Source organism: Gopherus evgoodei, chromosome 10 (assembly GCF_007399415.2).
Source record: "Gopherus evgoodei ecotype Sinaloan lineage chromosome 10, rGopEvg1_v1.p, whole genome shotgun sequence".
In the NCBI taxonomy this organism is placed as follows: Eukaryota; Metazoa; Chordata; order Testudines; family Testudinidae; genus Gopherus; species Gopherus evgoodei.
Window position 1 is genome coordinate 13,852,445 of NC_044331.1, and position 576,716 is coordinate 14,429,160.

At 44.6% G+C, this 576,716-nt stretch overlaps 1 protein-coding gene across 1 annotated transcript; it reads left to right on the top strand.

Moving 5' to 3' along the window:
• Window positions 1-38,494: 38,494 nt before the first annotated feature.
• Window positions 38,495-425,421, top strand: AGBL1 (ATP/GTP binding protein like 1). The gene is made up of 23 exons (XM_030579006.1): window positions 38,495-38,643; window positions 61,972-62,035; window positions 63,851-63,997; window positions 67,995-68,126; window positions 70,945-71,038; window positions 99,754-99,791; window positions 111,599-111,807; window positions 118,123-118,288; window positions 119,674-119,747; window positions 124,404-124,520; window positions 125,596-126,194; window positions 128,585-128,668; window positions 130,353-130,439; window positions 130,829-130,977; window positions 134,734-134,821; window positions 142,749-142,893; window positions 145,743-145,896; window positions 177,531-177,711; window positions 238,044-238,173; window positions 249,629-249,760; window positions 257,634-257,810; window positions 310,584-310,747; window positions 424,178-425,421. Exons 1-23 carry the CDS (start codon window positions 38,593-38,595, stop codon window positions 424,482-424,484), a joined length of 3,489 nt encoding a protein of 1,162 aa, XP_030434866.1. The 5' UTR covers window positions 38,495-38,592; the 3' UTR covers window positions 424,485-425,421.
• The last annotated feature ends 151,295 nt before the right edge of the window (window positions 425,422-576,716 follow it).

A 576,716-nucleotide genomic window follows, 5' to 3' on the forward strand; every position in this document is an offset into this window, starting at 1 on the left:
ATGCCACCAGGGGGATCCAGTGGATATTGTGAATTTAGATTTTCAGAAAGTCTTTGACACGGTCCCTCACCAAAAGCTCTTAAGCAAAGTAAGCTGCCACAGGATAAGAGAGAAGATTCTCTCATGGACTGGTAACTTGTAAAAAGATAGGAAACAGAGGATAGGAATAAATGGTCAGTTTTCAGAATAGAGAAAGATGAATAGTGGTGTCCCCCAAGGGTCTGTACTGGGCCCAGTCCTATTCAACATATTCATTAAGATCTGGAAAAAGGGGTAAACAGTGAGGTGGCAAAATTTGCAGATGATACAAAACTACTCAAGATAGTTAAGTCCCAGGCAGACTGCGAAGAATTACAAAAGGAGCTCTCAAAACTGGGTGACTGGGCAACAAAATGGCAGATGAAATTCAGTGTTGATAAATGCAAAGTAATGCACAGTGGAAAACATAATCCCAACTCTACATATAAAATGACGGAGTCTAAATTAGCTGTTACAACTCAAGAAAGAGACCTTGGAGTTCTCTGCAAATATCCACTCAATGTGTAGCAACAGTCAAAAAAGCAAACAGAATGTTGGGAATCATTAAGAAAGGGATAGATAATAAGGCAGAAAATATCATATTGCCTCTATATAAATCCATGGTATGCCCACATCTTGAATACTGTGTGCAGATGTGGTCACTCCATCTCAAAAAAGATATATTGCAATTGGAAAAAGTCCAGAAAAGGGCAACAAAAACGATTAGGGGTATGGAATGGCTTCTGTATGAGGAGACATTAATAAGACTGGGACTTTTCAGCTTCAAAAGAGATGACTAAGGGGGGATATGAAATCATGACTGGTGTGGAGAAAGTAAATAAAGAAGTGTTATTTACTTCCTCTCATAACACAAGAACTAGGGGTCACCAAATGAAATTAATAAGCAGCAGGTATAAAACAAACAAAAGGAAGTATTTTTTTACACAACACACAGTCAACCTGTGGAACTCCTTGCCAGAGGATGTTGTGAAGGCCAAGACTATAACAGGGTTCAAAAAAGAACTAGATAAATTCATGGAGGATAGGTCCATTAATGACTATTAGCCAGGATGGGCAGGGATGGTGTTCCTAGCCTCTATCTGCCAGAAGCTGGGAATGGGCAACAAGTAATGGATCACTTGATGATTACCTGTTCTGTTCATTCCCTCTGGGGCACTTGACCTTGATCACTGTCAGAAGACAGGATACTGGGCTAGATGGACCTTTGGTCTGACCCAGTATGACCATTCTTATGTTCTCATGTTCACTGGCTGTGATATTTGTCAGTCCTTATGAGATAAGCAGGGCACCAAATCTGAATGTGGCTATTTACTTTCTGTCTACTTAAATTTCCCTCTGTGATTTCAATTCACTTTTGCTTCACTTTCTGCCCTAAAACTTGTTTTGTAGTGTTTCTCTGCAGTAAGTACTTCTGTGCTCCACTTCAAAGGCAGCTGCATTTCAGCAGTGTGTGAACCATTCCTATACAAACAACTATAAAGTGCATTGGCATTCTTGAGTATAAAAAGCATTGCATAGAAACACAGAGATCATTCTAGGAGAGAGAGTTCATTTCCCCACAGCACCCTCACCCCTCCATGCATATAACTTTCTCTTTCATTCCCTCCTCCTATACATATTAAAAAACATTGCTCAATAATCTAAAGGTGGGTCTGTTTTGGAGAAAGAGCAAGAAGTGCAATAGTCAGGTGGTCAGATACCAAGCTGAGAGGTATCTTAAAATTAAGATAGATAGATCAATAGATCCATCCCATCTAGGTTATAACTTCTCCACAATGCCCGTTGTTCACTAACTGCCCTGCCCCCAGATGAAATGAAACAAAACAGGCCTCCCTTCAAAGACTCTGGTCTACGCGTTTGGAGAAATCCACCGAGCTGCGCTGCCGTCACACACAACGAGTGCCGGCTCCAGGCCCCAGCACGCCGAGTGCGTGCTTGGGGCGGCATGCTGCAGGGGGCACTCTGCCGGTTGCCAGGAGGACTCCTGTGTCATAACTTTCCTACTCAGATCTGAACCTTAGAGTTCAGAACATGAGAAGCTAGCATGAAACCTCCAAACTTAATTACCAGCTTGGATCTGATATTGCCGCCACCAGCCAGAAAATTCCAGTGTCTGGCTCACTCTGGTCTCCCCAAAACCTTCCCTGGGGGTCCCTCAGACTCAGATGCCCTGAGTCTCACTACCAAGGGAAATAACCCACTTCCCTTCCCCCTCTTTACCTCCTCCCAGATTTCCCCGCCCTGGGTACTCTAGGATACTCCCTGCTTCAAGTTCTTGAAACACAAGTACCGAGAGATCAAATCTCTCCCTCCCCTCACCCAGAGAGTATGCCAAGTCAGTCTTAGTAAATCTAACACAGAGATTTTTCCCCTCCCTTCGTTTCTTAGTCTTAACCAGTGAAAAAACTCAAACAGGTCTTAAAAAGAAAGCTTTATATAAAAAGAAAGAAAAAGACATAAAGATGGTCTCTGTATCAAGGTGACAATATACAGGGTCAATTGCTTAAAAAAAAAAAGAATAAACAGCCTTATCCAAAAAGAATACAATTTAACACATTCCAGCAACTACACACATGTAAATACAAAAAAACAATATAAACCTATTGTCTTACTATCCTTGTACTTACAACTTGGAAACAGAAGATTAGAAAACTTGGAGATAGAGAGAGCACTCTCAAAGCCGAGAGGGTCACCGAACCAAGACAAAGAACTCACCCCCAAACTTCCCTCCACCCAGTTTTGAAAGTATTTTGTCTCCTGATTGGTCCTCTGGTCAGGTGTTTCAGGTCACTGTTTGTTAACCCTTTTATAGGTGAAAGAGACATTAACCCTTAGCTATCTGTTTATGACAGCCTGCGGGAGATCCACTGGAACCGCGGGCCCGGCGAGCTGCAGAGTGCCCCCCAGCGGCGTGCCGCCGTGCTTGGGGTGGCAAAATGGCTAGAGCCGGTGCTGCACACAACAATAAACAGAGGCTTTATCTGCCTTTGAGAAGTAATGGGGGAGGCTTGGCACAGCAGCTCACCACAGTGGGTGGCTATCTGCAGCTTGGAAGTCTGACAGCTCTCCGGGGACAAAGGAGGCAAGGCAGCAATTAGTCTTGCAGCTGGAGTATCACTGCAAGATTGTTGGCTCTCAGGTCACTTCCCCGAGTGCTAGTCGCTAGTCTGCTGGACATGAGGAAAGCAGAGGCAAAGAAGTTTTCTGCAGCTTGGATCTTCCTCCATGAATGAGCTGTCAGGGGATGTTTGCAGCAGTTTGCTCACTCATGCTGTGATGGGTATATGTGATATTTTCTTTGCTCAGATCAGAGTCTTCCCTTTGTTTTCTGATTATAGCTGATAAATGATTTTTAACTGCTGACATAAACACAGATACTGCAGCTAGACAATGGGTAATGGATACTTTTTATTGTAGCCACATTCCTCAGTAATATATAATTATATTTGCACTTACAAGGCCCCTTTCATCCTAGGAGTACAAAGTGGCCAAGTTTCATAACTCCCTTGTGATGTAAGTCAGCGTTCCGGATGGGAAACAAAGGCACAGGGAGCTGATATTGCTAATCCAAGGCCACAGAGTGAGTGAGAGGAACAGAATGCAGGAGTCTTTATTTCCTTTACAAGAAGGATATGCTGTAGCATAAGCACAGAGCATCTGATTTTAAAATGGCTGAAGTCAGTGGGTGCTCTGAAACTCAGGCCACTGCCAATCTAAAATATCCAAATTAAAAGGTGATGGCCAAGTCACTCACTAAAAGGTCAACATGCAGGTTCTCCTACACACACATACACACAGATCTGTGCTGTATAAAGTGTATACAGCGTGCCTGAAAATTAAAGATTCCAGATGGAACTGCAGAGGTGTAACTGACTTTGAACATGGCATGCCCTTTCTCCAGCCCTGCACTCCGCATCCACCTACCTTTTGGTGTCAGTGGATGGAACTGGAAGGATGACAGGTCAGTGTAGGTGTTCACATCAAGGTCTGTAGAGTCACTCTCTCATCTGAAAGTCTGCTTCACTTCACTTTCTCTGGACTGCGGTGTTAGAGCTGTAATCTGAAGATCACAGAACCCCATAGAGATGGTTGTCTAGGGTCTGATTGCAAATAAAGGAGATAGCATAAATTCACCTGGAATTACTAGATTAAAAAATATTTGCTCCTCTTTCAGTCCTCAAAACCCCTCCTGCTTCCTGTGGCAGCTTTGCTTTGTGTTCTACAGCTCATAGGTTTTGAACCCCTGGCATAAGCTCTCTATCTAGCTATCTAGGGACTGTATTTCTGAGGTACACCTCTACCTCGATATAATGCGACCCAATATAACACAAATTTGGATATAACGCGGTAAAGCAGTGCTCCGGGGGGGGGGGAGGGCTGCGCACTCCGGTGGATCAACGCAAGTTTGATATAATGCGGTTTCACCTATAATGAGGTACAGTTTTTTGGCTCCTGATGACAGCGTTATATTGGGGTGAAGGTGTACCTATCGTTGTAGTATCTAGGTGTCAACATCACGAAAGGGCCATAGAGTGCACTTACTTCTCCCAAGGAGAAGGGGCTCTCATGGGCCAATGGTGGGGATCCCAGAGGTGTTGATCATCTAATGGATTGTGTGGACCACATTGGTGAATACAACCAGCATCTCCAAAGTGCTGGACATTGGCACTTTCCCCTTTTATTGTTTCACTGGCACAAAGAGGAAAGTGGATGATACAGAAAGATCCATGACTGACTGGTTCGAGGATTGCAAGAGACTACAGAACTTCACACCTCACACCCCGGTCAAATCCAGTCTGGCTCAAGGCCTATATACCATTCCCATCTAATAGCTATGGTTCCCATGTGAAATGAGCTGAGGTGTCTGTGTCTCAGCCTGATTTCCTACAGGTGCGGGTGTTTCCATCACCAAAACCACTTCCACCTGTGACAGTAATTTCCCCCATGGTGGCAGCCTCAATAGGGAAGCCAGACATGGAACAGGCATTGGAGACTAGACTGTTTCCACAACCCTAGAGGAGGTGCAGTCAGGTTAGAACATAGGCGTATTGGAAGGACAGTGTGGGGGAAGTTTTCACAGTCGCTACCTTTCCCTGAGCATAGCAGAGCAATCGTCAGCCTCCGGGGCTGTCAGCTTAATGCCTTTAACCAGGACTAACTTCACTTTGCAATGTAAATAGAATAAAGCAAAACAAAACAACAAAAAAGGCTGGCTAAGGATTAATTAATCATTCAGAGAGTCCTGTCAGCACTCAGACCCCTTCCACAGGGCACCCAGTGCATCTGCTCTATGTCCTTAAAGGCAGCCAATGAGCAGGATCTGATTCACTGCTTGAATTAATTTGTATGAATGGCTCTGGGATCCATTTCAAAGCCTTCCCGAGAATTGGTCTATAAAAAAGGCAGCCCAATTTGTCTCAGAAACTACAATGTGAAATGAATGAGGACTTTACAATCTCCTTCAGCCATAAAAAAATGTACACATCTCAGACGGCTGCGCTCCCATTTTAATTAAACCAATAATTAAATTTTAATGAAATGAAAGCTTTCTTTATAAAGAACCAGCAGAGGCATTTTTTTCTAATGGAGGTGGGAGGGGGAGTAGGTACTGGACCATGCCACCTCCTTCTCCAACCACCCCCAGCACAAGTGAATAGATGAGTGGGCCCTTGTGCCTCAAGGCAAAGAGTAGAGCAGAAAAACAGACACTGACAATGGGGGAGCTGGGGTGAGAGGAGAGCCTCATTTCAGACTTTTCTCTCTGCCAGTGTATTCCTATCCCTAGTCCTTCATTGCAGAGCCATTGGTCATTCACATTCCTTGACTTGCACCCACGACTCAGCGAGGCTGTAGTTAAGCCACAGGTACCTACATAATGTTATATGGCCGTTAAAAAAGCTAATGCGGTTTTAGGATGCATCAGGCGAGGTATTTCATCCACTTTCCTCTTTGAGATGTGTACAAGATAAGGAGGTGTTAGTACCGTTATATAAGGTGCTGGTGAGACCCCACCTGGAATACTGTGTGCAGTTCTGGTCTCCCATGTTTAAGAAGGATGAATTCAAACTGGAACAGATTCAGAGACGGGCTACTAGGATGATCCGAGGAATGGAAAAACCTGCCTTATGAAAGGAGACTCAAAGAGCTTGGCTTGTTTAGCCTATCCAAAAGAAGGTCTGAGGGGGGATATGCTTGCTCTTTATAAATATATCAGAGGGATTAATATTAGAGATGGAGAGGAATTATTTAAGCTTAGTACCAATGTAGATACAAGAACAAATGGGTATAAACCGGACACTTGGAAGTTTAGACTTGAAATTAGACAAAGGTTTCTAACCATTAGAGGAGTGAAGTTCTGGAACAGCCTTCCAAGGGGAGTAGTGGGGGCAAAAGACATATCTGGCTTTAAGATTAAGCTTGGTAAGTTTATGGAAGGGATGGTATGACAGGAGAGCCAAATTTTGGCAAATTGATTATCGCCAGATAAGTATGCCCAGTGGTTGGTGATGGGATGTTGGATGGGATGGGATCTGAGTTACTGCAGAGAATTCTTTTCTGAGTGCTGGCTGGTGAGTCTTGCCCATATGCTCAGGGTTTATCTGATTACCATATTTGGGGTCGGGAGGGAATTTTCCTCCGGGGCAGATTGGCAGAGGCCCTGGAGGTTTTTCGCCTTCCTCTACAGCGTGGGGCATGGGTCACTTGCTGGTGGATTCTCTGCAGCTTGAGGTCTTCAAACCACAATTTGAAGACTTCAATAACTCAGGCATAGGTTAGGAGTTTGTTATAGAAGTGGATGGGTAGGGTTCTGTGGCCTGCTTTGTGCAGGGGATCGGACTAGATGATCACATTGGTCTCTTCTGACCCTAGAATCTATGAATCTATGAATCTATTAATCGATAAAGTCATCGACTGTGCTCCATGAAGCCTCTGGATAGAATTCAGTATAGTCAGAAACACAGACCTCTCCATTTCCTTTATCACTCAACACAAACAGAGATTCCATCTCTATCACCCCGAGGAGGCAGCTTTGCACAGCTTGAGTTTAGCATTGCAAGGGCCAGGAGTTTCTGACAGACCTGCCGCACACACTTCCCAAGTTTCTTGCCACATGAATTCAGATATGAGATGGTGATCTCCATGCTCTTCCCTAATGGAAGAAGACAGCATGCCTTAAGAGATATTCTTGACCTCAGCTTCTCTAGGAGCAGTTAGGGTACATCTACACTACAGGATAAATTCGAATTAGCTTAAACCGATTTTATAAAACAGATATTATAAAGTCGATTGTGCACGTCCACACTAGGCACATTAATTCGGTGGTGTGTGTCCGTGGTCCAAGGCTAGCGTCCATTTCTGGAGTGGTGCACTGTCGGTAGCTACTGTAAAAGAATGAGGCCAATAACGTCGATTTGCGTCCACACTAACCCTAAATCGATATAGTAATATCAATTTTAGCGTTACTCCTCTCGTTTTGTAGGAGTACAGAAATCGATTTAAAGAGCCCTTTAAATCGATATAAAGAGCAGTGTAGTGTGGACGGGTGCAGCGTTAAATCTATTTAACGCTGTTAAAATCAGTTTAACAACGTAGTGTGGACCAGGCCTTAGATCTTCCTCTCCTTGGACCATTCTCTATTTAGGCACTTCATTTTATGGTAAATCTCAATAAAATACTTTCAGGGGGGTCACATTTCCACTAGAAATGGGTCCAAAGCACTGGGTCTAGCTAACCTGCCCTCATAACTTCATATTCAGAAGGTGTGTTCAAATATGATGGCTGGCTACAAATCTGTCCCTAAAGGACAAAAGGATGTGAAAATTCATCACAAATTAAGACAGGTTCACCAAAAATTGGACAAATACATAATCAGCAACAGTCTCTTTAATTCTAGTGAGGAAAGCCCAGAAGTGAAATGAAGGAACTGATTTCTTATGTCTTCTAACTGCAACTACCATTGAGAGCTCTCCTGAGATTTCAGAATTTGTGGGACAGCATGAAATAGAGTCATGAGAATGAGGAACTGCTGAATTCTATTCCTGGTTCTTTCATTGACTTTCTGTGTGTTCTTCAACAAGTCACTTAATATCTCTGACTCAGTCTCCCCAAGTGTAAGCTGGGGATAATAATACTTACCTAACCCATGGAGAGCAGTTGTGTGGATCATTTGATTAAGGTTTACACAGTGTTTTGCAAATGTCAAGTGCTATGCAAATGCTAAACATTATTCGTTTTCTTTGATGGATTTTTTAAATGAAAATGGAATTAAATCATCACTCTTCTAAGAGCAGTTTTCTTGCATACAGAATTTTCCAAAGGGCTGCACTTTGACACAAGAATTTATATTAAATTGTGTTAGATCAGTTTTCTTCTGCAGACTCTGAGAGAAGCCTCAATCCATTCAGAAAGGGGGCCCAGAGATCAAATTAATGAAGTCAAGAGAAGTGGATTCTTGGAGGTCAAAGTAGGAGGTCCTATTATTTAGTGTGACTCTAGTTACTGTATTTAATGTGTTAGCATAAGCGGAAGAACAGGCTAAAACCACTTTTCTGCACAATAGCTGGATCAAGATTGTGGCAAACTGGGAATGTTCTTAATGTTTTCTCTGAATACTGTGTTGGCGCCTCAGTGTCCCCTAGGCAGTTCTTAAGTGTCTGGCAGAGCAAAGGGTCAGTGCACCTAAATGCCTGACACTCTGTCTCCTAGCAACTGATGGCCTGGCCTCTCCCCTGCAAAGGTGCCAGCTGAAGGTGTTAGAGACAAAGAGGTCAGGTGACCTCCTGGCCCAGGAAAGGAGCTGAGCAGAGAGGAGGGGCTGGGAGGGGTTGTTAGTCTGGAGCTGGCTGAGGGCAGATGTGGGGGTCTGGCTCACTGCCCCCCAGAATGGACCCGGCTGAGGAGTCCGGTTTGCTGTATCTACAACCTCTGTTTTAGACCCTGTTCCTGTCATCGAATAAACCTCTGTTCTTCTTCAAGTGATTGCTCATATCCATACCAGGTAGGTGTGCGCGCCGCGCGTGCACGTTTGCTGGAAACTTTTTACCCTAGCAACTCCAGTGGGCCGGCAGGTCGCCCCCTAGAGTGGCGCCACTATGGCACTAGATATATACCCCTGCCGGCCCGCCCGCTCCTCAGTTCCTTCTTACCGCCGTGTCGGTTGCTGGAACTGTGGACTGCGGCTTGCTCTCCTCCACGTACCTAGGAAGCCGATGCCAACTAGCGATCCCGATGCGTGCCTCAAGTGCCTGGGGGAATTGCACATCAGTGAGAAGTGTCGTATATGCAAGGCCTTTAAGCCTCGCACAAAGAAGGAGAGGGATCAAAGACTCCGCGCTCTCCTAATGGAAGCTGCACTGACTCCGGCACCGGCGGCGCAACCGGCCACTTCTACTTCGGCACCGGACCGCGCCGGCACTGGCAAGACTCCCCGGCACCGTCCATCCCCGGCACCGGGAGCAGATCCAAGACCCTCGACGTCTGCAACACCATCGAGGCAGGCTTGAGTGGAACACCCGGCATCTACCTTGGCCGCGGCACCGCCTGCAGGGCTGCTGTCGACTCCAGGTCTGGAAGGTCTGTCAAGTCCAGCCCCTCCTAGCTCCCCCTTGAGATCAGGGGTAGAGTTGTTAGTCCCATTTATGCCGGAGACCTTTGCCTCGGCATGGGACTTGATAGCGCTCACGGAGCCATCGCAGCCTCAGACCACGGCACCCCCGGGACGGGTAACCTCCAGAGGCAAACCGATGCTGAGAGCGCTGTCTCCAGAGTCCCGGCACCGATCGCCCCGGAGACATGAACGCTCACGCTCGGGGCGCCGCTCGCAGTCCTGGCACCGTTCTCCCCGGCGGTACTGGTCACACTCACGGCGCCGATCAGCATCTGCATGGTCCCAGTCTGGCTCCTCTTACCACCGGCACCGAGACTCTAGGAGCCGTTCACCTCGGCGTTCAGCTCCTCGGTCGACCTCCCGGCACCGAGCCAGTGGTAGGTCCCGATCCCGGTCGACCTCCCGGCACCGCGTCGGTGGCAGGTCCCGGTCCCCACTGCCATCCCGGCACCACGCTGATCGAAGGTCGCGGTCTCGCTCTCGGCACCGGCCTCGAGGCAGATCCTGATCCAGATCCCGGCACCGACTACCACGCCGTTCCCGGTCCCAGCACTGATACGGATCGCGGCACCGATCCTTGGCACCGAGGAGAGCATCGGAGTCGGCATATAGAGAGGCCTATCAAACTGGCTCAGCGCCTCCGTGGCCTTCAAGGGAACCATCCGTGTCCTCTCAGGCAGAGAGCACCTATGCGTTGGGCCAGGACAGACACTCGGCCCTGTTTCAGGACCCTCCTCCTCAGGAACGAGGGCCTCAACAGTGGGGGTTTTGGACCCCATGGGCGTACCGCCAATCCCAGGGTCCACAACATATTACTCCCTGCCCTGCGGTGGAACGCAGGCCACCAGAGGCAACGGTGTCTAGGCCCCCTCCCTCCCCGGAAGCAGAAGACAGGTCCAGCCACCAGGACCCGGAGCTCCCTCCAGTGACGGAGGTGCAGCCCCAGACAGAACCCCCTGTGGACGCTTTGTTGCTGGGGGTTTCCTCGTCGTCTTCCCCGGATGAGGCAGTGGCGCGTACCTCGTCCTCCAGCCCTCCCCCTCTAGATCTTAGGGCACACCAGGACCTCCTCCGACGTGTGGCACAAAACCTGGACATTCAAGCAGAGGAGGTCTCTGAAATCAAGGACCCGGTGGTGAGCATCCTCTCCGCCGATGCGCCCACCAGAGTGGCCCTGCCTTTTATCAAGACTGTTCTACTATCTGGCAGTCACCGGCCTCCATCCCTCCGACCACTCGAGGAGTGGAAAGGAAGTACATGGCCCCCTCGAAGGGCTATGAATACCTGCACGTTCACCCGACACCCTGCTCCCTTGTGGTCCAGTCGGTGAACGACAGGGAGTGCCACGGTCAAGAAGCCCCGGAGCCCAAGTCGAAGGAGGTGAGACGGATGGACCTCCTGGGCCGCAAGGTCTATTCAGCGGGGGCGCTACAGCTTAGGGTCTCGAACCAGAAGGCCCTCCTTAGCCGCTACTCCTTTAACTCTTGGGTAGCGGCGGGAAAATTTGCAGAGCTGTTACCACAGGATGCCCGTCAGGAGTTTACCACCATCCTGGATGAGGGCAAAAAGGTAGCGAGGACCTCGCTACAGGCCTCCTTAGATGCTGCGGACTCAGCCGCTTGGACCCTTGCCTCGAGGCTTACGATGCGCCGAATTTCCTGGCTTCAGGTCTCTGGCCTTCCGCCAGAGCTCCAGCATACGATCCAGGACCTCCCCTTCGAAGGCCAGGGCCTGTTTTCTGCTAAAACAGACCCCAGACTAAAGGACCTTAAAGACAATAGGGTCATAATACGGTCTTTGGGGATGCATACGCCTGCGACACAGCGCAGGCCATTCCGACAGCAGGACCAACAACAACAACAGCGTCGACCGTATCCTCAGTTCCGTCAGCGGCAGGACCTCACTAGGCGCCGCGGCAGGAACAACCGATGCAGACAGTTGGGTGGCCAAACGGGGCAAAACCAAGGCTCCGCCAAGGCCCCTCCTGGACCCAAGCCTTCATTTTGAAGGTGCGCCCGAGGGCGCAGTACCAGTTTCCCCTCCGGATCCTTCCCCGCAGTTTTCCAACCGTCTTTCATTTTTCCTCCCGGCGTGGACCCAAATAACATCGGACCGTTGGGTCTTGCGTACTGTGCAGGCCGGTTATCGCCTGCAGTTTTCATCGCCCCCCCCCCCCCCCCCACCATCCTCGTCCCTCTTCAGGGACTCCTCTCACGAGCAATTCCTCCATCAGGAGGTGCACACGCTCCTCGTCAAGGGAGCCATAGAGGAGGTTCCAGAGAGCGAGAAGGGCAAGAGGTTTTATTCTCACTACTTTCTAATCCTCAAGTCCAAGGGGGGCCTCAGGCCTATCCTCGACCTGCGGGGACTCAACAAGTATATGGTGAAGTTGAAGTTCCGTATGGTATCCCTTGGAACCATCATCCCATCCCTGGATCCCGGAGACTGGTACGCCGCCCTCGACATGCAGGACGCTTACTTCCATGTCGCCATATTCCCCCAGCACAGGCGTTTCCTCCGCTTTGTGGTCGACCGCCAGCATTACCAATTTGCGGTCCTCCCGTTTGGCCTCTCTACGGCCCCGAGGGTGTTCACGAAATGCATGGCAGTCTTCGTCGCACACCTTCGGCGCTGCCGCATTCACGTGTTCCCCTACCTTGACGACTGGCTGATCCGGGGCACATCGGAGCTGCAGATCCGTGACCACGTCCACAGGATCAGCAGCCTCTTTGCTGCCCTCGGCTTCGTGATCAACGTGGACAAGTCTACTCTGCTCCCCACGCAGAGGATAGAGTTCATTGGGGCCATTCTGGACTCTACCCTAGCCAGGGCCTTGCTACCCTTGCCCAGGTTCCAGTCACTGTCGGCCATCATTCTGCGCTTGCAGGCGGCCCCGCTGACTCTCTAAGAACATGTCTGGCCCTCCTGGGCCATATGGCGGCCTGTACGTTCGTGACAGCGTATGCCCGACTCCGCATGAGGCCTCTTCAATCTTGGCTCATCGCGCAGTACCGGCCGGCCAGACATTCGTTGGACACAGTTGTCACCATTCCCCAAAGGGTACTGGACTCCCTTCGGTGGTGGCTAGACCAGTCTGTAGTCTGTGCCGGGCTCCCGTTTCATCCGCCCCAGCCCTCGGCATCCCTGACTATGGACACCTCAGATCTGGGTTGGGGGGCGCACTGCGGCGCCCAAAGAACTCAGGGCTTGTGGACCCCTCAGGAGTTGGACCTCCACATCAATATACGGGAGTTGAGAGCGGTCCGTCTTGCTTGTCAAGCGTTCGTCCATCACCTTCAAGGTCGTTGTGTCGCGGTGTTCACCGACAACACGACGACCATGTTCTACATCAACAAGCAGGGCGGCACCAGGTCCTCTCCCCTATGTCTCGAGGCGATGCGTCTCTGGGAGTTTTGCATAGCCCATGCCGTTCATCTTTCCGCATCCTATCTCCAGGGAGTACGAAACACTCTAGCGGATCGACTGAGCAGGTCCTTCCGCTCGCACGAGTAGTCCCTCCGTCCAGACGTCGCCCTCTCACTCTTCCAGAGGTGGAGTCTTCCCCGGATGGACCTCTTCGCGTCCAGGGAGAACAGGAAATGTCGAGCATTCTGCTCCTTTCAGGGTCGGGAGCCTGGGTCTATAGCGCATGCCTTTCTGATCCCATGGGCGACCCACCTGTTTTACGCGTTCCCTCCCGTTCCACTGATGCACAGGGTTCTCCTCAAGGTGCGCAGAGACAGAGCTCGGGTGATTCTCATAGCCCCAGCGTGGGCCAGACAACATTGGTACCCCATGTTGCTGGACCTCTCAGTAGCCAACCAAGTTGCCCTGCCCCTGCATCCGGACCTGATCACCCAGGACCACGGCAGGCTCTGTCACCCGGACCTTCCGTCTCTGCACATTACGGCATGGCTCCTGCATGGTTGACAGGCTCTGAGTTATGCTGCTCTACCCCGGTTCGAGAGGTTCTCCTGGGCAGTAGAAAGCCTTCCACCAGGGCTACTTACTCGGCTAAGTGGAAGCGTTTCTCCTGTTGGTGTTCGGAGAAAGGTCTTCTCCCTATGGAGATTCCCATCACCACTATTCTAGACTACATCTGGTCCCTCAAGGCCCAGGGTCTGGCGTTGTCGTCCCTCTGGGTCCACCTAGCGGCTATCTCCGCGTTTCATCCTGGAGTGGACGGGTGTTCCGTCTTCCCCCAGCCCATGGTGGTGAGATTCCTGAAGGGACTGGAGCGTCTCTATCCACAGATCCGCCCTCCTGCCCCTTCATGGGATCTCAACCTGGTCCTAACTCGGCTCATGGGTCCTCCATTCGAGCCGTTAGCTACTTGCTCCCTGCTCTATCTCTCATGGAAGACCGCCTTCCAAGTGGCCATCACCTCAGCTAGACGGGTGTCAGGACTACGGGCCCTCACAGTAGATCCCCCGTATACGGTCTTCCATAAAGACAAGGTGCAGCTGAGACCACACCCGGCCTTCCTTCCCAAAGTGGTCTCAGCTTTCCACATTAACCAGGAGATCTTCCTCCCTGTCTTTTTCCCAAAGCCCCATTCGTCCCACAGGGAGCAACAGCTCCACTCGCTAGATGTCCGTAGGGCGCTAGCATTTTATGTGGACAGAACCAAACCGTTCCGCAAGTCCCCCTAGTTATTCATGGCGGTAGCGGACCAGGTCAAGGGGCTACCGATTTCCTCGCAGAGGATATCTTCTTGGGTTACCTCCTGTATCAGGACCTGTTATGACCTGGCCCACGTTCCAACGGGCCGTGTGACTGCTCACTCCACCAGAGCACAGGCATCATCGCTGGCTATCCTTGCCCGCATGCCAATCCAAGAGATTTGTAGGGTGGCGACCTGGTCATCGGTCCACACCTTCGCTTCCCATTACGCCCTTGTTCAGCAGTCCAGAGATGATGCGGCTTTTGGCTCTGCAGTGGTCCAGGCTGCGACTTCTCACTCCGATCCCACTGCCTAGGTAAGGCTTGGGATTCACCTACCTGGAATGGATATGAGCAATCACTCAAAGAAGAAAAGACGGTTACTCACCGTTGTAACTGTTGTTCTTCAAGATGTGTTGCTCATATCCATTCCACACCCGCCCTCCTTCCCCACTGTCGGAGTAGCCGGCAAGAAGGAACTGAGGAGCGGGCGGGCCGGCAGGGGTATATATCTAGTGCCATAGTGGCGCCACTCTAGGGGGTGACCTGCTGGCCCACTGGAGTTGCTAAGGTAAAAAGTTTCCGGCAAACGTGCATGCACGGAGCGCACACCTACCTGGAATGGATATGAGCAACACATCTCGAAGAACAACAGTTACAATGGTGAGTAACCGTCTTTTTTACTGGCTGGCTAAGAGTCACATCTGACTGCAAAGTGGGGGTGCAGGACCCTGTGGCTTCCCCAGGACCCCGCCTGCTGGGCTCGCTGTGGGAAGCGCACGGAGGGGCAGGGGATGCTGAATGCTCCAAGGAGAGACCCAGGAGGTGAAGACGGGTGAGCTTCTTGCCCTGAACAAGTCTGCTCCAAGGGAGAGGAGGCTCCCCAAAGTCCTGACTGGCTTTGTGGGGAGCTGTTCCAGAGCATTGCCTGGTGACTCCGTGACAACTGGTGGCAGCGCTGGGATGTACTGCACCCCGTGAATGGCACTCTTGCAGTAAGTGACTGGGGAGCAGTAAAACAAAGGAGGGATAATGAGGACCGGGCGTGCTGAAGGCTCAGAGAGGGATGGTTTCAGGAGGCAGTTAATCTCTGGGAGTGTGTGACCTGCGAGAATGACTGTTGGAGTAACGGGGTCCCCCTGAGCACTGCAGCGAGCATCTCAGGGCGGAGGAGCTTACTGCTCGACCCTGGGAAAGAGAAGGATTTTTGCAGTAGCAGGATTCCCCTGGGGACTGCAGGAGCAGTCCCAGGGGTGGAGAAATCTGCAGCTCGACCCTGGCAAAGAGGTGGTGATCACGAGAAGGGCTGGCACACCAGAGGTTCTTCCTGGAAACCATGGAGAAGCCAAGAGCACACAGGCCTGTGAGTCCAGAGCCACTTGGGAACGGTGAAGTGATGGCCTATCACCATCTCCTTAAGAAGGACTTTGTGATCCTGTGCACAAAGAGAGGGTTACGCATGGGGAAGTTCACCAAGGCACAGTTAATCGTGCAGTTGGAGGAGGAGGACCGCTCTGAGGAGCAGATTCCTGACCCAGATGGGGCTACAAGAGGATCTGGGAGCAGCTGGAGCATCAGCTAGGCATCCCCGGGAGTCTGGTCCCCAATCAGACTAGGGTCTTCACGATTGGATTCCCCATCAGGAGATTGGAGATGGATGGGATGGGAGCAGAGCCTGAGAGAGCGAGAGGACCGTGAGAGAGAGCAAGAGCCTGAGGAAAAGCTGCAGGAGAAGCAGCAGCAGCGTGGACTGGTGATGGTGGAGTGGAGAGACATAGGGGGCTGCCCAGGGGTCAGTGGGGAAACACGCCTGCGGGGGCGAGACCCTGGGACAGAGAGAACTGTGGTGGTGCAGTCCCAGATGCTGAGGGACTGCGGGACCTGGGTGAAGTTCCCTGGGGTGAAGCCCCTTGCCCTGCCTATGGCCCAGATCCCTGTGCAGACCCAGGAGGGGTCCTGGCTGGTAGTTGGGGTTCTCAAGGATATCGGCTCGGAGGCCCTGTTGGGGGGTGACTGTCTCCCCTTGGGTCAGGATCCAGACCCCACTGCTGTAACGGCCAAGGGTTTTCAAATCCAGGGAACCAATTGGCTAGGATGGAAATGGTCAGTGAAAATGCAAATAACCTGGCTGACAAGGGGGAGGGGCTACTGGGCTCAGGATACCTGCCTACCTGTAACCAGCCCCCTGGGGCTGAGTGGGAGAGAGAGATGCTCCCCGCCCCCCTGCACACCGGAGAGGGGGCTCACACTAGCTCTGATGCTGTGACCAGAGCAGAGAGCTTGCTGCCTGCCCCCACTGGGACAGCAAGGGCAGCGCTGAGCACGGGGCGAGCTGAGACCCCAGCTGAGTGGGGGGACACCCAGGCAGGGCAGGTCAGCTGCCAAACAGGTTTGCCTGGTCCAGATGTGCTGCTGGGAAGTGATTACACAGCAGGGAAGGAGCTATCAGGGACAAGGCTCAGGGGGGCTGTGACCCCAGGCCCAGCCAGTGAGAGGGAGCAGGTCCCACTCCCTGCCCCAGCAGCTGAATCCCAGACCGAGCTGCAGAGTGATCCCTCCTTGGAGAAGCTGAGGGAACTTGCTGGCCACAGCGCTGCAAACCCCCTTGGGGAAGGCTGCAGGGACAGAGTCCTGCAGGAGAAGTGTTGGGTCTAAACTTTTGGTGAACTTTGAAGCCAAAAAACACCCAGACTGGCCGTCTCTGCATAATCCTTTCTGAACCTTTTTTGAACAAAGCACTGACCTGCAAACTACTCATGACACCCCCTTCCTCAAGTAGCCATTAGCCTTTTATCTCTATGCATTTACTTCTTAAACTTGCTCTTCCTGTAAAATCTTGATTGATTATGCATGACCATTATCTTTTGTTAATCACTTTGTTTACTTCTGTGTATAAATATTGATGCCCACCCCTAATAAAGGGGCCACACTTATTCTAAAGCTTTTGGGGTAGTGTGTGCCCGTTGATCAACGCATTTGTGTCTGGTCTCTGACAGAATTGGGGGCCCATATTCCAACTCCGCACAACCTCGGGTGTTGGAGAGGTGAGTGAGGACTTGCTTTATTACCTAACAATTTGGGGGCTCGTCCGGGATTCCTTCTGGTGCGGTACCTCTGTCCAGTGGTCAGACCACTCATATATGAATTGGCAAGGCGCCACAGGAGATTTCTCCTAGCCAATTCAATATTGAGGGGTCGTGTATTGGACAGCAGGGTAAACGCCAGTTGGAGGGCTCCTGTCAGACACCATGGGTCAAGGGACTAGCGTGCCTCTTGAGAGTCCGTTGGGGATTGTAAATAAGTTATGGAATGAAGGGAAACTCCCAGTACAGACAGGAATGTCTAGGAAGAAGTTGTACACACTATGTGTAAGGAATTGGACTGGGTATACCGCGGTATTGGCCGACTCGGAGATGAGGTGGCCTTCGTATGGCTCTTTCGAGCAGGCTGCCTTAAGAGGAGTAAAGAGCCAGATCGAAAAAGACCATCCGGGACAGTTATGTTACTGGTTTTGTTGGGACACAGCAGCAGAGCTGTGGAAATCTTTAAAAATTATGGCAGTCAGGTACTCTCCCGAGAGTGAACCCCCTCCAGGTTATTTCGATGAAGGGTGTAGACCACGGCGTGTTTTGACTCGTCAGCTGGTCCCCTCTGCACCTGCCCCTATTCCTCCGCAGGGGAACTCTCTCCTTGTAGCAGAGGGGAATCTGCAGGATCCCAGATTGGAATTTGTGCAGAAGGATGAGGAGGAATTGGAGGGGCCAACCTTGGGAGGAGTAGTTACTAGGCTTAGGTCCAAGCAGGTACAGCAGGGTGCATGCCCCCCCCCTGAGGATAGCCTAGAGGATGTCTCTGTCAAATCTCTTGCGAATAATAAAAGTATGGTTATAGAGATGCCTTTACAGGTGCACGATCAACCTTATATGAGCAATGATGGACGATTGCAACATGCTAGTATTGTGGAATATAAAGGATGGCTAGAATGGGATTTGAAAGAGTGGGGACAGTTGTCAGGGTCTTTTGGGGAAAATCCCCGAAAGATCATAGAACTTCTAGAAAGATTGTTTTTAAGTTATAATCCTACTTATACGGATGTGGATCAGTTGTTAAGTAGAGTTTTGACTGGAGAAGAACGTAGTAGATTGTGGATGGCAGAAAGGACATGGGGAGATAGCAATGCAGCTAATGTTACTTGGATGGATAGGCGGGATCTGGCCGCTGGCTGGAATCCCCTAGACTGGACTCAGCTAAGGCTGACTCAGCTGCGAACAGATAGAGAGCGATTGTTAGAGAGACTCAAGGAAATGGCTCGCCGCTCGCCTAATCAGGCTAAGTTCATGCAGATTCGGCAGGAATCTGATGAGCCGCCCAGAAAGTTCTGGTCGAGGCTATTGGAGGGGGCCCGAATGTTCACTCAGATGGATCCTGAGAGAGAAGCAGACCACCCTACTCTTATTTCATTTTTTGTGAATCAGTCGGTGCCCCCTGTAAGGGATTACTTCTTAAAGTTTCGCCCTGGTTGGGGAGGTGAGTCAGTCACTTCAGTGTTGGAAGTAGCTGATTTTGCCTGGGAGAAAGAAAGGGAAAGTAGTAAAAAGAAAGAGAAAAAGGAAGAATATAAGCTGATGGCTTTAGCTTTTCACGGTGGTGTTCGAGGCAAAGGCCGTGGCCGTGGCAGGGGATTCCAGGGTGCCCGGGGAAGAGGGTCCTGGCGACCCCAGCCATCAGGAAATTGTTTTCAGTGCGGACAGCCTGGTCACTTTAAACGTGAATGCCCCTGGGGACGCCCAGAAGGTCTGGCTGCATCCGCAGATGCTTACACAAGTGAGGAATACACCCCTGCACCACCAGCTCAGCCCATCCCCCAGGCCTGGATCAACTATGGAAAACAGCAGCAGCCGCAGCAAACTCAGCCTCCTCAATGACGGTACCCCGGGAGCGAAGGCAAACAATGTGATGGTCTTATTTCCTTAATGTCTTTAGCCGGCTCCTTTCTCACTTTCTCTCCTCCCAGCGAAGAGCCTCGTTTAACCCTTTCAGTCCAGGGACTGCCTGTCTCTTTCCTCATTGATACTGGGGCTACTTTCTCTCTTTTAAATCATGCCCCCTCTCCCTGGCTATCCTCTGAGGTTAAAACTGCGACTGGGGTGGAGGGCAACCCACAGTCTCTGGGACTCACTTTGCCTTTGAATGTTATTTATGCTGATAAATGTTTTTCTCACCGTTTTCTTTTTTCCCCAGCTTGTCCGATCCCTTTGATGGGCCGGGATTTACTCTGTAAGCTTGAGGCTACTTTAACCTGCACTCCTGAAGGGGTAGGATTATTGATGACAGTGTTAGGAGATTCGGCCCCTACTCAGGGTAATTGGGAAACACCCCCCTCTCTCTCCCCTGACCTCACTGACTTGCCTTCAACCCTCTGGGGAATTTCTGACACTGATGTTGGCCTGCTCCTTTCGGCAGAGCCCGTAAGGATTCAGGTAAAGCCTTCCTTAACCCCCCCGTCAGTCCCTCAATACCCCCTGTCGCTGGAAGCCCGGGAGGGCATCCGCCCCATTATTGAGGGATTCATTGCACAAAAGCTAGTCCGCCCTCAGCGCACTCCCTGTAACACCCCTATACTGCCTGTCAAAAAGCCTCCTAAAAAGGACGGAGACCCTGTTCGTTGGCGCTTTGTACAGGATCTACGAGTTGTTAATCAGTATGTGGTCCCTCTTCATGCAGTAGTTCCTGACCCAGCTACTATCATCAGCCAAATCCCCTGGGATGCTGAGTGGTTCACTGTTATTGACTTAAAATCAGCTTTTTTCAGCATTCCTGTGCACCCAGACTCTCAGTATCTCTTTGGTTTCACCTGGGAGGGACAAAGTTATGTCTGGCAACGACTTCCTCAAGGCTACAGAGACAGCCCCACGATTTTCAGCCAGTGCCTCCGCCACGACTTGGAAGGTTTCACCAGTCCGCAGGGATCCACATTGGTCCTATACGTAGATGACATCCTATTAGGTAATCGCGAAGAAGCTGCCCTCCGCATCGATGGTAAGGCACTTTTATTATACCTACACACCAGAGGCCACAAGGTAGACCCTAAAAAGATTCAGTGGGTCTCACAGAAGGTCCGATATCTGGGCTTCCTGTTAACCCCAGAAGGAAGACAGATGGACCCAGCCCGCATAAAGACTATTCAAAACTGCCCTCTACCGAACACCAAGAAACAACTTCGAGGTTTCTTAGGATTAATTGGCTTCTGTCGCCCCTGGTTGCCGTCCTGCGGGGAGTTAAGCAAACCGCTCCACCGACTCACTGCTAACCTTGCTCCTGACCCTTTGCAGTGGTCCCCGGACACTATTCAAGCCTTTCAGTTACTCAAGGACAGTGTGGCCTCCTCCATGTCTCTCCGCCCCCCCAATTACAGCAAACCCTTTCACCTTTTTGTCCACGAGAGGGGCGGAATTGCTAGTGGTGTCCTTACCCAGCTGAGCGGGCCCCACCATTTCCCGCTTGCTTTTTACTCTCAGCAAATCGACCCTGTCGCTCAGGGAACCCCATCCTGCACCCGGACTCTGGCAGCAGCTGCCCTGCTGATCACAAAGGCAAAGAGCCTAACCCTGGGTCATTTTACCACGGTTTGGACCTCTCATGCCTTGTCAGCCCTTCTGCATAGGGGCACAACCCAAGTCTTTTCGGCCCATCGTCAGCAACAGCTAGAGGCCGAACTCTTAGAAGACACTAACCTAATTTTTGAAAGGTGTGGACCCCTTAATCCAGCTACCTTGCTTCCTGACCTGCCAGTCCCCCAGGACCAGCACGACTGTGTGGAAGTAGTTTACAGCATCTTACAGATAAGAGACAACCTGTTTGACGTGCCACTGGACAACCCCGATTGCATCCTCTTCTCGGACGGAAGCTCCTTCTATGTTGATGGCAAGCGTTTCACTGGTTATGCTGTCACCTCTGAATGGGACATTCAAGAGGCCGCCTCACTGCCAGGCAACTGGGGAGCCCAAGCCGCTGAACTCTATGCCCTGGCCCGAGCTTGCCAGTTGGCCGCTGGTAAGACCGTTACCATTTTTACTGATAGCAAATATGCTTTTGGAGTTGTGCATTGTCATATCCACCTCTGGAAGTTTCGAGGTTTCCAGACAGCTGCCGGTAAACCCATTCAGCACCTCCCCCTCATCCACAAGCTTTTGGACGCCCTCCAAAAACCCTCCGTCCTGGCTGTAGTTCACTGCCGGGCCCATACTAAAGATAGCAGCCCCGTTACCCGTGGGAATGCCCTGGCTGACGCCTCCGCCAAGAAGGCTGCCACCTTACCTTTAGCCATGCCCACATTGGCTATTGCAACCTCCTCCTTTACTCCACCGCACCCCGTACCAGTACCCGCTGCTGAACTAAAATCATGGGAAAGCCTCGGGGCCACTCTGGTCAAAGTGACCTGGCTTATGCCAGATGGCCGAGCCTGCCTCCCTCGCTCCACATACCCTGTGGCAGTTCGCTGGCACCATGATAAAGGGGGTCACTACGGCACGCACGCCCTCGTGGACACTATCGCTCGCTTTTGGTATGCTCCAGGCATTCAACCCTATTGCCTATCAATAGTGAAAGCATGCAGCACATGTCAGCGTAATGGACCTGCTCCACCTCTTAACAAAATTAAGGGTGGAAGACCTCCGCCTGCTGCTCCATTTCAACATCTTCAAATTGATTTTGCAGATATGCCAAAGGCTTTTGGAAAAAAGCACCTCCTTGTTTTGGTTTGCCCTCTGACTTCCTGGGTCGAAGCTTTTCCTACTGCTAATTGTACTGCTGCCACAGTGGCGAAGATTCTCCTTAGAGATATTGTACCCCGTTTTGGCATCCCTCTTGTGCTCGACTCAGATCGCGGACCTCACTTTACTGGTCATGTCCTTGGCCATTTAGAACAAGGACTGGGCATTTCACACTCCTTTCATACACCCTACCACCCCCAGTCTAGCGGGAAAGTTGAGCGTATGAATAGGGAACTTAAGTTTACATTGGCTAAATACTGTCAGGAAACAGAATTAAAGTGGCCTCAGGTACTTCCCTTGGTCCTGTTTCACCTTCGTACTCGCCCAACCCGCGCATTGGGATTATCCCCCTTTGAATTGCTCTATGGACACCCCCCTTTCAAAGGCGGGGCGCTACCACGTGCTGATGTTTCACTATTGGGAGGGGATCATATGACTGCGTGTCAGTTTCTCTCCCTACAGGCTCGCCTCCGTACCCTTTGGAAAGCCTCGCAGTTTTCCCAGACCGTGCCGCTGGAGGAACAAATCCACCCGTTCCAACCAGGGGACTTCGTCTGGGCCAAAAAGTTCGTTCGTGACGACACCCTCCAGCCAAGGTTTACTGGACCCCACCAGGTTCTTTTGACAACCCAGACTGCAGTGTTCCTGGAAGGACGCAAATCTTGGATCCACCACTCCCACGTCAAGCCAGCCGTAGTGGACCACAGTGACGGACCAGCAGCTCTTGTCACCACTGAGGACACTGCCTTCGACCAGTGGACCAGCTTACCTCTCTCAGACATTAGACTTAAATTAACTCGAAAAAAATGAGAGGACCCTTTATTCTGACAACTGTATGTTTTTTATGCTTTTTCAGTTTATTTTCTGCTTATGAAGATAATGCTTTTATTAGATATTCCCATGAGGTTAAAACTCGTATTTTAGGAAATAGAAGTGATTGCTGGGTATGTACTCAATTTCCAGTAAATGCAGCACAGGGACTCCCCTTCACACCCATTCCCCTAACCACTGCTAATATGACTTGGATGCCACCGACTAGAATAAAAGATCCAGTCCAACCCAATCTTACATGGGACAAAACAGAAGTGCCAATTAACAAATATCTCAGGGTAACCAATCAAACAGGATCACTGTGTTTTGTTAAAGAAAAAGGGTCAACTTTTGTGGGAACAAGTAAATGCAACATATATTTTAATGGCACCGCCTTTAGTAAAAATCTTGGCTTCAAGCCTTGCGCATCCCACTTATCCCATATGTGGATCCCTCACCCCGATCCAACCTTTTCAACTTTTTCATGGAGGGGCAGGTTTTCAGAGTCAGTTTTTAAAAAGCCCTGCTCAGAGCTCGAGGGTGTCCAACTAATTGTTAAAGGATACACAATTGCCTTCTACAACTGCTCAAGCAGTACTACACTGCCCTTTGAGGACAACACTACCAAATTGTGCCTCTGCAGTTCACACAACGACCCCTCTGCGTTACCAGGGGAACAGTGGTACAACGGGCGGTGGGTTACCTCCTACTTTGAGAAATGGAATACCCAAAACGCATTATATGGAACATACTGGGTGTGCGGGCCCAAGGCTTATTATTTCCTCTCCCCTGATTGGGCAGGGTCATGTTATTTGGCATGGCTAGCACCGCCTTCTCGGATCTCCCTCACCCCCCCTCATTTTCCCCACGTTCGTAACATCCGTGAAACTGACAGAGATATTAATCTCCGTGATGGTTTGTCCTGGCAGCGGTGGGCTGGTCACACTAGCTTGAAGGGTGCTATCATCCGTCTACAGGGACTATTAGAATCTTTGACCAATGAAACTGCAACCCTATTTGAGAACCAGGCCGGGGAAATGTCCCAGCTGCGCCAGTTGGCTTTGCAAAACAGAATGGCTTTAGATATGATGTTAGCAGCCCAGGGAGGAACTTGCGCCCTCATAAATGAAGAATGCTGTGTTTTTGTAAATGACACCTACTCTGACACTTTTCAACGTACCAAACACCTAAGGGAAATGGCTAAAAACTACTCCTCTGGCCAGCCACCTTATGATTGGTGGGGAGCCTTATGGAATTGGCTGCCCGGATTTGGGTGGGTTAAAAACCTCTTGGTGGGTGTTGTTGGGGCCATGGTAGTCCTTATAATACTGTGTTGCTGTATTCAGTGTGTCCCCTCCCTCATAAACTCATGTAAGTCAGTTTATTCTTTTCCCACTTCAGCTAAAAGCCTTACTCTCTTCGAATTGGCCCAGGCTGAAATTGCCAAGCGGCCCTTGAGATCTTGAAATAGGGTGTAGCTTTTTGATTAATAGTTATCTCAAAGCTACAAATGGAGGAATGTTGGGTCTAAACTTTTGGTGAACTTTGAAGCCAAAAAACACCCAGACTGGCCGTCTCTGCATAATCCTTTCTGAACCTTTTTTGAACAAAGCACTGACCTGCAAACTACTCATGACACCCCCTTCCTCAAGTAGCCATTAGCCTTTTATCTCTATGCATTTACTTCTTAAACTTGCTCTTCCTGTAAAATCTTGATTGATTATGCATGACCATTATCTTTTGTTAATCACTTTGTTTACTTCTGTGTATAAATATTGATGCCCACCCCTAATAAAGGGGCCACACTTATTCTAAAGCTTTTGGGGTAGTGTGTGCCCGTTGATCAATGCATTTGTGTCTGGTCTCTGACAGAATTGGGGGCCCATATTCCAACTCCGCACAACCTCGGGTGTTGGAGAGGTGAGTGAGGACTTGCTTTATTACCTAACAGAAGGGATTCCTGTACCGGGAATGGGCTCCCCAAGGGGAAGTAGAACTGGGGGGAATCGAGAGGCAGCTGGTGGTGCCCCAGGAATCCACAGGGTTCTTCCCATTTGAGCTGCTGGATGGGAGGAGAGTGAGGGGACCCCTGGACCTGAAGGGGGAGGATTGGATGGAGACGGGGGAAGACCCCCGGGGGGATCTCTTCCCTGAGGTGGAAGCCAATCTCCCCATCAGGTGTTCCCCGTTCAGAATCACTGAGAAAGCAACCCAGATCGTGGAGAGAGAGGTCAGGAACATGCTGGCTTTAGATGGGATCCAGCTGTTTTACAGCCCATGGGCCTCACCCATGGGGCTGATCCCCAAGGGAGACAGGATGATCTGGTTTTATGGGGGCTATCAGAAGCTTAAAGCCATCACAGTGTCCGATGCAGACCCCATGCCTAGGCCTGGGGAGATTCTAGACAAGCAGAGGGCAATGGAGAACTTGGCCCTAGCAGACACTGATAACATGTACATCTTTAGCCAGACCTGGGAGGAACTGGTGTCCCAGGTGAAGAGGGGGCTGGGCTGCCTCAAGGAGGTGGGACTGACATTAAAAGCTGGAAAGTGTAAGCTGGAGATGGCAGAGGTGTTGTATCTGGGCCACAAAGTGGGAAGCAGCTGCCCAAGCCCAGAGCTGGCCAAGGCCAAGATGGGGGCTCTTAACCAAGGGAGCCTGAATTGCAGTCCAGAGTGCTGGGAGAAGACCCCATCCCTGTTTGAACCCAGGGGTACTGGGGATAGCAAAAGGGTTCAAGCCGCAAAAACCTTCCCACATGCGGCCTGCAAGTGCCATCAAGCACACCCAGCCTAAGGGAGGGCGTGAGACTGGACTGTCCTGGTGTAATTCACACCGAGGAATGGGAGAGATGCTGGGGCATCCATGGGAACGTTGGTGGGTTCAAACTTCCCCAGGTCACTGGCTGGAGTGACCTCGCTCAGTTTGGTCTCAAAGGGGGGAGAGATATGATGAACTGGGAATGTTCTTAATGTTTTCTCTGAATACTGTGTTGGTGCCTCAGTGTCCCCTAGGCAGTTCTTAAGTGTCTGGCAGAGCAAAGGGCCAGTGCACCTAAATGCCTGACACTCTGTCTCCTAGCAACTGATGGCCTGGGCCTCTCCCCTGCAAAGGTGCCAGCTGAAGGTGTTAGAGACAAAGGGATCAGGTGACCTTCTGGCCCGGGAAAGGAGCTGAGCAGAGAGGAGGGGCTGGGAGGGGTTGTTAGTCTGGAGCTGGCTGAGGGCAGATGTGGGGGTCTGGCTCACTGTCCCCCAGAATGGACCCAGCCGAGGGGTCCAGTTCGCTGTATCTACAAGCTCTGTTTTAGACCCTGTTCCTGTCATCGAATAAACCTCTGTTTTACTGGCTGGCTAAGAGTCACGTCTGACTGCGAAGTGGGGGTGCAGGACCCTGTGGCTTCCCCAGGACCCCGCCTGGCTGGGCTCGCTGTGGGAAGTGCACGGAGGGGCAGAGGATGCTGAATGCTCCAAGGAGAGACCCAGGAGGTGAAGACAGGTGAGCTTCTTGCCCTGAACAAGTCTGCTCCAAGGGAGAGGAGGCTCCCCAAAGTCCTGACTGGCTTTGTGGGGAGCTGTTCCAGAGCATCGCCCGGTGACTCCATGACAAAGATGGGGAATGTAATTCCCTGAAATGAAGAGCAGATGAAAGTCAGGACACATCATTCTAAGAGATCCTCTTGTATTGTTTCCAAAGCCAAAGCTTTGGGAACGCTCTAAGCTTCCACTCAGTCAAGCCAGAATGTGGGCAAGTACAATCCTTCAACCTAAAATTTTTCCCCTGGTCCTGGAGAAGAGCTCATTACCTGCAATGTGAATTCCACTGGATGAGACTGAGTTCCTGTTTGCAAAAGAACACTTCCTCCATTCAGGATGGGTGGAATTTTAAGGGTTCATTATGATTAATACCTGGCCACCCACTGCATTTCCTACACCGTCCTCAGAGAAGCCGTCCCCTTCCTTAACATCTCTAGAACTGCTGAATTTAGTAGGTCATAAACTGACGTTCAGGTTCAGCCTTAGCCAGTTCTGAACTTGCAACCTGAATTTCCACCAGACCTGAAGAATACATTGTAGGTTTCAGGATGTCTTTATAGAAACCCAGGCAGATGGGACCCAGCAGCAGATATGAGGAGATTTATCTGCTTGAAAGGAATGCTTTGTTGTCCTTGGAAGGGCTACAGAGATATGGGGCAGAGTAAGAGCTCATGGAGAGTGCATCAAAAGCATCATCATCATCCCCACTTGCTGCCTCACACCACATGGCGAAGGAGGAAGATCCTCTAATCCTCTTGGATTTCATTGGAAACATCCCATTACATCAGGGCAGGGAGCAGGCACTTCCATGGCTTGTGATACACCAAGTAGATAGGCAAGGGCACTCAGGATTGACTTGTGGGAGGTGCACCCAGCTAGCCAAGGCAAATGCTATAAAAAAGAGACACAATTTTTAAACTCCAATGGCCTTGCGCTGGTGGAGTGTTAAACTGGATTGGTTAAAGTGCTTGAGAACAGTGAGCAGGCTTTGTTACCAGTGATGGCCAAGATTAAGTATCTAGTGACCTAAAATAGTTCCCTATTTCCCTATAGGTTCCTTATCTCTAATTTTCAAAGGGTCCCTTCAGTCACTTTCTCTGATAAGCTACTTTGCCTAATACTAAACATGAATACATGAAAAGGACTAACGTCATCAGCCTCAATGATAAATCTAAGCCACTCCCCCTCGCACTAACCCATATCCTTGCTCACTGATAGAGAGACAGAGAGAGCATGCATGTGTTTGTACCCTTGTAATTCAAGAACATCCGAGGGTTACAGTTTTACCTTCTGTAGTAAACAGGAACAAAACCAGCATAATTCATTCATTTTCTTTCCTGTTGCAATCACAGAAGAATAATAGGAAGGAAAACAGACTGCTAACCTGAATGTTCCTGGGTCAAAATATTCACAACAGGCTGGCATTCCATGATCTAGTCACTATTTGGTCTCTGATGCTGATTAATACCATATCCATCAGAGAAAGCTGTGAACACCCGTAATGCACCTTAATGTCTTGCCTGTTCAGCTTGAGTTCTTGCTCTCCTTTTCCCACATTTCTCACCTTTCAGACCTAGTTTTTATATTCCTTCTATGCATAATGTATGTGCATCTAGCCGAGTGGTTAAAAAAAAACCTGATAGTACTGAAAAGCAGACGCAAAGCAATCTCTTCCTGTTAATGGGCAAGTCAGAGTAACATGCATGATGTTTGTCTGGCCAGAATGTTGTCCATTTCCTAAAACACTCAATTAACCTGATTCCTCAGTGTCTTGCATTTTATGTTGACATTTACACCTATGCAAAACACAGCTCAATTGGAATGGTAGCATTTTGCACTTTGCACAGATGCAATTGATGACACGAGTTGCAAGGGATTGAAGATTAAGGGCAGAAGAATTCTGATAGTTGTCTAAGCATATGAAAAATATTGCTATGATTTACTGAAAGAAAAGGGGATGGCTGACATTTGTGTTAGAAACATTCAGAGAGCCATAAAAGGAGGAACAAGGAATCCCTTTGTTTTGTAACTATTTCATTGCTGCTCCACCATTGCACTTACTGTTGAGATCATGGAATATTAGGATATAAATGCAATGTTCATCCCCACGGAATGTGGGTTCTACCCACAGATATCCAGAGAATTCAGCAGCACAGCAAGTGCCTCCCACCTGGATGCACCTAGAGTATGCAGCAGTGCAACAGATGATTGTACTGGGATGAACAGCATTCAGCAACATTATAGGTCAGTGGTGGGCAACCTGTGGGCCATGGGCCATATGCCGCCCATCAGGGTAATCTGATTGTGGGCCACAAGACTATTTGCTGACATTGACCATCCACAAGCACTGGCCCCAGCAGCTCTCAGGCCATGTCTACATCTAAAATTTTGCAGCGCTGGTTGTTACAGCTGTATTAGTACAGCTGTATAGGGCCAGCGCTGCAGAGTGGCCACACTTACAGCAACCAGCGCTGCAAGTGGTGTTAGATGTGGCCACACTGCAGCGCTGTTGGGCGGCTTCAAGGGGGGTTCCGGGACGAGAGAGCAAACCGGGAAAGGAAACCAGCTTCCCCGCGGTTTGCTCTCTCGGTCCCGGAGCCAGCCAGCAAACCGCAGGGAAGGAGACCTGCTTGCTCGGGGTTCCGGGACCGAGAGAGCAAACCGGGAACGCCGCGGTTTGCTCTCTCGGTCCCGGAGCCAGCCAGCAAACCGCAGGGAAGGAGACCTGCTTGCTCGGGATTCCGGGACCGAGAGAGCAAACCGCGGCGAAGCTGGTTTCCTTTCCCGGTTTGCTCTCTCGGTCCCGGAACCCCGAGCAAGCAGGTCTCCTTCCCTGCGGTTTGCTGGCTGGCTCCGGGACCGAGAGAGCAAACCGGGAAAGGAAACCAGCTTGATTACCAGAGGCTTCCTCCTTCCACGGAGGTCAAGAAAAGCGCTGGTAACTGTCTACATTGGATTACCAGCGCTGGATCACCAGCGCTGGATCCTCTACACCCGAGACAAAACGGGAGTACGGCCAGCGCTGCAAACAGGGAGTTGCAGCGCTGGTGGTGCCCTGCAAATGTGTACACCTTCAAAGTTGCAGCGCTGTAACTCCCTCACCAGCGCTGCAACTTTCTGATGTAGACAAGCCCTCAGTCACCACGGTTTGCCATTCCCAGCCAATGGGAGCTGCAGGGACGTGCTGGCTGCTGCTTCCCGCAGATCCTGTTGGCCAGGAACAGTCAACAGCAGCTACTGGGAGCTGCGGGAGGAGGGAGGAGGCTGTGCCTGCGGGTGGTCAACATCAGCAAAATGTCTCGCGGCCCACAATCATATTACCCTGATTGGCCTCATGCGGCCCATGGGCTGCAGGTTGCCCACCACTGCTGTAGGTGCACATTACATGCATCCAAAGAAATGGGTATTCACCCATGAAAGCTCATGCTTTGTTAGTCTATAAGGTGCCACAGAACTCTTTGCCTACCTGAATGTATCTGACGCATTCATTGAACATACCTGGACCAGTCAGTACAGGATTGGTGTGTCTGACTTTCATGTAGGATGACCAGATGAGAGGAAGAAAATAACGGGACACGTGGGGGAGTGCCACGAAATATCAGGACAAATTGCATCCTGACCAAACATCGGTTGGAATGTAGGACAAACGCCTAAATATTGAGACAGTACCGATTTTATTTTATCAGGATTTCTGGTCACTCTACTTACATGCACAGGCAGGATTAAACAGAGCAGGTATTATCTCCCTACATGTATCTGAGGCATTCTGGGAACATCTGATAGTAGTCAAGTGGTTAAATAAATCGATTTCAGTCCAAGATATGTGTTTTTATAAGGCCAGGCGTATCATAAACCAGAGGGGAACATGATCATAACAAAACATATTGCAGAAGCATTTGACAAACTGTCAAGGTAGAGGAAGCATACCTTATTCTTGACAAAAATGTTTATTTTAAATAAACACTATGGAGTGCAATCTAACCAGTGCTTTTCTCCTCAGTGTCTGGTAGGGGTGAACCAACATGCCTCTTTCAGTGGGAAAGCAAAGTTTCTGAGTGATTTCATAAGCAGCTCAAACTGTCATTTTCCAACATATTGACATATATCTATTCCAAAAGAGATTCAGAAACTGGAAGGACCATGTGAAAGTTTTGAGAGTCTAGGCAGGTACCATATGCAAAATCAGTTATTATCATCCTACTTGCTGTCCTGGGATCTCTGGGTTAGTAAGTCTCTTAATGGGAGGCAAAACGAGGTCTCTTTTTTCAAGTCGCTTAACATTTGTTTTTAAAAAGTGTGAATTTGATGATCAGGAAAATAAGGGACTGATAGCATCAATGGGGAAAAATGATCAGAGCCAGGCATATGAAACAGAAGTTCTGTACAAAAATACCCCTGATCTCCCAGTCCTGTGTCCCTACACAGCCTTGCTAATGCATTGCAGTCCTGACCTGCTGTGCCAGTCCTGCGCTCTCACAGAGCTTTGCCAGCCATTATGAAGACCTCATAAAGATGAACCATATAATATATCCCCCCAGTGACTGCTCCACAGAGCATAATAATACAGCAACAACACACTGCAAGGCAGATGTTATCGTGACCTCTGATGGGAAACATCTCTAGACTAAGCCAGATTTCTCCAGCCTAGACTGATACTTGATACAGTAACAGCTTATTATTAAATAGTAGTAACATCAGAAACTCAGAGTGTGTCTGTTTCAAAGCCAGAAGATGTTAATTTTCCCTTCTGGTGGCAGCAGAATCCACTTCCATCAACATCTCATTTTCACCTGGGAGTGATTTCATTTTCATTTGAATCCTTTCACTACTCCAGTGTGGTAGTAGTTTCCAGCAGGAGATCCAGGCAAAGGAATAGGGCCCGAGCTGGGTGAACGGATTTTCTTTTCATTTTACTTTACATATTACCCACAACACTTGTTAGGAAGACAATGAAAACAAAGTGTATGTCACTGAAAAAGTTTGGAGGAAAAAGAAATAATATCCCCATTCTTATCTTGGATACACATAACTCTGACATGGGAAGTGGGTGCATCTACTTAATACACATGAAACTTGGACAGATAATCAGGTGTTTTAAAAATGGATCTTTTCCAAATCATTTATCCCAGCTCAGGCAGAACTTTGGAGGAAATAATTTATTAAACTCCATGTACTTCTCCTTTACTCGTTGTGTCTCCTGATTCTTCTCTTATTCTGGGGTAAATCAGGAATAACTCCACTGAAATCAAATGTGACACACTAGATAGATCCTTGTTCTGTTTCTGCATTTCATGGAGATCAGATTGACACTGGACTATTTAGACCATTCATCAATCTGTTTTTATGTCCCTGGATCAGCAAACACTTAAGGGTGTGCTACAGTCTAAGCACTTACTTAAGTTCCATTGACATGAAAGCTAAATGTGTGCTTAAGTGTTTTTCTGAACTGCGCCGCCGGTGGATGATGGGATTACTGGACAATAAATATCATTGGTCTTTTCTAAGAACAGATTAAAAAAAATTATTAAAGTTAATGTTTAAAATCAAATTTACACAAGTCAAGAGAGAAGTAGTACATCAGGAAGCAGGAAATCAGCTACTGTGCCATTTTTTTTATGTGGTGCAGTAGGAGATGGGACCCGCCAGGCTACCTGGGCCATTGATCGGCTCTTATACATCACTTCTCATTTTCTTTTGAAAATTCATGCAGCAGTTTCACACAGCTCAGCTGACAGGTATCATTGTCACTAGGAACAAAACGAGAGACAATGCAAAACAGCTTCTTTAAGCTGCCTTTAATTAGCCCTTAAGTCATTTTCCGTTGATGGATTAATCATTCTAAGGCACGATGTGCTAGCAGTGCTCATAAAAATGTTTTTGAATTTCTTTCCAACTCATCTGAGGACGCTGCTTCTCCCTCATTTCTTACACAAAATTCTGTTATTAAATTTTATTGGGCCCCACTGATATGAGACAAAGCTCCAAAGTCTGGCCCTGGGAGTCAATTTACAGATATGTTAATTCTCGGAGACTGATTCCTTTAGGATCTGCAATGTCTAAGTACATTTTTTTAGGATGGCGTGTGTAAATCTTTCTGCTTGGGGAAGTGAGGGATCAATAGAAATGAAAGGAGTGGAATACAGTGCAGGCTGGTAGAGCACAGTTACCACACGAGTAGAACTCTGCCATTTCACCTTTCCAATACCAGTGGCAGCACCCCTGCCTTTCCAGTCTTAGGTCTTCATAGGGCCAATGTGCTTCAGTCTTGCTACACAGGATCCCTGCTTTTCCTGCCATGAGCACCTGCGTGGCTCTATCAATGCACCTTCCAGCTAACTGCAAGACCCACACCCATTCCAGGCTTGGTGCTCTCACAGCTTAGCCGATCCATCACACAGTAACCCATGGTAGGATTAAATCAGGTCTGCACAACATGCAGCTGTGGTCCGTGTGGGCTCACTGTGAGGCCTATGGGCAAGCAGCGGGGTGGGGTGGCTGGGTTCGCCCACTGCCGGGGGGGGGTCCCCGCCTCACAGCCCCACGCGTGCACCGTGCTCCGCTTTAGCAGCCAGAACCGCAGGTCTCCATCTCCTGGTGTACAGCGGGCACGTCACTTCCTCAGCGCTGGGCACGAGGCAGAGCCCATCAGTGGGGAGCAAGGGGAGTGATGCCCTGCCTGGGCTTAAGCCGCAGCTCTGGGTGGGGGGGGGGAACGGGCCAAGACTCCCTCAAGCTTCCCTCCCCCTTTGGTTGGGGACGGGGCAGCTACTGTGCTGATTGGCCCCAGGGCAGCTTCCGTAGTGATAGGCGGGTGGGGGGGGGGGGTTGAACTGTCTGTGGGCAGCCAGGAAACCCCTGTGTGTGTCTGTGTGTGTGTGTGTGTTGCACCTGCCCTGCCCCAACTGCTGCCCCCTTCCCTGGTTCAGGGACCTTCCCCCTCCCTGGCCCCTATCACACTGCCTCCCTCCCCGGGATCCCTGTGGCCCCTGTGTTTCTGTGTTGGACAGTCACATCCAATCCCTTCACACTGCCCCCCTTTCCCCTCCCCTTAGTTCATAGCTGCAGAAAATCTCTTCAAACTGTCCCCCTTTCCCTCTCCCCTTATTTCATGGGGGGATGATTCATAAAAAAAAAAATTAAAATAATTTAAAAAAATATTGTTTGCTTTAATTGAAAAATTCTTAATAAAGTATCACCCCACCTCTCACACCTTCTTTTTTGGCCCACAGCTGTTTCGGCCGGGCGGCGTTGGGGAAGGAGGATTTGTTTCCATGGTGTGGGCGGCGTTGTGGGGGGGGTTGTTTCTAGGGGCTGGGCGGTGCTGGGGTGGGGGATGTGTTTCGGGGGGGCTGGATGGCGCTGAGGGGGGGTGTTTCGGTGCGGCCAGGGGGTTTCAGCCCTCAGCTGTTTTCTTTGGAGTAATATGGCCCTCGCCGCTTTATGAGTTGTGCAGGCCTGGATTAAATCCACCTCCCCAGCCCTGTTGCCCACTGCCCACATAAAAGAAAGAGATGCTTGTGTACTTTGAGAGATCCAGTATGTTTTTCTTCGGTGCCGAGTTCTGTAGGTTGTGTCATTAGCCGTGTGGAGGGGTCTTTTTGCCCTGGGAATTGTCAGCAACGAGGAGGGATGTGAGGGTAGTATGTGAACTTAATGATGGGTAAGTGAATGCATAGTATTAGATGGGTTCCTGTGTGTAAGTATGAAGGGGTTGCAAAAGGGGTGGGGGTGGGGATTGTAAACTTTAGCAAATGCATTATTGTTTTTGTGGAACAGGCTAAGTGTTTGTACGTAGGGTCAGTGTAGGTAGCTCCTGGTTCAGTGCAGCTCACCGAGACCCAAGTTTTGCCTTAGCAAAAGAGATGGCCTCAGACTGTCATTGGGCGGTCACATGTTCTATTCTCTGAATGTTCTGTGCTATTTGCAAAGGCAGACTTCGAGTATGTCTGTCGTTGGCATATTAGGCTGTCTCTGAAGAGGGCAGTTAAGCTTGCATCAATGTGTACTTAACTCTGTATTTTCTGGTTTTCAGAGGTTTGAGTTTTGCTGAACTTGATGTTTTGGAGGACTTGAGATACCACCAGGCAGCCTTAACTCTTCGGTAACTAAGTTTTTTGTCAGTGAATGTCCTAAGTTTTCGAAAAAATGTTTTTTGTAGACGTCTCTACTAAGAAGCTGCCATCCTTATTTTTTTAATAAAATAATATAAAAATAAAATGGACCATTTTATTATGTCATCCTCTGACATGTTATATTATGCACTCCTACTACTACTGACATGTCATGAAATAAAAATAATATCACAATGCCCATAAAATCAAATACATTTTGAAAGGCACTTCCATTTTGAAACAAAATTTCAGTTTTCTTCCACATGAAATTTTCCAAAATGACATCTGTTTTGTTTCAGGAAAATTTGTTTTTGTGACAAATTTCACCAAAATCAAGATAATTTCACCAAAATTGTTCATTTGTTGGGATGGCATTTTCTGATGGAAAGCTGTTTTGACGAAAAATTTCCAACCCACTTCTAATATACAGATCATTAACAACATAAGGAAATCAAGTATCAGGGGGTAGCCGTGTTAGTCTGGATCTGTAAAAGCAGCAAAGAATCCTGTGGCACCTTATAGACATGCATCTGACGAAGTGAGTATTCACCCACAAAAGCTCATGCTCCAAAATGTCTGTTAGTCTATAAGGTGCCACAGGATTCTTTTCTGCTTTAACATAAGGAAATGTTTCCTAAACATTTAAATTGGGGGAAGGGTTTGCAGTTCCCCTAGAATCTCTCCCCATTTTACTGTTCTTCCCCATGTACACCTCTGCCTAGATATAACGTGACCCGATATAACAGGAATTCGGATATAACGTAGTAAAGCAGTGCTCAGAGGGTGGGAGGAGGCTGCGCGCTCTGGTGGATCAAAGCAAGTTTGATATAATGCAGTTTCACCTATAACGCAGTAAGATTTTTTGGCTCCCGAGGACAGTGTTATATCGAGATAGAGGTGTATCATACTGGCTCACAGTATATGTATCATTTCTGCCCTCTGCTGGATGGCACATCAGAACCAATGAGGCATTGAACCATGGGGAAGGACTTCTAGGTGAAGGAAGCCCACAAAGGAGAAGAACCCTAATATGATAGTAACTAATAGATATTTCCCTTTAGTATCAATGGCAGAGGACTCGGGTTGGGGGGCAGAAAGTCCAGAATTCTTTCTCACTAAGTAGTATGGCATTAAATTAATTAATATAATTCCAATTAAGCTACAATTCACAATTTGCACCCTCAGATTGCACTTCAGTAGAGTTTGCACACCAGAAAGTGAATCAGACCCAAAGTTACAAAAGTTACATAAATAAAGAGGACCATGAATCAATACAGTGAAAATATAAATAGTGCATTAATGTTTCAGTATTTGAGATGAAGCAAATCTGGCTAAATAAATACCAGGAGGCATGTCAAGTATTTGAACTGAAATTTGCAAACTTCAGCATTTGAAGTTTTTGATTACATTGCACATTTGCAAAAAAAAAATTCCCATTTTGGAGTGAAAACCGAGAAAGTTTGTAGTTTTGCACCCCCAGGAATTGGCCCAGTTTTTTAGTGAGAACCTCCAAACGTTAAAGGAAGCAAAATTTTGCATTTTGTGATGACAAAGACTAATTTTTGCAGTTAAACATAAGAGAACAAGAATGCTTGCATTTTCTGATGCAAAACTTGGGCATATAAAGAAAATGTCACAGGGAGTAACATTTCTGGGTTGCAAAATAGCCCAGGATGCATTTTCACAAATTGACAAAGTGCCTGTTGTGCTTGCTTAATAAATAGTAACAATATCTGTTATTGCTATCAGTCATCGAGGTAATACACATACTCCTCTCCCCTTGAACAATTCTAAATTAATTAAAGAGCAGAATCTCCTGCAGACCAAACTTATCTAAGTGGAATGCCAGGAACTTGTATAAATACCAGGGATCAAACGAGCACACACAAGGCAATACATTAGCAGTGGGTACATCTTGAAATGTGTGAGTTTCAGTTAGCAAGCAGAACCCTGAAGTCTAGACACTTCTCTAAATATATCCAAAGGAAAGCCTAGATCTGACTGGCAATCTTGTGACAGCTTTTTTGATCCTTTGCACTTATGGTTGGAGCCTGGACAGTCAGAATCCATATAAAACCTAATGAGGGAGAGGGGACATGTTAACCAAAACTCTTCTTTCATATCAAGAAAAGTATGGTTTGCGTTCTGGCAAGTGTAGGGTGTTGAGGATCTTCCCATCCTTTATATTGATCAAAGAGTTTATATGGAACACACACACATACACACATGGTGACACTGGTAGCACTGCATATTATTAAAATTGTCTGACTCTTTTCATATTAAGAACCTGTTTTCAGTAATTTATAACTTTGACAGATTTGACTGTTTGGGATGAAATTTTCCATTCAGCCTGTCTGCTTCATTCTGAATTATTCTGGAAAATTTTAGCCAAAAGTGTTGAGCTGTTTCCGAGAATGAGGTTAGGAGAAAATATGTGGTTTTGCCCATGCTAAAAATTTCTGGTGTCCTTCTCTTTAAGAAGTTCTAGTGTCCCCATGCTTTGGAGAAGGGATTTGAAATTCAGAAGGATAGTTGCCTTTGCATCAGGGATGTGCCAAAGTCATCCACATGAAAAAGTGCCCAAATTTGGCCAAATTATAAGCTTTTGAAAAATCAAAGTTTGCACTTGCTCAGTAGAAACTTGCTGGACTTGATTAGGTCCATCTTGTGCACTAAATGAGGGAGGGATCGGGGTGGGGGAAGAGAAATGTGCTCATGTAATTAAAGGCTATCATCATACATGTGGTGCACAAGGGTGCTATATTAAAGTTGCAAAGGCAACTTTAATTCCGGCATTTCCTAACGTTTGACTGCTTGATTTTGCGACCTTAATGTTTTCTCAACATTGTTGCTGTGTGTGCAGGGCTGCCCAGAGGAGGGGGCAAGTGGGGAAATTTGCCCCAGGCCCCAGGCCCTGCAGAGGCCCTGAGAGCCTTGGCAGAGAATCGCTTCCCTTGCTACTCACCCGATGGTGATCTGGGTCTTTGGCAGAACTTTTGCGGTAGACCCTTCACTCGCTCCGGGTCTTTGGCAGCACTTCAGCGGCAGGTTCTTCAGTGCTGCCGAAGACGTGGAGCGAGTGAAGGACCCACTGCCGCTGAAGACTTGGACCGAATGAAGGACCCGCCGCCACCAACTAGGACCACCGCCCGGTGAGTACAAGCCCTGCAGCGGGTGGCGCCTTTTTTATTTCCACTCCCCTGCTTTGCCCCAGGCCCCCTTAATCCTCTGGGTGTCCCTGTGTGTATGTGTGTGTAATATATGAAGAAGAGTTTGACCATTTAAAGAACCAACCAGTCCTCATAGTGATTCCATCAGTTTCATCTAGATGCTCAGGGTTCACTTGTTCCACTGAATTTTTGAGGCTTATCGTGTTCTATGCCCTCAGCTGTTGGATGTACTGGATAAGTGATCAGGTGAGCGAGCCTAGAACATTAGGGAGGATCCCCTGATTCCATTCTCCCTTTTCCTTCTGCCATCCTTACATTTCAGTTCATTGTCAGCACTAGCTAATGTTGAGTGTATCTCTGTGTATGTGTGTCTCCAATTTCATTAGGACAGAGACAGACAAGTGTCCACTTAGGGCCTTCTGGAACTGATCAGCGGGTCAGCTGGGAACGTCTGTCAGGAAGCCAGGGCTATAGCTCTCCCTCGCTTCTCCCCAGGCTCCTGTGAGGTTTGTGGCTCTCCTCCTTTCTCTTGTTGTCATTGCCACCCTCCTGACTCCCCCCTGCCACACACCGAACACCCAGACCTTTTCTGAGCCCTTTGCTTAATCCCCGGGATTCTTTATTTAGGAATTAATCTCCCCGTCACAGTGTGTGTCTGGAGGTGGGTGGGGGCAGGGTGGGGGGTACATTTATCTCTCCCGCTGAGGTCTAGAGTTGCATTGCTGTGATTATTAATGGTAGCAGCATGCCTGTCTCTGGGATCTGTGTTTAGTGTCTTCATTTCTTAAACAGGACGGGGGCCACGGCAAGGCAATTTGGCAGCTCTCTGTTCCAGCTGCATTGTGTCTGCCGCTGAGAGGCAGAGAGTGTGAGTGGCGATCAGCATGGCAGAACAAGAAGCCAGTGGCTTGCAGCTCCTTCTCTCCAGCCTCCAGGTAAGAGGAGCTTGGGCTAAGGGGACAGACACTTGGGCTGGTTTCCTTTGTAATCGACAAGCAATGACTTGCAGAGCTGAGGTTGCTGATGAGCTCCCTGCTGGTTTGTCTCAAAGGCATCAGAGAACAGGAGTCCTGCACTGCATCTCCCTCCCCCCGAAAGCTTTTACAAACTGAAGTTTCATTCTTCAGAGATTAACTCTGGTGATTAATCACTGAGCCCAGTTTGAGGGCAGTGTCTCAGACCCTGGATCTGTCAGTGTGCAGCAGGGATAGAAAGAGCCTGGTTTGCAGTAAATGGGACTGGTCAGTGCTGTCGGCTTATGAGTCAGGCTGGGAAGGCAACAGCAGATCTTTCTGAGATGGGCAAGTCCATACTGTTCTCTTCCGTACTTAGAGACGTGGCTGTGCAAATTCCTAAGGACAGGATAGCAGAGGCTCTTCAGACAGGCTTTGGTGTCATGTGCATGTACCTAATAGATGAGAGCTCAAAAGAGCAGAGGGGGGGAGTTCTTGTGAGATCCTCACCCAGGATCATCATCAGCTAGCTGCGTGTGTCCCACACAAACAGCTCCCTGCATTTGTAAGGAGCCGCAGACCTTGGAGCTTCCTTTTCTAGCATTTGTGGTCAGGCTCCAAGGTTCAGTTCCCAACAGAAGCTAATGCAGAGGAAGAGGGGCACACACATCTTCGACCTCACAGTCCCGTGCTCTCATATTTGTGTGATGATGTGCCATTTGCATGATAAAAGCTCCCACACAAGTGGACAGAGTGCTCCATGGCCATTCCTGTTGCGTGCTCTGGCCAGGGGAGCCTGTATTATTTACAAACACAGTATAGGTGCAGTGATTGAACCTAAAACATCCATATTTTGGCATTAGGGGCAGATTGGAGCTTGTGCTTCATTTAGACAAAATTCTGCCAAAAATTGTTTTTCAGAGTTTTTAAAATTCCAAGGCATCCAAATCTTTTTGTGATTCCCTGACTTCCAAAGTCTATAGCTGAATAGAAGCAAGTCACGGCCTAACAAGAGACATAAGCATGAATGAGATGCAGGTAAAGAGTCTGTTTCACTCACATCCCAACAACTTTGAAGGCAATAGCAGCCTGTGAAGTAGACTGCCATTGTTAATTGTGTGTGTCAGAAACCCGCACGAAGACAAGTCCCAGAACAAGAATAGCGGGGGTGCTATATTAAGAACATGGGAATTTCCTTATGGGATCAGACCAATGGTTTATTTATTCCAGCATCATTTCTCTGACAGTGAGCAGAGTCACATGTTTAGAGGAGAGTATAAAACCCTACCATCTAATGACTGCCATTTACACTGTAGCGTGGGGGTTGACATTTGTTATCCAAGATGATATAACTATGAATATTTTGATAAATCGCATTGATGTCTCATCTTGCTATCTTGTGGCAAAGAGTTCCACTGGTTAATCATGTATTGTATTTAAAAAATCTTGTCTCATTTTTCTGCCTTTTAATTCCATTAGATGTCCCATCATTCTTTTATTATGAAGAAGTGTAAATAGAAGCACCCAATTTACTTTCTGTATCACATTCACTCATTTGTGTACTGCTCTTATGTCCCTTCTGATTGGTATTCTTTCTAAAGCAGTGTTTCCCAAACTTGGGACACCTCTTATGTAGAGAAAGACCCTGGTGGGCCAGGCTGGTTTGTTTACCTGCCGCGTCTGCAGTTTCGGCTGATCACAGCTCCCACTGGCCGCGGTTCGCTGCTCCAGGCCAATGGGAGCTGTGGGAAGCAGCGCGGGCCGAAGGACATACTTCAGTCTTCATTAAAAAGGTAAACTGGGACCAGATATTTAACACAATCAATATTAACAAGGGGGAAGGAGCACAAGCCATAATGGAGAAGAAACAGTTAAAAGAATATTTAGATAAGCTATATGTTTTTAATTTTGCAAGGCCAGATAAAATTCACCTTAGGAACCCACTGAAGCAATATTGGAACCCTTAGCAATTGTCTTTGAGACTTCATGAAGGACAGATGAGGACGAGAGGAGGACAGAAGGGTAAACTTTGTACCTATCTTTAAAAGTGGGAAAAAGAGGACCTGGAAAATTATAACCTACTCAGCCTAACTTCAGTACCTGGGCAGATATTGGAACAAATTATTCAGGAATTAATCTGTAAGCATTTAGAGGATAATAGGGTTATATAAGTAATAGCCAACATGGATTTGTCAAGACAGGTTTACTGGCCTAGGGGATGGGGGAAGCTGAAAACATGATGTATCTTGATTTTTAGTAAGGCTTTTCATGCAGTCCTACATGCCATTCTCATAAGCAAAAAAGCGATATGTGCTCTAGATGAAATTACTATAAGATGGATGCACAATTGGTTGAAAGACTGTACTCAGAGAGTAGTCATCCAGGGTTCCCTGTCAAAATGGGAGGGTATATCTAATGGGATCCGACAGGAGTCTGTCTTGGTTGGTTAGTATTCAATATTTTCATTAATGACTTGGGTAATGGAGTGGAGATTATGTTTATAAAACTTGTGGATGACCCCAAACTGGGAGGGGTTGCAAGTACTTTGGACGACAGGATTAGAATGCAAAGAGATCTTGATAAACTGGAGAATTGGTCTGAAATGAACAAGATGAAACTCAATAAAGACAAGTGCAAAGTACTTCATTTAGGAAGGAAAAATTAAAGTCAGAGTTACAAAATGGGAAATAACTGGCTATGCAGTAATATTGCTGAAAAGGATCTTGGGCTGATAGTGGACCATAAATGGAATATGAGTCAACAATGTGATGCTTTTGCTAAAAAGGCTTCTATCATTCTGGGGTGTATTAACAAGAGTATTGTATGTAAGGGACATGAGGTAATTGTCCTGCTGTGCTTGGCACTGGTGAGGCCTCAGCTGCAGCATTGTGTCCAGTTCTGGATACCACACTATAAGAAAGATATGGACAAACTGGATAGTCCACAGAAGAGTAACAAAAATGATAAAAGGTGTAGAACACCTGACCTATGAGGAAAGGTTAAAAAAACGGGGCATGTTTAGCGTTGAGAAAAGAAGACTGAGAGGGAAACTGATAAGTGTTTAAATATGTTAAGGGCTGTTATAAAGAGGATAGTGATCAACTGTTCTTCATGTCCACTGAAGATTGGACAAGACTTTCTAACTATAAGGACATGTTAGCACTTGAATAGGCTTCCAAATGAAGTTGTGGAATCCCCATCATTAGAAGTTTTTAAGAATAGGTTAGAACAGGGATCAGCAACCTTTGGCACACGGCCCGCCAGGGAAAGCCCCTGGCAGGCTGGGCTGGTTTGTTTACCTGCTGTGTCCTCAAGTTTGGCCGATTGCGGTTCCTACGGGCCGCGGTTCACCGCTCCAGGCCAATGGGGGCTGCTGGAAGTGGCGCAGGCCGAGGGAAGTGCTGGCCGCCGCTTCCCGCAGTCCCCATTGGCCTGGGACAGTGAACCACAGTCCGTGGGAGCTGTGATCGGCCAAACTTGTGGACGCGGCAGGTAAACAAACTGGCCCAGCCCTCCAGGGTCTTTCCCTGATGGGCTGCGTGCCAAAGGTTGCTGATCCCAGGCAGGGACAGCTCCAGGCATCAGCATCCCAAGCAGGTGCTTTGGGCGGCAATCTACAAGGGGCGGCAGTTCCTGTGTTTTTGCCCCAAGCAGTGCACCGAATTGCAGCCGGGGCACAGCTTCTGTCTTTCGGCTGAAGACAGAAGCTGCCTCTGAATTGCTACTGCTGCGGAAACATACGTGCTGCCCTAATGGCATACGGACTGCCCCTGCCTTCTGGCGGCAATTTGGTGCGCTGCTTGGGGCGGCAAAAACCGTAGAACCGGCCCTGATTCCGGGTTAGACAAACACCTCTCAGGGATGGTCTAGCTACACTTGTTCCTGGCTCAATGCAGGGAGCAAGAGCAAGACAAGATGGCCTCTCAAGGTCCCTTGCAGCCCTACATTTCCATGATTCTGTGATTTCATGTTGTACGACAACCCTAAAAAGCTGATGAAAAGCATTGCAATACCTGCGCATTCTGATTTTCTCCCAGGGACGACCTCCAGTGTAACTCAATGATGCCATCACCGAGCACTGTTCCAAGAATCCAGTGATAAAAAGACCATTGCTGGAACTTAAAATAGCTGTAAATATTTGCTCTGCTTTGGCAGCACTCAGCTGAGAAATGATGTCTTATGTTGATGTTTGCATTTCTTCATGGTATCTCTCTGCACTTAGTTATTTTCTACAACAGCTCCCACACAGCAGTCTCTTTGTTTTTGTATCTTGCTGAATTGTCAATATCTGTTTCTGTTCTTTTAGTGAGCACTAAAAACATTGCTCGTTAGGTCCAGCAAGCAGTTCTGCAGGAGGTTTTAGTCACTGCGTATTGTTCTGGTTGTTTTATACCATAAAACTGCCTTTTTCACAAATATGGTTATTCCAAGAATTTGGGCGCTTTCCACTGTCTAGCACTAGGGCAGACTTCATTAATTGCAGACCCAGGGAGCCTTTTCCCCTTCCAACACCAGCTCCTGACTTTATTAATCTCAGATGGAATGAACTCTCCCCTTCCCACACTGACACAGGCTCTATTTGCTTCAGCTTAAATGAGGAAGCCCTACTGCTCTCTTTCCCCAGTGAAGGGAGTTCTTTCTGCATCTGGTACCGGCCACAGACATCCTTACCTCCAGCCTGAGGGAAGCCTGTCTTCATTTGACGCTGCCCCAGACTCCATTACCCCCAGCCTGAGAGAACCTTCTCTTCATCTAACACTGCCCAGACTCCTGAGGGAACCCTCTCTTCATCTGACACTGCCCTAGACACCATTGCCCCCAGCCTGAGGGAACCCTCTCTTCATCTGACACTGCCCCAGACACCATTGCCCCCAGCCTGAGGGAACCCTCTCTTCATCTGACACTGCCCCAGACTCCACTGCCCCCAGTCTGAGGGAACCCTCTCTTCATCTGACACTGCCCCAGACTCCACTGCCCCCAGTCTGAGGGAACCCTCTCTTCATCTGACACTGCCCCAGACTCCATTGCCCTTTGTGGCAAGCTGGGCTCAGCCTTGCCCATGACTTGGCAGCAATCCTTCCGCCTCACTGATGAGCTGGCAACAGAAGGGCTAAATAGTTAACCCAGTGGGGTATAATGAGGCTTAATTAGAAAGACTGACTCCAACTGCAGTGGTGAAGCAGGGAAGCGCTACTTGAATAGAACTGGAGAGAAGAAGGGGGTGGTGGTGTTTCTCTTTAGAAAGAGCCTGAGGAAGTCAGGCTGAGGCACCCGCAGGGAGCAGAGTAGGCTCTTGTCGGGGAGCCTTGTCTTAAGGCCTACAAGAAGCTGGGAGATTCCTCAGAGAGAAACTGCTGGAGTGCTATGTGAAGGGAAGCAGTGGGGGAATCCTGCTGGGGAAGAAGTGGTTCAAGAGAATGTCTGCAGGGGCCAGGAAGCAGAGGATTTCAGTCAAGCCTGAGGGGCTGAAGAACTATATGTTTGGACGTGGCTTGCAAACTTTAAGCTGGACCTTTAGATACCCTAAAAAGGGAGAGAACTGTTATGTGACTTGTCTGGAGGGTGGTGATACAGAAGAACCAGAGAAGGAGTTGGGAGAAGACATTGACTGGGACTGGCTATTGTGGAGCCAAGGAAGTGGCCACCCGTGAGGATGTGAGAGGCTAAGTCCTCTGCAGTGCTGCATCTGGACACAACGGGGTGTGTTAGAGGTGAGGATGTGTGCTTACACTGGGCTCTTCAAAAAGTCACCTCAGTGCAATTAGGAAAGTATCTCAGTGTCTCTAACCATTGAACCTCATGGGTTTTATAGAGGTCTTAGGACTGGGGAGTTGCTACAGAGAACTGACTGGGGCAGCAAATGGTTCTGCTACCATCTTCAAGGCTGTGACAGTCCCGTGCCATGCCCCTTCTCCTCTCCCTTTCTGATAGTCCAGTTATCCAAGAACGGAAGTGATGCCTCCTTTCTAGTCTCTTCCCTCCTTGTTAGGCCCAGCAGTGAGACTCTGCTTATGTTACAGTTCAGGATGTCACATGAGGTGTACCAGATTGCCTGCCCACTCTCAGACCAGAGGGGAACTGTGCTCACATGCCTCCCAAGGCTGCAGCCCCTGTGCACAGTTTCTGCTTAGCTGGCAATTGCTGGGGCTGTTGGCAGATCTCTGGGCTTGAATGCTCTCCCACTGTGCTGGACCACAAGGTTCACGACTCCCACACTTAAAAAGGAAAGGAGTGAAAATTTTACATATCAGTGGGACACATGTCCAGGTGGATGGATTCCTGTCTAAATGACACTGATGCCCAGCAGGAAACAGATACAGGATCCACTAACTGCACACTTGGGCCTCCCTACTCCTTTGGGCCAGGCTTTTTAGAGATGCTTTGCTGGTAGGCTGACCAGCCAATTCTATTGTTTTCCTTAAGTCAAGTGGGAAGATATTTGCTGCTTTAGTGACAAAGAATATCAATGTATTTTGCAGAATACTTTTGCCTCTGTTGCATCCTCCTTGCACTTATCCAGTTGGAAAAGCATGGGGGTTGCTGGGGTTTGTACAAAAAGGGGTTGCTAGGGTTTGTACAAAATATGGGCTAAGTCCTGAGCAACAGCAACTCCTACTATCTTCAGTGGAAACTGCAGGAGCTCAGGGTTTGGGTCTATGTTAGTGGTGGGAATTCTGAGTCCCATGAGCTGCATGCGGCTCATCAGGGTAATCTGATTGTGGGCCGTGACACATTTTGCTGACATTGGCCATCTGCAGGCACGGCCCCCCACAGCTCCCAGTGTCCGGGAACGGCGAACCACGGGCACTGAGAGCTGCGAAGGGCCATGCCTGCCGTCGATCAACATCAACAAAAAGTCTTGCAGCCCGCAATCAGATTACCCTGCTGGACTGTGGGTTGCCCACCACTGATCTATGTGTTTGGGAAGAGAGCCAGGCCTCTCAGGCAGGATGCATTGAGCATCTCAGAGGAAAGGAAAAGCAGAGCTCAAAAGCAGATGCCATTTATTGTGCAGATTTGCAAGCTTGGGCCCTGAATATTTTCCAGCTTGTTGCACCTAAAGTGGGGCGCAGCTTTCAATTCCCCCAAAGCAGTCCCCCAGCATCAGAGCATTTAATGTTAGACCGGATGGAGCATATGAGAATAGGCTCACAGGAACTGGAAAAGGATGGGTGCTCCAATAAGTGTTTTCATTCGCTAATTTCTGTGCTTCTCTAATCACAGACATTCACTTCATATTTTAATTGAGGAGGAAAAAGAAATTATTTCCCCCAGACTGGTCGGAGGACATTCCCCATTTTAATCACCCATCTCAGCCTTCAAGGGCACAAGTCCTGGTCTCAGTTGCCATCTCCTCCGCTATCAAAGGAGGACTGGGTCGGACTTTATGGAGCCTGTAATTCAATACAGCTCCTTATTCAATTATAGTGGCTGCTAACAGAGACTCTCCATCTCCTGCTGGGGCACAGAGTGCTGGCAGCAGCCCCACATTCCTGACAGTCTGCAGAACAAGGCCCTGAGGACAAGTACTCAGACCTGCAGCTCCTGCTACCCAGTATGGAACACTAGACTCTGCAGGAGAAAGATTTGGTCTATTAACTCCCATTGACTTCAGTAGGGCCAGAACTTCAGTCCATACACCCAGCTGGCTTCACTTGCAGTCCTATGTTAATGCCAGATCCTTCCCAGATCCTCTGGAAATGTCTGATATTGGATTGATGGAGGATTCTCTCTGAACCCAGTGCCTAGGTTGCAGGACCTTAGGGGTGTGAAGTCTACCTGGAGTGGGGTCATAGCAGCAGAAACTAAAACTGGGCTGAGCAACTGATTCTATGCCACCTCAGGGCTGAGAAGGACTTTTCCTGCAATTGTTTCTCTCAGCTGCTGCCGGCAGCTCTGGCATCAGCTACTAGAACTGAAGAACAGGAAGATTCTCTCCTGTGCTGTCAATACTCAATACTGGCAGGAAACCCAGGGTATGGGAGAGACTCCAATGTCGAGTGGTGAGGAATGGCGTGTGTGTGTGTGTGGGAAACCTGCCGAGTGGAGGGACTGGACAGGAGCTCTGAGGGAAGGAGGGAGGATAGGTGTCTAAGGGGGAAGGAATGGTGGTGATAGACAGGAGCAGAGGAGGCAGAAGATCAAGGGAGGAGGGGGCAGGATGAGAGGGACAGTGGAGATGAGTAGCAGCTGGGTTGGGGGAGCAGGAGACAGGGTTGCAGAAGCTGGTGGGCTGGGGCAGGAGTCAGGCAGTTGTGGGGCAGAGGGATGAACAGGAGCCTGGGGTGGGGAGAAGCAGAAGAGAATTGGATAGAGGCAGGAACTGTGCAGGAGGAGACAGGGACAAGAAGAAGTTGGATGAGGGAGGAGGTGGCAACAGACAGAAGGGTTTGTAACTGCTGGAGAATAGTTCTGTAAGACCCCAGAATTAAACTATTTAATCCTGAGTTTTAATGTTATTTTACTGTATAGGAAATAGGTGTGAAACCCACTGGCAAACTATATAGCTCCATCCCCTTTATAGTGGCAGGGCCATGTAGGAGGAGATAATCTTTACTGCTACCAGTAACTCCATTAGCTTTGTGTTGTGGGTTTAAAGATTCCCAATCCTGCTGATGATGGGTATATGTGGTGTGGGATGACATAAGGTCAATATTGCTCCATGTGATTACATTTTTGTTTGTTCAATTTCTGCATTTTTTAAACACGTATTTAAGAAATTTATGTTTAAAAACCCAACTACCTTAAAAGAATGTCAAACTTGAAAAGTCAAGCACTCAAAAGTTACAGAGTGCTATAATTAAGGTTGCCCGTACAACCTTAATTCAGCCCCCCTTGTGCATAAGTGTTATGATACAGTCTTCAATTGTGTGATCAAATACTTTTTTTTTCCACAGGACCCCTTCCTCATTCAGTGCACAGGATGGACTGTGCTTTGGGAATGAATTAGGACTGTATGGTTAAAAGGCTGTTGTCTGTCAGACCCCCTGTCTCATTTGCTGCAGAAGAGGGAAAGGTGTGTTGTCAAGGGGGCAGTGGATTGCAAGAAGAGAGAAGACGATCTTGTGGTTAAGGTAGATGAATGCTGCCCTGTAGAATTAGTCTGTCCTTTCTTCTGCCATGGAATTCCTATGGGATTCAGGGCAAGTCAATTATATCAGACTTTTCACTGGTGGTCACTAATGGTGCATTCTACATCTTCTGGTTGGGTAACCTGAGCCGCCTGCAGCTTGATTTACAGACCTCCTGAGAGTTAACAACTGCAGCTGACATCAGTGGTAGCTGTGCTCTTCACATGCTAAATTCTCTGAAAAATTAGGCCCTACGCTTCTTGAGTTGTTCACCTCAAATTATCTGATACTTTTGGCTCTAGTCTCTGTGTCTTAATTCCCCACATGTAAAATGGGGATAATGACAGCATCTTAACTCACACGGGTGTTGTGAGATCAGTTCATTATTGTTTGTAAAGATGTAAGATATTACCGGGAAAGCACCATTGAGAAACTCAGGACTAAATTAATAATTCCTGTACTGACTGCCAGGTTTGGCTGTTGTACAATGAATACTGCATGGGGCACGCAGTGAACAATGAGGAAAAAATGGAATATTGAAGAGCTTACTCATTCGGTGAGCACCATCCATCCTGTGCATGGAATGAGGCAGGAGTCCTGTGGAAAAGAATGTATCATAATGTAGATACATAAGGGGGCTGAATTAAAGTTGCATGGACAGTCTTAATTCTAGCACTGCAGAACTTTTCACTGCTTGACTTTTCAACCAGTATATAGTATAAAAAATGCACATGAAATCTGCCCGGAAGCATATAACAGTGATGCATATTTATATGCAGGTGCCCTGTATAAATATATATATTTATCCATCACATCAGCTCCATCAGCTCCATTGTCATATGTCATCTGAAAACATCTAATTTATCCCTTCCCTCAGCTTCGTATTTTCTCTTCCCCTCTATCTTAGGATAGATAAAACACCAAACAAAACAATACGTGACTGTGTAGACCTATCTTGCCTCCATTTATACATAATGTGATCATATTTGGTTTGTTTGGCAATATTTTGTTGGCATTTTTTCTGACTCTTTAGCCAGACTCCCCTGTCATTTACACTGGTCCAGCCCCATTGGCTTTGTCTGCACTAGGGATATGGGCTGTGTTAGAAAATGTTAACAGACAAGTTTTAATTGTTAAACATCACTTAGTACCTAGTGCAAACAAAGGCAGCCATGTTCTAAAACTGTTAGCAGGTCATAGCTAACTCTGGGGGGAACCTGCTGACTTGAGCAGACTTTCACTGGTGTAACCTAGAGCGGTAGTTATCAAACTAGGGCCGCCGCTTGTGTAGGGCCTACTCTGCAGGAAGGGCGGCCAGCACATCCCTCAGCCCGTGCCACTTCCCGAAGCCCCCACTGGCCTGGAGCAACGAACCGCAGTCAGTAGGAGCCGCGATTGGCTGGACCTGCAGATGCGGCAGGTAAACAAACCAGCCTGGCCTGCCAGGAGCTTTCCCTGAGCAAGCGGCGGCCCTAGCTTGAGAACCACTGACCTAGAGTGTAGGTGTCCTCTGGGTGTAGGTCTTGGCATGTGGAGTTAAGGGACCTCACAGTCTTTAGGCTCCTTTTTAAGATCCCAGCCTAAAATCCTGTGCTCTGTTCACTTGCCTAGGAGTTGCCTTAGGACCTGGGCAGTGTGCCAGACTCTATCCTCCTGACTGCATTCTCCTCACCAGGGCAGGAGACAAAAAAATTCCCTGCTGCCTATCCCTCTTCTCCTAATAAGTGTGTGTCTCATGGATAGTCTATGTGCACCTGTTACACAAAGAGCCAGATGGGCTGTGGAGCAAAGCATGACAGACACATCGCTCTCTCCCATGGAGAGGGACGAATGGGGGGTGTGAATTTCAAGCAGAGAAGATTGAGTTATATCTCCTTCTTGCCATGAAAACCAAGTCTATCCCAGAGGGTGTGAATGCGGATGGCAAGGGGGAGGTATGTGCCACACAACTGCTCAGGCAATTACATACTAATTTGCCCACATAATCAACGCAATTGTGTATACATGGTTTAACTGTGCCTGCAGTCCTGGTAAATGTGTGTGTGTAAATTAGGTGCAAAACTGTGCTCTTATGCTGTGGGAGAGTATAGTTACTAGAGATGAGCTTGAATCAAGACCATGAACCCAAACACTCAACATTTGGGAAATTTGGCTCCATATTTTTTTTATGATCTTTGAGGCTGAACCCATCTTTACAAGGGGCTGAACCAGAATATCAAATGAACCAGAACTTTGGGGAAGTCTGGATCCAGGTTTGAATTTTGCAGAATGGGCTTATTTCCCATCTCTACGTGAGCAGGGTGTGCATGGGGGGGAATCCTTGTTCGTCCAACTATAGCTTTGATGTTAAAGGTCTAGTGCAATGAAGGATGCCCCTTAAGATATGGGAAAACTAGTCACCCTAGTTGTCTGCAGCTCCACATTCCTCTACTCTGGACTACTTTTAGAGAGTCACCATCTTTTATGGCAATTAAGGTGTCCTTGGAAGCCAGGAATTTGTTCTTGGGTTTTATAATAAGGTGCATTTAACTCCTCCTTCATGTTTTCCAAAGAGGACAGAGAATGAATGACATAATGGAGAATCTCCTGCACAAGGTCACTGCCAAATAATGGGTTTGTTCATTTCCAGAACTGCTATTGATTCATAGAATTGCATCTGCCTGAGAAGAAATTCAGAGGGCAAAGCTAACCCTTCATCCTTAAGGGGGTTTGAAGAGCAATGCGGCTGCTTTTAATCATCACAGACTATTCTCTAGGAAGAATGCAGCTTGTTTTTTCAAGAGGTGCTGTAAGTTGAAGTGGAATTAATGAGAGTTTCAAAACTTTTATGATGAATATCATTTAAAAATTGGGCAATCCTGACACGAGAGGGTCCTGCAGGGAAATAATTGCTCTTGGTATGTTCCCCTCTTCCAACAGAGGGATACTTTGACAAGAAAATGTGTGTGTGGTTTGTTTTTTTTCTAAAACACCAACCCTCTGGATGCTGCTTTAGTGCTGTGTTTTCCTGCAATCAGTTACTGTGAGAGGTCTTTCATAGCCATTAATTGTCAATGCAGTTTTCAGAACTGATGCTGGTTCTCAACTGAGCCCAATGCAAATTTGACCGTAAGTGGAGGTAAATCTCACCCCACCTTTTTTTACTGGACCCAGGCTTGCAGTTATTTTCTCATCCTTGGAACAATGAGGGCCAGACTGTTTTCGTGGCTTAAGCCCAGGACTGAGAGGCAGATCATATGACCTGGGATTTGTTCTCAGATCTGTCAGAGACAGAAGTTGGTCCAATAAAAGATATTACCTCACCTGCCTTGTCTCTCTATTCATCCTGCTGTAACTTGTTTAACCTGTGTGCCTCCACTTCCCCCTCTGGACAACGAATGGGGATGGTATTCATCTACCTTGTTGGGAGCTTGGAATCTTTAGTTCATAAAAAGGATCTAGACTGTCACCCTAAATCATATTGATAAGTAACTTTTATCAGCCCCACTCCCAGCATGTGTGAGATTGGCTCAATGTCGAAAAAATGCGTTGAAATCTTTGCATAGAATTCACTCTAGAAGAATAAAGCAGCAGTAGTAATATAATGAAGATAAAGCTATATCCTTTCCTCTCCTTCACAATTAACCTGGGAAATATGAGAGAGAGATTTCCATTAAGCAGCTTGTTTGGCATACTGAATGCCCCCACTCCCCACACTGCAGATGGAGGAGAGAAGGGGCAATGGTCTGTCTACCTGACCTTTTCTTGTGATTAAAATTCTGAGCTGCTGAAGTCACAGGAACAAACTGACCCTGCTCCTCCAGGCAGAAGCTAGCATCGTATATCCAAACTGGGATAGTTGCTGGAGCAGGTTGGGGAGAGGAGAGCTATCCTCTCAAAATTTATCCTTGGATAGAGTTCCCCTTTATGGGAGTTCTCATGTTTTGAGGGTGCCCTTGCCTCAAGCTAAGTTCCAAGAGTGAGCATCAGTGCTTCAGATGGACAATAAGAAATGTATGTGCCCTGATCTATGTTTGTCTGGGACAATCTCTCCTCAAATGGGTTTTGGATGCTTGTCTCCTCAATAATGGAAAGGCTTTCTGAGGACAGCTGGTGGAAGAGAGGCATTAACATGATGCATGCTTTAAAAAGGAAAAATTTGCCTAGCAGGTTGTTCTGAAGGTATCCACTGTGGAAAGCAAATTTAAGTGTAAGCTCTGGAGAGTGGTTATCTGAATAGGAGGCTGTCAGTGCTTGACTGAACAAAAGGGATGGCCATGTTCCTAGCTGAAACTGGCAAGACTGTCCCTAGTCTTGTCAAGATAAAGTGTTCAGGACAGTGACCCCCACTGGGCATGCCCATTTATAATTCTAGATGGGAACAGACAAAATGGGAGAGAATAATACTTTGAATTTGTGGTGGTCTCTCCATATAAATGGTAAGTTCTGCCCAGGCAGGGACCAGTTTTTAGCATTAGCCAAAAACCACTACCAATTTTTCACTAGAATATGGACCTGCCTCTCTGAGACCAGACCAGACTGCATTTGCCTAGAGCTAGGGCAGAGAGAAGTTGGTTGTCCCTGCCTTGCTGTTTGACCTGATTGGCTGAAAAATAGATGGCTTCTGGAATCTGCAAATAGTTCCCTCTCTTCACAAGGATCACATTTTCCTTCTCACTGCTGAAACTGCATTACTTTGTGGACCACTGTGGCCTGCAACACTGTGGCTAGGAAGAAACTATCAATAGCAGCCATAGACTGGGCCAAGACCAGCACACACTCAACATCTCTTTTTGCAATGATTCCTCAGAAGTTGATGGATGCACAGTTCAGCTTCTGTTCCTTTGTCAGGTACTGTGAATGCTGGGCCTGCTCTGACCTATGGCCTTATATGTGCCCACACATGTTATAGGAGCAAGTGTAAATCCTCAGCCCAGTGAACTTTGAATTCAATCAGAGCATGTAAATTGATGTTGTGCTTATTGCCTTTTTAGGTCTGTACATATTGGGCCAATGCTGCCCCTCAATTTCCTGTGGGCACAGAAGGCCTTAAATGCAGAAGCAGTGCAGTGCTGCTGCAGAGGGTGAGGCTAGCAGGCTAGGATGTGTGGCTTCTTCGCCTGGCTTCTGGCTTCCATTTCTTACTTTGCGGTTCCTCTGGAACCACACGACCCAGAGGTCTCATCCTGGAGGCATGTCAACTAGGACAGCAAGCTGGCATTTCTAAGTTTAACTCCTGTCACATTTGCCCACAGCTTAAGCTCAGTGATGACCTCATTCACTTACACGGGGCTAATAAAATGTCAGCTGACCAGACATGCTCGGATTGAGGTCAAATGTGCTTATTGTGAGCAGCCAACCTGGCATATCCATGGCTGGGGAAAAAAAAAATCCTTCTTCCTTTTACATGGAGGAATCCGCTTTCTGTTGCTGTATATTTTGTGCATGAGTCACAGATTTTTTTTAAAGGCATTGTTATAGGGTGGTCTCAAAGCTAAGTGTCCAGATCAGACCCTTCAACAACTTGGCTTCCTTTTAAGGGAGACAGGTTTTGATTTTCAAAGGGACATTGCCAAAATCTAGATGAAACAAACAGTAGATATTGTCCTTTCCTGTATTACTAGTCCTAACAAGTTAGATCATTAACAATTTCAAAATAGAATTTATTCTTCATTATGATGTGGAAAGGTTAGGGGCCTAGTTCAGGAGTACATGAGGGTCCATGGCCTATAATGTACAGAAGATCAGACTGGATCAGGAGTAGGCAACCTATGGCACGGGTGCTGAAGGTGGCACGCGAGCTGATTTTCAGTGGCACTCAGACTGCCCGGGTTCTGGCCACCAGTCCGGAGAGCTCTGCATTTTAATTTAATTTTAAATGAAGCTTCTTAAACATTTTAAAAACCTTATTTACTTTACTAATAGTTTAGTTATATATTATAGACTTATAGAAAGAGACCTTCTAAAAACGTTAAAATGCATTACTAGCACACAAAACCTTAAATTAGAGTGAATAAATGAAGATTTGGCACACCACTTCTGAAAGGTTGCCGACCACTGGACTAGACGATCATAATAGTCCTTCTGACCTTAAAGTCAATGAGACTTAGTTTTCAGGCCATGGGATGGTAATGCCTTTCATGTATTGATGATGTTTGGTTTTGGTAGATTTTTTTCCTCACTCAGGTTGGACAGGAAAATTAGACTAGTCATTCTCAGGGTCTCTCTACACTAGGAAAATGACAAGTTGCTAACAGTTGGCAGCAATTTGTCTCCACTACTTCTGCCTTTTGAAGTGTTAAACAGTTTAGCAGCTAGTGTTGACTGAGTCAAAGCATTGCCATTGTTGTCCCACAAAGAAACAATGATACTGGGCTAGATAAGTGCAGAGGATGGGGCACCACAGCAATTGAAAAGAATGGGTGTGAAACTGTATTAGGATATTCCTTACTCACTGCTCTAGCATGCAAAGGATAGCAAGGGAGTATTACCCTACTGGCATAGTTTTCTGCTGCTCCATCAACCACAAACTAAGCCAGCACCATTATAATATTGATTGAGAAAAGGTGTAGTTGTGCCTTTACCTTGCCTCATCTGAGCAGGAGCACAGAGAAGTAGGCCTTGCAGTGACTTCATCATCTCTATTTATTATGGATAGCTTATTTCCACTAGCACATGCCTGCACTTGCTGTGGGGCATTTCCCACAGCAAATGCCCCATCCTAGAGACTGTTGTTATCTCAGAGGCTATGGTTTTATTAACAAGTACACCTGGAAATCTTAATGGATCCCGGAGATCATTTGGACTCTGACAAATGCTATATCTGGCAAAGACTTCTTTAATTCACAAATCTACTTTTTTTGGAAGGCTGCATATTCCCTGGAGTGACCGCTATAAAGTCTTCTGAACGCAGATTGTAGCATTTGTCCTGCTGCTTTTTCATCATCACCATAAAAATCAACAGTCATATTGCTGGTTTTCCTATGTCATTATTAAACTTAGTTCCCAGCTGTGTCATGTGAAGGCTTAATGTTTGATTCCAATAGTTATTTTTTAAATTCCTGTAGTTATTTTATAATTAAAAATACAGTAACAGCACAAGTATAAATCAAATAAATACAAATAAACAGTAGGAGTTAACATACATAGAGGAATCATTATGCAAGAATCTCTAAAGCCATATAAAAAGCTTATTATGAAAGAGTGATGACAGAATAATGGCACTAAACAAAGCTAATTCTGCATAAATGTAGAAAATAGATTTAAAAAAGGAAGACGTGAATGATGATAACATTCAATCCGGCCATAGTCCCTAAATATCACAAGCAATTTATTGTGAAATAAGAGATTAACCCTGAGGGGAAATTATCTGTGGTACTAATTACAGAGGGAACATTAAATAAAAGTCTAAAAGCCTCTTGCAAAATATCAGGTGTTTTGATTTATCTCAAAGTTTCTTGATTTTTTTTTTTAAAAAACATTTCCAATTTGATAGAAGCAATTTAAGGTTATATACTAATGTGTTTTACCACTAGTTCTGCATAATACAATAATTGCTCTATTAGATATGCATTAGTAATAGAAGGAGGAAGTGACACAAAGGAACCTAGTGTCAGGAGGAACTTTTACAAAAGGACATATCTGTTTATAAAAAGGAGAAAATAAACAGGAACCAGGAAATTGCAGGCCATCAGTCCTAACTGCTGCAGCTATCTATATTTGAATAAATGCGTCTCTTCCCTGACAGCCTGCAGAATTACCCTAGTATGCAGCCTTGCAATGAAGTTATGTAAAATACTTGTACACCTTTTCAAGCAGTGTAGGTGAAATTCATCCCTATGCAGAGAGCCAGGTCAAGGTCTGTGCACCACTTACATTCTATGTTGATGGATTCAGCGGTGAATAGTACTTGTATGCAGGGATGAATGTCATTCTCCATAAACAAGGGCTGGATTCTGCTATCCTTACTCATGCTGAGTAGTGCTTTTACTTTCCGAGAAGTTCCACTGAAGCCACTGAGCCTCTTGGAGGATAAGGTACTACGCAACATGAGTGAGGGTGACAGAATCAGGCCCGTAATGAATCATACTAATAAATGAATGATACGTCTTTGCTCATGTCACAGGGCACTGTCACATGGATTCTTTTAGGATATGACATTCCTCTCCATGACTTCCTAGCTAGGTGGGAGGAGAAGATGGGTTCAAAGGAGGAAGGCCTTGCTCAAACACAATAAACACTTTGTGTTTTATTAGTACTTAAAGAGCAATAGGAAAATGCAGTGATCCATAATCCTGCTAATGAGACAGATGCATGGGTTTGACTAAGTTAGTAATTCCTTCACCATACGAAGGTCTTCCACCAGATCTTATTGCAACTGATATCTGGGCCCTCTTCCTGGCTTTGCCACTAATTCACTGTGGGGCTTTTGCTTCACCTTCCTTTTCCTATCTGTAAAATGGGGGTAATGTCTCAAAGTGACCTACTTCATGATGTTGTGAGGCAACTGTGTGTGAAGGGCTTTGTGATTTTCAGGTGAAAGGTGATATATTAGTGAAATCAATTGTATTTTATACTGTAAGTTTCCTTGGGCACATAGCATATTCCTAGACACACGTGATTTCCACCAGCCCCATATTGTTCGCTTTTGTAAAAGTAATTTTGGTTAGAGATGAGTCCAGACTAAAATGCTACATCTGAACACCCCCAGATTTTGAGGATATTCAGATCTGGGTTTGGACTTTGCAACTGAGTTTGGATCAGTTCTATCTTACAGTGTGCTGCATTCATTACTTCCAATGAGCAGAAGTAAAGCAATAGCAGATGCCACAGAGAAAATCACTTTGATGTAATGGCTTCTGTCCAATTGTCGGGACAGCCCACCTCCCATTGATCTTGAATGGAGTCTAGTCACCGTATTCAGTGGTGATCTGGTGTGTTTTTGGGAGACTCCTGCAAGTTATCACATTCAGTGGCAAACAATTGAGAGGAAACCAGAGCTTCAGGTTCCTGGATGTTGTGAACCAAACACACCGTGTTTCAGTTAGACACAGAGATGAGACCTTTTCACCACCATATGCTATATACATGGTATAAATTCTACAGCTGCTTCTTTTGGGATGATGAATAGCACCTGGCTTGGTAGTTAGTTCTAGTGGGAATGGAGACTGATGGGGCATACTTAAGCAGAATGCTGGTCTAAGTGGTGCCTAAGAGAAGCATTCGGAAGCGAGAGGGTATTAGTTCCAAGATTTGGGAACTGGAGCAAGAACTTGTCAGACGCTTTTCCTGTTTGAGGAAGGCCCCCTTAGACACAATGTATAATTTGAGGACTATGTGATTCTCCACAGGTGTGGCCACGTTTCTTGGAGGTTTAAAGATATTCAAGCAGCCAGCGCCTCCCCGAGCATCTTTAAATAGGCCTGTCACCAGGTTCACTCACTGTTGGTGGTGTCTTCTCCTGGCTGTCTTGCAGATTAGTTGTGTATGCCCCCACTCCCCCATCAATTATGTCTCTTCTGTCATCTCGCCCTGCAGTCCTTCTTGCTCAGGAACCAAAGTCTCCTCTGGAGACTCAGCCCTTTGACCAGGTCACTGCGTGGTTTCCCTTCTGGAAAGTCCTCCTGCACAGTCTCAGACAGTCTTCTTCAGCACTGCAAGTTCAGTAGGGGAACCCAGGGCTGTCCACTACTCCGGGTTCCAGTCCAGGACTCTCAACCAGCAATTCTGGGCTTTAATGTCTCAGCCCTCACTACTCCTTCCCTGAACTTCTTCCTACAATTTCTGGTTCCCTCCCTTTCTATGGGTAAACCAGCTCCAAACCCTCCTCCCTCTTCCCAGCAAGTTACTGCTGCCCCATCTAGTTCCAGCTTCCTGGCTTTATAGGTCCTGCCTCTTCCTCCTCAGCTGGGTGCCATCAGCAGTTAGGTCCCAGCCCTCCCTGGCTTCTTCTCCAGGTGCAGCTTGGAGTACCAAACTCACAGGATTTGCCCTATGAAGCTGATGTCACTAGCTGATCTTTTATCATTGTTCCTATATCAATGGCTGTATGATTGGGCATTTTTGATGCCCTCCTGAATCCTGGTCAAGTGGCGTACCTCTGCCAACCTAACCAAAGCCAGAGGGTTTCAGAGGTTGATTCCCAAACTGATGTCAGATGAAGCTCGGGGTGGGGGGCACTACCAACTGGGAGCTGATTAAGCACAGCTGAATTTAACTGTGTTCTATTAGCAGTTCAGAGGGACAGATGGGGCTGTGTTGAACAGAAACCAAGATGAGGAACTCTGGGCGACATAAGAATATTGCTGGGTAGTTTGGATTGTATATGTTTTGTATTTTTTAAGTTTAGTCCTCATACTACTGCATGCCATGAAGCACAGCTAGATACTGTTGTCAGTGGGTGACAATTTGGCTTAAACCCAAAATTCTGTCAGTAAAACCCTTCATGGAGAGGGTTATTTTGTGTATATGTTATAGCAGATATCTATAAATGCTGCAGGAGGAATGGCAAAAATTTAACAAGAGGAATTGTCCTTTTATCCTTTTTCTGTATCTGAATCCTTCCTGTGCCATCAAATATTGCTTTAAAAAATAAATCTTTATTTTACCCAAACCTGGGCAAGTAATTAGCACTGAATAATTTATTCTATGTATCTTTTATAGTCCTGGCACAGATTATGTTTTTCTCAACTGTATTTGTTATTTAAAATTATTTGCTAAGTATTTTTCTTTGAATGAATTCTTTGTGGGTACTTCATTCGCAAACAGCTTGTGGCAAGTACTAATTAAACTTAACTTATTTTAATGGGAATTAAATCTTTGACAGCTTTGAAAATCTCAGCCTAAATATACAAAATTTTTGCAGCCTCCATTGGACACAGAAATCACATGACACTTTGTTTTCTTATTGCATAAACATAACTTTTTGACATCAGTTTCTTACACTGACGATTATGAATTCAAAATGTGCTTTTCACAAATATTCTCCAATACTCACTTGTTGCAATCCTGGCACCAGTGAAGTCAAGGGGTGTTTTGCTATGGTTTTGGATTTGGTTAACCATTGTTGTTATGGCCTAGTTGGCTGACGCCTTGCATTCAGGGTAAATGTGAAGAAGTCATTGTAAAGTGGCTGAAAGGATAGCAGTAGCATCCAAAACACCGGTGCATGAAAAAGCTTGACTAGACGCTGAATCATGTTGCCCATATGGTTTCAAATGCAGGGCCTAGGGCTTGGATTGGTGGAACTGTTTTATGTGTGTGACTGAAGGAATAGAGAGAGAGACATAGTCAAGGAGACATAGCCCAGAAGTGCACTGTATGGCCCTGAGAAAAGCTTCGAGGTGGGTGGCTTTGGGTTGGGATGCCAGCTGAAGGAGTCTTGGACCTGAGAGCAAGGCCACTGTCTTCTGCTGTTTGATTCCTCCTGCGTTCCAGCAAACAGGACATTCTTTGTAAATAAGCAAAATTGAATCAAAGAAATACCTGACTCCCAGCAATTTCTCCTCCTAATTGCAATGACCTTTAAGATTCTGAATTTTTGGCTAACAGCTCAGGTCAATAGGTGACTTTGTTGGGACCAGTTTGTCATCCATTTGTTACACAAACACACCTGCCAGCAAACTCCATCACTAGTGCGTTGATGTCAAGCAAATACAAGGATCATAGACATAGTCCGAGTAAATGTGTTTAAATATTCAGGATAAATGTTCAGAGAATGTGTGGCAGTTTCTGCTGGCTCAAATTTTAACATTTTTAAGTTCGCTCCCTCATGCCCCTTGCATTCCTTGTCCATTTGAGTCCCTCAATAAAGCACAGAGCAACTCAGAAGATACCTTGTGTCATCACTATTTGTGTTAATGGCTTAGGAAACCCGCAATCCAATCAGCTAAAATAAACAATCTAGTGTAATAGGAGCATTAATCAATGAAGACTTCACTGCTGAAACCTAAATGTGAAATCCATTCACCTACAAGATAAAGGGATACTGAGAGACAGCAAGAAAAAAAAAAAAGAGGACAATGATTTTTTTTTAAAGGTGCTGAGACTCACATCACTAGTTGGAGCCCATGAGTTTATGGGTGTTCATCACCTCTGAAAGTCAAGACAAAAAGGGCCAATTCTGCAAGGTCGTGAGCACCTGCTGTGAATTGGGTACTGGCCTCTTTTCTTTCCTTTTAAGATCAGTGAGTGTTGAAGGGATATAGTGTCTCACATGATTGAGCCCTAGTGAAAAAAAGAAATTAGCAAGAGAAGCATATGATCTAAGCATATGTCACCTAGAAAGAACAATTTGCAGAATTGTGCTGGGATTCTGCAGACGTTTTTCTGAGTGGCTCATGGAGCCAATACTGTGAATTTGGACCCAACCTCAAAAACAAACCCAGGGGGGACTTCAAGAAAAACTGTTGTACCTTGGGTTGTTCAGAGGACCCAGCCACACCAGCCATACCATCAGGGGCTCATTCACCTGCACATTTACCAATGTGATATACGCCATCATGTGCCAGCAATGCCCCTCTACCATGTACATTGGCCAAACTGGACAGTCTCTACATCAGTGTTTTTCAAACTGGGGTTGCCGCTTGTGTAGGGAAAGCCCCTGGTGGGCCAGGCTGGTTTGTTTACCTGCCCCGTCCACAGATCAGGCCAATTGTGGATCCCCTGTTCTCTGACTGCCCCGACCCCTATCCACACCCTGCCTCCTGTCAGCGCCCCCCCAAGGACTCCCAACCCCTATCCAACTGCCCTCTGCTCCCTTTCCCCTGACCACCCCCTCCCTAACTGCCCCCCAGGATTCCACCCCCTTATCTAACCCCCCTCCCTCTCCCTGTCCCTTGACTGCCCTCCGGACCCCTATCCACATCCCTGCTCCCTGATAGGCCCCCCGGTACTCCTATTCCCAACCTTCCTTGTTCCCCATCCCCTGACCACCCCCCAGAACCTCCACCCCATCCAACCACCCCCTCCTCCCTGACTGCCCCCAGGATTCCCCACTCCCTTACCCCCTTACCAGCAGTAGAAGCTCGCAGCCGCAATACCTGGCCAGAACCAGCTGCACTCCCCATGCTGCCCAGTGGGAGCGGTGGTCCAGAGCGCGGCCCCCATGGCGACATGGCTGTGGGGGAGGGGCTGGGGACTAGGCTCCCTGTCCGGGAGCTCAGGTGCCGGGCAGGATGGTTTGCCCCGCGGGATGTAGTTTGCCCACATCTGGCCTAAACACTGGTTTCCCTCTCCCCAAGTACAGCTTAATTTATCTGATTCCCTTAAGTACAAGATTTGATTTGGGTCCACTATACATTTGGAATCTGCATAATCTACACCGGATAACGTTAATTTAGTCTTCATTAAAAATATGCCTAGAGAATCTCTCGTCTTGTGAAAATTCCTGTCTGCTCTGTTGCTGTGGTTGCCAGGCTTTGGAAATTCCATTATAGGGTACAAAACAACATTTAAAAGAGATGAGATTGGGACACCGAGTGATTTTAAGAGGTGCCCTTGCTGCAGAGTACCCCAAACCCCTATTTTTTGTGTTTGTGTAGTACGTCTCCTTTGCCACTTTCAGAATGGTAGGTGCGGATTTAAAAAGGAAGAGCTGGCCAGACCAAGCTGAAAAGAAGAAAAGAAGTTTAGAAAAACAACATACAACCTCAACTCCATCTTCAGCAAATGATGGAATCTCTGGGGCTGGCTAATCCCAAAACACTTGGATACAAGGCGTTAGACAGCGATCAGAGTTGTTCCATATTTCACCTCTTCCTGCATTTTTTCTCCTTTGTTAAAGCTGTTGTTAATCCACTGCAGACTCCGGTTCAATGTTTGTGCTAAATTAAGTTGTGTGTTGGGGATGATGTCAGCCTAGGCAATGCAGTGGAAGGGTGTATAAACTGAATAACATTAAAGCAGTAAGGAAATATGTAAAGTAGCATTGGTCAGGCTGGCTCAAATGAAGAGATTTCTCCATGGTTTCTTCTTTCCCATTGCCAACCCCCATGTCTTAAACACTACTTTTTATGTGGTATGAGTAATATGACACCAGATGGCCATTAAAATCCATGAATCACCTTGGACCACCCACACTCATTGCCCATATGGGTCTAGGAGGACCCATTATCCAAGTGGGACAGCAATGCCTCTGGTCCCCGGAGACCTCTGCTCTCTAATCTAACCCTGCACAGCATTGAATGCCTTGGAAAGTAGACTGCTTGCTTCACTATATTGAGTTCATCCATCAAGATGGGCATTTGTGTTCCTCTTGCAGAGCTCCCATGACAAGGATGTGATCCTCAACATTCTCAGCATTCTCACAGACCTACTGTCTATCGGTAAGTACTGATGCCTTAATGTCTCATTTTAGGTACTTATATGGTCGTCTTGGTTTTAGATTCTGAGAACCTCACGACATTTGAAATGTCTTTACAATCCTAACACGCCAGGAGACATGGCAGTGCTATTATCCCCATTTTACAGATGGGGAAGTGAGACACAGAGACTAAGTGACTTGCCTTGTCATTCAGGAAATATGGGGTGGAGCTGGGAATTGAATCTGGGTCTCTTGAGTCCCAGTTAACACCCTTGTCACTGAACCATCCTTCCTGTCTTGCAGAGTGAAGATGGGTGGACTAAAACAGGGCATAGAACATACATCCACATATCTCTGTCAGTGTTTGCTAGATCAATTCTGCCTAGTTTGTGTGAATAGTCCTTCAGCTTTTCCTCCTATTTATATGGAAGATGAGGGAGGGGGGTTCCCTTGCTCAACTCCTCTCTCCCCCACTATATAATTTTATCACATGGTGAAAGAGGGGCAAAATGTTTCCATGGTTTTCAAAGGTGACCATTAATTTAACTGCTTCTCAAGATGTTTCAACCTTCCCAGGGTGCTGAATGCTGGAAACGTTCAGTCACCAGGCCCATTGGAAAGAGAGAACCATGAGCTATGATCAGGAGACAGCCTCCTGGGTTGCAGCAATTTGATTCTGTAGCGGATTTCCCCTCAGAAAGAAAAAGTACTTGGAACTGTCAGGGGAATGAACAGCTTCTACCCAGCTTCACTTCAGTGGTATGAAATCTTCTCCATGGGTGTAGTAATCCAATCCTCTCCCCCCCCCCCGCCCCCGAGACTACATTATTTTCAAAGTCTCCTCTATCTGCAAGTTCACAGTGAAGATGATTCTTCAAGGTGTCCAGGCCACATGAAGGGAAAATAAGTTGCCAGCAGAGCATTTAACCTCAGTTTTTCATCAACATTTCCTTTAATTGAAATTTTTCCAACTAACTCTAGTTGCCAAAATGCAGGGCTTTCTCTCTCTGTGTAGTTTTTACATCCCTAGTGCAAGCCTCATGTGCTTCTACTTTACACTCTTCCCCTCCTCCCAACTCCCTCAGAGACATCATAACCGCAGCTGTGACACTGTGTTGGAGTCTATATCATTCTTCAATCAGCTAGACGGATTCACTGTGGATGATATGAGCCCCTCAGGGATTGAATGTACTGCTTCTACAATATTCCCAGCCTGTGTTTGCAGTAGAAAACTTCACAGCTGGCCAAAGATGCCTCTGGATTATGAGCTGTTGACACAGTAGGGCCCAGAGGATTAGCACTTGGTTTCTCTGGAGACCTTATTTGTTTGGAGGCTGACAACTAAGTTTTCCTAGGATTCATTCCCCTATGTTAGGCATTGCTGAAACTCTTTTCCTTCACTTATTTAACTTACAATATCAAGGGAAAGATCATAGAGCAGTGCACTCCTTTGAAATCTGTCAGTGTCTCTGTTGATTCTTTTCCAGCCCATTTCAATGCACACTGGAAGCTTCAGCAGGTGGTGGCTTATATAGATAATGGCAGCTGGCGAAAGAAGCAGTATCACACATGGTTTTGATATAGAGCAGAGATGGGCCTGAACCACAGCTCCAAACTCTGGAGGGTGTTTGCAATCCAAGTCCAGATGTACGTTTTGCAAATGCCCTTATACTTATAATGGTCTGAGCAAGAAAACACCAGAGAAGGGTCATGCAGCAAGCTTCTTTAGGTTTGCTAAGCATTCTCTGAATCATATAATGTTCACTTATTGCTATGTTTAAAGCTCTGCGACAGGAAAGTTATTGACTATGCCTCCTTTTTAATTTTCTGCCCTTAGGAACAGACCGACGAATTCACTACATAATCAGCAAAGGGGGGAGTGAAGCTTTGTTGCAGGCTCTGATGAATGCTGCACAGACAGCCCAGCCAGACTACAGCATCCTTTTACCTCTGCTTCGCTTGCTGGCTAAAGTAGGCCAAAGAGGTATTGCTATGCCATTATTGCTTAAAGGATGGGGAGGGAGGAGCAGAAGGCTCCAAAGGTCACAGTAAAGGTTAGTACTGGAATCTGCAAGTCTTTAACAAGTCAGGACACTTTGCACTGAATGCTGGCTTGGTGGGACAGAGTGTTGTAAGACCTCATAATGGTTTCACCCTCTAGTGGCTAGAAGTTTGTACTAAGCCTATAAACACAGCTGATGGAGATCCAGGTCAGAGAGATTCTATAATGGAGTTTATTCTGAGCTCCTGAACAGCATTTTGTGTCACTGATAATGCCCAGCTGGGCAGCAAGTGATTCCCATACAAATCATGGTCACTTACAAAGGCTCTTTCTCTTGTGACTTGCTTCCTGTAGCCCAATAACACATTCAAAACCATATTTCACTTGCTGCTGTGTCGCTATCATCAGAGAGATTGTTGTTCAGTGTTTGCAGCACAGCTAGGCTGGCTAACCTAGTAAGGAGGGCTTTAAACTAGGTTCGACAGGGACAGGTGAGCAAACCCCACAGGTAAGTGGGGAACAAGACTGGGGAGATGGGTTGGAAACAGGAGGGAGCACGGGCTATAATGGCAGAGAGGAAGGAGGGTCAGGGCAAAGCTGGGAGGCAAGATCAAACCAGTATCTTAGATGCCTATATACAAATGCAAGAAGTATGGGTAATAAGCAGGAAGAACTGGAAGTGCTAATAAATAAATACAACTATGACATTGTTGGCATTACTGAAACTTGGTGGGATAATACACACGACTGGAATGTTGGTGTGGATGGGTATAGTTTGCTCAGGAAGGATAGACAGGGGAAAAAGGGAGGAGGTGTTGCCTTATATATTAAAAATGTACACACTTGGACTGAGGTGGAGATGGACATAGGAGACGGAAGTGTTGAGAGTCTCTGGGTTAGGTTAAAAGGGGTAAAAAACACAGGTGATGTCGTGCTGGGAGTCTACTACAGGCCACCTAATCAGGTGGAAGAGGTGGATGAGGCTTTTTTCAAACAACTAACAAAATCATCCAAAGCCCAAGATTTGGTGGTGATGGGGGACTTCAACTATCCAGATATATGTTGGGAAAATAACATCGCAGGGCACAGACTATCCAATAAGTTCCTGGACTGCATTGCAGACAACTTTTTATTTCAGAAAGTTGAAAAAGCTACTGGGGGGAAGCTGTTCTAGACTTGATTTTAACAAATAGGGAGGAACTTGTTGAGAATTTGAAAGTAGAAGGAAGCTTAGGTGAAAGTGATCATGAAATCATAGAATTTGCAATTCTAAGGAAGGGTAGAAGGGAGTACAGCAGAATAGAGACAATGGATTTCAGGAAGGCGGATTTTGGTAAGCTCGGAGAGCTGATAGGTAAGGTCCCATGGGAATCAAGACTGAGGGGAAAAACAACTGAGGAAAGTTGGCAGTTTTTCAAAGGGACACTATTAAGGGCCCAAAAGCAAGTTATTCCGATGGTTAGGAAAGATAGAAAATGTGGCAAAAGACCACCTTGGTTTAACCACGAGATCTTGCGTGACCTACAAAATAAAAAGGCGTCATATAAAAAATGGAAACTAGGTCAGATTACAAAGGATGAATATAGGCAAATAACACAGGAATGCAGAGGCAAGATTAGAAAGGCAAAGGCACAAAATGAACTCAAACTAGCTATGGGAATAAAGGGAAACAAGAAGACTTTTTATCAATACATTAGAAGCAAGAGGAAGACCAAGGACAGGGTAGGCCCACTGCTCAGTGAGGAGGGGGAAACAGTAACAGGAGACTTGGAAATGGCAGAGATGCTTAATGACTTCTTTGTCTCGGTCTTCACTGAGAAGTCTGAAGGAATGTCTAGTATAGTGAATGCTTACGGGAAGAGGGTAGGTTTAGAAGAGAAAATAAAAAAAGAGCAAGTAAAAAATCACTTAGAAAAGTTAGATGCCTGCAAGTCACCAGGGCCTGATGAAATGCATCCTAGAATACTCAAGGAGTTAATAGAAGAGGTATCTGAGCCTCTAGCTATTCTCTTTGGGAAATCATGGGAGACGGGGGAGATTCCAGAAGACTGGAAGGGGGCAAATCTAGTGCCCATCTATAAAAAGGGAAATAAAAACAACCCAGGAAACTACAGACCAGTTAGTTTAACTTCTGTGCCAGGGAAGATAATGGAACAGGTAATCAAAGAAATCATCTGCAAACACTTGGAAGGTGGTAAGGTGATAGGGAATAGCCAGCATGGATTTGTAAAGAACAAATCGTGTCAAACTAATCTGATAACGTTCTTTGATAGGATAACGAGCCTTGTGGATAAGGGAGAAGCGGTGGATGTGATATACCTAGACTTTAGTAAGGCATTTGATACAGTCTCGCATGATATTCTTATAGATAAACTAGGAAAGTACAATTTAGATGGGGCTACTATAAGGTGGGTGCATAACTGGCTGGATAACCGTACTCAGAGAGTAGTTGTTAATGGCTCCCAATCCTGCTAGAAAGGTATAACAAGTGGGGTTCCGCAGGGGTCTGTTTTGGGACCGGTTCTGTTCAATATCTTCATCAACGATTTAGATGTTGGCATAGAAAGTACGCTTATTAAGTTTGCGGACGATACCAAACTGGGAGGGATTGCAACTGCTTTGGAGGACAGGGTCAAAATTCAAAATGATTTGGACAAATGGAGAAATGGTCTGAGGTAAACAGGATGAAGTTCAATAAAGATAAATGCAAAGTGCTCCACCTAGGAAGGAACAATCAGTTTCACACATACAGAATGGGAAGAGACTGTCTAGGAAGGAGTATGGCAGAAAGAGATCTAGGGGTCATAGAAGACCACAAGCTTAATATGAGTCAACAGTGTGATACTGTTGCAAAAAAAGCAAACATGATTCTGGGATGCATTAACAGGTGTGTTGTAAACAAGACATGAGAAGTCACTCTTCCGCTTTACTCTGCACTGGTCAGGCCTCAGCTGGAGTATTGTGTCCAGTTCTGGGCACCGCATTTCAAGAAAGATGTGGAGAAATTGGAGAGGGTCCAGAGAAGAGCAGCAAGAATGATTAAAGGTCTTGAGAACATGACCTATGAAGGAAGGCTGAAGGAATTGGGTTTGTTTAGTTTGGAAAAGAGAAGACTGAGAGGGGACATGATAGCAGCTTTCAGGTATCTAAAAGGGTGTCATCAGGAGGAGGGAGAAAACTTGTTCACCTTAGCCTCCAATGATAGAACAAGAAGCAATGGGCTTAAACTGCAGCAAGGGAGATTTAGGTTGGACATTAGGAAAAAGTTCCTAACTGTCAGGGTAGTTAAACACTGGAATAGATTGCCTAGGGAAGTTGTGGAATCTCCCTCTCTGGAGATATTTAAGAGTAGGTTAGATAAATGTCTATTAGGGATGGTCTAGACAATATTTGATCCTGCCATGAGGGCAGGGGACTGGACTCGATGACCTCTCGAGGTCCCTTCCAGTCCTGGAGTCTATGAGTCTATGAATTATCTGGGAAGCTCTACCATTTTTATGATGTTGTTTTCTATGTCCGGCATCTCTACGTTTCTGGCAATTGGCCATCTGCAAAAACAGCTGCCATTTTGTGAGACAGAGCTTTGAGACAGCATATTATAGAGGAAATGCACCCACATAGCTCTTTCTTGTGGAGACTTTACTTTAGTTCTGTCTTGTTTCCCTTAGCTTAAAATAGGTCATTGAAACTGAAATTACATGGTTGTTCTTTGCATGTGAAAAATGTGACACCAGGCAAGTCACCAGCCTCCTCTATGCCTCATCTTACCTATTTGTAAAAGTGAGGGGGAGAATACTGATTTTCCTCACTGGGGTATTGTGAGGCCTTAGTAATAAATGCTGTTTGTAAATGCTTTGAGATTTTCCTCTAAAACTCCTGTAGAAGGATTTGGTGTGATTACGCCACAGCATGCAGCATTTGTGTCACTGTGAAAACCACTCTTTATTTACCATCCTTTCATTCCTGTTTGCTTTCACAGATAGGAAGTTTGGGTTGAAAGTGCAGAAACTGGAGGCAATTGATGTGACACTGAGCTTGGCAAGGAAAAATCTGACTCACCACCTGAATCTCATCCACTGTCTCTGGGTCCTGCGGGTTTACGCCTCTAGTGGTAAGTGCTCCTGTCCATTTATCATGCCAGTGAGAGTCTGAGCTCCTTCTGCAATTGCTACAATGCAAGCTAATGGTCCCTCTGGTACAGAGATGTGCACCTATAAGCAAGCCTATTGATAACAGATAGGACCATATGCAACAGCTAACATAGTTCTAGGTATGCTCTCATAGAAAGGTAACTCTTAGAGGGATCTTTCACTGTAAGATTCAGTGAACTTACTCACCCAAAGACTATAGAAGATAGAAAACAGCCATGTAAAAAAAACCCCAAAACAAATATTTAGTCCAGATGATGCAGGATCCTTCCCTTCAATCTATTCTAGATGTCTTAGGCGCTCACATGGCCCCAATACTATCCTCCTCAGAATTATTAATGCATTTATGCTCACAACACCCCTGTGAGTTAGGGAAGTACTATTATCCCCATTGTGCAGAGTAGTAACTAAGGCACCCAGAGACAAATGAGTGATTCAAGGTCACACAGGAAGTCTGTGATGGACTGAACCCTGATCTTCTGAGTCCCTGACTAGAGCCATACCCACCGAGCCATCCTCCCTCTTATATTCTCTAGTGTTCAGTGATTCAAGAATTGGGATTCCTAGCTCATCCCTCAAAAGACCACTGTGCATTCAGATATTTCCCCAGGTGGAAACATTTTCTGAGAGGCAGTACAAATTTTCCTTTGCTCACTTTCATCCTGTTGCATCCCTTTGCATTTCCTAACCGCTTCCTCTCCCTCCTGGCTACTTTCCCCCTGCAGATAACTCTAGATGGTTGTCATATTCTCCTCTCCTCTGCTATATACTCACCTCACTGGCTGGCCAAGCTGTACACATCCAGCTTTCCAAATCTTTCCTCCTAAGATTTAACATTACTGGCTGGCAGCCCTTTAGGTCTTGTATTTACACAAGAGCTGGCCTTACGCTATGGGCCCTCTCAGGCAGGCAGCCAGCTCCCAGCGTTCTATCCCTCTGCCTGAGATAAGCAGCATTTGAAAGGGTGAGTGTAATAGAGACAGCAGTTGAAATGTGTCTTAATTTGGGTTACAGAGCTGCAGGTTTACCCAGAGCTGCCTCCCACACTGAGCTGCTTTCCACACTCCCTCTGCTCTCATTAAGTGCGCTTGCATCCCAATTCAGAGACATTAGCCCATTGCACCGTGGCCTTTAAACCTTTCCATTAATGTCAGGACGTTAAGCCCTGCAAACACACTCTCTAGTTCATTAAAGTGACCCTAAGCTCCCACTGCAATATATCTAAGCATCTCCATAAGAAGCTGGTGCAAAAATGCAAAAGTTTTGTTCCCGGTCGCCACTGCCCCTCAATTTCATAGTCAAAATCTCTCCTGTCAGTGAGTTCCTATGTCCCACCAAGGGCCTGAGGGGAAATTCATTACTGTGCTGTGCCGTGTAGGCCTAATCCTTAGGATCTGCACAACGTCCCCTGGTGAACCCCACCCCAGTGCCTCAGAACGTCCTACCTCCTTCACCCCGTGCAGCACTGGATCTGTTAGTTCAGTGCCACATCTGCACACAGCCGGGACATAGGCGTTGTTCTGAGATAGGCCTAGGCTTTTACTGATGGAGGGAGGGAAATTTTCCAGTTCTTCACCACAAGTCATCTAATTGACTGGAGCAGTAGAGAACCCAGGAGCATATAACACCCTGAAGGCTCCTTGGGGGTAGGAGTCTAAGCAGCCAGCCTGGCCTCGTTAAGATCTCACTGTAGCTGCTTATTGTCCTGGGTTGCTCCTTTCCCAGCATGGGCTGCCAGCCCTGTGTGCAGCATGCCCCCCAATCTGCAGGGAGCGGCATTTAAGCAGCCTTGTACGCTGCACTGTCACAATGAATAGTTTGCTATTGTGAAAGTAGCCAGTGAGCCTTCCAAGACTCTTCATCAGCAGGATGACTTGGCTGAGACCCGCATAAGCTGATGGGCCCTTTGGCAGCTTTCTGGTCAGTGGAGGACAGTTAGTTACAAAGCAGCCAAAAAACCCAGCCTCGGATAGGCATCCAAGACTCCCGCTGGCTGCTGATGGGGATGTTGATTTCTCATTCTTTCCCCGTTAGGACAATAAACTGTCCTTTTTCAAAGCACTTAACTATTTTGGGCTGTATGCCCTCCCTGCTCACCTAGAGAGCCCCCATTATTAGCTTCATGCCCTCGAGCCCCTGCTCTCCCCTCTCCATGTGAGGCTGGAGGTTTGATGATGGACTGTTAGCTTTAAAGCCAAGCAGCCAATTTCTGTGCAGCCCTTTCCCACTTCTTCCTGCAAAAGTTAACAGCATTGCCAAGGGAAGAATTAAAGATAGCAGTGGCTGAGGTGGGGCTCCATCTGCACTCTGGAATACCTATCCCAAGAGCAGAAAAAAAACCCCGGGGTTAGTGCAGAAAGGAAAGAAATCCTTCTCTCCTATTTCACTCCAAGCCCCTAGGAGATATTCCATGTGCATGGAATTGCCCCTGGAAATTGTGAGTGGATTGGTTGGCCCCATTTAACCCTAACCTGTCTTTAGAGTGTGCAACATCTTCTGCAAATGATGAGGCAACTGTGAGCTACCTGACTAAGCACAGGGCTAAGAGTTAGGAGAATGGGGTTCTAGTCTTGAATCTGCCTGTGAGTCATTCTGTGACCTTTGATCTTTATGTGCCTCAGTTCCTGCATCTGTAAAATGGTCAAAGAGACCCATTTGGAAGCCCAGAGAATCTGCTAATAATCCCAGCAGCTCCTCCTCTCTTCACTGCTCCACCTGTAACTCCAGCAACCCAACCTTACTGCTCCGGATCTAAACTCCCTGTCTCTTTTGTTGTCACAGTCTCTGCAGGAACCAAACTGGGCATTAATGGCACCATGGAGCTGCTTTTCAAAGTCATCACTCCTTACACCAAGAAACACTCCAGGACAGTCAGGTAGGCAGCAGCTACAAAGCTCTGTCAGAGTGTAGTTAATATTTCAAATATACAGATGGATGAACAGGTTTAGATCAGAGCTAGAACAAGCTGCACTAGTCAGAGCCAGACCTGGAGCCAAATGATTCTAAAGTTCTAGGGCTGTCTGGAACTGAGAGGTTGGTGCTACTTGTAAAGAAAATGAAATCAGAACTGACACAACTTCACTGCAAACGGGAAATGAACATGTTTAGAGGTACAAAAACATTCAGCGAATTGCCACTGGGCCCTGGGGATTCCCGGTGCATCACAGTGCCATGCTGGGGAATGGAGTTCAGGTCCCAGCATCAGTCCCTAGCTCCCCAATGTGGTGAGGCATTAGGCGAAAGGTGGAGACAGCCCCTCTCAGCAACTGATGGTAACAAGCCCTTTGTATCACTCTGCAGCAGGGTTCTGCTCCACTTGACGTGAAAGATGCAGTGATTGTCTTAAAGCAGAGCTTTGCCCAGCCGTTCTCAGATGGAGAGTAGTGATTGGCCCAATGTGGGACTTTTAATGGGCTGGGACCCCTGCCACCTCCAATAAAATCCTAATGTCTGGGTCTATTTTTAAGCACATGGCAAATGTTGTTTCAAAGTGACTTTTTTCTATAGAGACTAAACCTGCTCTGCTTCTCCAGCTTGCCACTAAAATTAGCCATGCAGCTGTCTGCTCGGGCCCTGTCCCCAGCCAGTTCTCAGGGTAAGATTTATGAGGCCTGCACGCCTGTAATGGGAAAGGAGTACATGGTTGAGGATAACAAACACCAACGGCTTTGCACCAGCCCAGCCTGCTACAAACAATAGAGAAAGAATGCAGGCTGCTACTATGCATGTCTGTGCAGTGCCCTGCACTCACAGCTCACACAGCCAGGCACACAGTCACGAGCTTGCTCGTGTAATATTCAGTATGCAAGTCTGTGCAGTGCCCAGTGTGCACAGTTCACACGGCCATGTGCTTGCTCACATAGTACCTGGTGTACACAACTCGCACACAAAGACACATGCTCAAATACTTGCTTGTTGAACACATGGTGTTCACTCACTCTCACAGGTGCTCAGCCTCCTAACGACTTCAGGCCCTGCCTCCATTCCAGCCCTCCCCCAACGCCCCACCTCGCCCTGCCTCTTCCCACTCCACCCTTTCCTCCAGGCGTGCCCCACCCTTGCTCCATCCCCTCACTGCAGCACCTCCTGCATGCCATTGAAAGCAGGAGGCGGGTGGCACTAGGAGGGAGGGGAAGGAGCTGATTGGCAGGACTGCCGGTGGGTGCTGAACACCCACTGTTTTTTTCCTGTGGGTGCTCCAGCCTCGGAGCACCCATGGAGTCGGAGCCTATGCTCACTCTCACTTGTCTCAGCAAGGGTCATGGATGATAGAGAGGCAGTCAGGAGAGTCTGTGGTGTTTGAGGGAGGGGGTGGCCCTTGTGTGGGTGCTGTTAGTGGCCCTGTAGTTGGCAGGCAGGGTGGGTACATGCTGGCTACTAGTTATAGGCCGAAAGGTCTAGAAGGGAGGAAGAGCAGATGGACATGCGTGGTCTTGGAACTCTGATACTTGCCGAACCAACTGGGTCATCAGTTTACCATGCTGAATGAGACCATTGGTCAGTCAGGCCCAGCATACTGTCCCTGTCAAGGGCCAATACCTGGTATTCTAGGAGAAGGTGACAGAACAACCAGCCCAAATCTCACAATAATGCACCTGGCCAATTATACCCTTTTCATGGGGAAGTGATTTGAAGGTGATCAGCTTACACCTTGACTCGTGATGCTGTCATTCTTTAAATACAGTGTAACAATGGCACACATTGCTCCTCGTCCTACATCTGTCAGGTTTTCTGGAATCTGGCTGAATTGCTGGCTTTGCCAGCTGCTTGGTTCTTAAGACCAAGCGGGCCCGACAGATGTACAGCTTCCTCCAGCTGCCTTGTTAGTGAGACTCCATTAACTTCTGCTGTGGCTGCATTTCCAGCCTTCCAACAGTGTGCTAAATACCTGGAGCTGCTTTGCAGCTTCTGTAATCTCCATGGAGCCTGCCTTTGAGCCTGGGAGGAGTGCAGGACATTCTTTGTGGAGTGGTTCTGATACAACTCACTCTGAGAATACTGTCTCCTACTTTCCTAGGCTGTCCGAGCCCCCTCCAAGATTCCTCTCAGGCCTTGCATTGTCTTCAAGACTCAGGTTCACTGGGGAATTGGTTAACATGAAGCTGTGGGACCCAGAATATGTTCACTCCAGAGCACCTGGGCTCAGATACTGTAGCAATTGGAAGTGATTGATGTGTCAATGCCTATACTTAACTGAGTAGGCAAATTCTCCTCCCTTCCCGTCCCCCGTCCTTCCTATGGAATTGCTGTCTCTGATTAGAATATTGTTAGTTATAGTAGCACAATTGTCTAACTCTGCACTTTCTAGCTCAGAATGTGAGTGTAAGAGCACTTGAACTCATATCAGTTCAGTATGATAGAGCATGTCTGGTGAATTTTGTACCAGTGAAAGCTGCCCTGTACTTACTTGGGCTTCATGGGGAGTTCAGTCTCAATGGCCTTGTTTAGTTACTAGCTCTCTGCTGACAGCTGCTCACAATAATACATATGGGTGGTTTTTGTGAGGAGCATTATGAAGTGGGCTGAGACTTCACTTTAGGAGAAGAAGGGCAAGCTGAGGACCTGCCAATAAACAGTGCATTTCTTCCTGACAGCAATGATTTGAGTTCGTCATCAGCAATACTTTCATCTTGTTTTCCTTTATCCTGCTCACTAATGCTGATTGGGAACTTTTCCGTCTGTGTTTTTTGATGGAAAACACAGTTTTGATTTTGGCTGAAATTTTGTCATTTTTTCTGTTGGAAAAATCAAACCCAAGCATTTGAGTTTGGTTTGGATTGAGCCTAATCAAAATGTTTCATTCTGAGTCAGTTCCACGTTAATCTGCATCTGCCTGAGCTGCCGTGGTGCCTTGTGGGAATTGTAGTCATCCTATGATGACAGGTGAATGTGGCATCTGGGTCCTGGAAGGAGCAATCCCCATGCTCCAGCCCTCAGCCCTTGTGGTGATACACAGGTTAACCAGCAGGACCTGAATCAGCAGAAGCCTTTTAGCCTCCCAGGGAGCCAGCCCGGAGCACAGACTTTGAATTACATTTTAAGAGCAGGGAGATAGGAGTGGCTGAGCATCTCCATGGCTGGACTGGAGACAGATTGCTCTTCACTAGAGGAAATGCTACTAACTTTGGCATAATCCTGTTTTGGTTTAAATAGTGTGTTTATTCACAGCTTGTTGAAAGGCTTTATTTTCCTTTTGTTCAGAAGAGAGAGAGGCTGCACCTGTTTCCAGCCCATTTGAAGGTTTTGCTCACTTCTGTTCCATAGAGAAGCAGAGACTTGGTTTACTGGGCCGTGGGCAGTGCTCCCAGAGACTACTGGCATGGATTTAGAGTCCAACATTGGAACTCCAAAGTGCAAGGAGGGTTGGAGATTCCCTCTTCCCTCAGCTCTAAGGGACTCCCGGGACAATGATGGTCTGAAAATCTCCAGCATCTTTAAATTTAATCAGAAATTGGGGTATGGGCGGATGTGGGGAAAGAGTGTGAAAATGTTCTGTTTTCTGGTCAGCTGTGGCTAGAAATCTCTGGAGAGGCAGAGGGAGAGTAGCTTGCTATGGTAGAGCTAGCTCAGCAAGATAGCATAGGTTTGTTTTTGGGTTTCTTTCCAGCTTCTGTTTGGAACCTGAAGAGGGACAAAGGGGGTGGCCTGGGCTATTTGGAGAGGTTTTGCTCACTCTCATATTCCAAACAAGCCTCTGATCCTCCCCTTTTCCCTGCCCTTGACATTTTCATTCAGTTTTATAGCTACATGCCACCAGGATTTGCCCTGCTGCTGGGAGGAAGGAACAGCTGGCATCCCCCGGGGGCTGATGTTACCTTTACTTTTTGATCAGCTGCCAGGAATGCATAATGGAAAATACACCCACTCCAGTTACTATGTTCTCTCTCATGGATGTACTCTGATTCTACTAGCTCAGGCAGTAGAAGCACCAAGGTCATTTTAAGAGTCCGGCCTGTAGAGCCCTAGGATCAGAGCTATTTATTAAGCCAACAAAGATGTGGAAACAAGATACATAGTGCTATTTATTTTTCACAGTGGCAAAGCTATGAATTATTTAGACACAGGCTCTTTCATGCCCCAACTGACCTCTACCAGGGTATATACCAAGTGGCTTTAATTCCCCCTTAGACTGTAACTCATGGACATTGTTGGTCTCAGTTGGGTGTGTAAGGTACTTACATTGTTATGCCATGATTGTGTGGGTCTACCCAAAAGTAACCATATTTGGAAGAAAAGGCAAAACTTTATGAAAAAGTCTTATAGAATTCAACAAACATCTACAGGGTTCTATAAAACTTTGATAAGGCTCCACTGAATTTAAGTGAAACTGAAGCCCTTTCAACAGACTTTCTTATCCATCTTGTAGTGTTCTATGACAGAGAGAATTCTCTGTTAAATTTTATAGGATTTTTTAAACCCTGAAGAGTGGTTCTCATTTTCTGTAAAAATTATGTGGGCTTCTTCCATGGTGGAAGGACTAGTGTCCTAGCAAACGGTAAAAGATGATGCCAAATGTACCTAAGTAGCCCAGTCTCTTAGGAAGACATGAGACTGAAAGAGACAGGGTGGAGTTTATTGAAGGGGAAAACAGCACCGCAGAGGTATCTTAGGCCTGAGGGGGCACTTGCATAGTGGTCGGCCCTGCCAAAGCTAATTCAGTTGAACATTTGATTTATACAAATTCTTTGAGTAGTATTTGCCCATTGCTATTTTTGCCAGCTCTTGTGATTTTTAGCTCCTGTAAACATGGTTCTGAGAATTTCACCTTCCGTTTGTTTTTTTGGTCTTTTTTTTTAAATGAAAGCGTCCAACCCTCATGATTGCTGAGGAAGGCTTGAAAATGTGATGCCTCCCCCCAAGACAGCTCAAAAATCAGAAGACAAATTTAAAAAAGAAACTAAACTTAAGACTCTTTGGGGGTTGACACCTGGTTTTTGAAAGCTTGGGGTTGGCAATACTGTGGTGCCAGAAAGTAACTCATGTCAGAATGTGAGAGAAGTGGAAAACCTTCACTGGAGCTTTGTAGCCAGAACTTCTTAAAAGTATGATGAGTTGGATCACTGAACGCCCCCCTGGGAGCTGCCACCTGATGTGCCAAAACTACTACTACCTCTGCCTTCCCTGCCAGCTCCAGCACCCTGTGTTGCTGAGCCAGACACTCCTGTCTGCTCCAACAAAGACCCAGGGTCAGAATTACTTGCCCCAAAGCCGCAGGTTTACCTGAAAGCAGCTCACAGAAGTGTTTGTGTCTTAGCCTACGTCCACAATGCAGCTTTAAATCGATATTAGTAAAATCGATTTTATAAAACAGGTTTTATAAAATCGATTTTATGCGTCCACACTAGGGCACATTATTTCGGTGGTGTGCGTCCATGGTCCCAGGGTACCGTCGATTTCCGGAGCGGTGCACTCTGGGTAGCTCAGTAAAAGAATAGGACCAATAACTTCGATATCCGTCCACACTAACCCTAAATCGATTTAGTAATATCGATTTTAGGGTTACTCCTTTCGTTTAGCTGGAGTACAGAAATCAATTTTAAAACCCCTTAAAATCGATTTTAAGTGCCTTGTAGTGTGGACGGTTACAGCGTTAAATCGATTTAATGCTGTTTAAATCGATTTAACGCTGTAGTGTGGACCTGGCCCTAAACACTCAGATACCCAACTCCCAATGGAGTCTAAACCCAAATAAATCCGTTTTACCCTGTATAAAGCTTATGCAGGGTAAACTCAAAAATTGATCATCCTCTATAACACTGATAGAGAGATATGCACAGCTATTTGCTCCCCCAGGTATTAATACATACTCTGAGTTAATTAATAAATAAAAAGTGATTTGATTAAATACAGAAAGTAGGATTTAAGTGGTTCCAAGTAGTAACAGATAGAACAAAGTAAGTCACCAAGCAAAATAAAATAAAATGTGCAAATCTATGTCTAATCAAACTGAATACAGATAAGATTGTCACCAGTTCCAGAATGCTCCCTTTTACAGACTGATCTTTTAGCCTGGATCCAGCAATCAATCACTCACACCCCTTGCACACAGTCCTTTGTTCCAGTTTCTTTCAAGTATCCTGGGGGGTGGAGAGGCTCTCTTTAGCCAGCTGAAGACCAAATGGAGGGGTCTCCCATGGGCTTAAATAGACTTTTTTTTTGTGGATGGAGACCCCCTCCCCTCTCCTATGCAAAGTCCAGCTCCAAGATGGAGTTCTGAAGTCACATGTTCATGCATGACTGAGTTCCTTACCAGCCAAGCCACATTCCTGGGAAAGCCCGGATGTGTATTGGTGTCTCCAAGTTCATTGTTGGCTTAAGTGTTTCTGGGTTGGGCACTTACTGAGAATAATCTTTTCTCAGGAACCTGGCCAACTGCTTCACTACAGCCTACTTAGAATCAAACAAGTATGCAGCCAATATTAATAACTTCGAATATAAAAATGATAAATGCATACAAATAGGATTAATAGATCCAATAGATCATAACCTTTACAGAGATATGTTACATAGCATATGTAGTATAAAACACATTCTAGTTATGTTATATATATACACATTCATATGCATATTTCCATAAAGCCTTATGGGAAGTACCATCACAAAGAGAACTGATTCAGTCACTTCTCGAGTCATGGAAATCAGATTCTCAGGTGATTTGAATAGTTTGGTAAACTGGTTGCAAGTAAACAATATGCTTTTTAATAGGCTAAATGTAAATGTATGCATCAATGAAAAAAGAATGAAGGCCATAGTTACAGGATGGGGATCTCTGCTGGGAAGCAGTAACTGAAAAAGATTTGGGGGTCATGAAAAAGATTTGGGGGTCATGATGGATAATCAACTGAAGCATGAACTCCCAATGTGATGCTGTGGCCAAAAGAGTGAATGTGAACCTGGGATGCATAAACAGGGAATTCTCTCTACTCCTACTTGAGGTTATTTTACCTCTATGTTGTGCATAGATGTGACTGCTGCTGGAATACTGTGTCCAACTGTGGTGCCCACAATTCAAAAAGGATGTTGATAAATTGGAGAGGGTTCAGAGAAGAGTCATGAGAATGACTGAAGGATTAGAAAACATGCCTGATAGCAATAGACTCAAAGAGCTCAACCTATTTATGTTAATAAAGGGCAGATTAAGGGGTAACTTGATTACAGTCTATAAGTATCCAACTGAGTAACAAATAATTAATAATTGGCTTCTCAGTCTAGCAGAGGAATGCATAAGATGATCCAATAGCAGGAAGCTGAAGCTACACAAATTCAGGCTGTAAATAAGATGTAAATTTTTAACAGTGAGGGTAATTAATCATTGGAACAACTTATGAAGGGTTATGATGGTTTCTTGATCACTGACAACAGTTAAATGGAGATTGAAAGTTTTTCTAAAAGTTACGCTCTAGGACTTATTCTGGGAAAGTTCTATGGCCTGTGTTATACAGGATGTCAGACTAGATCATCACAAACGTCCTTGCTGGTCTTGGAATCTATGAAATATCAAGCTGAACAGAAATTAATGCCTGCAAGTCAGTCTATTGTGTTTATGTTCAGTGATCCCGCATGTGTGACTGGCCATCCAAGAATGTCACAGTGGGATTAAAACACATGAAGTGCTGAGACATAGAAGTGCAAGCAATGATGGTGGCTTCACAATAGTCTTGAAATAGACACAGAACAGTACTTTTCTATAAGAGAGATTTTGCTTGGACACATCACAGTGACTTTGGTTTTCCCTTCTGCTCCAAGCAGCCTCCCACATGCCTTCTCAAAGCACGTTTCTTAAGACAAGATAAAGGGGTGATGTTGCATTCTCCTGAAGGATGACCTGGTTAAAAAGTGATAGGGTGCCTACTGTAATAAGTAAAGGAGACATCACAGTGGCTTCAGATCAATGTCCACTTTGGATATAAGGAGAAAAGATATGGGTCATTCAGGTAGAGCAGAGAGGGTTGACTACAGTATTGGAATTATTCCCGAGCTCTTGGGCAAAGCTTTTGTTACAACTAGCGAAATGATACATGAAAGGCACCCAACCATTGGAGGAGACACTTTGGCCACTGTAATAGGGCTGGCTGCCACGCAAGTGCCCCCTCTATTTGCCTTGGCACTTGACCTAGTGAAGGCAGTTTGAGCTCCCCATCCTTTAACTCTGCTAATCATAGGAGCTATGTTCTACCACTGGTTGATGCCTGTGTACATTTGTAGCACACTCTATTTCCCAGTTGTTCTGAAATTCCAGTGCTCTGGTTGAACAGAAGTGGGAAGCACATGTCTGCCCCACCTCTCTCTGGCCACCACCAGCCAATATTTTGACCATGAGAAATGAACTCAGCACGCCGACATACCGATTAGTTCCTCGGCAACCTGACACAGCTGCTGCCATGACTGATGTGTTGTGAGGAATAGCCAGCTGACAGCTTTATGCATGTGTTTTATCTGGCAATGGGTTTTGATAGGAGTTTGGAGGCGAATCATCCTTAATTCCTCTTGTTGGTCTGTGGTTTCTTGTTAATCATGTTGAGCTGTTTGGGTATTTAATTGGAGGATAACACATAATTCTGCTGGAATGTGATCAGAATTAATCATTGGTTTTGTCCCACTTATTTGAAAGTTGCTATTTGGCTACTTGGCCCCTGTTGAAAACTCAGAGGAAGGGCTGAAATATGTCTCCTGGACTATGTCACTGGCAGAATTACATGCTTATTTCCAGGTCTGATTGAAATGGGATTTAGTCTAGAACATCCTACTAAATAAACTGGTAGATATTGTGTGGATGGATACGGATGGGGGATGTCAACAGAAGAGGGAAAAATGGTCCATTCAAGATTCTCCTTTATACCAAGTGGCTATTCATTTTGGTTAATATCTTAGATGACATGGAACAGAGATGAGTACATCATTGGGATAAGTAAATAAAATGCAGCATTTGAATGTAATGTAATGAGTCCTTGTAATAGGACAAATGAGGTCTGAGCCAGAGGAGACTTTGTTTATGCAGTTCCTCATCCCAGGTTCTCCTTGTACAGTCTACATTGCTTCCCTGAATAACCTGCTTTAATAATAAGTAGTAACATTTTATTTAATATCAGTGCTAGCTCAGAAATAGAAATGCTTTGCAAATATAGTTACACAGAAAAATTATCTGTTATTGGCCATGTACTGTTAATAACAGAAGGAGAGAGAAATTGAAAAATTAAGAGGCAGAGTCAAGGGAGAAAAGAAATTCTTTCTGATGAGATTTGAAAATAGATGGAGAGTCAATGAGGCTGAGAAAAATAGTGCACAGGAAAGTTGTTCCAGATGGCAGGAGCAAATGAATTCGTACAGAAAGCCTGGTGCCATCTATTGGTAGCCACAAGTGTTTTGCAATTACCACAGTTAAAAAGCTCTGAAAAAAACATTGTGTACAATATTTGACAAATAGATAGAAATCCATTTCCACATTTAACTTAATTTCTATAAAAAAGGATGGGAAAGAACAAGTTGACTCGCTTCATTAATAGTATTATTCCAGAGGAGATAAGCTCATTGTTGATTTAGCTCACAGAGATCAATGGCCATTTCATTTCTATTCCAGAAATGGAATGGTTGGGGTTAGAAAGACCTGATGCTTCCTAGTCAAGTGATTTCTTTGCTTTCCCATTATATCGTCCCCTTCGCTGGCCTATTGGGTTATGTTTGAAAAAATGGCATCAGGACAAGGTCTTGCTATTCCCCATGTCTTGACTTTCACACCAAATGGTTATAGCTGTTGTAATTCCCAGTTGACCTTGCATGATGTCTTTTGAGGCATGTCTTCCATCCAACCCAGACATTATTTGCCTAGTCTAATGAGATATTCAACTCTATTTCATATAGTATCTTTCATGCAAGCTGAATACCAGGGTGCTTCCCAGAGTTAGATAATACGTAAGCAATAGGTGATGTACTAATTATCAGAAGGATGAGGGATCAGGAGGTACTTCATAGTAAAAGGAGAAAAGAGCCTCCGAATAATTTCTGAAAATAGATGGATTGTGGATGAGGTGAAGCGGTGGAAGAGATGGCTCTCCCATTGTAAGAAGTGGACGTCAAGAATCTGGTGTCAGTTGAGAAAGGATAGTTGTATGGTTACAGCACTGGTTTGGGATGTGGAAGGGGTAGGCTCAGTTCCTGATTGTACCACAAATTTGCTGTGTGACCTTGGACAAATCGCATGGAGCCAGGGGCTCAGCACACACAAAATGGGGCCTGGTTTCCAAAATATCTTAGAGCCCATTTTGGAACCAAAATAAGGGCATGATTTTCAAAAGAGCCCCCAGCAATCTGATGTGTTGAGTTCTTTTGAAAATTTGACCCTTAGTCCCTCTGAGTATCAGTCTTCCTTTTTACACTTGAGGTAATGATGCTTCCTACCCCACAGGGGTGCAGTGAGGAAAAATCCTTTAACATTTGAGGCTCTCAGATACTATGGTGTGGGGAGAGGAGGCATCTGAGCAGGTAGAGACAGGGATGATCCATGTGGCAGTCAGTAGAAATCTATGAACGGCTGCTGCTTTATGCACAGGAAGGGCATCTTTTCAAGTGGATTGTGGAAGGAGCAAGTGAGGGTGGGGTGATGTGCTCACACTACCTTGTATGTGTATGAGAAGGGGGTCAACAGCAAAGCTCCAGGAAAGAAGAAATATTGATTAGCAAGAATTGTATGGAAAGCCAGACTGTCGACTAGCTATAGCTGCTGCGGCACTTACACCAAAGGAAACCATAGGCTGTTAGACCTTTGTTTTGTTTATGACCTAACTGAGCAAACCCCCCTCCACACCGCCCCATCCCCAGGGGGTTGTGATGGATGGAGGAAGTTTCTATGTGAACCCTATCTGAATTCTCGCCACTGAGAAGATAAGCAAGCATTCTCCCTGCCTGTTTGCTTGGTTCCATTCCCATGTGTCAACGAGAGAAAGGAAGAATCCCCCTCGGAGAGTGCTGAGCTATATGATGACATGTGTTTCCTGATAAGGGGCGGGAAAAGCGTGAGCAGATAAAACTCAGACCACACACTTGGATGTCAGCACATCCATGTTGGTCCAGTAATCTGCTCCCAGGGTAGAGATATTGATTGTATGTATTTTGGATTTTTATTGGTATGACACCAAAGTGTGTCAGGTGCTTCACAGAGCAAAGGAAAGCATAGTACCTGCCACAAAGAGCTTACAATCCGAATACAGATAAGGGTATCAACACATGATAGGGTGAGGAGGATCAGAGGGAATAGTTATAGCAGTAAGATCCCACAGTTATTCAATTAAGGCGGATCCTTTTTACACTAGGAAATGTTCCTAAAGAACCTCCCAGTGCTGCTATGTCTGTTCAGCCCTGCCTGGCAGAGCAAGTGTGACTAGGACTTCAGCTGGCACTACCAGTTTCAAACACTGTATTGTTTTGCACACAAACAGTAATGTGACACTGTGTCAAAGTCCTCAGCAGCAGCCCATTTACACTAGGAATCCTCATGCTGTTGGCGTTGGTGGAGCTGAACAAGGGTTAGCAACGGTGGGTACTTATGAGAGCATTTCTCTGGTGCAGATATGCTCTTTGGTTTCGTGTATACAGTGGACTAATAAGTATGACTGGCTCACTTCTGGAAGCCATGACTAAAGAATAGTCCCCAGCACTCAGTGGTTGACCTGAGGCCCGGCTCCCAACATTGTTTGCATAGTTAGTCTGTTGACTGGAGATGGGAAGGGAGTGTTGAATAAAAAAGCAGCTTAAACATAGTAATGTTCTGCCCAAGTCTACGTGAAATGTGGTAAGGTGTGTGAAGAAGAGGGTTTTCTGATGGGTGCTGCTGCAGACACAGCACAAGTCCATAGCTTGATAATGCTGTCAGTGCTCTTCTTAGCAACATTATCTGCAGGGCAACACTCAGGATGGCAGCTACGAGAACAAAACCTGTAAATAACCCCGGAGCTGTGTGGCCCTAGGCTGTGTTCAGAGAAGTGGACTGGAACACATGGAGGAGAACCTGAAAACTTTGAGGAAGTGGCTGGTGAGGAAGACCAGTTCTTCACTGACTCCAAATATGGCAGAGGCAGCAACTTTGGCAATGAAGCCTCCCTCTATTCTTGAAGTGTAAACCTTGAAACTGTCATGGCTCAGAGATTGGGCTTTACAGCAGGCTGCAGCAATAGCTGGACCATTTAGGAAGTCAGATAAAATCATCAGATGATTTTGGCTTATGCACGGAGCTTTCCCCTCCTGTTAAATGGAACAATGTTGTTTGGACTTTGCGCAGGCCATATGACATACACTTCAATAACATGACAATGCCAGCTGGGTTCAACTCCCACTATCTTGTTGGGAGTGGTGGTCTGTTGATTTTGTGTGTGTGGGAAGTTGTTTAAAATCATGCTTTCAAGTCTGCAGTCATGCCAACTTTCGCTGCTTTCCAAATCGTTCTGTGCAGAAAAACAAGAGCACATGGTTGAACCAGCCTGATAACATTTAGATTTTGACTGAGCTCCTATTAGCTCGATCGATTTATTTTTATATCTGCAGCTAGACCCTGCCACCATGGGCTGTTATCTAGTTTGTTCTTACATACTGACCAGAGTTTGAGTGGGGTGGTTAGGAGCTCTCCAAGAAAAAAAATATATATATACACACAATTCATAAGTTATTACTTACTTAGGTTTCTGCAAATATTGGTCAAAAATGTCCCCTCAGTTATGCCACTGTGACCCCACTAATCTCAAGTGGCAACTGTGCAGTGTAACCAAGATGAGAGCTTGGCTTGATATTTGCTGAGTTCTGAATTAATAATTTTCCTTCTAAATCTACCATCCAAATACAGTACTGATCAGGCCTGGTGCTACGTAGCTGTTGAGATCTGACCCGACAGCTGATTCCCAGAGAGTTGTACTGGCATACCTGAGAAGAATTGGACTCATTTTGATTAATTCAGGAAGTGGCTTTGGTGAGTTAATAGGAAGCACTCTTCTCTCTGATTGCAGGACTAACTGTCCCATTGTGGTGCTAGAGAAATACCAGATTTGTTTGTGCAGGACACCTGCCTGCATCATCCCGACTGGCGTCTTCACTGACCCAGTCTTCATTCTCCCAAGTGATGATGAATTTCTTAGGGCATCTGCTCCACTGCCTCTGCGCTTACTATTAAAACCTCTTTCCCAGACTTCAAGTCCAATAGATCCCAAACTGTGGTCTCTGCATCCCTCGACAGTGGTCTGCAGAGAACAGAGAGGTGGCATCTAATTTTTTTACACCTGCTAAATTGAATTAAAAGGAGCTTAAAACGGTTTCCTAACATTCCTTTTCCCATGTAAGCATCTGCTGTTGATGCCAAAAGGACTTTATATGTTTCAAATGGGAGGAGAGGGGTCAGGATGAAAGGCGAGGTGCCCGTGGGGCCAACTATCTGTTCTGATTTGGCTCATGCTCTGAAGAAGTATGAACTACCCCACCCCACTCCCGATCTAGAGTGATAATATTTCTTTCTTGTTCATACTTTGCACTAACACTTTGAAGAGCCAACTTTCAGCAAGGTGCATGGAGAAATGAGCAGGTAGATTCAATTGCCAAGAAAAATAGACTCTGATTTATGTTGGAGATGTGTTTCCATCCATGCCTGTGATGGGGCTGTCTCCCCACTTCTCTGCCCTGCAGCTAAAAGTGATTTCCTGCCTGGTGGCCAAAATAGCTGTTAGCGCATCCTGCATGATGTTGTCTGAGACCCTCCTATACAACATAGGCATCATTTTACCTTGGGGGCCAAAAGGGAGTCTTCCTCTTGCTGGGACACTATAGACCAGATGTTTAAAGGCAATTAGGCCCCTCAGGGGCATAGGAGTTTTTGAAAATCCCACTAGGCACTCATCTGCATTTTTTGGTACCTAAATAACTTTGGTGCCCAAAATGCATCTGTAAAATAGAAATATTTAGCATTTCTCTACCACCTTCATCCACTGATCTCAATCTGTGATTTATCAACACTAATTAAGTTTATAGCATCACCCTAGTGGGGCAGGCACGTACACATAGAGAAGTACAATAGAAATTCTTGATCTGCCTAAGGCTACACATTAAGGCAGTGGCAAAGTCAGGGGTGGAGGGGTTGGGACTGACAATTTCCACAAATTTTCCTCCCCATTTTTGTTGAAATTTAATTTAGATGAAAACTTTCCAACCAGCTTTAATATCAACCCACATTCAATATCAGTGTATATAACATGTATGAATTGCATAATCCTCATCTAAAATGGGGATAATATTACTTACCTCCTTTTGTGCAGGGTTTTGATATATACAGATGAAAAGCACTGTACTGTTACTAATCTTTCCAATTACTCCCTAATGCAAATGTGTGTGCACTGGTCATAATGATGCTTCCTGCATTGTTACCAGCTGCAGCCAGTGCATGTGTCCCACTTGCAGTTAAACAGTGATTTGGAGGCTTTTACGGAGTCACACTGCGGCCCTAATGCCCCAGTCGGACCTGCACAGTTGGACCCCAGTGCCTGCAAATTCAGGGTTGAGGTGTGTAAACTGGAGGATTGACTCACGTGGAATTACTACTTGTTTGCACACATTTCTTCATGCAGTACAGGGAAAGTTATTCCGAGTATGTCTATAATGCAATTAAAAACTTGTGGCCAGTTGGCTTGGGTTGTGGGGCTGTTTTTGTCAGGTAGATGTTTGGGCTCAGGCTGGAGCCTGGGCTCTAGGATCCTGAGCAGTGGAAGGGTCCCAGAGCTCAGGCTGCAGCCTGAGCATGAAGGTGTACTATACTGCAATTAAACAGCCCATTAGCCCAAGTCACCTGGCACTGGTCAGCTGTGGGCTTTTAAATGCAGTACAGTAGAACCTCAGGGTTATGAATATCAGAATTACAAACTGAGCAGTCAACCACACACCTCATTTGGAACCGATGTACATAATCAGGCAGCAGCAGAGACTAAAAAAAAAAAAAAAAGCAGATATGGTACAGTACAGTACTGTCTTAAACATAAACTACTACTAAAAATAAAGGGAAAGCAGCATTTTTCTTCTGCATAGTAAAGTTTTTAAGCTGTATTAAGTCAATATTCAGCTGTAAACTTCTGAAAGAACAATCATAATGTTTTTAGAGTTACGAATATTTCAGAGTGAGGAACATTCCTGAGACATACCCTCTATCAGCCATGTTTGCATGTGACCACCAGCTGCAGTGGTGTGTTCTAGAAAGGCCTGCAAGCTAGCTCTCCTCTTTAAATCATTATCTTGAACACTTTCCTTTGGCTGGACTTTATAGATGGGCTTCATCTGAACAGAACCAGAGGGGAAAGTGAAGTGCTATATAAAGCTATTAAACTAATGTATCTGAGACTAGTAAAATGGCAACATTTTTTTCACGATTCCATTAGATTAAAAAGAACAAACATTTTTGCCTTCCAGTTCCAGTATCAATCAGTCGTCTTTTTCTTTCTTTTGAGACAACCAGAGTGTCATCAGAGAAAGGCTTACACAAATTAACTCCATTTCCAGGAGCAAGTGCCCTGTACCGTATTCACCCCACCCTCATCTCAGTGTTGCATCTTCACATATCTAATTCTTTCCATATCTATTAATTTTTAAAGATTTTTTTTAAAAATAGTTCTTTTAAAATTTCTTTTTAAGCATACATTGCAGGTATGACTGCAATCAAAGCCATATCTCCCATCCGTTACTGCAGCCTTGTCACATCCAGTAAAGGATACTTTTTAGTGAATAATATTTTACAACTTTAGAGCATCCCAAAGTACTTTATCAACATACAGTGCCTTGGAAATGCTGCCATCTCTGGGATGGAAGGTACTAGTCAGTGAGTTATGCTGTAGGAAGAGAAGGAGAGCTTTGGCTATGGACCTTGATTACGTTGAAACCTGCCTCCCATTTTGTACTCATAAATGACTATGGGCGTAAATAAGGTGGGCGAGGTAATATTTTTATTGGACTAACTTCTGTTGGGGAGAAAGACAAGCTTTCAAGCTTACACAGAGCTCTTCTTTGGGTCTGGGAAATGTATTCAGAATGTCACAGCTAAATACAAGGTAGAACAGATTTGTTTAGCATAAGTAGTTAACACACATTTCAAGGGAGCATCCAAGGTAAAGTAACCCGTTAACACCCCTCCTGTCATGGCGAGGGAGGCAGTTGGAGGGGGTTGTTCATTGCTTATAGATTGGATTTATGGCTTAATACAACAGTGTCTCTACTCAGTCCATAACTTTTGGTGTCTAGAAAAGTTATGAATTTACGTTCTCAAACTCATCTTTTGAAAGTGCTATTCAGGTTTCGTTTGAAGATGAGGACTGATAGGTCAGATATAGAGTGATCACTTTGTGACAAGTGTTCACCCACAGGTGATGTGGTGTTTTTGTCTTTTATCATTTTCCTGTGTGAGTTCATTTGAGACTGTAGTCATTGTCTAGTTTCACCCATTTAGTTGTTATTGGAGCATTAATGCCTGGGAGCTTAAATTCATTACTTTGCTAGACACTAAAAATCATGGACTGAACAGAGACACTGGATTTATGGCTTCTTACAACAATCTGTAACCCACTAACTTCCCTTTCCCCGCTGCTTCCCCACCTTTTCCTTTCCCCCCTATTACTGGAGCAGTGTTAATGGGCCACTTCACTTTGAATGGTCCGTTGAAATATGTATTAACTACTTATGCTAAACAATCTGTTCCACCTTGTATTTAGCTGTGACATTCTGAGTACCTTTCCCAGACCTGAAGCAGAGCTCTGTGTAGCTCAAAAGCTTGTCTCTCTCACCAGCAGCAGTTGGTCCAATAAAAGATATTATCTCACCCACCTTGTCTCTCTAATATCCTGTGACCTACATGCATACAACAACATGGCATAAATAATGACATTTAGAAGCCCTGTTACCTGGTTTGCTGGCACAGCTAGATATAGCTGGACATCTAGTTGCTATCATTTTGCCCACAATTAACTGCACCCCCAAAACTATGCATTTGCAATTACTTGTGGGCAAAACTTTGTGAGTACAGTTTGGGTGGCTGGTTTTAAGTGCCAGGCTCTAGGTATCCTCAGAGAGCACTTTGTCTTTTAAGGGCAAGTCTGAAAGGTTCCCATGTTGCAAAGTTCCTGGAAATCAATTTATCCTCCTCAGAAGGCTGAGTCTGTCTTTGCCAAGATTTGAACTTGTGCTTACAGGGATTTGGCATAGGTCTCTAAGGTCTTGTCTACATTACCCGCTGGATCGACAGGCAGTGTTCAATCTAGCAGGGAGTTGATTTATCGTGTTTAGTCTAGACGTGATCAGTCGACCGCCTAGCACTCTCCCGTTGACGCTGGTACTCCACCAGGGTGAGAGGCTCAGGCAGTGTTGACGGGAGAGCATTATTCACGTAGCTGAAGCTGCTTAACTTAGATCAACCCCTACACCCTCCACCAGTGTAGACCAGGCCTCAGACATGCTCTTCAGCTGAGTCAGTGACACAATATACCGGTTTTACTTGGCAAATGAATTGTCTGCTTTTCTTGTATTGCATTGAGTGGGTTTAGTCCTCATAAAAGTGTGAATCAGAGAACTGGCTAGAAGTAAGCATAATGCAGGCACAAATGGGGCTGGATCTCTTCCCCCATATCACTTTGCTGATTCACCTCGGTCTTGATGTGCAGCACAACGTTTTTGATGTGTCTGCTAGTCCGGGGTGGCGAGTCCTCCTGAGCATAGGCTGCCGGTCCTAGTAATCTGATGTGATGTGAATAAGTATCAGCTAAGGACTTGGCTGAGAGACCACCAGACTCATTTCCACTGGTGACTTAAATGAGATTGAAAGGGGGAAAGGGACAGATCAAACCCCCTTGATTGACACATTTTAATTACATATTGGATGATTTGGGCCCACATTATGCCAGCATGCTGTACTGGCTTTGTTTGCATATGGTTGTATGATAATATGTTAACACACCAACCTAAGAAGAGCATTCCTATTCCCTGCCTTTATAGGTCTATTAGGGATAACATCAATGCCTCTCTCTCAGCCTCTCCATGCATGCCATTTGAGTGGGGAAATTGGGTTCTCATACAGTCAGACTGAAGCTGCTGTGGGTAATTAATCTGTTAAGAATTCTATTGGATTGTAATCCTTCCAGCCCTTCCATCTTGATGTGAGTGACAAGGTGTCACAGCCTGCCTCAGCCATACTGGTGACACCTGACCCTGGAAAAGGAGTTGATAAGAATGGAAATTATCTTTCTGGGATGTGATTTCAGCCTTCAGAGGTGGTGCTACCTCTGCGCTGCCCTGAAAAAGAGCCACTAGTGCTTTGTTTGCACATGAATTAAAATGTATGTCCTTGGCAATGAGTAAAATCAGTCTCTGATGAGAACTGTATCCTGGGGGCTAAGGGGTTGGATGGCTCAGAGACCACCTGATTCCCTCGGGCTTTGTACCACACGCACAGGTGTAGTCGGATTATGTGGATATGAAAGAGACAGAGAGAGAAGCTTAAGCTGGGACTCTTTGCAGCAGCCCTTTTTAAAGCCCAGTGATTCTTCTTTTCTGCCAAAAACAAGAACTCATTGTGGCACCATAAAATGCCCCAGTGAGGGGTGGGTGAGAGGCAGGATTTGTATTGGGAGGCATGGGGGATGAGACAGAATGAGCATCAGTTTAATCACTGCTTTCTGGCTCTCATTCTTCTCTGGCATTGGTTTTATATGGGTGTAGTTCATAGGTTTATGGCCAGAAGGAACCATTTTGATTATCTAGTCTGACCTCCTGCATAGCACAGGACAGAGATCCTCTCTTAGTGACATCTGTATCATACCCATAACTGCAGCTTGAGCCAGGGAATATCTTTTAGAAAACACTTAGTGACTTTAGTTCACCATGGTGTAAGTGAGAGAAGAATTGGGCTTGATGTCCAATGAAGGCATTTAAAGAGCAGGGGCCCAGTATATTTTCGGCAGCAATGGGTGCTCTGTGCTGTTACAGTGACTTGGCCTCCATCTATCTTCTGACTTCATCCTTTTCTCTCTGATTGTTAAAACCCATAAAGCTGCAGAGAAATATTATTCTTTAAACAGGCGTAATTTCTGTATCACTTATTTGTATGTGGGATCTTTTGCTTGCTAATTACATCCAGCAGAACGGCTAGAGTCACAGAAAAGATGTGATTTTTTTGGATGAAATATAGGGCTCCCTTTAAAAAAAAAAATCCTGGTAGCTGGAACTAAAGCAAACATTAGCAAATAACTTGCTGGTAGAATGAGAAGAGAGATTAATGTTCAGGGCATCTTTGCTATCCTTCAGCATTCCACCAAACCCACTTCTGTGCAGAACAGCTGGAGTGCCACCTGTTGATGTCAAGGGGGTTATTGCAAACTGTAAGCAGGCTGGAATTAAAGAGATCATGATGATGGTGTTTGTGTGTCAGTCTTGGACTAGCATTGGCATGAAAATGCCAACAGCAGCTGCGGCCTTCCTCAACCACATTTTCAGGATCCATAAATCAGTGTTTAAATATTTAAACCAAATCTTTATGCAAGTGCCTGCACGTTTCTGCTTGGTATTGTTGGGCCACCAAGGAAATGATTATTCAAGGCATTTATCTTGGATGAGATCTACCTCTTGTACAACACACCTGTTCTTACCCGGGGTTTTTTCAACCCAAAGCTCTTGATAACTTACTCTGTGCTAGGAGGTGTCAGGAAATAAATCAGAGGAGACATGGCTGTCCGACTGATAGATGGCTGCACAAACAGGACAACACAAGAGTGCTTTCACTTAAAGCTAAACTTTACTAGACTCAAGCACTTACACACATCCGCAACAAGATTAGTAAAACATCCCCAACCTTTGATAATTACCAAAGCTGAGTGTGGCTTTCGAGTGACACAGCGGCAGGCTTCCAGTGGCCAAATTTTCCATCTGCCGGTGGGGACCGCAAGATGTATCCAGAGGGAGAATCCAAAGAGAATCCAAAAGAGTCCCCAAATAAGTCCAACTATCAAGCTTTTTCCCCTTATTTATACATTAGTAACAGAATGACATGTCCCTTAAAGAAACCTTATTAAGAAAGCAATTTCAATGATCCAGCAAGAGGTTCCTTCTGATTATTGATTAACCAGGTGTGGGTCTTTCCAGGGTTTGCAGCCTTGTGACCCCAATAGACATTCCTGAGGGTACATCCTGTTCTTTTAAAATGCATGTATCAGCAACTTCAACACAATTCTTATCAGGAAGGACGTGGGGTCAAGCTGCCCTTGCTGTGGCACCCAAACCCCTCTCCCCTCCTGCCTTGGTCAAGCTGAGATTGCTGAATGGCCAATTTACAGCCTGCTGACTAGGCCGCCTTTAACAATGAGCCATAGCAGTTTTAGGCACTTTACTGGTTTGCCAAAGTCTCCTCGTATGCTGTTACCATGGTGTCTAAGTGACCCTTGTAGCTAAGCGCTATGTATCTAAATGACCCTTAGTTGTCAACTGTGAAACTGTATTTTTAGCAGGATTCTCTGCTGACTATATAAACCCCGAGAGTGAAGCATGAGTCCCTAGGGTTGAAGATAAAATACAGCCTGACAATATGTATAGCTTGAGTGTAGTTTATTCCCTTTGCTGCTCTGTGAAATGTGCTTCGAGTCAGAAAATTGTTTGTGGCAGCACCCAAAGGGCAAGTGAGTGTAATGAGCAATAGGAATGTTGGGGGGAGAACAGGAGGGGGGCCATGATAAGATCATGCCTTATGCTAGCTATGTGCAGAACCTCATGGTTGCCAATCACCTTTACTTTCCTTCAATAAATCCTAGGAATCTCCTACTTAGCCATTGTCAGTGTGCAGTCTTCTCTAGGCATCATGGCAGAAGGGACTCTGGAAGAGGCATTTGACCAACCAAAGGGTAGAGGCTTTATGCACTAGTTTGAGGTGGGTGTCCCATGTGCAAGCATGGAAAAAGCGCAAAGACGTCCATGGGAGAGGTGGTCAAGTGCGTGATTAAAGCTGTAGGAGTTGGATTTGCAGAAATCTCTTGGGTAGTTCCCTGCGTATCCAATCTTTGGCATCCCTGCTGTCTCAGGCCAGTTGTAAGGTGGTTCTGAGATGTGGACACCTACCCGGTAGAACTGGACTATGACCTTTCAACTCATTTCACCCAAGCCATCAAATAGGCTTCACGTAGTTTCACTTTTCGTTTTCAAAGTGCTGTACAAACATCAGTTTAATCCTTCTGTGTTTGGTTGTGATGGGTTACTTGCTATGGAGTTAGTTCAAAAGGGGATATTAAGGGAACCAAACAGGAATGATAAAACAATGACACAGATAACTAAGAGTCCTTGAGAAAACAGTGGGGGTTTCACTCAGCCTCAGAATGGTTTCTTATCAAGGCTTAAGCTAGGATCAAAAGGAGGATGTCAGACATTAGAGGAACCCCAGGCCTAAAAAAAGGATGGAAGTTGAGAGAGAGGTCAGAGTGTCAGCAAAAGCAAAAGCTGACGGACTGGCAAGGAGACAGAGAAAGGCAGAAACAGCAGCAGAGGACTGTGCTTCTCACAACCCAGAGATGGAGGTAACTGAAACATACCAAAGTTTGCAAGGAAAGTTTAAGGATTGGGTAGAGGGAAATATGCATTAGATCTTTATTATTATTATTATTATTTTTACTCTTCACTCTGTGTGCTTCCCACATATGAATACATAACACTTTGTTTTGAAGAAGCTGTTGTTGTGTCATTTTAACCACCTCGCTGGTCTAGGGTTGCCAGCCCTCCAGAACTGGAATATTAATCTTTAATTTAAGATTATATCATGTGATGGTATCTCCAGGAATTAGTCCAACCTAAGCTGGCAACCCTACTTTGGTCACAGGTTGCCAGACTGAAAGTCCTTAAAGATGCCAAACTGAGCTGGTCCTGTGGCATTAACACAGTTGATAAACTAGGGAGCTGCGGCCCAGAAAGTCAGTTTACGAGAGGGTGGACCATGTGGTTCCACCCAGAGAGGTGCAGGTAGTCAAGGTTGTGCTCAAGAGGCACTGAAAGTGATTTGTTTCATTTTCCCCTGTACCTATGACACTGGTATGAAGCACAGATGAATTATCTCTACTTTAAAGATAGAGGGACTGAGGCACAGAATTAATCAACAGCTTGCCCAAAGTCACACAGTCAGTTAGTGATGGATGCAGGCAGTTCGAGCTCTAGGTACTTGGCTCCTTCCCCTAGACCAGGCTGCATCTTCGCAGAAACTTCCAGCCAATGCCAATGTAGTGGCTTGGATCTACATGGGTGACCTAGAAATAAGACTTCTTTTCTTATAATTCATCTTCTGGGGTGTCCAGTTGCGCTGGATAATCCAATTTTTATTTGGCGCAGAAAATAGGGGAATTTTTCTTGTTTGTTGTTTATGGTTCCTACACACTGAATTTGCAAGAAGCATTTGTCTATCTGTTTTAGTTGTGCTCATGCCCTGTTATCAAACCTGCTCATTTGGAAGCATTTCAAAGCCCTTTATTCTTCAGAGTGGCTGTCTCTGAAGCCATTGAGGGGATTTTTTTTTTTTTTTTTTTACATTTTCTGATTACAGTACAGCATTTATTATTATGCCTTTTAAGACAGGGTAACTTACTTTATATGTTTTCTACTGAAAGGTATAAATGATTCCCCTTTGGCAGGGTTGTTTTTTAAATTCCAGTGTATGATCTTAGTGATTTATTACTGCAAAGAGCAGAGAATTAGTCAACAACATCTGGACAGGTCTGTAAGGCTCTTTTTTAAAAATCTGTTCTTTCCTGAGACAAATGTAAAGTTTTGCACTGGGCATGCTATCAAGTTCTCTGGTGTAGCATATGCTCACAGCTCCATCTTTCTTGAGCTTTGCAGCCTTTCCCTCCTGTTTCTGTCTTTTTTGTTCTCTTGCACATGCGCGGTTTATTTTTCATTATCCCTTCATTTCCCTTGTCTGAGGTTTTTCATCTCATTATTTCTTCTGATGCCAGAAAAGGGGCTGTTGGTTTACCATATGGTGTTACTAGGTGACTGTGTGGTACCAGCACCGGTTGTCTTGCTTGCTAAAGTTCTCTCGGTGCATCAGTCAGCTTGCCCTCTCCCTCACTCAATGTCTTTCTCTCCCTCCTCTATACAACTTTAGGTTGTGTTTATTTCTTTCCCTTTAGAAAGTTTTGGGTGTTTGAATTTGTTCAGAGCCCAGATATTGATTATATTCTGTGGAGGCTTCACCAGCCATCAGCTCAAAAACTCTGTCTCTTTTACTGGTTTACAGCCTCATGGGAAATACTGCATCTGAGCCCCCACTAGCATAAATCAATGTAGCTCCATTGACTTCAATTTATCTGAGCTGAAATAACACCAGCTGAGGATCTGGCCCAATATCTTTATTTTCCAAATGTCTTTTCTTCCCTTTGCTTGTGTTGTACCTAAATTTAAAATGTGTGATCTTATATGGAATACCTGTAAAGTAGATGCTATATGACACACAACAGACTATATATTTCGTTTTCTAAAATCCTTTTGATAGATTGTGGTATTTTCAGAATGGAAATTGAGATGTTTCATTCTACTCAAGTATAATTACAGTCACACACCTCCAGGTACCAGCTGAATTTGGGCCTGCTTAGGGTGTCAGCCTGGAACTCAGGAGACCTAGGATCAAAACCCTGCTCTGCCACAGACTTCTTCTGTGACTTTGGGTAAGTCACTTAGTTTCTCTACACCAGTGGTTCTCAATCCAGGGCTGCCGCTTGTTCAGAGAAAGCCCCTGGTGGGCCAGGTCGGTTTGTTTATCTGCCACATCTGCAGGTTTGGCGGATCGCAGCTCCCACTGGCCGCGGTATGCCGCTCCAGGCCAATGAGAGCTGCAGGAAGCGGCGCGGACTGAGGGATGTACTGGCCGCTGCTTCCCGCAGCCCCCATTTGTTACAACCTAGTCCCAGATTTGGACCTTAGCGTCCAAAATATGGGGGTTAGCATGAAAACCTCCAAGCTTAGTTACCAGCTTGGACCTGGTACTGCTGCCACCACCCAAAAAATTAGAGTGTTTTGGGGCACTCTGGTCCCCCCAAAAACCTTCCCTGGGGACCCCCAGACCCAAATCCCTTGAGTCTCACAACAAAGGGAAATAAACCTTTTACCTTCTCCCTCCCCCTCCAGGTGTTCCTGGAGAGATACACAGAAGCAAACTCCGTGAGTCTAAACAGAGGGACTCCATCCTCCCCGTTCCCCAGTCCTGGAAAACAGAATTACTTCCCTCTTCACCCAGAGGGTATGCAAAGTCAGGCTAGTACATCTAACCCACACAGATGTCCCCCTGACTTCTTCCTCCCACCAATTCCGTGGTGAGTACAGACTCACTTTCCCTGGAGTTCCTCACTAAAGAAAAACTCCAACAGGTCTCAAAAGAAAGCTTTATATAAAAAAGAAAGAAAAGTACATACAAATGGTCTCTCTGTATTAAGGTGACAAATACAGGGTCAATTGCTTAACAGAAATATGAATAAACAGCCTTATTCAAAAAGAATACAAATCAAAGCACTCCAGCAACTATAAACATGTAAATACAAAAGAAAAACAATAACCCTTATTGTTTTTATGATCTCTGTACTCACAACTTGGAAACAGAAGATTAAAAAGCAGGAAACAGAAATTACTTTTCAAAGCTGAGAGAGAGGCAGGCAGACAGACAAAGAACTTAGACACAAACTTTCCTCCACCCAGAGTTGAAAAAATCCGGTTTCCTGATTGGTCCTCTGGTCAGGTGCTTTAGGTTACTTTTTTTTCAGGTGAAAGAGACATTAACCCTTAGCTATCTGTTTATGACACCATTGGCCTGGAGCAGTGAATCACGGCCAGTGGGAGCTGCGATCGGCCGAACCTGTGGACATGACAGGTAAACAACTGGCCCGGCCTGCTGAGGATTTCCTTGAACAAGCGGCAGCCCTAGTCTGAGAACCATTGCTGTATACCTCAGTTGCCTATGTATAAAACAGGGAAAGTAGAACTCCCCTGCCGTGAAAGGGTATTGGGAGGATAAATGCATAAAATAATGTGAGGAACCGGACACTACTGTGATGGCAGCCATACAAGCATCTTAGCTAAAAGGAGCGTGGAGCGGCATGTGGGGCCGTCCTGTGCCCCCCTTTAGCTGGTGTCCCTCTGACATGGCAGTGGCATATGTCTGTGGAGGTTCCTTGTGAATGTTCAATATTTCATTTTAGATAAGGCCTCAAAAGTGCATAAGTGAATCCAATGCCCATCGGAACTACTCCAACCTCTTGGATCCGCCGGATGGAGCCAGAAACACTGCAGGCACAGCCTTTCTTATGATATTCGGGGCTTTGGTGTCTGGTTCAGGAATCACCCAGGAAATGCAGAGGCCAATGCCCAAAATATGTATACACGTAACGTCAAACCCCATTCATGACTCATATTTGGATCTGAGTTCTGGATGACAGTTTGAGCTGGGTTGAGATTTGCTTGGAAGTTGTTTTCCGAGTCTCTAATTGAAAACTTGGGGGAAAGGCTAAGTAATCGTTGTGTGCAGTATAGCCCATTCCAGCAGGCGGCAGTCTAACACACTGAATGGTTGCATGTCACACTGAACACAGGGCCAGTGCAACCATTTAGGCGACCTAGGTGGTTGCTTAGGGCTCTGGGATTTGAGGGGCGACATTTTCTTCGGCAGCGAGTGTGGCGGCCGGATCTTCGGCCACCCTGGTCACCACTGGCATTTAGGTGGAGGGAGCTGGGGCAGGGGAGCACGGGGAGAGCCGCCTGCAGCAAGTAAGGGGGGGGCAGCATGCAGGGGAACTCCCCGCCCCAGCTCACCCATGCCCCACCTCCTCCCCGAGCATGCCATGGCTGCTTCACTTCTCCTGCCTCCCAGGCTTGCGGTGCCTAAGCTGATTGGTGCTGCAAGCCTGGGAGGTGGGAGAAGTGAAGCAGCCACAGTGTGCTCAGGGTGCTCATGCTCATGCACAGAGCAGGGGTGAGCTGGGGTGGCGGGGGTGCCTCAGGGCGGAGGGTGGGGAGGTGCCGCAAGGGGGGTGCCAGGTGGAAGTTTCGCCTAGGGCGCGAAACATCATTGCACCGGCCTTGACTAAACCCCTTCCATCAGCTGACCGGCTGTTGTCTAATTCCTGCAGAAATGATTATGACTTTCCTGCTTTTTAATTGGTGAGACCTTAGTTGCTGAAATGCTGCCACATTGACTTTTTTTGCCCTGTTTGCTGTTTGTGTGTCTGACAGATTAATTCTGAGAGGGGTAGGTTTGTGAGGGAAATTGGCCTGGAATGTCAGGAGCTGGCAGGAGTCGGTTCTGGAAGCTTTCCTCTTCTCAGCTGTTGAGTGGACACACAAGTAGTAGTAGTTTGGAGAAGATAAAATATTTATTTCCTGCTGCAGGATGATAATTGGCTCAGTGTGGAAGTTAATATGATTTATTTGGGGATTTGTTTATAAAGAGATTATATTGTAATGAATCTGTGGGCATGAAGGGCTTTATAGATGTAGTTATCCGACATGCAGTCAGCGTGTAGAACTTCGCAGCAACAGTGGGGCTGGAACTCTAGTCCTCCTGCTCCAAAAAGCACAGGCTGATATAGGAGAATCTCTTCTGCTGCTAGCTGTATGGGGCCTATGCCACCCAGAGAAGTTGCTCTGATTCCATCCATTTGAGAGCAGAGGTGCATATACCCACCAGCTATGTCATTGCGATATGAAATGAGTGACACACTGAAGCATTTGATTGTCCTTAGCGTGGATTTCAGAGTGGGCACAAATTGATCCAGCTCCTGTTTAAATCCAGACCCAATGACCTGCTTGGACTTGGCAGCCGCTGGGTCAGCGAATTGTTTAGTCTCCTCACACAGCTCACCTGAGCACTAAAGAGCATCTGGTTCTGAACCCTTATGAGACTCCCTAGCTATTCACTTTCTCCCTTCTCCTAAAGCACCGTTAGCCCAGCAAGAGCCGGTGGAATGCACTAGATGGTATTTCCCTGTGAAGAGGACCCAGTGCATGTTGGTAAGGGTATGTTTTAGCGAAGGCAAGCCAAAGTCATTGCTAGGAAGAAGACACAGCAATCAGGGGAGGGTAAGGAGTGGGTGAGATTTGGGTTTCTCAGTGGAAAGTAAACTCAAATAGAAGTTTAGTCCATTGTGGCTTCTCTGCATTGTGAATCTAGCATGTGATTGCTCTCCTATCAGTGACACTCTTAGGTAAAATGACCCGTTCTTTCTTTTGAATTATTGAGCTGTCAAAGGCTAGCAGCTGGGAGCTTCGGCAGTGATGGAAGGTCAGAGACAGGGCAGTGATGTGGGGACATGAGAGGACTGATGGATGTTTTCATGCACTCCCCATGTGGGTTTGGGACAGTTGCAGGGAGCTTGGCTTGACTGCATTGGCTTGACCCAACATGCACTGGGTCCTCAAATATGCACTGTATGTATGCATATTTCATTGTTTTCCTAAGGAGAGGGAAACAGTTAAAGGGAAAGATCAGGAGCATCTGACTCCATCTCTCCCTTCCACCTGTATTTATTTAGCTGAGCAAGAACACACATCTAAGCATGCAGTTTCACTGCTGGCACCTAGTGAGGCATAAAGGTCAGTGTCAAGATCCCTCAACCACTGTCAGAGTGTAAAAGGCCCTTTGTCAAAGTTCTTGGTTTTACAAGTATATTTTATTACAATTTTGTATCTGTTGCCTATAGAATCCTGAGCAGCATGGGATTGCTCACCCTCTGAAATACAGCTGTCTCTGAGTAAGATGCAGCAGCTGTTCTGCCTCAGCAAAGTTACAGCAATTTCTAGCAGGGAAAGAATCAAGAGGCAGTGTTGTCTAGTGGATAGGGCACTCATCTGGGACATGAGAGGCCTGGGTTTTAGTCTCAGCTCTGCCACAGATTGAGCTGTGTGACCTTGTGCAAGTCACTTTATATCCACCTACCTTGTTTATCTAGATTGTAAACACTTTGGGGCAGGGATTGTCTCTTATGTTTTTTTCAGTGCCTACCAGGATGGGGCCCTGATCTCAGCTGTGGCTATGGTAATACTAGTGATTGATAATGATAAAGGGAGAGGCTGCTTTTCTTTTTAAATTGATGCTAGAGGAGGGAATGTTTAGTTTGGCAAAATGAAATGTCTTGAGTTGAAATTTGGCCAGAACCCTGGAGCTGACACGTCTTATGATATATATGTGTCTGATAACCCAGGCGGCAGAAATATATCCCTGTGTCTGGTCTGGATTTGTTCTGAGTCTGTGATGCAGACGGAGGGCTGAAGGGAAACAGTTCAAAGGCCGAAGACTTGTCTCATTTCTTTTGATATGTGGATGTTTGTTTATTTTTAATGGTCAGTATAGATCAACGTAATGTTAAGGCTAGAGGGCTAACGCTGGTCTTGTTGGATAACTGAATCAAACATGAAGGGCCTGATCCTCAGCTGCTGTTATTAAGTGTAGCTCCATCAATGTGAGTGATATCCTGCCAAATTATACCAACTGGGGATCTGACCCAGAGACTGGGAAGACCAAGGTTAAAAACAATTATTGAAGAAATTGATGATATTTCTCCATTGTTTTTCTCCCTCCAGGGCTGCCATTGAGGTTCTAGCAGCTTTGCTGAAATCAAGTAAGCGCCTTCTTTTTATATTCTTACTGTCATACCTGTCTGTGCTGTGCACCTGGATAGACGTCCCATTAGGAATTGATACGTTCTCCAACTCAATGTGCCCCTCCCCCCACACCTCTGAAATGCAATAGACCAGGGATCAGCAGCCTTTGGCACACAGCCCATCAGGGAAAGCCACTTGCGGACTGGGATGGTTTGTTTACCTGCAGCATCCACATTTTCGGCCGATCGCAGCTTTCACTGGCCACGGTTTGCTGTCCCCGGTCAATGGGGGCTGCCGGAAACTGTGACCAGCACATCCCTTGGCTTGCGCCACTTCCTGCAGAACCCAATGGCCGGGAACGGCGAACCGTGGCCAGTGGGAGCTGCGATCGTCCGAACCTGCGGACACTGCAGGTATACAAATGGTCCCGGCCCGCCAGTGGCTTTCCCTGATGAGCCGTGTGCCAGAGATTGCCGATCCCTGCAATAGACCAAAGCAATCTGTGTTGAGAAATTGGAGGGGATAGTATGTAGTATTTATTGTATGTCTTGCCATGTTTCTTCCTGTGTTTGTGATGATGCAGGTGGGAAATCATAACCTACACATAAAGGTGCAACCTCCTTAAGAGAAATGACCAGGGTGGTCACTTGTTCTGATTTTTTGGGAAGGGCTTAGAAGAATTCTGCAGACTGTCATAATGACACCACTTTTACTTTATTCTTCCCTGGCTAGCATCTCAGGTCTCCACTTGTGCTTGAAGCCTTGTAGATCTTAAAGTTAGCCCCGGTACTTAGAGATTGCCACGTTCTGGCAGGGAGTAGCTAACACTGGCAGTGTCTGGTTCGTGGGGGTTAGGGTTCTTTTAGCGCGGGTCCCCTTGTATGTACTCCTGGCCTGAATGTTCCTGAAGTGAACGTGTTACCCTTTTCTGCCTTTATCTCATCCAAAAACACTTAGCTTTTTATTACCAGGATTTAATAAAGCTTTGATTAAGAAAGAGTGCTCTACTATTGCAGACAATCTTCTCTCCAATAAATCACAATGGCGTATTGTCCTCTCTCTCTTCCCCCTCCTCCCTACCCCCTTTACTCTTTCTCTTCTCTGTCCTTTTCGTGAGCATTAGGAATAAATGCATTTGTGAAAAATTATAGGCCTGGAAGCAGTACTTAAATGAGCACGCTGCAATGGGATCATGTCTGAGCCGCACCAGCTCAAGTGATGAATTCTCAAATAATGCTCTGGTATTAACCTTGCTGCCTAGATTTAAAGGTCACGTTATTGCAACAAGGAAACACCTTCTGGTTCAGATACTAAATCTTAATAAGCAGGTGATGGGGCCACTCCAGAGCTGCCTTCAACTTAAAAGCAAAATTAGCATTTAGAGAGGGAGGAATTCACAGAGAGGAGGGGAGCTGCAGGGAGAGTAGAAAACTCAGTTGGCAGCACAAGGCTTTCTACAGCACTCCTGCTTTCTGGTCAGCACCTGGGACTGTGAAGGGAGATTCTGCTGTCTCAGTGGTGTTGGTGGAACCAGGCTTTCTGTTCCAGGACAATCACCCACCCTATCTGCAATTGCACAGTGTTGACGTGGTAACTACAGCAACCACTTAGTGGAAAAGTGACATGAGGAAAATAAGGGGTGGAGTTTTAGATGTTGTTTTTAAAAAATGTGATATGACTGGAACCAAGGAGGCTGAGCCAGCATCATGTGATCAGCTAGCTCTGCCCAAGGCACCAGCAGCGGCTCTGTGGTTCATCAGTGGTCCACAGTTAGAGAGTCACTGGTCCAGAACATGATTTGGGTTTCTTCTCACTCTTACTTTCTTCTAGTAGCCTCCAAAGACAGTAAATGTTTACAAGCATTAGGCATTGTTGTGTGGGAGAATTGCTTATGGAGACACAGGCTAAAATCAAATGTGATGGACCTCACAGATGTTGAAAGCTGTGGACTTTGAGCTGAATGGGAAATGGAAACCCTGGTGCTAGCTGCAACAATTAAATTGGAGTGTGCATCAGCACATGAGCTATTCTGAGCCTCATCAGGGCCTTGAAAAGTGACCTGCTTGTGCTACTGCAGTGAGACTTGATCTTGTTAGGAACGAGGATGAGATCACCCAGAAAACAGAGAGGTCAAGAATGCATCCATTCTTGGAAGTCCACCTTCAGGGTTGCACTCAGTGTCTCCAGCTGGGATGTTGCTCTGCCTCTGGCTACACAGATCATATTTGCAAGGATCTCTTAGGCCAGGAGCCCCTCTTCTGTTTTGGCAGGAAGTCAGAAGGAGAAAGAATCCCTTATAGTTTTAATAGGAGCAGGCAGATGGCAATGCCTCTCCCTAATGTTTTCATGGTGATAATCTCCCTGCCCCTCAAGATTCCTCTAGTCTTCACTGATACTTTGGCCAGCTGCTGAGGAAAGGGCTACCTGTAAGCTTTGATCTGTGGCTGAAATCTCGCCTCTCTCTGTCCAAACAGACACTGATGGGAACTGCTCACCTGCAGCTGCTTAATACTGGGGAGCTATTGAGGAAGTAGGTGAGGGAACAAAATCTGTCTGGGAGCCACTGAAGGCAGCAGATTATGAGGAAATTACCAGTCTGTCTGGAGCTGGGAAACTGTCTTGACTGCTAGCTGTCTTAGAAGTGAAAGTACCAGGTTTGCCAGTGAAATGGCTGCTGGGATATCTCATGGGGAACATCTGCTCACAGGTCTGGAGATCACTGATTATTACCACCTCTCCTGCAGCACATGGTCCCCTTCACATGCCTCATGAACATGACCATGTTTCTCCAAGGTATTTGCAATGGGACACCCTCAGCCTGAGGGATTTTGGAGGTGAGGCCATTCTGCTTACTGTTTTCATAACCCTGCTCAAACCTGCCTAGGGCTCCCATAAAGGACGCTGCTCAGGCAGCCAATGTGTGTTTCTTGAAATTGGTGCTTCAAGACATGCAGCCCCAGAACATGGCCAGAGGGAGCCTGATGCTTTTCTTCTTGAAAATGTGAATAGAAAGGAATTATAGACATTTGGGTGACTATTAATGTAGGCTCAGAAGCGTGTGTCATTTCTAATGCTGCAATAACGACTATATCCTTTTATAATTAGGATTGTAGATTACGTATACAAAATAGATTTTCCTTCCCTGACAATCAGACCATCTCACTCTGCTCTTGGAATCTCAGTATTGCCAATGTCAAACATTCAAAAATCATGAATCAGGCCCCAGAAAATCATGAGATTGGCTTAAAAATCAGAAAGTTAAACATACCAAAAAGTGGGTACTTTTAATTTGCCTTCTGGTTTTTAAGCCTTTAGGTGGCACTCACGGCACATTTTCATATTTTATTCTGCAATCCTGAGGGTTACACATTTACTTTTTTTTAATATGAAAGCTGAGATTCTTCTATAATCACCTGACTCCAGGAGCTGGGACTTTAAGGGGAATACCAAATACTGCAAGACTCATGGAAAAATCATGAGAGTTGGCAACACTGGCAACTCTCCACTAGATTCCCTTGCTCACTGCATTGACTTTAAATATCTTGCCTTTACCCCTAGCCGCTGCACTGCTCCACACTGGCCTATATCTTGAACAGTGTTCTCAAACAGGGGTCTCTGCTTCCGTAGGGAAAGCCCCTGGCAGGCTGGTGTGTTTACTTGCCCCGTCCTCAGGTCCGGCCAATCGCAGCTCCCACTGGCCTCTGATTGCTGCTCCGGGCCAATGGGAGCTGCTGGAAGTGGCGGCCAGTAAGTCCTTCAGCCTGCGCGCTTTCAGCAGCTCCCATTGGCCTGGAGCAGCAATCCGCAGCCAGTGGAAGCCGCAATTGGCCGGACCTGTGGATGGGGCAGGTAAACACACCGGCCCGACCCGCCAGGGGCTTTCCCTACAAAAGCAGAGACCCCTGTTTGAGAAACCCTGATCTTGGATCTCATTTCTTAGCATGTCATTCTCTCTACCCATGACTCCCGTCTTGACATCCCCTTCATTTCCTTCCCCCACACTTGCCTTCATACTTTCTTCTGAGCAGCTCCCTTGTGCACAGAATGATCTTCTAACTGCTGTGTGCCAGGCTTTTACTGTCTTCTCATTCTGATGCCTTCATATGATTCATTACCTCTGCAGTGTCCACAGACAGAATAAGCAAACATAAATCCCATATTGGCTCCTTCCTCTGTTTTTTTCCCATGCATCTCCTCTGTCTGCCTTCTAGACTGTAAGTTCTGTGGGGCACTGCCCTTCTTTTATTTGGATCTGCTATGGGCTCAGCCATATTGTTGGATGTTAGCAATTAACAGTAGTTGGGAGGCTGAGTGATACAGGAGCATCAATAATTCTTCTGTAAGGACTTGGGTCTGAGTATGTCAATGCCCTTCACTAAATTAATGAACTAAACCTCCCAACCCCTGGTGAGGTGAGTATCGCCCCTCTTGTACAGATGGAGAAACTGAGGCACAATACTGCAAAGTATCTTGCCCATAATCATGCAGCAAGCCAGTGGGAGAAATGGAGACAGAACTCTGACCTCCTGGCTCCTGAGTGCATAGGCAGAGTGGCAAGTGTGTGGAGGGAGGAGGGACGGGGGAAGGGAAGCTGTGCTGTATGTGACTCCATCCCATGGGATCTTTTGCTTTTGTCAGTGCTGAATTCATGCTAAAAATAAAATAACACAATGCAATTTTTTGAGGGTAGGGGAAACAGTCAAGCTGAAGAAACAGGCTTAGGCAGCTGCCTGTTTGGGTCTGTAAAGTTTAAATTGGGTAATTCTGAACATTCCTCTTGTCCCGCACCACCATGACACAAGCCAACTGCGTCACCCCAGCACCACATGATGGCACTGTTATTATAGCTATCCCAGGTCCCATCTGTGCTTAATCCAATATTTATTTTTGGTGAGTAATTTGTTTATCAGCAGGTTATTTTAATCTAATTTTGGTCATATTTGTTATACCCGACTATCTGTACTTCCCAGTGTTAGCAGTTTGCGTGTCTTTAAGGAAATTAGCTGGAGCCAATCTCGGAGGCATTTGCTCAGCAGTTATTGAGGGGAAAGGGCTAGGGAAACAGACAGAGACCTTGTTGCATTGCTTGCCTGGTGAAATTGTAATGAGCAATTTAAAGAGACAGGCTGCGGTGACCTCCTGAATATGTCTCTTTTATCAAGAGGATTCTATGGTGCAGGCAGCAGTTATTGCAAATGACCTTTTCACCCCTCCCCCTTTTCTCTCTTCTTATCCTCTTGCCTTACCTATTTTCCTATTTCCTCCCAGCCATACTTCTCCTTCCCTGGTCCTCCCCCCACCCCCTCCTCCTTTATTTAACCACTCACATTCTTCCTTTCATGAAGGCATGAGGATTGTGTGCCCAGTGGGATAAAATATCCAGTGTGATTCCCTCCCATACAGACTGGTTCCTCAAGGGGACACGTAGGCTCCCCAAGGAAGAGAAGAGGGGAGTTCTATCAAGCAAACATTTCATAGCCTGCCCATCAGGGATGGGTGTGCAGCAGAACTGCCCATATTTTGTGGAAGGGTCAAAATTAGAAACTGGATCTCAGTTTAGCAAGTGATGGCCCCACCTTTATAACACTGTGAAGCAAAACCACTGATCCTCCCCTTTCCCCTCTGAACTTCAGGATGTTTATAATTCCAGTTCCAGTTTTGAGGCTGTATCTTGTCTCTTCTTCAGAGCATAGTCATTCAGTGTAACTGGGTAGGGTGCAGGGGGAAAGGAAGGGTGGGAATGGATGTCCCTTTCATTTCTACTCCACAAGATTGTTCTTCTCTCAGAGGGTTCTGAATGCAGATGTACCTACTGTCCCAGAGTGGAAGGATGGTTTCACCTCCCACATGGACAGCTCAGTGCCCCTCTCTATTTTGTCCTGAAGGATGAAATAATGGAGTTGAGATGTTGCATCATTTTGTCTGTCTCTCTCTATTAGTGATGCATTGGCAAATGAGGCATGCTTATCCTGATGGAAGGACAGTGTTTGTGTCCTCAGTGACGGGTGGACTTCTGAAAGTTCAGAGATGGAGTTTGGAGAAGTCCTTCAAATTTCTGGATCCTTATCTGAATTCTCCAGAGCACTTTAGTCTGAAAAACTGGATTGGAAATTTTGTGCAAACAGTATTTTTCATGGAATTTCAACACTTTGGCTTCCATCCAAGAACACAAAGTACTAAGAAAATGAAACATATGGGAGAAAAATTAAACCTTTTCAAATTTTAAGATTTGCTTCCCATTGGGGATAGTTCTGTAGTTTAGTGTGGCATTGGTTTGCCCTTTCTTAATCTTCACATGTTGATGATGCAACAATGGCCAGTTAGTGGAAGGTTCTCATGTCATGCTATATCTTTATGTGAGATACCATCTTGGCTAACATCGGGGGACTTTCAGAGCTGAAGGACTGAGTCACTATAGCTGGAACTAAGGCTGATAGCTGAAACAGATTAATCTCCTCTGTGGACTGGGCACAGAGGGAGACGTGTACCACATCCTGACCAGTGAGATACACTTGTGTCCTCTGTCTTCTCGCCCTGGTGTTGATACCTCAGTGACATTAATTGGATGCAGTTGTCCCAAGGGACGAAATAAACATTGGGTGTCTTTAAATGTCATCCTGCAGGCTGGATGCACAGGATGTGGGGCAGAATCATGGCTGCCCCCTGAATTCTGAGATGGGTGGAGAGTCACCCAGGGGCAGCAGGTTTGTATAATTTTTGGTGGTGCCCAGAACAGGTCCAAGTCCCAACTCACCACACCTACCTTGTAAGCTGATATATATTTTTAAACATAATGTAAAAATATGAGAGGTCTGGGGTGGGGCTGGTGATGAGGAGGTTGGGGTGTGGGAGGGGCTCAGGCAGAGGGTTAGGGTGCAGTGGTGAGGGCTCTGGGGTGGGGCTGGGGATGAGGGGTTCACAATGCAGGAGGGGGCTCAGGGCTGGGGCAGAGGGTTAGGGTGTGGGGAATGAGGGCTCTGGCTGGGGCTGGTGATGAGGGCTTTGAGGTGTGGGAGCGGCTCAGGGCTAGGGCAGAGGGTTGGGGTGTGGGGGGGTGAGGGATCTGGCTGGAGTGCAGGCTCTGGGGTGGGGCAGGGCTTGGGATGAAGAGTTTCAGGTGCAGGCAGGCTGCCCTGGGGCTGGGACCAGAGAGGAGGACTCTCCCCAGGCCTCTTCCCGATAGTAGCAGTGAGCTCTGAGGGATTGCTCCCTTCTTCCCCCCAGCAGCACACACTCACCTTGCACCACTGTCACTACACGTGCTTCTAGGGCCCCTTTCAGGAAGCTCCCTCGCCTTCCCTGTGGTGGGTGTCGGGGAGGGGGGGCTGCCATCACATGTGTGCCTCCTCCCCTGCTGCTGCCCCTCACTGGGGGTGCAGGGTAGGGCTGCCCCGTGCCCAGCATGAGGCAGGAGTGGTGACTGTGGGTGAGGGGTGAGGGGGGCTGTGCTGGTGGAGGGTCCCATCAGAAAAGGGAAAAGTCCAAGGTGGAAGGTTAGGGTCAGGGCACCCTGCCCTGCCACTAGTGGATGGGGGAACTAGGACCCAGCAGCAGCGGTTGATGCCGGGAGTTAGCAGAGCAGAATGCACTGTGGAGCTGCAGGAGGCAGCCACGGGCTTGAGGCAGGGGCTCCTGGGGCCCGGCGGAAGGTGCGCGGGGGCAGCAAGTGGGGGAGGCATGCGGAGGTGGCAGGTGGAACCGGGGGAGAGACCTGACCCCAAACATTGGTGGAGCCGGGCCCTGGAGTCACCTTAACAGGAAACCCACATCAGTTTCTTGCTGAAACCACTGAGACCACTAGATGTAGGCTCATCCTATTGTTCACTGGAGGACTAGGCTCGTCTTTCGGGAGAATTGATCCAGTTCCCATAGGGAAACCTGATGTATCTCTGGAGCAGGAATGGGCTCCCAGTGGCTCTTCCCTTTAGAGGTTGCCTTATACTCAGTATTTCTCAGGAGTAATCACTAGTACGTAGCAGGGAACAGGAGGTCTTCTTACTGCTTCCAAGCTCTTGGAGACTGCAGGGTTAATTTAGCAGAGCATCTTCACTTCAAACCATGTCCTTGGCAAAATGAATTGGCTGACTCAGATCAACAAAGAGACTACCAAAGAGATTTAAACAGCTAGACACAAACATCTCTTTGTTCCCCCTGGTAAGCAGTGGCTTGCTCCTCATATTTCAGGTTGACTGTAATCCAGTTATGTGATTGTATAAGCCAGGTGATCTTCAGTAGTCCCATGTGTGCAGCTTCAGAGGGGGCAGGGGTGAAAAGGAGAGGCTTCGTGAGCATCCCCAGAAACAGCAACAGCCCTGAGGCCATAATGACAGCTAACTGATGACGTTTATCTGCTATCCTCACACCCTGTTTTGGAGTCCCCCACCTGCCACGCAGTGAACAAGCCAGAGTTCCCTTGAAACTGGAGACTTTTCTTTTGTGCGAGCTCCTGGCTTTAGATGCATCTTTAACCATGGTTGACCCTCCAGGATGAATGTACCAGATATGCTGGGGACATCCAGGCAAAGCATGCCTGTTGAGCAATCAAGCTCACTCGGTGTGTCCAGGCAGAGAAGCGTGGCCCAAATATGTCCTCATTATCCATTGACTGCAATGGACTATTAGTGGAAACCTGTAGCACAGTGCAGGACCAACAGCAAAAAGGTTGAGAGGCAAAGGGTATCTACCACCTACCACACAGAATACGCAAATCCACTCCAGGAGGATCTGACTTCTTGCTGCCTACAAGTGTGTACAGGGCTGCTTGTATCTCTGTGACTCATACCCACCATCTGTATTTTAGCCAAAATACAGACATGCACAGACAGGTGCATCACGTAGATGGAGAGACCAACAGATAAGAGACAGGTGGGTAGGTTTCTGTTTTCCTTCCTGCCTTCTGGAGATTTTGGCATTCCTCCTTTTTTGCTCTTTCTCTGCTTTGCTGACTATAAAACTGAAAAAGGAATGGAAGAATAGAATGAGAGAGACCTGCCAGTGGGAGGAGAACAGGAGAGGTTGATGGGATGGTCCAGGAGAACCAACCAAACTGAATATCTCAATGAGACAACAGCATTTTGGTTCCTCACCAGTAATTCTCATCTCTTGTAATCAAAGTGCTGCAGGTATGGACACAGAATGATTTCCTCCTGTCCTGTCCTAGTAACCTTCCTTTCCTCTAGAACAGACTTCCCTACTTTAATTCATAATGCCAATGTTTAGATGCTACATTGATAAGTGCTACAGGAAACCTAAGAGAAATAAATAATAAATATCCTCAGCATTTAGACGGTGTCATGCTTTCTATTCATAATGCACAATGGGAGGATTGGAAACTGAGGCACTGAGCGATCAAGCGACTTGCACAAGGCCATATGTATGAGTCACTGCCAGAGTCAGGAATAGAATCCAGGTGTCCTGACTCCCAGCTAGAGCTGGTTGAAAAATGGGGGAAAAATCTCCAAAAAATTTTTACAGGAATTTTACTTTGGTTGAAATTTCTAACTAGCTCCACTCCCAGCCCTTTCCACTGCCACTATGCCCCATGGGTCCTGACAAATGGGTTGAAGTGCTACATGGTGTGGCTCTGGCTCCATTCCTATTTCATTAGCCTCTGTACAAGGCAGGAGGCCACCCTGAGTCCGATTCAGACTGCCCCCAGCCTGAGCTCCCCAACTCTGCTCTGCCTCTTGTCATGTGCATATACTTGGCAGAATTCCCTAAGCAATTCTTCACAGAAGATTGACTGATTTGAGGGGTTAGTCATCCTGTAGGTTAGCGAACATGACATCTGGTGGCGGATTAACAGGAAATCGTGAATCAAACCATTGGGACTCATAAGGGATTCTCAAGCAATTGAAGTTTTCTAGCATGCGTGTGCACACCAATAATGAGTGAAGGTCAGGCTACGTCAGGACTACCCGCCGTATCGGCGGGTTAAAATCGATTGCTCGGGGATCGATATATCGCGTCTCATCTAGACGCGATATATCGATCCCCGAGGGCGCTTATATTGATTCCGGAACTCCATCAACCCCAACGGAGTTCCGGAATCGACACGGAGAGCCGCGAACATCGATCCCGCGCGATGAGGACGGGTGAGTAATCCGATCTTAGATATTCGACTTCAGCTAGCCGAAGTTGCGTATCTAAGATCGATTTCCCCCCGTAGTGTGGACCAACCCTCAGAGAAGTAACATGTCTGTGGTCTCATATACACAGTTGCCAGAACTGAAAACATGAGATATATTGTCAGAGCTGTGTGGAGGCCAAGAAGTAAGACAGCAGAGGCTGCTGCAGGCCTGGATTGAGGTGCAGTGGCCGAGCTGCATGACTGACCTAGGAAGGGAATAACAGAGACGGCAGATCAAGCTTGAGGTGCTTCTGCAGTTTAATGTGGTAGCCGTGGACTGGTATAGCAATGGAGTTGCAGGCCAGGATTGATTTGCAGTGGCAGACCTCCGGGGGGCTTCCCAGAAATGGAATGACAGGAGATGCTGCAGATCAGGACTGAAATATATTGGCAGACCTTTGTGCAGAGCTCTTTGCTCCCATCAATCCTCCCTGTTTGTGCAAGATCTCTGTGTGATGTTTCCAAAGAACAGATAGAGAAGACTTGCCACAGCAAGAGCTTTCTGTTGCAAATTGCATACAGTAATTGGGATTCAGGGGACCCAGCACATGGTTCCTGGCCCTGTGGGTTGATGAGCATGCTCCTGGAAGCTTCTGAAGCAGGTCAGAATGAGGCATGTGGTGGACCAGCCAGGAAAAATACATTCATTCAAGGACTGGCTTAAGGGGGAAAGAACAGCTTGTAGCTTGCCTGTACTCGCACATGCTGGGGCAGGGCAAGGAATGCAGAGAAAAAACGCTTCAGAAATGTTAAATGGCAGTGTTACTAGCTTTTGTGATTTTATTGCGAGTCTTGCAATTTTATAAAGAACTTTTAAACCTTTATGGTTTTGGAGTAAAGCTTGAAAATGTGACCTGAGCACACACAAAAGGCTCAGAAACCAGAGGGCAAAGAAAAAGAAACCAAACGTGGTGGGTTTTTTTTTTAAAAGTCACTTGTGATTTTTAAGTTAAATCATGATCTTTTGAGCCTGATTTATGATTAATGATTGGATTGGTGGTCCTGAAATGGCAGAAGGAAGGGGCTGTGATTTTATAATCTCTGTTGTGCAATGGCTTTCATTACAAAGGGATGTGTGAGCATGCATCACATCTTCCAGTAGCCAAACACAACCTCATTGTCTGGGGCAGGGTCCTGTGACTGAAAGGTAATTGGTTGTGTTGCCCGCTGTCTGTCAGTCTCCTTTGGATCCATACTACTGTATGAGGATCACAAGACCCTCTCCCAACCAATCATATTGCGTCTCTCTTTTTTTCCCTCAATGGCTCCGCCCTCTTCCATATTCATTTTGAGGAGCATAATGGGTGTCCTGGGTCAGACAGAGGCAGCCACAACTGCTGCTGCCCTGTGCTCCACTCATAGGGCTGTCAATCCAGTCTCCAGGGCTGTCAATCCAGCATCTCCTGCTTGTGCCAAGCATCTCATTGCAGGAATTGTCTTTAGTTTTTGCTTTGCTTAGTGCTATGCCAAGCACATGCCCTATGCTTAACAAATAACAATGAAGGTCACACATGCAAATTATTAAAATCAAGTTAATAAACATGTCTGTGATTGTGTGCACAAGACCAAATGGATGTGCAAGTGTGTGCATGTGAGTGTATAAGCATTGTGCATATGTGTGACAATGATCAGTCAGTGCTTGTGTGTGTGTGTGGAGGGGAAGTTTGCAACTCAGCCATTCTCCTTTGGTTTCAGAGTCTAACAGCCGACGAGCAATCAACAGAGGCTACTTGTGTGAACTGCTCAGGCTGTACCAGGACTGGCACCGCTGCGATGCCTCCAATAGGTACATCCACGTCCGCAGGGGTCTCCTGCTCTGCCTCAAACACATCACCAACATCCAGTCTGCCAGGGAGACTTTCCTCAGTGCCCGTGGCATGGAGATCCTCTTCACCACTGCACAGGTAAACGCAAGCTGGGGCCAGCTCAGCAGCTGCTTCTGGATTGTTCTACCCTTGCAATGTAGAATTCTTCTTATGTTTTAAACGGAGCTGATTGAAAAATGGAATTTCCGTCCTGTAGAAAATTGCGATACTTTGACTATTTATTTTTTTTTTGTCCTGAATCAGGACAGAAATTCAAAACATTAAAATTTCTCAAATAAATAAATTCAGTTCAGAAATGTTGAAACATTTCATCTTATGGATAATCTCCATCTGTCTGTGCCTCTGCAGGGCCTCATGGGAATTGTAGGTCCAGGTCCCACATGCCGCTATTCTTCCCATGTACCCTACTCCCTGGCTAGCTTGCATTTCCCAAGATGCTTCACAGTCTCTCCCTGTGGCTGAGCTGTTGCAGCATCTCACGGGTGCATGGGACATGCATCCTAATGGGACGGCCTTCCTCTGGTGCCTGAGGAATTGGCCACTGCTTCAGGTGGGGCTAGGGCAGGGATCAGCAACTTTTGGCACATGGCCCATCAGGGAAAGCCCCTGGCGGGCCGGGATGGTTTGTTTACATGTAGCGTCTGCAGGTTCGGCCGATCGCAGTTCCCACTGGCCGCAGTTCGCTGTTCCAGGCCAATGGGGGCTGCGGGAAGCAGCAGGCAGCATATCTCTTGGCCCGCGCTGCTTCTCGCAGCCCCCATTGGCTTGGAATGGCGAACTACGGCCAGTGGGAGCTGCGATTGGCCAAACCTGCAGACTGCAGGTAAACAAACTGGCCCAGGCCACCAGCAGATTTTCCTGATGGGCCGCGTGCCAAAGGTTGCCGATCCCTGGACTAGGGGATCAGATGTAGCAAGATTTCGATCAGATATGGCTCTTGTGAACAATAAGTCCCCAAATGCATGTGGTGAATGGTGGAAGCTGTGTGAGGGCAATGTCTGTGACAGCCGATCATGGCTTGTTGCCTTTATAAGCCTTTACCAGTCCATGGTGCCTTCTGAGCTAATGTCTCCTGATAGCTCAGACTGGGAGCAGCACCCTGAAAAGTGCAAACACTGGGTCACCTTGGGTGAATAAACAAGATACGACACACCAAGGATCCCGTGAAGAGTGAGGATGCTAATCCTTCCAAAGGTCGGAAGTGGAGCAGAAATGACAGCTTCAGGGGGTTCCAGTTTGTTTTCTCTATCACTTGCCATGGGAGATCTGTTGGCAGGGAAATCACCAAAATATCACATACCCTGACCCCTAAAAGTACATTTTTGGTCTTACGTTGTCTCCCTGAGACATCAAATGATGTTCTGCCAACAGCCTGCAGGAAAGGTACAACTCTGTGAGGATCCCGCCCAATTCCCCACTCACGACTAGAAACCACAGATGAGTGTGTGCACATCACACTGCTGCCTCTGCTGGGACTCTTCAGCATCCTCATGATAAACAGATCCAGGGAGAGTGTGCTGGCTGCAGTGAGAGACCTCTCTGCTCTGCGAGACAGAATCTACTGAGAGTCCCTGTCTAGATGGTGTTTTAACCCCTTTACAAATATATTAGTTGGTGGTGATTCGTCCTATGACCAGCTAACTTGGTTTTAAAGATGTTAAATTGATCTGATTGGAAAAATTCTGACAAAATGTTCTTTCATTGGAATTAGCTGCATTTGCTTATGTGTTACTTGAAACTGAAACATTTTGAGACAATTTGATTTTGACGGTGTTCTAACAGAACCCAGGAAAGACTCATATGGAATCTTGCCTGTCAGGTAGTTTTCTGTCAGAAACCTGCCTGCTTCCCTCGATCACCTTGAATCCTCAGCAGCTCATCTGGCATGCTGACAAGAAGCTGAGAACCTGGAAGCCTTGGGAATCCTGATGCATGGCGCTTCAGCAGCCTGGGCTTCTCGGGTCCCCTGCTCTGTGGCAACCCATCAGATAGCCTGCCCCAGAAATGAGGCTCCAGTCTCTTTTGTGATGAATTAAAAAAAAAAGTGGAGTTTTGTTTTGAATCAGAATGGAAACAAATGTTGAAATATTACAAGTCTCCACAAAACCGAAATTCTTTTCTCCACCCAGCTCTAGAGTTAAACTCTCTCTATGCTCATGTTTAAATGTGCTGGTTTAAACATGCTAGCAAACACATCTTTAAACATGACCTATTGGCCTAATCTAACTGAGGTCTCAGGCAGAGCTCGCAGGCCTGGGAGGCATGCAGGTTGCAGTGAGACGAGAGAATGTTCTCTGCCCCGCAAGAGTGTGCAGGGGACGGTTCCATGCAGCACCCTCTCTGCTTCTTTATTATTTGCACATCTGATTTTTTTGTTTAGGCTCAACTGGTATCTCCTCAGTCCCTGTGCCTTAGCCTCTCCTCTCAGTTAATATTGTTATAGTCTCAACCTTTCCTGCACTGGCATCAAATAACTCTCAAATACACGGAGTGCAGAGACTAAAGCACAGATGAGTTGAGTTCAGGTGAACTCTACTTTGGATTTCTGAACTAAGAATTTGTTCCTTTATCTGCAGCAGTCCACCACAAAGCACGCGTGCACACACACACACACACACACACACACCACACACAGCTACAGCAATTTTACTCTCACACCACTGTTTGCGCATACGTGAGAACGCACCCTGCAGACAGATGCCACCCTATTAAGTTGCATGCCTTCAGCAACTTTAATTTCACCGTACTCCTTTGCTAGCATTAGCTCCATATGCTATGTGGTTTAATCTCCACCTGTGGACTGGATCCAGAGGACTCATGCTTTATGTTGCACTGTGCTTCACAAACAGTTCTTTGCACACTTACAGACCACATCATGTGAGGATCTCAAAGCATTTACAAACATTAGTGAACGTAGGCTCACAAAAATAGCTGTGAGGTAGTTAAGTGTCTCTTACTGATAAGGAAATTGAGACAAAAAGAAACTGAGTGACTTGCCCAGTATTAGACAGTGAGTCAGAGGCAAAGCTGTGAATAGAAAACAGTTCTTCTAGGCCTTTGCTCTTCCCTTCCTCAGAGCTGATTTCAGAATTGTCTTTTCTCCCACTCTTATTCCTAACAGCCAGAGATCTAGAAACACATACTTAGATTCTTGTAGCTGAATCTTGTAAGCAGGTAAGCTTAGATAATGTTTCTAGCCTCCCGGTAGGAATCCTGACTAATTCCGCAGACTCTTATAATGCCCTTAATTCATACAGGCGGAAGTGGAACACGAGCCGGGATAAAATACAGCCATTTTCCTTTTATTGCGTATTACAAAGCACTTCAGTTTGTTCACCAATCACTCTGCTGGACTAGCTGAATAGCCCCAGCCCTCCATATTTTCCACTGTGGGATGCTCAGCCCGTGGCACTAACCATTTATTCTGTCTTCTGGTTTGTTCAATTTTCAGTGTCTACTGAGAGGGTGTAAACATTCTGAATGGTAATAAAAGATCATTTTGATGTTGCTCTTTCATGTATTGGTGCCTTTATGGTGCTTTCTGTGGCTTCTGCTGATATTCTGGTGTGTAAGGGCTCAGTCCCAATTCACCAAGGATACAGACACTCAGCTACTATGCTAGCAGGCATGGTACAGCATAAGAAGCTAGCTAGACAGATGATAGCTGGATTAGCTTTGCAGTCCTCTTCTCCGCTGAGGAGGCTGTGGTGTGTATATGCTCTGTAGCTATGAAACGACAATTCCTTTGTTTTCTCTGTATTGCACATATAAATTTCTAAGAACTCCACCTTTGTGCAGAGGCAGCAACCATTTTGTTCTCAGAGCTGCTGCCCTTATTACAGAAGAGGTACTCAGATTTGCATCCTCCCAAGGAGACCTCCCTTTTTATTCTTGCTTGTCTTGTTTTCCTTAATTTAAAAGAAGTCCTTCAGGCTGGAAATCTGTGGTTCCACTGTGCGTGTGTGTGTGCACGCGCATGGGAAAAAACTAATGGAGATCTAGGAAGCTGCCCCTGCACAGGATATGTCAGAACCACTGCGTGCCAGGCTGAGGCAGAAGCAGATGCAGGCTGGAACAGGGGCAGGCTAGCATGGAAACAGGCACAAGTAGGCTGGAGCTGGAGCAAAAGCAGTCTGATGAAACTGTTGGCAAGGGGAGTGTTCCTGGCCAGATAGTGACGCTGAGCAGAATGGAGAGATTGTTTCCCTTAGGAGCCTATGTGCCTGAGGTGGGATCACCTGGGTGTGGTTTCTTGCCTGTGGATTGACTATAACCTTGCTAAATGGCGCAGGGCCTGTTACTAGACCTGCAGGTAGTTGCTTCTGATGGCTTGTCACTAAGACTACATTTTTGTCACAGATATTTTTAGTAAAAGTCATGGACAGGTCATGGGAAATAAACAAAAATTCACAGCAGCCCGTGACCTGTCCCTGATTGTCACTAAAAATATCCCTGGCAAAAGGAGTAGGTGGGTTCAGCACCCACTGCTGCCGGGGCTCTCGGGTCCCCCACCAGTGTGGTGTATGGGAGCTCTGGGGTCCCCCGGGGACTGGGCTGCTGCGGGGTCCCCTTGCCCTGGACAGCTGGTAGCTGCAGGGTCCTCCAGCCTCTGGCTGTGGCAGCAGCTGTGGGGAGTCCCCATTGTGGCTGGACAGATGCAAAGGGTCCACTGGCCACCTGCTGCAGCTGGGCAGATGCAGGGGGTCTGCCAGCTGCCATGGCTGGACAGCTGCAGGGTGCCCCCATCAGGTCGGGGGCTGGGAGCTGTGAGGACAGGGCTGGCTGGAACAGGGCCGCCCAGAGGATTCCGGGGGCCTGGGGCCGTCGGCGGCAGGCGGCTCCGGTGGACCTCCCGCTGTCGTGCCTGCGGACGGTCTGCTGGTCCCGCGGCTCCGGTAGAGCATCCGCAGCCATGCCTGCGGGAGGTCCACCTGGAGTCACGGGACTGGCAAGCGGCAGGGCGCCCCTCACATGGCGAAATGTCTAGAGCCGGCCCTGTTCAGTGGCGGGGGGCCCTTCCTTTCCGGGACCCGTGGCGGGGGCGCCCTGCTGACGAATGACTGCCGAAGCAGGACCCGCCGCCGAAGTGCAGCCCTCTCTTCGGTGGTAATTTGGTGGCAGGGGGCCCCCACGGCGGGTCCCGGAACAGAAGGGCCCCCCGCAGCCGAATTACCGCCTAAGACCGGGTTGCACTTTGGCGGCAGGTCCCTCTTCGGCGGTAATTCGCTGGCGGGGGGGGGTCCTTCCGCCCTGGAGCGGAAGGACCCCCCCCCCGCCAGCAAAGACCGGGAGCGGAAGAAGCTCCAGGGCCCGGTCCCTCAAGAGTTTTCTGGGGCCCCCGAGGGAGTGAAGGACCCCGCTCCAGGGACTCCGAAACACTCGCGTGGGGGCCCCTGCAGAGCATGGGGCCTGGGGCAAATTGCCCCTCTTGCCCCCCCCCGGACGGTTCTGGGCTGGAACCTCCAGTCCCAGGGCAGAAAATGTCAATGGAAGTCACGGATTCTGCGACCTCCGTGACATAATTGTGCCTTACTCATCACACTCTGGCTCAGGAATGCTGTGGGTGGCTAAGTAGGAAGTGCTGTCCCTTCTGAATCAGTATTGAGCCACAGTGCAGTGCTGAAGGGGACTGTGTTTTATGTAGCCTTCCAGCTTGCTGGCAAATCTTAAAAAAAAAAAAAAAAAAAAAAAAAAAAGGTGAACTGACAATAAAATGTATGGCAATTTTGAGAAAGTGGAAAAGTGAAGAAAAATTCATTTCTGATTAAATGAACTATTTAATTTGGATTTAGACTTTTTTTTTAAAACATGTTTTTAAATTTGAAGGAAATTTCTGAATGAAAAGTTCGTCTCGAAACATTTAGACTTTTTTTTTGGCATTTGTTTTAAATGATCACTTCGGTGAAACTGACAAGAATTCACAAAATGTTTTGGTCGCTGAATCAGCATTTTGTGCCCCCCCCCAAAGCGCTAGCTGAAGAATTTCGCCCCACGCTAGCTGTAGGGAGGTGTATGGATAACCCAGTAGCAGGTGCTCTTTTTTCTCTGAGACAGTACTGACCCCAGTTCCTTTGAGTGGTGCTAGGGGACCCTGTGCCCTTTAGATGGGTGTATCAGCAGATAGTGAATGAGCTGTAGAAGCAGATAAACTATTGAAAAACCAAGATGCTGTGCTCCAATGTAGACTTCTCTAATGTGATAAGGAAGGGAAAGGATGAAAGAGAAACACAGGAAATATAAGGGGTTGATGCAGAACTGGCTGACTATTATTCAAATGCTGCTTTTTAAGGCTTTCAGGGAAGCATCTATTTTAATGTCTGGTGGATCTGTGCAAGAGGAAGGATGCTTCTGAATGGCAAACATCACTGAATATTCACCTTCATTACTGCTTAGGATTGCCTGGATAGCAAGTCCCTGGATCCTATAGTAACTATAATGGCCCAGATCCTGAGGAAGTGCTACCCTAAGGGGCCTCTGCCTTTGGCTACAGTACACAGCTCCTATTCCTTCTCTCTTCCTGGGAGTGTCAGCTCCGAACCTCCCCGTGCAGAGCCTGAAGGTAAATTGCTGACTGAAGGGAGAATGTGTGTGTGTGAGGGGCAGGGACTGATGGGGAGAATGGAAGGTGGGGGCCCAGGTAGAAAGGAATCCAGTCCTGAGCTTTGCATTTAAAACTTGCATGGTGGCCCAGACTGTCATGCTATAGAACTGGGTCTGAATCCCTCACTCCAGATGTTTCTGTCAAGGCCAGCAGGTGCTGTGTGGGGAATGGAGATGTGAGATAGTGAAGGGGAGGGGTAGTGAAATAATCCTTATGGCTTTAAAGTGACCAGAAGGAATGGCCTTGGCAAAGGCTGGAACTACTGTTGCTTCATGACAACTGGGAAGGGAGGGTGTGTGTGTGTGTGTGTGTGTGTGTGTGTACACATGTCCTTGCTTGCAACTTTTTCAGTAAATTGATGCTGTTAACTAGCAGCCTTTTTTCCTTCTGAAATAATCTGTCTGTGGCTATGCTACATGAGTGGAAGTTGTGAGCACTTGCAGGCCAGTAGGCTGTATGCCCAGGCAGGTGAGCAGCATACATGTAAGAAGCATGCCCAAGAATGAAACACATATGACCTTGTGCACAGCAGCCTCCTGCTGCCAGCCTTCACACTCCAAACCAGCATCATTATGGTACACCCCAAACAGAATTCTGACTACCATTTCATCTGTGCAAACATTTTCAGCAAAGATTGTGGAGCTTCTACTCTATACCTCCAAATTTCTGGCTCACCTCTTTAGAAGGTATTGATCTTCAGGACTTTTCTTGATTTTCATGGGACATTTCTCATGTCCTCTGGATGCTCCTGCTTCTTGTAGTCTAGGCATGCAGGACATACCATAGCAAGAATAAAACTCACCACCCTTCTTGCCTACCCCACCTCCAGCAAAGCTAAATCAAGCAATACAATCTATGCCCAAGAGAATTTTTATCCCCAAAAGGGAGAAGAGCCAGAGATGCCATAAAGTCCACTAGGGACTTCATTATTGCTATTGACTTTTACATGGAAAGTGCTCAGATACACCAGTAATGGGGATCAGACTAAAACCCTCAGGTAGATATATAGATTAACAGCATCCTATAATATCTTTGCAGTGAAGCATACCGTCATCACATTGCTTTGTAACAGAACATAGTGCCGCATCGTGATGATGAGTGTCAAAGTGCTGAGATTTCATCCAGGAGAACAAAGGTGGAAGCCCTAGGTCCCATATGCAGCTGTATCTGATGGAACACATGGGATCTGATCTTTATTCTAAGTCTTACATTCAGCTTTGTGGTGGTTATTAGGGACAAAGCATGTGTGCTGCACACAATAGTGGCCTGCCTTTTTGGGGAGGGTTAGGGAGAAGGATGTTATGATGGAGGCCACCTGCTCCACCTCTTTTCTACTTTTGCAGATGACTGTGAAGATGATGGTGAGGAAGAGGTGGAAAAAGACCTAGATAATGAGGATCTGGAGCACAAAGAGGAAGTAGGTATATGAGCGACAGCTTCCTTTAAAACCCTCCATGTTCTGTGAAGGGAAGGTTGTTTTGGTTTTTTTTCTTTCTTCCTGATTTGGAGCTCTGATAGACAGGGTCGCCATTTCAGATTGGGGACAATTTTAACTGTGATTCCAGAGGCTACTTGGGCACCTGAAAACTCTTTGTTTTTCAGATAGTAACTTAGATAGAGTGCTCCTGTCAGATAGCAATTTCTAATTCCTATATAAAGAAAGAAAGAAAATTAAATAAATATTAGACCTACTTAGCTCTAATACTAACATAGAATATCAGACTTTGAAGGGACCTCAGAAGGTCATCTAGTCCAACCCCCTGCTCAAAGCAGGACCAATCCCCAGACAGATTTTTGCCCCAGATCCCTAAATGGCCCCCTCAAGGATTGAACTCACAATCCTGGGCTTAGCAGGCCAATGCTCAAACCATTGAGCTATCCCTCCCCCTCAAGTTCTAAAAAAAACATGTTCTGACATCTTGTGACAATTCACTTAATGGACACTGGTTAGGTTGAAAAATGTAATGTGTATTCTTGCTTTGTTACTAATTCTTGAAGACAACAATAGCAGGATATTTTGGCTATGTACCTGGGCCCCAGTCTTTAAAACAGCTTGGCTTCTTTAAGCTACAGCTGGAGCACCCACTCTTAGCCACTTTCTTTTACCTGTTCCTGGTCATGAACAAATAATTTAGCTAATTATTCAGAACATTGTTTGCTCTCTCTCCTCACTCTCTCTCCCTGCCACACCCTGCTGCAAAAGGCACAAATCAAGGATGCATTTGTAACCCTTCTGCCAGGTGGAGCCGCCAGCAACCAGGGCCAGGCTCAATAACTAGAGGATCCTTTTCAACAATACAGCACAGAACCGGCTCAAGCTTCCACCCAGTAACCTGGGAAAATTACACAATACCCCTGGGTGCCTCTGAGAGGCAACATTTCCCCACTCGCAAGCACAGAGTCTGAGTGGAGAAAAGAAACTTTTAATGAAAGGAGGGAAGTCACCTGACATTAATTAGGGAAAATGCCACAAGCAGGATTCATAATCATAATATTGTGAGCAGGACACCCAACCCAGAGTGCTCCCTCACCATACCCCACTCACAGTGGTTGTCCTTGGTCAGTGAGGACCCAGAGTTCAGAGGTGCATCTGTGTGAGTTCACCTGCAACCTGGGGAAGAAGGTACCTTGCTTGCACCACCATCAGAGCAGTTTCTCTGGCTGGCCGCCCCGCCAGCCATGGTTCCTCTCTGCTGGTTGGCCCTCCAGCCATGGCTTCTCTCTGCCGTCCAGCCCATGAGCCACGGTTCCTCACTGCCTGGCTGCCTCACCAGCTGCTTACCAGCCATTCGTTTGCCGGCCGACTGTCAGTCACCTTCTACTGCTACCTGCCTCTCTGCTTTGACCTCTGTAGTTCAGTCTCTTAATGATTTTCAGCTCTTGGCAGGCTGGGCAGAAACATTTCCCCACCACAAGCAATTTCAGCTCTCATTTGAGCACTTTAACATAACAAAAATCTCCTTTGAACAGTGAGGAGAAACAGGTTAAACTAGATCAGGGACCCTTAGGGAGAGTCCACACCTCCTCACTGGGACACCTGTCCCCACCCCTCTTACTTTAACAGGGGTCTGGCATTAGAGCCCCTGGCTTAGCGTGTTCCTTTCAGCTGAGGGTGACCCCTCAAATGGGACAAGCTCAGCACAGTTCTACTCCCCTTTAGTCGTACAATGAAGATAACATTAATAATAACATTTCACTACCCCGCATTCAATATTAAAAAAATATATAATAGGTTAAGAGAAGAGTGTCTGTACATCTGGGTATAGTGCTTAGATTATCCACAAATACAAAGTTTGTTTTAAGTCATAAGATACATATCGTGCATAATCAGCAAAGCTAAATTTAGGTGAATACTTGTAAGAACACAGTTTAGGTATTAGCATCCAAGTGTTCGGGTGCATCACTCATGAAACGTTATACAGAGTTGCTTATGGAAAGCAAATATAGCAATGAGTGAAGATTGTCCCTCAATAACTGAGCATTTAGGGTAGGTTGTCCATTTAGAAAAATACAATCCATCAGGGAAGTATTTCAGTTACTTTCCCGACAGTGCTTCTCATTGGCACTCCAGCTCATCCCTCCTGGTATTGCTGATGTCCTGTGATGTGTTCTATGTAGATGTCCCTCGACCACCTGATGGCTTGATTTGTAACCCAACACCAGCCAAAGCTGATCACTTGGAGCAACACAACTCCTGTCTGCTAGATACCTACGCAGAGTAGTGTATTCATGTATATTCAGTTTGCTCCTGAAGTCTCTCCCCCTCCCAAACTAGCTGTCAGGGGAGAGTTCATTCAGACCCTGCTTACACATGCATATGTTTCTGCTGTGAAAATGCATCTTTGTACAAACACATTCTAGCATGAATGAGTTTTCACCCTCTCAGACATCTTTGCAAACAAAACCTTGTTCCTACAAATGTTTATGGTAATCAAATTCAAAAAGGCACAAATGCCATGTGATCTGATGCAATTTAGATGTGAGTTGAGTGTTCTTTTTGCTGTTTGCCTGCTCTGCCTACCTGAACATTAATATGTCACCCAAATGACAAAAAGAAAAGAAAACAAATGGGCTCAGTGTGCTAGCCTGCCCCTTAGTGACTATTTATTTTCATCTGAAAACTGGCCAAACTGTTCATTAGAAATAATGTTCTTTGCTAACTTAACCCCTTTGTTGTTTAGTGTTCATTCCCAAACACATCCTAAAATCTGTAATTATGTTCATTATTCATGAGGATTCACTGACTAGTTGTGAACAGTTTTTAGTTTATTTGGTATTTGCCAACACTTTGCTTTGAATATAAGTTTTATTTATTGGTCTCGTATGATTGGTCTCATAAGTCTCATGCTACCCCGCCTTCTGGCTGAACTTTTACACAGATTGATAATGGAGGATGAATAGTGCACTTTCAGTCTAAATTTTTGTGCAAAGAATAATTTGTGCTCAAATTCCTGATACTTTTGTGATTGAAAACCTTTTTCACAGCTACCTGGAAGGTGTCCAAATATTCGTGAATAATATCTAATACTAATCATAGTGAACTTAGCACACCACTTTTACTGGTGAAAATATTTGTGAATCCTCTCTTTAACTATTTGATCAGCTCTACCAAAACTGGAGTCCCCATACCAATCGATCATCAAATCATTAAAACCCACCCCTACAGCTCCCACATAATTCTTCAAACAGTCAATCCCTCCAAACCAGTCTTCAAGAGGCTAGCAAATCTCCAACACTCACTGCTGACTCTCGTGTTGACCAGTCCCAACCACCGGCCTCAAATCAACACTAGTAATACTTTGTAGAAACAGCCAAGCCTTTCACTACTGCTGTGGCTCAGGGTTTGAACTACTGTTGATACCCTGGTGTTCATGGGAGTTTGTTGATAAATAGAATCATTTCTGAAGTTATTATCAAGAGCAAATTGCTTCTTTGCTGTGGTTTGGTGGTGAATGCTTGCTAATTGCATGCTGAATTATTTGAATTATGCTGTCATGTCACAGCCATTCATCAATGCCGTTTAGCCACTCAACCCCCCCTTCCCATTCTTTTATGCGGTGACTAAACACTTGACACTGCATGTCTTTGACTCTTGTATCTGATATGGATGGAATGCATGTCAATGCACAGTTGCCTTTGGATGGGAAAGTTTCAGGAATGCTCCTTGTCCTTGCTTTATAGATAACTGCAAACACAAAAGATTTTTTTTAAAATGAACAGATGATGGATTGGTCAAGAGACTAAAAGCTATTCATCAACAGAGTAGAAAGATATAAATAAAGTAACAGATGAGAAATCGGTGCTTGAGAGTTCAGTGATGTGTGTAGTAGAGGGATGGGGATTTGGGTTTCGAAGGCAGAGAGAGGGGGCCCTGGTGAGCAGCAGTGGGGACCAAGGCAATCTTGGTGTGAAGAGGCAGGACACTAGAAGATGCTAATTTTGCTGGTAATCAACAACACTCATTTTTCCTGTGATGTGCTGTGGGATTTTCTTGTTAAATCTAATTTGTTTGATTGTTGAGTCTCTGAATCAAAAGTATTTTCTCACTCCTTCATTCAACACCTGAGGCAGTATATCTCCTGGTCACCTCAGCACATCCTGGATACTCAGAAGACTGGCTAGTGGCTTTGAGTGACACAATTTTTGGGTGGCCAAGTTGAGACACCTTTAAATGGGCGTGATTTTCAGAGGGTGAGTCTCAGCACTTTCTGAAAATCAGGCCCCTATAAGGTTTCTCAGCTTGGGCACTTGAATAGTGAGGCACCCAAACCCACTGCTCACTTATGAAAATCTTGTCCTGGACTTCTGAGTTACTTGCCAGTGGATCATTCTATGGCTGTGGGCAGGTGACCTAACCTTTTGTGCCTCAGTTTACCCTTCCATAAAAATGAATGTAATTGCTCTCATCTAGTGTCAGGGGTGGCTAGTTTACTTTACGTGTGTCAGGTGCTTAGAGATTCCCAGATGAAAGGCAGGATGTAATGTATCATTTTATAACTATCAACTCAGGCACAGTCCCAAACGGGTTGATAGCACCTTTAATTTATTTCTTTTCCTACTTTGACTTTTGAAGGATGATGATTTGGAGACAGATGTGAACAAACTGAGCTCAAAGTCAGGTCTTGACAGGCCAGAGGAGGAGCTTGAGCAGTATGAGGCAATGTGTCCTGAAATTTCCCTTACTTTCCAGGTAGGATATCATTGTGGCTTTCTTTATCTGTGAACGCATGTAGAGATGTGCAGTACTGGAGGTGCTGATTGAGAGAAGGTGGGTAGAAAGACATACTGCAAAGGGGAGCACTGGATGACTTAAGGTATCAGAGGATCCAAAATGTAGATGCATCTGGAGCTCATTGGATTGACTGCAGCCCCAGATGATAGTGGGTGAAAGGTGTTAATATCTGAGAGTTGTTTGGTGGCATTTAACGAAAAGGCTGGGTCTGAGTTGACTAGGGCAAGTGGCTAAATAATTAAATATCCACTTGAGAAAAAATCCACTACAAATGGACATTAAGTTGTATCCTTGTTGGCAGTTTCAACGGAGATGCAAAGAACCAAATGGAACATGGAGATTAAACTGGTTTATCTACCGTAGTGCTGGTTAGTCAAGATCAGGGTTGAAGCACAGTGATGGGGAAGCTTACATTGCCACTGCTTAAAATGCAGACAGTTCTGGGATAGATCAACCCAGCTGTTTAACAGTTTGGGACAGGAAGTGAAGAAGAATATTGTACTGAGTACTAGATGCAGAGGAATTTAGGGAGGCAGAATATAATTTTTCAAATTTAAACAAGCCACCAGGGTTTATGCTTCTCCTACCATACAAAATGCAGTGGTATTTGTAATGACTGCAAGTGGCCAGGAACTCGGATTAACATTGCAGTCCTGTACTTAGGAATGGTGGAACGTTGCCTGGCAGACTCGCCCCATTGCATCATGCTGGAGCATCAGTTCAAAGAGAAGCGTATCACTTTGTCTCATGCAATTTCCTGTAACACTTCAGGTTTTGCTTGGAGGTTACCCAGCCAGCAGCTGATCCAGCCTGACCTTGTTTAGCTTCTTGGAACTGATGAGAGATCAGCTTGCGGGAATAGGAATGCTGGCAAGTGGGTTGTGGGTTTCTATCTCTTTGGGTCACTGAGGCAAGCAGATTTTTAAGAGGCCTGTAAATTAAATGTTTTTCCTTTTCTTTCTTCTATTTCCTTCTGGAAGGAGACACCATCTGTCTTTATTTCTTTTCTTTCTTTTATTCTTTAAATCTAAAGGAGCTGGAAACAGGATCTGAAGATGAGAAGGGCTCTGAGGATATGCCTGGGAGCCTGCCAGGCACTCACCTCCTAGTCATTCCAAATGCTGCTTTCATGAAGCAGCAGCATTGCAGACACAGGGACCAAAGTGCCATGGGGCCAGAACCAGAGGAAACAGCATTCAAGACTCCAGTGCAGAGCTGGGCAAAGAAGGATAAATGCACTGGGGCTCCAGCCCTTGAAAAGCAAGTGATGGGAGAATCAGTCCAAGATGCAGATGCTCTTGGTGAAAGAGAAGATCTATGTAGGAGCCATACACCCACTCTGCATCCTCCCCTAAAAGAAGCCTCTTGGCGCACAAGAACATTTCATACTCACTGTGCGAGCTGCTTCGGTCCCAGCCCCGTGTGTGGTGTGGGAGCCTCCAATACAGTGACAAAGCTTCTGGAGAGACACCAAGGGGATATCCCATTCCACAGACCCCACTTCTACATGGCCAGGGCTGGAAGCACCAAGTCCATTCCGGATTATAGGGTCTTGGCGTTCCCTGATTTTTGGGGCCACCAGCCCCCTCCTTATTACCAGTCCCTGCTGGAGCGGAAATATGGAGTTCAAAGGTGATTCTGCTTTATTATCATCCTAGAGATAACTGTCCGCAGCTGGGCAAATAGGGACTCACTTCTTGTCGTACTGGGGACTCTCATGTCTTACTGCCTTGCTTTTGATGGGTGTTGATCATCACTTCTTGTCAAGTTTCATAGGTCTCTGCAGTCCTCACAGAGACCTACACAATGAATTATTACAAGAAGGGAAACTGAGCTATAGGCTTATACTATTCAGATTTTTCTCTTGAGGTTGAAGACACTGGCATCTAAGATTTTCTTGGCACAGATGGGGAATTAGGAGGCCTAATTCCTGCCTCTGCCAGTGGCCAAGTCATGTCACCTCTCCACTTTCCTTATCTGGAAGGTAAAAGTGAATAAATACTTCTCTGCCTCCCCTGCTAAAGCAATTAAATAATTGTGAAGTGTGTTGGGATCCTCCCATGGAAGGCATTGTGCACCTGGCAATTAACATTAATGCTCTTACCTCATTTACATTGTAAGAAAGTAGTGTAACTTTAACGCCCTCATGGCCAAGATTGAGTCTGCTCTGCAGGCAGCTCTGACCAAGAGAAGGCACGCGCAGGAATGCAGCAGGAAAAATTCCTTCCATCCCAGGGGCACCTGTTCCAACCCCCCAGAGTGAACACACTCACCCACAGGAAAAGTACAATGGATATAATAAAGGGAGATATTTATTTACGGAGGGATGAGAGGAGAAAAACAACAAGGGGAGCAGTAGAACAGGGCTGCATTCAAACCAAGATCCCACAGGCCCAGTGGTAGCACAGTCTGGAAGGGCAGATATTGAGCCAGCTCCTCCTGGCTTCTGTCCTTGGGGGTCCCCGATCTGCCACCTTGTTCTTCCCAGGCTTCAGGCAGGTTCTTTGCTGCTTCACTTTGTGAGGACCTGTGGGCTGCAGCCCTTCTCTCCCCCAAAGCACCGGAGCCACACCCCCAAGCTTCCCTCCTTTTTTTACTGCTCCCTTTCCCCCCCTAGGAAAAAGATTTAAAGGGGCCGTGCTTTTTAAACTCCAAAGGGTTGCAGTAGATAAGGAAGTGTTTATTACTTCTCATAACACAAGAACTAAGGGTCACCAAATGAAATTAATAGAAAGCAGGTTTCAAACAAATAAAAGGAAATATTTCTTCACACAACATAGTCAACCTGTGGAACTCTTTGCCAGAGGATGTTGTGAAGGCCAAGACCATAACAGGGTTAAAAAAGAACTAGATAAATTCATGGAGGATAGATCCATCAATGGCTATTATCCAGGATGGGTAAGGAATGGTGTCCCTAGCCTCTGTTTGCCAGAAACTGGGAATAAGCGACAGGGGATGGATCACTTGATGATTACCTGTTCTGTTCATTCCCTTTGTGGCACCTGGCACTGCCCACTGTCGGAAGACAGGATATTGGGCTAGATGGACCTTTGGTCTGACCCAGTAGGGCTATTCTTATGTTCTTGGTTCAACTGAGGAGGATACATTGTGTGTTGGAGTGTGGGGGGTACTGTGTTGGCAAAGAGGATTCTTCTCAGGACTACCCTCCCCTGTCCTGCCCCATGCATGTCCCTCTGCAATTCCTTTAGAGGGCATTTGTTCTTAGTAGCACAAGCAATGCCTACCAGACCACAAACAGGCTGGGTGATTCTGATGTCTCTTGAACTAAGCTCTAGGACTGAATGATACTAATAATATGGCATTTACCAAGGCCACAAGTTTCTGAGCTATTTTGAACCTCTATGCTCTATAGGGATGGGAACTCTTCCTGTTGCAGCTAAATGCCTGGAATCTTATTCACAGAGGCCATCATTTTCTCACCTCTTCCCTGCACTAATGTTCTAAAAGCCCTGCTTTTATGACCATATTAACATATGTAACTATACAGCGAAGACAGGGATAATCATGTCATGCTTCAGTGTTTACGTTGATTGCTGCAAAGGTCAGGAAGGAAATCTTGAGAACACATATGGCATCATATAACTGGTCATTACTGGGGGGATTGGATGGGCTCATTCACCACTGTTGGTGCCAGGAGTCTGTAATAGATAGACCAATAGTCTGATTCCTTCTGACAAATTCTCCATTGCTAGGTGTACATGACTCATTCATTGAGACTGAATGAGAAGAAATGGAGATAAATCCTACAGAATGTGAATGACAAGTTATTTAGCTCTAAAGGTATCTTCCAGTCATGAGAGTCATGCAAAAGCCAAACTGGTGAACGGCAAAAAATGCTAAGGGATATTTTTGTTTAGTTAGAACAGGTGTATAATTCTTCCCAACCCCCTGGAAAGAATATCATAAGCCTCAGTTCACTTCCTCAGCAAGGATCCTCCAAGACAGAGGTATGTGTTTGCCTATGGCTGCAGACAGACTCACAATTTGTTTTTCTTTTCCAGGGCCAAAATATTTGAGGATGTTCGTCGTCTAATCCAGCCAGGTGATGTGATAGACAGAGTTGTCTTTGATTTAGATGGGCGCAGGTAAGTCTTCCTTCTAGTGTACGTGACTGAGGGCACTACTGTTACTATCAGTAATAGATTAGGTGACTAGGCCAACAGATGGTGCATTTGATTCAACTTTGACAAATGTACAAAACATAAGACTGGTAGATAGGATCCAGTGTGAGGAACAAGGTTTTGTGACAAGGTGCACCACTCACGGCCAGGATGGCGCCTCCTCATGGCCATTCTGGGGATTAGCATTGCGAGGTCGATGCCCCTTCTTGCAGTTGCATGCTGTTTCTCTGCCTCTCTTACTAGGTCTGCAGCAGTTCTTCCCTTGCTGAGTGAACTGCTGCTGCCTCTTCGTGACTCAGCCCTCTGGCCACTTTACAATACGCATTTTCCCCTTCCAGAGTACCAAAGTCTTCCTTCGGCCATCCTAGGCATCCTGACCTTCCCATTCACTCCCTCAGTGGCTGGCAGGGAAACCTGGGCCTGCCCTCTACTCTGGGTTCTGGCTCAGGGGCCCTCTAGCCAGAAGTCAAGGTCTGCTCCTTCTTGGACCTTGCTGTCTTTCCCTGAGTCCTTTCCTTACCATCTGGCATTCCACCTCCCCCGAGGTTTGTCACCATTCCCTCCTACCAGGGAGCAAATACAAGCTACATTTTTTTTCAACCTTCAAACACTCCTCCCAGGGAATGACAGTAACTTATTTCTCAGCAGCCACCTCAGCTTCCAATTTCCTGTGTTTATAAATCCCAGCCCAGCTTGTTCCCTTTCGGCTTGGCTCCCTCCTTCCCTCAGGGGATTAGTTAGCCACCTGATTCCCCTCAGCTGTTACTTGTTGGGTTAATTAGCCCCCTATTCTATCCACAGTAACTTTTTTGGGGGCAAGTGTGAGGTAAACACCCCTTCCCAGTGTCTCTCAGCACATAGTGGAGGGAAAGGATCTGCAAGCTATTGTGGAAGGGTCCCTGAAACCACCAGCCCAGTGCACAGCAGCAGTAGGAAAAGAAAACCAGATACTGGGTAGTTTTAGCAGAACAATGGAACCTAAAACTAAAAGGGGTGGTACCATGATGCTGTGCAGTAATGCAGCTGTGAGACCCATCTTGGGTACTCTGACCCAGGCTGGGCACCATTTCCTGGCAAATCATTATTGTCCTTGAGAAGAGACAGCACAGGGCAATGGAGAGGATCTCAAATCTGAAGCAAGTACATTCTGAGGAAAGGGTTAATGGGTCTGAGATTGTCCTCTTAGGAACACAGGACACAGGAGAGTTTGAGGTGACCTGGTGGGGGTTTGAAGGAGGAGGAGAGAAAATTTTAAAATTGCTCAAGGTGAATTTAAAGGCTCCAAAATTTAGGGGGGCAAAAGGTAAAAATGGGAGGAGTAAATGGAGAACTTGGCCAGAGTCACTTCACACAAAGGATAATAAACCCGTGGAATAAATAAATGGGGAAGGTGATTGGAACAAAGAACCTAACTGAGATTGAAGAGTGTATGAATCTGTTCCTGGAGACAGGAAAATCGAGAGGGGGGAGAAAGTGGGATTTAGAATTACCCCATAAAGGCTGCTGCTTTGAGCTGGATGGCTGGGCCATAGCTGCTCTTAAATGCCTTCTGTTTGTAAGTCTAAATCACTATATAAATTATATTGGAGCGGTTACTCTTCCTTAAGGTAATTTTTGGTAGTAGACATATTTCTGTGTTTTGCTCCAGCCCCTCAAGCACAGATGCTCCAGACTGCCTGAGATTCTTCTCCAAGTTTGAATCAGGAAACCTCCGCAAAGCCATCCAAGTGCGCAAGTAAGTAGCTTAGGTCTCAGCAGTGGCTGTGTCCTATCCGGCCACACTTGTAATGTCTACTGTGTGAAAAGGTGAAGCACCGTGGACTTTAGAACGGTCAGCAAGGGGAGCAGAGCTTATGAATCACAGGTGTTAGGTGGTGTGAAGTTAAAGGAAGGGAGAAACCAAGGCATGAAAAAACATGACACTGTGCTAGGGTAGGACACGAGTGTGATGGCACGCTCGGCTAGTATTGGCTTTGATGGCATCCTGTGGCTCCCCCTGCCATTGTCGCCAGTGGCTGACAGCTGTAGTGTTTGTATGGAGCAGCTGCAGCCGTGGGTTTGTTATATCCCACCCTGTCAATCTGCCTGGCCCAAGGTGACACCATCTCATGCCTTGCTCTCCAGATTTGAGTATGATTTGATTATGAACACCGATGTGAACACCGTCCAGCACCACCAGTGGTTTTACTTTGAGGTCAGCGCCATGAAGCCAGCCATTCCCTACCGCTTTAACATCATCAACTGCGAGAAGGTCAACAGCCAGTTTAATTACGGTATGAGCCTTCGGGTGGGCTGGGGTTCACTGGGCCATGCACAGGGCTACACTATTGATTCCATGGGGGCTTCAACCTTCTTGTGTCTGTTAGAGTCCCATAGGTCATGGCTTGCTTACTTAGTCATAAGGTGCCTTCTGAACCATGAAGCAGGGGTGTGAACCTGGGGGCTTTCAGGGTGCAATACCTTCTTGCTCCTCTTACTTTCTCTCCTTCCCATCCGCATAATTAATATGGGTTCCATTCCCACCCTCCACTCATACTACCAATTTCCTAGCAGCTAAGGTATCCTGTCATCTCATCCTCTACTGTTAGGTCTACCTTCTGAATTAGTAGAGCTGGGTGGGGTCCCTCTTTGGTGCACAGCAGCTGCTTTGAAAACAGCCAGAAGGGGTCACTACAAGGCCTCAAAAGGAGTTCTCTCTGTCTCCTCAAGGGCACACAGGGATGGGAGGAGGGATTTGGAATTGAAGAGTAGGAGTTTGGAGACTGGGATATTTAAAAATGGGACTGTGGGGGAAAGGAGGAGGATCAATTTGGACTGAACGAGTGGTGCAGAAGTGGAGAAATCTCATAAGGTTTGAATACATTTGGCTAATCTTCAAATAAACATCCACAGTTTAGGAGGCTTACTGAGAAATTAAAATCCACATCCAGACCTTCTGAGGTTTCTGCCAACATTAATAATAAAAGATTCTGTCTCTATTTTTGAGCTTCAGTTGCAGTCTGTGGTTCAGGAAGGATGTGATGCCATAAAACAGGCAGGCAAATCAGAATTTTCAATGCCCATTTTAGAAGAGAAATTGTTTATTTTACATTCAGACTGTGTGTCGAATCCTCAGCTGGCATAGTTTGGCATTAGCACCAACCATTGCTTTCCATGAAGCTATGTTAATTTACACCAGCTGAGGATCTGGCCCTGAATGTTTAATAAGTGCACAATGTCAAACACTACTTCCCCTTATAGCTGTGTGGTTACATCTGCACAAATCAACAAGGGAACTACTTCAGGAGCAGTGTACTCACAACAAATAGCAAAGGGACTTAGGGCAGGTCTACACTACAGCATTACTTTGGTATAGCTACGTTGCTCAGAGGTGTGAAAAATGCACACCCTTGAGGGACATAGTTTTACCGACCTATAATGACCATAGCTACTGCCTCTTGTGGAGGTGGATTAACTATGCCGACAGGAGAGGTTTCCTGTTGGCATAGAGCGTCTTTATTAACGTGCTACAGCAGCACCGATGCAGCCTTTTAGGTGTAGACCTGCCCTGAGAATGGCTTGCTGTTACAGCTGCTTGCTGAGTGGTGCAGTTCATTATAAATCATTTGCCCTAAGGACCAGAGTTCAAGTACTGAAATAACTCACAAATGAAAATGAATTTGTGTTGTGCTATTCTACTTTCCTGAATCACCAAACAGTTTGGCATGACTGGGTAATTCTCTCAATGGCCTGAGAGTGAAGTACACTGAGGAGGAGGGGCAAAGGGGATGTCAGAGGCTGATATGGTACCTCTTGAAACCTATAGAGTATCTCTTAATGATATACTCTGTGCAGTAGCTTCAGTAGGGTAGACTCGGGCCCTTACTGGTGGAAGGTTCTCCAGCATCTGCTTCTCTGATCATAGCCAGCACTTATTAGCCCCTCACTTTTGTGAGCTTTCAGTGGACAGGAATCAAATTTTAAAATGTGCAGTTAAAATATGTTTGAAAGAAAAATGTGAAAATAATATCCTGTGTTAGGCGGCTAGCCCCAGGGCCAGCTATTGTGTGGTCTCTGTGTGACTACATGTTGGGGAAATTCTTGTTGGTTGCTTCTGATGCATTGAAAATGCATTGAAACTCTAGCTATCTGAATGGAGTGAGGCCCATAGCGCTGTTAGCAGCGCGCATGACATTGACTTCCACATATGAGACAATATGCTACTTGCTGCTCCATGCACTTACCAGTGCTACTGTTCACCTCACTAAGCTGGAAGTTTCAAGTCTTGCTCCTGTGCAAAATTGGCGTGGGTGACAATGTGCTATAACATGGGTTGGCTGTGTACTGTGGCTGTCCTTCCGATCTCCCTGTCAGGTAGATGGTGCAGTGTAATTTTCAAATCAGTGAAAGAACATCTTAAGGAGCAGTTGTAGTCAGCAGCAGAGCGGTCAGAACATGGATTTCTTTCCCCATAGAAAATGTTGAATTTTTGTCAAAAAACTGAACAGTGTTGCCAAAAACTAGACTTTTCCATTGAGGAAACGGAAACAAAATATTTTGGTTTGTCTAAGTGAATTGTAAAGTTTTGTTTGGAGATAGTTTAATATTAAACTGTCCTGCTGTGGTGCCTCATGGGAGTTGTAGTTCTGATGCCTCACGTCCTCATTGTCTCTGAAAGGCCAGTCTTCGGGATAGGTATATATCTCTCATGATTCACCATGGTGTCCCCTCTGTTAGCTGGTCTGTGCAGAAGCACTGCATGGATACATATAGATGCTGGAACTAGGGGTGCTGAGGGTGCTGCAGCACCCCCTGGCTTGAAGTGGTTTCCATTATATGCAGGATTTACAGTTTAGTTCAATGGCTCTCAGTGTAAAAATTGTTCCAGCTCCCACGTGGATACATGAAGCAAAAATTGAAAGGTTAATCCGTGATGTGACTGAGTTTGTATTTGAAGTTCTTTCCATGTTACCTTCCTGTTGAGGTATAGGACAATCCTGTGTCTGCTCAGAGATGTACTCCACAGCTGTTTAAGTGCTGATGAGTTACACCAAAGAAATCCAAAGGGAGGAGGCAAAATGCTGTGATTTTATAACCCTTTTTTTAGTGTGACGCAACTAATCCCCCTGCATTAATGACACCAAGGAGTATCCTGTATATCTTAGATATTAACACACATTGGAATCATGGACTAGATGTAACGAGCAGCCTAGAGAAAGGCACTAAATTGGACTGGATGAAGGAGACAAAGGCAGCAGAAAGAGGAAGGGAAAGAAATAGATGGGGAAGGTGCTATGGAGATTGTCAAAGATGAGGACAAGAAGCTTGCCCTAAATGTAGAACGAAAGCAAATAAATTGTATACCCATGTCTCAGTGGATAAAAATTCCTGCAAAGGAGCTGGACTCATGCAACTGTGGATAATGTTTGCTTAGTTTCTCTTCAGGGCATAAGGTGATAACATAGTGCAGGTCAAGAAGTTCCCCCCCTGATATCATACAGTCCAATGAGGGATATTATTGTTACAAGCATTTTTAGGGCATCCAGCTCTGTATGTTCTTATGGGAGGTTTAATACCTTCTTATGAAGCATCCAATAGTAGCTGAGATTAGCAAAAAGTATTAAGCTAGATGCAGCATCCATTGGTTGCTTCCGTTATGGCAGGAGGTAGGTTTCCAAACTACTAGACTGACTATTGATGTATTACAGTGGGACAGGGGACAGGATAGTTGTCTAACCAGACCATTGATCTGTCCAGTGTACTGATTCTTATGTTCTTCTTTTTCTCCTCTTTCCTTTCCTCAGTCCCTGCATAAGCAGAGTTGCTTAGAATCTCTCACCTTGGAAAAGCCAGTAGGGCTGGTCTGTTTACTACTCATTTCCCTGTAGCTGGCTTCCCCTTTCCATAACTTTCTATAGAGAGTTGGCTGCTTTGAAATCAAGTGTAGGATGGGGAATAAGTGTATCTGCTTTTGGTAAAAGAGCTGCAAAGAGCATGCATGTTCATGCAAAGGAAGTCATATCACCTGAAACTACCTTTGTTTTATGTAGGCATGCAGCCGGTCATGTATTCAGTGAAGGAAACTCTCCAAGGCAGGCCTCACTGGATTCGGGTGGGCTCTGATATCTGTTACTACAAGTAAGTGTTTCATTGGTGCATTCCTTTTGGCTTCCCTTCCACTCCTGCTAACCGTATTCATGTCATTAACCTTCAGCTGCCAGTGCCCCATTTCTCTCACACAATAAATTTATGCCAGCCTGCTGCATTCTGCACTCCGACAGCAGGGATTGGATGTGAGCGAGACCCTGTTAGTTGGTATGCAGGGGAGAGAGAGGATGCATGCAGAATTCTCTCTTCTGGAGTAAAGTGGTAGTAGAGAAGGGAGAAGGGGGGAACCCCATGGTGACAACATGAAGCCCTCTTCATGTGTACACAGAAGCACAAAGGAGTGGTACCCAAATAGTTTTAAGGCCCTACTCCAGTGATTGGCAGAGAGGTGGACTGGGCAGCCTACCTGTTTTTTGTTTCCATCCCCAACTTGTATCATTGGTGAGCCAAATTGAATGCAGCACGCACAGGGTTAACAGAGTTTTAGTCTCCCATTCTCCTTACCAAAGGGTGAGCTGTGATTTCAGATGGATTCATCTGGATGTTTCAGGGTGGTGGTCAGCACAGAGGACAGAGCTCCCTGCTCTACTTCTCCCATCACTGCCACATTTTCTCCAGAAATTAATGTACTATATGGGTGAAACTCAGTCCTGTCTTGAGCAAGTACAGACCTGCATGAGTTGTACCTGCTAACCTTGGCCCCAGTGACCACCTGGTGCTGTGTTGGCATGAGAGGGAAATTAGTTTTCCCAGAGTAGGATGGCATATGAAAATGATCCCAAGGCAGACAGTGAAGGCCTGAGCAAGGAGTGGCTTCGCTCACTTCACCTGTGAATTTGGAGTTCTACCTGAAGGTGGCAGACACGTCTGCACCCTCAGCCATGCTCACTGGGTCTGTGGCATTGCCTTCACACTCTGCTTCATCGGTAATAAAAACAGGGCCAACAATCAGAGAAAGTAGCAAAGAATCCTGTGGCACTTTGTAGACTAACAGATGTTAGTCATGCATCTGACGAAGTGGGTATTCACCCACGAAAGCTCTTGCTCCAAAACATCTGTTAGTCTATAAAGTGCCAGAGGATTCTTTGCTGCTTTTACAGACCCAGACTAACACCGCTACCCCTCTGAATCAGAGAAAACAGGCCCTAGATTACAACAAGTCAACCAAGGACATATCTGCCTTGAAGACAGGTAATCCTGTGGGGATCCAGCCTTTAGAGAGTCTCCAGAAGGAGTAGACTAAAGGTGCAGTGAGGGTTGCACTGGCACCCAACTCATATGAGTTGATTATGCAAGAAAGAAGTGATCTGAAGGGCCAGGGGACACTTAACGAGCGAGCAGACACAAAATCTAGATAGAACCTACAGAGAGTCACCGAAGAGAGAGACAGAGAACCATCCAGAGGCCACCCCTACACGAAGGAAGGAGACTCCACAGAGAGATGGTTTTCTAGATAGGGAGACAGGGATAAGTCACTCCCATTGTGGTCATCCGTTGAGGAGACCAGGCGATCTTAAAGACTGTGTAACCAGTTGAGTCTATGGTAAAGATAAGACTCCAACTCTGCTATGGGCTAGCAACCTAGAGTTGTCAACCCTCCAGGATTGTCCCGGGGACTCCAGGAATTAAAGATTAAATTTTAATTAAATATCATATCATGTGATGAAACCACCAGGAGTACGTCCAATTGAAATTGGCAACCCTATAGCAACCTCTGGACAAAGGGACATGGGGTGGTGGTCTGGGCATCAATTATTGCTTTTTAATGTTTATATTAAAATGTTTGTATAATAGGGAAGATGTATCATGGGGAAGATGTATCATGATCAGTAGAACTGGAGGAAGAGGGCCCATGTTCCCTAGAGGGACTGTTATTGATGGGAAACCAGGAATGCAGGGAGTTAGGCTGGAAGGAATTCAGTCACATGGACAGAGCAGTGCACGGGGTTTAATGAAGTTCCACTTGTTCAAATGAACCTGTGTTCCATTTCACTCTCTGTTGATGGACCACATGTGTCACAGCAAAGGGCAATCTAATCCACACATGGCCAAGTTGTTTTAGGGGCTTGTAGAACCCCAGGTAGAATTAATGCATTTCTCCTTGCAAAATAAACTGGGTTTTGTTTGGCTTTTTGCTGTTGTTTGTACATTTGGCCTAGAGGATTAAACATCATTGTTCTCACTCGCATGCACGACATCACAATCAATCCAAACACTGCCGGATGCATTTACTGTGATGTTATCACCTTGCAGGAGAAACACAGAGCCCCAAACTTATGTCATGACAGCAGTAAAAAAAACCTTCCAGTTCTCGTGAAAACAAACCCCAACTCCCTAAATAAAGCTCACTTGGGGATCAAGGGTCATGGTTCTCTTACCTCTAATGGGTGCCTTGTCAGTAAAAACTCAAATAACCATTTACCTTGCCCAAATAATGTCCCCACACTCATCTTTGTCCAGCTAACCTCTACTCCTCCTGACACTGTCTCCTCAGAAGCTTATGTGCTACTGTTGGACAGCTGGCCCCCAAATACCTTCATTTTTATTAGTAATCGTGTTTTCTATGGTAGTGACTAAGGGCCAACCAAGAGTGGGGGCCCCATTGTGTTAGATGCTGCACTAATCCTGTAGCCTTTGGCTTCTGTGCGTGTGCTCATGGGTGCAGGCAGAATAGGCACCAGCAGATGCAGGACATGCAATGCTTATATGCTGATACTGATAGTAATGGCTCCTAATGTCATGAACAAGGCAGTTATTGTGTGGAGATTCAATAAAAGCTGACTGGTAAAGTTAGGCCATGAATGTGCAATTAAATTCTTACTCGTATCCTGGACTGGGATACGGTGGAGACATTAGCATAGGATTGTTTTGTTTTGGCGTATGCAGTGTCTTTCAATTGTACATTCAGTTATACGTCAATATATTTTTATATAGCCATCAATTGTACATTCAGTTATACGTCAATATATTTTTATATAGCCATCTATCAATCTATTGTTCTTTCTGGGTTAACACACACCTCTTGTTCTTTCACCAATGACAGAGCAACTCCCCAATCATTGGAGCTTGTAGTATTCCAATCTGTAGGCAGCAAATAGTTATATCTAGGAGTATTCAGAGTCTGTGGTTCCCCAAGCCGGTTGAAGATGGGAGCACTGTGAAGGCAGCATGCTCAGTGTGTTTTGGTGGAAGAACCTTATATCCTCCCCCAGCGCTTTGCTTATGCTGGTGATGGGTTCTGGAGGAAGCCTCAACCAACTCTCTTTGCCTGGAGGAAGGTTAACTGTGACCCCAGACCTTGAATGCACAAGTAAGGGGAAACTCAGTGTGGTTAACATGCCCACTCACCCACAAATTCTCATCATTTCTCATCTTCCACAGCTCAGATCTAAAGCAGCCTCTTAGCTGAAGGACAGCGGGAGGAGAGGCGCATACATAGGTTGTCTGTGTAATACATGACAGCCGATCTCTCCTGACATTCGTCTTCACTGGTGAGGGGAGATGGGAGAGCTCACTCCTGAAGATGGATGTTGTAGCACCGCTCTGACATTATATACCTTTCCCATACATCTCTTGAGAGAGATTTTATGTTATGGAGAATATTAGCAACTCGGCTGTCAAAAGGAATCTCCGTGACACGGCTGCTCTGTTTTATTGCTTCCTTGGGTGAAGTGCCAGGATACGCCCATGATAAATAGTCACAGTTATTATAAGATTGTCTAATTCACCTGTCGTCTTGGCAGCTGTTTATGTTAACACACAAAATAATATTCCTTTCCAGCAAATTATTTAAAGAAAATGTCAGCATATTGAATTGGTAAGAATGCACTTGGGCATTCAGTTCCAGAGTTTGTTTTCAGCCCATTGTTTAAACTGCAACTTTTCTGGGCGTCAGATGCCTCAGAGGGTTGGTAATGGGGTATGAAGCAGTTTGTCTCTAGCCCACCAGTTGGAGTCCTGCCTGGGTCACTAATCACTTATTCATTCCCATCTGGTAGGTGTTTTGGGGGCCTTTGTGATGTCAGAGAAATAGTTTCACCTCTCTTTCCAGGGACCCTGTGTTCGCACTATAAAAATTACCATCACAGTCAGTGCTACCTGGTCTTGTTAGTTTCCAGGAGAGAAGTCAATGCTTAAGTATGGTATGGAATGGCATCTCCCCTTTCAGTCCTAAGGGTGGTCTTGGCTAGCCAAAGTTAAGACATTGATGCGGTGGTAGGTGGGCATGGGCCCTACTAGCCATTTGACCACAAGAATGGTTCCTTTCAGTCACTAGGGGGCACTGCTGCTTTCAACAGATTCGAAGTAGAGACTCAAAAATTAGAACACCCACACAGGGTCTGGTCCTTGGAAAGGGAACCCCACTGCATTGTGTTCCGTCCAGCCACCATTTACCAGACCCAATAATACCAGCCATCTCCTGTTGTCTAGTTTTTGTTAGTTTTTTCCACCATACCCTACCATATAGACTCAGGCATCCTCTGTTTCCTGCGTTTGCTAAAAGTGTGTGTGTGACATACACCTGCCACACTGGAATCCTAAGAATACGTTCATGTGGGGAGAAAAACATGGTTAGATCCCAATGGGGTTAAAAGGTAGCAGGACAAAGGGGGTCCTTTGGGGAGGGACAGAATAGAGAAAGGGTAAATATTTCATCTTTATATTAGGCCCCATTTCCAGTGGGTCTAAAGTTACGGTATATATGAATTTTCCTCTACTACTTTAGTCTAAGCTGATACCCCACCGTATTCCATTTGTCACTTTTCCCCTTGCCAGCAATGCTATTGGTCAAATGCTGCAGGTGGTTAAGGGCATCAAAAGCCCATTTGAGTGAGTCACAGGCTGCTGCCTGGCTTGGAGCCTTTGAACTCCTAAGTTCTTATCTCAGCTCTGCTGCTGACTCACTCCATGGCTTTGGATAAGTCTCTTCACCTCTCTTGTAATATGAGGAAATTATTCTGATTTCTTTACCTTGTAGGTTCCCAAAGAATGCTAGCAGATAAGGAGTTTGTGAGGTTTTATTAGCTAATGTTGGCAAAGGGCTTTGAACATGACAAGTGCTTTACACAGTAAGTGATAAGTATTATTATAATTGTTAATTAACTTGCAGTAGCTGCTGTTAGAGGTAAACTGCTTGGTACACAGTAGATTTGAAGGACAGCAGCAAGCTTTATGATTTGACTATTATAAAGTGACTCAAAGGGACAGCAGATGTAGCTTTCATGCTGATAAAGCCATCACTGGGTCTTGCGTATCCTTTCTAAGAACCAGTTGCTTAGCTTCTGGAAAGAGTGCAGAGCTTTGGGCACATTTTGGGAAGAGAGGATAAATGAGGCTGCGGGGACCAGAGGTTGCTGTAGGTGAATGAGTGATCTTTTCCACCTCGGGGGATTGCACAGATCAAATGTGAAAATATATTTAGTGGACTTGTCACGTGACTCATCCTAATATCACATCACATTTTGGCATAATTTAGTAAGATTATTATTTATTGTTTGTATTCTAGCAGTGTTCAGGGACCCCAACCAGGATTGTCCTGGGTTCTGTACAATTATGCAGAGAAAGACCGTTCTAACCCCAAAGTATTTACAAGCTAAGTAAGGCCAGGACATAACAGGTGGATGTGCAGGAAGCCATGACTATCAGCTATAGGAACACAGGGATGTGTCAGCAAGCTACATGCCTAGGTTACTTTTTTTTATGAATCAGTAATGATGAATAAAACCCCCGGGGGTCACTAGCCATGTAGACTTGCCATTGTCACTAGGTTGTTTGCTGTGGACATTGGAGTAGAGATGAGTTTTGAGAAGTGATTTGAAAGAGGACGGATTAGAAATCCCTGTTCAGGGGATGCCCTTTGCTGATATAGGAGCGGGTGCTGCTGATCAGCCCCGAGTGTAGTCAGAACTGGAATAGCTGAATGCCAGGATTCCACTAGTGTCAGAGCTGTGTGGTGGTGATGGACTAATAGGATACTAATAGGTCAAGACTGACCTGCATTGGTAGAGCTATGGGAGTTGGTGCAGGGGAAACTCAGGACTGCAGTGTTAGCTTCAGACTGGAAATGCATTGGCAGAACTATATGGCAGAATACTGGATAGCACCCAACATGCCACACCCATCTCACCTCTCACCAGTGACCTACAGGGGATGTCTCAGGACTGTCTCAGAAAATCTCAGGGCTTGTGACAGCATCTTGATTCTGAGGTTATTGTGACCGTAAAAGTAAAAATGAATAGAATAGAGATCTGGAGGATACATCCTATCCATGTAAATCACACAAGAGATGGCTCCTGACCCCGCCCCCCCATTATCCAGATTCACTGGAAGAGAAGGTGATATGTTGTCTTGATTTTTAAGAAAATGGGGGTGAAGTCTTGGCCTCACTGAAATCAAATCCATTGACTTGGAACTGAGTCAAGATTTCACTCTAACGTTTAAAATGATTTATTTCCTGTTTTTTGTTTGCAAATAACAGAGAAAAATGTATGGGTGTGGGCATCAGCTGAGCATTAAATCATTGCCTTTTCACTGTGCCAGGAAGGCAGGAATGCTGCCTGTGTGTTTCCTTGCTCCAGCCAGTGCCATTCACCTCACGTGTTCGTAACTACTAAATTCACATGCTTTGAAAAGAAACGTGCGCTTGTGCTGTGTGTTTCTTGTGACGAAGAGCTGATTGTTCTGGAGGATTTGAGAAGAATAATTATCTCCTCTCTTCACATCTTTGAATAAAAACAACAGAAAACTAAACTGGTATTGTAAATTTCAGGAGCTGAATTTGCATCTTTTGCTCTCCTCCACTATTTTGCATTTTAATGCAACATTGATGATAACATTTGTCAAAAAGCCTCACAGTCTTTCTGAATCAGAAGGTTTGGCAACAGCATAATTGGTGCAATGTGGGAAAAATATTGTTTGAAATATACTTCTGGGTGCAATTTGCCATGATATTTCTCTCTAAAGTGCATGAATTGGCTCTTCGTCTGTACTGCAGGAAAATGTTCCTTCTCATCCAGAAGCCACATCTTTATTAGAGTTAATCCCCTGCAAGGGAGGTTGTGCTGAAAATGTGAAGGGAAATTTGTGGAGTCTTGAAGACTCAGGTGCTCTAGTTACTAAAAGGGAGGGATCTGGTGGGGGTGATTGGGCTGACCGATGAGTTGCAAGTCTGCATGAGGTCATCTCTGCTTCCTCAGGAAACTCCTCTCAATCCCAGCTCCCTTCTCTGCTCAATCTGAAGTTAAGCCTTTGATGGCATATGGAGTATTTTGCCCATGTCCCTTCACCTCACTTTCCCCCTATCCTTTTATGTGCTGTTCCAGTTCCACCTTTCTTACAGTGCACTGACTGGACCCTAACATCTACAATTTCTACTCGTCCAAAATCTTCAAGTACTCTTAGACAGCCTCTTCCCATCCCCCCATCCGCTGCTGGCTCCACCTCCCCACACTACATGAACTGTTATTTTCCCACAAGGCAGCCCTGCCCTGAAGGCACAGGACTGGTAGGGTCAAACTATGCCCAGTGCTGCCACCAGCTGCTCTGCCTCTAACTCACTGCTCCCTGCTGGCCCGCTCTGACTGTTGGATTCCAAGTAACTTGCTTGAATCCAGCTGTGCATGCTGGCACTAACCGTCACTGTGTTCCCTGTGTCTCCATATCTGCTGCTTCCCTCCACTCTCTCACCTACCTGCTGTAACATGGCCCTTAGCTGTATGGTGGAGACTGTTCAGTGGCACTGTGTTGCATACTGCATTCAGTCTGTCATGGAACTGGGTCAGCTGCATCTGAATTTGGCCCACTTAGAGTTTGCACCATGCACAGTTGAGGTTGGAGCTCCGCCACAGCTCATTCAGGTTGGATGAGATCTCTCAGATGGTTCAGTTCTTGCATGAGCACACAAGATGAGGACCCAAAAGCTGACTACAATCTATTCCCCCTCTTTCTCTTCCTCTAGAAACCATTACCGCCGTAGTGCAGCCGCAGCAGGAGGCGCACGAAGGAAATCCTACTATACGCTCACCTTCACCGTCATGTTCCCTCATGGGGAAGATGTCTGCTACCTGGCCTACCATTACCCCTACACTTACTCTGCACTGATGGTAATGTTGGCCTGTCCCAGGAGGAGACTGATGGGAACAAGGGAGGGGAGCGGTCTTGATTACGAGTAGTATTTTATATGGCACATGTGCTACCCTTTGTAGCACTGCTCACAGGATGCTAGCTATTTTTCATAATGCTTTCATTGCCTTGTCCACAACAGTCCCTGACCACTCTGGAGATCAGGAAGGAGTTGAAGGATACCCATAAATGTTAACTGCATGGAGCAGGCTGCATTAAGGGCCAAATTTTTTTTAGTATTTACCAGCCAACCCAAACATATCCAGCATCCCATCCTTAGAGTGTGGGCTGCTCTGGGCTAATGGCAAGCTGGGAAGAAAAGGCTGACTGCTTCTCCTATGTGGCTAATCCTTTTCAGCCATCATGTAATGACTCGCTATTGGCAGAGCTGCACTGTACAATACTGAGGTGCAGGGCCTGTTTCAGATTTACTCTGTTGGCTGTGCACTCTGCCAACAGTTGTGCTCCCAGTGCATGCGTGGAAAAACAATCCAACCCAAAGCATAAGGCTTTACTGTCCCAAAACTGGATTGAAATAGATGTTAATGTTTGCCCTCTGGGGCGGGAGGGATTACATGGCGTCCTAGAGCCTTTCATTGGCAAGTTGGTGAATAGTGTTGAGAGGTCTGGGGAAAGCTGTATCCAGTTCACCTTCTGAACCATACTGGTGGGACAGCCCCGAGTGAGGCTTCTGAAGAAGAGAAGAATAAAGAGAGAAAATGGAGGATCTCAGGCAGCACTGCACTTCACCATTAAGCGTGAGAGAGAAACCTTTCCAAAAGTGAAGATACTGGACATTCAGGCTGCCTCTTCCCCCTTTAATTCTCTTTCCATTAATGCCTTCTACCCAATCCCTGTATCTATGGGCAATTGATGGATGGATGGAGCTATTTTGTGCCCCCTGTTGACTGTTTCTAAAGTTCAAACCTTATTAAATGTGCCATTTTGCCCTTGCACAAGAATGGAGAAGCAAATCATCAATGAAAACAAAACCTCCTTTCTTATGTAACACAAGCCATGTATCTGTGTGTGAATAGCATGATAATGTAGTCCATGTTAGGTTCATTCTCATTCCAAACCACAACACGCAGTTGACTGGTTCGCATCCCGCTACAGATGTTCAGAAAAGCTGGATTCAGTACCTGCGATCTCTCAGGTCAAGCCCTGGCTGTCCAAAACATGAGTGCAAGCCTATCTGCACCAGGCCCCTGGGACCCAATTACTTCCATGAGCTAATGTGGAACGCGGAGAGAGTTCCAGAAGTTGAACGTGGCATATACTTAAGCAGTTAATACAAAGGCAGGTGTGTGCTGCAGCCAGCAGGAGAGCAGGGGACTGGGAGACTGAGGGCTGGGATGCCTACTGAATTCTTTATTACTGAAGTACAGTACCTAGTCATGATTTCAGTATGTATTGATTCCTTTTGTTGGTATGCGGGCATGCAAGGCTTTGAGAGTTTGCACCCTGTGGGAATCCCTGAGTATCTCGCCTGAATGAATAGAAGCGAGATGAAAGGATATTGTTATTCTTAGATTCACAGGGCTAAATCCTGAAGTGTTTACTCATTCCTTACTCACTGCTTACTCAGGTAAAATGCTCCTTGAAGTCGATGAGAATTTTGCCTCAGCAAGGATTGAAAGAATTAAAACTGAGTGAAGGACTTCAGGGTTTGGAGATTGAGTGTTAGAGGTGGAAAAGAGCTGATAATTATGTCCAGCTGGTGGTCGGAGTAGGATTGCTGCCTACAGTATATTCTCCAGAGAAACTTTGACCAAGCTAATTTAAAATGACGTGAGTGATGGGACTTGCACATTTCCCTTTGGAAGATTATCATACTACTGTAATTTGCATGATGAACAAATTCTAGCTCAGGTCTGTGCACCAGTAGGTTTTATTTTAGAGTATGTGTCTGTGGGTGAAATATGTCTTTTCCTACAGACGAGTAATAAAGTAAATGTGATTAGTAATCCAAGGGCATTTGGGAAGATGATAGACTTCTAGGTGGAGTTAGTGATTGGAGAACATTTCTAATAATACCATATATTTTTAATAATTTGCAGACACATTTACAGCATATATACAGAGGAACTTCATTTTTAGTGGACGCACTCACAAGTGTGTTGCTTTTCAACCAGGAATAATCAAGTGTACTTGATGAGGAGTAATTCATTTTTAAAAAATTCATATGTTAAATGTTTGCATGTGAAGCTATAATTCAACAGTCTGTTGTATGGAGTCTATGGTAGCAATTGTTCCACTAAGTTGCATTGGTTACCATAGCATATAAGAAATTGATTGTAACAAATCCTCTATATCTGTGCAAGATAATTTAAATAGGTATAATAATTGCACTTACTCTATACAGTAAATTTGTTTATGAAGTAGATCATCATAGGTATCCAGCTGCATTTGTTCAACTAGACACTGGATGATTGGGGTGCAATCAACAGATGGATCAAAGGCCTGGAGATAAGATTTGGAGTCTTTTGTCTTTAGGTCACTGGCTGAAATTTAGCCTGGGTTGGTAGATACCAAAAACTGTAACCATCTGGTGGCTGCTGGGTGTCCTGTGTGAACTGAGTTGATGGGTTTTAGCCACGTTCCCTGTGGGGCAAGTGTCCATATTGTAATGAACTTATTAGGGCATTCACAGCAAACATCTTGAGGGAGACAGTTCTGACTGACAGAAGAAAGGAGTGAGTAATAACAGAGGAAATGACCACCCAGATTCTAAGGTGAGGGCATAGTTTAGATGCCTGAGACCGAAAAATTATGAGTTTTCAACCGGTATGAGCTCATTTGTAAAGTTGGTTCCTTGCTTCTTTCTCAGTCCCACCTTGACATCCTGGAAGAAACCAGGAACCCCAAGAAGGTCTACTACAGGCAGCAGACACTGTGCCAGACTCTGGGAGGAAACCCATGCCCACTGCTCACCATCACTGCTATGCCAGAGTCTAAAAATAGTGATGACCTGGAGCAGTTCCGTAAGTACCGACCTAAGATCTATAACTAAGGTATTGGCTACTTGTGGGCTTCAAGAGATCCTATGTCACTTTTCATAAGAAAGAGGGGTATAAACTGCACTTCTCTCAGCCAAATTCCAACTCCTGTAATTCTACTCTGTCTCCACAGATGCTTACCTTAGATTCAGTTGGACACAGCATTCGTCCTCACTGTCAGTGCTAACCCATGGAGTAATGTTTTCATGCTACATATTATTAAATATTTAAGCTGCTATGTTGCACCCCAGAGGTGGCTGCAGTGGGTGAAAGAATTCCGGTGTAAGATTTGTGAACTTCATAAATTGCTTTGGGATCTTTTGGGGAGGAAATGTGTAACAGACATGTAGATCTTTACATCACTGAGATATCCAGCAATACAATTCTATGGAGGTTTTGGTTTCTGAATTTGAACCCTATCAGCTATGTGCAGTAATATATGTGTGGGAATCCCACTGACATCAACATTAGATCCATACATAATGGGACCACAAAAATATTAGCTTTGAGTACTACTATGTGGACTGGAGAAGAGAAATTTGCCTTTCTGCTTTCTTCCCTTTCTAGGGCCGGTGAAAGTTATGGATTCCACTTTGGTTCCAGTTTCTAACAGAGTGACTGTAGTTACATTGACATTACAGCGTAATTACGTTTTCCTGTCATAAAGTGCCCATCAGTTTTCATGTAGCGAGTATTTGCTGTAGAATTATCCCCATTTCTGATCATAAATGAGCATTTCAGGGTGAAATTTTCAAGCAAAACCACAGTCTTGCCAAGTTCAACCTTGCAATTAAACAGCTTTATAAACTGGAGGCATTGGTGAAGAGGGAGAGAACTTGTTTGTTGGCATGGATGTTATTTTTATTGCTGCCACTGTGGTTCAAGCAATTGGCTGCTACTCCATATGAGTCAGGTATTTATTTGGTGCAATCCTATTTATTTACAAGGAGGGAACGTGAAATCCTGTTTCCGAACATGGTAGAAACACACAGCAGTCAGTTTCCTTGATCACAATTTCCAAGCCTGCCTTTCTAGCCAGTCCTGTGCCCCAAGAAACTCTGTCCCTCAGCTCCCTCTCAGGGCCATGCTCACGACTTCTCCTCTTGCTTTCTGCCACTCTCACACACACATGTCCCCAGCTTGTCAATCTCATTATCCCTGCATTTAAAATCAGTCCCAGGGAAACCCCTCCAACCATACAGCTTACTTCTGCTCAGGCTTTCCCATGTGGCCTAGTGCATTGGGTGGTGGCTTCCTGTTGTGTCCAGTTATCGCTACATAGAGGAGTATTTAATTGTGGCTTCCAATTAGCCTAAATGAAGGGTGATCTAGCACAGGCATCAGCTTTCATGAGATGTGTGATTGTCTACAGCTGAAAGACATGCATGATGGCGGCCATTAACACCTTCCAACAACATTGCAAAAATGTCAAACTAAACAGTTCTGATTTTGTTCTGAATTTTTGTTTTGTTTTCTTTTCAAAACGAATAATCTGATGAAATTAACATACATTCACAAAGCATTTCAATATCACACTGAAAAATATTTTGTTGAAAAATCTCACTCAACTCAAGTAATGGACTAATTGAACTATCGAAATAGTATCCTCTGAACTCATTTGGAAGTTGTTTGGGGCAGGGATGGTGGGGGCAAGACTGTCTCATTTTTTTGTACGTCATGGGAACCTACAGCATCCTGTATGAATGGCAATAATGACAATTTTATGTGATAGAAAATATTTATTTTATCTAATGAAAGAGCAGAAAAACACCATACTGTGTTTTGTGCCATATTCTCCCTACAGACAACCCTAAATTATCATTTATGTGTTTATTTCATTTAAGCAGCTTGGTTAACAATGGCTTTTGGGGGGTGCTCTGAGCGTAATTTTTGTTGCTTTGCGTTGCTTTGATCAGCAGTTGATTCTCAGTCTACTTGGCTTGTGAGAGAAGCCCTCCCTACTCTGAGGTAGTTTGGCTGATGCTAAAAATCCAATATTTTTCACTGTTCTGCCATGCCAGCAACCCAGCCCAACAAAAGCAAATGTACAAAGAGCTGAATCCGGCAAGACCCAGGGCAGAAGACTTCATGGGAATAACTTCCATTACTAGGTGCAGACCTGGCAAACATACATTCCAGCTCAGGAGGTGATGTGGAGCCGCATCCTGGGAGGAGTCAACCCAGGGAGGAATGACTAGAAGTTGTTGATGGACTTTTTCCTTTCTAGGGCTCTGGGCTCTTCATGTCTCCGAGAACCCTTAGTGGTTTTGTTTGCCTTTCAAATTTGTTTTCTCCTTATATATTTTTTTCTTGAGAGATTTTTCAATAACATAGATAACTCACAGTTTTTCAGAGCTGAGCAATTGTTGGGCTTGATCTTGTTTTAATCCCTATAAGCCTTTTCTGTTTTCTTTATTGGAGACACAGGGGGTGGGGAAGAAAGAGATTGCTTCACAAGGGTGCACTGGGCAAGCATAGCAGGGTGCTGGGAGGGATAGGGGCATCTGTATGGAAGGATAGATTTGGTGGGGAGGAGTTACTCTGAACACAAGGATACTGGTATATGGGCGGGGGGCAGGGAGATATGGAAAATCAGTGCACGATGCCCTCTGTGTTGGCTATGCTTTATTTTCCTCGCTCAGCTCTTTAGATCGGTCTTGTCAGGCTTCTGATTAATGTGGTCCAAGGATAGTTACATTTGTCTGAGTTACATTTATTAATGTGCAACTTGTTAATGAGAAGCACAAGTCGTGCATGTTCCCAGAAGTTGCACATTCGCAGCATGTTGAAGGAAAAGGGAGTTGTGGGGTGGGTTTTAGACCAGGTCTTCCACCTCCTGCTCAGATTATGAGGGCCCCAAGGTTGAATTTCAGCAGTTACCTTTGCCCCCTCCCCTCCACCTCCCTGTTGCTTGCTTTTGCTGTCATGCTGGTTTTCCCTTGTGTTATTATTATTACTGACATATTAGAGTAGAAAGACCGCAGAGGCTGGACAAGTTTGATTTTAAGGAAACCATAGGATGCTGGGTGGCAGGGGCAAAGCGCTGTGCTTTGGATCTCTTTTGCTTTGCCATTCGTAACCTTTCCTCTGTCTGGAGTCCGAGCATCCCCTGGGATATGGCGTCTTTGCCCCTTACCCCAATGGCAGGAGCGGTGCCAGGGTTTTTGGCGCCCTAGGCGAGGGTCCTTCCGCGCTCCTGGTCGTTGGCGGCAATTCTGCAGCGGGGGGGTCCTTCTGCGGCTCCCGATCTTTGGGGCACTTTGGCAGCAGGTCCTGGAGCGAGTGAAGGACCCGCCGCAGAACTGCTGCCGAAGACCCGGAGCACAGACCCCCTGCTGCCGAATTGCCAGTAAGGGTGGCAAAATGCCGCCCCCCCAAATCCTAGTGCCCTACAGTCGCCTAAATGGAAGTGCCAGCCCTGCCCAACGGTAAGGCCCCTGCTTGTCTTCTGACAAAAAGAAAACCACTTGTCCCCCATGCTGCCAGCATGTGGGATGCTCATTCAAAGAGCAGGAGGATTCTTTGTCTCGGTCCTCTCCTCCTTCTACTGCTTCCGCCTTCCACCCCCCTTTTTTGCCTCTCACAGAGAGTTGTTCTGTGCAGATTCAGCCTGCCAAATTATGCTAAAAGCTTTTCCTTGGAAGAGACTAGCAGTTCTTAGAATACTATAAAAAAGCAGGTTTCTGCAAGCTCCCATGGGTGTGATGAGCCACTGCACTGCAACGGCCGAGGGTTTGATATTGTCACTTCTGAGTGGTTTTAAAATTAACGGCATGGAGGGGAAGAAATATAATGGTTGTGAGAGAATCTCCCCTTTGGAGTCTTTTCTCCCAGCTCTTCCGACCCTAGTCTTTCACCTTACTGGGTGGAGGGAAGAAGAGGGTCTCTTGTGGGGTGGGAGGGTGGTGGTGGGAAATTCTCAAATTAATGAAGCAGCAGCAAGAACAGCAAAGGGCCAAATCCTGAGAGGTGCTGAGCTGCTGCATCTCCCAGTGAAGTTTCAGATGCTCTGCTCTTCTCAGGTTTGGCCCTATGTTACTACCCCAAATGAAGAAAACGGTCCTCTACCCAATAGTGGGAGCACAGCATGCAGCCATGTTCCATTCCACTTTGCATATTCTGAGCCCATAGCATTGCACATTTGATCTGCCTAGCAACCTGTCAGGCATGGAGCTCATCAGGCATGTGAAAGCTGTTGGAGATGCCCTGTGCCAGGCTGAAGTGGGGGCAGACAATGGGCCTGCTGATGCATTGCTATCAGGTGTCCAGGATTTTCAACAAGGATGGTGCATCTGTCTGTCTAGTTACTTGTGTGACCCTCATCCCCATGAGCACCTGGCAGGCATTTATGCATTTATCACAACATCCCTGTGAGGCAAGGAAATATCATTATTCCCAATTTTCAGATGAGAAAATGAGATTCAGAAAGACCCAGGGTATGTCTGCAATGCAGCTGGGAGCATGCCTCCCAGCCCCATAGACAGACTTGTGCTAGTGGGGCTCAAAGTAGCCTGCTCAAAATTGCAGGGTGGACATTCTGCCCCAGGTTGGAGCATATAATATACACATCAGAGATGTTCATACACAGGAGATATGCTGGAGTGAATTTTTTTCCCACTATTTCTTTCTCTGCTGTTCACTTGGTGATAAGTAATGCTAGGAAGGAAACTAATAATCTCAGAGTCCCTTTACAGAAAACATGTATCTGAAGAAACCTTGGGAAAGGGACATACACACAGTAACTACCATAATCTACCAGTGAGAGCTTCTGGTTCAAATTAGTTGTTTTTCCAAGCAAAGCTGAAATTGTATTTGTCAGGCATGTTACTGTAAGTAAGATCCAGTGACTTCATGAAGGAATGCCTGATTAGCCCCTACAGGCCACTGGAAGCTATGGTAAATAGCAGAATGAATGGATGGATTAGCCATCCGAAAATCTATAATTAAAAGATCCATTCAGTTACACCCAGGTAATGATGAAACTTTCCTCTCTAAACTAGAGCAAACACATCAGTGCCTTGTCACCATAACAGATGACTAAATTAAAACCTAGTAACTTAAGGAGGCTGATGAATTCATGGCATCTTAGGTTGTGTTATGTGGAGGGAGCTGAGCCTTTCTTCCAGTGGATTTAATTGGCTTATTGTCAGAGTGGGACAGGAGCAAGATTTTGTGCATTTTGGGTTTTTTTCCTTTCCAGAAAAAAAATTCCCTTGAAACAAAATTTGTTTTGGGTCAATTGAAATGCTTTGATTCAATAAAATCAAAACATTTTCCTGGAGGATAGGTCCACTAATGGCTGTTAGCCAAGTTGGTCATGGATGCAAACTCATGCTCTGGGTATCCCTAAGCCTCTGATGGTATGCCTATACAGCAAAGAAAAACCTGTGGCTGGCCCCTGCCAGTTGACTTGGGCTTCCAGGGCTTGGGATGTGGGGCTGTTTAATTGCTGTGTAGACTTCTGGGCTTGCTCTGGCACCCAGGTTCTAGGACCCTGCAAAGGTACCAGAGATCGGGCTCCAGGTTGGAAGTCTACATAACAACGAAACAGCCCTGCAGCCTGAGACCCTTGACCCTAAGTCAGTTGGCAGGGCCCAGCCATGGATGTTTCTTTGCTGTGTAGACATACCTTGACTGCCAGATGTTGGGACTAGATGTCAGGGGATGGATCACTTGAGAATTGTCCTGGCATTGGCCACTGTCAGAAGACAAGAGATTGGGCTAGATCAATGTTTTCCAAACTTAGGATGCCACTTGTGTAGGGAAAGCCCCTGGTGGGCTGGGCCAGTTTATTTAGCTGCCACTTTCGCAGGTCTGGCTGATTGCGGCTCCAACTGGCCATGGTTCACTGCTCCAGGCCAATGGGAGCTGCTGGAAGTGGCAGCCAGTACGTCCCTCAGCCCATGCCTCTTCCCTGGTAAGATGTGCTTACTTGATTTCTTCTTAGAATACAGCCTCATTGTGATATCTACACATCTTTGTGATCAACATCTGTGCACTTCCTTATGTGCGAACACAAGCTAGTTAGATGGCATATTATCTAGTTTGATTTTTTTTTTAATAAGAAAACAAGACACTTTACCTTTAAGCACTGATGTTCAACTAATTTTCAAGAACAATTTCTGAGTGAAGAATAGCAAAGACACCACTTGTACAGGATACTGGGAAATAATGATTGTGTAGAAAATGTACACAGTTTAATTAAGCACATTGATTAAATCAATATGATTCAAACAGCTTAGCGCTCCAATCAGTTTAATCTCGTTAAATGTAATTCAGGCCTCGATAATTGATTAATAATGCATTATAGTTTATGAATTATTGACTCCAAGTTATTATAACTGTGCCCGCTCTCTGCGCGGAAACCGGCGCTGCATGTTAATTATGAAAGGCTGGTGCACATTTCTTTTTCAAAGCTGGAGATGACGTGTCTCCTAAGAAAACAGGGATCAAATCAGATCACAGCTTTTCTGGGGTTAGCCCACCCCAAAGGGAAATGTGCTCCTCAAATAGGGTCTAATCCAGCAGCATTAATAGAGAGAGGCAGAACACCTGCTTGTGTTAGCGAAGATCTTTCCAGTGGCTGGAGGAGTTGGCTGTAGAAGTCCTGCTGGAGCTCAAACTCGAGGGCATGGTGCTATGCTACTCTGAAATAGTAACAATTCCCAGAACATCTGTCATTCTGATAATGACATCTGTGCACTAGACCTCATCTTCCACAAATACGTTCAGTACTGCCAGTGCCACTGCATTCTTCCATTCCATATGCCTAATGTTTACTCTGAAAACAGTCCCGTTTCCAGAAATTCCTTCAGGAAGTTCAGTGGCCAGTGGTGGAATGTGCTGATGGTCTCATAATCCAGTGCCTAGTGGACATGAGTCCATGTCACTGAAACCACTACAATTACCGACACTCTATGTTGCAGTTCAGGAGAGAGACCACAGACTGAGTAGAGAGTGAATGCTTCCCTCAGCCCCAGAGGTGGTCCCTCCTAAGTCAGGGGTGGGGCCCACTGGCAAGGCGTTTTGTCCATGTTGCACTAGTTCTGTAGGGAAACAAAGAATTTCTGTTTCCAGGACTAATTGTCAGTCTAGCTGTCGAGGTATTTATATGGGGTCCTTATCATTATAGTTTTTCGGAACCTTTCACCAGCACTAAATTTCTTTAGAAATGTATTTTTAGTGAATGTGTTCTGCTTCCACCCTTCATCTCTTTCCTCTCTTTCTTCATTCTTTATTTCTGAAGATATTTACCTGGAAAAAGAAAAGTTGTTTGTCTTCCTACTTTTCCATTCAAATTTTGGGCCTGATTCTGCCTTCCCTTATACTGGATTTTGAACAGCTATAATTCCATTGTTCATTGGAGTTACTCCTAACGACACTGGAGCCAGTGGCAGGAAACTGTAGTCCTTACTTTGGACACTACAGAGTCCCCTGGCTTTGGATGACAGGAAGAGACAAGCTGTTGAGAAAACCGCAGTCCAGAGCCCGTTTCTGCATAAAACTGGGGGCTCATCCCAAGTTGTTACAGAATTCAGAGCCTGAAGTTTCTTTGCACAAATAGCTAGTTCATCAAACACGTAAAGCTGAGGGCAGGGGCGCAAAGAGGACCCTAAATGGAAGTTGGCAAAATTTGTTCAAAATGTCCCAGGAAATTCCTCATTATGCACATCTCCAGTCCCAGTCCTTTGCGAGTGACATCTCAGTCATCTCCACAGCAGCCCATTGCAATGCTCCAAAGCATGGTTTGTTGCTTTCCAAAGAAGCAGGCAAATTCTTAAAAAGCTATACTCCTGCTTGAATGCAAACGTCCTCGGCAATAGAGGAGGAGGCTGGTGGAGTAGAACAGAAATTTGAGAGAGAGAAGCAGGGCTGCTTGCAAACCAGTGCTCACTGAAGTTTTCCATAATGCATCGGCTGCTCTTTGAATCCCAGTGCCTTGTGGGGGTGGGGAGCTGACTCAGCCTGTAGAGCCGTGAGACTGCAGCCAGCCTGCAGTCTGGCGAAATGCATATTAAAAGACCGAATCCAATTAGTCAAGACAACCAGCAATGCAGGGAGGAAAGTGAACTAGGATCTGGAACTGCCTGACAAATAGGCCCTGGAATAGGTGGAACCAGTGGAATTTCTTTGCTGATTGAAAAGGTGCATATGTTGTATTAGAGGACACTTTAGCAGACACAACTGCCAACATGAGGTAAGATGTTTGTGTATTATAGTGGCTGTCCTTCTGCAGTCTGCCTCTACTTTCCCGTTGAAGCTTGTGGTCCTGAGGGACTTCTACCTTTTGCATATTGTGCAAAAGCCTTTCTGTTTCCTTTTTGGAGACTCTGCATTTTATTTTCAAGGTTTTGGATATTGGTGGTTCTCTCTGGCACTGTGTACTGGTGGTGCCTTCTTAGGTCAGGATATTGGTGGTACCTCCTTAATACTGTGCAGGCTCTGGGGTTTCCAAAAATCTCGGAGCCTTTTCCATCAGGTTAATTAATTGTCTTGAAGATGTAAAACACCATATAACTTATTATTATTGGTTTTTTGCTTTCTTTCCACAATGTAAGCTCTCATCCTAAGTGCCTCAGAGGCTCCAGGGCGCTACTTATAAGTGTGTTATAAATCATTAAAAATTATGAATGAAACTAAAATAGGTCCAGTGGAGTTCAATGTGCATTACTCACACTGCTGGGGAAATTTACAGCCTGCTCTCTGCAACACACCTGTCTTGAAAAGCACTGCCCTGGACACACTGCAGACCTGGATGGCACTGATTGGTTACCTAAACTCTTCCCTTCCTTCAGAGGAGCGGGGAGGGATGAGAGAAAACCCATCTCCCCTCTCTCAGAGAGGCTTCAGAATAAGCTATGCATGCTGCACTTCCAATCACCTATCTGTTTGGTAGAGCTATGAAAGATAGCCCAGGAGAGCCTCCAAGCTGACTTTCCTTTCTCAAATGGTAAATGAGCATTGAGCTGCTACTAGGTTTCTGGTATTAAGCTCAAATCACAGCCTGAAAAAGCCTTATTTCACCCAGCAACACATTTCTGATGTCTAGCAGTAAATTTCAGTCCCTCGTGATGCTGTGGGGCACACTCTAAAAGGTCAGTGTGGTTCTGTATAAATTAGCCATAGAGGCATTCAGATTGAGCTAAATCTACTCTTCCTGTGACAAAAGCAGGTTTAACAAGGGAGGGCATCCATTAGGGCCGGCTTGATTGCAGAGGCTGAATTATTTGATGAGCAATAATAACCTGCTTGCTAATATTGGAATAATCAAAGGCCATGCCCTAGAGTGTAAACTGACAAAACAGAATCAGGGAAGAATTCCTTCCACCTGTTACAGCATTGATCAATTGGCCAGGTGCATTATTAGGGAGGTTTATGCTTCCTCTGAAATACAAGGTGTTGGCTGCTTCTGGAGGCGGAATACCAAACTGTCAGAGGGTGAGCTGGCACTTTAAGGGAGTTGGACATAGCCCTCAGCTGTGACTAGTTAGCTGCCTCCCAGGTGATAGCCCTGAGGCTGGGGATCAGATGATAGCCTGCAGGCCACCTGGGCCTGAGATAAAAGGCCAACAAACAGCTCAATGGAGAAAGAGACCCGCAGGGAGCAGACAGGCTACTGTAGACAACCCTGAGTCAGAGCAAGGGAGCTGGTTTGTCTGTTTGGCTTATCATAGAATCATAAGCCTGCTGCTTGGAGGAATAGCTGATGTACTGACTAGTTTTCCTGACTGCCTCTCTGTCTTTGTTTCTACCTCCTCCATCTTTGTCTACCATCTCAAAGGCAAGTGAAGAAAGATTTCTCCCCCCATGGCTAAAATGGAATTGAATGCTGTGCTGTCACAGGAACCAATCCTCTTCAGTTCCTGGTGGGTTCTAAGCCCTTTTGGGCACCTGCTAGTGGAGGAAAGGCGGTCAGGGAAGAATAGTCACAGCAGGACAGCTGGCAGGGTAAGCTTTCTTCATAAAATGATGCACACTGTGGCTGGCAAGTTTCCGTTGTGGAGTGAATCAATCTATGCTGGCTGTTGCTGAAACCCACTGAAGGTCTTTTCTGCCATTGAAAGCAGTTTCTGTCTCTGGTTCAGTAGTTACTCCCCTCTCTGTTCTAGTCATAGCACCACCTTTCCACTGCAAATCTTACCCATTGGGCGTTTGTCAGGATGTTATTATCCCACTCAAGTAAATTATCCTTGAGCATGTGGAGGGGAATGGAAGGGCAGAGCAGGCAAAAAGTGGAGTGATGACTCAAGCTTATGTTCTAATAAATTGTCAGGTTTGTTGTGGGAGGGGTGTTCCTCCAGAATGTTAATCAACTTTTCCTCCATTTTATTTCCCACTCCCACTGCCCCCAAAAGTTCCTTTCCCTTATTATTATTTGTATTATGGTCATGAGAATGTGAGTTAAAGATGTTTGCTGTTTTCATCAACTTCATAAAGCCATTTCATTCAGTTTGGAGGGAAGCATTCTGGAAAGTAACAAAATCATATAGCATTCCAGAGAACATAATTGCAACTATAAAAGCGATATACGAAGACTCCTGCAGTGCCATAAGCACTGGTGGAAAATTAAGCAACTGGTTCAAGTCAAAGACTGGTCTAAGGCCAGGGGCTTAGAGTTACTGTCCCTTTTCATTGTGTTCTTCAACAAGTTGTCGGGTGTGACATTGGATGATCTAGAGTTAAGCTCCGTATCTTATGCAGATGACATTGTACAACTGGCACACACATTTGAATTAAAGATGATGCTCTTCACTGCCTTGGTAAATTGATATAGTCAATCCGGGCTTACAATAAATGCCAAGAAGACAAAGCGGTTGCATCTTGGAAAATGGACAATAGATAAAGTGTTGAAATGTAACAGAAATGAAGTCGCAGAACAAGTCAAATCTTATCTGAACCTAGGAAGTTTTATCAGTGCCATCAAGGGTGAAGTTAAAAGGAGATGTGCCAACTGACAAAATTATGAACGGATAAAAACATTGTTTGGTACCAAAGTAAAAATGTGTCAAACCAGTGGACTAAGAGTATCACTCTGTGATCTGGAAGCAGCTGCATTAAATGCAGCAGACATCAGAAGGCTGGAGGCGGTGGGTGGAATGATTTTAAGACAAACAAAGTTAAAGGAGAGTAGGATGTGAAATCAGGGTTCAGGCCTTGCTGCAATAGAATTACAACAGTGGAGACACTGCTGAAGATGAACAGATACTAGGATGCTAATCATGCAAGTACCACCTAGGTCAGTCCAACCTAGGGGCTGACCACTGACTAGGTGGTGGGATGTCATGCACAAGGATGTGGTCATAATGGAGGAGCAAGCCATGGACAGGAATGAATGGCTACACTGTGCTGTTCCCTATGTCTGCAAAGACGATCTGGCATGAGAGAGAGATTATGGTAAGCACCAGGAGCCACAGTCAGGGATCAGAAACCCATTGTATAAGTGCCATACAAATATCCTAGAGATTACAATGACATAGTCTTGTGTTTAAGATGACTAGGGATACGTGATACCTGGGTTCAGCTTCTTTCTCTGCCACAGACTCCCTGTGTGACTTTGGGCAAGTTTCTTTGGTTTTGTCTACTCTTGGAGCTTGAGTAGACATACTTGTGCTAGCTCTCATCAGGCTAACGTGCTAAAAATAGTAGAGTAGCCATGGCAGCATAGGCAGCGGCACAGGCTGGCTGCTCCCAGTGCAACCCCTGCCCCCGCCCCAACCCTATGGGTATGTATTCAGGGCAGGTAGCCATGCCACTGCTTACTGCAGCCCATGCTATCACGGCTACACTACTATTTTTAGCATGCTAGCTCGATGCGAACTGGCATGAGTGTTGTGACAGATATGGCAATTTCCTGCAATGACCTTGCAGTATTAAGTTTATGTATTATTGTAGTCCAGGATTGTATGTAACCTCTCTAGCGGGGAGGATATAACAGATGTAAGACTTGGGAGTTTCAAAGACTATATTGAAAAGGTGTCAGGCAAATCTGGACTTTTGGGACAATAAGCGTTAAGAGGATTTCCTGGGGAATCCCTAGGAAGAAGTTAATGCAAATTCTCTAGCTCCAGTTATGCAAAACCCCAGCTTTTTGAAGCTATACCCTGAGGAGAGGATCATTGTCTGCTGATTACCTGTAACAGAAGGCCAGAGGAAAAGCCTGATGCTGTATAGAGGACAGCTGATCTGTCCAGCCTATGTTCTGGTATTGGGAAGATCAATTCTTTAATGACTGGGAAGTGCTCAGATTTTACAGTGATGGGAGCTGTAATAGTACCTGCGTAGACAGGCAGACAGGCCCTCTATAAATAGTATTGCTGGGAGTTTGTGAGATAGACAGGAAGCTGTTAAAGACTAAGAGCAATACAAAATGTTCCGCACTCTCTCTGAGAGCTTGATGTGTTGACTCTTCATCCTTTTCTGGATTAGGGAGTTTCTTGGTGCTTCCCCATCTTTGAAAAATCGCCTTCTATAGCCTCATTTAGGTAATCTGGACTCCGCTTGGAGTTTGGTAACAGAGGACCCAATGGCTGGTTGGGAAAGGCAGTCCTCAGTTTTTGGATTTGATGTTACAACTTATGCATTACTGTCTTATCCAGGCTGAGCTAGTCAGCCCAGGATCACTAATGAGAGGAGCTGGTTGAGTGGTGCAGAACCATGTTGTTGCACATTTGTTGGAATTACGAACTGCTGTTTGGTTCAACTATGTTCATACCTCGTACTAGTTATTTAGGACTTTGTTCAGGTGTAGCTTTGGAGGATGGCCTTTCCTTTTGAATGCTCCATGTGCACAATATTAAGGGTGATCACGGGAGAACAAGTGTATTTGGTATTCAGTATTTGCATTTATTATTCTCCTGTTTCTGAGCTGGGCCTGAAGTGCTGAGCCCTTGGGGCTAGATCCACAAAGGGGACTGAGACTCAGTGTTGCAACAACTAATGTTTAGTCACCCTTACACCGAATAGAATCCACAGCCCCGAGTTGGGTGCCAGGGCTCCCTGTCCAATGCATGGGGAGAGTTGGGTGCCTAAGAATGGGATCCACAAAACCCAGCAAACTGAACAGGAAATCATCTAAGATAGCCAATAGGAAACACCACGAAGAGGAGTATAGCCTAAATGGCACCTTTCCAAATGGACTTAGGTGACTAACTCCAGGTCGGAGGAAGGCTTCTCCTTCCCCTCAGGATTCACAGGCATAAGTCCTGGCCTGGAGTTAGGCACTTCTAAGCCTTTTCTTGGGGCAGGGGGGAGGGAAGGACTTCCCCTTCCCCTTCCACTTATAACTTTTAGTCCAGTGGTTAGAGCACCATCCCAGAAAGTGGGAGACCTGGGATAAGTTCCCCTCTCTGCCTTATGCGGAACAAGAATTTGAACCCACATTTCACCCTAACCATTGGTGAGTGTCCTAATCAATGGGCTACTCTGGAGCAGGTCTTTCTCAATAGAAGTTGTTCCCCTTTGTATAAATAAATAGTCATTAGGCCAGAGTGAAATTACTCTCTAGCTCAGTGGTTAGGGAACTCACCTCAGATGTGGGAGACTCAAGTCCTTGTTCCAATGGCTATTTATACAAAGGGAAACAGCTTCAGAAGGAGAGATTGAGAGAGACCCCCGTCTCCCAGAATATCACGTAGCTGGGTTAAAAATTGTAAAAGAGGTGTCTCTTCTTTGTTTCGTACAGGGACCAAGCCGAGAATTGATTAAGCCCTACAGGTGAATTAGGCAAGGAGGATACTGCTGGGGCATGAGCTAGGCACCTGGATGGTTGCATCCAGGCCCAGCAGCAGTCTTTTAGGCACCTAAGAGATTTTACTGACAGAAACGTAGGCATGTAGAGACTTCTAAATTTGGACTGTAGGTGCCTAAAGTGGCAGTTTGACCCCTAAATCCTCTTGTGGCCTGGTGTGTCTATCTCCAAACTGCAACTCTGTTTCAATAGGAGTTGCAGGAGCTATGCAGAATCAGACCCTTTCTGTTTCATTTAAAAGTTTCAGTTATCTAATTAGAGAGCAGGACTTCTACCATGTGACTTAGCTGACTAATCGCATACCACGAATAAAATATAACAGATAGTTGAGGTGAACATTTTGCAAACACCCCACAGACTGACATTTGCTCATAAACCACTGAGGTTTCTGGTGAGTAAGGGATGCAGTCTCAGAAACCAGAATTAGTTAGCAACTAAACAGTAGCAGTTATACAGCAGTTAGGAGAACTTATAAACAAAAATAGGACTAAAACCGTTGGATAAATTAACTGAAACGGAGCTTTGCTAAGGAGGCAGGTTTGTCCTCATCTACATCAAAATGAGACACTTGGAAGTTCTCTGAGCTCACCTCTTTGTCTCTGATGCAGGAACAGTGATCTCTGTAGGTGAGAGAGGTGTTAATATCCATGTCCAGGTCTTGGTCTTTCTACTGAGATTATCAGCATGGAAACCAGATGCTGTGCTGGATGTTGTGATGTGCATATGTATCTAATAGGAACTGGATTCAGATTCCCAAGTCACTCCAAAAGATCTACCATGCAGCTCTTTGCTGCTCACAGGAATCCATTTCTGTTGGCTGGGACTTGATTCAAGGTCTCATGTACCAGCTGAAAGGCTCTGTATCCTATTTCTCAGCTCCCAGACTAGAGTGACCTCCAGAGTTAAGAGTAGTAGCAAAAAGACTAACATCTGTCATTTCAGGTTACCATTCCATTCCTCCCCTTCGCACAAGGGAACAATTATATATAAGTGTTTCCTTTCAGGCTATCAGCTACCTGCTCCCCTCACCCCCACGTGCAACACTCTTAAGCATTTGCTTTTCCTATGGCTAGCCTTGTATTTTTTTAAAGGAACACTGTACCTCTGAATAATTGTGTTCTCCCTTCCTCTCCTTAACTTTGTGAATAAACTCCACATAATTGAATCAGGTCCCAGAACTGGCAGGCCTTGTTCTGAATCTTAACTCTGCTTCCCAAAGAAGACATTTTCTCAGTAACACTTAGTAACATGATATCTATCAAATCACCAGTGCATTTAGAATTTAATTTGCTCTATCAGTTGCAATTGTCATGCTACTTAGCTATGGGGAAAAAATGTAAGTTCCCTGCCTCTTTGTAATTCTTTTTACAAGCCTTTCTCTTCTGTTTTCACTGAACTCATTGAACGAGCTGTTGTGAGGGGTTGCCAGGTTAGTCCTGGAGCTGCTCAAGCTCCTTGAACCAGGCATTGAGTTAGCCAGAGCAAAGATGTCCTACCTTTTGCTAAAGATCAGTGGGTGTATGGACAGGTGAGTGTGTGAAGGGGTATGAGTTTGTGAGACTGGGTGGAGGGAAGGTTGTGCGTGACAAATGTATGTATGTCTTGGAGTGACAGCATGAGAAGGTGTGATGATGAGGTTGCCTCTCTTCCATCTTCAGTTCCCTTCCCCGGTCTATGATCTTGTCAGGTTTTCTTTTACAAGAAGCCTGAAAAGATCTGCTGCAACCTTTCTTCTCTCCCTCTGGCCTCCCACCTTCTCCTCTAGCTCTTATCTTCAAGCTTCTCTCCTACTCTCCAAGTTTTGGTGCCCAAAACAATTGTAATGGGCAAGGGTGGGTGCAGATCTTAGGATTGTGGCACCTTGTGGAGGTGCATGTGATAAACTGGGTGTGTGGGTTTCAGTGCACAAACGAGTAACGGGGTGTGATTTTGTCTCTGTGCAAGTAGTAAGCTTTCCAAGTCTGCCCCTGTAAAAAAGACAAAACAAAACCAAAACTGACACTGCTCCAGTCTATAGCAATGGTCTAGCACGGTTAAGTTATGTTAGAAATACTGCAGCGCTGTTTGATGGTTGCTGAAGGATACTGAGGTACAGTATTCTTTTAAAATAAGGATGGAGCCCCTCAGCCATGTCTACATTGCCCTACAGTTTGGCGTATGGGGGTGTGAATAGCTGTGCACACCAAAGTGGTGTGCTATTGCTCCCCCATGTGGGCATTGTGGGTGTGCACTAAAAGGTTCTTAGTTCACATTAATGTAGTCCTGTTGGAAGAAGATTACATTAATGCTAGGACACTTTTAGTTGGCTCCCTGGCATCTCACAGGGGAGGCACAGTGCAGCACTTTGGCGCATGTCCCTGTAGTCTGTGGAGCAGTGTAGACAAGCATTAAGTCATTGGCCAGGTAGAAATTCAAACCCCAGCTTATAAGCAGTGGAAAAAGGATGATCTTGTGGATAAGACACTGTACCTGGCACTCAGGAGATTGATGCTCAGTTCTCAGCTCACCCCTGACTCCCTGTATCTATTCAATTTCTCTGTGTCTCAGTGTTTCCTTATGTTACAGGTGCTTTGAGGGTACATTCATAAATGTCTGTGAGGTGCTCAGATGTTGCAGCAATGGGGTGGATAGATGGAGTTAGTCACCAACTGCATCATAACACTGACAGGACTCCAGAAATGACATCTAGGCCAGAGGTTCTCAAATTATGGTCTGTGGATGACCAGTGGTCTGTGAGCTCCATTCAGGTGGTCCGCGGATAGTTCCCTGTAAGGTGAGCACCTGGGTAGCCACCCATGACAGAATGAAGGGCCACCCACCTAATTAGGTGCCTGGACCCTGGAGAAGACACATGCAAGGTGAGGTGGTGGCCTTGAGATAATAGGGGGTATGTGGGAAGGGGCAGTGGGATGAGAAGAGTGGCTGGGGGGAATTTGGAATGTGAAGGGCTGTGGCGGCCAGAGAAGGAGGCGTCTTTTCCCAGCTCCAGGGCTGCGGCTGCCGGGGAGAGATGGCCCTCCTTCCCAGCCTCAGCTCTGTGGCTGCTGTGGCGGGGGAGATATCCCCCTCCTTCCCAGCCCCAGCTTGGGGGCTGCCACAGCGGGGGAGAGAGGGAGAGATCCCCCTCCTTCCCAGCCCCAGCTCGGGGGCTGCCATGGCGGGGGAGAGAGGGCACATCTATCACATTAGAAAGGTAAGGCTACTGATATTAAAATATGAATTGTGTGCTTTTATCTGTAGAACAAAAAAAGTTAATAGTTAAGTTTTTTTTTATATAGTGCTTTATCCAAAGCTCTTTACAATAGATAGCTAACGGTACAGAAAACATTTGGAAAGACCATTAAGTGGTCCACTGAGACCCTAAGCAATTTTCAAGTGGTCCGTGGGAAAAAAAAGTTTGAGAACCACTGATCTAGGCCATTTGCTAGGCACCCAGATACTATGGTGTTGAGCACAGTATAAATGTCTAGATAAATAGGTGGATGCTAATAGGCACCAGGAATCTGTGTGGGCGAGAAGAGAAAAAGCAGCAGAAGTCAGAGGCTGAATTGGGAAGGAGGTGACAGAGAAAGGAGGGGTGTATGGATTGGAGAAGGGGTTCTTCATCCAAGGGAGGATAGAAAATTATAGAAGTACCTTGGTGGTCCTGCAGATACCAGGTAGATGTGAAGGAACAGGTAGAAAGAAGGGTAAAAGTTTCCTTCCATAGGAGAGCAAAAATGGAAATGCCTGAGTGAAGCATTTGGAATATTGCAAAGATAATGATGTGGATAATACTCAGGGTGTCAAAAACTTCTAGGACTTGATCCTTCCCTGCTTTTCCTCTTGTGTTGTCACTTATGTCTGTGCAAAGTGGGGGAAAACACTACCCTCTCAGTGTGGTAACCTTCTGTGCCCACTTTGCACAAGTGCAAAGGCTACCAAGGTCTAGGTTTGCGGAGAATCATGCTCTTTGCCATTCCTTTCCCTGTGGCTAGCAGGAGGCAGGCTGCTATTTTCACAACACTGGCACGAAGTCTGCCCTGATAAATCAGTGTCTCAGGCTACTGCAGGTTGCTCCATAACTCAATAGGGAATTTGTATTGCAGCAGGGTAGGAGAGTTGGAATTGAAGGCCACTCTAGGAACACAGTTGTGTAAATCCTGGCCTTTGGCAGCCCTAGCTGTTTAGCTATGTTTCATAAATCAGGTCATGTCGTGTCTGTCACAGCTTCCAGATGCCAAACTCTTTCTATGGCACCTTTTGTCAAACATTTTAAAAGGGCAAGAAAGTCAACAGCCAGGAGGTCACGATGAAGCACAATCTGACTCAGGAATTGAGCTTCAGACTGAGGAAATAAATGAGAGCAGCCGGTGAATAAATGAGCAAGAGAGTGTCTATGGAATTCTGGGATCTCATAAACTGCATTCTTTGGGTGCATGTTGTCTCCAGTGTTCGGGCTGCATGATACATCTGACTGCTTCTCTATTTTCACTGTGCCTCATGTTTGCTACTCCCAGACCATCAAAGATGCAACGTACCCGCATCCACCCTTATGTGCACATGCAGCACAGTATGCTGTGCCATGAGCTGGCATGTACACACATTTGTAGAGATGTGCTTAATAAAGCAAAAACTCTCATTCAGATGGATTGAATTATTGACCAGATTGCTTTGCTAAAGAACACAAGCTCTGGTGGATGTGTCTCTTCCCTAGTCCAAGACCCACTTTCTCGATCCTCAACCAGTTTTCTCCCCAGTTTGAATATCCCTTGCCATGCAGATCCCACTAACTTATTTACTAGCTTTTAATTTCATCTGCCTAGGCACAACTTGCAATTAAAAATTGTGCCCAGCGAGGGGAAACAGCCTATTTACCACCAAACAACTCATATTTTCTGCATTCATGGAAACTGAAGTTCTATAGGCACAGGGAAGCACTAGCACAAACTTCCTAAAATGAACCCTGCCAATATGCCCCAAAAGTTATTCCAATAGCTAATGCATGAGAACCTGAAGATGAAAGTGGACTATGAACTGAGAAACTGACTAGCTTGCTTTCATCATCCAAGCTGAAGGTGTTAGAATAGTAGGCAAGGAGTTTTTTGTTTAACGGTATATGGTTTTTATCATTACTCTAAACAGAGATACTGGTTTTATGGCTCATTACAACAAATTGTCACACACCATACTGCCTCCTAACTCTTAATTGCTCACTTCATTTTAATTGGTCTTCTACAGAATGTTTGAACCCCTTATGCTTAACAGTCTGACCCAACTTGTATTTAGCTCAGACACTCTGATTAGCTCTGTGAAGCTTCAAAGTTTTATCTGAACCCCAACAGAAGTTGGTCTGATAAAAGATATTAGCTCACCCCCCTTGTCAATCTAACTCTTTAAACAGTTAAAAAATGGATGTCACCTTAAACCTTGCAAACAAGGTACTGGCATAAAAAGCTTTCTGGGGAAATAAGTCACAGCATGCAGTGCTAGTCATCAGCCTGTCATGACACTGATTGACAAAGATCATCTTATTTAAATGCATGTTTTATATTTTAAAAGCATTTTGATAGTTTACGGATCTGAAGATGAAGTGGCTGCAAATGCAATGCAATAATGACTTAAGGGCCAGTGAACCTCCAAGGGAAATAGGTGGGTACCAGTGCTAGCTCTTCTTAGGCCATGCAGAGCGACAGGCCTTTTGGCAGCATTTGTTGGAAATCTTTAAAGCTCTGCCAGTGAAATGTGGGTTAAAGATGCAGGAAGGCACTGGGATCTCATCAGCGAAGCGTGGCACCGTAGTCAGCTGCACTGAGCCGATGGATGCACTAAATATGCCAGAAATTCAAGCTGAACAGCAGCCATTGCTCACAATGCCACATTATTTGACAAATAGAATCTTCCAGCCAGGACTGATTTGAAAATAATTTGGGAAACTATAGTCAATGAATGCTGGAAATGTTGCTAGAGTGGTCAAAAGCTATAAATCCAGGAAAACCCTTGAATAAGCAAAGTTAAAGAACCTGCCTTTTTGGGTAGCATCTGCACTCACTCATCAATTCTGAAGCTCATCCCAGAAACTACCTCCCTTCCTACACCACTCTCATCCCAAAGAAAGTACCCTGGGACTCCAGCCACAAACATAAGACATCAGTGCATAGATGTGCTCCTCTTCTTTCATATGACAACTTGAAAAGCAAAATAAAAGTTGAAGTCCAAGTTTGTCATCCACCCTCTGGCATCCAGTGACATGGAATGACTCAAGGCTGTCCCTCTGGAGAAAAGTTTTTTAGAGAAGTGCAGTTCACTAGGTGTTCTATGGTTTGGATGTCTTCTCCACATTAGCATATAGGGCTTCATTTTCCATTCATGTACTAGGTAATTACAATGCCCACATGAGGTTCTGATATGCTCACACTGATGCATATCTTATATGGCATAGTGAAGCAAGGGGTTTGGTTTGTAGGATCCATAATCAGGTCTTGATTGTTGACCCTGTTATTTTCACAGTCTTTGCTACTTGTCTTTTGGTTGCAGTCCTGGAGTTTTAAGAGCTTTGGCCACTAACTGGAAAGGGTTCCTTGAGTTAAGTTGACATCTGGGAGACCTTGATAGATGGGCAAGTCTGGGTTCATTATTACATGGTTATATTCTTGTATTATTATGCTTTTCGAAGGGATGGTGGTAAGATATGTCTGAGGTCAGAAAACTAGACTTGCCGTTTTCTTCAGCACCCCTGTGACAATTCTCATAATAGTGTTCAGTTGCACAGTGACAAATTTTGTATGTATGCTATGTGATACAGCATGGCCAGAGGGCAGCAGGAGAGTATTAGCAGGGAGCCTTATTCCCTGCAAGGGGAGGAAGGTTTGCTATAGATTAACTAGAGCACCTGAAGCCAATTAGAGCACCAGCAGTCAGTCATGATAAAACCCCCTGCTTCAGTCAGACAGTAGGCGAGTTGGAGCAGGAAGGTTTGGTTGGAGCAGAGAACAGTTTGAAGGGATTGGAGAAGAGAGCAGTTTTGAAGAGAGACAAAAGAAAAGTTTTGGAGGAGTGCTGCGGTGGGCTGAGAAATCCAAAAGAAACCCTAGGTAAGGGGCACCTGGCTTGTGTAGAAGGAGGGCAAGAAGCCCCTTCACAAGCTGAAAGGCAGGAGAGGGAAGTAGCCCAGGGGAAGGAACCGCTAGTTCAAGTGGTTCACCACAAACCTCGGGGCCTCTGGGTTGGGACCTGGAGAAGAAGGCGGGCCCAGGTCCCTCTCTCTCCACTCCCTTCCTCAAGGACACTAGTGGGGTAATTAAAATACCGGTTCAGAGGCAAGCAATGGCGCCCTGAACCTTCCCCAAAGAAGAGAAAGCGCCAGACCCAGCATAACAGTACCGGCAATTTGCCACAGCTACAAACCCGTACTGGCACACAGTATTCAGCTGCTGAGAAGACGAGAATGTGGCTGTGTGATAACAAACCCAGAGTTTCCCATATACGAAGATCTCCAACATCCCCCCTCCCCCCCCGCCTCAAGATACCATCTTAAGTTTAGGCACATTGATAGTAGGTGAGGCTACAATCCAGAACCACTCTAATCTATACCTGGAAGTCCATGCGCCTTAGTTTGGTGCCACAGAAAGCAACATTCAGGCACTTCTTTGCATGTTGGTTGCTCAGATGGAACTTGGAGAGAGCTGTTCTTTGAAGAGACGTGTTCAGATTTCTACATAAAAAATGAATTCAAATGGATAACAATCACTAACAACACAGATCACCCACTGATGTAACTAGTCCTAAGCATCACAGAAAAATGTAGCCACCCTTTACAGTCTGATTCTATACCTCACTGTTCTTATCTGCATCAACTCAAAACCATGTACAGAACAATGTCGTTTGTGGGTGAGGTTGTCCCTTGCTGGAGCAGAAGCTTAGGATATTGTGGCTGCCCCATTAGGGTGCTGGAATTTCACCTTCTATTCAGAGTCTCCTCCTAATCCCCTTCCCTGCTCCTTGCAGCATAGTCCACTAGAGGATGAAGTACTTTATGGCAGAAGTTCCCCTCCTTCCCTGGGCCAACAACAGCTTCTTTCCCATGAAGCAACCCAGCCCTCTGCCCAAGGACAGAAGACCCCATTGGTTGCTCCCTTACCTTGCTCAGTGGTATCTGGAGCTCTCTACTGAGCCATCAAGGCAAGCTTCATTACTGAAAGGTGGAAACGGTTCTACCTTGCCAAACTCTTTTAATATGGAATATGAGGAATGTTTAGTCAGGGCTCACCTATCGGGGAGACTCTTTTAAAAACTAGAATCAGACTGGGACAGCAATGTGCCAGGAGTGAGCGCAATCATAACGCCAAGGAAATGAACCTACAAAAGGCCTTTGCTGCGATGGCTTTGCTGCTGTGAGGTGTTAGTAGCTGCTGTTCAAAGATTTTTTTCCCCCTCTCTTTTTTACTTTGTGCCCTTTCTTCCCTCTCTTTCTCTTTTTCTGTATCTTGCACGTCCATGTACGGATACAGTCAGAAACCCTTCCAGTTTGGTTAGTGTGGGATGAATGAACATTTGTTTTAAACATGCCCATACAGAACATTTCTGGGGCAAAAGAGTGATAAAAATCAATTCAAGTGGAGACCAGGAATTTAATTTTTCCTATCAGAGCCAATCTGTGATGCTTTGTCTCTTGATAAAAATTGATATTTTATCTCTCTGATAATGGGAGACCGATTGCACTGCTGCCTCATAATTTTTTGTTTGTTAAAACTCATCACTTCAGGATGATCTCAAATCAGAGGCAGAGATGTTGCTGTGCCTCTTTTAAAGATGTAGCATATGTTTAAGAATGAGCATTTCCTTATTGTAGGTGGGATTCAGCAGGAAATGGATCTCCATTCCATAGAGACAATATCTGAGACCAGAGTGCACTCTCGACTTCAGAGCCATCCCTTCAGATAACAAATTGAATTCTTCTCTGCTACAAATGGTTGGTCGTTCCCCTGGGTATCGTGTCTTCCTGCTGCATCTGATGCTTCTTATTCCCAGCTCTGATTGGAACACTACCCCATGCTCCATTCTTCATGTCACCCCTGGAAAGTAGAAGCTAGAGATCTAATCTGGTGGGATCCAACTTGATTTTAACCTGCTGTTACAGAATGATTGGGCCAAATCCTGAGGTCTTTATTCATGTTTTTCCTCATTCTTCACTTGTCCAGACTCTCTGGGAGTTTTGCCTGAGTAAGGACTTCAGGAATAGGTCCATATAAATTAGTGAAGGAAACACCTGTTAAGACATCTCCTCTCGCCACTAGGCAGCTTAGGAGTGTTCTGTACAAAATAGCTTTTAGTGTTTGGGCAATCTAGATGTACCTGAGCTTCTACCACTCCCTAGCGGAGTCTCTTCCTCAGCCTCACAGATCTCACTGATATTCAGCCTAAATATTCCTTTGCTAAGTTTCATCCCATTAACCCCGATTTCACCCCTGTGTAGCACTCTAAGCAATTCTTCTTCCTTCTTACTGTTATGCTCAGAGAGCAAGCAGTGTCAACACAGGAGACTGGGGAGGAACTGTGTTTTTCAGAGGCAAAAAAGCCCCAGGCGCCAGTCAGAGCATTGCACACAGTATGAACAGCAATTTGCAATTCCCGGTGAATACCCTGGGGGACCCTATCTGCCTTGACCTCGTCTGCATTCCCTCCCATTGGGCCACATGTTACTTTTTATACATGGAAAGAAACCACGACTAAGTCAGTGGGGTTGGTAGCTGTAGACTGAGGGGAGTATATGGCCCTGAGTTCAGAGTAAGTCCTTGGGGCAAATTCACTGCTGGCATAAGCAGGCACAACTCCGTGGAAGTCAATGGAAGTACATTGTAATAGGCCAATGGTGCATTTGGTCCCTTGCATGTGTGACTTGCCAGAGAAGTCACTGGAGGGTTGCCAAGCCTTTGCCCTTTGCTGGTTGAAGTCTGCACTGCAAATTAGGTAACTACAGGTACCTCTGTGTATGAACAGTGAATAAGCAGCATGAAATGTTGGTGCAATAGGTTGCAATATTACTGTTGTGGAGTTGGAGACTTATTAAAGTTCTATCCCTCTCAGGTTCACCTTTTATAAAGTATCATATGTCACCCAGAACCCATTACACCGTCACATAAATTATCAGGGTTTCCTTTCCCCATCATTGTAGATTGCCATGGGAGAATGTTTTATGACAAAGGAAACTTTCTCAGCCTTTTTCTCCTGCCTGATTCATTTCAGGTGAAATCCTTTTCTTGGGGAAATCTGCCCAAGGATTTAGCAATTCTCTTTGGACCTCTGCTCTGGACTTAAAGCACTAGATACCCAGGCCTGGGAGACATGTGAGACAGCTCAGGGGAGTTGTGGTCCCACAGCCCAAGGTCAGCATTCAGACTAGTCCCATCTGTGGGATACACTTTGATTGTGCTCTTGCATAAATGCCCCCTGCTTTTCCTGGCTCCCACTAACTGCAATTCTTAGTTGCTCTTACACCTGAGTGTCCGGTACCATCACAGCAGGACTCATTCACAAATCTGTCCCTCCAGGAACTAGGGTTGCCACTTGCCCAGGTTTTTGCAGGATCGTCCGTGTATTGAGGTAGCTGTCCTGGGAAATCTGTAAAGATACTCCATACACAATGCCAGCTGTCCAGTTTATGGTATCAGGATCATCCCAGACGTCTTGTTTTTATTGTACCTAAGAGGTGGCAATGCTACAAAGCAATAGCACCTTCATTCCCCTTCTACCTGCCATGCCTCAGATTGGCTCAATACAACAAGGCAACCTGTGTTGCTCTCACCCCAAGGCCTGACTTTCAGAACGCACAGAATGAAAATTGGTGATTTGCAGTACAAAATACTTGAACATCTCAAATTTCCTACTGTCTTTAGAACAAATTCAGGCCATGGTGTGTGTCGAAAGTGAGCTATGAATGATAGATACGCATATTCCTTTAACCCTAACCCAGTGCCAGCTACATCAGCCAACTAGATAATCTGTTGAAAGGACAATCTGTGCGGTCAGTGTTAGTGCTAACAGCAGCATAGAGACTGAGGGAAGGAGGAAAAGGGGATGCTGTGGCAAGCCATCCTCCATGCTCTGCAGGCAAAGTGCCATGTCCATGGAGAAATAATGCATGGCAACTTCTTCCCACGGCTTTGAAATGCCTCAGAATAGATCTAAAACCATATTTGACAGCTCCTAGAGTGTAAAGACCAGCAGTGGCACCGTGTCAAGCTGCACCCAGCCTGAGCAGCGTGTGCCTATGTTCTGACTGGCCAATCATCTCTGAACATCTCGGATTCAAAGGTGAATGAATTCAAATGACACAGGCACAAAAGGAGGTTGCCAAGCAACCTGGAGCCTGTAACACCCCCACCAGGGTATGAAAGTAGAGAACAGGCGGTTCACAGCCGAGACAATTACACTTGTAATGTTCCCTTATTGCCATTTGGAACAATAATAATACATGTATTATGTACTTTAAAAAACACATGTTCTGAATAATGCAGGGATGGAACAGATGGAATGGGAAGGAGATTACTAGGTCTTGCGGCAACTGAAAGAGACTGACAACTCTGTATCAGCGTCTCATGTCTCCTGTGATATCTGTAATCAGTGGCCTCACGGCCAGCTGCTTTTATATATTCATCCCATACCGTGTTCTTGGAGCCTTGTTGTGTCTGCCTCACACAATATAATGTCTGCTCTCTGGCTTAGTGTAGCTGTCAGGCTTTGGGTTGCTGAATGTGTGTGTATTAAGTGTTGCACAAAATAAAGCCGTATCATGCTTTGGGGCAGGCATGAAAGAAAAACTTGGGTTGTCCAGCCCTGAATTTCCAGAGAGAGAGAGAGTGTGTGTTAGTAGATGGGGAGACTCCAAACCCACATAGTCTGAACTCAGCGGGCTTTGGATATGTAACATCTATAAAAAGAGCAAAGAATCCTGTGGCACCTTATAGACTAACAGACGTTTTGGAGCATGAGCTTTCGTGGGTGAATACCCACTTCTTCAGATGCATGTGGTGGAAATTTCCAGGGGCAGGTATATATATGCTAGCAAGCAAGCTAGAGATAACGAGGTCAGTTCAATCAGGGAGGATGAGGCCCTGTTCTAGCAGTTGAGGTGTGAAAACCAAGAGAGGAGAAACTGGTTCTGTAACTGGCAAGCCATTCACAGTCTTTGTTCAATCCTGAGCTGATGGTGTCAAATTTGCCGATGAACTGAAGCTCAGCAGTTTCTCTTTGAAGTCTGGTCCTGAAGTTTTTTTGCTGCAGGATGGCCACCTTAAGGTCTGCTATAGTGTGGCCAGGGAGGTTGAAGTGCTCTCCTACAGGTTTTTGTATATTGCCATTCCTAATGTCTGATTTGTGTCCATTTATCCTTTTCCGTAGAGACTGTCCAGTTTGGCCGATGTACATAGCAGAGGGGCATTGCTGGCATATGATGGCGTATATTACATTGGTGGATGTGCAGGTGAATGAACCAGTGATGGTGTGGCTGATCTGGTTAGGTCCTGTGATGGTGTCGCTGGTGTAGATATGTGGGCAGAGTTGGCATCGAGGTTTGTTGCATGGATTGGTTCCTGAGCAAGAGTTATTATGGTGGTGTGCAGTTACTGGTGAGAATATGTTTCAGGTTGGCAGGTTGTCTGTGGGCAAGGATTGGCCTGCCACCCAAGGCCTGTGAAAGTGTGGGATCATTGTCCAGGATGGGTTGTAGATCCTTGATGATGTGTTGGAGGGGTTTTAGCTGGGGGCTGTATGTGATGGCCAGTGGAGTCCTGTTGGTTTCTCTCTTGGGTTTGTCTTGCAGTAGGAGGCTTCTGGGTACACGTCTGGCTCTGTTGATCTGTTTCCTTATTTCCTCGTGCGGGTATTGTAGTTTTGAGAATGCTTGGTGGAGATTTTGTAGGTAAACCATCACAGGACCTAACCAGATCAGCCACACCATCACTGGTTCATTCACCTGCACATCCACCAATGTAATATACGCCATCATATGCCAGCAATGCCCCTCTGCTATGTACATCGGCCAAACTGGACAGTCTCTACGGAAAAGGATAAATGGACACAAATCAGACATTAGGAATGGCAATATACAAAAACCTGTAGGAGAGCACTTCAACCTCCCTAGCCACACTATAGCAGACCTTAAGGTGGCCATCCTGCAGCAAAAAAACTTCAGGACCAGACTTCAAAGAGAAACTGCTGAGCTTCAGTTCATCTGCAAATTTGACACCATCAGCTCAGGATTGAACAAAGACTGTGAATGGCTTGCCAATTACAGAACCAATTTCTCCTCTCTTGGTTTTCACACCTCAACTGCTAGAACAGGGCCTCATCCTCCCTGATTGAACTGACCTCGTTATCTCTAGCTTGCTTGCTAGCACACATATATATACCTGCCCCTGGATATTTCCATTACATGCATCTGAGGAAGTGGGTATTCACCCATGAAAGCTCATGCTCCAAAAGGTCTGTTAGTCTATAAGGTGCCACAGGATTCTTTGCTGCTCCTCTGATACGTAACATCTATAGGCTCCCTTGAAAATTCCAGTCCTTTATTGGGTCAATACCGCTTATCTTTACAGTGGAAAGAGTGAGACCAAAGAACCCTGGAATTTGAGGAGCTCAAAATCTCCACCTTCATCAGCCCCATCTGGAACTGTGCTTAACTCCCTCTCACGTGTTCTTTATTCTTAGGGACAATGGGATTTTGTTGATCTCTCACGTTTCTCTCTGCCTCTGTTGCTAGCTCCCCCATTTGCTGTCATAATCTTCAGCAACATCAGAATTGCCTTTGCATCAAGCCTTGATGATATCCTAGCCAGAGGAGCCTGACAACAGGTATAAGATTAAGCAGCAGGTGCAGGCAAGCTGTACTGAAGAGACACAGCCCCTGTTTTCATGCAAATACCCAGAGTTATAATGAATGAAGGGAAGAGAAAGAGAGATGGGGAATGTGTGATATGTTAGCAGAATTCTTACTTCAAAGACCATTTTTCAAAGTTTCCCAGGAGGTGTTGGTGTCTCTTTAATCCTTCACCTCAGGATTCTTGGTGTCTGTTGGCACCGCGTTATATTCTGGGCATGTTGAAATGTAACACAGTGTAACAAGACATGATCAGTTGGAGGAGGTTTTATGTAGCATGAAAAGGTTCCTGTGCTTTCTCTTTTTATTATTTACATTCCCAGAGAAGGTTATATGCCATGTGGGCTTTGCAAAGATAAATGGCTAACCCGAGCCTGCTGGCAGCTTCCCCAGAATTCAGCAAGGATTCTATCTAAGAGCTAGTCTAATACTTTTTATATCTGTTCTCAAATTTTAGCCTTGAAGGACCCATGTGAGAAAGAGATCTCGAGTGACTGTGCATGTCATGAAACCATGTGCAATTGGGCACCACTAACAATTAGGAGACACTCCAGACTGGAACAGCAGAAAGAGAGGCTGAACAGGTGTCAAGTGCACTGGTCTTGCTGTGTGTGTAGCCCAGTCATGGCATAGCAAGGGGTGAATCGAGTCAGGAATGTGGTGCTTCTGCAGAACTCTCTATGGAGCCAGCACTGCAATAGCAGGGGGAGTTGGAGGTCAGGACTGAGCTGCATTTGTTGATTTGTGTCCAAAAAACTCTCACTGGGCCTGTCTGTGCTTAGCATGATTGGCCAGAGTCGCTGTCCAGCACTTTCATGTGCAATAACATTTGTCACCTTTACTGAAGCAACATTAATGCAGATAAGTGACTGAGTGGTTTAAAGTACAAAATCAGCTCACTCCTAGGCTCCTGCTTACCACAGAACTAAATCTGTTTCTGGAATATTTCAGTGGAAGGGAGTTTTATGGCTGTGTCATCAGCTCTTTGTTCTATTTACTGCGTGTCATTAGTCTTCCTGCAGAGTGCGATCCAGGGAAGCACAGCAATCCTGCATGGGATTTATCAGTGACTGCTCGTAGGGAGAAAGCGTGTGCTAACAAGGTCTCCAGTAGCATACAACACACTGGCTGGCATGCACTTGTATTGCAACTCTCCTGTGGATTGAATGTCAGAGCTGCTCATGTGTAAGGAACTCCTTTTGTAGGGTCTGCGTGTTTTGAAAGGAGGCTTCAGTTGATGTACCGGAGGCCTCTCTATTTGGAGCCAGAGGTCATGTGTTCCACCCCAGCCATACCATATATCAACTGTTAGCTGATAAACTTCAATAGCATCCATGTGTGAAGCCAGGAGAAGAACCCCCCATGAATTTACTGGAACCCATTGACCCAATCTTGCAAGGTGCTGAATGCCCTCAACAACCCATTGTCTTCAGTGAGGGATGCGGTCACTCAGCACCTTGCAGGAGTCCTCAGAGAGTCCAGAACCCAGGCAAGTGAAAAAAATCAAATAACCTCCACTGGGTCTCTGGAAATAAGTTCTGGACATGCTCCAGCCTCTTTTGTAGCATATGGTCCCGCTGAGACCAGGGGGTTCTCGGGTCATCCTGTGAGGTGAGCAGGATTCAGGCCTATTACGTCACTGACAAAATTATGGCAAAGCCGTCCTGGGCTTTTGTGGATAGCACGCTGACCCTGCTCTTGGTTTTCCTTTTGGCTGATGGCAGAAATACATATGCTGGAACGAGGCCTCTCAATTAACATGCTGCACTTGCTCCCACGCAGAGAAGAGATAAGAGTTGTTAAAGCTGTAGTCATCAATTGCAAAAGAGAACACATTTTATTTTGCTTTGTGCTATTTACAGCTGTTGTCCATTCAGAGTTCTCAGGAGCCCCATTCCCCAGTACAGCTGCACAGTCCCATAAGTTTAACTGAGCAGTGAGACTGAAAAACAGCACTAAATCATGGTGATGGGGGAGAGAAGAAAATGTCTGGAAATGGGAAAATGCAGTTGATGTCTTTGCAAAGGCTAACGTTTTTGCTTGTTGCTACTTTAAAGTGCTACAGACAGATGGCGTAGAGGCTGGAACGGAATAGAAGCCTCACCCTCTGAGACTTGCAAAATGCTGCTAGTGGCTTTGCAAAGGCCAGGGTGATCCTTTCTAGCAGTTTTTAAATGCTCAAGGCATTTTCTGTATTTTGATCAGTGTAACACACAGCAAGTTATAGTATGCGAACAACGTAGGACTAATATAAGGCTATTGGGAAATTGAGTTCTAGTTCACGTTGCTTTACTGGACTCATGATACGGCAGCTCTGTGTGAGTTCTCAGATCATAGGTATAGCTTAGTCGTAGGCAGGAGGAGAGGGGGCTGGGGAGGAAAAAGGGAGAAAGAAAGAAAGAGAAATTAACTCTAGATCTGAGTCTGTAGCCCAGACACTTACAATGAGGAATAACTAAAGAACTGCATATGCAGTTGTCAAGAAGAAGCATGGTCTATGGGTTGATACAAATGAGTAGGAAATGAGAAATCAGAATTCTGTTCCCATCTCTGCCACACTCTCTTTACTATACCTATTTTTTTTTTAACATGGACATTATGAGGATTAATCCATTAATGTCTGTAAAGTGGTTAGAAATCCATGGGTGATATTGGGATCCTCAGGAGGCGCTATAGGAGAGCAAAGTATTATCATTTAAGTCAGGATTTATTTACAATATTATTGCTTACACAGTAAAGTGCAGCTGATTCCTTTGGCAGGGGCCACAGTTTCTACTTGGTACTGCCTCAAAGGCTTGTCAATCAGGGTCCCCTTGAGCAATATAGGTATTGCAAAATAATGTTACATATGTTAGAAATGATCTGATAGAGCTGGACAAAATCATCTTGGTATTGGTGTGACACTAACAAAGGCTGGTTTGCACAAAACCAAAATACCCAAAGTCATGCTCAACATTGTGAATGCTCAAAACAATATTATTTTTAAGCAAAATAATTCTTCTTCTTTAACATTTGTCCCCAGTTCTTGCCCACATCCCCGGTCCTGTACTCTTCTCCTCCGTCCCAATATCGATCATCCCCATTCCCAGATCCTGTCCCTCCCTCCCTGGAGCATGCTTAGTGAAGATGGAATGTGCAAACTGAGATTTTTCAGAGGCTTATAACTTGGCCAAGTTTAGACATTTTTCACAGGAACGGCAAAAGACACATACCGGATATAATCATGACTCTCTCTAACTGCTGTCGCGTTTCAACTCCCTTCACTAAAGCATGAAGGTGCCAGAGTTTCTCAATGTAATAGTTGTAAGATTCTTTTTTTAACATAGGCAAAACCACATTTTTAGCTGAATTTTCCCAAAATATTTCAGCTTTAGGCACTGGCACTGAAAATTTGAGTATGTAGTGATGGTTGACCTCAGAGACTGTCCTCTTTGCAGCCTGCCTAGATAAAAGCTATATCTCTATTATTCCTTTATTTTGTGCAAAGTCACTTGCACAGTTGTAACACCAATGGGTTTGATTCCCCTAGCAGTGCTAATATTTTGCATCTCAGCCCCAAACACTAAGGGCAGGGAGATGCTTAGGGGCTTGGAATGTTACCAGCTGCTCAAGGAGAAACACAAGGTGAAGTTGGCCCTTAGCAAATGAAATCCCGTTCTGTCACCTTTAAGCATCAGTGCAATTTGTCATTAACTTACAGGGTCAAACTTTCATAAATGGCCTTGAAATCTGAAGCTGTAGTTTCATGCAGAAAACCCTATTGCTGTGCATGCATTTATCTGTGCAGGCAAATTCAGGGATGGTGGGGTTCTATCTGCAAAATCATGTGTGCAAATTTGAAAGCCAGTATGAAAATATGACCTTTAGAGTTAGGAAAATGTCAAACAAGGGAACGCTGCCTCTCTGTTGGCTTATTGTCAAATTATTCTCTCTAGGGATTAAAAAGCAAAATGCCACCCACAAAGATAAAATACAAAACAACGGCCTATCTATGTTTTACTTTCTGTTTTATAGGCAATCGTCCCTATGTGGTGCTCATGGCACGTGTTCACCCTGGGGAGAGCAATGCCAGCTGGGTAATGAAGGGGACCGTGGAGTTCCTCGTGAGTGGTGACCCCATTGCTGACCTCCTGAGGAAATGTTTCATTTTCAAAATCATCCCCATGCTCAATCCAGATGGAGTCATCAATGGCAAGTAAGTTGTGACAACCGTTGTTTACCCTGGGGCTGTCTGAGGCCTGGTCTACACTACACTGTTAAACTGATTTTAACAGCGTTAAATCGATTTAACGCTGCACCCGTCCACACTACACTGCTGTTTATATCGATTTAAAGGGCTCTTTAAATCAATTTCTGTACTCCTACAAAACGAGAGGAGTAACGCTAAAATCGATATTACTATATTGGATTAGGGTTAGTGTGGACGCAAATTGACATTATTGGCCTCATTATTTTACAGTAGCTACCCACAGTGCACCGCTCCAGAAATCGACGCTAGCCTCGGACCATGGATGCACACCACCGAATTAATGTGCCTAATGTGGACGCGCACAATTGACTTTATAATATCTGTTTTATAAAATCGGTTTAAGCTAATTCGAATTTATCCTGTAGTGTAGATGTAGCCTGAGAAGCCTTCCCTGGGCCTATATGGGAAACTTTACCTCAAACTGGGCAGCAAGCCTTATCTTTGGGAGCTGTTGGTCAGGAGAACATCCTTCATATGGATCCTGGCATACCTGTGTTAGTCACATATAGCCACACAATTGTCACTTGTTTGGTGTCTGATTTCACAACTGTGAAGAGCAATAACAGCCCTCAGCTGTCAGGGCAGAGCTCTGCCACAACCACATGGCTTAACTTGTCTCTAGCTGACTAAACAGAAATCCATCTGTCCCTGCTAAATCATTCTGTGCAGACGTCACCTACAAGACAACAGTGCTTGGGAATAACTTGGTTTAATTGATGTTTTGCATAGCCTGAGTCAGGGGAAGAGGATTACAGATCTATTTTACCTTTGTGTTTTCATTTAAATACTTCCACCCAGTGGCGCTCCCTTCCTCTCCCCACTCACATTTTTTGATGAATTTTGAGTCCTTCTGGGCCTAGGGAATGCTGATCTGCTCTGGATTCCCTTGGGGGATGTCTGTGTAGAAAAAGTTGTCCGTGGGCTCGCCTACCTGAGCTAGCCTGGGTAACAATAGAGGTGAAGACAGTGCCGGGAGGACTGCAGATTGGATAGTGAGCTGAGTACGTACCCTGGGTGTCTGCTGGGCTTGTATTACCTGTGCTGCGGTGCCCATGCTGCATTGTCTTCGCTGTTATTACCCTTGCTAGCTGGATTCAAGGGAGCTCAGGTAGGCTAGTTGTACATGGCTTTTACTGGGCAGACATACTCTTGGAGTCTTCTTTGCATGCCCCCTCCTTTTCCACCCCAACATATGCACACATGGTCACTCCCTCGCTCTCTTGACTGAATTGAAGAAAGCACTATCCTGCTTCTGACATAGAAACTTGAAATACAAGGTAGCCAGTGAGTTGGAGAGAGACCTTATTTTAGAACTGGGCTAGATGAGATGGGCTTGTGTGATATTTGGGGAAACCCCAAATGCTTCCAAACATGGAGTTTGCCCACTTGCAATGGGTATTTGGTAGCGGAACTATAATAGATTCACTGTCTTTTTTTTAGGGTGATCATGTCTCCCCCTGGTGACAGGCCTCAGCAATTATAACTACCTGCTGATTACAGCTAGAGGAGTTATTCCTTTTGGTCAGGTGCAAGGGCTTCCATTTTTGGTGCTGAAGGTGTTAAGTTTTTGATCCTCACTGGTGATGATGGTTCATGTGTGTGCATGGCCACAGTTTGTTATAATAGGCTAATCTCAAAAGTCTGGGAAATCGGTTTAGACAAGCACTCAGAAGTCTGGCTGCTCCTTCAGACATCTTGAGTGTAAAACTGTGTTGGGATCTTCTGGGAGCACACTTCCTTGTGGCCTGTGGACTCTTCTGATTTTGGTACAGGCTGGATGAAACCCACGGGTGCAGAGACAGTAGCAGAAAATGAAAAACAATGAGAGAAACTGAACAGAACTTTTTCAAACTTCCCAAATTAATTCATTCTGAGTTGGTGCAAAAGCTTCAGTGGGCAGATATTCCCCAGCCTGTCACAATGCTATGAACCATCATGTCATTCATGATATATTACCTCCAAGGAAGCTGGTGCAACAGCAGCTTGGCAGCTCCATGTGATGTAAAAAGACATAACCCCCTGAGTGTTCTAGGTCTCTGCAGGCATTGAATGCCCTAATCCTTTCAGGCAGCAAAGGCAAATGGAAGGTGAATGGGTTTTTGTTTCTCCTGCCTCCCTTTCACTGTACTTAAAATCTCCAGCAGATGGAGGACTGGAGGGAAAGACTGACCTTTCTTTCTCAAGCATTCAAGAGGTAACTCTTTAAGGGTGGGACCTCAAGTGGGGAGGACAGAATTCTGCATGGCACTTTGATGAAGTGCCACTTCTGTGCTCATGTCACCAAGGAGGAACTCTGCCTCACCAGGCGCACAGGAGCTCAACCCTGACTCGGGTGACAGGAGTACCTCTTGCTTGAGAGATGAACCAGGAGATCTTGGTTTTATTCCTGGCTCTGCCATTGACTGCATGGCCTTGGGCAAGTCAAGGCTTGTCTAGATGACCTGTTAGCGCATGGCAAGTTGAGGTGTAAATCTATGGCATCCTAGCCTGCCATGCACTAGAGGTTCCCTGCTGTGCTTTGATCTCCTCTGCCTTGGAATGGGGGTAGATAAGTGTGCATGCACAGTAGGGAACTTCTAGTGTGCAGTAGAAGGGTCCGCATGTCTGGTTAGTGCATGGCAGGCTAGTGTGCTTTAGATCTACACTCAGCTTGCTGAGCACTAATCGTTCATCTAGTCAAGCCCTCAGTTTGCCTTTTTGTGCCTCTGTTTTCCCAGCTGTAAAATGGGGATTATCATAGATGTTAGAGACGGAAAAGACCTATCTAGTCCATCTCCCTGCAAATGCAGGATTGCTGCCCATGGTATATTTGAGTGTTTTACCTGGTCTAGTTCCAAATGTTACATTGACTATTCCACAACCTAACACATAGTATAGCACACACAGGAAGGGTTTCTGATACTCAGTGTATATTTTTCCCATCTCTTAATTTCATCCCCCAGTTCCTGGTGACACCCTTTATAATTATGTTGTGAGGCTTAATTAAAGTGTGTAACATACTTTGAGATCTTGAGGTGGAAGGCGATAGATAAGTGCCTAACTCTGTCCATCCACCTGCTTTTGTAGCTTCCAATTTATTACACAGTGAGAGAATGGAGATGCCAGTGTTAGGGGGCAGGAAGATATCTCTCTTGTGTCGTAATGTGGCTTCACCCTTCTGAGCCCCCTCTGTTCTGGTGAGATATCCCCGCTCCCCAGGCTCGCTTCTTTCTCATAATTCCATCAGAAATAATAGCTGGAGAGGCAAATGATCTCAAAACCTCCAGTTTTCATACCATTGAGATACTTCTGTGTCGACCTCCACTTGGGAGCCATAAATGAGTCAAGGGAGCCATGTACTGGACTGTTATTAATTTGTATTAAAGTCGTGCACAGAGGCTCTGACTGAATTCAGAGTCCGATGGTGTTAAGCCTTGCACATGTACATACTCAGAAGTGGTATCTGCCCCAAACTGCTCACAGTTTAAATAGACAAGGCAGGCAAAGTGTAAGAGGAGAAACAAAGGTACAGCGATAAAGTGACTTGCCCAGAGTCACACAGGTTAATGGCAGAGGTGGGACTAGATCCCTGACTCCCAGTCCAGTGACCACTCCCTGGAAGCAGCACGGGCCAAGGGATTTGCTGGCTGCCCTTCCTGCAGCCCCTGTTGGCCTGGAGCAGCGAACAGCAGCCAGTGGGAGCTGCAATCAGCCAAACCTGGGGATGTGGCAGGTAAACAAACTGTCCTGGCCTGCCAGGCGCTTTCCTTGATGGGCTGCGTGCCAAAGGCTACTGATCCTTGCCCTACTCCCTGCCTCTTCTGGGCCAGGATCCCCTCCCCCATCTCATTGCCTCCCCTCCCAGCCCCATGCCAAATGGGTCAGGAGGAAATAATGCCCTCGTCTTCTCTTTGGGAGGCTCTTAGAGGAGCCAGCCAGGGCAGTTTGATTGAGATGATTACCTTGAGCATCCCTGCCTGGCTGTGGCTTTTTAATGAGCAGAGTGATTGCAAATCTCTCCCCTTTGGAAGCACAAACTTCTATCAATCTCTCCCTCCCCCCGCCACACTTTGTGCCGTGGATTAATGCTGCTCTAGTCCCCCTATCTCAGCATCTTTCCTTATTTAAGAGAGGATTAATTTTTCTTTGTTGGCAGTGCTTTGAAGCTCCTCCTCCCCCCATCTTCCCTTGGTGCCAGAGCATGCATAATACTTCATCGCCAGTCATGGAGATGGAAGCCAGTGTGTGGCATTTACAAAGGGCTCCTGCTAGCAGCCCTGTCACCCCCGTGGCTCCCCGCCATACCCAACCCAACGGAAGAGCACTCTCATCCCAGCAAGGCACTGCACGATCACACTCCAGAAGCCTCGTGCAGTAACAAGACAAGCAGGGCCTCGCTGTTTGCTTTGGCTAATGTGAGCTGAAAGTTACACGTGGCAAATATTTCTCTAATGCAGACATGAGTGCAGTAATGTGATTACACTCCAGCAGCACACGGCTGAGATGGGAAACATCTCTCCTCCCGCCCCGACCTCCCCAGCTCTTCATTTCTTTCAGTGCTTTTACAATCTATCCCCATCCTTCAGCAACAGAAGGAATCAGAGCTCTGGAACTGACTATAAATGAAGTGTGTGTGGGGGGGTGCTTTTCATGTAAAAACGTAGCTCATCACCAGTCATCACAGCTGAACTTGGCTTTGTTCAAACCCAAAAGAAATTGTGAACATCACAGTGTGATTGTTGTGTTTGACTGAATGCACTGGTCCTATACCCTTTCCCAGAGAACAGCAGCCAGACACGTAGCCAATCAAATGACAGATCTGATTAATTTTGTTATATATGTTAAGTAAAGTATTAGACATTCCTTATCAGTGCCTCTCCCAGCTCTAGTCAAGAGGTGGGGATTGTATATTTCTAAGGGCAGGGAGCAGTCTGAATGGCTTTAAAAATAATTAGCTAAAAATGAAACAAAGAAATAAAGAACTAATATAAAGACTCTTATTTGACAGAGAGCGAGAGCACAGTGTGTGAGACTCATTCTACAATAGCAGCCATCTTGAACTGGTTAGCAGAGTGTGATCTTGCAGGCAGGCAGCATACTCCTTTTATTGTAAAATCTGGGTCTGGAGACCTGGGTTTTATTCATGGCTCTCCCACTGACTTGCTGCGTGACCTCTCTGTGCTTTAGCTTCCTCCCGCCTAAAATAGGGATAATTATGCTCTCTCACCTCTGGAAAGCATTTCAGATCTCTGGGTGAAAAATGTGTAGATGCGCTTAGAGACTTGGTATATTCTCTCTTCAAAACTGCCAGCTTCCATGTTTTAAATAGTTTGCTGTGGTGTGACTTGTTTAAAGGCAACAAGCAACACTCCCACAGAAAACCAGGCAAGAACCATGCTAGATTTAGGGTTATGTAACTTAAAATAGGCTGGCTGGAACTTTTCAAAATTGCTTAAAAAAACACTTCCATCTGTCACTCGAGCTGAAATCTGTGCTGTAGCCTCAAACTAGATTTTTTACAGTCGGAGTTATGCAATACTCCCTGAATCAGAGTCTGCAAGGGAAATTGGAATAGACTTAATTATGACAGCACAAATGGAGCCTTTCTGACCAAGACATGCAGACAGTGGGCTGGTACCTAGAATTCCATTTACCCAGACATTCACACATGCGTTTATGTGCAGTGGCAAAGCCACTCACAAGCTCCCTCCCACGGACACACATCCTGACATACAGTTGCACACTATGTTGACATCTTTGTATGACCGTATGCAATCTTGCATCCATGCTTGTGATACTCCGGTAAATAGCCCCCGCACACAACTCATGTACACTCGCACACACCTGCTTCCCTTACACACACACTCACTTTCTCACTCACTCACAATCTTCACACACTCACTCACACTCACAAAGAAGTAGTCAGCATTTTGTGTTCTTGTTGGTCTTCTCCAGACACTGCAGTTCTGGATAAATATTGCTATTTACTATACCTACATTTAGGGTTATTAATTATATCAGTATAAACCTAATTTATATCACCATAAACAGCTATAATAAATGCTGCCAAATGCTAATACCCAGTGCTTGCGAACTGTGCCTATGCTTGATGGGTTTTTTCCTCCCCACTTCCCAGAAGCATTAAATTAAAAATGATTCAGAGTTGCAGGATCATAGCTCAAGCTATGGGTGGGAGCTCTCAGGGAAATGCACTTGTTTTAAAAAAATACTCCACACCAAACAGCCTGTGGATTCTTTGTGCATGTTTTATCTCCTTGTTTCCCCTTCCATCTCTGCCACTCACAGAGCCCTGCTTGGGTGGTGTGGCTAGTATTACCAATGTGTGGCCAGTCCTCGCCAATCTCCAACGTTGCCACCCTCTTCTTTCTTTTCCTTTCCTCCTTTTGTACTGCCTGTCTCTGTTCTCTTCCACCTGCCCCTCTCTTTCCCAGTGTTCTCCTCTCCAGGGCTTGAATCGAAGAAGTACGCGAGCACTTGGTTTTTCTGTGACATTGTCCGTTTTAGGAACACAAAGCATTATACAGATGAGTTAGCCTTCCCAGCTGTATGAGCCAGGAAGTATCATCTCCCATTTCAATGGTAGCAAAACTGAGACATGGAGAAGTTAAGTGATTTCTTCCCAGGTCACAGAGTAAGTCAGTGGCAGAGGTAGGAATAGGGCCCAGGAGTCCTGATTTGCTCTTTTAGGTTTTAGCCACAGATCGTCCTTTCTCTGTTTTAAAAAACCCAGACAAACCGAACCATAAATGCTGATCTAGCATTTCACAGCCTATAGTTATAGGTTCAGTTGAGGTCTGCTTTAACTGAGAGTGTCATTATTGGTTGGGTCCTATTTTATTCAGGCAGCTTTCTCCATCCCAGCTGAGTTATGACTCCTCTTCTCTGAATGTTTCACTGAAGCTAAACTGGCAGGGTTTAAAATCCTTGATAATCATAGGGCTTTTCCCTCTCTACCTTTCTGTTGGGTCACATCCCAGGGGCAGTGCAGGACTGTTCCCAACTGCACATTTTCTGGGTCTCTAAATATCCCAAATGATGGAGTTTCTACCCTTCCTTTCAGAGCCTGCCCCTTGATTTAATAGCAGGGTGCTCAGAAAAGGATAACAGAAGCACATCTCCCCTCTTCCCCCAACACTGCCTCCTCTTCTGGCAGGGGAATTGAAGAGGAATTTATTTCCCTTAATAAAATATTGTGTGAGCAAATGGGTGACATGTGCTTTGCAAATATACTCTGAAGGCTCCCAGCAGTTGGTCCATCTATGTTACATGTGCATGAGTGTCAGTGGGTGTGTGATGGCATATGGGTTGGGGGAGCAGCTAGGTTTCTGTAATGCTGGATCGCAAGGGGCTGTTTAGAGCCAAGTCATTAATTAGTACAGTGAGAGGGTTTCTCTTGTATCATGAAGAAGATCCCCAGGTAGGGGAAGAAGGAAGGAGCATACAACAGGATTATTTTCCCCCTGCACTTTGCCATTTACCATATGACACCATCCCCCAAACCATCCCAGGGAGCCAAGTTTTGAAATTGGCACAGCCAAGGTTTTTATGCCGTCCAAGCCAGCAAAAGTTGTGCTAAACGCCTTTGCAAGCCAAGGTGTATCAGATCCAAGAGAGAATTTTGCCACAGAGGAACTTGTATAGATGATACAGATATGCTGGTATAGCAGGAGGCTATCTTAAATATTTGAGAGTATGGATTAATGTGCTCACTTGCTGGAGAACTAAGTCATGTGTTAGGTTGTGTGCATATTCACCATTGTCCTCTGCTAGAAGGAAAGTGTCCAACATGGAAAATATCTATGATACAGTGACTTGGTTGGAGGCATAAAAAGCAGATATAAACTCTATAGGCTAGAGTCACCCTGCAGAGGGAAGATTTGTCATGGGTAATGATATCCCTGCTGCCGTTCCCCAGGGGTTCTACCAAGAGAGGACAGCTTTAAAGACCATCTAGAGCTTCATGGGCTCTCCTCCAGTGGAGGCTGCCCAGGAGAGGCACTGAATCAATGTATTTCCTAGGCAGACTGGTCCTGCCCCCTTTCATCCTGTTCCCCCCCATTCTGGGTGACTGTATCAGCCAGCACCAGCTCCCCTGGTGGAGTAGGGATTTGAGGGCAGTTTGCTGATCTCCTGTGGAGTGAAATGGACCCTGTTACTGCTATTGACAGCTAAGAGGGATTCCCCGTTAGATCACCGGTAGAGGCCTGTTTGTTTGGAGCGATAGCCAGCAAGCCATGGGAAGCAGCTCTGCTTAAACCTTTCCCTTTGCACTGTGCTGAGGTCACAGTCCACCCACAGGACCTCACAAGTAATTCTCCCTTTGCAGCCAATGGCTTTGGGCCGAAGATACTACAGCCACGATACTGCCTTCTACCTGTACTTCCAGCAACATGTTATTTATTCTGTTGTTTATCTGCTGGCACTGTCTTGCCTCTTGAGTTATTAGCTTTATTTGCTTATTACCAGTGTTTCCTCCTCCGTCAGTGTGTTCCCATACATCTTTGCTTCTCAAAAATATGCTTTCCTCTCTATTTACTGCTTTTCCTGATGCCTCCCTCCCCCAAGCACCCTTCTCCCCTTTCCTGGCAACCCAGTAACGGCCAAGGAGATAAATAAGGAACATAACTCTTCCTGGCTATTATTTTTGTTGTGGTTGCTGGGAACAGTAATATATATAATAACAAGGAAACAAATCTTATTACTAAAGTAATTACAATAAATAAAAAGCCAAGAAGGGAGATGAAGGAAGGGGCTGTCAGGGGAGTGATTGCAGCATGGTTTTTAAAAAATTTAATTTCCGTGAGATGTTCTCTGCCACTCTGGTGATACTCTATCGAGGGGGGTTGTGACTAATTAGCAGCCAGTTGTTGTTGCTGTTGTAATATACCCTTACCTAATGTATATGTGTGCCTGTGTCTGTAAACAGTAGCTTATCTATGTATCTGCACTTGTCACACATCAGCAGTTGGTTTTATTGCCTGGTGCTTTTGTTTCCTTTAAGGTATGTCTACACTACCCGCCAGATCGGTAGGTAGTGATCAGTCTATTGGGGATTGATTTATCGTGTCTAGTGTAGACGCTATAAAATTGATCCCCGATCACTCTGCCATCGACTCCGGAACTCCACCGTGGTGAGAGGCAGAAGCGGAGTCGACGGGGGAGTGGTACCAGTCAACTCGCCGCCGTCCTCACGGCCAGGTAAATCAACCTAAGATACGCCGACTTTAGCTATGCTATTTGCGTAGCTGAAGTTGCGTATCTTAGGTCGACCCCCCGCCCCCAAATGTAGACACAGCCTAAGTCACTGAGGTTTTGGGGACTTGGCCATTCTTCCTTTTCTTTTCTAATGTTGTGAACTTCCAGGATTTGAGGAATTTTTTTCCAGGAGCTCATGGAACTGAGAGCCAGGAACAATTGTGTTCTAATGCCTCTTCTGAAACTGAACTTCTTTCTCTGCTCTTGGACAGATCACTAAACCTCTCTGCCTCAGTTTCCCCTTCTGTACAGTGGTGCTAACGAAACTTACTGTAACATAATGAGGACTAATGAGTTAATGGGCCAAATTAAGACCACATATGAGCAAGTGCCTCTCCCCTTGTTTCAATAGACTTGTACTGGCTTACAGCCAAGGCTGTCACAATGTTTGTAAAACTCTCTGAAACTGTGAAGTACTTGGTAAACAGTGTGGCCATTGACTCCTGTGAGCTCAGTAATAACAGTATTTGGGACCACTAAATGCTTGGAGTTTGTTCAGCCTAAGGTATAGTTTTAACTTGTAAAATGGGAAGTACCTTCAGGTTACCATCAGTATGATGAGTTGAAGAACGAAGATTGGGCTGTATTCCATGATCTCAGAAGGAGAATATTTTGCTGTATTTAAGTGCCCATACTTCTGACTGAGAGTAATTTACAATCTGGTTTCCATGCTTCTTGGAAGACAGTTCTGGGAGCTACGAGACTGGTGCATACAGTTGTAACTTCTTAGCTCTAAAGAGTAAATTGAAAAATATCATTACTGTCATTATTTATCTATTATTACAGTGTAAAGAGGTTATTTTGCTTCTATATTTGGCACTGCTGTGACCGCTGCTGGAATCTTGTCTGGTTCTCAGGCTCACAATTGAAGAAGGATATTGACAAATTGGTGAAGGTTCAGAGAAGAGCCATGAGAATGATTAAAGGATTAGAAAACATGCCTTAAAACAGTGTTTCCCAAACTTGGGACGCCGCTTGTCTAGGGAAAGCCCCTGGTGGGCTGGGCCAGTTTGTTTACCTGCTGCGTCCACAAGTCCAGCCGATCGCGGCCAGTACGTCCTCGGCCTGCACCACTTCCAGCAGCTCCCATTGGCCTGGAGCAGCGAACCGCAGCCAGTGAGAACTGTGATTGGCTGAACCTGCAGACGCAGCAGGTAAACACACCGGCCCAGCCTGCCAGGGGCTTTCCCTACACAAGTGGCATCTGAAGTTTGGGAAACACTGCCTTAGAGTGATACACTCAAAGAGTTCAGTCTATTTAGCTTAACAAAGAAGGCGATTAAGGGGTGACAGTCTGTAAGTATCTACATGGGGAACAAATATTTGATAATGGGCTCTTCAATGTAGCAAAGAAAGGTATAACACAATCCAATGGCTGGAAGTTGAAGCTAGACAAATTCAGACAGGAAATAGGGTGTACATTTTTGACAGTGAAGGTAATTAACCATTGGATCAATTTACCAAGGATTGTGGTGGCTTCTCCATTGCTGATCATTTAAAATCAGGATTGGATGTTTTTCTAAAAGATCTGCTCTAGGAATTATTTGGGGGAAGTTCTATGGCCGGTGCTATACTGAAGGTCAGCCTAGATCAGGGGTCTGCAACTTTTCAGAAGTGGTATGCTAAGTCTTCATTTATTCACTCCAATTTAAGGTTTCAAGTGCTGGTAATACATTTTAACATTTTTAGCAGGTCTCTTTCAATAAGTGTATAATATATAAGTAAACTATTGTTGTATGTAAAGTAAGGTTTTAAAAATGTTTAAGAAACTTCATTTAAAATTAAATTAAAATGCAAAGTCTCCTGGACCGGTGGCCAGGACCTGGGCATTGTGAGTGCCACTGAAAATCAGCTCGCTTGCCGCCTTCAGCATGCATGCCATAGGCTGCCTACCCCTGGCCTAGATCATGGTCCCTTCTGGCCTCGGACTCTGGAATTATGTTATTTTCAGTTTGATTGGGTTTGATTATATCTCATGTTTGTTACAGTTATTGAAATCTCATGGTGTGTATTATTTATTATTCAGGTAGCACTCAGTATGCTTGGCAAAGAGGCAAGAAACAGAAGTCTCTCATTGCGAATCTACACATTAGTCTATGACACTATAGTTGATCACACTAAGGTTTTCTGAGGGTTGGCTGGTATATCTTATTATTGAGCTAGAGCCATCATGTTGAAACTCTCCACCCTCATCCTTTAAATCTTCACCTCCAGTCCTACCTCTCAGCTCTGGCTGCGTCATGGATCCTTACTCAGACCCTGCCCATTCATCCCTCCTCACAGCTCCTTGCGTTCACTTCTCCCCTTCCAACTTTGAACCTTTTGTCATGCTGTCCTCTCTCAAAGCACCTCATTACTATCCTGCTTCTTTCTTCGGGCCTCCTATCAACGATCAGCTATGACCGTCTGCTGCCCTTTTCCTGATTGTGTCTTGAACTGTTTGCTTTGTATCCCCCTAGGTTAGACTGTTCACTACTTGGGGCAGGAAGTAAGACCATAGTTAGCTGTGTGTATCTGTAAAGCACTATGCACATCGATGCTGCTGTATCAGTAACAAACAGCAACAATAACTGGCACAAGTGAATTGGAGCTCAGCGAATCTAGGGCATTATAGGCCAGTAGAAACCACCACAGCTGGTCGCTCAGGCCAGATAACCCCTTTTAGATTTTCATGTAGGCCTCTGTAGGTCACAGTTTGTATATCCAGTTCATTGTATCTCAGCCATGTTTTGTATGTTGCTGTTGTGGTCCAAATCATTACACAGTAGAGTAGCTTAATCAGTTATTTGTCTGCTAGGCTTCCATGCAGCAGCACAAGTCACTGGACATACCAGTTGATCTTGGAAGCCAGAATTTCTTCACTAGTAGTTCTAATTTTACTCCATCCAGTTCTAGTCGACAATGCTAACGCAGCCATATTTGCATATCGCTGTGTCCCATCAGTCATGATGGATCAGTGTATTTGTTCCCCTGATCTGACATTTAAATATTGCCCACTCCATCTAAGGATGAGAAAAAACTTCCCTGACTCCTATATCTTCATTCAACTGATCAAACAACCACTCAGATGGCCACAATGAATGATCCATCGGAGGCAAATGACACTGAAAATCGAAGCATTGTATAAAAAAATCATGTTTCCTTTCTCACTCTCTTGCGACTGCTGGGTCTGTCCATGGGCCTCAACCCATCTGCCCCGAGATGAATCACTCATCGTAGTCTTTGACTGCTCATCATAGTCATTGACACTGGCCTGTGCATTGTAGTTCATTTAACGGAGCATGACACATCTTCTCAGACACTGGGGCAAATAGCTGGCATCCTTCAGAGCCTAGCCTGTTAGGGTCTCTTGAAGAATAGTCAATGACATAGTAGCTCATGAGATGACTGGCAGTTATTGGTCATCCCTCGCCATTCCAAGTCACATGTCAAAGTCCATGCCAGTGCCTGTCCACAGTTCTGGAGCTGGAATCATTTATTCATTGGACAGGAGAAAGAAAATCCACAACTTAACTTTAATAGATGTGATGAGGAACTGCCATGACTTGACTACAATGTCCACGCTACCCAGAAAGCTGAAATTGCAAGGGACTGAAAGGTTTTTGTCTTTCATAATACATCTTACTATATTACATTGTGTCATAAATTAAGCAATATTTCTATCACTTCAAAACTTGGGCATCCCTAGAGTTCACTGTGACATTTCCAGTTTTATAGGACTATTCAGTTCCTTTTAAGTATTAAAACATATCATTTCTTGTAATATATGCACTGGGATTTACATGTACACTGTGGGGGGGGAAAAAAAAAAAAAAAGAGAGAGAAGAGTTACTGGCCTATAGTTATCCCAGTCCAGAGCTGGACGAACTCTTTGTTTGATTTCAGCAGTAGTGAATTCTGCAAAGGGCTGGCTTTGTTGTGGGTTTGTTTTTTTTACTTATGTGTTCTTTAGATATTATGTCTGTCTCTTCCCTCCTCCTTTCTCTTTGGGGATCTATCAGATTGGAGGCTGGCAAAATGCTGTGATGGAGAAGAGTAAAGAGCCCTATGTAAGGTAGAACAAAAAAGGGGAGAAAATAGAGATTTACAAACTAAAACACTGTCTGTGGTGAGGAAGACTTTTCTGCAAAGTATGTTACAGTCATAGGCTGAAAATTGCTCTGCAAAAATGCGCATGCAAGTGATCACCTAGAGATCAAAGTACATACCATGAGCATGATTGCATATGCAATTGTTATAAATATACAGGCAAATTTTGCTACCACTATTTTAGCAAATAGTCTAATTTAAAGAAATAGATAAGTGTTCCAAACAAACAGCAAGAATTCAAACATGAAATAAAGCGAATCAGTGTGGGAATAACTGAGGTGAGGTGAAATCAGCAAACAGCAGCGTTTTTTAACTGGCAGTGCTCCAAGAAGGAAGATACATGGAGGTGCAGTTGTAATGCTGCAGAGCAAGTCTGAGCCTTGGTGGGGGGAAGTGGAGGAATTCCTGTAAAGATAGGGCGCAAGGCTGAGCTGGGAAGCAGAACGGAGTTGGAAAAGGAAAGACGGGGAGCTGCTGTAATGGTGCAGCATAGATAGGCCCTTATAGCAAAGTTCTATGGAATAGGGACCATGTCCCTCTCTGTTTGTGCAGCATCTAGCATGGTGAGATCCCAACCCTGACTGGGACCTTTGACAGTTACGGTAACATAAATAATAAAATAGGAATAATAGGGAGGAAACCAAGAGCATTCTGTAGAAATTACTCTAAAACCCTGTAGAATTAAATATAAACAACTTTTCTATAGGCTTTTGGAACCAGTCCGAGGAACTGCCTAGGGAATACAATGAAATTTTATAAAATGGGTAAGCATTCTACTACAATGTATAGGATTTTCCCACCTGCATTACCTAGGGAAACAGAGTACAATGGAAGAAGTGTAAATAGTACAGTCTGGATTGTACACATCTCAGATCACAAGGCAGGGATTTGGACTGATGGCTTTTAGCTGTCTGAAGGCCACTGTACACACCTGAAGCATCTAAGAATAATAAATGATTATCAAATAACATCTTACTGTGCTAAATAATATATTTAAATATATCAACAAATATAATAAATACAATAGATTGCCATAATCCAGTCACACCTTTCACATAATAGTTTTCTTCTTCCTTTTAACATTTTGTTTCCTTTAACTTTTTATTTATCTATTTCTTTTCCAATCTTTTCATCTTTTTCTTCCTTATATGCCATTAATAAGCCACCATGGGGCTCCATATGGGTGCAAAGATACACCTGTGTAGATCCAGGTGCAGGATTTGCAATAGATATTTTGTTTAGCTTTACTTCCCATGATTGGAAGTTCAGTAGCTCAACTCCTGCTGGAGAAGAAAGTGCCAGAGCTTCCAGGGAACCCTTGTTCCCTTTGGACAGTACTTATAAGCAAGGTGAGAAGTAGCAACTGACTCTTAAGGCAATATTGCCTTCTGCGGCTAGTGAAAATGTCCTTGTTAAAAAATAACAGTTCCATATTCATTTTTTTGTCTTCTAATAATTAATAGACATTGTTAAAATCAGAAGACCAAGGTAAAGAAAGCAGTGTGGATTTTTCTGTGTCCCCGTAGTGGTTCTGGTACATAAGAGAATGCAAGACACTCCGTAGCTGAATAATCATAAACTATTTAAATACAGATAAGATATATGAAGGAGAAAAAGAAGCTGAGGTGGTGAGGTGTTTTGCTGCACTAATCAGTCACCTCCGCGGAGAACTATCAGAGGACATTTAAATCCTGTCTGCAGTGACACGTGAAAAGGAAAATGGTGGTCTCACTCATCAAAGTCTCTAATAGACATTGCTCTACATCACAGGACCGCTAAGCAACATGTCCTAGTTAGCAATGAATCCTCCGCTTAGGTGGATATAACATTGGATAATGCAGATCGGGACTGAGTTATGATGGCTGAGCTGTGTAGAGGCCTTCAGTTCCGGAATAGTAGGAGAATTGCAGGTGAGGACTGAGATGCGTTTTGCTTTGTGTACGCTGCCCCACACCCCAAGATTGGATTAGCAATTGTAGCCAGTGGTGCTGCAGGTCAGGGGAGGGGCAGTGGCTGAGGTGTCTGGGGAGCACAGGACTGGAATAGCAGAAGGTGCTGCATTGGGAGAATTGTACATAGACATCAGGGCTGGAATAGATGGGACTTGCTGTTGGTCAAGATTGAGGTATACTGACAGAGTTGTGCATGGGGACCAGAACTGGTGCTACATTCCATCAGGATCCTGCACTATTCCTTTTTCCATCTATTGCCATCTCTCCTACGGTTTCATGCACATAAAATTCACACACCCAATTTTTAAAGAACATTTTAAAGAGCAGCATCACTATTATTACTCTAGTGGTTATTTTAGTGCCAACAGTATGCTCTGTGCTTCACATGAACAATGCATGAAAATAGAGACTGCCTCCTGCCCCCAAGAGTCTATGCTCTAAAGATGTACATAGCAGATAGGTCGAACTGGGAAATCTAGGAGTTCGGATAACTTTGAGATTGATTTTGTTTTCTCCCCATAAAACTCACTTATTATTAAAAGAGGTTTTGCTCTGAAATGCCATCATGTTTGGGGAAGATCATGCCAAACACTTTTTTACATACATTAATTCTAGATCATCATGAGATGAGTGTTGAAGAGCAGATTCTTTTAAGTCCCATTAATACTTGCCTCTTTCCCTAAATGGCACGTGAGGGCACTCTTGAACAGCGTGATTTCTCCATCTCCTGTCCTACAGATTTGAGCAGCATGTAATCTCATCGAGCATATGTTCTTTACAAAACCAAATAGAGTCTTTATCAAGGTCTGTGAGCTTTCATGCTCACAATGCTGTATGTACATAAAAAGGAGAATATTAAGAAAAAGCACATGTTGCTGTAAGTAGCAGAAATTATCTGAACTAAGTACATCCCTCCATCACACAATCTCTTAGTAAGACAGAAGTCCGGCTGATGGCTAGTATTTGCAAAGAAGTAGCTTTGTCTGTGTGCATACATTCCCCTCTACTGGAAGGAACGTGTCAGACCTGATCTTATATACTCATTAATAATAGCTCTTTTTATATATGGCACCTGTCAATTCAAAGGATCACAGAGTGCTGTGCAAGCATTATTTATTCTATATATACAGGTTTCAATTAGCAAAGTGCTGAAATGCATCCACCTCTGAGGTGCAATATGGCAACTTTTTTGCAGCTCACATGAATACTTACCAGTTGCCTCTCTAGGCTGAGCTAGTGCAACTGCTGGTTTTAAGCTGAAACAAGATAGGTAGAAAGCAGATTTTGTGAGGTGGATAGTGAAACGTGCACCAGAAAGTCTGGAAAATCATCTGAATCCAATCAAAGGCCCTATGTCTCCATATCCTTCTCTAATCATTTTGACCATCTCTGAAAAATCCATGCAATGGGTTTGAAAATGTACTCAGATTTCATATTACAAAGTAATGTTGTGGAGAATATATTTTCAGTGGTAACTTCTGATTCTGTCCCACAAAAACTGTGCATATGTTAGCACGCACCAGATTGTATGCACATCTGGTATGCACCTGATTTGCATGAGCTAACTGAGGTATATGTGCAATTCTTTAATCGCTAACCCTTCCTGAGCTTTATTGTGATCAAAAATACCAGGAGTTTGTTTTGGGGCTAGCCATAAATATGGTCCAATTGAGACAATGCTCTGTGTGCATATACACCTAAAATATAATTGCTATAGTATCATACATTTTGGTCCATATTTTCATATCTGAAGGGATGTGCTTGAAAAAAGTGTGTACATTTGCAAGCACAATTACCCTAGTTGCATGTTAAACATCCAGGTGGCCATTTTTGCGTTCATTTCCTGTGGTTGTGCTCACAAAGGAGGGAATTGCTTGTGCAGATTCTGCACACAAATGTGATTGCGTTTGTTGTGGACTCTTCTGACAACGTGTTGCCTTCATGTATTTATGAAATTGGATTGATTTGTTCTGAATTTTCTATTTGACAGGCACACCCAAGGTATCTGGTTTAGCAATCCAAGAAATATGAGCTGTTCTATCTCACTGCATGTATTTTCTTTTTTTCCCTCATGCTTGTTTCTTTAATGTAAGCTAATGTCTCTGGCAAATAATTATTTAGGTCACTGGCCTTGCCAGTCACATGTCAACCCAGTGGCCTAGGAGTCTGAGTGAAGACCGTGATATGTCTCTAGCTGAGTTGTCATTCTAAACTGCCCTCTTTGCCTGCATGCATAGGGACAAGCTTCATTTCAATGCCAAGCTTGGAACAACTACAAAGGAAAGCGGAAATGATATTGCTGTCTCAGAGCTCCAGTTTGACAGCCTCAGAGAAAGAGTTATAAATGGGGGCTACTCAAGCCAATGAAGGGCTTGTTAGTGACTTGGCCTGCAGGCTTTCTGGAGACTAGCCAGCTAATGTCACTTGTATCTTTCTTCAGTGTCTCTGCGTAAAGCACCCTTTGCAAATCCTCAGCAGAAGCTACAAAGAGAACCGATCTGATCTATAGTTGACAGACCATTCTTACTGATGCTAAACTGCTGCACTGTGGCACAGAGTATGCTCAAGCTTGCAGTAGAAATGAACATTTTAGGCCCAACCCTGGAGATACACCATCCTGTTTGAATCCCCATGGACAGGAAGGTCCAACTATGAAGATGACTAGTATGAGCCAACACCACAAAGCTGTGGAGTTTTGTTAGTAAATCTTTGTCTAGGAAGAAATTAATTTTAAGGTCTTCCACATTAATTAACCTGTGGAACTCATTGCCATGGTATGCTGTGATGGCCAAAAGTATAATTGGGTTAAAAAAATAACTAGGTAAGTTCATGGAGGATAGGTCCATCAATGGTTATTAGCCAAGATGGTCAGGGATGTAACCCCATGCTTGTGTGACCTTAAACCTCTGATTGCTGGGAGGGGCAGATGGAGGTGGATCCCTGTTCTATACACTTCCCTTGATGCTCTGATCCTGGCAACTATCGGAGAGAGGATACTGGGCTAGATGAGCCATTGGTCTGACCCAGTGTGGCAGTTCTTATGTTCTTCATAATAGTGTAAAGGAGTAGTATAATAAAGGTTTATTGACTAATTTTCCAGCTGTAATTTTCCTGTGATTCCTTAGCAGCTATTTTATATTTTTATGAAATGGAAATGCTGTGTACGTACTTTCATGATAATGACATAATAAAGTAGCAAATCATACTTTAAATATCACTTGTGATCCAAAAGGCATTTCAGTTCTTGGAAATTAACACAGTTCTACCTTGAGTGATTTAAAGTAATATGGAAATCTGTCCAACTTTGGAAATGCTAACAAGTAAGAAATGAGTCCATGAAATGGCTCATATAAGTTTGGGTCTGTAGTACTGCTGGGAATCCATGTAAAATGCTGTGAAAACGTCAACAGAGGCTATAAACTTGGCTCTTCTAGGGATAACTCATGGGCACAGAGCAATGGGCAATGTGGCAGCTTCACCTGGTTGACGGTAGATGCTGCACTTTATTTGTTCTGTGATTGTTCAAGGCCACAGAGGTCTAAAGTGTGGGCTGTCAGAAGTAGGAGGAATGCTCTGCAGAGGGGTGCAGGCGCTGGGGGCTCCATGCATACTGGGCAGACCTTGGGGCTCTGAACGAGTCATACAAAGGGGGGATTCCGAATGCAGTGTCAGGGGAAAGGTCCAAGAGCAAGCGCTGTGGGAGTTAGGGCACATCCTTTTCCTCACTTGGAAGAGGAAGAGGCTGTGTGGTGTATGTGATGCTGCTCGGGGCACTCAGGGGTGAGAGTCATCTTGTTAACATTGCTTCCAGCACAAGGGAGTCTTACCTGTACTAGCTGGGTGTTAGCTCCTTAACACAGCCAGCCTGTCAGCCACTCAAGCATTCTTCTTTGAGCTACACCAACCCTGCCTTTGCCTTGCAGGTCAACAATAGATGCACCCCAGCTCTGAGTCACTTCAAAGTATCCCATTGTGGTATCCAGCCCCTGGTTGCTGGATACCCACAGAAATTCCAGATCCTCTGTTCCCAGAGGAAGTATACTCCAGTTTTACCTTAGACCACGCTTTCTCTATTATGCACAGCACTTGAGTTCAGTTGTAAAACAAAAAGAAATGTATTTAAGAAGGGATAGAGATACAAATGAAAACCAGTGTGAGAGATGGAAACATATGATTACATACAAAACAAAATCATCACACCCGTTCTAGAGCTTCAACTTAACTAACAGGTTATCCTCCTGTCTAAAGAAGTTTCTCATCCAAAGTTCTTCCCAGTATTTTCAACCAAGCCTGGCTATGAGATCCCTCGTTCATGAAGCAAACCTGCTGTCAGTTTACTTTCTAGATGAAGGATGCCTGGATGTCTCTTTGCACCCACAACTATACCAGAACAGACCTTTGATAGAAGTTTGTCTCAAGATGCTACTTTTGAATGCCCTGCTTTTAACTACTGACCTAGAGAACATAATTTTGAGTGTGTGCATGTATATAAATATAAAAAGCTCTCCACGTATTTTCTGTGCATACATCTCACAAAGATTAAGATGACCAATGTGACATTGGCTTTCATTAGAGACCTTATGTGACATTCTTTTGGTGAATCCAAGGGATCACTGTACACTTAAATGCCCCAGTACTCTCTGTCAGTTTGCATCCAGTTGGGTCACAGTGTAGCAAGGAGCAAATCAGTGCATGTGCAATGAGCAAATTCTTGACATTCTTGTGACTCTGGGTAGGTCTACATGCAAAAAAATGGTGTATTCTTAACTCAGGGTAGCTCACTTGTATTGAAAACAACAGTGAAGACATAGTAACTTGGCTTTCAACTTGGGTTGCCTCTTGCATTAAAGCCTATAGGGGAGTCTGGGGGTGAAGCTGAGGTTCTAACCTGAGTTAAAAGCTGAGCTGCCATGTCTTTGCTGCCATTTTAACTAAAGTTAGTTAACCTGACTTAAGAACACACCTTTTGTTGCACCAGGGTGAACTGATTTAAATCAAAGTGATTTAAATCACTCATTTTAATCATGATGTAAATCAGCAAGCAAGAACCCTTGTTTTAAATCATCAATTTGAATCATGTTTTGCATTTGCACCTTTTAGTTGATTTCCTAAGAAAAGATTGATTCTTATTAGTTGGTAACCATTAAAACACATTGATTTGCAACTAAATGTAGCCTCTACACTAAATTTGGTGTATCATTTTGCTACACTATATCTATATACATTTATTTAAGCAATTATGTAGCTTAACTTCCATTTATTCAGATTCTTAATTTTTACATTTTGTATTATGTTAGAAGATAGTGAATGATGCATTTATTTACTAAATGATTAATATTTTACTCATGAGTCGCTTCAAGTCTCTTTGAATAGAAATTAAAATTCAAATAAAATGCATAGAAACAGCATTTTAATTTTTTTGTATTAAATACAAAAATACCACAAAAATCTTGAATACATAAAAAAGTTTCTCAAAACATTTTACATTTAAAACCAAGTGATTTGTTTCACAAAAGAAAAGTCATCTGTAGCTAATGCCTTAAACTGATGGTTTCTAGTCACCATGTATTTCATGATTTTAAACCGAGTAGATCTCACGCCTAGTATCCCTGATAACCAGAAATTTCTATGCTTAAACTCTGTACCATTCACTTTTTTTTAAACATCATCTTAATAAAATTTTTAAATTCATTCCAAGGTTGGAAGAGGAAAACAAGCTGTATGGCTTTTTCAATGCCCAATTGATTTTTTAACTGTGAATAAACTAGTCATTGAACTGAACTAGCTGAATAAACTGAAATGAAGAAAATATTCTCTTGGCACTTCCTGAGGAGGCTACTGCTGTCAGAAGCTGGTTTAACACTTTAGCATACTCCAGTTCCAGGGGCTTATCTGGTGACTTCCACCAGTTCAGTGGTTTGACTTCCTTTAAGACTTGGCCGCAAACATGTGCTGCTTAGTATGTTTTCTATTTAATTTAAATGATTTTCATAGCTTATAATAAGTTTAGGCCTTAATGTAAGTTGTCAATTTTAACCTTAATTTTTAATAGGTTTATTTTTAAATAAACCTGTATTTAATTCAAATAAAAAAACAAAGTAAAACAACCTAATTTTTGATTAAAAATAATCAGTTGTTATCCATCCTGTTTGGCAGGATAGACACACCCTCAGACAGTCCAAGTGTAGTAAGTGCAGTACTGCAGACAGAGACTCCTAACCAACACCAGCTTGTTGAAGTCAGGCTCTACACCGGCTCACTGATTAGGGCTGTCGTGTGTAGATCCCAAACAGGCCACTTTGATTCTCATCTGTGCTAACCTGAAGGACACACAACATAGTGACTTTGGTGAAGTACCATTGGTGTAACTGAAAGCAGAACTAGGCTCGAGCAGTCCTCTCTTGGTTGCATTTTTAAGTTACAGCTGGGAGCAGAATTGCCAAAATACTGCAATTAAGCCAGCTTCCTGGTAATTCTTGTCCAACCAGAAGCTGGAAAGAGAATCTTGTCTCTCATATGATTCTCAGCCTGGTTTTGCAGATTTCAGAGGTTTGGATAGTTGAAATAAACTTTCAGTACTTCAGGAAGCTTATCTGCACAGTCTCCAAGCTGTTCCACCATCAGCCCATAATAGAACCCTCTCTATGTCAGGCTGGCACAGAGGTGTGATGTGGTGAATCTGCCTGTAATTAGTCCATGGCTAGTGATGTTTGTGGGCTGCGTTCTCTGGCTTCCTTCTGAGATGCCCCATTTGATTCTCAGAGGAATTAGTTCAGTAATTTTTATCTCTCTCTTCTCCAGCCCTTGTGACTTTTCACTGATTTCTTTCTGTCCTGACCTCGTTGACAAGTTCATTCAATGTGAGTATAAGACAAGGTGAAAATTAAATAAGTGCGTAGATGGAAGAGAACTTGATAGCTGCAAACCTATGACGAGCTGTGACTTAGGAATTACAGCACTTCATATTCAAGCATTTCTTTTTGATGCATTGGGGCAGTGCAGGAGCCGACAGTGACATATGGAGAAGGCCCTGTTAGTGAGATTGAGGCTGTTGTGTGATAAATGACACAATATGTCAAAGGACTTCTGTTATCCATCATGTTGGCTTCCTTCGAACTCAGAGAAGGCAGGGGCGAGAGAATAACTAAGAAGGGGAGCAGCCACACAAACAGCCGCCACAGGATATAAATAAGATCAGCCCTATCCACAGTAGAGTAAGAGAACTGAAAAGTTCATATGCATGTGGGATTTGATGTCCCTTGAGTTTTGTACCTAAAAGCGCTGAGTGAAACCTGGTTGAATCCTCTGTGTTATGCCTGGATTACATCAACTCTATAAACTAGTCCCAGGTTCTCTTGAAGTTGGCTCTGGGGTCATTTGAAAGTTTGTTGAACTCCTCAATATTGAGTTTCTTACTCAAAATTTTGAGTAAGAAATGAGTAAGAATTTTGCCTGGCTTGAAGTTCTGGAATGAAAGGCACGGTTCTACCCACTTACTGTCCCCATCCTCTTCTTCCTTCATCCTCCCCAGACTTTCATTGAACTGGGTACATCTGTGTAGTCCAAGGGGAAAGTGCTTGGATTTATGCTATTAAATGTTTCCATTCTTTTCCCATTGTTATGGAGCCTTGATGCAGATGGAGCATGCAGGAAATGGGCAAACGCGGTGCAGGGATGGGACTTATTTTGTCAAGAAAAGAATGATAGATGTTGGTGATGAAAAATAGCTATTAAGTCAGTCAGCTCTCCAGGGCAGAGCATGTACTTTTAACCTAGCCTAGTCTCCCAGGACCCAACACAGGCTGCTCCCTACAGGTAATTTTCTAGCATTTTGTCCAATCTAGCTATGAGAGTATAAAAAAAATGCTGGGAGAATATTCCATAGTCTAACACAGTGTTTCACAAACTTGGGACGCTGCTTATGTACGGAAAACCCCTGGTGGGCCGGGCCGGTTTGTTTACCTGCTGCATCTGCAGGTCAGGCCGATCGCGGCTCGCATTCGCCGCGGTTTGCTGCTCCAGGCCAATGGGAGCTGCTGGAAGCGGCATGGGCCGAGGGACGTACTGGCCACCGCTACCAGCAGCTCCCATTGGCCTGGAGCAGTGAACCACGGCCAATGGGAGCCGCGATCGGCCGGACCTGAGGATGCGGCAAGTAAACAAACCGGCCCAGCCCACCAGGGGCTTTTCCTACACAAGCAGCATTCCAAGTGTGGGAAACACTGGCCTAACACATCTCCTTGTCAGGACACTTTTCCTGACACACTCTCCCTCCCTTCCTCATCCTCTCCTATGTCATCTTTTAGTCAAACAACCTCTACTTATAGCTTTCTAATCTTTACTCATAAGTATTCACACCCCCATGGTTGTTTGGAGGGGAGACAAGAGGAGGCCTCAGTGCAACACAAAATGGAGATGTGTTCCCGTGAATCTGGTTTAATCTGCCTTTCTTCCCAGCACCACAATGGGCAATCCTTTTGCTGCCTTCCTGCACTGAATTATTGGATTCTCAGCAGCTGTGTAGCCTGGATAGTGAATAGAGATCTGACTCCAGTAATCTCAGGACTCATCCAGCCTGGTTCTGATTCTCCTTAAGAAATGTGCATATGTGCGTGCACTAATAGCCAGCATGGAACAGCAAATGTCACCTTCTGGTTACTGATTCTGATCAGTAGTGCTGAAAGTCAAGGCCAGTTGGTGAGCGTTTGGCCCATGTGAAATGGATTCGGGGTCCATTTTACAGTGTGCAAGACTCAGTCAGCAAAACCACCATCACAATGGGCACAAATTGCTTCTCTTGTTGGTAATTTAATCAGAGTTCAGAACTGAATAGGCCCATGAGGTCTAAAATTCTAGAACTGAGGCCCTCCAGATCGACACTAAGGCACATTGGTGTGGCTGGAAGGTTGCATTGCAGCTGCCTGAGCTTCACCTGTTCTGTGGTTAAATAGAAAACTTCAGGCTCTAAGGCTGTCAATCTGGCAGCTTCCACCAGCATGAAATTCATTAAACACAAACCAACAAAGATATATATATAGACAACTCAGCCCTTTCCTTCCACCCTCTTCACTCTGTTCCACTATATTAGGCAGCGTGGCTTTTTCTTCACAAATTCCTCATATGATGAGACACTTATATCAGCAGTTGACCCCATCAATGACCTCTTGTTGAGGGATCAGGTGTGGAGAGCCAGACTATTATCTGCCTTCCAGTCACATATTTCTGATCAAAGCAGCCAGTTTTGCGAACACCTTCAGTTGAGCTCATGGAGAAGGAGACCCTTCAGAGTTCAGAGAGGAGAGGTGCTAGGAACAGCAGAACCATGGGGCGAGGAAATCTAGGGGTGAAACAAAAAAACCAAAATGTGTCAATCTGGGAGGGAAAATGAGCGGGTAAATCAATGGGAAACAAAATTCCAGGTGCACAACGAATAGTAGAGGCAGCAAGAATGAACAAACATCCCCTAACCTGTCAGAACATTAGCTTCTGATGGACTTCAATCTAGTTTCAGTCCTCCACTACCTCAGTGTATGTCTCCCTTTTCTCCTCTTACCATCTCTTCTTCTACTAAATATGCTTCTGTCACCCTTCCACTCAGCTGACTGTTTGAACTCAGTAAAGCTCTGGTTTTGTACTCCAACTGCAGTGTCTGAGCTAGGGCCTGGACAAGGCAAGACATGCCCAAAAGGCTTTGGACTCAAGACATCTCATCAGACCCGATGTAACAAAGGTGAATGTTTTGTCCAAATATGAGCTCTGTTGATCCTCTCTGCCCTGCATGCGTACCCACCCAGCACTCACTAAACTCCCAAAGTCATGAGCCAACGTGAACTGGGCTCAGTACAAAACCTGGGATGGATCATCACAAGGCAATTTCTGCTTTGGTTGCTCAAAAGCCCAGTTCGGTGTATGGACGGAGTGTTCCCATGATATTATAGTTTACAGGCATCAAATATTTCCCATAAGACATGCAAATCGCTAACATCCTTTTATGCTGGTGGTGTGAAGACAGGTGAAAGGAACAGCAGGAAAGTGTATCAGTTTTCTCAAAAAATACATTGTAAAGCATGTTCTTTGATATTATTTTATTTATGATTTGCTGATTTCCTTGTTTAAATGCAAACAGCAATGGCTCCCCCCCGCCCCGCCCCGACACATCCATGGGACCCAGTCTGCTTTGGATCAGTGTGGTACCCAGGTTAGTGCTAGGGAAAGGCCTGTACTGCTGGAGGTGCAGTCATTTGGCTGAGACATAGAAGGTAGGCCATGACCATCTATGCCCATTAAAAGTCCAGAGGTTTATGTGTATTTTTTTGCACAAGTGGGTGGTTAACCTTGATGATGTGGTCAAATTCCAGTTTCATTCCCTGAATTAGAGCTTTAGTTTCAATTGGATGCAACACCCTTCACTTCCTGTCCTAAACTATGGAGTTATGTTGCTGTGCATCATGTTCTAACCCAGAAATAGCTACACTTCATTAGTGGGCAAAGCAAATCAGTATCATACAACATTGCAGGGCTGGAATTGAATGCCGTATATCACCACTGAAAGGCTGGTAACCTCAGCTTGCCACTGGGACCCAGCATTTTTTGTAGTTTTAGTTGTTCTTGAGCTTTCTGGTCATTAAGTGCCTTAAACTCAAATTGCTCTTAGGACGGGTGGTTCATAAAATGCTTTTGGATCCTTGGGAGTGAGGAGTATTCTATAAATAAAGGATACTCTTATCACTCCTTGTGTCTCTTTGCTGAAGACAGAGAGAGGCAGGTGAGCAGTGCAGAGTGGCAGTAAGAGGATGCTTCTTTTCTCATCTTTTTCATTTTTTAAGTGAGTGTGATTGTGGCATTTTCTCCAATACTGCAGACAGACACTTAACCAGTGCTGTCTGGATTTACTGCAGGGACTATCAGCTAAAGCCATCATGTTTGAGGTTTCTCATGCATGAGAAACTGGTCAATTTATTTTATTAACATCTTTTCCAGTGTCTGGCCCTAAAATAACTAATTCCTCTGTTTACTGTCTCAGCAGGGGAGCTAATGAAGACGCTTTAGGCAAATTTCTCGATATTTATGCCTAAATTAACAGCAGCAAAAACAACCCTGGGAAACCCTCCAAGGGCCTTTTTTGACTTTTTTCTCCTTGTACATCTTATCAGTTATGTGACTAAAAAATGTAAATAGTTTCCTTGTTAGTCTGGGTGTTTAGTCTTTGCTTCTGAGAAACACAGGCTTCCTCCCCATGCAGCCAAATTGAGAGTTAGATCCTCACCTTTGTTCAGTTCAGAATCTCTGTGTCTTTCACTTTAATACTCCCTCTCTCTCTGTCTCTTTCTCTGCATTTCTGTCTTTTTTCTTTCTCTGTCATTCTTATTTTGCTACAGAAGCTTGCTGCTCTTTCGTTTTTTCTTTCGTTCTTTCTCAATCCTTTGGTGGGAAAACCTCACAAAGTTCTTGTGCAGTGAAGTATGGATCAAGGACTATGGCGACTTCAAAGTCCTATGTTAGAAATTGTGGAGATCACTCAGCCCTGTACCTAATGATGCTCCCCATTAAAAAAGAACCGGTATGAAGATGGTTGATTTCACCAGATAAGGTTTGTGGCGGTTATAACAAAATGTTGCAGTGTAGAGAGTCTGGCTCCTACTGAACAGATGGAACAATTTTCAAGTTTCTGCAGTGTTCTCTGTAGACAGACCTAGAAATCCCAGTGTATAGCTTTGCTTCCCAAGGCTTAGTAGTCATTCTGGGACTCATGAATGTTAGGGAACTGGAGCACTGGGTAGAGACAGGTGTAGGCAGATTAGGTGCCTTGACTCCAGCTCTTAATGTGCTCAGCTCAGTCTCAAACTACAAAAGATCTGCCATTTTCGTTCTACCCCAGTCCCCCATACTCTATCTCTGCCAGTGAATTTCAGTCCTGACCTGCAGCATCTTTTGCTATTCCATTCTTTGCCCAACCACAGTGTGCTCTGCCAATACATCTCAGCCTTCGCCTGCAGATACCTCCTCTGTCTGCAGAAATTAAAAGTTAGTGCAATTAACCACCAACCCTGCCCTGAGATCCTGCCTGGATACAGGGCCGCCTGGGGTTGGGGGGGAGCAAGTGTGGCAATTTGCCCCAGGACCTGCAGAGGCCCTCACAAGAGTTTTTCGGGGCCCCTGGAGCGGGGTCCTTCACTTGCTCCGAGGGCTCTGGAAAACTCTCGCAGGGCCAGGGCTCCTGGAGCTTCTTCCACTCCAGGTCTTCAGCGATGGCGAGTCCTTCCGCTCTGAGGTGGAAGGACCCCCCACCACCGAATTACGGCCAAAGACTCGGCTGCACTTCGGCGGCGGGTCCTGCTTCGGCGGTAATTCAGCAGCAGGGGCCCCCGCCATGGGTCTTCAGGGCACTTCGGCGACGGGTCCCGGAGCGGAAGGACCCACCGCCGCCAAATTACTGCTGAAGCGGGGGCCCCCACTGCTGAAGACCCCAGGTCCCCTGAATACTCTGGGCGGCCCTGCCTGGATATGTCTTCCATTAGTTGGTAAAGTGTTCCATCCATTCATATTCCATAGGACCAGCCAAACAACATTATATTGGCCCCTGTTGATCTATGCTCTCACCTTTTTCTTTTTTTTCCTGTGGGTTATTTGGAACCAGTTGCTTCATACTGAATAATAAAGAACGTTAAATGATCTCATTACCAGCATTGAAAGTATCTTTAGTGTAGCTTAGACTCTGCTCAGCTCTGAAAAAAGCAAAAATCCCATTAATAATGTTTCTGAGTTTATATCTTCCAAGCTGTAGCTTTTATTTCCATGGCAGTTTCCCTTCGTCACCAAAAAATAATGAGCAGAGTTTGTAAATTCTTTAGCTAATAATTCAGTGATTACGATATTAACGGCATATTGTTCAAAACAGATGGGGGAAAAGGAACCAGAAGAGAAGAATTATCAATCTTGAAAATGGGAGCAGATTTCTTTGTTTCTCCTTCTTGAAACTCATTTGGCTAAGTGAAGTGGGGAAGACAGATTGGGTTCATTTTAGTCATTTAAAAAATCATGTTACTAATGCTCCATTTGTCTGCGGGATACAAGGAGGGGATCCTGGATTCCACAACTCACTGTAAACATCTCTGCGGTTCCACTCACAGCATCTGCATTTGTTGCCATCATCCCGACAAGGAAAAAGGTGCCTCAGCATGATAGGAAAATAACTTGAAATCATTTAAAAGCCACTCTGTGCATTTTGTTTAGATAAAAATATCATGTGCAGGAGGCTTCTTTTTTTCCCCAAAGTGGTATTATATGAATAAAACATTGTGTCTGTATGCAGCTGTTTGTCATGCTTCCTGTTGCTTCTATTTGGGATCCAGGAAGAAGGATGCTGTTATGGGTGGTCAGGTCTGGAGGTTAAAGAAGGAAAGGTTAAGGTGGGATATCAGAATAGCTTTCTTTCCCAGAGGGTTATTGAACACTGGAAATATTCAGCCAAAGGCATGGTAATGCATATACTTTAAAGGAAAAGACTGATGTTTACCTGGATGATCTAATAGGACTTTCTCATTTCTAGTTTCTGTGATAGGTAATAATTCATTTCATGTTATGTCCAGGAGTATGTAGCTGGTAGATAAGTTAACCAGTCACGCGCAGTATAGATTTGGTGGAGCAATGGTTTTCTCCATCTTTAACATATCGTGTTTCTATATTTTTCAGTTTTACTGGCTTATTATCTCTCTTTCCTGCAAACTTCACAGTCAAGTTGACGGTTTTGTGTAGTCTGATTAATAGGTTTATACATTTTCAAGCCAGAAGGGATCATTATGATCAGCTAGAGTGAGCTTCTGAAACAGAGGACCTCACCAAATAATTCCTTCATGAAGCCCATAACTTCTGTATGAACCACAGCATGTCTTTTAGAAAGATATCCAGTCTTGTTTTAAAAGACTTCAAATGATGGAGGATCCACCACACGCATAGATAAGTTATTCCAATGGTTAACTACCCTCATTGTTAAAAATGTGCCTTTCATTTCTAGTCTGAGGGTTAGTCTACACTGGAAGTCCTGCAGAGGCACAGCTTCACCAGTGCAGCTACACCACTATAACGCATCTGGTGAAAATGCTCTATGTTGATTGGAGAGAGCTCTCCCGCCAGCATCATAAATCTACTTCCATGAGAGGTGGCAGCTATGTCAGCAGGAAAAGCTCTCTCTCTGGCATAGTGCTGTCCACACTGTTGCATAAGTCTATGTAACTTATGTTGCTCAGGAGGGTGGCTTATTCCCACCCCTCAGTGACATGTGTTATACCAACATAAGTGGTAGCATAGACCAAACCTGAATTAGTCTAGCTTCAGGTTCCAACCACTGGATCTCATAATGCCTTTTTCTGCTAATTTAAAGACTCATTCACTGTCAGAAATCTCTTTCCCATATAGGTACTTGAAGACCACGATGAAGTCACCTTTTAATGTTCTCTTGGATAAACTAAATACGTTGACCATTTTTAGTCTCTCACTATAAGACATGTTTTTCAGATCTCACTAATTCTCACAGCTCTTTTTGTGTGTGAACCCTTTCCCATTTCTCAACATCTTTTTTGATGTGTGGACAATAAGAGCTATATGATTAAATTAGCATTGTTTGGTCATGTGACATGTTTGAGTGATGTGGTTTGTGTATTTTCCCTGTGACTTTCTGCAGTTGTAGAATGCAAATAAATTTTAACTGAGATGTGTGCATATAGTTAATGGTGAAAACAGGGATTGGTGACCTTTGGCACATGGCCCACCAGAATAAGCACCCTTGGCCTGCGCCACTTCTCCAGCCCCCATTGGCCTGGAGTGATGAACTGCAGCTAGTGGGAGCTGCGATTGGCCGAATCTGTGGATGCGACAGGTAAACAAATCCACCTGGCCCTGGCGGGCTGTGTTGCTGATCCCTGAGTCAAAACAAAGGTGAAAAAATATAGTTGACTAACTCTAGATAAATATCACATTATAACTGTCCTCCCCAAGAAAGCCAAAGATCCATCTCTATCAGCCTCAGAGGCTGACATGACACCAGTTTTCCCCTCAATCCTGCACTTCATGGACAACACTATTCCATTTTGACTGGGGTTGGTGATAAGGAAGAAAGAATTTTTTTATTTATCTATTGAAATCATTTTTTGCCCTGAGATGTGAGAATTGAGAATCCTTGTAATTTTTGTCATAGATAACTTAATTATATTGGCTACTCTTATTAATACAAATAGTTTTTTTTAAACTTGCACTAAATAATATAATAATAACATCAGTGTTTTCTGGCCTTAAAATCTCTGACTATGAATGTCCTGAAGCTGCAAATTCTGTAGGTTAATGATGCTATCCATCAAAAACAATATTTCCTTGTGTCTTTTAAATTAGATGCATTTTCATTTCATTGTGTATTCTCTTGTTCCTGTGTTATGGGAATCAATAAATAGGATCCCAGCTGGCCTTCTGAGTAATACTCTGTGAAACATCTCTACACTTTTCAGCTTGAAGGTCAATTTGGTTAGAGGCCACCCTCATTTAGAGCCGGATTCTGCTTTCAGTTTCACTGCTGCAAATCCAAAGTCATTGGAGTTATTCTGCATTTACACTGGTGTAACTGAGAACAGAATCTGATCTTTAATGTATGTCTTACTTTACTCCTTCTTCCTAAGAAGAAGCATTCAGCTTCATCTATCAGCCAATCAGAACCTGCCAGTATAACATCTGGTTTAAGCAGCTGCCAAAAGAGGAAACACACTTTGCATTCCCTCAAGCAAGCAAACCTGTGTAATTGACAGACTGTAATTGCAGGGAAGCACTAGGAACTGCAGGAACTGTAAGAGAAAGAGACAGAGAAAGACACACTTACATACAAAGCAGATAGATAAATAGCTAAAACCTGAGAACAGCTGGACAGCCAAGAAGCAAACAAAACAGGAGCAGTTCCAAAAAATCTCTGAGGAGATACTTTCAAGTACAATGGAAAAATAAAACAAAATCAAAAACCAAAATAAGATCAAACCATTCACTTTTCTAAATACGATTAAGGAGGTATGTCCAATCAGTCATTACAGGAATTTTGCATTCAATGAAATCCTGAGCAGTGAACGTAAATATTATTCTGAGGGTAAAGTTGACATGAAGGTCTCTAGGCAAGGATGAGAAACATGTTTTCAAGTCAACTTCAACTCAATTCACTGAATCAGGATTCCCAGGGAAGTGGTTCCTTCTTTTACAGCTCTGGAAAGGAAAAGAAATAAAAATATGTTCAACCTATCTGTCCTGAGCTTTATTGCTGTTGTTTCTCAGTTTGGGAAGATTTACTGACCTCCAGGACAGATGCTTTAGTTGAATCAGCTCCTAGTATTTCAGCATTCCAAGAGCTTCTCCCAAATTGCTGCTGGGCCCACATTGCCTTTCTCAAGGACAGTCTCCTCAACTATCAATACTAGGATCTCAGTAAAGAGCCCACTGTCTTCAATGGGCAGGTGGCCTGGCTTCCCTGGAGATGGTATCTGTGAGAAGAATATAAAATTATTAGCAGAATTTGTAAAAGATGCCAATTAATTTACCCTGGAACCTGCTCTGGAGTCATCATTTCTCCAAATAACATTTCAGCTGAGAGGGCAGCTGGTTCCAGATAACTCAGTGGTTTGAGCGTTGGCCTGCTAAGCCAGGATTGTGAGTTCAATCCTTGAGAGAGGGATTTGGGGATTTAGTTGGGGATTGGACTAGATGACCTCCTGAGTTCTCTTCCAACCCTGATATTCTATGATAACGCACTAGGCAAATTGTGGAAGTGGAAGTTGGCAAAGAGAATTTACAAGAAAGAAAGACCCCCTGAGGCATTGTAATTGAAGCAGTGATGTAACCTGTCACTGAGCTGTGTGAGGGACTGTTAGACAACCTGCTCTGCACCCTGACAGATAGTCCTTGGAGGGCCGGGTAGGAAGAACAGAAGGAGTTGGGAAGAAATCCTGCAAAGATCAGATTCAGTGGGCTGGTGTTGTGCATAGTGTGTGTGGATTTGTGCACGTATCCTGATGATGCTGTTTAAATAAGCTGGACACAGTTAGATCCTTCTCATGAGTAGGGCAATAAAAGGGCATCTCTTTAGACTAAGTGGGGGCATTAGGCATGTATTCTAACCCTAGTAAGTAGTGCCTGACCCTCATTCCTCCTTGCTTACTCTGCCCTTTATACACCATCAGCAAGGTTCAGTATCCAGGCTAAGTCCCCTTTGCCCTGCCCCAGCAGCAAAGGGAAGAGTTAAAGTTGCCTAAAAGGGGCAGCTGAAAATTACCTGGGCATAGGGGAATTCACCAACTCCCCTCTAATATCCACATTGTGTTGTTGGCAGAGGCCAGCAATGGTGAGGAGGGCTGGAGTGTGGTATCCTCCAGCAGTCCTGAACGGACAGAATGGTCACAAGGGGTCCCAAATGTGCCATGTGATAGTTTCAAAGCACTAAGCAGTTAATTAAACTTCTTCTGCAATGTGACTGCAGACCAGGTCACATGCAAACTCCTAGCAAATGACAGTGCACCAAACAAACAATCCAGCTAGGGCTTAAGGGGCAAGAAGACCAGGAGACGCACTAACTTGCCTTGTGGAATTACTAGAACACAGTAAGTATCCTAGGGTGCAGTTTAGAGGAGAGGTTCTCAAACTAGGGGCGCATCCCCCTAGGGGGCATGGAGTGTATTCTGGGGAGGCATGAGAAGCTTTAGGGAAAAAAAACCCTCACTGCGCACATTCAGAGTTGGGTGGCTGGAGAGCAGTGGCTGCTGTCTGGGTGCTGAGCCCTGAAGGCAGCACTGCTGCAAGCAGCAGTGCAGAAGTAAGGGTGGCAATACCATACCATGCTACCCTTACTTCTCTGCTGCTACTGACACCGGTGCTACCTTCAGAGTTGGGTACCTGGCCAGCAGCCACTGCTCTCCACTCTGCCTTCAGAACTGTGCGGCCAGAAAGCGGTAGCTGCTGGCCGGGTGCCTGGATGCAGGGCATAAACCTCTACAGGCACAAAGAATGGGGGGAGGGACACACAATCAAATACATTTGAGAACCAGTGGTTTAGAGTCTGAAGGTTAAAGATTTTTTGTATTTGGTGGCTAGATACAATGGTTATTTTTGCCCCAAAATTGCCAGACTGATTTCACTGTGAGGCCAAGGAAGATGAAGAGGGGATAGGGCCAGAAAACAGATAGTCCTTAACATTCAAATACCATGAATAACTAGAAAAACTGAGAAAGAAACATATAATGGGGCACATTCTGCTGAGTGTAGGGTTGTTCAAATAACTGAATATTGAGTTCGGGTGCAGGTCTGAATTTTTTTTTATACTTTGCTTCAGGTTGACCCAAACTAAAAATGTTTCAAGTCTTTTGGTGAAATGAAATGTCGAAAAACTTTTATTTTGTGTTGATAAAACATTTTGATTGAAACAAAATATGTTGTTTCTAGTTTGAGGTTTTTAAAACGCTACATTTAAAAAATATAAAATTGAGGGATATTTTGAAAGAAAACATACTTCTGAAATAAGTCAAAATGTTTTGGTTGGGGAAATACTGAAATGAACTATTTCAACATTTCAGGGGGAGGGGAAGAGGGTGTTTGTCTGTATTTTCCAACCAAAACAGTCTGCTGATTGATCCGAATTAGCAAATTGTTTAGGCTAGTGTTTCCCAAACTTGGGATGCCGCTTGTGTAGGGAAAGCCCCTGGCGGGCCAGGCTGGTGTGTTTACTGGCCTCGTCCGCAGGTCCAGCCGATCGCGGCCAGGAGTGGTGCCAGGGTTTCTGGCGCCCCAGGCAGAATTCAGGGGCGGCATTTTGCGCGCTCCTCACAGGGCGTGCGGGAGCTTCCAGTTCTGCTCCCCTCGCGCTGCCAAAGAAGGACCCTCCGCGAAATGCCGCAGACTACCGTGGCAGTCATTGAGCTGCTCAATTGCCTGCCACTGTTTTCCATGGCACGTTGGTGGAGGGTCCTTCTTCGGCAGCGCAACGGAAGTGGAACCCGAAGCTCCCATGAGCCCCGTGGGGAGCGCGCAAAATGCCGCCCCCCTGAATCCTGGCACCCTTAGGCGATCGCCTAGGGTTGCCAATGGAAGCACTAGCCCTGATCACGGCTCCCACTGACCGCGGTTCGCTGCTCCGGGCCAATGGGAGCTACTGGAAGGGACGACCAGTACATCCCTCAGCCTGCGCCACTTCCTGCAGGTCCCCTTGGCTGCAAGCGCCGTCCCGTTTGGGAAACACTGGTTTAGGTCAATGAATCTGCATTTGTCAGCAGAAAAAGGTTTAGCATGTAAAATATCGTCCAGCTTTATTTCAGTTACTCTGGAGCAAATCCACTTTAATTGCACTGTACATTTAAGGGTGTTGCCCCAGATTTACTCCACTGTGATTGAGATCAGAGTTTGTCTCTTTTCATTTGGAAGCTTGATGTGCTTGAAAGTATCCACCGGTGTGAAACTCTCACTTTAAGGAGAGCATGAGTTGTGTTGGAACATAAGGATGTAAGAATTGCCATACTGGATCAGATTTTGGGCCACATAGTGCAGTATTCTGTCTCTGGGTATTTCTATACAGCAATTACCAGTTGAGTTTACAACTCAAATAGACATATTTGAGTTAGCTTTAATCAACCTAGCTCAGGGCTTGGAACAGCGATGCTGTGGCAGCACACGCTTCTGTGCTGGCTACTCCTTGAGTAATTACCCAGAGTTCTGAGCGGGCTTGTACAGCTCATACTGCTGCAGCTTGACTACTCCAGGATCAGAGCTAACTAGATTGAAGCTGGCTCAGATATGTCTGCTTGAGCTGTGATCACACCCTGTGATCACAGTATATATATATATATATATATATATAATCTCTAACAGTGATCAACACCAGATGCTTCAGGGGAAGATGCAAGAAACCCCATAGTTAACAGATGTGAGATAACCTGCTCTTCATGGAGGTATCAGCCTAATTCTTAATTGTGAGAGATTAGTTTAAACCTCAAATCATGAGATTTTATTTCCCTTCCAAATGTTCTTGTTTTCTATCCAGTTGACTCAGGGGCTGTCTCAAAACTTAGTGTTTAGGAGGTTAATAATCGCACATCATGTGATTATATAAAAATTCTGTTTGTTGTTTTTATCTGAGCAAGTCCTGTTCACCTGGCTGAACTGAGCAATGATAGAGCAAACCCTCGCTAAGAGGGAGAAAATATCAGGACACATGGGGCGGGGGGAGCAAAAAAAAAAAAGCCAAGTGCTGCCGGTGGAGCGAAATATTGGGACAAATTGCATCTTGACCAAAGATTGGTCGGGATGCGGGACAAACACCTAAATATCAGGGAGGGTCTCGATTTTATTGGGACATCTGGTCACCCTAGCTAAGCAACAGCTGGGTGCTGATGGGGGACTAGCTGCAGTCTGCCATAGCCAGCACTAGAATTGCCTATATATACAAAAAAAGATAAAATGTCCAGCCCTAGGTTCCTAATTGCAGCTCAGATTTTGCTCAACTAAGAAATATATTCAGTGCCACAATTCAATGAAAAAGCATTTCACACCAACAAAACTGCTCCCTGAGCTGGAGAAATAAATATATAAACAAAACCAAAGCAGCCTTACAGACTCCATATCAGCTTCCATTGGAACCCTGGCAACAACTATCATGAGAAGTGGGTTGATTTTGCCATATCTAGCTTGTGGCCTGCATGCTAAGGAATAGATGAAAACATGCATCATGGCATAAGTCTCTGATGGTCAGGAACTAAACCTTTCCCTCCCTGTTTATGACATTGCAAAGTTGACTTCATGAATTACTCTGAGAGCTTTACACCTTCCTCTGTAGCATTTGGTGTTGGTCATTGTAGGAATTTGGCCTTGATATATCTGTGGCTTGAAAACTCATTGGAAAACCCTGAGATCATTGGAATTGGCTTCCTTAGCCACATTCCTCTTCATTTTAGATAGAATGGTCTTATTGTTAAGGCATGAATCTGAGAGTCTATTCATGCTTCTGCCACATACTCAGACAAGTCATTAAACCCTCTGTCTTACTTTCCCCATCTATAAAATGAGGATAATAATCCTTGTTTACATTGCAGGAATATTGTGGGACTTAAAGCTCATCAAAATGTTTCATATCAAATATTTTTTAGACAAAAGATAGTTTTTCATCAGAATTGAGATTTCCTTGGGAAATGACAATTTTCAATATTTTTTTTGAGGATTTTAGTTGAAAAAAATGAACCTCAGAAATATTTATGCCAGTTTTTTGGCAATCAAAAAGTAAAATTTTGGCCTTTGGGGCAAAAAAATTCAGTTAAACCAAAAAGTTTGCCAGACTGGTACATTGTTTTTGGTTTTTGGTTGCCAAAAACAAAAGAAAAAAATGGAAAACATTCTGTTTTCTAGGAAAATATTAATTTGTCTAAAATTTATGTTCAGTTTTTTGGCAGGTGGAGGGGGAAACACTGTTTTCCAGCCCAATCAAATTTATACTCAGGGCTACAGGCAAAATGTTATAACTGAGTTGAAGTTGTTGGTTATGTAGGTGTCCACTGGGTAACAAGTGACTTCTAACTTCTTTATATTTATTTCTAATACAGAAGAGAAGGTATTAAGCTAAGCAAGAAGATGCACTAATGAACTAAATGGAAAATGTGACCATGAATTTATGCTGCTTATATTGGGGAGGAAGAGAAGTGGGGAGCACTTAGAACCCAGATTTATCCCTTATGAAAGCTGGACAAAATTATTCAAATGAATACTTTGTTCAACAAAAAAATACAGTTTCAGTCAACCTGACAAAGGGGAGGAAGTGGTAATGGCTCTACCATCTACTTTTATTGTAGCCTTTAACCCAGTGGTTGAGGCACTCACTTGTGATGTGGGAAATTCAGGTTTGAATCTCCACTTTGGAACAGATCTAAAATGACTTTTTTTTGATTCACCAAAAATTCAAAAAAACTTCAGATTCGGTTCGACCCAATTTTTTTTGGATTTTTCAGAACTGCCACCAAACCGAATAGGCAGGTGAGATAATATCTTTTATTGGATCAACTTCTGTTGTTGAGAGAGATGAGTTTTCAAGTTACGCTGTGTCTACACTTCGCTTTCCTTGGTAAAACTTTTGTCGGTGGAGGATCTGAAAAAAACAGACCCCCTGACTGACAGAAGTTTTACCGACAAAAAGCACTGGTGTGAACAATGCTTTGTTGCTGGGAGACGCTCTCCTGCTGGCAAAGTGACCGCCCCTCGTTGAGGGTGGTTTTATTTTGTCAGCAAGAGAGCTCGCTCTAGCTGTTGTTCTGGCAGGGTAAAAAAAAATCAGTCCCTTACCTCTTTCTCACTCCTTTATGTCTCCCCCACATTTAGGGAAAGCAGTGAGTGTGTAAGCAGGAAACTGGTGAAGAAGATGGAAAAGGGTGAGTCAGACAGGAAGGCTGGCTTAAAACGTACTGCTTTAAAAAACTACCAAAGCCTTTTAAAGACATTTGATGTGCATGCACATGCACACAGAGCAGTTCCATTCAGGGATACCTCACTTCTCATGAAACATTTATAAAATAGCCAATTATCCATTGAATTGCGTGAAAATTAGAACTTACTCATGTTTTGATGTGACTATTGATTTTTGTTCAACCAAAGTTTAGAATTCCTTAGCTCAGAATATTGATAATTTGTGTGGCTTTTGCTTGAAAATAGGACCACTGTAAGTGAGATAAGACCTAGTTCAACTACAACATCGTATTAATTTCAAGAGAATGTGGCTTTATTTTTTTATTCTGCAGGAAATTAGGTCATTTCCAGGAATTTGCAATGAAATGAAATATTCTTCAGCTGTGAGGGCTTCAAAAGTATTGGAATATTCTGGAAAAGGCTGGTTTAAATCCTTTGGTCTTTATTGTGCCACCTTTATTCACATAGCTGAGAATTACTTACTTGAATTGTCATATTGATTTTATTCTGACTACTTTAATGAACCCACCTATCTGAATAAAAGTTGTACAATTATATTTTTAATAGAGCTAAGCAAAATTTTTTTGATAAATAGATGTTTTTTGGTTGAAAAACACATTTTGGGGTTCTCTGAAACTATTTGTGATTTTGCATATTTATGCATAGCTTCAGACAAAAAAAACTGAGGAAGCTGAAACATTTATTTTTTACCCATTTGAAAACATTTTATTTTGACTTGTTTGTTTCAACTTTCATTTTGAAAGAATGTTTTGAGTTCAAATTTGGTTAATTAAAACACACACCTACACACACCAATGGGGAAAAATACAAGAATATGGATGAGTCAAAACAAAAATCTCTCTAAAAAAAGAAAAAAGAATTCCTTTGAGTCTACTTGAAACATTTTGGCCAATTCAAACATTTTTGAGTGTTTGAGCAATAATTTTTTTTAATGATTTTGGTTCAAATCTAACCAAATTTTTTTTTGGGGGTGGGGTTTCAATTCAGTCCCAGATCTGAAAAATCTATTATTTGCTCAGCTCTAGTCTTTAATGTCTTTGAAGTCTTTAGGGAACAAGGTATGTGGAAGGGCACAGAATCCTAAAGATATACAAAAGGAGAAAGCCTTCTGTGTTATATGGTAGGCGATGTCCCCAGGGTCAAACCTACCTCCCTTTTTAAGCATTGTTGTAATTCCAGTCAGGCAACAGAGTCGTTTCTGGGGAGCAGTTGTTTCATATGGCAACAGGGGTATTTCTCTGAGCCATGAGAGCTTCACTCTTCCATATCTCCCCCTGCATGCCATTTTTTTTACATTTCTGGAGACAATATGGATACAGCTCTGTTGAAAGTAACACAAATAGGTAGCAACCGTTGCCTCTTTTCATCACCAGCAGAGTGTGTGAAGACTGCCTTCTCTGTGGATGCTTTACTTTCTGAAAGTATCCTTGCTGCAGTGTCTGCAGAGGTTTACACAACATCTCCTCTGAGCCATGTGGCACAAGACCCCGTGCCCGTGTCTGTTTGCAGCATTACCATTCTTTGTTCCTGTATTTTAAGTGTTACAATGTGTCTGGCTCTCTAAGAGACACAGATAAGTGCATCCCCTGCCCAAGGAGTTTACAGACTAGAAAGAGTGTTCTAGAGGGGACCAATTGTGGCCTTTAGTCGCTGATCTGAGTAAAGGCAGATAGTGCCACACAGCTCCATTGGGATTCAGCACTGTGAGCCAGATCCTCAGCTGGTGTACATTGAATTCAATGGAGCCATACCAAATTACACCCACTGAAGAGCTGGCTCTGTAAGTGATGAGACTACAACCATGGCTAGTCCTTGTATAGGGCTTTCAGGTTGTGGTGGAGATGAAAACCCGTGCATAAAGGAGCATGACAATTTGGACCTGGGACAGAGTGCTGAGAGCTAGCACTTACTGAAGTCCTGGGGCCTAACGGGAAGAGCAACTGAACTCAGGGCTCAAGCAATTACTGGGGACAACCAATGAGAAAAACAGGGACAGGAGTGAGGGTCACAGGTTCAAAATCATCGATCCAGAAGGGGACACTGAGCAGAGAACCCGGAGAGTGCCTGCTGCTCCTTGAAGGTGTGTAGGGAGCCAGCAGATGTGGCCCAGATGAACTCTGCCAGGATACATGAACCAAGGGAGGAACAGAAATAGGCCCCACAGTTGCAGTGCACCTCCCATCCAGTATCCTCCTCCTGGTTTTATAGATGGCCACTTTGGCAAGTGCCAGGAGAGGTTGATGAGGAGGTCTCATGACTGCATGGGGCCATGGACAGGGTGTGTATAAATCAGGAGTTGCAGGGAAAAGTGCAGCCAGAACCTGAGGAGAAGATTCTGGAGGAGCCAGAAAAGGGGCTGAAAACTGGTGCACTCTAGGTAGACGTGCTCCAGGGTTCTCCCTGACACTGCAGAAGGGGCAGGTGTTGGGGAAAGGGGGTGAACCGTGCCAGGTACACACCTGTGCTCCCGGCCCCATGAAGGAGCTGCCAGCTGATATCCCTGGCAGGCCGTGGGACCAAGGTGGAATACAGGCCGGCCCATGGGGGCCAGGGGTGGGAGGTCCTCACTCTCCACAGGTGCCAGCACTCTGATTACTCTGGCACTAATTAGTTTCTCCAGAAGACTGATTGAGGAATGGAAAGTAATTAGTTCATCAGGCTGGGTAAAGGATTAATTAGCCCATCAGCTGAGGACTGATAAAAAGGTACAGGCAAGAAATGCAAGGGGGAGAAGCAGAGCTCCGTGTGAGTGTGATCGTGATCTCAAGGAAGGGCATATCTTCTCCTCTTGGGCCCTGCGAAAAGGGATGGTAATACAAGGGGTTCTGGAAATAGTATTGCTTCGTGAAACTGTAGAGGTGTTGGTGGAGGGAACTTAAATACCCTGCATAGTGTGGGTACCTAACTGGTAGAGTCTGAGTGTCCTGGGTGATGCTTGAGGGCGGGAAAGGATCATGCCCTGTTGTAGGCCCTTATCTTTTTTCTGAGTTGTACCAAATGGTTCTTCTGATTTTGCAATTTTTTCAGAGGTGTAAGCTAGAGGTCTTGTAGAAGTGGCTGGAAAAGTTTGTGAAAATGTTCGTTAACTTTATTTTCCATACAGCTTTGGAGTTTTGTTTTGATGAAAAAATTCCTGCAAGATAGAGGGGTCCTAGACCCCTCTAGCGGGTGGCATTTATCAGGCTCTGTTTGGTAAGACAGTCCCATGAAGCTCTTCAAGACTAGCCCTGCACCTAAACTTTTTAAATGAGCAGAGTGGGAAAGTGATTTTTATCTGCAGGATTTTCAGACTCCTTGTTCTTGTGACTCTATGCAGATCACCAGTCTTTTTTCAAAATCTCCTTGAACCTGTCACCATTGATCACAACACACACACCATCCTTTCTCTTCTGATATACGTCTCCTGAATTATATACCTTTCAAATCTCATAGACTCATAGACTCATAGACTCTAGGACTGGAAGGGACCTCGAGAGGTCATCGAGTCCAGTCCCCTGCCCTCATGGCAGGACCAAATACCGTCTAGACCATCCCTGATAGACATTTATCTAACCTACTCTTAAATATCTCCAGCGATGGAGATTCCACAACTTCCCTAGGCAATCTATTCCAGTGTTTAACTACCCTGACAGTTAGGAACTTTTTCCTAACGTCCAACCTAAATCTCCCTTGCTGCAGTTTAAGCCCATTGCTTCTTGTTCTACCATTGGAGGCCAAGGTGAACAAGTTTTCTCCCTCCTCCTGATGACACCCTTTTAGATACCTGAAAACTGCTATCAGGTCCCCTCTCAGTCTTCTCTTTTCCAAACTAAACAAACCCAATTCCTTCAGCCTTCCTTCATAGGTCATGTTCTCAAGACCTTTAATCATTCTTGTTGCTCTTCTCTGGACCCTCTCCAATTTCTCCACATCTTTCTTGAAATGCGGTGCCCAGAACTGGACACAATACTCCAGTTGAGGCCTAACCAGCGCAGAGTAAAGCGGAAGAATGACTTCTCGTGTCTTGTTTACAACACACCTGTTAATGCATCCCAGAATCATGTTTGCTTTTTTTGCAACAGTATCACACTGTTCACTCATATTAAGCTTGTGGTCCACTATGACCCCTAGATCTCTTTCTGCCTTACTCCTTCCTAGACAGTCTCTTCCCATTCTGTATGTTTGAAACTGATTGTTTCTTCCTAAGTGGAGCACTTTGCATTTATCTTTATTGAACTTCATCCTGTTTACCTCAGACCATTTCTCCAATTTGTCCAGATCATTTTGAATTTTGACCCTGTCCTCCAGAGCAGTTGCAATACCTCCCAGTTTGGTATCGTCCGCAAACTTAATAAGCGTACTTTCTATGCCAACATCTAAATCGTTGATGAAGATATTGAACAGAACCGGTCCCAAAACAGACCCCTGCGGAACCCCACTTGTTATACCTTTCCAGCAGGATTGGGAGCCGTTAACAACTACTCTCTGAGTACGGTTATCCAGCCAGTTATGCACCCACCTTATAGTAGCCCCATCTAAATTGTACTTTCCTAGCTTATCTATAAGAATATCATGCGAAACTGTATCAAATGCCTTACTAAAGTCTAGGTATATCACATCCACCGCTTCTCCCTTATCCACAAGGCTCGTTATCCTATCAAAGAATGCTATCAGATTAGTTTGACACGATTTGTTCTTTACAAATCCATGCTGGCTATTCCCTATCACCTTACCACCTTCCAAGTGTTTGCAGATGATTTCTTTGATTACCTGCTCCATTATCTTCCCTGGCACAGAAGTTAAACTAACTGGTCTGTAGTTTCCCGGGTTGTTTTTATTTCCCTTTTTATAGATGGGCACTATATTTGCCCCCTTCCAGTCTTCTGGAATCTCCCCCGTCTCCCATGATTTCCCAAAGATAATAGCTAGAGGCTCAGATACCTCCTCTATTAACTCCTTGAGTATTCTAGGATGCATTTCATCAGGCCCTGGTGACTTGCAGGCATCTAACTTTTCTAAGTGATTTTTTACTTGCTCTTTCCTTATTTTCTCTTCTAAACCTACCCTCTTCCCGTAAGCATTCACTATACTAGACATTCCTTCAGACTTCTCAGTGAAGACCGAAACAAAGAAGTCATTAAGCATCTCTGCCATTTCCAAGTCTCCCGTTACTGTTACCCCCTCCTCATTGAGCAGTGGGCCTACCCTGTCCTTAGTCTTCCTCTTGCTTCTAATGTATTGATAAAAAGTCTTCTTGTTTCCCTTTATTCCCATAGCTAGTTTGAGTTCATTTTGTGCCTTTGCTTTTCTAATCTTGCCTCTGCATTCCTGTGTTATTTGCCTATATTCATCCTTCGTGATCTGACCTAGTTTCCATTTTTTATATGCCGCCTTTTTATTTTGTAGGTCACGCAAGATCTCAAGGGTAAGCCAAGGTGGTCTTTTGCCACATTTTCTATCTTTCCTAACCATCGGAATAACTTGCTTTTGGGCCCTTAATAGCGTCCCTTTGAAAAACTGCCAACTTTCCTCAGTTGTTTTTCCCCTCAGTCTTAATTCCCATGGGACCTTGCCTATCAGCTCTCTGAGCTTACCAAAATCCGCCTTCCTGAAATCCATTGTCTCTATTCTGCTGTACTCCTTTCTACCCTTCCTTAGAATTGCAAATTCTATGATTTCATGATCACTTTCGCCCATAGGCTGTGCTCCTGGCCTTGGAACTCTGCCACAATTCTCTTCACAATTCAGGTAATGGTTCCCTGGTTCACTTTAAGACAGTGTAAAGATGAAAGCCAAAATGTTCACACCTTGGTGCATAAGGTTAGGGTCCAAAGTCCATTTTTAAGTAGCTAGATAAGAGTGGTCTGATTTTCAAAGGTTCTGACCACCTGTAGCATTCACTGAACTTTAGTGGCAGCTGCTGGATAACTCAGTACTTTGAAAAATCAGGCCACTGATTTAAGTATTTAAATAACTTTAGGTACCTGGTTTGAAAATTTGTGCCAATAATTGTGCAAAACCAGCTGAGTTTTGCTCAGACAGGCCTCTGTGAACCATTTTCTTATTTTTGCTTCCATTTGCATGAGATCACATTGCCGTAGTTCTGTTTTGCTTTGGATTTTGGGTTTGCAAAATTCAAGACTGCCAAAATTACCAAGTTTGGCCTGGTTTCCGGGAGAAGCCATTCAGTGCCACTGAGTTTCAAGTGGTTCCTATCAGGAACCATAAATATCTCCCTGGCCTGTGAATCTCAGCCCTGGCTTCACTCAGCACTTTGACACAAGCTTTCTCAAACCTCAGCTGAGGTTTGTGCTATGGCTGGGAGCCCTTTGGGGGACTCAAGTTTCAGGTTTGCAATGATTTTGCCTGTTCATGAAATTTTATTTATTACAAATGTTTTGCAGAGCTCTACAAACCCATCAGGTTTCTCTAGCGGATACTTTGTTCTAATAAATGTGTATTGAATGCTTCGTTTAACTTTACTGTTGTGAAGTGCTCAGAGATGCTGTGCTTGGATGAGCAGTTATGTAAGTGCAATTTGTTGTCATTTTTTAGTATCAGAATTAGCATTCAGTCGAGGTCGGGAGCCTCCCAGTGCGTGTGTGTGTGTGTGGGGAGGGGGGAAAAGCAAACAAATGAAAGAAAGCTTAGTCCAGTGGTCGGCAGCCTTTCAGAAGCGGTGTGCCGGGTCTTCATTTATTCACTCTAATTTCAGGTTTTGTGTACCAGTTATACATTTTAAAGTTTTAGAAGGTCTCTTTCTATAAGTCTATAATATATAACTAAAGTATTGTGGTATGTAAAGTAAACAAGGTTTTTTAAATGTTTAAGAAGCTTCATTTAAAATTAAATTAAAATGCAGAGCCCCTGGAGCAGTGGCCAGGACCCGGGCAGTGTGAGTGCCACTGAAAATCAGCTCGCGTGCCGTCTTTGGCACACCTGCTATAGGTTGCCTACACCTGGCTTAGTGCATCCTCAAGCATTACCCAAACCTTTTGGTTTATCCCCAGCTGTTGGTTCTACTCACTTGCAGATCAATCTCCTGAATGTCCTTTTAGCAGCTCCCAGCCAACTCCTGGTGTCTCAGCTCTGACAACACACTGAAAGCTTTGGGCCATGTGAGTGAATGGCCTATTAATTCAATTTGCTTGAAGTTACAAAATGTAGAACTGCTCTCTCTTTTCTTCTATGGTGAGGGTTAACATTTGTTTTAATTAAGTATCATTTGAAATGAATGTACTGGTGAGAGGTGCCCTATTGACAGCCCTGGAAACTGAGGTCCTCCAGTTATCCACAGGATGGGCACAGCCCTGCAGTGTGGTAGCGTCACATTCACAGACATGAATCTATTACAGCTAGCATGGCTCTCCTTGAACATGGGGCTCTGCACCCAGGGTTGTGAGGAAAGTGTAGTTTCCTTGGCCCACTCAGTCCTTAACCTCTCAGCTACAGTTGTCCATCAAGGAGTGATGATGAGGTTTATGTATGTAATATTAGTATCCTATTTGTTAGCAACTGGACTGGCACTGTCTCCGTAGAAGTTATCCTGTACTAACAAGGGGTTCACATGGAAAGAAGTATTTAACTGAATGGAAAATACATGCATCCCAAATTTGCTTTCCGTTATGCATCTGTAACATCTCTTCATGTCACACAGTACAGAATTGCCCAATAGCCTTTTCTGTTTTCTGGTTCATAGGCTCTGTTACACACAGGCCTGATTCTTTGATATTGCTTTTCTCCCACAAAAAAAAGTCTGTTGGGAAAAAAAGAAAAGAAAAACATGCTTTTTCTGGAACTCATGATTATTCAGTGGAATTCACCCTGCAGAGGTGGAAATCCCCTGCTCGACTGGAGCAATATTAACAAACCAGGATTGCTATGTAGAATTACTAGTTTGGTTTTACCCAGTAAACTGCAGGAAAGTATTATTTCTCTGTAGTGAGAGAGTATTTGCCACTCAAAGAGCCTGTGTATGCTATATGAGGTTAGCAAACGAGGTTTGCTTCAGTAAAGCACACACCAGTCTGGGAACGAGAAATTCCAGTGACACTATAGATATTAGCAAAAAGCTAACCACCATTATAATACTGATTTCACATAATGGCAGATGGAAAACCCCACTCTCAGCCTGGAGCAAAACTTGGTTTTTCTGCTTTCTTTATGCAGTCTCCCTGCCTTCCTTGCAGAGGAAGAGTGTGGGCAAATGATGCACTTCATTGATTCATTTTATTTTGTAAGACACCACTCAGCATATTTCAGTTAATGCTGCCTTGTCAGAGCTATAATTTACTTACAGGGGTAGTGTACTGTGTCTTTCTATATGTCAGCCAGTGGCTAATTCTGCTATAAATCACATCACAGCCCCAAATACATCTCTCTGGGAAAAACGGAGACCCTTTTTTCACTCCAATACTAAGTTGGATAACTGACCAGCAAAAATACAACAACAGAATCAAACCACCGCATGCCTATTCCTGCTTTGAGAAGGTAGAAGGCATCTGATTTGACTTATGGGCATTGATATCTCATTACCCTCAATATTAGATAACCTATTAGAGCTTAAAAGGTCAGGCCTCTCCAGGAGTTCAATAAAAGTTTACCTATCCGCCATCACAGCCTTTCAGTCCAAGGTGATCAACATTCTATCTTTGCTCACCCGCTAACCAAACGTTTCCTCAAAGGACTCAGCAACATTTACCCAGAACTATGTGAGTCTACTACACCATGGGACCTCAGCCTGGTCCTTTGGGCCCTCAACCATTCCCCATTTGAACCTATGGTAACATGCTCACTACTACAGCTTTCCGTGAAAGTGACATTCCTTGTGGCAATTACATCTGCCAGATGTGTAGGAGAGCTGGGGGCTCTCATGGCAGATCCCCCCTACACAGCCTTTTTTAAAGACCTCACCTCAAGTTTTTAGTGAAAGTCATCTCAGTTTTCCACCTTAACCAACCCAATTACCTACCAACATTCTACCCCAAACCTCTCACACATAGAATGCAGTTCACGCTTCATACTCTTGATGTACGGAGGGCATTGGCCTTTTACATAGACAGAACAAGGCCATTTTGTAAATCACCCAGGCTGTTCCAAAGGGAGTGCCATATCTAAACAAGGATTCTCCAAGTGGACCTCTGATTGCCTAAAACTATGCTCTCATCAGTGTGACTGCCAGCCCCCCAAGGGGATTCACATGCATTCCACCAGAGCCCCATTAGCCTCCACTGCTTTCCTGAACAATGTACCCATCATGGACATTTGTAGAGCTGCTACCTGGGCATCAGCCCATACCTTCACACAGCATGATGCATTAGAGCAACAGGCAACACCTGATACCTTGTTCGGACTCTCTGTACTATCATTTGTCATGACTTCAACTCCAAAGCACTCTCTTTCCACTGGAGGGCACTGCTCTGAAGTCACTTAAAGGGAAGCATCCACAGGGCCAGCACTCAAGTAAGAAGAGAAAGTTACTCACCTTGTGCAGTAATGTAGGTTCTTCGAGATGTGTGTCCATGTGGGTGCTCGTCTACTCTCCCTCCTCCCCTCTACTTTGGAGTTTCTTACTCAGTCTCTGCAGTAGAGAAAGAACAGAGGGGGCATTGGTCACACAGCGTCAGTTAACTGCCTGAAGCAGCATGAGATGGGGACCATGCATGTGTGACCCAACCTGGCACTGCTACCGAAAGTCTCTGAGTGCAGGGGCGCACGAACACCTGAAGTGGAGCACCCTCAGGAACACACATCTTTAAGAACCTACATTACTGCACAAGGTGAGTAACTTTCTCATCCCATGTTCCAGAGCTGCTTCTGGCCTGCAATTTGACAATGTACCCCTGGGCTGGACAAAGGTTGGCTCTCCCTCCGTTAGGTCATTTCTACTCTGCTACCTAATCCAGAGTAGTTGCCAACAAAAGTTTTGAGAAGGGGGATGAACTTGATGGCTTGGAGTGATACTACTGATAAAGTTATCACAGTGCATGACTGGGCTTACCCAGTTGACAAGTGGTGACTTTAGCTTCTTCCACTTCTGTCTCCTCCTCCTTCCTGGTCTCTCTCTGCTCTGTTGACTGTTTTCAGTCCCAGTTCACTGCCCTGCTCTGTTGTGGGATGGCATCTCTCATAACCCACTGAAACTTTCAGTCAGGTTGCAGTGCAAACCCTTGGGGCACCTATTGAGAACTGCAGGTTTCCAATCTGTGCTCTTCTATTGGATGATGATCGGGATGAGAGTGGGCTGGTACGGCATATTGGTAAGAAGTGGCCTCCAGTACTGGCCCATACGCAGCTGACGTTAAAGTGTTGCCATGACAGCACTTTAATGTCGCTGCCCCTTTTGCCCTCCCCTCCCCCTCCTGTCATCGACCCCGTTAGTGGTGTGTGTGTAAGGGGCAGCTGCTCCAGGACCTTTTAAATAACCACTGAAGCCCTGGGTGGTGTGGGCCAGGCAGTATGGCTGGGGGAGGCTGACCTCCCAGACCCGCCCCTTCTGCCCGAGGCCCATCCTATTCTGGGGGCCTACAGTCAGGCTCCCTGTACCAGTAAGTTCTTTGTGCTACTTTCACCCCTGGTGGTGATAGGCTTAGCCTTTGCTGGATCATGGAAATTAGAGATAGGACAAAAACATGCTAGGTCACACCTAGCGCATCCCAGCAGAGGCCCATGAAGGAGTTGGTTCTTGCATATTTCTCATTGTTGTGTTCTGTGCAGTGTCTTACCCTTCGCTGTTGAACCAAGGACAGGTTCTGACTGGTGTTGACCCATGTATATGTTGAGATATTCTGGCCCTGTGGTTTAGTGGTGGCACATCTTTAGAGGTCTGAGATTGAGCTTTGTGGTTCCCAGGAACTGCTGAGAGAGCTTTGTTTCCTTTCCAGTGACCTGTGAAACTCCCCAAAGAGGATTAATGATTAGGTACTCCAGAGGGAGTCATGCCTCTGGGGCTTCTTGGCTGGTTTGAAATTTTTGATCGAGTGAAACGAGATCTCAGCAGAGCTGTCATCAAATCCTTTTTTTTTTTACATGACTTTAGAGTGTAGCCCTTTTCCTTTGATCTCCTGTATACCTTTGCTTGTTCACCTTTGATAGACTGCTTTTCTTTTCTTTATTATTTAGTGTGGACTAGGATTTAAATTAGGGGTCTAGGTCTCACAATTCTTAGGAATTATCTACACACACAAATTAAACTGATTTAACCAATAGGTTTTAAAATTAACTCAGTTAAATTGGTACAACCCAATGTATGGACAATTTAGCTTAAGCCTATTAGGAATCATGTAAAGGTAAATGGATATAAACCAGCTATAAATCAGTTTAAGAGTATTCACACAGGAGTTTGCCAGATTTAAGTAAATCTGTTTAAAAACACAATCCAGGTTGAACCTGTACAACTCTGTGCTCCCTGGTCTTAGGTTCTGTTCCTAGTTTTATGACTGGCTGACTTCTGAACCCTGTGTGTGTCATTTGATCTCTCACTACAGCCATCTGTAAAACTGGGTTTTGCTTGCCTGTCTTCCATGAGGGTTAGAAAGACAAGTTGGGTGAAGTAATATCTTTTACTGGACCAATTTCTCTTGGTAAGAGAGACAAGCTTTCGAGCTCAAGAGGAAGAGCTTTGTGTGGCTTGAAAGCTTGTCTCTCTCACCAAGAGAAGTTGGTCCAATAAAAGATATTACCTCACCCACCTTGTCTCTCTAATATCCTGGGACCAACACGGCTACAGCTACACTACATATTCCAAGAGGGTTATAAGTAGAGCTGGTTGGAACATGTTTTTGGGTTTTTTTCATGGAAAACTTTAACTTCTCAGTGAAAAACTGAAAACTTTCAGCTGAAAACATTTGGTTTAAATCCAAACATATCTATTCAGAAATGCGACCATAATGCCTCATGGGAGTTGTAGTTTGGATGCCTCCTGCCCCCCATTCTCGTCTGTGGGCCGGGCTCCTGAACCAGGCTACATCTGTGATGGTGCACCACAATATTCTCTCCTGCTGAGCCATGATCATAGGAGTCCCTGACTGTGTGATGTATCATGGGAGATGTAACCCAGTCAGGAACTCAGTTCAGAGAAAATTGGAGCATGAAGCACCTTAACTACAACTCCCATAATGTACCATGGCAGCATTTCCAAATCAATTGTTTTGTGTTTGTTTGTTTTTTCAACTGAAATTGTTTGGGATGGGGTGTTGAAGGGGTTGGCCAAAAAACAAAAATTATTTTGGTTACAGGTGTTTAACTGTTTCTCAGTTAAAAGTCAGAAATTCCTGCAGAAAGCAGACACTTTTTATGAAAAAAATTTGTTTTCTCGCAAATCTAGTTTTCTGTCAAAAAGCAGTTTTCATCAAACACTTTGTTGTAAGGCTTTTTCAGTTATGATGCAATAAGCACTTTGTGACCCTGAGAGGAGAGGCAGTAGAGAAGTGCAATGTCCAGTTATTATCAGTGGGGTTTTTTGTGTAGCAGTTCAGCTGCATGGGAAGTACAAGAGATGCATGTATGGAACTTGTTTCACCATTACCCTACATCTTGTATTCTCATTTTCACCCCTGGAAAGTGAGTGCTCAGTGGATGTAACACCTTGCCACTTGGATTTGGTAATGATTTGCAAATTCTTTGTCCAGGGTGCTGAACCCAATGCATGAATCAGCCCCACAGTGTTTAATGCTCAAGACTGTTGTCCATCATTCAGTGAAATAAATGTGAGTTTGATGGACAAATCTTGTGAGAACATTTGCGTGGGCCTATGATGTAACATTACCAGTCTGTATTAATACTGTCAACTCACCTTTTTAGCCAATCAAATCATCTGTACTGTTGCCTCATTTGATTATGACCTTGCTAATGTTAGCTGGGGGTGAAGCAGATCTCATTCTGTATCCCTAACTGGTTTGTAACAAAATCCGACTTAATAAAATGTGTCCATCAAGTCCAAAGGAGGGTTCATAATAGAGGAAGCTGAACAAGGACAGTGACACTGTTACATGCACCAAGCTGAAAGAGCACAGATTCTGTATCATTTATCTTAAGAAGAAAGGATTGTCCATTGTGACAAAATTAGTCAGATGTAGAAGATGAAACACTGAAGGCTCATTAAGCTAATTAGTGGCAGTGCTTAGTTGTAAGGAGGCAAGTGGAAGCTGGCAGAGTGCTGCTTTAGAAAAGCATTTGCCCAAGAGGAAGCATTATGCATAGTGAATTCATTAGTGTGTGCCGAAAGGGTAAAATCGTGCTGCTGCTGCCACCCCAACTGGGAAGGAGACCTTCAATGGCATCATTAAACGGTTGGCAGCCAGATGGCACAATTGCCATTCAGGAAGATAAGTACAGATTTGTTCACGTGTCATGTAATATTATTGAGAAGGGAGCACAGAAAATCTTCATCCTAAAGGCCTAGCAGTAAACCAGCATGTCAACAGGAGGTCAATCTCATAACCGGCCTAGAAGAAACAGCCACTCTGCACTCTGTGTGAATCCCTTAACTGTCCATTGTAACTAAGATAAACTGGGTTGCCTCTTAGACTATTGATGGTTGCCAACAGAGGAACTAGAGATTACTGAGGACTATTGAGAAGTTACATTCACTTTCCAGCCTTTGGTTTCATCACCTATTTCCTTAGTATTAATCCTAGTCCCTAAACAAGTATGAAAGTGAGTGTGATTGTTGATCATTATAAAAGCAGGCCTGACAGTAGGGTATGCTGCAAGCTGGTATAAGGGACATTGCAGAGCTGTAGGTGGTGCTCCCAGAAGTGGAATAACAGGGTGACTGCAAGTGAGGATTGAGATACATTAGTGCACTTGTAGGGAGAGCTGCAGTTTAGAATAACAGGGGATCCCGCAGGTAAGGACTGAAGTGCATTGGTTAGAACTGTGAAGGATCTAAGCCATAACATAGAAAAGGGTGCTGAGGGCCAGGTTGGAGGTTTGTTTGTTTAGCTGTGTGTAGGAATCTGGTACAGTGGCTGCCTAAACTAGGAGTGCTGAAATCTGCCACCTTTTTCAGCACTGGAATTCACTGATTTCCCCAGGAAAATGTAATGCTGAAAACAGAAAGGAAGAAGAAAATGCCCGACGTTCCTACGGTTCCTGCTGTATTCCATAAGTAAAGGTTATCCAATTTTCTGAGTCCTCCTCTCAGTTGACACTAATTTGACATCACACTATGTCAGGAATCGGCAGCCTTTGGCACATGGCCCATCAGGGTAAGCCCTGGCGGGCTGGGATGGTTCGTTTACCTGCAGAGTCCGCAGGTTCAGCAGATTGCAGCTCCCACTGGCCATGCTTTACCGTCCCAGGCCAATGGGGGCGGCGGGAAGTGGCAAGGGCCAAGGGATGTGCTGGTCGCCCTTCCCACAGCCCCCATTGGCCTCGAGTGGTGAACAGTGAGAGTTGCAATTGGCCAAACCTGCAGATGCTACAGGTAAACAAACTGTCCCGGTCCACCAACAGAGTTCCCTGATGGGCTGTGTGCCAAAGGTTGCCGATCCCTGCACTATGTGTTGCCATGCTAGCCCTATTAAAGCCAATGCAAACTGAAGATGTAATGGGAGGCATACTCTGAAGGTCCAGCTTGCCCCCAGAATAACCTGGGCACTTTCTCAAGCTAGGATAACAATGAGAAGGGCTATCAGTCCTGGAGCTTCATGGTACAACTGAACACCAGACAAGGTCAGGAACAGGTCCTCTTTCCATCTGCATAGGTCTATCAGGTGTAATGTAGGGTGTGAGAAAGAGGGGTTTTGCCTTTCCCTGAAATATCTTTCATTGGCCACTGTAAGAAACAAAATTCTGGACTTGTTGCAGTATGGTGACTCCTGTATTCCACTTCTTATGTCTTTTGAGCACAATGTCTATTTTGCCAGCCATGTTTCCAGTCAGTACTCTGAGCCCACACTGTGTTGGTTGTTTGTCCTGAGTGAGAAATGAGTCATCCTTGCAGAATCATTGTTAGCTGCCTCTCTATTATCTGCTGTGACACCCCACAACACACCTCTGTCTGTCTCTGCAGTGCATTTCCCTGCTGCTTTAGCAGTGCTGAAATGACTAGCCAACTGGCTTCTTTTTGCCATGATTATGTAAGGACATTTTATTACTCTCATTTCTTTGAGTTAGAAGGAAAGTGAATGGTTACTGGTGAATTGCTAGCTGCAATAATGATGAATGGAAGGGATTCATTCAGCGGTGTCTCTATTCATGCCCTGAGGCTTTTCATCTGTGTTTTTATTTCATTCAATCTAATGCACATTGATATCTCTTGGCAAACTGAGAGCATCACCTTCTGTATTCCTTGGACTAGCGGGAGGGGCGTCACCCCATGGCTCACTCCAGTGAAGCTCCCTAGCTAGCCCAGGTGCAGCACTGATGGGTTCCATAAGGAGCTGTAATCAGCCCTCCTACTTGGCTGGAAGGATGATTTTCCCAATGGAAAGAAATAATGCAGTATTATACAGCGATGGCCCAGAGCACAGCAGGAACACCCAGATCAAACTGTCAAGTCTTTGATCAGAAAGGTTCCCCTCCTCACGTTCATGGGACACAGGAGCCTCAAAGCACATTCAATCAATTGTCACCCCATATTGGACCTACCAAAACACACCCAAATACCTGATAACCACATACTCTGCTGCGCGTCATTTAATATAGCTCTGCACTGAATTACTTTCAATATAAACATTCATTTTTTTCCTCGCTATTCTGTGAATTCAAGGCACAAAGATCAAGGTGAATTGTATAATTAATCACCTCCCCTGCTCTATGTGATTGCTCAGATGCACATACAACAGCCCTCTGAGGGTATGTCTACACTGCAATTGGACACCCGTGGATGGCCCACACCGGAGACTCAGACTCAGGGGGCTTGGGTTGCAGGGCTGTTTAATTGCAATGTAGACATTCCAGCTCGAGCTGCAGCCCAAGCTCTGGGACCCTCCCACTTTGCAGGGTCCTTGAGCTAGGGGTTGCAGCCTGAGCCAGGATGTTTACACTGCAATTAAACAGCTCCACAGCTGGACCCCTGTGAGCCTGAGTCAGCTGGTGTGGGCCAGCCTCTGTTTTTTAATTGTGGTGTAGACATAATCCTAGAGACTAGAAGGGTGTGCCAATCCTACCCTGCTTCTAACTCAGCATAAACACATGCGATCTGGTCCAAACTCAGTTCCTGGCTTTATTTGTTATTTGGCTTTATTGTTAACTTACCAGCAAATACAAAACTCCATGTAATCTTCTTCCTGAGCATGGGTGTTCCTAGTGTTTTTCTTCCATCCCCAATTCCTTCTGCTTCAGAGAGACCCTTTTGTATTCTTAGGTTGGAGTTAATAGGATCCATCCCTTGGGCTTTCTGGGTGTCAACAGAATAGCTCTCCATCTCTGTGCGGGGTCATAGCGCCTGACCACCCGTCATAGTCAGGTCAAACAATGCAGGCTGACCTTTGGGTGCCAGCCATCCTAAAATATGAGGATTTGTCCTGGTTTCCTCAGCCCAGTCCCACTTCCAGTCTTGCAGGATAATGAAAGAGCCCTGAAGTTAATTGGGGCTGTTGCATGGTGCTAAGTGACATCTCATTGCACCACCAAGACACAGCATCATTGCAGTGACACAGCCTCACAATGCAGATGCACAAATGTTGAAGACAGTTGTGCTCTTCCTTGTGTGGAGACTTAAAGAGAGAACTGGGAATTAGAGCGAAAGAAAATCCATGACCTATCATATTCCTCAAGATCACGAGCAACAGTCTTACTGGAGATGTCCCTTTCCTCCGATTTCTTGGGATCTGTCTCACTGGAAACACAACATGGAAATCTGTCAAGCAGAATTATGGATTCCTGCATTCACAGCAACAACACCAAACCACCGTAATGCAGATTCTGTTTTTGTTCTTCCTTCTTGGCAGTAGTTATTTATAAAGCCCAAGATGCTGTGCCTGGTTGAGGCTGTCCCATGCTGCTCAAAGGCATCCTGCTCTTTATGTGCATCTACTTCCCTTTATAGAGATTCTTACCCTATATCAGCACTGCCTTCTGTTATTAGGATGTGCAATGAATGGTGTTGCTGCTTTCTAAATATCAAACACAATGCGTCCCTTTATATTTTATAGCTCACTGTGCCCCAGGTGTTGTTCTTATCGGTCCTGACATCATTCACACAATATACTGGGCCCTGTCTTTCCAGTTATCTGTAATGGACAGGAGATTTTGAGTCATTTTATCTTGAAATTGCAGCAACGTTTTCTCTTTAAAAAGTGACTTGTTTCTTTCCATCTCCATTTCTTCCTCTCTCACCCATTTAATCTCTTTCACTTTATTCCCATGTGTCTCTTTCCTTCGTGTCTCTATATCTCACTCTCTCTGTATTTTTTTCTTTTCCTTTCTTCCTTTCTCTTTACCTCTCTCCTTCTCCATTTCTTTCTCTGTCTCTCCCTTTCTACCTATAGGCCTGATCCAAAGGCCTATTAGTGTCAGTGGAAGGACTTCAGTGAGTTTTGGAGTGGAGCCTGTGTATTTCACTGTCTTTCATAAGAGCATAAGAACGGCCATACTGGGTCAGACCAAAGGTCCGTCTAGCCCAGTATCCTGTCTTCCAACAGTGGCCAATGCCAGGTGCCCCAGGGAATGAACAGAACAGGTAATCATCAAGTGAATCTCCCCATCCTTCCTCTCCATACAGCCAGAATGCACTGCAGTTAGAAGCCAAGGTGCTTAATGGCTTTCTTAAAGAGAAAGATGGTTTAAACCAGTACAGTAGACATTAAGTACCTCTGCTTATGGGGTGTGTAGAAGAAGGTTTGATCATACTTTAGTTTCTGTGATTGACCATCAACATACATGTCCAGCCATGGTAGGGCCATGTTGATTTCTAAACGTATTACCAAGAAGGTAGGGTCTTTATGGCCCCCAGGTAGGACCTCGTTCCTCAAAACTTGCTGCTCTTGAGGTCAGCATGAGTAGGTTTTGCACCTATGGCCATGTCACTTCCTATTCCCTGGTTTCATTTTTCTGTCTGCTCATCTGCTTGAAAATTTCTGGGATGCCTAAAGAAGAAAATCTGGAACCGCTGCCCAAGAGCAGACCCAGTGATTGGTGTGTTGTGAGGATGGAGAATGAACTTGTTCAGATCTACCTTTTCCCATGGCACCTGCCCTTTTGTTATTTATCAAGGAAACAAGAGCTAACTCAGCACTATGTCGAGGCAAAGCATATCTGAGAGAGCAGACGTGATTGTCTTCATAGGAAGTTGTGGCTACTGGAAGCTTTCTCATGTTATGTGTCATTGCGCAAACACCTTTGCATTATGTCTTATATCCATTCGCAGGCACCTCCATAGTAGGAACCAGAGGATCTCTTGTCTTCAAATGCCTCTATATACTCTGTTGTATAAATTTTCACCTGTGCTTTCTCATGAGTCACATAGATACGCCTACTCCTCTTACAGCCCTCCTTACAGACGATGAGGAGTGGGTTTTGTCCTTCACCAGTGGCATGAGCACACACTTATCACAAGGGGGAGGAAAGGAGAAATGGTGCCTCTGAGACTGTCTTCTTTCCCACAGCGCCTTCTGGTAGCTATGCACTGCCCCTTATTCAATGGCTCTCTCTAGACCAGTGCTTCTCAAAGCTGGTCCACCACTTGCTTGGGTTTGGTTTGTTTACCTGCCCGGTCCGCAGGTTTGGCCGATCGCGGCTCCCACTGGCCGCGGTTCGCCACTTCAGGCCAGTGGGGGCTGCGGGAAGTGGTGCAGCAGGCTGAGAAGCACTGCTCTCTACCATAGAGATTCCCTAGTGTTTAAACATAGAAGAGCTAAAAGAACCCGGATCTAAAGCCAACGCATCACATAGCATCAGGTTTGTGAAGAACAAAAGTGTGTTTACCAAGGATTTAATGTATGGATAACACATCTGATTGAAACTCTAACAAATAGCTGAATTACAGCTAACCTGTACAAAGACACAGAGAGCAGACTTTTCTTTTTCATGTTGGAAATCTTTCAGCGGCAAATGCTTTCGCTGTTTCCATTAAGTTCCAGCTAGTCCTAGCCAAGGTGGCAAGGACTCTTGCTAAGGGAAGAAGACACAAAGCATTTACAGCAAATCTAGTAGCTTGGAGAGGCAAGGTAACGAACACCTTTGATCTGAGAAGCGAATTTCATTGAATCCTGGCAAACACTCAAAAGCCAATCTTGACTTCCTACTCCTTTTATTTGTTATCAGTACTTGAGATCAGCTTAATATTTTACCTTCACCCTTGGCTGCTGAGCGTAAGGGACAAATGTCATTGGTAGTAGGAGAGGGAGAGAAGAAAGGAAGAAAATAGGGAAGAGAGATGGCATGAAGCAGTCACTGAAGTAAACATGCTTTAATTTAATTAAAGCTTTGCAGCAACCCAAAGGCAGTGACTATGGACTGACAGGCAATAATGCTAATATTTAAAGACGGTTTAAAAGAGCAAAGATAGTAATGATTGAAAAGAGGAGACTGAATTCCACTGTCCCACTCCTGTCCCCATGCGCAGGCCCTTATTGGTTGGCAATGTTTTGTTTTACATAGTCATGGCATAACTATCGCTTTGTAACTAACTACCATGGAGATGCATGCTATCCATTGAGAACAGTTGTACTGAGCAAGGGCTTCTGGATTCACCAGGAGGGTTGTAAATTTGCTGAGCTCAGATAATCTTGAACTCAGATCTAAGAAAAGCCCTGACTTGTATCAGTGCAAGACAATTTGTGAGTTGCACTCTTGGTGAGAGTGAAACCTTCGCAAGGATGTAAGAATATTCTGAACTAAAAGGACTTCACTGCAGGACGGTTAGCTCAGAGCTGTATATTTGAACTGAAATATACAAAGTCTGCTCCACACAATCAAATAGCTTAAGCGATAAATTACAAACAAGGCCCTGTGTACTCTGAGTCACAGTGGGACCAGATTCCATGGCAAGAGCTACTAAATTCTGTGGTTTTGTGTTACATTCTCTCCTTGGATTTGGCGAGCTGCTCCCACTGATAGAAGGGATTGGGAGTTTTTCATAGAAATGTTTTTTTTCTTTCAATAGAAAATGTTATTTCCATTCAACTGAAATGTTCTGTAAGAAACATGTCCATTTTGCAGAATGTTTTCTGACAGAAAAATTGAAACAAAATATTAGTGTAGAGGTGGTTTGACATTAATCTCTGCAACTGCTTGATCAGCTTCTTTCCCTCTTGGGAGTAGTAGTTCAATCGTATCATGATCCCCTTGTTCCTTATGAGCTGAGCTCTGCTTGTTGGACTTCATCATCCATGATACGCTATGCTCATGGGATTCCCTTCATGCACCATGGTGGCTCAGCTAGAGGAAGAGACTATGGCAGCTCAGGCAAACACAGATTATTGTTGACCCAACCTGAAATGAAAGGTTTTTCTTTGGGAACTTTGAAACATTTTGTTTAGACTGAAAAATTTGAAACTATATATTTCAATATTTCTAAATTCAATTTCTTTTGGCATTCTGTGAAAATTGATTTTCATGCGGATTCGAAATAAAAATAAATGTCCAAAATATTGCTGTTTCCTATAGGATGGAAATTCTATTTTTTTTTATCAGTTCTACTCATTGACTTAAGTGGTCCATGGGAGGACACGCCACTCAAGGAAGAATCTGGATCTTATTTTTCCACAGTCACCTGCAAATTGAGTGAATGCCATGCCGTGCAACCGGTGACTTTTTGCGTGGTGATATCACTCTTCAGAGGTAGCCTGCTAGCAATGCATTAAGCACCCAGGGGGAAAGTGTGGTTGTTCCTCTTAGCAGAACTGCCACTGTAGAGAAAATGAGGAAAGGTGAGGCTTGGGTTAACTTTGTGTAAGGCCACAAATAAACATTACACTAGATTGCCAAGTTTTGAGCTAGAAGTTTTTCAGCAGCCATTATCACACCAGCAAATTCTCGCTTCCAGGGTGTTAGCTATTGCAAATGTTTTGCAAATTGCAGAATGAGTAGCAAGGGAACTGTGAATTCAAGGGAAAGGGGAAGTTAGGTGACAACAACAGCAAAACTGGAATGGATGTTGTGATGTCACCAGAAACCCCAAGGTGGCATCAGAGCCTTGTTTTTCTACATTGTATGTGTGTGTAAATATAACATTCTCTGTGGATTCTACTATTTCTATACTCTCTTTCCTGCTGTCAGACTTCCATTGCTTCTGCTCCTCTCCAAAGGCTCTGAACAGACTTTGGAGCCTCTTCCCTCCAAACATGTTCTATCAAGCACTGATGATGCTGAAGGTGTGTGCAACGCAACTTAACCGGTGAACTTTAACAGTGTAAAGTCTTGCCTGTGAATTATGAAATCTCACTCATACACACATGATGGTAGTGTGTTTCTACATACTGTGTTGTTAGAGGGCTGGAACATTCAGTGTAGTGGGAGAAATGGCGGAACATAGTATCTCCTGTTAAAGTCAGACGGAGTTGTGTGGCTGAAATTCCATGTGATGTTTAGAATATATACCTTCGAGCACACTCCAGTTCTAGTTTACTAAGCTAACAGTAAGTCTTCTACAGTAGATGTGGTTGATTTGAATGTGGTAGATCTTATCATGAATGCAGATCTAATGGAGGGCATAAACTTTATCAATGCATCACAATTTGCGAATTGCAATCCCAGTTAGAATGAAGCCTTTGTGTAGAGTGAGGTTGCTTGGAACTTAAACAAAGTCACTATAAAGGAGATCACTCAGATATGCATAATTGCACTAAAATATGCAAATTCCCTTCCATGCAATAAACATCTAGCACAGTATATTAGCCAGTGAAACAGAACCAGAGAGGAAATTCGACTGAGGTAAGGTAAAAGTCTCTTTAGTCTAAACCCGAAGTCCTTACTTAGGTTTTACTCAGCACTTACAGTGAAGTCAAATTCCCACTAAAGCCAATTGTTTTTTATAACAGTGCTGCATAGCATAAAGATCTTATTGGTTCTTGATATGTGTTTGAGATGGCTGCATTTCTCATGACTGGAGAAACCAGGCATGAGATATTCTGCTCATCTTATGCAGGTGCCTATAGATTTTCAACAGGGCCTGACTAATTTTCCAGTTCCAATCATAATGACTGATGTTTGGGCATTCCTATGCCCCATGTTGGCTTTGGAAAATCCACCATTTATACCTACACAAACCATGATGGATTCTATATGTGACATCAGACTTTAGCAATTTTTTAGAGAGTTTAAAATAAGAGTCTTAGTCCTGTTTAATATGAGTGCGTGTGTAAATCAAAACTGCATTGGTTACCTAGAATCTAACTGAGCAGGCCCTGTAGGGAAATGAAATTGATAATTAATACTTTGCAGAACCCTCTAAAATAAGCTTCTGTGGAGTTTTAGTTCATTCAGGCCCATCTCTGAAATCTAGATATATATCTGTGAATTAGTCTCACAAGCCAAGCCTGTGCTAGTACAGGGACTATCCAGAAACAGCAGACATTTTGAAACCACGGAGTTGTTTTGTTAGTTTAATTGGGGTGTGTTTTTGTTCTGTAATTCCAGCCACCGGTGCTCCTTGAGTGGGGATGACCTGAATAGACAGTGGCTGGCTCCCAGCTGCCAGCTCCATCCAACCATTTACCACACAAAAGGCCTCCTCTACTACCTGTGCAATGTTGGACGGGCTCCACTGGTGAGTCATTTCTGTCTTCCTTTGTATTAATACCCCTGCACTCCTCATTTGTTGAGACTTCCCAAAAGACTCCTGTGCTACACAGTTCAGGAGAGAGAAGGGGTCTGGGAAGATCTGAAAACATTCCAGTGCTGCATTACTCGGGAAGTGGGGAAGAGCTTGGAGACCATCACTTCAGTGGGATATTTTACTGCTTATCAGCCCTTCTAACCAACAATCCTATGTTCTGATGCCCTTGCCCAGTCTGGAGAGCAGACTGGCTTGGGGGCGGGAGGGGGAATTAAGGTTAGGAGAGCTGAAGTTGGGATGTAGTTTCTGGAAGTTCTGTCCCCAAAATCCATGCTATCTGGGATAGCAGAGCACTGAAGTAACAAATTTCCTGATGACAGGATGCCACTTTGTACCAGCTTGGGATCCCCTAAGTATTTTAGAGGGTTCCTGCAGTGTTTGCTGTGGAGACAGGCATCTTAGTGCAGTATTTAAAGCAGGGGACTGCAAGTCAGGAGATCTTGATCTGATTTCTGAGCATGCAACTGGTTCTCTGAGTGATGTTGGGCAAATAACCTCGCTCCTCTGGGCAAAGTGTTCTCTTTTGTAAAATGGGGATTATAATGCCCACTTTTCATAAAGCTCTTTGAGTCTTCAGATAAAAGTGCTAGATCGGTGCAAAGTATTATCTGCAGACCATTTCTGGTGGAGTGAGGAGAGAGTTTGCAAAGATCTCATGGCAGCACAGTAACCAGCTCCAAAAGGGAATGAACTTCTGTGCTTCTCTGTCTTGGGAAGGAAGTCTCCTCTTCTCCCCGTTGGCTGAAAGCCCTCAGCATGAAACACAGCAAGGAGTGGAGAAGAAACCTCCACCAGACTGGCATTCAGATTGGGCTTGTGATGAGTAAACCAAGGATTTCGGCTTGTGCTCCAACAGCCCCTAGTGGAAAAGGAAAAGATTTATGTGAACATATGACAAGTGGAAGGCTTGTTTAAAAATATAAATAAACACTAATTAGCCATAAGTATGGCAGCATGCTCTGGTTTCCAGCTGGGACCATCTGAAAGGCAGCTGAGAAACAGCTGAATACTAAATGTTGCTCACAGAGTAAGAAAGTCGTGGAATGGGCCACTACGTCATCTTCCACCTGCCTAGTGTGATACTGGATATTCAGCCCAGTCAGTGTCGTCAGCCACGCTGTCATCTTTTACATACCTCATCTGATTTAGTCCCTGTTTCAACACATCATTTTTTCATGTGTATAATTTTATGCACAAGTTTAAGTCCCATTGGTTTCCGTGCTTTTCTGACTCCAGGGCTAGCTCCAGACACCAGCATTCCAAGCTGGTGCTTGGGGCGGTATTCTGCAAGGGGCGGCAGACCCTGTTGTTTTGCCCCTAAGCAGCGCACAGAATTGCCGCCACAGGCGGCGGGGCCAGTCCGTATGCCCTTAGGGCGGCAGGCGCGTTTCTGCGGTGAGAGCAATTTGGCAGCAGCTTCTATGTTTAGCTGTCCGGGGCGGCTTCAGCTAAACATAGAAGCAGCCACCGAATTGCCGCCGATTCGGAAACACACCTGCCACCCTAAGGGCACACAGACTGTCCCCGCAGCCCGCGGCAGCAATTCAGTACGCTGCTTGGGGCGGCGAAAACTGTAGAGCCGGCCCTGGCTAAATCAGGGCCAAATGGCTCATCCTGCTCCCACTGAAGTCAAGGATCATTTTTGCCATTCACTTCAATGGGAGCAGGATGTTTCATAGTTAACAACCAGCCAGTAGCTTTGGGACTCTGGAAGGGTATCGTTAGCTCAAAACTCATCTGTTAACCAGAGACTTAAGCAGCTCTTCCCAAGCCTTATCTCTACAAAGAGCTCTGTAGATGAGTGGAGAAACTCCCTTGTGATGACTTTATGGAGGAGTATAGTTCATGACTTTGCAAGCTGAAAACACACAATCCCCACAATTGCACTGCACATGTGTGTCTCTGGTTAATCATCTAACTGGGTATTTGAATATGCAATCATGGTAACTACAGGTGCATTTTGGCATGACAGTGAATAGGATGCCCTAGTGTAGTGTTTCCCAAACTTGGGACACTACTTGTGTAGGGAAAGCCCCTGGCAGGCAGGGCTGGTTTGTTTGCCTGCCGTGTCCACAGGTCCGGCTGATCGCGGATCCCACTGGCCGCAGTTTGTTGCTCCAGGCCAATGGGAGCTGCTGGAAGTGGTGTGGGCTGAGGGACATACTGGCTGCTGCTTCCAGCAGCTCCCATTGGCCTGGAGCAGCGAACCGCGACCAGTGGGAGTCGCAATCGGCCAGGCCTGCGAACTCAGCAGGTAAACAAACTGGCCCGGTCCACCAGGGCTTTTCCCTACACAAGCAGAGTCCCAAGCTTGGGAAACACTTCCCTAGTGTAAGTGCTTGATTTTCTAAAGTCCCTGGTAGAGATGTGCTAATGATTGATTTTTCAGATCAGTAGCTGAACTTAACTTTTTTATCGTGGGTCAAACAAAATGTTTCAGTTTTTTAACCTATTTAAAAAAAACTGCAGTAAAATTTGAAACAAAAAGGTGTTTCAAACTGAAAAATCTAAACATTTTGCTTAGAAAATGTCAACACATTTGTATTATTTCAGATTTAGTTTAAAAAGGTTAGTCCAAAAAATTTTGCCCAGCTCGTCCCTGGTTCCTCCTCTCCTGTGGTTGAGGTACTCAAGCTAGTTCATACGTAAGGATTTTGCATTGATTTTTTTAAAGCTTAATACTCCAATCACCAGAGCCTCAAATCCGATTGATGGATCCCTTGTCCTCTGGGAATAGTCTAATTATTTTGCACTGTGGAATTCCTTTTCTGCTCATTTGTCAGTCAAGCTATTTTGGTGAAAAATTGTGTTTTTGCTTTTGAGAAGAAAAGAATTCCTTTTCTGCAGGTGGCAAAAAACTCAAAAGGATTCTGGTCCTCTGTGTATCTGGGAGTTTTCACTCTGCCCAGGGTCACTGACCAGAAAAATGTGAAGATGGGTCCAAGACCTGGAGGAAAAAGTGCAAAATGGTTCAAATATTACCAAACAGATCTAATGCAAATTCCAGAATGATCTTCAGGCTGCAAGAGCCTGATGGATAGGCACAAACAACCTGATGGGCAGGGAGAGTTGCAGGATGGAAGATTTCCCTTGTGCTTCATGAATGGTGTCCAACGGAGGAGACTCACAGTCTAACAGCAGGTAGAGATGAAAAAGTCTGCAGTCATCCTGACAATGAAACTCCCTGGCTTTCCAATATAGGCCAGAGTGCTGGAGCTCAGCAGCTGGAGACATTGAAACCTGGGAGACTTGAAGGACACCCAGGCCCTAGAAGCTCACTTTTGAGTTAGCTCGTAATCATTTTCGGTGGTGTGGCGTTGCATGAGCTATCCTAATCTAATCTAATCTACTTTTCGTTATCATTCCCAATCTTATTCAAATATATTTTTATCTATCTATCCTTTCTTCTTCTCTTTAATCTGTGTTTTTATCCCTTGCCCATCAATGTGGTATCTGGATCCTGAGGTTGTGCCCATATGCACTGCAAGCTGTTAGTATTCTTGAGTTAGGAGAGGCTATTGATTTCATCTTCTCTCTTGCTCTCGGCCTGAAGTATGACAGGCTGTTGATAAACTGATTTTTCTCTGTCTTTGAAGAGCACATTGATTTTAGTTTACATACATTCAAAAATACCTTTCCTTGCTCTGAAAGTAAGCTATGGATTCAAGTTAGCTGATAGCCAAATGATTTCTATGGAGCGATTTGGTCTCATTTATGCTGGTGATCTGTGAGCAGTTTCTTCAAAGCAGGGCATGACATCTTGAAGGAGAAAGGGACAAAGCTTTAAAGCTAATAGCCTTTCAGACCAGGCCAGTTTAATTGGCAACTGCTTTTCCAGTAGAAAACAGTATGCAACTGCGTCTTTCTTTTCCTTCTTCAGCTAGGAGAATCGCATTAGAATAAAGAACAGCCAGATGTGTGTCTTCTCTGCCCTCTACTGTGTGGAATTAGAATAACTCAGCTGTGTGTCAAAAGCCATCTATTGCTAACAGCAATGGGAGATTTAACGTTAGCTCGGTGGCATGGTCCTGTGGTTTTGAAGCAACAGGATCTGCACTGTATCCATTCTGTCACTGTGAAGTTCGAGTAGCCCCTTGTATTCGGACAGCTGTTGCATCCAAGCTGGGCATGAATTTACTACAGTATTTTATATTTTAAGTGATTAGAACCTTCAGTCACAAAGAATCTCAAAGCACTTCAGAACCTATAAACACACAAGTCCCATTGGAATGCAACCTCTTCTCAAGAGGAGATTGGCAAACAGATGGAAGGACAAATGTGTAACAAGGAAGCCAAGGCAAACGCCATCTCTAAGGAAAAGTCCCTCTGGATTTTAATGTCCATGCAGTGGGGATAGGATGTTGGCATTTAAGTCTCATGTGAAAGACCTCTTACTAATTTGATTTAGGATTGAGTCAACTCCAGAGGGGGTTCAACCAAAAACCTGGGACTCACACTACTAAACCAGCCCCTTCATCTATACTGTTGTGACAAGGTCGGATGGGCTCCTTCTAGGGCAGGCCCTGACTCCTCACGTTAGCCTCCAAGAGCCCACAGGCTCAACACTCACCATGTGTCGTTTCAGAGGAAGGATGCTTTTATGGCTCAAGTAGAAGAGTAGCACTCGAGTTCAGTTCCTATCTCTGCTACAAAAACAGTGTGTGACCTTGACAAGTCATACAGGGCCAGATTTTTAAAATATATCGGCACCTAACTCCTAGTGTTTTCAATGGGAGTTAGGGCTTAAAGACCTTTAAAAATCTGGCCCGTAATCTCTCTGGAGATAATAGTACTTCCTTTCTCCTGCTCTGTGCCTGTCTTGGCTCTTTAGATGGTAAGCATCTCAGGGCAGGGATTGTCTCTTACTGTGTGTTGGTCTGATGTGGTTCTGGTCTCAGCTGGGGCTTAGAAATAATAACAAATGGCACTGGAGTCTGAGCAGTAAACACCACTCTGGCATCACAGCATCATTGTCTCAGCGTACCCTGTGCAAGACCTCACACTGCCCTGGACAAGCTCTGCTATAGAGCTACTCAACATTATTCAAATATATAAATGAAAAATGATCTTTTTGTGAAAATGTTTTTGATTTTCTCTTGTTGTTTGCAGTGTCAGCGTAGCCATGTTGGTCCCAGGATAGAGGAGAGAGAAGGTAGGCTAGTTAATATATTTTATTGGACCAACTTCTGTCGGTGGAAGGGACAAGCTTCACAGAGCTCCTCTTCAGGTCTGGGGAAGGAAACCAGAGCGTCAGAGCTAAATACAAGTTGGGACAGATTGGATGAACACTTTTTACAAAGCAATTGCTCTATATCTGACTGCTCAGTTCTTCTCTTCTAAGGAATCTGCACACCTTCAAAAGATGAATTTGGGAACTTAATAATGCTAGACACTAAAAACCATAGACTAAAGAGAAACACTGGTTTTATGGCTCATTACAACAATTTGTGATACACTCTGCTGCTGGTAAACCCTCAGTAGCCCACTTTATTTTAAGTGTTTTCCTACAGCATATCTGAACCCCTTTTGCCTAACAATCTGTCCCAACTTGTATTTAGCTCGCACACTCTGGTTACCTTCCCCAGACCTGAAGAAATGCTCCATGGTGTTCAAAAGCTTGTCCCTTCCCCCAGCAGAAATCGATCCAATAAAAGCTATTACCTCACCCACCTTGTATCTTTTTGATTTTCTCGATATTTTTCATTTTTTGACAAAATTGCTTATTTAACATTTTTGGTTTTAATTTTCCTCTAAAAAAATTGACAATTTTCATTGGTCTTTTAATCACAGGGCAGGGGGGTTTCAACATCAAAACCAAAACTTGGGAGATAGAAAAAAAATACTTTGAAAATTCCAACCTTTGAAAATGTTTACCAAAAAATTGGATAAGTTTTCCCTGTGGAAAAGTTTTGAAGAACAACAAAGAATTGGCCCTTTTTGAAAAAAGCCATCTGTGAAACTTGGTTTCTGTATTCTGCCCAGCTGTACTGTGCTGTCACCTGACTCTCCCTATGAGCCTACTGCCAGAGACCTGAATGGGAGAGTGCCCAGGGTGGGCGGGCTGGATGAAGGTAGGGCTGTGAGAAAGGGTTGGCAGGAGGCAGAGATACTGCAGTGCTTTGGCTCCTTTCTGAGCCTCAGAAGGAATTATGGAGGAGTAAGACATAATTCTTCCCTCTCCTTCTAGCTCTGCTGCTTCATGGCTCCTACCACCAAATGTCTTAAAGCCACAATCTGAGCCTTTATCATTCTTTGAAGCCACTGGGCTCTGCCTGAAATTGATTGAGTATTGCCAACCCAAGTGCGATGAGTCAGGCTCCCCCAGCCATGATAATATTTAGGAGTTGCCTTTTTATTTGCCTCAGGTGTCACATTTTCAAGATTTTCTGTGGGGCCACGAGGGCTAGAAACTTTTCTTTTTCTCTCTCTTTTTTTAATGAAAGCTGAGAGTTGCAGGGAATAGCTTGACTCTGGCAGCCAGTGTCATAATAAAAATATAGTGAGACTTGTGATAAAAGTGTGAGAGTTGGCAAAAGTGAGTGTGCTGCCAATTCTTACCTTGGATTTGAATAATTCCTTGGGGGGTGAGAAGGATGACACGTTTTGGAGTCTGATTGTGTAGCATGAGTTACACTGTTCTAGCTAGAGCAGAGGCTGGTTGCCTCATAATTCCAGGTTCATTCTCTGTCCACTCTTAGATGCCTCAGTGAGAGCTCTGCTATCAGGCTACAGAGTCCAGCACCTGGCTTCTATGTTGGCTGAACCAAGAAGGACACCCCTGTGCTAGAAAAGGTGGAACCATCAGGGGCTGATAGGAAAATGTTGTAAAGTCACAGGAACATAGGCGGGAAAAAAACCCGTTGAAATCACAGGACGAAGTGAGTTTAATCAAAATGAAAATAAGTTTTCAGTGCCTTCTGTACAACTTTCAAATGGAACTGCCCATAAATAGCTACAGTGATACTGACCCTGCTGCCATTGGAAGCTAATGGCAACAGAAGGGGATAAGGCTCCGTGGGCAGATACTGCAGACAGTCCCACAGCAATCAGTGTAGATGATAATCTTGCACTGATGCAGGTGGGTGGGAGTGGATCACCTAGCAGGCCCATTTCAGCCCTACCAATTAGGATTCATCTGTGGGATTCTCTAGAAGCAAAATTATAGGGCTAGCACCACTCAGGCAATGTTTTTGTCTGACTAGCTCCATATCCCTCAGTGCTTTCTAATATGTAAAATAATATTTTAAGCAGATAATGTACGTACCTTTTGCACGTTAGTAATATGCAGGTAATTGATATCCAATTGAGCTTGGAGTTCTGCCTCAAAATAGGATGGAAACTATAAAATCCTCTTTAATATTCATAGGAATAAATTCCACATAGTACCTGTGGTTAACCTAAGCTATGACTGAATGTCGCTGATAGCTTAGATGAAAAACTAGCTGGAAAAGTGTCTCTGTTATTAAAGGAAGTAGTAAATGCAGCCATTTGGATAGGGCCATTTTAGGGTAATTGAAAACATTGCAGATGGAGTTACTTCACAGTGCATGGGTTACATATAGCTCTGCAAAACATGTGAGCAATCTGAGCGGGCTGTGTGTCCAGGGTCTGTGCAAAACTGGGTTTGTTTAATTGGAAATGCTGCTGTTTGTGGATCTGCATCTGATTTCACAGTGCCCACAGTCCTCCCCTTGCCTTCATCATCTAGTGAGAATGGTGTAAATAATGCAGTGGACTCACTACTGGGAAACAAGCTGATCTCCATGTGTCAGGAATGAGGGCACAACACTCTGAGGACAGGCGAGCGTAGGTGCAAGCAATGAAATTCTGTAGGCAGCAGAATCAGGGAATGGACAGGACATGAGCAAGCTTTGGCTAACAGACCACCCATGTAAGTTGTTACCCGGGACATTACATTTAATAAGCCAGATAATTAGGGGCTGGTTGAGGGCAGCTGGGTGTGGTTCATGCATATTTACATATTAACCCACCACCCCCAATGTGTGCAAGGCTGGGCTATTTTAAGGGGCTGTCAGAGGATAGCTGGCCCTTTGACAGGGCCAGGGGCCTACCTCTGACAGGCTTCACAAGGGAGAATAAGGCAATTCCAGGTTCACCTGGGATTGGTCAACTCATTGGGTTACTGAGAGGCAGTTAATTAGGCAGGGAAGCACCTGGCCAAGATAAAAGGAAGCTGATCCTGGGGTGTCTTCTAGGGGAAAAGAGACTGCTAGGGGAGAGAATAATTCCCAAGATGTAGGAAAAGAAGGTTCCTATGGTAAAGGCTTCTCAGGGGGAAGGTGGTGAAGGGTTCACCAGCAAAAGAAACCAAGGAAGAATGCTCCCGGGTAGGAGCATTTCCAGAAGGCAGGGACTATGAATGCTGAGTCTCAGAGAATCCAGGCTCCCAGGAAAGAATTCACCAGGCAACAGCAGAAGCCTTAGGAATAACAGGAATGATATGCTGTCCTGAGGAAGGATTGTCATGATTTGGTCTCTGTGGGGACTTTGGCCCAAGAGGAGAGAACCTTCTCCAGCTAGTCACAAGAAGTCCCTGGCTCCAGAAGAGCATCCTGGCTCATGAAGGCCTCGCTGGTAAGGGACCTTGGGCATAACTGGGGTTGACACACTAAGGCTGACTCAGCCACTTCTCCGTCCAGTTACAGAGAGATACGGACTCTTTGTGTGACGTTCTGCCTTTGGAGTAGAGTAGACTAGACCCCTGAAGGGATGCTGTTCAATATACAAGCCTCACTGGACTTATTAAAATCCCCTCTCTCAGAAACTGAGGCAGAGATGCAATAGCAAGTGCTGCACCAGACTGCTAGGGGGAGGGCCCCCATTCAGGGGCCTATGAGAATTAGGTCCCCAACTCCTACTGAACTAGGCTCCTTTGAAAATCCCAGTCATACTGTGTGTAAATACTGCATGCTTTATTTGTATCCTCATTGCCTGCTCTTTGTAGGCTGCATGGTGCTGAATACTCTGGCCCTGATGCAGCAAAGCCCTTAAACATATGAGTAGTTCCATGTCTCCCTATAGTTTAGTACAATGGAATTTAGTAATGACTCGGTCCCCTGGACACCACTTTATGAGAAATAGTAACAAAGTTGTCTAGTGCTGGATGCTGGAAGAAGGAAGTATTGGAGGTCTGGTTGAGGGTGATGGGATCAGCAGCACTACTGGGTGGTGTGAGTTTGGTTGACATAGCAGGGAAAGCTGCATAAAACTCTAATGGGGGGTAGGTATTAACATTTTGTCTTTGCCATATTGTTAAATCCTGGCTCCTCACTGGCTGAAAACATACCTGTGTTGAGACATAACAGTAGGCACACAACTACTTCCACCCTGATAGTAGTGAGCTCGGTTGTTCCATGCATTATCCGCATTATAAACTGGGGGAATGATCCTTTTACTTAATTCCCTGCTATTGTACCTGTGTGCACCAGGTGTCAGCACTATTGCTATTTCATTATGGATCTGAGAATATGCTTCTAGATTCACATGTCCAGGTAGGGTGACCAGATGTCCCAATTTTATTCGGACAGTACCGATTTTGGGGTCTTTTTCTTATATAGGCTCCTGTTACCCTCCACCCCTTGTCCTGATTTTTCACACTTGCTGTCTGGTCACCCTTTGTCCAGGACATGCCTACTTTTTTAGGGCTTGTCCACACTGGGAACTTGCACTGGAAAAATCTACCCCCTTGCCCCTCAGACAGACATGTTATGAAACAGAACCAACCAATAATAATAATAGTAATAATCCATTCCAGTAGAGCCAAGCAATCCTAATCAAGGATGGCGGCCCTATTAAGATAGGTGCTGTACAGACATGTAACAAAGACAGTCTGCCCCAGAGAGCTTACAATCTAGGTGTTAAACAGGAGGCAGCAATTGGATGAAACAACGATGTTGGTGAGAGTTAGGTAAATAGTTTACCTGGAAATCAGAAGTTGCAGCTTGCTGCTTAACTAATCAGTGCCGGAGGTAGCAACCTATAAGCTTTATGGCAGAATTTGGTGTTAAGTAGAGATTGAAAGAGGATGAGGTGGTGAGTTTAAGAAGTTTGATGTGGAGTTTTTAATCATGCATGGGAGGAAGTACGGAGGTGCTCATGAGAGAAGCAGATGTGGGAAATTGAAGCTGAACTGGCTAGCATAGCTGACAGAACCTCATGTGCAAATAATTGCATTCTGAATGGCTGCAGTTAAATTCAGTAAAATTTAATTGTCTCTAAAGGGCCAAAGGTAAATAAATGATCAGGTAGATAAATATACTGGGTGAAATTTTGGCCCCTTGAAGTCAATGGCAAAACATCACTCACTGTGATTGCATCCACTGCTTATTTCTTCCTCCATCTTCCTGCTTCTGTCTGTCTGCCTGTCTATTCTAAAGTTTCTCTTCTAGTGGTATCTGGATGCTCCTCTTTGCCTTCCAGTTGGCTTATCAAAAGTGAATAAAACTTTGCTGGACCGCTATCTTCTTCTGACAATTTAGAATGTTGGCTTAAAAAGAACAATTGCTCTTCTTTTGAAATTCCTTTCCTCACTGGATTTTCCAGTATTTCTGATGAAGACATGGAGAATATGTATAACAGTAATGCATATCTCGCCAAGCATCAAGATTGATTATTCTGCAAGGCCTGGGTCAATATTTACTTCGTAGGTCAATAAACCCTGATTTTCATTTGTAGAGGACTTGATATGTGCTTATAAAGGCAATCTAAAATTCCACTGAAAGTGGGAATATGCTTAACGCCTAGCTACCCGAAGACTGATGCTAAAGAGATGGATTAGATTGATTGATTAGACTATGTAAAATAGGTCACGTATTGTGCTTTGCTTTAGGGGGATATATACAATGTCATAACAATATGCAATAACTACTAGTTTAATAGCATGGATATGTTTTTCTGCAAATTATATAGTACAGATTTCAAACTTAAAGAGATGAAGATTGATTGCCTGGTAGGGTGCAGGTTTTAGATCTCAAGAAGATAATACTGAAGTTTAGAAGTAAAAGGAATTTGACAAACTTCCCTTCGATTGAATCATAAGATGCATATAGGATCCTGAACTGCCATGGATGGCAGTGGGTGGGACACAGTTCTTTGTGTTTCAAACAGAGCAACAAAACCTCCCTCTCTTCTCTGAATCCTCCAGGATCAGGTGGACTGGTAAAGCCTGGGAGGTCTGATCACAATTGATTAACAGGGTTTGGCGTTCATTATAGGCAGGCCCCATAGCCTGAGAGCCTCTGAGAAGTTCTGAAAAATGGGTGTTTTTTTAGCAATTGGTCAACCCACTACTGTTGCACATTGCCATTTAAAGGGCTAGAATCCTTCCTGTTTTATGGTCAATGTTGTTCCTTTTTCTGATCTCCAGGTATTCTGCGACTATCATGGCCACTCCCAGAAGAAGAACGTGTTCCTCTATGGCTGCAGCATCAAGGAAACATTGTGGCAGGCAGGCTGCACCGTCAACACAGCAGTTGTCACAGAAGATGTTGGCTACAGGGTGAGACTTCACATTACAGTACACACATACTGTGCACATGTGCACACACGCAATTCATTCTTAAGACCGTACTCAGAGTTGTTATAGTTTGACAGCAAACCACTGATATCTAGTGGGATCCCACAAGAGTCTGGCCGACGTCTGGTATGATTTAGTATTTTCATGAATGACTTGAATCATGGAGTGGAGAGTATGCTTATATAATTTGAAGATGACATCAAACTGGGAATGGTTGCTAGAAATTTGGGGGACAGGATTTTGAATTCAAAATGATGTTGGAAAATGATCTGAAATCAACAAGGTGAAATGTAGTAAAGACAGGTGCAAAGTAAGAAATAAAAATCAAATGCATAGCTACAGAATGGGAAAAAACTGGCTGCATAACTGAGGAGTAGTACTGCCCAAAAAGATCTGAAGGTTATAGTGATCACAAATTGAATAGGAGTCAACTATGTGCTGCAGTTGCAAAAAAGGCCAATATCATTCTGGGGTGTATTAACAGGAGTGTTGTATGTAAGACACAAGAGGGAATTGCTCTCTTCAGCACTGATGAGGTCTCGGGTGGAGTACTGTGTCCAGTTGTGGGTATGACAGATTGGAGAGTCCAGAGGAAAGCAACAAAAATGATAAAACTGATTTCTGAGGAAAGGTTAAAAAACCTGGGCATATTTAGTCTTGGAAAAAAGACCAAGGAGAAACCTAATAACAGTCTTCAAATATGTTAAGGGCTGTTATAAAGAGGATGGTGCTAGATTGCTCTCCATGTCTACTGAAAGTAGAGCAAGAAATCATGTTTAATCTGCAGCAAGAAAGATTTTAGATTAGATATTAGGAAAATCTTTCTAACTATAAGGGTAGTTAAGGTCTGGAATAGGCTTCCGAGGGAGGTTGTGGAATCTCCATCATTACAGGTTTTTCAAAACAGGTTGGATAAACACCTGTCAGGGCTGGTCTAGGTGTCCCTGGTCCCATCACAGTGCAGGGGGCTGCAAGAGGTGATCACTTGAGGTCCCTTCCAGTCTTATATTTCTATGATTAGGAATGGGCTCAATCTACAAAGTTTGGAGCTGAGTCTGAACTTCCCCAGAGTCCAGAGCCTGGAATGCAGTCCTGGGAGGCTGGACCCATCTCTAAAATCTAGATGAACTGAATATTAGCAGAAGTATCATCTGAATGAACATGCCCCCTAATCAATGGCCACAAATAGTTTCCTACCTGGGCAGCTACCTTTTTTTGTGTGAGTAAACCACACGCATGCGTAACATCATTCATATAACCTTTATGTACCATATAATAATGGTAAAAGGCCACAGGTCATGTTGCCATGTTGAATTCAATTGCCTTATTGTTAAAAGCACCATGTCAAAATAAAAATCAAGAGCCTAATTCACCACTATGCTACTTCAGTTTTACCCCAGCATGACTTCATTGAAACCATGGAGTTACACAAGTGTCAAACTGGAGTAATGTAGCATTGAACTTATTTGACCCTGTATTTTTAAATAATATGTTTATGTAGAGAGCACCTCCATGAATAGATGGTGCTATAGCTTTATCATGTATTAAATTGTTGTCTTGTATGTTGTTTTTTTGTTGTTGTGACCTGGGGTTTTAGCAGGATGTTCATTCCTGCCTGTGTGTGCTGGACTTGGTACTTGCGGTGTCCCAATAAATCTGATTCGATAATATTACAGTTTTCTTCAGTGTTTTTCCTGTGACAGGATTCTTAAAATAGAACCAATTGGAAACTCCTACTCTCTTTAACAGACCATTTGTTTCCCATTTCTACTTCATTCCTGTTAGAAAGTGAAACTAGATTAAATTATTTTTGCTCTGTGTTTAGTTAGCCTCGCTGTCTGGCTCTCAGGCACCAGCATCTGGCTGCTGGTTTGTAGTTTCTGACAGTTAAAGGGAATGAGTAATAGTTAAAAATCTCCCATTTTCAATGAAACTTTTTAAGTGTCTTGAAAATAATTCTGTTTGTATTAGGGAAGGAGAATTGTTTAGTGGTTAAAATAGGAGACTGGTATACAGGTCTAATAGGTTCTATTCCCAACGCTGCTGGATTTGTGTGACTTTAGGCAAGTCACTTCACCACCCTGTATCTGTTTCCCCATCTGAGATGAAATTATCTCTAATTATAGTTTTAAAAATTAATTTTTACGAAACCTAAGAAGTATTCCTAAACTGGTTTAAGAGGCACAGATTAGTGAGATCTGGCACAGAAGAGGTTAAAATATTCTTGTATAGTTCTTCACTGTTGTATGACTTGCACCTCTCCAAGACAATCTGCAACTCCCTCCCTTCCTTTAGATTACCACATCTTCCTCATTCATCTTCAGGCATCGTCCCAGGAGCATACTTTCCCAGGAGGAAAGTGCTCCATCCAGGAGTGAAAGTAACTTAAGGGACTTACCGGTAAGCAGGGACGGGGTCCTGAGCAAGGTATGGGGGTACTCAGGGGATGGACTCTTGAAATTCCCAAGCCCTTTAAATCACCGCCGGAGCCCAAGGGCTCCTGGCCACTGCCACTAGCCTGGGGGCCAGCTTCCCTGGGTTCTTTTAATTGCTGCAGGAGCCCTGGGATAGCAGCAGCGGCCGGGAGCCCCAGGGATCTGACAGTGATTTAAAGGGCCAGGGCTCCCTCTTGTTGCTACTGCAGCTGGACCCCCAGGCCCTTTAAATTGGCACCGGAGCCCACGGTAATGGTAGCAGCAGCCAGGAGCCCTGAGGCTTTGGCAGTGATTTAAAGGGCAAGGGGCTCTGGCCGCTGCCGGGAGCCCTGGGCTATTTAAATTGTTGCCAGAGCCCCAGGGCTCTTGGCTGCCACTACCCCATGGCTCCCGCAGCGGGGCTCTGGCAGCCCGGGGCCCTTTTAAATTGTTGGCCTGGGGAAGCTGCCCCCTGCTGGTATGGTCGGCTGTGTATCAGCTGTGTACGCTGTAGTGGACTGTACCGGCTTACTTTCACCTCTGGCTCCAGCACTCCTTGCGAGACTGACCTTAGCCAAATCTCCCTGTTTCACAAGCGGAGGAGAGAGAGTGCTCATAGTCAGCACAACTTTTGAAGTTGGGTTCCATTTGGATTTCAGAAGCTGGAGAAGGCTGGGGAGAATCAATAGATATACAAGCAGAATTCAAACCTCACCTTCAGGCATCCAGAGAGTGTCCGGAATCTGCAATTAATCAATCCTAAGCAAGCCTCTGCTGCCATCCAAGAACGTGCTGCAGAGGCATTCTTCAGTCCACAGCCTGCATGTCTATGCCCCAGATGATAGGTGTTCATAAGTCCCTTAGATGGTATCATACGGGAAGTTATTCTGCTAAATCAGAGAGATTGGCATGTGGCTGCAGGATAAGACAGTGAGGTTTGGCTTTTCAAAGCAGAATAAGAGAGTTAGGTGCCCAAATCCCATTAAAAGCCAGTGGAATTTGGATGCCTAATTCACTCAAAGCTTCACGGAAAAGTAAATCTAAATGTTCTCCAACACTGGATTCCCCTTCTAGAATTCTAGAAAGCTAGGCTTATATCCACAATAGGATCAGGTATGTGGACCCGAGCAAATCCTTGATTTTTTGGTTCTGTAACCGAATCAATAAATTCTGTGTACTTCAAACGGAAACTACAGTTTTTTAATTTCTCAACAAAACAAGAAAATGAAAAGTTCATTTGGGTCAAATGAACGGTGTTGAATGGCAATTCAAAATGAAATGTCGAAATGGTTCAATTACAAATAACATGAATTGTTTTGACATTTCCAACATTTTTTTCAGGTTTTTTTCACCTGAAACTATTAGATGATAGGTTGGATGCCCTGAAAAAGGTGTTTTTTGGCAAATTTACTGTTGGCTGAAAAAATCTTGCCCAGCTCTCGTGTAGAGAAGCTAGTGGGTAGTGGGACTGAGCATTGATTTGATGGCTGACTTAGAGCAAAGCTTCCTCTGCTCTCGTCCCCAACGCCCCTACTCTACTTGCGCTACACTGATGACATCTTCATCATCTGGACCCATGGGAAGGAGGACCTTGAAGAATTCCACCAGGATTTCAACAATTTTCACCCCACCATCAACCTCAGCCTGGATCAGTCCACACAAGAGAGTCACTTCCTAGACACTACAGTGCTAATAAGCGATGGTTACATAAACAACACTCTATACCGGAAACCTACTGACCGCTGTAATTACCTACATGCCTCCAACTTTCATCCAGAACACATCACAAGCTCTAAGATGCAACCACATTTGCTCCAATCCCTCAGAGAAAAGAAACACACAGAGAATCTCTATCAAGCATTCTTAAAACTACAATACTCACCTGGTGAAGTGAAGAAACAGATTGACAGAGCTAGAAGGGTACCCAGAAGTCACCTACTACAGGACAGGCCCAACAAAGAAAGTGACAGAATCACCTACAGCCCCCAACTAAAACTTCTCCAGCGCATCAAGGATCTACAACCTATCTTGAAGGACGATCACTCACTCTCACAGATCTTGGGAGATAGGCTAGTCCTCGCTTACAGACAGCCCTCCAACCTGAAGCAAATACCCACCAGCAACTACACCCCACACAAACAAAATCACTAACGCAGGAACCAAACCCTGCAACAAACCCCGGTGCCAACTCTGTCCGCATATCTATTCAGGGGACATCATAATAAGACCTAACCATATGAGCCACACCACTAGGGGCTCGTTCACCTGCACATCTACCAATGTGATATATGCCATCATGTGCCAGCAATGCCCCTCTGCCATGTACATTGGCCAAACTGGACAGTCTCTATGCAAAAGAATAAATGGACACAAATCTGACATCAAGAATTATAACATTCAAAACCCAGTAGGGGAACACTTCAGTCTCACTGGACACTCAATAACAGGCTTAAAAATGGCAATTCTTCAAAAAAAACTTCCAAAACACACTCCAATAAGAAACTGCAGAACTGGAATTAATTTGCAACCTGGACACCATCAAATTAGGCCTGAATAAAGACTGGGAGTGGATAGGTCACTACAACAACTAATTTCCCCCTGCTGATACTCACACCTTCTTGTCAAGTGTTTGAAATGGACCACCTTGATTACACTGAACTCATTAGCACTACAAAAGTGATTTTTCCTCCCTTCTTGTCAACTGTTGAGAGTAGCCCACTTCCACCTTAATTGAATTGGCTCTTTAGCACTGCCCGCCTCCCCCTGCGACTTGGTAAGGCAACACCCATCTTTCCATATGCTGTGTATTTATATCTCCCTACTGTATTTTCCTCTCTGTGCATCTAATGTGGTGTGGTTTAGCCCACAAAAGCTTATGCCCAAATAAATTTGTTAGTCTCTAAGGTGCCACAAGGACTCCTGGTTGTTTTTGCTGATACAGATTAACACAGCTACCCTTCTGAAACCCGGATTTCTTGTGACATTGCTGCAAGGCAAACAGCACTCATGGGTGTGTCTACGCAGCAAGCAGAATCCCATGGCAGCGAGTCTCAGAGCCTGGGTCTGTGAGCCTGGGTCTGGATCTGTGGTTGTTGGTTGGTGATGGTGATGGTTGTATGTACAGATGTAATGTTAATGAAGATATAATCCAAATAGTTAGGCCAAAAGTTTATAGTTTCTCTAAACATATTTTAGAAAACCTAATAAGTCTTTTTTTTTTTCAGTTCCAGTTAAGCCAAATATTCCCCTACTCAGTGTTGTGAACCCAAACCCAATAAGACTGAGCTATAATAGTTCAGAATTGGACAGTAAAACTGACTTCTAAACAGAAAGTGAAAGGGACTGATAAGATTTCACCACCCAAACTGAACACAATGGAAAGTAAATGGCATCAGTGTAGGAACCTGTTCAATTCAACGGTTTAAGGTGGTGACAGCTATACAGGCAAAGAAGATGTGCCCTTTATTTTTATATTGTATGGGCCAAATACACTGCTGGTGTAAATGGTGCTCATTTACATTAGCATAGAATTTGGCCCATAATTTCTAATTTGATGGTCCAACGCTCTTTACTTTGGGCAGGGGGAGGAAATGTATACATATCCAAAGGTCCAATTCTAGCCAAGTGCAACTCTCATTGAACTCAATGAACCCATTACATGTATGTTTTTATGGCACATTACCTCATGGGATCTGTAGTTCAGGCCTCCATTTTCTCCATGGGCTGGAATCCCTGAAGAATTATATTTCTCATGATGAAACACACTCTCCTGTAGCCGACCTGCATGGTGCATCATGGGAGATGTAGCCATTCAGGGAATGTGACTCAGAGGGGACCCTGGCACATCAAGCTATCAGATGAAGTATTTCAGGTCAGTTCAAGAAACAGAGACTCAGCCTTTTGATCCATGAATGTCAAAATGTTTCATTTCAATCGAAAATCTTCAGATTCAGTATTTCAACTTTTGTTCCCCATTTGAGACAAAAACAAACAATTAAATTTTGGAATTTCCCAAGGGATGGAAATTCTGAATTTTGCTCAGATCTACTGGTGCTCTGTAAATAATAACTATGTAGCTCTCTGTGATGGATTGGATCACAGAAACCCGCTTGGGGCAGCCAGCTGATGTGTCAAGACTACTTCTGCCTCAGCTTTCCTTACCTTCCCAGCTTGGGACTTCAGTGCCCTGCCTGATTTGAGCCTGACCCGCTAGCCTGCTGAAACCCAGACCCAGGTCTGAACCATGTCTCCTAACAGCTGTAGGGTTAATTGAAAGCAGGTTAAGAAGTGTTCCTGTCTTTAACACTGAGATGTCCAAACCCCAATTAAATCCGTTCATAAATTGTTCACCCTCTGTAACACTGATAGAGAGATATGCACAGCTGTTTGCTCCCCTCCCAGATAGTAATACATACTCTGGGTTAATTAATAAGTAAAAAGTGATTTTATTAAATACAGAAAGTAGGATTTAAGTGGTTCCAAGTAATAGCAGACAGAACAAAGTGAACTACCAAGCAAAATAAAATAAAACGCACAAGTCTATGCCTAGTGCAGTAATAAAACCTAAATACAGATAAAATCTCACCCTCAGAGAGATATATACATATATGTACCTGACCCTGGAAATTTCCACTACATGCATCTGATGAAGTGGGTATTCACCCACGAAAGCTCATGCTCCAAAATGTCTGTTAGTCTATAAGGTGCCACAGGATTCTTTGCTGCTTTTACAGATCCAGACTAACACGGCTACCCCTCTGATACCCTCAGAGATGTTTCAGTAGGTTTCTTTCACAGACTGGACACCTTCCAAGTCTAGGCACAATCCTTTCCCCGGTACAGTCCTTGTTCCAGCTGAGGTGGTAGCTAGGGGATTTCTCATAATTGCCACCCCCTTTTTTCTGTTTCACAAACTTTTATATATCTTTTGCATAAGACGGGAATCCTTTGTCCCTCTCTGGTTTCCCACCCTCTTCTTCTCAGTGGAAAAGCACCAGGTTAAAGATGGATTCCAGTTCAGGTGACATGATCACATGTCACTGTAAGACTTCATTACCCACTTGCCAGCATACACATATACAGGAAGACTTACAAGTAAAACAGAGCCATCTACAATCAATTGTCCTGGTTGATGGGAGCCATCAAGATTTCAAACCACCATTAATGGCCCCCACTTTGCATAATTACTGTAGGCCCTCAGAGTTATATTTCATATTTCTAGTTTCTGATACAAGAGTGCTACATTTATATAAATAGGATGACCACACTCGGTAGATTATAAGCTTTGTAATGATACCTTACAAGAGACCTTCTGCATGAAGCATATTTTAGTTACATTATGTTCACACTCATCAGCATACTTTCATAAAATCAAAGAGAGTGCAATGTCATTCTCTTTATCTAATTCATGTTCTTATTCTTGTTTGATTCTTTTTTTGCAGACCCTCCCAAAAATCCTGGATAAAGTGGCACCTGCATTTGTCATGAGCAGCTGTAGCTTCCTGGTGGAGAAGTCACGTGAATCGACAGCACGGGTAGTAGTGTGGCGGGAGATTGGTGTGTTGAGGAGCTACACGATGGAGAACACCTACTGTGGCTGCAGCCATGGGCTCTACAAGGTGAGTACCTATGTCTGGGAGCCTATTCTTATCCTCTCTTCTCTTACAGAGCTCGCTTAGACCTGCAGTGCAGGGATGAGCAGTTGTGTAATGGTGGGGTACTGTTTTACTGCTCAAGAGCCTTTGCTTTCCTGAGCCCTTCAGTGGAATGAACTCTGAAACATTTTGCTATAATTTGTTGCCACTGCTCCTGAGAGTAGAATTGCCTCCAAGTTTGTACTATAATAGTCCCATCAGACCTCAGTCTGCTGTCTACAGTGATACAATAGTCATAGTGTATCTCCTATTTTGCAGCCTCATTCAACAGTGGACCGAGGCCTGATTCTTCTAATTTACCCTAGTGTAAATCAGGACTTGTTCTGTGAAGGCTGTGGAGTTATGGTGGTGTAAAACTGCTGTAAGTAGGCCTGGTTCTCCTTTCACACAATAAACGTTTCCTTGGTTCTAATTTAACTAAACCAAATCTACTCTGTCCTACAGAAGCTATATTAAGAGCAATCAGGTGTTCTAGAGAGATGTATGCTGCCTCTCCTTATTAAACTTTGTGACCTGATACGAAGCTCCATTTCCAGCAGTTGTAAGCCTGCATAACTCCATTCGCTGCATGAGACTGGTGTAATGGAGTTCTGAATCCGGCACTGTGGCGCCAGTGGTTAGCATGATGTGATTGAAATGATTTGACATCTCTGTGCTCTGTATTATAATCTTACTGTTGGCAAGGGATTTCTAACAAACCAGTGGGAAATAAAGCCATCATATAAATCACGAGACATTCTCAACTATATTATTAATGACACCCACAGCTAGAGAGAGAAATGTATACTCTGCTGCTTGCTCTGTGCTTACACCCTGCAGGTGTCGATGAAATAAAAGACCCTGAGACAGTGGGCTCTGTCAAGGGAAGCTGATGGGCTGATTGTTTTAGTTTACTGTGAGCCTCCCTAACTCAGGGAGCACCAACTGTTTTCCCTGCCACAGTCTGTAATGACTCTTTGTACTTGCTGAAGAAACTCTCTGCCTCCAAAGCAAAAAGTGCAACCTTTGAGTTTGTTCCTAGAGCACAGACATCCAGCATCCAGTATTAAATAGCTGTAAGATGAAAGAGCATTCTGGGTAATGCAATGCAAATGAGAACACCTGACATGTTCTTGACACACATGGAGACTTTTGTTTAGCATTAGACACGCTGTAGTGAACTCCTCCTGATCATGTCAGGCCCATGCGAATACCCAGGGCTTGGTCTTATAAAGATATTTCCTCTGGGATACCTCAAGAAAACTGCAGCTTGCTGAAGGTCTGGCAGGAAGTGGTGGGGTTGGGTCAGTCAGGGGTGCTCTTCTCTCTGAACCTGTTTTGCTCTAATCTCGCAGCATGGGGCTCAAAGGGGTGCTATACCAGAGGAAGTAGTGTTACTGATTCAGTAGGGAGACTTTTCTTTCTAAGTCAATACTGACTAGTCCCAAACAGCATGAAGGGGGTACTCGTGTTGGAGGTGCTTTGTGATCTGAATGAGACACACATGCTCTGACTACTTGTGGCTGTTAAAAATATTGTGGCATTTTTAACAGGACTAAGGTTATTAACCCCAGTAATTGTACTCTGCTGATCTGAGCTCTCTGTTCAGTGTCAAATGGTGAATTCTTCCTCTCCCAAAACAATTAGGGAGTGTTGCTAGGGCAGAAAGGCTGCCATGTTTCAACCCATTTCTGTCGGAGGGGGGGTCAGTGCCCCTATACGCAGAGTGTTAATAAAGCAATTAGGGGTCCTAAAGGTCCTTCAAGATAATTGCAATGTGTTACTATAAATGAATTAATTAGTAAATTACTCTCTGAGCAAAGAATCTCAAGGATTTTGCAAACCTTATACACTAATCACTTTGCCCTTCAGTTAAGTGTAGTCAGAGGAACTCAGCAGCTGCTTTACCAGTCCGTAAACATATAAAAGTCCAGGGCAGGAAGTGAAGAAATAATTGCAGAGAGAATTTTAGGAAAGAGAATATGATTACCCAGATTGGCCAGAGCCGCACAAATGATACCCCCTTCTCCTGAGAAAAGAGCTAATGGATTTTTAATAAGCACCAGAGAGCAGAATTTTCATCCTACATTTTATCCAGAAAGACAGTGGTTGGAACCCTGACTCCAGGATGCCAAATCTCCTATTGATTTCAGTGGGGCCAGGATTTCACCCAAATACCTCTAGCAATACAGTGCGCCCTAGCACCGTGCTGGAGTATCAGACTCAGGATCATTATCCACTCAATCACTATGCACGTCAGCTGTATCACCTAGGTGGTCCTTGACGCAACACTGCTTAGTTTGTGAGGTCCGATATGATCACAGCTTGAGGTGGTAGAACAGTAATGTGAAAAGTCCTGTATAAATGCTTTATTCAGGGAATAGCTTCAGTGCATTTCTTTTGTTTTCTCAATGCCTCTTCTCTATTTTGGAGATCTTAAGGGATACACAGAAATATCCCATGTGGCAGGACCTGGGCTTTCTTTTACCATCCTTTGAAGTATATGAAATGCATCTCTATTTTTCCCTCTGTTTTCTTTTCCCGTCGTCCTCACATTCATCACGAGCAACTAAGCAGAACTGTAGGCAGCCAGCAGGGGAATCGGAGTAATTTTACATGTGGGCGCCTGTTGCAGGAGAGAGAATCAAATCCACGTTTTTTGTGACCCAGAAGGAAGTCTATGAGCTATAAAGCAGGATAGAAATTTCCGTTCTGAACATATTGCAAATGATTTCTGTATGTTGGAAAGCTCAGTCCCAGTTGGATCATGAGGTTATTATTCTAAGGTCATCTTTCCATTTTTTGTTTATCATTACCATTTATCCCAAAGACAGAAGACTCTTAAATAGGCCCGCGGGGGCATTTCTTCCTTCCATCATACGAATATAAATATTTTTGCAGTTTCTCAGGTTAAGGCAGCTTTAAAGTAGTTCCAATAATTTATCCTGCAGTACACTAAGTACCTGATTGGTTAGAATTGAAATGATGTATCATTTCTTACACTGACATTTATTTTGGAGCTGCATAAAAGATCATAAGCTATTACCTTCAAATAACTGATATCAATAGGAGATTTCCCCTTCTATTTAGGAATTTTTAACTAGGGTACTACTTGTTTTTGTTCTTTTGGATTTGGGTTCCTAGGAGAATATTCTCAACATAGTAAGGCAAAGATTCCATTGCATAGTTCCATGTAATACCCAAGTCCCACCCACCAAAGACTCTCTCATTAGAATCTGATAGTCCTGAAGCTCTTGGGTATAAATCATTTTTATAGGGCCACATTTTTCAAGAGGCCACAATTTAGATACTGGTTCTGGGGCTACAGTTTTGGACCCTCCAGCTCCCATGTATGAAAATGACATAATTTAGAGAGGTACCTGATTTGCGGATGTAATCTGTCAGTTAGATCTCTTCATCCTGTGACCTCTGCTCTGAGTTAACAGTATCTGCAGTTTTGCACTCACGTTTGATTATAATTAGAATCTGTTTTTTAAACCATACGACAGCAACCCCCTACAATTATATCCATAAACTCACCTGGACAAACAGGCCCTTTGATTTTTTTTTAAATGCTTTTACTTATATAGCTTCTTAATGCACTTTACAAACAGCAACTAAGTCTTCCCCCACCGCATTTTACCAAGATGGAAACTGAGGCTCCGATGACTGAAGACATTTGCCTGTGGCCATATCAGTAACTTTTCGGCTACCAGTCTCCCCATCTAACAAATAACTCATACTTCCTTCCCTGTTGCAAACATTAGGGCAACACATTCTGCTCTCCTTGTTCATGCAACTAGTCCCTTTGCCCACTGTGCCTGCTAACTTAGTTTATGTAGTTACATAGAGAGTTACTAGGGAGATGATAAAGGATTGGGCAAAAACAAAAAAGCCCTGCTAGATGCCATTAAAAAAAGCTGCCCTAAGCTGCATGTCAGTGGTAGGTGTGTCCTATGACATCAATGTGGAGGAGGGCTGAATTAAAATAAAACCCAGTACTTCCTGGTACTGCTGAATCCAGCCAGAAAGAGTTTTCAGGGAATGTTGCCTGGCTTGCATTGAAATTTACATTTTAGAAATGGTTCATTGTGTCAAAAATAAGAGAGATGTTTGGCACTTGTGATATTCTAATAAGAATCAAGAGTGACCCCAACCTCATTTAAAAGTCATTTGACTTCAAAAGGCTGGGAATATAAAAGATGGTTTATCTCTGTTGAATCTCTCTGTCTCTGTGATCAATGGAAATACAATAAGCCAGTCGCCCTTAAGGAAGAGAAACATAAAACCAAAGAAACTATCTGAGATTTTATTCAACCTAAGGAAGATGAAGAAAAAGCCAAACCCCAACTCATTCTCATTTCATCTAGATTGCCTGATGGAGTCTTACAGGAACTGTGTCTCTGTTGTAAAGTGTTGCTAAAAAAAGGAGTAATGGATTTCATTGGGGAATTCTCCCTCCCACTCCTACCTCTTTAGAAACCCTATGGTCGAAAGAGAAAAACAATCAGAAAATTGAAGAAGCTCACAAGTTTGTTGCCTCTGTGAAGGCTGAGTGTTTGGTGAGCTGGTGGACTAAATCAAACACTCTTCCAGCCCACAACATGGGTTTTATTGCAACAACGTCTCTGATATTCAGTTTGTTGAGACCATCTTTTGTTGGTGTGAAAATGAATTCTGTGTGGCACCTTTTAAAGAAGTTTTACCCATTCTGACTAATTTAGTCTCCAGTGAGCTCTCTCTTGATACTTAAGCAAGTTTCTCCCGGGTTTCATTTCCTGCCCTTATATATAATATAACTTTGCCATGACCATCCAGTACCAGGCTATTCAATACCATGCTATATAGTATCATATCACAATTTATTATACCATACTATTCTGTTCCATTCCATACCATACTGGAGAATATTTAGTACTGTACTGTACCATACTGGGTTAGTCCATTCCATACCATGCTGTACATAGGACTGGAAGGGACTTCCTGGTTCACTGTGTCCAGTCCTCTGCGATTGCAGCCAGTGCTCTTAGATAATCATGTTAATAAATTTATTAAGCTCCATGTTAAAATTAATAAGGTTGTTTGCCCCACTTCTATTGTAAAGTGGTCATAGAATCACACTTTTCTGATGTTTGGAAACTTTCTTCTTATTTCCAGCCTAAATTTACTCATAGTCAGTTTATACTCATTCATTCTTGAGCCAGCATTGTTCTTTAGCTTAAATAATTCTTCTCCATCTCTAGTTTTCAGCCCTGTGGTGTATTTATAGAGAGCTACCATATCCCTGCTAACCCTTCATTTTGCTAGGCTAAACAACCCAAGCTTTTAAAGTAAGTCTATACTGCATGCTCCTTTTGACAGCATGTAGAATATACTGCGTATACCTCTAAGCATGGGTATAAATAGCAGTGAGGCACTGTTTAGACAAGTAAAGAAACTCCTGAACCCTGTGGATATGTACCCTACAGGGCTCTCTACATGCCCAAGCAGTGCCTCCTCTTCTGCACTGCTATTTTTATCAGCACAATGTCCCACTGCCTTCCTGCTGCCGGAGACTTTCCTTGCTCCAGGGAGCTGCTGGAGCCTCTCCCCTCCCCTCGCTGGAGTCTTTTCCTGAGGCAGGGAAAGCTCTGGTAACTCCACATAGCTCTCAGCTGCAATGGGGAAAGGTTCCAGCAGCTGACCACTGTTGAGCCTTTCTCCTCTGCCTCTCCCCTGCCAGAGCTTCCACTAACATGTGTAGCTGCACACCATAATGAGGACACAGTGTCTACATGTCACCACAAGACACATCCTCATATGCTACATGTCTCCACAAGAGGTGTGCAACATAGATGTAGCCTTAGGGCTAGTCTATGCTAGAAACACCGCAGTGGCACAGCTGTAGCATGTCTGGTGAAGATGCTCTGCCAGCAGGAGAGAGTTCTCCCATCGGCATAATAAAACCACCTCAGCAAGAGGCAATAGCTATGTAGGCGGGAGAAGCTCTCCCACTAACATAGCGCTGTCCACACTGGCGCTTAGGTCTGTGTAACTTACATTGCTCATACCCCTGAACGACATAAATTGTACTGACATACAATTGTAGTGTTTACAGACCCTTTAGTCTCCTCTCATCAGATATGTTCTCCATTCCTCTGATCATGCTAGTAGCCCTTTTCTGCACCTGTCCTGCATTATATTATTCAGTACCCTACTGTATCATACCACTGTTCAATTCATATACTGCCCTGTATTTTTCAGCTCCATCCCATGCTACACCTTGGCTTACCATTCTGTACCGCACCATGCTTTCAGTATCATGGTACAGAATTTTGTCCGGCATGTGTGCATGATGGAGGAAATAAATCAGTAAGGAAATTGATTTTAGCCTCATGCTACAAAGGGCTTATTATAAACAACAAGGAGTAACACAAATGAGTTGTAAAATGATTACAGATACCTTGACAGTGCCCTTTGAAGTGGATTTTACTGGTGATATAGATCGTTCTTTGAAGAGAGCCTTTGGGAGTGGAGAGGGAAACAGTTTTTTGTTGCCCAATCTAATGCTTCTAACTTGAAGAAATTGAACAGTCCTGATTTTCTCATCAGACTTGAGTGGAAGAGGGAATAACCACCACTTCCCAGATGACTTTGGGTACAAGGATAGCAGTATCAGGCAGAGTGCTAACAGACAAGTGCTCGAGACTTTGTCGACAATCCTTCAAAAGCTCTCTGTCAAAACTAAGATCCATCAAAGACCCAACATTTCCATCACAGTCTCCCACTATAATAATGTTAGTCGCTCAGCTCACTGGGTGAAGTCATGAAGCCAAGTATGGTGGGTGAACTACGAGGAACATTTTAGGGTAAAAAGGGGTTTAAAAGACTCCAATCCTGATTCTCCACTTCTCTGCACTGGGTGGAGTCATTTACACTGGTGCAAAGTGAGTGTAAAATGCCACTGAATCAGAATAGCAGTGGTTTTCCCTCACTTTGCACTGTTGTAAATAAAAACCTAGAGTGCTGGCCAATATAGAATCAGGCTACAGTAATTTGCAAAAAGTAAAAGCAACTGGGAAGCTCAGCATACCTCAATTAAATCCCGGGAGTCTTCAATAGTTACAAATGGCAACCATCCCCCCTCACGGTGACACCAGGAGCCACACATAGTGTGTACCATTGGCAGGGCTGAATTAAGGCATAGGCAACCATGGCATGTGCCTAGGGCCCAGTTCATGGGGAGGAGGGGCAACCTGAGCTTTCGCTGGTCTGCTTCAGGAGCTGGCCTTGTGGCTGTGGCAAAGAAGAGCAGCACTGGCCACCCCCTGAACACTCGGGTTTGGACCTGCTCCTCTTTGCCACTGCTGTGCAGCTGGCACTGGCACCAGGGCTTCCTGATCAGAGGCCTGGCCAGCCTTCTCTGTGACTTGTGTCAGCTGAAATGTTTTAAGAAAGTATCATGCTGGTGAATGTGGCAGAGTTATGGGAAGAGAATCATGATGAGTAGGTCTGCCCTTCCCTCAGACAGGGACTTCTTTCATGATGATTCTCCTTTTTTCTGCTTTTTTTTACGACCAGAACTAGCCAAATTATTCATAATGAATAATTTGTTCAGTGAATGTTGCCTTTTTTTCTTTGTGGGTCACCTGTGGGCAGCTCCCAAAGCGTACCCGTTATTTCAAATTACTCACTGCATAATTTCTGTGAGCAATTCTTGGTCTGATTGTTACAGGTATTTGATAGTCATAATTTGGGTTGCTTCAATAGGTCACATGGTTTTGTTTTTGTTCCCTGATAAGATGGACATTACTTTAGGCTTCTGGGTGCAGAAACTGGATTTATTCATTTGAAATCCTCTTTTTGCCAGTATCCTGCAATATTTGCCAAAAAATGTTGTTTCAGCAATGTTCATGCAACTACATGCCTTTGCTCAGTATCTGTGGGAATGGAGGCAAAGAGGATGGGCTTGAAATCTAAAAATTCAAATGCACGTTTTGTAGAAAATGTTGGCAATGTTCACACAGCTCTGTGACAACCACAGTTCATATCACAGTTTACTTTTGTCTCCCAAAGCCTGTATTTATAGCAAGTAGGGCTGTCAAGCGATTAAAAAATGTAATCGTGATTAGTGGCATGATTAATCGCACAGTTAAACAGTAATAGAATACCATGACTTGAAATATTTTTTGACATTTTCTACATTTTCAAATAGATTGATTTTAATTACAACACAGAATATAAAGTGTACAACGATACTTTATATTAATTTTTATTACAAATATTTGTGCTGTAAAAAACAAAAAATAGTATTTTTCAATTCACCTCAGACAAGTATTTTAGTGCAATCTCTTTATCATGAAAGTTGAACTTAGAAATGTAGAATTACGTATAAAAAGACCCCTGCACTCCAAAACAAAACAATGTAAAACTTTAGAGCTTACAAGTACACTCAGTCCTAGTTCTTGTTCAGCCAGTCATTCAGACAAACAAGTTTGGTTACATTTGCACGAGATAATGCTTCCCGCTTCTTGGTTACAGTGTCACCTGAAAGTGAAAATAGAGGTTCGCATGGCACTGTTATAACAGGCTTTGCAAGATATTTGTGTGCCAGATGCGCTAAAGATTCATATGTCCTGTCATGCATCAACCACCATGCCAGAGAACATGCGTCCATGCTGATGACAGACCGAGGCATGTTTACTTTCATCATCTGAGTCAGATACCACCAGCAGAAGGTTGATTTTATCTTTTGGTGGTTCAGATTCTGTAGTTACCCCATCGGAGTGTTGCTTTTTTAAGACTTCTGAAATCTGCTCCAAACCTCCTTCCTATCAGATTTTGGAAGGCAATTCAGATTCTTAAACTTTGGGCTGAGTGCTATAGCTATCTTTAGAAATCTCACATTGGTACCTTCTTTGCATCTTGTCAAATCTGCAGTGGAAGTCGAACAACATATGCTGGGTCAGCACCCGAGGCTGCTATAATATGAAATACATGGCAGAATGAGAGTAAAACAGAGCAGGAGACATACTATTCTCCCCCAAGGAGTTCAGTCAAAATATAATTAACGCATTATTTTTTAATGAGCATCATTAGCATGGAAGCATGTCTTCTGAAATGGGAGCCAAAGCATGATGGGGCATACAAATGTTTAGCATATCTGGCATGTAAATACCTTGCAATGCCGACTACAAAAATAAGAAGCCAGCAACATTATCTCCTGTAAATGTAAATAAACTTGTTTGTCTTAGTGATTGGCTGAATAAGAAGTAGGACTGAGTGGACTTGTAAACTCTAAAGTTTTACATTGTTTTGTGTTTGAGTGCAGTTATGTAACAAGAAATCTACATTTGTAAATTGCACTTTCACAATAAAGAGATTACATTCTAGTACTTGTATGAAGTGATTTGAAAAATACTATTTCTTTTGTTTATAATTTTTACAGTACAGATATTTGAAATAAAAATAGTAACATAAAGTGAGCATTGTACACTTTGTGTTCTGTCTTGTAATTTAAATCAATATATTTGAAAATGTAGAAAAACATCCAAAAATAGTTGATAAATTTCAGTTGGTATACAGTGCAATTAAAACTGTAATTAACCATGATTAATTTTGTTGAGTTAATCCTATGAGTTAACTACAATTAATCAACACCCCTAATAGTAAGTGTGGGGGACTCAGAGGCATCTTTGAAACTTAAACTGCCAAAATGTCAACTAAAAAATTACACCCTCTACAGGGAAAAGCCTTAGTAAGCAGCTAGACCTTGAAGGTCTGCTAACTATGCTTACCAATAGGAGAAGCAAATCCCAGAGTTGTGGGATTCCACAGAGAGAGTCATGATCCTAACAACCTCAGGAGATATGGAAATAGCCAGTGGGTGTATTCTGAAAGGTCTCAACTCCCATATTGGTGAAAAAGGAGAGATATCACTATGAGTCATGACCCAAACCACATAGGGCTTAAATGGTTTCTTCATAGTCCACAATTCAGTGATATTTACTAGATGTATTTCTAAGATGCTCACCACTGTTATAGACTCATAGGTCAGAAGGGACCAATATGATCATCTAGTCTGACCTCCTGCACAAGGCAGGCCACAGAACCCTACCCATCCACTTTTATACAACCCCTAATCCAGGACTGAGTTATTGAAATCCTCAAAACTGGTTTGAAGACCTCAAACTGCAGAGAATCCACCAGCAAGCGACCCATGCCCCACGCTGCAGAGGAAGGTGAAAAACCTCCAGGGCCCCTGCCAATCCCCCCTGGAGGAAAATTCCTTCCCAACCCCAAATATGGCGATCAGCTAAACCCTGAGCATGTGGGCGAGACTCACCAGCCAGCACCCAAGAAGGAATTCTCTGCAGTAACTCAGTTCCCATCCCGTCCAACATCTCCCCGCAGACCATTGAGCAGACTTATCTGGTGATAATCCAAGATCAATTGCCCAAATTAAACTATCCTATCATAACATCCCCTCCATATACTTATCAAGCTTAGTCTTGAAGCCAGATAAGTCTTTTGCCCCCACTACTTCCCTCGGAAGGCTGTTCCAAAACTTCACTCCCCTAATGGTTAGAAACCTTCGTCTAATTTCAAGTCTAAACTTCCTAATATCCAGTTTGTACCCATTCGTCCTCGTGCCTACATTAGTACTAAACTTAAATAATTCCTCTCCCTCCCTAACGTTAACCCCCCTGATATATTTATATAGAGCAAGCATATCCCCCTGCAGCCTTCTTTTGGCCAGGCTAAACAAGCCAAGCTCTTTGAGTCTCCTTTCATAAGGCAGGTTTTCCATTCCTCGGATCATCCTAGTAGCCCGTCTCTGGACCTGTTCCAGTTAGTATTCATCCTTCTTGAATATGGGACACCAGAACTGCACACAATATTCCAGATGGGGTCTCACCAGCGCCTTATATAACGGTACTAACACCTCCTTATCCTTGCTGGAAATACCTCGCCTAATGCATCCTAAAATCGCATTTGCTTTTTTAACAGCCGTATCACATTGTCTGAGCACCATTAATTTAAAAGTCTGTATATCTCAAGACAAAGAAATAAGACTCTCCATATTCCTCCCCCCACCCCCTACTACCAACCTCTCTGCAGATAACAACCTCTTATTTAGGAGAGATCATAATTGGGTGGTGTATTTCTTCCAGGTTTCCCCTGGATCTATTTTAGGAGAAGGCTCATAGAAAAAAGATGTCTTGTATTACATTGCACCCTCCGTGCACAATAGTCATCTCTGGCATTAGTGTATTCTACCATCCCAGGCCTTGTGCTGAGAACACTCTGCCCCATCCCCTGTGATTTTGAACCTGCACCGCCAACCTTAAATGCCCCCTCCAAGCCTAACCATTCTGTGAATGAACCCGAAAACAGCAGTGCTCTTCTTGTAAGTTTGCCGCTGTGAGAACAAATGGTCATTTCCCCAGGGGTGCCAAATATTTCTGATTTCTTCCGGGAAGTTAGTACAGGGGGTAGTTGCTTGTCAACTGCCAAGCAGTGGCCCATCTGTTGAAGTGTCCCAGGGATGCCTCCTTGAAATGCATTTTGGAGAAAGTCCTCCCTTGGCACCTGCTGTGGTGGAATTCAGCTGTCACTCGATCCATCTGCTTCCTGTTGCTGTGTTGAAAGATTCAAGCGCTGGGGGACTGGGGGATGTACCATTGTGTGTGAGCTCAGTGCTACTGTGTTTGGAATAGAATGATACCTAAAAGAGAAGGATGGCATTTTAGTCTTCCTTTCCCTCCCTCCCCCAACATGCTCAAGAAACAAATAGAACCAAAAATTAGAAGTGTCAGAAAACACAGGGCAAAAGTATTTGAATCTCTCTCCATGGCAGTGTCCCAAAAACATGACATGCTTAAAAGTTCTAGACATTTATGTAAACAAAAGGAAACTGTTGATTCAAATTTGAATCAAGACTGTGTATTTATTTTAAACTACATTTGAGTTGTTGAAAACCTGTCCTGTTTTGTTTTATTTAGTTTATTTCCTCTGAGACATTGAGTGGAATTCACTCCTGATTTCATTTGTTGACTTCAGTGGAGCTACAGCCAGGATGAATATGGACCTATAGTTTTAGGAAGATTCTCCAGAGACATTCCTGTGCTCCAAGATCTGTGCATGAGGAAGATCAGAGCAAGGGCTTCAAGCAATCAGTGCACAGGGACTAGATATGTCTCTGGATAGAGCTTGTATGGAAGGGAATGGGAACCCCAATGCTAGGTCCCTGACTGAAGACCAGATATCTAGGAGAGACACTAGGTTTTATCCCTAGTCATGTACTACCATAAATGGTTCCAGTAATCCATATTCAGTTAAATAGCGTGGGAAAAACTGTGTGAAGAGGAGGTTCCAGTGGGTGGATTTAGTGGTCATCAAACTGAGAGGTAGATGGCTCTGGTTAGATCCAAGTACAGTGCAGGCAGGCTCTGGGTGTGCTTCTCATACACCGCACTACCACTCTGCTTAAATATAACCTGCAACATACTCCTGTCCTGGGCTACCCACAACGATTAACCAGTGTACTTCACTCCTGATGTCTATCAACCTCTGGTGTTCCAGTTCCACATTCCCCTCCACCAGTGCAGCTGAGTCCTGAGATGCTGCATCTCTGTATGAAGTGATCAGGCTTTACAGAGCAGAGCTGTGCAGTCATCATCAAATGATGGCCAAACTGTACGGTTTCTGATATGGACAAGTAGCATAATGATTAGGCTGAAACCACTGCATTCAATTCTTGTTGGCTTGTTGCTATGTAACTATGTGCTGTGACCCTCTTAGATTCCACAAAGCAAGATGAGGATCAGGGTATGGCTTCAAGTGGTGCTGATCCTACGATGGAATTCTTTCCTCTGAGTCAGTACTAACATTGGCTTCCTGCTAAGGTCAGGAGTTAGAGTTAGTGAAGATGCTGAGGAGAGGATGGGATATAAAACTGCTGAACATTTGTGGTTCTAAATACCACATGGCCGTTGTTGTAACAGTGGACTAGTCCTGTGTAGTCCTGTATGTAGTCCTGGCCAAATTCCAGTTTGGATAATTATAGTCTACCTACAACATTCCTTCCTCACTTTCAGTTAGATATGAGAGTGCTCCTCATAACCTACCCTGTACTCTGTTGTAGTGTTGCTACAGTTGGTGTAAGAACTCATGTATTTTACTGCAGGAGTGACTGTATTTTACTGGTAAAGGAAGTGAATTCCTATTTACTCTGGACCTGCATCAAAGAAGTATTGTGGGGCTTCATAAATGAAGTGCTTGCCAAGTGCTCTCTTCCCATAAACTGAACAGGTGAACTCAGATCCCCAAGGAAGCAGCAAAGGTCACCGCAGGTTTTGGAACACAAATAACAGGGAACAGATACAATATCAGATGCTTCTTTGTTGAGCGTTGTGCAGCAGTAGCCATAGCATTTTTTTGGCTGTCTTTGAAATGATGTCTCTTCACTGGAATGTCAGCACCTGAACAGATGCAGCAGGCACGCAGGACAGAAGTGTGTGTGGGTTTTGCAGATGGCCGGTGGCTGCCATTCCAACCCACAAGATGCAATAACAGCTGAGGAGAGGCTGCATTCACCCCCACAGCCTGTCTCTGGGTTTTCATGGGGCTGAATTCCACTGGGCCCCTGGTAGTTCAGCTACTCAGGCTATGTGCTAGGATGGAATGAATTTCATCCAAAGAGGGCAATTGGTAAGTAAGAGGACAGGGGTTTCTGCTCACATTGTGACATAGCAGTGGGAAAAGAAGGTCAGGGTCAAGGATGTTGATCAGTAGCACTTGAGGTCTAGACATCACTGGGTTTGCAGAACCCTCCCTCTCTGTTCCAAACTAAATGTTTTTAAAGGGTGGTACCTCTAAAAACTGATGTAGGTTGTAAGCTTCTTTGGACAGAGTCTGTCTCTTCCCCTTTATGCAGTTGTAACGCTGACAGACCCCGGTCGTCAGTGGGCAGGATCGAACCTGGGACCTCTGGAGCTTACTGCATGAGCCTCTACAGCAGAAGCTAAAAGCCAAGTGGTTCTTAGCTAAGGCTGTTGAACAGACTCATTTAACTCTCTCGGTGCCACTAAATGGGACAGAACACCACACCCAGGAGGTGTGTGGGTTACATGGTGCAATGTGTGTAAGGTTGGCATTCAGCATGAATGAAGATGCTCTGTTGTGAGGATTGACAATGAATTTTTAAACTCCATTAATACCTAAGATGGGGGGAAGTGAATTACCCTCTCCTTGATTGCTGCACAACCCTGGGGTAATACAAAGTAAAATCAGGGTACCAAATGGATCCAAGTTCAGAGTATGCATCTGCAATGGCAAAGCACAGTCTAAAGTCAGGGAGAGTATAAAGCAATCCTAGAAACTAACCTAGATGTAAAGCCCAAGGAAGTGGGGTGAGAGGGAAGAGGTTCTCATGTCATTTTATGCAATGCACCCCAGCCTTCCAGTTTCCTGCTCCTTTAGAATAAAGATGCACATCATAAATGTGGGTGGAGTGGGAAGGATAGTGTCTGAAGTACAGAGTCAGACAAAAGCCTAGAAGGCAGCAGCCTGCTGGATCCTAACCAGGACGCATTGCGGGACCTCAGGTCAGCCACTTGTCCTTTCTGTGCCTCTGCTACTTAATCAGTTAAGCTGGTAAATAGGATACAAATCAGGCCTTGGCTGAGAAGTGTGTGCTGCATCTCAGCCTGGCTTTCCTGGGTAGAAATATGTTACGAAAAGAGAAAACAATGGTCCTGAACCACAAAGAGATACAAACTCCGCTGGCTCTGCCTTTTGGAGCCAACTTCAAAGCTCTCATTAAGTGTAATCTCAGGACCTCTGCTCCCCTTGCTTGCTAAGCAAAAGGCCTGACCCAGCAAAGACCCCTTCAGTGGGAGCGGCACATCTTAAATCAGTTCCTTCGGCTCCTCTGCTGATGGGTTCTTGGGTCTCGACCGGCCTCAAACTAGAGAATGAATCTCCCACCATATGGTTAAATTACAGCACAATAAACAACGACTATAGGGATGAGATCATGATAGATGTGAATCTGCAGAGCTGGGAAGCCTCCAGTGCTGCTGGGGTTCCAGCATGCTTGGCTGTATTCAGAATAATGAAGCAGCACTCTCCCCCACGCTGATTGGAATAGCTTTCTCAGCATTGCCGTCAGCCCCTCCTCTTTTGGAATCAATCTCTGGGCTCTCATTCCAGCAAATCCCTTCAACCTTCTGCTCCCCTTTTGTCCAGTAAATGCTGTTACTGTTTGCTAGTGGACATTAGGCTGCAGGACACAGTAAGCCTCTTGTGGGCAGAGAGGTGAGAGAGGGGCATTGCCTCCGCTCCTTCCTGCCCCTGAATCCTGGAGGATTTTCTTCTGAACTGAATTTTTTTGTGATTTTTTTGGGCTAATTTTCACATCGAAACAAACAATAAAAAATACTAAAAGCTAAACGACTTACGACTTGTATATCTTACCAACTATTGCCCGTTTCCCACGGATTGCAAATACAGATATGCAATTATGCATCCTTACACCTTGTCAAAGCTGCAAGACTAGACAATACAAAAGCTCGCACTATTATGCAGACAATACATATTAAAATGGGGATAACAAAACAAAAAGACACGTACAAATAGGCAGAAAAGAGTGAAGGCCGGTACTGGAAGAGGGAGGGAAAAGGTGGAGAGGACAGGAGGAATGGAAGTTTGGCATTATCTGAGGTATCTCAGCATTCTTTATCCAAATGTATGAATAAACAGGGCCCAAATTTCTTCAAATTCATATAATTGCTCTTTATGCTGATAAGCTGTTATTTCTGGCGCTGCTAACTCAGACAGGTCTGAATGCTGTTGCTCTGCTCTGGGCATAGGCCTGCTCCTCCATTTTCATAAAATCATACACTTGGTCATCATAGTGGCCCTCACAAACCAAAGTCCTTGTGGTGAAGTTAAACCCAGCACAGTAGGTACATAATCTAGGATATAATTTTTACCTGAGGTTTGGTTACTGAAGGGAAGCACTGACTCCCTTTCCCACACTTTCACAAAGAACTCCAGGCCAATAGAGTTCCTCTTTATTACCAAAGCATCCATAAAGGACAGGGGCCTGGGGAGTTTATGAAGCATTTCCAAGATTCCCAGTAGCTCTCTGGTAGTCTAAGAGCATCTGGACCAAACTGATACATTAGCAAATGTCACTTGTAAATACTGCCACTCCAATGAGGGTGTGTTGCTTTAGTGTTAGAAAAGAGACAAAGCTCACATCCTAGACTCATTGGGAAATCATGTGATGCCCTGGCTCTGCCAGTTCTTCCAAATTATAGGTTCTCCCTCCCCAATTTGCAAGTCTGGGTTACCCCAGATAGATGATTTTGTATGACAGTGAGGATGAAATTGGTACCTCCTAGGATAGCTCAGACCTTTCATGCAGCCACCACTGAGTTCACCTTATTTTTCTTCAATAGACAAAAAGAGGCACAGAGTAGACCCGCAGAGGGAATTGGATGCATTAACATCTGTTCCATTTCTGCCCATGTGGGCATACGGTTTGTAACATGCTGGAACCAGTTTGACATCAGTGACATGGTAAAAGGGATAATAGTAATTCTATAGGTTTGGGAGCCCACACACTGCCTGGGCTGTATGGAGGTGGAGGTTTTTAAGTGATAGTCATGAACATTGACCATGGTCGCACAGAAAGACACTAACACAGGTAGATCACTTAGAATATAGAGAAGCGTAGGCAGAATATTCTTTTTTATTTTATTAACCCTTCTGCACAGGCTCAGGGAGAGAGGATGCCACCTATTTGTATCACTAGTTATTTGAGAGAGTACCAGATCTATATTTATCTTTACTAGTTTGTTAATGTTTCTTGGTACTTTTATACCTAGGTAGTTCATTGCATCATTTGCCTATGAAAATTCTGTTAAGAGAAAGCCCCACTACATGACAACCAGGAGATTTCCAATAGTTCCAGTTTTTCCCAATTTATTTTGTATAAGACGTTGCTCTGAATTTTTGAATTAGTGATCGGAGGGCTGGAATAGTGGTTTCTGATTTGGAGATAGACGAAGGGGCATCGTCAGTATATAATAACATCAATTAATACTCCATGGAACCAAGTTGTGTGCCTCAGATATCTGGATAGTTGTTGCCAGGGGCTCAAGAGCCAAATCAAAGGGTGGTGGAGACAGCAAGCACCCTTGCCTAATGCTCCAGAATAAGCTGAACATATCCGAGGTCATATTGGTTTTTCAGAGAGGTTTGGTGAGAATATCACAGTTGGATCTAAGAACTAAGTATGGGTCCAAATCCAAATTTTTGTAGGGTATCAAATTTATATGGCCCGCCCTCTCTATCGAAAGGCTTTGGGCATGTAAGGCTAATATGCATTGTGGATCAGGGTTATCATATTTCATTCCTGTAACATGAACAAGTTGTCAAGGGCTGTCAGAGCCATGATGGGCTCTGACAAACGGGACTTGATTTGGGTGTAGCATAGTACCCCAAACTTTCATCAGTCTCGTTGCCAGAAATTTTGCTATCATTTGCCATCACTATTAAAAGTGAAATTGGCCTGTAATTGGACCATAGTGTGACCTCTCTTCTGGTTTAGGAATAACTGATGTTAGGGCTTCTCTCCTTTTGAAATGTATGTTAAACAATAATGTCTTTGCATCACTCTAAGGCAGTGTTTCCCAGACTAGGACCGCCGCTTGTGTAGGGAAAGCCCCTGGCAGGCTGGGGTGGTTTGTTTACCTGCTTTGTCCACAGGTTTGGCTGATCGCGGCTACCATTGGCCTGCACCGCTTCCAGCAGCTTTCATGGGCTGTGGTTCGCCACTCCAGGCCAATGGGAGCTGCTGGAAATGGTGGCCAGTATGTCCCTTGGCCTGCACTGCTTCCAGCAGCTCCCATTGGCCTGGAGCAGCGAATCACAGCCAGCGGGAGCTGTGATCAGCCGATCCTGCAGACGCGGGAGGTAAACAAACTGGCCTGGCCACCAGAGGCTTTCCCTACACAAACAGCATCTCAAGTTTGGGAAACACTGCTCTAAGGGCCTCCTCCCTCAGGCTCCTCCTTTCTGCCCTAGCTGGTCATTTACTGCAAGGGCTATTCTACCTTTTGACATGACAAGCCGGGCTCTGGGAAGAATGCATCAGGGATTGTCTTAGAGCAGAGCATGGAGCTGGATCCCTAGAAGCAGGGCTGGCTTTACGAAGTGTGTGGCCTGATTCGAACAGTTTTGACGGGGCCCCGGCACGGATGACTCATCCAATGGTGCTCTGGGTCTTTGCTCCCGGTCTTCTGCAGCACTGAAGGACCCGCTGCCGAAATGCCGCCAAAGACCCGGAATGAGTGAAGGACCTGCCACCAAAGTGCCGCCGAAGACCCGAAGTGCCACTAGGTGAGTAAAAATTAAAAAGGCACCTAAGTTAAGCAATCTTTTTTAGGGTGAGGGGCCCTCTTAGACACAGGGCCTGATTTGGGGGAATTGACCTAAAGCTGGCCTGCCTAGAAGGTAGTAGAAAGAGAGAGGTGAACGTGGAGAGAGGCTGAAGGGAGTCAGCGGTGTTGATGTTTAATAGATTCTACTGATATGGAACAAGAAGGGCCACAGTTTATTAATCAAAACAAAAGGTTCCTTTCCATCTAGGGACTTAGCACCCAATCTCCCAACCTTGCAAGTATGAGAGACCAGGAGTTAAAGAGCAAATCCAGGTACCTTCTGCAGCACTGTAGAGCACTAAGCATTAGGATGCTACATCCCCAGAAGAGTAAGTGTGTGTGCATTGAATCCTGGTTCCTTGCATAAATGGGGTCACTTAAAGCAGATCCAGGAGGAAATGCATTCATAGCTCTGTGGAAGAGTAAATCTGTGAATTAGGAGAACAGAGGTTGTGTTTTGCTGGGGAATAGGACAGGAGTTCAGGGCGGATTATTAATTACTCATAACCAACATTTGCATGTGCAGTCATACAAAATCAATAAATGGTCACACTGACATGATTGAGGAGAAGAAACTTAGCATGCACATGAAGAAAGAACATTATCCTCTGCTCTTAGATTTAAAAATGTTTCCTTGCAGTGCTACGAGACCAGACTCATCAGAATTGTGCTAGCACCTAAAAAACAGAAAGTGAAACTGACTACCATTGACTCATTGGGCTTGTCTGAGTGTAACTGAGGGCAGAATTTGGTCCCAAATGAGAAACTGACTATAATTCAATCTAATTTCACTGTCCAGACTGTTAGAACAAATGTGAAACCAACAGCATAAATGAAGCAATTTAGATTTTAAATATTACTTCAGTTTTACTAACGCAATGTGTTAGTAGTAACACAAGAAACATGTGTCTGTGTGTGCATGCATATATATTATTTATGTGTATGAAATTGTTTTCAAGCCTACTAGACTGGTTTGAATGGCATGACCTTGAATGTTATTGGGTTTGCATTCTACTTAGGAGAGACTATTGGGAAGGTGTAAGGCACAGAGAGGGGACAAATTAATTCTAATGGAAAAATTAACTGCTTTATTTTGATAGTGTCCCTTTAAATGTCCAAATATCATTTCACATCATCCTTTCAGGTTTCCTGTGGAATTACCACAGCTAGCTTTTTGATTTCTGACGTCTCTCTTGCTCATTAATCTGGCCCCGTGTGGATTTATTGTACAAATCTATTTGGCAGCTGAAAATTGCCCTTTGATGAAGCTCATAGTCTAATCATGAACTCCTCAGGCATGAGAAATAAGAATGGTGAGGTGGCAAAAGCAGAGACTAAAGGAACAGCATTCGTGTTTCACTCTGCCTGGATTTTAGAGGCATCTAAATTTCAAATATCAGAGGGGTAGCCGTGTTAGTCTGGATCTGTAAAAAGCGTCAAAGAATCCTGTGGCACCTTATAGACTAACAGATGTATTGGAGCATAAGCTTTTGTGGGTCAATACCCACTTCATCAGACGCATATACCCACTTCGTCAGATGCATGCGTCTGATGAAGTGGGTATTCACCCACGAAAGCTTATGCTCCAATACTTCTGTTAGTCTATAAAGTGCCACAGGACTCTTTGTCGCTAAATTTCAAAGCATTTCCTACATATAATTTTCTGAGAGGATCGATTCCCCTCCTCTTAGGGATCTTAGAATTTGCCAGGCTGTATCACACCACTAGTCCATCCATCCAAGTATCCTGCTTCCTCCAGGGGCCAAATACCTGATAGTTCAGAAGAATCAATACTGTCCATAACACAACTTATTAATTATGACAAGACATGGGAGGGGAATAATCCTTCCTGTCCTTCCTATCCACTTTGTGTCCTTTGGTGTGAGACTTGATCATCACTATCACAATTGTTGACTAATAAATTACAGGCATTATTAGTGGCTGTGCAATGATCCTGCCCTTTTATAATCCTTTCAGTGGGTTGACCTTGTGGCCCCCTGCAGCTGTGAATTCCACAGGTTGGCGTACACTATGCAGTTAACTTTTATTTTCGCTCCTAGCTTGTACAGCCAGGCCTGGGTACTAAATTGCCAACATTTTCTCTGTGTGAGTAAACCTTGAGTTCTCAAGGATGTTTATGGATTAGATCCGGGGTTGAAAGGTCATTGTTTCTGCTGATGGATGTTTCTCTTGTCAGCAAAAACACCTCAAAATTCTCCATCATGATTCTGCTGCGTGAACAGTCACCATTTTAGCGAAATCGCCATTTCTTCCCTTCTGTAGAACTGGTTCCTTTGCTTAAAAGAAAAATGTGAGAATCAGAAATAGTTTTCCTTCCCCCTGAACGTTCGCATGGATGATACAGGCTGCACTGACAGTGGTGGAGATGAAAATGCTCTAGCTGAAGAGCAGATGGGCAAGGGCACTAGCAATGTAGGTCCCTCCTCAATTCTCTCCTGCATGGATACTGCGCTCCTCTCTGTCTCCTCATGAAAGCAGGTCTACCCAGAACATAACTGAGGCACAGTGGAATTTGTGATAACTTTCACTGATGTCAGTCTTAACAGCTTTCTCCAGCTCCAGCTTTCTCCCAGTTTAAGCAGAAGGGGAGGAAATGCGAGAGAGAGAGAGAGATCCTATTTCACATGACTTCTGATCAGAAAGTTGTGGGGAGCTGGTGCCTGATTCATGTGCATTTATGGGGCACAATTTCTCCTTTGGGTTAAATCGCCAGCCGTTCTTTCCATGTAGGCACTGTCGAGTCTGTCGAAGAAACTTTTCCTGACTATCTTATATTTTTGAGCTGGGTCTTCTGACAGATGCGTCCTTCCTGTCTGTTTCTTTTTAAATGACACTCAAGGAAGTATATTAAAAGAACTTTATGAAGGTGGCAAAGTCAATGACTTAAAAGTTGGGAAATGCCAAAATTAAGGTTGCCCATGTAATCTTAATTTAGCCCCCTTGTGCTTATGCGTTATTGTGAGGTCTTTAGTTACATGCTCACATCCTATATTTTCCTGCCTCATTCAGTGCACAGAATGGATGGTTCTCACTGAATGAACAGCTATTCAATATTTTGTTTTCTTCTCATTATTCATTGTGTAAGCCCATTTTTTATTTACCGCACCCTGCTCTGAAGACAGAATTATTAATTTTCTTGTGGGTTTTTCTGTGGTCCTCATCACTATAGTGTTTCAAAAACATTAAGTAATTTAATGTTAACAACATTTCAGTGAGATGAGAGGTATTATTCCTGTTTTACAAATGAGGGTCTGAGGCACAGAATGATTCAAGTAAAAAATATCCACTAATTTGGGGTGCTTAATTTGAAACACTTAGGACTTGATTTTTCAGAGTAGTTAGCATTATGTACAACTTTATGTAGTTTCAAAGCACTGCTCCCATTGATTTTAGTTGAAGCTATGTGTGTTCCGTCCTTCTGCAAGGAACTCTGGGGCAGAGGCAATAGATTCTTACCCTCAAAGGCAGCATTGAGCTGCATTAGCTATGAGACTATCTTTTCTCCTACTCCAGTTCCCTGCCTCTTTCGCCACACACCTTCTAACTTCTGCAACAATAGAGGCAGGGATCCTATAGACACTGCACAACCCCGATTCATCTCCCACGCACCATCCATCCTGGGCACTGAATAACACAGTGGTCCCGTGGAAAAAATATGTGATCATGTCATGAAAGATTATCACAACATGAACACAAGGAGGCTGAGTGGAGGAGATTCCACAGGCAGCTTTAATTCTGGCATTTCCTAACTTTGGAGTGCCTCATTTCCCCAGCACCTCCCCCTTTCATAGCTCTTCCTGGCTGCTGTGGAGAGATGCCCCACACACTTGGGGTTCCCTGAGCTTGGCTCTCTCCTCTCTGCTGTGCCTGCCCCAGAGGCTGGAACCCTTGTGCTTGGGTTCCTGGAGCTCACAGATTTGCTGCTAGTCATGTGCTCTGTGACTGTAGCTGCCAATTTTCATGGGCCCATGGCCAGAACTGACACACTGTGGATCACGCATGCCCCCAAGGCCCAATCCCCATTACAATTTTCTGTTGGAGTAGTAATAATAATAATCATTAGCACTTATAGAGCACCTTCCATATGAAGAATTCAAAGCACTGCCAAGCCCTCGACCTTTCTTCACATGTCGGCTAAGGCAGAAATTTCCCTTTGGGGGCTGGGATTAAAGACTGACCTTGAAAGGAAAATTACACCAATGATTTAAGAAAATAAACAAGAAAAAATGAAAGTGGAGCTCCGTGGGGTGAAGAAGATGATGACAGTGACTCTGAGAAAGCTTCTGCCATGTGCAGCCAGGGATGGGAGCCCAAGGAACTTTGTCTGATTTGCAGTAGCCTTTTCTGCTGGGTTTTTTGAAAGCAATCTAATCAGAAAGCCAATTTACATTTAAGTGGAGGATTTTATTTTAAAGGCTGACATTCAGCAGGCTGCAGCCGACGAGGTTTGTTCTCATTTGGAGGGGAAGCCAGTGGTTTGTAAAATCATTTCATCTTATAGGATAAATGAAAGCTGAGCAAGGAGAGCATTTGGTTTGAAATGCTAGCTCAACAGAAAGACAAACTTAGAAGAGACAATCTGGAACTTCCTAGTGTATTTACTTTCTCATTCCTTTTTTCCATTCGATTGTCTCTTTGAGCTCATCCTATGTTTCCTTCCTTGGCTGTTTCTTCTTGGGCTTTACAGACAACATGGCACATCATATGTGATCTTTGCACCCTAGCAAAATGGCCTGGTGGCCAGGTGAACAGCAACCTAGAGTGGATTTCCTAGCTTGAATTGTTAAAATGATCCCTGAGATTGGGAAGCTGCAAAGGGGCAATTTGATGGAACTGATGTTCCTTCTTGCAATCTGACAACCATATGAATTTCAGAGCCAACAGCTGGACACTGATTTCATGGTGACCTTTAAAAGCAGCCATTTCTTCTTGCTTGGAGTGGGGAGTGAAGTATACAGGAGCTGAGAGCGAACCCAAGTCTGCTGTGACAGACTGACAGAAAGGTCATTTCTCTGACCAAGCCAGGATGTCTGGTGATTGGAACGCCGTCCAAGAGTGAAAGTGCTGGAGTTTTTTATCAGCAAAGTTCACACTCGTAATGCACACACACCACTTTCTTTCCCCATGCCCTTCTCGCATAGCTGATGAGCTTTATGCAGGCGTGTAGACCAAATTTCTAGCCAGTCTACAAAACTGCATGTGCACATGCAAATCTCACATATACACAGGAAGGTGTGCAATTTATGTACATGAGGGGAGGGTTTGTGCTGGGGATTGATAGTAAAAGTCAGCTTTAAAAATGTGTCCCCTCATGATTAATGCAAAATTTGCTCCTTTGGCAAAATAAACTAGCTAGATAGAAAGACAATCAATACATATATTGAGCAAACAATGTTATTTATATTATTGTTAGTCTCTACCCAGGACAGGTTCATGCTTGAAATAACTGGATGTGTTGGCAGCCCATTATTGAAGTTCATGGGCAAAGCTCTGTGTGGTGGGCCCAAGATTGAAAGAATGAGGCATGTTGCATGTCAAGATTGAGCTGCACTGGCAAAATTGGATGGAGGAGGGTGCGAGACTGGAATAGCAGGTGGCGCTGTGGGCTGGGATCTGAGGTGCATCATCAGAGCTGGGGAGGGGGCAGCCTGGGAATAGCAGGGCGGGGTGCTGCAGGTCAGAACTGAGGTGCATTGGCAGAGATCTGGGTTGACCCCAGAGTTGAAATACCAGGAGGTGCAAGGCAGATTTGAGGTGCATTGGCAGGGACAATGAGCACTACATTTTCATTACTAGTTACAGTGGCAATAAAGCACACTGATGACTTTAAAAACCAGCCCAATGAGAATGGAGAGGTGTCTAAAGTATATATGGTTTCTTGCCACATAGTCTTCGTGATATGAAATCAGGTCACTTTTATGCAGAACTGAACGAATCACATGTCTACAACCTACATGTGCAAGATCTTTGCACAGATGTAGGGAAACTGTCTGCTTGTCCCCTCCATCCCAGGCCCAGTTCTGCTGGCTGAGGGGAACGACCTGTGTAATTGCCCTTCCTTGTTCGGTGCAGTGGCGTTGGTGTTCTGTGAATAAACCAGAGGGGGCTCTGCTCACTTGATCGCAGGACTGCAGCGCCAGACTCTGCTGGACTCCGTGGCATCTGTCTGTTTTTTATGCTAACACAGTGTCCACCTCACCTCTCCTGCATACTGATGCCCCCCATCTGTAGTCAGCTTATCTGTCACCATAAAGAGGGAAGAATGAAGTGGACAGTGTTGGATTGAAGGGCTGTAAGTGGTTATTGATCTTAGGCTCCTTGTTTTCTGGAAGGCGGGGGTGAGTAAGGGTGTGGCGGTGGCTGTCTGATTACTTTTAAGAATAGGGCTCCACATGAGTGTGTGTGTGTAGAAGGCAGCGGGTGTACATGTCAGTGTCTGTGTATAAGGGGATGTGTATGCATTTAAGTGTCCATTTGTACAACTGTGCAGGCGAGAGTACTTGTGTGAGTGCATGAAAGTGAGCCAGTAGGAAGGGGTGTGTGTGTGTGTGTGTGTGTGTGTGTGTGTGTACAAGGGTGTGTGTAAGGCTGTTGTGTTTGTGCAGCATTAAAGGTAGGTGGTTTGTATATATAGTTATATAGACATCTATACACATAAGGTGCACACATGTGAGTGTGTGTAACGGGGCATATGGGTGTGGGTGTATGCAGTCTGCACATGCATGTGTGTGGAGTCTGCATAAATGTGTGCTGGGGAAGAAAGAGAATTTCTAAATGGAAATAGGAAAGGAAGGGCACTGGGTAATGATAAAGTTCAGATTTGATTAGCTGTGGATATCTCCGTTCACTGAAAATAAAATCACACTTTCTTGGTGACCTTTTAGCTAATGCAGAGCTGGGGAGAATACGACCATCAGTCTCTTTTCCATTTGCAGCTAATTAGAGTGGAAGGTACTGTACAATACCGTCGTCTGCCGGAGTGCACTGCACCACACAGCACGTCACCAACTGGGATGTGGGCGTTCAGGCCTAGTGGTTGGAGCGGGAATCAGATCTAGTATTTGGAGTCCTGAAGCCAGTAACCAAAGCCCAGGGGTCAGAGTCAGGAATTCAGTGAGGAAGCAGGTCTGGAGCAGACAGGGACAGGACAGGAGCATGGCTGGGAACAAGGCAGAAGCAGAACTGGAGCAAGGTAGGCACAGGAGCTATCACAGCTGCGAGCATAATTATTGAGCAGCCAGAGATCAATTGTTGCTGCTGGGTTAAGAGCAGGCTTGCTGACTTCCTAGGCCAATCAGGCTGAGTGGTTAATCAGGTGGCCATGCTGTGGCTCAGCTGTGCTCATGAGGTACCCAGTAAATGGGGAGGTGCAGCTGCAAGTCCTCATTACTGACACTGCACTGTCAAGTGCTTGCATGCATGTGTGTGTGTGTGCGCACATATGTGCAGGGGGTGGGGAGGAGATGGATGACTAGGTTTTGCATGCTGAGGCCACTTCTTGCCTCCTCTCCTGTCTCTGCTCAGACAGGCAGGGGAAGGCAGTCTCCTCACCCATCCAGTTCAATTCAACAAGACATTATTGGTGTTACAATCTATACAAGTGTAGCCAAAATGAAACCAAAAGGCAGACTCATCACTTCTCTTTCAGGGGCAGGCATGGCCCTCCAAGGACAGAGTTCTGTGTCCCATCTGGGGTTTGATCCCCTGTATCCAGGGGCGGCTCTAGACATATCGCTGCCCCAAGCACGGCGTCATGCTGCGGTGGACCTCTGAGCCGCGGGACCAGCAGACCCTCTGCAGGCATGCCGCCGAAGGCACCCTGCCTGCCGCCCTCCCGGCAGCCGGCAGAGCGCCCCTCGTGGCTTGCCACCCCAAGCACACGCTTGGCTTGCTGGGGCCTGGCCCCGCCCCTGCCTGTATCCTTTTGGCATTATTGTCCATTCCTGATTCGGTGGCAGGTTACTACATAGCATGATGCAATTTCTTCTCTTCTTTCTGCTAGGGTTCGCACATTTGTTTTTGAAATATCTGATTGTTGCATTGGGCTCAGGCCAGGATCTCCCAGAGGATTCAGGGGATCTGGGGTCTTCGGCAACAGGGGGCCCTCGTCGCCGAATTGCCGCCAAAGACTCTGCACTTTGGTGGCAGATCCCGGGGCGGAAGGACCCCCCGCCGCGGGTCTTCGGGCACTTCGGCAGTGGGTCCCAGAGCGGAAGGACCCCCCGCTGCTGAATTGCCGCCGAAGACCCAGAGCGGAAGAATCTCCGGGGGTCTGGTCCCCACTAGAGTTTTCTGGGGCCCCTGGAGCGAGTGAAGGACCCTGCTCCAGGGGCCCCGAAAAACTCTCGTGGGGGCCTGGGGTAAATTGCCCCACTTGCCCCCTCCTCTGGGTGGCCCTGGCTCAGGCTGCCTAGTGAGATCTTGAGGGTCATTTCAGGCCTGGGTGACTTTTGATCTAAGGCAGTGTTTCTCAAACTGGGGTCGCCACTTGTGTAGGGAAAGCCCCTGGCAGGCCAGGCCGGTTTGTTTACTTGCCACGTCCGCACATCCGGCCGATCGCGGCTCCCACTGGCTGCAGTTCACTGCTCCAGGCCAATGGGAGCTGCTGGAAGTGGCGTCCAGTACATCCCTCTGCCCGCGCCACTTCCTGCAGCTCCCATTGGCCTGGAGCAGCGAACTGTGGCCAGTGGGAGCCGCGATCGGCCGGACCTGCAGATGTGGCAGGTAAACAAATGAGCCCGGCCCACCGAATATTGACTGACGCAGCTTGGGGTGCTCTCGATTGGTGGGACAAGATTGCCATCTTCTGTGGGTTCTGCCATGGTCGCTGGGCTCAGCATTTAGAAGGGGGAAAACCTAAAAGACATTTCCTTGTCCACTTGGAGCCTATGGGAGGAAAGAGCCCAAAGTGGATTTTTGAATCTGCCTGGAACAGGCTTTGGAAGAGCTGCCCTGGAAGGAGAATAACCTGATTGCTGTGCACTTGGCATGGCCTTTCTGATGACCGGAAATGGGTTTTCGCTATCGCCCAGATGAAATCTAAGGGCAGGGTGACTGCTATATTGGATCCCTAGTGCGTAGCATGAATTGGGTAGGGCTTGGAAAGGGGATTTATTTCACAAGAGGTGTCTAGTGGGCATTTCAGTCCTGGAAGAACTTTATCCAATACACGCCCCCACTCCCTCCCTCCCCACAGACCTGGGGAATTCATTGGAGAACACACAGAGGGAATAAACCGAACTGACCACAGGGTATCACAGCTGCTCTGGAGACTTCACCATGGCACACGTCATCCAGGAGAACTTGAGCCTTAAACACAGAGTTTCCAAGAACCCAAATCTGGAATTCAGGTTCTTCTCTCTGAGGTGGTCTGATTTCTCCACACATCCTCCACAATCATTTAAAATAGAATATTACTGTGTGACAGCCTCAAAGATGTGGCACAACCCAACAAATTCTCTCTCTCTCTCTCTTATTTGAAAAGAAAACAATATTGACGGTTTTCAGTCTTCTGTGGTGCTTGAGCACCACATTTTCACTTCCTCACTGGGCCCACAGTAAGACAGTTTATCTATCAATGGCAGTGTTTCCCAAACGTGGGGCGCCGCTTGTGTAGAAAAAGCCCCTGATGGGCTGGGCCGGTTTGTTTACCTGCCACGTCCACAGGTTTGGCCGATCGAGGCTCCCACTAGCTGCGGTTCACTGCTCCAGGCGGTTCCAGCAGCTCCCATTGCCCTGGAGCAGCGAACCGCGGCCAGTGGGAGCCTCGATCGGCCAAACCTGTGGACACGGCAGGTAAACAAACTCAGTCCATCAGGGACTTTTCCTACACAAGCGGAGTCCCAACTTTGGGAAATACTGATCTATGGTATTTACTGGGCACCAATCTACATAGGATTTGGCATCAATATTGGTGGGAAAAGAAACCTTCTGTGAAGGCCAAGCCCCAGCATTAGTGGGCACTAAATGGATAATTCCACATGCAAGTAGTGTAACTGCCTGTGCAAACACATTATTTGTTTCCACCATCACCTGTTTCGAACATACAGATGAACTTGCCCACAGATATCATAGACCCAGTTAGGAAGCCTGTTAGAATTTGGTTCTGAAAGTCCAAAGTGAAAGAATGTCTTTGCGGACTGTACATAATACCTTGTACCTTCGAGGGGCTGGATTGTTCTAGGCTAAAGAGTGTGGAAGTGAAGAATGTGCAAGCAGAACTGTATTCAAATGTTTGCAGATGCTAAATGTTTCTGTTCTTTGGTTTAGCACCAGTTCAGGACTGGGGTGCTTTGGCATGACTTTGGGTGCAGGGGGAAAGGAAACGGAGGAATGGAACAGTAAGGAGTGCTGCAGGTTGGAATGGAGGGTCACTGGCAGAGCCGTGTGTAGCAGTCCGGGTCTGGAATAACAGTGGGTGATATAGATCAGGACAGTGGTATGTTGTCAGACCTTTGAACTCCATGACAAATTATGGATTGGATTACCTGGGTGCTGCAAGAGACGACTGAGGCACATTGACAGAGCTTTGGGGTGGAGCCCATCATTTGGACAGCAGGGGCTGCTGTAGGTTAGGATTCATTCAGAGGCTTTGGCAGAGCTGGGGAAGGAGGGGCTAGGTCTAGAATAGCAGGGTGCTGCGGAGCAGGATTGAGGGATATTGCTTGAGCTGTGTGCGTGTAATGGAGTAGCAGGAGGTGCTGCAGAGCTTTGTGCAATGCATGACTGTAGCCTGTGCTATTAATCCCTCACTGTCTTGAGCTCCACATTCACATGCACACAAGCAAAGGGGAAAAGAATGAGGTATCTATTTTCCAAATCATTTGCAAATCACTGTTTGTTTTCATTAGAAATCTGGAAGGGGCTGGCGGGTAGAGCTGCTGCAGCCTGGCTCTGTGTAAAAGTCTTTAATTTTTATGTTTCCATTTAGTCATTTTTATTGTTCTCTTCCCATCTCCTTGCTGAATAAATCCATGTTATACTGAAGCAAATGCTCAGGAAATAGAAAAACAGTCCTTTGCTATCTCCTCAGTATTTATTGGGGGCTGACAAATATGGCATTTCTTAGTTACTGGGCATAACGAATTCACTTCCAAAAGGAGAGATTTGCTTTGGGCTCCTGGATAGTACCCTCCTGTTATAACTCTAATTACCCACACTAATTATGATTGTGTTAATGTAAGAACACCACGTGCATGGGTTATAAGAGACACAGATATCTGGTCTATCTATAACTCCGTTTGCTGTAAATCTGTGGCCTCCTGAACCCCTCCTCCCATTCTTCAGTGAATCACATGTTTTGTGAGTGTTAGCGTGGATGTGCTGTTGGGATGCATTAAGGCACTGAGGTGTTTGTGCGTGTGAAGCACTGCAGTTGTTGGTGCAAGTGCACCATATGAACCATCTGTTGGTGTATGGGTCTGTTCACGTCTCTCTGTGTGAAACAGACAGATGCACACACCTCTTTAAGTGGGCCTCTATACTGCTGAAAGATGAGGTGCATATGGACGTGAATCAGAGCACTTAAGTCTGACACATGCATACGCTGAGATGCATGTGGGTTTGGATGTGTGTGTTAGAAGTGTGTGTGTGTGTGTGTGTGTGTGTGTTGGGGTGTTTATATATTTAGAAATGTGTCTAAGTGGATTTGGTGTGATGGTGTGTGTATGTGTCTGTGTGTGGTGTGTGTACTTAGCTATGTGTCTGTGTCAGTGTACTTCATGTGTTGGCATGTGTGTTTGTGTGGGGTGGGTGTACACGGCAGGCATTCCAAATGAGAGAGCATCTAACGTGAGAAGCTGGAAACTGCCGCGAAATCCCACCTTGCCCTGTCTCTTTAAGGCTCACAGTTATTTTGCCACTAAGGAGCAGGAGCTTTTCTGCTGGGCAATGAGAGAGGCATACATTGGCCGAGCATGTGGGCGTGACAATGGTGCAGAGACGGTGAGGGCAGTTGTTACTTTGAGACTGGGAACTTTCCACCTCCTCCTCATGCTCCCCTTGATCCTCCCAGACGTGAGTCCTGCTAATAGCAGCCAATGGAGCCTTTTGTCTTTTCAGAGTGTTCATTTTCAGAACGCGCAGAAGACCTTGGCAGGAAATGATATTTCTTGAACCACGTCGCTAACATTTTCTCCCTTGGGGGCCATTCACTCTTCCAATATAGGAGCTACTCATAAAAGCCCAGAAATAGCATCTGTCACTAGAGTCACCCTTTGTCGCTTATAACTGAGGAAAGGGCGGGGAAACCACTTAGTGAGCCAGATTCTGATGTGAAGTAACTCCATTGACCTCCAAGGAGGTATTACGTCAGGGATGGATTTGGTCCCTGGAGTCTGAAATGTTAGGGCTGGGAAACATCTTTGGGCCAAATTCAGATGTGATGTGTAAGGAGGGGACTGTGATAATTATCTGTTGGCAAATGAGTGTGAGTCTAAATGAGTGTAAGTAAGCGGGTCTAAGGGAGTCTGGAGGGAATTCTGAGCTAGTGTAACTGACACAAGAGTGGGGCTGAAGGAAGGTGTGATTTTTGCCAGTTTAGTCTCTCTCAAGATCTCTTAGATTCACGTCTGAATTTGACCTCTTGTGTCTGAGGCTGCCCATGAAAATCATGCTGTTGCTTTGAGTACTGTCAACAGCTGCAGAGAAGCATATTGGGCTTAATGAGCATCTGGCTCCACTGCACATCTGGGGCTATGACAGCATTTAGGAATGTCTGTTCTGATGTTAGGACAAAGGATAGTGGTGGAGGACGAGAATGGAGATCTTAACAAGTGACCTGTCCTCGTACCTCCGGAGACCTTGTCAATCCTGATTAGGTCTCTAGTGTCACCAACACCTGCCCTGATTTTTGTGGGAAATCACCAATCTTCATACTGTCTACCCTCCGTCCCATGTGAATATCCTAATGTGATCATCCAGCTGTGATAGCATCTTGATACCACCATGCAAGCTCCAGGAACCTGTGACAACAGCCAGGGAGCCAAGCATGAGTGTTGATAAACTGTCATCCACACACTAGACAATGTTATAAGCTGCATCCCTATGGTCCAAGTCTGTACTGGCAGTAGGCTAAGACTCACCAAACTCATTTCATATCATGTCCAAAGATAAGCTCTCTCTCTGTTGCACAGCAGGATTTTGGAACAACTGAAGAAGAGTCATCCCTGAAGAATCTAGCCCAGACTTCACACAGGATTCCATTCATGCTTGGGATGGGATATTTGGGAATGCTACTCAATTCTGTACAGACCTCTATCCCAGCTGGATATGCTCAATAAAGTTGCCAGTTGTTTACCTTAATATTGCATCTAAATTGGAAAAGATGGGGATCAATATGAAAATTGAAAGGTGGATAGGGAACTGGTTAAAGGGAAGACTACAACAGGTCATACTGAAAGGTGAACTGTCAGGCTGGAGGGAGGTTACTAGTGGAGTTCCTCAGGGATCAGTTTGGGGGCAAATCTTATTTAATCTTTTTATCACTGACCTTGGCACAAAAAATGATAATGTGCTAATAAAGTTTGCGGATGACACAAAGATGGGAGGTATTGAAAATACAGAGAAGGACCGGGATGTCATACAGGAAGATCTGGATGACCTTGTAAACTGGAGTAATAGTAATAGGATGAAATTTAATAGTGAAAAATGCAAGGTCATGCATTTAGCGATTAATAACAAGAATTATTGTTATAAGCTGGGGACATATCAGTTGAAAGTAACAGAGGAGGATAAGGGCCTTGGAGTATTGGTTGATCACAGGATGACTATGAGCCGCCAAAGTGATATGTCCATGAAAAAAGCTAATGCAGTCTTGGGATGCATCAGGCGAGGTATTTCCTGTAGACATAAGGAGGTGTTAGTACCATTATACAAGGCACTGGTGAGACCTCATCTGGAATGCTGTGTGCAGTTCTGGTCTCCCTTGTTTAAAAAGGATGAATTCAAACTGGAACAGATATAGAGAAGGGCTACTAGGATGATCCAAGGAATGGAAAACCTGTCTTATGAAAGGAGACTCAAAGAGCTTGGCTTGTTTAGCCTAACCTAAAGATGGCTGAGGAGAGATATGATTGCTCTCTATAAATATGTCAGAGGGATAAATACCAGGGAGGGAGAGGAATTATTTAAGTTCAGTACCTGTGTGGACACAAGAACAAATGGGTATAAACTGGCTATCAGAAAGTTTAGACTTGTAATTAGATGAAGGTGTGAAGTTCTGGGGAGCAGTGAGGGAAAAAGACATATCTGGCTTCAAGACTAAGCTTGATAAGTTTATGGAGGGGATGGTATAATCCAGTGTTTCCCAAATTTGGGATGCCACTTGTATAGGGAAAGCCCATGGCGGGCCGGGCCAGTTTGTTTATCTGCCCCATCAGAAGGTCCAGCTGATCGTGGCTCCCACTGGCCGCGGTTCGCTGCTCCAGGCCAAGGGGAACTGCTGGAAGTGGTTCGGGCTGAGGGACGTACTGGCCGCTGTTTCCAGCAGCTTCCATTGGCCTGGAGTGGCGAACCGTGGCCAGTGGTAGCTGCGATTGGGCGGACCCGTGGATGCAGCAGGTAAACAAACCGGCCCGGTCTACCAGGGGCTTTTGATAAACAAGCAGCATCCCAAGTTTAGGAAACACTGTATAATGGGATAGCCTAATTTTGGCAGTTAATTGGTGTTTGACTCTTAGCAGTAAATATGTCCAATGGTCTGTGATGGGATGTTAGATGGGGGTGGGATCTGAGTTACTACAGAGAATTCTTTGCTGGGTGTCTGGCTGGTGAGTCTTGCTCACCTGCTCAGGGTTTAGCTGATCGCCATATTTGGTGTCAGGCAGGAATTTTCCTCTAGGGCAGATTGGCAGAAGCCCTTGGGGTTTTTCACCTTCCTCTGCAGAATGGGGCAAGGGTCACTTGCTGGAAGATTCTCTGCACCTTGAAGTCTTTAAACCATGATTTGAGGACTTCAATGGCACAGACATAGGTTAGGGGTTTGATACAGGAGTGGGTGGGTGAGACTCTGCAGCCTGTGTTGTGCAGGAGGTCAGACTAGATGATCACAATGGCCCCTTCTGTCCTTAAAGTCTATGATTCAATGATAATGCATTAATTTAAAACTCCTGGCACACTGTAAGTTGTTAAATTCTTCTAACCCAGCATCCCTGCAGCTAGAAGCTAGTGCTCTAATCAAAGCCACTGCCCCACGTTCTCTTCCAGGCCTTCTCAGGAAAAGGCCTTAACCTCCTCTTTCCAGAGAGGAAAAAAAAAGGTCCAGGTGCTCAGTTGCTGTAATAACAACTGTCCTGTCAGAGGTTACCACCTTCCGACACTTCCACTGCTCTCTGCCCCATCGTTATCCCTTGAGCTGCTAAATGTATTTGTATTCTACCAACTACCTGCCCTACTGCTGTACCCAGGGCTACTGAGCCTGCTCAAATTCTATCAATTGTCTACCTGCCTCACCGTTTGCATTCTGCCTGTCAGCAGCACCCCAGAAGGCTTTGATTCTCTCACTCACAGTGGAAGTGGTGCATAAAGCCCTCTGGGGCTGGCAGTCCCATGGAAGGCAGGTGAGCAGCTGGAAATAACTGTGGTGCAGGAGTATATAGGAACGCAGAGGGACTCCGGGCTCAGAGGGGAGTGGGGATGGAATGTAGTTCTGTGTGGGAGGAGGACTCTGTCTCAGGGTAGGCGTAAAGGGAGAGGGAGGGTGGCAGCTTTGGGGCTAGAAGCAATCTTGCTCTCCTAAGCTGCCTATCATTTTCTCTGAGTCTCCTAGTGGTGTTCTTGGAGGGGTAGGGGGAGTTCTAGAGAAGACAGTTCTGGGTCTCACTGGAGCAAGCCTTGGGATTATTACAATAGTATACCCTCCTTTTTTTATGAGGTACCCCTTGAATTTTTCTTGAAACTCAGCTGTTACTTCCAGCGACTCCTATGATATAAGAAAAGCGCCCCAGCACTCCAGAGGAATGGCCCCTAATGCTACAACTTCCAACAGTATTATTGGGGTGGTTGAAAAAGAGAGGACTCCAGAGTCCTAGTCCCAGCTCTCCTACTGACCAGTTGTGTGACCTTACCTTGGTCACTCCCCCTTTGTGTGACCTCATTTGCAGTAATGCTCCCCTACCTCCCAGGAGCTAGCTGTGTGCTTCCTCTAAGGTGTTTGTAAAAGATGTTATGTTGTGGGATGAAAGACATAGGGGAAGGTGCTGTTATTAGGATAGGAATAAAGGTCAAGAGCTGGCTGATGTGGTTCTCCTGATTAATTACAACACTAAGTTTTCCAGCTCCACCTCAGCAAATATTATCTGCCCGGTTTCTTGTTTCATTCATTGTTCAGTGACTGGGCACAGAGAGAAGAGGAGGAGAAGAGCTATGAGGAAAGCACCACTCTCCTCTGCATCCCTCCTCCTGAGCCGGCACCAAGCATATAGGAAGTGTCCTTTGCTTTCTATCCTTACCCTTGTTTATGTCAGGTCCTTCCAGAAAAGAGCCCAGCTCTTGTCCTCCAATAGCCAGCTAAGAAACACATCATCTGACACCAAGAGCAGGCTCCTCTCTTGGTTAGGTATTTCAGAAGATGTGGCTGGTTTTTTGGCTGCATGGAAATCAATAGTGATATGAGTTGGTTTGGGGGCTTGGAGTTTTCCATTTGTTGTAGAGCAGATTTACCCTATCGAGGAAGTGATCCTTTATGTCCCATGGTGCTTTCAATGCTGCAGGACCTGAGCTCCCTATCCCATAGGCCAACTTTTTAAAGGGTGGAATCCTCCTACCTTCATTTTGGTTTTGTCTTGCAAATTGAAAAGCAAACAGGTGTTAGAAAGAGAGAGAGTGCATGTGTGGGTTAAATCAAATGGGGCCAGGAATCATCCCATTTTCACCTGTTTTCCTAAATATGCCCCTCTAGATGGACTCTTTTACTGCTGCCCACACCCTTGATCATTGGTAGGTGTATCTTGGTAGCACTTTCCTGTGGCTTCCTATCTGGAAAGGTGCAAGGCCAAATGGCTTGAAAATGCTACTGTCTTCATGCTCCCTATACCTGCTCTTAGGCTGGGGGAGATGAGCACCAACCTATGATTAAGGCAAAGAGAAAGACCTGTTATGTGAGCTGGTTCGCCTACTCTGAGGCTGATGGGTCCTTGGAACCCCATGTTTCATGCTCCCAGATACTGGATGACGTCTTCTGAAGAATGGGGCTGGATTCTAGTGCTCCAGAGATCATGTCTAAATCCACCAGTGTGAGAGAAGGAGGTGAGTGAATTTGTGGGTGTTGAAGCCTGGTGAACCATCCATGAAAAAGTGAACAGATTCCCTCTAGGTCAGTGCACAGTGGGAAATCAAATAAAAGGGGGAAAACTTACCTTGTTTCCTCTCTGGCTTTTGGTTCTGCTTTGTTGTGTTTTCAGTCTTCATGTGATTGTGTCTGCACATCAGTCAGGAATTGTTTTCTGCTTGAATTGGGAACATTCCCTTAAACTCCTCTGAGCTTACACTCTCCTTATTCTCTTTCCCCAGACCAATTTCAGAATGCATTTTGGCAGATTACAAAAGTGTGAATGTTTATCGTCTTGTCTTACATCATCATTTTGCTGTATCATTTATTTTTCCTTTGACAGGTTTTTACCACTGTCAGTCTAATATGCATGAGGGATTGAAGTGTATTACCATAATGCAGTGTATTATGGGTAATCCCATGCAAATTGTTCTGTGGAGAGTCATGCTGAATTATGTTCTTGGAGGGAAAAAAAGAGGCAAAACAAAGGTCTCTTTTTTTTTTAACTCTTTGTTCTATGGATTTCAGAGCTGCCGCCACAGGCGAAGGTTGAAACCAGTTTGACATTCAGAAACATGTGCAACTCTTTTCAGTGGTGTTCCCCCTCATTGAATCCTGTGCCAGAAGGATGGAGTTATGCATGAGGAGCTTTTTTATTTGTCTGTGATATTTCATTTTGAAAATGTTGCTAGTTTGTCAAAGAAGAAAAAACAGGGTGGGAGGCACCACCTGTTGCTAGTTTTCCCTACACTCTGCTGTAAATCTCTCTGGGAAACATCAGTTGTTATGAACTTAAAGAGCATCTGATGCCTCTTGGAAGCAGCAGATCTGATCATATGTCATGTAGTTCTGCATTTCTCTCTCTCCTTGTTTTCTGTTACCAAAGACATTTGCACAAAAGCTGGTTCTTTGTTCCTCCTGAGTCCATTCAGCTTCCCAACCTGAAACAGTAATCCTCTTTGCAGCACATAACACTCAATTGCTGTGGGAATGATTGCGATGTCACTAACAGAGGATTAGAGCTTTAGGGGAAAAGAATAAGCAGCAGGTTGAAATGGACTTGTAAGGAAGAAGTAGCTTGTGCTCATGCAAATGTCCTTGCTAGTATAGTAATTGCACTGGATACGAAATCCAGGAAGTGTGTCATCTGGAGTCAGCGATGGCTCTACTTCCATTTGTTTTACCTAGTTTATTAGGAATAGTCAGTTGGTCTTCAAAGACACATTGGCTTGTGGTTTATTGTTGCAAGACATGTGTCTTTCTCACCTGTTGCTCCAGGAGGCACTGAAGTAATCAGCTAGCATGTGTTTGTCTCCTGCTGGCCTCTATCTCTGAAAAAGCCAAAGTGGAAATATCTACTGCGGAACAAGGGAATTGTTGGCTGCTTTAGCCTTCCTCTCCCCCTGACCCTGTCTCTCTGACCTCATCTTTTACTGTTCCTTGGTCTGTTCCTTATGTAACTCTTCTGCCCATCAGAGTTGGCAGCAACAAGGGCCGGGTTCTAGGGGTTCTGTTTCAATAATGCAATGCAATACTGGCTTGAACCCTCACCAAGTGACCTGGGACAATTACATACCACCCCATGGGGGCCTTTAAGAGGCAATACTTCCCCTCTCACAAACACAGAGTCTGAGTGTAGCAAAAACCTTTTAATAAAGGAGGGAAACAATGCGGCATTATGTTGGGGAAACACCACAAACAGGATTCATAACACGAACCATGAGCAAAAGACCCACTCCCAAGTAAGTTTTGCAGTGTCCTTTTCGCCTGAGGGTCTTAAGTCCAGCAACCCAACAGTCACCACACCCAGAGTTTCTGACCTTGGTCAGTGCAGTCCCAGATTGGTTCTTGAGTCTTGATTTTTGCTGGTAGTAGGGGGGGCCTCAGAGCTGGTGCAGCACTAGCCCAAAGTAGGTCAAATGTTTAGACCCAGGTATCAGCGATTTCAGCTCTGTAGCATGTAGCAAGACTCCTAATGAAGTCAAAATTAGCTCTGTTGTTGAACAGTGGGGGGAGAGAGAGAGAGAGAAGAGTGATGTTTAGGACCCTCAGAAGGCAGCCCATGCTACCGGGTACACATATCTGTCCCCAGCCTCTCTCAATTCACTGGGTTTTGATGCCTGGCGTCTGGGTTACTGTGGCCTGGCACATTGGCTAGCCATTTACACCAGAGCTAAGGGAGGTATGTGTGGTTGTTAAAGGCTGCCAAATCAGAACAGCAGCATTTTGTACCCACTTTGCATTACACGAGGTGCAGGGCAGTGGTGAATTGGGCCCCAAGAGCTACAAAATTCCATTTCATAAACCCTAGAGAGCAGCAGATTCTATTCAGCTCTATTCTTCTCATCTGCAACACTGGCTCCTTGACTCTACTAATCCCATCTAGAAGTATGCCTTCTACCTAAGCTCCCCAATGAAATGGTCAGAATCCCACTGTGATGGATTGGATCACAGAAATCCCCTTGGGACTGCCAACTGATGCGCCAAGACTACTTCTGCACCTGCTTTCCCTGCCAGCTTGGGACTCCAGCACCCTGCCTTTCTGAGCCAGACATGCCAGTCTACTCCAACACAGACCCAGGGTCTGAACCACATGCCTCAAAGCTGCAGACTTAACTGAAAGCAACTTACAAAGTGTTCCTGTCTTTAACACTCAGGTGCCCAACTCCCAATGAGGTCTAAACTCCAAATAAATCCATTTTACCTTGTATAAAGCGTATACAGGGTAAACTCATAAATTGTTCGCCCTCTATAATGCTGATAGAGAGAGATGCAAAGGGCTGGTGCTTCCATTAGGCGACCCTAGGCGGTCGCCTAGGGTGCCAGGATTCAGGGGGCCGCACTTTGTGTGCTCCCCACAGGGTGCACGGGAGCTTCCGGTTCCACTCCCATCGCACCGCCGAAGGAGGACCTTCTGCCAACGTGCCGCGGAAAACAGCGGCAGGCAATTGAGCAGCTCAATGACTGCTGCTGTCGCTTGCAGCATTTCGGCAGAAGGTCCTTCTTCGGTGGCACGATGGGAGCAGAATCAGAAGCTTCTGTGTGCCCTGTGAGGAGCACACAAAATGCCGCCCCCCAAATTCTGCTGAGGGCGCCAGAAACCCTGGCACCGATCCTGGATATGCACAGCTGTCCCCCTCCCCCGGTATTAATACATATTCTGGGTTAATTAATAAATAAAAAGTGATTTTTATTAAATACAGAAAGTAGGATTTAAGTGGTTCCAAGTAGTATCAGACAGAACAAAGTGAATTACCAAGCAAAATAAAACAAAACACACAAGTCTGAGTCTAATACAGTAAGAAAATTGAATACAGACAAAATCTCACCCTTGGTGTTCCAGTAAGCTTCCTTTTGCAGATTAGTCTCCTTCTTGTCTGGGTCCAGCAATCACTCACATCCCCTGTAGTTACTGTCCTTTGTTCCAGTTTCTTTCAGGTATCCTTGGGGGTGGAGGGGCTATCTCTTGAGCCAGCTGAAGACAAAATAGAGGGGTCTCCCAGGGGTTTAAATAGACTTTCTCTTGTAGAAGGAGACCCCCTCCTCTCTCCTATGCAAAGTCCAGCTCCAAGATGGAGTTTTGGAGTCACATGGGCAAGTCACATGTCCACGCATGCCTCAATTTTTACAGGCAGCAGCCATTGTTTACATGTTACCCTGAACGTCCTCAGGTGGACTTCTTATGTGGATTGGAGCATTCCAAGATTCATTGTCCTTTAAGTGTTTCTTGATTGGGCACTTAATTTGCACATTCCTTTCTCAAGAAGCTGACCAAATGCTTTACTAAAGCTACTTAGAAATCAAGCAAGTACATAGTCAATATTCATAACTTCAAATACAAAAATGATACATGTATATAAATAGGATGAATATATTCAGTAGATCATAACCTTTGCAGAGATAGGTTACATGGCATATACAGCATAAAACGTATTCCAGTTACGTCAGATATACATTCATAAGCATTTCTCCATAAAGCCTTATGGGGTGCACCGTCACACCCACTTCCTGAGTCTCTCAGTTAGCACCATCTTCAAAAATTCCTCCCTATAATCTGGTAACTGCCCTAGCTTTATCATACATACCCTAACATCATCTGCGAACAAGGTCTTTAGAGTGCATGACTATAACTCACAGAGGTCACCTGTATTTAGGTGTATGGATCGCTCTCCATCAGCGGGTCTGTAGGATGCTTTTGGTATGAATTACCTTCTACAGAAGTGAATTTTCATCCAGTGTGAGAGCCCTGCCGAACCCTGCTCTAGTTTGCAAGCACAATTGTATTTGGCATGAGGAAGAAATGGAAAGGGAAAAAAGATCTCCACTGTTATTCTTGTTTTTTCTGTTAAACATGACAAGCAGCAAGAAGGATGAATGGGAGTCTGCATAACAACTCCGAAACCTGTAAGAAAACAAGACAACACACTCCTTGCTTGTGATTCTATCCAGCTTCTAGAAAGGTTGGGAGAAGCCCATTCTGCTGTAGGTGTCTTTTCTTTCTGATCTGAACTGGGGTGTTGATGATTTTGGTTTTGCCACCTGCATTTTGCTTGGAAAATAAATGTGTCCATTGTTGTTTCAGACGCACTAGTACAATAGATTGCAGAGTCTTAGTAGCTTCTTGATACTGAACCTTAGTCTGTTGTGAGCAATAGATGGAGAAGTTAGCTTTGATAGTGTAAGCTGAAGAAGACCAAGCAATATTAGCGTTTCTGCTACAGACTGAGCAGTCATACATAATTCAGGAGGAAAGGACGAGGTGGCTCTTTGGGTATTGCATCAGGGTAGGAGACAGACTTGTGATGCATGAACATTTAAAGTAATGAAGGATGTAATCAGTGGCCGAGAATTAGAGCTTTAGGTGGCTCTGCACACTTGGAGAACTGTGTTCAGATTATATTTTAAATTAATTTGTGAAATTGTGTTGAGAAAGTCTCTCTAATCTTCTCTGAGCGGTTGTGCACTTTTCAAAATCATCACAGAGTTTGGCATGATTGCCAGTAGCTGCCAGCAGGATGGGGAACTCTGGATTGAGGTACATTAGCAGAATATATTGGAGGCTCAGGAATGGACTATGGGAAACATGTACACGTCCAAATTGATTTTATACTGGTATAGCTCTGGGTAGAGGGTGCAGGATTGGAATAGAAAGGGAATTTACATGTCAGGGTTGAGATGCTATGGCAGAGCAGGTGGCAGACTGGAATGGCATGGGATGTTTAGGGCTAAAATTTAGTTACAGCTGAAGAAACAGCTCAGGACTCAAGTATGTTGGCAGAGCTGGTAGGGAAGCAGGACTGGAATAGCAGGGACTGCTGTGAATCAGGACACACTGGCAAAATTATATGGCAGGAGCAAAGGTTTGTGTGCTGCCTGCATATGTTATTTTACACTCAAGCCATCACTGTTAACGATCAGGACCAGATGACATACCTCTCGGAATTCTGAGGGAAATAGTGAACAAAGGAGCAGAGCTACTAACAAAAATATGCAATTTATCATTACAAACAGCCAGAGGACTAGGTGGCAGTCAGTGTCATAACCTTTTTTAACAAGGTGCTAAGTGTGATTCTTGGCATTTATAGACTTACTTCAGGGGCTGAGAAAACCATTGAAGACAGAGTTTCAGGTGAGTATAATAACATAGGGACAAGGCAACATAGTGTGTGAGGTGAATTTTGATTCCTTGAAAGAGGCAAGGAACTCAGTGGCTGAAAGAGAAGTGGTGACTGAAATGTAATTAGACTTTCATAAGGCTTTTGATATAGCCCCTTGCAAAAGACTATTAAGGAAATTTGGAAACCCTGAGGTGAGAGGTAAAGGAACTTTCATGTATTCAAACCTAGTTAAAAGAGAGGAATAAAAAGTAGGAATAAATGGGCAATTCTTAGCATGGTAAGAGGTTAAAAGTGAGATGACCCCAAGTATTAGTGCTAGGACTGGTGCTGGTCAATATACTAATTAATGACCCAGATTATGGGGAGGAGAATTAGGTAGCAAAATTTGCTGCTGTTGCTGCAACTGAATTATAAAATAGTGGGGAAGATTGTAAGGCCCTAAAGAAATGATGAAATTGAATAATATGATGGCTGATGAAATGTAGACAAAGGCACATTAGAAGGGCCAATTTAAAGCACTCGAACATGTGGATGGCTTTTGAATTAGTTGTAGTCAGTGAGGAAAAATAAGTCGCCATCACCTAGAAAGCTAGATGAAGATGTCTGCTCAGTGTGTAGCAGCAGCAGCAATAAAAAAAAAAAGTGAATTAGATACCAGACGATATGAAGCGAGGGATAGGAATAACACAGCAAATATTATAATGCCGTTATGGACATTAATGTTACTGCCTCTCCTAGAATACTAGGTTTGGACTGGATTAGTTCATCTGGAAAAAGACAAAGCAGAGCTAAAGAAGGTCCAAAGAAGGCAAATGAAAATGTTTAGTGGCCTGGAAGGAGCTTCTGTATGAGGAGAGATTAGGAAAATTAGGACTGTGCAGTTTGAAAATGGAAAGTGTAAAGGACAATTTGAAAAGGGGCTTTACAGTGTGTGGAAGTAACCCTGAGCCCTGCCTGGGGGGATTCATCACTATGCTGTGCATGCTTTGCACTAATGTAGTTGGCACAGGGGGGCTCCCCAGAATTCCCTGACACAAGACACCCCCACCCAGTGCTGAGCCAATTCCACCTGTTCTGTCCCATCTCTGCAGAAGCACCGGGGACAAGCAAGGGATGTGCTGAGGGAAGCTGGAGGGAGACTGTTGCCAGGTCGGAGCAAGTAGGAGGAAGTGTGTGTCCTGGGATGGACCTGTACCATGCTGATTCCTCACTGCCGAGGACCTATGGTAGCATGAATGCAGTTTACGGCAGTCATGAGCCTCCCTGGCTTGTGCCAGATCGTGAACCAGCTCCTGCAGGCCACAAATAGGGGTGGCACAAGTCCTCCCCTCAGTCCCTGGGTTAGTAGAATAATGACTTTTACAACCCTCTGGTGTAGTTCTAGGGTTTAGAACAGGAGTCATGACTCTTGGGTTTTATTCCCAGGAGCACCATACTTGCTGTGTAACCTTGGGCAAGCAGCTTCCCTTCTCCATGTCTCATATACATGACACATAAAATGGAGATAATAGTAAACACCTGGGAAGAGGGTTGTGAGACGTCACCCGTCACCAGTTACTGTTTGTAAAGTCCTTTGAGACCCTGTGCTGAAGGGTGTTGTGGACTGTTATTGCAGTGAGATTAAGTGGCATGTAGAAGGCCCTGCAGGTGCTATGCTTTACCTTGTGATATAATAGCAGGATAAGAGGGCACTCCATAGAATAATTAATCTGTAGAACCCAGCAGTGGATGGCATTATAAAGACAACTAGTTTATTATGATTAACAAAAAGAATTAGAGACTTATAAATAAAAGCAGCATCTGCACTTACATTAGCTGGACTAAAATTACAAGGGCCTTATGTTTCAAGGTATGTGGTGATCCTCATCTGGGATCAACATGATATTTCACTCCCATGGTGTAATATTGCGGAGTTAGGTACATTTTACATCTTCCTCAGAAGCTCTAGACAGGACATTGGACTACATGGACTATTGGTCTGGTTATTCTGATGTACGCTAAAGTTATTGACACATGGATAATAGCTCTGTCCTACCACAGCGGGGTGCTTTGAAGATAAATATATTAAAGATTGTGTGAAGTGCTCAGATAATATGGTAACGGGGCCCATATGAATACCTGTGAATTTGCCAGTCTCCACATACAGGGGTGATACTAGTTTGCCTAGTACTTATATGGGATCCATGGGGAGGAAAGATAGTCTTTTGGATAAGGCACTGGGCTGGAATATACGAGACCTGAATTCAGTGCCAGGCTCTGTCATAGACTTCCCTTGCTGCGTCTCAGTTCCCATCTGTAAAATGAGAATTCTTCTCTGCCTCAGCATGAGGATAAATTCATTAGTGTTTGTGAGGCGTTCACTGACTACAGTGACGGGGGCTGCAGAAGTAACTAGATCAGGTGTCAGCAACCTCTGGCATGCGGCTTGCCAGGGTAAGCACCTTGGTGGGCTGGGCCAGTTTTTTATTGGACTGGGACGGTGAACTGCGGCCAGTGGGAGCCGCAATCGTCCGAACCTGCCAACACGGCAGATAAACCTGGCCCAAACAGGTGCTTACCCTAGCGAGCTGCATGCCAGAGGTTGCTGACCCCTGACCTAGATAGGCCGATGTATATGAACCTGAGAAGCACAGGGGTCCTGATTTGGCAGGATTTTTTCTTTAAGAACACACTGGAAATGTCCAACTATTTGTTCACATTTATTTTTGAAGACTTTCCCTCCAAGTCTCACTACAAAGGGTAGAAGCACTGTCGCTTCACCTCCCCTCTTTCTGAGCACACGGAGAAACAGACTGCTCAGTAATAGGAGGCCTTCATGTGCAAATAGTACCACAAAGTTAACCAGCCAATATGTACAGAGGAAACTTCCTTCTGCTGGAAATGTCTATGGCAATCAGAATCAAATAGGAGCTTGATGCCGCTCCAGGCACTGTCAGATTGAAACAATGCAAGCTCCTACAGAGTACTCAGTTTTGGGCTGGCAAAACACCCATTCAATCCGTTCCACTACTTAGGAAACAGGGCGCTGCTTACGGGAGAGACAAAATGAGACGGGGTGAAGGACTGTTCAGGGTGTGTGTGGACTAACACTAACATAATATGTTTGCGTTAGTACAGGTGCCATCCAAAGCAGTTGATTGACCAAAACACACATCCTAAAAACAGTTCATTGGCATTATACCTGGTATTTAAATGAATGGAAAAGTGAACCAATGCATTGCTTACCTTTGTTGGAAGGTGAGAGCATCCCAACTCTAAAGACTGTTCCCTGCAAGGGGAGTATTTCCTCCTCTCTATTCTTTTCTGTCTTTCCTCTCCTTAGTGAGCATTTGAAAAGATCTACATTTTGAGAATCTTCCCCATATAGAAACCTACTTCTTCCTGGCCCTTATCAGGAATGGCCCTTGTAGAGCCTGGTTTTCCATTGCCCTGCACCAGGTGCAGTCATTTACAGTAGTGACAAGTGGGTGTATAATGCTACTAGCTCAGAATAGTAGCATTTTATACCCATTGCAAGGAGATGCAAATGATGGCACAAGATGTAGGGCCATGGTGAATCAGGACCTACATCCCTGTCCTGAAGAGTTTACAGCCTAAGGACAAGGAACAGACAGAGGAAGAGAGAGTGAACCATCGCAGCAACATTGTCAGTTACAGTTGGAGAAGGTAATATTGGTTCTGTGCCGTTCACTGGTTTGATCTCATGTATCAGGGCAGTGAGGGCAGGGTGCTACCTGGGAGTAGGTGAAGGAAGGAAAGGTGAAGGATATTGAGGGAGGAGAAGAGAAAGGGGAATAAGGAGAGGAAAATTTGGGGAAGATGGGAAGGTTGGAGAGGAGCATGGAGGGCTCCGGGAGCAAGTCTGCTGTGGAGAGATTGTGGGGATGAGAAAACGGGACAAATAGCCAGTGGATGTAGAGGAATGGAGGAGGAAGTGATGCCAGGCAAACTTAGTTTAGCATTTTCCCCACAGTAAGTCTGGAGAATTCAAAATTCAACTTGCTTGAATGTTTGACTAAAATATTTTCCCCCACTGAATTCCCAGTGTGCCGCTGAACAGATTTAGAAGACAGCTCCCCATGTGGATCCAAGGGGAAGGGGTTGTCCCTCCTTGTTTGCCTTCCTCTCTCCACTTCCTGAGCAATCCTGGCTGTAAAGTACATGTGTTTAACTAGGGAAGCACTCATTTCATCACAGAAAAATGACTCCAAACAAAAGCACCCCCCGATGCCCTTCATGTCTGTCTCTGTCTCTTTATGTATCCATAGTGTGACAAAGTTCCCCCTCTACCTTGGTGGGTCCTGCGCTTATTGGCGGATTTTGCTAGCCTCAGATATCTTCCTGTGTTGGATCAGGAGTTGGGAGGTTTTGTGGGGAACCCGAGCTTGCCCTCTACCCCAGGTTCCAGCCCAGGGCCCTATGGACTGCAGCTGTCTAGAGTGCCTTCTGGAACAGCTACACGACAGCTACAATTCCCTGGGCTACTTCCCCATGGCCTCCTCCCAACACCTACTTTGTCCTCACTACAGAACCTTTCTCCTGGTGTCTGATAATGCTTGTACTCCTCAGTCCTCCAGCAGCATGTCCTCTCACTCCTAGATCCTGATGCACATCTCACTAACGGGAGTGAAAGCCTTTTTATACCAAGTGTCCTGATTAGCCTTAATTAATCCTAGTAACTTATCAATAGGCTTCAGGTGCCCTAATTAACCTGCCTGGCTTAATTAGTTCTAGAAAGTTCTTGAGTGTTCTGGAATAGTCCCTGTTATCTTACCCAAGGAAAAGGGACCTACTTAGCCTGGAGCTAATGTATCTACCTTCGACCACTCTCTTGTAGCCATTCCTGTCACAATAGCTACTGGCCAAATCCTGATGTCCTTGCTCAGTCGTGATGCACGCAGTACTCCCATTGACTTTGTAGGACCTTTGCCTGAGTAACGACCATAAGGTTCAATCCTAGAGAGACAGGCAGTGATGTTACTTCACTTCGTGGCCAATGTCCAAGATAACAGTGGCAAACTCCTATAACAATAGGCTAGGCAGATAGGTTCCATGAGTTTTCTCCTTGCTTCCATTCCTCTGTATTGACCACCACTGGCCCCAGCAGCCTCCAGTCCTCTCTTCCATATCTCCCATCCTCCTCTCTTCTGTCTGCCCCCCATCCTCCTCTCATCTTTCATTTTAGAAGTTACTTTGATCCTCTCTTGCACACCTTTTCCCTGCGTCATTGCCCCTTCCTGCTCACTTAATCTACATTTTTATCCTTGAAGTCTTTTGGCCCAAACTCATTGCTTTGTCTGTAATTTCTTCCATAATGCATGATGTCCCTTCTATTAAATACACTATTGTAGCTATGTCAGGGACTGTGGCACATGAGAAAACGTAGCTTTCTCCTCACTACCACCCAGTTTATAAGCACCAGGTTCCTACAGATGTGTGCCTCTGTGTTTTCATTTGGGCTGGGGCTATGTGTGTGAGTGTGGAGAGACAGCAATGTTCAGGCATAGTCTAGGCTAACATTAAGGCAGGAAACATCAGACACTGAATGTTTCATTCAGCTCTCTAGCTTATCCCCTGCAGCTTTCAGATGGTTTCTATTAGTATTCTGACTGAGAATTCACTGATGGAATTAGTGGGAAACCAGACTGTCAATTTATTTATACCCAGCCTTAGGGCATAACCACTGTGCATGTGTAAAGCCATAGAGATGCAGAGAATACTCTGTGTGTGTGTGTGTATGTGTGTGTGTGTGTATATATATATATAGAGAGAGAGAGAGAGACTGCAGGTGAGTTTATAGCTGAAAGCTGTTGCCCCAAGGATTGAAGAAGTGGCGGATAGTAGGAGAGAACACCTTCATGGCATTATTGCCCACCGAAGGTCCCTTTTTTCAATTCAGGGAGCAGTCATTTTCCCTAAAATCTCCAGTCTACCTGTGGGTATGCATGTCTTTTGGCTTTTAATTTTGCTGCACCTTTAGTTTTCCTATGCTAAGTCATCTCCAGTTTAACTCACAAGGTCCTGCAATCCCCTGTGTCGTCAGGTGAACATAGCGAAGCCATGTTGCTTGCGGCTGTGGGAGTGTTTAATGCTGCCTTTTTGCCTCCAGCACCATAGCTATATCATTAATCCTGCGAAGCATTGTGAGGGCAGTTTGTCTAATGACGGAAACATCTATCTGTGGATACAGCAATGCTGAATATGAACAACAATTATTTACCATGAATTACTCGACCAGCTCTGGTTTGGAGATACCTGTTATCATAGTTGTGTCCTGGCCAGATTGTGGGTCAAGTAATTACTGTCCTCCTGCCCCAAATTCCCCTCTGATTGTGAGACAGTACGTGTTGCTGGTTCCCAGTCCAGTTCCTACTGGACACGTGTCTGCCTCAGAAAGCCCACCCTGACTTCAAGCACTAACTGACACCCCAGCTCACAGTTTCAGCAGGGGCTGAACTGGTCCACAGAGACATGACAAAGCTTTTCAGCCTCTCGTGATAGCTATGATCTCCTCTACCTCTGGTCAACTGCATAGATTTCTAGATTTTGTGTGTTCTTATATAAGAAAAGTGGCCCAAAAGCTTGAAATGGAATCTCAGGTGGGGCCTCAGTGCAGCTTTCTGCAATGATATGAGAATTTGGAAGAGAGTGTCAAGGAATCTGTGGTTGGCAAAACATGTGCAGCTCCCCTCTGCCCCACAGTGGCCAAGAAACAGCTCCCCTGTCATCCCATAACAGGATATCTGTAGAAGGCAGCACCCTGACAAGGGACCGTGTGAACCTAGAATATCTGAGGAGGCTCAGTGCTGTGTACTAGAAAGGTAAGGTCTTGGAAGACCCAGCCTGAAGGACACCTTGAACAAAAATGCTGCGAGACGCGGTTGCCTAGTTCACTAACCTGTAATGCTGTGGTAACCAGACCACATTCTGTCACTGGGTCCTCAGCCAGTGCACTTCAGTGCAGTATGGCCAGTGTCTCCTACCAGCCACTTACCAGACCCAGGCACAGATTGGCACTTCTATTGCATTCTTCCTCTGCCTTCTGCATTTCATACAGCACGTATGTGTATGGATGCAGAGATCTACATCAGCAGTTCCTGACACTGCTGTCAGGCACCATCAAGGACATTAGTTTTGTATCTCAGTTCTGTCAACACCTCTACTTCCTGCTGTAGTCATGGCACACCCTTTCAGCAGTGGGTGAAGTTGGAAGGGGAAGGAGGGGAGAGTGAGAGAGAGAGAGAGAATTATGTGATCTAGCTGAGTTAAAAAATATAAGTCTCTCTGTGTTTGAAGTGAATAAAGTGTGTTAACAAGTAATCCTCTAGCTGAGATTTCCAGCTGTTACTCCTGAGCTGTCTGATATCAAAGCAATATGGGACTATGGTACGGCAGCTAACTTCAGTGCACGAGCAATTACAGCCTGATGTTTCTCAGGTATATTACAGTTTTATTATTATTATTTCTCCGCTCATAGTTTCTTAAGGCCTCTTCATATCCTGAATAAAACTCTGGGGAATCGTAAAGCCACAGGCAGAGCTTTAGCACAGTCTCTGCTTGGCATCTCTGGGATTGATAAGTATGTAGTGTGTTGCCTTGATCTCGGAAGCAGGGCCTTGCGATTCACCCCAGAGGAAGCCTCAAGGTGTTCTCTGTGTGTTCTGCACCTGAGACAAGCCCTTGTCACTGTATAAATGTCAGACTGGTGCTTCTGCTCTCTCTGCTTGAGCCAGGCACCTCCATCCTTTTTACTTGGACATAATCAAAAACTGTCAAAAATTATTTTAGAATAAAATAAATAATACATTTAAAAACTTGTTCAGAGGCACCAAGCACTATTACTGCCTTGTGTTTATAACCCTTGTTTCCTGTGCCTTATCTCTCTGGTTTCTAACTATTATTAATGATTTGTATTGGCACTGAATGCAAAGCTCTATTGCAGGGATTGGCAACCTTTGGCACATGGTCTGTCAGGGAACTCCACTGGTAGGCTGGGATGATTTGTTTACCTGCAGCATCCACCGTTCCAGGCCAATGGGGGCTGTGGGAAGCGGCGCGGGCTGAGGCATGTGCTGGCTGCCCTTCCCGCAGCCCCCATTGGCCTGGAATGGCGAACCGTGGCCAGTGGGAGCTGTGATTGGCCAAACCTGCAGATGCTGCAGGTAAACAAACCGTCCTGACCTTCCAGCAGATTTCCCTGATGGGCTGCATGCCAAAGGTTGCCAATTCCTGCCATAGCTCATTATATCTACACATTTAGTCCCTACCCTGAAGAGTTTACTGTCTAAGAGATTTGCCCAAGGTTTTATAGCAGGTTACTGGGAGAATGGGGAGTGGAACCCAGCTTATCAGACTCTCAGTGCACGGCCTGCTTTGTCTTTGCATTTTACATTACCGCTTTATTTTAGTCAGGCAGGTATTTTTTCTTTTTCTTTGTCTCTTGTGCCTGGTGTATTTTTGGTTGCTGTATTATTTTATTTTATTATTGACTATGATAATAATTGCAAATTTGTAGTTTTGTCTCAGAAGGAAGGAGCAAGAATTTCAATGTATTTACCGTGAAAAGCTGCATTTGCCAGGACAGCTTTAATCCCAAGTGACATTTGCACATACTGTACCTGCCAAACCATAAGTGGTGGTTTTCTCGTAGTCCTGACTGGCCTTGTGGGCCTGACAAACTTGGCAAAAGTGTTTGCAAGAAGTGCAGTAGTTTATGTGAGAAATCTCTCCTTACTTCCATCTAGCAGGCACTCTTAGCTCAGAAATAATCACAGCTCGCACTTACAGAGGGCTGCTCGGTCCCCCAGGGTCCTGAAGCGCTTTACAAATCTGACAGAGTCTATACAGGGAGAAAGCCCATGAGATCAGAGCTCTGCCTCCTCTAATGGATTAATGGAACTTTCGTGGCTCTGTTACCCCTAAGACGTTCAGTAATAATACATAGTAAACATCCAAGCCCAGAAATAAAGGCCGTATTGGAACGGAGCTCACACCATTCACACAGCTGTTCTCGGGAAAGTAAGTGAGGGCTTTTGACCGTTATTAAGGAAACAATCTTTGGTAGCTCATATCAGAGGGGGGGCTACAAAGAGGTTTTGTGCTAAGGAGGTTTTGTGCAAGAGTACAGAGTAGGGTTGATACTGGCAGAAACAGCAAATGTTCAATGATTGATTGTGCTTCCCCTCCCCCCGGGTGGGGTCAATGAATGCCAAAGTTGAGGGGAGTTTACAGACACTTTCTCACTCTTGTATATGTGGACTTCATTCTGTCCTGCTCTTACACAGCATATATGGAACTCCCATTGGTTTCATTAAGAATTACGTGCAGCAGGAGAATCAGGCCCCTGATTTGTTTCATTTTAGTTGCACATTTTTTGAGGGAAACAAACAAACATACAAAATATCTAGAAATGGTTCCGAATTTGGTTTCTTCTGGGATCAGGACCTAAAAGTTGTCATACTGTATTCAAGCATTACAGTCCGTTTAGACCCATAAAGCTGCAATGAAAATGTCACCGGAACTGGCTTTCTTGTGAGGCTTCTGGCCTTTTCTGCTTCTGGTTGGATTGGGAAACTCGTGACAGCCTCCCTGAGAGCTGTAAGCACAAAGATGCCATTTAAAATAAAAAATACAAGGTGTGGGGAAGGGGAGAGTCATCTGAATGGTTCAGTTCAGGGTTAATATGAGTCAATTCTAGTTCTATCTGGATCATTGGCTTTCCAAGGGAAGTAGTGGGGACAAAAAAGTCTAACTTGTTTTAAGACTGAGCTTGATAAGTTTACGGAGGGATGGTATGATGTCATTGCTGACAATGGCACATGGCAGGGATCGGCAACCTTTGACACGTGACTTCAGGGAAAGCCCCTAGTGGGCTGTGCCAGTTTGTTTACCTGCTGCGTGCACAGATTTGGCCGATTGCAGGTCCCACTGCATGCGGTTTGCCATCCCAGGCCAGTGGGGGCTGTGGGAAGCAGCGCAGGCCGAGGCACGTGCTGGCCACGGATCTGAGTTACTACAGAGAATTCTTTCCCAGGTGTCTGGCTGGCGGGTCTCGCCCACCTGCTCAGCATCTAACTGACTGCTTTATTTGAGGTGGGGAAGGAATTTTCCTCCAGATCAGATTGACAGACCTGGGCGGGTGGGGGTTCCTTTTCCTCTGCAGCATTGGGTACAGGTCTCTTGCTGGTTTAAACTAAAATAAATGGTGGATTCTCTGTAACTTGAAATCTTGAAGTCAAAATTTGAGAACTTCAGTAATTCAGCCAGAGGTTATGGGCCTATTGCAGGAGTGGGTGGGTGAGGTTCCGTGGCGTAAGATATGCAGGTCAGACTAAATAATCACGACGGGCCTTTCTGGCCTTAAAGTCTTTGAATCCATGAGACCCTATTTAGGTCCTGAGTCAGCCAGGTACTTCAGCATGTACCTTACTAAGCATCAGAGATGTACCAAACCTTTGTGAATTGGCCTCTATATGCAAGCTTGACCAGGACTCCTTTGATACTGGACCATCAGCTAGGGTTGCCCAAGAGGAGCTGTTCCACCTTATTCAAAGTCAGAGAGACTTGACAAGGTACCAGATTAGAGATGGGTCTGACCCAAACCCTGATCTTCACTGCTTACCAAATCAGATTCAGAGCCTCCCAGACTTTGCAGAGGTTTGCAATCCAAACCAGGAACCACATCCCCATATTTCATAACAGGCAGGACTCCCCTGAATTTTGAGGTGTTGAAAATCCTGCTCCACAGTTTGCAACCTCAGCCTGCCTCTGCCAGGGAGACACCAGTGTTTAGTAGAAGGGGAAGCTCCTCAGAGGAGTTTGTTATTTTGTAATTACTTTGTTATTGATTTTTGTAAACTATTCGTAACTTGTTAAAGATCTTTTCCCCCTCCTTCCTTTTTATCTCTGCCACTACTGACAGCTTACAGTGGCACAGCCAATTTGCCTTCCCATGGCTCAAGAAGACAACTCTTGCTTTAGCAGAGAGGAAGTGTGGTCTAATGTTCTGAGTGCAAGGCTGGGCGTGGAGCCAGGAACTCATGGAGTCTGATACTTGCTCTTACAGTGGCTCACTCTGCAGCCATAGTCAAGTCCTTTGAATTCTCTGCCTCAGTTTCCCCATCTGTAAAATAGAGGCCAGGGGACCCTGTTAATGACTGTAAATCTCACTGCAGACAAAAAGACCTATATGGAGCAAGTGCAAAGTAAAAATAGGTGTTTGCAATCTTTGACCAATGGAGTGAGCATGTGGGTTCAACATTTTGGGGTGTTGTCTGGTTCCTTTCATTGTCCTGCCTCTAGACTTTCCTACCCAGAGGAATACTCCAGAGAGCAATAGCCTATATGAGATGGTAACTCTTCTACCCTGAGCTGAGTGATTCCAGACTCATCACTCCAGGCTTCTGTTTTTCACCGACAGGGCCTGCAGATTGGAACGCGAGAGCTGGAGGAAATGGGAGCCAAGTTCTGCCTGGGACTCCTCATCCTGCAGCTCAAATCCTTGCCCTGCAGCAAGCAGCTGATGGCTCAGGCAGCAGCCCTGCTGGATCTGGAGGAGGAGATTGCAGACTGTTGGGCACAAAGGTCAGAGTGAGAGCATTACTAGAGGGTCCTTCTCAGGAGGGGTGTTGGCAGGGAATAGTCTTTGTTCCACATTTACAGCACCAGCCTCAACCACAGCCTGAGATGCTCATTATCAATGGGGAGACAACTAATTCCTAGAGAAACCCATGGTGGAGGCAGCAGTCCATGAGGTTAGCAGTGCTGCCCTGACCTGCACCCTTCCGACTGGGTAAATCAGGTAGAGAAGGAGATGGTCCTCTCAGGCCACGTCCAGACTACCCGCCATATCGGCGGGTTAAAATCGATTGCTCGGGGATCGATATATCGCGTCTAATCTAGACGCGATATATCGATCCCTGAGCGCGCTTATATCGATTCCGGAACTCCATCAACCCTGACGGAGTTCCGGAATCGACACGGAGAGCCGCGAACATCGATCCCGCGCCGTCTGGACGGGTGAGTAATCCGATCTTAGATATTCGACTTCAGCTATGTTATTCACGTAGCTGAAGTTGCGTATCTAAGATCGATTTCCCCCCCCTAGTCTGGACCAGCCCTCAGACTTTCCACTCACTTTCCCTTCTGTTCCATTCATCATAGTGGCATCGCCCCGAAGGATTCTCTGTCTGGGGTGGGTGGGGTGGGTCTCACAAATCCTCTTCCTACCTGTTCGAGGAAGGGACACTCTCTCCATCAGAATCTGTTTCCATCACCAATAAAAGGCTCCCTGAAGAGTCTCCCACAAGGAAATAATTCTCTGAGAGCTGCAGGGAAGGGACTGAGTACAGAAAATTCAGAAAGGAGCTCGTCAGCAAGCTTTAGGAATTCTAGGCTTGATTCTGGAAGGGGCAAAGAGCTCACAACTCTGCACCTCAAAGAACTGGACACTCTTAGAGAGTCAGCTTGTGGGTCTGTGACCCACACAGTGAAACCTTGACCCTACTGATTATTTTGGAGAAGCTTCTCTTTTTAAAGTGCTAAATTCTGCTCTGATTATCTTGGGTGCAATTCCATTGCACTCAATGTCAGTGGGGTTACTTCAGTGTAGGTGAGAGGAGAGTTCGACTTGGATGTATGTCAGAGTACAAAGAGCATAAACTTAGGTGTCTGAGGAGATAGGGAGATTTCTATGCAGCATCACCATTCTCACTTGCTAATGACATGTGCATGCATCAAACTAATGTTTTTCAAAAAGTGATGGCAAAAGAAAACCCAGTGACTGATACGAGTCAGCGCTCCCCCTACGGGTCTTTCATCAACAGATTCTTTCGCTCTCACCAGTGAAAAAGGCAAGTTGTGTAGCAGAAATACCCCAGTAATTTATAGTGGATTTCCAGTCTTCTCCTTCAGGGATACTTAACAGCCATTAGTACCACCTGTTCTCCATGCTGGAGATTGTATTTACAACCTTGTTCATCGTTTTTAATGTTTATGGAGGGAGGAATGAAAAAGTCTAAAAAATAGAGATGCTACTTTGGATTAGTTATGCTCACTTGTACATGTGAACTTGAAGCAATTACGGTGTATCCCAAACACTGACTGTGCTGCGAACAGCGCTCCGACAAGCAATCAGCATGTCATTAGAGAGAATCGCTCAAGCCTGACCAGACAGACAGATTCCAGGCATTAATCAAACCCTGACTTTGGAACTGGAGCTGCATAAGCCTTTGAGATACAATAACTTCTCAAATGGGGAGGAAAAAAATCCAAACACCTACTGAAGCTGGGCAGTGAAATAAAGCCAGTAGGTCAGGTGGAACTGGTTAGGCCAGAACTGATCCTGGCCTTTTTGCCTACAATTAAGTGGAATCTTTTTGAGATGAAAAGATTTAAAATTCTGTTATCATTTTATTTGCTTGGTTTTATTGTGATGTTCATTCACCTCTGCCCGTTACAGTCTTGGATGAGAATGTAACTGGGTGTACCAAAATAATAGGAAGCGTACTTATTCACACACAGTTGTTTCTTATTTAGCCATGTGCAGAGGGGTCGGACTAGATGATCATGATGGGCCCTTCTGGCCTTAAAGTCTATGAGTCCGTGAGTTTAAAACAAGTTGTACTGAAAATTTCAACTGATCTTGCAAGATTCCCATAACACAGAAATCTAAATCCATGTAGGATAAGGACATGAACTGTTACGTGTCTACCCAAGTGGAACCAGTAGTCCTTTTGAAATTTGCCTGGCATTAATTAGTATGTCACCATCATCCCGTGATGTAATGTCACTGGCTGAGAGTGTTAGACAGAGTAACACCTGCAAGTACTCACAGGAACTATCTTGGGGCTTGGGTGGGCAGAACAACTGGAATTGTTTGCTAAACATGTGTTTGCAAATCAGGTAAGTCACTGAATTTTGAATTCCACCCAGTGATATGCCATTGGAAGAGCTTGTTGTGGGAATGTGGAGCAGGAACACATGAAACAGGAAGTTTGATAACATATAAAGTTCTTTATAAATGATCAAATGGAAATGATTGTTCAATGTAGTGATTTCAGTTCAGCACATCAAAATTCAACTGCAGAGTTGATGTGACTTTAGTTGAGAGACCTGCCTCATGCACTCCAGAATATGAGTAGGAACCTTACTGTAAGCAGTGTAAAAATGCAGTGAGCAGAATGCACATTGTACACAGACAGGAAAATAGCTCCTCCTAGGTCTGATATACACTAGCAATGTATTCAGGAATGATTTCCCACCAGAGCGGCTTCAGTAGTAATAGTAACAATGGGGGAAGCTGCAGTGAAGACAGGGTGCAGGTTTTTTTACTGCCCCTGCACTCCAGTCTTACACAGTGCAGGGTTAGATGACAGCGATAAGAACACGAGAGTCCTACCTCAACTAGTGTTTCCAGTGTTGCTATTAACAGTGGAGTTGCACTAACAGAAAATTGCAGCTATGAAATTTGCTAGTGTAGATGTATGCTTTTGGGCTTGCAAGAGAGTAAAGTTTTGGTGGTTTAATACCTATGCTACCATTGTCTTTTGATTACAACAAAGGTGTGTTGCATTCTGCGGTCTGTTATACTCTCTGCTGCTGAGAGTATAAATAGGGTGGAGTGAAACTACCAACAGTATTTTTGCCCCTTTGGGCAAGTGGTAGTAGATTTTGAGGCCTTGCATATTGGTTTCCCATTGGAGAAGAAATCAGCCAGGCAGGGTCTGGGTATTGTCTGAGTGCAACTTCTTTTATTTATTCTATATGCAACAATCCTGGAGCAGGCGTGGTTACAAATGAAACCCCAGCCGAACTTCTCTTCCAGAAATCTCAGGAGCAACACCAGAACCCAATTCCCAGGAAGCAACTCTGTCCCAAGAAATGTTAGATGGCTTGGGATCTGAGTTACTATGGAGAATCCTTTCCTCGGTGCTGGCTGGTGAGTCTTGCTCACATGCTCAGGGTTTAACTGATTGCCATATTTGGGGTCGGGAAGGAATTTTCCTCCAGGGCAGATTGGCAGTGGCCCTGGAGGTTTTTCACCTTTCTCTGCAGCGTGGGGCATGGGTCACTTGCTGGAGGATTCTCTGCAGCTTGAGGTCTTCAAACCACAATTTGAGGACTTCATTAACTCAGACATAGATTAGGGGTTTGTTATAGAAGTGGATGGGTGAGATTCTGTGGCCTGCGTTGTGCAGGAGGTCAGACTAGATGACCATAATTGTCCCTTCTGACCTTAAAGTCTATGAGTCTATGACTGGAGGTAGAAAGGGAAAAGCAGGCAGCAAACTCTCCGGCTATTTGTGACAGCTTTCCAAAAAGGAAACTACATCACAAATAGAACAACAACACAGCATGTCTCCAAAGACTGTGCGCTGCTTCCACACTAACACAAGAACTTGTAAACATATGTGTAACAGAACTGCCTGGTGATTTCTGCTGAAACAGTTTGCACCTGTGACACTGGAGAATTTTCAAGCATCTTTGGGAACTGATGGAGTCAAACCTTGGTGAAAACAACTCATTTTCTTTGACACATAACTTTTTGCTGCCAATAAGGTGACATTGTCCCCTGAGCTGAATGAAGATTTTTGTTCCAAATTTGTTCCTGGACAATTTTTTTTTAACCTTCACGTTTTTATAGACAAGGGTTTTATTCCTGGCCTTTTATTTTCACTAGAACTAAACCAGTGTTTCCCAAAGTGGGCTGGGCCAGTTTGTTTAATTGCCGCGTCCACAGGTTTGGCTGTTTGCAGCTCCCACTAGCCGTGGTTCACTGCTCCAGGCCAATGGGAGCTGCTAGAAGCGGTGCAGGCCAAGGGACGTACTGGCTGCCACTTCCAGCAACTCCCATTGGCCTGGAGCAGCGAACCGCGGCCAGTGGGAGCTGCGATTGGCCGGACCTGCGGATGCAGCAGGTGAACAAACTGGCCTGGCCCGCCAGGGGCTTTCCCTAAACAAGCAGCATCCCAAGTTTGGGAAACACTGAACTAGACAAAAATTCAAAATGAGTCTACCCAATTTTGTGACATGTCAAAAGAGGATATATGAGAACTACACACTGTTACACCCGCTATAAGGAGATAAATACACTCCAAATGAGAAATAAACACCTGATTGTGCAACAACCCGTACTCACAATGGTGGGCACTTATTCACATGCATAGTGTCATTGAAGTCCTTGGAACTACTACATGAGGGATGGTTCCTCCATCAAGTCCTCAATTTGCATATATTCATCCATGCACACCTGTGTGCACACTCACATGTATACAGGGCTATACCTGTAACTGATATGACTGGCCATTCAGTGACCCAGGGTTACATCCGTGTCACTAGAAACACTGAACTAAGACTCAGGGTTAAGGTAAAGGATTAGTAGCCTTCATTTAATAGCCCTTGCTTTTCTGATGGTCTGTCTGGAGTAGCTAAGCAATCCCAAACTGTTGTGTTTTAGCTCTGGGTCTTGCATAAAACCCAGGATGGATTATTCAGGGACTGTGTCTGCTTAATTTGTTCCAAAGAGCTGGAAAGGAGCATAGAGCCATTATGACAGTGCTCAGCACAGACTCGTTAGCAACTAGTAAGTTACGAACTGATTCCATTACCAGACGGTTACATTTTATGTTCTAGTACAAAGCCCCTTATTTATTCTGGGCTCGCCTCTGGTTGCACTTGCACCAACTTTCATCAGAGTTACTGGTGTGATTCCTTTGACTTTAGTGTAGCTCTGGGGTAATGAAGGTCAGATGAGACTCTCTACTGATACCAAAGGAATTAGACACAACTGGGTTTGGGTTTTGTTCCCTCAGCAGTGGCACATCAAAGAGGTACGTAAATGAAATCTGTCTGTCTGTCTGTGTCTGTCTAACTTAATCTAGTCTGTCTCCTGTATACACATTCCTAAAGCGCTCATCACCACAGTACTCAGGGTGACAGGGCAAACCATGAAACAAGAAACTAATCCAGCACTGGGTATAGTTCTATCCCAGACTTAATTAACTGAGTGGCTCATGTGAAACTCTAGTAGGTCCCAGTTAGTGAAGTCAGATCTTCTAGTCCTCACAGATGTCTCTGTCCATTTCTTTTATTTTTTAAATCCCTGCAGTTTGTCTCCTGCACATGTTTGCCTTTGCCCTGGGTGTCTGGTGTGCTTGCCATTGACTTGGCACGTCAGCCCCTGACAGCAAACATTTCCACCTGTCAGGGCTTATATCTATACATGTCTTTTAATCCTCCCCTTCCCTGAGTGGTCTCTTTCTTTCCCCACTGCTGGGAAGGGGACGACTGAGAGGGAATAGACTGTTTTTGTGCACTTGATCCGGCTCTGTCAGAATCAATGGTCAGTAAATTGGAACAAACTATAGCAATCCAGTAAGCAAGTTTTCTGATGGAAGGTTGCCATATGAATGTGGGATTTGTCACACCAGATTAGACCGGTGGTCCTTTGCATCCAGTGAAGTGCTTTCTTGGTAGCCAATGAGTGGTGCTTCAGAGAAAGATGGAAAGAAACTATGCTTGGCCTCATCTAGGGATCAGCAACCTTTGGCATGCAGCCTGTTAGGGAAAGCCCGTGGTGGGCCGGGCCAGTTTGTTTACCTGCAGCATCTGGAAGTTCATCCAATCACAGCTCCCACTGGCCCTGGGTCACCATTCCAGGCCAATGGGGGCTGTGGGAAGCAGCATGGGCCGAGGGATGTGCTGGCCGCCACTTCCCACAGGCCCCATTGGCCTGGGACAGTGAACCGTGGCCAGTGGGAGCTGCAGTCAGCTGAACCTGCAGATGCTACAGGTAAACAAACCGTCCTGGCCCGCCAGGGGCTTTCCCTGATTGCCAAAGGTTGCCTATCCCAGGGCCCTAGTCAATAGTTTGGTATAGTACATGGGCCATCTTTAGAAGATATTACACTGTGTAATGAGGTAGTGTTTACCCTGTGAGCTTTCCAGACTAACTCCAGGGTTCTTTACTCAGGCTTTACTCAGCCCTTCCTCAGAAAAACCTTCAACTGAAGTCCCTGTGTGTTATATCTGATTAAGGACTAAGGAAAAATTGAGTAAGAGCCTTGAGGTTTAGCTCTGTGTATGTGTGATCAGCTTATTCCCTAAAGCATGAGCTTTGGGAGATTCGGTGGAGTAATTCATATGCAGTAGCAGAGTAGATAAGGGTAAGTCCCATGTAATGGCAGAATTAATACAAAGCAAGTGCCTTGTAAATACATGGTACTGAATCCTACCCCCATCCCTCGCACCTCTGCCATCAGCAGCAAAATCAGCTGGATAGTTGCCCTGTTAGGGTAGCCAATGGTTACCCCCAACGCAATGATTCCCACCTTGCGTGGCACAAAACCATGTAGCAGCTCTGTGCCTTTCCAGACTCTCCCTGTGCCTTGTAGTTAGCTCAGACCTTCAGGAGCTCCCAGCTGGGAAGATGAAGTGCCAACACATGTTTCGGACCTCATGTTCTTTTGACAATAGGTTTCATGCCTCATTTACCGTAAAAGCGATTAGGTTTTAGTCAACACTCTCTGAGTAGCTTTACATTTGTCATGGCCAAAAAGGGGATGGGAATTGTAACTATTTGCAGCAAGTTCAGGAGAGAAAAAAAAAACTGTTACAATTTTCCACCATCACCTTCCCTCCACTCTGGATGGATGGGGCTGGTCTCCCTTCCCTTCCCCTCCTCCCTCCAGCTCATGTCTGCAAGTGTTGCGTATGTGCAGCAGGCATGCTGAGTTATTTTTGTGAGACACCTCTACTATGCTGAGGCTGGCATTTGCAGTGTCACTGAGCCTTTTTGATGAGTCAGCAATGATTCATCTCATGTTCCTCCACTGTCTCTTACCTTTCTGCAAGGGAACAGCTGTATCTCCCTCCCCTAAGGGCAAACACTCCTGTTTCTGCTGTTAATGGCAAACAGAAAGCTTAATAACGGCACCTGCCCCTGGTCCACTTCCAGCTGTGATTTTCTCAGCTCCCACATCCTAGCTAAGGGTGGGCCAGGTTATGCTGGGAGAACAAACACCTGCGTCTGCATCTCCCCACTCAGGGAAAATCCAGGGCGCTGTGGTAAGCTATTTGTCATTTAGTAGGTAGAGCTCTGTCCTTCGACCTGTACTGAACCAGTGCATCAGCATGATGATAGAAGTTGCTGGTGGAGGTGCCATCATTTGACTGAGATGTACAACTACGGTCTTGACCATTCAGTGGCATGAAAGACACTGTTGCACTTCTCATGAAACTAGTTTCTTGACTCTGCTTTTTTGGACAAATTCCACTGTGGCTAAATGCATTCAGACCCCTCCCATCCTCTGAACATCTCTGGAAATAGAGACGTTTCCCTTCATTGCTCAGATGTTGGGTCGATGAGTGCTATACAATTGCCAGTAGCTTTAATTAAATTCAGCGTGAAATGCTGTGCCATGTAGCTGGTGCAGAATTTGTTGTGAAGAGCAGTTTCTTATTTAAAAATACTGGCAGTGTCTTTGCCATGTGGGTTGATCTGAATATGTGCTCTGAGCTGGTCCCTCACTACGCTGGCCAGCTATGGCTGGAAGCACAGGAAAGGCCCCCTGCCCCTTAGGGCCATGTATCACTCTCCATTGACGTGCCTCCCCAAGAGGAGAGTAATACACTCTTGCCTAATGGGTAGGGCCCTACCAAATTCACAGCCATGAAAAACACGTCATGGACTGTGAAATCTGGTCTTTTGTGTGGTTTTACCTTATACTATACATATTTCACAGGGGAGACAAGTGTTTCTCAAATTGGGGGTCCTGACCCAAAAGGGTATTGCCTCCCTTACTTACGCACAGCCTTCAGATCTGGGCAGCTGGAGAGTGGCAGCAGTTAGCCGTGCACCCAGCTCTGAAGGCAGGGCCCCACCAGCAGCAGTGCGGAAGTAAGGGTCACAATACCATACCATGCCACTCTTACTTCTGCACTGCTGCCTTCAGCGCTAGATGGCTGGAGAGTGGCGGCTGCAGACTGAGGGCCCAGCTGTGCAGGCAGCAGCCTAGAAGGGTGGCAATACCATATCATGCCACTCTTACTTCTGCACTGATATTGGCAGTGGCTCTGCCTTCAGAGCTGGGCTCCTGGCCAGTAGCTGGCACTCTTCGGCTGCCCTGCTCTGAAGGCAGCACAGCCTCCAGCAGCAGCGCAGAAGTAAGGGTAGCAGTACCGCAACCCCCTCCCCCTTCCTGACAATAACATTTCGACTCCTTTTTGGGTCAGAACCCCTACAATTACAACCCCATGAAATTTCAGATTTAAATAGCTGAAAGTCATGAAATTTACAATTTTTAAAATCTTATGTCTGTGAGATTGGCCAAAATGGACTGTGAATTTGGTAGGGCCCTACCCATTGGATCTGAAGACACTTGATCTGCCACACTGCCGGTCCCTGGCACCCAAGGGAGCAAGCTTACACCCTGGGTTATTGGTTGGCAATGCAATTTGAAATGAGAAGCTGCACCTCTTTCCTGCCATCCCTTTCACCTGCTCACCCTGTAAACTGCAATATACCTTTTTTTATATTACAAGAGTCCTGCCCATTGACTTCTTTGGAAAGTCAGCCAAGCAGTACTGCCTGTAATTAATACATTTGATTTTCCAGCATACTGCACGTAGGCTTCCACTGGTGGGCCATTGTAATACAGCAGCTTTTCATTAACACTATCCCTGTCTCCCTCCCCTTCCTCGTTTTCATATAATCCTATTGATTTTTTAGATTAGGAAATAACCTGCGATCTGTGTGCCCTCAGTGATTGTTATCAAACAGCAGTGCCAGACATGCCAAGGAGCGTTCAGACCCTACACACGTGCCCGAGAGGTGGTTAATTTATCAAATAACATCTAACAACAAAAAGGAAGGAAATGGAAGAAATGAAAGCTGGGAACTTCAAACTCACATGGAAACATTGTTTGTTGATGTGTCTTGATGAGGTTGTTCAAATTACCCATGTGTATAGACTTGACTGGGCTACAGATAATGAACTCAGATATTTCCAGCAGATACATAGGCTCCACATCACCTTTTCTGCAGTGGGCCTGCTGTGAGGTATATTGGTAGGATCTTATCTGTTATTAGACATTTTCATATCTATCACTTGTATCTCTGTCTGCATAACTAGTGTAACAATGACCAGAGCTCTGGACCCTTGTGCTTTAGGGCATCAGATGAGATATCACACCTATAGCAACCATATAAGTACCTAGGCAGATAAATAAAAGCTGATTGCTACCAAGGGTCAGGACGATATTTCCCTAGAGAAGGAGTATTACCCAGTAAAGTGCATTATGGGGGATATACGCTGTCTTCTGAAGCATCCTTCCTAAGCTAGAGCAGCAAAGAGTCCTGTGGCACCTTATAGACTAACAGACGTATTGGAGCATGAACTTTTGTGGGTGAATACCCACTTCGTCAGATGCATGTCGCTAGGATAGCACTTTAGATGGAACAGAATAGGTGGTCTTTTCCAATGGGGAATGATGAGGTATAATGGGCTAAATGGGCCATTGGTGTATTCCAGTGCAACAGGCAGTGGTATTTCAGACCAAACATACCATTATTCTTTTCTGCTGTGGAAGGAAGCAGAGTAAAGGACTAGGTGGTCTGTCTGTCTATCATTGCTGGTGGAGCAGAAGGCATGAGACCAGTTTATTTTGACCATTGGTGTTTTCTGGTACAGCAGGAATTGACATCGCAGACTAGATGAACTATTAGACTCTTGCAGTGTTGTAGGAGTCAGGACACCACTTTATCAGTACTATGCTTGTGATCGTCCGTGCCCTTTCTTTTCAGCTGCTACAACCACACTCAGGGGAAGGTGTAATGGTGAACAGTGGATGCATGGAAAGGAGAGGGAAATCCTCCTGCGTTTTGCAAGGTTGGCATATTCTGGCTGATTGGACATGGTGAGCAGCCTGGCTAACTGCCAGCAACAGACCACAAGGTCTTGGTGCACATGTGTTTGCACGGGGTGCAGTTGAAAATGGAGGTGCCTGGATTCCGAGATGGACCCCAGAGGCACGTAGTAGTTAGGGGATTGGCAGAGTCATCACACTGGTGTGTATTGGAATAGTTCCCCAGTGAGCAGAAGAAACACTGTAGTGAGGGGGCGTCTAGTAGTGAGGGGGCGTCAGGAAAGTACTGAGAGGAAACATACTCCCATCCCCTCAGAAGAAAGCACATTTCTGTGAAATCCGAGAACTTATCCTCCATACCGCCTAGTAAGTGGTTCTGTTTATTATGGTTGTCATACAGGGTGACCTTTAATTTATCCTTAAGTCCCAATAGAGTCTCCAGGAAAGACAATCATGTAAGAGAAAATTAGATTGGTCAAGAGTCCGAGTACTCCCCAGTCCCCTGTGGGCTCAAGAGGTAAACATGGAACACTAGAGATGGGACCAAGGCACAACATTCTGATCTGGATTTGAGACATTTCAGCATACAGGATTGCCAGCTCCAGGGCTCAGGCCATGAGCCCAAAGTCAGATTAGCCAGCCCTAGGTAGCAAACAGAGAAGAATCCAAAGAATGCATGAAGCCAAAGTGCCAGGCCATGTGGATCATAATCTCTCCCCAGTCTGTCAGTGGCATCAGATCCTCCCATTCTCTTCCTGTACAGCAGCAGCAGCAGTGCATACACTGACACTGACAATAATCAAGGCCCATGGGAGTGTCGGCTCCTTCTAGCCCTACACTTTGTCCATGAAAATACTTCCTAGTGTCCTGTGAAGACGGTATCCCGGGGCCCGATCTTTCCCAGGACCAAAAGGATGCTATCTATGCAAGTTAGGCAGACAACAAGCTTAAGGATGCACCAAAGAGCTTTGCTGTTATCATACTCACAGGTAGAGCCGTAAGCCTGCTTTCAGGGGGATCAGCTCACTGCAGCCCCTTTTGGGATGTGCCTGGCATGCAAATGTGAGGATGAGCAAGCCACTGGTGCCTTGGTGACAATAGACTACTGCTACATGGGTAATTATTGAGGGACAAGGGGAGGGAATCAAGAGAGCCTAGCAGGGCAAATGAGAGAGTAGGTGATCAAAGGAGGGAGAAAGAAAGAGAGATTCATAATTTAAGCTGGTGAATTGCATCTAAAGGAGGTTATTGCCTGGAAGGAAAAGGGGGTGAGTGAACAACGTGTCATATTTGGAGTTGAAAGCTGGCATTGAAACAGCATTTTGAAGCACTCCGAAACCACCTCTGCTGACATCTCGGTTGTATTGTATATTCTGTCAGAGGCTCCAACTGCTCAGTGTATTGTGACTCTGACTCACACACAGACTCTGACTCTTGCTGCCACTCTAGAGATTGTTAAGGGAGAGATGTGCTGGAGAGAGAGAGCCTGAGACAGGGAAGAAATATGAGCAGGTTGTTCATTGCCCGGCACATGCATACACACGAATATGAGTGCACACAGATGCACACATGTAAGCTGGCTTACACACCCACTGGAAATACTTATGGTCCTTTGGATTTATTAGGATAAATTGGTTTAAATTTAACATTAGAACAAAGGCGTATAAGAGTTGGGCTGGAGTGGAGATAGCACAGTAGGGATGGAAAGGCACAAGTGAAATGAGCATGTTAGTCTTGTGTTCTAGTTTTTATTTCTCTGCATCCCAGTAGAAATGGGCTCAAATCAAAACTGTAGATCCAAGTAGTTGGAGCCTGTGTAAAGCTTAGCTCTAGATCCAGATGAGGAGCTTCACTCTGTGGCCCAAGCCAATCTGTAGTACTGAACAATCCATCATGAATATGGCTCTCTAGTCCAGAGAGGTCCAAGAGCATCAGCATCAAAGTGCATTGGCAGAGCTGTGTGGGAGGGACCCTGGACTAGAATGGCAGTGCTGCAGTACAAGACTGAGGTGTGTCGGCACAGCTGTGTGTGTTGGAGGGTGGGGCTAAGAGTCACATAGTAGAGGATGATGTAGGCTGAGGTGTGTTGGCAGAAGTCTGTGGAAGGACCTGAAACTGGAATAGTAATGGTGACTGCCAATCAGGACTGCAGGACATTGAAGAAAGAAATGATACCTGGCCTTACTTACTAGATGAGAAAACACTTTGTTTTATGCTCTAGCATTCCCCATCACCCAATCCTTTTTGCATAGGACCCCTCCGCCCCTTTGGTGAGAGACCCACTTATTAGTGAGAGGGCAGAACTGTCCAGCACATGGGTGCTGAAAAAGCGAAGAAGTCAGAGTGTGAGCCCATTGTCAGGACAGTGCAGGAAGGAAGGAGGCAGCCCTTTCCCGTTACGGCTACTGGGGGATGCACAAGCCTTGATATCCATCCTACTGCAATGAGAATTCACTGCTACACAGCTGCAGCCTTCATTCCTGATTCTATTCATTCCACTTAGAGCTCTTGAATTTACACTGATAAAAACTTAATTCCTGGAAGGCTAAATTGAAATCTTAAAGCAACAGATGGCTGTTTTATGGTCAGCCTTTCAAATATGTGCTTAAACCATTTTTAACATGCATAATCAGTGGCTTTATCTAATGCACATTATACACCTATTAGACCATAACAGCTTCCCCTTAAGTGTTAACAGAGTGTTACTGCCTTAAATCCCTGCCTCGGTGTGAGTCACAGTGTGAGGCTATGGGCTTCAGAGAGGAATAAACAATAGAAGCAGTTGCATGCCAGGAAAAGACAGATTCTGCTTGGAGGCCAATATCCTGAGTCATAAGGAATGAGGGGGAGAATACCGAGCATTGCTTCTGTATCTATTTGTCTGTCTTATCTGTCTGTTTCATCTGTCCAGCCTATCTAACAAATGTTTCTATTACACCCATCACTGAGGTGTCTTATAGGGGTTTGGGATTTTCTCTAAAGAGGCAGTACTATAACATCCTTAGTAAAGTATCCACATCCCTTTAAAAGACAGAAGACCATTTCTGGTCAAAGTGTGAGCAAACCTTATTTAAAATTACACTGTGTTGCTTCATCCTCTTTTTAACTGCAAGGGGCACTCAACAATTTGTGTAAAGCATTGGCATCTGGATTTATCTTGTCAGGCCTTCCCTAGCATTTAATCTTATTTCTCATTCTCACACATGATTATTATTTTTCAGCTGTGAATAAGTGAATCATAAGAATGGGGATTGCCATAGGAAATCAGTGCGATGGTTCATTTGGTGTAGTGTCCTTATCTCTGACAGTGATCAGTACCAGAGACCACACAGGAAGGTGCAAGAAATTGCCATAGCGGACAGCTGTAGAATTACCTGCCCCTGTGGGAAATTTCTTCTTATCCTCTGTTAGTCAGTGATTTGTTAATACCCAGAAACATGAGGATTTATAAACTTTCAAAATAAACTTAATAATGAAACTGTGGATATTCTTTTTCAAGTGATGGTCCCTCTTAGGGTTGTGCATGCGCATCATGCATCTGGAGCTGGCGAATTTGAAAGTAGTGTCCGTTGGTCCATGCATAAGCTCTGGTTCACCTTATGCCTCCAACTGAGGTGATAAAGGGTGGAGCGGACCAACCGTCTCTCCAGTTCCTTCTCACCACTGCATGGTCCAGGTTGGAACCTCCAGTTTCCATAGCTTCAGCTTCATTCTACAAAAGAATAATTCTCTAGTTTGTAAATAGTTTAACTGTTTTAACAGTCTTAATAGTTTTACAGTTTAGTATTTTTTAGCTCTTTTAGTTTTAGATTACTCTCTCGGGAGACATATCCCCCCCATGTCCCATTTGGGTACCGGACTATGCCCAGGACTCCTGACTTCAAACTCTGCGCTTCCTGTCCACGGTCCTTCTCGTTCTGTGATGACCACCAGCACTGCCTGCTCTGCTTTGGGGAAGCCCCATCATGGCAAGGTGCAGTATATGTGTCACTCGTTCCCAAGCTGTATCTGAGAAGGGTGGGACCTTTGTATCTTCAAATACCTGATGGAGAAAGTCATGAGGCTCCAATTGGGACACATTCACCTGGCTTCATATGTCAGCCTGATTCAGCAAAAAGTCCACTTCCTGCTGTGAAGTCCGACTCTGGTACAGGAGAATCTAACCCCTCAGACCCCATGGCGGGGTCTTGTTGGGAAGCCAGAAAGCAGTATTATAAGCATGATATTAAGTCTTCCTCCAAATCCACTTCAAAGAAGTCAGATTCAGTTCTGAACAAAGCCATCAGTTCAGCCCCATGGGGACTTAGTATGTCCTAAATCCCAGAGGGCATGACAAGAAAGACCATAAGCATTGGGCTCCATCAATACTGGACTGTGTTCCTTTGGGACTGTCATCCCTAGCTCCTTCCAAACTGCTGGATCTATTGGCACCAATGAAGTCCAATCACTGTCAACTCCAGATACCATCTTCCTTGTTGGCTCTGGTGGCTCCAACAAACAGAACCCCTCTCACACTGGGGAGATCTGATTCCATCGCTGCCCCACAGGATATTTTCAGTCTCCCTTCCTCCATTGAGGCCTTCCATTTCCGGGGGATAATATCAGCTCTGAGCGAATCGACCATTGGAAGGAGTTTATCATCCATTGCATATGCAGAATACATCTCCCCTCTGATGGCACTGATGGTGCTGCCACTGGAACTGGAGTCAGCCTTCTCTTCATTGGGAGATTTTGAGCCACCTATTGAACCTTTCTTTCCCTACCCTATGTGTCCTCCACCACTCAGAAGACCAGCACCAGCTTAGGACCAATCTCCGCTGCATCTAACTCAGAGCCACTGGTACCCCCACAAACACCTACCGACCCCTCCTACTGGCCACATTGGCGGATGTGGGACCAGTACCCCCTAGAGAGTTGATCCGATCTTCCAAGGAGTCATCCCATGCCTCCTCTGTAAGAGGACACTCAGATCTGCCCCTGGATACAGTAGAGGAGGAGGAGGAGCATTATGCTACAGATCCAGTGGTTCCATTGGAACCAGCAAGCTTGCCATTGTCATCCCCGGACAAAGCAGGGACTATTACATCTCCTTCTCCCCTCTCCTACTGCCCCTCTCCCTGGATGACTTCAGACAGTCCCAGGACTTTCTCCATAGAGTTGCTGGAAAGCTTCAGATTCCTCTGAAGAAGATCCAGGACTCCCACCACAAACTCTTGGACATCCTCCACACATCCAGTCCCATCAGAGTAGCTTTCCCCATTAATAAGGCTATACTGGAGCCAGCTAGGACAGTTTGGTGCCCCCCTACCACTTGTTCCTACCACCAAAGGGGCAGAGAAGCATTATTACATGCCAGCCAAAGGAGCAGAATTTTTATTTCTTCCCATCCATGCTGCTTCTGAAATGGCTAGACAGCAACATCCCCAGTCTACTTCTGCTGATAACAAGGGAAAGCACCTGGATCTGTTGGGGAGAAAGGTCTTCTCATGTTCCAACCTCCAGCTGAGGATAGCCAGTTACCAGGCACTAATGGCTATATATGATTTCCTGAACTATGCCAAGTTTGCGGTGTTTACTGACAGCCTTCTGCCACAAGACAGACCTCATTTTCAAGCTCTGATAGATGAAGGCAAACTGATAGCCAGGACCACTCTCCAATCTAAAGTCGATGCTTCTGCTACCTCCACTAGAGCTATGGCCGCTGCCATTGTCAGTAAAAAGATAAAAGAACCAGTTAGGTGGGTAAGGCCATGAACCTTTCAGCTACTGTGCAGTGCACAGCGGAGAGCAAAATGCTGTGATGCTCCATCACAAGTGTGAGCGGCAGCTGTGCATAGGCACAAGTAAGTTAGCCTGCACACTGGACAGGAGTGAGTCTCACGATTCCTACCTGCCTGCTTCCTTGTTCTCAAGATCATAAGGTTCAAAATAGAGAGTGTGGGTGCCAAATGGAGATGTCTGAATAAATGGGCTTAGGCATTTAGCTGAGTGCTCCTGGTGTAGGCCTCACTGCCACGGCTGGGAAGAGTGATGAGGAGGCACAGACCTAGCTCCTGTTCATCTCTTACTTTCACCTGGCACTTACTCTGTACCTCCTTGTGCAGGATCAGACCTTGTATTGCAGCAGATGCAGGGCCCTGGAGAGTGGGGATTGAAAGCTGAACCTGCAACCTGTGTTTCTGTCAGGCTGTTTACTGGCTGTACTGATAAAGTCTAGTCATGCCTGACCCAGCATTGGAAGAGCCAGCAAAGCTGAGAATGTTCTCTTCAGCATCTACCTTGTTCTCTTTGCCAGTTTCAGCTGTGTCCATGGTCATGACCGATGAAGAGGTGATCCTCAATGGCATCAAGGTTCTGCAGACTCTGCAATCACACAGCTTTCACTAGCTCCAAAAACTTTTCAGAAGCTGAATGCCATGGCACGTGAGCAAGAATTCATTTGGCCGGGGATAATGCGCCAGGATCCTTCAGAGGATCTTCCGACTTCAAAGCATCACTTTTCCCACTTCTCATTTCAGGCACCTCCATACACATACAACATATCCTTGAATAGCCAGCAAGTGGGAAAAAACAGTAGAAAAAGATGCTTATTGAACCTTCAGGGATGTTTTCCCTGCAGGTATGAAGGGACTAGCCATGAAAGCAGGCTACCTGTTTGCATAGAAATCTCCAGTGCCTTATTGTGCCTTCCTCTTTCCTGTCTCCCTCATGAGATGCTGGGTTGGGTGCTAAGAAGACAGCTGTTAACACTGTTTAAACAAGTCACCACACAAACAGCAAGCAGGGTCCTTGATCTCTCATTAAAAATGCCCTTGCCACACGGTGCCATCAGCTGCAGGGCCTGCTATGCTAATCACTGGCATCCCTATTCTAACTTGGATGTCATATAGAAGTCCCTGATAGATTTTGTTTCTGGGTTTTTTTATTATTATTACTTCCCTGGCGTAGGGGTGTTGGGATGCCTGGAGCTGGGGAGGAATCCTAGACAAGATAGAGTCTTTCCCAGTCATAAGCTGTCCCAAGCAGTGCATACAGTAGAAAGTTACCGACACAGATTGCAACCTTTAGACGATCGAAACATTAGCAAATGTCAAGCCCAGAGGAAAAGAACAGCCTAGCCAAGATCAGGATCCAGAATTATAAGGCTGCAGCCTTATGCTCATTCCCAAAATTTATTTCAGGTGCTTATTAACAGTTTAGCATTGTTAAGAAGATGTTAGCCTTACTGCCACCTTCTTCCTCATTTGCATACCACTACTCACAGTTCTGTTTGATTTTGTTTGCCTTGAAAAGCACACGATGACTTTTTCTGCAGCAAAGTTTCTATTCCAGCATTTTTCAATGCGGAGGGAGAGTGACTTTCACCAGAAAGATGAGAGGGAGGGGGAAACAAGGCCAAGTTTCTTTTTGTTTTTAAAATGTGGTGGAAGGCAGGAGGCAGAATGGAATCATTCTGATGTGAGTCATGGTCATTTCTGTACCCCCCAAATGAGGTTAAGGAAAATTATTCTGGAAGCATTTAAGGGAGCCATAAAGACCCAACACTCTGGTGAAACCTGAAGACCTGAGCCTACTTCATGGAAAGGATATCACCTGAGATGTTGGGATAGAGCTTTAATCTTACCTCTTTGTCACTGACAGGCACCCCTACCCAGTTTGCAACAACACTGTGCTGTCCTGCTGGCTTCAGATCAATGGGCCAGATCCTCCACTAATGTAAATTGACATAGATCCATTGATTTCACTGGAATTACAGGAGTTTATACCACCTAAGACCAGATCCTATATTTGCAGAAGCAGGCAGCATCCCTGCAAACTAATTCCAGAATGAAGGATAAGTCCTGAGAACATTTACATAGAGCCCAAAGGATTCCAAAGTGTTTCAAAGAGCCATAGGAGATGAAAGTGCTCATAAGAAATACTCAGCGCTGCACGGAATAGCAGATCCAAATTCTGCAAAGGATTAGCTAAATCTAGAGCAGTATCTGGAGTTCCCGCTGAAGTCAATGGGTCTGGATTTGTCCTCATAGACTCATAGACTCTAGGACTGGAAGGGACCTTGAGAGGTCATCGAGTCCAGTCCCCTGCCCTCATGGCAGGACCAAATACTGTCTAGACCATCCCTAATAGACATTTATCTAACCTACTCTTAAATATCTCCAGAGATGGAGATTCCACAACTTCCCTAGGCAATCTATTCCAGTGTTTAACTACCCTGACAGTTAGGAACTTTTTCCTAATGTCCAACCTAAATCTCCCTTGCTGCAGTTTAAGCCCATTGCTTCTTGTTCTATCATTGGAGGCTAAGGTGAACAAGTTTTCTCCCTCCTCCTGATGACACCCTTTAGATACCTGAAAACTGCTATCATGTCCCCTCTCAGTCTTCTCTTTTCCAAACTAAACAAACCCAATTCCTTCAGCCTTCCTTCATAGGTCATGTTCTCAAGACATTTAATCATTCTTGTTACTCTTCTCTGGACCCTCTCCAGTTTCTCCACATCTTTCTTGAAATGTGGTGCCCAGAACTGGACACAATACTCCAGTTGAGGCCTAACCAGCGCAGAATAAAGCGGAAGAATGACTTCTCATGTCTTGTTTACAACACACCTGTTAATGCATCCCAGAATCACGTTTGCTTTTTTTGCAACAGTATCACACTGTTGACTCATATTAAGCTTGTGGTCTACTATGACCCCTAGATCTCTTTCTGCCATACTCCTTCCTAGACAGTCTCTTCCCATTCTGTATGTGTGAAACTGATTGTTCCTTCCTAAGTGGAGCACTTTGCATTTATCTTTATTGAACTTCATCCTGTTTACCTCAGACCATTTCTCCAATTTGTCCAAATCATTTTGAATTTTGACCCTGTCCTCCAAAGCAGTTGCTATCCCTCCCAGTTTGGTATCGTCCGCAAACTTAATAAGCGTACTTTCTATGCCAACATCTAAATCGTTGATGAAGATATTGAACAGAACCGGTCCCAAAACAGACCCCTGCGGAACCCCACTTGTTATACCTTTCCAGCAGGATTGGGAGCCATTAACAACTACTCTGAGTACGGTTATCCAGCCAGTTATGCACCCACCTTATAGTAGCCCCATCTAAATTGTACTTTCCTAGTTTATCTATAAGAATATCATGCGAGACTGTATCAAATGCCTTACTAAAGTCTAGGTATATCACATCCACCGTTTCTCCCTTATCCACAAGGCTCGTTATCCTATCAAAGAACGCTATCAGATTACGACGATGAGACACGATTTGTTCTTTATAAATCCATGCTGGCTATTCCCTATCACCTTACCACCTTCCAAGTGTTTGCAGATGATTTCTTTGATTACCTGTTCCATTATCTTCCCTGGCACAGAAGTTAAACTAACTGGTCTGTAGTTTCCTGGGTTGTTTTTATTTCCCTTTTTATAGATGGGCACTATATTTGCCCCCTTCCAGTCTTCTGGAATCTCCCCTGTCTCCCATGATTTCCCAAAGATAATAGCTAGAGGCTCAGATACCTCTTCTATTAACTCCTTGAGTATTCTAGGATGCATTTCATCAGGCCCTGGTGACTTGCAGGCATCTAACTTTTCTAAGTGATTTTTCACTTGCTCTTTTTTTATTTTCTCTTCTAAACCTACCCTCTTCCCGTAAGCATTCACTATACTAGACATTCCTTCAGACTTCTCAGTGAAGACTGAACAAAGAAGTCATTAAGCATCTCTGCCATTTCCAAGTCTCCCGTTACTGTTTCCCCCTCCTCATTGAGCAGTGGGCCTACCCTGTCCTTGGTCTTCCTCTTGCTTCTAATGTATTGATAAAAAGTCTTCTTGTTTCCCTTTATTCCCATAGCTAGTTTGAGTTCATTTTGTGCCTTTGCTTTTCTAATCTTACCTCTGCATTCCTGTATTATTTGTCTATATTCATCCTTTCTAATCTGACCTAGTTTCCATTTTTTATATGACGCCTTTTTATTTTGTAGGTCACTCAAGATCTCGTGGTTAAGCCAAGGTGGTCTTTTGCCACATTTTCTATCTTTCCTAACCATCGGAATAACTTGCTTTTGGGCCCTTAATAGCGTCCCTTTGAAAAACTGCCAACTTTCCTCAGTTGTTTTTCCCCTGAGTCTTAATTCCCATGGGACCTTACCTATCAGCTCTCTGAGCTTACCAAAATCCGCCTTCCTGAAATCCATTGTCTCTATTCTGCTGTACTCCCTTCTACCCTTCCTTAGAATTGCAAATTCTATGATTTCATGATCACTTTCACCCAAGCTTCCTTCTACTTTCAAATTCTCAACAAGTTCCTCCCTATTGGTTAAAATCAAGTCTAGAACAGCTTCCCAGTCCTGTTGAACTCAGAGGGAGTTTTGCCACTGACTTCAAGAGGAGCCTTAAATGGAGTTGGGAGTTCACAGCAGGTGCTCAAAACCTCTCAGGAATTGTGTGTGTGTGTATACACACACGCCCACACATAGATGGATATGAATCATTTCACGCATTGCTGAAGTGCAGTCTTTTCTGTGGAGGAACATAGCAGCACAGGACAGCATTACACAAGAATTTGGGACAGCAAGTGGACACTATTGTATTCCACTGAAACAGTAAGAGGAGATTATGCCAAGTGACATTCATGCAGCTTGTGTCCAGGGACATCTAGCGAAACCGCCACTCGCATCTCTACAGTGCACGATATAATAAAGTGAATTAATCCTTGTCAATTCCAGGTTCATGGAGTAGGAAAGGAGATAGTGTGTACTCGCCCATGTACTTCTTTTGAAAGACTCCATAATGCACTTTACTAAGAAAGATCCTCCTCTGACCTTTAAAAACCCTCTCTCAAGTTGGCTAGTTCATCTGTGACTTAGAAGGGGATGGAAAGCCTGGGATCAAAGGGAGATTCTCCCTACTCCCATAATCAGAATTTGGTTCATTGGTTGGCCAGAAAATATCATTTGAATTTGGAAGAATGAACTTGTTAGGAAAATCCCACATCTCTTGGATAGTCTGTTTCCGTGTCCTTTCTAGAGGGCAAGCGACCTTGAATGTGAATGCTAAGTTACTTTTCTTTCGTTTTCCCAGCTCTCCAGGCACTGGGGTGGAGTTGCTATCTTTTTTTTTTTAACCTAAAAGATTTTGGGGGATGGCAGAAAGAGTCTGGCCATGTGTGCAGGAGAGAGAGCCGTCATTACCATGGCCTGCATACACAAGTGAGTGGTTGACAAATGAATCTGCTTGTAGAGATATATCCCTTTGGAAGGCTTGACACATTTTTAATCCAGCTGAGGTCACTACGACACCAGTGTCTATATCATCCTGTAAGCCTCTTTTAGGATGTATAATTCAGAGCTCAATTATTCTTTGTGCATTTACCATGACACATACTGTCTTTAAATGGACAGGGAGATATGATAGCTAAACTCCAGTGGAAGGTCCAGTATTGCAGTCATCTCTTCTGCTTGAGATGCTATTTGCAGTGTCTTTAGAAGAAGTTTGTGATTCTACAAGTGAAGCCTGGGAGTGCAAGTATTCATGGGAAACCTTCTCAAGCCCACTTCTCCCCAGCAGAAATGCCCTGTATGCTGTAATGGCTTTGGAACAGAATGCATGGTTGAATTCGCCTCCATTTAGCCCCCAGCAGGTGGGTCAAAAGTAGAGATTAATAGACTAGGAAATGTGTTTCTACTCTGCAGTCAGTAAAGGAAATTCACTGGAACTAAATTAATCATGAAACAGACACAAAGAAGAGAATAGATTAACAGGGAATTAATTCATTAATTAGGCTTGTGCCAAAGTTCAGAAAGAGAGTTTCCACCAAGATAACTACTGAAGTCAGGATTGGTATGGGCTGCTCTGGAGGCACGCAGTTCTGTTCCCCAACTCCAGTGGGTTTCTCTCCAGTTCTGGATTTATCTGGCAACAGTGATATGCCAAAAAGGCTGGTAGAATTGGCACCACAGCTATCAATGTCTACCACTACATACCTGACAACAAAAGTTGTTCCTTCCCCATTTGCATCCCCAAGCCAGGACTGGTGGGGCTAACTCAAGGATGGGGGCTCTTTCCACTGTGAGCAGTTGAAGCCTTGCTCTTGTGAGTCCTGGTGTGGAGAGCAGCAGTGTGTGTAGGGTTGTTTTGCCCTCTGCAAGGGGGAGTGGAAGGTAATGCAGATAAAAATAAGGCAAAGCATATTGTCCTCCAGGCTGTATTTTTCAGGCTCCCTCATTCCTATAAGATAAGAAATGGGTGAGGGCTCAGGCAAGTCAGAGTGTGTCTCTGAGGAGATGTAGATTTAAGTGTGATCCTCATCATGCTAATGAGACTCTTAGCTACATTCTTCCCTCTTGATCCTCACTCCAGCTAGCAGGCGGGAATAATTTGGCAGCCATGCACTAAAGTGGGATTAGATTCTTATGCACTCCCTGTCCTGTTCATCATGTTTTACCTCGTGCTTCAGTGCTGTTATGCAGCACTTGTGGTGTGGAAGATAAATCCTTCCATCTTTGTTATTTATCCAGATGTTATGATGATGGGAGCATAGAACAAAATTAAAGAAGATCTCACTTGTGCAGGATCCTGGCATTGAATGTGCTGTAGCAGTGCTATGCAGACTCTGTTGCTGACTGGTGTCACAATGTTTCGAGTGTAAAGTGATTCTGTGTAGCAGGATGTGAACTATAGCAAACTAACACACTGCAACACAATAGAGCTTGTGATGAACCTGGAGGAGAATGTATTTTATAATACATTTTTAATGGACTAATAAGCCAAAGGTAAGTACCAGTGGAAACGAGCAAATCCTTCAGAGAAAGGCCCCCTGCTCTCAGAGGTACCCTTTTCCTGCCCTTGCTTTTCAATATTTCCCAGCATGAATGCAATCAAACCACACTCAGAAACTTTTTGAGCTCCATATTCATCACTTAGGACTGTCTGGGTATTCACATTTCAGGGTTATTTGAGTGAAGTCAAGTGTTCCAATGGACATCTTTCATCTTCAGTAAATACCTACTGCCCTCCAAAATCGTCGGGCTGATTAGTGAGACTCTCAACCTCTGACTTTTGAATTATTGGGTTGCACCAATCCTGTTACACTTTTGCCTGTGGATGGAAGGCTAATGCAGAGAGGGTATTTTCCTATATTGCACGAGGCAAGAACCAAATAAATGAAAGTATTCTCTCGCATGTCAGATGCTATTCAGGGTGGCCTTTGATGGTTTTAACAAATCAGTAGGGGAGCTGTAATATATGAGAAGCAATCTCTCAGTGGCAACAATACCATTTCTAGGAGATATGAAGTAGCTACACTACATCTACCTGTCCTCCTGCATACAGACAGTGTATCTCCTCACTCACTTTGCCAGTAAGCTTTCACTGTTTTTACAGCAACATGGCTAACTTGAATTAGCTGTCTTGATGTAAATTCCTAGTGGAAAGCAGGCACGGGTGGTTTTTATCTCAGTGTAGTTAGTCAAGATCAACACTATGTCCCTGATCTGCAATTTCCTTGAGGTAAAAATGACAGCCCCTTGTCTCCACTGTGATTTTACAGCGAGATAGCTGTCTTGCTATCAAAGCACACCTTTTTTGGCAGTGAAGACATAGTCTATGACTGTAATCTCCTCTCCCCTTCATTCTTTGAGTCTACCCTTTTCTGTCCAGACACGGTTTAATGACACTTTTTCACAATCCTACTGGAACGTATAGAATGGTAGGGAAAGGTGGGAACTCTGGTTCCATGAACTCTAAAGTCCACTCCAGAGTTTGTGTCTGTCTAGTTCAATGAACTATATAGTCCTCACAAGAGTGTGACTAGCAACTCTGCATGCCCAATGAGCCTGATGCACGTCAATGGAAAGACTCCCATTGATTTCAGTGGACTTTGGATCAGGACCTTTGAGAGTGCAGACCATATAAATTGTGCAGGCAGTAGAACAGCTCCTTCCATTGGCTCTTAATAAAGTGAGTTAACACATCTGCTGTTTCCTTCTTTCAGTTACAACAAAGAGGCCTTACAAGTGGCTGAAGGGAAACAAAGATGGGTGAGGGATTTAGAAAGAAGGAGATTAAGTGAGAGCAATGAGGGAAAGGGCTCTCAGGCTCAGCCAGAACCCAGCTCAGCCTGCTGTAGGGAAACTCACTTCTCCCGGCCCATTGTCATTCACTGATCAGCTCTGCTAAAGGTGGTCTCTTGCATCTGTACTGTTATAAACTAATATTCACTGAAAGCAGCCCTGCCAATGCCAGTTATTGCTGATGCATTGTGCACAGGCAGTCATTAATCGATCTCTCTCTAACAGCTCATCAACGAAAGCTTCTCCTAATTCGTTTCAGTTCAATCTTTTGTGAGCATTTTGTGCTGGGGAGTGTGTTTGTGAAAAGTAGGGACCCATAGCATAGCAGGCAGCATGGGCAGGTTTTATTCAAGGTTCCCCCCCCTCCCAAATCCCAGATCAGTCAGTGCATGCTGGCACTGACAAGGACCCCATGCTATCCCTGTCCGAAAGCCCTACATGGTTCTATTATACTTCAATCCTGTCTTGCAGCAGCTGTTGTTTCAGTCCTGGGCCCTTGTCCAGCCCTGCCAATTCACCCCACTCCCTGATCTGTGGTATCCCCTGCTGCTGTGGACTGGGGCACATGCAGGACACACACACACATGACTGTTGTAAACCAACTCAGTCCTGACCTGCAACACCCCTGTTATCCCATTCCCAAGCTTCTGTACTGCTAGCCAGTTGGGCCTGATGTTGAAGGACATTCTCATGAATGTTGTACCAATAGTTGTTCAAAGGGCTCTTCAAACCCCCACATTAATCTATTACATTTTATTTTTGGGAGGTGGGGGCTTTTTGTGAATGTGTGCCTGAGTGCATATGAGTGTATGAGGGTTTGTTCTTATTATTATCAGCAGTGTTTATTAGCTGAAGATTGCAATTTGTAACTGGTCACGTAGGATCTGTCTCTCCTCTAATCGCTGTCACTTCCCGCTCATTCTGATTTATAGCTTGCTAAAAAATGAGCATCCTATAGGGTAGAAAGCACAATCTGCAGTTTTATATGGCAATACAGACACCAATGAAAAATAACAACCAATCTTATTTGGGCTTGGGAAATGGCAGAGGGAGATAGGCAGAAGGTATAAGCAGAAACATGGCAACAAAAGAGGAGAAATGGAAGGGAGGGGAAATACCAGAGTGTGCTATGATGGTATTTACATGCATTTTACTTCTGAGTCCTGTAGCCGGCACCAAAACTGTTCCATGTAATGTTCTGCAGCACAAAGAGAAGGATTTGCTGAGTATCACTGACATGTTTATACAGTTGAGTACACTGTAGTGCAGCACCCTTGAGTGAAACTTCAAGCCCAGGGCTGAGTAGCTCAGCATGCTTCCGAATGTCTCAATTCTCATCAAAGCTAATGTGTCCTATGGAGTTCAGCATCTGACAGGATCAGGTCTATACCTAACAGTTTGGGCCACCCCTATTTTATATAGCACCCTTCATCCAGCTTAATGGTGGTGAGATCTTGAGAGCTGTGGAGCACCTGCTGAGCACCTGTAATTCTCATTAACGACAATGGAAACTGAAGATCCTCAGCACCTTGAGTATTTGGCCCAGTTAGAAGAAATAATACGCTAGAGAGGAAATGGGACAGTGTTTAGTTATACGTGAAAAATAGTCAAGGCGTAGAAACCATCACATGACGTATAATTAGCCAACACAGCCCCAGTTTCAGAGTTTGAATCCTGATGATATGTGAGCTATCCATATCTGAGAATTACAAAACCTGCTCCGTGATAATTGGCAAACAGGAAAATGTGGTCTAATGAATTATTTGCTGTTCACTAGTAATGATATTTATATATCAATCATTAACAATAATATTAGTTTGTGTTTCAGTTGAGGGAAATTTGGGAGTGTTGCAATATTGTCAGTCAAAGCTGGACATTATCCTGTCCTCCTCCTTGACCCTTTACTTGCTCAAACACTAGGAGTGTTTTCAAAAGGGTGGGGTGAGCACCTTAGGAAGGGCACAAAGGACTGGCTGAGAGGAATGTACAGGTCTCTCAATTGTCCCCCAGAGTATCAGTTTTCCTTCTTTCTGAATAAGACACAAGCCCTAAATCTCTGTGTCTTGGTTCCCCATTAAAATGGGGATAAAACTATATACTTTCTTCTACCATTTATGTTGTTTCTTTAATTGTAAGGTCTTTGGGGCAGGGACTGGCTTCTTATTATGTGTATGTAAAGGGTACATGCTACTGTAATACAAATGAGAAATAATAGGAATTCCAACCACCTCGAAACACCAATTGTTACATATCTGAATGAGGAGGTGGAAAAGTCACCCGCAGATCCAAAGTTCATTGACTACGTGCCACAGGACTCTTTGTTGCTATTGACTTCAGTGAGCTGTGGGTCAGACCCCAGAAACATAGGATAAAAGACTGCAGTTCCGAACAAGGAGATTTCAATCCTTTCATATTTTATTTTTCAGCATATTTGTCTCTAATCATGTTTTCTATCTTTTTTTTTTTTTTTTTTTTTTTTTTTTTGGCATGAAACATGCTCTGAAGTCCTGACTTCAATCTGGAGAATAATAATTATTTCTGAGATGCAGCTTGTTAGCTGAAAGTTAAGAGGCAGGAAAAGATAACTGGAAAGAAAGACTAGTAATTTTCCTGGGATCTCATTCTCCAGGAAAGCAGCAGACACATTTGTAAGGTCAATGTGTTGCCAAAGCAAAGAATAACAGTAGGAAAGAGACTGTGGGCAACAGATTCAAGGAAGGTAGATGGATGAAAGGAAGAAAGGAAGAAAGAAAGAAAAGCTTTGTCGTGAGTTTCTGATTCTCTCCCTGCCATCACTCCTTGTGCCTTCACAATAATTTGACTAAGCTTTACCCATTTACTTTGAGTTCAAACTGGGTATCAATTGTAATGTGGGGTTTGGAAGTACTGTTCTTAAATCGGAAGGTACTTCAAATGCTCTGGGAAAATAACTTGTTTCATTTCACATGACTGCTGTACCTCTAGTGTTCAAAGCTGTACCTTTATGGTTCCCATCACTGTATATTTTACATAACAGTGGCAGAGCTGTATGGGAGCCCAGGACTGGAATAGCATGGGGCAGGGGTGGTGGGTGAGGAGGGGCCGTGCGAAATTTGAAAATGAGGTGCATCAGCAGAACTGGAGTAGGATTGGAAAAGCAAGGAGGTAATGCAGGTAAGGCATGAAGTACATTGGCAGAGTTGTTTGTGGACTCAGGATTAGAGCTGCAGTCAGGCTCCAAGTTTACACTGAAGTGTGTTCATTTTGTGTGTGTGTCAGCCCAAGGCTGGAAGCACAGAGGGCTCTGCACATCAGGACTCTGGGCGATGGACATAACTTATACATCAGTTTTTCACACTCTCTCTGTTCCTCACACATTTAAGAGAAAAGAAAAAAGGCAATGGTAATAAGAAACAATAAGTCCACCATTGCACTCAGACTAAATAACCATGTGTTCAAGAACCTGCATTCACATGCAAGACTGGTCTTGCTTGCAGACGTGTGCTGTTGCATGTGCAAATGAATGCTCTGAACACCCAAACAGCTGCTCACAAGCTCTGCGGCTGAGTTCTTTTTTCTGGAGGTTCCCTGAGAATTTGATTCTGAAGCTCCAGAATGTTTGTCTCAGTTTTCTGTTGCCTTCTTTATCCCATGTCGTCGGCCTTCTTTTTCATGCGGACTCTCTGATGCTGCTATGGCACTTGGTGCTTCTTTTCCCTCCACTCTCTCCATATCATGGGACTCCAAGCTCTTCCAGTCTGTGTTCAGTAATACATATCAAAGAGGAGATTAGGTTGGAAAAAAGAGTCCAAAATATTACCTGGCTCACTCAGATAAACCCAAGACAAAGCCACAACACTGCTGATCTTTATAGAGTCCTGGTTGTCACATTGAATTCTGCTTGACTTTTACCCCTACCATTAAAATACAGTTATAGTTCAGAAAAGTGACAGTAAAGATTACCTTGCCTGGTGTCATTTTCAATCTTTGTCAATAATGCCCAGACCCAGTTTGCTCACTTTAAAAGTCAAAGGATGATTTTTTCACCTCTAAATCCAGCACCATGTCTTGCTACCAAACTGGCTATTTTCTGCCTCTTATATTATCACCAATATAAAACAATGGCATCTGAGCACAGTATTTCCCTGTCAGTTCTTGAAGAGTAATGATTTTGCTTGTGTAACAGAATCACTCCTGGTTTTATTTCTGATAGTTGCACCAAATTTCAGTTGTGTTAATTAGTTCTTCCTATCTTATGTGTTATATGCGCCATAACTTTTGGCATAATGGAAACAGGCTACAGAATATACTACTGCCTTTCCTTTTCTTTAATCCCCATAATTGGCATTGCCTGCTTGATGTTGGATACACTCTTTTTGTGACTATCATGACTAGACCTAGGCAAACAGTGCAAAACATTTCCTGGGAATATGAGTTAGAACTTTCACAAACTTGCTTTGATCATGATCTTATTCCTTTTGTGCTGACTTTCCACCAAGATTCTAGCTGGAGGAGAATTTAATCATAAAAAAGAAAAGTTACCTCTGAAATTCATTTTCACATAGGGAATTTCAGAGTAACAGAGAACTGGAAGCGCAGATTCCAGAATATTCCTGGAAAGCAAATGCAGAACTTGTAATCACACGTATTCTCAATTCTGAAAATTAAACTCCTCTGGGAAAGAAACATACACTGTGCCCTACTAGTGCATAACAAAACCGTTGGAGAGACATACAATCTATTCATGAATTGTTCACCAATAAGAAAGGAAGCAAAACTTACAGAACAAATTATTTATCCTTAGTTATTCTTGTTAGAGTGAGGGGCATTTTACGAAGAGGGAGTTGCAAGGGAGATACCAGTGAAGTTGGACACCTTCTATAAGTTGGTAGCCTGGGACCAACAGCCTTACAAAAGTGGGAAGAACACAATACTCACATTTATGAGTGTTCAAAATGGAACCAATGGAACTCATCTACACCATCCTTTTTCATAGATTCATAGATTTTTTTTAAGGCCAAAAGGATCCATATAGTCAGACTTCGGACCCAGATAGGCTGTATAAGAATGTCTGCACACAGACTTGCAAAAGGAGAGATGAAAGGAGTGAGGTAAAACCCACAACAACTTCAACAACCACCACCAATCCATTAAACTGTTTCTAGGTGTTCCACCACCCATCCATTAAACTGTCTCGAGGTATGGAAGTTGATTCAGTACAAGATATTACCTCACCTACCTTGTCTCTCTCTTTAGTCATTTCAGCACAAATCTGTGTATGGCCACTCTTAGTTCTGAATAAAAGTGGCTAAAGTCAATTTAGCTAAAGTTGGTTTGTTACCCATCTTAGTGAGTTAACTTCAGACTCTTAGTTCAAAAGAAGAGTGCTCACACACAAGCCTGCAGTGAAATCATGAAAGAGGTTTTAGGAAACTGATTCAGTTAAGGATACAAGTTTGTGTTTAAACCAGCATATAGGGTTTGGCCCATCTCCCAGTGAAAATCATAGAATATCAGGGTTGGAAGGGACCTTAGGAGGTCATCTAGTCCAACCCCTTGCTCAAGGCAGGATCAATCCCCAGATAGAGTTTTGCCCCAGTTCCCTAAATGTCCCTTTCAAGGATTGAATTCACAGCCTTGGGTTTAAGCAGGCCAATGCTCAAACCATTGAGCTATTCCTCCCCCCTGTTGAGTTCAATGTGGGCTTGATAGGGGTCTGAAGGATGCATGTGGCAGTTTCTACACAGATCTTTAAAGATGAAGGGCTGATGCACCAACTAAAGCAGACACACTTGAAGGATTCATTCTCTTAGGCCTACTATCCATTTTGGCTCTTTCAGGCCTCTCTTTGAAGCAAGGAAATAAAAAGAGAAACAAACATCGAAAAGTCTTTTTTTCCCTCCAGGAAAAGTATGAGGAGAAGAAATTGTTAAGAGCCACAGAATACATCTTTCACTAGGGAAGCTGCAAACACTTGATGCATCTTGTTGGCATGAGCTTTGCTCAAGCTTTATGGTTTCCATCATCTAGTGTTTTTATTAAAGAATAATAAAAATAAGCCACAAGGCCTTTCTCTCTCCTCTGTGCCATTCTTCGCCACTGGACACAAAGGGAGATAGCACTTTTCAAGGAAGAATAACAAAAGCATGAAAACAGAAGGAAAGGCAGGGATTCTGCCTGCATTCATGTTGCCCAGCACTCTTCTGCTGAATCGAGCACTTCTCCAGCTTTGCATTTTGCTCACACTATGATCCTATTGATGCTGAACTTTCTCTGAAATGAAGCTATTGTACCTTGGCTTCTAATTAGTTTAAAACTCCCTTGCAAAACAGCCTCTTAGGTGGATCAACAGGCTAAAAGGAAAAACACACCAGTGTTAGGGATGGGGGGGAAAAACCACAACAAAATAGAGCTGGAGTGAGAAGCAGTTAGGGCTGAAATGATGCCATTTAACCCCACTTGATCTGCTTGACTTTCCAGAACATGGGGTAAATCTCACCACACCATGGGTATACACAGAGTTTGGCTTCAAGTCCTGGCCCTATCAGATTTCTAGGCCTGATATGAGACTTGTCAGGGTGATGTTCCTACCACTTTGATGCAGCATTTACTCACCATGGCTGAGCCAGAAGAGCAGAAAGGCAGCAACACACGTGGCCCCACTGTGGACCAGGCTCAGTGCAGTGTCTCCGTGGTCTGGGACTGTACTTACACTGCTGGGCTTATTTTGGAGAAGGGGATGGGATTCATTGCTTCAGAGTTGGGGGTAATGAAGTGACCAATATGTATATGGCACCTGGGATAGAATCAGAACTTCCTCCTCTTAGTGTCATAGACCCTATATTGCTTGAAGTAATAAAGGTAATAATTGGAGATATACCAATCTCCTAGAACTGGAAGGGACCTTGAAAGGTCATTGAGTCCAGCCCCCTGCCTTCACTAGCAGGACCAATTTTTTGTCCTAGATCCCTAAGTGGCTACCTCAAGGATTGAGCCCACAACCCTAGGTTTAGCAGGCCAATGCTCAAACCACTGAGCTATCCCTCCCTCCATAATAGCTCAAATAGCTGAAATGTCAGGGACTTTTGCTTTTAGGATGGCTGCTTTGTCATATGTGGCAAAGGCCTGGGTGAGTTATTAAAGTCAACCCTCACAGGCGCCAGTAAAACTGACCATCATGTTAAATGTAAAGACAGATGGTTTGGTCACCAAGGGTCCATCTTGTACAGGATAGTGAGATAGAGAAAATTACAATTAATAAACCCTTTAAAGATTCCCCAAAATAGCCTTTCTATATGAGTGTCATAGCTTTAAAGTCTCCGTTCTTGAGCCCTTCCAGGGCTAGAAACAAATGCAGCCTGTCACAGTGGACATCTGGGACTCTCCCTTTTCCAGTGATATAAAGCTCCTATTTCTAGGGCCTAGTCTACACTTAAAATATCAGCATTGCTATCTCTGTCTGGGCTGTAAAAAAACCCTCACACCCTAGTGACATAGCTTGGCTGTCAAACCCCCAGTGTAGAAACAGCTATGCCGACAGAAGAGGGCTTCTGTCAGCATCACTAATGCCATTTGGGGAGGTGGTGTTCCTATACGGCAGGAGTTCTCAAACTGGAGGTCAGGACCAATCAGGGGGCCCCAAGGTTATTACAGGGGGTCGTGAGCTGTCAGCCTTTACCTCACACCCCGCTTTTCCTCCAGCATTTATAATGGTGTTAAATATATTAAAATGTGTTTTAATTTATAAGGGGGTTCGCACTCCAGAGACTTGTGATGTGAAAGGGGTTACCAGTACCAAAGTTTGAGAACTACTGCTATACAGGCAGAACTCTTCCTTCTGTCGGTGTACCCTGGATCTACACTAGGGAGCTTTGCTAGCATAGCTATGTTGACAGACTCTGTAGGGAGGAGTAGCCTCCCTCAATGAGTTGAGATATTTGACCTTAAACTTCTCTCAGGAGCAAGGCTTACCCATTCTGGACTTAACTACGGTCATTTCAATAGGAATATTTTACATGTAGGATTAAAAAAGGAGACATTTGTGGCAGGTTGATGATTTTAACAAAAAGTGACAACAGTTTGAAGCTCCATGGGTTTGAAATGTTGGAACGAGTCCTGGCAGAGATGGATTAGTGGGCAGAATACAGGTGAGGAGGGCCGACGTGCATGATAAATGCAACGTCTCTGAGACTTATTACATGGATGTCACCATTGCTTATGTAGGAAGAATAGAGAGATAAAGAGATAAATAATGACCTCCTCAACTTCCATATCACTTTAATTATTGTGTCAGTTTTGGTGCCTCTTCACTCATTGCTCAGACTTTTCAGGTTCACGCTAGGAAATCCCAAACAGACGTGGTTAATATTGTGCATTCTGTTCTCCATTCACCTGGCTTTGTCTACACCCTGAAGGCCCCTTATGTATTTGTATCTCTGTGGAGTCCCCTGCCACTGTAACACCTACATACCATTTAGTATGTACCCCTCAAAGATATTGGTAAGTGTCTCCCAGCGCACTGTGGCAACCTTCTACTTTTGGCTCAGAATCTCCTGCTGCTTAAGGATTCAAGCCGCTCCCATTCAGATTTGGGGCGCTTCCTGGTACAAAGAGCTGAAATCCTCTAACCAACTGGATATCAGTTGGCCCAGGGCTGAGGCAGGGGACTACTGTCTTCTAATTACTCAACTGTACAGTGATCCAAGGCCCGTGGAGCAAAAAGGTGAATGTTTCCAGTGTTGTGTAATACAAAGATTTACGGTCACCTCCAGGAAAAAAGGGGTTGAAGTAACACATAATTTAGTGTCCCATTAAAGGGAAGGTTTACAGGTTTCCAATAGTGTCTATGTTTCCAGCTGGTTAGTCCAGATAAGGCTTTTAAACAGCTCCTTTTACCCCGAAAGCTTGCAACAGTCAGCGCCTGGGTACTGTTCAGGGAGATATATGGCTGTAAAGATAAAACAAACTTTAAAGAGGTAGCAGCTAATTATGAAAATTAATTAGTGAGCGTGCATGAGCTGGATCACTAGCTATTCAGTCAATAAATAGATAACTACCTGACCTAAGTCTGTAATTAAACACTAGAATGGCCCATTGCAGAGTGAGCATGGGCTAGGGTATTTCTTTCATGGTCAGAGTTAGTGACAAAGGCTATAAGCGCCTACAACGCCAGGGTATAACAAACCTGTTCCAACACTAGGGACATGTCTACACTTGGAGCTGAGGGTGTGATTCTCAGCTCAAGAAGATGCACCTATCTTAGCTCTGATCAAGTTACTGTGCTAAAAATAGAATGTAGCCGTGGTGGCATGAACAGTGGAAGTGGTAGCCACCATGAGTATGTGCGTAGGATCTCAGATGGGTATGTACTTGGGGTGGCTAGCCCCTCCCATTGTCCATACTGCTGCGGCAACTCTCTATTCTTAGCATGTTAGCTCGATCAAAGCAAGCAGGAGTAAGTCTCCTTGAGCTGGGAATCACACCCACAGCTCCAAGTGTAGACATAACCTGAGTCATTTAAATAGGTTCCTACAAAAGGGCTGCCATTTGCCTGGCTGTCTGTCTATGCTGTCCTGCGGCACCCTTCGCCAGGGTATGTGAGCACATAGAGAGGATTGGCAGGGTTCTTTCTAGGTTATTCACATAGCTCTGCTAAATTCCAGGATGTGCTCAGAAACCTTGTGGGGGATTACAAGATGGTGGAATGACTCAGTGGAAAAGGCTAGGTGAGGTCAGCAAGGTCTTTCCCTGAGGGGTTAGACACATGTACAGTGAATGGCCAGAAGGTAAACAGGAAAACTCTCCAGCTTGGGGTTCAACAAGGTCCCGTGACCCTCGAGTGGGGATCCCAACCTTCCGAAAGGAAACTGTCTCTGCAGCAGTAATTCTTCTAGCCTTTCCCCTGATCATCTCTGCATGGGGAGCAGAAGCCATGTAGAGATTAACCCCTTTTTCACCAGGAGCCAGATAGAACCCCCGCCCCCATGACAATGCTGATTGTGCTTTCCTTAAGTCAAATTGTAGAGAAAGAGCATGTAGGCCAGGCCTGGCACGGCTGGGAAAGGATGACTACCACGGTCTGGCAGAAGCCAAGTGTTGACTCCCTGGTAATCTGATCCCACACTGGCTCAAGCATCTGTATGCAGTGGCCTTGTCATATGTTTCTGCCATAGATTTGGCCATGGCAGAGTTAGAAACATGGTGGAGATCTGATCTTTCCTGGTGTTATAGAGCCATAGAGTTTTTAGGCTAGACGGGATCACCAGATCGTCTAATCTGACCCACAGTATATCACTGGCCAACAACACAACTCAGCCACCCTCACAGCAAGCTCAACAACTGGAATTAGACCAAAGTACTACAACCTTCAGGAAACCGAATGGTTGCTCTCTTAACATCTCTCCTAAAGTATTGCTCATCACTAGAAACACTCAAACACCTGGGGTTCCAGAGTTTGACTTTTTTTTTTAATGGGGATTCACATCCCAGGCTTTGCGAAAAGGAACAAAGAGTTGGGATTGAGAAGCAAGTCCAGTGGAAAATATACAGGTAGGAATGAGTCAGGCTGGCTCCTAGTGTAAGCTAGAGTGGCCTCAGCGCTACCTAACTTTGTGCCAGCTACCAATGGCCAAGAATTAGAGAGGCATAGCTATAGCTTGGGTGCATACCCCCTTTCTCTTCAATGTGCCCCCTCCATATGGGAGTTCCAAAGGGGCCATCAGATAGTTCCTACAATGGCCTGATGATGTTAGTGGATTTCCCTCTGGAATGCAAAGCAGCTGGAGACGGGGACAGGACCTGGGCATGTAAGTTTAAATTACAGAGGAAGAAAAGGTTTGTGAATTAAAGTGAGTTATAGGAACTTTACAAAACTAGAATAAATAATCTGAGAGGTTCAGCAAACCACAATGTCCATGAGAGTCCCCAGTCACTACCTAGTAAATACAAGTCTCTTTATGTTGATTATAGAGTACTGCCTGCTTTAGATGCTGGGGTCTATTAGACCCCAAATTAAATTTTATATAAGTAATAGTCAGGAACTTTCAGGTAGCTTTGTTCAGCAAATAATGAAAAGCAGCCTGAAAATCAACTTACCTAGCTATTTAGTTTATGGATAATGCAGGAGAACGTAATAATAGCAATAACTTGAGATTTATATAGCTCCTTTTATTACAGAGAATCCCACAGGGCTTTACTCATGGCATTCTAAGGGATTGCGCACTCCCTGCTGAAATGCAGTGATTCTGGGGTGGAATCCAGCCACCATTCTACATCAGCAATAACAACATCAAGTTTTATTAACAGGGGAAAGGAAGAATAACCCCAGTTGGAACTGCAGTGGGGTTGTATGTAGGCAAAATGTAATCATCTTAACTGGAATTAATCCAGTCTACCAAACTTAACAAATCTTCTTCTTGGAAAAATGGCTGAGGATCATCAAGACCTTGATTTTACATTATATCTGAGACAGCTCCAGTCTGGGGTATTGAGTGAGATCGGGTGCACAGGGAAGAGCACCTTCTACTAGTCACCAACACTACTTCCTGGCAATATCTTGTTCTTTGCTGAAGGCTCCTCATCCAGTCCACTTGCTTAGTGTAGGAGAGAGAATGAGGTCACAATGCAAGTAGTTGTCAGTCCCAGCGTGTAACTGCATCACTCTCAATCAGTGCTGGACTTCCCTTGCACATATCCCCCCAACAGAGGTTCAAGTAAGCCTTGGTGTTTTTTATTCTTAGATTGTTAGACTTCAAAGGAGTGTTTGTACAGCACCTAGCACAATGAGGTTCCAGTCCTTATTTGGGCAGCTGGATTCTAATGCATCCTGCTCCTCCTCCTCCTCCTCCATACCATTCCAGAAATGTTTGTATCTCTTTCCATTAATTTCAGGGTTAGATTACTTTGTCGTTAGCAGTCCATCCTAGACCTTATTTTTTTTTCTTTCTGAGCACTGACAATACAGAGAATTAAGAGAAGTACATGGATGGGGGCACTTACAGTACCACACTTGTCCCTAAAGAGGGCATTACAGGGAAGCCCCACCTCTCACACTTTCCCATGCATGCCTTCCAGACATGATCTGGAAAGGTCAATTCTGCAGGTTAGATGAGAATTGATTCTCTGATGTCCACTGAATTCTAGGATTCTCCGTTGAGATGGCCATCAAGGGTGCTGATCAGTGTGATGCTAGTTTTTATGTGTGGAATGGCTCTGAAGCCACCAAATGGCAATAATTTAAAAACAGAATGGGTTTTGGGGCTGAGCTGTCCCCAAGTCCAATGAGTGGGAACCACAATTCTTGCATTTGTCTCCAGGTGCCTAAGTATGGGCTTGGGTGCCTAAGTTTGAGAACGTTGATCCTTTGCCTCTCTTTGTATTGGTTCCCCTGTTTGTAAAATGGGAATAATAATTACTGACCCACCCCACGGGCTGCTAGGAGAACTAATTAGGTCATATCTGCAAAGTGTTGCAAAGTGCTCTGTGCATTACTGTTAATTATTCGCAGTCACCATCAGCCTGGGCTGGATTATAACTAGTGACCTAGAGCTGGAAGGTTCCATTTCTAATCCCTCCAGGCAGTTACACCTTAGGCAATGTTAGGCACAGGGTATGCTAACGGCTGCTGAAGAAGAGGATTCCAGATACCCATGTAGGGAAAGACACACGGTTTGCACCTGAATTACCGAAGGAAAAAATGCCTCGTTATCCAACTAGTTTCCCTCTTCTTGAAACAAATGAGGATTTTCAGTGACTCCCCACTCCCAACCCCTTCTCTCTTACACATACACAATTCCCAAGTCTGTTACAACATGGGCAGCTGTGGGTTCAGACCACACATTGGTACAGTGTCTGAAACTTATGCGGGTGGCATGGCCAAAGCTCTGCATACCTATGCCAGAACATCCCCAGGTGTTGAGCACACTGTCACTGAAGGGTCTGTCCTCTCCCATGAATGAGCAGCAGAGGGTGCTGTCCATCTGAGCTGAGCTTCATCATTGTAAGCTCACTTGGCACTGTACAAAGCTGATGTGAAACTAAGCAGCTCCTTTCTCAGAAGCCGCACGATCAAAGCCTAGCTGCTCTGGATTTTAATAAAGCAGGAAAGATTGGCCACTCAGTGTTTTGGGAGAAGGAAAATCTGTTTCAGTTACATTCATATAGTGTATAAACATAGATGGGTATATATGTAACATCTGAATGTGTAGTATCCATCTTTCCTAGAACAGAGAGGCTAATAGCACTACCTAGACTAAGGCAGAGTGGAAGGCAGTATGTTGGGATCTTTTACTGGAGAGCTATCTGCGCACCCCACTGCTGACTTGCAGCACCTCCACTGTTCCAGTCCTGGGCTCCCTACACACCTGGCAATGCCCCTCAGACCTGACCAGCAATGCCCCAGACTGTCTCATTCTTTAGCAAATTGCCAGTTGCAATAATTATCTTTAATTAATACCCTGCTGGTGATTCATGTAAATACATGATCGACAGTTACCTGTGAGTATGGTAGAATTACTGAGTACTTGTCATGGAAAAGCCGGGGTATAATAATCAGTGTAATTGTAGTACCTCATGGAAATGTTGGCTGAGGAAGGATTTAGTGGTCCAAAATATTCTAAGACCATTTTTCAGTTTACCCTAGGACTCCAAACCTAGGCAATACTGACTATCTGAATGCATCTTCTGCTTACTGAGATGGAATCACAGGTGTTAGTAAAGTAGTAGCTCAATATTTCTTATTGAACTTACTAGAATGTATGCAATGTCGTAAATGCTCAGACGTAGTGAAGCAGTTACTGTGATTATAAATCTAGTCCATGGTTTACACAGAGTCTTGATTTCAGCTCAATTAATGTTTGTATTCTCTACCACTCCAGGTTTTCAGTTTTACAGCTTAGCAATCTGGTTTGAACCGGTGTTGACAGTCTGTGTGCCGCATGCTGGAGTGATGAAGCAAAACAGACATATATTTGAAATGTGTTCTAATAAGACACTAGTTGTAAGTATAAACTGGTGTTCATTTGGCACTTCCCAGCTGTCCGGGCCCTGATATGCTGTGCCACAAGATCTCAAGGCACATCACATGGTAATGAAATAGATACAAGGGGTACCTCGGCTAGGTAGGCAAACGTGGGAACCTTTATGCACTCAGCTACAGCTTACACATTGGCTTTGACCATAACAACTCATGAATGGGCAAGACTCAAGAGGTCTTATGCTACCCTATCCATAGCCCCTGTTGATGCAGAATTGCTCTCCGGTGATTTGTCCCATCCACTTTTAAATTACTCAGTTGAGGGCACTTGTGTAACTCCTCCTGAACTTTAAAACCTGTTTTATTAACAGGGTTTTTCCAGGACTCTAGGATTGTCTACATCTCTTTTCAGTATGGATGGCAGATCTTGAATTTCACATTCACAGCAATGGGGCAAAAGGGGCTCCCTAATGTAGCCAAAAGAAACATTAACAGTGAAACACTATTTCCTGATGGCACAATCCTGCCTTCACTGAAGTATGCATGAACTATGCTGTTGATTTCAGAGGCAGCAGGATTAGACCCATAGTGCTGTACTGTGAAGCTAAGTCCTGGCATTAATCTTGTACACAGTCTCCTGATGCAGAGTGGGAAAACTACTAATTGAGCCACATAAATATACATTATTTGCAGTTGCTCATATATCCACTTTATTGTTTATTATGATCATTATTATTATTATTACTATTTTATTTATTATGGTGCATAGTGGTCCCAATTAGGATCAGGGCCTCATTGGTATGGATGCTATGGCAATACAGAATGAGATGCATTACTGTAAATATAAACATCCATTCCTTGAGTTAACTGCACCCACTGAATGTCACTGATTCTTCTAATATAAAACATATTGGCACCTTTTATTTCAATATATGTGTTCAGTTGAATGTCTCCTAATAGTGTTAGTATCCCTGGGCAAAGTGGTTCCTTTGTTGCCTTCCTCTTAAAACTTTTTTATTTTCCTCGAATGCCATAGTGACCTTTTCGTCAACATGAATTTCTGAGCTCTAGAGAAATCCAGCTCTGCCCTTTTCATTGTTCAAATCACACACTGTCTCTGTCTCCCCTCACCTCTTTGGATTTCATTTCTCTGTAGTACATTCCAAATGCACGAGCCAGAAAGAATGAGGGGGATGGACAACTTTGCAATTTGAGATTTATCAAAATCTTTTTGTTCCAAAATGATGGCCTGGGAAATTGCATCATCAGAATATCTGTCTGGGGAAGAAAGAGCAGACAGGAAAATATTTCTGCAGAATGATAAACTCTGATGTTGGTATCTGTTACATGGAAGGATTAAAAAAAAAGGAGAAGAAGGAAAAAATAATGCTGGGGAGAAATGATCTAATGCTTTTTGGCAGCTGTTACTGGAGAGAAAGTCTAGGCTAGTTTTTTTTTCTGCCAGTTTAAAATTAAAATAGAAACATTTACTATATCTCAGGTGGGAAATCAGAGAAATTCTGCCCTTGGTTTTGTCACTAGTCGTCTCCGACAGCTCTTCCCAAAGCTGCAATTCTAACTCTAAATCAGAGCTGAATCATGCAGAATTATCGAGCCAGATCCTCAGTCGGTGTAAATCAGCATAGTATGTGGAAGTCAATGAAGTTATACCAATTTACACCAATTGAAGATCTGGCCCATCGCTATAGTTATTTATTATTTATGTTGCCATAGTACCAAAAGCTCTATCCACCATCTGATCCATAAGAAGGTTTTTCTGATGGCTAGCTACATCTCTGCCAGCAGAGTGAGTGAGCTTCAAGATCTCATGACTGAACCCCCATCACATTGTTCCATGAGGACAGCATGGTACTGACACTTCATTCGAGGTTCATCCCCAAGGTAGTTTTGGAGATCACTTAAACCCATCTACTAATTTACCTGTATTCTTCCCAAAACCACATTCTACACAAGGGAAGCAGCAGCTTTGTGCTCTAGATGTATCAAGTGCACTTTGGTATTACAATGACAGGACTAAATATTTCAAACTGTCACCCCATCTATTCATAGCTATAGCTGATTACTCAAAAGGTCAGACTATTTCATCACAAAGACTATCTAAATGGATAACATAATGTATTTCATTGTTTTACCAGCTGGCTGGTGTAACTTTCTCACTGATTATCAAGGCTCACTCCACCAGAGTCTAAGCCTTGGCCTGCTTCTCAAATGTGCCAATAATTGAAATCTACAAAGTAGCTACATGGAACAACCATTTCTCATTAGTCCAGCACTATGCCCTGGACGTAGCTGCTAGATCAGATGCCAAGTATTCCAATTTCTATTCAGCTGATGCACCCGATACTCCTCAGTCTCACCATCCTGAGAGGCTACTGCTTGCCAGTCACTTACAGCGGGATCCACCCTAACACATGCTTAAAGAGGGAAGAATGGTTATTTGTCTTATTGTAACAGTTGGTCAAGATATTGCAATCAGTGTGGATCCCATGAGCTGCCCTCCTTTGCTGCTTTTGGAGTTCTTAGCCAACACAGACTTTGAATTGCGAGGGAACTGAGGGAAAGTTGTGGTTGCTCCACCATGTATGCCCTCACACAGCACCACTAAGAGGCACATGAGGTACAGTACAGGCACACCTACAATGGGATTCACTCTGACTGCAACATCTCAAAGAGCCGTAGTTACTGCAGGGTAAGGAACTGTTCTTTTAAACTGATTTTTTTTGGTGAAAATGGATGGGTCACAAGCCTGGTAATTAAATATGCATCTTTGTAACTGTTTGAATCCACCCTGGCTTGGATACATGACTTGAATTGCTCCCATCCAGTGGCTATTTGGTGGTCTTTCTCCCACTCTTTCTCAATCTAGTTCTATAAGCAGCCATCATTAATATCTAGAAGACAGTTATATGGATAGCAAGACTATCACGAGTTCAAACTTTTTTTTATAAAAAATGTCCTTTTTTTAAAAAAAAATGAACATTTTCACAGATTTTTTTAAATATATAGATTTTTTTATCAATTCTGAAAATTTTAAAACTGAAACGTTTGGTTTTCCCTCTCTCTCTTCCCCTTTTTGCTATTTTTTCCATTTTGCCACCAAAAAGGGGAGTGAAAAAGCAGAGTGAAAAGGAGAAAAAAAATACCAAAAACCTGAAAACCACAAAAATTTTGGTTTCCATACTTCCTCATTCAAAAATCAGAATTTTGGAGAATTTTCATCCCATATTTTTGAGTTTTCCCCCCAACTGGTTCATGAAAAAGAACTTACCATATGTTAACCATCTGTAATGATATGCCTTCTTGTTAGCAGTCTCAGCTCAGAAAACAAAAGACAGAAAAGGCACAGTGACCAAACTGCCTTCCCAGCCTTAGATATATTCCTAGGGGGTCAAGTTGAGGCACATTAGTTTTGTTGGTTGGAGCAAGTTTCCAAGCTGCCTTCCATGCTGTTCTTCTGTGTGGATAAACTGAGTGCTTAACTCTCCAGGGCTGTTGCTAGCACTAAATTGACTTTTACATAAACCACAATTTTGTCTGCAGTCCTATCATGCATTTGGAGAGTCCCAGCCATGCAACGGTTGAGTGCCAGTCATTGATTATTGTTTCAAAATAAAAATCACTGTGCAGTTACAAGCCATACTCTTCCTATTGTCAAATTAAGTAAGGCACAGCGCAATTTAACCTTCCTCTGCTCTGCTGTTGATGTTAGTAACTGTTATTATGTGTATTACCATAGCACCTAGGAACCTTAGTCCTGGACCAGGACAACATTGCACGAGGAACTGTACAAACATAGGCAAAAAGGCAGAAAGTTTCTGCCCCAACTTCGTTGGCTAATCTAGTAACACGGAGCTGGAAACTGACTAGTATTCAGATGCCAATTCCTAGCCTCACTGAAATCAACAACAGAACAATTGCACATCTTAAGGGTCAGACCCCTTACAAGGAATTGTATTACTGTACTCCCGCTCATGTATGGAGCCCAGTGCTGACTTCTGCGTGGCTCTGCCCAGGTACAGGGTTCTAGTCGCACGTTTCTCTTTGCAGAATTGGGGCCTGACTTTCTAAAACACATTAAAAAGAAAAAGGCCAAAATTTCCCAGTCCTCTTTTGTCCTAATTTTTCAAGAGCTGTCTCGAAACCTGTAACTTTTACTGGAAAGAGGCTAGTGGCAGGCGCCATGGCATTAGAAAAAATGAGGTGTTGGGCTATTTTTAAACCTACTGAAATAGCATCAGATGGTTTCTACTTATAGGAACTTGTGCTCATCTTCTCCTGTGCCTGGAAAAGGATAATGATTTCTATGAAGTAATGATCCTATCATAAACAGGATTCTGAGTGATGAGCATAGTTCCCTCCCCTTCTTTGGTATTTGCATTAGGCTATTTTGACTTATTCCCAGTTACTTTTATTATTATTATTATTATTATTTAAACAAAGACAATTTAATATTTTTTTCACTCTTTTTCTTCATAAGAAGAAAATTAGAAGCTCTGAAAAAGCCTCTTGCTCTTCTAAATTGTTACTGACTAATACAATGACAGGCACCTTGCGTAGTGGTTTTCCCCATAAATCAGCAATGGAGAGAATTAGGTGGCGAGTGAGGACGATATTTAATCAGCACTTGTAGGAAATCATTAGCTGCACACCCTCAATCTGCCGCCAGCTCATTCGTCATTCCCAAATGCTGCTTTGCCACCAGGCCATTAACATTTTTCAATGACTTTCTAAATGCAGTGAAAAAACCACAGATAGGGTGAAATATCAGTGGACGTTATGGAAACACGAGTCTGAATGATGCATCTGCCGCTTTTTCTCACTCGCTCTCTCTTTCGAATAGAAATGTACCTAGTGGGGAGAGAAGTGATAATAGCCTGGGAAGCCATTTCTCTCCCCTCTGACAAATAAAAAAATACACGTGATTTAATAATAGCCCAATGCCTTTGTATCTTGTTTTGTAAATGTAATGGCTGTTTGCACAATCTGCCGTTGCTATCTGATCTCTGCAAAAGGGAGCAGAGATTAGTTTGAGGTTTTCACGTTAAAAGTCACTTCTTCTGATCCATCCTGGGTGGGAATTTACTGATAATTTTCAGCATCTCATTGCTGATGGGTGAGCCATGTGTATGGAGTTGTTATGTGTCAATCCAGTCCATAGACTGGTGTCCGCATCACAAAACCTCCCACCGCAGTTGCTACCACCCCTACTAACCGATTCCACTCGCTTGTTGGCAGTCTCATCTTGTGGGAGAAAAAAGGGGCTTACACCTCAAAAACATCCAAAAGTCTTAATTTTTCTTGCAATAGTTACTGATTTGAAGTATATGTACACCCTGTAAAATTCATTGTGCACATGGTTGACTGAGATAAGGATGGTCTAGCCTTTACATAGAGCTGATTGATTGTATTCACGTGTAGGTTTTTAATAAAATGATTCATGCAAACATATAATTTGTTTATTTTACATGGACCTTTATTTTCCCCATTTCTTTGCTGTGGAGTCAGGGCTATGGGCTGAATTCTGCTCTCAATTAACTTGAGTGCAGCTCCCATTGAAATTAATGGAGTTGTATCTGTGAATTTGAAAGCAGAATTCTTGTCTCACTGTATCTGAAGTAGCCATGATAGGTCCACTCCTGCAATATTTACACGTGTGAATCCTTTTAAGTTACTAATGCAGTGTTTCCCAAACTTGGGATGCCACTTGTTTAGGGAAAGCCCCTGTTGGGCCGGGCCAGTTTGTTTACCTGCCACGTCTGCAGGTTCGGCCGATCGTGGCTCCCACTGGCCGTGGTTTGCTGCTCCAGGCCAATGGAAGCTGCATGAAGTGGCGTGAGCTGAGAGACGTACTGGCCGCTGCTTAAAGCAGCTCCCATTGGCCTGAAGCGGCGAACTGCAGCCAGTGGGAGTCGCGATTGGCTGGATCTGTGGACGTGGCAGGTAAACAAACCGGCCCAGCCCGCCAGGGGCTTTCCCTACACAAACAGCGTCCCAACTTTGGGAAAAACTGTAGTAATGTATTTGCAGCATAGAGCTCCATAAGCCTATCATCTTTATGTATCAAACTGTATTTGCAACCTTTTTCTGGGGCTGAAAGGGATTTAAGTGAAGTCTAGTTAAAAAGGAATACAAATAGAAATGGCATAAAATACCTTTTTTGTCATTTTCAGAGAGATTTGCAGGTAACTAACAGGTGTGGACTATTGTTGTAAGACTTTTTCACAGGGAGACCCATGACTGAATGTGCCATGGAGACAAAACTCCTCTCTCATTCCTAGAGCGATAGTCCCCAAGAAGGGTTGAGGCTTCTTTGCAGAGGTCACGTTAAAACATCCACTTTCGCTGCCTGTACTTTACCTGGAACTGAAGAAAAATAGTTCAGACTTCAGGGGTGAAATCTTGGCCCCAGTGAAGTCAATGGGAGCATTGCCGTTTATTTGAGTGGGATCAGGAATTCATCTCAGGGCACTAATATCATTTTAAAAGACTATGTATAGATGTGTGTGTATATATAGAAATAGAAATGGATAACTGCTTTGATACACACTCATACACAGTTTTATACTGTGTGTGTATAGCAGGGGTCGGCAACCTTTCAGAAGTAGGGTGCCAAGTCTTCCTTTAATCACTCTAACTTAAGATTTCGCGTGCCAGTAATACATTTGAACGTTTTTAGAAGGTCTCTTTCTGTAAGACTGTAACATATAACTAAATTACTGTTGTATGTGAAGTAAATAAGATTTTTAAAATGTTTGAAAAGCTTCATTTAAAATTAAATTAAAATGCAGAGCCCCCTGGACTGGCGGCCAGAACCCAGGCAGTGTGAGTGCCACTGAAAATCAGCTTGCATGCTGCCTTTGGCACGTATGCCATAGGTTGCCTGCTCCTGGTGTATACGTATATGAGGTGATGTCCATGTGATAACTTGCAGAGCCATGTGATGAATTTCCATGCACCTTTAACCACTTCACCTGCCCTCTGCACACCAATCTCTCTCTCTTATGGCTATGTCCAAGTTATAGTCCAAGTCTCTGAGCCACTTTCCATAGGTGCCATTCTAACGCAGCTTTAGTGGCAAAACAGGAAAAATACAAAAATGAGTTCCAGTACATTTAATAAAACTGTAACCTCTTTATTTTTTTCTGTACCATCTGTGGTATCTACAGACTCAATTAACAGTGTGATATAGTATAAAACTTTTTACCAGTATTCGTGTATGATTATCTGCCTAATTCACTTGTGGCTTTCCAGCTTGCAAGTATTGCACCCACCTCTAACTCCTGTGGATTAAGCCTTTATAAACACAACATCTTTACATTCTTTACTCCATATATATAAAATTAATCATTGTGTCCATCACCGAAGATCAGCGCAGCTACCTCTGGCTAGAACACATCAGCTGCCTAACAGTGCTCAGCAACACTACAAACCAATTTCTAATGAGAAGCAGTGAGGTATAAACTGATTCAGTTGAAATGCAGTGGGAATTCTGCTAGGCAGGATATAATTACTCAAGTTGGAATTTTGACAAGGGACATGGTAAACATATCTACCCCTTGGAAACATAACTTTGAAATCTTTAATCTGAATCTTTAACAGTTTTATGTCTGATCAACCCTGTGCTACAGGATTGGTTCAGTCCTCACTCCACAATTCAAAAGGATTATTCAGTCCTCATTCCATGATGCCAGAGGACTGGCTCAGTCCTTATTCAGCAGGAGGCATATCACTAATCCCACTTCTTGTACCTCTACAAGTTTTCCTTGGCAGTCTCCTATCTTAGCACTGACCAGGCTCAGCCCTTCTTCTCTTATCTGACAGGATCAGAGCCTAAGATTCCATGCCTGTGACACACCTTAGCAGCATCCCTTTCCTGCTGAAAGACACAGATTCAAGTGTCTTCTTAATGGAGTCTAGTGACTCGTCAGGAGGAAGTTAGGCACTCTGAGGTCATAGTTTGACAACTGTGTACAAGTTACTGCTTCTCTTTTTCCTTGTTTTCTTCTGTAGAATTCGGAGACTCTTTTATCAGAGCATTTGCCAGAACTTGACAATACATTAACTATTTACAGTGTGGTATTTGCAAATCCCAATGTGAAACGGGGAGCAGGGCTGAAAATCCATTTTAAGAAGCAGTGTCTCGCTTGTCAGACAATGAGAGAAATATGGAACAGAATGATCAAAATGTGCATGCATCTCATGTCCCTGATGCTTTTTTGCTTCAGTGAACTGAAAAAGGAACATAAAACGAGGGGATACGCTGAGTGCATGCACCCAGCTTTTATCAGCTGCTGCTAGAAGAGCTGTTCCCAGTCCTGATAACTTCTTGGTCACAGGGGTCCCAATTCTTAACTTCGCCTTTGTGTTCGGTGGAGAGGGGAGAGTAAAAATGGCTTTACACCATCTTTGCCTTCCCTGAATTCTGGGGCAGCTAGGACCCTACCTAGCCTCTAGCATTAGAATAGCCTCAGGGCTGCTCTAACTTATGCTCTGCTTCTCATGCCCTCTGGGAAGTGGAGGGTAGCTATAGGGCAATGTATTTTGGCCATGATCCCTCGCAGTCCTTAGCTCAGTCTCTCCTTCCCTCATGACACCCCTGGCCTGCCACCTATATACTACTGTGCTGGGGACTGGGCTCACAGTGGGAGCATTGTGTGTGAGCTGAAGAGACCCCCTGCACAGTGGATATTCTGAGGAGGGCCTTTCTCTCTCCCTCATCCCAAAGTCCCATTGCCCCATGAGGATGGTGTAACTGAATCAGCCCAGGCACAGAGTAGTGTGGAAGAATGGCTTGTGGACTCAATCCAGTCTCCACATCACACAGCCACTACTAGATAGGCCAGTATTTGAAAGGCAATACTGCAATAACTGAGCTCTTCGTCAGGTATGGAGCATTAGCTGTGTGCATTGAGGAGATGAGACTCATGACCCAGCTGTCAGGCAGTCAGCCAGCCCATGGGTGCGAGAGGTAATGCTTGTATGCCTTGGCAGCAAAAGCAACAAACCCTTATGACATGTTCTAAGCCAGAGATCGGCAACCTTCGGCACATGGCTCACCAGGGAAAGCCCATGGCAGGCCGGGCTGGTTTATTTACCTGCCGCGTCTGCAGGTTCGGCCGATCATGGCTCCCATTGGCCACGATTCACCATTCCAGCCCAATGGGGACTGCGGGAAGTGGCAGCCAGCACATCCCTCGGTCCGCGCTGCTTCCCACAGCCCCCATTGGCCTGGAGCAGCGAATTGCAGCCAGTGGGAGCCACAATTGGCTGAAACTGCGGATACGGAGGTAAACAAACTGGCCTGGCCCACTAGGGGACTTACCCTGGTGGGCTGCGTGTCAAAGGTTGCTGATCCCTGTTCTAAGCCATGAGGGAACCATGGGCCAGCTTCAGAAATGAAGGTGAAAAGCCGGTGTGTGTAAAGTAGGTTTTAAGGGTGTAAGCCCAAATTGGGATTCAATGGAGCAGTATGACAGGGCCTGGGACCCTTGTTCAGTAAAGCAGGGGCTAAACCCTCTCCATCTGGAGTGAGGAAGGAGCCTGCTGTGAATATATAGGGCTGGGTCAGCTGTGGGGAGTTAGTGAATTCCCCTGCTCGTCCGACACACATTATAAGAGGGACGTGCTGTAGGCAACGGTGGGGATGGGTTGTTTTTCAGACTTCACTTTATCGTGAGTGGAAGCCACGCATGCGTTATACCTTGATTTTGGCTGAGGGAAGCCCAGTTGTATTTGTGTTTGGCCCTTCAATGTGCAGGATGTTCTTTACGTTGCTATTTCAGTTTTGCAACAACCACCCGCCCCACATTTTCCATCTAGACACACAGCGCTGGTCTACACAGGGGGTGGGTGGGGCGAGGTCGATCTAAGATGCGCAACTTCAGCCATGTGAATAACGTAGCTGAAGTCAACGTAGGTAGATCAACTTACCGTGGTGAGTCGACTGCTGTCACTCCCCTGTCGATTCCACCTGCGCCTCTCATGGTGCTGGAGTACAGGCATCGACGGGAGAGCTCTTGGGGGTAGATTTATCACATCTAGACTAGACGCGATAAATTGATCCCCACTGGATCGATCACTGGCTGCCAGTCTGGAGGATAGTGTAGACATACCCACAGAAACCTTTCCTGCTCTAACTGACCTGTCCTCAGCATCATGTGCAAACTAAGACAGGTGTAAGTCTCTGAATGGTGAGATTGGCAAGACATGAAGAAAATCTGCTTAGGGACACAACAGACAATGTTTCCAACTGGCAGGCAGTGAAACCCAGAGGCACTGAGGGGAAAAGAAAAAAATCAACCATGCAATTTCTCAGGCTACCACACAAAGGAACCCCACAAGCTCTATCTACACTAGGCTTTTTCTTAAACTTTCTTAATGCTGTTACTGCCAGCAACAATAGGGATCGATGTGCCTTCTTAGAGCTCCCACCCTGATGCAATTGGAGGGAGTAGATGCTCCACTAGAATTCCTGCCTTGATGCAGGAGGAGGGACTAATGAGCACCGCCTGACTGAGTTAGTGGCAGCAGAGTTTACACTCTAATTCCTGAACAGGACTATATGCTCCACTATATATTCCACCCAATTGCAGTGGGTGAAAGCAGGAAATGGCCTCTGCCAACTGAACAAGTATGTGTTCCACTGAGGTCATTTCTAAAAGGAATTAGAATTTTTAAAGATCAAATATGTCTTACACTCTTTGTTGTTTTTGTTTTTGTTCTTGGCATGAAAAGCCCAGTTCTCAAAGTAGAAACAAAAATAGGTCTTCTGTATGTGCACAGCAGGGATGGATCCTGATTGCGCCATCCCCCAAGTTTTGCAGTTGTAGAGCACATTGCAGGAATCCACAGTGAACACACACCTTAGAATTGTTCCAGAAGCTGGGAACGGGTGACAGGAGATGGATCACTTGATGATTACCTGTTCTGTTCATTCCCTCTGGGGCACCTGGCATTGGCCATTGTCGGAAGACAGGATACTGGGCTAGACAGATCTTTGATCTTACCCAGTATGGCTGTTCTTTTGTGGAATAGGACCCGTTCCTTGGGCGTCTCTTCGTTCTCTCTCCTATGGTCCTTGTTTGATTCCTGTTACCAGTTGCTTTTTCAGTCTTTGTAAAAATTGACCCTTGTCTCCGTAATGGAGCCCTGAGATTCCCCACTTTGAGACTGACTTCTGTCCTCTCCTCCATTAACCTCCAAAGCCTTTCATCTTGGTCACCGAGTCGTCTTGGATTCCTTCTTTGTGGCTGTAGATCCATTCTTCCCTCTTGTTCCGTTCAATCCTTTTCTGCTTCTAACCAGCCCTGTAAGTGACAGGAATATTGATTTGCTGGAGGAAACGAGACAGGACAACATTACAGTTTAGATATAATGCAATGTGCTTATTTTCTTTGTCTTCCTTTAGTGAAAAATATACCATGCCATGTACAGTATGACTCAACAGGAATGTCCTGCAGTGCATGTTAGAGCTTGGACTGATGGGGAACTGTGGGAAACACACTGTGCTCCCATTGATAAAATTAAAGCCAGTAATTCACTCAGCAGGAGAGGTGGCAGAAAAAGGAATAACCCTTGTTAGATGTTTTCCAGGCAAGACCTTGTACATTTGAGTGGGTGTGATGTGGCACAACTGGCACACCAGGTAGACACAGTCCTTCCTATAGACTTTAACGGCAATATACTCACAATCACTGAGTGAACAAAAGAGAAAGGAATGAAGATAAAAGTGTGCAAGAAACTGTAATTGGCAGTTATGAGACAACCTGCCCCCAGATTGCTCCTAAAGGCAGACTGGGATGAAATAAGAATGAGCTGATGCGGGCAAGTGATAGTGAAAGCAACCATTAAACGATATAGTGAGCTGGTATCAATCTCTTTGATTAAGGATGTTTATCTGCCACTTAAAACTCAATTGCACAATCTGTCAGGCAGGGCCGTCCTTACCCATACACAAACTATGCAGCTGCATAGGGCACTAGGAACATTGGGGCACCAAATTGCCCCAAATGTCCTGGTGCTCTACGCAGCTGCATGCTGCTCCAGCAGCCAGCCCAATCCTCCGGCCGGCTGAGTGAACCAGGAAAGCTGCTCCTGACCCGTTCTTCCTCTTCTTCAAAGCCCCCGCCCCTGCTCCACCCAAGCCCCACCTCTTCCCACCCCTGCTCTACTCCAGCCCACCCCCACTCCACCTGCCCCCCTGAGCTAGTCCCCGGGGGACTGCCGGTCTTTCTCCCTTCCCCCGCAGAGGCCCAGGAACGCCCTGTCTCCCCCGCCTCGTGGAGGAGCTGTGTAGGGCCCCAAATGTTTAGGGATGGCTCTGTTGACAGAGTAGTTGGATCCTCAGCTGCTTTGTAATGATCATATAACAGCAGTGTCCAGGCATGAGCTCCTGGAGATTTTGAGAATTACTTTAGGATGCAGACCTCGCTACAATGATCCAGACTAGATTGCAGCAATGCACTTTCAGTTGGGCTACAAATGAAGTCAATCCAGAAACTCAAGCTGGTACAGAATGTGGCAATCCAGGTATTTGGCAGTGTGATCTGTGAGCTGCATTGGCTCCCTCTTAATGTTTGCACTGAATTTAAGGCATTGATTTTGACCTGTGGTTTGAGACCTTCCTGCTAGAGAGACAGCTTCTCTCCTCATGCCACACTGCTATTAGTATGATGATTACCAGGGGCTTTTGTTCTGCATTCCTGTTCATTTAATAGAGAGGGATCCTGTGGAAGACATTCTTCAGAGGAGCTCTCGGCTATGAAAAAGTTCACAACTATGGTCTGAAATAGCCTTGGTATATTGACCTTCTGGGCAAAGGGCATCTATGTGTGAGAGTGGTTTCATGGGGTGAGCTCTGTGTGAGGAAGCTTAGTTCTCCTAGTTGTTGGGAAAATCTGCTGTTTAATTTTATTTTTAGTTTTGCAACAGAAGCTTTTTCATATTGGAGAAATCCAATAAACACAATAAATAAATTCTAGCTGCAGGCTAGATGTAAACAAATGGCAGAATTCAATATCCAAGGGCTGGACTTGCTTTTTGGTGAATCCCATATTACCCTGATCCTCGAACCAGGAATCTTATGGTGTGTGGGCAAAGGTGAAAGCCTCAATTGGTCTAAAACAGTGTGACTTAAATGGAGCTACCACTGTTTTCGCCAACTAAGAATCTGGCCCATAAGCCTCCCTACAAGGTGAGTCAAAAACCGCCCTTGCCTCAGGTAAGCCTGAACTGGTATCAGCTGGGAGTTGGTCTTTGCAGAGTTTGAAGGCTCAATATTCCCCTTGTAAAAAAAGATATGAGTGTGGAAGGGGATTTAGACACACGAGCCCCATTTGTTTAGGCTTAAGGAGCAATGGTCATGGATAAAGACTGGGATCTGTTGAAACTGCACTTAGGTGGTGCCTAAAGAAATGCTCTCCTCACCCTGAAGGTCAGCAGTGAAATGTTTTATCAGTTAAAGACAGTGGGGACATATCTGCTAACTGTGACAAGTGCCAGATCATACCATTTTCCTGTCAGTTTCTGATTAAATTGAAATTAGCTCTAACTTGGATTAACAAAACCATTTTGTCTTCCCTCTCCTTCTCTGTCTTTTTTATTATTATTGTTATTATTATTTGAAGCTGTGTTACATCTCTTCAATAGTATGTATAATTAATTAGGAGACTCAGGAAAACAGCTATCTCCCACAGGAATGGCTGTGAAATTGCCTGGTTTTCTCTATAGTTCCCGGCCTTTCAGATTGTTTTAAGGGAAGAAAGATTTTCCTCCATATAAAATTACTTTTATTCTCCCACCCCTTCTCCTTCAAGTAATCTCCTTAGATGCATGTTCTATTCTGCCTCTGTGGGACTCCTATGATTCCAACCATGCTGTATTTTTAGATTTTTTTTCTTCATTTCTCCCTTAAAATACATGTATTCTGTATCTCTTTCTACGTGGAAGCCAGTCACCTCCTGCAACATTCGAAAGGTCCAGAGCTCAGAGAAAAAGAATAAAAAATGCCTTTTTTGCCCCTTTCCTTTATGATTGATTGCGAATTTCATGCTGGCAGGAGGTATCAGATTGACAGGCCTGGAAACTGAAAGCCTCTTTATTTTCACGAGATAGGTACAGAAAGAACAGTGACATGACAAGCTTCCCCACTGTGCCCCATGCCATGGCCTCTCAATATCGACTTGGAGGGGCCACCTCTAGGTGTTAGAGGAGGGGAATTCAGACTCTGTGGCCCACGCAATCTAGACCTCTGTGCTAAGACTGATTCCAGGAATGGTACACTCGTTATGGTGCAAGCATATAAAGCTCTGGTGGCATCCCCTCCAGATTCCTGGTCAGAAAAGAGTAACCCTCCCTAGAGAATCCATCTGAGGCTTTGTACTGAGCCCAGTACATACTGGGACAGGATCTTAGGAGTTTCCTCAGGGTTGTGGGATACTCAGACAGTATCTAAAAGCGGATTCCAAACACTCCCAAAATTTAGGAGTGGTCAGTTCCGGAAGTTTGGTTTTGGACTCACCTTACTTATATACACAGTTTCCATGGCAGAAGAACCACTGTGCACATGCAAGTGAAATACCCTGCCTTATGGCAATGACTCTTTCTAAGGGCTGCTCCCAGTGACTCTAACAGCCTGCTATAAGATTTTCATTTTTATCTGAAATGGTAGAAGATGGTGATTTAGGTGCTGAAGGGTGCCATGCTTTACCCTGCTGAGGACATTGATGTCTGTGTGTGTGGGGCCAAGGGTCATTATCTAAGGTGTATAGCTTTCTGCTTGACGTGCACAATAGCAGTGAAAGAAGGCCTCATACAAGGATCGATGAAACAAGGACATAAACAAAGGTATGATGAAAGGAGTTGAGTGCAACAGATGGAACCTAGTGACATACTTGATCCCTGTAGTACAGGGATCGGCAACCTTTGGCATGCGGCCCGCCAGGGAAAGCCGCTGGCGGCCTGGGCCAGTTTGTTTACCTGCAGCATCCACAGGTTCGGTCGATCGCACAGGGCCGTCCTTACCCATACGCAAAGTAGGCAGCTGCACAGGGCACCAGGAAATTTGGGCACCAAATTTCCTGCGTGCTGCTCCAGCCCCTGCTCCGCCTCTTTCTCAGGCTCCCTGCCCCTGCTCCACCTCACCCTGCTTCTTCCCCACCTCTTCTTGCCCCTCCTCCACCCCAGTCCCACCCCTTCCCCAAAGCCCCCACCCCTGGCTCCACCCCACCCCAGCCCCGCCCCCACTCCACTAAGGTAAGGAGTGCAGCAGGGCTGGGCCAGCAGTCGCTGGTGGCAGGAAGTGCAGCTGCCTGGCCTCAGCTGCACCTCTGGTGAGTGCTGGGGGGTGGTTCCCCCCGTCCTCCAAGCCAGCCCTGCCCCCCCCACTGCACAGAGTCCTGCCCCCCATGGGGTGGTGAAGCTGCATAAGGCCCCAGAATAGCTAGGGATGGTCCTGCAATCGCAGCTCCCACTGGCTGCAGTTTGCCGTCCCAGGCCAATGGGGGCTGCGGGAAGCGGCAGCCAGTACATCCCTCAGCCCGTGCCGCTTCCCGCAGCCCCCATTGGCCTGGGACGGTAAACTGCAGCCAGTGGGAGCTGCAATCGGCCAAACCTGTGGATGCTGCAGGTAAACAAACTGTCCCGGCCTGCCTGGGGCTTTCTCTGGCAGGCTGTGTGCCAAAGATTGCCGATACCTGCTGTAGTTTAAAGAAAGGAGGTAGAGTCAAAGGGATGTTGTCTGGCAGTGACATGGGAAAGTTGGCTCAGATGTCAAAATAAAAGTTGTGCATCCCATTAACCAGAGCTGCGCAGAAAAATATTTTTATCAACAAAACTGGTAGGAGATTGCATTTTTAAGGGCGAAGAACATTTTCCATTCTTACCACAAAATGATTTGCTAAAATAAAGTCGGGTTTCCAACTGGCCTTCGCATATGAAAACTCATAAAGTCAAAATCAGCCATTCAGCCCTCCCTCTGGATCTGAATAAAACCAGGGTCAAGGTTAAGAAGACAAACTCCATGCTCTGCCAGTCCTAGTTGCAGTGTCTGAGTGAGTTTGCTGCTAAGAAATAGAGCTGGGCCAGAAACAAGAGGCATTATGGAAATGAAAGCTGTTTGTTGAAGCTTGTATCTCATGCTGGAAGAAAATGATCTTCGTCCTATTAATCCAGACCTTCGTTTATTGGGATCCTGCATTGCAAGGCATGAACATGCCCAGGGCCAGTGCAAGGATGTTTCGCGCCCTAGGTGAAACTTCCACCTTGCACCCCTGCCCCCACGCCCCCGACCTGAGGCACCCCCCACCCCCCGTGGCAGCTCCTCCCCTCTGCCCTGAGGTGCCCCCCTTGCGGCAGCTCCCCACCCCCCCTTCCCCAGCTCACCCCTGCTCCACGCACGAGCACAAGCACCCCGAGCATGCCGTCCGTGCTTCACTTCTCCCGCCTCCTAGGCTTGCGGTGCCTAAGCTGATTGGTGCTGCAAGCCTGGGAGGCGGGAGAAATGAAGCAGCTCACCCCTGCCCCGCCTCCTCCCCGAGCATGCCATGGCTGATTCACTTCTCCTGCCTCCCAGACTTGTGGCACCAATCAGCTTAGGCGCCGTAGCCTGGGAGGCAGGAGAAGTGAAGCAGCCACGGCATGCTCAAGGAGGAGGTGGGGCAGGGGTGAGCTGGGGCGGAAAGTTCCCCTGTGTGCCGCCCCCTCCCTTACTTGCTGCATGCGGCACTCCCCGCACTCCCCTGCCCCAGCTCCCTCCGCCTAAATGCTGGCGGCGACCAGGGCAGCCGAAGATCCAGCCGCCGCGGTCGCTGCCAAAGAAAATGGTGCACCCCAAATCCCAGTGCCCTAGGCGACCGCCTAAGTCACCTAAATGGTTGCACCAGCCCTGAACATGCCAGCAGTAGCATCACAAGATGGAGAATAAGTGACAGAGGGAAATGCCTTAGAAAGCTGATAATTCTCCCAGGAAATGTGAGTGGAACAAAATGCAGGCTTTGAACTTGAGAGGGAGTTACATAAAGCAAATATCAGAGACTATTCCATCAATTCTGTCTCTAGTTTTCCAGTCACTGGCTGATCACTTTAAAGCAATTCAGAATAAGCCAAGCATTTTCATTACCTAGTATTTTATGAGGTTTTGTAGACTATTCTGTAGTAGAACACAAACAGCTGATTGCAGATAGACTAGACTCCAGCATTTTTTCCTGCTCTCACAATGACAGGTAGGAAGCAAGCAATGAGCCTTTAAATTACACCTCTTCAAAAGTGCCCCTATTCTATGCAAAACTGCAATCAGGCCCCAGTCAGCTTTAATGGCGGTGGTGCCTGTTTTGGCAGTTTCCCATAATCCATCACCTCACAGTTCCCTTTCAAAAATATGTATTTTAGGCAGTCTCTGGATAACTTAACTGCCTCTCTATCTCCTCCTCAGAGAAAGAAGTGCTTGAATGACAAGATAATCACTCCTCTGGCAGCAGGGGTAGTAATGCTGTGTGCTTCGCTGTGGCTCCCGTGGGCCCAGTGGAGTCATTAGTTACAGGTCTCATATTGCTACAACTACAGTGACAGGTTTAATGGCCTCTAATGAAGAAACAAGCCATTCTGAAACTCAGAGATATTTTGCCTTTTTTAAACTAAGGATCCAACCAACAAACTGTATGGCCCATTTAACCAATAGTGGCAGCTTTTCCAGGTACAGTACACTGAAGGGCTGAGCCAGGTTTTCATCACTCTGTGCCAATGTTTCAGGCATGGCATATTTTGGGAGAGGTCACTCAGGCATGGATCTTGCCATTAAGGATTATTTTTTAACCCTAATATATATCACATAAAGAGGCTGTTATTGCATCCAAGTGTCTGGGTGACACTGTAATTTGAGAGAATGAGAAAATGACATGGTTTATTAATATCACCAACTGCACAGACAGAGCTAAAGTGTGGTTTGTTGTTTTCGTTTTGTTTCCAGCAGGTTTCTTGGAGTTTTCTCTTGCTCTGCATTTTCTCCCATTGCCAAATCCATGTTCAAATTGTTCCTGCTGGTTCTTCCAGTGCCTAATCCTTGGAAGTCAATGGGGGGTGAGGGTGCTCAGCACCTTGCAGGATCAATTATGGGACACAGGATGGTGCAGAGCATTGGGAATGGGAATTGAGATCTTTCTCCTCTAGGTCACCATTTCAACTTCAGCCCAGTTTCACAGTTACCAAACACAGTAGAACCTCAGAGTTACAAACATCTGGGAAATGGAGGTTGTTCGTAACTCTGAACAAAATGTTATGGTTTTTCTTGCAAAAGTTTACCGCTGAACATTGACTACATACAGCTTTGAAACTTTTCTATGCAGAAGAAAAATGCTGCTTTCCCTTTATTGTAGTAGCTTATGTTTAACACAGTACTGTACTGTATTTTTGTTGTCTCTGCTGCTGTCTGATTGTGTACTTCTGGTTCCAAATGAGGTGTGTGGTTGGACTGATCAGTTCATAACTCTGGTGTTCTTAACTCTGAGGTTCTAATGTACTGTTATTAGAGAGCATTTTGCTGGCCTATGAAAAGTGATTTGATGGGTCACTGGCTGGTTTTAAGCAGACCAGTGTCCACATTTGCTAGTAATTGGCACTTGTCAGCTGTCTCAGACTCAGAGGCTAATGAAGTGAGCATTCTCTAAGGACGTCAGACATGGACGTGATTCTCGGCTGTGCCAATATCATGCCCAGTGCAGATAAAGATAGAGGGAAGAAATGGTGGCTCTAAAAGTCCTTTCTGTATTCCTTGATCCTGGGGTTGGCCAGATTCTGGACAGAGAGTTTATCTAACTTCAGTCAGCTAGAGTGAGCTCCTACTTCCTATTCTACCAGCCCAGGATTAGTGGAATGCGACTCACTTCAGCCTTCCCTATCACACCGAGTCTCCGGCCCTCTGAGATTATCAGAAGTTTGCTGCAGATACACATTTTGGAGGTTATCAGACCTCTGCTACAGATGTGGTTCCCTAGGAGAAAGCCATGGATGTAGTTGGATGCTCACAGTAGAAAAATGTGACATTCCAAACGTTTTCCCCAGCAATGGCAGAAATTTCAAGAGCCTTTTGCAAACAAAACTGGAAAAGAGAACTGTGCAACTGGTGAGAAATTTCCAGTATCTGGCCCTTCAGGTATTGAGGAAGAAGTGAGAACTCTATTTCTATCAGAAAAAAATCTTCCTGCTAATTCCTTAAGCTTTAGCTGTTTGCTACATAAACACATCTAAAAGGTTTCTAATTAGTTGGCCACATGTAGCAAACAGCCTGCCAGAAAAGAAGACTGAGAGGCTAAAGGATTTGGCAACTCTGCACCCCGAGGATTAATTTCTTCTGCTCCTGAAGTCATGGTTGGTCTTCCAAAGGTCAGTGGAAGGGCACAACGATTGACAGATGGAACTTTTACATCTCCTGTGATGGTGCCCAGGATCCAGTACTGTCAGTTCAGCTGATATTAGACTTGCTATGTCTGTAGATCTCCATGTCACATTGTCAATGATCATTGACTTCCAGTGGTTGGGTGTAAACAAGGGAGGAGGGGGAGAAGGTATCTGACTTAGCTGAGGTTGACATGAAGGGTCCTACTGCAAGTCCTATAAGCCAGCACACATTAAGCCCTTTATTGGCTAAGGAGAAAGAGCTGAAATTTCCCTAAGAACTCAAAGGTTTTGTGTTTTGCTAACAAAAGCATCAGTTCCTAAATGAGCCCTTCTGATCCCTGTATCTGGACTGAGTAGCCTCATGCTGTGCTTGCCTGACCATGGGTTAATTCAGTCATAGGGCAGGGAAGCCCAGCCTCTTTGGATGGCTTAAGTAGCAGACATGCAGACAACGACATCTGAAACATGGGTTGTGCCCAGTGCTTCCTCTGGTGATTGAACTAGTGCAGCGGCATGTAAGTCTTAGCACACTGCTCTTCAGGGAGAAAATTACATACTGGACCTGCGCTTGATGTGCAAGTGACATGGAAGAAAGAGGTATTGAGTGGTAAGGGACAGACAGAGAGAGGGTTGCAGAAGAAGAGAGGGAGTGTGTATGTGAGAGAAAACACTAGGCACTGGGGGAAACTAATGATACAAGTATCAGAGGGATAGCCGTGTTAGTCTGGATCTGTAAAAGCAGCAAAGAGTCCTGTGGCACCTTATAGACTAACAGAAGTTTTGGAGCATGAGCTTTCGTGGGTGAATGATGCAAGCCCTTTTTAAATTCCATCCCATCTCCCGCCCCATAGAGTCTTCGCCAAATTTCAGATGAACACTAATGCATTCCAAAACTTCAAGCAATCTTGCCTCAAGGAAACAGAGAATGCCAATGGAGCCAAAGCATCTGAGTTAGGTCTTACAGTTAAAACAACATTTTGAAAATCAGTGCTTATTATAAGGTGTATTGGTTTTCCTATGGAAATGTTTTGGTGTATTCCATGATTTTTTTCCATTGCTCCTGAAGGGGAAGGAAGAATAAGAGGTTGCCAGTCAGAGCTGAGCAAGTTTCCATCACGCAGCTCTGCACTGCAACTTCCTATTCCAGTTCTGGGCTCCCAAACTGCTCCTTTTTCACCTCACTCCTGCCTGCATATTTGCAGCTACTCTCATCCCAGCCATTTCACAGAGCTCTGAAAAGGTATCTCAGGCCTTGATCAAGCCCTGTTTTTCCAGGATATTGCCCCATAACAGCTCTGCCAATGCAACTTCATCCTGGCCTGCAAGAATGTCCGCTATTCCCCCCTCAGAGACACCTCTGATTGGAGAGTGTCAGTTTGGCCAGTGTGGGCAAATCTGGACCTTAGAGAGGGCTGGGGAAATAACTGGTGGTTTGGTTGCGTGGCCAAACCAAAAAATCCTAAAAATGTTTTGTTTTGAGTTGACCTGCAATGATCGTGTTTTCTTTTTTTTCACCAAAATGAAAAAAAAAAACGAAGAAAAGTGTTTAGTTTTGGGGTGTTATGACCCTTTTTTTTAAATAGAACTAGTTAAATTTTGAAACAAAATGTAATTTTGAAATGAAAAGTCAGAAAGTTTCATTTAGAAAATGTCAAAACAAAACATTTTGACTTTTTCAGAAATAATCCACTCTTCCCTTTTTTGGGGGGGTAGAGAGGGGACAGTTTTCTGAATTTGACCTTGTCATAACTTTCCTACTCAGATCTGAACCTTAGAGTTCAGAACATGAGAAGCTACCATGAAACCTCAAAACTTAATTACCAGCTTGGATCTGATATCGCTGCCACCAGCCAGAAAATTCCAGGGTCTGGCTCACTCTGGTCTCCCCAAAACCTTCCCTGGGGGGACCCCAAAACTCAGATTCCTTGAGTCTCACAACAAAGGGGAATAAACTATTTCCCTTCCCCCTCCTTCCTTCCAGGTGTTCCCTCCCTGGGTTCCTAGAGAGATATACAGGTTCAAGCTCCATGAATCTAAACAAAGGGATTCCACCCTTCCCCCCCTTCTGTATTCCTGTTAAGTACAGACTCAATTCCCTCGAGCCTCAACAAGAGGAAAAAAAAACCAAACAGGTCTTCAAAAGCAAAACTTTATATAAAAAGAAAGAGAAAGACATAAAAATGGTCTCTGTATCAAGGTGACAATATACAGGGTCAATTGCTTAAAAGAAAAAATGAATAAACAGCCTTATCCAAAAAGAATACAATTTAAAACATTCCAGGAACTACACACATGTAAATACAAACAAACAATATAAACCTATTGTCTTACTATCCTTGTACTTACAACTTGGAAACAGAAGATTAGAAAGCCTGGAGATAGAGAGATCACTCTCAGAGCCGAGAGGGTCATCAAACCAAGACAAAAGAGCAAAGAACTCACACCCAAACTTCCCTCCACCCAGTTTTGAAAGTATTTTGTCTCCTGATTGGTCCTCTGGTCAGGTGTTTCAGGTCACTGTTTGTTAACCCTTTTATAGGTGAAAGAGACATTAACCCTTAGCTATCTGTTTATGACAGACCTGAATTCACAGACAGTTTTGGTCCAATGGAAAGTGCAGTTTTTGACTAGTTAACACCCCCCAAAATGTAACTAGCTCCAGTCTTATGAAAATAAATTTCCACTAGGCACTATACTAAACCCAGCAAACTTATTCTACTTGTGCCCTGATTCATGACTCCACAGGTGAAAGGCTAGCGCAGTAGCCTGCTGTACCACCTGGCCCCTGCCATAAATCAGATGTATTTGTAATGATCTTGGGATGTATAATGCACACAGGGCCATATGCCTCCAAGCTGTTAGAATCCAATGCAGGGAAAAAAGGTAATTTCCAAAATGAACAGTACCATCTCTCCTCTCTCTTCCTCTGTATGTCTTTATGTACTGGGGGCCTCTTATCCCTCAGGCATCTTGACTTGCCCACTTCAATAAATAAAAAATATGCCAGGCAATAACAATGGTGCTAAGTGCTGATAGCTCCCTATTGATCCTTCCATTTGGTCTTAATGGCTCTGATTACAGAGTGATACTTCCCTCTAATCACAGCTGCAACAAGCCAGAACAAAGAGCCCTGCTTCCATTTCTTTCTAATGGTGCAATATCTTCGGCTTTCTACCACTTCTCAGGAGCGAGTGTCTTAGGGTATGTCTACATCTAAAATTTTGCAGCGCTGGTTGTTACAGCTGTATTAGTACAGCTGTATAGGGCCAGCGCTGCAGAGTGGCCACACTTACAGCAACCAGCACTGCAAGTGGTGTTAGATGTGGCCATACTGCAGCGCTGTTGGGCGGCTTCAAGGGGGGTTCGGGGAACGCGAGAGCAACCCGGGGAAGGAGACCAGCTTCGCCACAGTTTGCTCTCGCGTTCCCCGAACCCCCCTGCAAACCGCAGGGAAGGAGACCTGCTTGCACGGAGGTTCGGGGAACGCGAGAGCAAACCGGGGAAGGAGACCAGCTTCCCCGCGGTTTGCTCTCACGTTCCCCGAACCCCCCTGCAAACCGCAGGGAAGGAGACCTGCTTGCACAGGGGTTCGGGGAACGCGAGAGCAAACCGGGGAAGGAGACTAGCTGGGAACGCGAAAGCAAACCGCGGGGAAGCTGGTCTCATTCCCCGGTTTGCTCTCGCGTTCCTCGAACCACCCTGCAAACCGCAGGGAAGGAGACCTGCTTGCACGGAGGTTCGGGGAACGCGAGAGCAAACCGGGGAAGGAGACCAGCTTCCCCGCGGTTTGCTTTCGCGTTCCCCGAACCCCCCTGCAAACCGCAGGGAAGGAGACCTGCTTGCACGGGGGTTCGGGGAACGCGAGAGCAAACTGGGGAAGGAGACCAGCTTCGCCGCGGTTTGCTCTCGCGTTCCCCGAACCACCCTGCAAACCGCAGGGAAGGAGACCTGCTTGCTTGGGGTTCGGGGAACGCGAGAGCAAACCGGGGAAGGAGACCAGCTTGATTACCAGAGGCTTCCTCAGGTATGCTGGGATACCTGCTTATTCCACGGACGTCAAGAAAAGCGCTGGTAAGTGTCTACACTTGATTACCAGCGCTGGATCACCAGCGCTGGATCCTCTACACCCGAGACAAAACGGGAGTACGGCCAGCGCTGCAAACAGGGAGTTGCAGCGCTGGTGATGCCCTGCAGATGTGTACACCTCCTAAGTTGCAGCGCTGTAACCCCCTCACCAGCGCTGCAACTTTGTGATGTAGACAAGCCCTTAGTGCAATGCCAGAATTTTGCATTGTAGGTTCCTTGAGGAGGGAGAGCATGATTGATGAAACCTAACTTTGGGCCAGTGTGAATATTGCAGAAAGAAGAAGAATGATGGGTGTGGGGACACCTTTCGTTGTCGCTACAGGTGAGGCATCCTCTGTGTGAGAATCTTGCATATATGTTCTTCATTTCCTTTTGGTTAAAAAGATAGCGGTGTCTGGAGGATATCTGGGCCTGTGGGACTCACTTGGCCCACCATCTGGTTATAGTCTCTTCATGTAAGGGTTCTATTGATATCTATGGCCCAGTTACTAGGACTCTTGTCTCTAGCTCAGACATAGAGGTAGGCCAGGACCATTTGTCTGAACACCATGCACTCAGGGGTTTGAGTTAAATGACACTTGCATGCGAGCCACTCTTATTTTAGTTTGGCAAAATCAAGGCTAGACTGAGGAGCCTCTTTCAAGTATCTTCTGTTTTGCCCATATCTTGTTACAAGGTCACAGGGGCAAACCTTGCATCTCTACTTTGAAAAGGGCCTAAGAGTTAGTGATGGGAAATGACAGAAATACCCTATGGAGTGAGCTCTGTGGAGCCTAGCAGAACACTAGGGAAAGTCCCTTCCCTGGCTCTCTCAATGAAATTCCATCCATCCACCCATGCCACCACTTCTCTAGTGTGGAATAGGATGCACTATATTCTTTAGAAGATCCCATGATAATTCATGTATATTAAACAATGCAGCGCCTGTAAAACAGTACCCGGGCCAAAATGCTCAGTTGGGTATCATTACTGAGTGGCTACTAGCCTAATATTAGAGTCCTGCTGGAATGTTATCCTACTAGTCTTTTCCTGTTGCTGTACTATAGTGCTGCTGGGCCCCTCTGTTGCTGTTAGCCTGTGATCCAGACAAAGATGTTCTCATTTCAAATACAAATATATTATTTTTTTGTCCTTTGGGATTGGGATGAATAACTAGAGCTAGTTGAAATCTTTTAAATGAGAAAACTGTGTTGGAATTTTTTTTTTAATGAACATTTTCATCAAACTAAAAAAAATTGTTTTGTTCTCAACATGTGTTCGTTTTTAAATTTGGAGAATTTACATGGAAAATTTACCTTTTTCTTTCACTATTGGCCTTTTTTTTTTTGTTCGGTTTATGTTTGTGGCCATAGTTTTTCTCTCTGTTTGCATATTCCATTACTGAACATCTATTCTTTTTCTCTCTTTTGCGTGTGTATATATTTTGTCATTTCACTTCTGATTTCTTTCTCCTTTTTCTGTGGTTGGTCTCCAGAACACGCCTCTTTTTTCTGTTTGGTTATTGAATATTTCCCTTTTGTGTTTGTTTCATAGCCAGCTGCTAGACCTTTCTTCGTACTTCTAGGTTTGGTCATTGGACTTTTCTTCTTTTGTTCATACGTTTAGTTGCCACGCCTCCTTTTTGTTCTTTGCATTGTTGGTCATCATTCCTTTCTTTTTAACATTAGCATTTTTTATATCCAAATCAAACACTTTCTTTTAAAAATGATTCATTCTTAAAGCAATTATATGAAAACATGAAAAATACAATACTAAATTCTGCTGAAATTTTCAACCCCCCCCAAATGTTCCAATTCTAAAACTAATGGAATGAAGATTATTTCAGAGTGTTCATGACATCTTGGGAAGGTTTCAGTCAGTTTTATGCATTGGCGCTCCATTGACTACTTATCCCATTTAAAGCAGGGCTGATTTTGACCCATTCAGCCAAATTCATAAGAGAATTTAATGGAGTCTAAGATGCTGTAATTTACTTCTTCTGTCCCTGTCAGCACATAAGTAGTGGGCAGTTTATATGCAGTTGGACTCATACACACTTACTGATGTATAACATACACCCACTTACACATCACCACTAAATTTGTCCCAGAGAGTCTAAAGATACCTACGTTACTGTAACTTTCACACTGAGAAGACTGGAAGAACATGTAATTTCCATCATTTTAGTCTGCTTTAGATTTGCCTCTGAATTTAGGGTCAGACTTAAAAAATTAGGTGCTTAAAGATGCAGATAGGCTCCTAGTGGGATTTTCCAAAGCCTTTGGGCACTTAACTCCCAAAGGGCAGGAAGAATAAGAGGGACAAGTAGAAGGAGAAGAAGAAGAAAAGGGGGAGAGAGAGAAGAGAGACAAAGTGGGGAAAGAAGTGGAAACTCCACTTATACTAGCCCATGAATTATTCACATGTGCCAGCTAGTAATTACTTATAATGAGTGTCCGTGTAGCACTTTGATATATCCAGATGAGTGACACTATAGAAAGTGTGTCCGCTGTTTAGATCTAAAGGATAAAGTTCTCGTATAAAGGAGAGAACTACCCATGTAATTAGCCTCCTGTGATACGCTTGCTCACTGGCACTGTATCTAGATAAAAATTTCTTAAAATACCAGATTACTTTTTTCAAAATGTGATCTTCAGAGGTAATAATCTTATTATAATGCAGATTGAAAAGTGAAGTGGAACACGCATGACTCTTGGCTGTCCTGATGAGTATGGCATTTGTGTTATTCCTTTCCCAAGCAGGAGTGACAATGTCATAACTGTATGCAGTGGCGGTGTAGCCATGTCGGTCCCAGCATATTAGAGAGACAAGGCGGGTGAGGTCATATCTTTTACCAGACCAACTTCTGTTGGTGAGAGACACAAGCTTTTGAGCTTACACAGAGCTCTTGTTCGGGTCTGGGAGACTAACTAAGGCTACATCTACACTAGGGAGCTTACAGCAACACAGCTGTACCGATGCAGCTGCACCACTATAAGATCTCTAGTGTAGCCACTCTATCTCAACAGGAGAGAGCTCTCCCATCGACATAATTAATCCACCCCCAACGAGCGGCAGCACAGTGCTGCCCACACCGGTGCTTATATCAGTGAAACTTATGTCACTCGGGGGGGGGGGGGGGGTTATTCACTCCCTTGAGTGACATGTTATACTGACATAAGTGATATTGTAGACATAACCTAACACAACTAAATACAAGGTGGAACAGATTGTTTAGCACAAGTAGTTAAAACACATTTCAAGGGATCATTCAAGGTGAAGTGACCCATTAACAGACCTCCAGTGAAGTGACCCATTAGCACCCTTCAGTCATAGAGAGGAAAGGAGGAGGGAAAACAGCTGCAGGATGGGGGTGGGGAGGTTAGCGGATTATAGATTATTGTAATAAACCATATATCCAGTGTGTCTATTAAGTCTATAACTTTTAGTGTCTACAAAATTATGAATTAAGCTCCCAGGTTAGTCTTTTGAAAGTGTTGTGAAGGTTTCCTTTGAGGATGAGAACGGATAGGTTAGATATAGAATTACGGCTTTGTGAAAAGCGTTCACCTACAGCTGATGTGGTGTTTTTGTCTTTTATCGTTTTCCAGTGTGAGTTCATTTGAGAGCGTGGTGATTGTCTGATTTCACCCACAACGTTTTTATTGGGGCATTTAGTGCATCGGATAAGATATACCACATATTGTGATAGGCATGTGTAGGACCCAGAGATATTGAAAGGTGTGTTATGGGGGGTGTTGATGATTTTAGCAGCGGTGATATGTCTGCAGGTTTTGATCTGTTGTTCTGGCAAGGTCTGGTGCCTCTTTGAGTTGCTGTGTCCTGGTCTATAGGGAGCTTGCTTCTGATGAACTTGGAGAGTTTGGGGCGATTGATTGAAGGCAAGAAGAGGGGGTTCAGGAAAGATTTATTTGAGAATGGGATCCCCAATGAGTATGAGCTGAAGTTATTTGATGATAGTATGTATGGGCTCCAGGGTGACAATGAGAACGTCTAACACTAACCTTCGTTGGACTTCCTCTCCTGCCCCTCCTCCACCCCATCCCACGACATACCCCATGTTCTTTGGATTTCTGGAGAAGTACTTCTCTTATGTATGGGATGCAGCTCCTCTAGGCCATCTGCTCAGCCACCACTAACCAAGTTAGAAAAGTTGGCCGTATGCAATGTTGAAAAAAGGACACGGTTGAAGATTAAGTTCAGTTAGCAATTGTGTTGTGTCGGATTGAAAGAGGATTCATTTGTTAGCCCAACAGTGGCAAGATGACTTGGGAATAGTGTTGTCCTGGATAATTTATAACCCACTCTTTTTTTGTAATATTAGAAATCAATTTTAAAGCAAAAAAGCAGTGATGGAAGAAAGACAAAAAGGAAGGAATGGATTCGATTGAAAAATAGCTCTTTCCTTTGCAGAGATAGCAAATGAGTCTTGTTGCAGCAATAGGTTAGAGCAGGCAACTTTTCAGAGTTCTAGGTAAACAAGATACTGCTTGAAGATCAGCAACAGAGAACATTTTAACAGATATTTGGTCCACAAGGGAGCAGCAAAAAAAAAAAAAAAACCAAACAACCCAACCTTCCTCAGTATATGCTTATCATTGCAGAAGGAAATAAAACTTTCATGTTTGGTGTCTATGTTTTATTCTCAAAATGACCTGGGCATTCACCATATCATGGCTTCAAAGTGGACTCTTTTCTCCAGGAAAGATCATGATGGAGCTTTTAAGTTTCCATCTGGGGCTAAAATGGCTCTAAAAAAAAAAAGTGAAGAAACGAGAACATTAAAGGAGTGCTGTGGTTTCCTTATCATCAGAGATGGACTGATAAATCCCCCTGTTAGTTAAATATCCATTGAGTCAGTACTAATATAAAAAAGAAAAGACACAGAAAGTACAGCATAGGCAGGACCCTGTGAAAATGATATATGTGACTCATATTCAAACGGGGAAATTTATAGTTTGTGTACATTTGTTATTTTAAAAGACTGCCAGATTGTACAACTCATGGAAATAGTTCTACTTGTGTAAGTAAATGCTCACCAACTGCACAAAGTGATGCATATATTTAAAAATATATACATGAGTCAAGGCATTAGATGGCTCAGAGAATTGTAATGAGATGAGAGCGCCTTTGACCTCCTACTCTGCCAATCTGAATATGGCCCAAGGCTTGGATTCTGCTATGGATAGGATGTGAGTGGATTGCTGTGCTTGCACAGAGCTCCACTGACCAACAGAGCTGTGCCTGGACCCAGAAGCCCACCTCTGAGCTGTTGGCTGCAGGATCTGGTCCCATGTTGGTAGTCACCAAAAGCTGTTTTCCAGCTGATGACTGTTCCTTGGATGATATAAAATAAGTTGATGATCTCAGCTCAGTTTCTGGTAGATGTGTCTGCTTCACAAAACAACAACCTTCACACTTACCACCTGGGCAGTCTCAGCAGAGGGGCCAAGGTTTGAATGGGTCATGAAGGTGGAACTACTCTCTCACCTCTAGTAGTTTCCTTCCAAGGAAGAGCTGAGAGGATGTGTGGTCCAGTGGTAGAATGGTAACTTGGGACTCAGGAGAGCAGCGTTAAGTTCCTCGCTTTGCCACAGGCTTCTTGGGTGACCATGGGCAAGTCACTCAGTTTCTCAGTTCCCCATCTGTTAATTGGGGATGGTAACACTTCTCTGCTTCCCAGGGATGTTGTGAAGATAAATATGTTACAGATTGCTCAGTGTTCAGAAAATATGGCAATGGGAGATGTGCAAGAACCCAAGATAAGTATCTAAAAGCACTATGGAATAGTGGTATGCTGAAGCTTGTATTGGCAGAACTGTTTCTTTAGCATCTTGCTGTGCTTCACCTGCTGTTGATCACAGTGAACAACTTATGTCCCAAAGCATGAGGCTTGATAGCCCTATTATTTTTTTTATCCTATCCAGAGTAACCAGAGATGCTGTTCTTATTCACATAAGAGTCTAAGCCTTTTTGGACTCTTACTAAAGTGTTTGTCTAAGTAATATCATTCCAGAGTTCGACAGGCTAATGATATGTTTAAAAAGTATTATCTTTAATATCTTTAAAATTTGTTAGCTTTTATTTCCAAGTGCCCTCTTGGTCTTGTATTGTAGGAAAGAGTGAAAAAACTAGGAGCAACCAATTAGCCTTATCTATAGACCTCTGTCATATTACATCTTCTTCCTCTTTCCACTCTAAATAGCCCTAGACCTTTTAATTTTCTCTGTTATGGATTGCCTCCACTCCACCTCGATATCACTAATCATTTTGTGTTGCCCGTCATTGGACCTCTTCTCTTTCTACTCTGCCTTTTTTGAATTGAGATGATTAAACCTGAACACATATAGTCAAATTGAGGCTGCACCATAGATTTACAAAAATGTCAGAATTATTCTCTGTTCTCTTCTTAACACAGTTTAAGATTGTGTTTGCTTTTGTTTGGTTTTATAATCCACAAGAAAACCTCACCTCCTTGGGATGGTGGGAATCTTTAAAGCACCCTGAAATACTAAAAATCATCAGGACCACCCTAAAACCAAAGCGATATCCTAAAGGGACCCTTGGATACTGAAAAGAGTTAGACATTCCCTAGGGGGATGAGACATACAGTAACATTCAAGAAGTCATTTAATTGGTGTCCGAAATACTGTGAATTTTCAAGGTATTCTCTGGGTACATTTTCAGGGGACCCCGAAGGATGCTGGAAATAAATCTGGAATGATGAAAAACCTGTAGGGCCCCATGATTTGCAGTCACGGCTGATGAGAGTCCAAATCTTGTCAGTTTATGCTAAAGATGCATAACTCCAAAAACCTGCCAATAGCTTATGGATGTTATTAAACTTAGGAAAGAATTAAACTTTATCTTCTTTGGAGATTAAACAGCTCTCTATCCTGTAGAAATAAATCCTGAAAACATTTTAGAGGATAGCAAGGGATTTAAATTTGCTGACTCCTTTTATGAGGAGAACTAAATGTGCCTAAGAATGAAAGCATTTGGACAGTGTTCAGTGGCGCCAGGTCAACCCTATCATCCCTGATCCATGATCATTGCCTGAGACCTTGACCCATTCTCCTGCATATAGCCAGATAAAATCTTGGTGACATTTGTCGCCAGATCCAAGAAGCAGTCTCTGTTTTCCTGGATCTGTCCCACAGCTTGCCAGCAAAGTAGCCATATTTGGCATAATCATTTCTACATGAGTGACTCAGCATCGCTGTTTGTTGGGTTTGCATCAGTTCCTGATGTTGCGTATTGACACAAACACCATAATCCAGTTATACAGCATTATGATGTGCAGACAGAGACTCAAACCTCCTGTCTCCATTATGTTTCAATGTATTTCTTTTATCCCAGAGGGTAATCACAAGCAGGTAACCTTCCCCCATTTTTAACTCAGAATTTATGATTCTTCACGGATTCCCTTTGGCTCTCGGTAAAATATATGATGAAATTGTGTGAGTCTGTGTACGGCTGATGTATATCAGTGTAGCTGCATTGAGTTCAGTGGAGCCACTCCGTCTTACACCAGTTGAGGATTTGGCTTATTGTTTTTCAAGCTAACCAAAACAGGGGAGCTGTGAGCTACTCAGTTTTGCTTTGCAACACATGATAATCTTGTGGAGGTCTGGTCCTCCACAGTTTCTGAGAGATTTAGAAAAATTAGGGAAAAAAAACATATATAAAGCCATGCCCCAGAGGGACAAGAGAAATAGTATGAGGAGAAACTAAGGGAGCTAAGTTTATGTAGTCTAGATAAGAGAGGTCTCAATAGGGATGTGATCAAAGTCTATAAGCACCTTCCAGAGAACCGTGTGAATAAAGGAAAGGAAATACTTACAATCTCTGAATTTGGTAAGACAAGCAGCAATGGCCTGAAGTGAAGGAAGGAAAAGTTTAAGTAAAATAGTTTGAAATAGGTTCTTAACAATTATAGCAGTTGGATAGTGGTTGCTAACAAGAGTATCAAATTTAAGGGAAGTTGTGGGGTGAACATGTTTGCCCTGTGGATATTTGTGCATTGGGCACTAAGAACAAAAATTTCAAACCTAGGTGTATAGAGTCAAGCTCCTAAGTCCATTTTTAGGCACCTGATTGGAAGTCACAACTTTCAAAGGTGGTGAGCACCTGCAGTTCCCATTGGCTTCAGGGAGGTCTTCATGGTGCTTAGCACTTTTGAAAATTAGGTTGCTTCTTCAGATGCCTAAATACTGATTTTGAAGCCTGTCTCAAGGCACCCTTTCTTTAAAAGCTTGGCTTTGATGGAGATCAACTACTCATTTCCCATAGGCTGCCAAAGTGCCAAGAGGTGGCAATGGCATTGGATCACTAATGACCTGGCCTGGTTTCTTCTAGTGACCTAGAAGTGAAAAGTGCTAAGTAGAGATACCAATCCCTTGAGCTATATAGTCCCTCTGGGTCCTGGTTTCAGAGAAGTTTTGGTATTTAGTTGTCTTTAAAGATATAGGAAACACAGTTGGAGAGGCTGACACATTGAACTTTAAAACTCTTAAGAACTTTGAAACAATTGCTGCTGCCACTCTTCAAGTTCATGCTCAGTCTGTGTGAGTTCTAAACAGTATTTGACATGTTGTAGGCAGAACTCATCAAAACATTCCAACAGGAGCAGTTCATAGAGTGATATTTTGCAGGAGCCAAGCAGGCATTACAGTGGGACCTCAGAGGAGTAACACTCAGGTCCAAGGAGGCAATTGGGGTCACCTCAAGCCGAGATTCAGTCCTGCAAAGCAAAGCATAAATCAGGGATAGGCAACCTATGGTATGGGTGCCGAAGGCGGCACACAAGCTGATTTTCAGTGGCACTCACACTGCCCAGGTCCTGGCCACTGGTCTGGGGGGCTCTGCATTTTCATTTAATTTTAAATGAAGCTTCTTAAACATTTTTTAAAACCTTATTTACTTTACATATGACAATGGTTTAGTTATATATTATAGACTTATAGAAAGAGACCTTCTACAAACATTAAAATGTATTGCTGGCACACAGAACCTTATATTAGAGTGAATAAATGAAGACTCGGTACAGCACTTCTGAAAGGTTGCCGACCCCTGGGCATAAATCAACAAATATGGCCAAGGTCTTGAAAACGAAAGTGAAAGGAAGTGTAAACGTATCCCACTGTGGGGACACAAAGAGATGTTAGGGATTTTAAGCAGACTTGTGAGGTCACTGAAAAAGCAACAACAAATATCAAAGACTCCAAAAAGGCTCTTGGAAAGCAACCACAAAGCTCAGAGACTCAGAAAAGGCCCATAGACAGTGACAGTAATCCCAAACACTCCAAAAAGGCTCTCCCAAAATGGTTGGTCCTTCAGGACCCAGAAATAGGGATGTGAGGCACACTCCAGGATGTTAAAAGGTCTGAGAACGCTAGACATCTGAGTTACTGCTGGTGATGGTTTCACCTGTCAATGCCGAAGATATACTCCCCCAACTGTCACAACACTATCCTGGCTTCCACACAAGTTTTCACCAACCTGGACCCTGCACCCTACCCTCTTCACACGCCGAATAGGAAGAGTCAAGATGGCCATTCAGAAGAATTGCAGGAGGTCATTTTGGGTTTTTTTAGAGTCTCCTGTTTCAGTTAATGGGAATAACAGAGCTCAGAATCCATGTAGCACTTAAAAAAGGTGCTCCTTCAAAGCTGACTGGAGGAAAAGGCTATGCCATTTAGTGAAAGAACTTGGTTGGGTAATTCCAGACTGAAGGGAGTGAGCCTATGTCTCCATTCTCATTCTAGTTCACCGGGGAATATGGCCAGCCTCAGCATTGTGTCCAAATTCTTGATGCATTACTTTGGCCCCTAAGGAGCACTGATGGCATCCACAAAATCAACAGACTCTAATGCATGCATATCACTATTTTACAACTTCCCAGTGACAAAGTATCCTTTCCACTAACTTCAGTTCTATGGAACTCTCCATCATTCTGGACTGTCTCTGAACTAGGCAGGTATCCCTGGTTCCCAGCTATCATGGTGCTTGCTCCCACATCCAACAACTCTTGCTTTTTAAATCAGGTCTCATCTTTCTTGATGGAGATTATTTTGCTGGGAAGCCTGTCCCTAACTCATTAGTGTTAAAAATAAATACATACATACATCTAAAGAACAAAATTTTGAAACTGAAGCCAGGCTCCAGATGTAAAAAGCAAACCCATTAAAGTACCACATTAATTCAGTGCTGCACTCATTCCATCTTAAAGTGAGAGACTTAGCAGTGCTGTTCAATATGTCTAAAATGAGGTCAAAAGCACCTGCTCTACTCCTCTTGTAACAAGCTGCTTTTTATTCTGCTGCATTCAGAGAGAGGTGGAGAGAGCATACAGCTTTTATATCTTAAATGGGAAGTTGAGAGTGGAGGCCCATCTTTTTATCAGGATTATATGTTTTGGATGGGACAGTGAATTTGAAAATAGCCAGCAGCTTAAAGAAAATGCTGCGTTTCTCCTCTTGCCATTCCATTTTTCCTTTAAAGGGTCCCACAAGAAGAACAATCCTTAAGATTGATCCCACAGAACACCAGATCAGCAGTTGTCCCTTTCCTCTTCCTCCCAAAGGCTGTCAACACCCACTCCATTTTAATGGTTTTGTATAAACTACCTTGATTAGTTAGTGTCTCTGGAAGCCCAATCACTTGACACATTGAAGACTATGCTAGATAAAGCCTGGAGGCCATAATGTAGAGAACAGTGCCCTGAAGGAGTGCTCTTGTGATTTCACAGGTCTTTTCCATGCAGGACTTTGAGGATGTTACCATTAATTAAGCCTTCTTTTTTCAGACCCCCCAAGACAAGCATTCTCTACCCTGAAAGAAGCTTTGCCTCACTCTCCCTCATTTCGTCACATTTCCTCTTATTGGGTAGGACAAATTTTGTTTCTTTTCACTGGCCAGCCACGTGTGCTTTGAGCCCTGCCTGCTTTTTGGAAGAGCATTCCCTCAGTTGGTAGATTTGTAAATTATATCACCCACGTGTTAGCTCATTAGATTTTTAAATGGACAATACCAAAACTGTAGAAAGTTTCTAGTGGCAGGCAGATTCATTCTGAATAAGAACTAGCCCCTACCTGTTGCTATCTGACTAGCCGGAGAGCTCATGTCATAAGAAGCCTGCAGATCACGCTGGGAAACCTAGAGTGACAGGAAATTTGAATCAAGAAGCAGAGAGGGTTGACAGACCTTCTGGGCTTCATGGACTTCAGACATAAAGGATTCATATTGAAGGGACTGCAGAAAGGGGAGAGAGCTGGGAAATAAAGAGAGGAAGGTCCATTGTGTGAGATCTGGGTGAAAGGTGGAACTGTCTCCAAAGACTTGGATAAACTTTGGTTGAAAATAGTTACTTGTTCAAATGGAATGTTTGGAGTTTCCTGGTTACTAGTCCCCATTAAGGGTTAACTTTCCTCATTATAATGAGCATTCTAGCAGCTGAGAAGTCAGTGAGCTGCCCACATCAGCCAGAGGTATGAGCACTGTTGGACTCTATGCATTTCCGTAGGAATCATTAGTTGGCAAGCTGGCTATCTGCATCCTGCAGTACGTTAAACCTTATGAAAACAACACAGCCAACTTGGTTGCCTTTGGTTGCCACTGTGAAGATGAGATTAAAAGAGCTTGCAGAAGACAGGTTAGGTGGGGAAAAGGGAAAAGAGATGAAGAGAAAACAACTAGAATGGTAAAAAATGTTCCGACAGAACCGTTTTCTGTTGGAAAATGCCGATTTGACAAAATCAAATCATTTTGCAGGAATGCATCGATTTTGTCAAAATTTTTAACAGGAAATTATCAAAATGTTTCGTTTTGATATAAGGTAGTACATTTATAATATAATATTTGAAATGATAAAGTTGAAACTAAAGTTGAAACAAAATGTTTCGATAAGATTGTTTCCATGTTTCCAGTGTAACGGTTTTTGGAAATTTTGAAATTTCAACTTCATTCCCATTCGTGGTAAAAGGAAATGCTGAGTTGTCAAGATTTCTCACAGAGTAGAAATTCCGCATTTTGACCAACTCTAAAACAACACATACAATATATCAAAAGAGATAAAAGAGAGAAGTGATTAGAGTTTGGTTTGGGTAGGTTTGGTTGGGGTAGGTTCCAAGGTATCTTTGATTGTACTCAGCTTGTCAGCTTTTCTGTAGAGACACATGCAGTTTGCTGAAAATTAAAGGAATAAAAAATAAGAAAGAAAAATACTCCTGTATATTTCGCTTCACAATTTTATTGTCTGGAGAGCATTCCCCTCCTAACCGAGCCCAGTCATGGATACTCATATTTTTCTAACCATGTTAGGTCTTCACTCCTCTAGTTCACATTAACCTTGTATTCCTACCAGTCCCTGATTGGCAACTCATCTCAGCACAATCTGGAAACCAGGGAACACTGCCATCTCCATGATTAATGGTTTCCTCCATTGAATTGCAATTACAGGTTTTAATCAGTTCATTATTCCACCTAGTTTTGGGGTCTTGACAGTTATGCTGTGGAAACTAATTGAATTGGCTTCCCCTCAAGGCATTCCTATGAAAAGATCTTGTCTTGAGAATGGGGAAATTTTGGGCTAATTGGCCAACTCAGATCTAATTTTCCTTTTTTCCGGTCTTAAAAAAAAGTTCTCATTTCCCAGCCCCCAGCACCCAAAAGCTCCTGTTTTCCATTTCTCTCTCCCAATTTCTTTTCCTTTGAAATGCAAGATATAGGCACTGCTGAAAGTTCAACTTGAGACACCAGCTGGGAATCCAGCACTTTGAGCAGTGTTCAGATAAACACTACCATTCTTCTGAGGATGGTCACCCCACAGAGCTGCCATTTGTCTTTTCTCCTTTAGCTACTTTTTCACTGATACTAGACAAGTGGGTGTCTTTTGTATTAGCAGACTGCTTCCCAGTGACCAACAGGAATCCCATGCTCAGCTTTTGGTCTAAGTCACCTTTTACTTCATGTCTGTCATTTCACATGCACAGAGCTGCAAAGCAACAGTACTTTCACACAGAGATGTGCACACGGCAAAGTTCCCCAAGGACATAAACTCTCAGAAAATAATTCAAGTTACTTGACACTTAATACCCTATAAATCTACCAAAACTCCCCAATTGGACTCTATTGTAGCACACAGAAATGATCCAAAACCAGTTTCAGTACCAAGTGAAGTCAGATCCAGATGTCAGCGCAGCATCAGGAAGCATAACAGCAATAGTTGCTGCAACATTCCCTGGTTCAAGTAGTCTACTGCCTCCATATTTCACGGACCACCCAAGTTTCCCTTTGAAAAGTCCTCATTGCTTTTTTCCCTTGGTGCTTTGGATTGGGTGTTCTGGTCATTTAAAACAGCTGTTTAGAAATGTGCTTGTCCACTGTGATTGTCCCTTCCTTTTGTTTCAGTGGCATAGGGATTGTGGTCATTCTAATGAGGGGCTTTGTGAGCTTTAATAGCCAAAGCATGGGCTACAGAGCAGGTATGGTGTAAGCTAAAGGAAAGAGAAAGGAAAACAGCATTCAAGGTCTGTCCTAGTTCCACACAATCACCAGAGCACTTCAAGCAAACCCCACAACTCTCTTTCACAAAGGGCTTAGACCAGAGGTCATCACCAAAGGTCTGTTTTGCGGTGTTAGCTATTCTAAATGTGAGCTGAAAACCTCTTTTACCTGCCAAGACCTAGATTCAAGGTTCTCTGTTTCTCTTGTGACAGTCAGGGACAGTACAAGCATGTGAATCAGACAGAGAATTGCATTTCTCACATTACTTTAAGTCATAATGAGGTCCTCACTAAGGATACGATTTTGTCATGGAAGTTAAGGATTCTGTGACTTCCAAAGACCTCCACGATTTCAGCCTTCAACTGCTGGGAGCTGCAGAGTCCTACCACCTCCCAGAGGGGCAGGGAACTGTGGGGTACCTCTGCCACCTGAGGCGGGGTGGCCCCTGAGCTTTGAGCCAGCACAAGCAACAGGGGGATCCCCACAACTCCCCGGCCCCCACGGGCAGCAGGGGAACCTGCTGCAGCTCCAATCCATGGGTGTCCGTGACCTGCCCATAACCTGTCCATGACTTTTACTAAAAATATCCATGACAAAATCTTAGCCTTAGTCATCACTCATGGCTTGGGAATCTCAGAACGATGAACTAAAGCTCCAGAGACTCAGTAAATGAAACAATTACTTTTAACACTGTTGTTTTAAAATATTAATTTTTTAAAACTCATTCAATTTGGAAATTTTAACCACAATCTTCTTCTTTTCGATAGGTCTAGACATAGCCAGGAGTTCCCTCTAGGTGCACTTGAGGTGTTTTTCTTTGTCCCCGGGGGAAACACCCCATTGACCAGCTTCAATGCTTTGGAGAACAGTGAAGTCAGATCATAGAAAGTTGGTAGGAATGTGTTTTCATGCAGGCTGGGGCAGGGCCGGTGCAAGGAAGTTTCGCGCCCTAGGCGAAACTTCCACCTTGCACCCTGCACCCAGCTAACCCCGCCCCCCCACAGCAGCTAACTCAGCCCCCCACCCAGGGAGCCCTCCCACAGCAGATACCCCACCACCATGACAGCTAACTCCTCTCCACCCCGTCCCCCCACAGCAACTAACCCCGCCCAGGGAGACTCCCCCTGTCCCCCCACAGCAGCTAACCCCACCTGGGGAGACTTCCCCCCCTACCACGGCAGCTAACCCTGCTGGGGGAGACTTCCCCGCTCTCCCCCCCCGCCACAGCAGCTAACCCTGTCTGGGGAGACTTCCCCCTCTGCCCCCCCCCGCCACAGCAGCTAACGCTGCCTGGGGAGACTTCCCCCTCTGCCCCCCCCCGCCACAGCAGCTAACGCTGCCTGGGGAGACTTCCCCCCTCTCCCCCCCCGCCACAGCAGCTAACCCTGTCTGGGGAGACTTCCCCCTCTGCCCCCCCCGCCACAGCAGCTAACGCTGCCTGGGGAGACTTCCTGCCCCCACCACGGCAACTAACCCTGCCCAGGGAGACTCCCCCTGTCCCCCCACAGCAGCTAACCCCACCTGGGGAGACTTCCTGCCCCCACCACGGCAGCTAACCCTGCCTGGGTAGCCCGCCCCAGCTCACCTCGGCTCCACCTCCTCCACTGAGCACCTCGGCGCTGCTCTAATTCTCCTCCCCGCTCAGGCGTGCGGTGCTGATTGGAGGAGACTTAGAGCTGGGCTGTGTGCTCAGCGGAGGAGGCAGAGTGGAGGTGAGCTGGGGCAGGGAGCTGTTCCCCTGTGCGCTCCCCCCCCCCCCGTTACTGCTGGTAGCCCTCCCCATGCACCCCCCCACCCAGCTCACCTCCACTCCACCTCCTCGACTGAAGGGACTTTTAGGCGCCTCCAATCACTAGGCGCCCTAGGCGGCTGCCTAGTTTGCCTAAATGGTTGCACCGGCCCTGGGCTGGGGATGGAGATTATTGAAGAAGCAGATACACCATAGCCCTTTAGGGATCATTTAAAAAAATCCTTTCTGACCTTGTTTTTCGGTCTCTGCAGGAATCATTGGCCGATATAACTATCAGAGAAGAGGGGCACAGTAGCATGCTAGGGTCCATTTTCATTGGCACTTTGCTGTAATTAGAAGGCTTTCTGCCTCGATGGGGGAGCCATAGTCTATAGGGCCAACACAGAAGTTGGGCACAGCTGCGCTATTTCACCTTGGGTTCAGATTCCTTCTATTAAATGAAGAAAGCCTAAGGTTTCATTACACAGTCAGAGTTTAAGGCTTCCGTTAGGAGAGAGAAGGTGCATCATGCTGGCAAACGGATTAAAAATACATGCCGTGTATTAGCAGAGCATAAATGGAATCCGTTTTTTTCTTGAGTTTTTCAGTTATTAAGATGTAAGGTGACATGAAAGGTACTTACCTTTTAACTGATGACTGCCAATCACCTCCTTTTAGGGGAAGTGATTAGTAATATTAGTATCAATAGTGCTTCTCTTGGTATCGTTAACAGTGACTAGCATTCATCTGGCAATTTTCGGTGCAGTACCCTAAAGGGAGCTTATTAAAACAAGACTGCCCCACCTCTACCCTTTGTCTTAATTGCCTCATTAGTGATAATGCAGAATCCAGGAAATTACTTCCTTGTGGGTGCTTCGAAGATATGTGGTGGAATTACAGACACAAGTAAGATTGAGAAATATTTACGTGTTTTGGCTTCACAAAGGAAGGTCAACTGTAAAACCGAGAAGCCTTTGGAGAGCAGGAGAGTCAGGGAAGTGCAGTATTGCTTGTGATTGCAACCATATTTGAGAAAAGTGCACTCTTTGCAAGCTTAAACGAAACAAACAATAACAGCTCCCCTAACGTGCAAAAATAAGATCTGTTGTTTAAAGCGCATACAGCTGTATCCTTCCCATCATGATGCTTTTGACAAGAATCACAGGAGCAGATTGGATCAGCAAAACTTCACTCAACCCTGACATTTTGATTGCACTGCTGTGGAGGATATGACAGATGTTGGAACAGCACAAGCAACTTAAACAAAATGCATCAAGCACAAAGCCAAGGCTTGGCTCTCCCCCACTTAAAATGATTTTCAAGCACTGAGGGGTCAGAACGCTGGGGCCATGGTTTTGCGTGTGAGGGAAGGAAGGAGGGGACTGGAACAAGTGGGGGGAAAAATCACCTCCAAATGATGAAGTGCCTTTTGATATCTGACAGGTGTGTGAAACTGAAAACCTGCTGTTTGCCTTTCATGAAATTACTCAGAAATGAATCATAGCTGGAGAATAGGAGACTTCGAAGACACACAGCAAGGACAGAGAACAGATACAGTACTTACTGCATGAGCCTGTACAAAAAATAGACAACCAAAATATGCAAAGCCTGAAGTTAGGCACCAAAATCCTTACTCAGACACCTACTTATCAGTGACATGGGTTTCAGAGGTGCTGAGCTCCCGCTGCTCTTACTAATTTCAGTGGAGTTTATGAGTGCTGGGAGAGTCAAGCCAAACAGGAATTTAGTTGTCTAACATTAGGCACTGAAGTCTGAAAAAGTTGTACACACACCCACAGCCCTTCCCTCACTTGGAGAGGTGGGGATCAGTGCTCAAAGAAGACAAAGCTTTAAAGAAATTATGCACCACTCCTATCATGATAAAGAAGTGAGGTCAATCGTCCTAGCCCGCTCTCAACACTTAGACAGACCGTGGTTTATTTTTATTAATTTGAGTGTTAATATAGAACTCAAACTCGGAGGTGAATAGTATTACTAGGTAGAGGTAGGCACTAGTGTGTGCACAGAAGATGTATAAGCTTCCCCATATGGCTCTGCTAATGCACCTCCATCCTTATGCCACACACCGCTTGCTGTTCCAGTCTGGGGCCCATACACACAACTCTGTCAGCATATCTCAGTTTGGTCTTCTGCCCTTTCCACTGTCCGTTCCAGACTCACCCTGAGCAGTGACTGACAAGTCACACCGCTGGTTTTGTGATGGGAACAGACATCTCTTTGGGACTGGTTCAAGACTACCATGACCACTTTCCTTAGGGAGCTAACCTAGGTTCAAACCCAATTCTTCAGCAAAGAAAGGCTGCTTTAATAACCGTTGTGGTAGGCCAATCAGAATGTTGATGCTATTAGAGATGGGGGAACCTCCACTGGTTCCATTCAAACAAATGCCAAACCTTATCTGAGTCTTTCTCCAGTCCAAATAGGTGTCTTGCCCCAAACTCCATCCTTCTGTTTGCCCAAAACCTCCATGCCCATTTTAACTCCAACTGATTTTTCAGAACCTTGGCTCCAAGAATTCTCTTTCCCTGCTAGTTCCATCCAGCTCCTAAGGGGCCCTTTCCTTTGGCAACTTCACATGGCAGTTCATAGCTCTCTTTGATGAGATTTGGCTGGCTCTTTAGCATATCTAGAACCTAACCCTTTCTTTCTCTGCTGACAGCTAAAGCACTTACCTGTGCCCTCGTCACTGACTTCTTGAGTATTAACACCTCCATCTCCCAGTCCACCCCACATGTTGCTGCTAAAGCTGTCTCTCCCTGGATCATAGATCCTTTCACCGACTCCCCATTTTCCACAGTATCAAATTCACACAATTTGTCCTCACTAACAGGGTTGCCACCAATTCTGAACTTTGCAGGAGTATATAGATTTCATTGGTATGGATCAGTCTTCTTCAGTGAGCCTTTGTAAGACCATTTAAAGCAGTGTTTCCCAAACTTGGGATGCCACTTGCGCAGGGAAAGCCCCTGGCGGGCCGGGCCAGTTTGTTTACCTGCCACGTCTGCAGGTCTGGCTGATCGTGGCTCCCACTGGCTGCGGTTTACTGCTCCAGGCCAATGGGAGCTGCTGGAAGTGGCGGCCAGTACATCCCTCAACTCACGCCGCTTCCAGCAGTTCCCATTGGCCTGGAGCAGCGAACCACTATCATCCGGACTTTCTGGGGCTGGGGGATCTTTGTCAAGTCTGCCAGTGGGGTGGCGAGCATGGCAAAGTTGGGCACAAACCAGCGGTAATATCCTTCCAGCCCTAAGACTTGCCATACTTGCCTCATATTCATGGGGGTAGGATAGTCCTGTAAGGCTTGCACCTTTTCCACTAAAGGGCATAGTTTTCCCCTACCCATGGCGTAGCCCAGGTAAGTCACCTCTCGCTGGCCCAAGTGGCACTTGGCCGGGTTCGCGGTGAGGCCCGCGTCTTCTAGGGCTTGCAGCATGCTGGCGAGGTATTGGAGGTAGCAGGCCAATCGTCGATGTATGCAGCAATGTATGAATTATGGGGGCTTAATGTTTGGTTCATGAGCCACTGGAAGGTCATCCAAAAGGCAAACCAAAAGGCATCATAGTAAATTGGTAGAGGCCAAAGGGTGTCAAAGCCCTTGGAGACTGGTGTCAAAGGGATCTGCCAATACCGCTTGGTTAGGTGTAAGGTGGAGATAAAGTCCATGTCGCCCAGCCACTTGAGTACTTCATAGACCTGGGGCATGGGGTATGTATCGAACCTGGAGATGGCATTCACCTTTCTGAAGTCAATGCAGAATCTGACCTCCGCCACTTACTCCTGGACTCCTCAACCACTTCCAGGGCTAGCATCATCTCTAGTTCCTTTTGCACAACCTCCCACATCTTCTTGGGGATGGGCGGTGGTTCTCGCTCATCTTCTGGCTGGGGATGGTTTCAATGTGATGTGTGGTCACATTTGTTTTCCCTGGCCAGGCCGACAAGATGGTGGGAAGGTGGATACTAATCGCCTTACCTATTCCAGCTGATCGGGATTGAGCTCCTGGCTGATTGCCACTGGCCCTGACTCTGCGGGGTCATCGGCCAGTGGCTCCAATTTGGGATCCAGGGGGTATGGGGCAGTCATCAGGCTCTCACGTTCCTTCCAGGCCTTGAGGAGGTTCACATGGTAGAACCATGCATCTCTTCAACACTCTGGCATCCATATCTTATAGTCTATGGGCCCTACCCATCTGGTCGCCTCAAAGGGACCCTGCCACTTGGCCAGCAGCTTAGACTCTGAGGAAGGTAATAACAGCAGGACCTGGTCTCCAGGCTCGAAGACCCTTAGCTTCATTCCCCTGCTGTATTTGTTCTCTTGAGCGCATTGGGCCAGTAACAGGTTCTTCTGCGCCATGGTACCCAGCTCTTGGAGCTCTTTTTGTAACCATAGTATGTACTGGACAGACCCCATGACCTGGCTTTCCTGTTCTTCCCATGTCTCTCTTAGGCGGTCTAGGATTCCCCTGGGCTGCCTCCCATAGAGAAGTTAGAATAGGGTGAACCCAGTGGAGGCCTGTGGAACCTCTCGCACAGCGAAGAGGAGCATGGGGAGCAACTCATCCCAATGCCAGGAACGTCCTCCATAAACTTTCTCAGCATCAACTTCAGAGTCCTGTTAAATCACTCCACTAACCCACCCCTTTGGAGGTGGCAGACTGAAGTCCTGAAGGCGATATTTAGCAGGCAGCACAGCTCCGCCATCAACTTGGATGTTACATTGTTCTCTTAGTCTGTTAGTATCTCACATGGTACTCCCACTCTCGTAAAGATCTGCAGGAGTTCATTAGTGATAGCGGGGGCACTGGTGGTCTGCAGAGGAGCAGCCTCTGGGTACCACGTCGCGTAGTTGACTACGACGAGGATATACATGTGACCTGTGCTGCTTTTCTCCAGGGGCCTCACCAAGTCTAGGCCAATATGCTCGAAGGGGATCCCAACCACGGGTAAGGGCACAAGGGGGCCCTCAGTACCCCTTTCGGGCCGGCCTTCTGACACTTAGGGCAGCAGGCGCAGTAGTCCCATATTTCTTGATGTATATCAGAACAGGTGGAGCAAGCCTTGTCAGAACCGCCGTGGGACCAGAAGTTGACACAGGTCTTCCTTCATCTGCGGGTCCTGGATCAACCAATAGAGAAGGTTGTTGCGGATCTCAAACCAGGGTCCTTCAGGAAGGCACGGAGGTTGATTCTCCTTCCAAGTGGAGCCCGCCACCTGCTCTCGGGTCTGGCTGAGGATTGGGTCTCCCCTTTGCTCTTCTAGGAAGTCCCCATCAATGTGCAGCTATCCTTGCCCTTCCCTTGTCAGAGCTTCAGCCATGGGGCAGCTGCTAAAGACCCAGGGGTCTTTCTGTGGGATCATCTGGCCTTGCAAGGCCCAGCAACCCTCTCCTCACAGGGTGTGCCCCCCTAGCTCCTGAGGGGTGTGCGCTCCACTCCTGAAGGAGACCAGTGAAATCTTGCCAGTCGCACCCCAAGACTACTGGGTAGGCTAGCTTCAGGGCCACCCAAACTAGGCACAGTCCTTCCTGATCAGTGGCCTCAAGTTGTACCCAGATGGTCAAGTACAGTTTCACGTCCCCATGAATGCAGTGCAGCTGTAGGGTGCTCCGACCAGTGGTCTTAACCAGACCGGCATGGATAATTGTTTGGCTGCATCTTGAGTCCCGCAGGGCTGTTGTTGGCATCCCATCCACCCGGACAGGACCCAAGATCTTACTCAGCTCCCTCTTCTGGGTGAGGTGACTGGCCACCCAAACCTGCCCGTAATTGCAGTCCATGCAAGGGCACTGTCTCCGGAAGTGCCCTTCCTGTCCACACTCATAACACTAGTAGTGATTTCCCCCTGCGGTGGCCTGGGATGTGCTCCGTCTATCCAGTGGGTCATCTCTGTCCCATGCAGTAGTTGTCCCAATTGGGTCCCAACCCTGTGACAAACCTCCTTCCCCACCAGCAGTCAGCCCAGACTGAGCTGCTGTGCTGGCTTTTATATCCTACTTCCAGCTGGAGCATGCCCAGCAGAGCCAAGGGTGTGTGGCCTCCTCAGCTAAGAGAGAAGGGTTAACCCCTGCCAAACCAGTGCGGCGCTAATGCACCCTATCACATCATGCAACATCCTATTGGGAGGTGTCATTTAAATAACATATTATGTCACTGAAATGCAGATATTTCATTGCAATGACATGATACATCATGGCATATACATTCATCCTGAATGACAAGCAGCAAAAGGAAGCTGCTTTAAGTACCTGAAGTGGGGTTGGAGATGGGAGAGAAGTGGGGAGGCTCACACAAACATTTTCAAACCATAAAACCCACTAGGAGGAGTTAATTTACATTTGAAACTTGGGCTGAGATTGGTGGTTGTTTTACTTTTTCCCAAACCAGTTCTCCCATCTATACACGTCATTATATGTAAATTCTAAATTTGGCAAGGTTGTTGCTGCTGCTGTAGCTATATATGACCGGAGTACAAACAACATAACAAGTTGCATCACCTACAGAAGCAGTAGGGCACAAATATACTCTATGCAAGGGAATTCAAATAGCAGTCTTGGGCATTCATTGACTCAGAAGGGGCTTGGTAAAGCAGAATGGGGATTTATGAAGATAAGGTTATGCCTTTCGATTATTTTCATCTAATTTATGCAAAAAGAAACCCAAGGATCAGAGCAGTGAGACACACAAGGCTAAAGTCTTTGAAATCCCTGTAGGCCTTATTATGTGTATAAGGAGACAGACAGCACGTATTCCAGGGCCAGAGAAGCTATTGCTCTTGATTTAAGGGTAATTAAAGCATCTGAGTGACAGCAAAGATGACATGTGATGCATCAGGCCCATTTTTTCCATTTGGTTTCCTGCTCAGAGAACTCATCTGCATCCTGGATGAAAGATCATATCTCATACCTCTTTGCCTTCATCTTCACATGCACAGCAGGTCCTTCTGCTCCGGGCATTCTGAGATCATATCTGGGGCTCACTTCCTGGACAGTATCTAGGCCCCTGGTCCTTCTCCCAATCAAGTAATTGGAAACACTCCCCTTGACTCAGTGCCACAGGATCAAGCACTAGGAGCATGAGAATTGCCATAGCAGAAAAAAGTGATTGGACTTCAAAGGGAGACTGGTGGGGAAGTGAGTGATCCCCTTTACTGGAACACTTTCATTAAAGGATGATGCAGTATAAACATAGGGAGGGGGCTATGCATTCATTTTTTCAGCTCTCTGATGGCTCCTTTTGACTCAAAGGCTAACAAAAGTCAAAGCGAGTGTGAGTATTCATTAATGAATGGCCAGGTTTTAATAAGTGTATGTTTGCACAATTGTGGGTACAGCTCCTGTGAGTTCATGCCCAGTTGCATCAATTGTGAGCCCAGATGAGCAGTCAGGGGTCGAACTGGCTGTTTGCACAGGCAGTTACTGTGAGTTTGCAGGCAATAACACAAATAAGTTGAGCAACTCAAGGCACACACACTCCTGGAAATCTGGCCCTGGTATGGTCAGGTACACCGTACCATTAAGACATTTATTGTCGGTCTGCTGTACCAGAAAGACACATTTTCAGGAATGAATTGTAGAGCCCTGCATGAATGCAAATTTATACCTGCAGATGCAGATATCAGAGGATAGAAATTGGTATCCGCTGAACTGCACAGCTCTCTCAGGAACCGCAATGGTGAAAGAAGCAGAATATGGGGCCACTGCTCCCAGGAGCCAGCGCCCCCCATTGGCAGCTTTTCCAATGCAGCTGTGTCACCCCCAGCCCCGCCCTCAGCCCTTCCACGCAGCTGCATCTTATGTCTGGGGTCTTTACAGCCCCACCGGAGGATAGGGCTGGGGATGGTAAGGTCACGCCGGAGGAGCTGCCGGTGTGGGGCGCTAGCTCTTGGGATCGATGGCCCCACATTCTGCTCCTTTTGCTGCTGCGGTTCCCGGGAGAGCCCTGCAATTTCTATCAACAGATATCCGCATCCACGGTATAAATTTATATCTGCGCAGGGCTCTAGTCATGGAACATTTGGGGGGGGGGCAAGGTCGGTACCATGCTGTCAAGAGTTCAAATCTACTTGCACCACTGGGTGTCTAAGCTTTGCATCAAACGAGGTTCACCCTTGGCAGCTTGCAAGGGACTTGGAGACGACCTCTGATTTGTCAATAAATGTATTTACAGTTTAGGAATAAAAGATGCATGCACATAGGGCTAATAATTGCTCGTATTCTTATATCTGCTTTAATAGCTGAACAAAATTACTTGCAGACCTGTATTCACGAGCAGTGAAAGCAAAATGCCCAAGGCATTCCAAGGGCCATTTAGAGAGAAAGAATAGGCTTGGACATTGACATGTCAGAATCATTAGCCTCCTCTAGCTACACCTCCGTGTCAAACATTTGACAAAGTGGAAGGTGGTCACAGGTGGTCTGGCTCTCAGGGGGCAGCAATTGGCCCTGGGGCTGCAATTTGAGTGCCTTACATTAAATGGATTTTATTTCTGTGGCTCCTAAGTAAAAAGCTCTTAAGCAACAGAACCTTGTGAGGGAAGCCAGGGACTCCGTAAAGACCCTGTGAGGTGGACTTCAGCTTTTTTCTTCCTAGATTTATATGGTAAGGATTTGGGGTGAGGTAAAGATGGGGATCGTGACTGATGTTGGGCAAACCATATTGCCGAACTTCACCATGTGAATTGAAATAATCAGTTATTCTGAAGCAAGAGGTTGTAGGGAAAGGAACGTCCAGTTCTCCCTCTGATAAGTGCCACTCCAGTTATATTGCTCTTGTCTCCTATTTCTGGAGGTGGAACTGAAGTTTGTATGGTAAAGAAAGGATTGGAAGGAAATTGAGAGCTGCAGACATGGGATCTATATTCTCTGACATAGCAAATCACACAATATCAGATCGACTATCATGTCACAGAACCAAGCTTAAGATGCCTGTATTGTTCCCCTCCACTAATACCTGTTGTAGAGCCCTAGCTGAGACAAGTTATTCATGAGAAAAACAGAAAATGTGTGAGGGAGGGCAGGAGAGGGAGTGAATATCTGCTCTTTGCAGAAACTGTGATCTGTAATGGTCAGTACGACATGATAGAACAAGAAGCAATGGGCTTAAACTTCAGCAAGGGAGATTTAGATTGGACATTAGGAAAAAGTTCCTAACTGTCAGGGTAGTTAAACCCTGGAATAGATTGCCTAGGGAAGTTGTGGAATCTCCATCTCTGGAGATATTTAAGAGTAGGTTAGATAAATGTCTATTAGGGATGGTCTAGACAGTATTTGATCCTGCCATGAGGGCAGGGGACTGGACTCGATGACCTCTCGAGGTCCCTTCCAGTCCTAGAGTCTATGAGTCTATGAGTCTATGATGAGATCAGATGGGCGCGGCGAGCTTTAATAGCCACTTCTGGATGCTGTTGTAACAAAAAGTGCTTTTGTTTATATTGCATTGTCCTGTATTTACACAGGCCTTTCTGTGTCTTGCAGTATGAGCAGGGATTTTCTTCTGTGTTCAATCTGTTGTAAAGCCCCATATATTTACCACACTATACAATTACAGTTATAATAAGGAATGATGGACCCTGAATCCCTTATGACCTCTAGTATGATATAAATAGAAGAGAATTAGGAAGGATTGAAGTCCTGTTAGATCAGGATAAATGTACTGGACTTGCTGAAAATTCAGCAGTGGATCAGCTGGTATAATACCAGAAGGTCATGTGTAAGATCTATCTCTCTCTCTCTCACACACACACACACACACAGGTCTCCCATAGAGCTTTTAGCCTGACCTTGACCTAACACATCCCTTCTATTCCAGTCCTGTCAACCCTACACACTCATACATGCAACCTTGTAAATGTAACCCAGTCCTGACCCCCCACATTACTCTGTCCAAGAACCTCAGTCCTTACCTGCAGCATGCCCCACTATTCCAGTCCTGGGCTGCCCATGCAGCTCTACCAAAGCACCTCTACTGTGACCTGCAGCATGCCCTGCTACGCCAATTATTGGGCTTCTTCAAGAGTAGCACACTATAGGGTGCAGTATCTGAGTGGTTGGAGTGCTTGACTGTTATCTTGAAGGGTGTTGGCTCAAATCTCCTAAGATCTCACACTGAATGACCACTGCTAATTCACCCAGCTGCAAAATGGATTCCTGGTCCCTTTGGTAAAGATAGTTGGACATGATGCTGGCCACATCACCGTCTTGTGGGCTAGTGGCTATGAAACTGCACATGCCTTAACTGCATCAGCCTGATGAGCCATTGGCATGGGGACACTTTGAGCAGTGCCATACAATCACAATAGACTTGCTGCCAGAAAGGAAATCTTTAATTTCATTTACTCTTTTTCCAGTATTTGGATATCTGTAAACTCCCCCAACCTCTCCTGATCCCTCATCTAAATTGATCTAAATGGTAACAATTCAAAGTGATTCAGATAGCCCATCAGTCCCCTTCACCTCCACCCCAGGGGTTTGCCTTGGGGAAATTGCCCAGCAGCAAGGCCACCTGGTCTGTAACACTCCGCAGCTCCCCTCCCCTGGATGTAAGAAACATGCAGTGTGGGGCTCAGCATGGGTATTTAACACACAGCTCAATACTCCTGGTGGAAGGTGAGGTGCTCATATGAGGCTGTAATGACTAGCTGTCAGGGAGATGCATGGTGTCCTTTCGACAGCTGAACACAAAACAGATGAGGGTGATGGTGATATTTCTCTGAGCCCTTAATTAGAGCTCTGATATGGGAGAGGTACAAGTGGAGACATTTTCCATCATCACTGTTGGGGAGGGAGGCTGCAGGGCACTGAAGTTGCATTAACGCTCACTATCCCACCTGCTATTCGCTGGGATTTGTGCTCACCTTCCGCTTTCAGCAGTTTCTGCCCTCTGTTCAAGTCCGATGTTTCCCTGCTTTCCATTCCCTTCCTGTACTGCCTTCAGGTTCATAATGGGAACCTAGCTTCAGACTTCAATAAGTAAATTCTAATGTCTCTTCCAAACCATCTGCCCTGTTTTAATGCCTGTCTGCTGAGGAGCTCAATATGCTTTACAGCACATTTGTAAAGGCGGTAAATATTATTATCCCAATGGGGGAAACTGAGGCACGTCAAAGTCTAGTGATCCTCCTTAAAAAGGAGGCAGAGCTGGGAATAGAACCCAGCACTCCTGACTCCCAGTCATGTTCTCTAGCCACTAGGCAACACTCTCCTGCACACTCATGTGTATTTTAGTATCACTTTTAATATTGGCCAAAATGTGAAAAGGGAAAAAACCCATCAAATCTGTTTTCAGGCTCCTATGAGAAGAGGAGAGATGTCCATTTTACTTCCTTCATGTCTCCACATCTCCCTGCAGCCAATTCAGCACTCAGGAAAAGGTCATGGCCTTCCCCACTGTGGAAACATAAAGCCCCTCATCTCATCACACCAGGATGACCTGTGGAGTCTCCCCTACTTCTCCACCCTTCCCCCATCCGAGAAGACCAAGAAAACGACGAGTCCCATGTGCCAGATTCAGGCTTTGGCAGGTAGACAGCAACAACAGGAGGTAGCTACAGACAGCTGTGCAGGGAAGGAAATGGTGATATAAATACATGTTTAATTGTGGCTTAATTACAATTACTTACTAGGCTAAGTTTATTTAAATGCAGTGTAATTAGAGTGAGACCTTGATTTAATCACAGCCTTATCAGACATGGTTACCACCTTTTCTTTCGCTTCCTTCTCTGCCTCCTTCTTACATTCCCTTTCTCATTTTTCTCCTCAACTTGCCCCAGCAAATTAAACACCAACCCCTGAAGGAAGCAGAAGATTCAATAGCATGGTGGCTGCTGGCCCAGAATTCTCTCCTTGGAAATTGTGTAACCCCCACACTGTCCTGATGAGCTGTTACTCTTCCTTAGCAGCTAATGATAATGGATCCTCATTAGCTTTGAATGACTTATCAGAAATATAATTCATCACTGAGGGCAGACCTCATAACCCAACTGCTCACAATGAGTAAATTATATAGGCTCAGTCATAAGAGATGGATTGTGCCTTATGATCTACCTTTGGAGAGATTCCACATCCTGTTTCAATCAGTGCTCGCTTTGTCTTCACTCTATGATCTAGATGAACACAGAGGGGAGTTGCATGGGTGAAACCTCTTGAACAGCTGACCGCAGCCCCCATCATTTACCGTTTTCCAGCCTCTTCTTCTTTTCATGGTTATTGCTCTGACCTTGGCATGGCAGCGGCTTGCTCACTTGGCTTCCTTGGGAGACAATAGCCACCATTACAAGCTGCAGCATTCCTGTTATTAGAGGGCATTAGTATTTTCCTGCTCAGGTGCTGAGGCAGACCATGCATCCTCTGCTGACCCAGTCTGAGGCAATGCGAAGCCCCAAGGATGCATAGAGAATCCAGTCTCTGCACACTCCTGAGCATAGAGACTGCAGCTGTGAGATGCTCCTGTATGAGGTGTGCAGGAGTGAGTGTCCTCCACTCCTCTGTAAGGACCAGAAACAATCTGGCCCGAAGTAATCCATCCTCAAAATGACCCCTGTAAAACAGGTGAGCAAGTACAATTGTTCCCATTTTAGAGATGAGAAAAGTGGGGCACAGAGAACTGTAGCAGAGTTTCCAGTCTAAATAGAAAAGACAAACAAAGGAGGGAAGGAGAAACAGAGGCACCTAGATTTGCCCACAGTCACATAGCAGTGCTGGGATTAGAACACAGGAAGAGTTCTTGGCTCCTAGACTAAATGCTATGTTACCTGGACCACTCCATCAAGCCTACAGAGCATTCTGAGCAGGGTTGAGGTCCCATTGTGCTAGATACTGCACAAACATAAGACTGAACTGGAGTTGCACATGCCAAGGCATCTTATGTTCGAGCAGTGAGAACTGAGTTCTTTTTCGGTATGACAATGGTTAGGTCACACCTGGGGCTAATTTGCATTCGGCTGTGGTCATGAATGGTGCCATCAAATGGGTGGAAATTCAGAGCAAAGTGATTGGGGATGCAAGAGGATTGAACTATGAGAACAGATTTTAAAAAGTAAATATGAGCAGGCTGGCTAAGCTAGTGGTTCTCAAACAAGGGCCGCTGCTTGTGCAGGGAAAGCCCCTGGCAGGCCGGGCTGGTTTGTTTACCTGTCACGTCTGCAGGTTTGGCCGATCATGGCTCCCACTGGCTGTGGTTCATGCTCCAGGCCAATAGAGGCTGCAGGAAGGGCGGCTAGCACATCCCTCGGCCCACACCGCTTCCCGCAGCCCCCATTGGCCTGGCGTGGTGAACCACAGTCAGTGGGAGGTGCAGTTGGCCAAACCTGTGGACACAGAGGGTAAACAAACCAACCTGGCCCCCCAGGGACTTTCCCTGGACAAGCGGCGGTCCCAGTTTGAGAACCACTGGGCTAAGCGATAGCGCCGGTGAGTGAGGTGGCATGATAATGGTCTCAAAGTATGTTAAGGATGCAAGCACCAAAGAAGGATGGGGATTGTTAAAGGGGCAGTTGAGGGGTATACATCTAGGAAAGGTGGAGTGGGATGGAACACAGGAAGATTTCGGTTGAATATCATGAGCAATCTCCTATCTCTGAGATGTTATGGAATCATCTCTAAGGTAGGGTGCCCAGACAGCAAGTGTGAAAATCAGGACAGGGGGTGGGGGGTAATAGGTGCCTATATAAGACAAAGCCCCAAATATTGGGACTGTCTCTATAAAATTGAGACATCTGGTCACCCTACTCTCAGGTGAGGTGGTGGAAACCCCGTTGCTTAAGCTAGACTGAACACAAGAGTGGAGAATACACTGTAGGGAACAATCTTGAGTTCTCCCTCAGGTAAAGCGGCATTTAGCCCTTCTGTAACAACATTATTTAGCCTGCATTCTCTCACCATCTCCATCTCATACTTTCGTCCATGAGCTCCAGCAGCTCTAAACAGTTAAATGTGGTCATAAAACTCTGAGGCTGTTCATTAAGGATTGATTTATAAATGTTTTACGCTGCCATCTAGCCAGGGTAGCACTTCATGACTGCAAATTATGGACTGTTACCAAGCTCTGCTGCAGGGGTCTGTGCTTAAGGATCCAAACTCAGGGAGATGTGGGGGAGGGGGGAATTTCCCCCCGCTCTTCTTTGCTGTAGCTTTTTTCTTTCCTCCAGACACTTGTGACATTTTTAACAGGCTCTCTGATCAGTTCCAGGTGACCTGTGTCTCTTTTGTGCAGTTCTTGTCATGACTCATCTGGATGAGAAGAGGTAGAGAGGAAAACAAAATTAATGGTAGTTTTCCTTGCCCTTCCTCCCTAACCCTGAAAGTCCATCCCCATGTCAATCAGACTGTTATGTCTAGCACCAAAGGAGGGCTTTTTCACCCAATCAGAGGCTCTTTAAGGGCTGAAAGTCATTGAGCCCTTCATAAGGGTGTGAAGTGGGTCACCTGTTTAACCCCATATGGTGGTGGTGTGCTCAGGCAGTGTCTAATCACAGTAAATCATGGGTTGCTAAATGGATTCCTCCCCCCTTCTAATATTTATTTGGCAGTGAATTTTTAATAAGGATGCACCTTAACTTGTCATCTTGAGAATTCAGTGTGGAAGAAGGAGAGGGACAGACACAAATGGAGGGAGGAAGAGCTAGACAGGAAAAGGAGGGAATGGGATGGAGGTAGGGAAAGGAGGAGTTAGGAAAAAGGAAGGAGAGACAAGGAGGGATAATTGAGAGAGAGACTGTAGTTACTACTGCATCTTCTCTTTTCTCTGCTTGAAAACAAGAATTCACCATCCTATATCAGCTTTTTCCCTTGATGCAGTTAACTCCATCAATTAGTGTATGTACACTCACAATCCCTTTCAACAGGACGTACAGCAGGAGACATTCAAGCTTTAGAAATAGACTTTAACCCTGAGTACTTGTGCCCTCACAGAGTTCCTTTCTCATAGCTACCCTTCCCAGCAAGACAGACAAATTAATTGGTGACTGTGGAACAAGACATGGCTAAAACGCAATGGAAAGGTTCGGATCCAAAATCCCTGGCTAAGCAATTGTGCTGTGTGACCGAGAGACTGCAGGAATAGTCAGCTGCTATGGAGAGATATAGTAAAGTGCTGTAGAGGGCTGTAGTCCATTACACAGTGTGGATATATGGACAGAATTAAAGAGATAGGTACTGTGAGTATACATAGAAAGGTACTTTGAACAGACAAATACAGTGGATAGATGTTGCAGAGAGAAAGATACTGTTAGACTGTGGAAAGATGGATAAGGCAACAGATAATACTGTGGCTTGGTAAATAGAGGTAGATACTGTTGATAAATAAATCCTATGAATAAATATTAGTGATACATATTTCAGATAGCCTGCCAGTTATGAATATTTGGCGCACACTTCTAAGAAGCTGCACAGTGCCTCATCCAAAATAAAAGTAATGAAGCAGTCAATAGGCTTTATCAGATCATGCAGTTAAACATTTAAGAGATGTTAGTAACTGCAGCAAAATCATCAAGTTATCGCTTTAGTCCTGATGGATGCGTCATTGGTGGCATAGCAGGGAGCTACATACATGAAGGCTGGCAGAAAATTTATCATAAGGAGCCTGTTAGCATGCACAACTTTAACAGTACGTAAGGGATGTCAGAGCCACTCTGTTACAAAGTAAATTATCTCCAGGTTCATTGGGAATTGAAGCCAAACTGGAAAAGTTAACTGAAAATTGAATTTTAAGATCCCTAAGTTAGAAACAGAAAACAGGCAAAGTCTGAACTTAAAATAGAGTGAGGAGGTGAATGCCAGTGAAACATTTCCAAGTCACTTCATCCAATGCTACCTGCTGGTTCTGAATTTAGAAGTCCTCTACCCCCAGCTCCTGCTATGACTTCACTAGCACCTGGCAGTGGAAGGGATTCAATTGCGTTCATTAGTGACTATCAATGGCCGCAGGAGAAATGCAGAATATTGAACTCAGGTCTTGGGTGCACAAAGCCTTTTAGTTCTTCTTTAAAACACACCAGGCCAAATTGTGTTCACAGTTCCATGAGTGCTTTGTCCCACTGTTTCTGGAAGGTGCACATATATGCTTTGTGCATACTGCCCAAATTGACTTGGGACTGTTCTGAGTATGTTCCACCTGAGTGCCTGGGCTGATGTTCCGACCTATCTCATAGTGCTGCTGGAGGCCAGGGCATCTTCTGTTCACTGACACCATGCCTGTACTTATCACTTTTCTGGCATTTCTTCAGCTTTACCGTGTTGCTAGTTTGTTCCTGTTTGCTGGACTGTGGCATTCACTTCATGGGCTCCTCTCTGTGGCTATTGTTCAGCTCTGCGGTATCCCTGCTGACGGTAGTAGGCTTCATGCACTGGTTACCCTTTTTTCACAGTAACATTTCCACCAGCTGCTTTGGCAGCATTGCTATCACCTGCGCACCTCAGAACTCCTCCCCTCACTGGCTACACACCCTCATTTCAGGGGAGCTGGTCGCAGGGACATTGTGCTCTGTGTAATTGTCATAAACAGATAGCTAAGGGTTAATGTTCTTTTACCTGTAAAGGGGTAACACCAGTAACCTAAGACACCTGACCAGAGGACCAATCAGGAAACAAGACTTTTTCAGATCTGGGTGGAGGGAAGTTTGTGTGTGAGTTCTTTGTTCTTGTCTTGGGTCTGTACCCTCTTGGCTATGAGAGTGATTTTTCTATCTCCAGCTTTCTAATCTTCTCTTTCCAAGTTGTAAGTACAAAGATAGTAAGACAATAAGGTTTATATTGTTTTCTTTTGTATTTACATGTGTATAGTTGCTGGAATGTGTTAAATTGTATTATTTTTGGATAAGGCTGTTTATTCATTTTTCTTTTAAGCAATTGACCCTGTATTTGTCACCTTAATACAGAGAGACCATTTTTATGTCCTTTTCTTTCTTTTTTTTATAAAGCCTTCTTTTTAAGACTTGTTGGAGTTTTTTCTTTAGTGGGGATTCCAGGGAACTGAGCCTGCGGCTCACCAGGGAATTGGTGGGAGGAAGAAGTCAGGGGGGAAAATCTCTTTGTGTTAGATTTACTAACCTGACTTTGCATACCCTCTGGGTGAGGGGGGAAGTACTTGTGTTTCCAGGACTGGAAACAGGGAGGGTGGAGTCCCTCTGTTTAGATTCACGGAGCTTGCTTCTGTATATCTCTCCAGGTACCCAGGGAGGGAACACCCGGAGGGGGGAAGGGAAATGGTTTATTCCCCTTTGTTGTGAGACTCAAGGAATCTGAGTCTGGGGGTCCCCCAGGGAAGGTTTTGGGGAGACCACAGTGCACCAGGAACTGTATAGATTCCTGGCTGGTGGCAGCTTCACCAGGTCCAAGCTGGTAACTAAGTTTGGAGGTTTTCATGCTAACACCCATATTTTGGACGCTAAGGTCCAGTTCTGGGAAAAATGTTATGACAGTAATGTGTGCACTTATTGCTTTGTGGCGAGGGGGACATTCCTTCTAAGGCCCCTGATGGGTTTGCTCTGTGACAGTCCTGCACCCCTTCCCGAGCAGAGCCTGCCAATCATTCTGAACCACATAGAGTCTGTAACATGCACCAAAGTCCATTTGGCAGATGCAGAGATGGGCTACTCAATTCATTCCATTTGTGACCTGAACAGGCTTGGAACACAGGTCTCCAGAGATGAAAAGAGAAGTGAATTAACCTCAGGTCATCTCCTACAGCAAACACCCTTGGCATAATTATTTCTTCAAGCAGTCTCTAACCACAAGCAGTTCAATTTCCCCTCTTCCTGTAACCGGCAGTATATTAACTGTATGTTTTATAAATCTTTCTACCCGTTCCCTATGAAGTCTCATAGAAACAAATGTACACACTACTCTCTTCGCTCACTAGCAATGTTGCCTTCAGGGCCCAGTACCTGTTTGTGGGAAGAAAGAGAGACTTTATATATACATGGCTTTAAACACCAAATTAAATGTGAAATTAACACTGAACTGTTCAGTCTCTTTCCAGTAATGATGCTTAATGTAGTGGTGAGAGAATGAAGTGCTTTGCATGGTAGATGCCAATTGCGTCCCTTTCAGGAGGCATGAAGTCTCCCAAGGATGATTGTGCACCACATGCAGGGAAAGTAATAAAATTCTGTCAGGTTAGGTCAGAAGGGCTTGGTGGCAGGGGAGGATTTAAGCAGCAACTTTTTATCTACACGGTTGCAACTTGTAATAATAAGGGCTTGTTATCAGTGGACCATTTCCAGTACAGTGAATATATCAAAAGTCATAATCTCCAGCAGAGGAAATGGATAGGTTTGAGTTTAAAGAGCAGTCCCCATCGCAGAAGAGCCTCGATTGTATGAAGTGAAACGTTATCTGTTTCCTGACTATGGGGAACAGCATGGGAGAAGGGCAATCCAGACTTCTGAGGGAAGTGGAGCTTGGAAACTGTGAGGGAAGAGGCCGCATGGAAAACTTTCATTTTACTCAAGAAGTATCTTTTCCTCTTCCTTGGTTGTCTCTCTGAGGATCTCAGGGAATGGAAGGAGGCAGTGCTCTCTAGTGTTTCGAGCAGACGGCTGGAATCAGTAGGTTTGGGTTATGTGCTCCTGGCTCCAGTTCTGCCATGTCATGTGCCCTTAGAAAAGTCTTTTGGCTTCTCTGTGCCTTAGTGGATTCACCTTCCATGTGTGAAATGGGGATAATACTCCTGTATGTTGCAGCGGTGTTGGGATACTTAATTAATGGGCTTGATTCTCTGGACCAGTGGGAGGAAGACAGTTACATGGGAAGTTCATACACACACCATGGGAGGGTAGGCAGCAGTACCACTGCTGTCCTCTTCTTTGAGAGCCATTCCTAAGGGCATGAGTGAGGCTTCATAGAAGGGCTGCCTGAGAGATGCATTGAACAAGTTTCTGTCATGTGCCCTGGTGGCTCTCCAGCCATCTGTGGTCTTTCTCTGTACTGCGCTAGTAAAGCAGCTCCAGTTGCAGATTACCAGCAAAGCAAGATGCTTTGCATCATTGTTACCCTTCTCCAGGCAGTTTCCATGAGTGGAATCCAGGCAGTGAATCAAACCTAATATCTATAAACTGCCTAGAGATCCTGGCATGAAAGACACCAATGATATGTGCTGCTGCTGCTGATGATGATGCAGCAACACTCCTCATTCATTGTCCGATCAAGGGATATCCTCAGAGTTCATAGTAAGGGTGTTAGTACATGTGTCCTTGCCAAATTCCAACTCAGGTAATTACATTCTGCCTCCCTTAAATTCCCCTGAACAGTTTCATTTGGATATGGAAACCGTCCCTTCCTGTCCTAAAATGTCATGACCTGTTGCAACAACTTTTAAAGAGCTGCCGCATCCTACCATAGAGGTAGTTGCAGATTCATTGGTGGGTGGATCCTCAACTGGTGTAAATCAATGTGGCTCTATTAACTTTAGTAGAGCATTGCCAATTTGATACCAGCTCAGGATCTGTTCCACAGGCTGTAAAACACTTTGGAATCCTTCAGGCTGCAAGGCTTTCTGTACAGTAAATAGATTATTATTATTTTATTATATATGCAGGTCCTTCGGGGAATCCAGAAGGCATTTGCTGGTGAGAGGTAGTGGGCTATAAGAGTCCTGATAACACTGCCCAGTAATATCATCTTTGATTCCTTGCAGGATAAAATATCATCCTTCCTGTCCCTTATGTGTGTACAACACTTCATATATATTAAGTGTGTTACTTTTTTCATCTAGACTGATATCTGGTCTGATCTGATCTTAGTGGATTTTGCTAGCCTGCTGCTGGAGAGATGTATGGAGTTTTCAAACAAAGTTTAAGGCTTAAGGTAACATCTGAAATATAGATTTTAGAAATCACCTTGGCAGTGTTTCTTGACAGGCTGCTTTTGGAGCTAAGCTGATTATCCATCTTGCCTCAGAGATGCTTTTCTCCGTGATACTGAACTGCCTGTATCACGTATCACTAAATCTGACACAGTTTATCTGCAGGTTGACCATGCAGAAAAGGGGCAAGTCTGGCACAGGCTTGGTAAACCAAATGCACTGTGATTCTGCTGCTCCAAATCTGTATTGCTGTTCCCCACCGCTACCAGAACAAACCCAGAACTGGCCTTCTCCCTCAGCAACAGCCATAGCTTTCCAGACGCTTCATGCTACAGCTGCAGGTGATGCTAGCTCATGTGGCACCAAGACAGAACTGACACAACAAAAAGAATCCCAAGAAAAAAACACATACCGATGATTTTATACTGAAAAGAAACAGACCCTGGGCTTCATCCCAGTGCCTGGAGTGCCGCAGCTCTTCTTTGTACTGATTGCGAGGAATGGGTATAATCTACCCAAAAGATATCTCTTCTGTAAGCGGGTGCATAAGTTCTAGCATTTATATTTGCATTCCAACTATTTGTGTTTGTATTTATGATTTTCCTGGGGCTTACCAATGCCTAGGGGAACAGAATAATTCACTATCTGCTCCCCTCCTAGTGTTTCAGCTCCTCGATGACAGAAACCACTGCGAGAAGAGCAGATGTCACTTTATTTGGGTGCCATAAAAGGCTCTCTGGAGCACAGGAAAGAAATGAAGACCTAGGAAAACATAAATATAAAAGCAAATGCCAAGAAATTCAGGTTTCTCCAAACAAGGAGATATTTGGGTTCCAGTGGCACTGGAATGCACAACTCCTAACTCTTTCTAACACCTAAATGGATTTCTAGCTTTGATACCATGGGACATTTACAGACAGGCCAGTTAGAGAGTTCAAAATCACAGGGCAAGCTGGCCACAGAGACTGGCAACACGTTACACTTTTGGGCCATCTCCAATTGTTTGTCAAAACTGAAGGGGTTTTCCATGGCTGAATATTCTCCCCCTCACTTTACTGCAGCCAGATGTTTTCATCACTGTTGAGGATTACAGTATTTCCCTTTGAAATACAGCCTGAGGGAGGCTGAGCCCCTGTCCCTACTGTTTATACCAGTTGAACTCCTGGGTGCCATCACTTCTCAGGCTTCCATCCTACATTCCTGTCTCTGGTGAACTCATGAAAATTAACCAGTTTCTCTAATGGAGCTGGACATTTCCAAATTTCTGTACTAAAATCTTCCTTTGCTGGTGGGAGATTTTGTCCTCAGTCAGACCAGACTGAGGCAATCTAGGGTTTTAGCCACACTATGGCACAGCCTTCCTGCCCCCAGCTCGACTCCCATACCACAGCCCTGCAATCTATGTGGAGTGATAGTGGCAGCTCCCCTTTCCTCTCCCACGGCATAAGGAGGCCTGGGGGCCTTCTTAACCCACCAGGAATTGGCACCATCTCATAAGGAGCAGCAAGATTGACATCAGAAATTGTTTTTCCCCAGAGAGGCAGAACTGGAAGCATGCAGGGGCCACACACACTCATGTCTGTTGGGATGGTCTTGGCAAGGTTCTCCAGAACAGTGGGTCTTGGGGTTATCACCTCTCCAAGACGCATGGGGCAGATCACCCCCTCAAAGCTGTTGTGTCAGACTGTCTGCAAACTCAAGCAGATGACACTGCATTGGTTGTACTCAGTCACATTTTCAAGGTTTTCCGTGCAATTATGAGAGCTATAATTTTTTTTAATAAAAAGGAAAGTGCAATCACATGACTCTTGGAGCTGGAGCCCTAGCCATGGTCCTTTAGGGCCTATGCCTCACTCTATTCCTGTCTTCAATCCCATTTGTGAAAATATATACATTAGTCTTATCCTTACAGTAGCACCTAGAGGCCCCTTCCTAGATTGAGGTCCCATTGTGCCATGTGCTTTATACACACCTAGGAAGGGCCTGTCGCTGCCCTAAAGAATTTACAGTCTAAAAAGACAAGCCGGTCTAAGCGTAGAATAAAATAAGTATCATTCCCATGGTAATGGATAACTGAGGCCCAAACAGATAACCTCAGCTGACTGGGGTACAGCCAGGAACTGAACCACCATTTCTTGAATGCCAATTTAGTACAAGACTAATCTTTCTTCTTGATGCATAAATAGACACCCCTTTCCACCTCAATACTTCCTTAGCAAGACCAGACCTGTCAGCACCCATGTCTCTAAATCAGAGGGTGACATTATACGCCCAGGGTGGTTCTTCATGGAATGATTGTTTCGTTGCTACACAAGCTGTGCTCTAATTAGTTCCATCTATCCAAGTACATAGGCCAGTTTGATTAAATGAATACTTTTCAAATTCTCTGTCGGTTTGTGTTGCCGCTGCATTAACTCAGAATTTCCTTTCATTTGTGATTGTGCTAACATTCTGTTAGCATTTTTAGTAAGTGTTTAGTAAGCCATTTTTATAGCAAGAGTTAATGGCATAATGTAATTGGGATTTTAAGTTATGACTGATAAAACCCCAATAAAGTGAAAATTCAAGAATAGTGTTTGTAAAATATATATTGAAATTACCCCATCTTCTTTTTCAGTAATTGTCTCTGTTGGGAACTGATGGACACTAAAATTCTCTCCCACATGCTGGAAACTTATTCCCAGGAATGCAGAATTTCCATTCTGTATATAATCCAAGGAAAGCATTTTTTAAACAGTGCTAAGAAATTATATCTACTCAAAAAAAGCCATAATTTACTTCACAATAAATACAGAAAATCTGAAAAAACAATCTCTAAAGCCAGAAAGCAGAAATGTCATTTTTTTATTCACAGTAGCAGCAAATGCAAGAATTAGAGATATAATATACAGATTATTAATAAATAGCGATGCCATCTTCAGTGGATGTTGTGATGCAGTAGGTACTGTCTGTGTGGGGAGTGGGAGAGCAGGGGAGGACTTTAGGGGATGGACGATGCCAGGGCCTGTAACCTGAGCTAGGTAAGGGAGGGGAAAGGTCAACACCTTGGCCCGGGAAGGGGACAAAGGAAGGGAGTGGCAGGAGGGAAGCAGTTTGAGTTTGGGCTTGGGGCTGTGTGGGCGGAATTCAGGGGATCCTAGCTAGGATCCAAGCACCCTGAAAGCCCAGAAGGACTCGGTGGAGGGGTCCTGACTGTGCCTGCAAGCTCTGCTGTAACCTGTGTTCCTGTTGTCCAATAAACCTTCTGTTTTACTGGCTGGCTGAGAGTCACTGTGGGGCCCAGGAAGAGGGGTGCAGGGCCGGACTCCCCCACACTCCGTGACAGATGCTTTACCATTTGCCATTGATTTCTTTATGATGTAGTGCCATCTCCACAGACTTGCAGCAACATAGTTTGCTTTTCTCTTTCCTCTTCCTAATGGGAGACATTCACCTCTGTACAGGGGAGCTATGCACTATGTAAATTCCACTTAAGCGTCATTGGAAAACTAAAGTAGGATGTAGGTGGAACTTTACCCATGTGCTAACCTTCTACACAGGGGTGATTTTCACCCATTGTGATCAATGACAGGCAAACATGAGAAGCTTAAGTGTAGAGGCAGGCAAAAAACTGTACACAAAAATAAGGTTAAGTAACTTTTTTTGTTTGGTTAAAGTTTTGGACCAAAAAAATAAATCAGGTTGAATCACTTTTGGGATCCATTGAGATTATGAGTGAAGGTTCAGGTTTTGTTTGGTTTAGATTTGGTTGATATCTTGAGAGAATATTTAGGGTCTGGTCATGGGCAGAAGTTTCAGCCTGATCCCATTTTTTAATTAAAAATATTTGCATCCTTGAAAATTAAATATTTGCATCCTTAATTCTAAAGTTGTCTTCGATTGCAGAGACCTCGTGTTTTCATCACAAATCTGACCACCTTCTGCTCCCAGTGCAAGGCACATTCTTCTGATCCTGTGTTCATTTTATATATACATATATGTGTGTGTGTATGTATATACATACACACACACATGCACACATCACTCCATTGTACATACTTCTTACCCATGGGAGACGGTGAGAGAACAAAACATGTTAGATATTAGTCATGTTGTTTCATACGTTGTTGGGTGGTGCTCAGACACTACAATTATGAGCACAGTATAAGAATCTATATAGGACAGAATAAAATAGAAGTTCTTCTGGGGCAACATTTCTGGCAGTTTTGTTGTGGATTCATCCTGAGAACTCCAAGGCAATATAAAGCCTTTTTAAGAGGAAATATGGTTATCACAGAAAAGACTCTCTCACAAAGAGAAATCAGTATCCATAGAGCTGCTTTTCTCACTTTCAGGAGCTGATTTTGAAAGGGACCTCAAAGCAGCCTCCCATTTGTTCTGCACCTGCAATTCAAGTATTTGTAGTGCAAATATTTGTAGGTACAATGGATGTAATTTAGTCATTTGCCTTAGTTGCTCGTGCAATCAGGTAGTGAGACATCTGCATGGCATCAGTTTCACCCGCACATATTTGCACGTGAAGTTATTCACTCCTGCAAAACTTGGGGCACAAAATAGAGATGCAGCTTCTAAAACTCAGTCCATCAGGCCTTGTCTACACTGCACACTTTTGTTGGCAAAGGGCAGCTTTTGGCGGCAAAACAGTGGAGGTGTACACACTGCAATGCCACTTTCGGCCACTAAACAAAACCACCTCGATGAGAGGCATTAACGCTTTTTGTGGCAAAGTTAAAACAACAAAGCATCAGTGTAGATGCTGCCATTTGTTATATCGCCAGAACTGGCTTCCCCCAGTATCCCACAATGCCTGCCGTGACTGCTCTGCTTATTGTTTTGAACTGGGCTGCCCTGCAGGCATGCACCCCTCCCTTTTCAAGGCTCCCTGAAGTTCTGACAGCTGAGCATGCTGCTCTGCTCTGGGAACAGAGTATTCTTGCTCTCTCCCACACTATGAACACAGAGGCAGGCAGGCAGGAGCCAGTGTGTGTGTGAGCGAGACCACTGTGCTGTCATGGAGGGAGGTGGGGGCTGATGTTGGGGATGTCCCCCCTCCCCCTGCCTCAGGATTGGTTGCTTTTGGTGGCTGTCTGAGCTTAGAGACAGCATGCCGACACACGCTCTCCCAATACACACACTGTCTCTGTCTCCCCACCACACACACACACAGTCCCTGTCACACACTCTCCCCCTTTCCCCCGCACACGTCAGTTGAAAAGGAGCTGCCAATCTAATAGGATGCCCATGGAAAGGTGGGATTGAGAAACCTGCATTGCTTGACAGTATACCTGCCCCATGAGGCATTACAAACCCTTCCCAAAACATCCTGCAGCCAATGGCACAGTGGGATAGTTACAGTGCACTGCTCTCTGTGTCAATGCAAGAGCTGCTAGTGTGGATGCACTCTGTCGACATAAGGAGCAGAATGTGGACATGCAGCAGTGGTTTAATTAAAACTCTTTAATTAAAGTGGCATAACTTTTGGAGACAATCATCCGCAGTATAGACATAGCCTAAATGTCTTGGCCACCCTAAATCTCGTAGCTTTTAAAACCCCAAAAGCCTTTAAGCCACTCAGAGATCTATGGGTTCAGTGTGTGGAATTTTGAAATTAAATCTATGGGGCCAAATCCTCAGTGAGGGCGATGACAATGAAGCCACATGGATTTGCACTAGCTGAGGCTCTCTAGCCTAGAACAGCCTGAATGACTTTCGTTCTTTATTCTAGAAAGCAGGGAAATGTAGCATCAAAGCCAAAATCCTTAAACTTCCTTTATTTCCCCCTCACACACTCTGCTCGTGATTCAATTACTAAAAGCACCCATCAGCAATTATGAGAAATCTAATTATCTTACTGTCCCAGTCGGGATGACTACTATGTGATATCAAGAACATAATCATCATTTTTTAACAGAATCTGTTCTGGAACTAGACATTTTAACAAAATGGCTGATACAAGCTCCAAAGCATATTTTCCAAAGCCCTAGCATTATTCAATGCCTTAATGGTTTCCAATATTTTTTAATAAATACGTTCAACTCAGATGGGTAGTTGACGGCTCGTGTTTTTGCAAGCAGTTCAGTCCATACAAATTGGAAATGGCATTGACTCCGGAGGCACAGCCTCAGAAAGCACTACATCTGGGGGTGAAATCACAGCACTGTACATTTCTGATTGGCTGAAGCCAGGCTGTGACATCCCCCTTGTCTACCCTCCATCCCCCAGATGCTTTCTTTAGTGATGATTTTTACTGAATGTTACAAGTTTGTGATGAGCCAGAGTCTGATGATACAGACTTCACTAGAGCTAATCATGGAGTTAAGGAACTATTCAAAATCTGGCCCAGTGGCAGCAGAATGGGTAAATTAAGCTTTTGTTGGTACCTCCCCAGCAGAGTTTGGGTATTCAAATGGTTTAGGCTGCTCATTCTGCAGACTGGGCCAGCTCCTCAGCTGCTGTAAACTGGCATAGCTACATTAACTTAAATATCTAGATTTAGCACAATGTCGTCTGAAAGAGACTAACTCCATTGCACCCTGGCAACTGAGATCCATGCTGGAGTCAGAACTCCAGTTCGGCTTTCAGCTGCCATACTGATGGTGGTGCTGTTGCTATCACTCCGAGTGCACATTGCCAGACTGACAAAAGTTTGCCATCAGGTCCTCTGTGTTTCAAAGCTAACTCGCCCAACCTAGCTGTCCTGAAGTGGGAAGAGGATATCAAAGAATGATGTCAGAGAAAAGCATAAGTTCACATCACTACGATGAGCAATACATGATTCCCATAGATGCTCTGGTGTAGTCTTTCAGTCAGTGTGCTGAAATGTAGTGGGAGTAAAAAAGAGAGAGTACGGAGAAGAAAAAAAGAAAGAAAATGAGTTAGCTGTGGGGATCAGTACCAAGCCTCTTGGTTCTTTGTTCAGCGGCTGACTTGCATCTGTTCAAGTCGGTTTGTTTTATTAATGCTTGCTGGCCTAGAGCTAAGGGAGCGATGTTAAAGATTCAACGTTAGCACAACACTGACATATACATTTGTTTTCCATGAGAAAGAAATTAACAGTCACGCGTAAGATTGAACCTAGAGCCCTTGGCTTTTCTGTCCGCCCAGTTTAAGGATTGGCTCAGAGGTGGAGAATGATACATGTAGATTTATTGGTCTGTCCGATCAGCCTAGAACAGGCTGGAGAGCTTTGGCATGCAGAAAGTTTGGTTAACATCAAGCCAGTGGCCTTCATGTGGATGAATAATTCTTCTCTCCCTCCTCCCCAAACCTGTCCTTCAGAGAAGAGTTGCTGTAACCTTGGTGGCAACCTGCTGATTTAGGGACCGGAGAGCTTCCCTCCTGTGCACACGTACCAGTTAACCATCGCCGTGCTGGGAGTCGCCTTGCTGCTGCAATTCATTCTTTTAGTGTTGATCATTTCTCTTGGAAATGTGTATAGGGAGGAGAATCTCCCCTTCAAAGCACTAATGCGCTATTCCTCTTTGTAAAGAGATCTGCTCACTGGGCACCTCCCACCTATCTCCCTGTTCAAAGCTTTAAGACCATGGGTATGGCAACATATTGGGTTACAATATGGATAGGTTAATAGGATAGGAAAGGATAGGAAAACTACACACACCTTCAACCATCTCCCTGCCAAACAACATCAACAAATCTCCCGACTTCTGACTCTGCACTATTTCTTTATATTCATAAAAATGCACTTAACTTTTTTTTCTTACACATTTTTGCTTCTGCACCTGAACTTCCTGGGTCTAGCCAGAGCAGGAACTGGAAGCACTGAAAGGTCATAATTAAGGCTTCTCTGGTGCAATATCCAGCTGATCAGAAATAGCAAGTCCTGGAAAAACCCATGGAAAAAGCTATCATTGGGAGACTTCATTTCTATATTTGCAGACCCAGTGGCTTAGAGAAACACCAGAATTGTCAGGCACCTGTCCTCTGAACCTTGGAAGGGACTATCCATTATTCCCTTAACAATTCACTTCCCTCTCCCCTCCATTGCTTCCAAATCTGAATTATCTATACTCAGGGAGCGAGAAGGGAGAATTTTATATAGATTTGAACATTTGCTTTTCTTTAATGATTTAGGTGGGTGTTGCAATCCCACTGTGACTTTCCTGGGTTGTCAAGTAGTGTAATAAATACATTAGCAAAATAATAAATTCATTATTCTTTAAACACTCCCAGTATCCTTGTCTATTTCCCTTCCTGTCCAGAATGTAGCTGTAATCCCACTGCAAGGGGCTTCTAATGGCGTCGTAATACACAAGAGTGTTGCTCAAGTCACTGGAACCTCTGAGTTGGAATGGCAACCTGAATTTATATATATCTTTGGGCGGGGGGAGGACTTTATTTAATATTATATACAATTAAAATAGTCACCCCCGAAGTCTTTTTTCTCACCCTTCAATATTTCCTGCCCCACTCACCAGTATACCTATTATCTTCTTTGTCAACTGATTTTGGTCTGGCCTGTCTCTCTCATTCCTGGTTTGAATTTTTATCCCAATTCATCCGTCATTCTCCTCACCATTTTGACTTTCAAGGCTATTTAACATCCCAACAGGGATGTAATGAGATTTGCAGGCACTACTTTCCTGCTGCACCAATGACAGCAACCGGCTAAGAACCCACTCATAAGAAGGATGGAAACGGCCCATTTTTAGAAGACTATCATAAGTGCTTACAGGTAAGAATAAAATGCTTCCCAAGCCCTAATTAACATTAGGGGACAGTGTAGGCTAGGAGTCTGCATGCTGTCCCTGTATTGACAGTGTCCCCAGTCTGAACAGTCTCCCCTCCCCTCCAAACGATGAAGCCTCACATGCTCCACACTGATCTAACTGGTGCACCAAGCATCCATTTTTAATCTTGCCAAATCAATTACAAACATTACAGGCTGCAATTACCATGGGAACTCCTGAAAAACTAATTAGTACAAGTCCTAACGATGAATTACACCTTTCCTTTGGCTTTATGCAGCAGGAAATCTGTGCTCTGAAAGAGCCCACGCATTGCTTAGCCACAGCAAATAGAATCTTGAGGCAGCTCTGAATTATGTTGCCAGGCCACAGCGTGCTTATCACAGGATGGGCCGCAGTGGGCTGAAAGCCAGGGCACCTGGCTTGCCCAGGGCTCAGCTCAGCATTTTAAGTAGGTGTTGTAAGATGTAAAAAGTCCTGGACAAGTGTCCCACTGGAATGGAGATTCAATGGGAACCGGCAGAGTTCTATCATTGTCATCTAAACCATGGCAATAAAGCAGGCTAACAAGATGGGTCTCTGTGCTGGAGACAGCTTGTATTGCTGTCTAGCTGACGCTCTCATTCAGTGCTGTGAGGATTTAAACAGTCCTCCTTGGACACAGAGATGGATCAGTCTGACCCAGATCCATGGGGAACCAGGGAAATTAAAGGGAAGGAATGGGGTGATCTTAAAAATGAATTCCATTGCTGAGGCTGAAGATAAGAGACCATTAGTCAAATCCCAAAAGGTAGAGTTGATTCAGTAACTATCAAGGTCTAATTCTGGCATTGTATTTCTTTCAGGAGTGTATGTCCTTTAATTAAAGACTCTGTTGGATGCAAGTGTGTCTGCTTACACCCTAACAGAAACTCCATGAAAATGTTAAGGGCTGAAGTCTGCTCTTGGATGGCCACGCTCAAGTCTGAAGAATAATTATATTAGATTTAGGTTAAATGTATGTATGACATATATTGTGTCATGGATGTACTTGGCTCCTTACAGAGCAGATAATGGCCTTGAACCTGCCGTGAGGAGCTTGCAGTATAGGTCAGGACTGGAACAAACGACAACAGAGGGAAGGCTTGAGGGAATGCAGGAGGATGAGGGCAAAGGCAATATGATCACGGAGAGGCTATTGCATGCATCTTGAGGCATGCAAAGATGTATTTGTTTGTTGGCACTTCCCCACGGGGAACCATTAACGTAATTATCATCAGTAATGAACCCTACTCTTCCTCCTAGTCTCCATTCTTGGTCATGGTGGTTAGCCATCGTGGTCCAGCTCATGCTTCTTTGAAGGTAGTAGAAAAATTTCTACTACCTTCAAAGGCTACTTTTGACTCATTAGAGTAATTCCTCTGAAAGTCCTGTCAGACTCAAGGTCAGAGAGCAAACCTAAACGAAAATCACCAAATGAGTGAAAGGGACATCTGCAAGGAGCCAGTTCTCTCCAGCAGTAGACAATAATATATGTTTTGCTTTTAATCCAGTCAGTTAAAATAGGGATGACTGGGTGACCTGCCAGAAAAGTAAAATGTGACTGCAACATCCCTAGAAATGCCCTGGGGAGCTCTCTTTTCCCCTTCTGCCTGCATGTATACATGCAGGTAAAGAGTAATTGTTTGCAGGGCCGATAGATCAGCTGTCACTTCCTTGTACAGTGTGTGGCTGTATTTCATCAACAAGAATGAGAAGTCATATTTTCTTTTGTGGGATTTGGCAGGACAATTGACTTCTGAGGTTTGGTGCCCAGCTGCGATGTAACGAGGGCGGCAGCTTAAAATGAAGGGTGGGAGGCAACTGAAAGAAACAATCCCGAGTAAAATCGAAAAGCCAGAGAATGTTGACTTGAAGGGAAATGATGGCCTTCACCCCCTCTGTGTTAAATCATTGAATGTGCAGAATTCTTTCATGCAACACAAAGCTCCCTTTTCACAGAAAATAAACAAATACGCACACACACAAAAGCAGAGCTAATTAAGATCAAGCCATATCTCAATAAATATGCAAATTAAAAATCAAAACAAAGAAATTCTATTTATCACATCATAAAGTTGCAAATTGCTGTCGAGATTCCTGTAGGCTGCAGTAGATGAGGTGACAGGGCTATAGGTTTTAAATTAGTAGGCCAGCTCACACGTGCATATGTTTTCATTGTAATAGCTGGTGGCTCGCCCTCTGTAGCTACATCAACCCCTTGCTTCCTCTGTACCATGTCAGCATTCAGTGCTATTAATAAACTATATTTGCCTTTGAGTTCCCTAATGTAATGTCATCGGCTTTCCCTTCTGTTTACCTTCCATAACACAAAATCATTATTCTTTAGTGAATCTGTCTCTCATCTCTTGCTTTTTCCAGCCCTTAAAAAATATAGGATAGGAAAAAAAAAAGTTCTCTGTGCACTAATATACATGCCGCCAGAGTTGTTCATTATCACGTCTCACGATTTGCATTCTCTCCTGAGGGAACAGGGCTGTGTGATAGGGAGAGCAGGCACATCCTAATCATTTTTGCCCCTTCGTTAGTGGGATTGTAACCTGCTCCCCAGCAGGCTACATGTTGCCATCTTTTCGAAGAACCTCTATTCTGCTTGTTTGAACTGATCCATTTGTATTGCTTTGTTAGTGGTATAAGACACCAACCATAGACGGTTAATTACTTGGATGGAAAATTCTGCATAGCAGAGAGATGTGAGGGGAATTGGCTCGTTTGGGGGCATTAGAACACAAGAATGGTCATACTGGGTCGGACCAAAGGTGCATCCAGCCCAGTATCCTGTCTACCGACAGTGGCCAAAGCCAGGTGCCCCAGAAGGAGTGAACTTAACAGGTAATGATCAAGTGATCTCTCTCCTGCCATCCATCTTCACCATCTGACAATCAGAGGCTAGGGATACCATTCTTACCCATCCTGGCTAATAGCCATTAATGGACTTAACCTTCATGAATTTATCCAGTTCTCTTTTAAACCCTGTTGTAGTCCTAGACTTCACAACCTCCTCGGCAAGGTGTTCTAGTAGCTGGCAATGCGACAAAGAGCTTTTCAGCTCCTATGTGATTATTGCTTGTGTTGGTAGTGATAAGATGTTGGTACCATCTAACTGCTATTTGTTAGTGAATTGAGCTAGTGGTAACAGTCTATTTCCTTGTGAACATGTGCACAAATCACCATAGCTATTACCAGAGGTAGTGCTAGTTGTTTGTTGGCCAGCAAAGAAGCCAAGGACTGAATGACCCACAGAGACAGAACACTTCTCAGACCCTCGGAGATGGACTATCCAAGTCTAGGTTGGAATATATCAGTGGTGGAAGCGTAGGGAAGCTATCACTGCTGCTGTCTTTGCTGTAGTTACTCTGTGGCTAGAGAAGGGGAAATTCAGTCTCCAGGGCTGTCAGTTTGTCTCCTTTCACCTGCACTAAAATTCCCAGGAAATAAAAGCAGGAAGATGTACATTCTGAAGTACCCAGAACCTGCTATTATCCTTAGGCACCGCTATTTGGTTACCAACCTGCAGCAACTGCACTAATCTGAGAAAAATTACTTCAAATCAGTACTCATGTAATTGATTGAGAATTTGGTCCACTGTCTCCAAGCTCCATTTCCTTTCTAACAAGTCGCCATGCCCTTATGCACTCATTCTCAGCTGATCTGTGCAACTGGAAGTATCTTCAGCTGGGTACTGACTGGGAAGGACCTACACATAACAGCATGGAACACCACTCAGAAGCAGTAGCTGGTGCAGAATTCAGAAGCATGCCCACTCGATTGCTTGGGCTGCAAGGAGCATATTATACCAATTATCCCAAAGCTGCATTTTACATTTGTTCCTGGGAGCAAATCAAATCATTGGCATACTTCTCTAAGGCTTTGGGTGCATTGGTTTGATGTGATAGACTGCCTGGCTACTCATATAGGGCCTGATGAAGCATGCGGCAGTCTATGAGAACCTTTCCATTGATGTAAACGGACTTTGGAACAGTCCTGTCTTGCTGCTGCCATTGATAAGTCTCCAGATGTGAACACCTAGTGCTATTGTCAAGGCGTTATCAATGGTAGGTTATCGATTGTGGATCTTGCTTTTATTTTGATTCACCAGAGCCTGGGTCTGTAGACTATGAGAACATGTTGTAAGGGCTGTCTCTTTCCTCAGGCTTTTGCCTGTTTGGGGGTGATTATGGCAAGGTCTGGGGTTTCGAACTGGGGCAACGATCTTCACTGTTAGTATTACTCTGCACGTTGTGTAAACAGATAGTTGTACAGATCCCATAGCCTATATTGATGGGGCTTTTATCAACTGAAAAAGTGCATACAAATCATAACGTTACAGAGAAATAGGTCGCAGAATTGGTGAGGGAGGAGTTGTTCTTGAATATACAGGTACTGCAGGTGAGTCTGGGTCTCTTCTCTAGAACACAGGTGATTGAGTCATTGTGGGGGCAGCTAAGTTCCATCACTACATCATAAGTGACTGAATTCCAGTGTATCCAAGAAACTTATTGAAACTGGATAAATAATATTCAGTCTTTTTTTCTTTTCTTTTTAAAAATTTCTTTATTTCTTTATTTTGACAATCACAAAGAAGCAGCAGCATAGTTTAAAAATGAAAGGGTCTGATTTCCCCGGAGTTTTACTCTTTTTTGAATACTGTCATGGTAGACTGAGTAATTTGTGCCATTCCTGTGTACTTCAAAAAAAAAATCAAAGTCCTCTGGCCGTCCTCTGCACAGAAAGCTGAGATGATTTTTAAGTCGTATGTAACAATTGTTGTGGGTTTTTCCACATCACATGCACACTTTTATTTTTGAGCTCCTTCTGACCCAGATTTCAGGGAAGGTTGAAGGGAAGCCAGAAACTATAGAAGTGCATAATTTTTCATTTAGTTATTTTTAGGCTACACAGACCTATTAAGCTTGTGGAGAATCCCTATACAGTACAACCCTGAAGTGAGCGAAGTCAAAGATCAGCAGGGGAAGGAGTGGGCACTGCTAGATAGTGTTTGTTTCTGTTTGCAAAGCAGCCCATACACGATTAAGATCTGGAGGCTCAAAGTGAGGAAAATCATACATTTTTCTGGAGTGAAGACCAGTGAGAAAAGAGATCCATACACCCAACAGCAACCCTCTAAACCTTCAGCATGTTCTAAAACCTCAGATGCCGGAACTGATGAGACAGCTGAGAGCTGGAAAAGTATTGTGGTAACTGACATGCAAATGAGCAGAGCACACATTAAAGCTATGTATTGTCCATCTGCCAAGCCATTCATTGCTCCCAACCTGGGACAGATTAGAAGCATTGACCTAGTGTGGAAGATTGTTATTCCTTTCCCAATCCCCCAAAGCAATCCACTCTCCTACCCTGAGTCAGAGCAAAACCAATGACCTAGAAGTAAATGATTGTGTCCCAGTTCCCCTGATTCATCCAGTCTCCTGACCTGGGCTGGCTTGAAACTGCTGACCTAGAGATGAAGGACTGTATCCTGTTTTCTAACCCCCACAAGCCAGCCGGCCCCCTTTCCAGAACTAAGGCCAGATTGAATTCAATGGGAAAGGCTTTCTCTCCCCCCAGCCATCTGTCTACTGGTTACAATTCATTCAGAAATATTTCATTCAGATATTTTAAATACAGAACATATGAAATGAGCTTTGTGAATTCATAAAAACAACCCAGGAAACTACAGACCAGTTAGTTTAACTTCTGTGCCAGGGAAGATAATGGAGCAGGTAATCAAAGAAATCATCTGCAAACACTTGGAAGGTGGTAAGGTGATAGGGAATAGCCAGCATGGATTTGTAAAGAACAAATCGTGTCAAACTAATCTGATAACGTTCTTTGATAGGATAACGAGCCTTGTGGATAAGGGAGAAGCGGTGGATGTGATATACCTAGACTTTAGTAAGGCATTTGATACAGTTTCGCATGATATTCTTATAGATAAGCTAGGAAAGTACAATTTAGATGGGGCTACTATAAGGTGGGTGCATAACTGGCTGGATAACCGTACTCAGAGAGTAGTTGTTAATGGCTCCCAATCCTGCTGGAAAGGTATAACAAGTGGGGTTCCGCAGGGGTCTGTTTTGGGACCTGTTCTGTTCAATATCTTCATCAACGATTTAGATGTTGGCATAGAAAGTACGCTTATTAAGTTTGCGGATTATATCAAACTGGGAGGGATTGCAACTGCTCTGGAGGACAGGGTCAAAATTCAAAATGATCTGGACAAATTGGAGAAATGGTCTGAGGTAAACAGGATGAAGTTCAATAAAAATAAATGCAAAGTGCTCCACTTAGGAAGGAACAATCAGTTTCACACATACAGAATGGGAAGAGACTGTCTAGGAAGGAGTATGGCAGAAAGAGATCTAGGGGTCATAGTGGACCACAAGCTTAATATGAGTGAACAGTGTGATACTGTTGCAAAAAAAGCAAACATGATTCTGGGATGCATTAACAGGTGTGTTGTAAACAAGACATGAGAAGTCATTCTTCCGCTTTACTCTACGCTGGTTAGGCCTCAACTGGAGTATTGTGTCCAGTTCTGGGCACCGCATTTCAAGAAAGATGTGGAGAAATTATAGAGGGTCCAGAGAAGAGCAACAAGAATGATTAAAGGTCTTGAGAACATGACCTATGAAGGAAGGCTGAAGGAATTGGGTTTATTTAGTTTGGAAAAGAGAAGACTGAGAGGGGACCTGATATCAGTTTTCAGGTATCTAAAAGGGTGTCATCAGGAGGAGGGAGAAAACTTGTTTACCTTAGCCTCCACTGATAGAACAAGAAGCAATGGGCTTAAACTGCAGCAAGGGAGATTTAGGTTGGACATTAGGAAAAAGTTCCTAACTGTCAGGGTAGTTAAACACTGGAATAGATTGCCTAGGGAAGTTGTGGAATCTCCATCTCTGGAGATATTTAAGAGTAGGTTAGATAAATGTCTATTAGGGATGGTCTAGACAGTATTTGGTCCTGCCATGAGGGCAGGGGACTGGACTCGATGACCTCTCGAGGTCCCTTCCAGTCCTAGAGTCTATGAGTCTATGAGTCTATAAGTGTACGAATAGAACAGTTGTGGCCATTCTTGAATGCAAATTGCTAAGTAAGCCTATGGGGATCTTCAGGGAGCCTCAGTTGGTGTGACACATACTTTCAGAGAGACAGAAGATGTAAGTGACACCAGTTTAGACTGTCTGTGGATTCTGTTAGACTCACCTCTGAATTTGACCCTGCCTCACAAAGACTGGTTGCAAAAAAAGACCTGTCCCTTTTGAAATGACAGAGCTTCAGATGCTGCAACCCTCTTTGTTCTTGGCATACCTGTGGTCAATGTCCCTGGAGCCTCTACTTTTTGCTTACTCCTCCTCTTCCACATAACACTCACCTTTATACAGAGCACCATACAAGGATGTCACAGCACTTTAACCCAAATGGATTATTAGGTCTCACACAAAATATGGAAAGAACAGGATGGGGATGATGGTTAAACCAACAATCTCTTTGTAACCGGATACTGTCTCTTCTCCCCTGTGCCTTAAGAAGGTTTACTTAACCTTGTAAGCTCTTCAGGACAGACACTATGTTGTCTGTCTGCAAAGCACTGGGCATGTCTACAGTGCAGTATAAACAATAATAACAATAATGTATCTGTCCCAAGAGGTACGTAAATATCATTCTCTTCATTTTACAGATGGGAGAACAGAACAAAGAAGTGATATGGCTTGCCTGATGCCACACTGGCAAAGCCAGGAATAGAATGCAGGAGTACTGACTCCTAGCCTCATGCTCTGACCACTAGACAATACCACCTCACTTTGTTGACATTCTGTCTCTTTTATGATTCCTTGGCAGGAGCAGCAGCACCACCAGCCTGGAGATTGACGATGAACCTCCTTGTGGGGAAGATGTCGATTACAATACTGACAGCTGCTCTGACCAGGAAGGGGACTTCTCTGAGCTAGACAAAGAGATCCGGGAAATCTCCCTGAGAGCAGAAGGAGAGGTGGAAGATGAGGGGGCCAGCGAGGGACAGACATGCAGCTCCAGCGTTCTTGGAGGGTTTTACATTTCCAGCCACCAAACAACCAAGAGCAAAGCTCTCCCGCTACCATCAACATCACTCGGCGTGTTTGCTGAGTTTGAAAGCAGCCCTGCGTGAACAGAGCTTTGACTTACCAAGCAATAAGCAAATGAGTCACTGCTCCTCTTTACCCGTTTGCCGGCTTCAGCTTTGTTCCCAGATGTGTTGCCCCAGTTCTGCATGGAAAACTGACTTTATGTTTATGGAAAATATATAGAGAGAGAGGGAGGGTGAGCAGTCACTTGTCCATATGGTGCAATGTGAAGATTTAGGGCATTCTTATACATCGTCTCCAGTGCAATCACTTTCTCTAATTTAGTTGTCTGTAGCTTCATGCAGATTGTCATGATGGTTGGTCTTTTGAGTGCCTAAGGTATGGGAGAAGACTCCTTCACCCCAATTCCTTCCCTTACTGTCATGACTTAGAAAATCTCAGAAAAAGATCTTTTTTGGAAGATTTTTGGCCAGAGTTGAGATATTTGTTTCATTTTATTGCTCCAAGTTTTTGCTGCATGTATCTGAATTCTGATTTTTGATAAAAGGATGGTTCACAAGAATGGACACAAAGGAAGTAAAACACGTCCCTTGTTCCACACCGCTTCCCGCAGCCCCCATTGGCCTGGAATGGCGAACCATGGCTAGTAGGAGCCGCGATAGGCTGAACCTGTGGACCCGGCAGGTAAACAAATCGGCCTGGCCTGCCAAGGGCTTTCCCTACACAAGCAGCAGCCCCAGTTTGAGGACCACTCTATTATGGTAATGCCAAGGAGCCCTGGTGGTTGACCAGGATTGCATTGCACTAGGTGCTGTACAAACACACCACACAAAGACAGTTCATGTCCCAGGGAGATTACAGTCAGACTCACTGTTAGAGTGGATCAGAAAATGAAAAGATGGTTTCCTAAAAGGAATCGCTTTCATTTTGAAGGGTTCAAACTTGACCCATTTTTTAATCAGATGGCTAGTGATACCAAAAAAATAAATGGTCATCAGGAAACAGAAAACGTGTAACCATTTCATGAAAAACAAACAAAAAATTCCATTAAAAATGAATTCTGGCAAAATAAATTGTTCTCAAATTTGTGATCAGTTGTGCTCTCTCTGTTTGTCTTTGTAGGCCTTATGCAGATACCTAACCAATCTGGAGTCCTCAAGAAGGCCAGGGGATTCTGCCTGATGGCTAATTGGTGAGGAAATGGTAATAAGACCACAGATAGATGGGCTGGAAACAGACCTTGTGTATTGCTGAGTTCCATCTCTGGCTCAACATGATCTCTTACAGTCCCAAGAACAGGACATAGCTCAGTTCTCCTAGTATTGCCTGCAAAGGCAGAGGCTTATTTTGTAGAGATTCCTCATTTATTATAGAAGAAATTAGGAAAAGCATGATGTGGCCCTGACTCTGCGATCCTAACTCTTTGCTATGCATTAGAATTAACTGTTCACCTCTGCGCCTCGGGCTTTGCAGAGACAAGGATCACCATTTATTCCTGTGTCACAGAAACATTTAATATATAATAAAGTAATAATACAAAAAGGAAAAATCGGTAACAGTACAAGAGTACCACAGGCAACGAATGTGCAGCTCCTGCTCTCTCTAATGTTTCTCAGGTCACAGTCAGCACAGTAAATGGAAAAGTGTAAGGTATGGGGATACAAGATGAGATTTATTATTAATTAATTATTATTTATTATTATTATAGTATTTATTATAACTAATTGTTAGGCAACTTCAGTCAGTGGCAGCCAAATAGATGAAGAGTCTCAGACTTTGCCAATGGAATCTTCCCCCTTTATAAAAATGTAATACAGGAAAATTAACCACTATTAAACCATCGGAGGAGAGGAGTAATATTTAGCACTTCTCCAGCATCTTTCATTCAAAGATTTCCAAGCTTTAACAGCTCTTCATGAATTAAGCCTCACAACACCCTTTGGGAGATAGCTAAGCACTGTATGAACTGGCTGGTGTTCATCTGCATTGCTCCCTCCAGTGTAGGTCACAGGCTCTACACTGCTGATGGAGATTCTCCTTAAGTTCAACTGGCACAAGCCTGTGCTGGTCCAAGAGGCTCTGAGTCCTATCCCTGCTATCTCTGTGACATTCCAAATGGTCGCATGGTATGTAGCAGAGTAACTACCAATGCATCCCGTGTTGCCAGTGATTTACTTTTTTTTTTGGTATAGCTAAAATCAGCACCTGGCACCATATTCAATATTCAATATATTGCCAGCAAAGAAACTTCCCTGTGTGTGCTGAGGCGATTTTACAGTACGTTGCTGAATGACTTTCTGCCATGTGATCTGGACTTTGACCTTATGGGAGTTGACTGTTTGGATTGATGTCAGAAACACAGCTCCTTCCTAATCTGCTGGGGTTCCAGCATCCTGGTTTCTAAAGTTACAGCCAGCACACAACATCTCTGCAAGTCTCAATCTCTTGTTCTAATGCAGCTCAGAAAACAGGCTGCCTGGGTCCTCAGAAGATGAGCTTCTTAGACAGAGCTAATTCATTAGTTATGATGTCTGCTATTACTGTACAGATGTCCTGTTCTGCTTGCTTCAGCACGCAGCTTGTTGCACATAATACTGATTTTTGATAAAAGGATGGCTCACAAGAATGGACACAAAAGGAAGTAAAACATGTGTTCACATTATAATGGGATGTATAACATTGATTCAGAGCTTATTAATAAGAAAGATATGAGTACAGTTAACCTCAAAATCCAATGTTCATATGCATGACAAAGCATGCACTTTGTAGCACGCACAGCGTGCCATGCGCACACTTTATTATAAACACACAGTACAACCCATGCCACAGGATGTTCAGCAAAGCTACAGCACAACTCCACAATACAATGCAAACATGCTACAGTACAGCCCCCCAACACAACACACACCCCTACGCACATACTATCAGCTTATACTTCATCATGGACACACACCACATACACACACACTTTCTGCAGCGCAGAATATGTACCACCATGCATTGCAATGTACTGAAGCATCAGGACTTGTCAGTTGTGTGAGTTTCCAATGAAAGGGAGAAATCCTTCTGCATCACAACATTTTCAGCATTCTTGATAATCTGACACTGTTAATTTTGTGAGGTAAACACTATGGGCCAGATTCATTCCTGAAGCAACTCTATGATAGTCAGTTGAGTTACACCAAGGATGAATTCATCTCTTGTGGGCTAAATTCTGCCCTCAGTTACACTCATACATTCTGTTCCCATGCCATTGACTTCAGTGGATTTGCCCAGAGGTAAAATGAGGCAGAATATGGCCCCTCACACAGGTATAGGGCCAGATAGCTAGAAGCAGCCCAGAGGTGCTGGAACTAGGGGCGTGGGGGGTGCTGCAGCACCCCCTGGCTTGAAGTAGTTTCTATTATATACAGGGTTTACAGTTTAGTTCAATGGCTTTCAGCACCCCCATTGTAAAAATTGTTCCAGCACCCCTAAAGCAGCCTCATTCTGTGCTCAGCATTATGCAGAGGCCCATAGTAGGGGAGGCAGTTTTGCCAATGCATTTGACGTCACTTAAATGTCTGACTGTCGCAGTGCACCAGCAAAGCTGACAGCAAGTTGTCTCAAGTATATTAGTTGCCCCTGGAACATTGTGGGCACAAAAACAAAAGTTGGGCTGAGACTTCTTTCCAATTCCTTCCTGCATGCCGAGCAAATAAGGAATTGTCAGTACATGGTTAGACATTGGTGGCAGACGATGAGCAGGAAACGAGATGAGAATAAAGCACCACAAGAGCGTGTGGCGTTTTGTTGGCAGGAAGTGATGTCAGAAGGCATGGCAAGTCGGCCCCATAACTAATCAGCAGGGAATGGCTCCTGAAAGCCTCCCACGAAAAAGCACGGCCCTTTCTGCTCCTTTCCCCCCTCGTGCACAGCTCCAGCTTTTGACTTTCCCAGGAAGCTGTCACTCCTTCCCTTAGCCAGCCTCTAGAGGTCAGGAGAGGCCCTCCATTGCAGCTCAGCCAGCACACTCCCTGTTATTAACATTCTCCCTGAGTCATGGTAATTAAGCGCTGCTAGGCTCCACACAGAGGAACGGAAATGCATTGACTTTAATAAAACAGAGTGTAAAACAACTTTAGATTAACTCCAGCCTTGTTTATTCTCGTGCACTTGTGATTCTGCTGTGGTATTTCTCCAGTGAATGGGACCGTTGTCCGCCGTGCTGAGTGGCGTCACCTCACTCTAGCCCAGGGAGCGCCGTCGGAAGGGCCTTGTCTCACGGTGGCTGGCTGGCTATTACCAAGAATTTTAAAGCAACCAGAAAAGAAAGGGAGGAGTGGAAAGTCTCCCTGCCCCCCCGAAGTTTTCATTCCTCAAGAGTCAGCAAAGCTGTCAGATAGAGAGAGATTCAAGCCAAATATTTCCATAACAGCCAGAAGAGAGGGAGAACTGGAAGCGAGCAGATAGCCCCATTAATATGCTCTTTTGTGCCCCTGCCAAGAGTGTATTAACATCTTCTACTGACTTTCTTTGTCTCGCAGCCACTTTCAACGGCCCCCTCTGCCCCGACACGAAGCAGTCAAAAGATGCAGCGTGGAGCAGCTCTCATACTGGACCCTCTGTTTCCTCCAGCCGCCCCTTTCTCCACAATGAATTTTGCACTTCTGCAATGATCCTGCTGACGCCCTGCCAGAGCCTGGGGAATTAAAATAAAACAAAATTAAATTAAAATAAAAAGCACCTCTGAAGACAAGGCTAAAAATAAATAATTAAACAATCAAAATAAAAAGAATCAAGTCAGCGAGCTAAAGGAGGAAATCAAATCTAATATGTTTTATCTGCAGTTTGTTATTGGGCTTTTGGACTGCTTCGTCCCCTGCTTTTAAAGCACTCTGGAAAATAATTATAATAAGAAAAAAATGACAGTGTGTTATTTATGAAGCGAGCGGGCAAGGAGCTGAGCAGCGAGAGAGAGAAGACAGCAGTTCCTGGCCCCCACTGCCTTCTCATAGCTGGCACAGGGCACAGGATACAGACACAGAGATTCTGGGCTCTATTTCCTGTTCTCTCTGTCCTTGCCAGCCGGCCCCTGGTTAGGGTGCTAGCTTGGGACTTGGGAGGTGCAGGTCGCACTCCCTTGGGCAACTGACTGAAGCTCTCTGTGCCTCGGTTCCTCATCTGTAAAATGGGGATAATAATAGCACTGCACGGGGTGCAAATTATTTTATGTTGCGAGCCTCAAATGCTTTGAGATCCTTGGATGAAAGGTGCTAGAAAAGGGTAAAATACTGGTGCTTGTGAAGTAGCATGGCTGTTGCTTTTAAATAGATATGAGTCAGTCGTCAGTTTAACAGCACATGTTGACAGTGTTCAGTGACCGTGAGGGTTTGGTTGTTTTAAATAGCAAAAAGTAATTTTTTAAATCTCCCTCCCAGGCTGGTTTCTATCAGCTAGGCCTCTCCTGATGCCCAATCTTGCACCACTCAAGCCAATGGAAGTTTAAAGCTGCTTTGCGTGAGAGCAGAATCAGACCCCTGATGTTCAGACTCCTGGCTTTGGTGGTGATCTGCCAGACAAACAGGTTCCAACAGAGCTGAGACGCAGATGGGTAGATGAGGTCTGCACCAGGAGAGGAGATGCAAAGTTTGGAGTGTTAGAAATATTGCATGAATAATAGAGGGGGAAATGAAGAAGGGAGGGACATGAGGAGTTAAAGGAAGGGCAATGCCAGAGGAAAAGGCGTCAGAATAGAGAAAGGAGGGGGAAGATTGGGTAAAAGGAGGGGACAGCGAGGCAACTGAAGAGAAGAGAGAGCAATGGAAGGAGAGGGAGGGATCTGGAGCAGGGACGAGGACAGCAGCAGAGAAGGGAACTGGAGGACTGCTGTTTGCATAGCCTCTTTGTCCCCTAGACTTGTATCGGGATTAACACTAGCAAGAAACAACCCACCTTGCTGTAGAACGAATCTGCCACTGTCCTCCCTCCCACATAAAAGGCAGTGGAGTCAATGGCCATGCTGCGTTGTGTGTTCAATGTTGTATGGTGTGAATGCTTTGTGATGGTTAAACCTGTATCATCTCAGGGCTTCGTTTTCCTTTCTAGGGACTCCATTCTGAGTCGGGTTCTGGAAGATGCACAACATATTATTGTTGATGCAGTAGTTCGGGGCTACGGAGCTTTGCTATGTTTTGCTGTTTTATAGAAAGAAACAAAGAAAGAAAGAAAGAAAGAAAGAAAGAGAAATATGTTGAATCCATGAACTTCATTAGCTGGTGAATTAGCTGGCAACAGCCCATCCAATGGCAGTGAGGGGAAAAATCTAGTATGAAATAGCCCTCATGCATTGTACCTTATGCCCAACCACGAATTCCAGGTGCCAGTGATTTGTCAGAGTGAACTATTGCTCCCATTGGCTAACTGAGCTCTGGGCACCGAGGTCTGGCCCGTAGTGCATTCATTGAATGCCAGAACTGTCACCACTCTGATCCTGTACATCCTAACAAAAGACTATGATTATCCATGTGTGGTCTAGTGAGTCAACTAGAGGACTACAACTCAGGATACCTAGGTTCTATTCCTTACTTTGCCCCAGATTTTCTATGTGGCCTTGGACAAGTCACTTACCTTCTCTGTGTCTCTATTCCCCCATCTGTAAAATGGAGATAATATTACCTGCCTCATGGGGGGAGACACTGTGGGACTTAAATCATTAATGTTTATAAAGGGATTTGAGATCCATGGAGGATATGGGCAAGGGATATTATTGATTATTATGTGGGCTGACAATGTGCTCATCACTGTACATACAAAGAGTAAGATGCAGTCCTTGCCCCAAGGAGCTTATAATGTGCATCTACCACCAGTGCAGCTTAGACAAATATTAGGCTTTTTGCTCTGATCACGATTACCTAATTCAGATTCTCCTGTTCACTCTCTCTCCCCCTTGGCTCCAAGTTTAAGCACTTCATCCTCCCCTACAAGGCTCTCTGCATACCTTGCTCCACCCCCATCTCCACCTGTTCTCCCCGCCCCTCACTTACACCTTGCCTCTCCCTTTGCATCATCTTACTTTCATCACCATGCTTCATTCTGTGCTACCCTGGAACTCCCTCAGGCTCACCCTGTGCAATGTATCCACCAACTCGTCCTTCAGATTCCACCTCGTAGCACATGTCAGCCATGAAGCTTCCAGTCAAAACGGTGGGTTTTTATTTATTTAAAGTATTTAAGAAATGCCCCCACCAACATGGTGTGATAAAGCCACTCTCTAGGCGTGCAGTACTTTCTGGATCTCTACTATGCTGGCTGGCTTAGAGAAAAATCCTCAAAGGGCAGGGCCCATGTCTCCTCCATATTCTGTACAGCACTGAGCATACTCACCTAGTTCTCAGTGATCGGGGCATGCAGCGGAGCCAGTCTGCTGTGCTGGCCTGCTGCAGGCTACCTGAATGCCTGCATCACCTGATTAGTCAGGAAGGGCAGCTCCTGGCTGTTAGCCCAGCAGCACCATCCTTCTAGTCACTCAGTGCATTCCTGCTTGCACCTGTGATCTCCTCTGTTCCTGCTGCTCCTCTCCTGCACCAGCCCTGCTCCTAGTCCTGTTTGTGCCTTGTTCCTCAAGCTTCTTCCTCCTCAGTCCTTGCTGCTACAGCTTGCTCCTGGCTTCAGTTTCCTCACTCAGACTCTGGATCTGACCCTTGGTATGACTACTTGTTTCTCACCTATTGCCTGGCTATCACTTCCTTGTTCTGACTCTGACTCCTGGTTCCTGACTCTAGTTGTGGCCTTAGGATTGGATCTACTTCCCAGCATCTGCTTTAATTGCTAGGTCTGATTCCTGCTCTGACCACAGCTTGGTCTCTACTACAGGGAGAGGGTTACATGTGAGTGTGCTGCAGTTTGGTTAATGTTTTTAAGGGATTATCTTTCTGGCTGTTTATTTTTGAAAGGCTTTATGGAAAAAGTGAGTTTTCACAAGGGAATGAATGAATGAATGAATAATGGACTGCATGGAAAAAGGTGCAAAAACTCATGTGAAGAGGAGGAAGTCGAGTTGGCTGGTAGAGAGCAGCAGCCCAGAACACTGTGGCCAGCTGTGCTGAGCACCTGAACAACTAAAGTTGGATGGAAAATGGGGGTAGGTTGGGCAGAAATGTTTGACTTTTTGTTGAGAAACCAAAAACACAACTTGGGGGTAGGTGGGAAAAAACTACTCAAAGCTCCACCATTATTGGATTTCGGCCAAACATATTCAATATGAGATTTTTTGGGTTTTTCAATAAAAAATTCACATTTTGTTTTAGGAAATCAGACACTATCTGCAAAACCTTTTGCTTTCCAAACTCCCGCTTTTCTGTCAAAAAAACATTTTGACAGAAAATTTTCAACCAGCCCCATTTGGAGCTCTACAAATGTACCTCAATCCTGACCCACAGTGCTCTCTGCTATTCCAGTCCTGGACCTCCATGAAGCTATGACAATGCATTTCAGTCCTGATCTATCATGGATCCTGTTATTTCCAGTCCAGGCTTCACATCCATGCATTTCCCAATAGACCTCAGTCCTGACCTGTAACATCACTGTCTGCTATTCCAGTCTTGTACCTCTCCAGAGCACAATCTGCCAAATATATTAAATTGACTGGTGATTTTTGGGAGGTGGACAAATATCCCTCCTGGGACTAGGATGAGATCACCAAATGCATTTCCACTGGAAGCTGGAGCCAGGTTTGAAGCCAGCAGCCTCTAAGAGGTGAGAGTGCACCGAAGCCACGATGCCAGCTGGCCTGCCTCCTCTCAGTTGCAAGAGTTGCTTTGTACTTCCTGGCTTTACTGATGCGGAGAGAACATTTTGAACCGTCTAAGCCTTGTAACCTTGTATCTCTGGCACACGAGCGGCAGCAGCAGCAGCACGCTGCCGAACATAACAACAAGAGGAAGAGATGGAATTAAATAAGAATTTAAATATTAGGGTTCTCAGTTCAGCGCAGGGGGCTTTAGTAACATTATTTCCAGAGTTGGTTGAAACGTATTTGAGAATAATGGATTCAACACATTTGTTCGCGTCTATGGCTGAACAAAGTATTTGCCAGTAAATTTTATTCATGATTCGACCACCTCTAGTTACTTCCTCTAATGTGCATGACTAAAGAACATTAGCTAGATCCTGCACTCACACTCCAGATGTAGAGGATCCAATCCCAGGCATCTAGCAAGGAACTTACCCTCCACAGGCTGATTTCAACCAGCTTTACTCCAGAGTCACTGAGAGCAGAATTTGACCATGACTTTTAGAATGATTTATCTTTCACCTCATCAAATAGGAGGGGAGAAGGGGGGGAAACAGATAGAAAGTTATTTTGTTCCTCCTGATAAACATTTGTCTTCAAAGTCTCAGTTGTCATGGGGCAGTAACCAGTAGCCCACTGGAGGGGCACTATAAATGTTGCCTAGCAACACCATATCATTTAAGGGAAGGCTGTCAAAGGCTGAGGATCTAAGACAGTGAGAAAGAGACAGTGTCACACCAGGAAACTCGCTTCTGTCTGGCCCAGTTACAAGCGACACAGCACACATCTCAGTAATTGTGGTCGATTCTGGCCGACAAAGTCCTTTGTGATGAATAGGAGAATAGCTGCAGCTCATAAATGGTGATGTGTCACCCACTCTCTTCCCCTAAGTACAAAGACTTTCTGGAGCTATTCATATCCTGAAGGTCACTGACTCCTATTCAAAATTAGCTGGCAATGGGCAAACCTTAAATGGCTCAAAGGTGCTGTTCAGATAAACACCAGGGGCCAGGAAGAAATTTACTGTCATGTGCAGCCCTGCAGTTTCCTAGCCGCCTTCTTCTGAAGTATCAAGTCTTGTCACTGCTGGAGGTGAGATGCTAGGAATACATGGACCAAGAGACTGGCGTGGCAGAGTACAACTATATTCCTGTTAGACTGACCCGTTTTGCCAGATTATTTTCTAGGCCTCCTCCTAGAGGACAATAACATCACTAGAATGTAATCTCATTCTGTGCACAAAGTACAACGGGCACCTCTGGCTAAGGGAGTCATTAGAGTCTGGGGACTTCAGCATCAAGAGGTCATAAGTAAGCTCTCTGGGCAATAAGCAAGCCTGGATTTGGGAGACCATAGAACATGTTGTGCAATGCCAGGAAAACTTCTTCTTGTGATGGAGAGATGGCAGTCTGTAGTTCTGGCAATGACCAGGCTAAAAGTGGTGTTTGAACCCAGGAACTTCCATGCTAAAAGCATGAACCTTGAGAGCTTGAGCTAAAGAAGCATCATCATTAACTTGTAGCTTTAGTAAAGCTTAGAAGGTTCATGTCTAATACCGTCTGCTATAGGGAGTTCTGCAGAAATAGATTCTGTGTACAAGAAACATGAGGTGAAGCACACAGGGAAAGTCCTGTGTGCAAAGAAAATCACATTGATCAGTGTTGCAGTTACTAGCATAGGCAAACTTGACTTTCATACCAAAGCCCAACCATTTACATGATGTGCTCTTCTGCAACACCAAAGCCACCCGTCTCCTGGAAGTGAGCTCAAGGGAACTGCACTACCATACTCTCCAGTGTTTTCTACCAGAGCCTTGAAGTTGTCTGCTAACCATAAGCTATGTAAGTCCTAAATCACAGGAACTAAGATAGAAGGAATTGGATATGACTGCTTTGATAGCCGTTTCCTGGATCAGACCTCTCAAGCGTTTCCTTGTCTCTCCATTTGCTCCCAAGGTTACTTCTGTTCTACACAAACGTGGTGTCCCTTCACTTTCATTGCTGAAAATTTGTCCCCTCACAATTGCAGACTCAGGTGGCTGAGGTCATAGAAAAAGTTATTTGTGAAATACCCCCACCCACCCAGTTAGTACATGTTACAGGGACTCCCAGTGCTGTCCAATCCACTGAGGATATGTGTCTGGAACTGCCCCCTGAGAAGGCATCTGAAGCTGCAACATTTCTTTTAGCTCTGAAGGGTCCCAGCTTAGTCCCAAGTGTGTTGGCCTAAATGGTGGCAGTCACATTTGCACTAAAGGAAGGACTCTCACGGTACCTGAAGATTCCTGCATGAAAAACGCTTTCGTATCCTTCACTTGGAGTTTTTCTCACACTGTGTGTCCTACACCTGGGCCATGGGAGGTGCAGAGGTTAATCCTGGATCCTGCCCGTTTCCAGCACCCCATTTGAGTGTACACGAAGCTGTGACGGAAATGTTGCTGAGTCACTGGATGTGGAACTACCTTGAAAAATCTGTATAAAATTCCCTCTTACGTCTACAAATAATTACATTCCTTCTTTGTTCTTCCCTTTATGTAAATAAGCCAATGTGTTTCATTAATAATTCTCATATCGTTCCTTTATTTTTTTAATTGAGGCTTTGCCTTTGTAAACTCTTTTCCCTCCTTTCACCATCTCTGTCTCTTTACACTAATTTGAACAATCAAACAGCATTTCCTGAGGGGGGTTTCTTTACTGTGTGTCATGCGGGGCCCCATTCTGCTCTTGCTCAGTCAGGTTTTATGCTGCTTTCATGCCACATATCTCACTGGACTTACTCCTGATTTACACCAGATTGAGACAGGGCGCAACTGGGCCACGTTTCTCCCTTCTCCTCTTTTCTGTCCCCTTTCCTCCATGTCTCTTTGCTTTACAGGAGCCACCCCATCTTCAAAGAAAACACAGTCCACAAAGACAAACTGCCAGGGAGGCTATCAGGCTGGCCTCCCAGTCAATCAACCTTCTTCTGGGTCTTAGGGTGAGGGAGTCACAATCCATCCCCTTCTATCCCCTGATAGCTGCTGAGCATCTGGCATTCCTTCAGGGATGGTGATTGAGAACTCAGTCTCAGCACCCTCCTTGGAAGGAAGGAGGTGAGGGAGGAAATGAGAGGCAGGAATGCTTCCCAGATTATAATACACCTTTCATGGAGCCACAGTGGGCCCAAAACTATACATCCAGCCCTTGGCCTTGATATGAATGGGAAGATCCATTTAAACAGACCAATGAAGGACCACCCATTCCTCACAGATGAACAGCCATACTTCCCTTCCCACTTCGCTTCATAACAGTGGCTGCCTGATTGCAACTTTCACCTCCCCCACACCCCGTCTGGCTTCACTGCACCTCACAGACACATCCCAAGCACTTGCTGACTGCCCCTCTTGACTCATCCCACCTCCCAGTGCTAGCTCAATGCCCCTCTCATGACTACTCCTCACTGCTGATTGATTATTCAGCTGGTGCCCCCTACTTCTGGCTGATTGGCCAAAATTAACTTTCTTCAGGCTGGACACGTAGAGGCAATGTGATGCACTGCCTGGGCCCAGCAGAGACTGGGATTTGAGTTGCAGCTGTATGGACAAATTCTGTGACTTCCTACTGATCCCCAGTAACATTACTCCAGGTGCACCTTGTCTCTCAATGTGTCTTTCTTGCATTACACGGGCAGGAGGAAGCCAGCACCTAAAAAAAAGTCACTTTTGTCTCTTGGCAAGCTGGTGTGACATCTCAGTGCAGAAGAGTCCATAACAGGGCCTACTCTTGCTCTAGAATGATAATACCATTTCATAAAATAATTGCCTTTGATTAAAATGTAAGGACATCATCTTTTTGTTGTTGTTAATGAGGGCTGCAGGCTATGGGTCTTTCATGTCTTTCCTTTTGACTCATCTGCTTTTTTCCAATTCCCCCTCCCAATTATCTGCTCTTTCCAGCTACAAGCAAAATTTGTTAATTTCCATGTGCATGCAAAACCTGCCTGGCACACACTAGGCGTCCTAGTGACCTCTGAATGGGGATCCAGCCTTGAGAGCAAGCAGGCACAGAGTCCCTCTCACTAGCTGTCCCAGTCCTCCACCTTGCCAACCCACAGGTGGAGAGAATTCCACACTGCTACACAACTCACAGCCAGAGTGCGAGGCACAGAGATTTGGTGATATGAACAAACATACAGTAGTGTCTAACTAAGACCATCCAAACCCATTTCAGTGGTGAACTCAATCCAGGTCTCTGTAGGTTAATGGGCTTCCCTGTTTCACTTAACCACATTCTGTGTAGCTCTCTACAATTCAATCTTTGCAAAGCCTTGAAGTTAATTTTCCTCTTCCAGCCTATATTAATCTAGTAGCAGCTGGGGCAAAATGGAGGCTCTTAAAGGGAGCTCAGGTACTTCCTCCAGCATGAAACTGCATAGCTGATTGCTGTGCTGGATAAGCCTAGTAATGAGATAAGGACAGGGCCAGCTCTAGCAATTTTGCTGCCCCAAGCATGGCGGCACGCCACGGGGGGCGCTCTGCCGTTCGCCGGTCCCGCGGCTCCGGTGGACCTCCCACAGGCCTTTCTGTGGACGGTCAGCTGGTCCCGCGGCTCTGGTGGAGTTGCCGCAGGCATGTCTGCGGCCTGGAGCCGGCCCTGGATAAGAAGTATTACTATCCATCCTTTGTGCAGTGCACTGTTATCTGCACTGAACACGTGGTTAAGGAGTTTCATCTGTTAAGCTCAAAAAGCTTTGCAAAGGCAGGTGAGCATTGTTATCCACAAAAAAAGAAGCAGAAGCCTAAAACAGTTGAGTGACTTGAGCAAGTTCATACAACAAATCAACAGCAGAGCTAGGATGAGACCCAAGCTTTCCTAACTGACAGCCCAGGACCTCCTCCACCGGACCACACTGCCCTTTTTATACTAGGCTTTTCACAAAAGCTGTCATACCCCCACGTGCCATGAGGTGGTTGACCTCTCCATTACCCAGAGTCTTTATAGCTCACTCCAATGTGGGTGGTTAATGGTCCTCATTGAGAAGATGTACTTTTTACAGTCCTCATCTCTAGTTATTTCTGATATATGTGCGGACATGGCTTCCATTCATCCCTACCACCCTTTCCTAACTGGGAATGCCTCCCAAAAGCCATGACACATCTCTAGGCAACCTTTGGCACCTCTTGCTTGAAACACTAGAATAAGGCTAGAGGATTCATTTCAGTCTCTTTACAAACAGTTCTCACAATTAGTCTTCAAGTTTCCTTTAGTGTGAAAAATGGAACCAGGGTGTTCCAGCCCCAGGAATAGGAGTGTTAAAATGATGTTTGGGAGAAAAATATTCTTCTCGGGGGACGTTCATTGCCCCTTTCCAGGATGGGAAAACAGCATTATGCAGAAGGTCCTTGGTACAGCTGAAATAAGTGATCTCAACGTTCCAGTGTCCAAAACATCACAAGCCCAACCCGTGCGCTCTCCAGCAAATTACAGCGCTTAGGACAGGGGTGGCCAACCTGTGGCTAAGGAGCCACATGCGGCTCTTCAGAAGTTAATAGGTGGCTCCTTGTATAGGCCCCGACTCCAGGGCTGGAGCTACAGGCACCAACTTTCCAGTGTGCTAGGGGGAGCTCACTGCTCAACCCCTGGCTCTGCCACAGGCCCTGCCCCCCTCCACCCTTTCCCCTGAGCTGTTGTGCCCTTGCTCCTCACCCTTCCCCCCAGAGCCTCCTGCAAACCATTAGACAGCTGATCGGGAGGTGCGGGGAGGGAGGGGAGGCGCTGATCGGTGGGGCTGCTGGTGGGCAAGAGGCGCCGGGAGCAGGTGGGGAACTGATGGGGGGCTGCTGACGTATTACGGTGGCTCTTTGGCTCCTTCTCAGGCTCAAGTTGGCCACCCCTGGCTTAGGAGATTTGGTATCATTAAATTATTTTGTAAATCAGCACAGAGCAAGAAGAAAATCTCTTTTGACAGATAAAAGCCACTCTGGAAGGGACTGGAATATCCCAAAATGCAAAACACTTATGGTGAAGCTAGTAGCCCTCAGGTTTTTCATCTTGCATATTTTAACTGGCCTTGCAATATAATGTTTGAGGAGTTTAAATTACAGCACCTTGGCTAACTAATTGCTCCCATCTAGACTGCTATCTCACTCCCCCTAATGGTGAGAAAGAGCCTTGCACAGACCCTAGCTCATCTGGTAACATCCTGGTCACTAGAGCTGAAGGCTGAGGAGCCCAGTACAGGAACTGAGCCCATATGCAGTGTGGGGTCAGGCCAAGTCCAGGCTAGTAGTAGGTGACAAGGACTTTTGCAAATAGAATGACTACAGTCCATCCTCTTCCGTGGCATCTGTGGCTATGACCCCTATGGAGAATGGCAAGGGACAAGAAGGCCTGGTGATGGATTATGGTGAAGCTAAGCCCAACAGGGCTGTTGTTCCATTTCAAGGGCTCTCTTGATCTGCCTTGGGTTGGGTAGCTCAGTTATCAAAATGAGAATAAACTACAGGAGGAGACTGGGGCAATGACCATCTTTTTGCTCTGTTTTTACAGCGGCTAACACAATGGGGTCCAGGAACATGATGGGAGCTCCTACGTACAACCACTATACAAATAAATAATAAAATGTGTGGCTAGACTGCACACATCCAACGAACAAAAGGAGTTGCAGGGTCTTATGTGTCAGATGGCCCTAAATGCAACCAGAAATTACTAACCCTGCATGTGATTCTTACCCCACCGTGGGAAGACTTGAACTCACAACTGATTGGGCCATATTTTTAATCCAACCAAGTCTACGATCTGACCCAGAAGCATCGCACTCTAGGCCTGTTCATCCCTCACTGAAAAGCAATCACTTGCTGTGTGATGTCGCCAGCAACGCTACAGTGTGTCCTGTATCAATGACACCCCAGTTCTCTTCCTACCCTCCTTGCCTTTCTGCCTCCTGGAGGTTTCTTTGGGAATTGCAGTCCAGCCCATAACCTTGTCTTTCAGGAACCAGACTGTGATGCACATGAAGCTCTGGTTGCCATGGGGACACAGAATGGGTCTTGTGCTAGCAGGGTCACCTCCTGCAAACGCTGGGCACCACTAATACTAGAGACGAGATCAAGCTGAAAAATTCACATCCAGAATTTTAACAACCCAAAACTCAGGGTTGTTGGGATCTAGGGGGCTGGATCAAGTCCACAAAATTAGCAGGAGAGAGGGGAAGAACAGGTATACAGTCAAGAAGAAAAATGTGCTTGAAAGCTTAAAGGGCAACTACACGGCACTGGGGGGAAAAGAATAGTTAGAAATCCTGATGAAGATTAGAAGGGTTCCCGAGGAATCCTGGAAAGCTGGTTAAACTGAAAGCTTAGCTATTTTGTGCTATTAGAGTGGCTCCAAGTAGCAGACTATAGGGAAGAATTGGGAACATTGGCTCCTCACACAGCTCTGCCAATGCACCTTGAACCGATGTACAGCATCTCCTTGTACTCCACACCCAGATGTGCTAATGCACCTCACTTCTGACTGGAAGGGTGTCTTTGTACCCCCATCCCACCTTAGCTCTGCCCATGCACTTGAGTTATGGCTGCCTACCCTGCTTTTCCATTTGTTTGAGGCTCTCCTGAGCAGGGTGTCAATTAAATGGGGTTAACTGTGTAGTGTTTTTGTGACATTAGCAAATCAACTAGAGCCTTTAGTAAGACCCCTTGGTAAGGGCACCTCACTGCCACTGGTACATGCTCCTTACACAGATTTGCCTTTAAATCCTCTTCTCATAGCATTTTACCAGGGCAGGGTTTTTTAAAAGGTTTGTCCAGGTAGCTTTGGCTGTAGCACTGAGGGTGCATTGCAGGATGCAGCTGTTGCAGCCCTGATTGAAGATGGGTTGAAGCTGCTGTCAATCTGTCTGATAGATGTGACAATTTGATTGGCTCCCAAGAGGGGAGGGTCTCCCAAAGGAGAGATAAAAAGTGAAGAGCAGAGGCTAGCATGGGGGAGACTTTATAATAAGGAGCTGTAGGTAGAGTCAGTGCTCTGAGGGAGCAAGAAACAGGGAAGGCAGGTAGCCAGGTTGTTATATCATGATAAAATTGAATTTAGATGAATAGTTTGTAACAGGGTTAGCACTGGGCTCTGAGACCTGTCAAAGCTTTGATGGAGAGTAGCAGGACAATAGAAATGAATTAGGAATGCGAAGTATGATGTTAGAAAAGCAAATGTCTCTGCTGTCTCTTAGAAATCATTGCTACCTCACCAGCTAGTCTGCATCCTGCATCCCACCCTAGCTTCCTCAAACAGGCTTACTGCTCCTATGCAGCCAGAGCATTCTAGTTTGAGTTCCAAATACTTATTATGCATTCCATCAAGTGCTTTCATGAGGAGAGTGGGAATCATGCTACCTCAGATCTACACAGCAGGCTCCCACAGCTCTTTAGGCTGTTTGCACTGAAGATGGGTTACTTCCCCGTGACTGAAATGCAGCCCACTCTGGGGTGGAATGGGGCAGCTGTCCTGCTCTAGCACCACTGTTAAGCTAGTATGTGATGAACCACTTTCCCAGCTGAAGCTATTGGGTGAAATTTAGGTAGTAAAAGAAATCAGATTATCTGCAGTGGATTTGAGCTAGGAGGCTAGAGTTAAACATCTGGTCAATGACAATAGTTCTAGCAGCATTGTATCCCCTCACACCATATGGGAACACTGGGTTCTGTACTGATTCAGAGGGAAGAGCCCCACCTCCTGAATTCATACCACCACTGCCAGCAGTCCCTGGGGTGGGAGCAGTTTCTTGAAGGTCTCCTAGCTGAGTGCTAGTCTGTGGTAGCTGAGCCATTAAACACTAGTGAATGCTCCCTGTATTTCACCCAGTGCTTCTGTTCAGTTCTGGGTATGTCACTGTTATTTATTGCTCAGTGTGGGAAGGGGAGGAGCAGTTGACTAGCTCCTCAGGGGTCTCCTGTTCCTTGCTGTGCTGTTGCTGAGTCTGAGAAATGCATTGGTGGGTTGGGTGCAGAGGAGAGGTCTCTGTTCCCTACTCCTTTCCCTAAACTTGCCTCAGAGGATTACCTCACGCTAGTTTGTAAATGGAAAAGCTACTCAGCTGCTTCATCGGGGGAGGGGGATGGGTAGAACATTAACCAAGGATCTTTGAGAAATTGCTCGTTACTAGAAGTTAACAATCTGTTTATTAAGCAATGGCCCCATGTGGAAGCTCAAGCTGGCTCAGAAATGTTATTGCTGTTCAGAACTGTATTTAACAGCCCACTTTATTTAGGGGCTTGTCCTCCTGGGGAGCATTGCAGAAGGCAATAGCTAGATTTGGAACTGTTTAAATGCTATAGTGTAGGAAGTGCCCATAGGAGGCCTTAATTCTGTCTTGTGGTCCCTTTGTGCCAGTTTATCTAGTGCAAAGAGGCCATAGGGCAGGGATGAATTGGGTCCACTATAATGAGTCCCCCTCCTGGGAGGTGGGGAACTGGGAGGGCTAGGAGATGCTATCCATCCATTAATTGACAGAACCCATGGGTCTTTCCTGCATGCCATAACTCTGACTGTTACATGATGTTTAAAGAAGCAGTGATGTGTTTTAGGTTGGATGTTATATTAGGAGATTAATAGACTTTTCTCTTCCGTCCTCCCTGTGACCATCACATTAAATTTCCTGTGGTGGTGTCTCCCTTCGCTATTGACCTTTGGGCTGTACATAATGGAGACCTTAATCTGTTAGTGAGGGCACCTTCCCTGCAAACACCTTTCAAATGCAAGGGGAAACTCCAAGCACTACTGGATATTAGGAATAACCGGGCTCTACCAAGAGTAGGGGTATTACCCCTGTTATCCTGGCCAAAATGCAGGTAAATAAACTCTCCTGAGCCAAATTCTCCCCTCAGTCTCAATTGGATGCAACAATCTCCTTCAGTTCCTGTCTCAAACTCTCTCGCTCTAATCTGTCTCTGGCATTTGTAGAGCTCCCATTACCCATCTATGCTCAATCTAGTCTCCTGCCTCCCCTGGCCAAAGCCTACTATGGTGTACGTGGCTGAGTGTTGGGTTAAACTTGCTCTAAATGTCCTGTATGGTGGGTTGTCTACCTCTTCCACTGGGAGACAAAGCTTAATCATGGGCAGGGGAATTTTTTTTCCTGCCAGTCTGCCTAGTTTTTGTTTTCCTTTCTTGACTCCATCCCATTGCTCCTGGTTCCGCCACCTGGTACAGCTCTCTGCACAGTCCCTCTGCCTCCTTGGCGTGTATGCCCTTCAAATATTCATAGACATTTATCATTATTCCCTTAGTCATCTCTCCGCCAAGCTAGACATATTTAGTCCTTTTAATGTTTCCTCATGAGTCAGTCCCTCCAGTGCCTGTAATTCATTTCTTCTTGATCTTCTTTGAATTCTCTCCAATTTGCTTAATTTGCTTCTCATTCTGTGTATTTAAGACACACGCTAGTCTAGGGGAGGGAAACTTCCTGAAAAGCATCTGGCTACAAACTGAAGGGAACATGTGGGTGGGTGGTGGTACCATAGCGGTCTAAGTGCAGGCTGCAGCTGGGCACCACCAAGGCATCACTACAATCTTGTGCCTCCACCTCATGCAGCCACCCCCCCCCCCCAAAAAAAAATCTCAAAGGAAAAACAGCAGCTAATGTCTGGTCTCTTTCTGTGCACTTGTACAGGTCACTCCCTTAGCAAAACAGATTCCTCTTATCCAAGTGCCATAAGGTTTGCCTCTCATTCAGTATCTCTCTCTGCTTGTCTCCCTCTCAGGCTGAGGGTTTTACATCTGAGCAATGCTGTTCTATTGGTTTGTGACAGCCTGAAGAGGGGGTGTGAATGACCATGCAAGTGAGCGAGGGGGATCTGGGGTGTGAGGGAGAGGCAGAGGGTTACAATTCTCTCGCTCTTCATTGAGCTGAGTCTCTCAGTCCTGAAATTTACTATCTTTAAACCCTGGAACAGATGATACCACAGGATCAATGAGAGAGCAGCCAGCCATACTTCATCCCCTGAGGGCTTTTCCCCTTTGGGCCTAGGTTGTCTCTGCTACCTCCAGGGCTGTGTAAGCAGTGCATACTGATGAGGACCTTTCTAGGGTCCCTGATGGACCCATTGCCTTGAAGTCTCCCCAACCAGGAAATTCTTTAGTCTACATCTCAGCGGAATGGGCTGGAGATGTTGTGAACTTTCCTTGTCTTGTGCAGAACTCAGTGGTGGTATTTAACGGTGGACACTACGTGGAGTGAGAATAATAGAAAGGGATGGAACTGAGGGAACTCTCACTGCTCCTCCTCTAACTAGAGCAAACTCCTGTACTGCTGTCCCTGAGAGTAGAGTGTTAGGGTATGGCTACACTTACAGTTTTGCAGCACTGGTAGTTACAGCTGTGTTCGTACAGCTGTGTAGGGCCAGCGCTGCAGTGTGGCCACATTTGCAGCACTTGCAGCGCTGTTGGGAGTGGTGCATTGTGGGCAGCTATCCCAGCATTCAAGTGGCTGCAACGTGCTTTTCAAAAGAGGGGGGTGGAATGTGACAGGGAGCGTGGAGGAGACAGACAGAATGGATTTTTGGAGTTGACACTGTTCTCAGCTCCCTGCCTTGCAAGTTCTAAGGTCTTGTGCCTACCTTCAATCATTTTAAAAGTTCTAACTCCCTTCCCCCACTCCTCTCTCATTCACTAATTGCAAATTATGCACAGCTAAATACCCGTCAGACCAGATCAGCAACTGCTCAACACGCACTTCCCCCTCCCCCTCTGCCGTGTGAGTGTGCTGTTTCTCTCTTCAAGCAAACAGCTGTGAAAATTCCAAAGCAATTCCCCTGCCTGCCTCAGCTCGCTCAGCAAACAAGAGCTGTGTTTGTTTTTTAAATAAGCAGTTTGGCTGAACTCCGAGCTCTCCCTTTCTTCCGGTTTGTTGTGGACAGGAATTCTGGGATACCTCCTTATACCCCGGAGGTCAATAAAAGCGCTGGTGGGTGTCCACACTTGCTGACCAGCGCTGGATCCCCTACACCCGAGGCTCGACCGGGTGTACAGCCAGCGCTGCAACCAGGGAGTTGCAGCGCTGGCCGTGCTTTGCAAGTGTGGCCACATCCTAAGTTGCAGCGCTGTAACCCCCTCACCAGCGCTGCAACTCTCTAGTGTAGCCAAGCCCTTACAGTTTAATGTTCCCCTCCAATATATAGTCGTACACCACCTAGTGGCCAACCAAAGGACTGCTTCTTATTATTGAAGTGACAGCATCAAGGCTGCTAGAACCAAATTTGGACTCTCTTGATATGGTTTGATATAGCTATAGAAATAAATACTTAAATATTTGCAAAAACTAATTAAAATGTGGACACTTTCTATCCATCCATAGCAAGTTCTACAAATTCTTTAAAATGTGTGGCATTTTAAGCCATTTTAACCATTTTTGCAATGAACATGCTTATATTTCTCTGCAAAATGGCAAATCTTTTCGCTAGGGCAAAAGTATGACATGCCTGGAACTTCACAGTGCAGTTCCACCTTAGATCAACTTTGAAAATTCAAAAACCACCTGTGAGTTCTCACAAAATATAACTTGTAGTTTTGCATCTGGTTTTGAATCCTTCTTTCCCATCTTCCCCCCAAGAAAACTCAGACCTATCATTACAGTAACTGTCTTCTAGTTGCCTGAATCACAAGACAAGTAGGCATTCAGAAGGTGGAATTGTAATAACTATTATCTTGGTTACCTAGGGGGATTGAACCTGGGACCTTCACAGCTAAGAGCAAAAGCCTTTATTGTTTGAGCTGAAGGATTACATTCTACAAGTATCATCTGTAGTAGACCTGGAGAATCAGGCATAGAAGGGGACACGTAACCTATCCTGAACAATGCACTACAGAAACACATACTGGATATTAAAAAAAGACAGAATTTCTCTGCAGTTTCTTTTACCCTTCATGTCCTCGTAACATTCATTTTCAGAAGCAGTAGACACTAAAGCATTGTCTACACTAGAAAAATGAATGTGTGCACCACAGGCTCTGCCAGCTATGGTGCAGCTGTGCTGGTGGTAAGCAATGTTGTAAGAACTAATGAATAAAAGGGCTTTTGCACATTTGCCCACATGTCCTGAAGACTTGCTCTGAGAATGGTCGGGAGAAACACTCAAACACCTTCTATTCTAGCAGCTTAGCACCACTGCAGCCATACTTTTCTGGCCATTGCTATAAAAACATACCTAGACTAGATGGACCCAAGTATCAATGATGTTCAATACGTTTCTCTCTCTATCCCATGCTCCCTCCTTATCCTCCTCCACCTCATTAAAACTGTTGCAAAAATGTCTGTGGCCTTTTTCCCCCCACCTCTCTTCAGCTGTCGTTTCTGATCCTGGTTTGTTTTATTATGCCTTTCCCTCTGAACCCAGCCCCTTAACAGCTAACCTTCTTCTGAGCTTAAATGATTTGTGTATGGTCTAATCAGATTTCCCCAGAACCCAAGGTGTTCCTGCAACCCCTTCGCTCATTTCCATTCATTGTAAGGGAAAGATAACGAAACGCATGGCCGACTTCTCTAATTAGAGTCTTGTGTTCCCCAAGGTCTTTTGTTACTGCCAGCCTCGGCGTTCTGACTATGTTGGTTATTTCTCCCCCATTCCCTATCTTCCTCTCAATGAACTCTTTGGGTACCAATTTATATGTGGCAAAGTAAACATGATGAAATGCTCATTATTTAATTGATCAGTCTTTTTTGTTGCTGGTTTTTTATTTAATTTGTCTTTTCTTCCCCCCTCTGTTTAGGTGGAATTGTTTAATTTTATTTAACATCCTCACTTATAGGGTTTTATTACACTCAAATGCAGTTGAATATTCAATCTAGCGCCCATGGGCTTGTTTTCTTGTTGACCATTCATCTCCCTTTCATTCAAACAAGACAAGCAGAGAAAAGGAAATTAGAATGGGAAGAGGAGCACTTGGCCATCCCATAGTTCCTACTGGCAAGGAGTGATAAGGGATGGGGATTTCCTCTTTTAATTCAATATATTATTCCTCCACTCTCAGATAAGCATTAATGAGAGGTGAAGAAGAAAAGGGACCCTGTGTCTGCAGATGATGGAATGCTGGAGCTCTCCTCCCCACATCATAAATCAGCCTCTGAGGAGATACTGACTCAGACCTGGGATTGTTCGAGAGGAGGCTTATTATGCGGAATTGTGTCAAATGGAGAGGAATGGTATAAAGAGATAATCAGAGTCCTCCACCACTAATTACCTGAACTCTATAGAAATCTCCAGCACTATTCAGATCGTTTAAAAAAAGGGGGGGAAGATCTCGGAGGAATGAATGAAGTCTCAGTTCTGCAAGTGCCAATTGCGGCGGTGCAGTTCTGGAAAACTGTGGATTAAAACAGCTGAATCTGAGGCCTACCATGCTGTTTGACCTTACTCCTCCACCCTCCCTTCTCCCTATTCATGCATTGGAATATAACAATAATCTTCTGCATTTTTTTAGCTGCTTTCACTCCAGGACATCTAGGAACTTCACAAACATTAACTGATTAAGCCTCACAACTTCCTTGTCAGTTAAAGAATCTATGTATCCGATTTCCAAGGTGCCCACCACTGTGGGTTCCTGCTGTACTGCACTCTTTTGAGAGGTGGAGATGAATTGACTATAATATAGAATCTCAGCAAATGAAAAACTCTCTCCAGGAAAAATAGGGCAAGGAAAAGATTCATGCTGTAGGACTGGGGTAGTGTCGGGAGGGGGAGTATAGCTGTTAGAAGAGAGGGGGTGTTGCATTTTAGATTTGATATTTGGGTGCCAGTGGGTTTGAGACTAGGGTGACTAGTTATGCTACAGATCATAAACATTGTAATGCATCCTTTGCACTACAGAGGAAGAAAATGAGGCAAACCAAAGTTACAAAGGAGGAGGGATCTAGAGTAATTTGTTCTGGAACGGAGCATAATTTAACTAAATCCTTCCTGCATGGCAAGGTGAGGGATGGAGAAATTCCAATCGGCTTTCTTGGCCCTTGCATTAGATAAATACCAATAAAGAAAATTCAGCAAAGAGTCCTGTGGCACCTTACAGACTAACAGACGTTTTGGCGCATGAGCTTTCGTGGGTGAATACCCACTTCGTCAGATCACATGCATCTGACGAAGTGGGTATTCACCCACGAAAACTCATGCTCCAAAACGTCTGTTAGTCTATAAGGTGCCACAGGACTCTTTGCTGCTTTTACAGATCCAGACTAACATGGCTACCCCTCTGATACTTAATAAAAAAAATTGTGTGTTGGGAACTTCCATTCCCCTGCTTCCGAATGTGCTGCCGTAATATAGAGACACATATAGAGTACTCACATTAACTGAGCATTAGTAAGGGCCAGATTCTGCCATTCTGACTCTCATTGTGTAAAGACATCACAATCATTTTATTAGGAATACTTGAGAACTCCCAGAACATGTAAATATGGTTCACTCTGTTCCTAGTTCTGTGGAAGTATTAATGTTCTGTAGAAATTTTCCAGACAAGCAGGCCAGTGTATAGCCTCTTTTCATGGCTGGATCTAGTTATCTAGCTTTGAAGTCTTAGAATTCTTTGAGGATGTCAGCAGACATGTGGACAACGGTGATCCAGTGGATATAGTGTATTTGAACTTTCAGAAAACCTTTGACAAGGTCCCTTGCCAAATGCTTTTATGCAAAGTAAGGAGTCAAGGAGTAAGAGGGAAGGTCCTTTGATGGATCAGTAACTGGTTGAAAGATAGAAAACAAAGGTTAGGAATAAATGGTCAGTTTTCACAGTGGAGAGAGGCAAATAGTGGGGTACCCAAAGGATCCGTACTAGGCCCAGTCCTGTTCAAAATATTCAAAAATGATCTGGAAAAAGGGCAATGAGGTGGCAAAGTTTGCAAACAGTACAAAATAACTGACAATAGTTAAGTCTAAAGCAGACTACCAAGAGTTACAATGAATCTCACAAAACTGGGTGACTTGGCAACAAAGCGGCAGATGACATTGAATGTTGATAAATGCAAAGTAATGCACACTGAAAAACATAACCCCAACTATCCATAGAAAATGATGGGATCTAAATTAGCTGTTACCGCTCAAGAAAGAGATTTTGGAGTCATCATAGATGTTACATCTGATCAATGTATAGCGGAGGTCAAAAAAACTAACAATGTTAGGATCCATTAAGAAAGGGACAAAATAAGAGACAAAATATCTTAATGCCACTATATAAATCTAACGTACACCCATACCTTGAATACTGCATGCAGTTCTGGTTGCCCCTATACAAAAAAGATATATTAGAATTTGAAAAAGTACAGTGAAGGGCAACAAAAAATGGAACAGCTTTCATGCAAGGAGCCGCTAAAAAGAGTAGGGCTGTTCAGCTTGGAAAGAATGTTTGTTTTTACTTGATGATTTATAGGGATGGAATAAGCTAATAATGGCTTGAGAAGTAATGTTTAATTTCCAAGAGCGTCCTTGGAGATGCTTCCGAGGGGCCATATGGGGGAGATATGATAGAGGTCTATGGAATTAAGAATAGGGTGAAGAAAGTGAATAAGGAAGTGTTATTTGCCCCTTCACATAATACACCAACCAGGGGTCAGCCAGTGAAATGAATAGGCAGGAAGTACTTCTTCACACAAAGCACGGTCAACCTGCGGAGCTCATTGCCAGAGGATGTTGTAAAGGCCAAAAGTAGAACTGGGTTCAAAAAAGAATTAGCTAAGTTCATGGAGGACAGATCCATCAATGGCTATTAGCCAAGATGGTCAGGAACGAAGCCCCATGCCCTGGGTGTCACTAAACCTCTGACTATCAGGAGCTGGGACTGGACAACAGGAATCACTCAGTAAATTGCCCTGTTCTGTTCACTTTCTCTGAAGCATCTGGCACCAGCCACCATGGGAAGACAGGGTACTGGGCTTGATGGACCATTGGGCTGATCCAGTACAGCTACTCTTATCTGTTTATAAAACGCTAACAAGAGCCCAATGTAAACAATATTAATTTCTAGTTAGACAAATCTGTTTAGAAGTTTAAACTGAACAGAGCTGGTGTAGTATAAGTATTAATACTTGCACTGTGATAGCACTGAGGAATCCTAATAATTGACCAAGACCCCATTGTGCTAAGTGCTGTACAAACAGAAACCAAAAAGACAGTCCGTGCCCCAAGGGCTGTTCAGTCCAAGTATAAGAAGAGAATAATACTGCTCCAGGTCATGCTGAATATTGAACTTTGCTCAATGATTCTTCTGCCACTGCAACTCAGTGGCATGTTAAGACATACCCACACCAGCATGTGCTAATCCCTATCAAACATCCAGCAATGGTCAGGAGTTAAATAAAGAGTGATCCCCAAAACACTGGTTTGAAAGCTTTTTTAAAAAGACCCATAATGCACTGGACAAATTTGGAAAATAATTTTCATTTTAAATCTCTCACAGGTAGCTGTGTAATTTTTGCCTGTCGATTCACCGCTGTGATGTTCATTATCTGATTGTTACTACCTACAGTCTACCTAGCGCTAATGCACATTGTTTTCCTGGATCCTGAATTAGTTAAATGTGTCTGACAGTGAATTTGCAAGTAATTGCCATGGCTTGGCTCCATGAAGCATCTCCAAGGACACACTTGGAAATTAAACGTTACTTCTCAAGCCATTATTAGCTTACTCCATACCTATTTTATTAAATAATTATCAAGTAAAAACATTTAATTTTAAATATGCACACTATGTTTGTGATAAGCACTAGGCAAGAAATGCTCCCTGGGACGAAGCCAGGGAAATAGTTCTTCCTAGCCCCTCAAATGCACCATCCCCAAGGCTCCATTTAGGACCTAGAGAGAATCCACAGAGCATCCCTTCAAATGACCGATGTTCAGAAGCATCAGTTTATCTCTCTGCATGGTAGCTGCAGCCATATACCATTGCTTGGGTGCTCCGTGAAGATTGTTACAATCCTCTAGGAGAGAAGGGTGGATTCATAATACAAATAATAAATAATGGTTTTGTTTTCCACTGCGGTGTTCTGAAAAAAAAATCCCATCTACTTACCTGGGCACGTTTTTAGAATCACCAAATGGGAAACTGTCCCCAGTATGGTATCAGAGGGTAGCCGTGTTAGTCTGGATCTGTAAAAGCAGCAAAGAATCCTGTGGCACCTTATAGACTAACAGACGTTTTGGAGCATGAGCTTTCGTGGGTGAATACCCACTTCCTCAGATGCATGCATCTGAGGAAGTGGGTATTCACCCACGAAAGCTCATGCTCCAAAATCTGAGGAAGTGGGTATTCACCCACGAAAGCTCATGCTCCAAAACGTCTGTTAGTCTATAAGGTGCCACAGGATTCTTTGCTGTCCCCAGTATATACGTCTCCACCAGTGTAGAAGAAACATGGCACCCAATACTCGACTTCATTGATCCAGTTTTATTCTTGCATGTCTCCAATGATTTGAAGGGAGTTACACTGAAGTACCACAGTGGTGACTCAAGCCCCACAGATTTATAATGTAGCTTTCATATGTACAAAATCTGTTTTCAATGTTTAAAAATATATTTTTCATACTGTAAAACTTGACCATTTCATAATACTGAAAATACATACAATGTTCAAACATATATGAGGCATGCTTATAGCAATATATGTAGGCAATGTCTTCAGTGCAGTTACTTCTGATTTACACTGGAATGGATGGGACTGTAACCTGGCAGACAGACCCTTCACTCAAGGACTTTATAATCCAGTTTCCAAATTTTGAGGTGCTTATTCAGATCTTCCTCAGAAAAATTGCCACTGAAATCAGACTTTAGCCCAAGAAAACAGTCTGGGATAAATTTACCTTCGCCCACATTTAAATTCATTTTCCTCTTGAAATAAATGCCTCTGTTTTTTATTCACAAAGGATTTTTTGGTTTCATTCTCCAGAGCTTGAGTCTTTCCTTTCCTTCCCTGCATCTCCATGGAGCTCTGACTATTCAGCTGCTCATTTTTATTGCCACTGGTAGAAGAAATTGAACGTGACTAAGAATGAAATTAATAGGTTTTGGTTTTAGTACATCCAGCGCTGCCACTTTGCCAGGGAAACATAATGGCTAAATGGTAAATATTTTCTCCTTAAAGAAAGGATTTTTCATGTTCTGGCAAATCCATTTTCCTAATTCTTCTTTTAGCATAAAACCTTTTACATCCTCTAAGCCAGAACAAATCCTGTATTTCAGTATCTTATCAGCATTGTGCAAACAATAGAAAGCAGGATTCCAACTGTCACTTCTGCACTTGATTTGTTTTCCTCCAGCTGAAACCTCCCTCCGTGTTGTTTGTTTGTTAGTTGATAGATTTGTTTTGTTTCTAGCAAAGATGTTATTTTGTTTGACTGGATTCTGAAATAGCCAAGAGAGCAGGTTGTTGCAGTCCACAGAGGAAACTGCAAAAGGGAAATCCATTAATGGGATGGCAAGAGAGCCCTCCATGGGAAACCCATAGTTGCATTCAACAAGATAGCATGTCAGCTCCCATGTTTCATTTCTGCTATACCTTGACAAAAAAGGAGCCATGGAAAGTGTCAATGGGAAACTTGTTTTTTATTGTAAATGGCAATCTTTATTTCTTACATGAGCGGAGAAAAAGCTTTTTTCTTATGTTACTCTTTAAAGTTTCTTTAAGGTGGTTTTCTTTTATTTCCTTTCTATTTGCTGCTTTGGTTGAGCTAGTGGCATTTGCTCTTCTCCAGCTGTAGAATTCATGCAGCCAGTCAGTTTCAGTCCTGGGTTATGCTTGCCTCTTGTGTCTGGCACCTGGGAGCCAGATGCTGTGAGTACATTTACCAAATGATGGTATCATCCATCTGGTGTTTGGACTTGTCTGTGTCCTGCACATCAACACGGTTGAGACTCACACTGGGAGCCTTGTGATCTGTAGGCTGTATGTCTACCTGATGAACCAAAAGGGAACATCTGTGCTGAGCTGATCTTAGCCAGAAATCTTCCTACTCATATCTTACATTGCCAAAGCAAAGCAAGAATGTGGTACCCATGGCCACTGCAGAAAAAAGCAGTTGCGCAATTTGTCCTGGTCCTGGTCCATTACTTACTGAAGTCAATGAGGGTCTTTCCATTGGCTTCTATGATCATTGGAGTCATGCCCTAATGCAGTGCCCTAAGACCCTAACAGCACTAAATTACTTTCAGGGAGACAGGCAGCTCACTCATGACTCATACTGCATCAGCTTTAACTTGTGTGTTTTCTGGCTTCAAAAACTCAGGTTTTCCAGATTTTTTTCTGTGGGGTTTGTTGATCAAGAGCAAAATGTTCTCATTTACATCAGCAGATGTGAGGTTTTTATCACGTTTGTTTGGTGGGGAAGGAGGGTTCCACTAGTCTTATCTGGGGGTATCACACAACAGACGCACAGAAAAAGTGAAATGACTTGCCCAAGCTCGCTCGTACAGCAGTTCAGTGATGGGATTGGAAATAGAACCCAGGCATCCTGACTCCCAAGCCAGTGCCCTGTCCAGAGTGCTTAATTTATAATGAAAGTGATACTGGGTCTCAAGCACTTTTATTACGTTCTTAACTGGTGCAACAAGCCCAGAGGTGCCAAGGCTATGAACTGCCACGCCTAGAGAGAGTCCTGGCAAATCCTGGCACAAATTAAGCACTGCTTGTCCACTAGACAAGACAATCTGTCTGTGTGTTCTGTAGGATGGGAGTCTACAGGGGAGAAGCTTGAATTCAGACAAGACATGAATGAAATACATTTATTCTCTTAAACTAGGGAATGATCTAAAGTTGTGAACTGATAATCATAACCAACAAACTATGGGATAGAATCATGATTTGGTGCCAGCCTTAATAATTGACTAGTATAGGTCCTGGAGACCTGTGCAAGTTGTAAGGTCCTTGAAACCTCAACAGTAAGTGAACGTAAGTGAACAGGTCCTCTCATGAAATAAAAAGACAAGCTTGTTATTTTGTTTTTCAGTCCACTAAAGAGGAGCAGTTTCCAGCAAGAATAAAACAAATAATAGCACTATCTGAGACAACTTGCAACCAGTGGTGACATCGGATAGGCCTGAAAAATATTAGACAAAATCATCCAGTCTTAAGTACAACGACCTCCAGGAACTTTGCCATGAATCTCTCATCCTTAGGTCTTTTACCTGGAGCATTAACCTAGCTAGTATAACACAAAATATGGAGAATGTATTATTCTTGTGAAATGAATCAAACATCTGTGTACATGTGGCAATATAATAAAAATCAACTCTTAAAATATTCCAAAATTGGCCATTTTCTGAGCTATTTAAAAATATGGTGGGTACTTGTATGTATGACACAACATTCGGAATACAGTCAGATTCATCATGGGGAAAGCAGCAGTTTCCATATTAGCAATGCAAATGAATAAAATGTGTGGTGTTCACACATTATGTGCTTTTGGAATTTAAATACTGCCAGTATTATTTGTTACTGAATCTCTTTGGTTATGGCAAACGAGCATTGGCCATCAGATAGCTATTTGGAGACCCATGTGAAATGAGTTGGGAGCATCACTCCGTAACTTGGTGAACTCTTACCAACTCCATCCAAAATGGAACCAATTGGACTCAGTTGTTCTCTTTCACCTGTACAAGGGGACACTCCAGGTCAAGGGTGGAGCACAGTATTAGGAGGGTGGGCAGAATAAGGGAAATATGAACTGCTTTTCCCATGCTTAACTGAATTTTGGATAAATAGCTTACAGAACACTGTGAGACTGGAATTGGCTGAAGGGCAGGAAATCTGAGTGTATTGGCTTTAGGTTTGCTTTGTTCTTCTGTGCCTCAGAACATTTTTTGTTTTGATATGTACTGTGTGCTGTTGGATACATGTTTTGAGTTTCTTAGGCAAGGGAGGATGTGTTTCTATGGCCAGGAGATCAGATTGAATATACCCCAGTTACAATATGTACAAACATACTGTCTGTTTTTGCCAGCTAAAATTAAATTTCATGAGGACTTTCAATTGGGTGGGCCCAATGGGATTTAATGGTTCTGGACTCATTACAGGTATTTGGCACAATAATCCAGACTTTACAATAAGAACATAAGAATGAACATATTGTGTCAGACCAAAGGTCTATCTAGCCAATAGCCTATGATGAATTCCATTGACTTCAGAGGCACTCAGTATGGGCAGCAGGGTCTTCGCCAGCACATCTTACTACAGGATCAGGACTTTAGATAACAAATGTTCACATTCTTAGAATTAATGTTGATGATGGGACTACCAGGGGATCATGGGTAGTAATACTTTCTTGCTTCAACCACACTTGAAGGATAATTAATTAATGGACTAAATTCACCCCCAATGTGACTCCATTGGTCTGACCAGAATGATCTTTCCCTAATGTTTATTATTTAAATAATGATGATTCATAAAAACATAATGGGATTCAGAAGTGTGGTTTGGTTCAGATAAAAGTTTTGGATTCTTATTTGGAAGCTTCCCCACATTAGTCTACAAGTCAGGCTGGAAAATTCATCAGAACAGGCTTCTGAGCAGTATTTATGACACTTCCCTAGTTCTAGCCAAGTCAGGAACAGCATGAAAATAGGCTTTCTTGAGGTTTTTCCGTATCTAGTTCCAGCCAAAACAAAAATGGGGAGCTAAGCAAAAATGATTTTTCCTCAAACAGTTACACAAATGTTTTGTGAGCAGACACTGCATCCCTTACCCATATTGAGTCATACCACACTGAATAAGGAGCCTCTTGGATTTCAGTGGGACTACTCAGAGTGAAATACTACCCAATGTAAGCCATACATTTTTATCCGTGAGGGTGATTAACTACTAGGACAAATTACCAAGGGAACTGGTGGACTTTCCATCTCTTCAAGTCTTTAGGTCAAGACTGGATGTCTTTCTGGAAGATACACTTGAGCAGACACAAGTCATTGGGTTAAATACATGAGTAACTGGATGAAGATCTATGATCTGTGTTGTAAAGGAGGCCAGACTAGATGGTCTAATGGTCCATCCATAAATATGAATGTGTGGCAAAATCTGGCCTCAGAAAGTCAGGAAAAAAATTTTTAGGCTTGTTTTTATTTTCCCTTTTCTCCTGATGAGCATCAGTTGTCCATGTTTCCCCACCATCCATGAGAGTGCTGAGGGTGCAACCTTGGTACACTAGCATTTTGGTCTTGATGATAAGCATTGAGTTGTTCCAGGCTCTTTTAATTAGTCTGCTAAAGGTGGTGGCAGCCTTTTAAATGTGAACATTTAGTTTTTTATCCAGTGAGAGGTTCGTGGTCACTGTGGAACCTAAGTAGCTGAACTTTTGGACTACTTCTAGCTGGTTTGCATTTAAGGTGATTGAAGGTTCTTGTGGAAACCCCTGTCCTAATACAATCATTTTCTTAATGCTGATGGTGAAAGCAAATGCCTGATGAGCTCTTGAATGGTGGTCCATGGTTAAACAGTTTCCAGCTATTTTATTTATGCTGCATAGTCCACTCCAAATGACAAGATAAAGTCACCAACACAGAGGTTATTCAAAGGACAAATTTACCAAATGTGACAGCCCTGCTCAAGCAAAGACAACTGCGCTGGCTGGGCCATCTGAGTAGGTTGGCAGACACATACCCAAGGACATGCTATACAAAAAGCTATCAGAGGGAACAAGAACAGCAGCATGTCCCAAGGTTCCCTACAAAGACACATGCAAGCGAGATATGAAGGAATTTTGAATTGATCCTGACGAATGGCAAGTGATTGTAGCAAGTGGCACCATCATCTCCATCAGGGCATCAAAGTCCATGACAGGAGCGGACTGCCCAAATCTTGAAGAGAAAAGAGCCCGTAGGAAGCAAGCAGCTCCCAACAAAGACACAGACACTTGCAACAACTGCCAATGATTATGCAAATCTCGGATCGGACTCCAGTCACATAAGACATTGCAAACCATCTATATCATAGGCTGAAAATCCCACCATCTCTCACAGACAAAAGGATGCTCATAAAATTTTACCCAAAGTGATTCTCCTATTCCTAGTTAATTTTTACTATATTACTACCTTTCTTCCTAGACTGCTGATGCTCTAGTAAAGCCAATGAATCCCACAAAGGTGGGCAAACATTGTGAGCATACAGGCCTCAACTGCTAGTGTATAATGGGGAAAAAATAGATGGAGGCAGAAAGCTAGCAGTTGTGGATCTCAGAGGGTGTACTGGAAGGAGTGGTTCACAAACTTTTCTAATAGGAACCCCTTTCACATATCAAGCCTCTGTGTGCGATTTCCCCTTTTAAATTAAAAACACTTCTCTACCTATTTAACACCATTATAAAGGTTGGAGGCAAAATGGGGTTTGAGATGGTGGTTGACAGCTCATGACCTCTATGAAATAACCTCGTGATCCCTTCAGGGGTCCCAACCCCCAGTTGAGAACCCCCTGAGCTAGAAGATATGGGGACATCTGTTGAGGACCACTGAAAATTTTGCCTGTAAAAAGTGCCAGTAAGGCTGTGGTGGGACTGACAGAAGTGATAATGAAGCTTGGTAGAGTTTCCATCTATATTATCATAGCCCTTCTACATGAAACTGCTGAGCAACAAATACGTAATCTGTTACCAAAACATTTCCAAAAACAGTTAAAAAAAAAAACAAACCAATCACTGCAAAGGCCCATTGAATCTCAATAACTTTTCTTTTATGAAGTAGGCAAAGGAAGTAAAGTGAGAGAGCCAGGTGTGATGTCTGGCCAAGTTAGAGCAGAAGCAGCACCAAAGGGATCTGGCAAATAGGACAAATATACTCTAGAGGTGACAAATTAAAGTATATAATCCAATTTATCCAGAAACCATCTGCTAAATCAAGGCTGTCAAGGTCACATCTGTTCTCATCGTCTCCATCTGAATCTGACCTTGAGATGACCTTCACGTTTACAGGCAAAATGAGACAGACAGAAAGAGAGAGAAGCATTCCATGACTGGAAACGGCTAGCCACAAGTAAAGTAAAGGTAAACACGGTACTTTTCCACAGCGATGTCCAATTATTAAAGAGCCATAATAGAAACTTCCTCAGCTATCAGCTCAGAACAACTGCAGTAAATTGTCTTGAAGTCTCCATGGGGTTTTAAAAAATAAAACAAAAAAGCAACCCCCCTCCACGTGTCTTCCAAGTCGATGAGAAAAAGATGCAGTTAAATTCTTATGCTCACTGCCCAATAAACAAGGTCAGAGAGAGACAGTGTGAAAATGACAATTGCACAGTGGATGCATTGTCAGTTTCCTCTATCACACAATTTATTCAATGCCAGATCCAGCTAGTCTACTGCCCTACACACCTCATAAAAGGCTATTGTCTCCCCATCCCTAACTTGTTAGATATTATTATTACAAAATAATAAAGAGCAGAGCAGCCCTGTGGAGTCCAAGCTTTATCAGCAAAGCTCTTGTTCTCTGGACACTCCCCCCACTCAAGAAAAGTTGTGCTCCCGAGCTAAATCCTGGCACACAGAGCTCTCCATACGGGAGCAATGATTTTTACAAATTGCTTTGGCCATTAGAGGTTTCCAGTGCATTTTTGCACGCCTCTCACTCAAGATGGCTTTGTTTCTGAACTTGCAGTGTTACAGGCCATTAGTCCTGCCATGTGAACCAGAGCCTTCAGTAATTAGGGAATGCGGGGGAAGAGCCAAGTTCGTTTAGGAACAAGAGGCTGCTCAAAGCTGTGTGTGGTAGGTTATTTCGAGCCCTCATCGGAGCATGCTGCAGACTGACGAGCAGACAGGATCGGGTCCACTAAGTGCCAGAGCCTGAGTCTTGCAGGCATCATCAAAACCATTATGCATGAGCTGCGGGTAAAGCAGAGCCATTTTACATGAGTTTTGGCTGAAGCTGTTACTTATGAGCCTCTACGTTGGCGTGGTAAGATCTGTGATGGCTGGAGAGAAGCCCCTGAATGTGATGGGAGCTGAAGTTTATTTTGGTGAATAAACCATGTTTAAGGATCTCCATCCCATGCTCGGGTGCCTTTACGAGGAATGTGCATGATACAAACCCAGCAGAATATTCCTACTCACCCCCACAACCCATATATGCACACTCACAGTGAAATAACAGTTCAAGTACCACACCCCACAGCCGGCCCCCCACGACTCTAAAGCCTGAGAGAACACATGGGCTTTGCAGTGAGTGCTGTCATTCAACAGGCTGGGCAAAGGGACCTGTGTGGGGAGCGCCTTGCTAGATCTTATACCACAATGGTTCCTGGCTGCTTGAATGCCTCTTCTAATTTCAGCTGGAATGGCAGGGGGTGGAGGAAGGAGGCATCTCTCAAGTAGTCAGGTCCCAGGCCACTTAGGGCTTTATATGTTAAAACAAGCACCTAAACCTCCATCTGGAAACCCACGCGAGTGGCTCAAGGAGCGCTGCTTAACAGCCAATCTGCCGCATTCTGCACCAATCTGTTTCCAAGCATAACCTAACGCAGAATTCAGTGCAATAGTCTAGCATAAGCCTCTGCCCCACGGTCGCAATCGGAACGGCTATACATGTACCTTAAATACATGAAGCTGGCTACACGTGTACCTTAAATACATGAAGCTGTTCTGTAGGAGCTGCCGATAAATAGGAACAATCAGCGGCGTTATGCATGTATTTCAGCCGTTATTCGTGAGCCTCAACTCCCTGGGCATGATCAGGGCCATTAATACTGATGCTGAAAACTCCCCACTTACCCATTGCAAGAGGCTTATCTGAGCTCCCTAAGCACATTTCAGCAGCTCCTCCAGGACGTGTTTACAGGCACTGCAATTCTGAAAGTCTGTAAATATGAGGGTGACATGTTCTGTGCCGAAGGTCAGTAAATCGTGACACTGTCTGTGGCTACGTGCATGTTTGTGTGCGACAAGCTGATCCAGAGCTTTCTGAGCTATTACAGCTCATCAGGTCAACAAGCTGCAATTTAAAACCGAATTCCCTCTAACTTAGCTGGATATACTAGGCTTGGTTCTTGCACTTTGCTTTGCAGTTGTTGGCTATTGATTTTGCCCAACTCTTAAAGCAGGCTGTGTCGTTCAGGGTCATAGATCTGGACAAAACCAAGGAGAGCGGCCCGAGGGAGATTTGTTGGTGACACAGGGGCAGTGATGTGGCTGAGTTTTAGCAGCACTGCTCCATTCCCACCAGTGACAAACAGGGAAGTGCTGTCGGTCATTCACATCACTAGGTGACTATTTGCTCTTTTCAGTACATAATGTTATGTAACGCAGCTGCCCAAGCCAGGGGCATCATCAGTGAGACTGGGGCATCCTACACCCTTGGAGGTGAATCTCATGGATTTGTTCTGATATTCAACTTCTCAAATAGGGCAGCCCTGCCCAGGTGACCAGACAGCAAGTATGAAAAATCAGGATGAGGTGGGGGTAATAAGAGCCTATATAAGAAACAGATCCAAAAATCAGGACTGTCCCTATAAAATCAGGACATCTGGTCACCCTAGTACTGCCATTTATCAATGAGGGAGAAACAGAACCAATGCTCCTGAATCACCACTCAGAGCCACATCTGGTCAATCTCCAAGAGGTTCAGTTCAAACATACAGCCCTCCCTGACTGGGAAATTCAAGCCATTGCAGAGTATCTACTCTGATTCCACTGCCTAACATTAAAACTCTCTGCTGACCCTCCGTTAGCCCCCTGCCAGAAATAAGGAATGGGCAGCATTGAGGCTGAGACAACTAGAATCTTCAGGTTCCAGGATAGGACTCAGAAGATCTGGGTTTGATTCCAGGATTTACCACAGATTTCTTGTGTGACCTTGGGCAAGATATCAGTCTGCCATAATTCTTCAGGAGTATAACCATGTTCCCTTTCTCTGATCCTTGGTCTATCTTCATCCATTTAGTCTGTGAACACTTTGGAGCAAGGACTGTCTGTGTTCTGAGTATGTACCAGAGTGGTGGGGAGTTTCTCTCAGCTGGGGTCCTCTAGGAGCTATAGTCAAATAGATAAATAACTATATATATATTTAATATGCATTTTTACAAGCAGCCTGACCACTAAAGTTTTGTTATGGGCTGACAAAGTATCAATGGCAAGAAAAAGCTGTAACAGGGCAGTAAGAGGCTTAGCCTACCTCTGACTTCACTTTAAGCCCCTGTTTTCCATTTATAAAACAGGCTGGCAAGTGTCTTCACATCAGGCTGAGCAAGAGGCACTAGAAAATGCCATCCAAGTCATTGACTGGCACCGGCTTGCGGTGTTGGCTGAGCATTACCGTTACATCTGAGCAGGGAGTTTATGGTGTGTAACTGTGTTATTAATTCATTGTTGCATTTGTGAGGATTTAACAGCACAGCCGTGACAGTGTAGGATGCTATAAAAGATCTCCGGGGTCTTGGGAAATAACTGAGCTAGGCAGTAGTGTTGGTGTTATTAGGAAAGATATAAAACAATTGTTCGTCCCTGAGCTTCCAAGAAGAATCCTACAGGGCCGCAGTTAGTAACTGTCACAGTCAGTAACAAATGTAAAAAGAAAAAAATTGAACAACACTCCATATATTCATAAGTCCACATAGAGTAACACAGTTAGAAAGGCTCATGTGATCAATGCAGTGTACGTAAACGGGGACAACAAACATAAGGGACAACTGTAGAAAAAGGTGAGATAAATGTTATCAGTTTGATTCCAGTGGTGACAACGTGAAATTAGACAGGAAATTATTACAAAAAACTAGCTACATTAAGCCATTTAGGAGGAGGAAAAATTACAGTGCAAACCGGACTAATTTAGATAGCTAATTATTAAATAGATTTCACACCAGCCAAAAAGCAACCTGCAGGCCATTAGCAGCATACCCTGTGGTGCTGCTCAAGAAAGGGGATTAATGGGACTAGCTCTGAATAGGCAGACGCAGAAATGATTCCCAGCCCCCTATCAGTAATGATCTTCCTAAAAGATAGGTCTGAGGACCAGGTCCTCAGCCCTGCTAATGGCCTTTTGTGATGCTCTTGTACAGTTGCCTTAGGTGGGCAGCTAAGGTCTGCCCTGGTGTAGAGGAGCCGCAACTTCATCACTCTGGTGTGGCTGGCTCCAGGCCACCCCAAGCACAGAGCGTGTTCAGGGGTTGGAGCGGTAGGGTCAGAATGAAGCGTACTGCAGAAATCTACACATGCGTATTGACCCCTAGGAGTCACTGCAACCCAGCACAGGTTGAAGGCTTCTCTATACACCCTCATGCTTCAGGGTATAAACCAAACTGTCACTGACAGAAGTTAGGAAGGAACTTCCCCTCTGGGCAGGTTATTTCACAACTGTCCATTACACGGATTATTGCCTCTTCCTCTGGTAAAATCCAATGCTGGAAATAGCATGCCTCCAGGCTGGGCAGGCTGCATGGCAGTGGCAACTCCACTGTATCTGTTCTTCGCATCCTGTCCGAACCTGCTTTGTAGTGTGAAAGGTGCTGGGAAATCTTCATTCTGCCCTGGAGATGGCTGTGTGGGGAGCTGAGGGGAAGTTTCCTCTGTATGGACGTCGTTGCTCACAACAGTGGGGAGAAGGGGGCATTTCGATTGCTGCTGCATGTGCTGTGGATGGAAACTGAAATCTGCAGCTCCCGAAGCTGTCAATCCGGCACCTTCCACTGGCACTAAATTCCCTTAAAAGAAAACATTACTAAATATACTGTGTGTGGGTGTGGGTGCCATTCACGATGAACAGGAAATCTCATTTCATCTGCTTTGAATTACATTCGCTTATGATTGCCTAAGCAGACCTTGTTTGCACTGCTTCTCTCAGTCTATTATTGGCAGACGTCTTTGAATGTGTGAGTTGCCTTCCCAGTTTAATCCGTGTTTGAATATTACAAATAGGCTTTTCAGAGATCATGTTCATTACTGCTCTCGCTGGGTCTGAAAGCCTCACTTACAATACTTCGCCCCTTCTCTCAGATTTCCCTTCCTCAGTGGTATCTGTCTTCTGCATAGAGTGGTTTGCTTCCTGCCTTTAAAGTGCAATCTGATCCCTGCGGGCAGACCTTTTTGCCCACCTTGAGTGCCAATGAAGTCACATGGGCTCAGGATCCTGCCTATGTGGAGCTGGTTGCTGAATCAGGCTTTGGTGCACAGATGGACAGTTCAGAAAGAAAGGATGCTCCACTGATTTAGAGTGCTGGCCTGGGGCTCAGGAGATTCAATTTCAATTTCCCATGCTGCTATATGCTTCCTGTGTGACTTTGGGCAAGTTACTTAATCTTTCTGTGCCTCGGTTTCCTCTCTGTAACATTAGGGATCAGAGCACTTCCCTACCCCTTAGGTGTTGTTTTGTAAGAACATTAGATGATTAGATATTCCATTAATGGGGGCCAGACAGATACCTTAACAGCCTTACCTCCTACCTAGAATGATTCATAAGCTTTGTGGCCAGAAGGGACCATTGGATAATGTTGTGTGACCTGCTGGATAACACAGGACATAGCATTTCATGCAGTTACTCCTGTGTTGTGCCCAGTAACTTGTGTTTGACTAAATGGTGTCTTCCAGAAAGGCATGCAGTCTTGATCTGAAGATCTCAAGAGATGGAGAATCCATCCCTTCTCTTGGTAGTTTGTCAGAAAGTAACTAGCACTCTGTGTGCTCAGACCTCACTCAAAACAACCCTTTCATCATGCCTCCTCATGCAAATGGCCTGGGATAGTGGCTCCATGTCTGTAAATGTCTGATAGCTACGATGCCATGGAATCTACCTTACTGTGCAGCAATGCAAATACAACAATGCTCTGATGCCTCACCCTTGTATGTTCTTGATCCTTCCGAGATGCACTTTGCTTTGGTTTGATTTTGCTAACACTCTTTTCCTCTGTGTAGGCTCAGAGGAAGGATGTACAAAGCGACATCACATCAACATGAGTGAGAGAGTAAGAAAACCATCCAATAGCTGGAGATGTGGGAACATTTATGCAATGGCATGATTATGAGCATTTCATTTACAGGGGCCCTTTGAACTCACCTGGGTGAGTGGCAGCCCGCCACCCTTTGCCCATCAGGCTCTGGTCCCACACCACCTGCTCCCCACCCAGGCCAGCTGCTGGGAGGGCCCTTGGTTCCACATGCCTCCCCCCACGAGTCGCCTCTGCCTAGGAGATGTAATTTCCTGCTCTGCCACAGACTTCTTGTGTGACTTTGGGTGAGTCACTTACTGTCTCTGTGCCTCAGTTCCTCATCTGTAAAATGGGAGTAACAGCACTGCCCTGCCTTACAGGTGTGTTGTGAGGATAATACACTAAAGAATGTGTGTTATTAAGATACTGTGATGATGAGGGTCATGTAAATACTGGAGGTGACTGATTTTTATCATTTACATAGGTATTTTGGTTCAGATTTTGGGGGGGGAAGTGCAACCCCCCCCTTCAATATTTTCTTTCTTTCTGCTGCTGCTGCCAGCCACAAAATATCTGCTCTTATGACAAGAAACTTTGAAAGAAATTATATCTTCTTTTCTCTCTTTTAATTGTTATGTTCACACTTTCAATGAAGTGCCTGAGTGGAGAGTTTAATTTAGATTTAATAGGATAATTATTGCATGACAAATTAATGCCAAATAATTATTAAGAAGATCACTACTGAGGTTTACAGAGTTTGGAATAGGATAGCTAGCAGGTACCCGGTGGTTCAACCTCAAGAAATATGCTACTAATAATCACTGGCATTTATTTAACATACAATTTAGAAACTGTTATAGGTGCTTTATTATCAGAAGATGACTTGAATCCTTAGACTTTAAAGACCAACACTCCAACATTCAAGGCCCAAGCCCTGGTACGGGGGCTCTAAAAATGCACTGGAAGAAGATACATTATGTATCACTGACAGGCCACTGTTGTTTTCATCAGGTCAGCATGGAACATGGCAAATGCTGAAAATGGTACATGCTGCATTCATTGGCAACAATAATTATAGCAACGAGGTCCTGATTTTTCACTCTTTTACACCAGGGTAAATTAGAATCAATAGTGTTACACCAGTGTAAAGCTGATCTAAAAGGGAGGAGAATCAGGCCTTATATGTACACCCTTTTAGTACTTCTCTTTACTCGACATACAATTAGTCCGGGGTATTCAATGCTGCAGGGTGATATTGCAACAAAGCTTAGGAGCTCTGGAAAAAAAAGAAGCATTAAACACTTGGAACATTTGCATTCATGCACATAACTCCCACTGACATCACTGGGAGCTGTCTTTATGTAACCAAGGGGAGAATTTGACGGATGCTGCACTTAAATAATAGCATCCACTCTTACACGTGCTAGGATGAAATTAGAAGGACCATGGCTCCTTCTCGCACTTAGTTCATCAGCAGATCTCCAGCTGGGGATGAAGAATTCCCTTCCCACATGGAGTGACACAATCAGGGCCATTAAGGGAGTGTTATGTCTTCCTTGGACACATGCATCAGTGGTCGCTGCAGGAGATGGAGTCCCAAGTGGACGGACTGTTTGTCGATTTCAGGGTGATATTGAGTTTTCGACTGAAGCTGGAAAGACAGAGGGCCTCTTGGTTTAGAACTCGCTTCCTGCCTTGATCCGAACTAGCCCCAATCTGATGTTAAGTCATGTTTTTCCTGGAGCTTTTGGGGGAGGAGATTGATGCTGGGCGGGGGGGGGGGGGCATTACTGGGCATAGGTGGGATGTTCTTTAATTCAACAGCTGTAGGGCTCAAATGCTAATACTGGAGGTCGATAGCACTAGCAGCAGGCTGTGCTGTCATTGTGTTTCGATTTGTGTTTTTAAAGACATCTCAAGGGAACCCGGAGTCTGGGATCGGCGCCCGCTTATATTCTTACAAGTGTGAATAAATAAATATCCCTTCACATGGACTATGAGAGAGACTCAGTGTACGTGACCTTGCTGGAGCACAAGCTCTTGAAGATGGCACCAAAGGCCCAGGGCAGGTTAATACATAATGCAGCATGGGCAGGGGAAGAGAGAGAGAGAGAGAGAGAGAGAGAGATTTCCAGAGAACTGGTACAAAATATGTAATGCTGAACAATGCTGCAATCTCTCCCCCACCTCCATGTGCCATCCTCTGTTACTGTCATTTGATTTTGAAAGTGGGGGAAAGACACCCCCTTTTCTCCTTGCACTTCTCTCTGAGTCACCTTAACCCCATTTGGCATTAGCAAGGCAGACTTGCTCGGCTATGCCACTTGCATTCTGTAGGATCTTTGGATTATATACCCCGATGGAAACTTGAACTCCTTGAAACGTTTCCTTTTGCAAATGTCAGTGTGTTGTGTGCTTTACCCAGGGCTGTCTGGGACACTCCTAGGATTTGAACTTGACTCTTTGCAGATTAATCTGTCCCGGTAAGGGTTCTTTTCAGAACTCATTATTTATGAGATAAGATTGTTCTTTCCCCTTTCCCCCCCCCCCCTGGGCCTTGAATCCTACTGCTGTGCCATTTAGTTTAATTTAACCCAGAGCAATTAATGTCCTTGACTGGCAGTGTTTAAACAGCAAACAATTTCATCCTGTAAATGGTAGTTTGCTGCCTGGAATACGAACATATCTTCAGATTACATCAGACTGCATTTCCCAATGACAGCAGTAAATAAGGCATCTGTTATATTTTGATAATACAGGTAGCAAAAGCAGCCTACAACACACCTCTTTTGCATCCCCTTCCTCAGTCAGGGAGCTGCTGCAATTGGATACCTATGTAAAGACCTTAGGTTGGGTTCATGTTCTTCCTGTCTGATCACTTGTCAAAATGAATGCAATGCTGGTGAAATCTGGGACCAGCATGACAGCCCTGGAGCCTGAAGATGTCTGTAAATTCTCACAGCAGATACAGCACAGGAAGCTAGTATCCATCTGCTTCTACTCATATCTGGAACAAGAAGGTTTTGCATGCCCCATGTGCATATTCTGTAACAGGACTTCCTGGCCTCTTATGCCACTGCAGCAGTGTAGAGGGGGGATGGACCCAGATGGTAGGGAACCCTCTGGTGTAAGTTTCCCTGGGTGGCAATGAACTGCTGCAATGTTCTACATTGCCCTTCTTCACTGCCCCCAGTGCATAAGGCCTGCTGGGGGACATGTTGGGGAAGGGAGAGGAGCATGGCCGGAGTTATCTCCAGTCACCCTATTTGGAGCACACCTGACCCCTGACATGTCAGAACTTGGAAGGCCAAAAGCCACCTTTGTGTTTCCCCGCTGTTCCTGGACTGAACGTAGGAAAAGGAGGAATTAGAATCTGGCCTTCAGTCTTCATTTTCTCCATTGAGACTACCAGTAAAGGTGCCAATTCAATTCTAAATTGCATAGGGGTTGTTTTCTTTTTGTGTGATTTAGAGGCTTGTCCAACATGGACTGGACCGGGATCTGCTACTTTATGTCATGGGGGGTCACAAAATGGACAGCAGATTGTAACAACTTTCAGTCACTACCTACCTAGGCTTTGATCCAATGACTAGGAATAATTCTATATCCTATTAACTGTTCCCTTGACCTAGCTGATCTCTTCAGTAGCACCCAAATCCCTCTCCCAAGGGAATATCTATGGAATGAATCATACCCATGGCCCATTGCTTTCAAATGCTAATCATCTGCCTAAGTAAAGATGGGGAAGGTGTTGATTCATAGGAGCAAGACCCTGGCCTTTCAGAAATCTTCCAGCAGGCTGAATGGACCAACAAGCCCTGGCATAAAGCACTGCTCAGGAAAATATTTGATAAAAGAACTTGCACCTGATGTTCCTCAAAGCACAGGATCTGTTCTGTTCATTCTCTCTGAAGCATCTAGGACTGGCCACTGTTAGAAGACAGGATTCTGGGCTACATGGACCATTGGCCAAACGTAGTATGGCCGTTCTTATGTTCTTATGAGCTGATTTCTGAGGTGTTACTTAGCATTCCTCAGCTGCATTTATCAGACCCAAGCAAATGACCCCATTTAGTATGAGACTGTGCCTGTCCCTAGGAAAGCCCCCCAAAATGCTGATGCCCTCAGAAGTCTGCTGTCAGGAAGGAGGCAGAGCTAAAGCTGTCTGAGGTAGGCTGGCTGAAGTTCACCAGCGGGGAAATGCAGGAGGCAGGCTCTCCATTATTTCTATTAACATTTAACATTTCCCTACATCAGATTTAAAAATATAGTCTCATTTATTATTTATCACTTCCCAATCTGATATTTCACCTGCTGCCAGTTATGATAAGCCTAGCGTACTCTCCAGGGGGCTTTTTTTTCCTACAGGCAGATGATACCAGTATAGCTGCAGATAAACAGCAAGATAGATGGGTAACCTTTCTATCGTCTCTCTTCCAGGCTAGTGAATTTATAGTGTAGTTCTCAAAGGGTGGTCTTCTATAAAGAAAAAAACATATAATTTCCACCCACTGATATAATGTTTCATTTTGGAAAAAATGAATAGGACATCAAAGGAAAAATTATATTTAACACTACATCAAATTTCTTCAGCATGTATCAGAACCAGCCAATCATCTAAAAATAAATGGCAAAGATTTTTTAAACAATTTTCAGAAATATGATGAGACTATTATTTTTGGTCTTACCATGTGGGTGAATGTTTACAATACAGTGCTATGTTGTACAGCAGGGATCGGCAACCTTTGTCACACAGTCCGCCAGGGAAAGCCCGCACCGCTTCCCGCAGCGCCCATTGGCCTGGCACGTCGAACCATGGCCAGTGGGAGCTGCGATCGGCCAAACCTGTGGACGCTGCAGGTAAACAAACCATTCCAGCCTGCCAGGGGCTTTCCCTGGCGGGCCCCATGCCAAAGGTTGCTGATCTCTGATGTATAGTTTAGATATCATCTCTTTCATAAGACTTTAAAATATTTAAAATAGCCTTATGAAATGTGACAAAATACACACACACACACACACACACACACACACACACACAAGGCAGAACATGACTAGTAAGATACAGGAACCTGTGCATTGCAATCTGTTTCCATTCAAATTACCATCTTGAAATGTATAACATTGTTCTAAATCCTCCATTATACACAATATCTAGAAACCAAAGTATAGTTCCATGTTCCAGTCGAACAGGTCCCATTTCCTTTCATGACATTTCATGAAAATATGACAGATGTCTCATGAAAATATGCTAATGTTTTTCTATTTTTTATTGTATTTATTTCACTTTTTCTTCCTCCTGGGTTTTGCATGTACTGTACCACACTAACATGGTAAAGTGTTTGCAGGGTAGCCATGTTGGCCCCAGAGACAAGGTGGGTGCTTCCTCAAAATAATTCCTGGAACAGATCCTATTGACTCAGGTGTTTCAAGGTGAGCAACTCTTATAACAAGACAAATCTCTCAAAGCCCTAGGAATTCACATACCAATTCAAGCAGAATGACCGCTTGCTACCATAAGAGACACAAGGTGAGTGAGGTAATATGTTTTATTAGACCAACTTCTGTTGGTGAATGGTACAAGCTTTCAAGCTACACAGAGCTCTTCTTCAGGTCTAGAGAAGGAAGCAAAGTGTCTGAGCTTTTTTTTTATTTAGCTCAGACACTCTGCTTCCTTTCCCCAGACCTGAAGAGGACCTCCAAGGAGCTTGAAAGCTTTGTACCGTTCACCAACAGAAGTTGGTCCAATAAAACATATTACCTCACCCACCTTGTCTCTCTTATGGGAACAAGTGGTCATTCTGCTTGAATTGGTTGGTGCATCCCTAGGGCTATGAGAGATCTGTCTTGTTGTAAGGGTTGCTCACCTTTAAGTACCTGAGTCAATAGGATTCCTCATATCCTTTAAGGAAAATATGTGCCCAAGGCCCCAGTTGAGCAAAGTGCCTAAGCATGTGACTAATTTTAAGCATGTAAGCGCGTCCATTGATTTCAAAGTTTGCTTAATGTTAGGTATACGCATAAGGCTCCTGATTCAGGAAAGCATCTCCATTTAGCACACTGAAATCAGTGGGACATCCGCAGGTGCTTAAAGCTAAGCATACATTTAAGTACTTTCCTGAATATGGATGAATTGAAGCACATACTGTAAGTGCTTTTCTGGATTAGGGCCAGAACACTCAGCACTTTACAGGACTGAACTCATAGATTCCAAGGCCAGAAGGGAGCATTGTCATCATCTAACCTGACTTTCTATATAACACAGATCACAGAGCTTCCCCAAAATAATTCCTTGAACAGATCCTGTAGAAAAGCATCCAGTCTTAGCTTAAAAACGACCAGTGATGGAGATTCCCTAATCACCCTTTGTAAACTATTCCAAGGTTTAATTATTCTCACTGTTAAAAATATACACCTTTATTTCCAGTCTACATTTGTCTAGTTTCAGCTTCCAGGCTTTGGATTAGGTTACACCTTTCTCTGCAGATTTAAGAGCCCATTATCAAATATTTTTTCCCATATAAGTACTTATAGACTGTATTAAAGTCAGCTGTTAACCTTCTCTTTGTTAAGATAAATAGTCTGTCACTATAAGGCATGCTATCTAATCCTTTAATCATTCTTATGCCTCTTCTCTGAACCTTCTTCAATTTATCAACATCCTTCTTGAACTATGGACACCAGAACAGGCCACAGGATTCCAGCAGCGGTCGCACCAGTGCCAAGTATAGCGTTAAAATAACCCCTCTACTTCTAATCAAGATTCCCCTGTGCCGATGAACAGCTAGTCCATTGGAAAATTGTCAACCAGCTCTTGCTATGACCCAAACATCGTCCTACAGGTTTAAGGTATATGAGGGAAAGGGTGATAGGGCAGGTGCTAGCATGTTAGTGCCTTGGTCTTCAGATCTCCCTTTGCCAGGCTGGACTGGTGACTACATTTGTTCTCCAAGGATTATGGCAGCTTGAAACTGGGAGACAGTTTTTTCAAAGCATTGCATGAGGTCTTCATGAGCCTCAGGTGGTTTAATGGGTGTCAGGTAGCCAACTGCCTTTGTCTGCAATATGAAATGTGCCCTGAATCTACAGTCACACTCTTGTGCACTGAAGTCACCTCTCAATTGATGGTCTCACTTTTCTCTCATTTCATTTGGCACAGATTCCCAGCCTTCACTCCTCAACTCTATTCTCATCAGCTCCCTTCAGAGGTTAGCCTTATAAAAAGATTTCACTATCACAGGACAAACAATCATTACACATCTCAGAGGCAGGTAGCGCCTTTCTTGCCCCATACTTTCATGGAAAAGTACATTGTAGATGGGACTTTCCATGTGACCTGTTGTAGCTTAGTTGTGATCGGTCACATAAAAGTTGCTTCTGGTCCCTGATTTGATGAAGGTACCAGCATTTCTTTTAATCTGGTGACTGGTGCACCTTGCTGAAATGGGATGAAGGGAGTAACATTCTAGTGTCTCTTGAATGGCTATACTCTACAATGGTACGTGTGGTGTTTTGATAATAATATCTACCAGATACATAAATGGGAGTTTGGAACAATCGAAAGGAAGAATCTGTCCTCAGTTTTACTCTGAGTCCAGTGCATGATGGGACAGAATTTTGGATGGACATTTATACAGCACAGACTACTGGTGTGTAAACACTGCAAATATATTTCTGTGAATATTTATTTTAATTTTTAAATAAATTCACCTCAGCCATATCCATTTGCCTTTGTCTTTGCTTTCCATGAATGATTGTGCAGTCAAGTTTGGCTATCATGAGTGTGTTCACAGAAAATGAATGTTATGCTTACAGGCCTGAATACCCATGGAGTGCAAATATTCAGTTGATTTTCTGAGAGCATTTGCACCAGTCAGTTAAAAGAGATGCTGGTAATTTGAGCAAATCAGGAAACATAAACAATGCCATATGACTTATGTGACCAATCACAGTTAAGCCACAGCAGCTCAACAGTGAGCCAAAAAGAAAATGGAATCCATTAACAATTTCATAAAATCATTTATAACAACAAATATAGTCAAGAAAATTGTGATCTGTTCATGGGATTCCACAAAGGGAAAAGAGAAAAATATATTAAATAAAATTATTTGTTATGAATTGTCAGCTTAGCGCTGGACTGTGCTTCATGTGTTCAAGGGGCTCTTTGGGTGCTTAAAGTTATGCACATGCTTAAATGCTTTGCTGGGTTGAGGACTCAGGTCAGACAGGATCAATACGTTTCATAGTTATGAACCACAATATTGAATTTTGATGTCTTGATTGAAGCAGCTTCCGGTCACCAGGGACACAGCAGTAGGTTGATTACATTACAATGGAACATCATGCTCTTACTCAACAATAGCTACCCACTGCATTGCAGTGCACAACACACAGTGTTGGGATGTTAAATTGGATGGTTGGTTTCTTGCCAGTACATCTGGCAATGCAGCTCCTGATGACTGTCATCAACATATAGAGTAACAGGACATCATCAGTGTTGGCCAGCTTTGTAATACAATAAATCTAGGAGCAATACATTCTACTGGACACATAATAAATCTGTGGAAAGTTCATAGTGTATTTTTTGCCCAGAGACTCCCTTCACTCCAGTTGCTATCTTGGAAATCTGAACCGACTGGTGGAAGGGGACAAATGTCTTGAGTGAGTGACATGTTACTCAACCAGTCATGTTGGCCCCTTAGCCAGAAGCCAGACTCCCAAGTAACTGCCTCTGTGTGATGTGATGTGCTCAGATAGTGCTTCAATTTGCAGTACTTCAAAAGGCCAAAGAAATAGCAACACTCAACCTCCTGAAGTACCTTGACAGCTGAACATGCTCATCAAATAGAGGTTTGCAAGTGCAAACAAGCTCTGAGCCTAAATTGGATCTTGATTGCAAGACTCTTAGAAGGTTAAAAAAATTCCAATCTGGGCAATAGATATTTTTAAAGATAACTTTGTATCACCTTTTAAAGATACCTGTGCTTTGAAAACAAATACAAAGGGAAGGGAATTTCGCACTGGTGAAAAGGTACCAGGTTTTCATCCCTGAAGATGAGAGTTGTCAGTTTATCCATAGAATAAGATCACTGTGGACTATAAAGGGCAAGGTAGCTACTGTATTAAGATGGTCTCTTTTCAGTAGCTTCCAATAAGAAGTGTTTGAGATCTGGAGTCTTTTAGGTGAGGAGGGAATTTGATGGTCTGGGAAAGAATTGGAAGATGGAATAACAAAGCCTTTTCTCTCTACACCAAGTGTGGCCCAGTGAGGGAGATCCACAGTCAGTACCCATCTGACAGCTGGTTGGTGACCTATGTGAAATCGGATGATGTCTTTGGTGCAGCTCTTAATATGCAAGAGTTCTCTGCATCATAAACATCCTCAGCACCAATCGTTCCAGCCAAGCAAATGAGCTTCCTGAAGTCTGCCTTGGCAGGGCCCTTCTCTGAACAAGGGCTCAGGCACATTGGCAAGGGCAGTGTGGGGAATGTTCTTGCCGAAAACTACGGAGGTAAAGAAGTTGATCAGAAGAGACCCAAAGGGCCGGCTCTATCCTTCTATTTCCAGGTAATAGTGATGACATTGACATATATCTCGTTCAATATAGTGGAAAGGAGGGGGAAAGACACCCAGCCTTTGATCATGTCCCATATTACCATCCTGTTAGTCTCTGTCCTCCTCTACTGTGACTGATCCACACAAGAGCTTCAATTGGTAGCTAAGGTCCCTGTCCTTTAGCTCAAGCTATAGTGGATCATGTTTTAGTGTAAGAGGTCCTGGGTTTAGTTTCCAATAAAAGGCCATGGTTGGAGATCATCCCAGCTGGATTTTCTCTGTGGTAATGTGAGTTACAATCACTGGGGGCAACTGAATGAATCCGGTGATAAGTATTTTATTAATGAATTAACCACAGAGCTCTGTCTGTTTATTTCCTACTGAACAGTGAATATAAGAAATGCTTTTTCCCCCAAACAGCACTCAGAATCAAAAGGGGATTTCATCTGATGATATTCACACATTTTGTTATTTGCTCCCCTTGAAACTTTGAGTTTATTAACAAATCAAAATTCTACTCACTTTCACAGGCTGTAGCACCAACCAACTAGTGCTGGGCAGGAAATGATTGGTTTTCCCTGAGAAAAGTTTCAGTTTTCAATTGTCAAAACCAAAAAAACTGTTTTTTTAATGAAAACCCAAATATTTTAATAGAAAATTATATATATTTCACTGAGAGAACTTTTAGATGATAAAATTTTAACCAGCCCTAATCTTAACTACTTCTTGATTGGCCATGCTTTCCTCTTGTGCTTATAAACACGTTGTTAATTCACCACAAAGCTCTGTTTGTTTTTTCCCTAAGATAAGTGCATAGGAGAAATGTTTCTTTCCCCCAAACAACATTCACTCAAATTCAAGAAGGAATGTCTCCTGATGGTGTTTATGGCCCTTTCCTGTTTTGCGCCCCTTGAAGGATCGAATTGCCAGCCAATTGGATGCTCCGCTTTAGACCTTGGGCGCAACTGAGAAGTGATTCTAGAGAAAGCATGCAGGGTACTGGAAGACAACAAGCAGTACTCCCAGTACCATGGGACAACTTGAGTGACTGCCAATCCATCTGTGACAATCTGAGACATCTGTAAGTCACCCATGCCCATTCAGCAATCATTCAAACAAAACCCAAGACCGAGATGGATCCTCCAGTCCCTGCTCTTCCAGAGTATGTTGCATCAGCATTATAGTGACCATCCAATCTAGGGTCAGATGCTGCTCCCCCTTATTTCCACTGAGCGGTATCTCAGGAGTCCCTTTGCAAGCAAAGGAATAGCTCGTGGATTAAAATACTACTTAATGGGCCATAATTTCATACCCTTGCACATGTACTTCCTTCGGTGGGACCAGTTGTGGAGTTAGGTAGCCTTCAGCAAGAGAGATGATCTGGTGGTGTGGATAAATATGGAAGAATCTGTCCCACAGATTGTGAGCTGTGGAGCAGGGACCATGTTCTCCCTTTTATTGTACGTATTCGTGCAGCACTAAGTGATCACCAAATAAGAACTGCCCACTTACAGGCCAGTTCTTATTTAGACCCAGATGCAAAACGTGACCCCACGTCTCACAATTAGTCTCACCCCACCAGACAGACATGCTCAAATGGCATCAAAACAAGTGTAAAAATGGAAGAGGACACACCTGGGGCCAGGAGGTGCCATACCACTGCTTCCTATCAGCTCAATAGGCAGTAGGACTCACAAGAAACCTTTGAACCACATCATAGCTACATGGAGTTTTCTGCTGCTACAGAAAATCTTGTAAGAAACTTGTTGCTATTACAAGGAAAACAGATACCAGATCAAAAAGGTCTGCTTAAAGACAGTACATATGCCAGCTACAGGGGATTTCAAATATTTATAGTTTGCTACATTTTTAATCTTTAAGAGTTCCAGGCACTCTGTGCTTGGAATCTGATGCAAACTTACCCTACATTGCACAAGATACAAGTCTCATAAGAAGCTATAGCAACAGCAGCAGGAGGAAAATAAAGACTCAAGCAAAAGGTCCACCCTGCTGCCTGTCTGGTGGGGATCATTCCTATCTCTGTACGCTGACAAGAAGGATCTGAAATACGCATCCCCACGCTGACTCACGCACCTTCCATTTCTATCCCCAGCTGCTCCCTCTTGGGTTTTGTGTGGGGACATGTGCAGTGCTTCCCAACATAGTTGGATGCAAGGGGGTGACAATATAAAGGGAGGTTCTCAGTTCCTGAGCTACTTCAGTAACAGCTGTATTAGCAGTGTACTGGAAGATGAAGGACGTCTCCACTCCATTGCAGGTTTCTGCCTTCCAGATGATTAGTAGCCTGAAGCAGTTTAAAATTGCACTGAAGAGTAATGTACAAGGTAATATGAAATTTGGAGTGTTGACTCCAGAAGTACTGACCCCTGGACTGAGGTGTCTTTGCAGAAACTTTGTACATGGACAGGAAACCATGCGCACACACTCAATGCTTATGACATAGGCGTTTGAATTCGCAATGACTTTAGTTTCTGTCAACCTCTATTACAGTGGTTCTCAAACTGGAGTTGCCGCTTGTGTAGGGAAAGACCGTGGCGGGCCAGCCTGGTTTGTTTACCTGCTGCGTCTGCAGATTCAGCTGATCGTGGCTCCCACTGGCCGCGGTTCGCTGCTCCAGGCCAATGGGAGCTGCTGGAAGCAGCACGGGACAAGAGATTTGCTGGCCACCGCTTCCCGCAGCCCCCATTGACCTGGAGCAGCAAACCGCGGCCAGTGGGAGCCGCAATCGGCCAAACCTGTGGATGCAGCAGGTCAACAAATCGGCTCGGCCCACCAGGGGCTTTCCCTACGCAAGCGGCGGCCTCAGTTTGAGAGCCACTGCTCTATTAGATCAGATTTCAACTGTCTTTGTTTCTATTTTCCTTCCCCTTCTCCTCCTGCCTCTTTAAAAGCACCACCACCCAAACCTGATACAGTATTTTAAGGCCTAAGCAGCCAATACTTAGTGACTGACATTTCTCTGCTAGTTTGGTGCCGAGCCCCATAAATTGTTAAAGTTTTATTATTTATCTGTCAAAGCAACTCAGTTCAAGGGGAGTCCTCTAAGCAATTTTGCCAGTTACTGTGCAAAGGGGGGAGGAGAGAGAGCGGAAACAGAGCACATTTTCCTGAACATGGGAATGTTAACACCTACCAAGGGAGTATAGCTCATAGGTAACCAGCAACCTGCCCTCCTGCTGAACTTGCTTTCCTAGAAGGGCAGTAGTTACCTTAGCACTGCTCAGGCTGTAAAAGCGTGTCACATTAGCTGTGTTATGAGGGCCACAACTCAGGGATGTTCACTGCAATGATCCTCCATGAGTCGAAGGCTGCTGATGAGAATGTGAAGTAGCAGTAAGCTTTTCTTGAAAAGCTAGCTGCTGCCATGCTATTCAACCTCTTTCCCATTCATTCCATGCCAGAGTGCAGCTAGGCAGCAAGCATATGGCCTTGAGCTCTGTGCCATACCCATTCATTTGTTCTATTTGGGGACTATAGTTGCTGCAGTAGGAGGAAAAGGTATGAATACGTTGCCCTGTTCCCTTTTCCAGACAGGCGCACAGAAACCTTTTTGAGAGAAGTGAGCTGGAATCGCCTGTGGGCATTTAAATAAGAATACATAGCATGCATCTCTCCACAGGGTGTTTAGAAGGTTATAATTACCCTGGCCTCTTCCTGCCTGCCATAATCTAGATGCATTAGACTGGCAATTAAGGGATTGCAATTGGATTGCATCTCCCTGTGTTGTCTTTCTTTGGACAATGACTGGATCACAGCAGGGGCAGGAATGATCTCGTTCAGAGAACCATTAGGCTTTCCAACGCTAGGTCCCAAAGTTCACTGGCTTTTAGGGCTGGCTAAACTTTGACTTCCATGTGGGATACCCACAGCAGAGCTGCTGGGAAGTTCTGAAGGATCAGGCTTTACTACATGGTAGGAAGAAGCATGGACACAGGTTTTCCAATAGCAGCCTGAAAATTTGGTCTGCTAGATAGTACCACAATGTCATCTCCGAGCAGCAACATAATAATGCAGAAAGGGCAGAAATATTTATTGAACATGTATTTGGGAAAAAATATAATGATGATGACACTCTTTCCATTCCACTGGTATCTTGGGAAGATGGTGAACAGCAGCTACTAGAGTAACATATTTTTATATCAGCAGGCAGCAGTGCTGGAACACTTTTTATAGCGGGGGTGCTGAAGGTGGACACCATGCATTTGGGTTGTTGTTACTACTTCAAGCCAGGGGGATCTGGCAACTCCCCCAGCACTCTAGTTCCAGCATCAATGTGAGCATCGGCTAGTCCAGCACCAAAGTCAGCAGTTCCTGATAACTTACATCCAAGAGTTTTAAAAGAGCTGGCTGATGAGATCACTAATGTTGATTTTCAATAAGTCTTGGCAAGCTGGAGAAGTTCCAGAAGACTGGATGAAAGTTACTGTTTACCAATAATTAAAAAGGGATGGCCTCGTTAATTATATGCCTGTCATCTGATATCAGTGGATAATCATCTGAACATGAGCTCCCATTGTGAGACTGTGCTCAAAAGGGCTAATGCGATATTTGGATGCATAAACTCATCTCATCCCAAGCCCTAATGGGCATTTCTGACTGGACCATTTGTGATCTTTTTGAAAACTCACAAGTCGCTGTAAGAAATACATCATGGCTGTTTACGAATCATGTCACTAGAACACTAGTGCTGACACACCCATTTTGTGCAAAAAGAGCCATGGGATCTTTCATTAGCCCCAAGACTTGGGGGAGAGGATCCCAATACCTCCCTCAGCACAGCATTGTCCTGAGGTGGGCACTGGATTCTGAACCACTGGAGCAAGAGGAGTTCAGCCTACTAAACTAATTCCTCAAAGCCAAACCCTGCAGCACAGTGTCCCCTAGCACCATATTGGGCCATTGGTTTAGTGCTGACTCGAGAGAGAAGGGCCACTGTAATGCAATGAGAGGCCACGCTTTGGTGAAATGGCCCTGGAACATGCAGTGGTTCAGAATGTGATGTCTGTAAGGAATTGACTTGGGCATTTTGTTTTGCTTTTATCCTGAATTGACATTGTTTTGCCAGCGATCCACTTGTCATGTTATTGCTCCACATGTTCACTTTGGAGCTTTAATTTGAAGCATTCACTTTCCTTAGCTCCCATTCCGCCTGGCGTAACACCTGCTTTGATGTATTAAGTCATCGCTTCTTGCATGTATGCTTTTTAATCCTTTTAATTCCTTTGATTGTTGGATGTCGAAAGACAAAGGGAATAAATAATGGGCACAAAGACGGAAATGTGTGCGCAGTGAGCTTTCCTCCTGCAAAAGCCGAGGCTGCTTTTTGCTTGACTCACAAAACTATTCCAGCTCACTTAAATCATCTTTCCAACTAGACAGTGTGCAGTAGGTGGTGATGTCTTAAATAAGGTTCAATAGCAAAGGTGTACAGGGAGTTGGCTACATCCTCGCCTGGTTCTGAGCTTCAAAATGCATTCAGTAAAAAATACTCATAAAAAAATAGGGATACATTGCAAATCAGAGGAAATTCTTCTTTTTATAGCTGGAAAACTGTTTTTTTTCCATCCAGGATTTTAGGCTGTCTGGGCATGTAAATCCCCACAGCTGTTGCTCTGAAAAGTGACTATGGACCTGACCAATCCAAATGTCAGAGACATTCAAGACCCAATGTTCTTTTAATCAGTCCCTTTCATCCTCCTTTTCCCAGTCACCCCATGATCCCTTCCCTTTAAGAGGTTTTCACCACCCAGTCTCAGCTGGGCTCTGACGGGCTGATCAATTCATATCCTATGCATTTGCTATTCCAGACATACAGTTCACTCGGGAGTGTGCTCGAAGGGGAGCCATCCCTGAGGTGATGGTTGATTCAACCATCTTAAAGTCAAGGAAGCCACGGAGGTGGGGTGGGGTGGAGAAGTATCTGTTAAAATCCTGGGGTGGAGGAAACCAGGTCAAACTCCAAGCTCCACACTTTGTCTAGAATGCAATCCTTAAAATATAGCCCTAGATGACTGTTTATAATATTTGAGGACTATTAATAAAATACGACTACATTATGTACACTCTCCCTTACAGTTTCTGCCAAAAGAAACTCTTTCCATCCATGCAGCCTTAAATTGGATAGTTGAATGTACTTTAGTCTCTCTGCATTAACTAGCTTTGCTTAGAAAATAAATCTAAGGCAATTTGAAGAGTAAATGACCCAACCGCACACAGCAAGGTGACTTCTTTGATCACCTTCTAGTATATATAACAATAAAGCACTTTTCATCAATAGCTGTCAAGGTCCATTACAAAGGAGATTAGTATCATTATTCCCATTTTACAGATGGTAAAACTGAGGCACAGAGCAATGACGTGACTTGTCCAAGCTCACCTAACATACCAGTGGCTGAGCAGAGACTAGAAGCTTGGTAATCTAGCCACTAGGCAACACTGATTCATATATTATGAGATTCATGAATGAGATGTGAGGGCACACTGTGTACATCTTGGATGCTTTTCAGGCCTCTTGTGTATGCCACACGTTAGTCAGTTGTACTTTCATTCTATTCCATGTGTGATTACCTCACAGCTTGGTTCTCCCTGATAACGTCTCTAATCTCACCAGTCTCAGTGTAAAAGCAAAATGAGCTGTCATCCTTAGTCACATGCGCCCACCATGCCCAATGCTTCCACAGCGGAAGCTGTCACAGCTGCACCCTGCCTGTCCTTTTAAGCGGCTCCAGCTGAGAGGGGAGCCTGCTGTGTTTTGTGTGCTCATAAACGTTAACGGGCTCCTTCTGACTTGCCCGGCATGGAATAGCGTGATGTAATTGAAAGTGGATTTGTAACATGCTGTATGGCCTAAGGACTTGGGAAGGAATGGACTTCCCCAGTAGCCCAAATCTGAGAAAGATGAGCGGCAAAAAATTGCTTTCTCATCCAAGAGGCCCTGCGCATCTGCAAGATTTACTGTCTGCTGCTAAGAATCTGAAGTGGAAACTCATTCAGACAATAACAGCTTGATAATGAAATATTGATTGTCAAGGTGTGACTTGTGTTGATTTCGCCCCTTTCCTCCCGCAGAACCTAGAGTGTCTGAGGGCTTGTCGATTGGCTGGTGGTGCTGCCGCTGTTGTAGCTCGGTGTGTTTCTATGCTTCTTAAAAACAACAGTGATAATTTTGATGCACTTTTGAATGTGTCAATGGTTATAATTTTCTCCCCTGTCCCTGGGGCCTTGCTTTGTTATTATTTTGAAAATGAGATGGTGCATCATGAAAAAAAGTCTTTCCACAAAGCAAGTGTTTTAATCAATAAATCAGCTCAGCAGGGCCACAGTTCTGTAATTTAGGAGCAACTCTGCCAGCTTGTTCATTTCTCACCTCCCCATCAGATACCCTTACACTCATGGGCATTGGATGAACCCCTCATCAGGGAGGTGAGCCCTCAGAGCCCCACTTCTGCTCTGCCCAAGGCCCCACCCCCTCCATGGTGGAGCCCCAACTGCCCTCCCTCCAGTGATTGGAGGAACCCCAAGACTCTCCCTCCCCGTGGCTGGAGACACTCCGGCCTGCCTATTTCAGTCACACACCCCCGCCGAGCCACCGCCCCTGTCCAAGCAGCAAGTCCGAGTGCTGCCCCTGGCTGCCGCGGGCCTGAGCTCCTGGCCACCAGCTGGAGCTGAGCCGAGGGGGAGAGAGAGCGGGGCCTTCTGAGGCAACATGGGCAGGGCTGTGGCCTGGGTCAGGGGAGGCTTAGCCTTCCCTGGCCTTTACTACTCACTGACCATGCTTACGCCAGTGTAGACAATCAAAAGGAAGCTCCAAAATTCCACTAGGTGCAATTTATTCTTTGTTCTTTTTTGAAGGGAGCTAGTGAAAGCTACCAGACTCTGGAATTATAAGACCATGTTGTTTTGGACTTTAGAGTAGGGGGTATATTTGTTACCCTGTTGCATTGGGCAAATTACTTAATCTCTCTGTTGTTTATCTGCAAAATGGGTATTAATACCTCACAAAGATATGTTTGAGGCTTAATTAATATACTGAGTAAGTATAGCCATTATGCTCAGCTAGAGGCAACATACAGGGAATTTTATTCCTTATATTATTTGGCTAGCCACACTAGATAGGACAGCTCTGACTATGCCAGATAACACCCTCCAGGGTGACAATGGCGAGGTGAAAATGTCTAGTGCCTCAACCCATCAGCTTAAAGTTACCTAAAATCTTCTTGGCTATGCCCTGCACAGAAAGAAACACTCAAGAAATATTGTAACCTCTGGATCTTTCCAGGAAGATAACTTCAGATCTTCCATTAGAGAGGCATGCTCAACTCAGAGGGAAGGAATTTACTGACTGAGGAGAATAAGCAAAGAATACCCCATCTGGAACATTGTGTTAAGAACAGTAAATAAAAAGACATTGATGGTCTGAGAGGAAAATGTGAGTTCCACTAACAAAAGAACATTTATTTCTTGCCAGTCTAAGCCAATGATGCTGTTCCCCATCATTGTGAATGGAAGAGGTGGTCATATTCTTTGTGATTTACAGTCAGTCAGCTCAGCATGCTTTCTGTCGGGGAAAAAGGGTTGATTTTATATATGAGAGAATTGGCAATGGAAAAACTGACATTACAATCTGGGCCTTTTTTCCCATTGAGGGAGTGGATGCTCAGTACCTCTTGGGGCTGGAGCTTTAGTAGCCCTGTGTTTGACTGTCACACAGAGCCATGTTGATAATTGTATGAGAGTCACCTAGGCTGATGGGAAAGGCAATTAAAATGGCTAAGAGGATCAACCAACACCATAGTGGATTAGGCCATGATTGTACCTTCAATTTATTTCCCATCAACACAATATGTACATCCTAACCACTCACTCTTGGATTTTATTCCGACATTGTCCTCTGGCTTCTCACCCTGAAAGCTGGGACTATCTCAGGCATTTTAGGATGGGTGCTAACAATCTAATTCAGTTCCTTTTCAGGAGAAGCTCCAGTCAATCCCTTCCTGTAGCCACTTGGCGTCTCTGGTTCAACAGGAAGAAATAGGAAGCACCATCCAGACTAATACTATGCTTGCAAAGAGTGACTGCAAACTAGGTGCAAATAAACTGAATTGAAATTCATTGTCAAAATTCACCAAAATTTTCACAGGCTATTTTTGCCATTTTCAATCCTGGAAGATGAACTAGGATCTTTCTTACATCCACATGCATTGGAGTATAAAGTGGGCCAAAGGGTCAGCACTTGGACTCTTAAGTATATATTAGGAGAATGGTTTATGAGCTGCTAAAAACAATTTCTGATTTTATGCCTTCCCCATACCTTATTCTGTCTTCAAAGTGGATAGGTACTTCTCTCCATATGAAAACTCCACATTAATAATGGAGGTTATCAGGATTTTGTTCCTTTTCTTCAAGGCACTGAATATCCCAGGATATCTAAAATTTTGCCAAAATTTCATACCCTTGTACAAAATGGGGGTATGCCTGCATGTTTACAAGCTTAATTTGACTCAGGGGGTTATGTATTTTTTTTTACTGGTAGTTTAATAGGCAAATAACAAAACCATATAAATAAAAACATGTTTGATATTAATGAGAATCATTAAAGACATCATTATTAACAAGACATGTTACCTAAAATGCATTACTTCCTGGAAATAAGGAATGAAGAAAATTGGAAAATTTGCATCTAATTTAATGAATGACTTTGAAAATACCAAGAGGACATATTCTACATTTCTCAGCATCTGTTCCCCTTGGAGAACTTCTGAAACAGAAGTTAGCAGTAGCCGTAGGAACGGTGCTATCTCAAATGCACAACAAGAGGAAAATGGTGAGGTGATGAAGAGGTACAGATTTGTCCAACTTTTGTGTCCATTAATTCAGATCCAGCCCTGGTCAGTTGAGCTGGGTGAAATTTATCAAATGAAACTGTTTTTCACTGAAAAATGCAGATCTGGGTCGAACTAAATATTTATCAAATTTGTATTGAATTGGCTGAATTGTTTAATTAAAGAAATGGAAATGTCATTGTGATATAAAAGCCACCTTTAAATCCCCCTGAGTAGCCAAAATGAACCAATGAAAAGAAACTGCATTTGCCTCTCAAACAACCTCCTGAGTCTTTCCTTTTTCATTTTAATTTTTCCAAGGACTAAGAATAATGTTATATCAAATTTTCATGTGTAAATGGAGAAAATAGCTACTTGTACAGTCCTGTAAAGCACCTGAGCAGCATCTCAAACGTACTCTGTCCCCCTTCCTTTTTCAGTCAGCAGTCTCCAGTCACTTTGTGGTCTCCCAGGGTGCAGCCTCCTCTGCACACAATTTGTCCTTTAGTACAGTTAGATGAGAGATCATGTCTTTCTGTTAGCCAAGCTGTGATCCTGCAGCTGCAGCATCAGTTTTCCTCCCCCTTGTCACCCCTGCTATATCTGTCTGGTTGTAAGTATCAGATGAAATTCTGTTGCAGTTTACACCTGGCAACGGCCAGGTAGTCACCTGGCCCCAGGAACAGCTCCACCATCAAGTGAGCTGAACAAAGTCATAGGAGGGAGGAAGGGTGGCATGCAGATGAGACTGGCAGCCCAGCCGTTCCTGAGCTCTAACTCTGCTGTGACACTGACTGCTTTGGGCAAGTCACTTCACCTCTTTGTGCCTCCTGATCTGGAGAAGGGGGAGATGTTCACCACTCCCTCCCAGGGATGGTTGAGAGCCTATTTGTACGGCATGGCTCTGGTGCTGAGAATGATTGGGCCAGAGGTTCGAGAGAGCTGCAACCCATCTGAGCATAATTTGGCCACAAATTCCCAGCAGTCAATTCCCCTGGGTGTAACTGGGCTGGATACAGGTCTGTATCCCTGCCCCATCCCCACTGACGCAGGATGCATGTCAGGTATCGGAGGGAGCATATCAGAGGGGAGAGGGTGTGCCCGAGGCTCTCCTCCACTGATGTAGGGTGCATTAAAGACCCTGCATCAGTGATGCAATGAAGAGCAGCCCAGTCACAGCTCCCAGTAGTGTAGGGCGAAGGCTGGTCCTCAGAACCAAGGAGCTATAACCAACTTCCTGACATCCTCCCCCTCTGTTCTGTGCTGAGGGACCAGCTTCACTGTGGTTACCAGCCTACGAGGAAAAACGCCTCTACCTGGTGTGTGTGGCAGGTGGCTCTGAATTAGACAAGCCACAAACTACCCCAGTTCCACAGTCGTTCCTCTCTCTCCCGGAAATGCAGAACAAATGAATACATTTAGAGGATGGCCCTTAGTCAAAAGGAGGCAGCACAGAGTTTCTGAACCTCTCTCTCCAGAGTTACTAGTACCTGGAAAATTGAACTGGAAGTGGGAGTGGAGGAAATGTGAGGAAAGACATGGAAGTGAATGAAGGGAAAAACTACAAAAAGCTGCTGCTTTTCAGTAGACTTTTACTCATCAGCTTTGACATAAGTACCAGATTCCAGCTATAAAATATAATTAGAGCAGTGAGTCAGAAAGGAGCTGTCCATCGAGCAGCAGAGTGTTCTCTCAGCCAAAGAGAGGGATGTGAAATTCATGCAAATAGGGCCCAGCTCCCGAGTTTCCTACTTAGGAAACTGAGTGTGACACAATCAGCAGAAAGTGTTTGCACCAGGCTGACAGTTTCACATGCTCTTCTCAGTCAGCTTTCACCTCCCAGCTCTGCATCAAGTTGAGCAAGCAGCTTCCTTCCATCAACTTTTGCTCCCAAAACTCTACTTTCAAGGCATAAGTGTTCCACTGGGTTGCTACTCAGCTCTGATGGGCTAAAGCTAAGGTCAGCCCTGACAGATTTGGGTGTGATTCCATCTCAGAGCCTGGCCTGTGTTCCAGGACATGGGAGAGTATCTCTTTCAGCTCAGGGGTGTTATTTCTCTGATGTCAGCCAGGCTTTACCCAACAATCCATCATTCCACCATTTATGTCCATGGTCCAAAGGATGGACTCCACAACTGGTTAAGTTAAAGGGCTCCTTTGGAAACAAGAACCTTCCTCGTTTCATTTTCTTTGTGGATTTCATGCAGGAGAAAGGTATCAGAGTGATGTGAAATTCTCTCTATACATCACAGTACAGGTGCAGCAGACACCATTTCAGCTAGCCGGGGTCCCCACTTCTTGAGCTGAGAATGGAGTTGAGTCTTCATGGCCATTTCCGATCCTTGCTGACTCTCACTAGATTGCCAGAAAGTAGGGAGAAGTACCGCTAAGTGCAAAAGGAGACCTGTTTTCTAGGACCTGGGCTGAGTTCCACTAATTCACTTCACATAGAGCACCATGCAGCTCTCATGTTATAAGAACTTTGAACCCTTACAGACCTGGGCTCAATTTGAACTGGTGACTTAGAGGCGAAGGTCATTCTGTTCCTCTGAGCCACCATCTCTCTTCATATGAGCTGTGTTTGGGTGACTTAAATACACAGAAGCATTTGGCCCAGCTCTGGGAGAAAGTGCTGCCATATTAATGCCATCAGTAACTGATTAACCCACTAACTAATGATTAGAAAGAGCCTTAAAGAGGTAAAGTCTGATGCACGTGCTAAGTATCAGTATTATTTCTGCTCCCATTATCCAAGGCCAAACATTCTGACCCCTTCACCTACAACCTTCACCAGCTCACTTCATCTAAGATCAGGAAATACTAATTTGCTCTGTCCTCTTGTATATCTTGATCAAGGAATTGAGTCATCCAAGGGCCATAATGAAAGGACACAACTGAGTCAATGTTGAAACATAAATAAAAGCATGTGATGAGCTGTTGTCTCTCAAACCTTTTTCTCTCCATATCTGAGCCACTGACTGGATGATACCAGTTTGGTGTGTTGATGGAAATTGCATGTTTACTCTTGCCTTGGTCCTGGCTCCCATAGGATCCGTTCACCAGGAGGTAACTCACTAAATGCAGGGTGCAGGATCTGATCCTTAGCCTCAAAGTTCTTGGGTCGGGGACCAGGTTTTCCTCCTAGGGGGATTTTTCTTCTTACATAACTGTGATGACTTTGCTAAGCAGGAAGCTACCATTCTCGTCAACCCCATCCCCTCCTCCAGGGTTGACATGCAGGCACAAGCCCTTCCCCTAGACCAGTGGTCCCCAACCTTTTTGTGGCCAGTAGCCCATTCATGTTTTCAGAAAAGTGTGGCAGGCGCCAACAATTTTTCAAGGCTTATTTTGTATTTGTACATTAAATAATACAAAAACATCATATTTAATATTGCATAATATTTGAATCCATAAAATAAAGAGAGTAATTTTACATGTAAAAGGTATTAATTAAATTATTTGGCAATTACCCTTTCACCTTACCATGTGAATTTGCTCTTTTTGTCTACCTGTAAAAAAAGTTAAGGAGTTTTTACAAAATAAATATCATAAACAGTTTTCATCTTATTTATTTTTAAAAAGGAAAACATTGGTGAACTGCTGGTCCAAATATATTTATTATTCTTACTTAACATAGAATGAAGCCTGCAGCCCCAGAGTTCTCTGTCCCCGGCAGGCACTGGGCTGTGGCTTCTCTCTGGCTTACACCATGGCCCAGCGCCTGCTGGGGACAGAAAACACTGGCGTCTGCAGCCCCGGAGAAGCCGCAGCCCCATGCCTGCCAGGGACAAAGAACTCCGGCGCCTGCAGCCCCAGAGTTCTCTGTCCCGGGCAAGGGTAGGTCCACGGCTTCTCTCTGGCTTTGAAGTCGGAGAGAAGCCACCACCCTGCCCCTGCTGGGGCAGAGAATTGCACCCACAGCCTGCAGCCACGGAGAAGCCGGAGAGAAGCCGCAGCCCCGGGCCTGCCAGGGAGAGAGAAGACTGGCGCCCACAGCCTGCAGCCCTAGAGTTCTCTGTCCCTGGCAGGCGCGGGGGCGCGGCTTCTCTCCCATGCTGGGCACTAGGCGGGTGCACATAAATGCCCCGGCGGGTGCCATGGTGCCCGTGGGCACTGCGTTGCGAACCACTGCCCTAGACAGTAGAGGGAGGGAGCAAAACTCTAAGGAAAAACCCTGACCCAGGAAGTAACCTTTCACTTGAGTAGGAGGCAGCCACACAGCAAGCGGAGCAGCAGGGAAGCTGAATGCAGAGGAGAGCACTAGCCAAAGCTGCAGCAGGGGCCGGTGAACCACATGTGGAAGCAGGTGTGACTGTCAGGCACTGCAGCCAGGTTCAGGTCAGGGCAGGGTTTGTGGGGAAGCCGCAGAGATGGAATAAGATGTCCCTGCAGAGGGGCTCAATGAGACGCACCAGTATCTGATGCCAACTTGGAAACCTAGCTGAGACTGGGATGGAGAGGCACCCTAGGCACATGGCCTGAGGAGCTGTAACCTCTAGCGGACTGCCTGCCAGGGGCCCAAATTGGACCAGTTGTTTAATAGCGAATTATAGCTGTTTAAGACACTGGACCTGGGGTATTTAAAGCCTTCCCCTAGCAAAATAGCCCCTCATTTAGCCCAATGTCTATGCCGTTATGAGGACCCACCAGGGCTAGTGCAGAGAGATTAGTATCTGAAGCAGCTTCAACACTTGCCTCCAAGCTGCTGTACACCTGGCACACTATTGGTTCCTTAGATGTTTGATGTGTCACAGCCCCAGCCACAGTCATAATTATAATGCAGCCACCTCTCCAGTTGAACATACCCCCTGCTCAAAGAAACACTACAGTATTCTACAGCAATAGACCCAAACACAGCAATAATGTTGCTACAAATGATTGTTTGGCTCGGTTATTGGAGAATAATTTCAGACTTATTTGTAAGTGAGTCAGAGTTATTTTGCCTGGGAAAATTTAGGGGTCAGAGGGTGACATTTTTTGCAAAAAAAATATTCAAGTAGGCGCAGAGTACACAGATTCTGCGGCTCCCCACAGCCGTGCAGTAGGGGCTCCATTGAAATCAGTGGGAGTTTTACCATTGAATTGTATGGGAACAGGACCACAGAAGATTTAAAATCCCATGCACACGTTCGCATTCTCTAGCATCACCTGCCAGCTTCCCCAATTTCTAAAGTTTCACTGCAGCTTCACATCAGCCAGCAAGTAGGTGGGAAGGGACCCAAACTTCTGTTCTGCTTCAGATATATTTCTTCTTTGATAATGTAGTTTGTGGTTCCCAGCCATGTTGGCACAGGGTTCAGCAGCTGCCTCTGCTCCTGCGGGAGAAGAGGGCCTGCTACTGAACTCCTCGTTTAGTTCTCTGCATTTGGCTGAGTGGGGTTGCCAGCCTGGGGGGTGTGGGCTCCTGCCAAAAGAGTGTATTTTACATCTTTTTTTTTATTGGCTGTTGCCATGTGCAGTGGTTCACTTTCCTGGCTGGTTACCTATGCAATGATCTGATTTCATGTTAATACCCGTAACAATAAAATATGCAAATATGAGAAGTTATTTTTTTAATTGTTGCCAGCAGCAAAGAACACCAGCCAATCAGGAGCTTAGTAGTAGTCATAGCAACAGGTGATACCTACCTTGAATGATGTTTATTCCTCTTTCCTCCCTCCTCCACATCTTAGGGAGGTGGTTCATGGGATATGGCTTTCTGTGAAAGGAAAGGCATGGGGAGACTGAAGGATGCTGCAGCCAATCCCACCTTGGGCTGTGATCTTATCAGACCTCCTAAGCTAAGCACGGTTGAACTCTGCCAGTATTTCAGTAGGAGCTCTCCAAGGGAAACCTAAGGTTTGTTGGTGATTCAGTGACTTCGAAGGAGCTATGATGATCTATGCCTGCTGAGAATCTGACCCTCTCTTGCTGAATGCTTATGCGGCCAAACGCTTCTCCTTTTACAGAGAATATTGCTTTATGCAAACCTGTTTCATATAAGTGGGAGCTATATGAAGAGGGAAGGCAAGGAAAGAAAGAAGTGAGATCATCCATGTGTGGAACTCAGGGCGTTATTAAATCTGAGCTGGGTCTGGAAGCTGAGTTCCATCTGGTCCTTAGACAATTGACCCAGCCAGTGTTTTAAACTGAGGTCAAGGCTTTTTTTTAAAAAAAATACTATTTACTAACTGAAACAGATATATAAAGTGACTGAGAAGAGACTCTTGACTTCATCATCAGAAGCTTATTTCAATTTGACTAGGAACAGAGGTAAAAAAAGGAAAAATGCTGTCCGAATAATAAAAAAATATTATCAGTTCTTCATTAAGGACCCAAATCTGTGAGCGCCCTCAACTGCTATTAACTTTGGTGGGGACAGAAAGGGTGCTCAGCACCTCCCAGGGGAAGGATAGCACTTTACAACATCAGGCCTATAATACCTGCAGTGATATTCTGACCCCTGTGAAGTCAATGGGAGTTTTGCCATTAACTTCAATACTTTTCATTGGAAAAGGTTGGTTTCAACTGAACTTTCATTGGGAAGATTTCTCAGGTGCAGGATGGAATTTCTGGTCATAACAAGAGCAAGAGAAGGCAGCTGAGTAGACTAGACTACAGCCTGATGGTTGAGTTCTCTCACCTAGATTATGAAAGGCTTAGGTTCAAATCCCTGATCAAAGCTATGAGTTGAATCAGGTGTTCTAATTCCCACATGAGTTCCCAAAAACCAGGCCATCTGGGTTCAGTCTCTTTTTTTCCCATAAGAGCTGCCAAGCTGGTTTAGACTCTGGTCCACAGGTTAGTTATGTGAAAAAGTGCTTCCTTTTTTTTATTACTGGTTTTTGTATCACGGAAAAGGGTAAATAAAACTTCATTATTCACTTTTTCCATGCTATTCATGATTTTCTAAGATGGACAGCCCTAATCTTTTTAGTCTCTTCTCATATGGAAGCTGTTCCATACCCCTGATCATTTTTGTTGCCCTTCTTTGAACTTTTTCCACTTTTCCTTTTTGGAGATGGGGCAACCAGAACTAGACACCACACTGAAGGTGTGGGTGCACCAAGGTTTTTAGGTGGCATTATGATATTTTCTGTATTATTTTCTATCCCTTTCCTAATGGTTCCTAACATCCTCTTAGCCTTTTTGACAAATTTACCTCAATGCACAGCAGTACTCAGAGAACTATTCAGGATAATTCCAAGATCTCTTTCTTGAGTGGTAATAGCTAATTTAGAAACCCTCATTATATATATTTGTAGTTGGGATTATTTTTTACAGCATGCATTACTTTGCACTTACCAATGTTGAATTTCATTTGCCATTTTGTTGTCCAGTCACTCAATTTTGTGAGATCCTCCTGTTACTTTTTGCAGTCAGCTTTGGACTAAACTATCTTAGTGCATTGCCACTTCACTGTTCACTCCCTTTTCCAGATCATTAATGAACATGTTGAACAGCACAGGTCCCACTATAGATCCTTAGGGCAGTGTTTCCCAAACTTGGGATGCTGCTTGTGTAGGGAAAGCCCCTGGCAGGCCGGGCCAGGCTTGTTGACATGCCATGTCCACAGGTTCGGCCAATCGTGGCTCCCACTAGCCGCGGTTTGCTGCTCCAAGGCAATGGGAGCTGTGGGAAGCAGCGCAGGCTGAGGGAGGTGCTGGCCTCTGCTTCCCGCAGCTCCCATTGGCCTGGAGCAGCAAACCGCAGCCAGTGGGAGCCGCGATCGGCCGAACCTGTGGACACAGCAGGTACACAAACCAGCCCAGCTCACCAGGGGCTTTCCCTACACAAGTGGTGTCCCAAGTTTGGGAAACACTGCCTTAGGGGATCCTGCTGTTTTGTTTTTTCTGTTGTGAAAACTGACCATTTATTCCTACCCTTTGTTTCCTATCATTTAACCAGTTACTGATCCCTGGGAGGACCTTCTCTCTTATCCAATGACTGTTTAATTTCCTTAACAGCCTTTGGTGAGGGACCGCATCAAAATCCAATTACACTATTTCGACTGGATCACCTTTTCCACATACTTGTTGGCTCCCTCAAAGAATTCTAATAGATTGTTGAGGCATGACTTCCCTTTACAAAAGCTGTGTTGACTCTTCCCCAACAAATTGTGTTTATCTATGTGTCTGATAATTCTGTTTTTTACTATTGTTTCTACCAATTTGTCGGGTACTGAAGCTAGACTCAACAGCCTGGAGCCCTTTTTAAAAATCAGCATTACATTAACTACCTTCCAGACACCAGGTACAGAGGCCTGTTTTAGTAATAGGTTGCATGGTGTCTCTCTCTCTCTCTCTCTCTCCTGATTTATTGCCAACAAAATGTAAAAAGTCCAAGTTTCATCCTGATGCAGAAAGGGAAAAAAATTCTGAAATCTTAAAAATTTTCACAGCTTGGGAAAACCATTTCCCACTCAGCTGTAGCCAGGATTTCCATCTGAAGCCTATATCCTTGGCCATAGCTGAGTTTAGGACCAACAGCTCATCGCAACAATCAGGCTCTGCGCAGTTTTGGTTGGCACGTCCATCTGTTTCGCTTGTGTTGGTGTCGCTCAATGTCTGGAGTTGCAGGGGCCACTGATCCTGATCATTTCAGTTTTTCGTTTCCTCTCTGGTCCTTGTTAGGACACTATTGTTATAGCAAGGATGCTGCAGAATGGCTAGGGAATTGCACCTCAATGATGACTATAGTTCATTGATTTCCTGTATCTACATTTTAGAGGTGCTATAGCAAGTAAGAAGATATTTCGGCCCCCTTTAACATTGCATCTGCTGGGCACGGGAAGTTAGTTCTGGCCAAGTGGAACATGAATGAGCTGCACTCAGTGTGCAAACATGTCAAATTTCCTGCAGCAAATGTTATAATTTTCTGTGTAACGACACCCCTGCCATTAAATGGGCAAGAGATGAAGGACCTGCTGAGAATGTTTCCATTTTCATTTTAATCAAGAAATTAGTAAATGCATATTAGAGCTATGAACATAGTGCATTTTCTCCCTTGTCAATATTTATTCTAATTTTTCAACAAATTATCTTCACTCCCTTTTGCGTTTTCACGTTCCACAAACATTTGAGGGACTGGGCTTCATTGGCCGGAAAGATCATGGAGAGCTGATTTCAGAGTCACCTGAGTGATTGTTTGTAGAAACCAGATTTTACACTCGGACTGTCTGTGATGGAGTGGGGATTTTCTGTAATATTTTGTATGAATACAGTGTGTGCCTCAGTTTTTCCTATGTGCTGCCTGGTTAACTAGGTGGTGGGAAAAAGGTAGTTTACTCTTTACAGACACTCAGAGATACAGGTGTAACTGATGCAAAGCTGTCTGGGGTCCATGAAGAGTCCAAGAAGACAACGGCTGCTCCAGTTGCCTGGATGTTTGGTACCTAGCAACTAACAACCACGAATGGCACACCCCTCTTCAGGAAGCCTGCTGTGTTTGCCCAAGAACAAAGGATAAAGGAAGGGGCCAGGTGGGGGTTGTTAAGCTTGGGTTGCTGGTAGCTGGAGACGTTCCTGAACAAAAAAAGGGGCCAGAGGGCTCTGGGCTGACCAAGATGGATGATCCTGTAACTTTCTGCTCTCTATGCTAACCAAGGACTTTCCACACTGTGTTCGAGACAGCTAATAAACCCTGCTGCCTTTACAATGGTGGCTGATAGTGACAGCATATGCTGAAGGTGGGGGTGCACTGCTCCCTTTGTATGTACAAGTCTCAGGGTCCAACTCAGGTGGACCTGCTGATGGGAGCTCACAGTGTGAAGCAGGGGTGCTGAATGCTGTGAGGTTCGCTGTAAGGAGGCGGTGAAGCTGCGTGGCTCCCCTAGAGAAAGAGTGAGACACTAAGAGGGTCTGTCACACTGAGGGGGTCCTCCTAGGGAGTGTTCCAAAGCACTGGACCTGTGGATCGGTGACACTGTGCTAGAAGTGCTTGCAGTCAGGGATCAGAAACAACCTCATTTGCTTTATCAGCCCAATCTTTCAACAGAAACAATGCCATGGAATTTATCAGCTCCAACATAACTAAAACAAACAGGTCGAAAAGCAAAAACAAGCAGAGGATTTTGCAATTTTTTTCTTTCATCTCAGGAATAGAATAGAAGCCTCCAGAGTCCCACTGCATTTCTTCACTGGACCACCAGCTGCCTTTTGCTGTGAATGTGTTCTGTTTGGGAATATTCTGTGAACAGGAAAAGAGGCTAAATTTATTAAATACATTATTCACTCAGTCTTAATGTTCTTGTGCCTCACTCATCACCATGGTGTCTGAACCCCTATGTAGCTGGTTGGAGACTGACTTTTCCCAATGGCCCACGTGCAAATTAGTCTCCCCCAGATAAATCTCCTTTCACTCTGTTAATAGTTTTTTCTCTGACTCCGGCTTCTCCAATGACTCTTTCTGCACGGGATATGTTCTCTTTCTGTGCCTGCACTTATGTTGCAACCCCCTCATAATCTGACTCCTTGTGCTTTCCGGATATCTCCGCCGCCTGTAACACCTGCCTCTGTCCCGACTTGAGATTATTTTCCTTCCTATGTGAGGATTAAACGACAAAATAAATCTCTCCTTAGAACAGAAATTTGCTCTGGTGGAAACTTGGGTCATGTGTGCTCTGCTCTCCTCCAGATGGGTAAAAAGAAGGGTGGCGATTGAGGGGAGAGGAAACTGAGTGCCTGTGATTGTATTAATCAGCCTGTGTATGTGCTTCACTGCTTCAAATCCAGTCACTACTACCTGACCTTTCCCCTCCTAGATGCAAGTGGTAAACACTTGGCTGGGATGAAATGGTTTACATAGCAAAGCAGCAGCATCAGCAGCAGTCCCCTCTTCAGCAAGGGAATGAGACTTCCTTGCCATGGTATCACTTCTTCGTTTTGTTTTTATTATTATGCTGGAAATTGTTTGCCATGGTGGAGCAGGTAGCCAAATCCTCCCTCCCATTCCGTATAGCCCCAGCCCCACCTTACTCCTCTGTGGTATATTTTTAATGGCCAATTGGAACTCACTGGAAACAGTTTATGAAGTTGTCCCACTGTCCAGGGTTTGGTTGGGTTTTTTTTTTTTTGGTTGGTTGGTTGAGTCTTTGCACCTGGTTGGCATCAGCTGTAACCTGCTGATGAGAGCACATTGCAGGCTGTGTATGCTCAGGTGCACTCTTTGAACTTGTCTTCACTGGAATATATTATTGTATGTGCACATGATCTTTAAGAACTGAGTTAGCTCACATGATGCTGACTGTGATTTTGCAGCCAGTGTAGAAAGGGACAAGTTGGGTTCAGCATTACTTCAGCTGATCGTGATTAAATGCTTCTAGGACTGGTGTGTGTGAGAGAGAGAGAGAGAGAGAAATCTAGCCATCTGGCTGTATTCTCCCCACTTCCCACCTTCCCAGGGGGTATAAACCTCCCACTGATTCCATTTCTTTAAATGAATGGGGGAAAGTGTGGCTTTTGTAATACAAAACATACCTCACAATGACACTGAAACTGTTGAATGCCCAGTACTTTCCAGAAAGTTGATACATCCAGTCCTACTTTATCCTATCCAATAGAGCCATGCTGCAAAGGGCCATTACGGTGGCAGTGCTTGTGAAGAGGTTCATGAGCCTCCGTTATTGAATGGAGATATGGAAATGTATTTAATTAATTAATTTATTGCTCCAGTAGCGGCTAGGAATCCTAATCACAGGCCAGCACCCATTGCGCTAGGTGGTTTACAAACACAGAACAAAAAGACAGTCACTGTTGCAAAGAGCTTACAATCAAACAATAGGGCTTATGTCTGCACTATGAGTTAGGGGTGTGTGTCCCCTGCTTGTGTATATATACTCACACTAGCTCTCATTGAGGGAGCCCAAGTATATACAACAGTGTCGCCATAGTAGTGGAGGAACGGCTGAGCTGCGCCAAGGCCAAACCCACCTGGAACCGGGGGATATGTATTGGCGTGGCTCAGCTGTGCCTCCATTGCCAGTACTTGTGCTACCGTGGTTACCCTGCTCCCTGGCGTGTAGTGTAGATGTAATCCAAGAAAAGAATCAGCAGGTGGATACAGACAGACAGAGGAGTAAGAGGAAACAAAGAGGCAATATAGTGCTCATAGCACTGGGGACCAGCAATTAGGGACAGCAAAACCTGTTTTAAATAGACTGCGTCCATGTGTGCGGTGATAAATAGTCAGAGCTGATTTGGAGGCACTCGAAAGTGCTTTATAATGAATGTAGTGAAGAGTTTCCTCCCACCCCACCCCAACGGAAGCTGTGATAGAGTCTGAGTGGAAATCTTTTTTTATTTTTCTTGTGCAATCAGAGGCTGAGAATGTGTGGTTTAGATTATTCAGAGCCTGGACTAGAGCCTGGATTAGAGGGGATTTAGGACTGTCTCAATGTGTCAGGTCAGCAGAGAGATAGAGGATATTAGCATATAACTGAAACACTGGAGAGGCAATGGGAAAGCAGCATCCAGTCAAAAAATGGGGTGTAAAATGGGGCACCCTGGCAGAAATTCCTAGTCCTTTTCAGGGACAGCTAACATCCTAGGATGAGATGTTGACATAATGTCCCTACTCATCTCCAGGGGATTGTCCATATAAAAGGTACGACCTATGACAGTGATTGGCATCCCATAAGTAGCCAGGACAGAGAGAAAGAGAAGACAAATATCCATGGCACTTCTGAAATGAGTAGAAGCTGCTTTTGGTTTTCTGGCTAAAACAGCCTCCTGCAGCAAAACAGATTTTAATGTCTCAGCCTGTATGTACGCCATACACACATACTTTTGAGATAGTCCCTGTCCCAAAGAGCTTACAATCTAAAAATGGATACACAGAAAATTGGATGCATAGGTATGGAGCAGAGAACAAAGAGGCTGCTGCATTTGCCTATGGCCAGATTCAGATCTCACTTAGGCCCAGTCTGTACCAGAGCAGCCCAGAGGATTTAGGGGGTCTGGGGCAAAGCAATTTGGGGGGCCCCTTCCATAAAAAAAAGTTGCAATACTATTGAATGCTATATTCTCACTGGGGCCTCTGCAGGGCCCAGGGCATGGGGCCAATTGCCCCACTTGCCCCCCTCCTCCCGGGGCAGCCCTGATCTGTACTGAGGATTTTTTGCTCCCATGTAGCTACAAACCACAGCATGGAGGCACAGCCTGATGTAAGATGGAGCTTGCACCAGTAGGTGTTACCCAATAAATTATCTGGCAAGCTGCACCGATGCAGTGTGTCTACATTAGGAGTTTGCCCTGGCGTCACAACTGTCATTTGTTGTGTTTGTAAAGTACAAAGGGCTTAGGGGCCTAACCTGATTGGCTGCTAAGCTACCGCAATATAAATGCTAAATAATAATCATACAATGATGCGGTTATACCAGTGCTGATTTCCTACTCTGGAGAAGCCTTTACACTGGTTTCAAATGGGAATAGCTTCCATGAAGTCCCTGGAGTTAGACCCAGGGAAAACTGGTGTAATTGAGCAAATATTCAGGCCTGCGATCACTAACCAAACTCCTCCTTCCAGAAGACAAACAGGGATCCCAAATAACAGTGAGAGGTAAGAACCAGCTTATCATCATATGTGTTGAAGGGGTATTGGCTGGTCATTCCACAGTGAAGTGTGGAGCAAGAGAGAAACCGTACTATAGGAAGCATTTTGAAAGAATAGGGAAAGGAAGGATCATATTTTTCAATTTGAGAATTAAAAATGGGGCCCAGGGAATTGAATCCGCCACTCTACATGCATTTCGCTGATTGCCAACACTCTCTGGCTCTGGCTCTGATATGAAAATATGGATGGTGAATAAATCTCGATAATTCCCAACTCACCTAATCATATTATCTCATCATCTGGATGAGACTTGACAAGTGAAAGGTAGAACAGTAACTGACACATGTTCTGCAGGTCTGTGCGTTCTTCACCATGGCTTGTCCTCATTTGCAGCTCTGTGGAGCTGGTGATGGGAATAGCACTGAACAGCTGCTATGCCTGGGAGGAAATGCAATCTAGTGAAAAGAACACTCAACTGGGAGCCAGGAGACCTGGGTTTTATTCCTAGCTTTTGTACTGGCCAGCTGTGTGAGCCCGAGTAAGTCATTTCATAGGACCATTAGCTGTAGGACTGGAAGAGACATCCTGAATCATTGAGTCCAACTCTCTGCTATCGCAGGCAACTCCATCATATAATCCCATTCGTAATATTATCAAATTCCATTTGAAAACTTCCTCTGTCTGTGCTTCAGTTACCCATCTGTAAAATAGAAATAATAACCCTGCCTTACTCACACATTGTGTTTCTTGCCTGTTTAGACTGCAAGCTCCTTAGAGAAGGCTCTTTCTCTTACTATGTGTTTGCACAGTGCAAGGGATGGGGTTTTCATTCTCAGCTGGCACCTCTAGGAACTACTGTGATATAGTTAATAATAACTGTCCAGAACTTTGCTGTTCAGGGCTGTCAGTCTGGTGTCTTTCACCAGCACTAAAATTAATTTAAAAATTATTTTTTTTAATCTATATATAAAAAATATATAAAAAGGGTAAAATCTGAGGCCTAAATACTTTGTTTGACAGGCAGATAGACCAGATGACTTAATACGTCTTTCCCATCTCTAGTTTCTATGATTCATAGATTCATAGACTCTCGGACTGGAAGGGACCTCGAGAGGTCATCGAGTCCAGTCCCCTGCCCTCATGGCAGGACCAAATACTGTCTAGACCATCCCTGATAGACATTTATCTAACCTACTCTTAAATATCTCCAGAGATGGAGATTCCACAACCTCCCTAGGTAATTTATTCCAGTGTTTAACTACCCTGACAGTTAGGAACTTTTTCCTAATGTCCAACCTAAATCTCCCTTGCTGCAGTTTAAGCCCATTGCTTCTTGTTCTGTCATTAGAGGCTAGGGTGAACAAGTTTTCTCCCTCCTTCTGATGACACCCTTTTAGATACCTGAAAGTATACAGAAAGGATACAGTGTTCCCTTTGAACTGACAGGTTGAGGCAGGTGTTTTGTACTCACTTGAGGTGAGAAGTTGTGAGGATTTAGTACACCATATGACTACAGCCTGCAGCAGTGAGACATATACATTTGCTATGGCAACCAGAAGTAGCACATTTGCAATGATGTATGTTGCACCTACTGTGTGATTCTGACACTACACAGGTGTCCTATGGCACTGAGGTACTGCAATGACTGGTGCCTGATAAAAAAACCTATGCTAGCTAGGGAGAACACATGGTCCAGTACTGTACAGGGCTCTTTAATGAACTGATCAACAGGAAAATACACAAAGCAAATCTGGGCCTTAGCTCCAGAACATCACTCCTAGCTGCAGTAAACTTAGCTGGGCACATAACAGACTCTAAACGTCAGACTCTCAGACACAGACTTACCTGCAAAATCTATACCTCAATTCAGACTGAATTTTTCATCTAGTGTAACATGTCAAGGTAAATCTTGCTGGTTCTTTTTAACAGAATTGTAGGCTGGATTTTGTTGTTGTTGTTGTTTTCCCCCTCTCGCAAATGGTTAATGTTACTCATTGAGTAGTTCTTCTGCTGATTGGCTTTGTAGGTCCAACACGAAGCCAATCTCTGGTGGCAGCATTTGAAGCCCTTTGGTGATGCACTTCAAAGTGGGTCTGTTTTGTGCTATTTGTTCGGGGAAATTTCTGGAACATGGCTTATGCAGAAGGAACTTTAAAGATGTCAGCAGCCAAGACTAGTTGCCAATGAACAGACCTACTGAACTCTCCCAGGAGTTCACTCATGGCTAGGCTTGGAAGGAGTAGATTTTAATCGGTAAATGTCAATTAACATTGATTTCACCATACACACACAAACTAACCAAAAATATTTCCTTCAATAATTATCAAATTTTACAGACAGGAAAAGTAAAATGCTGCTTGAGAGCTTCTTAGAGTTTGCTTTAAGGATATTTACTTTGTATATTTTGACATCGGATGTTGACGATTTTTGTTTTAACAGGTATGAAGCTTTAACTTCATGACTCTCAAAGTCCACTGGTGTTAAATAGTTGTTCCCCCCTTTTGTCTCACTCCACCATAATTTCCTGCAATTGTGAAAATTTAAATTGATAAAAATGGACAAAAAAATCTTACAACTCATACTTTTGCACAGCTGTGAAATTGTAAATTGAAAAAAGCTTAAAAATAAACATTGATATTATCTACCTGAATTATCAGAAAATAAAAGCTGAGTGCTGCCAAGTCTGCTCAGCGGTGGAGAGGCCTATAACAACTCAGGGTTTATTTTTGTGCCCGTAAGAACACACCAGTAAGCCATCTGGTATGGTATCCTGTCTCAGGCCTGCTTCAGAGCAGCCCACTGGTCCGCTCCAGCTAGTATCTCACCTCCTCCCCTACCAGAATGGGCAATTTTTCAGTGCGTTGTGATTAAGATAACGTTTGTTAATTAAGAAGCTGAACAAGGACTCCAGCCTAGCTGCTTTATCATCCACCAACCAACTGCTCTGTTCAGCTCTTTCAGGCAGAGGACAGCCTATCACAAGAGAAGAAAATAGAGACAGTCGTTGAGGTGCAGTTAACTCAACCAGGAGATCCTTCACTACACAGCTAGTCACTATCCAGGACTGCAAACGCTAGAGAGGTGAAAACATTATCTACTACCTAGAATCTTGTCTGACCTCCTGCTGTCCAGAATGGACCAATGAACCAGCTAGCCCAGTTTCCAGCCTTCAGTAGGGTGCAAGGCTCAATTAGGAGCAGCAGAAGCTCTCTAAAAAATGGGGAGCCACCGGTGTTTGCACTGTGGCCCTGCCCCCACCACTCCTGCTTCCCCTCAAAGCCCCATCCCCCACACTGCCCGTTGCCCCCTAGCCTCTGCCCTTGCCCCGCCCATTCCACCAAGGCCCTGCCCTCCTGCCACCCTTTCTTTGCAAGCCTCTGCTCTCACACTGCCCTGCCCTCAACCCCCCTGCTATACCACCTCTTCCCTTCAAGACCCTCCCCCCCACTCACTCCTCTCCACTTCCTCTCCCACATCTCTCACCCTTACAGAAAGTAAAAAATGATGAGGGCATGGCGCCTCCAACCCCCGCCCCTTTTCTTTCATAGTATTAGGAGAAATGATGATTTCCTCTTGTTTCAGAGACTGACAAGAACCTGATTTCTGGAGAGCATAGACATCAGGAGGAGTCCTGTACATTGCCTATATTATAGATATGTGTTTTCATTATTAGTATTGCTATTTATTTGTTATGCGGGAGCACCGAGGGAACCCCAGCTGCAGACAAGGACCCCACAGTGCTAGATGCTGCATAAAGACAGATTATAGAGAGAGTCTTGGCCCCCCAAAGCTAATACTCTAGGCATAACATGAGAGACAACAGGTGGATACAATGAAGACTCTGGGCAGGACCACAAGAAAACACTAATGGAGCAAACATTCAAGAAGGACTGGCAGCGGGGTAAGGTGCAGCCAGAAGTTATGTGCTGCACATGCATCCCATGATCCCACAAGTTCTATTATTTAATATTTATACTACAGTGTCATCCAGCAGCTCCAATCAGCATCCAGATCCCATAGCGCTAGGTGCTGGGCACTCAAATACAAAGACCTGATCCTTGCCCCAAAGAGCTGAGAGTCTAGAAAACAAATGACGTGCCAAGCCAAAGAGGGATACAACCAAATACATACATTTCCATGGGTACTTTGAAATAGATGGATTTATTTTATAAGTACATGAATGAAGAGCCAAGTTTCCCTCTCCACCCTAGTGTCATTAATTGGCTGATCCAAAACAGGGCAGTGATAGGTGAATTGCCCCAGTTTGGTGAGTTCCTCTGGGTCCTCCAGGATCCCCTGCCTCTCTTCCTGCTGTTGAGTGTGATCCTGTTTCTAAAGGGAGAGTCCTTTTTTCCAACCATCACCCTCAAAAGCTCCGTCTTACCGAAGAGGTGTGAAGTGACCTATTTGGAGCCCATTAGCACCACTATGGGCATCAAATGCAGAAGAATCACTGAAAAGCAACATAGGTCTCCCTGCCCCTCTGCTAAGGATGAGCCCGCTGCATCTTCTACAGTATAGGGGATTCAAAGTCATTTCCCTTTGATTTAATGTACACTCTTAAAACAATGCACCCTCTCCCAGTCCTCAAGTCCTGCTGTCTGCGCTAGGCATCTCCTTACTTCCCATGTGATTCTGGTGTAGTTTATCCCAAAGGGAGTGAGCTTCAGTTTAAATCCTTCATGAAGTGACAGTTAAAAATGTCCCCAGATTAAAAACGTTTTGTTGTCGCTTGCTGCTGCTGCTGTTTAGCTCTCATCTTAATAAAAAGGAAAAACACTTCCAGGAGCTGTTTTGTAGTGCTAATGAAGATGTGAGACAAAGGGACCTGTAGAAGGAGGGGCTGTGGGGAAAGAACCAGAGAGAAAGAGAGAGAGCTGGTGGCAGATTGAGGGGTTAGAGCCAAATGGAATTTCACATGAGAGCACCATGGTTCGAAGAAGCTGCTCCACTGCCTTTAGGCCAGTGGTTCTCAACTAGGGGTACACATACCCCTGAGGGTACTCAGAGGTCTTCCAGGGGGTACATCAGCTCATCTAGATATTTTACAACAGGCTACAGAAAAAGAACTAGCGAAATCAGTACAAAGTAAAATTTCATATAGACAAATGAGAAAGTCGGCAATTTGCCAGTAACAGTAGCTGTGACACTTTTGTATTTTTATGTCTGATATTGTAAACAATGGTTTTTAAGTGAGGTGAAACTTGGGGTACACAAGACAAATCAGACTCCTGAAAGGGGTACAGTAGTCTGGAAAGGTTGAGAACCACTGCTCTAGGGTGACCAGATGTCCCTATTTTATAGGGATAGTCCAGATATTTGGGGCTTTTTCTTGTGTAGGTGCCTTTTACCCCCGACCGCCATTCCAATTTTTCACACTTGCTAGCTGGACACCCGAGCTGCCTCTCATCTCCGATAAGCAAACCAATGGCAGAGCTGAAACGGAATTAGACTAGAAATGCAAATGTGGTTTACACAAGGCATTTCTCCAGCCAGCTGTTGCTGGATCCTTACCAGGTTCCTGGACAGTGGTTTACTAAGGTGCAGCAGGTACTTCTGGGTTTCACTGGCATGGAGCCAGGAAATGGGGGAGGGCTTTGATGAGTTTGCAGGCGGTGATGGAGTTGACTTGGAGAAGAAACCTGGGCCTGATCCTGCAGGGTGTTAAGTGCTTTCAACACTCAGGGATCTCAGTGGTACTTGGCAATCCACAGGAGGTGCTTAGTGCCTTCCCAGAGCATGCCGAGGCTGACTAAAGCTCTGGCATCATTCTATTCACCTGCTCTTTGCCTTCTGATGGGACAGATGGTAATGGAAGCGAAGCCTCCAAAGAGCTTGCTAGAAAGGCGCTTATCTCATTAATCCGCTACCTTACTCTTAGCTGAACTTCTTCCTTCTGTGCCAATCTCAGTAATAACAGTTCACAAGACCTGTGAGTAGCCTAGATGTACCCCACCACCTCAGATCTGTGGACCGATGTGCTCCCCTTCCTTCTGTGCAGCCTCTTCTAAGGCAACATCTCCCTCTTCTCCAGATGCCACAGAGCCATCCACACAGGGGAAGAGGCAAATTTAGATGGGCCAGGGCAGGAATAGGATTGGTGGGTCCTCGGGACCTCTGAAAATTGGGCTACTTTTATTTTAGGTGCCTAAACCCAGATTGATTAACCTAATTTTAATCACCCAGGTTTGGAAATGTTGGAGTTGAGGCTTTGGCCCAGTGCTTCTATTCTTAATGACTAAAGAGGGATATTGGCTTTGCTTGTGATGGATGCTGTCAAAAAATAGATATCAAAATTAAAGATCAGCGGCCTCTGGATTTCAACTTTCATTTAATTTCCTGGCATTTGATGTGCATGCTCATAAGCAGCAGATTTAATGATACATGTATTCATTGTGCATTTGACCACAAAGCTGGAATCCATGGGCTTGATCCGAAGCAGACAAAGGAAAGACTCCACTTAATTTCAATGGGCTTTGGAAAAGGCCCTGTGTAGGCACTGTTGATTTACCAAGGCTCCTTTGTTGGATACGTTTGGGCCATGTTTCTGATTGATTATTTTGTGCCAGTTATTATTCATCAACCAGGATTAGAGGGAGGAAAAAAGTATGTACTTTGTCAACTTTGTTCTTCCTTGCAATTTTAAGACAACAGTACCAACCGTCCTCTCTGCCCCCATCCTGCTTTTGCTCCATCTATTTGAGATGTTTCCCTCCCAAATTATCAGTGATGAATTTTTTATTCCTTTTCATAAAATGAAATAAAACACACAATGATACAGAGGCAGCCAAAGGTCCCTGCTAATTGTAGCTGTGAGCAGTTATTACCCAGGACAGGGGTCAGGAAAGTTTTTTCTTTTAATGGTTTGTGCATAGATTGGAGGCAACTTTCATATATACAGTCTTGCATTTCTGAAGCTAACATGGATAAAACATTGTTATAAACTTTGGAAGGTTGGTTTGTTTTATTTCCCTTAAGTAAAAAGCATTCATATGGACTCTACTGAGAGTTAGCAATTAGCATGTGCTGAGGGAAGCAGAAGGGAGAGACAAGCAACATCTTGATGGCTACCCTCGATGTGTTACTGCCACTGGGAGTGAAGACTAAGGTCTCAGCCCAGGGCAGCTAATAAAACCATGAAGTGTTTACTGGGAAATGTTGTGCTTCATTGTTCAAGGCTCTACAAAGCAGAACTAGTGCAGCTCACCGCTTCCAGTGATCATGGCCTCTGTGGATGCAACTGCCAGATGAACTGCATTTCACTTCTCCTTTCTTGCCATAATTACACTCATAGGGAGTCAGATCCTGAAGTCCTTCATGCGGGTAACTTGAGTGGAGGGGGTCCTGAGCTCATGGAGCCAGGCCTGGCAAGAGGGATACAGAAGAAGGGGCTGTATCTTCGTTGCATACTCCTCTGTTGCTGAATCCCTCTCTCTGTCGGACAAATGAGTTTCTGATTCTGCAACGTGGGAAGAAAGGGAGAAGAAAGGCAGAGGGAGTTGGCTGTTCCTTTCAGATTCTCCCACCACCCTAACTCCTATAGGGAAATCTAGCAGATGCTGATACAGAGGGAGTGACTATTTATTTGAATTGCCCTCTGAGTTGTGTAACTCTCCTTTGGAGGTGGGGTTTCTGGGAACAGTAGGGGAAAACCGATAAGTAAGGCTCTTGCAGAAACTGTTCTGTCCAGGAGCCTTTGGGGCCTGGAATTTGACCACTCCCTCTGCTGGTCTTCCCAAGATCCATGGCTTAAGAGAATAATATTAATAATGAATGACAAAAAGAACACTTAGCTCTGCAACTCCAGGAAGTGAGTGGGAGGCAGCAAAGCATTTTGTGCTCATAGACAAATTCTAAGGAAACTCTGCAAATGAAAACTCAGGAAGTGTCCTCTCTTCTCTGCAGTTTATTATTTACATTATTATTTACTCTGGAAACTTCTCTCCTCCCAACCTCCTCCCCCCCCCCCCCCCGCGTAATTAATGGCAGTTGCATTTGAGTGAGAACTCCACTATTTAGCCTAGTGTATGTTTTATCCTTTACCTCTCAGTAAGACTGCACTTTAGTAGTTCCTCTGCTGAAACAATTATGTATTTATCTCACTTTCCCCATAGGTTTCCATAGTTTTCCCTGGCCACTTCCCCTAACTGCTCCTTTGTATGCTTGCTCCTCCCTTTCAGTGCTTTATTAGTTTATCATTTGATATGGCCATGTGGTGGTTCACATAACGATGGACCTGTTGTAACCAATTGATGACTGGCTACTAACATCACACGCCCTTACAAAGTTTTGTCTGAAACTACAGGCCCCAGTGCCTTGAACTAACTGGGAATCTCTGTTACCTGTAGCAGTAATGGTGCTTGTAGATCTGTGTGATTCCAGACACCAGAAGGTCACCCACACAGAGTTGAGAGGGTTGGATATTCCCCACCCAGTAGAGGGCACTGGTGATACATACACACTGCTCAGGATGTTACACTGCTACAGCTCAATCACTGCCATGACCACAAACTTTGATCGACTTTGTTGTAGTATTAAGCTGAAGGAGAAGTTGACTTAGGCAAGGCAAAGTAAAGCTGTTGTTATGAATATTGTGCGAGTGTGTATTGTGCATGTGTGTATTTGTGTGAATGTGCATCTGCAATAAAACAGAAACTGACTGGAACCTTTGTCCCAGACTGCAGACTGAAATAGAATCAAGCTTTCCTATGGGGCAGTTATGTCCTGATAACTTTTGTTTCTTCTGTAGCTGCTGCCTCTGCACTGCTTGATTCCAACCATCCAGAGGCATAAATAATTTAAGTTCACAAGACAAGCTGTTCCCAAGGGTTTATAGTCTAGCTGGGATCAGGACTGGGGCTGAAAATCTCACGGAAAAGTCTGTCCTTGTGAATTACTCTGCCAATTTTGCAGACTCAAGAGATTTGGAGAGTTCGGATCAGAGATTCTGCCAATGTTTTAACAAGGGACTTCCACAAAAATGTCCTTCATGAGCCTGCCATAAACCTCATGTACCAGGTTGCATATGCATACAGAGAGAAGCAGGAGCTTGTATTCCTTTGCTTTCCCATCAGAACCACGTTTAAGGGAGGGAGGCAACGCTATTTGGCAAACAAATGCAGATGAAATGTGCTCCTCTGGCAGTGTTTCTATTTTGTTCCTGAGCACTATGCTGATAGCATAACACCAGGTTCCGCTTGAGTATTTTGCAATGGGAGAGGTGAGGGGAGGAGCTTGTATGGGAACCTTGACAGCCTTTCCCAGGGCAACGTTTCTGAAAATGATTGACTCATCCAGTTCATTCCAGCAGCCATAAATGACTCTTTGGAAGGATTTTTATGAGCCTGAGGAGGTAAATCGTCTCTGGCCAGAATGGTTTAGCAATAACTGGAGATGGGAAGGGAGGAACTCTATCAATCAGTGAGATAATTCCAGCCATTTCTGATTGGGACAGGATGCCTGAGAGACCACTCTGCCCATCACTGCTCTAGGCTTTCAGCTGCTTCTCCAAACACAATGATGTTCACCCAGCAATCGTTATTTTAGGCTGTAAACATCAGGGAGGAATATCAAATGGAAACACTCTAACTGGAACCTTCTGCCTTTTCTGGTATGGGGAGTGGGGCAAGGTTCTCTCAACTTGTCATAAACAGGCTTTAAAGCAGTGATCCTCAGAATGAGTCTCATGAGCCACAAATGGTTCTTTAACGTGTCTTCTGCAGCTCTTTGCAACACGATATTAAAACACTGTATGATTTAATTAGTAACCAGTCTAAGTTATTAATTAATCAGGATGCTTTTACTCTTTTATTAACCAATTGTAGTTGATAAAATAATAACACTTGGTCAGTCATTTTGCTTTGAGAATAATATATAAACTAAATATTTCCCCTATCACACTGTTTAAATATGACTATATAGTACCCTAGTAAATGAAACAATGAATTCACAGTACTGTGGCTCTGTTGGGTCATGCTGATCACTAATTTGGCTCTTGAACCACTGAGGTCACTAGTATCACTGCTTTAAAGGCTCATCTATCTGGGAACCTTCACTGGAAACTTCACTTTGATGTGTGGGATGGTTTGTGTGTCCAAGGACCCAAAGCTACACCATGGGAGTTTTAACTCCTGGCACAGCTGACCAAGCCAGACTGGTCAAAGAGTGGAGACCAGACCAAAAGCATCCCACGTATCCTCCAGGTTGGGGGTTAAAGGATAGGCCAACAACTGATCCTCATAAAAAATTTACATTATAGAAACACAACCAGGTACCTATTCCAGCAAACAGCATGATAACCAGAGATGGCAGAGCCTGGTTCACGCTCTAAGTGACATTGGATAGCACAGGAAGGATTCAAATTCAGATTTCCAGGAGAGGGCGGCTCCCAGAAAATGACCTCCCTCAGCTGAGTAGAGATCAGCCTGAAGCCAAAACCCTCAGATCCAAACACCTTGAATGCTAATGACCATCAGCTCTGGATCCAGACCCTAACTTTGAGGCTCAGTGCTATCCTTTGTTTGGAGGAAGGGACACATCCTTCCTTGGAGTTGTTCTTTGAGCACAAACTGTTAATGTAGGAATGAGTGAGCCAGAGACACTGGGACTCTGCAAACTCCTGCAGCCTCTTGGAACACATGTTTTTTTGTCAGCTGGGACCGAGGCTACTGATCTGTGCCTATAGGAGGCTCTTTCTGTCTAAGCTCATTAGTAGCACTAAATCACAGCCACAGCTCAGTTGCTGTAGTGCTCCTGTGACTGGTGTTGCTTAAGAATTTATCATCCCCACACCCTATTTGGCACTCTGAGGTTATTTATTTATATCGGAAGAGACAATTGTAATGTTTCATGGACATCTTGGAGGAATGCTAAATAGGGAACCTTGGATCTCATAGATACAGCAGAATGTTGAGTTGATTTGGCTGACTCTGCGTGACTGATATTAAATATCACCATACAGAGCTGGAATCTTCCCCAGGAGTTTATCACTAATTCATCTAAGGGTGACTTTTGTTGTCAGTGTTAAAGTAGCACTGGGCCTTTTTTCTTTTCTGTGTTTGCAGTCATAATCCATGTCTGAGGCCCACAATCTTGTATTTTTTATTTCCTATAAGCTGCTCAACACAGGCAGAAATATTAATTAATCCTATTAAAAAAGGAGACATCTGCACAGGAGTTACTCATTTCCATCTAGTCGTGTGAATGGAGAGTATAATGCATACATAATGCAAGAGAAAAGCATGGCACCTCCCATCCTTCTCCTGCAAAATCAAACACAAAGTCTGGGGCTCAACCTCAGCTCTGAACTCTTGGGGTCTTAGTAGAGCTGGTGGAATTATTCCATGTGAACAATAGCAGCTATGAATTTGGCCCTTTTCTTGTTCATGAATAATTCCTGGGTAACTTTTTAATTTCTTTAACTTCATTACCATTGGTTATTAATAAGGATACAGTTTATGGGAATAAATCCCAGCCTACTGGTTGGTTGTGCATGATTCACTTTGACCACTCATTCTTCATTATTTGTGATGAGTTATCAAAGTCACCGGGTCATATTTCTGCTCCCTGGCTGGGAGTCTGAAACATTTGAAGGATAAATACCAAATAACCCACCCTCTTGTTCACACATGAATCCTCTAGTTCCTATCTGAATATGGATGCTCTGAAACACTCATGTGAACAAAACCCATTCACAAAATGTCCATGTGAATTTGCTCTCTGCAGCCTCTTTCTCAGCCACCCCTTCTACCATGCCCACTAAGGGTCAACCATTATTATTATTCATTATTTGTATTGTGGTAGCAGCTAGGAGCCCTAGTCATAGACTCGGACCCCATTATGCTAGATGCTGTACAGACAGTCCCTGTCCCAAAGAGCTTTCAGGCTAAGTATAATTTGTCTCATCAAACTTTTTAATGAAGATCTGCCTCATCTAGTGTTAAATGCAGAGGCCTGTAAATTTCTGGGTCCATCTGTTTCCCTTACTGATCCCCAGAGAAATCTATTTACCAGTTGAATCCCCTGGCCCTCACACTTGCATAGTTACCATTGTTATTCTCCACCACTGTTAATATTCTTGCTGTTTGCAAACAATGCAGAAGGTGCTTCCTCTCTGGTATGATGGCCTAATCTAATATGCAACAGAGTGTGGGCACAAGGTTGAGAATTACAGCCCTGCCAACCGGATCCAGGCAATGCTTGTTTCCCTTGATTGGTACACAGAGTACATTTGATGAGGAGACAATTGATGCCAATAGTGAACACAGTTCAGGTGCCATGCTGCTTGTTCTCTTGGAGCCTATTAGAGAGAAGGTTTAGGTGCAAGTCTGGTTGTTGTCGTGACTGGAGAGTTAGTTCCACCTGGGGGAAAAGTAACATAAGAATGGCCATATTGGGTCAGACGAATGGTTGATCTAGCCCCGTATCTTGTCTTCTGACAGGGGTTGGTGGCAGATGCTTCAGAGGGAATGAACAGAACAGGAAAATTTGTTTAGTGATTCATCCACAGTCATTCTGTCCCAGCTTCTAGTAGTTAGAGGTTTAGGGCCACCCGAGCATGGGGTTGCATCCCTGACCATCTTGGCTAACAGCTATTGATAGACCACTCCTCCATGAACTTATCTATTTCTTTTTTGAACCCAGTTATACTTTTGGCCTTCACAACATCCCCTGGCAACGAATTCCACAAGATTACTATGTTGTGCAAAGAAGTAATTTTCTTTAGTTTGTTTTAAACCTAATGCCTATTAATTTCATTGGGTGACCCCCTGGTTCCTGTATTATGTGAAGGAGTAAATAACATTTCCTTATTCACTTGCTCTACACTATTAGTGATTTTATAGACTTTTATCGTATCCCCGCTTAGTCATCTGTTTTCCGAGCCGAACAGTTCCCGTCTTTTAAATCTTATCTCATATGGAAGTTGTTCTGTACTCTAATAATCTTTTTTGCCCTTCCCTGTACTTTTTCTAGTTCCAATATATCTTTTTTGAGATGGGGCAACCAGAACTGCAGGCAGCATTCAAGGTGTGGGCGTACCATGGATTTGTATGGTGCCATTGTGGTATTTTCTCTCTTTTCTATCACTTTCCTAAGAGTTGCTAACATTCTGTTTGTTTTTTTGGCTGTTACTGCACATTGCGTAGTTCTTTTCAGGGAACTAAACACAGTAACTCCAAGATCTCTTTCTTGAGTGCTAACTGCTAATTTAGACCCCATTGCTTTGTATGCGTAGTTGAGATTGTTTATCTAGTATGTGTTACTTTGCATTTATCAACACTGAATTTCATCTGCCATTTTCTTGCCCAATCACCCACCCCCCAGGGAAGCAGTGCTTGTTACATGATGAATCCTATCATGCCCCCATAACATGTGCTTCGGACAGGATGGCTGCTTTCCCTGCCCCGCACAGGCTTTTACTTCACCCATCTCAGTGCAAATCATCTTCTTGATTCTGTCTAATGCACCTGATCCTAGGTCCCACTCTGGCCATATATCCAGCAGAGCTGACAGTGCTGATGTTTATGCAGGCCCACTCTTAGAAGATATGCAGCGTCTTCCCACCATTGTCAGTATCAAAGGAATTGAGGTACAACGGGAGATGGATAGGTTCACTGGGGTCAAGGGAACAAAAAAGGGAAGGGGAGAAATCAGAGCAGAATAAACAAAACCCAAATCCCACTCTAATCCTGTCTCCCACCAGCACTGGGCAAATATCTCTAGTCCTAGGGCTGGAACTCCAAATGTGCTAAGGTAAGAAATACACAGTCAAGGCACCCAAGCAACTTTAGTGCTGCCCTCTATATGCAATAACCATAAGGTTACGATCACAGCATTTTAGTATTTGAGGTTCCCCATTATATTAAACTGATTTGTAAATACACATTAGATTTTTTCCACATTTTTCCCCTTATGCCATCACTATAGAGCAGAGTTAAGGTTATTTGGGTTCCTCAACTGTGTATTTCTTATCCTAGCATGTTAGGATTTCTTTTAAGTATACATAACTCTGAATTTCCTGGGTTTTTAATGCTTGGTTTGGGGATAATTGCAATATCCTTGTGATTTTTTTTTTTGCCCTTAAATTACTGATACATACTCTCAACGTCAATTCCATTTTAACACGATTTTTTGTTCTGAAATTTCCCTAGGGTGATGGAGGGTTTTTTTTTCAGTCTGTTTCCTTTGTGTGTGTTTTGTTTTTAATTATAAAAAATTAATAACACGAACACTAGAGAAGAAAACCAAAGAAAGCAATTTCATACAATATTTTTAAGGATTGCAAGATAGGTGGTATCAGCCTTAAATAATAATTTGAAAGATTGGCTTTTTAGGGGCAGATTCGCCAGCACACGAAAGCAGCCAGAGAGCACTGACGATTCAGGCTGTAGTTGTAGGTACTTTACATCACCAGTGTAGCCAATGTGTGATAATGAATCAGTCCCATTACTAGCAGTTGATTTGTTTGTTGTGAGGGCTGTGTTAGTGAGATTGGTGCAATGTAGAGGAGATCCAGGCCATGAGTCCCAATGCCTCTATGCTTTAACGGTTCCCCCTGAGTTCCTGACTGCCAGTGGACTCCAGACAGCAGTGCCACATGCAGCCTTCTAGGCACTGATGCCCAAGTCATCCAACAAGAGAAAAGTGCTCATTTCACGTATCCAAACAATGACCAGTACCTCTATAATATCTAAATCTCATTAATAGCTAGAGCTATGCCTTTGGGATCATTGAAACCCATCAAGATATGCACTAGCTAGCTCAATGACCTTTTTATAACAATCCTTTTTATTGTTACTCTCGATCTCCCTAATAATCTCAGCCTCTTACCCTTCTATTTTCCCTGTAGGTTTGCTGTGCTCCCAAACTGTATCTTAATTGACACTGTGAGCTCTCCAGGGGCAGGGACTGTATGCCCCTGAGAATGTGTGCAGTGTTCAGCACAATAGGACCTGGGTTGTTTTCTTGCAAGGCCCCTGATCTTGTCAGAAGCTGTGTTACACATATTCCTAATCATTAATTGTAGTAGTAATAAAATAGAGAGTGTTCACTCCAAAATGACTGGAGATCAGACAATCAACAAAAAATCTCCCCTAACCTTATCCAAAGTATCTCATGCTTGAGACATTGTCAAAAGCAGCTCTATCCAGAAGGGCATAGTCTTAGCTCACTGGCATTGAGGTTGTTCTTGTGACTGATTTTTTTTTTTTTAACCTCCTTGCAACTAGTGTTAATACTCAGCCAAAATGTTCTGTTGCTTGGAAACCTGTTACTAATGCTGAATTCATTAATGCTTTTCCAATTTGCTCTTATGAACCTTGTTAGGTGGTTTTATCCTAATTAACAGGTATCTAAGAAAAATGAAATAAAATTGAGTAAAGGGCAGAGAGCATTCTGTGCCTTTTTTTTTTTTTTTGCAGCTCTTCTTTTTCAGCCTCTGGAAAATATGCTGCCTACAAGAACCCATGCTCCTGATTCTGCTTCAGCAGTTAGCACATCAGGATATCATCCTTTGACCAAAACAAAGAGACATTTTTCACATTGGGACTGATTTTGCCAGGTTCCGAGAAAACTTCTGCAAGGTGCTGATTGACTAGAGAACTCAATGGGTGAAATCCTGGCCTCACTGAAACCACTGGGAGTTTTGCTGTTGACTTCAATGGGCTTGGGATTCCACTCAACATCAGCTTGAGCCTACCCATAGCATAGAGGGTTGAGATCTGCAAAGCACTGAGCACTGAACAGCATCTCTGCCAGTGCAAGTTCCCAGCTGTGCCCAGTATTTTGAGCTATACATACATAGCCACCACGTAGCGGATGTGGTACGTACACACTGAGCTCCGCAGGAGTGTGTGGGGAGCAGAAGGGACATGGTAATGGATGGGGCTGAGGCATGATCTCACTCCTTTGTGAACGCATGATCCAGGAGGCAATGAGAGCATGTGACAACCTCCTGTCCAAAAAATTCCCTTCTGCCTACTGCAAGCATGGGGGCTTTCCATACGATCAGGGTCCTGCAGAGACCCAGCAGCTGCACTATGAACAATATTGCCCCAAACACAAGCAGCCTTGCTGGAGAAGAGGCATGCCTGTGGGCTGACCAGCCCATGGAGTCCTCACCTCAGCCCTCTGGAGAGGAGACCCGAGACAGAATCCCCCTCCCTGCACTGCTGTGGAGCCATGTGCTCCTCTGTGAATTGTGCACCCTCTCTCTACAAGGCACATCTCCTACTGTGTGGACTAGCATTAGATCACATCTTGCTCCATCACATCAGTGCACACCTGCAGGGCTCTGCAAGTTCATCAGTGCCCCAAGAGCTGCATGGCGCTGGTGATCAAGCCCAATGCATCCATTCAGAAATAATTACTGGTCTTGGTCCTGACTGGACTCTCACTCAGGTGTAAATCAGGAGTAACTCCACTGAAGTCACGGAACTGCAGCAATGCAAAAACATTGTGAGCTAAGAATGAGGGGCCTGGTGCTTTTGGCATCAGGTTGATACTTTGGAGACACCATGCAGATAGTTTAGAGTCTCTTTGCTTCTGTTAGTAACAGTCTTTTTGTTTCCATACTATATTCTCAACTCAGACTCCATTTCCGTCTTTGCTAGTCTGAGAGGTAACAGTTAAGGATGGGATAAAATGTGAGACGTCCTCAAGCTTTTCTCCAGCTTTTCTCCAAGCTTTTAACTCAACTTGGAAGCAAATCTCATTCTGGTTCAGAAAAGTTTGGATCACTATTTTATTGAACTATTATTCATTTTTGCTGCTTCCTCTGTGCTTCCTGGACCAGGAGCCTAATTGCCAAAATAACAAACAAAAGGCTATTTCCGTGATATTCCAGCCTAGACCTTTAGAATCGGTCTCCTGACTTTATAACAGGAGACCGTCTGTTTCCATGTGATTTCCAGCCCAGTTCTGCAAACCTAAGGGGATGAAACAATCAGAATTTTGGACACAGATCTGAACTTCTGGATAGTCAACTGAGCCCACTCAAGATCCTGAAATATATGTGGTTTCCATGTTGCTAAAATAAGGACCTTCCTCTTTCCACTTCAGGAAAGTACAGCCAGAGCTGCTGCTATCAATTGTTTCGTTTACAGCCTTTCCTACTTATCTCTACCAATATTTGCCATCCAAATACGGTATTAAGGGCTTTTAAGTGGTTGAGTCCTAAAAAACAGTTTGTCTTTTGAGGTTGCTTTGTTAATTGCTTTGATTTTCACTTAAAGGAGCCAATTCATCCATCTGTTAACTATAGGTCATTTCCTCATTAATGAAAGAGAGTAAACTGCCTATTTTACAAGGACTGGAAGTCAGGTTCCAACAGAATAAGGGCCAACCCAAATGGGTCACTCACTCCTAAAACTGAACTAGAACCAAGGATTCAAAAACAGCGAGTTAGCATTGTTGTCTGAGTCCATCTCTAGCTGGGATGACTGCTAAAATATCATCCAAAATGCCTCCTTCTATGTATTGTATTGTCAGACCAGCCAACAACAGATTCTGAAATCTCATGAAAGAGTCTGGTTTTGAAGGCTTTCCAACTCAGTTCCAACCTCTTCCAGCTTGGTGTTATCTGAAAATTTTATAAGCATACTCTCTGCTCCGTTTGTCAAGTAATTAATGAAAATATTAAATAGTACTGGACCCACAAATGATCACTGCAGGACCCCACTAGATATGCCCTCCCAGTTCGACAGAGAACCATGATAACTACCCTTTGAATACGGGCTTTCAACCAGTTGTGCACGCATATTATAGTAATTTCATCTAGATGACATGTCCCTGGTTTGCTTATGAAAATGTCATGTAGGAACTGTAAAAAACCTTTACTAAAATCAAGATATATCACATCTACTGCTTTCCCCCTACCCACTAAACCAGTACCCCTGCCAAAGAAAGAAATTAGGTTGGTTTGGTATGATTTGTCCTTAACAAATCTATACTGGATATTCCTTATGTCCCTATTATCCATATGGTACTTACAAATTGATTGTTAAATATCTTCCAGTTTCTTTCAAGGCATTGAAGTTAGGCTGACTGGTCTATAACTCCCTGAGTCCTCTTTGTTCCCCTTTTTAAAGATAGGCACTATCTTTTCTCTTCACCAGTTTTCTGGGTCCTCACCTATACTTCAGGAGTTCTCAAAGATAATTGCTAATAGTTCTGAAACTTTTTCAGCTGGTTCCTTAAGTTCTCAAGGATGAATTTCACCAGCCCCTGCAAATTTGAATACATTTAACTTATCTAAATATTCTTTAACCTGTTCTTCCCCTATTTTGGCTTGTGTTCCTTCCCCCTGCTTGTTAATATTACTTGCATTGAGTATCTGGTCACCATTAACCTTTTTAGTGAAGACTGGTGCAAAATAGGCATTAAACACCTCAGCCTTCTTGATGTTATCAGTTATTAGCTCTCCTTCCCCGCTATGCAGAGTACCTACACTTTCCTTCATCTCTCTCTTGCTCCTAATGTATTTATAGAACCTCTTTTTATTGCCTTTCATGTCACTTTCTAGGTTAACTCATGTTGTGCCTTAGCCTTTCTGATTTTGTCCCTACATGCTTATGCTATTCTTTTGTACTCCTCCTTAGCAATTTGTCCATGTCTCCACTTTTGGTCGATTTCTTTTTGATTTCCAGAGCATTAAAGAGCTCCTGGTGGAGCCTTATTGGTGCCTTACTGTTCTTCCTATTTTTCTTTCACATCAGAAGAATTTGCAGTTATGTATTTAATATTGTCTTCTTGGGAAACTGCCAGCTGTCCTGAACTCCTTTTTCCCTTAGATTTTCTTCCTATGGGACTCTACCTACCAGTTCTTTCAGAATGTTCAAATGTGTTTTATTTTTTAAGTCCATTGTCCTTATTCTCCTGCTCCAGTGCCTTCCTTTCCTCAGAATCATGAAATCTATCATTTCGTGACCAATTTCACCCGAATTGCCTTCCACCTTCAGATTCGCCACCTCCTCCTTCTTTATGAGAATCAAGTCTAAACTGGCTGTCCCCTGATTACTTCTTCCACTTCTGAAATCAAAGAGTTGTCCCCAATACATTCCAAAAACTTACTGGAAATTTTGTGCTTTGCCATATTACTTTTCCAAAAGATATCTGGATAGTTAAAGACCCCTATTATTACCTGGTATTGTGGTTTGGCTCTTTCTGTAATTTGTTCTAGAAATGGCTCAGCCATCTCCTCTTCCTGATTTGGCGGTGTATATAGAAAAACCTTACCAGGATATTGGTCCTATTTTTACCCCTTTTATCTTTCCCCAGAAATGCTCTACTGGTTGTCTTCCACTTCCTTCTGCACTTCAGAAAAAGTGTATGTATTCTTGATAAATATTGCAATTCCTCCTCCCCTTTTACCCTGCCTGAACAAACAATACCCTTCTATAGCAATGTTCAAATCATGAGACTTATCCCGCCAAGTCTCTGTGATGCCAAATAAGTCATAAATTAGCTTATTTACTAATGCTTCCTGTTCTTCCTGTTTATTCCCCGTACTTCTTGCATTAGTGTATAGACATCTAAGATGTTGAGCAGATGCCCCCACTGATTTCCTTCTTGTTTCCTATGACCCTATTATAATTTTCCATGTCCCACTCAACATCTAATCCTCTGTTAAGGTCACCTTGTTTTACACTTACCTGTGGGATTTTATCATCTGCCCCTTATGAACCGTGTTTAAAGCCCTCCTCACCAGGTTGGTGAATTGGTGTGCAAAGATACTCTTTCCCTTCTTGGTCGGGTGGACTCTATCTCTTCCCAGCAGACCTTCTCCCCAGAACAGCATCCCAAGGCCAAGGAAAACGAAGCCCTCCCACTGACACCGTCTGCACATCTCCAGGGTTCACATGTCCATGCCTTGGCCTTTACCCTCAGTTAAAAGGATAGATGAGAACACGAACTGTTCCCCTTTTGCTCTAGCTCCCAGAGCTTTGTAGTCACTGCAGATCTGCTCAAAGTCAGACCTGACATTATCATTAGTGCTCATATGGATGAGAAGCATGGAGCACTGATCAGAGGTATGGATGGGCCTCTGCAACTGTTCTGTAATATCTAGGATGTGGGCTCCAGGCCGGCAACATACCTTCTGGGACACACGTCAGTCAGCAGACGGATGCGTCCATTCTCCTCAGAAGGGAGTCCTCAACCACCAGCACTCTACATCTCCTCTTCTCAAGCGCAGTGGCCATGAGTGTACCACTTTGGGGTTCTGAGTGCATTCGATGGGTGTCTGAGTGCAGGAATACCTTTAAAAATCTGGGACTTCATCTCTCTCTGCCCCAGTTGCCCATCTATAAAACTGAGATCATTGTCCTTTTTCCTACTCATTATCTGTCTGTCCTACTTAGACTGTGATCTCTTTGGGGGAAGGTCTGTGTATCACTAGGTGAGCCCAACACAACCCATTCTCCGTTATTAATAGCACACTTATCCAAATCAAAATCCAGTTCTGGACTTTTTCTAAAACTTTCTCCTTTGCCAGTGCCCAGGTGATCCCTGATACAGGAGGCAAGACTAGAAGAATCAAGAGATGGTCTAACTGAAGCCCATCTATCCCCAAATCTGTCTTTCCAATATAGTTAATTATCAGAGGTGCTCTTCACCTTCAGATTCCTATGGGAGCATCTCTGAAAATCAGGTCCTTAGGTCATTATGACTTTTCCTGTGATGTCATGTGTGATACCATGTATGCGAGATGCCAGGTAAAAATAAGTGCTATTGTATTTCCACCTCTGTTATCGCTAATTCTCTCTCAGAGGTTGTAATAAACACATCTGAATTATTCACCATTCACTATCAAGGTATTTTAACAGAAAATATGACAGACGGAAGAAAACGAGGGATATCTTTGATTCACACAGATGAGATCAATGTACTATGACTCAAATGATTATCTAAGACAATTCATAATTATTCATGGGACAAATCTTCATTCAATGGCAGAAATGTTCCGAGACTATGGGCTCCACCATGCAAGGTTCTGAGCCCTACTCTCAAATTATCTATTGTGCTGCTTAAACCAGGGTTTGTGGCTTAAAGACTTTACATAATTTTCTTGTTGCTGTGGGTCTGAAACAGCTAGCCCAAAGCTTTTATCGGTTTTGAACAGAAAGATTATATTTAAACTAATATTCTGGGAGTTTTTATGAGCTAAAGAATTTTACAATGGTTTATAATTGCCTGAAGTTGTTACTAAAGAAAAAATCGGTGTCAGAGGCCCTGAAAAATGAACTGGAGTGGTCAGTCCTCAACTCATGTGCAAGCCATTTCCTAGACTGATGAAGGTGCAAGGGAATGTGCAGTGTGCTCAGCGGTGTGAGTTAGCCCCTCTGCGCCCGTGCCAGACTGAGAATCACGAATTCTATTCACAAATCACAAACAGGTTCTTCCTGACTTTTATTTCAGGAGAACAACAAGCCAATATAAAGTTCCCATCAGAGAGCACAGGGTGTCCCATTCTGTATTGCTAGCAGCCATTTAAAATGTCTGAGGGACGGCTTCTCCAGACTGTTCTCTGCCTGCCTCTGTTTTATACCAGGCCCATCACTGTGACATCTGTGGGCTCACTTCACGTTTAAAGTGTGATACACAGAAAACAGCCTTGTGCTGTGTAACTGTCCGGTGTTGGGACTCGGCCCTCTCAGGTGCAGCTGGGAGCCATGGCGCCTCACTACAGGTGTCAAATAGTTCCAGGTTCTGGCCCTTCAACAGGCGCTGAGCAAACAAATAGTCGATATGCCCAGGCCCTGGGTCAGGGTGGGGCAATAAGCAGTTCAGAGCTCAGGGGCTGAGCAAACAAACAGTCTATCAGTCTGCGAGAATGGCCTCCTCAGGCCAGCGAAAGGGGGAGTCTGCCACCCTTGAAGGGGTGGCGGGGGGACGCAGGCCCTCCCACTCCACTGCGTTCCAGCCCGGGGCCCTAGCAGCGGCAAAGGCTCGCTGCTGTCAGTGGGGATCCTGGCCCCAACACACTGACATCGGTTCAGGCTCTCCCGGAGCCAAACCGGGGTTGGTTACCCCTGGGCCACTTCTGACCTCCTGCTCTTGGGGTACCTGTGTCTCGCTGGCAACTTCAGGTGGGTTCCAGACCATGGGTTCCTCAGGATACCGGGCACAGGGAAGCTCAGTCTGGGCGGGAGCTCGGCCCCCCACGTCTGGTCTCTTCGGCGGCCGGCCTCCAAGTGAGCGCCGGGGCTAGGCTTTTATACTTCCTGTCCAGCCTCTAGACTTCCGGGGGGCGGGAACTGGCATCAGTGGCTACGCCCACTTTGGTGGAAGTAGTGGCTCGGCCCTCTCAGGCGCAGCTGGGAGCCAGAGTGCCTCACTACATGCTGACATAGCTGCACACACCCCTTGGGGAGCAGTGGGGAAGGGGGAATGAGCAGGAGGGGAGAGAAGCTGTTCTGTTCAACACAAAACTGCACTCACGCTCACAGACATGTCTGTATCTGCCCCTCTCTCACACACAGACACATACATATGCCTTTTTCTTTGTAAGTTTAAGATCTGCAATAGCGAATCCTTTCCTATGACTGTCCTAAGCATCTCCATTTGTGTAGAACACTGCTTCACTTTTAGACACATAGGAGAAGTCCTTGTGATTAAATAATTCCCCTCGCTTTCTATTAATCCCTTGTGCTATAGATCTGCTGGATACTAGTGTGCGTGTATATAAATACTTATATTTGATTTTATGCAAACTACAATAACCTTCAGCAAGATAATCTCACCTGTCTCTGGAGTGTTAATCTTCATTTCCAACAGCCACTTTCTCTTAAATCTCACCACAGGCGATTGGGGCTGGCACCAGAACACTAGTAGCCTTCTTGTGGTCTGAAATAACAGGAATGGAGCCTAGAAACGGAGAATGATGCTGACAAGCTTAAGAATCCTGTTTAAATTACACAGCCACCATTAAGATTTCATGGAAGCTGATCATTTTGCTGTGTGTTTCCCAATAACCGGACTCTTGCTATAATACACCTGTATTTTTCCCTTTTGTTTTTAATAAGCATTTTAAAGCGCAGGGGCTGCGGCCCTTTGGACTGGGTGTCAGGGTAACTGGACAGTGGAATGACAATTCAAGTACAAAACTCCTCATGATTTACATGCAGACCCCATGGAATTATTGTTGTTTTTTAAAGTATTTGTGACATTGAATAATAATAGACTAAAATGAGATGACTGTTTGTTTCTGTAGGCACACTGGAAAAGATTAAAGGCCCAGCTGAGATCAGAGATACAATTTTCAAAAGCATGTGAGCAACTTAGGAGCCAACAATCCTATTTTTAAAAATGGCACTTTCAGGCACTTAGGCGCCTCATTCAAAGTCAATGTGATATAGGCACCTAAGTCAGTTAGACACGTTTGAAAATTCCACCCCAGTCTAATTAATACAGTGTTCAAAATGGCTGCAGCAGCTGATGGGCTGTCTACACTGGGACTCACAACACTGTTGTGCCCTGGGTGGGTGTACGGCATGGGAATGAATTCAGTGAGCTAGAGCGGGAGGAACTAAGCAACCATACACTGTAGCAACCCAGTGAATTCTCAGTAGGTGCTTTCACTCCCTTCCTCAGTGTCCCTTCCTCAAGATAAAAGTAATAAAAGGCTTAAAACTCACTGGAGAATAGAGGACCCAGTACAAGGCTTTAAGATGGTCTTGCCATTGTTGTCACAGAAGTGCTAATGCCATGATAGCAGTTTACACAACATGGGAAAACAAAGCTAATTTGGGTACAAATCGGTTAAACTTGATTATTATTATTTTTTTACTATAGTTACATGAGTCTCCCTTTTCACCATGGCTGCTATGTGAGTTGTTGCACAGCAGCCCTGCAGAGAATGAACTGAAAACTGCCTGGCAGGATTTATGAGGCTGGATGGCTAGATGGCTCCCTCAGGAACTCCCTTCTTATACATCGAGGTTCTGAGAAGGGTCTCGTCCTTCTCATGTCAAGAGAGTCACCCATCAGCTCCAGATCGATGTCAGACCCAAAGGAGTCAGTTATTGTTTCAACTTTTATGTACCATAATACAATATCTGTAATATAGTATCATAGAAATGTAAGTCTGGAAGGGACCTCAAGAGGTCATAAAGTCCAGCCCCCTGTGCTGAGGTAGGACCAAGTAATCCCCCTAGACCAGGGATTGGCAACCTTTAGAATGTGACCCATCAGGGAAATCCGCTGGTGAGCCGGGATGGTTTGTTTACCTGCAGCGTCTGCAGGTTCGGCTGATTGCAGCTCCCGCTGGCCGCGGTTAGCTGCTCCAGGCCAATGGGGGCTACGGGAAGTGACGTGAACCGAGGGATGTGCTGGCTGCCACTTCCTGCAGGCCTCATTGGCCTAGAGCAGCAAATCACGGCCAGTGGAAGCTGTGATCAGCCGAACCTGCAGACGCTGCAGGTAAACAAATCATCCTGGCCCGCCAGCAGATTTCCCTGATGGCTGCGTGCCAAAGGTTCCCAAACTCTGCCTTAGGCAACTCCTGGCAGGTGTTTGGCCAACCTGTTCTTAACATTTCCAGTGATGGGGATTCCACAGCCTCCCTTGGAAGCTCATTGCAGAACTTAACTATACTTATAGCTTGAAATTAGGAAAATTTTTCCTAAAATCTAACCTAGATCGCTCTTGCTGAAGATTAAGTCCATTACTTCTTGTCCTACCATCTGTGGATATGGAGAACAATTGGTCACCATTGTCTTTATAGCAGCCCTTAACAAATTTGAAGACAGTTATCAAATTCCCTCCTCAGTCTTCTTTTCTCAAAACTAAACATGCCCATTTTTTTAACCTTTTCTAACACGTCAAGTTTTCTAAACTTTTTATCATTTGTGTTGCTCTTCCCTGGACTCTCTCCAATTTATCCACATATTCCCTAAAGTGTAGCACCATGACCTGAACACAGTACTCCAGGTGAGGCCTCACCAGTGCTGAGTATAAAAGGACGATTACCTCTTGTGTCTCTCATACACCACTCCTGTTAATAAACCCTATAATAATATGAGTTTTTTTCACAACTGCATCACATTTTTGGATCCTGTTCAATGTGTGACCCCTTATAACCCTCAGATACTTTTCAGCAGTAATACCACCTAGACAGTTATTACCCATTTTGTCGTGCATTTAATTTTTCCTTCCTAGGTATAGTCCTTTGCACTTGTCTTTATTGAATTTTACCTTGTTGACTTCGGACCAATTCTCTAATTTGTCAAGTTTTAGTTTCTCTTCCTGCCCTCCAAAGTGTTTGCAACCACTCATAGGTTGTTTGTCATCCACTAATTTTGTAAGCCTGCTCTCTATCCAAGGCATTAACAAAAATATTGAACAGTACTGGACCCAGGAATGACCTCTGCAGGGCTCCATTAGATGTGCCTTCCCTATTTCAAAGCGAACCATTGATAAATACTGTATACATACCGTCTTTCAACCTGTTGTGTATCCACTTTATAGTAATTTCACCAAGACCACATGTCCCTAGTCTGCTTATGAGAGTGTCATGGGGAGTGCATCACAAACCTTTACTAAAATCAAAATATATTATATCTACTATTTCCTTTCTGTCCACTAAACCATTGTTCCTGTCAAAGAAGGAATTCATTCCAGACAAACATAATTTTTTTCTTTACAAATCCATTCCTTCTAATCCTATAATCCTGTAGGTGCTTACAAGTTGATTGTTTAATAATTTATTCCAGTATCTTTTGGTATCAAAGTTATACTGATTGGTCCATAATTCCCTGAGTCCTCTTTGTTTCCCCTTTTAAAGATAGGTGTTATGTTCACCTTTTCCCAGTCTTCTGGGACTTCATATGTCCTCTGAAAGTTCTCAAAGATAACTGAGGTCCTGAGATTGCTTCAGCTGTTTCCTTAAATTCCCTAGGATGCATTTCATCAGGTCCTAATGACTTGAATACATTTAATTTATCTAAATATTCTTTAACCAGTTCTTCCTCTATTTTGGCTTGTCTTCCTTCCCCATTGTTGTTAATCTTATTTGTGTTGAGTATCTGGTCACCATGCATCTTTTTAGTGAAGGCTGAAGCAAAATAGGCATTAAACACCTCGGTCTTCTTGATGTCATCAGTTATTGCCTCTCTTTCCCTGCTAAGTGGAGTACCTACACTTTCCTTCTCCTTTCTCTTGCTCCTAATGTATTTAAAGGACCTTATCTTATTTTCTGTTATGTCCCTTCCTGGCTGTAACTCATTTCTTGCCTGAGCCTTTCTGATATTGTGCCTGCATATTTGTGTTATTCTTTTGTACCCCTCCTTAGCAATTTGTCCATGTTTCCACTTTTTGTAGATTTCTTTTTTGATTTTCAGGGCATTAAAGAGCTCCTGATGGAACCCTATTGGTCTCTTACTCTTCTTCCTATCTTTCTTTCACATCAGAGTAGTTTGCAGTTCAGCCTTTAATAGTCTTCTTAAGAAACCGCTAGGTCTCTGGAACTCCTTTTTCCCTTAGATTTTCTTCCCATGGGAGCTTACCTACCAGTTCTCTGATATTGCTAAAGTCTGAATTTTTGAGTCCCTTGTCCTCATTCTGATTCTTTAACTCTTTCCTTAGAATCTTTAAATCTATCATTTCATGATCATTTTCACCAAAATTACCTGCCCCCTTCAGATTCACAACAATTCTTCCCTGTTGGTCAGAATAAAGTAAAAAATGACTGTTCCCATGGTTACTTTCTCTACATTCTGAAACAAAATGTCCCCAATACATTCCAAGAACTTACTGGAAATTGTGTGCTTTGCTGCATTACTTTGCCAAGAGATATCTGGGTTGTTACCAGCTCTTATGTTTTGTATATATTTTGGATAATATAGTATAATCAAAATATTTCAATAAAATCAAAATGTAATTTTTTTTTGTCCATTTAAAATTCTGCAATTTTGACTTTTCATCCTGATTTGAGATTAAACCAGATTTTGAAATCTCAGAATTTCCCATGGAGTGGAAGTTCCATATTTTGATCAGCTGTAATGAAATACAATTTGTGTCTGCTTGATACATGGTCTTGGTAGAAGAGGCAGGCAGTCTAGGTACAACAGGGTTCTGTGTCCCTTTTCCAAATTTAAGTATGCTCCAGTAGTTAGAACCCATGACTAGGAGCCAGGATTCCTGTGTTCCATTCCCAGCTCCAATCCTTGCTCACTAAATCTTTCTGTATCTCAACCTCACCCGCTCTACTATGGGTTGTCCTGAGGTAATAAGGACCTTGAGAGACTTATGTAATAATGTTCAAAACAACTTTGGGATCCTGGCATAAGAGCTGTTATATAAACATTTAATGTATAAACACACTAAACACTAGCCCAGCCAAATAAGACTCACGTCTTATTGACCCCACAAATTCATAAACTTAGGAACCAGGGAGTTACATGTTCCAGGAGTTGTTGGCTTATACAAAATACCACTTTTATAAAGTGAACATTGCTGTTCTCTGAACTCGGTAGATAAACAGTCTAGTCCATTGCAAACTCCCCAGACATTCAGCTATTTCTCAATGTAAACTTTTTACCTCTGCAGATCACCACAAAAAGATCTTTTGTGTTGCTTATAAACTTGCCAACATCTGAAGAAGGGATCTGCATCTATCCCAAAGACTGCTAGAACAGGGCCTCATCCTCATTATCTCTAGCTTGCCTGCATATATATACCTGCCCCTGGAAATTTCCACTATATGCATCTGATGAAGTGGGTATTCACCCACGAAAGCTCATGCTCCAAAACGTCTGTTAGTCTATAAGGTGCCACAGGACTCTTTGCTGCTTTTACAGATCCAGACTAACACGGCTACCCCTCTGATACTTGATCCCAAAGACTGTGTATTATGTAACTCAGTTACTGATTCTATAACAAACACTGCACACAATCTTGTCTACACATTTACAAGTTGGAATCAGTTTCTAGTTGTAATTGAATCAGGGCTGGCCCCACAAACCTGGTGAGAGCCATTATCTCTTCATCAGATCAAGCTCAGACAATATTGAAAAGAAATGAGATAGCGCTTAACTGGAAGAAAGTTCTGGGTAATATGCAAGTAGCCAACCCCAAGCATTCCTTTTTCTTCAGAATTTCTGAATTCAGTCAGTGTTACAGCAAGGAACTTCTGAATTGGAGAAGGGCATACAGCTATGGACACATTTAACCCTGTTCAGACTCTCCAGCTTGGTGCAAAGCAATACACATGGGAACAGTCAGCATAAAACACCATCACAGTTCATGATGGATGCAGGATGAAAAACCTGGAGAGGATAAGAAGCTTAACTCATGCCTAGGCTCTATGTTACCCTACAGATGAGTGTTAACACCTAAAGGGACTCAGGAGGGAGGAGAAGGCAGAGGGCAGGTGTGGTACAATGGTTTCAAAGTGCAAGAAATGATGAGGCTGGCCCTTTCGCAAGAGCTTAGACACAAAATTGGTTTCCTGAAGAGAAAACATAAGAAACCTGGCAACCTAAATATATTTAAAGGGCTTAAGCTCTCTAGGGAAAATTCTGAGGCTACTGAAGTGGAAAAAGCATTTGCTAAGATTAAACAGGCATTTTTCCATGGGGAAAAAAATTGACACAGCAGACAAATACTTGGCAGAAGACTGGAAAAGGAGGTGGGAGGGAGTGGTAGTAACACACCATCACCCAGGACTGGGAAATCCAGTCAGAGGAAGGATCCAGCCTGCATCTCCTTTGTCTTTTACAAAACTCTCTAGGGGCAAAGTGAGATAATGTTCCATGTAATATTTCTAAAAAAGCTGATTTTGCAAACAAAACAAACAAAGGTTCCAAAAGACAAGCTTCCCAGGTAAATGTTTCAGCATGAAAAGCAAACAAGAGCATTTACTGAGTTAAAACTGAGCAGGCATCTATATCTGAGGCTTGAGTAAGTACAATGGACCAAGTGGGTGTTGTTACCCAAACCTGTATATAATATTGACATTTACTGCTTACATAGGTGCTGCAACCAGGAGTGCTGGAGGTGTGGCCGCTGGTTTGAAGTGGTTTCCATCTTACATATTAGTGGTTCTCAAATTTTTGTACTGGTGACCCCTTTCACAGAGTAAGCCTCTGAGTGTGACCCACACCCCCTTATAAATTAAAAACACTTTTTAATATATTTAACACCATTATAAATGTTGGCGGCAAAGCGGGGTTTGGAGTGGAAGCTGACAGCTCACGACCCCCCCCCCATGTAATAATCTCACAACCCCCTGAAGGGTCCTGCCCCCCAGTTTCAGAACCCCTGAAATAGATTGTTTAGTTTGGTTCAATGGCTCTAAGCACCCCCACTATATAAATTGTTCCAGCACTCCTGTGTGGGAGTGCATGTGCAAATTGTGTGATTGTGTAGAGAAACACTTAGCTCACTGTCCAACTGGCCAGGTTTGTGTGTAATCAACTGATTTGTCCTGTAGCTGCAGAAGCTGTATGTACAAATGTAGGTGAAAATTGCATGTGTGGAGTTTGGACAGGTATGTCCCTTGTAACATATGAGCTCCTAGTGTAAATCCACTCATCTCCTGTGTATTTGTCATCTCTCACCCTCACTAACCATCTAAGACCCCTTTGTGCTTTAGTGCACAAAAGCTCACTAGAAGCTGCAGTGCATAAACTATGACATCACATTTGTTTCCATGACAGCAGGTTGTGACAAATGATTAGAACTTCTCTGCAGGGTCAAGCAGAAGCTGGGAGGGAGAAAACCTTCTACTAAAAACACAGATATAGCACTGCACTGATCATAAAGGGATCACTGGAAAAATAACAGCCATGTATATTTAATGGGCTGAATCTCCTCTCATGGTGATGTAAACCAGGAAAAAATGCAGTTGCACCAATATTATGAGAGGGGAATTACTCCTGAAGTGAGTAAACCTCTTATTTTCATACCCGATTCGGTGCAAAAGCCCCTCTTGGAAAGCCTGGTTAGTATTAACCTTACTTGATTCTACTGTGAGCTGAAGATGAGAGAGAAGATATGAAGCTAAAGGCTCTCCCTTCTGGAAATGTACAAGATGGATGGAAGTACTTGGAGTGTATATTCCCCTCAAGTTAATGACCTGGTTAAGGCTAATTACTACACACTCTCACTCTAAATTAAAAAAGACCTTAATAACTGGAAGGACTGTATGATTAACTGGCTTGGAAGATTAACTATGATAAGAATGGTGTGATACTTCCAGGTTTCCTCGATGTAACCTATTTGTCACTCTCTGAATAGACTGTATGAGTCTGGAAAAACTGCTTCAAAAGGTCTGGAAAATGAATTAGTAACAATTTATTGACAGGGGGTGGGCAGAATGAGGAACGTTTTCAAGCACTAACCAATCTGTGCTTTGGGGGAAGTCAGTCGCTCATGTTGCGTTTGATCTCTGGGACTCTGTGCAGCAGGTCAGACCAGTCAATGTTGCTCTATTGCCCTTTTCATCACCTATCTCACACTTACGGCCATGGATATGACACAGGAGGCAAACATCAGACCACCATGGGGAGCCTACAGGTGAGGAAGGCTGCCTAGCACATTTTCCTGTGAATTCAGTGGAGTGGAAAGGTGTTGGGTTGATGGCTCTGGAGAGTGATGTCCTGATGTACCCACAGAACAGATGCAGCACATAACACCAGTGCTAGCCTCCCCATACAGCTGTCTGCCAATGTTCCAAGGTCCTGTCCTGAGGGACCATCTCTAGCAGTGACAGGTGCATTCCCTCCTCATGGGTGGTCTACTGAGAATGCCAACTAAGGAAACAACTGGGGCTGTGTTTCTAGAAAAATAGACTATAAAATGCCCCAAAATACACAAAGCTTGTGCTATCTGTGACAGCAATTGCTAAAAGTTAACTCCACAATCACTAGAAATAAATATTTCTCTAGAACATCTCAACCCCCAAATCACTGGGACACTATTCTGATTTAACTGCAAACCCTAAAATATAATAGGTACTTAAGTATTTTACTTGATATTAAAGGCCTCAAATGCTTAACACATTGGGCTCTGCATGACAGCTCAGCTGGAAAGCAAAAACTTTCTTTGAAACCCTGTAATAAAGCAATTCCTTTATGTCTCAATGCAATCAGAACAGCTACCAATTAGCTACCATGTGCTAACCTACCACATTATCTATGCTATCTATCTCATACCATTTACTGTAGCATCTGAGACGCTCCCACTTAAATAGTATAGTACCACTATGTTTTATTACTGGATTTTGGTGAGTGTAAGAGTCTACGCGCACTGCCTTGAACCTGGGATAGTAAAGGCAGAAGCTGTTCAAGATATCTCACTCACAGCTCTGCCAATGAAACTTCATCCTGAACAGTTGCTCTTTCTGGCTATTGCAATCCTGGGCTTCCACACCACTCTGCTCGTTCAACCCCAATCTGCAATGCCACCTGCTATTCAGCTGATGAGCCCTCACCCATGCACCTCAATCCCGAGCAACAGCACTCCCTGCTATTGCACTGCTGACATCTCCTACGCAGAGAGTGTCAATCTGGACAAATTGTGTTATGTTTTATGATGCTGACAAATGGGGACTAGAGTGAGACCATTAAATTCGTGTCCACTTTTGCCCTACGCAGGATTTGAACTTAACATATCCAGTGGCAAGAGCCTAACACATTCTCAGTTGTCCTTCACTAACTAGGCCAAGGTCAGACCAGTCTGAAGCAAAGATCTGATTTTAGTCTTAATGGAGAAGAGCAACCAAAATGTTTTTCAAAACTTAAAGGGACACAGTCTTCTAGAGGGACAAAGAGTCCCGTGGCATCTTGTAGACTAACAGATGTATTGGAGCATAAGCTTTCGGAGGTGAATACCCACTTTGTAAGGCGCATGTATTCATCCACGAAAGCTTGTGCTCCAATATGTCTGTTAGTCTATAAGGTGCCACAGGACTCTGTCGCTTTTTACAGATCCAGACTAACACGGCTACCACTCTGATGCTAGTCTTCTAGAGAAAATTTAGCCTCCACAATTTATTTATTTTAGGAAGAGTTTTATAAACCTAATACAAATACAAATGTTGTCCTGATTCTTTAAAAATTCAGCTACAGCACTCATACGTAGAATTACCAGACTGGTCCATCTAGTCTAGTATCCCATCTGACAGTGGCCAATACCAATTGCTTCAGAAAAAAATGCAAGAAATCCTGCTGTAAGTATTAATAGGATAACCTGCTTCTAAGGAAAGTCTCTTCCTAACCTCACTTGTAACTGGTTGGTTTATGCCATGAAGCATCAGGATTATATCCCTTCAAAGACTCTTGGGGTTTTTTAGAAAAATATTATGATTACTACTCTGAATTTTCTCATTATTCATACAGATGTCCAGTCCTTCCTAAATGTGCTTGGTTTGTGTTTGACAATGTTAAAGATTCCCCTCCGGTCCTGGGAACCCAAGTATTAGCACCATTAGGTGACTGTGGGAGAATCAGAACATGAAACTGAATAAAAGTACAAAGTTAAACTAACTAGATTAGTTTCACTAAGCGTCTGTGATTCCGTACCCTTGATGCTATAGAGATTCCACACACAGCAAACAGACAGAGGCAAAAATAAGCAAATAACATAAAAAAAAATGATGTTTAACATTCTTTCTGTTTTAATCAGGTATGGAGTGCAGCTAGCAACACGGGTAAGGATTATTTCCCTTTAGGTAATGTATGATTTTTTCTCTTGGTAAGTGTCCCTTTTGGAATGAGATCGATAACATTGATAGAGATAAATAGTTCACCCTGGTGAAGGGTTCAGAAACAATGAGACGTGATCTAAAACGTAGGAATAAATTGCCATCCACTCTAGTAGTGAATTTTTATTTACCAGCATCTAAATTATGTGAGTACTGAGTGAGCAGGGCAGGAGGAGGAGGCACTGCACAGAGGAGAAAGCTCCTATTTATGCACAAAGACATTAGTAATCAGCAATGATGGAAAATGAAATACAGAAAACACACGACAGTTTAATAGGATTTTTCTAGCTTTGGATATTCTTTCAAAGTTTACATGAATCCGACAAGGCTCTTTAACAAATTCCTGTTTGCTTTTAATAGAGGTTAAATAGATTTTAGCAAATCCTAGGCCAGATTTATTAAATATTATGTAGATTTTTACAAACCCACCGGGAGATACAATAACAGTTATTTTTGAGTTAGCAAACCTTCCTTCGCACTTGTTAGAGATCTTTGTAGATTAAACAAGGAGCCAGGTCTAGCAAATGTTGAAATTTAATATTTGGAGTCAGACTGAATAAACGACAGGCAGATTTATGCAATGACGTGTTTGAGATCTAACAAATATTGTCTCATCTCAAGAAAATAAATGTTAAATAAGGATGAATCTAATATGGTTCAGAAAGATGAGCTCCATTTACAAATCTTTTATATATTTAATAAATACATTTATTAAATGAAGTGAAGTGCTCATTGGAGATTGTATCAATGTAAGGAATTCATCTCTGGTAGGACTTAGCCAGACTAATTCTCCATTTATTAAATGTTCCTGAGATGTAGAAAGACTGCATCAGGCTTAATATGCATCTGGTAAGCTCAGTAAACATTCATAACAAATGGCAGCCGGTGATAGGCTTGGAAAGAAGAAGTGTCTTCATCCTTGTTGATGAGAGAGTAGCATTTGAGAAGAAATGAATAAAAAGCCTCTTGGAAATGAGTGGTTGTATTATTCATACTGTGTAGGTGGGAAATCAGGAGGAAGGCAAAGGTGCAGATAGGAGAAAGGGGAGCTGACATGCAGAAGAAGAGGGAAAGGTGAATCAGAGGGGGGGTCTGGTGGGGTTATGTTTGCATAAGCCTTGTAACTTATTACACTGAGATTTAAAACAAGCTTAAATAATTGAATTCAGTGCTGGTGAAAGATGCCAGCCAGCCAAACCTGGAGGCTGATGCAGACTGACTGCATAGAGACACTGGGCAAATAGAATCTTGATGCAAACATCCATCTGATAATCTGCATCTCCCTTGCTCTGCAAGGTCCACCTATGGATACAAGAGGTTCAGTCTCCATAGTCTGCTCAGTTCTTGGCCTCCGTGCAGGGACTGCCAGAAAGGGGGCTGGTTGTTTTGGTGGTTTTACAGCAGGGAAACCTGTATGCTAGGAACTACAGTGAGACTATCAGACCATTCACATGGGCCAACTATCAGCTGTCAGATGGTCAAAGCTCTCAGTCACTATTGGTCTGGAGTGTATCATGCTAAGTAACATGTCCAGCAGAGTATATATAAATTAGGGCTGTAATTCCAGTTGATGTAGGGGTGGTTCTGGTGACTCTAGGTTTGTGCTTAATGATCTCATCAGACCCTCTGGCTGCAATTCCAGCTGCACACTCTACTGTTTAGAGTGCAATATCACTTGCGTGAACTCCCACAGCAACTTATAATTATCCTCAGGTTTGCTATGTGCTCAGATTTGGGGTGTGATTTGATTTAGTCATGTATTTCCATGTTTAACAAATTTGCTTTATAGTCAGAATTTTACAGATTATATTTACTAACCCCAAACCTTTAATATCATCCCCATGGCTAACTTTAAAAGATACAGTAGATTAAATGTTAAAGAGAACCAAGCCTACATTTGCCAGATATATCATTCATAGTTGGCTCCCTGCACATGGATGAGTTCGAAATATCCAAGACTTGCAAGGATATGAAAGTCCGACCTTATGCTTAGACCGCATGGCTTGAGGTCCCAGTATTGGAATGGCATCATTTTTATTGAATTGGTGTCTTCAAATGGAGCAATTTGTGAGCCCTTTTTGGGGATCAGTTTATTCCAGGTATGCTAGGAAGCCATAAAACTGTTTCCAGGAAATTTGGGTGTGTAAAGATCTGATCTGACGCCTAACTATGAAGGTCAGGTGGACTTGCCCATCTCTCATACTACATACACCCATGGACACTCGCTGATTTGGCTGAAGAGGTGGGAATTCTCTAAATCAAGACTCAGCAGTGAGGTGCATGACAGTGAGCATTGGCCATGGCCTCTCTCTGGACTGGGTAGCCAACCATTCTCACCAAACACTCAGGGTCTTTGTGCAGCATGCACTAGGTTCATGGGATAGATTCTTGGTGGGATGGGTGCACCTCTCTCCGGTTATGGCCAAAGGCTAGGTCGAAATCTAGCAAGAATAATCCCTCAACTTTCAGCTGAGGCAGGTTAACTCAGCTCGGCTCCATGGCCATGCAACTCCATGTCACTGCTGGATAGAGCTGTACCCTGTCAGAGGTGCGTTCCTATGTAGTTGGGGGAGGCGGGTGTGCTTTTTACAGTGCTCTTCTAATCACAGTTGTCTGCTTCCTGCCACAGGTCTAAACTGTCGCTAGCCCTCTCGGGTCCAGAGGGACAAAGCAGGTAGATAGTGAGGGGAGTCAATGGGGAATGCAGCCATAATCCGAATAGGCCTATTTACCACTGGCTGATGTCATTTCAGAACAGATCAGCTACAGAGATTTCCCAAAAACCATCTCTCAGAGGAGATAATAATCTTAATTGAAATCAGAAAACCTTCAAGTATATTTGTGCGTACAGTAATAGCACGACATTTAGAATCACAGTGGGATTAATAATTGGGAACAACAGTCTATCATTTTGTTCTGTTTTCTTTGTGGGGAGAAGAGGAGCTTGGCTGTAATTCCAAGACACCACCTTGTTCCCTCTGAGAAATAACCACCAAGTTTAGAAGCATGCTGGGGTGCTTCTGTCCTGAGATTGCTGGTGGGGGTAGAGATGGGATGATACTTGATTTGGTATTCTCCCTAAAGGAGTGATTGGAGATCACACTGCCACCCTTAGCTGATGGAAATGAAGCTATTTAAACATTCAGCCACTCTACACAGGAAGAAAAGAGAGCGCACAAGGGCTGTGCTGTGATTCAGCTCACACCATCCTTGCAGAAACAATTATAAAATGCAAATACTATGGATACCTCCTTAACAGAGCAAATCTATCCATTGCCTGCCTCTGTTTTTTTATCAAGCATCTATTTAAGGGGAGCCTTTTTTTTTCCTCCATGCAATGCGATGGTAATACAAGCTGTCAATCGCATTTCTCACTCGCTGTGCTATGCGGGTATAATCTGATCCCCCAATGCTTACTGTGCCACGTCTGATAATGATCGTGTTGTGCACTTACCAATGTTGTGCAGCCTTTCATTAAGGATCTCAAAGTGCTTAATTTATTAACACTTACTGGTGGTAGAGAGGTGGTATTATCCCCATTTTACAGATGGGAAGACAGAGTGGTAAAGCAAACATGTGCCAGCTACAGATTGCTGCCAGTCAATTGTAGGGCCTGATTCATTCATCTTTGCAAAGCTCATATAATGCCTCGGATAAAAGGGGCTAAAGAAATGCAAAGCATTGCTAGAGATTAATGCATCTGTTCTGAAAACCAACCTGGCACTTGTTCCATTTCACCACATGCAGGGTCTCTCCCTGCTGGAGATTTCTTACCCCTTGAGCAGATTTCACAATGAGCCATGTTCCATTCAGGGATGGAGATGGTAAAAATGCTCAGGGTACAAAGATGCCAAATGTCAGTCTGAACACAGACAGCCACCCCGCGCATACTGAAATGAATCCATGACCACCTGGAATGTGCTGGCAGTCATTGTGCTGCACGTTGGGGCCATTCAGAACTTCACAGCAAGACTAGGTGTAGAACTCAGATCCTCCTGCTGCAGAAGCACAGGCCTCACCCCTTGAGCTGAAGAAGCACCTCCTCTAGTTATTAGCAAGAGAGGGACTATGACACACAATTAGACAATTCTGATTCCACCCAGTAGGTGTCATCAGTGACACATACACATTGGCCAGCATTTTACAATATTTTCAGTCTCCCAACGGCTCCCGTATAGTACAAAAAGCTGAATTTAATGTGTACTTTACCAACACATTTTTCTCTCTTCAGCAGGATTTTCAAAACAGATCATTCAAATTAAGGTAATTTTTCTCCCCCTCTACTAAGCAATGGACTCACTCCACATCTCATGTGTGTGAGAATAAAATTTAAATGAGATCAACACTTATTAGGAAATTTTGTTTAAAATGCTGTGTTACGTTCTTGCTTCTATCTCCTTGTAGCAATCAGTTTAAGAGTCTCTAGTTAATTCAGGTGACAGGTCCAATGGTGTGAGACATGGATAAATCTGAGGCTTAAAGTTAGAATAAAAGAGAAATCAAATGCAATTGGATTTTATATTGTGCCTTTCACACTGCGAGTGTTGTTATTCATGTTTATAAACTACCTATAAAAATGCAAAGAGGAGGGGGGGATTGCAGGAAATGAAATGCCAAAAAATAACTATATTTAAATGATGAGCAGCTGAAGAAAGCCAGAGAATTCAAAGTTAAAAGGACACCATCAGGTTCAGGTTAGGCCTGGAATGTTGGTTTTGTTGAGAAGAGGGAAGGTGGCCTATATAGAGTGGGAGTCAGGAATTTATAAAACCTTATACAATAAGAACCTTGATAATTCTCCTTTTGCTTTACCTGCAGGCTCTATTACCTTCGTACAAAAACACACCCTGGTTTCCCTCCTCGTTTCTCAACAAAGCTTTAATAACAGAGTGTTGTACTTAGATCTCACATTACTCAAACTCCATTACTTTTAACACAATACGCCTACAATACTTTCCATGAAGTACTAAACGGTGCCATAAGCAATTGAAAACGAACGACACCTGCTCGACTAAATGAACAAAGTGTGTTCTGTAATGCAGTATCTTTAATTTTTTTTTAAATTGTGTTTGATTGCTCCCTCGTTAATTCCAAAAATTCAGCATTCCACAACACATCTTTTAGCCTTTAGTGTAACTTAGTTTGGATCTGTTTTGGAAGTAGAAATGGCTGCCTGGCTTTGAAGTGAGTCAGTAAAACAGGTTTTATTCTTATTTTTCTATCCATCTGGGCGGGGGGGGTTCTCTCGCCCATCATTGCAGTATATTGGCACTTTCCATGTAAAATCAAAGGCAGCAGCATAGTTTCTAGTGGTCTTCACAAGGTCTGTCATGCTTCATTCCCTCTTGGGGTAAAAATCTGCCTCAGTTGATTGATTGTTGAGTTTGGTTGGTAGGTTTAGCTGTAGATGGAATTGCCGGTGCTGTGAGTGTCATTCTTACGTAGGAAAGGCTTTTTCAAAGTTTTCTTTTTTTTTGGAGGGTGTGGTGGATTTAAACATTCTCTGTAATGCTAAGAACCCAAATACTATTTCGTGAGTCCCCAGACCACTCTGGTTTTCCTGTCCATGCTGACTAAAATGCAAGGAGCAAACAAACTGCATCAATTGTGTCGAATCCATTAGACTTTGTGACACTGGGAGCTGCGCTGGCCACCCTCCTGTAGCCTGAAGGCTGAGCCATCGCTTTTATTCTGCTGGAGACTATGCAGTCAAACCCTTACCCTAACATACAGCCCTGGTAAAGTCAGCGATTCCTTGCCTGGGTAAAATGGAGTGCAAGTGTGGCATCACCTGCAAGATTTAGGCCCACGTTTGCATTTATGTTTATAGCAGGTTGTAAAAGCAAATGAACTCACATAGCTGTGATTTTTGCACGTGCTAAAATGGAACCATTTTAGAAAACTGCTTGTTGTTTTAGAGGGACAAGGTCGGTGAGGTAAGATCTTGTATTGGACCAACTCCTACTGGTGGGAGGGACAAGCGTGGGAGCTTCACAAAGCACTTCTCAGGTCTAGGAAAGATAAGGTAACCTGAGTGGTCCATGTAAATACGAGGTGGGACAGATTGTTAAGCATAAGATTTCACACATGCTGTAGGACAGCATTTGAAGTGGTACCACCTCTGCGGTCGTAGGACTACAGAGGCAGTAGGGTGTGTTACAAATCATTGTAATGAGCCATAAAATCAATGTTGTTTTAGAATTCAGTCCAATACCCAGTGACATCAACAGGAGTATCTCCACCAACACGAATGGGGACTGGGTTGGGCCCGCATTCTGCTACCAGTGAAAGCCTGCAGCAGATCAGTCTCATTGCCATTTACTAGAAGAGGGGAACTATAGCTCATAGTTTGGGACTTGTCTTCTTGGGCTCCCCACATCTTAAAACTAGCAAATGCAGTGAAATAATCTCCACAACATTCTTTGTCTGGCCAGATTCAACCGCCTCCTCTTTAGTTGGGGGCAAATCCGGCTGTCCTTTCTCAAGCAAAACTCCATTTAGCTAGACTGGAAGATGTGACTGAGTAAGTACTTCAGGATTAGATCTTGGAGCCCGGGTCACTAAATGGTCTTTGTTGGTTGCTCACCAGGTAGGTGGGTATCTCCTCAATATTGTTTTTTTTTAGAAATACCTGTTGCAAAATGAAAGGAGGTCTAACAGGCAGCCAAAGTTTTTCCTACATGGGAGATTCCCTGAGCCATTTGGAAAGGGAGGAAAGAAAATTACATCCACAGCTCCTCACAAAATCTCTTCCACATACAACAAAAGAAACTGACATTTCATTTCCAGCCAGCACTCCCCAGCTTTTAAGAGGTTAAACAAGGCCAATGGAGCTGCCAATGTCTTTCTCTCGGCATCCCCCCCAGAACAGCTTGTTTTTCAACAAAGCCAATTATCTTGAAATGAGGGGAAATGATTAGTCATGTTAATTAAAAAAAATTTTCCCCACTCCTAAAAAGGTCAGATTGTCAGCTGTATGGAAAATTGAGCCTTCATGCACTTTCATTTGATTTCCTATTCAAAGTCTAATTAGTTACAATTCGTTGTTAGACATAATTTTTTTTTATAATGCCGACATTTTTGATCATTTCCCCTTTCATTATCATGGTGATATTATTATTATTATCATCATATATTCACCATTGCTGGTTCTGAAATAATGAGCTAAATCTCATCCGACAGGTGCATTTGAAATCTGTAGACGTGAGAAGCACTGATCCTTTTACTTATTAACTGTGCTACAGGTTGCTTCTGTGCAGCCAGCTGTAGCTTCTGCATTCGGACAGCAAGAAGATGAACAGAGGTTAGTTATTATGCACACCAGTAGGTACCATAGGTTTCATCTTATGGCCAGAGAGACTAGTAATTAGAACTGACGACGTACAGGGCCCAAACAAGCTTTGGGTATTTCAGGGGCTGGGATTATAAAGGATTTCAGAGGCTGGGGAAGTTAAAGGGAGTAGCTGGAGCTTCAAAATTTAAAGGACGCACTCCAGAAAATGGGAAGCGGGTCCCATTGGCTCGCCAAGGTCTAAGTCAGCCTCGCAAATGGATCCTGCTCTACTGCTTTCTGGATCACTCAACCTGCGCTCATCAGCAAAGAAGCCTTTCTTAAAGGATTGCATAGATCAGTGATACTCAGACGGAGGCTCAGGAGCTGTAAGTGGCTCTTTAATGGGTCTCTTGCAGCTCTTTGCCGCACATGATATTAACACACTGTGTGGATTAATTATTAATCCATCTAGATGCTTTTACTATGTTACTAACCAATTGTAGTTGATAAAGCAATAATACTAGGGTCAGTCATTTTGTTGTGAGAATAATATATAAACTAAATATTTCCCTTGTCATACTGTTTACATAGGGATATATAGTACTATAGTAAATGAAACAATGAATTCCCACTACTGTGGCTCTGTTGGGTCATGTTGATTGGGTTAATTGGGCTCCTGAACAACTGAGGTCTAAGTATTACTGGCATAAATTATAACGAGAGCTGTGCCAATCTGACTAGGTTTGTATGGCTCCCACCTCACTGCTCTGAAAAATTCTTGCTTCCAGTCCCTCCAGTTATTTGTCAGTGTCTTCTCTTGTTCCTGTAGCTGGAGATGTCTGGCTCCAACAGGCTTTTGCCTACACATGTGCTCTGTCAGCAAGTGTCTAAGTACATCATCTGCAGGCAGCTGTCTGGTCATTAGACTTCCTTCTTCCTGAAGCAATAACAGTCTCGGTGGCCAACTCCAGAGCTGGTAATTTGAACTGGTGATTCATGGACCTCAAAAGGTTCAACCTGCAGGTGCAGAGAAGCACTCGCAGAATTGGGTGACTAGTAACACTGCTCTACAGCCAAAATGCTTCTGAAATAAATGTAGTCCAACTTTACTAATTCTGGGTCACTGAGAACGAAAATGATGCTTAAAATTGTTGATTGGCTCTCGTTTTCAGGATATGCTATTGGGTCAGTATATACGACCCTTGACTTGGGAATGGCGGAGGATAAGTGAGTTCTAAAGGGAAGGGATCTCAATTTAAACCAGAAATGACTAAAATACATCTTTGACTGGATCTATGAATAAATCTATGACTGGGTTTGGACAGTACTTGCTTTTTAGGCAAAACAATGAATGATGCAATCTGAAGCTGGTATTGCATCATGCATGATATGAATTGCATCATATTATTCCTAGAAGTCATGGGTGATGCAATCATAACGAAGCTTACATCACTTTGCTGAACAAATTGCCCTATACCAGCTCTGGAAATCATACAGTGTCGTGCTCTCTTATTTGTCAGTGTCTGATTTTGCAAAGGGACACATTTCTGTTTAGCCAAAGTGAGCAGAGATGCCTCGTACTTGTGTGAACAGTGCAGATAACTTCTGCTATGTTTGTGGTGAAGTGACTTTTGCATCACAAAAGTGCAGTCTAACCACTATGGTTAAGAAAGCCTATCACCTTTCTTTTGGCTGCAAAATTGGAAATCAGGACAAGAGGTGGGCCCCACACATGGGCTGCAACACTTGTCCAACAAATCTTCGCCAGTGGTTGAACAGGAAAAGGAAATCTATGCCTTTTGCAGTGCCAATGATTTGGAGAGAGCCAACAGATCATACCAGCAATTGTTACTTCTGCATGGTGCCTCCAGTTGGGAAAGGTGTGTCAAAGAAAAAAAGTGGACTGTGCGTTATCCAAACATTCCATCAGCTATACGCCCAGTACCCCACGGAGAAGGACTGCCATTTTCTGATGCACCAGAATCATTCTCACTTGAGTCAGACGAGGAAGAGGAAGAGGATGAAACTTCTGGTCCTGAACCATCAATGTCACAGGATCCACATTTTCTCCCATCCTCCTCCTCTGAACCAGACCTCATAACACAAGGTGAACTGAACGACCTTGTCAGGGATTTGGAACTACCCAATAGTAAGGCAGAGCTGTTGGGCTCCAGACTACAGCAGTGGAATCTCCTGGCAGGCTATCAGGGCAAATGGAGCCCATCAGTGCTTGCAGACTACTGCTGGACAGTGACAAGAGATGCTCCATTTAATGAATACAAAAGACAAGCCAAGAAGAGCTGAGTAGACACTGAATAGGACTAAACTATATACATAATAGTTTTTGCCTTTTGTTTCATAATACATTTTATTTATATAACCCTTTTGCTGATTTTTGAAGTGTTACATAAACAGGATAGGTGAAATATTATCATGTAAAGCAACCATAAACACATGAAAAGACCTAAGTTTACAATTTATGATTAAAACAATACTATCTACACAGTATACATAGACATAAAATGTAAAAACTTAAATATCTTAGAAACAGTAGCCAATCAGTTGTTTTAATTGTCATATTTGAATTCAGCACATCAAAATACATAATAAATATCACATTTTATCTCTGAAGCAGAAGACTTCTCAAAAATTGTAGACCAGTGTAATTAGTCATAGTAGTAGTAGTATTGTTTCTGTTGTGCTTGAGGACCCCAAAGAGGGGCCATGTTCTTTCATACTCAGACAACCAAGGCAAAGACAGCCTTTGCACCATTTGACAAAGTTCCTCCTCTACCTTGGTGGGTCCTGTGCTTATTGGCAGATTTGCTCACCTCAGTGATCTTCCCCACAGTCTGGATCAACTCCTCCTGTGTCTGATCAAGAGTTGGGAGGTTTGGGGGGAACTCGGGCCCGCCTTCTACTCCAGCTTCCAGCCCAGGGCCCTGTGGATTTGCAGCTGTCTATAGTGCCTCCTGTAACAGCTGCATGACAGCTACAACTCCCTGGGCTACTTCCCCATGGCCTCCTCCAAACACCTTCTTTATCCTCACCACAGGACCTTCCTCCTGGTGTCTGATAATGCTTGTACTCCTTAGTCCTCCAGCAGCACACCCTCTCACTCTCACTCTCAGCTCCTTGTGTCTCTTGCTCCCAGCTCCTCACACGCACTTCCTCTCCTCTGGCTCACCCCTCCCTGACTGGAGTGAGCTCCTTTTTAAACCCAGGTGCCCTGATTAGCCTGTCTTGATTGGCTGCAGGTGATCTAATCAGCCTGTCTGCCTTAATTGGTTCTAGCAGGTTCCTGATTATTCTAGGTCAGCCCCTGCTCTGGTCACTCAGGGAACAGAAAACTACTCACCCAGTGACCAGTATATTTGCCCTCGACCAGATCCTGTATCCCACTGGCCTGGGTCTGTCACAGCCATAATATGGGATTTAGACAAGGTGCATCAGATGAGTAGGCAGGCAACTGTGGGGAAGAAGGGGGGACAAGTTAACAGCAGAGAGAGAGCTGGTCTACACTAGGGGGGGAAATCGATCTAAGATACACAACTTCAGCTACATGAATAGCGTAGCTGAAGTCTAAGTATCTTAGATCGAGTTACCTACCATCCTCACGGCGCGGGATCGACATCTGCGGCTCCCCCTGTCGACTCTGCTACCGCCGTTCGCGTTGGTGGAGTTCCGGAGTCGACAGGAGCTCGTTCGGGGATTGATATATTGAGTCTAGATGAGACACAATATATCGATCCCCGAAAAATCGATTGCTACCCGCTGATACAGTGGGTAGTGAAGACATAGCCAGAGTCACAATGGTCTTACTAATCAACATGCATTTTATCAATATGAATCTGTTAGGCTGGCGGTCTCATAATCTGAGGGTTTCCTATGAGATTTCCACTACTTCTGAGTGGTCTGGATATATCATGTAGACTGCCCTTCTCCTTGCATTTCAGTGCTTCTAAACCCATCCAGGGCCAAGCAGTGCTGATAAAGAAACAGAGCAGACAGTAGAAAAGGTTCATGTCAAGTTCTGGAAGAGGTTTCATGGTCAGGAAACATCCTTGATATTCCAGCCCAGTTCTCCCATTTGCACTTTTAAGGTAATCAGACCAGTTGTATAGCTATGTTACTGTTATGGATCTGTTTCCAGTGTACTGCACCTATGAGTCACTAAGGATTCTCATAGATTCATAGACTTTAAGGTCAGAAGGGACCAATATAATTGTCTACTCTGACCTCCTACACAACGCATGGCTGCAGAATCTCATCCACCCACTCCTGCAACAAACCCCTAACCTATGTCTGAGCCATTGAAGTCCTCAAATCATGGGTTAAAGACTTCAAAGTGCAGAGAATCCTCCAGAAAGTGATCCATGCCCCATTCTGCAGAGGAAGACAAAAAAACCCAGAGCCTCTGCCAATCTGCCCTGGAGGAAAATTCCTTCCCAACCCCAAATATGGCCATCAGCTAAACCCTGAGCATGTGGGCAAGTCTCACCAGCCAGACACCCAGGAAAGAATTCTCCATAGTAACTTAGATCCCATCCCATCTAACATCCCATCACAGGCCATTGGGCATATTTACTACTAATAGTCAAAGATCAGTTAATTGCCAGAATTAGGCTATCCCATCCTACCACCCCTCCCTAAATGTATCAAGCTTAGTCTTGAAGCCAGATATGTCTTTTGCCTCCCACTGCTCCCCTTGGAAGGCTGTTCCAGAACTTCACTCCTCCGATGGTTAGAAACCTTTGTCTAATTTCAAGTCTAAACTTCCTGATGGCCAGTTTATATCCATTTGTTCTTGTGTCCACATTGGTACTGATCTTTAATAATTCCTCTCCCTCCCTGGTATTTATCCCTCTGATATTTCTAAATAGCAATCATATCTCCCCTCAGCTTTCTTTTGTGATATGCAGACATAGATAGCCATTTTATATTCAGTTCAGCATAAATTATAAGAGAACTCTCACAAACTGTGCTATCATGGGGATATGACATGGGTTCTTTCTTGTTTTCTCATTCTTTTAATCAAAAATAAAAATCATTCACAGCTGTAATATCTGTTTGCAATATACGCATGGAAAACCATACCAAGTACCAAACCAGAACTTGCATGACTTTTAGGCGATCTCCATGGCTAAGGGGGTGCTGAATAAACCTGGACATTTACCACCTGCAGTAGTTACATGTACAGCCACCTTTCCTATTCTCAGCATAAAGAATACCAAATATACCATGATAAAGGTAAATATCATGGTGCATGGCACATCTTGGTTTTAACTGTGTCCATGGTAGATTTTACCAGTTGAACTAGTGAACTAACTATATTGCCTGGGTGGATTCTGCCTGTTAGGTATCCATTTGCTTTTGCCTGCACAGCAGTTTCACATGGAACCTAAACCCTTAATGAGGATGGAGAGGCTTCTGGGACTTGGTAGATTTCCCAAAAAGGCACCAGATATAGAAGAGTGCAGCCAGAGATTCAGTTTGAGGATGGAAGAACAGATTAATCAATGGGTGAGCAAAGACTCTGATCACCTGGAGTCACCTATTCTCCATAAGGAAATTACCTTTTGTATTAATGAGGGTTTGTGTTTCCAAGTTTCCTCCCATATGGCAGTCCCTAGACTCTTCAAATGGTGTAGCAAACCCATGCTGAACTTAGAGCATCATTAGTGAAAATAACAATAAAGTAAGGAAAAGCTAAAGGAAGAGCATTTCAATCTAATTCCCCATGTCTCAATAGAGCCCATCAACACAGAAAGACCATTCAGTGGTGCCAGTCAAATGAGAAATCACTTAGCGGAGCAGTAGTGTGGGAGATTAAAATGTCTCTTTGGAGAATACAAAGGTCACTGAGACAGTAAACCCCCTAAGGGGGGAGACGATGCATTTCACGCATGAGGGGCTTAGTCTGGGAGGATACTTGGCGACCTTGTGAATAGATAATCCTGCCCGAGTGGAAATACATTTACATACATCATTTGAGGACTTAATGACATGCAAAGGAAATGGCAGCCTTGTGACCAGCTGTGGGTTAAGCGGTTGGGATGAATTCCTTGGGGATAGACACGATTCAGCTGGCACAAGAGGTTGGTCGCACAAAATGTCAGGTGTTATGCCCATTTGTCTGTGCTGCGCTAAAACACCTACTGCTGGGGGGAGAGGCCAAATGGCTAAAAAATGAGAGAACAAAACTTATCCCACCCTTATTTCCAGTTGTGTCTGCCATCTGGATTTAACCATGTAATGGAGTCGCCAGTCAAAGAGACAGACTTGCTCTGTGTGTGTGTGTGTGTGTGTGTGAGAGAGAGAGAGAGAGAGATGGGGGAGACCTATCACCCCTCATTTAGGTTTCTAATACTGCACCCGCCATCCTAGTATTAAAGCATCTCATACTGCTAAGGCCAAGACATGAGGATGGATCCTCCTGATATGCAGCTCTATTGGATGAATGAGTCCACCTGACCTAGCTGATAGAAGCTGTTCTGAGCTGGTTTCCATTGGGAGACATCTCCCTCTGGGAGAATTGTATTAAATTGTTTCAATGTACGGAGAAATAATGGTGAAAACAATCAGACATTAAACAGCAAGAACTTTTTAATACTGTCCCAACTCAGCTGTAGGACAGAAATTTATTCAGCATGGAGCTGTGGAATACAGCTAAACCTGAATAACACAGATTGTCTCACTATTTATATTTGTGTTTATGCTGAAGTCAAAGAGCAACACAAATGTCTCATCAAGGGCTGTGTCACGGGGTGGGTATACACCGTCCAAGGTGCTGGGTCATGTATGGTGAGAAGAAGGGGAAAAAAAACTGTGTAGTACCCAGTTAGGTCCTGTGTTCAAGACCCTGACTACAAAATGTGGTAGTACGGCCTAGTGGCTGGAGTCAGTAAAACAGCACTTCCTCTCAGGGCAGGGTACCCTAATGGCTGGAGTCTATAAAGCAGCCCTTCCCCACAGGGAAGCATTGCCTGATGGCCAGAATCAATAAAGGGCAGCCCTTCTACCCAGGGCAGCGTGGCCTAATGGCCAGACTCAACAAAGCGGTCCGTCCGCTTGTCTGTTTAGAGTGTCAGCTCTTTGCAGCAGGAATGCCTTCCACATGTCTGTACTGACCTAGCACAATGGAGACCTGATTTTAGTTGGGGCATCTATGTGCTATTGTGAAATACATGACAAATAATAATAATTTCAGCACCTGGATGGTGGAAATAGCTGAGAAATCTGTTTATGTATCTATGCTGCGCTCAATACCAGAGTATCTGAGATCAGATCTTGCATTATTTTGTCTATCAGGAGATTCTTGTGGCTCTAAAAATCCCAGGAAAACCATAAAACAAAGACATATGAAACATTCTAGCCTATTTCGGCCAGAACTTTGATTTTTGTTGTTGTTAAAACACACACATGCATGATCATCACAAGTCCATTAAGTAGACAAAACAAAAACATCTCTGCGAGATGGTAAATAGACTAAGGCCTCCTGAATTTTTCATCCTGCATGCTCTGTTTGAAGGGTTTGTCGAGGATCTGGTTTATAATCCTGCTGAAAATAAAGTACTCCGAATTTAAAAAGTTCGGTCCTTTCACACTAATGGTCCTTTGTTCACAGCAATTAATGGAGCAATTTTTAAATAAAGACTTTAATTTTTTTTTCCTTGAAAGATGCTTTTTTGTGATCAGAAGCAGGTTCTTTATTTTCCCAGCCTGCACTCAGATTCATTAGCACTAGTCGCATCCTCTTGTAGAGGTTTATTTCTTCAGCTGGAAATGGGACATTAACATTTTAAGAGGATGATGCATAAGCTTTTAGAGATAATATTCTCTCTGTCCTATTCTGCTGATGCGCTCTTAGAAACTGCAAAATGCTACATTCTCTCCCTCCAAAACAGCAAGTTTATTATAAACATTTTATCACTCAGGGCATAATTTTCTCTTTTTACATTCTTTCTACTAAAAAACACATAGACTTTTGTATGTGTGAATTTGGTGTTCAAGAGAATGAGGGGCTGATAATGCTAAGCAGAGTCAAGCAAACTATAGGCAGATGTTCTGCCAGCTTCATCTCATCCTCATAGCTCAGATAGTGCAACTTAGTTCTCATCTGCTGAATAACTTTGATCCAGACTTGGGTCCTCCTGCTACCTCTTCCAGTGCACCTTCATCATAACCTGTAGCAATCACAACTATTCCAGACCTGGTTTCCCATATCCTGAGCTCCAGCAGCCTCACGATTCCAGCTCTGGAGAGAGGACGAGAGAGACAATGGCACACTCATAATAGATGTTAGTCACTGCACTTAATCCACTACTGGAAGGTGAGTGCGGTTTAAATACCTGTATAAAACATCATACAAAACATGCATCCAATGAAGTGGGTATTCACCCACAAAAGCTATGCTCATGAAAGCTCATATGCCATATATTTGTTAGTTTATAAGATGCCACAGAACTCTTTGCCACATAAAAGAATGTTAGGGTTGCAAAATCAAGACCTCAAAATTTAGGAAATGCCATAATTAAGGTTGCCCATTCCACCCTAATACATCCCTCTGATGCATATGCATCATGATACAATATTTAATCACATTCTCACATGCTATTTTTTCCACTATTTTTTAATTTGGCCAAATGCAGATTTTCTTCTTTTCACAGGAATTGGAAAAGGCACCTCCCTGACACCCTGCCAAATTAGCAAGTCCCTGCTCCCAAGCATGGGGGCACTAGAGTGTCTCATCGAAATGGCTGTAAGAATTTTTTTGTAGAGGTAAGACATTATTTCACCCTAATCTGGTTCTTGGAAATGGTTGAGCTGATTTTGCTGAAACTTTAAATATATATTATATATAAACAATCTGAGGATGGAAAAATCATCCTGTATGAAAACACTCCAGCCCAAGCAATTAAAGTAGAGCATCTGCAAACACAGGGTCTTATAATGGGAAGTGCCAGCAACCAGGTGGCAGCAACCAGGATATAAGAATCAAATACAGTAGTTTCGAGTGACCCACTCACCTCTGCCAGTGCATCACAGCTCTGACCTCAAACCCACTCTGCTAGACAAAGCACTACACACCCATGCCCCACAACAGAGTCACAGTACTGTTTCAGCTATTCTAGTGAGAGCTCTGTGAATGCCAGTTCACCTGCTGGTAGGACAACCAGAGCTGGTGAGGCTGGCGAATGACTCAAATGAGGGTCTCAGAAGAGGATTAAGTTCTGCCAGTGGCTTGGTTTGATGGGAAGAGAAAGTAATGATGGAGCCAATTACCGATGCCACGTCTGCCTCTTCTGCAGCCTTAACAAAAGCCAGAAAATAACCAATTCCAGATCCCAACCTAAACTCATTTTTTTTTGTTTTCCACATAGCAAAAACTAGCACTTTTGCCTCTAGTTCCAGGCAAATAACATGCAAAAAATTGGGAAGTGCGGTGGACACTCCTGCTAGTTGTCTCTTTACTTCCCACGAATTTTGCCATCACTCTGTGTTCTAACTGGGGTGTAATAAGGGTCATGAAATTGCAGGTGTCATGGTGTAAGCTGATCACTTGCAGGGTCACAAAGGAAGGTCTCCTTTCTCTCTTTCCCCACAGCCTTGTAAATTTAGTCACATGCAGTGTGAAGCTTATTTTAAACTCCTGTGGAAGATCAGGTACTGGCCACTACCACACACAGGACCTCTGACTAATTGGTCAGACCTGGTTAAACAAAAGGCAAATACCAAAGGGCGTAGGACCAGGAGTCAGCAGGCCTGAATTCTAGTCCGAAAACAGCTACAGTCTCACCGTGCATCATTGGGCAAGTCACTTGGGCACAGATTTTCAAAGGTATTTAGGACTCGCTGCACTCAGCATTACAATGCCTAACTGATTTAGAAGCCTAGGTCTCATTTTTAAAGGTGATTTAGGCACGTTGACGCCTAAATCCCATTGACTAGTTGAAATGGTGCAAGAGGATATTGATCTAAATGTACCCTTAGTCTGGCAAGAAGTGGGATACCAGACTGGATGAACTACAAGCCTAGATGGACCAATAGTCTGGTCTGATGCAGACTAAACAGAATAAATCTCAGCTTCCTATGAAGTCCCTGGCTTTTATCTGCTCATGTCATACACAGCCCTCACATTCATTGTTTAACTCTGATCATTAATCGGTGTCAGATTTTTCAGCTCAGAATGAAACATCACCCCTGTTGTTGTTGTTGTTATTAATTGCTGGTCCAGGGCATCCAAATAAACGGGCAAATCTAAATACTTGGTATTAATTACATGAACTTTTTAGCAATAATCTGCACAAAACAACTCTGAAATGAGAGGGTTAGAAGCAGGAGATAATGCTCTGCAGCTGGTCCAAAGGCATTTTGCAGAACCTTGGATGACGTGAACCCAAGGACTGCGACTCACAGAGCTCATCATCTTCACTCGCTCGTGAACTGTTGGAGTAAGACATTCTGCCAGATGAACTGATGATGATCAGACCCTTGACATTTCACTGGCAAAACCCTCTCACTCCTCTGCCTTTGGGTGTGGGGGTGCTTCTGGGAAAGGTAACATAACATGGTCTCGTTTTATGATTCCTGACACCAGCCCCTGTTTGTAGTACTGAGGGTGAAATGTCCATGATCAAAGATCACCACAACGAGATGCCACCTGCAAAATGTTCATCACACTGATTAATCCAGATGGTGCATTCACAGCGTGGGATCTCGAAAACCAGCTAAAACAAGATTTTTTATCTTTATCTCTGATGAAAAGTTCAGCCCTTTGAGCCATATCCTCAGATGATGCTTGGTCCAGGGACTTCACTGGAGATACGCCCATTTGCACCAGCTGAGGATATGGCCTTATTGTATTGCAAATGATCCAGATTTATAAGTGTAAAGGAAACAGAGTGCTAAGGAAACACGATACTGTCTAACATCACATTTACTGATAGTGATAATATCTCATATTTCTATCATCCCTTCCATCCTGTGCAATCCCACAGCAACTCACAAATCATGGGCCCAATTCCTCTTAGAGAGATACAGTCAAGATGCGTATAGAAGGGAGTCATTTCCTCTAGCACAAGGAAAGGCAAATGCTACTATCCTCAGTCTGTCCCAACCCCCCAACTGAATACTCAACTTCCAAACTTCCAGCTTGACAGTGAGTCACTTTACTGGGGCCCTGTGTGTGTGTGTGTGTGTGTGTGTGTGTGTGTGTGTGTGTGTGATTCTTGTACTGCCATTGCTCTCAGCTGTACTTGTGATAGCAGAGGTGTATAGTTGTGGAAGCCTTTTAATCCAGCAGTTCACCAACTAAATACTGAACTAACAGGGGTGGGGGGGAATATTAAAATGTAAGACTGCACATACATGTGCGCACACGCACACTGCATACAAGTTGTGTACTGGAGCTTTTCAGTGAAGCTGCAGTTACCATTATCTGAAGTGCCAAAAATGCCCGGCATAGGGAAGGCAAGGAGGTATTAGTACATCTTTGCCAAATGCTGTGCTATGACTGCATTAGCTTTCGCAGTTTGAAAGTCCTCTTGACAGCTTATAAACAGAGGTGCACATGCTCAAGATAGGGTTTTAATTGGAGACAGGTGTGGGGTTTGGATACTGCCGGAAAGCGTGTGCTCTGCAAGCGCCCAACTCAGGATACACGTGTGCCATGGGACACGTTACACCAGCGCACCCATCTTCTTCCTCCGTGCTCAGTCTGAGGGGGGAGGGAGCTTGGCCTTGGGCATTTTACAAGAATCCAGAAGAGGTTGAGAAGTCCCCTGCGTTTAGCATCACTGTTTTAGTGGTGGGGGAGTGGAGGTAATGGGAGGATGTAGCAATAAGCACTGGGAACCCAAGTTATGACATGTTTTGGCTTCTTCCAAACTTAATGTAGTTTTTATACATGAACATAAAGGCACACATTTTCCGAGGCCCCTCAAATAATTTCACGATAAACCCCCGCTTTTGGATGTGGTCCGAGCCATCCATTATACTGCTGCCATGAACTTTATTTCATCCCACACCAGGGAGGAGAGAAAGCACTTGGAGTGCTCAGATATTACATGTAATAACTGGTCATAAAAATCAATGTAAAATTTAATGCAAAAGGTCTGTGAGCACCCAACCATTGGAATCCAGCGATAAGGCAGATGGAAAGCAGCACAGATCTTTCCAGCAAGTAGTATATTTTCTTTAATGTTCTTGAGATGTATATAATACTGTCACAGTTTTGTCCATCTACATGCTAGTTAAAGTTTCTTTACCCATACTGTTTATGTCTCAGTGTATTGTTAGTTGCTGTTTCCTCTTGGACACAGGGAGTTTTATATTCTATATGAATCTCGCCGCAAGACCTAAGAGGAACAGAAGAACCATCCGGCTTCCTGATTGATATGCTGTTGCTTAATCCTGCAGTGCCCTGCTCTCCCTGGAGGGACTCGGCATAAAGTCACTGTGAACCATGAGTGCCTGACCTAGAAAGTCCTAGAGAGCAAAGGTCGTATTTGCATAAATTCTGTTTCTTGGCTATTGCTCAGAAGGTCCCCAGTGAAATTTGACACATGCATGAATAATTCCACTTTAGATAACAAGTCGCATCTGCCAATGGATCTTTGCCAAATTGATGGCTGCTTTACAACAAAGGGGAGGAGGAAAATGGAGCATTGATTCTACCGGAAATACATAAATAAAATAGAAAGAACAGGAGGTTGCTGACCTGCTCTTCAGTCTCACCTCAACAATCAACAACACACTCTAATCCGGAGAAGGGGAATGATTGCTCGAATTCCCACAGTTTTGATAAAATCACATCCCAAAAGACTACATTTAAAGAATGTTAAAGTTGCAAAGTCAAGCACTCAAAAGTTAGGAAATGCTAGAAGTAAGATTGCCAGTTCAACCGTAATCACCTCCCTCCCCCTTGTGAGTATGTGTTTTGATACAGTCGTTAATTAAACGTCTTTTTTTCCACAGGACCCCTGCCTCATTCAGTACGCAAGGTGGACAGTGCTGCCTGAGCGAGTAACTAGTCAATATTTCTTTTTCTTATAATTCAATGAGCGGTCCCATGCATTATTTATTGCACATCTTTCAAACCCTGCACTGAATACAGAATTATTAATTTCCTGCTGTGCTTTCTATGGTGCTGTCATCTTAGCACTTCTGAATGAAAAGGTTAGAAGAATGTTTTTAACGTGAGAAAAACAACATATATTTCCCTAATCTCAGTCTCAGAAATGGCTTAACTGTTTTAGCTGAAACTTCCCAGGACAATTCAGCCCTAGGCAGATACCCAGCATGGAAAGTTTCAGCTCAAATAGTTTAAGTTTAGCAAAGTCATAAGCTGCTAAAAACAAGACTCTTATAATGGAAAGCATCAGGCAAATTTAACTGTAAGTGGCACTACCTATGCTGCCTATAATTCTTAACCCATGTGTGCAAAATGATTGTGATCCCATATAAAATAACTATGCAAAATTCTCTCTCTCTTATTTCTAAGGTGTCAGGCTTTGGGACATGTAAGTACCAAAAACACTCAGGTAATTTCTATAGCAGGCAAAGTGCACAGAGGAACATTCAAAACTGTTTTGGCCCAATAAATATTAAATCTTATTTAATCTTTTTATTACTGACCTTGGCTCAAAAAGTGGGAATGTGCTAATAAAGTCTGCAGATGACACAAAGCTGGGGGAGGTATTGCCAATTCAGAGAAGGACCAGGATATCATACAGGAAGATCTGGATGACCTAGTAAACTGGAGTAATAGTAATAGGATGAAATTTAATAGTGAAAAGTGCAAGGTCATGCATTTAGGGATTAATAACAGGAATTTTTGTTATAAGCTGGGGAAGCATCAGTTAGAGGTAACAGAGGAGGAGAAGGACCTCGGAGTATTGGTTGATCACAGGATGACTATGAGCCGCTAATATGATATGACTGTGAAAAAAGCTAATTTGGTCTTGGAATGCATTAAGTGAGGTATTTCCAGGAGGGATAAGGAGGTATTAGTACCATTATCCAAGGCATTGGATGGTGAGACCTCATCTGGAGTATTGTGCAGTTCTGGTCTCCCATGGTTAAGGAGGATGAATTCAAACTGGAACAGGTTCAGAGAAGGGCTACTAGGATGATCAGAGGAATGGAAAACCTGTCTTATGAAAGGAGACTCGAAGAGCTTGGCTTATTTAGCCTAACCAAAAGAAGGCTAAGGAGAGAGATGATTGCTCTCTATAAATATATCAGAGGAATAAATACCAGGGAGGGAGAGGAATTATTTAAGATCAGTACCAATGTGGACACAAGAACAAATGGATATAAACTGGCCATCAGAAAGTTTAGACTTGAAATTAGACAAAGGTTTCTAACCATCAGAGGAGTGAAGTTCTGGAACAGCCTTCCAAGGGGAGCAGTGGGGGTGAAAAACCTAACTGGCTTCAAGACTGAGCTTGATACATTTAGGGAGGGGATGGTATAATGGGATAGCCTAATTCTGGCAATTAATTGATCTTTGACTGTTAGCGGTAAATATGCCCAATGGCCTGTGATGGGATGTTAGATGGGGTGGGATCTGAGTTACTACAGAGAATGCTTTCCTGGGTGCTGGCTGGTGAGTCTTGCCCACATGCTCAGGGTTTAACTGATCGCCATATTTGGGGACAGAAAGGAATTTTCCTCCAGGGCAGATTGGCAGAGACCCTGGGGGGGTTTCACCTTCCTTTGCAGCATGGAGCATAGGTCACTTGCTGGAGGATTCTCTGCACCTTAAAGTCTTTAAACCATGATTTGAGGACTTCAATGGATCCGACATAGGTTAGCGGTTTGTTGCTGGAGTGGGTGGGTGAGATTCTGTGGCCTGCGTCATGCAGTAGGTCAGAGTAGACGATCATATTGGTCCCTTCTGAGTCTGACCTTAAAGTCGATGATTCTATGAAGTGTCTAACAGGACCACTGGGAAAGGGGGGAAACTGGCTGTTAAGACATCCATGTCTGCCGTGTATTTGCGTTCCCAGTCATTAACTTTTCAAGGAGTGTGGGTTTGAGTCACACCTGGGTTAGTTTGTTTTCTACAGACTTACCTGAAGGGGGAGGGCCCCAGCAGCAGCAAGTCTGTGCAGGGCCATTGCAGCAGTACCAATAGGAGTTAGAGCATCCCTAGGCAATGCCCACTGGCAATGCTTCTATGGAACCCCAGCCAGATTTTACAGCTGCTCTGGCTGAACCAACGTGCAAGAGGATGATACACATTGCCCACCTTCCCTACAGGGATGCATCCCACCCTAGAGCACACTGGCACATCAGCTATCACTTGGGGATGCAGCTTGCCTGCTTCTTCACCAGGACAAAGGTTGTACAGGGCCCTCTTTCTATCCAGATATTGAGCTAGTAGCCAAGAAACAGACTTGCTACCTGAAGAGATCAGAACGAATAACCACACCACTCTCAAATTAAATACAAAGCTCACTGAGTTAGATTTCCATCCACACGCTGTTCACCCCCCACACACACACAAAATCCCACTAACTTGTCAAGTTTACCCACACCAGAATGGAGGAAAAAGGAGGGAGAAATATTGCTTCATTATGTCTATTTTAACACTTGTGAGAAGGTGCTGAGACACGAGGTGATGGGTCCTGACAGGGAGACACAGATTTGATACTCTGATGTATCTGAAAAGTCAGACAGGCAGGAGCCCTGCATTACCTTGCCCGTAAACATTTTAGCGACAGGCTTATTTCAAACACCAATAATATGTATAACTAGTTTCCCTTTAGATATAAGGAGGCTTGTCAGAATTCAATTTTACTCTAATCTTTATTCATTTTAACAGGTAACAGCAATGGTTACTTTTTGCACATTTTATTTTTATTCATTTACATTTTCACAGTTGTGCAGCATTATGGATTTTAAGACTTTTTTATTACTTTTGTCAATTTAAATTTTCATAATTGTGGGAGATAAGGGGGGAAGGACAGACAATGGGTAGTAAGGGAGATGATCAGCCAATAAATATTTAATGACAGTAGCCACTGAGATTCAAAGGTTAAAGCTTATAAGCATTAAAACACCAATTGTCAACGTTACATGTCAAAATATACAAAGTAAATTTCCTTACATCAAAGTTCCCAAGCAGCAGTTTTCTTACTTTTGCCATCTATTAATTTTGATTATTTCAGGTGGAAATATTTGGTTGGTTTGTGTATGAATGGTGAAATCAACATTTATTGATATTTACCAGGAAAAATCTATTCCTTCAAAGCCTGGACATACAGCTACAGTGGCTATGCGTGAAGTGTATTAACTCTGGAGCATTTACTCTATGTTGATTTTACTCTAATAGATATTTGGCTCCAACATAAAATGAAAAATCTTTTAAAAACTAAAGAGCAAAGCATCTTTAGTTTCTCACACCTGTGATTCAAAGTGGCCTCATCTGGATGTCCCAGCAAAATTCCAAGAACAAATCAGCCAGCAGGATCAGGGGTCATTTGAGATGGATTGGCTGGTGAAGAAACTGAAAAGGAGATCCGTGGATCTGAAATACCCAAGGGGCATTTATTAAAGTGTTGCCATTCTGTACTATTTAGACTTTGTACTAGTAGAAATAATTGCAGCTCAATGAGCACATGGCTTCATCTGCTAATGACTTCTCCCTCTGAAGTGATTGAGAAGCTAGTGCTAAACATTCAGGCATATTCTTTGAAAAATCTCAGTCACTAGATAAAACAGATGCCTCACAATAACGTGTGTGTGTGCGCGCATGGCACATCTCTGTATGCGCACTATACACCACCAACTTCCCAACCTGTCAAATGGCTATTACACCTGTTTACACATGCAAATACATTGCACAGAATAGCAGAGAAAAATAAGTCATTCAGCCTGAAAAATGTACCCTCTTTCCCCCAAGGGCTACCAGCCTCATCTGCACATGCTGCTGCCACAAAGGTGAGAAGCTCTTTATAAAGCCATATCCGAGGTCTAATAATACTTTGCACTCACAGGCCTTGATCCTGAGCTGTGCTTGGTACAGTTCAGGGCATGGCTGTGCAAAGATGGCTTTGGGTCACCACTGTCCTGAGGGCCCTTTGATGCCAGCCTCAGTCCTTGGCATAACTTTCAACCACCTTGGAGATACTTGATATTACATTGACTGCCCACTACCCCACGGGACCACTCCGGCAGCTGGAGATTACCAGAGCACAGAGGTGCACTGGACTTGCCCCCAGCAATATGGATCAGTGGAGGTGGGTGAGGTGGCATATGAACTGCTATGGCTCCCTGACACCAGCCAAGGATTTCCCTCTACAGAGTGAACTATCTGGGAGCTAGCTTTAGAGCAGTATGAGCCGCTGGGACGGTGCAGAGCCCATTTCTCATAGAATCTCTCTTCCAAGGATCTCAAGAGTGCTTTAGAAACATGAGCAAATCAAGCCAAAGAAAACTCGTTAGGTAAGGAAATAACATTGCCATGTTACAGAAGGGGAAACTGAGTTATGGGCAAGTTAAATGGCTTACCCATGATTACACAGCAAGTAAATGGAAGAGGTAGGGAGGAGAACTGAGAAGTCCTGTCTCCCAGTCTATTGCTCTAATCGCTAACCAAGAGTCCATTGCTCTAGCCAAGCCTCCTTTAGGTGAAGCAGCTGGGAGGGAATTGGTGGAAGAAAGCAGAGGATATTCCTCTACCGTCTGGCCAGATTTATTTAACATCATCCTAACTTTTCACTGGTGCTGTTGTGGGATTAAAGCACATTGCCAAGGGTCCTCTTGAGAACACCTCATGCCAGGTACGTCAGGGTCACTGTCTGAGAAGAGACTGAAAAAATACACCTCCCTGGAGAGCTGGGACGGGATAAGCACTGGGAAGGGAGCCAAGACCTAGGGAACTCAAGAACTGGAGCTCTTCCAAGGGAAGTGCATGGTGAGAGCTGGCAGGTGTCCTGTTCATAGAGCCTATCTGTCACACTCAGCCAGATTATCAGAAAATAGAGTTCCAGGCAAGACGGTATAAATCATTCCACTTCACTCTTCCACGGCTCTGGACCTGGAGGTGTTTATTGCAGGGAATGGAGCCTTGATCCACGAGAAACTGGAGCCTAATCAGTCCCTGCCCCTCCCAGTAAGAATTGGGGCAAAGACGCAATGCTTTCCTTTAGCCCTGATGTGTCTTCCTTTCCACAGATTTCATGCAGACTTTATATCATATGCTGCAGAGAATCACTGACGCAGCTTAAATGAATTGCTATGCTAGGTTCGCTGCAGCGGACAGGGTTGGGATAGCCATGATTTATGCTCAGCTTCCACTGCACTTGCTGACACATAGGCAAATAAATAATAATAATAATAATAATTAATAACAAGTCCATCTTAGCAAACTTAGTGGAACGTGTTCCTGTTAGAGATGCTCTCACCATGTTGGATTTGAGCTGCACGACACCAGCTCTGCAGTTCGGATCCAGGATCCATTTTATTAACCCCCCCCAAATCTACAGCTGGGATGAGGACAGTTTGGAGATTTCGGAGTTTGTCTACTCCGTTTTCATTGCTCTGGCATCTGGCTGCTATAACAACAATTTAATCAAACGGAACTTGAAACAATTGCAGCCGGAGACAACCAGTTTCAGTGAATAAAACTGCAGTTCTGCTGCACCCGGTAATCAAAAGCCTGTGTAACAAATACTGCCTGCCTGAGCTGGAAAGCTGCCTGATCTCACGTTCTGGGAGACCACCGGGTTGCAAGAGTTACTGCACAGACCCCGCAGGACTCTCAGTTGAAAATGCTCATTGACCAGGCTCAATTCACAAACCTGCAGGGAACATCAGCAGTAATAGCCCAGCTGGTCCAAATGGCTTTGAGGGGTCACATAAGGGAAAAGCTGCCTCCTGGGTAATTGAGATATAAAGATGGGATCCGCTACTTTGAATTGTACCAGCAGCATATAGGCAGCCACAGAAAAACTCCGATGTAAAGCTGGGCCATATGCTGAGTGGCAGTGAGTCCTGGCTTTGCCCTCAGCACCCCACAGAAAGCATTTTTCACCTGTTGAAGTCTAACCAAATCGGCTAAATTTTGCATGACATTCAACCTCGTTCTGCTCGGCCTTTGCAAATAGGAATTGACAGACGTGGGAGTGTGCATTGGGAATAGCGAGCCCGATTCATGACTGCAACACCAGATTTCCACTGAAGTCAGTAGATACGCGCTGGGGTAAAAACTGGTGTAACAGGGCGGTGAATGAGGCCTGGGTTTTGCTATGAATTTCCTCTGCTCTGTGGTTAGTGACTAACTCTCAAGCCAGTCCCGTTCCCTCTGTAAGTTGCTTCGTTACTCTGTAAGTTGCTTGCTGAATAGTTTAGAACAATAATTTTTCCGTTTCAATAGTCCAACTGTTCCCTTTGGACTGTTGGCTTTTAGTGTTGTGTGGGTTGACCACATGATTTTATTTCTGTTTCCTGATTGGCTGGATGACATGTTTTAAATAACAGCCCAAGGCAATGTTTCCCAAACTTGCGCCACTGCTTGTGTAGAGAAAGCCCCTGGCGGGCCAGACCAGTTTGTTTACCTGTCACATCCGCAGATCTGGCTGATCGCGGCTCCCACTGGCGGCAGTTCGCTGGCACCAATGGGAGCTGCTAGAAGCAGTGCAGGCTGAGGGACGTACTGGCTGCTGCTTCCTGCAGCCCCCATTGGCCTGGAGCAGCGAACCATGGCCCGTGGGAGCTGCAATCAGCAGGACCTGCAGACGCGGCCGGTAAACAAACCAGCCCGGCTCGCCAGAGGCTTTCCCTACACAAGCAGGGACCCAAGTTTGGGAAACACTGGCCTAATGAACGGCAGAAAACCAATAGCAAACAACATACTTTCCAGTATGAATAATCATTTGAACTAAAACTTATTAAATGCTTAGGATTTGTGAGTACTTTGAAGAATACCTGGTGGCCATCCAAACAGTGGCGAAGGATGAATATAGAAACCCAATGAATCATGGTGAACCAAACATGGCGTATTCTCTCACATGAGTATTTTAAATAATTTTATTGGATCTGGGTCCTGCTGTTCTCCTGCACCTGGACTGTTTTATGCTGCACATCTGTGCAAAGCTGTCATGAAGCCAGCCTGTCTGGCCATGGGAGGATCACCCTATCATAAGATCCAAGTGGCACCATGCCAAGATAACAGTACCTATGCCACACATACCACTGGAGTAGGTGTAGAGGACATGGCTGGGGGAAAGGTGGAGTGGCCAGGGCTTCCCTGCACTCTGGTGATCCCCAGCTTCAGTATCAGCCCCGTGGAGCCATTAACAGCTGGTGCAAGTTAGAGCAATCCTCAGGCTGCTCTGACACAAGGGAACCAGCCTGTTGCACAACCACCCCCAAATTGACAACCTCAACACCACCTTTGCACCCCTTCACCCCTCAGGAGTTGTGTTGCATGCTCTGTGGAGGATCAGGGCCCTACTCTGATTCATTCATTAATCTCTCTCGCTTTTTCTCATTTACCTTGACCCCTCCCTCTTGCTCGCTCCTTCTGTTTCTCCCACCGTTCCTGTTCATTTGCTCTATTTGTTATATTAAGTCCAGCCGCTGTATAATAAACAATGGCATGCAGCAAATGAGTGCTTTATGCAGAGGCTAGAGGACATTTAAAGTCTAAATTAAAACCATTTATAATACATAAAGCACCAAATCTGCTGTCATTTAACAAAAAAGTTTAAGTAAATGTTCCCATAAATCATGTTTACGTTTATTTAGCATTTGCAAACCACACATACTGCTTAACAACCGGGCTGCTACAATGTCCCCTGCCAGCGAACATAGCACCACTCTCCTTGTGGCGGATTCCCCCACCAGTACGAACTATCAACCAAGTTATGAAGGGAAATATCCCTGTGCACAAGCCGATATTTATTACAATGCCATGTGTCATAAACAGATGGTTAAGGGTTAATGTCTCTTTTACCTGTAAAGGGTTAAGAAGCTCAGTGAACCTGGCTGACACCTGACCAGAGGACCAATGGGGGGACAAGATATTTTCAAATCTATGTGAAGGGAAGTCTTTGTTCGTGCTGTTTGTTTTGTTCTTTGTTCGCTCTTGGGGCTAAGAGGGGCCAGGCGTGCAACCAGGTTTCTCCAATCAGTTTCTGAAACAGTCTTTCATGTTCAAAATAGTAAGTACTAGCTAGAAAAGTCAGAATAGTCTTATGTTAGTTTTCTTAACTTGTGAATGTGTATTTTGCTGGAAGGAGTTTTACCTCTGTTTGTTGTAACTTGTATCTCAGGCTAAGGGGTAGGAAATCCCTCTAGTCTATATAAGCTGAAGACCCTGTAAACATTTTCCATCTTGATTTTACAGAGATAATTATTACTTTTTTCTTTCTTTAATTAAAAGCTTTCTTTTTTTTAATAACTTGATTGATTTTTTTTCTTGTTTAAGACCGAAGGGGATTGGGTCTGAACTCACCAGGGAGTGGGGGGGAGGAAAGAAGGTGGGGGAATGGTTTATTTCTCTCTGTTTTAAGATCCAAAGAGTTTGGATCACAGTAGTCTCTCAGGGTAACCCAGGGAGGGGAAAGTCTGGGAGGGGGAAGGAGGGGAAATGGTTTATTTCTCTTTGTTTTAAGACCCAAGGGGTTTGGGTCATGGGGTCCCCAGGGAAGGTTTTGGGGGACAGGGAGTGTACCAGACACTGGAATTTCTGGTTGGTGGCAGCGCTATCAGATCTAAGCTAGGAATTAAGCTTAGAAGGGTACATGCAGGTCCCCACAGTTTGGATGCAAAAGTTCAAAGTGGAAAAAATACCTTGACACCATGAATCTGTAACTGCATGAACATACAGATACCACAGTTGGCAGCCACACCACACACAGATGGCATTGGGAAGATCCATAGACTTCAAGGCCAGGAGGGATAGTAAAGATGATCTAGTCTGACCACCTGCACCAAAGATCAGAGAATTTCGCCCTCTGATTCCTGCATCAGGCCAGCACTTCTGGTTATCTCATCCAGCGCTCCTCCGGTGGTGTCACAGATTCACAACTCTGGAACAACTCTGGAGCAGTGCCTGGGACTGGGAGGCCCCTTTCAGTGTGCCAGACTCCCTCTCCCACCACCCTTAGGATCTCACTTGTTCCTGAGGATAAGCCACTTGGCTTCCCCAAGAACAAACCTCGGAGCCTTTAGTACCCCTGCTTCACACTGTGGGCTCTGTTCAGCGAGTCCAGCTGAGTTGGACACCTGAGAGAGACTTGTACACCCAAAGGGAGCAGTGCACCCCCAACTTCAGTATCTGCTGGCACTCTCTGAAAGCAGTAGGGTTTATTAGCTGTTTGGAAAACAGCATAGAAAGTCCTTGGTTAGCACAGAAAGCAGAAAGTTATAGCATGGTCCATCTTGGTCCCTCTGGCCTCTTTCTTGACCCAGTTTGGAGAGTCTCCAGCTTCCAGCAGCCCACACTTAACAACCTCACACCTGGCCCCTCCCCAGTCCTTTGTTCTTGTTTCCAGGCAAACCATTGTCACCTGGCCCTCCTCCTTAGGCCTTTGTTCTCCAGCTGGTCAAACAAGGCTGGCTTCCTGCAGAGGGATGGGCCATCCATGATCGTTAGTTGCTAGGTACCAAATATCTGGACAATTGGAGTGGCCATTGTCTTCTCACACTCTCCGTGGACATGGGCCCCAGGCCCCAGACAGCTTTGCAGAAAGTAAACGATCTTTTCCAACCACCTAGCTAACATTGCAGCATATAGGGGAAACTGAGGCACCCACACTAGTCATACAAAATATTAAAGAAAATTCCCACTCCGTGACAACGGCCACAGTTCAAAGTGGGACAAGGAGTGAGAACATGGGGAGTAGAACATTATGAAGAGGGGCTGGAATCCCTGTAAAGGGGCCACAGACCAAGGAAATTAATTCAGCATCTTCTGCTCCCAAAACCGTGGGAGGGCAAGTGCCATTAGGAGTCCGTCAGTAATAACAGTGCCTTAATTATCCATAGGTCTCCAGCCACTGGAGAGTGGTGCACATACGCACTAGTACATTACGGCAACTTGCACCAGCTTTACCCAGACAAGAGCTTCAACACAGCTTTCCATGAAGAAAACTCAAGAAGTTCCACTTATCTGAGCTAAGCTACATATCTGCTTGTGTGCCAAACATTTTTTTGCTGAGAAATCTTGCTACTTTAGCTGCAAAATCAACTTTTTAGAAAGATGAAATGGTACTTTTTTGTCTGTTAAATCCGTCTTTTGGGTTTGGAAAAGGATCCCAGTGAGACTATGCATGAGTTTCTTTATGCCATGGGCAAGAGTTTTCTTGCCCAATTTAATACAAATGCCCAGTAAAGGGCTGTGATTGTCTTAACAAAATAAATACATTAAGGTGAATGTTAAGTTCATGGACAGTGATGGCATGACAGTCCTGAGACCAAAGTTTTTTGTTTATCCACAGGACAGGTACAAGATAGGCAGTAGCAACACAAATTTCCTGCGCACCAATTCAGCCTTGCCTTGTGAGAAAGAGGAATGGAAGATACCTTCCTTGCTAGAAAATGGACCCCAACGGATTAGATATATCTCAACTGAACAGCCATCTGATGGTAGCAACTTTCAGTCTGCATCTGGGACTTGTGACTTAGCAGTATGAGGCTCCATACTTTATCACTGATCCCTTGAGCCATCCAGTCCTTCATGGTAGCAGATTTAAGAATGGGACATGAGACAAAGCCTCTGATAGACAGAGCAATGTAAAATATCACCCAGAAAATGGGCAGGTTTGGGAAGTGGGTAAAGGTAGAGAAGAGTCCTTGTCTGCAGGGACGCTGGGACAATTTGCATAGTAGGGGTGCTGAGAGCCAAACTGTAAACCCTGTATATGATGGAAACAACTTCAAGCCAGGGGGGACAGCAGCACCCTGGTTCCAACACCTACTCTTGTCTACTGAGAGACAATATTGATGTTAACTACAGCAAAGACAGGATGGGCAGGTTTCCCTCCCCTGTCCACTTGAACTTTGCTAGAGTGAGGGTCTGCAACACCCCCTTTTACAGCTAGAGCCCATGGCTCATAGACTCATAGACTTAAGGTCAGAAGGGACCATTATGATCATCTAGTCTGACCTCCTGGACAATGCAGGCCACCCACTCCTGTAACAAACCCCTAACCCATGTCTGAGTTATTGAAGTCCTCAAATAGTCGTTTAAAGACTTCAAGGTGCAGAGAATTCTCCAGCAAGTGACCCATGCCCCATCCTGCAGAGGAAGGCAAAAAACCTCCAGGGCCTCTGCTAATCTACTCTGGAGAAAAATTCCTTCCCAACCCCAAATATGGTGATCAGCTAAACTCTGAGCATGTGGGCTCTGTGATTAACAAATTCTTCCTGCCTAGAAAATCTTGTTCCAGGATCAGATCTTCTCCTATAAACAAAGGTATTTCCCTGAGGTGGAAGGCAACTGGTTTTGTCACAAAAGCCACATTTCCTAATGGGCACAGGGAAATAGTATTCTGGACCAAACTCATTGGAGGAATATTCCAGCCTCCCATGCTGGGAATATTTTGACACACTCACCATGAGGGTGTGTCTATTGTCCTTGTATGTCCATTTTTCTCCCAGTACCTGCTCAGGGCTCAGCAAGGGCAGAATTGTCCCTTGGATGCTAAGGATCTGGGGCAACTTTGTGAGTGAAATGATTACAGCATTCCCATCCATTCTGGGATCCTGGCTAGACTTGTTTGTGCTTCCCCAGAGAGACTGGCCTTACAGCCTGAGAAACATTTTACTTTCAAAGTTGAGGAATGAAAAGGCAGAGCATGGGTGAAAGTAACTTACAGGACTTACTGGTACTGCTGGAGTCCTGAGGGGAGCGTGATCTCATCCAGAAGGGGCATGGCCTCAAGATTTAAAAGCCCTGGGGCACCAGCTGTGGCTGGGAGACCCAAGGCCTTTAAATCAACCAGGGCCTCCCAGCTGCAGAGATAGCTGGGAGGCCCCTAGAGCTCAGGGGCAAATTAAAGGGCCCAGGGCTCTGGCTGCCACGGGGAACCCTGAGCTTTGCGGGGCTGGGGCAGGTATTTAAAGAGCCAAGAGCTCCTGCCGCTGAGGGGAGCTCCAAGCCCTTTAAATCCTGGCCCCAGCCTGGCCATTGGAGCAGTAGGCAGGATTCACAGGACTCTGGGCTGCCCGCAGCAGCGGGAGCTCTGAGCCCTTTAAATCTCAGCTGCGGCAGAGGGGTTTAAAGGGCTCTGGGCTGACCGCAGCCACGGCAGCCCAGAGCCCTTTAAATCCAGCCCCAGTCCGGCTGCTGGAGCCGCGGGCGGGGGGTTTCAAGGGCTCTGGGCTGCCAGCTGTGGCGGGGAGCCCAGAGCCCTTTAAATGCCCGCAGTGAAAGCCAGTGCAGTCCAGCACGGCGTACTGGCTCTTGCCGGTACGCCGTATCGGCTTGTACCGGCTTACTTTCACCTCTGAGGCAGAGGGGTTAGTGAGCTTAAACCAGCGCCACAGAGACAATAGGAAAATCTGGCTCAGGAGCATACCTGTAGTAGCAGCAACCATCAGATGCTAGTGCCTCAGTCCAGCCCTAAGACTTGGGTCAGAGCTGCCACCAAGAAAGGAATCATGCTTCAGCGACCCCTCTAGCTTATTAGCAATGCTCCTTCCTCTGAGTTATCAAGCAGTGAAGCACTGGTGCCCCTGGAGAAAGACCTTGCTGTAGTGAATGACAGAGATGACCCTGAGCGCCTGATACCTGGATGAGTTTGGGTTGAAAGTAACCCTCAGTTTCTGGACCAGCCTGAGGGAGACCATGGCCTTCCCCTGAGGCAACAAGCTTTGTGTATAGAGCACCAGGCACACTGGCTTTGTGTCCATGGCACTAAGCAATGCCAGCTTTGCAAATAACACTGCTCTACAGCCAAAATGCTTCTGAAATAAATGTAGTCCAACTTTACTAATTCTGGGTCATTGAGAATGAAAATGATGCTTAAAATTGTTGATTGGCTCTAGTTTTCAAGATATGCTATTGGGTCAGTATATACGACCCTTGACTTGGGAATGGCGGAGGATAAGTGAGTTATAAAGGGAAGGGAAGGGATCTAAATACATCAATAGGTGACTAAAATACATCTTTGACTGGATCTGTGAATAAATCTATGACTGGGTTTGGACAGTACTTGCTTTTTAGGCAAAACAATGAATGCTGCAATCTGAAGCTGGTATTCCGTCATACATGATATGAATTGCATCATGTTATTCCTAGAAGTCATGGATGATGCAATCATAACAAAGCTTCCATCACTCTGCTGAACAAATTGCCCTATATCAGCTCTAGAAATCATACAGTGTCGTGCTCTCTTATTTGTCAGTGTTTGATTTTGCAAAGGGACACATTTCTGTTTAGCCAAAGTGAGCAGAGATGCCTCGTACTTGTGTGAACAGTGCAGATAACTTCTGCTATGTTTGTGGTGAAGTGACTTTTGCATCACAAAAGTGCAGTCTAACCACTATGGTTAAGAAAGCCTATCACTTTTCTTTTGGCTGCAAAATTGGAGATCAGGACAAGAGGTGGGCCCCACACATATGCTGCAACACTTGTGCAATAAATCTTCACTAGTAGTTGAACAGGAAAAGGAAATCTATGCCTTTTGCAGTGCCAATGATTTGGAGAGAGCCAACAGATCATTCCAGCAATTGTTACTTCTGCATAGTGCCTCCAGTTGGGAAAGGTGTGTCAAAGAAGAAAAAGTGAACTGTGCATTATCCAAACATTCCATCAGCTATACGCCCAGTAGCCCACGGAGAAGGACTGCAGGTTCCTGATGCACCAGATCATTCTTACTTGAGTCAGACGAGGAAGAGGATGAAACTTTTGGTCCTGAACCATCAATGTCACAGGACCCACATTTTCTCCCATCTGCCTCCTCTGAACCACACCTCATAACACAAGGTGAACTGAATGACCTTGTCAGGGATTTGGAACTACCCAAGAGTAAGGCAGAGCTGTTGGGCTCCAGACTACAGCAGTGGAATCTCCTGGCAGGCTATCAGGGCAAATGGAGCCCATCAATGCTTACAGACTATTGCTGGACAGTGACAAGAGATGCTCCATTGAATGAATACAAGAGACAAGCCAAGAAGCGCCAAGTAGACACTGAATAGGACTAAACTACGTACATAATAGTTTTTTGCCTTTTGTTTCATAATAAATTTTATTTATATAACCCTTTTGCTGATTTTTGAAGTGTTACATAAACAGGACAGGTGAAATATTATCATGTAAAGCAACCATAAACACATGAAAAGACCTAGGTTTACAATTTATGATTAAAACTCTACTATCTACACAATATACATAGACATAAAATGTAAAAACTTAAATATCTTAGAAACAGTAGCCAATCAGTTGTTTTAATTGTCATATTTGAATTCAGCACATCAAAATACATAATAAATATCACATTTTATCTCTGAAGCAGAGGACTTCTCAAAAATTGTAGACCAGTGTAACCATCGAAAATAACCTGAGACCAATGGTAAAATAAGGAACTGATGTTGCAATTAATTTTCTTTGCCACTGATGATAATCAAAAACATTCATTTGGTGTCTGCCCTGCAGCTGCAAGTCATCTGAACAACACTTGCTCTTTGATATCATAAGTTAAGCATGGGGAGGAGCGAGAGAGCCCTAATTTTTGTGTATATATCAGTTTTCTTATGCTAACCAATGGTCACATACATGCGTCCTTCGGTCATTGAGGGCCTGATCCTGAAAGGGGCCCAGGACCCTCCTGTGAGGTGCCTCAACATCATCAACTCCCACGGACCTCAAAAGGAGTTGAAAGTACTTAGTGCAATTTCAAATCAAGGCCTAAAAGCAGATGTGCACATCACACAAAGAGAGCTGCACCTTGAACTCGGGTCTGAACAAAGTCTTATTAGGCTGGCGTCAACTGCATAACCCAAAGGCTCATCAAGCCGTAGCAGTCTCTTTGCCGTGATGCACTGTGCAGCAGCTCTTGTGCACAAAACATAAAATGCCTGGGCTAGGAGATGCTAGGGAATGAGCTCCATCTTCACACCCCAGAATTCTTGTCTCTGCATTTTAGGAAGGGGATCAGCTCTCGGTTGTGAAGTTGCATCAGTGCATGACATTGACCCACATTGTTCCAGTTCCCGGTTGGTTTACAGCCCCAGCAATCTCAGTCCCAGCAAGGATGCTTACTCAGACCCAAAGAGCAGATGCTTTTTATAATCCACTTAATGAACATGAAGGAATTCAGACTGTGACTCCAATTGCCTGTTAAACAGTTCTTTCAAAGTCATCTTGCCAAGCTCCTCATATTAGGTGGCAAGAGCTCTCAGGGTCACGTATTCTCCAGTTTCTCAAACACTTCAACAGAGTTAGGCCCTAGCCCCCTGTAAGTACATTTTTCACTAGCGGAGGCATAGCACCGTTTTCTTGATTGTTTTGTACAGGGGACTAGCTCCTCTGCCGGTGTAAATTGGCAAGCTCCATTAACTTCGAAGGAAACTGTGCTATAACTGCTAGCAACAACTGTGCTCAGACAGGATTGTTTCAAGCACAGGTTCAACCTTACAGGGCTCAGAGCCTAACTCTGTTGAAATGTTGATGTAATGAGACAATATGTGCCCCCGAAAGCCTTTGTTGCATCATCTGGTTCTGCTCTAGGGTTTTTTTTTTATTCATATAACTATGTTTATAAGGCAGGCTAAATGTGAGTATTGCTAGGAATGGTTTCAATCAGAACCTTAAACACAAATAACTCAACACGAAATGATTTCAAGGTAACATAATCATATACAACTCTTATAGCCCAATAAAATCATCTTGAAAAGACTCTCACTATCAGTTTATTCTAGGACCAAAAATTATCCAGTTGTTTTTTTTAAAGCAAAAGGATTTTTAAAACAATTAATAGGACTAGAAATGAGGCTTTAGTTTGGCTTACAATGTAGTATCTTTGGGGCACAGCCCACCTTTTTCATGTGTGTTTATACAGTGCCTAGCACAATGGGGTCCTGTGCCTTTTCTGGGGCTCCTAGGAACTACCTCAATACAAACAGTAAACAATAATACTTACAAAATAATTGAGAGGACTGGTTGCGTCGTGGGATTAGCTCTAGTCCAGGGTTTCTCAAACAGGGGTCACCGCTTATGTAGGGAATGCCCCTGGCAGGCCGGGCCAGTGTATTTACCTGCCCCGTCCGCAGGTCTGGCCAATCACGGCTCCCACTGGCTGCGGTTCACTGCTCTGGGCCAATGGGAGCTGCTGGAAGAGGCGTGGGCCGTGGGACGTACTGGCTGCTGCTTCCAGCAGTTCCCATTGGCCCGGACCAGCAAACTGCGGCCAGTGGGAGCTGCGATTGGCCAGATCTGCAGACGGGGCAGGTAAACACACCGATCCGCCAAGGGCTTTCCCTACACAAGTGGCGACCCCTGTTTGAGAAACCCTGCTCTAGTCATCAGTTCAGACCCAAGTGAGGTCAGTAATGAGTGAGGATCAGTGCCATTAGTGGCTATTTGTGGCTCTTGGCCCAGTTCCTAGTGGACAGGAGTCTGAGTCACTAAAAACGTCCATCACCACAGTTTTTGTTCCTGGCTGGTAGTCTCTGCAAAGAAGCCATAGGTTCCATGAGCCACAGAGAGTGAACTACCTTCTCACTCTTAGAAGTGGTCACTTAGGTGAGCTACAAAGAATGTTGTTGCAGTTGGGGACAGTGTGTAGGAAGCTTGGACTGCAACTCTGTATTGTACTGGTCCTGGCAAGAAGGTTCCAGTCTGTAGGGCTGCTACTCTGGCCCCCGTCACCAACATGTCTCTTCCCCTATCGCCACAAATCAAAGAAGAAGAACTTAAACACACAAGCAAATACACAATATGGACAATGGAACTGGCTTATCTTATAGCATTGGGAAACGTGCCCCTTGAGCAAGCACTAGCTTGCCCAAATCTCAGTGGTGAATTATGGGGCTCCTGGCTTGCAACAAACCCTGTGCTTCAGTGCACCCAAAATGAACAGTTATGTCTCCTACCCACTATGAAATAATCCCACTGAAACCAGCTGACCTGTCACTGGTTGCCCAGATAACACTGAAATACACAGTACTTAATACAGTAGGGGATCTGTCAAAAACAATAAAGATTGATGTAAAAGCAAGCAGCGAGATATCGACCCGCTATATTACAGTTGCTGTGAAAATAACTGCACTGCATCCCTTCCCTTTAATTTCTCTGTCTTAATAACAGTCTGTCAAGGCTCAGACATAGCCATTATGCAGAAGAGGGCTGTAAAGCCAGCTTGCAGCCTGACCTTGCCGAACAATACTCCCCAGAAGTGGTGTCTATAGAAACCACAGCAGCCAGGCAAATCCGGCTACACTGGAAACAAATCTGTCCAGCCTGGAGCATCTGCATGAAGCACTTCTAGAAAGCTGACAAGAAGGAGGCTACACGTTTCAGGCTATCTCCTTGGCCATAACATTACAAAACGAACCAGTGTAATGTCCTCTGCAATGCGCCTTTGTGGAACAATTACCCAGCCCTATGCATTGGAAACAGGGTTAACGTGAGTGGAGCTTGAAAGGTGCAGGAAGCATTCAACGCTTCTTTCAGAGGAGGCTTAAAAGCTTGACCCTTCTGTTGCTGACGACCTCATGGCACCTGTTCCCAACAGCTGTGCTGTTCATTCCAATATCCTGGTTGAATTGCAGCTGGGTAAGTGCGTTCTGATTAACTCAGTTCCCCACGACCATTTCCAGTTGATACGATGTGCTGCATGTCCCACCCTGGACTGGTGGAGAGTGCTGCCATGCACCCTTAGACAGTCCCCATGTGGCACTGTAAAGGCCTGGGCTTCATTTCAATAGCTCTTCAATTCAGGAATAGGAAAGAAGAGCTGAGCTTCTGTTCTTGTTTTATAAAACAAAATGAAGGATCTAGACTGTTCTCAGTGGTACCAGATGACAGTACAAGGAGTAATGGTCTCAAGTTGCATTGGGAGAGATCTAGGTTGGATATTAGGAAAAACTTTTTCACTAGGAGGGTGGTGAAGCACTGGAATGGGTTACCTAGGGAGGTGGTGGAATCTCGTTCCTTAGAGGTTTTTAAGATCAGGCTTGACAAAGCGCTGACTAGGATGATTTACTTGGGGATTGGTCCTGCTTTGAGCGGGGGTTGGACTAGATGACCCCCTGAGGTCCCTTCCAACCCTGATATTCTATGATTCTATGATTTAACCCAAGGCCATTTTGTCAGAGAACACATTGCTGCCCAGCACAAAAGTGGCAAGCACCTTCCAAGAAAACCATTTTCCCACTTCCAGGACACAGTTACCGCAGAAGTATTTGGGTGTCTGAATCTTCTGGGAACCTACGGATGCACCAGAAGCTTGTACCCATTGCTCAGGAGTGCAACAGAGTCACGCTAGGAGTCTGCATGGAAAGCTCCCATCTCTTGCTGAAAAGGAGCCACTTGTTCCTGTACCATGATGTCTTCTGCTTGGCCTCTTAACCAAGGGGAGTGGAGGAGATCATGTTTCTCCCATGAGCTGTGTCTCTGTGTGGGGTTGCTTGGTAAAGCTGTGGGCTGGATAGCCAAAGAGAACAACTTATCTTCAGGTAAGGCAGCCCCAGAGCTGGCTATTATGGAACAAATAAAATTGTGGGAGTCAGCCATGACTTGCCCCAAGCTTCTCCAGAACTTGCCCTAGCTCCTGGCACGTAAACTCTTCTTTGCTTTCAGATCTCCCCTCAGCTCCTTTCAGACCCACCCTTCCTTATTTTGTTCAGCTCATTGGTATTATTCCTACCCCATCGTCCCTGTTCCTTAGGCTGAGCCACACCCACAGTTCAAGTGAGGACAAGAGAAGCTCGTGCTGGAATGGCAGAGGCACAAAGTGATGAAATGGGGGTGGGTGGGCAGGAAATTACCACAAGGAAGAGAAGCCCAAACTGAAGCCATTGGGGATGTGATAGCCCCACACTCCCCAGGTGTTGCCCTGAATCGAGACAGTTGGAAGTAATCTTCGATGCTGTGACTGTCATGTGTGTTTTTCCACTGCTCTAGGCTGCTTTTTCTGGAAATGTGTCTGGATGCCAGCTCAGAGGGAAATCTGTGGAATGAGAGAAATCAATCCCCAAAGTCTTGCAGTGAACATGCTCGCGTGTGGGCCACTGACATCAACTGGAGGAAATTGAAACTGCTCCTCTATGTGTCATATGCCCTATACTGCTAGTAACTGAGATTCTCCTTTAGTTCAAGTGGCAGGGGACTATGATTTAGTGCAGGAGTAACTTGTGTTGCAGTCAGGTTCTGAGCAGCCATCGTGTGTAGCATAGTGACAACTGTGAAGTCCTAGATACCCAGAGATTTGTTAAAGTATCAAATTTACTCGGGATGACAAAATCACACAGTAGGAGTGCCAGATATCAGGCTGCACCTTGTCTCTCAAATCTCAGAGAAAACAGGAATGATCCCAATATTTTGATCCCCCAGTGACTTTTTCAAGGGCCATGAACAGATGGCAATGGACTCTCAGGAAAGCCATTTCTGTTCCTTATGGTTATTTATACTATGGCAGTTTCTAGGGGTCCTAGCAGAGGTTGGGGTCTCACTGTGACAGATGCTGTATAAACACAGGACAAGAAAGTGACTTTCCCTGGGAGCATGAGATCTAAATAGACAAGACAGAAAAAATGGGGGGTGAAAAAAAGTGTTATTATCATAGATTATCAGGGTTGGAAAAGACCTCAGGAGGTCATCTAGCCTAACCCCCTGCCCAAAGCAGGACCAATCCCCACACAGATTTTTACCCCAGTTCCCTAAATGTCCCTTTCAAGGATTAAACTTGCAGCCCTGGGTTTAGCAGGCCAATGCTCAAACCACTGATCTATCCCCTCCCCACAAATATCTGTGTGTTACAAGTAGGGAACTGAAGCACAGAGAGATTAAGTGATTTCTGAAAGTCACGCAGCAAATATGTGACAAGAACTGAATGCAGCGGTCCTAAGACCCAGTCCTGTGGCTTTCTCTTCCCTGATCCCTCTTTCCCTTTGTCTAAGGCAGCCAATCCAACTTCTCTCTATAGGAAGGCTGAGATAGCTGTGGCAGATGCATTACTTAAAGGAGAAAATACCTGAAATTATCCCTTCTTTGCTCCACTTAGTACCAGGGGAAATCCCCACTTCCACCTGGTAACTGTGTTAACAGTTTAATTCCAAAACGAGTGTATGGCAGCAAGGTATTAGCATGATAATGATCCACTAAATACAAGAATACTTCTGCCCATTAAACTTGGGTGCAGGGTCCATCGTAATTCTTTTTAAACTCTATGAAGTTAAATTACCAAGAAATCTGTAGGAGTGGGTAATGACTCTACTTAAGGGACAGGTAATTTTCCTACAAAGCCTTATGCTCTGTAGTTACAATGCTGGGAATGAGTATTTAAATTATACGTGAGATCTGTGGGCAACAGCATCACCACTGGGGCCTTCAAGGGGAACGCTGAGACTTCTGAGCTATTAATACTTAAAACTTAAGGGCCAGATTGTGAGTTCTTGGCACCCGTTGCTTAGCAGTTACTCACACGGATAGTTCCATTGTCTTCAATGGGAACTGAGTAACTGCTCAGAAGGGGAATAATAATCTGGCCCTAAAACTATTACGAAGTATTGCCAAACTATGATACTCAGAGGGGTGAAATAATTTCCCTCTGTGGTCCCTCAGGACAGCGTCCCAAATTCAGGCCTGGTGGAAGCTAATGCATCTGCTTTATCTTCAGCAGAACTGCCCCCATTCCTATGGGACTCGGATTTGGCCCAACGCATGGGTGTGAACGAAGGTGTGTTCGTGAGTGGCAAGCATGCGTAACGTTCGTCTATAATGAATGGTAAGCGGCGGCCAGGCATGTGTTTCTGTATGAGCCTGTAGGAACGGTGCGGCAACGAATGGTTTTGTGGATGGCGAGCATGGATACGTTACTAGTGGTGCATCTGTGGCTGTATTTGGAGAGAGGCATGTGCCAGGAGCTGACTGGTGAGCATGAGTGCATTTGCCCAGTACTGTGCGTGTCAAAAGACAGCTTATCTTGCACTTTCAAACTTCCCCATTTCATAAATGTAACACATTCATATTCATTAGGCCACACGTGCTATCATTTTGGAAGGAGATTACTGGGGATTCGCCATTTTCTCTCCATCACATTTTCCAATTAGGATCCCTTGTTTTGCAAATAATAAGCTTTTTATTGCCAGAGGCTTTGCAGGAGAGCTCCAGAGAGGGTTTTGGAGCTCTGCTCAACATCCGTTTAAGGAACAAGTGAAAATTGAAGAACAATTATATTTTTAATGATAGGTTAATCTTGCTGCACTAAATATGATTAGAGAAAAGCCTGGCTGGTGTGGAGGAATTCAGGAGGTGCCAGGAGCCGTTCTCTTACTAAAGGGGAAAGTCTGGACATGCACTGACACATGAGTCAGCAGTGGTTACTGAAAAGACAAAGGGGCAAGGATTTTGGAGATGTTGTGGTAGAATACCTTGGAGAAGGGAGAGAGAGAGACAGAGGAGGCTTGGGGGCCTTATCCTGCCTCATCTGAGTAGATTTTGAGCAACAGAGGATGCTCACATAGCTCAGGGTTACTCATGTAAGAGCTTGCAGGCTTGGCCTCTTGTTTAGTACCTGCAATGAAAACTGAAGGCTTGTTTCACTCCTCACAGATGTAAGTGACAACACAAGATGCAAAGTAGTGGAGGATCAGCCCTTGAATTTATGGGGTTCACCACAATGACATTGTATACCAGGGATTGGCAATCTTTGGCATGTGGCCCAGAAAGGGTGGCCAGCCCATCCCTCAGCCCATGCCACTTCCCGCAGCCCCCATTGGCCTGGGACGGCGAACCGCAGCCAATGGGAGCTGCAATCGGTCAAATCTGAGGATGAGGCAGATAAACAAACTGGCCCGGCCCGCCCGTGACTTTACCTGATGGACTGTGTGCCGATCCCTGCTGTATACCTTAGGTAAGACATTTCATCTCTTGTGTCTCCGTTCTCCATCTGTAAAATGGGGATTATAGTGTTTACCCACCTAACACGGATGTGTGAGGATAAACAGTAACAGCTGTGAGGTACCAGGATGCCCTGGTAAGGGAGGCCATACACATACCTGAGATAGGTAGATATTGAGCCCAACTGATGACAGTTATGTCTCTACATATGTGGATAATGGTACATCATGTTTCTGCAAAGTGAATTATAGAGAGTGTGATGGGGAACGAATTGAAATACCATTCAGAATTCACAGCTATTAGTGAACCTTTCCCAGCACTATTCACCCTCTTCCGGTTACCATTCGCTCTCTGTAGTTTCATCAGGAGCCTGCTGTGATGGGTTATGAGCCAAATTCAGAGCCGGTGTAAGTAGGTGCCACTCCATTGACTTCAGTTAATCTGACCCTATTACTTCAGGGGAGCGAAGGGAAAACTGAACAGCTCAAGCATTTGAACAATAAAGAAGACAAAAGCGAGGTTTTGTGTATGGGGTTTGCAGCTCCAAACTGTTTTACTCAGCACCCTGGTGCGGAGGAATTCAGGAGGTGCCAGGAGCCTGAATTTATGCCCAGCCAAATGGATCCACACAGTACCCGCTAATCAATTTCTCCTTTAGTCACTAGGGGCCAAATTCAGATCCAGTGCAAGTGGATGCAACTTCACTGACTTGATTTAATTTGGCCCTAGATTTCTTCTTCCCATCACCTCGGAGTTATACACAAACAGAAAAAAAAAAAAAAGCAGCTGCAGCATGCTAAAATATACATATACATTTACACTCATCCATCTGAGAACCTAACAATCCCCCACACAGACACACACATGCTAGTAAAACAGCCCTTTAAAGTTGCTGGTGTTGTCAGTTACAAGTGCAGCATTTAACATTTAATGGTTGTTTTTGGTCAGAGCTGTTACTTTTCATTGTTTGCTAGATTTGTTCCTTAAATTTGCTTGGCTCCTTGCCACTCACTTGCTGCAGCTTCACTTTATTTTGTGCTTGGGGTCGAGGGGATTTTTTTATTATTATTTTTTGCTTCTGATGACATTTTGTAAAATGATTTTCATTTGACTTGCCTGCTTGGTTCCATAGCTCATCAGCTCAGAATCTAATATCTATCTAGAGGGCATGAGCTTCCTCTCACATGCCTTCTAAAAGTGGTATCTTCTGTTTAGAAAGGCTCAAACCATGCGCCTCATGGCCTCCCAGCAGTGAATAGTCTGGTACTGCTGTGGCATCATACTCCACGAATGTCAACCACTCTCATCAGAAGGGGCAGGAGACTTCAGTGAAAAGTTCTGCTGGCAACACAACACTGCACCATCAGCCTTGTACCTGTTTGGGACTCAAACACACCCTGGGTCCTGTCCTTAACTTGCCATTATTGCTGGCTGAATTAGGGTTTGCCAAAAGATTACTCATTAAGAATTTGAAGCTGTCTGCAGATGGATGGTGATTTCTGCAAAACAAGTTGTTATTCGTAGCATTTGCCAAAAGGTTTCTGTGAACAAGTGTCAGCCAATGGGGTTTCTGTAAATGTTTGACGTAGGGCACAGCTACAGTACACTAATGAGAAGCTGTGGCGGCAAAGTGCAAGCAGTACAAGCCTGCCTGGAACCCAGGGTAATTACGCAGGTGGCTGCCTGGTGCTGATACTCTTGCTGCTGCACTTCACCGCTCCGGTACTCAAGCTAGTGAGATTAAAGCTTGGTCAGGTGTGTCTTCATGAGCTGCAATCATACCCCAGGATTGCAATGTAAAAGTATCCTGGGACTCTTTTCTATTCAGGATGTGCAATGGGTCGCCTGAGTCCCCCTGCTTTCGGAGTGGATGATTGAAACATTTAAAGCAGGAAAATAATGACTAACCAGTAGCTACCCCCACAGTTACTGGTCTGGATTTTCAGCTGAGAAATCTTTCACAAAACAGCAGGGATCCCAAATATTTCAGAAGCTGCCTGAACCATGTGTCACAGTCCAGGGCAACTGCACTTGAGTTCTCCTTTGGTCCAGAAAGAACGCTCTGGCAGAGCTCTGACCTTGCTCCCATGGGTCCTGCAATTCTAGGCAGTTTATGCTAGCCTCAGTGGCTCACTGTGACCCTCCACTTAGCCCTTCTTTCTCTAGGGCCAAGGTTACAGTCTACTGAGCCCTTTTCATCATAGGCCTGCAAGGAGGTTGGTGAGAGAACTCCCACAGTCTCTGTTGTCCCTGGGAGCTTATTTCAGAACAGTTTAGTCTCCTGTCCTAACACGGTCCTGACTTCCCCTCCCAGGAGATGTTCCTGTAGTGGTGGGTTGGGGGGAAACCGGGCCCGCCCTCTACTCCGGGTTCCGGCCCAGGGACCCTAATGGTAGCAGCTGTTGGCAGCCAACCTTTCACTGCCAGAGTTACTACATTTCCCTAGGCCACTTCCCCACAGCTCTCTGCTTCTCCCTTCTTCACCCTTACCTTAGGGCTCCCTTAACGATGGTTTAAGGGTGCCTTCATTAACCAGTCCTTTAGCCGCACTTCCTTGCCTCTGGCTTCCTGGCTTTCCCCTGTCTGACTGGAGTGAGCCCTTTTTATAGTATCGGCGGGGCCTTAATTAGAGTCAGGTGGTCACATTAACTTAATGGTCTCACCTGACTCTTTTCAGGTTAATTAGAGTCAGGCATTCTCATTAGCCTGGAGCATCCCCTGCTCTGGTCAGTCAGGGAACAGAAAACTGTTAATCCAGTGGCCAGTATATCTGCCTTCTGCTATTTTGCTGTGTCCAACTGGCCTGGGTCTATCACAATGCCCAATCTCAGCTTGAGATTGTCTGTCTTGACTGGAGACATTGTTTCCCTCCCTTCTGACAGGGGTGCTTCCAGGCTGCACAGTTCCCTGACTGTCCTGTAATAACCCCGCAAGAGACTCTGCCTAAGCAGCAGGGCCGGCTCCAGGCACCAGCGCAGGAAGCAGGTGCTTAGGGCGGCCAATGGAAAGGGGCGGCACGTCCAGGCCTTCTGCGGCAATTTGGTGGCGGGTCCCTCAGTCTGGTTGCCGAATTGCTGCCAAAAAATTAAGCAGAGTGGCTTTTTTTTTTCCCCCTCTTTGCCGCTTGGGACAGCAAAAAAGTTGGAGCCAGCCCTGCTAAGCAGGCCTTCCTTCCTTCTCTTCCTTCCTTCCTTCTCTTCAGAGAATAAGAACCAAATAACTGCCCACAGTGATGAGATACCACAAAGCACTTCCTATGCAAGCCTATTTTATCTTTAAAGTTAAAAGCATTACAGAGACAACATACTGAAAACAATATTAAGTTTACCAGAGATCAGCTATTAAGTTTACCAGAGATCACCCCAATCCTAACACGGGCTCTAGAAGGAGCAGTCATTCAAAATCCCTCCTAAGGGTTTTCCTTGTGGTTTTAAGTTCTTCACTGCTTCAGCTCAGAACCAATACACAGTCTTATGGGGCCTCAGTAGGCCCAGTCCTTTCAACCCTTCCCTAAGGATTGGGGCTCTCCGCATGGTCCTGCTCATTTGCTGGATCAGGAAGAAGGAGCCTGAGCCTCTTCAAAATCAGGCTTTTTACCCAAAAATCCTTTCTTTGTCTGTTGGTCCCTGGGGAATCCAGTTTGAACTAGCAGGTGAGAACCTCTCCCAGTCATGGCTTCAAAGGGCATTAACACATACACAATTGCATTTTTAATACAATAGACCCCAAAGGCATTAAACTAATTCAATAAAGGTTAACTTAATTTTAATAAAATTTATCTAACTTCCATAAGGTTTGTCCAGGATATTACAGGATATGGTCAGTCTGTTGCACCATGGTGAACAATCAGTAATATGATCCTGTAGATAAAGGTGTTGCAAACTCACTCTTCTGAGCTGAGAAAATACCTGAGGTAAGATTCATTTCCCTATTATTCTTCCAACTGTCCCCTCAGCTAAACATTATTGATCGCCAGATTTATAAATGCAGCTGCTGCTCCTGTTACGTTTTCTACTATGTTTATAGTGGTTCTAATTAATTATTTGCAATTACATGGGTATTTTTTTCTTTTCTTTTTTACTTCTTTCCTAGCCTTGGTAACAAGAAGTTGCATCTCTTGAGGCTACACTGGTAAAAGCCTATTATAAATAATTAAGTTCTGAAGCTTGAGCAGCATTGAGTCATGGCTTGATATCACACAGATAAAGTCTCCATGGTGACCCACTAGTGTGAACTGAAATGCTGCCTTTGCAGGAAAGGGGGTTTCACAGTGTAAATATATTTGATGTTAAATTTTATTTTAAAAAATGATGGGTAAATGCAATAAAGATGTAAATAAAGGAGCCATAATACTGGGTGGAGCCGTGAATATTACGGGCAGCTTTGAATGTTCTCCCTGCCCCTGGTTCATTGTTGCCAACTCCTATGATTTTGTCGTGAGTCTCATGATAATTATTGTTTTCCTTAAAGCCTCAGATCCTGGATATGTGATGATTTCATTCTTAAAGAAAAAGTATGTTTCTAGCCCTCGTGGCTGTGGAGAAAGCTTCAGAATGTGGCTCCAGTGCACCTTAAAGGCTCAAAAAGCAGAAAGCAAATAAAGAGAACATCAAATCTCTTATCATTATGTCATCTCATGATTGTAAAGCCAATCTCATGATTTTTGGTGAGCCTGACTCATGATTTTTGAACATTTGGGTTTGACAATACTGCTGGTTCCACCAACGCACTCACTTCTGACCTCCATTACCCCACATTTCTCCAGTCAAGAGCCTC

What these genes read in the sequence shown, in the direction of transcription:
- AGBL1 (XM_030579006.1), top strand. Translation starts at nt 38,593, where the DNA reads ATGGCAGAACAAGAAGCCAGTGGCTTGCAGCTCCTTCTCTCCAGCCTC. An exon ending in AAATTTCCCTTACTTTCCAG is followed by an intron (nt 124,521 to 125,595) that starts GTAGGATATCAT and finishes TTAAATCTAAAG; the next exon opens with GAGCTGGAAACAGGATCTGA. An exon ending in CAACAGCCAGTTTAATTACG is followed by an intron (nt 130,978 to 134,733) that starts GTATGAGCCTTC and finishes TGTTTTATGTAG; the next exon opens with GCATGCAGCCGGTCATGTAT.